The 576,716-nt window shown below is 40.1% G+C and overlaps 1 non-coding gene and 1 pseudogene across 1 annotated transcript; both read right to left on the bottom strand.

Annotated features, from left to right (window-relative positions):
• Window positions 1-366,507: 366,507 nt before the first annotated feature.
• On the bottom strand, window positions 366,508-367,354 carry LOC129557921 (chromodomain Y-like protein pseudogene; annotated as a pseudogene).
• A 201,257-nt stretch (window positions 367,355-568,611) lies between these two features.
• TRNAY-AUA (transfer RNA tyrosine (anticodon AUA)) lies at window positions 568,612-568,683 on the bottom strand. The gene has a single exon. It is a non-coding gene; the product is annotated as a tRNA-Tyr (tRNA).
• Window positions 568,684-576,716: the final 8,033 nt, after the last annotated feature.

Genomic DNA, 576,716 nt, shown 5'->3' with positions numbered 1-576,716 from the left:
TTCTTTGGAGAAATGTATGTTAAGTTCTTTGGCCAATTTTTTGATTGGTTCACTTATTTTTTCTGGAATTGAGCTGCAGGAGCTGCTTGTATATTTTGGGGATTAATCCTTTATCAGTTGCTTCATTTGCTATTATTCTCTCCCATTCTGAGGGCTGTCTTTTCACCTTGTTTATAGTTTCCTTTGCTGTGCAGAAGTTTTGATTTTAATTAGGTCCCATTTGTTTATTTTTGCTTTTATTTCCAATATTCTGGGTGGAGGGTTTTGGAGGACTGGGCTGTGATTTATGTCGGAGAGTGTTTTGCCTCTGTTCTCCTCTAGGTGTTTTATAGTTTATGGTCTTACACTTAACTCTCTAATCCATTTTGAGTTTACTTTGGTGTATGGTGTTAGGAAGTGTTCTAGTTTCATTCTTTTACAAGTGGCTGACCAGTTTTCCCATCATCACTTGTTAAAGAGGCTGTCTTTTGTCCATTTTATATTCTTTCCTCCTTTGTCGAAGATAAGGTGTACATAGGTGCATAGATTTATCTCTGGGCTTTCTATTTTGTTCCTTTCATCTATATTTCTGTCTTTATGCCAGTACCATACTCTCTTGATGACTGTGGCTTTGTAGTAGAGCCTGAAGTCTGGCAGGTTAATTCCTCCAGTTCCATTCTTCTTCAAGATTGCTTTGGCTATTCGAGGTTTTTTGTATTTCCATACAAATTGTGAGATTATTTGTTCTAGTTCTGTGAAAAATATCGTTGGTAGCTTGATAGGGATTGCATTGAATGTATAAATTAATTTGGGTATTATACTCATTTTCACAATATTTATTATTCTAATCCATGAACATGGTATATTTCTCCATCTATTCATGTCCTCTTTGATAACTTTCACTAGTGTTTTATAGTTTTCTATGGACAAGTCTTTTGTTTCCTTAGGTAGATATATCCCTAAGTATTTAATTCTTTTTGTTGCAACAGTGAATGGAATAATTTCCTTAATTTCTCTCTCTATTGTCTCATTATTAGTGTATAGGAATGCAAGGGATTTCTGTGTGTTGATTTTATATCCTGCCGCTTTACTGTATTCATTGATTAGCTCTAGTAGCTTTCTGGTAGAGTCTTTAGAGTTTTCTGTGTAGAGTATCATGTCATCAGCGAACAGTGAAAGTTTTACTTCTTCTTTTCCAAGTTGGATTTCTTTTATGTCTTTTTCTGCTCTGATTGCTGTAGCCAAAACTTCCAGAACTAGGTTGAATAGTAGTGGTGAGAGTGGGCACCCTTGTCTTGTTCTTGACTTTAGGGGAAATACTTTCAGTTTTTCACCATTGAGGATAGTGTTTGCTGTGGGTTTGTCATATATAGCTTTTATTATGTTGAGATATGACCCTTCTAGTCCCACCTTCTGGAGAGTTTTTATCATAAATGGATATTGTATTTTTTCAAAGGCTTTCTCTGCATCTATTGAGATAATTATGAATTTTGTATTTCCGTTGTTAATGTGTATTACGTTGACTGATTTGTGGATATTGAAGAATCCTTGCTTTCCTGGAATAAAGCACACTTGGTCATGATGTATGATCTTCTTAATGTGTTGTTGGATTCTGATTGCTGGAATTTTGTTCAGTATTTTTGCATCTATGTTCATCAATTATATTGGCCTTTAGTTTTCTTTTTTTGTGGGATCTTTACCAGGTTTTGGGATTAGGATGATGGTGGCCTCATAGAATGAGTTTGGAAGTTTCCCTTCCTCTGCAATTTTCTGGAAGAGTTTGAGTAGAATCGGTGTAAGTTCTTCTCTAAACTTTTGGTAGAATTCAGCTGTGAAGCTGTCTGGACCTGGGCTTTTGTGTACTGGAAGATTTCCGATTACTTTCTCAAGTTCCGTGCTTGTGATGGGTCTGTTCAGATTTTCTATTTCTTCCTGGTTCAGTTTTGGCAAGGTGTACTTTTCTAGGAATTTGTCCATTTCTTCCAAGTTATTCCTTTTATTTCCATATAAAAGTATTGGAGTGGCTTGCCATTGCTGTTGGGTGCATAAATATTTATAATTGTTGTATCTTCTTCTTGGATTGATTATTTGATCATTATGTAGTTTTCTTCTTTGTTTCTTTTCACAGACTTTGTTTTAAAATCTATTTTATCTGATATGAGTATTGCTACTCCTGCTTTCTTTGGGTCTCTATTTGCATGGAATATCTTTTTCCAGCCCTTCACTTTCAGTCTGTATGTGTACCTCGATTTGAGGTGGGTCTCTTGTAGACAACATATATGGGGGTCTTGTTTTTGTATCCATTCAGCCAACCTTTGTCTTTTGGTTGGGGCATTCATCCCATTTATGTTTAAGGTGATTATTGATAAGTATGATCCCTTTGACATTTGTTTATTGTTTTGGGTTTCAGTTTATATACTCTTTCTGGGTTTCCAGTCTAGAGAAAATCCTTTAGTATTTGTTGGAGAGCTGGTTTTGTGATGCTGAATTCTCTCAGCTTTTGCTTGTCTGTAAAGCTTTTGATTTCTCCTTCATATTTGAATGTGATCCTTGCTGGGTGCAATAATCTAGGCTGTAGGTTATTTTCTTTCATCACTTTAAGTATGTCTTTTCATTCCCTCCTGGCCTGAAGAGTTTCTGCTGAAAGATCAGCTGTTATCCTTATCGGGATCCCCTTGTGAGTCACAGGTTTTCTAACCTGATATATTGGATTATTTTCATATTTTTCATTTGAAAATCTTTGTGTTGTCTTTCCTTCATGAAATACTGAATATTGTCTATTTAATATGTGAAAAACTTGCACTAATTTTCCTACTAGACATATAGAATTTGACCACAGATTTTCATGCTTACGCTATGAAATTATCTGTATTTCCATCAAGAAATTTTGAATGAAGTTCTTCTGATAGGAGATTTGGAATTCTGTGTATTTCACATTTGAAAATCTGGGGAGAAATGTTCTCATATGAAATTTCAATTAGTCACATATGAAAACTTTTCCCAGATTTGTAAACTTAAAATAGAGAATTTTCAGTGATTCAGAAAGTAAGACCTGTGCTAAACAGTCAAACATTGAACAGCTATATTTCATGTATTTCCGTAACAGCATATAGAATTCTCTGTATTTCTTAGATGCAAGCCTGGGTGAAGATTTCCCTACATGAAATAGGGAATTAATATATTTGACACATGTAAAATCAAAGCCCTTATGATTATACAGTGGAGGTGTTAAACAGAATCAGGGGATTATATCTGATCAAGTGCCTGAAGTCCTATGGGTGGAGATTTGTGACATTGTACAGGAAGCAGTGATCAGGACCATCCCCATGAAAAAGAAATGCAAAAAGGCAAAGTGACGTGTTCTTACAAAGAGCTGAGAACAGGAGGCAAGCTAAACGAAAAGGAGACAAGGAAAACTATACACACTTGAATGCAGAGTCCCAAAGAATAACAAGGAGGGATAAATCTTTCCTCAGTTATCAATGCCAATAAATAGAGGAAATACAGAGAATGGGAAAGACTTCAGATATCTCCAATAAAATCAGAGATACCAAGGGAAAATTGCATTCAAAGAGGGGTACATTAAAGGACAGAAATTGTACAGATGTAAGAGAAGCAGAAGTTACTTAGAAGAGGTGGCAAGAATACACAGATGAACTATACACAAAAGTTCTTCATGACCCAGTTAAGCACTATTCTGTGATCACTCACCTAGAGTCAGACATCATGGAATATGAAGTCAAGTGGGATGTAGGAAGCATAACTACAAGCAAAGCTCGCGGAGGTGATGGAATTCAGTTGAGCTATTTCAAATTCTAAAAGATGATGCTAGGAATGTGCTGCCATCCATACGCTAGCAAATTTGGAAGACTCAACTCTGGCCAGAGGACTGGAAAAGGTCAGTTTTCATTCTAACTGCAAAATAGGCAATCCAGAGAATGTTCATGCTACGGCTTAATTGCACACATTTCACACACTCGCAAAGTACTGCTCAAAATTCCCCAACCAGGCTTCAACAGAATGTGAACCATGAGCTTCCACATGTTCAAGCTGGATTTAAAAAGGACAGACAAACCCGAGATCAAATTTCCAACACCTCTTGGGGAATGAAAAAAGCAAGTGAACACCAGGCATCTACTCCTATTTGACGATGCCAAAGACTTTGGTTAGGTAGATCAAAGCAAAATGAGGAATTCGACAAAAAATGGGACTACTAGACCATGTAATATGCCTCCCGAGTAATCTGCATGGAGGTCTAGAAGCAACAGTTAGAACAGGACATGGAACAATAGACTGGTTCCGAATTGGGAAAGGAGCATATCCAAGCTGTATATTGTCACCTTCTTTATTGAACTTACATGTAGAGTTATTCAAACAAAATGCCAGGCTGGATGAAACAGTGCTTGCAATCAAGGTAGCTGGGAGAAATATCAATAACCTCAGATATGCAGGTGACATGATTCACACGGCAGAACTTGCAAAGAACTGAAGAGTCTCTTGAGGAAAGTGAAAGAGAGTGAAAAAGATGACTTAAAACTCCACATCCAAAATGAAAATCATGGCCTCTGGTCTCATCACTTCATGTCATAAAGATGGGGAAACAATGGAAAGAGTGAGAAAATTTATTTGGAGGGGCTCCAAAATCACTGCAGATGGTGACTCTGGTCATGAAATTAAAATACACTTTCTCCTTAGAAGAAAAGTTGTGACCAGGCTAAACAGCATATTGTAAAGCAGACAAAGGTCGGTCTAGTCAAACTATGTACAGAGTCAGGTAGAAGTGAGAACTGGACTAGAAAGAAAGTTGACCTCCAAAGAATCGATGCTATTGAAATGTGGTGTTGGAGAAAACTCTTGAGAGTCCCTTTGACTGCAAGGAGATCAAAGTAGTCAATTCTAAGGGAAATCAGTCCTGAATATTGATTGGAAGGCTTGATGCTGAAACTGGAACTTGAATATTTTGGTCACCTGATGTGAAGGACTGACTCACTGGAAAAGACCCTGATGCTGAGAGTGATTGAAAGCTGGAGGAGAGGGCGAAAACAGAAGATGAAATGCTCAGATGGCATCACTGACTCGATGGGCATGGGTTTGAGCAGGCTCTATGAGTTGCTGATGAACAGGGAAGCTTGGCAGGCTGCAATACATGGGGTCAGAAAGAGTTGGACAGGACTGAGTGACTTAACAGAATTCACTGTACTTACTTAGGTTCTCAGGGAAAAGAAAGTGGTAAAGAACTCTCTTCCCCATCAACTGATAATCCTCCAAGATTCCTAAATCTACCTAAGTGTTTTCACTGTTTCCTCAGAGTTTAAGCTGGGATGAACATTCTATTAAATGGGTAAGATCTCCTAGGAAACAATGGAAGGAGCATAATTTAGAGAAAATGATAGAATAAAATAAGCACATCAGGAAGGCAGCATGACCTGGTCAACAACATACCGAACTCTCCTTTAATCCTTCCCACTGAATTCCTTCTAAATCCTGAGGATAAGACCTGACCAATCCTGAGGACTGGTTATTGCAAAGAGCAGTGACTAAGGCATTGCTGCCTATTGATTTAGTGATGACACAAAGCAAGCACATCATGGTAATCACGCCTCCGTTAACCTCCCCTAACCAAGACAATAGGCAGGAGTAGTGTTTGGGGAGATAAGAGGATCACAAGTTCTCCCACGAAGTGTTGGAGCCACCTGGGCCTTTCCCACAGAGAGTTTGCCAAGTGTGATGAAGTCCCTTTTTAAAAGTTATCATCTATGGCCCCCAGTCTCTGGATTTGTGCCAGCCCTCTGGATTTGTGAGAACCCCAAAAGTTTGCAAAGTGCACAACTGATAAAAATAAATAAATAATACCTGTCCAACCTGAAGGGCCTATGGATAATCACATGTTCTTCAGACCTAAGAAGAGCCATTAGAGCAGCAAAACCACAGCTCCAGGAAAGCTCATTGTTAACACCTGCTGCCCTGCAAGGGACATGCCCCAGTTATTGATAAAGAGTGTAGATTGTAAGTCCTCTACCAACTTGAGAAATTGTGCCAACAAGACCTCTGAACCCCCCGACTTAGCCAAGACTAAAGGACAGACTGTGTGCACATCAGGCCAAGGTATGTTCAACTTGGAATATTTGGAGGAAACAGTACCACGTATAGACTATAGAGAAGCCATGCACCCAAAAGAAGTCATACAGAAATCCTTTTGTACGGTTTCACAGAGAAAATGTTCATCTCCCAGATGATCCAGTTGATAGGATTAAAGTCAGTAATATTTAACGTAGGCACATGTCAGTGCAGATTCCCGCTATGTAACTTCAGAAGCTTCTGTACAGGCCTGTCTGCAGCCTCTGATTTCCATTCCTAAATTATGTTCACTCAATCAGCAGAGTTTGAAATACAGACAATGGGTATTCTCCCCTGGACAATGATGAAGACTATAAGAACAAAGAATCTTTTCAGGGCAAGGGACAAAAGACACCACTGGTTGTTGATAAGATGGAGGAAGTTGGAAAGGAGAATGAAGGGCAGGTTTCTGAGATAGCATTTGGCCTTTTGGGTGGTGGCAGCTGCACCAGACTTGGCTTCAGGCCTTGCGGAGATATTTCTCAAGGTAATAAATAAATGTGGTCTCCGTACTCAACGAGCCTTTACAATTTTAAAGTCTCAGCCTATGATACTACACCAAGTACAGTGCAATAGCTTAGAAATGCAGGAAATAGCAATTTAGGGGAGGTTGTGTGAGACATGCAGAAGATGTGGTCTTTCAGACATGTTCTAAAGCTTAGCCCTTAATAGGGCTCGAGGCACGACTCATTTATATTCATGTAAAATGGGCTCGATAAAGGACAGAGATGGTAGGGACCTAACAGAAGCAGAAGATATTAAGAAGAGGTGGCAAGAATACACAGAAGAATTGTACAAAAAAGATCTTCCCGACCAAGATAGTCACGATAACGTGATCACTGACCTAGAGCCAGACATCTTGGAATGTGAAGTCAAGTGGGCCTTAGAAAGCATCACTACGAACAAAGCTAGTGGTGGTGATGGAATTCCAGTTGAGCTATTTCAAATCTTGAAAGATGATGCTGTGAAAGTGCTGCACTCAATATGCCAGCAAATGTGGAAAACTCAGCGGTGGCCACAGGAATGGAAAATGTTAGTCTTCATTCCAAACCCAAAGAAAGGCAATGCCAAAGAATGCTCAAACTACCGCACAATTGCACTCATCTCACACGCTAGTAAAGTCATGCTCAAACTTCTCCAAACCAGGCTTCAGCAATATGTGAATCGTGAACTCCCAGATGTTCAAGCAGGTTTTAGAAAAGGCAGAGGCACCAGAGATCAAATTGCCAGCATCCGCTGGATCATGGAGAAAGCAAGAGAGTTCCAGAAATACATCTATTTCTGCTTCATTGACTATGCCAAAGCCTTTGACTGTGTCGATCACAATAAACTGTGGAAAATTCTGAAAGAGATGGGAATCCCAGACCACCTGACATGCCTCTTGAGAAACCTGTATGCAGGTCAGGAAGCAACAGTCAGAACGGGACATGGAACAACAGACTGGTTCCAAATAGGAAAAGGAGTACGTCAAGGCTGTATATTGTCACCTTGCTTATTTAACTTATATGCAGAGTACATCATGAGGAACGCTGGGCTGGAAGAAGCACAAGCTGGAATCAAGATTGCTGGGAGAAATTTCAATAATCTCAGATATGCAGATGAACTACCCTTATGGCAGAAAGTGAAGAGGAACTCAAAAGCCTCTTGATGAAAGTGAAAGAGGAGAGTGAAAAGGTTGGCTTGAAACTCAACATTCAGGAAACAAAGATCATGGCATTTGGTCCCATCACTTCATGGGAAATAGATGGAAAAACAGTGGAAACAGTGTCAGACCTTATTTTTGGGGGGCTCCAAAATCACTGCAGATGCTGATTGCAGCCATGAAATTAAAAGACGCTTACTCCTTGGAAGGAAAGTTATGACCAACCTTGATAATATATTAAAAAGCAGACACATTACTTTGCCAACAAAGGTCCGTCGAGTCAAGGCTATGGTTTTTCCCGTGGTCATGTATGGATGTGAGAGTTGGACTGTGAAGAAAGCTGATCACCGAAGAATTGATGCTTTTGAACTGTGGTTTTGGAGACTACTCTTGAGAGTCCCTTGTACCACAAGGAGATCCAACCAGTCCGTTCTAAAAGCTATCGATAGTGGGTGTTCATTGGAAGGACTGATGCTAAAGCTGAAACTGCAATCCTTTGGCCAACTCATGAGGAGAGTTGACTCACTGGAAAAGACTCTGATGCTGGGAAAGGTTGGGGGCAGGAGGAGAAGGGGACGACCGAGAATGAGATGGCTGGATGGCATCACCGACTCTGTGGACATGAGTTTGAGTGAACTCCGGGAGTTGGTGATGGATAGGGAGGCCTGGCGTGCTGTGATTAGTGGGGTCGCGGAGTGTCGGACACAACTGAGCGACTGAACTGAACTGAACTGAGACTGTTCCCCTTGGCATATTTCAATTTTGAGATCATATAACCTCATATCAGGGATTTCACTTTCATGGTGGAAGATAGCACTAGCTTGGAAGACACATCTTTGTATTAGGACTTTTCTATCAATTTTCCAACTCTATCAATTTTGCTAGGTAACTTACTGCCACTTCTAAATATGGCCAACTTTAGAGTATCTCCTCCTCCCATACCCGGGGCATTACAATAAGTCTAAAAACAGACAACCTTCAAAAGCACATTTACAGCTCATGATTATTTGTTAATTTTCTTTCTTTTTTTTTTTTTTTTTTGTTTCCATTTATGTATTACTTATTTTTGTCCTTCTTTCTTTATTTTATTGTTTTTGTTTTATTTTTAATTTTACAATATTATATTGGTTGGTTTTGCCATACATTGACATGAATCCGCCCTGGATGTACATGAGTTACCCCTTCCGAACCCCGCTCCTACCTCCCTTCTTCCCTTATCCTCCCTCTGGATCATCCCAGCATACCAGCCCCAAACATCCTGTAAAATGCATCGACCCTGAACTGGCAATTCGTTTCACATATGATAATATACATGTTTCAATGCCATTCACCCAAACCATCCCACCCTCACCCTCTCCCACAGAGTCCTAAAGACTGTTTTATACATCTGTGTCTCTTTTGCTGTCTCGGATACAGGGTTATTATTTCCATCTTTCTAAATTCTATATATATGCGTTAGTATATTGTATTGGTGTTTTACTTTCTGGCTTTCTTCACTCTGTATAATAGGTTCTCGTTTCATCCAACTCATAAGAACTGATTCAAATGCATTCTTTTTAATGGCTGAGTAATACTCCATTGTGTATATGTACCAAAGCATTCTTATCTATTCGTCTGCAGATGGACATCTAGGTTGCTACCATGTCCTGGCTATTATAAACAGTGCTGCAATAAACATTGGAGTACATGTGCCTCTTTAAATTCTGGTTTCCTCGGTGTGTATGCCCAGGAGTGCGATTGCTGGATCACATGGCAGTTCTATTTCCAGTTTTTTTGAGGAATCTCCACACTGTTCTCCATAGTGGCTGTACTAGTTTGCATTCCCACCAACAGTGTAAGAGGGTTCCCTTCTCTCCACACCATCTCCAGAATTTATTGCATGTAGACATTTGGATAGCAACCGTTCTGACTGATGTGAAATGGTATCTCATTGTGATTTTGATTTGCATTTCTCTGATTATGAGGGATGTTGAGCATTTTGTCTTGTGTTTGTTAGCCATCTTTATGTCTTCTTTGGAGAAATGTTTGTTTAGTTCTTTGGCCCATTTTTTGATTGGGTCATTTATTTTCCTGGAATTGAGCTGCAGGAGCTGCTTGTATATTTTGGAGACTAATCCTTTATCAGTTGCTTCATTTGCTATTATTTTCTCCCATTCTGAAGGCTGTCTTTTCACCTTGCTTATAGTTTCCTTTGCTGTGCAGAAGATTTTTATTTTAATTAGGTCCCACTTGTTTATTTTTTCTTTTATTTCCAATATTCTGGGAGGTGGATCTAGGAGGGTCTTCCTGTGATTTATGTCGGAGAGTGTTTTGCCTATATTCTCCTCCAGAAGTTTTATAGAATCTGGTCTTACATTTAGCTCTCTATTCAATTTTGAGTTTATTTTGGTGCATGGTGTTAGGAAGTGTTCTAGTTTCATTCTTTTATAAGGGGCTGACCAGTTTTCCCAGCACCACTTTTTGAAGAGACTGTCTTTACTCCATTTTATATTCTTACCTCCTTTGTCAAAGATAAGGTGTCCATAAGTGGGTGGATTTATCTCTGGGCTTTCTATTTTGTTCCACTGATCTATATTTCTGTCTTTGTGCCAGTACCATACTGTCTTGATGACTGTGGCTTTGTAGTAGAGCCTGAAGTCCGGCAGGTTAATTACCCCAGTTCAATTGTTCTTCCTCAAGATTGCTTTGGCTATTCGAGGTTTTTGTATTTCCATACATATTGTGAGATTATTTGTTCCAGCTGTGTGAAAAACACGTTGGTAGTTTGATAGGGATTGCATTGAATGTATAAATTACTTTGGGTAGTATACTCATTTTCAGAATATTTAATCTTCCAATCCACGAACACGGTATATTTCTCCATCTATCAGTGTCTTCTTTGATTACTTTCACTAGTGTTTTATAGTTTTCTATGTACAAGTCTTTTGTTTCTTTAGGTAGATATATTCCTAAGTATTTAATTATTTTCGTTGCAACAGTGAATGGAATTGTTTCCTTAATTTCTCTTTCTATTTTATCATTATTACTGTATAGGAATGCAAGGTATTTCTGTGTGTTGATTTTATATCCTGCCGCTTTACTGTATTCATTGATTAGCTCTAGTAGTTTTCTGGTAGAGTCTTCAGGGTTTTCTGTGTGGAGGATCATGTCATCAGCGAACAGTGAAAGTTTTACTTCTTCTTTTCCAATTTGTATTCCTTTTATGTCTTTTTCTGCTCTGATTGCTGTAGCCAAAACTTCCAGAACTGTGTTGAATAGTAGTGGTGAGAGTGGGCACTCTTGTCTTATTCCTGACTTTACAGGAAACGGTTTCTGTTTTTCACCATTGAGGATAATGTTTGCTGTGGATTTGTCATATATAGCTTTTATTATGTTGAGATATATCCCTTCTATTCCCACTTTCTGGAGGGTTTTTATCGTAAATGGATGTTGAATTTTGTCGAATGCTTTCTCTGCATCTATTGAGATAATCATATGATTTTTATTTTTCAGTTTGTTAATGTGGTGTATTATGTTGATTGATTTGTGGATATTGAAGAATCCTTGCATTCCTGGGATAAAGCCCACTTGGTCATGATGTATGATCTTCTTAATGTGTTGTTGGATTCTGACTGCTAGAATTTTGTTCAGTATTTTTGCATCTATGTTCATCAGTTATATTGGCCTGTAGTTTTCTTTTTTTGTGTGGAATATTTACCAGGTTTTGGGATTAGGGTGATGGTGGCCTCATAGAATGAGTTTGGACGTTTCCCTTCCTCAGCAATTTTCTAGAAGAGTTTGAGTAGAATAACTGTTAGCTCTTCTCTAAATTTTTGGTAGAATTCAGCTGTGAAGCCGTCTGGACCTTGGCTTTTGTTTGCTGGAAGATTTCCGATTACTTTCTCTAGTTCAGTGCTTGTGATGGGTCTCCAGATTTTCTATTTCTTCCTGGTTCAGTTTTTGAAAGTTTTATGTTTCTAGGAATTTGTCCATTACTTCCAAGTTATTCCTTTTATTGCCATATAATTGCTGATAGTATTCTCTAATAATCCTTTGTATTTCTGTGTTGTCAGTTGTGATCTCTCCATTTTCATTTCTAATTTTGTTAATTTGGTTCTTCTCACTTTGTTTCTTGATGAGTCTGGGTAGTGGTTTGTCAATTTTATTTACCTTCTCAAAGAACCAGCTTTTGGTTTTGTTGCTTTTGCTATGGTCTCTTTTGTTTCTTTTGCATTTACCTCTGCCCTAATTTTTATGATTTCTTTCCTTCTACTAACCCTGGGGTTCTTCCTTTCTTCCTTTGCTAGTTTCTTTAGATGTAGAGTTAGGTTATTTAGTTGACTTTTTTCTTGTTTCTTGAGGTGTGCCTGCATTGCTATGAACGTCCTCCTTAGCACTGCTTTTATAGTGCCCCAGAGGTTTTGTGTTGTTGTGTTTTCATTTTCATTCATTTCTATGCATATTTTGATTTCTCTTTTGATTTCTTCTATGATTTGTTCATTATTCAGCAGCGTGTTGTTCATCCTCCATATGTTGGCATTTTTAATGGTTTTTCTCCCGCAATTGAGATCTAATCTTACTGCATTGTGTTCAGTAAAGATACGTGGAATGAATTCAATTTTTTTGAATTTACCAAGGCTAGATTTATGGCCCAGGATGTGATCTGTCCTGCAAAAGGTTCCGTGAGCACTTGAGAAAAAGGTGAAGTTCATTGTTTTGGGGTGAAATGTCCTATAGACATCTATTAAGTCTAATTGGTCTATTGTATCATTTAAAGTTTGTGTTTCCTTGATAATTTTCTGTTTAGTTGATCTATCCATAGATGTAAGTGGGGTATTAAAATCTCCCAGTATTATTGCATTTTTGTTAATTTCCTCTTTCATACGTATTAGTAATTTTCTTATATTTTGCGATGATCCTATGTTGGGTGCATAAATATTTATAATTGTTATATCTCCTTGTTGGATTGACCCTTTGATCATTATGTAGTTTCCTTCTTAGTTTCTTTTCACAGCCTTTGTTTTAAAGTCTATTTCATCTGATATGACTATTGCTATCCCTGCTTTCTTTTGCTCTCTATTTTTATGGAATATCTTCTTCCAGCCCTTCACTTTCATCTGTATGTGTCCCTCGTTTTGAGGTGAGTCTCTTGTAGACAACATATATGGGGTTCTTGTTTTTGTATCCATGCAGCCAGCCTTTGTCTTTTGTTTGGGGCATTCAACCCTTTTACGTTTAAGGTAATTATTGATGTGTGATCCCATTGCCATTTTCTTTATTGCTTTGGGTTCAAGTTTATGCACACTTTCTGTTTCCTGTCTATAGAAGATCCTTTAGCATTTGTTGGAGAGCTGGTTTGGTGATGCTGAATTCTCTCAGCTTTTGCTTGTCTGTAAAGCTTTTTATTTCTCCTTGATATTTGAATGAGATCCTTGCTGGGTACAGTAATCTGGGCTGTAGGCTTTTTTCTTTCATCATTTTAAGTATGTCTTGCAATTCTCTCCTGGTCTGAAGAGATTCTATTGAAAGATCAGCTGTTATCCTTATGGGAATCCCCTTGTGTATTATTTGCTGCTTTTCCCTTGCTGCTTTTAATATTTCTTCTTTGTGTTTGATTTTTGTTAATTTGATTAATATGTGTCTTGTAGTTTTTTGCCTTGGGTTTATCCTGTTGGGGACTTTCTGGGTTTCTTGGACTTGGGTGATTATTTCTTTCCCCATTTTAGGGAGTTTTCAACTATTATCTGCTCAAGTATTCTCTCATGGTCTTTCTTTTTGTCTTCTTCTTCTGGGAATCCTATGATTCGAATGTTGAGCGTTTAACATTGTCTGAGATGTCTCTAATATTGTCCTCATTTCTTTTAATTCTTTTTTCTTTTTTCTCTCTCTTTCATTTATTTACAATTCTATCTTCTAGTTCGCTTATCCTGTCTTCTGCCTCTGTTACTCTATTGTTTGTTCCCTTCAGAGTGTTTCTGATCTCATCTATCGCATTATTCATTGTATATTGACTCTTTTTTTTTTATTTACTCTAAATCCTTATTAAACATTTCTTCCATCTTCTCAATCCTTTTCTCCAGGTTATTTATCTGTCACTCCATTTTGCTTTCAAGATTTCGAATCATTTTTACCACAAAAATTTGAAATTCTTTATCAGATAGATTCCCTATGTCTTCCTCTTTTGTTCATGTTGGTGGGCATTTATCCTGTTCCTTTACTTACTGGGTGTTTCTCTGCCTCTTCATCTTGCTTATATTGCGTTGCCTGGGGTGAACTTTCCCTCTTCTGGCTGTTTGTGGTGTTCTCTTATGTAGTTTCCTTGCTGTGTGTGGGGTTGGACTAGTGACTTGTCAAGGTTCCCTGGTTAGGGAAGCTTGTGTCGGTGTTCTGGTGGGTGGAGCTGGATTTCTTCTCTCTGGAGTGCAATGTAGTGTTCAGTAATGTGTTATGAGATGTCAGTGGGTTTGGAGTGACTTTGGGCAGCCTGTATATTGAAACTCAGGGCTATTTTCCTGTGTTGCTGGAGAATTTGTGTGGTATGTCTTGCTCTGGAACTTGTTAACCCTTGGGTGGTGCTTGGTTTTAGTGTAGACATGGAGGCATTTGATGAGCTCCTATTGATTAATGTTCGCTTGAGTCAGGAGTTCTCTCGTGTTCTCAGGATTCGGGCTTAAACCTCCTCTTGCCTCTGGTTTTTGGTCTTATTCTTGGAGTTGCCTCTAGACTACTCTGTCATTTCCAAGGTGATTCCCTTTGTTTTAGTTTCTGCTTGCTGGTCTCTTCAGTGTCTAATTTCTGCCCTGCTACTAGGGGGCGGGTGGACATTTTTTAAGGCTCAGTTGTTCAGTCCTGTTCTGGGAAGGGAGGAACGCTGCAGACAAATATCTCTGGCATCTGTGGGGAGTGCTTGCAGCGTCTCGGCCACACTGAGTTTGCCCCCGCTCACAGCACGTGTGTGGTCCCAGTCTATACTGCACAGGCTCTAGGTTGCTCTTCTGGGAACTGTCCGAGGCCAGAGTTGGGTTGTATGCACTTTCCAGGTCTGAGCGTCTCAAATTCAGTTTCTTGGGTACTCCATAAAAGTGCAGACTTGGCTGGGTCTGCGTTTTGTGCCTTCCCCGGGCCGAGCAGCTCAGGTGACCAGGTGTTTGGCGAGTGCAGTCACTGCGACTTATTGCCTCCCCAGTCCCTGCCACGCGGTTTTCTGGGTGTACAACCGGCTCATTTTCTCAGGCAGATATCGACTGTCCCAAGCCCAAGAAGTCTTGATTATATTTGAGAATTTTCTTTTCAGTTGAAGTGTCCATAGGTGTGAGTGGGATATAAAAGCCCCCATTATAACTGTGTTACTGTTAATTTCCCCTTTTCTACTTGCTTTCATTTACCTTACATATTGAGGTTTTCCTAAATGGCACAATGGTCTAGTTACACCTAATTGTTATATATAAGCATTACACTCATTAGTAATGGATATAACCTTTCCTCAAGTGCACATGGAACAGCCTCCTGGAAAGATCAAATCCCGGTCCATAAACCTACCTTTGCTAAATTCAAACAAAAAGAAAAAAAAGAAAGAAAGAAAAGAAAAGTGAAAGAATTTTGAGCATCTATTTCAATCACAATGAAGTGAGAATAGGTGTCAAACACAGAAGAAAAATTAAATAAATCTCCAAATATATGGAGCCTAAATAACACACATCTGAATAAGCAACAGATCACAGAAAAATAAAAATAAAAAAGGAAATCAAATTTAAATTCCATCAAGTGAAAATTAAAACACATGTGCACCTGGGGCAGATTCATGTTAATGTATGGCAAAACAAATACAATAATGTAAAATAATTAGCCTGCACAAAATAAATAAAATTACAAAAAGAAAATTAAAACACAACCCAAAAGCTTTGGGATTCAGTAACAGGCAGTGTTAAGAAGGAGTTTCATAACATATAAATCTGCCTCAAGGAAGAAGAGGAACACCAAAGAAAGAGCCTACCTTTACATATAAATCAAACACAAAAAAGAAAAGAAGAACCCCCAAGTTAGCAGAATGAATGGAATCATAAAAATCAGAGCAGAAAAAAGTGAAAAAGCAACAAAGGTGACTATGGCAAAAATCAATAAAATGAAAATCTGGTTTTTTTGAGAACATAAATCAAAGACAAAACATTAGCCAGAGGTATCAAGAATAAAAGGGGAAAAAAAGAGTGGTGAGGTGGTGGAGAAGAATCCAAATAATAAAATTAGAAATGAAAATAGAGTAATCACAACAGAAAACACAGACATACCAAAGGTCATAAGAGATTACTGTGAGAAATTGTATGTCACAAAAATGGGCAATGTTGAAGAAATGGAAAAAATCTTAGAAAAGAATAACTGTCCATAAATGGACGAGCAAGTAGAAAATCTTATAGATGAATCAGAATCACGGAAATAAAACCTGTAATCAAAAATCTTTCAAAGATCAATAGACCAGGACCAGATGGTTTCACAGGTGTATCCTACATTTTTTTTTTTTTAGTTTACCAAAAAATGGTTTATGGAAGAACAAAGACTTAACCAACTCAAACTCTTCCAGAAAATTGCAGAGGCTGATAAGCTCTCCAACTCATTCCAAGAGGCCACCATCACCCTAGTACTGAAACGAGACAAAGATGCAACAAAGAAAGAAAACTACAGGTTAATGTCACTAAACATATTGGTAAACATAGGTGCAGAAATTTTCCTGCAACTTCTAGCAAACAGAATCCAAAAACATATCAAAAAGTTCATACATCATTACCTTAGAAGCACGTGGGCATCATCCCAGGGATGCAAGGATTCCTCAATATTTGAAAATCAATCTGATTCACCATATTAAAATGAAAGATTAAAAACAATATGGTTATATCAATAGATGCAGAGAAAGTCTTTGGAAAAAGTCAACACCTCCTTACAATAACTCTCCAGAAAGCAAGTATAAGAGGAATATATCTCAACGCAATAAAAGCCATATATGAGAAACCCACAACAAACAGAATCTTTAATGGTGAAAATTGAAAGAATTTCCTATAACATTAGGAGCAAGCCAAGGGTGCTCACTTTCATCACTATTCAACATTGATTTGGAAGTCCTAGCCACAACAGTCAGAGAAGAAAATGAAATGAAAAGGAACCCAGTTTGGTAAAAAAAAAAAAAAAAAGAAACTCTCACTATTTGCAAATGACATGATCCTCACATAGAAAGCCCTAAAGACATCACAAGAATATTACTAGAGCTAATTGATGAATATCAAAATGTTGCAGGTTATAAATTACTACCCAGAAGCATTGCTATACATGAACAATGAGAAAACAGAAAGAGAAACAATCCTGTTCAGCGTTGCAGTGAAAAGAATAGCATACTTAGGGGTAAATTTATATAAAGAAACAAAAGACATATGCATATATAGAAAACTATAGAACAATGAGGAAAGAAAGGTGAGGCATATAGAGAATTATTCCAGGTTTATGGATTTGAAGAAATAATATCGTGAAAATGAGTACACAAACCAAAGCAATCTGCAGGATCAATGCAACTCTTATCAAGTAACCAATAGGATTCATCACAAAACTAGAACAAATATGTTCACAGTATTTACACTTTCACAGTAAATATAGAAACACAGGAAAGCCTCTAAAAGCAAAAGCAATCCTGAGAAAAAAGACTGGAAATGGAGAACTCAACCTGCCCGACTTCAGACTATACTACAAAATTACAGTTATCAAGACAGTAGCACAAAGACAGAGATCTAGATCAGTGAAACAAAATAGAAAGCATAGACATAAGTCCACAAATCCATGGGCATCTTAATTTTGACAAAGGAGGAAAGAGTATACAATGGAGAAATGATAATCTCTTTAACAAGTGGTGCTGAGGGAAAAATGATCAACCAGTTGTAAAAGAATGAAACCATAACCTTTCCTAACACCATATGCAAAACTAAACTCAAAATGGATTAAAGATCTAAATATAAGACAAGAAACTATAAAACTCGTAGAGGAAAACATAAGCAGGACACACTTTGACATAAATCACAGCAAGATGTTCTCTGACCCAACTCCTAGAGAAACGGAAATAAAACACAAACAAACATATGGGACCTAATTAAAGTTAAAAGCTTTTGTACAATGAAGGAACCTATAAGAAATGTGAAAAGGCACCCTTTAAAAGGGAGAAAATAACAGCAAATGAAGCCAAGCTCCTGAGAAGTGTTGGAAATAAAGATAGACCATGGAAAAGTAGACCATTATACGACTGATTGACATAATAGTGTGGAAGAAGCTCTGATGAGAAATTTTATTTGTCACAGATATCAAGAAATCCATTTTTCTCCCACTGAGGTCTCATCAAGTCTCTCCCCTCATCGCATACACTGCTTACAGGTGATGAACCAGCTTCCTCTGATATTTAAACCACACATATCAACTTCCTTACTTGACTTCGTTTGACATCCGTTCTTTTACTATAGCAATCAGTAGAAGACTATAAGCAACGTGAAAAGGCACCGTATGAAATGGAAAAAATAACAGGAAACAAAGTCACTGACAAATGATTAATCCCTACACTACAAAAGCACCTCATGAAGCTCAATGCCTAAACAACAAATAACTGAAAAAAGAAATGGGCCAATAAAGCAGAAATACATGTTTTTATGGAACTCTCTTGTTTTTTCCACGATCCAAGGTATGTTGGCAATTTGATCTCTAGTTCCTATACCTTTTCTAAAACTGGCCTGAACATCTGGGAGTTCACGGTTCACGTATTGCTGAAGAGTGGCTTGGAGTATTTTGAGCATGACTTTACTAGCGTGTGAGATGAGTGCAATTATGTAGTCGTTTGAGCATTCTTTGCCATTGCCTTTCTTTAGGACTGGAATGAAAACGGACATTTTCCATTTCTGTGGCCACTGCTAAGTTTTCCAAACTTGCCTGGCATATTGAGGGCAGCACTATCACAACATCATTTTTCAGGATTTGAAACATCTCAACTGGAATTCCATCACCTCCACTGGCTTTGTTCCTAGTGATGCTTTCTAAGGCCCACTTGACATCACATTCCAAGATGTCTGGCTCTAGGTGAGTGATGACACCATTGTGATTGTCTTGGTCATGAAGATCTATTATTTGTACAGTTCTGAGTTCTTGCAACTTCTCAATTTCTCCTGCTTCTGTTAAACCCATACAATTTCTGTCCTTTACTGAGTCCGTCTTTGCATGAAATGATCCCATGGTATCTCTAATTTTCTTGAAGATATCTCTAGTCTTTCCTATTCTGTTGTTTCTCTCTATTTCTTTGCATTAATCACTGAGCAAGGCTTTCTTATCTCTCCTTGCTATTGTTTGGAACTCTGCATTCAGATGCTTAAATGTTTCCTTTTCTACTTTGCTTTCGCTTCTCCTCTTTTCACAGCTATTTGTAAGGCCTCCCCAGACGGCGATTTAGCTTTTTTGCATTTCTTTTCCATGTTGATGGTCTTGATCCCTGTCTCCTGTACAATGTCACAAACTCCCGTCCATAGTTCGTAAGGCTCTCTATCTTTCAGATCTAGTCCGTTAAATCTATTTCTCACTTCATCTGTATAATCATAAGAAATTGGATTTAAGTTATATCTGAATGGTCTAGTGGTTTTCCCTATTTTCATCAATTTAAGTCTGAATTTGTCAATAAGGAGTTCATGATCTGGATTTCGGTTTTGACCATCTGGTGATGTCCACGTGTAGAGTCTTCTCTTATGTGTTGAAAGAGGGTTTTTGCTATGACCAGTGCGTTCTCTTGGCAAAACTGCATGACAGACCACGCGGAAGCATGGCCGAGAGGAGTTACCACTTGCCCGAGGTCTGGGTTGTGGCCGAGAGGAGCAACCCCATGTCCAAGTGGCGGCGACTGCACAGGCACAGGAAGGCCAAGACGAGCTATTCCACGTTCAAGGTCAGGAGGTGCGGTAGTTAGGAGATACCCCCCGTCCAAATCAAGGAGTTTTGGCTGTTCTTTGCTGAAGCAACCGTGAAGAGATACCCCACAACCAAGGTAAGAGAAACCCAAATTAGATGGTAGGTATTGCGAGAGGGCATCAGAGGGCAGACACACTGAAATCATAATCACAGAAAACTCGTCGATCTGATCACACAGACCACAGTCTTATCTAACTCAGTGTGGTTCAGTGCAGAAGGGAATGGCAAACCACTTCAGTATACTTGCCTTGAGAACCCCATGAACTGTATGAAAAGGCAAAATGATAGGATACTGAAAGAGGAATTCCCCAGGTTGGTAGGTGCTCAATATGCTACTGGAAATCAGTGGAGTAATAAATCCAAAAAGAATGCAGGGATGGAGCCAAAGCAAAAACAAAACCGTCTGGTGGATGTGACTAGTGATAGAAGCAAAATCCAGTGCTTTAAAGACCAATATTCCTTCAGTACCTGAAATGTTCCGTCCATGAATCATGGCAAATTGGAAGTGAGCAAACAGGAGATGGCAAGTGTGAACATCGACATTCTGGCAATCAGTGAACTCAAATGAACTGGAATGGGTGAATTTAACTCAGATGACCATTATATCTACTACTGTGGGCAAGAATCCATTAAAAGAAATGGAGTAACTATCATGGTCAACAGAAGGGTCTGAAATGCAATACATGGATGCAATCTTATGAACTCTGGACGGAGGTTCATGACATTGTACAGGAGACAGGGACCAAGAACATCCCCATGGAAAAGAAATGCAAAATAGCAAACTGGCTGTCTGAGGAGGCCTTACAAATAGCTGTGAAAAGAGGAGAAACGAAAAGCAAAGGAGAAAAGGAAAGATATAAGCATCTGAATGCAGAGTTCCAAAGAATAGCAAGGAGAGATAAGAAAGCCTTCCTCAGTGATCAATGCAAAGAAATAGAGGAAAACGACAGAATGGGAAAGACAAGAGATCTCAAGAAAATTAGAGATTCCAAGGGAATATTTCATGCAAAGATGGGCTCGATAAAGGACAGAAATGGTATGGACCTAACAGAAGCAGAAGATATTAAGAAGAGATGGCAAGAATACACAGAAGAACTGTACAAAAAAGATTTTCACGAACAAGAAATTCACAAAAACGTGATCACTGACCTAGAACCAGACATCTTGGAATGTGAAGTCAAGTGGGCCTTAGAAAGCATCACTACGAACAAAGCTAGTGGAGATGATGGAATTCCAGTTGAGCTCTTTCAAAAGTTGAAAGATGATGCTGTGAAAGTGCTGCACTCAATATGCCAGCAAATTTGGAAAACTCAGCAGTGGCCACAGGACTGGAAGAGGTCAGTCTTCATTCCAATCCCAAAGAAAGGCAATTCCAAAGAATGCTCAAACTACCACATAATTGCACAAATCTCACATGCTAGTAAAGTCATGCACACAATTCTCCAAGCCAGGCTTCAGCAATATGTGAACCGTGAACTCCCAGATGTTCAAGCAGGTTTTAGAAAAGGCAGAGGCACCAGAGATCAAATTGCCAACATCCGCTGGATCATGGAGAAAGCAAGAGAGTTCCAGAAACACATCTATTTCTGCTTCATTGACTATGCTAAAGTCTTAGACTGTGTGGATAATAATAAACTGTGGAACATTATGAAAGAAATGGGAATACCAGACCACCTGAACTGCCTCTTGAGAAACCTGTGTGCAGGTCAGGAAGCAACAGTCAGAACTGTACATGGAACAACAGACTGGTTTCAAATAGGAAAAGGAATACATCAAGGTTGTATATTGTCACCTTGCTTATTTAACTTACATTCAGAGTTCATCATCAGGAATGCTGGGCTGGAAGAAGCACAAGCTGGAATCAAGATTGCTGGGAAAAATATCTATAACCTCAGATATGCAGATGACACCACCCTTATGGCAGAAAGTGAAGAGGAACTCAAAAGCCTCTTGATGAAAGTGAAAGAGGAGAGTGAAAAGGTTGGCTTGAAGCTCAACATTCAGAAAACAAAGATCATGGCAACTGGCCCCATCACTTCATGGGAAATAGATGAAAAAACAGTGGAAACAGTGTCAGAATTTAATTTTTTGGGCTTGAAAATCACTGCAGATGCTGATTGCAGCCAGGATATTAAAAGACGCTTACTCCTTGGAAGGAAATTTATGACCAACCTACATAGTATATTAAAAAGCAGAGACATTACTTTTCCAAGCAAGGTCCGTCTAGTCAAGGCTATGGTTTTTGCCGTGGTCATGTATGGATTGGAGTTGGACTGTGAAGAAAGTTGATTGCCGAAGAATTGATCCTTTTGAATTGTGATGTTGGAAAAGACTCATGAGAGTCCCTTGTACTGCAAGGAGATCCAACCAGTCCATTCTAAAGGAGATCAATCCTTGGTGTTCATTGGAAGGACTGACGCTAAAGCTGAAACTCCAATACTTTGGCCACCTCATGCGACGAGTTGACTCACTGGAAAAGACTCTGATGCTGGGAAAGGTTGGGGGCGGGAGGAGAAGGGAACGACAGAGAATGAGATGGCTGGATCGCATCACTGACACTGTGGACAACAGTTTGAGTGAACTCCGGTAGTTGGTGATTGACAGGGAGGCCTGGAGTGCTGTGATTCATGGGGTCTCAAAGACTAGGACACGACTGAGCAACTGAACTGAACTGAACTGAACCTCTAACAAATTTTCCCTTTTCTAGAGCAATGGAAATCTCTGAAACTGAGAGGAAATGTCAACATTGCAACCCACATATATATTTTCCTTATCTAGGACCAGGCTCCTTAATGGCAGAAATGAACAAGTCTGTCATATTACTAGAGAGCCACTAGAACTATTTTCCCAAGTGTATGTGTCTCTGTTTTTTGTCTTTAGCATGCTGTCATGCCTACTTTTATGGCACAAGTTAAAGAGGTTTTAGATTCAACTCTTTTCCACAATCTATTTCATACAAGAAGGTGAATCTCAATAATTTTCTTTTCCTCTGAGCCTCTAGACCTTGCCAGAATGTATCAGGAAGGCTGAGAGTCACGTTTCTGAAGGAGTTCTCAAGCATTTGTGAGAACTAATGCTTTTAGCGTTCAGTTCAGTCGCTCAGTCGTGTCCGACTCTCCGTGAACCCATGAATCACAGCACATCAGGCCTCCCTATCCATCACCAACTCCCGGAGTTTACTCAAACTCATGTCCACAGAGTCGGTGATGCCATCCAGCCATCTCATTCTCGGTCGTCCCCTTCTCCTCCCGCCCCCAACCTTTCCCAGCATCAGAGTCTTTTCCAGTGAGTCAACTCGCCTCATGAGTTGGCCAAAGGATTGCAGCTTCAGCGTCAGCATCAGTCTTTCCAATGAACACCCAGGATCGATCTTCCTTAGAATGGACTGGTTGGATCTCTTTGCGGTACTAGGGACTCTCAAGAGTCGTCTCCAAAACCACAGTTCAAAAGCATCAATTCTTCGGCGATCAGCTTTCTTCACAGTCCAGCTCTCACCTCCATACATGACCACAGGAAAAACCATAGCCTTGACTAGACGGACCTTTGTTGGCAAAGTAATGTGTCTGCTTTTTAATATATTATCAAGGTTGGTCATAACTTTCCTTCCAAGGAGTAAGCGTCTTTTAATATCCTGGCTACAATCAGCATCTGCAGTGATTTTCAAGCCCAAAAAATTAACTTCTGACACTGTTTCCACTGTTTTTCCATCTAGTTCCCATGAAGTGATGGGACCAGTTGCCATGATCTTTGTTTTCTGAATGTTGAGCTTCAAGCCAACATTTTCACTCTCCTCTTTCACTTTCATCAAGAGGCTTTTGAGTTCCTCTTCACTTTCTGCCATAAGGGTGGTGTCATCTGCATATCTGAGGTTATTGATATTTCTCCCAGCAATCTCGATTCCAGTTTGTGCTTCTTCCAGCCCTGCGTTCCTCATGATGTAATCTGCATATAAGTTAAATAAGCAAGGTGACAATATACAACCTTGACGTACTCCTTTTCCTATTTGGAACCAGTCTGTTGTTCCATGTACAGTTCTGACTGTTGCTTCCTGACCTGCATACAGGTTTCTCAAGAGGCAGGTCAGGTGGTCTGGTATTCCCATCTCTTTCATAATGTTCTATAGTTTATTGTGATCCACACAATCAAAGGCTTTGGCATAGTCAATGAAGCTGAAATAGATATTTTTCTGGAACTCTCTTGCTTTCTCCATGATCCAGCGGATGTTGGCAATTTGATCTCTGTTGCCTCTACCTTTTATAAAACCTGCTTGAACATCTGGTAACTCACGGTTCACATATTGCTGAAGCCTGGCTTGGAGAATTTTGAGCATGACTTTACTAGCATGTGAGATTAGTGCAATTTTGCGATAGTTCAAGCATTCTTTGGCATTGCCTTTCTTTGGGATTGGAATGAATACTGACCTTTTCCAGTCCTATGGCCACTGCTGAGTTTTCCAAATTTGCTGGCATATTTAGTGAAGCACTTTCACAGCGATAGTTTTAGCATAATTTCCTTTTTCATACATTAATAAGTTTTATAAGATACATTAAGTGTGGTCACAATTGTCTCAGTCAGTAACATGTAAGAAGTACGGATGGAGGTATCTGGAGGCTCAGGAGAAGATGGATATGACATGAAAAAATGAAAGGATGGCCCTCACATTCCTATATTTCCTGGTGTCAGAAGCAATGGGATAGACTGACTGCTAGACTAAAACAAATGGAGGTGGCTAACAAGGTCATTAGGAATCCTGTCATGAGACTAAGGAAGAAGTCGAAATGTGTCATTTAGATTTGAAATCCAGCAGGATCTTAATATGTAGGCAAGATATATTAGGAAGGGAGGGATAATGAGAATCAGATGTTATAAATAGGAACTTACTGATATCTATGACAAGTGACAGTAGCCTTCTATGGGTGTGAGAGCTGGACTACAAGAAAAGCTGAGCACTGAAGAATTGATATTTTTGAATTGTGGGGTTGCAGAAGACTCTTGAGAGTCTCTTGGACATCAAAGATATCCAAACTGTGCATCCTAAAGGAAATCAGTCCTGAATATTCATTGGAAGGACTGATGCTGAAGCTGAAATTCCGATCCCTTGGCCACGTAATGTAAAGAAATGACTCACTGGAGAAGACCCTGGTACTGGGAAAGATGGAAGGCAGAAGGGGATGTGGACAACACAGGATGAGATGGTTGGATGGCATCATGGACTCAATGGACATGAGTTTAAGAAATCTCTGGGAGTTGCTGGTGGTCAGGGAAGCCTGGCATGATGCAGTCCATGGGGTTACAAAGAGTCACGCACGACTGAGAGACTGAACTGTATTAGATTGATGACAAATGATTTGTTTACAAGTTTTGCTGATTTCTCTCCAGAGTTTCCCCCACACTACTATGTCGGTCAACCAACTTATGGCTGATTTTCCCATGGCTTTTCTTTATTTGCAACACTCTTCAGAAGTTGACTTGTCTGTTCTTTTGCATTTTATCTTCCTTTCCATTTATTTGCATGTGTCTGGTATGGCAGGAGGAGATACTAAAAAATAGGCTATATTTATTGGAAGGAAGTCTTTCAGCAACATTGGTACAGTTTAAAAAATTAGTAAAAAATCTAATAAAAATAAGGGACTTCCAAGTGTGTACTCTCTTCGTTTTGTATCAGTAGAGAAGTATTCAAAGAGAAAAAAAAAAGCAAAGGTATGTTTTTATATGATTTCATAACTGAAATATTATGAGGAAAGCCCGATAAGCCTCTCATATTTATCCACCAGTTCAGTTCAATCGCTCAGTCGTGTCCGACTCTTTGCGACCCCATGAATCACAGCACGCCAGGCCTCCCTGTCCATCACCAACTCCGGAGTTCACGCAAACTCATGTCCACAGAGGCGGTGATGCCAGCCAGCCACCTCATTCTCTGTCGTCCCCATCTCCTCCCGCCCCCAATCCCTCCCAGCATCAGACTCTTTTCCAGTGAGTCAACTCGTTGCATGAGGTTGCCAAAGTATTGGAGTTTCAGCTTTAGCATCAGTCCTTCCAATGAACACCCAGGATTGATCTCCTTTAGAATGGACTGGTTGGATCTCCTTGTAGTACAAGGGACTCTCAAGAGTCTTTTCCAGCACCACAGTTCAAAAGCATCAATTCTTCGGTGATCAGCTTTCTTCACAGTCCAATTCTCACATCCATACATGACCATGGCAAAAACCATAGCTTTGACTATCCATAAGATAAAACAGAAGCCACAATTTCAGAAAACTTACCAAAGTGATCACTTGGACAGAGTCCTGTCTAACTCAATGAAGCTATGAATCATAGTGTGTATGACCACCCAAGATATTCAGGTCATGGTGGGAATTCTCATGAAACATGGTCTACTGGAGAAAAGAATGTCAAATCACTTCAGTATTCTTGTCTTGAGAACCCCATGAACAGAACGAGAAGTAAAAAGAAAGGTCACTGAACGATGAATTTCCAAGACTGCCAGGTGCCCAATGTGATGGACTGATGGATGGAGGTTCATAACACTGAACAGGAAGTGCTGATCAAAATCACCCCCAGAAGATATGCAAAAAGGCAAGATGGTTGTCTGAGGAGGACTTTCTATTTGCTTTCTTTCTTCCGAAGAAGAGAAGGGAAAGGCGATAGGCAAAATGAAAAGATATGTTCATCTGAATGCAAAGTTACAAAGAATAGCAAGGATAGGTGAGAAAGCCTTCCCAAGTGATAAATGTAAAAAGGCATACGAAAACAACAGACTGGGAAGGGCTATAGATTTCTCCTTCAAAATTAGACATACCAAGGGAATGGGCAGAATAAGATAAAAGTGTATGGAGCTAAATAAAGCATAAGATATTAAGAAGAGGTGGCAAGGATTCATAGAAGAACTTTAGAAAAAGGATCTTACAATAACCACAGTGGTGTGATCACTCACCTAGAACTAGCGATCCTGGGATGAGAAGTTAAGAGGACCTTACGAAGCATCACTGCAAACAAAGCTATTGGAGATGATGAAATTCCAGCTAAACCCTTTCAAATCCCAAATAATGAGAATGTGAAAGTGCTGTACATGATATGCTAGCAAATTAGGAAAAAGATTAGCAGTGGCCACAGGACAAGAAAACGTCAGTTTCATTCCTGTTTCAAAGAAAGCTCATAGCAAAAAATATTGAAATTTTCACACAGTTGCACTCATCTCACACTCTATCAAAGTAATGCTCAAATTCTCCAAGCTAGTCTTCAAGAGTAAGTGCACTGATAACTTCCAGATGTTCAAGCTGAATTTAGAAAAAGCAGAAGAACCAGAAAACAAATTGGCAACCCCCACTGGATCATAGAAAAGAGAATACCCAAAAAAACAAATCTATTTCTACTTCACTGACTATGCTAGGGCCTTTGATAATGTACATCACAACTAATTTGGAAAACTCCTAAAGAAACAGAAATACCAGACTACTTTACCTGCCTTGTGAGCAATCTGTATTCAGGTCAAACAGCAACAGTTAGAAAGAGACAAGGAGCAATGCATCGGTTCCAAATTGCAAGAAAACAGATGACAGAGGCTGTATGTAGTCACCCTAATTATTTAAATTATATGCAGAATCCATCATACGGAATGCTGAACTGGATGAAGCACAATATGGAATCAAGAGTGCTAGGAGAAATAACAATAACCTCAAACACTCAGATAGCACCACCCTTCAGGCAGAAAATGAAAAGTAACTAAAGAACTTCTTGGGGAAACTTAAAAACCTGTCTTAAAATCCAACATTCAATAAATGAAGATCATGGTATGCACTCCCATTACTGTATTGCAAATAGATGGGGGAACAATGGAAACAGTAAGAGACTTAGTTTTCTTGCTCTCCAAAACCACTGCAGATGGTGACTCTAGTCATGATTTAAAATATCTTTGTTCATTTGAATAAAAGTTTTGATAAGATTAGAAAGTGTATTAGAAAACAGATATAGTACTTTACCAACAAATGTCTATCTAGTCTAAACTATAGTTTTTCCTGTAGTCGTGTATGAATGCATGTGAGTGTTGGACCATAAAGAAAGCTGAGTGCTGAACTGATGCTTTTGAACTGCAGTGTTGGAGAAGTTTCTTGAGAGTCCCTTGGATTGCAAGAAGATCAAGCCAGTCAATCCGAATGGAGATCAACCTTGAATACTCATTAGATGGGCTGATACTGAAGCTCCAGCTGACTCAAAGTTCGAATTCATTGAAAAAGACCTTGATGACTGGAATGAATTGAAGACCGAATGAGAAGGGGATGGCAGAGTAGGAGAAGGTTGGATGGCGGCATCGACTCAATAAACATGAGTTTGAACAACTCCAGGGGTTGGTGACGAACAGGGAAGCCTGGCCTGTTGCAGTCCATGGGGTTCACAAAGATTTGATATGATAGAGCCACTGAAGATAACTCAATTGAAATAACATGTTATCGAAAGGTAAATCATGGCTCCAGATCTATTAACTATGCTATATGTTGGAAGAAATCTAATAGAAAAGTCTTCCACAAGACCACGACCCCCCCGCCCAAATACTATCTCCTGAATTTCTAAGTGGTAGCACTGCACTTGGTCTACTGTAGCACTCTGAGTTCTGCAGGCAGGTTTGGTGTTGCTCCCACCAACTCAAACAGTCAGATCCAAGCTCTGAAATCTCCGTTTCATTCTCCTCTCCATCTTCCTCCATCTAATCACCAACCTGTAGCACCATTTGTCGCTTGCCCTGGAAATGTTCTTTGTTTTTGAAGTCTTAATCACCTTCCGAGAGTGCATTTACATTGTCTATATATTAGCTGTCTGAGGATTGAATGAAGAAATTTGAGAAATGAAAGTTTGAGCCTGAAGATAGGCCTGAACTGAAACTTCTTGACTAGGTTCCATAGAGGGAAGCCGCAATGCCTTATGGCCAAGTTGAAAGTTATTAGTAATTTGAGTCCTATTGACTGTATCAACTGGGAGATGACCATTTTCTCTCTGAAACTAGCATTAAAGGTTTATATATTACTACACTTTGGTTGTACATCAGCTAAAAGGTGTCCTGTACCTGGTACTGTTATCTGCAAAAATTATTACTTATGTATGTCTTGGGCATGATGTGCTGGAGTACAGACTCTGCCTTTTAGACTTGACTAAGACAGAAGGTCAATATATATATATCACCTTTTTCCCTCTAGTTGGTGAAAGTGAAGTCGCTCAGTCGTGTATGACTCTTTGCGACCCCAGGGACTGTAGCCTACCAGTCTCCTCTGTCCATATGATTTGCCAGGTAAGAATACTGGAGTGGGTTGCCATTTACTTCTCCAAGAGATCTTCCCTACGCTGGGACTGAACCCAGGGCTCCCGCATTGTAGGCAGACACTTTACCATCTGAGCCACCAGGGATGTGGACTCGAGCTGATAGTGAACTTCAAATCTACCCTCTCTATAGATACTGGGGATATGTGTCTGGCATTGGCTGCAAGTGTTAATGGTGAGCTTGCCTGGAGCTGTGATATTGCTGCTTATAATAGCCCTTCATGTGTTTGAGGACCATTTAACATCCCCATGGGTTGGAACCCTTCATTTTGGATTGGGTTGTATTCCTGTATTTTTAAGATATGTAGTCTACAGGCTAGAATGATGGTCTCTTGGGTGTCTCAGGAATCGAGAGGGTTGGTGATAAGAGTGGCAGCCATAAACCACAAATTCTGCCATAGAGATGCTGACACAAACATTTCTGGCCAACTGTCTGGTCGAAAGACCCAGGTGTCTCCAACAGTTTGGGAAGATTTGTTGTCCTCTAGGCTGCCCCATGGCTACTGCAGCCTAGTGTCTTGGTTTGGGAATGTTTAGGTTGGCATGATTACTACAACATCGCAACTTTGTGATTTCCCCAAGGCAATAGGAAGCAATGCCTTGGTCACTACCACTTTTCTCTTAGGGAATTAAACATGATGTATGGGAAAGATAAGTGGAGAAGGTTGTATATTTTCAATGTCAGCCTGCTTTCACTTGTGCTTATTTTCTACCACTTCCTGTAAATTATGATCATGCTAATATATGCTAGATCATCTTTAACCATGAAGTAGGAATAAGTTCTAACCCAGCTGAATCTCTAAAGAAAGAATGATAACTCTTAGGGAGCACTAGGACGTTTTAAGGGTAATCAATTAATGGACAAGTGAGTTCTTTGTCAGTTTCCATTCCCTGAAAACTTGTGTAAGAAATGGAGGATTCTTTGGGAATTGACAGATACTTTTCAAGAGAAGCACATATATTGGTTTGCTAAAGCTGCTATAACAAAGTGTCCTATACCAGAGAGCTCCAAGAAATGTATTCCAAACTTCTGAGGTTCAAGGCAGTAATTAAAGTCAGCTGATTTGTTTTCATCTGAGACCTCTTTTGGATTTTTACCAGCCATTTTCTGGCTTTGTCTTCACTTAGTAATATTTCTGTTTTGTCTCTGACTGATCTGCTTTTCTTATAATGTGCCAATCATATTAACTCAATTACCAATCTAGAGGTCCCATTTCCAAATAGGGTCAGAAAGAACTATAATTTCCTCACAGTTTCACGAAATATAAAGTACAGAGAGTTAGAGCTTCAACATACAAATTTATTGTACAATACTGAGTCTCTCTTTCAATTTGGTACTGCTGTATATGCATCTGTTTACCATGTTCACCCCAGTAGAAAAGACTACTGAACCCAGGAGCAGCTGGTTAAGAAAAATGGGCTGTGCAGGGATAATGGCTAATGGGAGGAGACGGGGACGACAGAAAATGAAATGGCTGGATGGCATCACTGACTCGATGGTCATGGGTTTGAGTGAACCCCGGGAGTTGGTGATGGACAGGGAGGCCTGGCATGCTGTGATTCATGGGGTCGCGGAGAGTCGGACACGACTAAGCGACTGAACTGAACTGAAGTAAGATTTAATGACAACATTTTTTCAGTTTGTCTAAATTCACCTGGTAATTGGGGTTACCATCAGCCTTTCCTAGCCTGTTTTGTATAGAAGAATATACCTTCTCATATTTTCATGAGAGAATGTGGTTTTGAATGTGGTTTCAGATAGTCAGCTACCTTCTAAAGAATTGAGAGACAAGGTGCTACTGTTACCAAATAGCCATGTGCCCAACATAGTTAAGCTAAGCAATATCAGAATATAGATGCTTAAAATTAAGGTGTTTTTATTGCAGGGCTATTTTTGTTGTTAGAAATTGGGTAGGTTATACCTTTGAAGAAGGCTAACAGGCCTGGTGTGCTGTGATTCATGTGGTCGCAAAGAGTCGGACACAACTGAAAGACTGAACTGAACTGAACTGAACCCATCCCCACAGCTTTCAGCAATGCCCACTTAGAGGGATGTTGAGGGAACGGTGTGATTAGCTGCTGCAACCATCTTCCTGTAGACCCTCTGTTCTTGAGGTAAGGTCAGGGTCAGGTAACAGTGTTCCTGTAAACCTCTACAGAAATAAATATAATTTCCTATCCTGAAAGGAAAGGGGCCCACATTTGACTTTCACCTTCGAAGGTCCTGGTTAGGAGCAGGGTGTCCCTGTGCATGCTGGCTCTCCTTTCTGGGAAAGTACATCCAGCACCCATTCTTGGTCCTCTTACAAGTGCCCACTCCCAGCTGAGGAGGTATCTCTCAGTTCTCTATGCCTTCCTCTTACCAAGATCCTCATACTGTACCCACCCATCTTCAATAAGGAAAACATGTGCCCAGTATGCGGTTGGCCTTCAGTCTCCTCAGTTTAGCCAAATGGGGCACCGGATCCCACAGACAGTGACCCATGCAAATTGCCACGACCATAGGTCATGAATGTGGGGCTGGCACACTTTGGCTATTACTTTGAAACCGAGGCCATGTCCGTGAGTGGCTCTAGCAAGGACTCTCAGCCTCTGCAAGACACAATCTGTTTTGAAACTCTGCTGCTCGCTACTCAGCCCAGGGCCAGAGAACATGGAGCATTGCAATACATCTTTCACTACACTCTGCTGAGAGGTTTGCTGTTGGTGGAGTTGGACTTCAAACTTCACTTAAGTTCCTGTCCTAAGGGCTGCCATTCCATGTCCATCCTCCCTCTATTATAGTCTTCTGGGATGAGGTTATTCAACCTGTGACTAAAATTTGGTAACCTGCATCATCATGGTCCATTTCCACTAGCTCAGAAACCACACTCTACTCTCTGTTTCTATAACTCAGGTATTTTAACAGCGTTGTGGGATTATCAAAATTTTGCTTCTGCTAACTTAAGTACTTTACCTAGCATAAGGTCCTCAATGACATATATAGTGCAAAAAGGGCAACTGTTTATTTACTCTTTGTTGGAGGTATAGTTGATGCACTATTTTTTCACCAGTTTTTATTGAAGTATATTCACTTTAAAATTTTGTTTGCTGTAAGTCAAAGAGAATCAATTACATCTGTACATATTCACTCTTTGATCTTTTTTCCATCTGCTGCTGTTGCTGTTAAGTCACTTCAGTCGTGTGCGACTCTGTGGGACCCCATAGACGGCAGTCCACCAGGCTCCCCCATCCCTGGGATTCTCCAGGCAAGAACACTGGAGTGAATTGTCATTTCCTTATCCAAAAGTGAAAAGTGAAAGTGAATTCCCGCAGTCGTGTCCGACTCTTAGTGACCCTATGGACTGCAGCCTACCAGGCTCCTCCATCCATGGGATTTTCCAAGCAAGAGAACTGGAGTGGGATGCCATTGCCTTCTCCGATTTTCCGTTTAGGTCATGATAAATCAATGAATAGAGTTCTTTGTTCTTTTGCATTTTTTTAAACTATATTTTTTTATTATAGCAGAAGTATAAATGCTACATAATATTGTGATGATTTCTGCCATTTATCAACATTAATGTGTCACAGGTATCAATATGTCCTTTCAATCATTAAGCCCCTCCCACATCCTTCTCTACCCTATTCTTGTGGGTTGTTCCAGAGCACTAACTTTGGATATCTACTTCAAGCATCAGAAAACCTAAATGATAATTTTCCTGCTTTAAATATGCAATATTCTATGTTTCACATGAGAAAATATGGGTGTAGCTTTTTCTATGTGGCATAAGAAATCTGTGTTTCATGTTTGAAAATCTGTTTATATATGTCTTTCATCATATATTGAATCTTCTATGTTTCACATGTGAATATGTGTACACACATTTTTCCTTCCTCAATATGGAATTCTAGATATTTCATATGTGAAAATTGTGCCTACATTTTCCTGGTTGAATTGTGAAATTGTATACATCTTATAGAAACATCGCAATCACGTTTTACTGACATGAAAAGTGTAATTAAGATATGGGAAAACCATATGGGTTTGGAATTAGCTCTATTTCAAAAATGAAATTCTGGCCACCACTGTTTCTTCATGAAATATGAAATTCTTCTTCGTATTGTTCATTTATATCAAAACAACAACTTTTCCCCATGAAATATGAACATATTTGTATTTCTCATGTATGTCTAGAAAACGATTTACCCCTATCAAATTCTCTAAATGTCCCATATAAAAATCTAGGAACTAATCCTTCTTCATGGAAGTTGGAATTCTCTACATTTACATCTGAAGATCAGAATGGAGAATTTCCGCGAAAATAAGGAAATCTCTCTATTTATACGTCCCACTGGTATTTCAACTAATGAAACACCTGTGTTCCCTCTTTACATCAGTGTCCCTATTTCTGGAGCGGACAGATTTGGGGCCAGGTTTTTCAGGATGGTTTGGTTAGGGGGTACGTGTGGGGACCAGACAGAGAGCCAAGGGAAGTGATATACTCCTTCCTCAGAGACTGACTGCATTCCTGACACTGTTGTAACCCAAGGCACAAGTTTTTGGATGAACTCTGCAGCAGCTGACCGAAACTGAAGTCAGTGTGTGCGACACCCTACCCCACTCCCTGCCCAGGATTTGCAGTTTGGATCCAAGGTGAGCACCTCTGACCCTAAGGGCTACTTTGTCTCACCAGTGTGGACTCCTCGGTAAAGGCATTCACCCACTGCCCCATAGGCAATTTCAGGCTTGAGGAGGGTTGCAGCATCAGGTTCCTATTCCTTGATTTGGTTGTTACTGGCCCTGCTGTCCCACTCACTGCTCAGGCTCTTCTCCATTGTTGCTCACTGAAACAGTTTCTGAGGTCTCACCACAACTTTGTCGCGAGCCAATTTTGGAAACGGGGTCACTGCTGCCAGATTGCCGATTATTACACGGGGGTTATTCCTGTGAGAAAAGGCCTGTAGATTACATTTGATTGGTTCATGATAGGGTGTGGAGATCAGGGTGTAGAAGTGAGTCCCCTCTCACCAATAAATTATACATGTGTAATGTCAAGTCGCTGGGACAAGCATGTTTCACATTCCCTGCTCAAAGGTTGTAGGCAAGAAACCAATTAGTGGGAAGGGGCTGAGCTTAGGGAAACCTGCTGTGCTTTAGTGTCCAATTCCTTTGCAGTTCTGGGCCAATACCAGTGCCACATGGAGATTGAGACCAGAGGAAGGTGGGAGCACCTCTGGACCAACCTGAATCTTCTTAGTTGTGAGTGTGGGTCTGCAAGGTGCCTGAGGCTCTGGACCCGCTGGTATGGTGGATCCATCTGGGAATGTTTCACGGACAAGGTGGCACACCGGGTGAGGAGGCCACTCTTATCAGTGGCGAGTCGGTGGAGGAAAGCATGCTTCTGAAGGAGAGAAAGGTGTCAGAAATTGGGTAAGAGTTCCAGCTGCTGGTTGAAGACCTTGCATTGAGGAGGTTTGAGTGATGGCAGAGGAGGAGCAGGGGCAGGAGTCCTCCAAGGAGTATGAGCAGAAGCTGGAGGAGTAGGGCCAGGAACATCAAAGGACAGGAGTCTAGAGTGACCAGCCTCCACTGGAATTTACAGAAGGTGTTGGTGGCCCTGCAGGTGGAGCTGAGCTCTGAGGATGAGAAAGACCCCAAAGCCTATCTTTGGCTCCAGAGGAAGGGAGATCAGAGGAAAAGGCATGCATTTACTAGAGAAATGCCATCCCTGGCTTCTAAGCCAATGTCGTATATTCACTGCCACTTCTTGGGGGTCAGTTGCTCAGGAGGAGGAGAAAGAACAGGAGCAGAAGAGGGCCAGGGGTGATGGCCCTGGCCAGGAGACAGGGGCCAAGTGAACTGGGGGCTCTGGGAATTGCGATCTCCAAAGGCAAAGTGACAGCACAGCCTGGGAATCACTATACCTGTATGTCTGAGCAAATGTCTATAGGAAACTCCTTTTGACTCGCATTTGAATAGAAGCCATACAGTTTGGCAGGGAATGTATGTCATCAGTGACCAGAGAGTGTACCAGAGTAGTGTTTTCAGAGAGTTATTATTGAAATTCTTGGTTATCCAGGAAAGTAGCGGGTGTTGCAAGGTCAGTGTGTTCTGTTAAAACAACTGGCAATTCCAGAATGAGGTGACTGTTAAGGAGCATCTCATTAGCATCAGTTGTAAGAGACAGCTCCCTGGATGTCAAGGGTAGGGGCAGAAATGCGTGGGTTTAATTTTGCAAGTGATTTTGGTTTATCTTTCATACTCCTTTTCCTGCAGGATACTGGGCAACACCTTCCAGTACAATTCAGCAGTACGCAGGATTTGAAACGTTGCTTATGAGCTACAGTGAAAGGCCCTGGGATTTGTGGACTGGGGAGGACAGGAATTCAACCTGTGGCCACTTAGGATTCTTCATCAGGCAGAGTATTTTTGTAATAAGGTTTTATTTTGTGTAATAAGGTTTTATTTTGTGTAATAAGAGTAAGAAAAAGATAATGAAAGCTTCTGACATAGACATTAGAAGGGGGCAGAAAGAGTGACCCCTTGCCTTGCTTTAGTCAAAGTTTACATAGGTACTAGCAGGACACTAATTAGAGAAAGAAATTGTCTCAAAAATCAGAGATCCTCACTCATAACATACATTTTGAGATAACATTGACACAATGTGTTTTGTTCTGCGCCATAAAATGGTTTTGCTTTCCCAGCAAACACATCATCTCATTACCATAACTTAAGAGAAAATTTATGTTATACAAATATTCTGCTTTGTCAAGTAGGTTCTGAGTCTTAGGCAGAACTGTCCTGAAAAAAAAGGGCAAAGGGAAAGTGCATAGTTCATTAACAGAGCTTAAGAAAAACTTTTCCTTATGAAAAAGGCATTGGTTGGATTAAGACCTGAGAAAAGTTAAGTTCAGTTCTAATCATATGTCCTCCTGGCAGCACAGAATTTTAAAAGAAACCTCCTTTTAAATCTGTATACAGAAAGGGAAAAAATCTGAAATTTATAGTTTGTTTCCTCCTGCCACTTAAGAGACAGATAAAAAATGTCTGATACTTGTAGCCTATTTCTCCCATTTGAAGACCACTGGTCTTCTTGCCTGTTACCCTCTAAGGTTTGATGATAATGCAAACAGCCACTGTCATTGCTAGAGCAGCTGAAAATATTTAGAATGGTTCTCAGGCAAAACTTGAAGGATCTACCAGGAGTGCAGATGTGGGATCAAACTGAGCCTCCACAGAATTTGCAATTGATGTGGAGAAATTGCCAGCGAACAGGACGACTCAGCGTCCCAAGGGCCCTCTGCGGACTTTGCTCGTTTCCTGGAAGATCATCATTAAGAATCTATGTCCAAAACCATTTCAGTACTAATTGAGAGAGAAGGCTCCTCCATGAGAGGTAACTGGGAGGAGGCTAAGTGAGGGCAATGACATTTTTGTTTACAGGAATGTGGGTCATTTATTAACCCTATGGAGAAACTGATCTTCCGTGGACCACAAAGTGACACCAAGGCATAAGGGAATCAGGATGAGCCAGAAGTGTGAAGAACTATGCACTAGAGAAGACTGAGATAGATGAAGCACCTTAACCGACCAAATTCATTACTCAGATTGCAAAATGACTCTGTTGCACTGAGCCTCGCTGCTGTCATTCAATGGCCAACAACCCCACCCAGAGTCTCGACTTAAATTTGGGCTCAGCTACTATTCCTCTTGAAAGCCCCTTTTCACGAAAGTTAGTGTGTCAGTTTGTACAAACCTATGACCCACATTCCACCGTTGGTTTCTCTTTTTTGATCGCATTTAACCTGTATTTTCCTTTGCATCTCTCTCACATCTCCTCTCCAATCCTTCTGAGATTACTGGCCTTTGTGCAATACTATGGTGAATAACCTTTTTATTGCTTTATTTCGTGCAATTGGAGGGTAATTACTTTACAATATTGTAATGGTTTTTTGCCATGTATCAAGATTTATCAGCCCTAGGCATACAGGTGTTCCACACACACACACACACACACACACACTTACTTCCCAAATCCCCTCCCAACTTCTTGCCCACTCTCTCTCTCTGGGTTAATCAGAGCACGACGTTGGGTCTCAAGCTTCCTGTTTCAAACTCACACTGGTCATTTATTTCACATTTATATGGTAATGTCTATATTTCTGTGCTAATCTCTCAAATCTTATCCCACCCTTGTTTTATCCCTTTCAGTCCAGAAGTCTATCCTTTAGGTCAGACCCTTATAGGATGACTTGCATATAGGATTGCCAGTAATATCTTTTTAAATTCCAAATACATACATTGATATTCAGTTTTCGTCTTTCTCTTTCTGACTTTACTCTGTAAATGAGGTTCCATGTTCATCCACCTCGTTAGAAGTTAGTCAAACGGATTCGCTATTATAGCTGAGTGTAATAGATGAGCTGAGTATGTAGACCACATCTTCCTTATCCATTCATCTACTGTTATCTCTACATTTTGCTAAATGAAGATTTGAAATTCTATAGAAAATCAGTGTGTCCTTTCTCCTACATTAAATATGATATACTTAGTATTTCCAAGATCTAACTCTGAGTTCAGACTTTATCACATACTCATATAGAATATAAAATCATTTCTAATTCACCTATGAGAAACTGGTGCAGTTTTTCCCACATGAAATATGGAATCTCTGAGGTTCATTCGTGAAAATGGGTGCAGATATTCTCACCAGAATTTTGGAATCTTCTAAATTTCACATATAAATTTAAGGCACACCTTTTCTTTCTTTTCTTTTTTTTTTTAATTAGTTGTTTTATTTTATTTAGTTTTCTAAATTTACTTATTTTAATTGGAGGCTAATTCCTTTACAGTATCGTACTAGTTTTGTCATACATTGACATGAATCTGCCCTGGGTGTACATGTGTTCCCCATCTTGAACTCCCCTCCCACCTCCCTCCCCATCCCATCCCTCTGGTTCCTCCCAGTACACCAGCCCTGTGCATCCTGTATCATGCAGATCCTGGACTGGTGATTCGTTTCCATATGATAATATACACTTTTTAATGCCATTCCCCCAAATCATCCCACCCTCGCCCTCTCCCACAGAGTTCAAAGACTTCTATATATCTGTGTCTCTTTTGCTGTCTCGTATACAGGGTTATCGTTGTCATCTTTGTAAATTCCATATATATGTGTCAGTATACTGTATTGGATATTTTCTTTCTGGATTACTTCACTCTGTATAATAGGCTCCAGTTTCATCCACCTCCTTCATGAAATAAGGTATGCTTTATATGTCATATATTTCCATCTAGGTGTTGATGTATCTAACTTAAACATGGGGTTCTCTGTATCACACATACTTAATTCTGCAAGCAGAGTTTCCTACATGAAATATGGAATTCTCTATATTTCACATATATTCACTTTAATTCACCTGACAAGGAGATTTTGACATGGAAATTTTGGATTTTTGTTCCTTTCTCATATGAAAACCAAACTACAGAGTGTGCAATAAGACATACACTTTGAGTGCAGATTTGTCCATGAAATGTGGAACATTCTATGTTTCAATATAGAAATCTTACATCAGATATACTTATATGAAATAGAGAAACCTTGTGTTTGATAAAAGAAATCTTCACACCAACTTTTCACCTCTTGCCTTGCCAGATGCTATATTTCCCATATAAATAGCTGGGTGTTGATATTCCTTCCTGCAATGTGAAATTATCTGTATTTCCCTTATTAAAATATGAGCCCAGGTGTAATTTCTGAATTGGGAATGGTTTATAGTCTACATTTGAAAATATGGATGCTGTTATTCATAAATTAAATATGTAATGAGAAGGAATACCCTATATATATAACAGTTGAAATTTTAGGCATGGATTTTCCTGCATGAAATATGGAATTCAATACAGTGAAAGGAAATACTGAATTTTTTATATTGCATTTATTAATTTATTTTTGTGCTCTTTCCTGGATGGCCAGTGAAAACTCTGGACAGTGGGTCCACAAATCAGGGATTACATCAAGAAAAATAAAGAAGTTCACAATTTCTGCTATGTTGTTTTGTATGTTTATACTGGGAAGCATGTGTGGAGGGTTTGAGGAGTCATTAACAGTAAATCAAGTGATATGAGGCTCTCAAAGTCCTCCCTGTGGATGCCAAGGGGCCTAATCTCTGATGAAACACAAGATCGGCCAGAAGCGGAAGACCTGTCTAGAACACAAAAATTCCATGCCCAGGGAATCTGCCACTTCTATGTCAAAGTTGTGGGCCCATTGGGTGCTTGTAGCATCCATTTTATCTGGGCTATGAGAAAAAGAGATGCAGATCTGGAGGCATGGGTACAAAATATATTTACTGGATAATGGGTATTGGCTGCAGTCCTGACAATCTGTTCCTGATTTATGGGTGATGTCCCTGTTGTTCTGATGAGCACAAATTGATACTTGGTTTTTCCTTGCAACTGTCTTAATCAGAATTGTCATTAGCACCAGGGACGGACTCTTCAGAAAAATGCGTTGTGTGCTACACAGTTTGATCCAAAATACTGAGTGAATTTGTGGGTGAGGTTGTTGGGATTTCTAAGTGCTCATGCTAGTCCTAGCTAGCAGGCTGTGTTTTCCAGGAATAAGCTAATTTTCAGGAGTCCAAGATGAAGGTCCATTCTAAAGGAGATCAGTCCTGGGTGTTCATTGAAAGGACTGATGCTGAAGCTGAAGCTCCAAAACTTTGGCCACCTCATGTGAAGTGTTGATTCCCTGGCAAAGAGTTTGATGCTAGGAGGGATTGGGGGTGAGAGGAGAAGGGGACGACAGAGAATGAGATGGCTGGATGGCATCACCAACTCGATGGACATGAGTTTGAGTGAACTCCAGGTGTTGGTGACGGAAAGGGAAGCCTGGAGTGCTGTGATACATGGGGTTGCAAAGAGTCGATCAAGACTGAGCAACTGAACTGCACTGAACTGAAGATGGATCTCAGGGCCTTCTGGATAGAACAGCACCTCCTTTTGGGAATTCTTCGATATGCACAGCTTGGGGTTTTTTGGCCTTCATACATTCTGGGTTAGCAGAAGGTGACTCGTTATCAGTCGCAAATTAAATTCAGATGATGTCGGATGACGCTAAACTAGATTTTCTTCCAGCCCTGTCACCTCTATCATATAGAGGCTCCTTGACCCAAAGCAGTTTGACAGATGACAGCCTTGATGAGATACCATGAAGAAGACATGCTTTGCTGCTACATGATGAACTTGAATGTCAGACTGGAGACAATGTCATGTGAAAGGATGGTGAATGTGAAGGGGCGGGTACATATTTTGCCCCTGAAAAGAGGAAAGGACAGCTTTCCTGTAATGAGGTTTCACACCCCGCCTACCTTGAGTTTGTCCTGGCCATGGTGAAACTCAGGCCACCCACAGATTGATTCAACAACACACTGTACTTCGCAAGAAGTCGTGACAGTGAACTGATTGTTAAGGAGTAATCAGCATCACTGGTATGAGGCAGCAACCTGGATATGGAGAGTCGGGAAAGAAAGGGATAGGTTAGCCTTGGTAGGTGATTACGTCCTTCCCCCATACTCTTTCTGTCCTGGAGCATCCTGAATCAGCAAGTCATCCCCCTCCAATTCAGTGGCACAAGGGACTTGAACGTAAAACCGTCCCACAGGCACCACAATTACAGCAACAGCGTGAACTTCTTCAGGTTGTTCAGTGACCAAAATTTAGCAAGATCTAGCAGGACTATAGATGTTGGCTCCCTCTGCGCCTGCACCGAATTGGCAGTTCACTTTGGAGTGCTTGGTGAGCTCAGGGTCTGACCAACCTTGTGCTGACCTTGCTGGTTTCCCTGGCATATCATCATTCAGGTTCTGGGGCCAAAACTCTCAGTACTAGTTCAGAGAGAAGGCCACACCATGAAAGGTAACTGAGAGGAGGCCAAGTGAGGAGACTTGGGGCTGGGCACTGACAGGCATGTTCCCAGGAACCTGGGACATTTATTTCCCTTGTGGAGAAACTGAGCATCTGTGTAACACAGAGTGACACCAGGGCATGAAGGCAGCTGAATGAGACAGCATGTGTGTACACCTACTGAAAAACAGGTTCTCACTAGGTAATCTTGCAGTAAATGAAGCAGCCTGACCATACAAAAGTCACCACTCATATTTATAGATGACTCAGCTGCACTGTACCTCTGAAATCTCATTCCATGACCAACGACCCCAACTACAGGTGCTTCCTCATTTTGGGCTCAACTTCTATCACTCTTCCGAAGAAATCAGTGAGTCTCCTTCGTAAAGAGCTGTGCCTCACTATCCATCATTCATTTCTCTTTTCATCATCGCACTTATTTTGGATGTGCTTTGGCATCTCTCTCTCCTCCCACAATTGTTCCAAGGTTCCTTGCCATTGTGCAATAGTATGGTGAATAATCTTTTCATTCATTTATTCATTGTAATGAAAGGTAGCTACGTTACAATATTATGAAGGTTTTGCCATTAATAAAATGAATCAGCCCAAGCTATACATGTGTTCCTCACACACACACACCCCTTTCTTAATCCCCCTCCCACCTTCCTCCACACTCACTCCCTCCGGGTTGTCCCAGAGCACGACTTTGTATGTCCTGCTTCCTCTACCAAATCCCCACTGGTCATTTATTTTACATATACATGGCAATATATAAGTTTCAGTGCTTTTCTCTCAAATCATCCTACCCTCGCCTTATCCCACTCAGTCCACAAGTCTGTTTTTTTATGTCTGTGTCTTATTCGATGCCCAGTATGTAGGATTGTCATTTCCATCTTTTTAAATTTCAAATACATGGATTGATATTCAGTATTGATTTTTATCTTTCTGACTTTATATAAGAGACTCCATGTTCATCCACCTCGTTCAAAGTGAGTCAAATGAATTCCCTTATATAGCTGAGTAATACTGCTTTGTTGTGTATGCTGCTGCTGCTAAGTCACTTCAGTCGTGTCCGACTCTGTGTGACTCCATAGATGGAAGCCCACAAGGCTGCCCCGTCCCTGGGATTCTCTAGGCAAGAACACTGGAGTGGGTTGCCATTTCCTTCTCCAATGTGTGAAAGTGAAGTTGCTCAGTCGTGTCCGACTCTTCGGGACCCCATGGACTGCAGCCCACCAGGCTCCTCCATCCATGGGATTTTCTAGGCAAGAGTACTGGAGTGGCTTGCCATTGCTTTCTCCGTTGTTGTGTATAGGCACTATAAATTCTTTTCCCATTCATCTGCCTCTGTGTGCAGGTTTTACTACACGATGTTTTGAAATTCTGTTGAAAATCAGGTCACCCATTTTCCTACATTAAATATGAAACTCTCAGTCCTTCCCAGATCTAACTCTGAGCTGAGACTTTATCACATATAATGTCATTATTTTTATTTCACTTATGACAATCTGTGTGCAGATTTTTCCACCATGAAATATGAAACCTCCATAATTCATTCATGAACCTGGGTGTAGATCATCTCCCCTGAATTTTGCGATTATCTAAATTTCACATATAAAAATCAAGGCACACATTTTTTTGCATGAAATACTGTATGCTTTATGTACCATATTTCTCCATCTAGGTATCAATGTTTCTAAAGGAAATATGGAATGCTGCATATCTCACATACCTAATCTGCAAGCTGCGTTTCCTACATGCAATATAGAATTCTCTCTATTGTGTATATATTCTTTTCAATTCACCTGATGAGGAATTTGTGATATGGAAAATTGAGGTTTTCTTCATTTCTCAAATGAAAACAAGGCTATAGATTATGTAAGAGTACATATGAAGTGCACATATTTCAGATATGAAAATTTGATTACAGATATTGACCGTGATATATGAATTTCCCATATTTCAAATATGGAAATCTTACCTCAGATATTCTTGTATGAAATACAAGATCCTTATATTCCATATAAGAAATCTGAACTCCCTATGGCAGGACAGATGTGCATGTAGCATATGCATAGCTATGTGTAGGTTTTCTTCTCTTGAGTGCTCTGTGGAATTCTCTGTATTTTCCTTATTAAAATAGGAGCTCAGGTTTACTATCTGAAACAGGGAATACATTATATTCTACATTTGAAAATATGGGTGCTGTCATTTCTACATTTTATATGTAATGAGATGTAATACCCTATATGTGTCATTTGAAAAGCTTGGCATAGATTTGCCTTCAGGCAATATGGAAATCAACGTACAGGGAATGAAAATTTGAATTCTTTATATTACATAAAGGAATTTCTCTGTGCACACTTTCCTACAAGATATATGGAATCCCCTGTATGTCACCTTTGAAAATATGGACATTCATTTGTCCTCCATTGAAGACTAAATTCTCTATCAGTTCTGTTCAGTTCAGTCACTCAGTCCTGTCTGACTGTTTGAGAACCCATGGACTGCACCAGGCCAGGCCTCCCTGTCCATCACCAATTTCCAGAGTTCATGCAAACTCATGTCCGTTGGGTTTGTGACGCTCTGCAACCATCTCATCTTCTGTCATTCCCTTCACCTCCCGCCTTCCATCTTTCCCAGACTCATGGACCTTTCTAGTTAGTCGGTTCTTTACATCAGATGGCCAAATTATTGGAGTTTCAGCATCAGCGTGAGTCATTCCAATGTATATTCAGGACTGATTTCCTTTAGAGTGGACCACTTGGATCTCCTTGCTTTCCCAGGGACTCTCAAGAATCTTCTCCAACAGGACAGTTCAAAAGAATCCAACCTTCCACGCTCAGCTTCCTTTCAAGACCAACCTTCACATCCCTACATGACTACCAGGGAAACCATAGCTTTTACTAGATGGACATTTCCTGGCAAAATAATGTCCCTGTTTTTAATATGTCATCTAAGTTGTTCACAAGTTTTCTGAGAAGAAGCCAGCATCTTTGAACTTCCTGGCTGTAGCCACCATTTGCAGTGATTTTTGTTGTGAATTCCACAAGCACCACACAAGGAATACAATTCTGAGCCAGAAGCTATGGATTCCCCAGATGACGGAGCTTCTTTGTCCCGATGGAGCTTCCGCTTCTGAAAGACTATGTGTTTCAGCTCACAGTAGGCCCTTTAGGGGGTCCATGGATTGTGGCTTAAAAGCCCCACACCACTTGATTTCCTCTGGGTGTCTTCTCAAAACCACAACACCTTCCTCCCAGTACAAACACATAACACAGCAGACATTCTGATCTTGTTTATGTCTCTTAAGGTCATTCCGGATTTGTGGATCCACTGTCCTGAGTTATCATCAGCCATTCTTTCCAATATCAAGTCCTGAACAGGGGCACTGTGGAAATATATTAACCAGTCTCCTGTTGTCTGTGGATGCCTTGTGCCTCCTCTTCTGGTTGCTCCAAATCTCATGTACTGCTGTCTTCTTGTCGGCATCTGCAGTGGCCTGGATACACACACACACACACACACACAAACACACAAACAGAGGCAACACAAGCATGTGCATGGAAACATACAATGTTCATTTAGCACTGTTTATAATAGCCAGGACATGGAAACAACCTAGATATCCATCTGCAGATGAAAGAATAAGAAAGCTTTGGTACATATACACAATGCAGTATTACTCAGCCATTAAAAACAATGCATTTGAATCAGTTCAAATGAGGTGGATGAAACTAGAGTCTATTATACAGAGTGAAGTAAGCCAGAAAGAAAAAAACCAATACAGTATACTAACACATATATATGGAATTTAGAAAAATGGAAATGATAACCCCATATACAAGACAGCAAAAGAGACACAACTGGGTAGAACGGTCTTTGGGACTCTGTGGGAGAGGGTGAGGGTGGGATGATTTGGGAGAATGACATTGAAACATGTATATTATCATATGTGAAATTAATCATCAGGTCAGGGTCAATGCATGTTATAGGATGTTCGGGGCTGTTGTGCGGGGATGACCCAAAGGGAAGATAAGGGGAGAAGGGAGGTGGGAGGAGGGTTCATGAAGGGGAAGTCATGTACACCCGGGGTGGATTCATGTCAATGTATGGCAAAACCAACCAATATAATATTGTAAAATAATTTAGTTCAGTTCAGTTCAGCCACTAAGTCGTATCCAACTCTTTGCGACCTCATGAATCACAGCACACCAGGCCTCCCTGTCCATCACCAACTCCCGGAATTCCCTCAAACTCATGTCCATCGAGTCGGTGATGCCATCCAGCCATCTCATTCTCTGTCGTCCCTGTCTCCTCCCACCCCCTATCCCTCCCAGAATCAGACTCTTTTCCAGTGAGTCAACTTGTCGCATGAGGTGGCCAAAGTATTGCAGTTTCAGCTTTAGCGTCAGTCCTTCCAATGTACACCCAGTACTGATCTCCTTTAAAATGGATTGGTTGGATCTCCTTGCAGTCCAAGGGATTCTCAAGAGTCTTTTCCAACACCACAGTCAAAAGCATCAATTCTTTGGCGATCAGCTTTCTTCACAGTCCAACTCTCATATCCACACATGACCACGGGAAAACCATGGGCTTAACTAGAGAGACCTTGTCTAGTAAAGTAAGACGGATTTTGTCAAAGTAAACTCAGTGCTTTTTAATATGCTATCTAGGTTGGTCATAACTTTCCTTCCAAGGAGTAAGCATCTTTTAATTTCATGGCTGCAATCAGCATTTTCAGTGATTTTGGAACCCAGAAAAATAGTCTGACACTGTTTCCACTGTTTTCCCATCTATTTCCCATGAAGTGATGGGACCAGATTCCATGATCTTTGTTTTCTGAATGTTGAACTTCAAGCCAACCTCTTCACTCTCCTCTTTCACTTTCATCAGGAGGCTTTTTTTTTTTTTTTTGGGGGGGGGTGTTTGTTTCTTTGTTTTATTTTAGTTTATTGGAGGCAAATTACCTTACATTATTATATTGGTTGGTTGTGCCATACATTGACACGAATCCGCCCCGGGTGTACATGTGTTCCTTTTCTTGAACCCCCCTCCGACCTCCCTCTTCCCCATATCCTCCCTCCAGGTCATCCCCTTGCACCTGAGTTCCTCTTCACTTTCTGCCATAAGGGTGGTGTCATCTCCATATCTGAGGTTATTGATATTTCTCCCGGAAATCTTGATTCCAGCTGGTGGCTCTTCCAGCCCAGTGTTCCTCATGATGTACTCTGTATAGAAATTAAATAAGAGGGGTAACAATATACAACCTTTATGTACTCCTTTTCCTTTTTTGGAACCAGTCTGTTGTTCCATGACCAGTTCTAACTGTTGCTTCCTGACCTGCATACAGGTTTCTCAAGAAGCAGGTCAGGTGGTCTGGTATTCCCATCTCTTTCAGAATGTTCCACAGTCTATTGTGATCCACACAGTCAAAGGCTTTGGCATAGTCAATGAAACAGAAATAAATGTTTTTCTGGAACTCTCTCACTTTCTCCATGATCCAGCGGATGTTGGCAATTTGATCACTGGTTCCTCTGCCTTTTCTAAAACCTGCTTGAACATCTGGAAGTTCACAGTTCACATATTGCTGAAGCCTGGCTTGGTGAATTTTGAGCATGACTTTAGTAGCGTGTGAGTAAAATAATTACCCTCCAATAAAAATAACAACAACAAAAACAACAAAAGAAGTAAAAAAAATAAAAAGAAAAAGTGAGTTAAAAGTCGTTATCTCAGCCTATTCAAAATGGAACATGATTGTTCAAGTTACCAACTTATATCGTAGGTCAAATATTTCTTCAAGGAAGATGTTCAAATAGAGACAGGACGGACATAGATCTGCAGATCTTAGCTCAAGATTATTAGTGAAGTTGGAAATACAACTCCAACCACAGTCACACGTTCAATGGTGTGTACTAGAATATATGTTGCTCCCATTGCTTAGGGCCTTCTACCCTAGGGCTGGGTAGTGAAAGACAGAGTTTCGGGACAGGCAAAAGGCTGTGTATTGCAGAGGCACAGTTCCCTTGATGGAGCAATTCACTGGCCTTCACCAGAGTTCGAAGAAGTATCCAACATGTCCGATGCTCACCTCCATGATCTAATGGTTGTGGCAAACTGTAGGAGTAACAGTCTATGACACCCAGCCCCCTTTTGGATAGTATGAGAAGACCAAGGCCCAACTCTACTTCGGGCATAGGACTCCCTCATTAAAATGACTGGACAATGTATGAGAACCTTGGAAAGAGAAGGACACAGAGAACAGACAGATTCCCCTTCAGCTGGGACTGGGCACTGATGGGAGACACAAGACCAGACCTTGAGATCTACCCTGAACCCAGACAGGATAACCAGGCTTCAGAAAGAAACCCTCTTAACCAGGATGTTGGATGATGAAAGTCATTTTAGGATAATTTTTCAGGATACAGATTGATATTTACTTCAGTACAGGTTTACAGAAACACTATTACCTGACTGTGACCTTACCTCAATAGCAGAGGATCTGACAACAAGGCAGTTTCAACACCTAATCACAGACCTCACTTACATTTCCTCTAAGTGAGCTGTGTTGAAAGGTTTGAAGAGTTTGGTGTAATTAAAGGCATAAGCAACACATCTTGCATTGTTCTTCAATGAAAACCTCTAGTATTTAAATGCCAGTCTTTGGAAATAACTTAGCCTAATAATATTGGGCTATTTTTTAGCAGTAGCATCTTATGTCTCAGTTCTGTAGATGAGAGGGTGACACATTTCAAAACCACATTCTCTCATGTGTACATGAGAAGTTTACCCTTTTCCAGTATAAAACAAATTAGCTGGTGCACTGGGATGAACCAGAGGGATGGGATGGGGAGGGAGATGGGAGGGCCGTCAAGATGGGGAACATATGTACACCTGGGGCGGATTCATGTCAATGTATGGCAAAACCAATACAATATTGTAAAGAATCAGCCTCTAGTTAAAATAAATACATTTAAAATAATGATAATAATAAAAACAAATTAGCAAACACTGATGGCTATCCCGATTATCAAGTTAATTAAGGACCAAATTACTGTGACAGATGTCATCAGGGCTATTTGAAGAATACTTATAACTTTGAAAATATTGTAATGAATTGATTTGCTAGTACACATATATAATATATATGTATTTTGACTTTACAACAATTTTGTCGTTTGTATATGTGCATCACAGTTTGGTTTAATACTTATACAAAATAAATATTTTTCTTTCTCTAATGCCTTAACAATCTGCATTCTGAATTGGGTAGATCTGATTAGTGGGCTGAACATTAAGAGACAGATTAGTATACAGCTGTAACAAGTGTAAAGAAGAAAATCAATATTGTAGAATAATTTATCCTCTCAAAATGTGTGTTTTGAAGCCGATGGCATCACCGACTCGATGGACATGAGTTTGAGTGAACTCTGGGAGTTGGTGAGGGACAGGGAGACCTGGCATGCTGTGATTCATGGGGTCACAGAGAGTCTGAGATGACTGAGCGACTGAGCTGAACTTACTGTACTTTGTGCAGAGTCAAAATTGTGAGCAATGTATAATTTCTTTCTTAACCATTTTGCCAATAGGGTTTTTAGGTAGATATGTTGATATAGAGGACTGGGTTTTTATAAGGCAAGGAGAGCAGACACAGAAATAACAGAGACATTTATATGAGAAGATAAATCCCTGTGATCATGTGTCACCATCCAAAAGTGGCCTCAGAACAAAGCAAATCTGGTAACCCTTTGATTACTGGCTAGGTCCCTGGTAGTATGAGAAAATATTTATTGAAACTACCTGCTTTATGGCATGCTGTTACAGCAAAACTTGAAAAGACATACACCTCTACCTCTTGAAAATAAGCTCTTAAGTTCAAAAGAAGCCTACAGTTCATTCCCAGGTTCTCATGGAAAGGAAACTGTTAGAGAACTCTCTGACCCATAAACTGATAATGCTTCAGAATTTTGATGGGAAAAATCCCATTTTCCATTGCAAAAAGAAGTATAAAGTACCTAGGAATAAATTTACCTAACGAAACAAAAGACTGAATCTATACATGGAAACCTAAAACACTGCAGAAATAAAGATAATAGAAACAGACAGAGAATTATGTCAGGTTCTTAGATCAGAAGATCAATCTGTGAAAATTAGTACACTAGCCAAAACACAATAGGTTCACCGTTATCTACCAGTGTTGTTGCTGTTGTTGTTGTTGTTTCCACAGAACAAGAACAAACAATTTCAACCTCTAATAGCCAAAGTAATCTTGAAAAAAAGAATGGAAATAGTGGGATCAACCTGCCTGCCTTCAGGTTATACTACAGAGCTACAGTCATCAAGAAAGAAAGGTACTGGCACAAGACAAAAATATACATCAATGCAACAATATAGAAAGCCTAGAGATATATCCACAAACATATGGACACTTTATCTTTGACAAAGGAGGCAAAAATATATAATGGAGGTGAGACAACCACCTTAAAAAGCGTTATTGGGGAAAATGGTCAACAATTGTAAAAAGTGGTGCTAAAACACATTCTACCACCCTATACAACAATACACTCAAAACGGTTTAAAGGCTTCTCCGTCCATGGGATTCTCCAGGCAAGAATACTGGAGTGGGTTACCATTTCCTTCTCCAGGGTATCTTCCTGACCCAGGGATCTAACCCGGGTCTCCCGCATTGGAGGCAGATGCTTTAACCTCTGAGCCACCAGGGAAGCCCAAAGATATAAATAGAAGTCTAGAAACTATATAACTCTCATAGGAAAACAGACAGAACAGACTCTAACACAAATCACAGCAGACTCTGTGACCCTCCTGATTGACAGAAATAAAAACTAAAACAAACATGGGACCTCATTAAACTTAAAAGTTTTACACAATGAAGGAAACAATACACAACGTGAAAAGGCAGCCTTCCAAATGGGAGAAAATAATAGTAAGCAAAGTAACTGACATCAAATTAATCTCCAAAATATACAAGCAGCTCATGTAGTTCAATACCAGATAAATAAACAATCCAGAGAGGAGGAACAAGATGGCGGAGGAATAGGACGGCGAGACCACTCTCTCCTCCACAAATTCATCAAAAGAACTTTTGAACGCGAGTAAAGTCCACAAAACAACTTCTGAATGCTGGCAGAGGACGTCAGGCACCCAGAAAAGCAGCCCATTGTCTTCGAAAGGAGGTAGGAAAAAACATAAAAGATAAAAAGCGAAACAAAAGAAGTAAGGACGGAGCTCCGTCCCGGGAAGGGAGGCTTTAAAAAGAGAGAAGTTTCCAAACACCAGGAAACATTCTCACTGGCGATTCTGTGGCGAGCCTTGGAAGCTCAGAGGGCCACATAACCCTCTTTTTTTTTTAAGATTTTTTAAAAACCCACAGGTTACCCGCCAAACGGTAACTCCCAGCAGAGTAGCAGCGCAGACGCCTGCATACGCCATTAGCAAGCGGGGGCTGGGCAGGGAGGAGCCGGCTGAACTGCTTAGAGAGAGGACTGGGCTTGAATGCCGCGAGAACAATTTGAGAGAACTGGGGAGAGCAAAGCAGACTGTGGGATAGCTTCCCCACGAAAAGGCGGAAAGCTCTAACCTATGACTCGGCCAGCCCCACTCACAGAATAAAGGACTGAGCAGAGCGAGCTGGCTGCGGTTGGCCCATCCCCCATTCCCCGCCGAGACAGGCAGGGAGCGCAGCCAGAGCCGGAGCGGGCAACCGCGGCCCCAGAAAAGCATCTGATACAAACTGCAGGCAGGCTTGTTGCTATTCAGGACTTCTTGGGCTCGGGCCGGTCGATATCCCCCTGAGAAGGTGCGCCGGTTGTACACCCAGAAAACTGAGTGGCGGGGACTGGGGAGGCGATAAGTCGCAGAGACCGCGCTCGCCAAACACCTGGTCCCCTGAGCTGCTCGGACTGGGGAAGGCACAAAACGCAGGCCCAACCAAGTCTGCGCCTTTGTGGAGTACCTGAGAACCTGAACTTGAGCCGCTCAGACCTGGGAAGTCCTTCAACCCGGCGCCGGCCTCGGACAGTTCCCGGCAGAGCAACCTAGAGCCTGTGCAGTATAGACTGGGACAGCATACGTGCTGTGAGCGGGGGCAAACCCAGTGTGGCCGAGACGCTGCGAGCACTCCCCACAGACGTCAGAGATAATCGACTGCAGCGTTCCTCCCTTCCCAGAACAGGACTGAACAACAGAGCCTTAAAAAGTGTCCACCCACCCCCTAGTATCAGGGCGGAAATTAGACACTGAAGAGACCAGCAGACAGAAGCTAAAACAGAGGGAACCACCTTGGAAATGACAGATAGAGACGTCTAGAGACTACTCCAAGAATAAGATCAAAAACCAGAGGCAAGAGGCTTAAGCCCGAATCCTGAGAACACCCGAAAGGTCCTGACTCCAGGGAACATTAATCGATAGGAGCTCATCAAACGTCTCCATACCTACGCTAAACCCAAGGGTCAACAAGTTCCAGAGCAAGACATACCATGCAAATTCTCCAATAACACAGGAAACTAGCCCTGAGCTTCAATATACAGGCTGCCCAAAGTCACTCCAAACCCACTGACATCTCATAACTCATTATTGGACACTTCATTGCACTCCAGAGAGAAGAAATCCAGCTCCACCCACCAGAACACCGACACAGGCTTCCATAACCAGGGAACCTTGACAAGTCACCTGTCCAACCCCACACACAGCAAGGAAACTACATAATAAAGAGAACTCCACAAACGGCCAGAAGAGGGAAAGGCCACCCCAAGCAAAGCATTATAAGCAAGATGAAGAAGCAGAGAAATACCCAGCAAGTAAAGGAACAAGATAAATTCCCACCAACACAAACAAAAGAGGAAGATATAGGGAATCTACATGAAAAAGAATTTCGAATTTTGGTGGTGAAAATGATTCAAAATCTTGAAAGCAAAATGGAGTTACAGATAAATAACCTAGAGAAAAGGATTGAGAAGATGGAAGAAAGGTTTAATAAGGACTTAGAAGAAATAAAAAAAGAGTCAATATACAATGAATAATACAATAGATGAGATCAAAAACACTCTGGAGGGAACAAACAGTAGAATAACAGAGGCAGAAGACAGGATAAGCGAGCTAGAAGATAGAATTGTAGAAATAAATGAAACAGAGAGGAAAAAAGAAAAACAAATTAAAAGAAATGAGAACAATATTAGAGACCTCTGGGACAATGTTAAACGCTCCAACATTCGAATCATAGGAATCCCAGAAGAAGAAGACAAAAAGAAAGACCATGAGAGAATACTTGAGGAGATAATAGTTGAAAACTTCCCTAAAATAGGGAAAGAAATAATCACCCAAGTCCAAGAAACCCAGAGAGTCCCCAAAAGGATAAACCCAAGGCGAAATACTCCTAGACACATATTAATCAAATTAACAAAGATCAAACACAAAGAACAAATATTAAAAACAGCAAGGGAAAAACAGCAAATAACACACAAGGGGATTCCCATAAGGATAACAGCTGATCTTTCAACAGAAACTCTTCAGGCCAGGAGGGAATGGCAAGACATACTTAAAGTGATGAAAGAAAATAACCTACAGCCCAGACTACTGTACCCAGCAAGGATCTCATTCAAATATGAAGGAGAAATTAAAAGCTTTACAGACAAGCAAAAGCTGAGAGAATTCAGCATTACCAAACCAGCTCTCCAACAAATGCTAAAGGATCTTTTCTAGACAGGAAACACAGAAAGGGTGTATAAACTCGAACCCAAAGCAATAAAGAAAATGGCTACGGGATCGTACTTATCAGTAATTACCTTAAACGTAAATGGGTTGAATGCCCCAACCAAAAGACAAAGGCTGGCTGAATGGATACAAAAACAAGACCCCCATATATGTTGTCTGCAAGAGACCCACCTCAAAACGAGGGACACATACAGACTGAAAGTGAAGGGCTGGAAAAAGATATTCCATGCAAATAGAGACCAAAAGAAAGCAGGAGTAGCAATACTCATATCAGATAAAATAGACTTTAAAACAAAGGCTGTGAAAAGAGACAAAGAAGGAAACTACATAATGATCAAAGGATCAATCCAAGATGAAGATATAACAATTATAAATATTTATGCACCCAACATAGGAGCACCGCAATATGTAAGACAATTACTAACAAGTATGAAAGGGGAAATTAACAATAATGCAATAATAGTGGGAGATTTTAATACCCCACTTACATCTATGGATAGATCAACTAAACAGAAAATTAACAAGGAAACACAATCTTTAAATGATATAATAGACCAGTTAGACCTAATTGATATCTATAGGACATTTCACCCCAAAACAATGAATTTCACCTTTTTCTCAAGTGCACATGGAACCTTTTCCAGGATAGATCACATCCTGGGCCATAAATCTAGCCTTGGTAAATTAAAAAAAAGTTGAAATCATTCCATGCATCTTTTCTGACCACAATGCAGTAAAATTAGAACTCAATTATGGGAGAAAAACTATTAAACATGCCAACATATGGAGGCTGAACAACACACTGCTGAACAACGAACAAATCATAGAAGAAATCAAAAGAGAAATCAAAATATGCATAGAAATGAATGAAAATGAAAACACAACAACCCAAAACCTCTGGGACACTGTAAAAGCAGTGCTAAGGGGGAAGTTCATAGCAATACAGGCACACACCAAGAAACAAGAAAAAAAGTCAACTAAATAACCTAACTCTACATCTAAAGCAACTAGAAAAGGAAGAAATGAAGAACCCCAGGGTCAGTAGAAGGAAAGAAATTGTAAAAATTAGGGCAGAGTTAAATGCAAAAGAAACAAAAGAGACTATAGCAAAAATCAACAAAGCCAAAAGCTGGTTCTTTGAGAAGGTAAATAAAATTGACAAACCACTAGCCAGTCTTATCAAGAAACAAAGGGAGAAGAACCAAATCAATAAAATTAGAAATGAAAATGGAGAGATCACAACTGACAACACAGAAATACAAAGGATTATTAGAGAATACTATCAGGAATTATATGGCAATAAAATGAATAACCTGGAAGAAATGGACAAATTCCTAGAAAAATACAACTTTCCACAACTGAACCAGGAAGAAATAGAAAATCTGAACAGACCCATCACAAGCTCGGAAATTGAAACTGTAATCAAAAATCTCCCAGCAAACAAAAGCCCAGGTCCAGACGGCTTCACAGCTGAATTCTACCAAAAATTTAGAGAAGAGCTAACACCTATTCTACTCAAACTCTTCCAGAAAATTGCTGAGGAAGGGAAACTTCCAAACTCATTCTATGAGGCCACCATCACCCTAATCCCAAAACCTGGTAAAGACCCCACAAAAAAAGAAAACTACAGGCCAATATCACTGATGAACATAGATGCAAAAATCCTTAACAAAATTCTAGCAATCAGAATCCAACAGCATATTAAGAAGATCATACATCATGACCAAGTGGGCTTTATCCCAGGAATGCAAGGATTCTTCAATATCCGTAAATCAGTCAACGTAATACACCACATTAACAAACTGAAAAATAAAAATCATATGATTATCTCAATAGATGCAGAGAAAGCATTCGACAAAATTCAACATCCATTTACGATAAAAACCCTCCAGAAAGTGGGAATAGAAGGGACATACCTCAACATAATAAAAGCTATATATGACAAACCCACAGCAAACATTATCCTCAATGGTGAAAAACTGAAAGCATTTCCCCTGAAGTCAGGAACAAGACAAGGGTGCCCACTCTCACCACTACTATTCAACATAGTTCTGGAAGTTTTGGCTACAGCAATCAGAGCAGAAAAATACATAAAAGGAATACAAATTGGAAAAGAAGAAGTAAAACTTTCACTGTTCGCTGATGACATGATCCTCTACACAGAAAACCCTAGAGACTCTACCAGAAAATTACTAGAGCTAATCAATGATTACAGTAACGTTGCAGGATATAAAATCAACACACAGAAATCCCTTGCATTCCTATACACTAATAATGAGAAAATAGAAAGAGAAATTAAGGAAACTATTCCATTCACTGTTGCAACGAAAAGAGTTAAATACTTAGGAATATATCTACCTAAAGAAACAAAAGACTTGTACATAGAAAACTATAAAACACTACTGAAAGCAATCAAAGAGGACACTAATAGATGGAGAAATATACCATGTTCATGGATTGGAAGAATAAATATTGTAAAAATGAGTATACTACCCAAAATAATTTATACATTCAATGCAATCCCTATCAAGCTACCAAAGATATTTTTCACAGAACTAGAACAAATAATCTCACAATTTGTATGGAAATACAAAAAACCTCGAATAGCCAAAGCAATCTTGAGGAAGAAAAATGGAACTGGGGGAATTAACCTGCCGGACTTCAGGCTCTACTACAAAGCCACAGTCATCAAGAGAGTATGGTACTGGCATAAAGACAGAAATATAGATCAATGGAACAAAATAGAAAGCCCAGAGATAAATCCATGCATCTATGGATACCTCATCTTTGACAAAGGAGGCAAGAATATAAAATGGAGAAAAGACAGTCTCTTTAACAAGTGGTGCTGGGAAAACTGGTCAGCCACTTGTAAAAGAATGAAACTAGAACACTTCCTAACACCATACACCAAAATAAACTCAAAATGGATTAGAGAGCTAAATGTAAGACCAGAAACTATAAAACTCCTAGAGGAGAACGTAGGCAAAACACTCTCCGACATAAATCACAGCAGGATCCTCCAAGGCCCACCTCCCAGAATATTGGAAATAAAAGCAAAAATAAACAAATGGGACCTAATTAAATTCAAAAGCTTCTGCACAGCAAAGGAAACTATAAGTAAGGTGAAAAGACAGCCTTCAGAATGGGAGAAAATAATAGCAAATGAAGCAACTGATAAAGGATTAATCTCCAAATTATACAAGCAGCTCCTGCAGCTCAATTCCAGAAAAATAAATGAACCAATCAAAAAATGGGCCAAAGAACTAAACAGAAATTTCTCCAAAGAAGACATAAAGATGGCTAACAAACACATGAAAAAATGCTCAACATCCCTCATAATCAGAGAGATGCAAATCAAAACCACAATGAGATACCATTTCACACCAGTCAGAATGGCTGCTATCCAAAAATCTACATGCAATAAATGCTGGAGAGGATGTGGAGAGAAAGGAACCCTCTTACACTGTTGGTGGGAATGCAAACTAGTACAGCCACTATGGAGAACAGTGTGGAGATTCCTCAAAAAATTGGAAATAGAACTGCCATATGATCCAGCAATCGCACTCCTGGGCATACACACCGAGGAAACCAGAATTGAAAGAGACACGTGTACTCCAATGTTCATTGCAGCACTGTTTATAATAGCCAGGACATGGAAGCAACCTAGATGTCCATCTGCAGACGAATGGATAAGAAAGCTTTGGTACATATACACAATGGAGTATTATTCAGCCATTAAAAAGAATACATTTGAATCAGTTCTAATGAGGTGGATGAAACTGGAGCCTATTATACAGAGTGAAGTAAGCCAGAAAGAAAAACACCAATACAGTATACTAACACATATATATAGAATTTAGAAAGATGCTAATGATAACCCTGTATACGAGACAGCAAAAGAGACACAGATGTATAGAACAGTCTTTGGGACTCTATGGGAGAGGGTGAGGGTGGGATGATTTGGGAGAATGGCATTGAAACACGTATGTTGTCATATGTGAAACGAATCACTAGTTCAGGGTCGATGTATGTTATAGGATGCTGGGGGCTCGCATGCGGGGATGACCCAGAGGGAGGATAAAGGGAGGAGGGAGGTGGGAGGGGGGTTCAGGAGGGGGAACTTATGTAAACCCGGGGCAAATTCATATCAATGTATGGCCAAACCAACCAATATAATATTGTAAAATAATTTGCCTCCAATAAAAAATAAATTAACTACATTAAAAAAAATAAGATAAAAAAATAAAGTGAAACTACAGTTACAAATTTAAAAAAATAAAAAAATAAAAATAAATAAACAATCCAATCAAAACGTGGGACAAAGAACTAAAGAGATTTCTACAAAGGAGACATACAGATGTCTAACAAACACCTCAAAATCTGCTCAACATCACTCATTATCAGAGAAATGCAAATCGATACTACAGTGAGGTACCATTTCACACTGGTCAAAAAGCGACCATCAAAAACTACCATCAAAAAACTCTAAAAGCCAACAATGCTGGAAACGGAGAAGAGAAAGGGAACCTTCTTACATTGTTGGTGGGAAGGCCATGAGTATGGGCACTATGGAGGACAGTGTGGAGATCCTTTAAAAAAAAAATGGAAATAGAATTACCATATGACCCAGCGATCCCACTTCTGGTCATACAGACCAAGACAACTAGAATTCAATGAAACATATGTACTCCAATGTTCATTGCACCACTATTTACTATAGCTTGGACTTTGAAACAACCTTGATGTCCAGTTCGAAGACGAATGGTATAAGGATGATGCTGTCATATACACAATGGAATATTCAGCTATTAAAAAAGGGACACGTTTGAGTCAGTGCTATGAGGTGGATGAAACTGCAGCCTATTATACAGAGGAAAGCAAGCCAGAAAGAGAAACACCAACACAGTATATGAAACCTTATATATGAAACTTAGAAAGAGGTAACAACGATGCTATAAGAGAGACAATGAAAGTGACACATATATAAAGAAAAGAAGTTGGCACTATATGGGAGAAGGCGAGGGTGGGATGCTAGGAAAGAATAGCTTTGAAATATGAAACACTGAAAAATGTATATTATCATATACAGAACAGATATCCAGTTGAAGGTCATTGCATGAAGCAAGGCATGCAAAACTGTTGCTGTGTGACAACCCGGAAGGATGAGTCCATGAGATGGCTGACTGATATAGTAGTGTGGAGGAAGCTCTGATGAGAATTCAGTAACCATGAAAGTAGTTCACTTGTATTACATTAAAAAAAAAAGTCTCTTTTTCTCTCAAAAAGCACTCATTGATTCTACCCTCTCATCGATACCCAGCCTAGCGGGAATGAACCAGCTTGATATCAAATCTAAACCAGACATTCCAACTTCTGCCTTAGGCTCATGAGATGAATGCTTATGACTTCATTGCCATTCACTTTTCTTTTACTGTAGCAATGAGTAGTCTAACCCACTGTGACTGAGGCCTTCAAATATGTCACTGTGGAGCCCATCCTTTCTTCTTCTTAACATCATCTCCAAGTTCCCCTGAGCATCAGTACTTATCTGTTGCTCACGAAGGCAACTGAACAACCCTCATGACCTCTTATCAATCTCATTAAAGTGTGAAATAGACAAATATGCTAAAAAGGCCTGGAAAACTTCACTAATACTGAGAACTCTATCAGAATAAGAAGTCTCAACCTTCCTGATAAATTCTTGGTAAAGGTCACGTAACTCGTGGGAAAGAATATGAGGAATATGCTCACTCGTGCGATGGAAAGAAGTGGGTAATACGATGGAACTAATAAACCCTTTCATATGTGACATAAATGATGAGACAGCATGGGAAAGACAGGACACAAAGCCACACATATGTGGGGGAAAGTTCTTGGGGTTCTTTTTTTCTACAACAGACCTGTTCAATGCGTAAAACAGCCTGCTCCTGGAAAGGAAGAGATATATATGGGTATCAAGATTATCATTTCCTCTCAGTTCCAGATCTTTCTGTTGTGCTCCTTACTGGTCTACAGAAGGTAAAATTTAAATTAGAGTTTATCATTCCCATATAGGAAAAGAAATGTCCCAGTGAACCAGTTTCTATTCAAAACAGTGTTTTTATTTTATATACTAGGAAAGAAGTTTCAAATCTTGGATGAAGAAAAAGAAGCAAAAGACCCTCCACATAGAATACATTTTCGTTTCTTTCTTCTTCTTCTTTTTTCTTTTTTTCTTTTTTGAAGGTAAAGAAAGAGCCAGTGGACTTTAATAAAGTCACAGAGATAATTTAGAAAAATGTTAAGCCCTTCAGTGTGAGTGACACAAAATCCTATGAGATAATAAATAGAACACAATTGCATCTGACACTAAGTTACATGTTTGTTTGTATGTTCAGTCTTGTCCAACTCTGCAAAGAAATGGAACGTAGAACACCAGGCTCCTCTGCTCATGGGATTTACCAGGCAAGATAGTTGCTTTCTGTGGCCATTTCCTACTACACTGTTAGATGTATAGAATGAATAAAAACATTATCCATGAATTTTCTTGCATCTCTTTCAACACAAAATAAATTACACAGGCTCTTTGCTCCAACGAATCTTTCTGAAATTCCAAAGATACAATTGTGAATGAAAAACGGTTAAAATATTTTGGACTCTCATGCTCACAGCAAGGCAGATACAAATTAAAGGAAAATGTAAACCTCGAAAGCTGACCTACCTTATAATTCAGTGAAGTTCATTTTTTGTTAAACAAATAACAACAAAATTCCCTTCTTTATGTCTCTTTAACAGCTAAAGATGGAGAAATAGGTGGATAGACGGAGTGGAGCTCAGAGAAGTGGGACAGAAATCTCTGTATATGACCCAATCAGTTTTCAAGGGTTTCACCTTTGTTTGCCTGCCTGTTTGCTTATTTGCTTTTAAAGAACTGATTTCCCAGAACTTCATAGAAACGTTAATGATGCTGAAGATCTTGTGTCACCTTCGTGTTGGCGGGAACCATGACCACGAGCAAGTGGCACTGATTTTCCCTCAGGGCTCCAGGTATACATCAGTATGTCCAGTGTTTATGTTCTCCGTAAGAGGAGCCACATATCAAATATCCAAAATCTGTGGGATCATGAAAATAACAAGAGAGCTCCAGGAACAAACAAACAAATTAACATATTTTTCTACTTCATTGTTTATGACAAAGGTTTTGACTGTGTGGATCACAACAAACGGTGGAAAATTCTTAAAGTGGTAGGAACACCAGATCACCTGACCTGCCTTCTAGGAAATCTGTATGCAGATCAAGAAACACCAGTTAGATCCGGATGGAAAACAACAGACTGCTTCCAATTAGGGAAAGGATTATGACAAGGTTGCATATTGTCACTCTGCTTATTTAAATTATATGTAATGTTCACTTCAGTCGCTCAGTCATGTCTGACTCTTTGTGACCTATTAACCACAGCACGCCAGGCCTTGTCCGTTACCACCTCCTTGGGTTTACGTAAACTCGTGTTCATTGAGTTGGTGATGCTATCCAATCATCTTATCCTCTGTCATACTTTTCTCTTCGTGCCCTCAATATTTCATAGCATCAGGAAATTTCCCGGTGAGTCACTTAATCGCATTAGCTGCCCAAAGTATTGCAATTTCGTCTTCAACATCAATCACTCTAATGAACACCGAGGACTGATCTCCATTAGGATGGACTGTTTGGATCTCCCTGCAGTCCAAGGGACTCCCAAGAGTCTTCGCCTACACCACAGTTCAGAAACATCAATTCTTCAGCGCTCAGATTTCTTTATAGTACAACTCTCACATCCATACATGCTCACTGGAGAAGCCATAGCCTTTACTAGACAGACCTTTGTTGGCAAAGTAATGCCTCTGCTTTTAAATATGCTGATTAGGCTGGTCATAACTTTCCTTCCAAGGAGTAAGTGTCTTTTAATTTTATGGCTGCAATCACCATCTGCAGCAATTTTGGCGCCTAAGAAATAGTCAGCGATGGATACCACTGTTTCCACACCTATTCGCCATGAAGCAATGGGATCGGATACCATGATCTTAGTTTTCTGAATGTTGAGTTTTAAGCGAACTTTTTCACTATCCTCTTTCACTGTCATCAAGAGGTTCTTTAGTTATTTTTCACTTTCTTCCAAAAGGGAGGTGTCATTGGCATATCTGACGTTATTGATATTTCTCCAAGAAACCTTGATTCCATCTTGTTTTTCCTCCAGCCCAGCACTTCTCATGATGTACTCTGCATATACGTTAAATAAACAGGTTGAAAATATACAGCCTTGACGTACTCCTTTTCCTATTTGGAACCAGTCTGTTGTTCCATGAACAGTTCTAACTGTTATTTTGTGACCTACGTATAGATTTCTCAAGAGGCAGTTCAGGTGGTCAGGTATTCCCATCTCTTTCGAATTTTCCACAATTTATAGTGATCCACACAGTCAAAGGCATTGGCATAGCCAGTAAAGAAGATATAGATGCTTTTCTGGAGCTCTCTTCCTTTTTCGATGATCCATTGGATGTTTCCAATTTGATCTCCGGTTCCTCTGATGTTTTTAAAACCAGCTTGAAAATCTGGAAGTTCACAGTTCACGTATTGCTGAAGCTTGGCTTGGAGAATATAGAGCATTATTTTACTAGCATGTTAGATAAGTGCAATTGTGCAGTAGTTTGCACATTCTATTGCATTGCCTTTCTTTGGGATTGAAATGAATATTGCCATTTTCCAGCCCTGTGGCCACTGGGGAATTTTCCGAATTAGCTGGCCTATTGAGTGCAGCACTTTTAAAGCATCATCTCTCAGGATTTGAGAAAGCTCAACTGAAATTCCAACACCTACACTAGCTTAGTTCGTAGTGATGCTTCCTAAGGTCCACTTGACTTCACATTCCAAGATGTCTGGCTCTAGGTGAACGATCACACCATCGTGATTATCTGGGTTGTGAAGATCTTTTTGTACAGTTCTTCTGTGTATTCTTACTACCTCTTCTTAATAGTTTCTGCTTCGATTATATCCCTACCGTTTCTGTGCTTTATTGAGCCTATCGTTGCATGAGATGTTCTCTTGGGATCGCCAATGTTCTTGAAGAGATCTCTAGTCTTTCCCATTCTATTGTTTCCCTTCTTTTTTTGCACTGATCCCTGAGGTAGGTTTTCTTTTCTCTCCTTGCTTTTCTTTAGAAATCTGCATTCAAATGGATATATCTTTCCTCTTTTTTGCTTTCTGTTTCCCTTGTTTTCAAAGATATTTGTAAGATCTCCTCAGACAGCCATTCATTTTTTTGCATTTCTTTACCTGGGGATGGTCATGATCCCTGTCTCCTGTACACTGTCAGGTACCTCCATCCATAGCTCATCAGGCACTCTGTCAATCAAATCTAGTCCCTTAAATCTATTTTGAACTTCCAGTGTATAGTCATAATGGATTTGATTTAGGTCATATCTGAATGGTCTAGTGGTTTCCTCTAGTTTCTTTAACTTCTGTCCGAATTTGGCAATAAGGTGTTCATGATCTGAGCCACAGTCAGCTTCCTGTCCTATTTTTGCTGACTGTATAGAACTTCTCTATTTTGCCTACAAAGAGTATAATCAATCTGATTTCAGTGTCGGCGATCTGGCGATGTCCATGTGTAGGGTCCTCTCTTGTATTGCTGGAAGAGGGACTATGTTTGACCACTGTGTTCTCTTGGCAGAACTCGACTAGCCTTTGCCCTGCTTCATTCTGTATTCCAAGGTCAATTTCCCTGGTACTTTCCTCATGGAAAAGAAATGCAAAAAAGCAAAATGGCTGTCTGAGGAGGCCTTAGAAATAGCTGTGAGAAGAAGAGAAGCGAAAAGCAAAGGAGAAAAGGAAAGATATAAGCATCTGAATGCAGAGTTCCAAAGAAGAGCAAGGAGAGATAAGAAAGCCTTCCTCAGTGATCAATGCAAAGAAATAGAGGAAAACAACAGAAGAGGAAAAACAAGAGATCTTTTCAAGAAAATTAGAGATATCAAGGGAACATTTCATGCAAAGATGGGCTTGATAAAGGACAGAAATGGGATGGAACTAACAGAAGCAGAAGATATTAAGAAGAGGTGGCAAGAATACACAGAAGAACTGTAGAAAAAAAGATCTTCACGATGAAGATAATCACGATGGCGAGATCACTCACCTGGAGCCAGACATCTTGAAATGTGAAGTCAAGTGGGCCTTGGAGAGCATCACTACGAACAAAGCTAGTGGAGGTGATGGAATTCCAATTGAGCTATTTCAAATATTGAAAGATGATGCTGTGAAAGTGCTGCACTCAATATGCCAGCAAATGTGGAAAACTCAGCAGTGGCCACAGGAATGGAAAAGTTTAGTCTTCATTCCAAACCCAAAGAAAGGAAATGTCAAAGAATGCTCAAACTACCACATAATTGCACAAATCTCACATGCTAGTAAAGTCGTGCTCAAACTTCTCCAAGCCAGGCTTCAGCAATATGTGAACCGTGAACTCCCAGATGGTCAAGCAGGTTTTAAAAAAGGCAGAGGCACCAGAGATCAAATTGCCAACATCTGCTGGATCATGGATAAAGCAAGAGAGTTCCAGAAAAACATCTATTTCTGCTTCATTGACTATGCCAAAGTCTTTGACTGTGTGGATCTAATAAAATGTGGAAGATTCTGAAAGAGATGGGAATACCAGACCATCTGCCCTGCCTCTTGAGAAACCTGTATGCAGGTCAGGAAGCAACAATTAAAACTCGACATTGAACAACAGACAGGTTCCAAATCAGAAAAGGATTATGCCAAGGTGGTATATTGAGACCCTGCTTATTTAACTTCTATGCAGAGTACATCATGAAGAACGCTGGCTGGAAGAAGCACAGACTGGAATCAAGATTGCCACGAGAAATATCAATAACGTCAGATATGCAGATGACATCGCTCTTATTGCAGAAACTGAAGAGTAACCAAAAAGGCTCTGATGAAAGTGAAAGAGGAGAGTGAAAAAGTTGGATTGAAGCCAACATTCAGAAAACTAAGATCATGGCATCTGGTCCCATCTCTTCATCGGAAATAGATAGGGAAACAGTGTCAGACTTTATTTTTTGGGCTCCAAAATCACTGCAGATGCTGATTCTAGCCATGAAGTTAAAAGACGCTTACTACTTGGGTGGAAAGTTATGACCAAACTTGATAGCATATTAAAGAGCAGAGACATTACTTTGCCACAAAAGGTTTGTCTAGTCAAGGGTATGGCTTGGGAGTTGGACTGTGAAGAAAGCTGATCACCGAACAATTGATGCTTTTGAGCTATGGTGTTGCGGAAGACTCTTGTGAGTCCCTTCGACTGCAAGGAGATCCAACCAGTCCATTCTAAATGAGATCAGTCCTGGATGTTCATTGGAAGGACTGATGCTGAATCTGAAGCTCCAATATTTTGGCCACCTCATGTGAAGTGTTGACTCACTGGAAAAGACTCTGATGCTGGGCGGGATTGAGGGCAGGAGGAGAAGGGGACGACAGAGAATGAGATGGTTGGATGGCATCACAGACTCGATGGAGGCGGGTTTGAGTAAACTCCAGGGGTTAGTGATGGACAGGGAGGACTGGCATGCTGTGATTCATGGGGTTGCAAAGAGTCGGACTCCACTGAGTGACTGAACTGAACTAAATGAACTGAACTGAACTCTTAGCCTACCAAACTTGGGTTACTCACTTCTGTGCAATAGAACCAAGCAAGGTGTCCTAGCAGCTGATCCTTCAAAGACCCACACTCCCCGAATACTTTCAGGGGAATGATTTTAATGACAGAGTGAGGTTGGGCATGGGTTGTGTGATATAGTTTGGGGACATTCTACTAGTGGCCTGTTACTGAGAATATTGGGAGTCAACATCATTGACCATCTGGTTCCTACTACTCTGTGAAAATCTGTCCCTTAATCGAGCTGACCTTCCACTACTCTGCTGTCTAGGTACTTACATTTCAGCCTGGTTGGGGATTTAGTATTTCTAAAACTGTTCACAGGATATTGTTCAGAATGTTATCTATGGCCCTTAAGGAGGAACTAAAGATCGTTGACTTTGCTTAATGGCTAAATCGTGATTATCCTATATCGCTTGATTATTTTCCTTTGTTTCTGTCTTTTCTAGTTTCTTCGATTACAGTCACTCTTGGAACATGAGGAAGTCTAGAATCTCCTATTTCTCTCTCTCGGTTTTCATACTTTTCAATCTTAAGAAGGGACTGCTTACAACAAGAAAGGAAACAAAGTGTTGGGTTTAGAGCGTGATCATATGTAACTGAGAATCCCAGTTGCAGGTTCGATTTTTATTCAGGTCCCCCAGCTCTTGGAGTGTTTGAGTCAACAACAACGTTAGCTCTTTCATGTGAGATGGAGTGGGAAATAATTCTGTCATCTGAGCTTGGTATCAATATTTTCTGTTATGCAAACATGTCTGTCTATTTTATAGATATCTGTATATCTATTATGTGTGTGTATGTATATATATATATACATATATATGTATATAACTGTTTATTTTTGTCATTAAATCTTCACAAACATTTTAAAATTCAGTTCAGTTCAGTTCAGTTCATTTCAGTCGCTCAGTCGTGTCCGACTCTCCGTGATCCCATGAATCACAGCACGCCAGGCCTCCCTATCCATCACCAACTCGCTGAGTTCACTCAAATTCATGTCCACAAGGTCGGTGATACCATCCAGCCATCTCATTCTCGGTCGTCCCCTTCTCCTCCTGCCCTCAACCTTTCCCAGCATCAGAGTCTTTTCCAGTGAGTCAACTCATAGCATGAGGTGGCCAAAGTATTGCAGTTTCAGCTTTAGCATCAGTCCTTCCAATGAACACCCATTATCGATCTCCCTTAAAATGGACTGGTTGGATCTCCTTGTGGTACAAGGGACTCTCAAGAGTCTTCTCCAACACTGCAGTTCAAAAGCATCGATTCTTCGGCGATCAGCTTTCTTCACAGTCCAACTCTCACATCCATACATGACCACGGGAAAGAACATAATAGCCTTGACTAGACGGACCTTTGTTGGCAAAGTAATGTCTCTGCTTTTTAATATATTATCAAGGTTGGTCATAACTTTCCTTCCAAGGAGTAAGCGTCTTTTAAATTCATGGCTGCAATCAGTATCTGCAGTGATTTGCAAATTAGTCAGTCAGTCAGTCAGTTCAGTCGCTCAGTCGTGTCCGACTCTCCGCGACCCCATGAATCACAGCACGCCAGGCCTCCCTGTCCATCACCAACTCCCGGAGTTCACTCAAACTCATGTCCACAGAATCGGTGATGCCATCCAGCCATCTCATTCTCCGTCGTCCCCTTCTCCTCCCGCCCCCAACCTTTCCCAGCATCAGAGTCTTTTCCAGTGAGTCAACTCGTCTCATGAGGTGGCCAAAGTATTGGAGTTTCAGCTTTAGCATCAGTCCCTCCAATGAACATCCAGGATTGATCTCCTTTAGAATGGACTGGTTGGATCTCCTTGCAGTATAAGGGACTCTCAAGAGTCTTCTCCAACACCACAGTTCAAAAGCATCGATTCTTCGGCGATCAGCTTTCTTCACAGTCCAACTCTCACATCCATACATGACCACGGGAAAAACCATTGCCTTGACTAGACGGACCTTGGTCGGCAAAGTAATGTCTCTGCTTTTTAATATACTATCAAGGTTGGTCATAACTTTCCTTCCAAGGAGCAAGCGTCTTTTAATTTCATGGCTGCAATCAGCATCTGCAGTGATTTTGGAGCCCAAAAAAACAAAGTCTGACACTGTTTCCACTGTTTTTCCATCTATTTCCCATGAAGTGATGGGACCAGATGCCATGATCTTTGTTTTCTGAATGTTGAGCTTCAAGCCAACCTTTTCACTCTCCTCTTTCACTTTCATCAAGAGGCTTTTGAGTTCCTCTTCACTTTCTGCCATAAGGGTAGTGTCATCTGCATATCTGAGGTTATTGATATTTCTCCCAGCAATCTTGATTCCAGCTTGTGCGTCTTCCAGCCCAGCGTTCCTCATGATGTACTCTGCATATAAGTTAAATAAGCAAGGTGACAATATACAACCTTGACGGACACCTTTTCCTATTTGGAACCAGTCTGTTGTTCCATGACTGGTTCTAACTGTTGCTTCCTGACCTGCATACAGGTTTCTCAAGAGGCAGGTCAGGTGGTCTGGGATTCCCATCTCTTTCAGAATGTTCCACAGTTTATTGTGATCCACACAGTCAAAGGCTTTGGCATAGTCAATGAAGCAGAAATAGATGTTTTTCTGAAACTCTCTTGCTTTCTCCATGATCCAGCGGATGTTGACAATTTGATCTCTGGTGCCTCTGCCTTTTCTAAAACCTGCTTGAACATCTGGGAGTTCACGGTTTACATACTGCTGAAGCCTGGCTTGGAGAATTTTGAGCATGACTTTACTAGCGTGTGAGATGAGTGCAATTGTGCGGTAGTTTGAGCATTCTTTGGCATTCCCTTTCTTTGGGATTGGAATGAAGACTGACCTCTTCCAGTCCTGTGGCCACTGCTGAGTTTTCCAAATCTGCTGGCATATTGAGTGCAGCACTTTCACAGCATCATCTTTCAAGACTTGAAATAGCTCAACTGGAATTCCATCACCTCCACTAGCTTTGTTCCTAGTGATGCTTTCTAAGGCCCACTTGACTTCACATTCCAAGATGTCTGGCTCTAGGTCAGTGATCACATTATCGTGACTATCTTGGTCGTGAAGATCTTTTTTGTACAGTTCTTCTGTGTATTCCTGCCACCTCTTCTTAATATCTTCTGCTTCTGTTAGGTCCATACCATTTCTGTCCTTTATCGAGCCCATCTTTGCATGAAAACTTCCCTTGGAATCTCTAATTTTCTTGAAGAGGTCTCTTGTTTTTCCTATTCTGTTGTTTTCCTCTATTTCTTTGCATTGATCACTGAGGAAGGCTTTCTTATCTCTCCTTGCTATTCTTTGGAACTCTGCATTCAGATGCTTATATCTTTCCTTTTCTCCTTTGCTTTTCGCCTCTCTTCTTTTTACAGCTATTTGTAAGGCCTCCTCAGACAGCCATTTCGCTCTTTTGCATTTCTTTTCCATGGGGATGGTCTTGGTCCCTGTCTCCTGTACAATGTCACGAACCTCCGTCCAGAGTTCATCAGGCACTCTATCAATCAGATCTAGTCCCTTAAATCTATTTCTCACTTCCACTGCATAATCATAAGGGATTTGATTGAGGTCATATCTGAATGGTCTAGTGGTTTTCCCTACTTTCTTCAATTTAAGTCTGAATTTCACAATAAGGAGTTCATGATCTGAGCCACAGTCAGCTCCTGGTCTTGTTTTCGCTAACTGTATACAGCTTCTCCATCTTTGGTTGCAAAGAATATAATCAATCTGATTTCGGTGTTGACCATCTGGTGATGTCCATGTGTAGAGTCTTCTCTTGTGTTGTTGGAAGAGGGTGTTTGCTATGACCAGTGCATTCTCTTGACAAAACTCTATTAGCCTTTGCCCCGCTTCATTCCGTGCTCCAAGGCCAAATTTGCCAGTTACTCCAGGTGTTTCTTGACTTCCTACTTTTGCATTCCAGTCCCCTATAATGAAAAGGACATCTTTTTTGGGTGTTAGTTCTAAAAGGTCTTGTAGGTCTTCATAGAACCGATTAACTTCGGCTTCTTCAGCATTACTGGTTGGGGCATAGGCCTGGATTACTGTAATATTGAATGGTTTGCCTTGGAAACGAACAGAAATCATCCTGTCATTTTTAAGATTGCATCCAAGTACTGCATCTCGGACTCTTTTGTTGACCATGATGGCTACTCCATTTCTTCTAAGGGATTCCTGCCCACAGTAGTAGATATAATGGTCATCCGAGTTAAATTCACCCATTCCAGTCCATTTTAATTCACTGATTCCTAGAATGTCGACGTTCACTCTTGCCATCTCCTGTTTGACCACTTCCAATTTGCCTTGATTCATGGACCTAACATTCCAGGTTCCTATGCAATATTGCTCTTTACAGCACCGGACCTTGTTTCTATCATTGGTCACATCCACAACTGGATATTGGTTTTGCTTTTGCTCCATCCCTTTATTCCTTCTATAGTTATTTCTCCACTGAGCTCCAGTAGCATACTGGGCACCTACTGACCTGGGGAATTCCTCATTCAGTATCCTATCATTTTGCCCTTTGTTACTGTTCATGGGGTTCTCAAGGCAAGTATACTGAAGTGGTTTGCCATTCCCTTCTCCAGGGGACCACATTCGGCTGTGGTCCATGTGATTAGATCAGCTAGTTTCCTGTGATTATGATTTCAGTTTGTCTGCCCTCTGGTGCCCCCTAGCAATACCTACCGTCTTATTTGGGTTTCTCTTACCTTGGTCGTGGAAAATCTCTTCACAGCCGCTCCAGCAAAGTGCAGCCGCTGTACCTTACCTTGGAGGAGGGGTATCTCCTCGAGGCCGCCCCTCCTGACCTTGAACGCGGAGTAGCTCCTCTCGGCCCTCCTGCGCCCGCGCAGCCACCGCCTGTTGGACGTGGGGTAGCTCCTCTCGGCCGCCGGCCCTGGCCTCAGGCGTTGGGTAGCTCCTCACGGCCGCACCTCTTTGCGTGGTTCGTTGCGCCAGGGCCGGCGTCTCTCGCGTCGCGTCTGCGCCGCCGGGGCCGGCGTCTCTCGCGTCGCGTCTGCGCCGCCGGGGCCGGCGTCTCTCGCGTCGCGTCTGCGCCGCCGGGGCCGGCGTCTCTCGCGTCGCGTCTGCGCCGCCGGGGCCGGCGTCTCTCGCGTCGCGTCTGCGCCGCCGGGGCCGGCGTCTCTCGCGTCGCGTCTGCGCCGCCGGGGCCGGCGTCTCTCGCGTCGCGCAAATTAGTAGATATTTATTAAAAGGAAAGAGGGGAGTGATATAAAGGAGTCCTCATATTTTAGATGCAGCCAAAGAAACATATTTGGAAGTATTTCCACTTACGTGTATTCAATAACTAAGTAGACTTTTGAAGCATTCTACTTTTAGGTTTTAATTTTTTCCATTGCTGTTTTGCTTAACAGGAACTAAAAGCCATTGTACATTTTTTTATATATACACACCCATATATACACACATGCACGTATATGTGTATATGTCAAAATACAATTTTAGACAACTTTATTTAGGTGGTCAAACACTTCGCTTGCTCCCAAGAACTTAAATCAACTGTTTGGGAAGTCCAACATTACTTAATAACTTTCTGGCTGAATAATATAGATCCTATTGCTGAAAGGCTGTCCCTTAATCGAGCTGATCTTCCACTATTCTTTCTGTAATAGAGATGGGGTTCATACATATGAGGACACCTTGAGCCCGTAAAACCACAACACTCATTTACTTAGAGATACAGACTGGTTCCAAATAGGAAAAGGAGTACGTCAAGGTTGTATATTGCCACCCTGCTTATTTAACTTATATGCAGAGAACATCAGGAAGAACACTGGGCTGGAAGAAGCACAAGCTGGAATCAAGATTGCAGGGAGAAATATCAATAACCTCAGGGATGCAGAAGACACCACCCTTATGGCAGAAAGTGAAGAGGAAGTAAAAAGCCTCTTGATGAAAGCGAAAGGGAGTGAAAAGGTTGGCTTGAAGCTCAACATTCAGAAACGAAGATCATGGCATCTGGTATCATCACTGCACAGGAAATAAATGGGGAAACAGTGGAAACAGTGTCAGACTTGTTTTTGTTTTTGTTTTGCTCCAAAATCACTGTGGATGCTGATTGTAGCCATGAAATTAAAAAGATGCTTACTCCTTGGGAGGAAAGTTACCACCAACATAGACAGCATATTGAAGAGCAGAGACATTACTTTACCAACCAAGGTCCGTCTAGTCAAGTCTGTGGTTTTTCCAGTAGTCATGTATGGATGTGAGAGTTGGACTGTGAAGAAAGTTGATCGCCGAAGAATTGATACTTTTGAACTGTGGTGCTGGAGAACACTCTTGAGAATCCCTTGGACTGCAAAGAGATCCAATCAGTTCATTCTAATGGAGATCGATCCTGGGTGTTCATTGAAAGGACTGATGCTAAAGCTGAAACTTCAATACTTTGGCCACTTCATACGAAGAGTTGACTCACTGGAAAAGACTCTGATGCTGGGAAGGATTGGGGGTGGGAGGAGAAGGGGACGACCAAGAATGAGATGGCTGGATGGCATCACCGACTCGATGGACATGAGTTTGAGTGAACTCCGAGAATTGGTGATGGACAGGGAGGCCTGGCCTGCTGTGATTCATGGGGTCGCAAAGAGTCAGACACAACTGAACGACTGAACTGAACTGATTGTTCTAAAAAATCTGTTGATCTCCTCACGTTGGATACAATTTTAAACATTCAAATTAATGTGTATTACAGATGCAGTGTGCATTGTGCATAGATCAAAATCAGGCTCTTCTGGCTAGCTGAACTTTGAAATTATACAACGTGTACATTAAAATCACTTCTCCATAATTCAGTGTGTACATATTTCTTTCATCCCTTTAAACTTCTGGTGCCAAATATTTCAATAGAAGTCATTGATGATCAAAATTTCTCTCCCTTCACCTCACAGGAGTTCAGCTTCCTGCCCCCCTCCACATCATATCCTTATTTCTTGTCCTCCTTTGAATTTTTGTCGTTGCCACATTAGAGAAAACCTAATTAGATAACATGATCACACTCAATATATTATATTAATAGAGAAATGTATTATAGGCTGTGCATTTTGTCAACATTTTACAGAGTTGTCACAGAAGCGTGGCACAAATGCTCCAACAGGAAACTTAAAACCAGCAGTATTATATATAATGAGTAACAATTATCTTAGAATACTCTTAGAAAATAATTTCTTGTCCAAAACACTGAGGGGAAAACAATGGTACAAGAATAAAATAATTCTCAATGTTGATACGAAAACATAGGGTAAACAGTTCCCTTGAATTCTCAGTATTACACAAAGTAAGATCAAGGCATTTGGTCCCACTGCTTCATGGGAAATAAAGGTGGGAAAAGCAGAAGGAGTGACAGATTTCCTCTTCTGTGGCTCTATATTCACTGTGATGGTGATGGCAGCAATAAAATTAGAAGACAGTTGCTTCTTGGAAGAAAAGTGCTCACAAATTTAGTAAGCATGTTGAAAAGTGAAGAGTTGACTTGACCAAAGGAAGCACATTGAGTAACACTAATGGTCTTTCCAGTAGACATGTACGGATGTGAGAACACCAAAATGCTCTGCTGGGGATGACTTGTGAGTGTCCATTGGATTACAAGGAGATCAAGCCAGTCAAACATAAAGGAAATCAACTCTGAAGATGAATTAGAATCACTGACACTGAAGCTGAGTCTCCAAAGCTTTGACCACCTGAACAAAGAACTGACTCATGAGCAAAGACCATGATTCTTAGGAAATTATGAAATCAGGAGGACAAATGGGTTAGAGAGGAGGAGAAGATTGTATGGTTTCACCCATTCATGGACATGATCTAAGGCAGACTCTGGGAGATGGTTAGGGGCAGAAAGGCCTTGTGTGATGCAGTCCAATGGGTCACAAAGGTCTGACATGGCTTTGTGACTAACAACAACAAGATTTCAGTTAATAAAATGGATCTTCCAGGGTTGTGGTGGGGTCTCATCATGTTAGAGGAATAGGAGCCTGAGTCCACTTTCTCCCACACAAATCCATCAAAGGATAGATTGCACGTGGAACACCTTCCAGAAATCAATTTGTGACCGATGTTGATGGGCCCTAGATACCGATAAAGGAAAACCAGTCTCTTAAAAAGTAGGTAAGAAAAAATGAGTGATGAAAGGGAGGAAATGCTTTTAGGGATCGAGACTCGCCTTGGAGAAGGAGTCTTAAAGGAGGAGAAATTTGTACAAAATAGGAAACCCTCTCTCATAGGAGTCAGTCGGGGAAGAAATAGAACCAGCCAGAGGAAGAACAAAAACACAGATAATGCCAATAAATCCAATCACTAGCCAAGGAATGACTCAGATGCTCCCGTCCACTGTCATACATGGGGCATTTAAGGGAGGTCTGGGATGTATCAAACACACTGTGGTTAGAATCAGGCATTAGTGCCCTGAGGACAATGTGAGGAAACTAAGGTAACATGCAAACCTAAACCATGGGGACAATGGAGACAGAAATTTTAGAAAGGACCTTTCCTTTGAGAAGGCTCTAAGGCTACATCTTAAACCATGGCATACTCACAGAACAGAAGATTGTGCACTAGAAAATACCAAAGGAGACCAAGCCAGTGTCCATTTAAGACCCTTTCCTCCACGGATTGAGAGAGGAACGTGTACGAACGACAGAGGCAGAAGGAAATAGGCTGCTAGTATTTTGGCCCTGGAGACATCCCCTACCAAGCTCTAAGCTGGCTGACAGTCGCTAATGATGAATTCCTCACTTCATGGACAGTTTACATAGGCCACGAACATGACAGCCTGGGGTCAGTTAGCCTGAGTTCACACATGGCACACTTGAGACTGTGCCGTCTGGCACAGGCAGCAAACTGAGTGGCTGAGACCAGAGAGCTGCATAAGATGCACGGCCCACCTGGGACTGTGCCTTGCCTCCAACCAATCACCAGAGATTTTGGACTTGGGAAGAGTACAAAGCACATAGCCAATCGTTGTCATGGCCCTTGCCAAGCACCTAACTGCCTGATTGGCTGGGAAGTGAATGAAACACAGGGCCCACTTGGGAGTGTACCCTCATGTATCAACCAGGAGTCTGAGCAGCGTGGACCCAGAAAGTACATGTCACATTTGTCATTGAAAAGCCCGATGTGATCAATCCACCTCAAGCACCCCCAATATCCCAATTGTATTTGTTTTCTGTGTCCCACCTCTCACCCCCAAAACACTGAACAGGCGAGTTCGAATATGAGGCTACTGCACCCTCATTTCATGGTGAAAAACAGGTATGGAGAGACTTTCAAATAAAAGAAGGAAATATAAACAAAGAAACATAAACCAACCCAGAAGTGACAGGTTCGAAGGAATAAGCCAGCAATATATGCCCAGACAGTTCAACTGAGGAACAACAGTCACCTTTGACAAGTACAAGCTTCAACAAGAGACTGTCTGACACTGTACTGACACCAAAAAGCACACAACTGCTTTGAAATTCTGTGATCTATTTCCACATGATTTCTTTAACTTTAAAGTATTTTAGTCCTTTATTATACCCTAAACTTTTACTTCTATTAACTATTATTATCTTTCCAACAAAACACACATACATCTATTTTTTTAAACACCTTTTTTTATATATAAGAGAATGAATTTAGACTTTGTTTTCTTTTTTTATACTATTTAAACAAGTCTAAATTTTATTCTTGGTTCTTAACTTTTACTTTCCAAAAGTTGATATCAATGTTGTGACTTTAGTAACAAAGTCTTTACGATCTGATTTCACTTATGGATTCGTTTCCTAAATTGATTGCTCTCTCCCATTTTAACACTCTCCTATCTCCTCCTAGGCACCTCTTTCTCCCTCCTCCCTTTTCTCTGCTGTCTGAAATTATGGCATCCTTTTGATTCTTTCTGGATGAGGAGAGTTGTGCCACCATTAACCTGGAGTTTATCTTCTGTATTGTGTGGATGTTGACTTTTGATGTTACTGCAACCTGGCAACAGAAACCCAGAGGCCAGGACGTCGATTCTAGAACTTTAGAGCAACATCGAACTCCTTACCTCAAGGAACATTAAAGGACAAGCACACATCCCAGAGTTTCCATGTCTACATGGAAAACAATCTGCACACTTGAGTCAGTAAGTTCAGTACAAGAGAATCCACACCTATTCTCCAGCAAAACAGAAACAAAATGGTGAATATTATAAAAGGGGATGCATTAAGCCATACCAAACCCAAAAACATCCCAAAGCACAGTCCATGGACAATTCATTGCACTTCAGACAGAAGAGACAGAGATCTGCCTGCGAGGGCACAGACACAAATGATCCGAAGCATTAAACCTTGAGCACTCACTGGTCCAATCCCACCCACAAAGGACAGGCTTCACAATAGAGTGGAGCTATAACCCTCCGGTCTGCAGAAAGGGGACCCAAATCACAGTAATCAAAGCAAAACGAAAAGGGAGAGAAATATGCAGCTTCTGAAGGTAAATGATAAAAACCCACAAAGACAAAGAAAAGAAGAAGAGTTAGGAAGTTTTCCTGAAAAAGCATTCAAAATAATGAGAGTAAAGATGATCAAAATCTTGAAAGATACGTAGAGTTGCCAGTAAATACACTGGAGAACCGGAATGAGAAGAAATAAACATGTTTACCATGGATCTAGAAGAAATAAAGAAGAGTCAAGCAGTAATAATCAATGCAATAACTGAGATTAACAACACCCTGGAAGGAACCAACAGTAAAATAACTGAAACAGAGAAAGAACTAATTAGGTGGAGGTAGAATGGAGGAAATAAATGAAGCCCAGTGAGGTATGCAACAAAAACAAGTTAAAAAGGCACAGCTCTGACTGGGACAATGATAAATGTCCCACAATGAGAAACTTAGTTGTCCAGATGGAGAACAGCAAAACACAAAGGGGTGGGGTACTTGGAAAATTCTTGAGGAAGTAAAAGTTGAAAGCACCCTTAAATGAGGCAAGCCGCAAGAATTGGGAACAGACATAGAACAACTGAATGTTCAAAACTGGGAAAAGAGAGTGACAAATCTCTATATTGTCACACTGCTTATGAGAATCTTAAGTAGTGTATACTATTAAAATACCAAATGAGTAAATCACAAGCTGGTATCAAGGTTTGGGAGAAACATCAACAGCTTCAGATATATAGATGGCAACACTGAAACAAATAAAAAGTGAAGAGGAAATAGAGTCTTTTGATGAGGGTGAATGAGAAGAGTGTAAAACCATGCTGACAACTCATAAAAACAAAGATAAGGGCATCTGGTCCAATCACTACTCTGCAAATAGAAGGGGTAAACTTGTGATCTTCCAGATGTTCAAATTGGTTTCAGAAAAGGCAGAGGAAAGAGAGATCAAATTTCCAACATCCGATGGATCGTGAAAAAAGCAAGAGAGTTCCAGAAAAACATCTTTCTGCTTTATTGACTATGCAAAGCCTTTGACTGTGTGGATCACAATAAACCGTGGAAAATTTTGGAAGAGATGCGGATAGCAGACGACCTGATCTGTCTCTTGAGAGAACTATATGCAGGTGACGAAAGAGCAGTTAGTGCTGGACATGGAACAACAGACTGTTTCCAAATAGTAAAAAGAGTATGTCAAGGTTGTATATTGTCACCCTGCTTATTTAACACCTATGCAGAATACATCATGAGAAACACTGGGTTGGAAAAAGCATAAGCAGGAATCAAGTCTGCCAGGAGAAATATAAATAACCTCAAATATGCAGATGACACCACCATTATGGCAGACAGTGAAGAGGAATTAAAAAACGTTTTGATGAAAGTGAAAGAGGACAGTGAAAATGTTGGCTTAAAGCGCAAAATTCAGAAAACTAAGATCATGGCATCTGGTCCCGTCACTTCATGATAAATAGATGGAGAAACAGGGGAAAGAGTGTCAGACTTTAATATTTTGGGCTCCAAAATCACTGTAGATGCTGACTTCAGCCATGAAATTAAAAGACGTCTACTCCTTGGAAGGAAAGTTATTATCAACCTAGATAGCATATTAAAAAGGAAAGACATTACTTTACCAACAAAGGTCCATCTAGTCAGGGCTATGATTTTTCCAGTGGTCACGTATGGATGTGAGAGTTGGACTGTGAAGAAATCTGAGCACGGAAAAATTGATGCTTTTGAACAAAATACTGTAAAATAATTACCCCTAAGTTAAAAATAAATAAACTAAAAAAAAAAAAAAAACTATTCAAAGCATGGAATTTTATATTTCATCATCTAGGTGCAGATGTTCCTAACTGAAATAGGGAATATTCTATACCTCTCATATTTAAAATTATAAGCAGAGTCTCCGATATGCGGTAATGAATTCTCTATAATTGACGTATGAAAATCTACTGAGGAATTTTGGAGGTGGAAAGGTGGGATTTTTGTCCTTTCACATGTGAAAACCAGGGTACACATTGTCTTATAAGCCATGAACTATACTTATTTCAGATATGAAAATCAGTGTAGTAATTTTTCATGAAATATGCGTGTAGTCAGAGTTGTTGTTTATCCAGAAGTTATGTATGCATGTCAGAGGTGGACTATAAAGTAATCTGAGCAGGAAAGTTAATGCTTTTGAACTGTGGTGTTGGAGAAGACTCTTGAGAGTCTCTTGGATGCCTAGGAGAAATCTAACCAGACCCTCCTAAAGGATATCAGTCCTGAATATTTCTTCCAAGGACTGGGGCTAAAGGTAAAACTCCAATACTTTGGCCACCTGATGTGAAGAACGGACTCATTGGACAAGACCCTGCTGCTGGGCAAGGTACAAGTTGGGAGGAGGAGGGGCAACAGTATATAGTTGGATGGGTTACCAAATCAATGGACATGAGTTTGAGTAAACTCAGTGAGATGGTGATGGATAAGGAGGCCTGACATGCTGCAGTTTATGAGGATGCAACAATTTCAACATGACTGAGCCACAAAGCTGAACTCAACTGAACATGGACCTGTCCATCTCAATAAGAACCAGCTTTCCCCTCAGTAGGTCTCTCCCATCAGGAAGCTTCCACAAGTCTCTTATCTTTGTCCATCAGCGGGAAGATAGAATGAAAATTATAATCACAGAAAACTAACGAAACTGATCACCTGGTCCATAGCCTTGTCTAACTCAATGAAACTATGAGCCAGGCATGTAGGGCCATGTAAGATGGCCGGTTCACAGTGAAGGGTTCTGACAAAGTGTGGTCCTTGGAGAAGGGAATGGAAAACCACTTCAATATTCCTGCCTTGAGATACCCATGAGCAGCATGTAATGGCAAAATATAGCATATAGAAAGAGGAACTCCCAAAGTTGGTAGTTGAGAAACCTGCTACGGCAGATCACTAGAGAGGAAACGACAGAAAGAATGAAGGCATGGAGTCAGAGTAAAAACAGAACCCAGTTGCAGATGTGACTGGTGGTGGAATGAATTCTGTTGCTGTAAAGACTAATATTGCAGAGGAACCTGGAAGGTTAGGTTCGTGAATTAGGCTCATTCAAAAGGGGTCAAACAGGTGATGGCAGGAGTGAGCATTGACATTTTAGGCATCAGTGAATTAAAATGGACTGGAAGGGGTGAATTTAACTCAGATAACCATTATGTCTACTATTTTGGGCAAGAAGCACTTATAGAAAATGGACTAGCTGTCATAGTTAATAAAGAGTTCAAAATGTAGTATTGGAGGCAATCTCAAAAACGAAAGAATAATCTCTGTTCATTTCCAAAACAAACCAGTCAACATCACAGTAATCCATGCTTGTGCAACAAATAGTAATGCTGAAGAAGCTGATGTAGTGCGGCTTTCTGAATACCTACAGGAACTTCTAGAACTTACACCCATAAAAGATGTCCTTTTCATCATAGGGGAATGGAATGAAAAAGTAGGAAGTCCAGAGATACCTGGTGTAACCAACAAATTTGGCTTTGGATGACAAAACGAAGCCAGTGAAAAGAGGCAGAGCTTTGCCAAGGGAACACACTGCTCATAGAAAGCACTCACTTCCAGCAACACAAGACAAGATTCTATACATGACATTATCAGCTGGTCAAAACTGAAACCAGATTGATTCTTTTTTTGCAGCCAAAGATGGAGAAACTATATACAGTTAGCAAAAATAAGAATGGAATCTATTGTGGCCCAGACCATGAACTCCTTATTGCCAAATTCAGATTTAAATTTAAAATAGTAGGGAAACTACCAGACTATTCATTTAAGACCTAAATTATATCCCTTATGATTGCACAGTGAAAGTGACAAATTGATCCAAGGGATTAGATCTGATAGAGTTCCTGACTAACTACAGACAGGAATTGTGCAAAAGGCAGTGATCAAGACCATCCTCAAGAAAAAGAAATGCAAAAAGGCCAAATGGGTGTCTGAATATAGCTTACACATTACTGACAAATGAAGAGAAGCTAAAACAAAGGAGAAAGGGACAGATATATCCGTGTGTGCAGAGTTCCAAAGAAGAGGAAGGAGAGACAAGAAATTCTACCTCAGTGAACAATCCAAAGAAACAGAGAGAAAAAACGTCATGAAAATGACGAGATCTCTTCAAGATAATTAGAAATACCAAGGGAACATTTCATGCCAAGATGGTCAAAATAAAGAACAGAAATGGTGCCGACCTAACATAAGCAGAATATATCAAGAAGAGGTGTCAAGAATACACAAAAGAACTATAGAAAAAGGATCTTCAATACCCAGATAACCTCGATGGTGTGATCATTCACCTAGACCCAGACGTCTTGGAATGTGAAGTCAAATAATCCTTATGAAGCATCATATGGAGAAAACTAGTGGAGATGATGGAATGTCAGTAGAGTTATTTCATAGGCTAAAAGATGATTCTATGAAAGTGCTACGCTCAATATGCCAGCAAATTTGAAAAACTCAGCAATTGCCACAGGACTGGAAAAGTTGAGTTTTCAGTCCAATCCCAGAGAAAGGCCAAATCCCAAGGGATGTTCACACTACCACACCTTTGCCCCCATGTCAAGCGGTAGAAAAGTAATGTTCAAAAGTCTCCAATCCCGATTCAAGTGTACATGAACAATGAACTTCCACATGTTCAAGCTGGATTTAGACAAGGGTGGGAAATGAAAGATCAAATTGCCAACGTCCCTGGGATCATCAGAAAAGCAAGAGATCTCCAAAAAGAAACAGAAAAACCAAAACCTCTACTTCTGCTTCATTCTTTACACCGAAGTCTGTGACTGTGGGGATGACAACAAATTGTGAAAATAATAATAATAAAGTGGTGGGAAAACCGGACCGTCTGACCTGCTTCTTGAGAAATCTATATTCAGGTCAAGAAGCAACAGGATATGGAATAACAGGCTGCTTCCAAATCAGGAAAAGATTGTGCCAAGGCTGCATATTGTTACCCTGCTTAATTAACCTCTATGCACTGTAAAACTTGCAAAATGCCAAGCTGGATGATGCACAAGCTTGAATGAATACTGTTGGGAGAAATACAAATAAACTCTGGGAAGTAGATGACATCACCCTTATGGCAGAAAGTGAAGAATAACTAAAGAGCCTTTTGATGAAAATGAAAGAGGAGAGTGAAAACTTTGGCTTAAAAACTCAGCATTCAGAGAACTAACATCATGACATCCAATCCAATCAATTCTCAGCAAAGGAAGAAGCAATGGAAAGAGCAAAAGACACTATTTTGGGGGCTCTAAAATTACTGCTGATGTTGACTGCACCACGAAATTAAAAGATGTACTCCTAGGAAGAAAGCTATGACCAGACGAGACAGCATACTGGAAAGCAGAAACTTTGCTTTGCCAAGTTCCACATAGTCAAAGCTATGATTTTTCCAGCAGTCATGTATGGGTGTGAGATTTGGATTCTAAAGATAGCTGAGGGCAGAAGTCTTGATGCTTTTCAACTAGTTTTGCTGAAGACTGTAGGAGTCTCTTGGCTGTAAGGAGAATATTCATTGGAAGGACTGATTTTGAAAGTGAAGCTCCAATAATCTGGCCACCTGATGAGAATAATTGACTCATTTGAAAAGACCTTGATGGTTGGAAACATTGACCACTGAAGCAGAAGACGACAACAGAGGATGAGATGGTTGGAAGGAATCACTGATTCTATGGACGTGAGTTTGTGTATGCTCCGGGAGTTGGTGACGGACAGGGAAGTGTGGGGTGCTGAATCCATGGTGTCGCAACGTGCTGAACATGATCCAGAGACTGAACTGAACTAAAATCAAATGTAGAATCACCTACATTTTTACATGTGAATATAGTGATGCTGGTTTTACTACGTGATACTTGGCATCTTTTTTTTTCCATTCATGGAAATTGGAAGCTGTTTTTCTTAGGTGAAATGTGGAATTGTCTACACCTCATGTATGAAAATCCGATTAGTGTTTCTCTATCATTATATGAGGAAATATGTATATTTCACATATGAAAATCTTGTCACGGACTTTCTGAAGATAAGGAGAATCAGTATGAAATTTCAGTTTTCTCTATTGCACGAATGACAGTCTGGACACCATTGTTATTTCATAAAGTAGAGAATCTTTGCATTTCTCAAACATATAGCAAAAGAAAGAGTCTCTTCCATGAAATGTGTGATGACCTGTGTTTACTGTATTAAAAGCTAGGTGCTAATTTTCCATCTTGGATGTTGGACTTCTCTATATTTCGTATGTGTGATCAGAATGTATATTTTCCTATAAAAAACATGGAAATCTCTATATTTCACATGATGAACTGGTTCTTCAGCTACAGAAACACCTATGTTCCCAGTTTTCCTGGTTCCCTGTGCCTTGAACATTAGTGTGTGTCTACACATGTGAGTTTGTGAGCTGTGTTTTTCTGTTTTCTCTGTGTGGATATGTGTATTTCCACAGCTGATGAAGAGATGAAGGTGACAGATCACAATGTCTAACAAGCACAAGGATCTTTGCTCATTTCCAAGACAAACCATTCAATAGTGTAGTAATCCAAGTCTGTGTCCTGACCAGTTATGCTGAAGTAGCTGAAGTGGAACAGTTCTATGAAGACTTACAAGGCGGTCTAGAACTAACACCCAAAAAAAAAGACGCCCTTTTCATCATAGAGGAAAGCTATACAAATGTAGAAAGTCAAGAGATACCTGAGTAACAGACAAACTTGGCATTCGAGTACTAAAGGAATCCAATCAAAGGTTAACAGAGTTCTGCCAAGAGAGCACACAGCTTATAAGCACCCTGGTCGACAACACAAGAGAAGATTCTACACATGGGTTCACCAGATGTGCAATACTGAAATCAGGTTGATTCTTTTCTTTGCAGCGGAAAATGGAGAAGCTATACATAGTCAGCAAAAACAGGACAGAGAGCTCACTGTGGCTCAGATCATGAACTCCTTATTGCCAAATTCAGACTTAAATTAAACAAGGAGGGAAAACCACTAGACTATTCAGGTATGATCTAAATCAAATCCTTTAGGATTAAACATGAAAGTGACAAAGAGTTTCAAGGAATTAGATCTGAAAGAACGTGTGCCTGAAGAAACACAGACAGAGGTTTGTGGCTTTGTATAAGAAGCAGTGACTAAGCCATCCTCCAGAAAAAGAAACACAAAAAAGCATAATGATTTTCTAAAGATGCCTTACAAATAGATGAGAAAAGAATAGAATCTGAAAGCAAAGGAGAAAAGGAAAGATATACCCATTTTAAGCAGAGTTCCAAGGTATAGGAAGGAAAGATAAGAAAGGCTTCCTCAGTGATCAAAGCGAAGAAATAGAGGAAAACAATAGGATGGGAACGACCAGAGATCCCTTCAAGAAAATTGGAGATACCAAAGGAATATTTTATGCAAGATGGTCAAAATAATGTACAGAATTCTCATGGACATAATGGAAGCAGAAGATACTAAGAAGAGGTGGCAACAATACACAGAAGATCTATACAGAAAAGGGTGCTCACTACCCAAATAACCAAGATATTTTGATCACTCGCCTAGAGCCAGACATCTTAGAATGTGAAGTCAAGCAGTCCTTAGGAGCATCCATATGAACAAAGCTAGTGGAATTGATGGAATTATAGTTGAGTTATTTAACAGCTGTGTAAGTGCTTCACTCAATATGCCAGCAAATTTGGAAAGCTCAGCAATGGACACAGGCCTTGAAAAGTTCATTCCTATCCCATAGAAAGATACTGCCAAAGACTATGCATACAAACATACAGTTGCCCTCATCTCAAACGGAAGCAAAGTAATCTTCAAAATTCTGCAAGCTAGGCTTCAACAGTACATGAACCATGAAATTCCAGATGTTCGAGCTGGATTTTGTAAAGGCAGAGGAACCAGAAATTAAGTATCTGTGGGATCATCAAAATAACAAGAGAGCTACAGGAACAAACAAACAAACAAAAATCTACTTCTACTTCATGTTTATATCAAAGGTTTTGACTGTGTGGATCACAAGACACTATGGAAAACTCTTAATGTGGTAGAAATACCAGATCTCTTGACCTGCCTCCTAGGAAATCTGTATGCAACTCAAGAAGCCACTGTTACAACTGGATGTAAAGCAATGGACTGCTTCCAAATAAGGAAAGGATTATGACAAGGCTGCATATTGTCACCCTGCTTATTTAAATTATATGTAATGTCCACTTCAGTCACTCAGTCGTGTCCGACTCTGTGACCCTATGAACCACAGAATGCTAGACCTGCTTGTCCATTACCAACTCCTTGAGTGTACCCAAACTCATGTCCATTGAGTTGGTGATGCTATCCAGCCATCTCATCCTCTGTCATCCCTTTCTCTCCCTACCCTCAATCTTTCACAGCGTGAGGATTTTTCCATTGAGTCAGTTGTTCGCATTGGCTGGCCAAAGTATTGGCGTTTCAACTTCAACATCAGTCATTCCAATGAACATCCAGGACTCATCTCCTTTAGGATTGGCTGGGTGCATATCCTGGCAGTCCAATGAACACTGAAGAGTCTTCTCCAACAGCACAGTTCAAAAGCATCAATTCTTCGCCCTCTTTAGAGTCCAAATAAGACATTCATACATGACTACTGCAAAAAAACATTGTTTGACTAAACAGAGCTTTTTTGGCAAAATCAGGTCTCTGCTTTTTAATATGCTGTCTAGGATGGTGGTAACTTTCCTTCCAAGGAGTAAGCATTTTTAGTTTCATGGCTATAATCAACATCTACAGTGATTTTGGAGCCCCACCCCCCCCAAAAAAAAAATAATATTGGCAGCCACTCTTTCCACTCTTTCCCCATTTGTTTGCCAGAATTGATGGGACTGGAGGCCATAATCTGAGTTTTTAAAAGTTGAACTTTAAACCAACGTGTTCACTCTCCTCATTATGTTAATCAAGAAACTCCTTAATATTTCTTTATTTTCTGCCATATGGGTGGTGTCACCTGTTTATCTGAGGTTATTGATATTTCTCCCTGCAATCTTGATTCCAGCTTGTGCTTCTTTCAGCCCAGCGCTTCTCATGATGTACTCTGCAAATAAGTTAAATAAACAGGGTGACAGTATGGCCTTGACATGCTCATTTTCCTATTTGGAACCAGGATGTTGTTCCACATCCAGTACTAACTATTCGTTCCTGACTTGCATACAAGTTTCTCAAGAGGCAAGTCAGGTGGTCTGGCATTCTGATCTCTTTCAGAATTTTCCATAGTTCTTTGAGATCCACACTGTCAAAGGTTTTTGCATAGTGAATAAAGCAGAAAGAGATGTTTTTCTGGAACTCTCTTTCTTTTTCGACAATCCAGCAGATGTTGGCTGTTTGATCTCTGGTTCCTCTACCTTTTCTAAAACCACCTTGAACTTCTGGAAGTTCATGGTTCACCCATTTTTGAATCCTGGCTTGGAGAATATTGAACATTATTTACTAGCGTGTGAGACGGGTGCAATTTTGTGTTAGGTTTGAGCATTCTTTGGCATTGACTTTCTTTGGGATTGGAATGAAAGCTGACCATTTCCAGTCCTGTGGTCTCTGCTGAGTTTTCCACGTTTGCTGACATATTGAGTGCAGCACTTTCACAGCATCATCTTTTAGGATTTGAACTACCTCAACTGAAATTCTGTCACTTCCACTGGGTTTGTTCATAGTGATATTTCCTAAGGCCCACTTGACTTCCCATTCCAGGATGTCTGGCCCTAGGGGAGGATAAGTGATCACAGCGTCATGATTATATAGGTGGAAAAGATCTTTTTTGTACAATTCTTCTGAGTATTTGTTGGACCTCTTCTTAATATCTTCTGCTTCATTTGGTCCATACCATTTCTGTTCTTTACTGAGCCCTTCTTTGCATGAAATATTCCCTTGGTATCTCAAATTTTTTGAAGCGGCTCTAGTCTTTCCCATCCTATTGTTCCCATCTATTTCTTTGCATTGATCACTCAGGAAGGCAAAGTAATATCTCTGCTTTTTAACATGCTATCTAGGTTGGCCATAACTTTCCATCCAAGGAGTAAGCGTCTTTTAATTTCATGGCTTCAATCAGCATCTGCAGTGATTTTGGAGCCCAAAAAAAATAAAGTCTGACACTGTTTTCACTGTTTCCCCATCTATTTCCCATGAAGTGATGGGACCATATGCCATGATCTTCGTTTTCTGAATGTTGAGCTTCAAGCCAAACTTTTCACTCTCCTCTTTCACTTTCAACAAGAGGCCTCTGAATTCCTTTTCACTTTCTGCCATAAGGATGGTGTCACCTGCATATCTGAGATTATTGATATTTCTCGCAGCAATTCAACGAGTTGGCTGTTGCCATCTCCTGTTATACCTCATTCAATTTAAATTGTTCATGGATCTAACATTCTAGTTTGCCCTGCAATACTGTTCTTTACATCATTCCATTTTACTTTCATCTCCAGACATATATACAATGAAGATTATTTCCATTTTTGGGCAACCACTTACTGCTTTCTGGAAACGTTAGCTATTAACCTCTGCTCCTCTCCAGTAGCATATTAGGCACCTACCATCTTGGGAGATTCATTTCTTGGTATCACACATTGTTGCCTTTTTATACAGTTCATAGAGGTGTCATAGCAAGTATAATGGGGTGGTGTGCCATTCCCTGCTCCAATGAATCACATTTAGTCACTACTCAGCACCATTCAGTTCAGTTCAGTTCAGTCACTCGGTCGTGTCCGACTCTTTGCCACACCATGAATCACAGAACGCCAGTCCTCCCTGTCCATCACCAACTCCCGGAGTTCACTCAAACTCATGTCCACAGAGTCAGTGATGCCATCCATCCATTTCATTCTCTGTCATCCCCATCTTCTCCCACCCCCAATCCCTCATAGCACCAGATTCTTATCCAGTGAATCAACTCATCGCATGAGGTGGCCAAAGTATTGCAGTTTCAGCTTTAGCCTCAATCCTTCCATTGAACACCCAGGACTGATCTCATTTAGAATGGACTGGTTGGATCTCCTTGCAGTCCAAGGGACTCTCAAGAGTCTTCTCCAGCACCACAGTTCAAAAGCATCAATTCTTCGGTGATCAGCTTTCTTCACAGTCCAACTCTCACATCCCTACATGACCATGGGAAAAACCATAGCCTTTACTAGATGGACCATGGTTGGCAAAGTAATGTCTCTGATCTTTAATATGCTGTCTATGTTGGTCATAACTTTCCTTCCAAGGACTAAGCGTCTTTTAATTTCCTGGCTACAATCAGCATCTGCAGTGATTTTGGAGCCCCCAAAAAATAAAGTCTGACACTGTTTCCACTGTTTCCCCATCTATTTCCCATGAAGTGATGGGACCATGTGCCATGATCTTCGTTTTCTGAATGTTGAGCTTCAAGCCAAATTTTTCATCTCCTCTTTCACTTTCATCAAGAGGCTTTTGAGTTCCTCTTCACTTTCTGCCATAAGGGTGGTGTCATCTCCATATCTGAGGTTATTGATTCCATCCCAGCATTCCTTATTGTGTACTCTGCATATAAGTTCAATAAGCAGGGTGACAATATGCAACCTTGATGTACTCCTTTCCTAGTTGGAACCAGTCTGTTGTTCCATGTCCAGTTCTAACTGTTGCTTCCTGACCTGCATACAGGTTTCTCAAGAGGCAGGTCATGTGATCTGCTATTCCCATCTCTTTCAGAATTTTCTACGGTTTATTGTGATCCACACATTCAAAGGCTTAAAAATCTTTAATTGGTTATATTGATATGTTGAATTACATTCCCATGATGGCTGTAGATACAAGAAAATCTGAATTTTATTAAGGCATCCAGCTTAAAGGTATCTTTCTCCAATCAACTATCACTTGAGTTCAGTTCAGTCGCTTAGTCGTGTCCGACTCTTTGGGACCCCATGAATGGCAGCACGCCTGGCCTCCCTGTCAATCACCAACAACTGCAGTCCACCCAAACCCATATCCACCGAGTCGATGATCCCCTCCAACCATCTAATCCACCATGTAATCCTCTGTCGTCCCCTTCTCTTCCTACTCTCAATCTTCCCCAGAATCAGGGTCTTTGCAAATGAATCACCTCTTTGCATCTGAAGGCCAAAGTACTGCAGTTTCAGCTTTAACATCAGTCCTTAAAATACACATCCAGGACAGATCTCCTTTAGAATGGACTGGTCAGATTTCCTGGAAGTCCAAGGGACTCTCAATAATCTTCTCCAACACCACAGTTCAAAAGAATCATTCTTCTGCACTCAGCTTTCTTTATAGTCCAACTCTCAGATCCATGCATGACTACTGGGAAAACCATTGACTTGACTAGACAGACCTTTGTTGGCAAAGTAATTCTCTGCTTTTTAATATCATGTCTACGTTGGTCATAACTTTCCTTCCAAGGAGTAAGTGTCTTTTAATTTCATAGCTGCAATCACCTTCTGCAGTGATTTTGGAGCCCAGAAAACTAAAGTCAGCCTGTGTTTCCACTGTTTCCCCATCTATTTGCCATGAAGTGATGGGACCAGTTTCTGAATGTTGTGCTTTAAGCCAACTTTTTTCTTCACTTTCTGCCATAAGGGTGGTGTCATCTGCATATCTGAGGTTATTGATATTTCTCCCTGCAATCTTGATTCCAGCTTGTGTTTCCTACAGTCCAGTGTTTCTCATGGTGTAATTTGCATATAAGTTAAATAAGCAGGGTGACAATATACAGCTTTGACTTACTCTTTTTCCTATATGAAACCAATCTGTTGTTCCATGTCCAGTTCTATATATTGCTTCCTGACCTTCATACAAGTTTCTCCATATGCAGGTCAGGTGATCTGGTATTCCCATATTTTAAAGAATTTTCCACCGTTCATTGTGATCCACAATTCAAAGGCTTTGGCATAGTCAATAAAGCAGAAACAGATGATTTCCTGGAATTCTCTTGTTTTTCTGAAAACCGAGTGGATGTTGGCCATTTGATCTCCAGTTCCTCTGCCTTTTCTAAATCCACCTTGAACATCTGGAAGTTCACAGTTCCCATGTTATTGATCCCTGGCTTGGAAAATTTTAAGGAACACTTTAGTAGAGTGTGAGATGATTGCAATTGTGTTGTTCAGCATTTTTTGTCATTGTTTTTCTTTGAGATTGGAGTGAAATTTGATCTTTTCCAGCCCTGTGTCCACTGCTGAGTTTTGAAAGTTTGCCAGCATATTGCATGCATCACTTTCACAGCATCATTTTTCAGGATTTGAAATAGTTCAAATGGAATTCCATCATCTCCAGTATCTTTGTTCATAATGATGCTTCCTAAGGCCCACTGGACTTCACTTTCCAGGATGTCTGGCTCTAGGTGAGTAATCCCACCACCGTGATTATCTGGGTCATGAAGTGTTTTTTTGTTTTGTTTTATTTTTGTTTTTTGTACAGTCCTTCTGTGTATTCTTACCATCTCTTCTTAATATCTTCTGCTTCTGTTAGGTCCCTACCATTTCTGTCTTTTCTTGAGACCATTTTTGCATAAAATATTCCCCAGTTATCTCTAGTATTCTTGAAGCGATCTCTATTCTTTCCCATTCTATTGTTTTCTCTGTTTCTTTTAGCTAATCACTCTGGAAGTCTTTCTTACCTCTCTTTGCTTTTCTTTGGAACTCTGCATTCAAAACGGTCTATCTTTCCTTTCCCCAATTTGCTTTTCGCTTCCTGTCTTTTCACAGCCATTTGTAAGGCCTCCATATACAGACATTTTGCTTTTTTGAATTTCTTTTTCTTGAAGATGGTCTTGAATTCTGTCTCCAATACACTGTCATGCATCTCTGTCCATAGGTCATCAGGCAATCTTTCTGTCAGATCTAGTCCCTTAAACCTGTTTCTCACTTCCACTGTATAGTCATAAGGGGTTTGATTTAGGTCATACCAGAATGATCTTGTGGTTTTCTCCACTTTCTTCAATTTCAGACTAAATTTGGCAATAAGGAGTTCATGATATGAGCCACGTCAGCTGCCAGTCTTGTTTTTGCTGACTGTATAGTACTTCTCCATCTTTGGCTGCAAATAATTCAATCAATCTGATTTTGGCGTCCACTAACTGGTGATGTCCAGTGTCAGTTCAGTTCAGTCGCTCAGTACGGTATGAGTCTTTGCGACCCCATGAATCACAACAAATCAACTATTCAACTTGATAAAACAACCATGTCACCTCACCCATCAAGTACCCAGTTTAGAAAGTCCTGGCTGACCTAGTTAAGGAACATTTTGAAGGAACATGCTCCTTTCTCCCTTCATTTTAATTCTTGCTATTATTTTAATTTTACTCTTTTTTTTTAATTCAGTAATGGAATGGAAAACATAACCTGTGGTACTCCATGTCAGGATAAAGAAAATGCAGAACTCCAGGGCCATGTTATGTCTTTTCTGTCAAAATGCTTATGCTCATAGATGTGCTGTGATATCCTCTAGGATCTGAGAGTAAGAAAGCTTGGTTTTGAAGTGCTTGTTACTGTTTGATAATAAGGTATGTCTCGAAATTATAATAAAAATAACAAGGACTGCCCCACTGTCTCTGTTGGGGAAATGTGGTGAAAACTTAAAGCAAGGAGTAGAGGAAAAATTAATGCCACAAGATTCGAGCCAATAGTACCTCAGTGAATGGGCTAGGAATGATCTAAAACAATGTATAATCAAGAAGACTTCATGGTGTCCTAGAAATAATCCCAGGAGAATATGCTTTAAGTGAAATTGATTAAGTATTTAGCTTTCTCAGGTGGTAACAATGACCAGGAAGCGAGCATGGTGCTGGAAGACTAATGCCACTGCTATGGGCGACACTAGGGCAATAACAAGTCAATGTGTTCCACAGAGTAGCAGTCAGAGAGCCATATCGTTTAATGAGATGGTTGGACAGATAGTTCAGTTTAGTTCAGTCGCTCAGTCGTGTCCGACTCTCCGCGACCCCATGAATCACAGCACGCCAGGCCTCCCTGTCCATCACCAACTCCCGGAGTTCACTCAAACTCATGTCCACAGAATCGGTGATGCCATCCAGCCATCTCATTCTCCGTCGTCCCCTTCTCCTCCCGCCCCCAACCTTTCCCAGCATCAGAGTATTTTCCAGTGAGTCAACTCGTCTCATGAGGTGGCCAAAGTATTGGAGTTTCAGCTTTAGCATCAGTCCCTCCAATGAACATCCAGGATTGATCTCCTTTAGAATGGACTGGTTGGATCTCCTTGCAGTATAAGGGACTCTCAAGAGTCTTCTCCAACACCACAGTTCAAAAGCATCGATTCTTCGGCGATCAGCTTTCTTCACAGTCCAACTCTCACATCCATACATGACCACGGGAAAAACCATTGCCTTGACTAGACGGACCTTTGTTGGCAAAGTAATGTCTCTGCTTTTTAATATACTATCAAGGTTGGTCATAACTTTCCTTCCAAGGAGCAAGCGTCTTTTAATTTCATGGCTGCAATCAGCATCTGCAGTGATTTTGGAGCCCAAAAAAACAAAGTCTGACACTGTTTCCACTGTTTTTCCATCTATTTCCCATGAAGTGATGGGACCAGATGCCATGATCTTTGTTTTCTGAAAGTTGAGCTTCAAGCCAACCTTTTCACTCTCCTCTTTCACTTTCACCAAGAGGCTTTTGAGTTCCTCTTCACTTTCTGCCATAAGGGTAGTGTCATCTTCATATCTGAGGTTATTGATATTTCTCCCAGCAATCTTGATTCCAGCTTGTGCTTCTTCTAGCCCAGCGTTCCTCATGATGTACTCTGCATATAAGTTAAATAAGCAAGGTGACAATATACAACCTTGACGTACACCTTTTCCTATTTGGAACCAGTCTGTTGTTCCATGACTGGTTCTAACTGTTGCTTCCTGACCTGCATACAGGTTTCTCAAGAGGCAGGTCAGGCAGTCTGGGATTCCCATCTCTTTCAGAATGTTCCACAGTTTATTGTGATCCACACAGTCAAAGGCTTTGGCATAGTCAATGAAGCAGAAATAGATGTTTTTCTGGAACTCTCTTGCTTTCTCCATGATCCAGCGGATGTTGGCAATTTGATCTCTGGTGCCTCTACCTTTTCTAAAACCTGCTTGAACATCTGGGAGTTCACGGTTTACATACTGCTGAAGCCTGGCTTGGAGAATTTTGAGCATGACTTTACTAGCGTGTGAGATGAGTGCAATTGTGCGGTAGTTTGAGCATTCTTTGGCATTCCCTTTCTTTGGACAGATAGTTATAAAGGTCTAAATGGCCTATTTGTGTGTGTGTGTGTGTGTGTGTGTGTGTGTGTGTGTGTGTGTGTGTGTGTGTGTGATGTCTACCCACACTTCAAGGCAAAGGATTTTTAAGGAGGGTGGGTTGGATCTAAAGGCTAACATTACTCCCTAAGGAAAGGCTGTCAGTTCTGTTTAGTTCAGTTCAGTTTGTCGGTCCTGTCTGACTTTTTGTGACACCATGAACTGCACCACACCAGGCCACGGTGTCCGTCACCAACTCCTGGAGGTTACTCAAACTCATGTCCATTGAGTCGGTGAAGCCATCCAACAACTTCATCCTGTGTACCCTTATCTCCTGCCTTAAGTCATTCTCAGTATCAAAGTCCTTTCAAATGAATAAGCTCTTCTCATCAGATGGCCAAAGTATTTGAGTTTCAACTTCAGCATAGCCCTTAAAATGCACATTCAGGACTGGTCTCCTTTAGGATGGACTGATTGGATCTCCTTGCATCCAAGGGACTCCCAAGCGTCCTCACCAACACCACCGTTCAAAAGCATCAATTCTTCTGCACTCAGCCTTCTTTATAGTCCAACTCTCACATCCATACAAGACTACTGAGATAAACATAGCCTTGACTAGATGGACCTTTGTTTGCAAAGTAATATCTCTGCTTTTAAAGATGCTGTCTAGGTTGGTCATAACTTTCCTCCCAAGGAGTGTCTTTTAATTTCTTGGCTGCACATGTGTATAATAGCCGGAACATGGGAGCAACCTAGATGTCCATCAGCAGATGAATGGATAAGAGACCTGTAGTACATATATAAAATGGAGTATCACTCAGCCATTAAAAAGAATACATCTGAACCAGTTCTAATGAGGTGGATGAAACTGGAGCCTATTACACAAAGTGAAGTAAGTCAGAACGTAAAACAATAGCAGAGTATCAGTTCAGTTCAGTCGCTCAGTCGTGTCTGACTCTCTGCCACCCCATGAATCACAGCACACCAGGCCTCCCTGTCCATCACCAACTCCCGGAGTTCACTCAAACTCATGTCCACAGAGTCGGTGATGCCATCCAGCCATCTCACTTTCTATCGTCTTATGGAATTTCGAAAGATGGTACAATGAACCTATATGCAAGACAGCAAAAGAGACACAGATGTATAGAACAGTCTTTTGGACTCTGTAGAAGATGAGGTAGGATGATTTGAGAGAACGGCATTGAAACATGTATATTATCATATTTGGAAGAGATCAACAGTCCAGGTGTGATGCATGAGACAGGGTGCTCAGGACTCCTGTACTGGGGTGAATGGGAAAGCAGGTGAAGGGGTTTCAGCATTAGGAACACATGTACACCCATGGCTGATTCATGAAAATGTAGGACAAAAACCATATACATAATAAGACTCCAGATAAAATACATTAATTAAATTAATTAAATAGATTCACTGCAGTCACCATCTGCAGTGAATTTGCAGCCCCCTCCAAAATAAAGGCATCTACTGTCTCCATTGTTTCCACATCTATCTGCATGAAGATATGGGATCATATGCCATGATCTTAGTTTTCTGAATGTTTAGCTTTAAGCCAGCATTTTCACTCTTCTTTATCATTTTCATCAAGAGAGTTTTTAGATCTTCTTCGCTTTCTGCCATAAGGGTGGTGTCATCTGAATCTCTGAGGTTATCAATATTTCTCTCATCAATCTTGATTACAGCTAGTTCTTCATCGAGTCCAGCATTTCTCTTGATGTATTCTGCATATAAGTTAAATAATCAGGGTGACAATACAGCGTTGACATGCTCCTTTTCCTACTTTGAACCAGTCAGTTGTTTCATGTCCAGTTCTAACTGTTACTTCCTGAGCAGCATACAGATTTCTCAAAAGGCAGGTAAGGTGGCCTGGTATTTCCATCTCTTGAAGAGTTAACCAGAGTTTACTGTGATATACAGAAAGGCTTTGGCACAGTTAATAAAGCTGAAATACGTTTTACTTTCTTTCTTTTTCTTTTTTTTCTGAAATCGCTTTCTGCTTCAATGATCCAGAAGATGTTGGCAATTAGATTTCTGGTTCCTCTGCCTTTTCTAAAACCAACTTGAACATCTGGAAGTTCACAGTTCATGTATTGTTGAAGACTGGCTTGGAGATTTTTGAGCATTACTTTACTAGCTTGTGAGATGAATGCAATTGTGTGGTAGTTTGAACATTTTTTGGCATTGCTTTTCTTTGGAATTGGAATTAAAACTGACATTTTCCAGTCCTATGGCCACAGCGGAGTTTTCCAAATTTGCTTTTACATTGAGTGCAGCACTTTCACAGCATCATCTTTTAAAATTTAAAACAGCTCAAGTGAAATTCCCTCATGCCCACTAGCTTGGTACCTAATGAGACTTCCTAAGGCACACTTGAATTCACATTCTAGAATGTCAGTGTCTAGGTGAGTGATCACACCATCGTGATTATCTGAATCGTGAAGATCTTTTTGGTACAGTTCTTCTCGGTGTTCTTGCCACCTCTTCTTAATATTTTTGTCATTTTATAACCTGTAATTGTGAGGATAATATATTCTCATGTAAGGACAATAGAGATTTCTACTGGTAAAAACAAAGTCAATGTGTAGTGCCAAGACTTAAACAGGACAACTGAAATACCATTGTGTTAGGAATACAATATCTCCATGCAAAGAAAAAGGCAATAGCGGCATTCTGTGTGTTTCTCCTTTTTATCCAGACTTCAAGGTCCTAACCAGCCCACACCCAGCACTATTTCTCTGTACACCACTCCTACAAAGTCAAGTGGTATAGATGCCCAGACCGACTAGAATACTTTGCTGATAAAATTGAAATGGTAGCTTAAGAAGCCTAAACTCATATTTTGGACAAACTGCAGGAGATAGTGTGGGAAAGAGAAATGTAGCATGCTGCACTCCCTAGGGTGTCAAACGGTGATGACAAGGACATGACTTGGCAGTTGAGACACAACAACTACCTGACTGTAAAAGCCTTTGAAAAATTCATCCTGACATGTTTTCCCCCATCCTCAGACCCTGGAGGGCCTTTAGGTTTCCTTACTTAGAAACGAAGGATAACTTACTTCCCCCGTTTCCTGTGCTTTGTTTTCACTTGGGGCCAACAGATTCAGAATGACACGTACCAATGTCATTTGCAAGTAGCAGCACCATCATGATAAACAATGCAATCTTCCTGGAGGTTTGTTGTATTCTACCTGGATTCAGGCATCTCTCTAATAAAAGACAGTATGACCTAATTGGCTAAGCACGTTCACGTTAAGAAGCTCTTAGTCCTTAAAAAGGTGACAAAAAGGAGTCTTGCAAATATATGCTCATTTACAGATTCCTAGGTTGCTTCTAATGATCACCCTTTTAGAATTACTTCATCTGCCCACTGCTCCCTTCTGCTGGGCCTTCCAAATCTAACGCCATAATCATTGACCTTTACACGATTCCTCTTCAAGACACATAACACATTCCTCATAAATTTATCCTTGTTTCCCTGCAATGAATAGATATCAATGATTCTGATCAGTGAAAACATTTTAACTCTCAGAAAACTCAACAGTGGTCTCTTTAACAAATATTCTTTGGAGATTTCAATCCAATGCAGCTAGATTACAAAAGTGTTATAACAATCTTCTCATAGAGACACTGTTTAAAGTGCCAACAGCCAAGGAGTCTGCAAAATGGATGGGGAAAAAAGCTCCATGCCCTCCCCTGGCTGAACCCTCACACACTGAGTCTTCATCCTCATATACAAATTATTATCCTAGCCACAAAATTCATTTTGGTTCTCTTTGGCAGTACTCAGGTTTTTACACTCTAAGACAGTGTTCTTTCTATTTTCTCCTATGAATAATTTCACTATCGACTTCCACCTCCTCACCCAATCATGGAATGACAGTCCAATATGATTCCCTCATGATTCCATTTGGCAAGGTAAATACACAGAAAAACTGGCCAAAAGCTTACTATTTTAGTGCGAGATCATTCTTTCGAAACCCTGAAAAACAATGAGGCATTATAATGGAACAACCTCTACAATGGCTGCTTTCCCTTAATGTTATGCTTAGAAGTGCTGGCTAGAACAGCCAAATTCTTGGGAAAGTAGAAGCTGGTGGAAAAGGCCCAATCAGCACCATTAAAACTGCCTCTACATTTAGAGCTACTGACTGAAAACTAACAGGACAAAGCTAGCTTTATAGCTGAAAGACACCATACAACCAATGCTGTAATAAACATGTGCATAGAGTCAGGAGACAAGGAAGGATAAGCAATCAGGTTGGTAGCTGAGCCCCAAGAGAGGGCACATATAAGGAAATGGATATTATGGTCTTGGAGAATCACCATAGCGTGACACATTCAGAGTATATAATGCGACCCTATGCCTGGGATCTGACAACAGGAAGATGAGTCCACTCAGCTGGTTTGAAAGCTTGAAATGAAGTTGCTTTGTAATGAAAGGTAGGGCTTAAGAACTTGAATTCCACTAGTGAAGAACATGTACACATCTATTTGTTTCTGAAACAAGGCAGAAGAATTGGAGTGAATCTGCTCAGAATGATGGCCAGTTCCCAAGTCCATCACAATATGTATCCCATACCCCAAATCACACTCAACATATACTCAAGTTCTTCTTGCTCTATAGTTGCTCCCATCTATGGTGAATTTGCCATTCCTGAGGCAGGGAAAAGAAATGAACTCAGGACAAACAGAATCAGTTAAGATTCAGGCCTCATGAGTTCCGTTCCCGAAACCTGGGAGAAAATCTCAACTTCAAGTCGTGTTACTGGACACAGAGAATAGCCACATAATACCTGTCAGTGGAACTACGCCCTCTATCTCCAACCCCGTGTCCTACCTATATGAACACTGCCAGGAAACACCAGGGTGTCACAGGACGCTCACTCTTGCCATGTCCAGCTCTCAAACCAAAGCCACAGGTCAAATGTATATTACACAGACTGCCCACACATAAGGCCACCTCCTTTTCCATGACAGTCATTGTTTCATTTCACGTTTTTCACAAGGAGAAAGATAAATTGAGAAGTCATGTGTGTTTGATTCCGATGAAAGAAAAAGAGAAAGAAAACAACAACAAAAAAAGCAATATATCCCAAGTTAAATAGAGAAATCATTTAACAGATACAGGTTGAAACCTGAGTAACAAGAATGCAAAATCAGATAGGGAAAAATGTGGATGGACAAAGTAAACATTTTAACAAGAAATGAGATATAATAGGGACAAAGGAGCTCTCATGAAGAATAAAATAATGAAATAGAAAACATATTAGAAAGAAATAATAGAGAAAAAGTGACACAGAAGAATGTGTATGTGATCTGGAAGAATCTATAATGAAAAACACCAAAGCAGAATTGAAAATAGATGAGCAAATTTACAAATAAAGACCAGTTGAAAGAATCTTTTTGGCAATATAAAACTAGCATCATTGCGATATTTGGGGGTCTCAGAAACGAAGAAATAGAAAGCAGCTGATATTATATAGATAAAATTATGGCTGATCAGTTCCAAAACCTGAAGAAAGAAAGAAACTTAGAAATCTAGTGAGATAAAGAACAGAGAGTTCCAGAAAGTTGAACAGAGACCGAAATGAAGACACATCAAAATTAAATGGAAAGTTGAAAAGAAAATGAAATGGAATAAGGGAAAAGAAAGTACCTAGATATGTGTATGTGTGTGTATATACAACTGAACCACTTGTCATATACCTGAAACTATCACAACATTGTTAATGAACTTTAATAAAATAAAAAGTTTTTTTTTTTTTTTAAAGTACATAAGAGAAATCCACAAGTTTATCAGCTGACTCATGATTTCTGAGGTGGGGTTGCACTGGTCCTTCTTAGAATTGGCAATTGATGTTGGAATTTTTGGCTACTCATGGAAGACTTTGGGGTCTGACCAGGCCCATGCTGACCATGCTCGTGTTGCCAGAAGTCCATTAGTGAAGATCCGTGGTTTGATCCCTTGCAGTACTACCTCAAGGTAGCTGAGAGAATCACGGGTTGTGAGGGCTTCAGGAGGTAAGACCTGAAGTATGGAGGCCAGGACACTCTCCTTTCCCAAATGGGAAAACTCAGGCTCATGCAGGCCGACTGCAGAGCCTGGATTCGGGTCACACAGACAGCAGCTGACAGGGTGAGACTTCAGGCTTGGGGACTTAATGTGTCCAAGCCTCGCTCAAAGCAGCTGTAGTTACACCCTGAGTCCTTGGTGACTCTGATGGAGGCAAAGGCACCTTTGTTGGAATCATCCTTCCCTGAGTCCTGCTACCACCAGACATCCTGCTGCTCAATCAGTTTGAAATCACCTGAGCTCTTCACTCCCAACCCTCATCCTGGGAAGCCCTGTCAGTTGGAGGGGGTTTCTCCCTGGTGTCCCATTGCATTTTTGTGTTGACTTTGGCATATTCCGTGAATTTGCATATTCATTGCTTAGACTTTCTCCACCACCACACAGGCAATGCTGGAAGTGGCTTCAGACTGGTTGGAGATACTACTGAGCAGATGTTGGAGGACATGGACAGGTATCTCAAAAGGGCAGGCCATTGTGCCTGCTGATGTTATCTCCCACTTTGCAGGACACAGCATCTTCAGCTCCTGAAACGTGAATGTTCCCTGTTTGCTTTTGTGTCCCTGTGCTTTGCATATGTGTGTAGATCTGTTGCATGTGTTTGTGTCAACTGTATTTGTTCCTGCTTATCTGTGTGTGTATCTCCAGCCCACTGAAGACACGTAAGTGAAGACCAAGGATGTGAGGTGAAGCAACTAGAAAAGGAGATATCCACAGACTTGGGGAGAATGGTCAATGTATCTCTGTGGTACCACAGTCCCAGAGAGGAATGAGGAAATGATGGTCATTGATAACTGGAAGATGACTTCACAAATCTGGAATTATCTAAGAGACATAATACTGCTCAACATCTCTGCTCTGTCGTGGGGTGTGTTTCTACTTGGAAATGGGGTTGGAGAGTTTGAAGAGTCACCCAGAGTAAGTCAAGTACGGTGGGGCCTTTAAACCACTGCTTGTGGACCCATCAGCCTTTCAGACATGTACTGGCCTGTGGAAATGGAGGTCATGGTAGTAGGACCTACGATTTGGAAGAGGTCAAGTTTCTTTGAAAAAGTGCAGAGTCTGGGAGAAGGAAGCCCAGACGGTGAGCCTGCTGCACTGGAGAATTATTTCACACATGTGAGAAACAAAGAGGGGAACATCCTGGATAGTGTGTTGCCTAGCATCAGCCCATCAGCCCATACACTCCCTCAAATAGTGTGGTAAACACTGGGACTGTGTGCGAGAAATGATCTCCTAAAATATTTGCGTAGTTAACATCTGAAGCTTGATTATGCCCAAATGGACTGAATTTTTTTTTTCCTCTTGATGAACCAAGGTGCCAGAAATCAGTTTTACACAGTCTACATTACTTGCCTACCGTTCATGTATAAAATATGAAATATATATTATTTTCATTGATTTAATTAATTTGTTTTAATCGGTGTCTCCTAACTTTACAATTTTGTTGGGTTTTTCTGCTTTACATTGATATGAATCAAACTTGGGTGTGTATATCCCACAACATCTGAATCCATTTCCACCTCAATACTCACCCATTCCTCTGCACAATTTAAGAAAAGTAGTATTGAATGTCCTGCTTCATGTATTGAGTTTGCACTGATCATCTATCTGACATATGGTAATAAACATGTTTCAATGTGGTTCCCTCATATTGTCCCACCCTCACCTACTCCCTCATAGTCCAAAAGCTGTTTTACATCTGTGGGTTTTTTTTTTTTTTGCTAAAGACTCGTCGTTACTCATACCAAATTCCATCAGTTCAGTCACCAAGTCATGTTGGACTCTTTGCAACCCCATGAGCCACAGCATGCCAGGCCTCCCTGCCCATCACCAACTCCCGGAGTTTACCCAAACTCATGTCCATTGAGTCGGTGATGCCAACCAGCCATCTCATCCTCTGTCGTCCCCTTCTCCTGACAGGGTTTTTCCAAGTCAACTCTTCGCATGAGGTGGACAAAGTATTGTAGTTTCAGCTCTATCACCAATCCTTCCAATGAACACCCAGGACTGATCTCCTTTACGATGGACTGGTTGGATTTCCTTGAAAGAAATTGAAGATGACACAAATAGATGGAGAAATATATCATGTTCATGGATCAGGAGAATCAATTTAGTGAAACTAAGTATAGTACCCAATGCAATCTATGGATTCAATGCAGTCTCTATCAAGCTACGAACAGTATTTTTCAGAGACCTAGAACAAATAATTTCACAATTTGTATGGAAATACAAATAACCTCAAATAGTCAAAGGACACTTTTTGTATTTCCATACAAATTTCATACAAATATCCAAAGAAATCTTGAGAAAGACGAATGGAACTGGGGGAATCAACCTGCCAGACTTCAGATTATACCACAAAGCTACAGTCATCAAGATATTATGGTACTAGCACAAAGACAGAAATATTGATCATTGGAACCAAAGAGAATGTCCAGAGATAAATCCACACAACTACGGACACCTTATCTTTGACAAGGAGGCAAGAACACACAATGAATATAACAAAATCTCTTTATCAAGTGGTGTTGGGAAATCTACTCAATCACTTGCAGAAGAATGAACTCGAACACTTTCCAACACCATACACAAAAATGAACTCAAAATGGATTAGAAACTCAATGTAAGACCAGAAATGACAAAACTCCTAGAGGAAAACTTAGGAAAATCACTCTTTGACATAAAGCACAGAAGGTGAATCTATGATTCACCACACAGAGTAATGGAAATAAAAGCAAAGATAAACAAATGGGACCGAATTAACATTAAAAGCTTTCACACAATGAAGGAGACGATAAGCAACTTGCAAAGACAGCTCTCAGAGTGGGAGAAAATAAAGCAAACAAAGCAACCAACAAATAATTAATCTGAAAAACATATAAGCAGTTCATGCATCTCAAGTCTATAAAAATAAACAACCCAAACAAAAAATGGGCCAAAGAACCAGTCATTTCTCCAAAGAAGACATACAGATGGATAACAAACGCAATATGCTCAACATCTCTTACTATCAGAGAAATGTAAATCAAAACCACAGTGAAGTACCATCTCATGCCAGTCAGAATGGCTCCTCCCAAAATGTCTACGAACAATAAATGCCAGAGATGGTGGAGAGAAAATGGAACCTTCTTACACTGTTGAGGGGATGCAAACTAGCATAGCCACTATGGAGAATGGTGTGGAAATTCCTTAAGGAAACTTGAAATAGAACTGCCATATAACCCAGCAATTTCACTGCTGTTCATACACAGCAAGGAAACCAGAATTCAAAGAGACACATTTACCGCAATGTTCATCGCAGCACTGTTTACAATAGCCAGGACATGGAAGCAACCTAGATGACCATCAGCGGATGAATTGATAAGAAAGCAGTGATATACATACAAAATGGACTATCATTCGGGTATTAAAAAGAACTCATTTAAATCATGTCTAATGAGGTGAATGAAACTGGGGTCTATTATACTCAGTGCAGTAAGTCAGAGAGAAAAGCATTCAATACAGTATAAAAGCATATACATATGGAATTAAGGAAGATGGTAACAATGACCGTGTATGTGAGGCAGTAAAAGAGACACAGATATAAAAAAATAGACTTTTGGACTCTGTGGAAAAAGGTGAGGGTGGGATGATTGAGAGAATAGCATCAAACCCTGTATATCACCATATATGAAACAGATTGCCAATCCAGGTTTGATGCATGAAACAGGGCGCTCAGGGCTGGTGCACTAGGACAAACCTGAGAGATAGTTTGCGAACGGAGGTTAGATGGGGGTTCAGGATGGGGACATATGTACACCCATGGCTGATTCATTTGACTGCATGGCAAAAACCACTACAATATTGTAATTAGCCACCAACTAAAATAAATAAAATAATTTACAACAAAGATATTAATGGCACACCAGTGAGGGACCACTTCTGACTGGCAGGCTTTCCCAGGAGGAGTGGTGGGAGAGAAGGGCCAAGGTAATCTCAAACACAATGAGCAGCACAAGGCCGTAGGTTAGAAGAACCCGGAAAATTGCAATTTTGACAAAGGTGATTAATTCACTCTGCCTGTATCAGAAGAACCTAGGACTCTCATGCTATAACTACAGATGTTTTGAGTGAGACTTTCTGATCAAATGGACCACAGCTGAATGTGGTCCACTGGAGAAGGGAATGGCAAACCACTTCAGTATACTTTCCTTGAGAAACCCATGAACAGTATCAAAGGGCAAAATGATAGAATACTGAATGAGGAATTCCCCAGGTCGGTAGGTGCCCAGTATGCTACTGGAGATCAGTGGAGAAAAAACTCTATAAGGAATGAAGAGATGGAGCAAAAGGAAAACCAATACCCAGTTGTGGATGTGACCGGTGATAGAAGCAAGGTCTGGTGCTGTAAAGAGCAATATTGCATAGGAACCTGGAATGTTAGGTCCATGAATCAAGGCAAATTGGAAGTGGTCAAACAAGAGATGGCAAGAGTGAACATAGACATTCTAGGAATCAGTGAACTAAAATGGACTGGAATGGGTGAATTTAACTCAGATGACCGTTATATCTACTACTATGGGCAGGATTCCCTTACAAGAATTGGAGTAGCCATCATGGTCAACAAAAGAGTCCGAAATGCAGTACTTGGATGCAATCTTAAAAACGACAGAATGATTTCCGTTCATTTCCAAGGCAAACCATTCAATATCACAGTAATCCAGGCCTATGCCCCAAGCAGTAACGCTGAAGAAGCTGAAGTTGAATGGTTCTATGAAGGCCTACAAGACCTTTTAGAACTAACACCCAAAAAAGATGTCCTTTTCATTATAGGGGACTGGAATGCAAAGTAGGGATTCAAGAAACACGTAGAGTAGCAGGCAAATTTGGCCTTGGAGCACGGAATGAAGCAGGGCAATGGCTAATACAGTTTTGTCAAAAGAACGCACTGGTGATAGAAAACAACCTCTTTCAACAACACAAGAGAAAACTCTATACATGAACATCACCAGATGGTCAACACCGAAATCAGATTGATTATATTCTTTGTAGCCAAAGATGGAGAAGCTCTATACTGTCAGCCAAAACAAGACCAGGAGCTGACTGCGGCTCAGATAATGAACTCCTTATTGCCAAATTCAGACTAAAATTGAAGAAACTAGGGAAAACCACTAAACCATTCAGATATGACCTCAATAAAATCCCTTATGATTATAAAGTATAAGAGAAATAGATTTAAGGGACTAGATCTGAGAGATAGAGTGCCTGATGAACTCTGGACGGAGGTTTGTGTCATTGAACATGAGACAGTGACCAAGACCATCCCCATGGAAAAGAAATGAAAAAAAGCAAAACGGTTGTCTGAGGAGGCCTTACAAATAGCTGTGAAAAGAAGAGAAGCGAAAAGCAAAGGAAAAAATGAAAGCTATAAGCATCTGAATGCAGAGATCCAAGGAATAGCAAGGAGAGATAAGAAAGCCTTCCTCAGTGATCAGTGCAAAGAAATAGAGGAAAACAACAGAATGGGAAAGACAAGAGATCTCTTCAAGAAAATTAGAGATTCCAAGGGAACATTTCATGCAAAGATGTGCTCGATAAAGGACAGAAATCGTATGGACCTAATAGAAGCAGAAGATATTAAGAAGAGGTGGCAAGAATACACAGAAGAACTGTATAAAAAAGTTCTTCATGACCAAGATAGTCACGATAACATGATCACTGACCTAGAGTCAGACATCTTGGAATGTGAAGTCAAGTGGGCCTTAGAAAGCATCACTACGAACAAAGCTAGTGGACGTGATGGAATTCCAGTTGATCTGTTTCAAATCTTGAAAGATGATGCTGTGAAAGTGCTGTACTCAATATGCCAGCAAATGTGGAAAACTCAGCAGTGGCCACAGGACTAGAAAAGGTCAGTCTTCATTCCAATCCCAAAGAAAGGCTATGCCAAAGAATTCTCAAACTACCACACATTGCACTCTTCTCACATGCTAGTAAAGTCACGCTCAAAATTCTCCAAGCCAGGTTTCAGCAATATGTGAACTGTGAACTCCCAGATGTTCAAGCAGGTTTTAGAAAAGGCAGAGGCAACAAAGATCAAATTGCCAACATCCGCTGGATCATGGAGAAAGCAAGAGAGTTACAGTAAAACATCCATTTCTGCCTCACTTACTATACCAAAGACTTTGACTGTGGGATCACAATAAACTGTGGAAAATTCTGAAAGAGATGGGAATCCCAGACCACCTGACCTGCCTCTTGAGAAACCTGTATGCAGGTCAGGAAGCAACAGTCAGAACTGTACATGGAACAACAGACTGGTTCCAAATAGGAAAAGGAGTACGTCAAGGCTGTATATTGTCACCTTGCTTATTTAACTTATATGCAGAGTACATCATGAGGAACGCTGGGCTGGAAGAAGCACAAGCTGGAATCAAGATTACTGGGAGAAATATCAATAACCTCAGATATGCAGATGACACTACCCTAATGGCAGAAAGTGAAGAGGAACTCAAAAGCCTCTTGACGAAAGTGAGAGAGGAGAGTGAAAAGGTTGGCTTGAAGCTCAACATTCAGAAAACAAATTTCATGGCATCTTGTCCCATCACTTCATGGGAAATAGATGGAAAAAACGTGGAAACCGTGTCAGATTTTATTTTTTTGGGCTCCAAAATCACTGCAGATGCTGACTGCAGCCATGAAATTACAAGACGCTTACTCCTTGGAAGGAAAGTTATGACCAACCTAGATAGCATATTAAAAAGCAGAGACATTACTTTGCCAACAAAGGTCCGTCTAGTCAAGGCTATGGTTTTTCCCGTGGTCATGTATGGATGTGAGAGTTGGACTGTGAAGAAGGCTGATCGCTGAAGAATTGATGCTTTTGAACTGTGGTGTTGGAGAAGACTCTTGAGAGTCCCTTGGACTGCAAGGAGATCCAACCAGTCCATTCTAAAGGAGATCAATCCTGGGTGTTCATTGGAAAGTCTGATGCTAAAGCTGAAACGCCAATACTTTGGCCACCTCATGCGACGAGTTGACTCACTGAAAAAGACTCTGATGCTAGGAAAGGTTGGGGACGGGAGGAGAAGGGGACAACAGAGAATGAGATGGCTGGATGGTATCACCAACTCTGTGGACATGAGTTTGAGTGAACTCCGGGTGTTGTTGATGGACAGGGAGGCCTGGCGTGCTGTGATTCATGGGGTGGCGGAGAGTCGGACACGACTGAGCGACTGAACTGACTGGACACATGAAGTCCTCAAACTCCCAACTCAACCTTACACCATCTACCTTCAAGACCTGAATCCAGACTCTACAGACATCCTACATGAACGTAGCTTACCCCTTTAGGGAAGGAGAGTGTACTATACTCTACACGGATGTGACTTCAGGATCCAACACATGTTCCTCTCAAAACCTGTGTTCCTTTAGGTACCTCTCATTTGAAGGACCTTCCTCCCAGGTGTAGGGCAGCAGAGGATCGACACACAAGTCTTTGGAGATGATACTCTGGCAACCTGAGTAAGTTCAGAACATGCCTGATGAGTAACCAAAACCTCCCATGTATAGCCAAGAATATCAACATCCATCTCAAATTCTGGAGCATGCTCAGAATGACACCACCTCTGCAATCCTTATGAATCCAGGGCAACCAGGTTTGACAACCTGCTTGAGGAATTTAAGGCTACTGGTGTCTAGACTGAGGCTGGGAGTTCCCCATCTATATTCCCAGAACCAGTGGACTCGAGTGGAACGATATTTCATATACCCTGGAGGAAGATCAGGGAGATAGTGAAGGATCAGGAAGAAGGAGCATGCAATCCCTACAGCACCCACCTACAGTGACAGGGAGCCAGATCACACCAGTGGTGTCATGGTAGTACTCCTTCGTGATGACTGTGTTCCAGCAGTAGGGATTGTCATGAAAGGAAAATATCAGCTTGCAGTTGGACCAGGCATGGCCTACTTATTGCACCTGCCAGGACCAGGAGGAGGGAATAGGTGTAAGCTTCTAGATTCCTCAGCTTGCATGCTAGGTAGGCATCAACAACCTCCACTTCTATTCTCCAAACACACACAAAGCACATGCATCGATAATATCATACACCCCTACTCCCAACTTCCCTGACCGTTTCCTCCATCCACTTGTCCTCAGCCTCCTCACTCATATCAAATCAATCATGTAAATAAGCAAGTCTCTATCTTAGTCACTGATGCTGAGACACATTTGGGGGTGGTTCATAATCAGCCGTAGGCCAAGGAGTCAGTGAAAGTACAAGAACAAGTACACTGAAACAGGTATCTTCAGGGGATATGGGCATTCCTGCTTGCTGGGCCATCCCACTGACATCCCCAGACCATTCATACTATCAAACATTCTCATGGCTCATGGTCCCCCGTAGTCCTCTAGGTCCCCTCTCTGCATCCACCAATGGAGGTTTGATTTCTTACAGATTCTGCTCTCTGCCTCATCTCTGTGTGCAGGGTAGTGGCATGTCACTTCTTAAAATGTCAGAATCTGCAGTCCCTGTGGCATATGTTCTTGCAGGCAAATGTGTGCTATGTGTCACTGTGTGTGTGTGTGTGTGTGTGTGTGTGTGTTTAGAAAGACATCCCTGGGAGTCTGACCTGCTCCCGAAAGGACATTATGGATGTGTCTGGAGCAGTCTGACTCTAACTAGGGACAAAAGCAGTCACCCTTTCCAACTCCATTTTAGGTGAGTGCACAACGTCCTGCATTTACACTGCACTAGTAGAACAATGACAAAGATCTGACTGACTGGGATGGGTTATGGGACTCCAAATATTTCTGACACTTTCCCAGGTGATCCACAATTACAATAATACGTCTTTGAGAATGCTATTCTGGCCTACTGTCTCTGGTAGGTAGAGTTTCACCCCCAGCATACCACTTCCGTTCAGATGCACACCAAAATGAGTCCAGAATTATGGCTCAGACAACACAAGTGGATCCATGCCCAGGGGATAATGGCACATTCCTTTGGAGCTCGCCCCTTCTCCCAGCCCTCACTTCCCTTGGCCCCATGGACTTGCCTGTGCCCTCACGTACACCTGTCATTCTGCTCCTGCTCTTTCTCTACTTCTGAACAACTGATCCGAAGAAGCGGTAGCAAGGATAAGACTTCACCCCAGAAGCCAGAAATGCTCTGGATGATGGTGCTTCTCTGATACAAGTGATGATGTTTCTCCTTTGATGGTTCTTCAACCTGAAGCAAAAGTAGCCCCCACTTTATTGTTCATTCCCATAGCTCAGCTCTGCCTGCAGCACAGCCAAGCCTCCAGAGCCCAAAGGGAGGGTAGTGGGGGCCAATCATTTGGGGGTTCCAGGCCTTGGTTGTCCCTGATCCTGCGCCTCAGGTTTCTCCTCCCACTCTTGTGAGGACACCAGCTCCTGCTCCTCCTCCACCTCCACCACTTTCATCTCTTCCATGATGTATTCCACCAGCAGCTGGAACTCTTGTCGGAATCCCACCACCTCTCTTTCCTACAGAGTCTTGCCTTCCTCCACCACCTCCATTCTGAATAGGGTGTGCCCTCCTAGCCTGGACCCCCCGCCACCTGCTGTCTGTAACTTTCCCGATGGTCCCACTGTGCCGGAAAGTCACAGGGCCCCTGAGACCTGAAAGCCAGCCTCACAACTAAGAAGATGCAGGGAGCCAGGGGCACTCCAGCTTTCCTCTGGTCTCCCTTTCCCTGTGGCCCTGTCCATGGCCCAGGTTCACAAATGAAGTGGACCCCAACGCAAAACCCTGACTGGCACAGTGGTGCACAGGTTTCAGTCACCCTCCACAAACTGATTAATCGCCTACAGTCTAGGAGAGGGGAAGGTGAGACACACATGCAGCTCCTTGTCTAGTTACCTCTGTGTAGTACGTTGGTGGGGGGCAAGAGGCTTGACTTGTACACGCTGACTTTCAGAATACCTCAGGAACCAATCATGGAGTCTAAAGACATTTCCTTGGGGGCATGCCCCTTGGAATTCGGAGCATTGCCTGCCCTCCATGGAAGCTATTTTCATAAGCAACAGTGCAAAAGTGCATTTGGGGAGGCAGGTCTCTCAGTACCTGAAGAATCAGTGGTTCCTTTGAAATGTAAGAGGTTTCCATATTTCTTACAGGAAAATCTCCATGATGATCTCCAAATGTGAAATATAGAGAAGCCCCACTTCCGTGGAGGATTAGGACCAATATTTTGATACAGGAAATACAGAGAATACAGTATTTCATGGTGGAAAATTGTTCTCTTGATATGTTTGAGAAATACAAAGAATCCATATTTCTTGAAGAAAGAGTGTTGGCCAGATTTTCTTTTTATTTATTTATTTTAATTGGGGGCTAATTACTTTACATTATTGTATTGGTTTTTCCATACATTGACATGAATTTGCCCTGGGTGTACATATGTTCTCCATCTTGAAAACCCCTCCCACCTCCCTCCCCATCCCATCCCTCTGGGTCATCCCAGTACACCAGCCCTGAGCACCCTGTATCATGCATTGAACTTGGACTGGCAATTCGTTTCACATGAGAATGTACATGTTTTAATGCCATCCTCCCAAGCCTTCCAACCCTCACCCTCTCCCACAGAGTCCAAAAGACTCTTCAATACATCTGTCTCTGTTTTGCTGTCTCATATGCAGTGTTACTGTTATCATCTTTCTAAATTCCACATATATATGCGTTAGTATACTGTATTGGTGTTTTTCTTTCAGGATGACTTCACTCTATATAATAGGCCATAAATCTAGTCTTGGTAAATTAAAAAAAAAAAAAAAAAGAAATCATTCCAAGCAACTTTTCTGACCACAATGTAGTAAGATTAGATCTCAATTACAGGAGAAAACCTATTAAAAATTCCAAACATGGAGGCTGAACAACGCGCTGCAAATAACCAAAAAATCATAGAATAAATCAAAATATGCATAGAAATGAATGAAAATGAAAACACAAGAATCCAAAACCTGTGGGACACTGTAAAAGCAGTGCTAAGGGGAAGGTTCATATCAATAAAGGCATACCTCAAGAAACAAGAAAAAAGTCAACTAAATAACCTAATTCTACCCTTAAAGAAACTAGAAAAGGAAGAAATGAAGAACCCCAGGGTTAGTAGAAGAAAAGAAATCTTAAAAATTGGTGCAGTAATAAATGCAAAAGAAACAAAAGAGACCATAGCAAAAATCAACAAAGCCAAAAGCTAGTTCTTTGAGAGGATAAATAAAATTGACAAAAAATAGCCAGGCTCATCAAGAGACAAAGGGAGAAAAATCAAATCAATAAAATTAAAAATGAAAAGGGAGAGATCACAAAAAAACAACACAGAAATACAAAGAATCATAAGACTGCTATCAGCAATTATATGCCAATAAAATGGACAACTTGGAAGAAATGAACAAATTCTTAGAAAAGTGCAACTTTCAAAACTGAACTAGAACAACATAGAAAATCTTAACAAACCCATCACAAGCACAGAAATTGAAACTGTAATCAGAAATATTCCAGCAAAAAAAAAAAAAAGCCCAGGTCCAGACGGCTTCACAGACTGAATTCTACCAAAAATTTAGAGAAGAACTAACACCTATCCTACTCAAACTCTTCCAGAAAATTTCAGAGGAAGGCAAACTTCCAAACTCATTCTATGAGGCCACCATCACCCTAATACCAAAACCTGACAAAGATGCCCCAAAAACAGAACTACAGACCAATATCACTGATGAACATAGATGCAAAAATCCTTAACAAAATTCTGGCAATCAGAATCCAACAACACATTAAAAAGATCATACATTATGACCAAGCGGGTTTCATCCCAGGGATGCGAGTATTCTTCAATATTCGCAAATCAATCAGTGTAATATACTACATTAACAAACTGAAAAATAAAAACCATATGATGATCTCAATAGATGCATAGAAAGCCTTTGACAAAATTCAACATCCATTTATGATCAAATCCTTCCAGAAGGCGGAAATAGAAGGAACATTCCTTAACATAATAAAAACTATATATGACAAACCCACAGCAAATAGTATCCTTAATGTTGAAAAACTGAAAACATTTCCCCTAAAGTCAGGAACAAGACAAGTGTGCCCACTCTCACCATTACTATTTATTCAACATAGTTTATGAAGTTTTGGCCACAGCAATCAGAGCAGAAAAAGACATAAAAGGAATCCAAACTGGAAAGGAAGAAGTAAAACTCTCATGTTTGCAGATGACATGACCCTCTACACAGAAAACCATAAAGACTCTACCAGAAAATTACTAGAGCTAATCAATGAATATAGTCAAGTTGCACGATATAAAATCAATACACAGAAATTCCTTGCATTCCTACACACTAATAATGAGAAAATAGAAAGAGAAATTAAGGAAACAATTCTATTCACCTTTGCAACGAAAAGAATAAAATATCTAGGACTATATCTACCTTAAGAAACAAAAGACCTATATATAGAAAACTATAAAACATTGATGAAAGAAATGAGAGAGGACACTAATAGATGGAGAAATATACCGTGTTCACGGATTGGAAGAATAAATATTGTGAAAATGAATATACAACCCGAATTAATTTATAAGTTCAATGCAATCCTTATCAATCAACCAATGGTGTTTTTCACAGAGCTAGAACAAATAATTTCACAATTAGTATGGAAATACAAAAAACCTCGAATAGCCAAAGCAATCTTGAGATAGAAGACTGGAACTGGGGGAATTAACCTGCCGGACTTCAGGCTTTACTACAAAGCCACAGTCATCAAGACAGTAAGGTACTGGCATAAAGACAGAAATATAGATCAAAGGAACAAAATAGAAAGCCCAGAGATAAACCCATGCACTTATGGACACCTTATCTTTGACTACGGAGGCAAAAATATTCAATGGAGAAAAGACAATCTCCTTTAAAAGTGGTGCTGGGAAAACTGGTAAAAGAATGAATCTAGAACACTCCCTATCACCATACATGAAAATAAACCCAATATGGATTAAAGATCTAAATGTGAGAGGGAGCAGAGGAAGATGGCAGAGGAATAGGATAGGGCGACCACTTTCCCCCCCCCCCCCACAAAATCAGCAAAAGAACATTTGAAGGCTGAGTAAATCACACAAAACAACTGAATACCAGCAGAGGACATCAGGCGCCCAGAAAAGCAGCCCATAGTCTTCAAAAGGAGGTAGGAAATAGTATAAAAGATAAAAAGAGAGACAAAAGAGGGAGGGACGGAGCTCTGTCCTGGGAAGGGAGGTTTAATAAAAATAAAATAAAAAAGATAATTTTCCAAACACCTGGAAACATTGGTGAGTCTGTGGACAGCCTTGGAACCACATAACTGGGAGAGAAAAGACATAAATAATTAAAACCAACAGACTTAGTGCCCAGAGGAAACTCTCATCGGAGAAGCGGTACAGACACCTGCACCCCCCACTAGCAGGCAGGGGTTGGGCAGGGAGGCCCAGTGGCAGCGCTTAGAGAAAGGGCCGGGCATGAAAGCCCTGAGGGCAAGCTGAGGGTGCTAATGGGAGGCAGCTAACCAAGCTGTGCAGCGAAAAACCCCAATCAAAGACTCTGCCAGCTCCACTCACAGAACAAAGGATGGAGCAGAGCCAGCTGGCTGTGGGCGGCCCATCCCACAACCACTGCTGGGACTGTCAGGGAGGGCGGCCAGGGCCGGAAGGGGCAGCCACAGTCCCAGAGAGGCTTCCCATACCAAGCTGCAGGCAGGCTTCCTTGCTAACCAAGAGTTCTCGGGTTCAGGCTATTTGATATTTGCCTGAGAAAATGTGCCAGTTTTACACCCAGAAAACCGAGCGGCAGGGACCAGGGAGGTGATAAGTCACAGCGACTGCCTTCACCAAACGCCTGGTCACCTGAGCTGCTCGGACTGGGGAAGGCACAAAACGCAGGCCCAGCCAAGTCTGCGCCTTTGTGGAGTACCCGCGGACCTGAACCAGAGCCGCTCAGGCCTGGTAAGTGCATGCAACCCATCGCCAGCCGCGGACAGCTCCTGGCAGAGCAACCCAGAGCCTGAGCAGCATAAACAGGGAAAGCACACATGCCATGAGCGAGAGCATTTCCAGAGTAGTCAAAACACTGCAAGCACTCCCCACAGACACCAGTGATATTTGTTAGCAGTGTTCCTCCCTCCCCACAGCAGGACTGAACAGGTGAGCTGGAGGAAACAAAAAACAAAAACTGTTCACCACCACACCCTGGTGTCAGGATGGAAATTAGACATTGAAAAGACCAGCAAATGGAAGAGGTTTTACAGCAGAAGGAACTGCCTTGGAAGTAACAGAGGGAGAATTCTTGAGCCTACTGCAAGAATAAGACTGAAAACGAGAGGCAGAGGTTTAAGGCCAAATCCTGAGAACACCAGAGATCTCCTGTTCCAGGTAACATTAATTGATAAGTGCTCATCAAATGCCTCCATACATACACTGAAACCAGGCACCAGCCAAGGGTCAACAAGATTTAGTGAAAGACATTCCATGAAAATTCTCCAGCAACACAGGAGAATAGCACTGAACTTCAACATACAGGCTGCCCAAAACCACCCCAAAATGTTGACATCTCAAACTCATTACTGGACACTTCATTGCACTCCAGAGAGAAGAAATAGTGCTCCACCCACCAGAACACCAACACAAGCTTCCCAAACCAGGGAACCTTGACAAGTCACCCATTCAACCCCACACACAACGAGGTAACTACATAATAAAGAGAACTCCACTCCAAACTGCCAGAGGACGGAAAGGCCACCCCAAAATCAGCAATATATGCAAGATGAAGAGGCAGAGAAATATCCAGCAAGTACAGGAACAGGATAAATGCCCACCAACACAAACAAAAGAGGAAGACATAGGGAACCTACCTGATAAATAATTTCAAATTTTAACTGTGAAAATGATTCAAAATCTGGAAAACAAAATGGAGTTACAGATAAACAAAGTGGAGAAAAGGATTGAGAAGACGCAAGAAATGTTTAATAAGGAATTAGAGGAAATAAAAAAGAGTCAATATACAATGAATAATGCAATAGGTGAGATCAGAAACACTCTCGAAGGAACAAACAGTAGAATACCGGAGGCAGAAGACAGGATTAGCGAGCTAGAAGATAGAATTTTAGAAATAAATGAAACAGAGACGCAAAAAGAAAAACGAATTAAAAGGAATGAGGACAATATTAGAGACCTCTGGGACAATGTGAAATGCCCCAACATTCGAATCATAGGAGTCCCAGAAGAAGAAGACAAAAAGAAAGATCATGAGTGAATAATTGAGGAGACAGTAGTTGAAAACTTCCCTAAAATGGGGAAGGAACTAATCACCCAAGTCCAAGAAATCCAGAGAGTTTCTAACGGCATAAAACCAAGGTGAAATACTCCAAGACAAACATTAATCAAACTAACAAAGATAAAATACAAAGAACAAATATTAAAAGCAGCAAGGGAAAACCAACAAATAACACACAAGGGGATCCCCATAAGGATAACAGCTTATTTTTTAACAGAAACTCTTCAGGCCAGGAGGGAATGGCAAGACATACTTAAAGTGATGAAAGAAAATACCCTACAGTCCATATTACTGTGCCCAGTGAGAATCTCTTTCAAATATGAAGGAGAAATCAAAAGCTTTACAGACAAGCAAAAGCTGAGGGAATTCAGCATCACCAAACCAGCTCTCCAACAAATACAAAAGGATCTTCTCTAGACACGAAACACAGAAAGTGTATATAAACTCGAATCCAAAACAATAAAGAAAATGGCAACGGGATCATACATATCAATAATCACCTTAAATGTAAATGAGTTGAATGCCCCAACCGAAAGACAAAGGCTGGCTGAATGGATACAAAAACAAGACCCCCATATATGTTGTCTACAAGAGACCAACTTAAAATCGAGGGACACATACAGACTGAAAGTGAAGGGCTGCAAAAATACATTCCACACAAATAGAGACCAAAAGAAAGCAGGCGTAGCAATATTCATATCAGATAAGATAGATTTTAAAACAAAGGCTGTGAAAAGAGACAAAGAAGGAAACTACATTATGATCAAAGGATCAATCCAACAAGAAGAAATAACAATTATAAATATTTATGCACCCAACATAGGAGCACTGCAATATGTAAGACAATTAATAACAAGTATGAAAGGGGAAATTAACAATAACACAATAATAGTGGGAGACTTTAATACCCCACTCACACCTATGGATAGATCAACTAAACAGAAAATTAACAAGGAAACACAAACTTTAAATGATACAATAGAACTGTTAGATCTAATAGATCTCTACAGGACATTTCACCCCAAAACAATGAATTTCACCTTTTTCTCAAGTGCACATGGAATCTTTTGCAGGATAGATCACATCCTGGGCCATAAATTTAGCATTGGTAAATTCAAAAAAAAATTGAAATCATTCCAAGCAATTTTCTGACCAAAATGCAGTAAGACTACATCTCAATTACAGGAGAATAACTATTAAAAAGGCCAACATATGCAGGCTGAAAAACACGCTGCTGAATAATGAACAAATCATAGAAGAAATCAAAAGAGAAATCAAAATATGCATAGAAATGAATGAAAATGAAAACACAACAACCCAAAACCTCTGGGACACTGTAAAAGCAGTGCTCAGGGGAAAGTTCATAGCAATACAGGCACATCTCAAGAAATAAGAAAAATTCAACTAGATAACATAACTCTACATCTAAAGAAACTAGAAAAGGAAGAAATGAAGAACCCTAGGTTTAGTAGAAGGAAAGAAATCATAAAAATTAGGGCGGAAATAAATGCAAAAGAAACAAAAGAGACCATAGAAAAATCAACAAAGCCAAAAGCTGGTTCTTTGAGAAGGTAAACGAAATTCACAAACCACTAGCCAGACTCATCAAGAAACAAAGGGAGAAGAACCAAATCAATAAAATTAGAAATGAAAATGGAGAGATCACAACCGACAATACAGAAATACAAAGGAGTATTAGAGAATAGTATCAGCAATTATATAGCAATAAAATGAATAACTTGGAAGAAATGGACAAATTCTTAGAAAAGCACAACCTTCCAAAGCTGAAGAAATAGGAAGAAATAGGAAATCTGAACAGACCCATCACAAGCAAGGAATTAGAGGCTGTAATTAGAAATCTTCCAGGATATAAAAACCTAGGTCCAGACGGCTTCACAGTTGAATTCTACCAAAAATTTAGAGAAGAGCTAACACCTATTCTACTGAAACTCTTCCAGAAAATCGCTATGGAAGGGAAACTTCCAAACTCATTCTATGAGGCCACTATCACCCTATCCCAAAACCTGGTAAAGAACCCATAAAAAAAGAAAACTACAGGTCAATATCACTGATGAACATAGATTAAAAATCTTTAACAAAATTCTAGCAATCGGAATCCAACAACACATTAAGAAGATCATACATCATGACCAAGTGGGCTTTATTCCAGGAAAGCAAGGATTCTTCAATATCTGCAAATAAATCAATGTACTACACCACATTAACGAACTGAAAAATAAAAATCATATGATTATCTCAATAGATGTAGAGAAAGCCTTCGATAAAATTCAACATCCATTTATGATAAAACCCTCCAGAAGGTGGAAATAGAAGGGACATACCTCAACATAATAAAAGCTATATATGACAAACCCACAGCAAACATTATCCTCAATGGTGAAAAACTGAAAACATTTCCCCTAAAGTCAGGAACAAGAAAAGGTTGCCCACTGTCCCCACTACTATTCAACATACTTCTGGAAGTTTTGGCTACAGCAATCAGAGCAGAAAAAGACATAAACGGAATACAAATTGGAAAAGAAGAAGTAAAGCTTTCACTGTTCGCTGATGACATGATCCTCTACACAGAAAACCCTAAAGACTCTACCAGAAAACGACTAGAGCTAATCAATGAATATAGTAAAGTTGCAGGATATAAAATCAACACACAGAAATCCCTTGCATTCCTTTACACTAATAATGAGAACATAGAAAGAGAAATTGAGAAAACTATTCCATTCACTGTTGCAACGAAAAGAATTAAATACTTAGGAACATATCTACCTAAGGAAAAAAAAAAGACGTATATAGAAAAATATAAAAGAAAGTAATCAAAGAGGACACTCATAGATGGAGAAATATACCGTCTTCGTGGATTGGAAGAATAAATATTGTGAAAATGAATATACTACCCAAAGAAATTTATACATTGAACGCAAGCCCTAGCATGCTACCAACGATATTTTTCACAGAACTAGAAAAATAATCTCACAATTTGTATGGAAATACAGAAAACATTGAATAGTGAAAGCAATCTTGAGGAAGAAGAATGGAACTGGGGGAATTAACCTGCCGGACTTCAGGCTCTACTACAAAGCCACAGTCATCAAGACAGTAAGGTACTGGCATAAAGACAGAAATATAGATCAATGGAACAAAATAGAAAGCCCAGAGATAAACCCATGCACCTATGGACACCTTATCTTTGACAAAGGAGGCAAAAATATAAAATGGACAAAAGACAGTCTCTTCAACAAGGGGTGCTGGGAAAACTGGTCAGCCACTTGTAAAAGAATGAAACCAGAACACTACCTAATGCCATACACCAAAATAAACTCAAACTGGATTAGGAGCTAAATATAAGTCCAGATTCTATAAAATTCCTAGAGGAGAATGTAGGCAAAACACTCTCCGACATAAATCACAGCAGGATGCTCCAAGACCCACCTCCCAGAATGTTGGAAATAAAATCAAAAGTAAACAAATGGGACCTAATTAAAATCAAAAGCTTCTGCACAGCAAAGGAAACTATAAGCAAGGTGAAAAGACAGCTTTCTGAATGGGAGAAATTAATAGCAAATGAAGCAACTGAAAAATAATTAATCTCCAAAATAAACAAGCAGCACCTGCAGCTCAATTCCAGAAAAATAAGTGACCCAATCAAAAAATGGGCCAAAGAACTGAACAGCCATTTCTCCTAAGAAGACATAAAGATGGCTAACAAACACATGAAAAAATGCTCAACATCCCTCATAATCAGAGAAATGCAAATCAAAACCACAATGAGATACCATTTCACATGCGTCTGAATGGCTGCTATCCAAATGTCTACATTCAATAAATGCTGGAGAGGGTATGGAGAGAAGGGAACCATTTTACACTGTTGGTGGGAATGCAAACTAGTACAGCCACTATGGAGAACAGTGTGGAGATTCCTCAAAAAACTGGAAATAGAACTGCCATATGATCCAGCAATAGCACTCCTGGGCATTTACACCGCGGAAAGCAGAACTGAAAGAGACACATATACTCCAAAGTTCACTGCAGCACTGTTTATAATAGCTAGAACATGGAAGCAACCTAGATGTTCATCTGCAGATGAATGCATAAGAAAACTTTGGTACATATACACAATGGAGTATTTTTCAGCCATCAAAAAGAATGCATTTGAATCAGTTCTAATGAGGTGGATGAAACTGGAGTCTATTATACAGATTTTCTTTTGTAAAATAGAGATGATCCAATTCCATAACTATTTTCTGTATCTTAAGAAAACCAATGACAGAGTTTTCGTTTGTGAAATATAGAGAATTCCGTATTTCATTTAAGAAAGTTACCACTCAGATTTTCATGATTCTTATACAGTGAAATAACCCAAAATTCAATGTATCATGGGTTAAAATCAACAAGGACATTTCCATAAGTCTCAGAGGTTAAAGCATCTGCCTCCAATGCGGGAGACCCGGGTTCGATCCCTGGGTTGGGAAGATCCCCTGGAGAAGGAAACGGTAACCCATTCCGGTTATCTTGCCTGGAGAATCCCATGGACGGAAAAGCCTGGTAGGCTACAGTCCACGGGGTCGCAAAGAGTCGGACACGACTGAGCGACAGAATGGAACGGAATGGAACATATACAGAGTTTGATATTTAATTGACTAAAATAGTCACCATTATTTTATCAGATCTGAAATAAACAGAATTCCATATTTTATGGAGTGTTATCGCTGCACATATTTTGGTGTCTGAGATATACCAAATCAAATATTTTTGTGGGGAATATTTTCATATGTGATGCAAATAAATTTCAGTCCTTCAGGTATAAAAATTTCAGCAGAGATTTTTGATTGTGATATTGAGAGTGTGCTATATTTCATGTGATAATGTGTGACCAGATTTTAAATGAGAAATGTAGAGATTTCCATATTTTGTGGGTATTTTAGTATATGAAATAGAGATAACATTTTCCATATTTGTTACAGAATATCTTGGCCATGATTTCCATGTATGATACATGAAAATTTTCATATTTCATTGAAAAAACAATTCACAGATTTCTATATGAGATATGGAGACATTTTTTATTTCATTAGGCAAACCTGTTCCCAGATTTCATGAGAATTACAGAAAATTACATACTTATGTTGGAAAAAATTAATACAGATTTTTGATAATGAAATATTCAGAATTTCATATCAGTTCAGTTCAGTCAAGAAATTATATATATATATATATATATTCTGATTTTCATCTGTAAAATAGACATCTTTCCATGGATCCTTTAGGAAAATCTGAACTTTGATTTCCACATGGGAAACATATCAGTTCCATATTTAGCATTTGAAAATATATGCCTAGAAAACATTTGCTAATTTTAAATATGTGATGTATAGAAAATTCAATATTGGATGTAGAAATATGAATGCCCCTATTTCCAACAGCAACACAAATAATTAAATATATCATGTATGAAAATAGGCACACAGATATTCAAAATGTAATGTAAGCAATCCATTGTTTCATTCCACTATGTACCTAATTCTATATTTCATGCAAGAAAATTCGTACCTGGAATTTCAATGAGATATTTATAGAATTCCATCTCATTATATTTTTACTGAAAATAACAGCACCCGTATTTTCAAATGTGAACTATAAATAACCTCACATTTCAGAAAGTAAACATGCTCATATTTTGATAAGGGTAGTACAGAGAAATCTTTTTTTCATGTAGGAAAATCTACACCAGCTTTTCATAGGTGACATGTAGCAAAGTGTGGAGAAAGATCAGTATCCAGATTTCATAAATGAAATATAAAGGTTTTATATTTTATATAAGAATATCTGAGCTAAGATTTCTCTATTCGAAATATAGAAAATCCCATATCATGCATAAAAGTTGCACTCAAGTTTACATATCTGAGCTATCAGTTCAGTTCATTCACTCAGTGGTGTCTGATGCTTTGCGACCCCACTAAATGCAACAGGCCAAGGATCCCTGTCCGTCAACAATCCCTGGAGATATCCCAAACTCGTGTGCATTAAGTTGGTGATGCCGTCCAGCCATCTGATCCTGTCGTCCCCTTCTTCTCCTTTATCCCTTCCAGCATCAGTGTCTGTTCCAATGAGCCAACACTTCGCATGAAGAGGCAAAAGTATTGGAGTTTCAGCTTCCACGTTAATCCTTCCAATGAATACCCAGTACTGGTCTCCTTTAGGATGGACTGGGTGGACTCAAGAGTCTTCTCAAACAACACAGTTCAAAAACATCAATTCTTCAGCACTCAGATTTCTTCACAGTCCAATTGTCACATCCATTCATGACTATAGGAAAAAACATAGCCTTGACTGGATGGACCTTTGTTGGCAAAGTAATGACTCTGCTCAAAGAATAGCAAGGAGAGATAAGAAAGACTTCCTCAGTGATCAATGCAAAGAAATAGAGGAAAACAACAGAATAGGAAAAACAAGAGGCCTCTTGAAGAAAATTAGAGATTCTAAGGGAACATTTCATGCAAAGATGTGCTCGATAAAGGACAGAAATGGTATGGTCCTAACAGAAGCAGAAGATATTAAGAAGAGGTGGCAAGAATAAACAGAAGAACTGTACAAAAAAGATCTTCACGACCAAGATAGTCAGGATAACGTGATCACTGACCTAGAGCCAGACATCTTGGAATGTGAAGTCAAGTGGGCCTTAGAAAGCATCACTACGAACAAAGCTAGTGGAGGTGATGGAATTCCAGTTGATCTATTTCAAATCTTGAAAGATGATGCTGTGAAAGTGCTGCACTCAATATGCCAGCAGATTTGGAAAACTCAGCAGTGGCCACAGGATTGGAAGAGGTCAGTCTTCATTCCAATCTCAAAGAAAGGCAATGCCAAAGAATGCTCAAACTGCCTCACAATTGCACTCATCTCACACGCTAGTAAAGTCATGCTCAAAATTCTCCAAGCCAGGCTTCAGCAGTATGTAAACCATGAACTCCCAGATGTTCAAGCAGGTTTTAGAAAAGGTAGAGGCACCAGAGATCAAATTGCCAACATCCGCTGGATTATGGAGAAAGCAAGAGAGTTTCAGAAAAACATCTATTTCTGCTTCATTGACTATGCCAAAGCCTTTGACTGTGTGGATCACAATAAACTGTGGAAGATTCTGAAAGAGATGGTATACCAGACCACCTGACCTGCCTCTTGAGAAACCTGTATGAAGGTCAGGAAGCAACAGTTAGAACTGGACATGGAACAACAGACTGGTTCCAAATAGGAAAAGGTGTACGTCAAGGTTGTATATTGTCACCTTGCTTATTTAACTTATATGCAGAGTACATCATGAGGAACGCTGGGCTGGAAGAAGCACAAGCTGGAATCAAGATTGCTGGGAGAAATATCAATAACCTCAGATATGCAGATGACACTACCCTTATGGCAGAAAGTGAAGAGGAACTCAAAAGCCTCTTGATAACAGTGAAAGAGGAGAGTGAAAAAGTTGGCTTGAAGCTCAACATTCAGAAAACAAAGATCATGGCATCTGGTCCCATCACTTCATGGGAAATAGATGGAAAAACAGTGGAAACAGTGTCAGCCTTTATTTTTTTGGGCTCCAAAATCACTGCAGATGCTGATTGCAGCCAGGAAATTAAAAGACGCTTTCTCCTTGGAAGGAAAGTTATGACCAACCTAGATAGTATATTAAAAAGCAGAGACATTGCTTTGCCAACCAAGGTCCATCTAGTCAAGGCAATGGTTTTTCCCGTGGTCATGTATGGCTGTGAGAGTTGGACTGTGAAGAAAGCTGATCGCCGAAGAATCGATGCTTTTGAACTGTGGTGTTGGAGAAGACTCTTGAGAGTCCCTTATACTGCAAGGAGATCCAACCAGTCCATTCTAAAGGAGATCAGTCCTAGATGTTCATTGGAGGGACTGATGCTAAAACTGAAACTGCAATACTTTGGCCACCTCATGCTACGAGTCGACTCACTGGAAAAGACTCTGATGCTGGGAAAGGTTGGGGGCGGGAGGAGAAGGGGACGACCGAGAATGAGATGGCTGGATGGCATCATCGACTCTGTGGACATGAGTTTGAGTGTACTCCGGGGGTTGGTGATGGACAGGGAGGCCTGGCGTGCTATGATTCATGGGGTCGCAGAGAATAGGACACGACTGAGCCACTGAACTGAACTGAACTGAACTAGGTTGGTCATAACTTTTCTTCCAAGGAGTAAGCGTCTTGTAATTTCATGCCTGCTATCACGATCTGCAGTGATTTTGGAGCCCAGAAAAATAAAGTCTGACACTGTTTCCGCATCTGTTTCCATGAAGTGATGGGACCAGAAGCCATGATCTTAATTCTTTGAATTTTGAGCTTTAAGCAAACTCTTTCACTCTCCTCTTTGACTTTCATCAAGAGGTTTTTTAGTACCTCTTCACTTTCTGCCATAAGGGTGGTGTCATCTGCATATATGAGGTTATTGAAATTTCTCCCTGCAATCTTGATTCCAGCTTGTGTTTCCTCCAGCCCAGTATTTCTCATGATATGCTCCACATATAAGTTAAATAAGCCAGGTGACAATATACAGACTTGACATCCACCTTTTTCTATTTGGAACCAGTCTGTTTTTCCATGTCCAGTTCTAACTGTTGCTTCCTGACCTTCATATAGGTTTCTCAAGAGGCAGGTCAGGTGGTCTGGTATTTCCATCTTTTTCAGAATTTTCCACAGTTTGTTGTGATCCACACAGTCAAAGGCTTTGGCATAGTCAATAAAACAAAAATAGATGTTTTTCTGGAATTCTCTTGCTTATTTGATGACGGAGTAGATGTTCACAATTTGACCTCTGGATCCTCTGTCTTTTCAAGCTGGTATTAGTAAAGGCAGAGGAACCAGAGATCAAATTGCCAACATCTGAACTATATACAGCTCATATATCTTGTCAGAAAATCTGCACCCTAGTTTTTCATGTGAAATGAACAAAAATCCTTATTTCATGTCAAAACGTCCTCATCAGATTTTTATATGTGAGATATAGAGAATTCCATATTACATGCAGGTCAATATGCTAGCAGGTCTAAATAGTGATAAAGAGAGAATTCCATATAACTGGAAATGGCAACCCACTCCAGTGTTCTTGCCTGGAGAATCCCAGGGACGGGGGAGCCTGGTGGGCTGCCGTCTATGGGGTCACACAGAGTTGGACACGACTGAAGTGACTTAGCAGCAGCTGGAACTATTTCACCAAAATATAAAAAATACTATATTTTATGTCAGAAAGAAAGTGCCTTGGTTTTATATGTGAAATTTAGAGGAGTCCAAAGTGCACGTGAGACTATCTGCACCCATATTTTCATGAATTAATTGCTGAGGTTCCATATTCCATGTGTGAACATTTTCACCCAGGTTTTCCATGAAAGAAATAGGGATGATTCCCTATTTCATGCGGAGAAAATGACATCCAGATTTTGATATGTGAAATATACAGATTTCCATAGTTCACGTGGGAAATCCAAAATCTAGAAATTCACATGTTACTATAGAGATGTACACATTTCCATGTAGAAATATTGGCACCCAGACAATCATGTGACAAAGTTTATTCCATATTTCATGTTTGGAAAACTTCACATGGACTTTCATAAGTGAAATACAGAGAAATCTAAATTTCAATAAGGAAGTAAGGTATCAGACAGACAAAAAATAAGTCAAATCTACGTTTGACTGCCCAACCCAGATCTTAGTTTCTGAATCATCAGTTCAATTCGGTTTCTCAGTCGTGTCTGACTCTTAGCGACCCCATGAACCACAGCACGCCAGGCCTCCCTGTCCATCACCAACTCCCAGAGTCTAACTAAACTTATGTCTATTGAGTGCGTGATGCCACCTTACCATCTCATTCTCTGTCGTCCCCTTCTCCTGCCTTCAATCTTTCCCAACATCAGGTTCTTTTCAAATGAATCAGTTCTTCTGAATCATGGGCAATTCCATGTTTTATGTGCGAAAAATCGGACACAGGTTTTCAAATATGAATAATAGAGGCTTTGTAATTCATATGAGCAAAACTGTCCTCAGGTTTTCAAATGTGAAATATATGAGATTCCATATTTATTTTCGGAAGATTGTTTCGGTGAAATATAGAGAAGTCTATTGCTCAATCATGAAACTCATATTCTTTTAAATGAAATAGAAGATTTCATTGTTCTTATAGCAAAATCAATGCCATTTTTCAAATATGAAGTGCACAGCATTCTGTATTTCATGAAGGAAAGCGGCACACGGATTTTCAAATGTGAAATCTGAAAATAACATCAAGATTTTCTTATTTCATGCAGAAAATTCTGTGTCCATACTTCCATAGGATATACAGAAAATTCCCTACTTCAAATTGAAAAATCTGTCCACAGGTTTTCATATGTGAATTATAGAGAGTTTCATATTTCATGTCCTAAAATCTGCACCTAGAGTTTCATATGAAACAGAATTCTATCTTTCAAGTAGGATTATCTGGTGTGATTTCAATATATGAAACAGAAATTTCGATAGTGCATCCATAATCACATGTTATTTCACATAAGAAAAAAGTGTATCCCTAGATTTTCATATCTGAAACGTAAAATATTTCATGTCATTTTTCATGTCCATATCCCATGTCAAAATATTTTTGTACAGATGCATGAAATATTGAAATATTGTACAGATGCATGAAATATTGAAACTGTCAAAGTTTTAGTGGAAAGTTCTGTACCAAGACTTTCATTAATGAAGTAGAGAAACTTCCATATTTCATGCAGGAATATCTAATTTTTCTGTGGACACAAAGAGATTTCCATGTTTCAAGTTCGAAAATTTCATCCCGATTAATACATGTGAAATAGAGTTGCTGGTGATATTCTGTCACTCAGTCATGTCCAACACTTTGCAATACTGTGGACAGCAGCGCTCCAGACCTCCTTATCCTTTACTGTCTCCAATAATTTACTTAGACTCAAGTTCATCGAGTCAAGTGATGCTGTCCAACGATCTCACACCCTGTCGCCCACTTCTCCTCCTGTCCTCCAACTACTCATATCAGAGCCAATAATAATTATTATGTTTTTAGTGACAAGGCATAACCTCAATCTCTTCTCATGTATTATTTCTTCACACCAGGGTAGCCAAAATATTGGAATTTCAGCTTCAACATCAGTCTTTCCAATGAATGTTGAGGGTTAGTTTCCTTTAGGATTGCTGGGGTTGATCTCCTTGCTGGACAAGGGTCTCTCAAGAGCCATCTTTAGCACCCAGTTGCAAAGTCTCGATTATTTGGCACTCAGCCTTCTTTATAGTGAATCTGAAGGCAATGGCAAGCCACTCCAGTACTCTTGCCTGGAGAATCCCATGAATGGAGGAGCCTGGTGGGCTGCAGTCCATGGGGTCGCTAGGAGTTGGACACGACTGAGCGACTTCACTTTCACACATTGGAGAAGGAAATGGCAACCCACTCCCGTGTTTATGCCTGAAGAATCCCAGGGACGGGGCAACCTGATGAGCTTCCGTCTGTGGGGTCACACAGAGTCGGACACGACTGAAGTGACTTAGCAGCAGCAGCAGTACATCCATACATGTCTATGGGTAAAACCGTAGCTCTGACTATATGGACGTTTGTTGCCAAAGAGATGACTCTGGTTTTCAGTACATTGTGTCTAGGCTTATCAGAGCTTTTCTTCCCAGGAGAAGGGCTTTTTATTTCATGGCTGTAATCACTGTCCCCAGAGATTTTGGAGCTAAAGAAAGCTGTCCATCACTATTTTAATTTTTACCCTTTCTATTTGCCAAAATACTACTAGTTTTGTTCTGCCTCATTTCATAACCAAGGCCAACCATGCCCATTGTACCAGGTTATCTCTTAACTCTCCAATTTACATTCCAGAACCCTATAATTAAATGGACATCTTTTCTCGGTGTTATTTCTAGAAATACTTGCAGGTCTTCCTAAAATCATTCAAGCTCCCTGGTAACATAGATGCTGAAGGATTGAAATGCAGAGACTTTCATTTTTAAGGTAGGAAATTCTGCAACCATATGTTCATGTTCAAGAAGGGGAACTCCTCATTCCTTGTAGGAAAAACAACTCTCCTGATTTTCATCTGTGAAGTGTAGAAAATTCTATATGCAATGTAGGAAAAAAATCTTCTCCAAATTTTCATATGTAAACTCTAGAGAACTGATATTTCAAATAGGAATATAGGCATTGATTTCCTATGTGAAATAAGAGACTTTTAGATTTTCCTGATTTTCTTTCATAAGGGTGGTATCATCTGCATCTTTGCAGTGACAATACAGCCTTGACCTACTTCCATGCCTTGTTCTAACTGTTGTTTTCTGACCTGCATACAGGTTTCTCAAGAGACAAGTCAAGAGATATTCCCATCTCTTGAAGAATTTTCCAAAGTGTATTGTGATCCAGAGTCTCAAAGGCTTTGGCATAGTCAATAAAGCAGAAATAGATGATTTCTGGAACTCTCCAGTTTTCTCAGAGATCCAGCAGAGGTCTGCAATTTCATCTCTGATTCCTCTGCCTTTTCCAAAACCAGCTTGAACATCTAGAAGTTCACGGTTCACATATTGTTGAACCCTGCCATGGAGAATTTTGAGCATTACTTTATTAGCACGTGAGATGAAGGCAATTGTGTAATAGTTTGAGTGTTCTTTGGCATTTTCCTTCTTTGGGATTGGAATGAAAACTGACCTTTTCCATTCCTTGGCCATTGCTGAGTTTTCCAAATTTTCTGGAGCAGCGAGCTGTGGCTGTGTGGCACTGGAGCAACCAGTTGTCAAGAGGAGATATCCAACAACCAACATAAGGGGCAGAGGCTGTTCTTTGCTGTAGGAGCAGTGAAGAGATACTCCACGACCAAAGTAAGAGAACCCCCAGTAGATAGTAGGTGCTGAGAGAGGGCATGCAAAGGCAGAAAGACTGAAACCACCATCACAGAAACCTAACCAAACCATCACATGGACCACTGCCTTGTCTAACTCAGTGATACTAAGACATGTTGTGTAGGGCCACACATGAGAGGCATCCACACATATTCACTGGGAAAAACCTGCTTTGCGTATATGGACCTTTGTCGACAAAATGATGTCTCTGCTTCTAAGTATATTGTGTCTAGGTTTGTCATAGCTTTTCTTCCTGGGAGTGAGAGTCTTTTATTTTCGTGGCTGTAATCACTGTCCCCAGTGATTTTTGAGCCCAAGAACACTGTCGCTGTTTCCATTTTTAATCTTTCTATTTGCAAAACTCTACCTTTAGCCTTTGTTTTGCATCATTTTGTACCCCAAATCCAAACTTCTCTGTTACTCCACGTATAGCTTTACTTCCTGTTTTTACATCACAGTCAGCTATGGTGAAAAGGACATCTATTTTGGTGTTAATTTTATAAATTCTTGGAGGTTTTCCTAAATGTATGAAAGTTGCCTGGTGGCTTTGATGGTAAAGAATTGAAATACAGAAACTTGTATTCTTCATCTAGATAATCTACACCCAGATTTTCATAAAAAATTAGGGAATTCCACATTCACAGTAGCAAACATAACCATCCTGAATTTCAAATGTGAATTATAGAGAATTCCAACTTTCAAATAGAACTGACACCTAGATTTTCATATGTGAAATTAGAGAATCGTATAGGAAAATCTACACCTAGATTCTTGTATGTGAAATATAGAGAATTTATATTTTGTTTAGAAATATTGCCCTTGATTTTCATATTTGAAAATATAGGAATACCATATTTCAAATAGTAAATCAACATCTGGATATTCAATGTAATACAAGAATTTCATTTTACATGGAATACATTTACGTATTTAGAGTTCATTTATTCATAATTTTTTATCATATATTTATTTACTTATGGCTGCACTGAGTCTTCATTGCTGCACACAAAGTTTCTCTGTTCCGGTAATTGGGGTCTACTCTTTATTGCAGTGAGCTAGCTTCTCATGGCAGTGCCTTCTCTTCTGGAGCACAAGCTCTAAAGCGCTCAGGTTCAGTAGTTTGGGCACACAGGATTATCTACTTTGGTAGCGTGTGAGGTCTCCTCAGACCAAGGATCAAACCCATATCCCCTGCATTGACAGGTAAATTCTTAAGCCACTGGATCACTGGCGAAGTCCAGAAGGCTTTTTTATTTTTTTAGTACCTCTTAAAATTTTTATTTATTTTAATTGGGGGCTAATTACTTTATAATATTGAAGTGAGGTTTCGGTACATTGACATGAATCAGCCATTGTTCACATTTATTCTTGATGCTGAACATTCCTTCCACCTCCCTCCCCAGCCCAAACCTCCGGATCATCCCAGTGCACCAATCCTGAGCACCTTGTCTCATGTATCGAATCCAAACTGGTGATCTGTTTCACATATGATAATATACATGTTTCAATGCAATCCTCTCAATACATGTTTCAATGTGATCATCCCACCCATGCCTTCTCCCACAGAGTCCAAAAGACTGTTCTATTCATTTGTGTCTTTATTGTTGTCTCACATATAGGGTCATTAATCTCGTATTTTGAAATTCCACATATATGCATGGAATATATAGTGGTGTTTTTTGTTCTGACTTACTTCTTTGTGTGATAGGATACTGTTTCATTCACCTCGTTAGAACTAATTCAAATGAATTCTTTTTAATGACCGAGTAATATGCCTTTGTGTATATGTACCAAAGATTTCTTATCCATTTTATGCCAGTGGACATCTAGGTGGCTTCCATGTCCCAGCCATTATAAAGAGTGCTGTGATGAACATTAGGGTACACGTGTCTGTTTCAATTCTGGTTTCCTTGGTGTGATTGTCCAGCAGTGGGATTGCTAGGTCATATGGCAGTTCTGTTTCCAGTTTTTTAACTAATCTCCACAATGTTCTCCATAGTGCCTGTACTAGTCCGCAGTCCCACCAACAGTGTAAGAGGGATCCCTTTTCTCCACACCCTCTCCAGAATTCATTTTGTGTAGACTTTTTCGTAGTATCTATTCTGACCGGCATGAGATGGCATCTCATTGCTAGCTTCATTCTTTTAGATGTGGATGACCAGTTTTCCCAGTGCCACTTGTTTAAGAGATCGTCTTTTTACCATTGTACATACGTGCCTCCCTTGTCAAAGAGAAGTTGTCCATAGGTGTGTGATTTTATATCTGGGCTTTCTATTTTGTTTCGTTGATCTATATTTCTGCCTTTGTGCCAGTACCATACTGTCATTTTGATTACAGCTTTGTAGTATAGCCTGAAGTCAAGCAGGTTCATTCCTCCAGGTCCATTCTTCTTTCTCAAGATTGCTTTGGTTATTCAAGGTTTTTGGTATGTCCATACAAATTGTGCCATTATGTTTTTATAGTTCTGTGAAAAATACCGTTGGTAGCTTGATAGGGAGCACAATGAATCTATAGATTGCTTTACGTAATATACTAATTTTCACTGTTTTGATACTTCCAATCCATAAACATGGAATATTTCTACATCTCATTGTGTCCTCTCTGATTTCTTTCATCAGTGTTTTATAGTTTTCAACATAGAGGTCTTTTGTTACTTTAGGTCTATTTATTCCTAAGTATTGTATTCTTTTCATTTCAATGGTGAATGGGAATGTACCTTAATTTATCTTTCTGCTTTCTAATTTTTAGTGTATAGATATACAAGGGATCTCTGGATGTTAATTTCATATCTTGAAACTTTACTCATTGCTTAGCTCTAGTCATTTTCTGCTGGAGTCTTTATGGTTTTCTATGTAGAGGATCATGATATCGGCACAGAGTGAGAGTTTTAATTCTTCTTTTCCAATCTTGATTCCTTTTATTTCCTTTTTCTCTCTAATTGCTGTGGCTAAAACTTCCAAATCTGTGTTTAATAGTAGTGATGAGAGTGGGCAACCTTGTCTTGTTTCTGACTTTAGGGGGATTGCTTTCAATTTTTCACCATTGAGCATCAATCATCTCTGCTGTAGGTTTGTCATATATATATATATATATATATATGTATATATATATATATAATTATTATTATGTTTAGCTATGGTCCTTCTATTCCTTCTTTCCGGAGTATTTTTATCTTAAATGGATTTTGAATTTTGTCAAAGGCCTTCTCTACATCTATTGAGATAATCACATGGTTTTTATCTTTCAATTTAATGTGGTGTTAAGATGTTAATGTGCTGTATTATATTGATTGACTTCTATGTAAACCCGGGGCGAATTCATGTCAATGTATGGCAAAACCAACCAATATAGTATTGTAAAATAATTTGCCTCCAATAAAAAATAAATTAATTACCAAAAAAAAAGAATATTAAAGAAAACTTGTATCCCTGAGATAAAGACCACTTGGTCATGATATATGATCTATTTAATATGCTGTTGGATTCTGTTCGCTAGGATTTTGTTACGGATTTTTGCATCTATGTTCATCAGTGTTATTGGTCTTAGTGTCTTTTTTTGTGGCATCTTTGTTCGGTTTTGGTGTTAGGGTGATGGAGTCCTCATAGAATGAGTTTGGAAGTTTACCTTACTCTGAAAGTTCTGGAAGAATTTGAGTAGAATAGGTGTTAGCTCCCCTCAATTTTTTTTAGAATTCAGCAGTGAAGCCACCTGATTCTGGGCTTTTGCTTGCTGGGAGAGTTATGATTATAGTTTCAATTTCCATGCATGTGAAATGTCTGTTGTGTTTCTATTTCCTCCCGCTTCAGTTTTGGAAAGTTATACTGCTCTAAGAATTCCTCCGTTTCTTCCAAGTTGTCTGCTTTATTGGCATATAGTTATTGATAGTAGCCTTTTATGATCCTTTGCATTTCTGTGTTGCTTGTGTGATTTCTCCATTTTCATTTCTAATTTTGTTGACTTGATTCTTCTTCCTTTGTTTCTTGATGACTCTGGCCATTGGATTTTCAATTTTACTTATCATCTCAATGAACCATCTTTTAGCTTTGTTGATTTTTTGCTATGGTCACATTTGTTTCTTTTTAATTTATTTAGCTACTAATTTTTATAATTTTTTCCTTCTACTGGCCATGACATTCTTCATTTCGTCCTCCAGGTGAGAACACATCCCAGCTTATCCTGTCACCCTAACACTGTGGGGCCAGGAAGAGCGAGAGGACCAACCGAAGTCATCCTTTGTAGAATCCTGATACCCAAGCCAAGATTTAAGGGATTAGATCTGGCCTGATGAACTATCGAAGTAGGTTCGTGAACCTGTACAGGAGACAGAAATCAAGACCACCCCCAAGATAAAGAAATGCAAAGCAAAACAAAATGACTGTCTGGGGAGGCCTTCCAAATAGTTGTGAAAACACAGGAAGTGAAAAACAAAGGTGAAAAGGAAATATATACCCATTTGAATGCAGATTTCCAAAGAATAGCAAGGAGAGATAAGCCTTCCTCAGTGATCAATGCAAAGAAATAGAGGAAAACTATAGTATGGGAAAGACTAGAGATCTCTTCAAGGAAATTAGAGAACCCAAGGGAATTTTTCATGGAAAGATGGGCTCAATAAAGTACAGAAATGGTAGCGATGTCACAGAAGCAGAAGATAAAAAGAAGAGGGGTCAAGAATACACAGAAGAACTGTACAAAATGATCTTTATGACCCAGATAATCATGATGGTGTGATCACTCACCAAGAGCCAGACATCTTGGAATGTGAAGTCAAGTCTGCCTAAGGAAGCATCACTACAAACAAAGCTAGTGGAGGTGATGGAATTCCAATTGAGCTATTTCAAACCCTGAAAGATAATGTTGTGAAAGTTCTGCACTGAGTATGGCAGCAAATATGGAAAACTAAACAACGGACTCTTAAACAAAATATTCTTTCATATTTTCAATGCAAAGGACCTTGCTTATTGAATTGTATAGCAAACTTCTTAAAGAGACACTCCTAAAAGTGCTTCTAGTCATGAATTCCCAAAAATGGATAGAAAAAAAGCCCTTTGTCCTCATCTTGCTGAACTCTCACAGAATAAGTCTTCCTCATAGAGAAATTCTTGTATTCTCCCCAAATTCCACGTTGTATTTTTTATGCAATAATCAAGCTTTTACACTCTAAGACAATGTTCTATTTTGTTCTACGATTCTACTTCCCCAGTCTGCTATAAGGTTAGAATCACTTCACTACGCACTACTTGGTTGCAAACTCAAAAATGACAGAATGACCTTAGTTCATTTCCAAGGCAAACCACTCAAAATCAAAGTAATGCTAGTCTCTGCCTTGAATCCTGAAGAAGTTCAGATTGATCAGTTCGATGAAGACCAAGAGGAACTCCTAGAGCTAGCAGCAAGTGAAAGATGTCCTAATTACCATAAGGGGTTGGAATGCAAAAGGAGAAAGGCAAGAGATACCTGGAGTAACAGGGAAGTTTGACCTTGGAATACAAAATGAAGCAGAACAAAAAGTAATCAAACTGTGCCAAAAGAATGCACAGGTGATAGCAAAGATCTTTTGACATCCACACAAGAGATGGCTTGACACATGGGCATCACCAAATGGTTCCTAATGGTATCAACCTGACTATATAATCAAGATCGAGAAGTGTATAACATCGGGGGGAAAAAAATCTGGAGCTTACTGTGGATTAGATCATCACCAACACACGGCAAAATTCAGAAGGCCAGGTGCACAACTACTAGGTCAGCCAGGGACTCAAAAAGTCAAATCTTAAATGAATATGCAGTGTAGATGGCAAAGAGATTCCAGCATTTATATCTAGTAAAGAGACAGCCTCAATAACTAGGGAAAGAGGTCCAATATATTGTACAGCAAGGAGTGAATGAAACAATGCCAAAGAAAACGAAAAGCATGGGGAAAGACATAAAAATAGCTGAGGAAAGAAGAGCAGCAGAAAGCGAGTGGAAAAGGCAAAGGTACCACAACAAAGTTGAAAATTCCAGAGAAGAGAAAGGGGATGTAAAGCACTCCTGCAGTACACAATGCAAAGGTATAGAAGTAAACAAGAGAAGGGGAAAGAATAGTGATCTCTTAAGAAACTGGAATATGTAAATGCAACATGTCATCCAAAGGTGGGCTCAGTAACGGACAGAATCTTGAAAGACCTAAAAGAAGCAAAAGAGAACAAGAGAAGATGGAAAGAATGCAAAGCACTGCAGGACAATAAAGATCTTACTGACCGAGATGGCCAGAACACTGTGATCATTCACACAGAGCCAGCCATTCTGGAGTGTGAATTCAAGTGGGCCTTACAAAGCACTGCTGTCTACAAAGCTAATGCAGGTGATGGAATTCTGTCAGTGCTGCACAGAATTCCAAAAGATGATGTTATGAAAGTGCTACACTCACTATGTCAACAAATGTGGAAAGCCTAGCAGTGGTCACAGGAGTGGAAAAAGGGAATCCTTATCTCAGTTCCCAAGAAAGACAGAACTAATGACTGTTAAAGCCACTACACACTTCGCTCATTGTCTAAGCAAGTAAAGTTATGGTCAAAATCCAATAAGCTTCTCTTAAACATTACATGAACTGAGGAACTCCAGATGTTCAATCTGGGTTCAGACACATCAGAGGAAAAAGAGTTGAAATGATAACCTTTTGTCGGATCTTAGAAGCCAAAGAAGTACCAAATTTCGTTGATCACTCTCAGCAAATTTGGAAACTCAACCATGGCCATAAGACTGGAAATGTCAGCATTTATTTCACTCCCAAAGAAAGGCAATGCCAAAGAATTTTAAAACTACCGCACAAATGCACTCATCTAACATGCTAGTAAAGTAACACTTAAAATTCTCCAAGCCAGGCTTTAGCAATATATGACCCAAGAACGTCCAGATGTTCAAGCTGGTTTTAGAAGAGGCAGAGGAACCACAGATCAAATTGCTAATATCTGCTCGATCATCAAAAAAGAAAGAGACTTCCAGAGAATCATCTATTTCTGCTTTATTGACAATGTCAAGCTTTTCGATGTGAGGATCACAATAAACTGTGGAAAATTCTAAAAGGGATGGGAATATCAGACCCCCCGACGTGCCCCTTGAGAAATCTGTATGAAGGCCAGGAAGCAACAGTTAGAACAAGACATGAAAAACAGACTGCTTAAAGAGAGGAAATGGAGTACATCAAGGCTGCATATTGCCACCATACTTACTTAACTTATATGCAGAGTACATCATGAGAAATGCTGGATTGGAGGAAGCACAAGCTGGAATCAAGATTGCTGGGAGAAATGTCACTAAAATCAGATATGTAGATATCTGATACCCTTATGGGAGAAAGTGAAGAAAGATTAAAGAGCCTCTTGTTGAAAGTGAAAGAGGAGAGTGAAAAAGTTGGTTTAAAGCTAAACATTCTGAAAACTAAGATCATGGCATCCGCTCCTATCACTTCACGGCAAATAGAAAGGGAAAATGTGGAAAGCAGTGACATATTTTCTTCTTGTGCTCTAAAATCACTCCAGACAGTGACTTCGGCCATCAAATTAGAAAACAAATATTACCGGCAGAAAAACTAGGAGAAATGTAGACATGCGTGAAAAAGCAAAGGCACCAGTTGGCTCACAAACTGTCGTATAGTCATGTCTATGGTCTTTGTGGTATTCACATAGAGTTGATTGAGCAGGACCATAAAGGTGGCAGAACCCTGATGAATTGATGGCTTTGATTTGTGGTACTGGAGAAGATTCTTGAGAGTTCCTTGGACAGTAAGGAGATCAGATTAGTCAGTCTTCAAGGAAATCAGCCCAAAATACACTTTTTAAGAACTGTTACTGAAGCTGAAGCTCTAATACTTTGTACATCTAATGCAAAGAGCCAATTCACTGGAAAAGACTCTGATGATGGGAAATATTGAAGGTAGAAGGAGAAGAGTGTGACAAGAATGAGTGTGTTGGATGGCATCACCGCCAATGCAATGGATGCGAACTTGGGCAACTCTGGGAGATGGTGGTGCATATTGAGACTTGCCTGATGCAGTCCATGACATCACAAGGAGTCAGATATGCCTTGGCCTCTAAACAACAAAAGGGTGTGTCCTAATTGCATTCTTACATGTTTAACTCTCAAGATTTTCCAGCAGCACCTATAAAGGATGATATATTGTCTCCATTTTATATTGTTGCCTCCTTTGTCATAGATTAGGTAAGAATTTGGACAAGAGATTATTTCAGGGTCTTCTATGTGTTCCATTGGCATGTATTGCCTTTGTGTGTGTGTGTGTGTGCAAGTTTCACGTTGTGTGGTTACAACACCTTTGTATTACAAACTGAACTCAGGAAATTTGATTCCTCCAGGACTGTTTATTCTTTCTCATGATAGCATGGCCATTCAAGACCTTTTACGTTTCTAAACAAGTTGTGAGAAAAATAAAAAAGTTGTCTAGTTGTGTCAAAAACGTCATTGGTAATTTCAAAGCAATTACTTTGAATCTGTAAACTGCTATTTCTCGCACAGCAGTTTTCACTCTGTATCTCTCCATTTATTTTGTCACCCTTGATTTGTTTCCTTCATGCCTTATTCAATTCAGCACACAAATATTTTCTCAGGTTTATTCTCAGGAATATTATTCTTGTTGAAGTGGAGAATGGGATTCCTTTCTTAATTTCTGTTTTTGATGTCAATGTATAGGAATGCAAGAGATTTGTGCGTAGTATCATATCACCTGCAAGCAGTGACGGTTTTACCTCTTATTTTCCCTTTTATTTTAAACTTTTAAAAAACTTCTTCTTCTTCCTCTCTGATTGCAGTAGCTAGGTGTCTCAAGACTATGTTGAATAACAGTGGTGAATAGGGAGCATCTTTCTCTTATTCATGAATTAGGGGTCATGGTTTCAGATTTTTATCATAGAGAACTCTGCTCATGTTGGGTTTATCCATACATGGCCTTCATTAAGTCAAAGAAGATTCCCTCTGTCCCCACTCCCTCTACAGGTTTGATCATAAGTGGGTGTTAAATATTGTCAATTTATTTTCTGCATCTATATCCTAAAGAGACTCAACACCTCTCCTTGGAATACTTAGGTATCTTTCTGTTTGTTTGTTTTTCCTCCTTTGGCCACATGATACAAAAAGCTGACATATTAAAGAAGGTCCTGATGCTGGGAACAATTGAAGATAAAAGCAGAAGTGGGTAGCAGATGATGGAATGGTTAGATAACATCATCAATTCTACGGATGGAAATCTGAACAAATTGTGGGAGAGAGTGAAGGGAAGTCTGGAAAGCTAAAGTCCATGGGGTGGCAAAGAGCCAGAGCTGACTTACTGACTGAATAACAAAAAAATTTCTCCTTCTGTTCTTGACAGGAGTATTTCTGACTACTTCCTTTTCTATCCCACCTCACTCTGTCCAGATTCCAAGTTATGGTACTTCTACTCCGTATCATGTTGAGATTCAGCCACATTTTTCTGTCTTTCTTGCCACCAACCTGGCCAAATATTCGTGTGCTTTTTGAACTCCGTATGATTCAGTGGTCTCCTAACCATTCTCCAGCATCCTCATATTTTCCTCAGACAGTCTCTGTCTTGCTAGAGTCAGATAAAATTATCACTCACCAGCTAAGTTGTGTGATAAAAAGCAGGATCTTCAGAACTGACTCTAAGGATTCTCAACTGTACCTTATTCACACTCTTCAAATTGTTCCTTTAACTCTCCTTTCTTCAGACACACTGATGTTTCATTCTGTTCTGTTCATCTCGGTCTCACTCTGTGTGCATATGCCATTCTTCTGCTTCCCTTGGTTTCTCTTTGCTGCTAATATATATGAGATCCTATTTTAAATTCCTAATGAAGATTTAATATTCTTTGTTTTACACATTGTTGTGTGATGACTATTCCAGATTGACTTGTATGATGTTCTTTGATATGATGTGTTCTCCAGTTGAAATAAAATATCATATCTCATATCTATTTCTGCTTGTGACTTTAATCACCTCTCCTCAGGACTAGAGGTCTATATTTGAAAAGTACAGCCTAAATAATGGAACAAATAAGAAACAAAATTTTGAATATATAAATCTTAATAAATTCTAGATTTGAAAAGAAAATTCCCTCCTAGAATTTAGTATATTGTTTGCAAGCTAAAAATTCCAACTTTGTATATCCATCCCAAGATCAGCCAAAAAATATCATCAGCTTATTTGAAAGGAATATTTTAAAGTGACTCTTAAGGAAAATGCAAAAAAGCAACAGACAAACAATTAATCTGAAACATATAAAAACAACTACTGCAGTTCAATTTCAGAAAAATTCATGACCCAATCAAAAATTGGGCCAAAGAACTAAACAGAGATTTCTCCAAAGAAGATCATACACGTGGCTACCAAACATATGAAAAGATGCTCAACAACATTCATTATCAGAGATGCAAATCAAAATCACAATGAGGTACTATTTCATTCCAGTCAGAATGCCTGCTATCCAAAATCTACAAGCAATAAATGCTAGAGAGGTTGTGCAGAAAAGGGAATTCTCTTATACTGTTGGGGGAATGCAAACTAGTACAGCAACTATGGAGAATACTGTGGAGAGTCCTTAAAAAAAAAAAACTGGAATAGAACTGCCTTATGATCCAGCAATTACACTGCTGGGCATATACCCAGAGGAAACCAGAATTGTAAGAGACACGTGTACCTCAATGTTCATCGCAGCACTATTTATAATAGCCAGGATATGGAAGCAACCTACATGTCCATCAGCAGACAAACGGATAAGAAAGTTGTGATACCTATACACAGTGGAATATTGAGTTAAGTTCAGTTCAGTCACTCAATCGTGTCCGACTCTTTGTGACCGAATGAGTCACAGTACTCCAGGCCTCCCTGTCCATCACCAACTCCTGGAGTTCACTCAAACTCATATCCATTGAGTCAGTGATGCCATCCAGCCATCTCATTCTCTGTTGTCCCCTTCTCCTCCTGCCCCCAATCCCTCCCAGCATCAGGGTCTTTTTCAATGTGTCAATACTTCACAAGAGGTGGCCAAAATATTGGAGTTTCAGCTTCAGCATCAGTCCTTTCAATGAACACCCAGGACTGATCTCATTTGGAATGGACTGTTTGGATCTCCTTGCAGTGAAGGGATTCTCAAGAGCCTTCTCCAACAACACAGTTCAAAAGCATCAATTCTTCGGCCCTCAGCTTTCTTTACAGTTCAACGCTCACATCCATACATGATCACTGGAAAGACCAGAGCCTTGACTGGAAAGACATTTGTTAGCAAAGTAATGTCTCTGCTTTTTAATATGCTGTCTATGATGGTCATGACTTTCCTTTCAAGGAGTAAACGTCTTTTAATTTCATGGCTGCAGGCACCATCTGCAGTGATTTAGGAATCCAGAAAAATAAAATGGGACACTGTTTCCAGTGTTTCCCCCTTTATTTGCCCAACGTGATGGGGCCAGCTATCATTAACATTTTCTGAATGTTGAGCTTTAAGCCAACTTTTTAAATCTCCTCTTTCACTTTCATCCAGAGGCTTTTTAGTTCCTCTTCACTTTCTGCCATAAGGGTGGTGTCATCTGCATATCAGAGGCTATTGATATTTCTCCCAGGAATCGTTATTCCACCTTGTGCTTCTTCCCGCCCAGCATTTCTAGTGATGTCCTTTGCATAAGTTCCATAAGCAGGCTGACACTATATAACCTTGAGTACTCCTTTTCCTATTTGGAACCAGTCTGTTGTTCCAGTGGTAGACTCTTACTCAGCCATTAAAAATAATACATTTGAATCAGTTTTAATGAGGTGGATAAAACCAGAGCCTATTATACAGAGTGAAATAAGACAGAAAGAAAAACACCAATACAGTATACTAACATATATTTATGGAATTTAGAAAAATGGTAATGATAATCCTATAAGCAAGACAGCAAAAGAGACACAGATGTATAGAATATACTTTGGACTCTGTGGGTGGGGTATGATATGGGAGAATGTCATTGAAGCATGTAAATTATCACATGTGAAATAATTTCTGGTCCGTTTTTGATGTATGATATAGGCTGCTCAGGGCCAGTGCACTGGGATGACCCAGAGAGATGGGATGGGGAGGGAGGTGGGAGCGGGGTTCAGGATGGGGAACACATGAACACCCATGGCAGATTGATGTCAATATATGGCAAAACCAATACACTACTGTAAAGTAAAAAACAAAACAAACAAACAAACAAAAAAACCACTGAAAATAAAAGCTAAGAACATATAAAAGCCAAAAAAAAAAAAAAAACTCAGAAGACTGCATCAAGAATAGTAAATAATAGCAGACATGGGCATTTCTCCTTTAGAGAAATTGTGGTTAGAGTAAAAATATTTTTCACTTTCCTTTTCTTGGTGGTATTTGCTATTCTGTAGTGGGAATGTTTTCATCAGGATCCCTTAAATAGGGTCCGTGATTGCTCTTCAAGTGACTTATTGGTGTGGATTTCATGGAGAAATGGAAAGAGGGAAGCAAGATATATCAGAAGGAATACAAAATCTAATCTCAATTGGAGAGCAACTTGCTCCATTTGAAGATAAAGCTTTCAAATTCTATCTCACTTTGAATTAAGCTATTTACTTCCAAGTCACTCACTGTCAACATTTTATTCATGGAAATGGGATTTTCACCTCTCACAGGAGGATGCTTTCATGTGACCTAAGGAAATTATTTTCAGACTAGGGAGCTTTGGAAATAGATTAGTGGCCAGGGCTTGTGAAAGTGGATGGGTGCCTAATGTAAGAGACCTGGGTAGTGCCCTGTAAAAGAGGGATAGTCTTGACACAGTCTACCAAACTTGCCACACTTCGGTTCAGTTCACTTCAATTCAGTTCACTTGCTCAGTCCTATCCGACATTTTGTGACCCCATGAATTACAGCACGCGAGGCCTCCCTGTCCATCACTAACTCCCGAGTTCACTTAAACTCATGTCCATTGAGTTGGTGATGCCATCCAGCCATCTCATTCTCTGTTATCCCCTTCTCCGCCTGCCCCCAATCCATCCCAGCATCAGAGTCTTTTTCAGTGAGTTAACTCTTCGCATGAGGTGGCCAAAGGATTGGAGTTTCAGCTTTAGCATCAGTCCTTCCAATGAACACCCAGGACTGATCTCATTTGGAATGGACTGGTTGGATCTCCTTGCAGTCCAAGGGACTCTCAAGAGTCTTCTCCAGAACCACAGTTCAAAAGCATCAATTCTTCGGGGATCAGCTTTCTTCACAGTCCAACTCTCACGTTCATACATGACCACTGGAAAAAACATAGCCTTGACAAGACGGACCTTTGTTGGCAAAGTAATGTCTCTTCTTTTTAATATGCTATCTAGGTGGGTCATAACTTTCTTTCAAAGGAGTAAGTGTCTTTTAATTTCATGGCTGCCATCAGCATCCGCAGTGATTTTGGGGCCCCCCAAAATAAAGTCTGACACTATTTCCACTGTTTCTCCATCTATTTCCCAAGAAGTGATGGTACCAGATGCCATGATCTTAACTTTCTGAATTTTAAGCTTAAAGCAGATTTTTTCACACTCTCCTCTTTTACTTTCATCAAGAGGCTTTTAGTGCCTCTTCACTTTCTACCATAAGATTGGTGTCATCTGTATATCTGAGGTTATTGATATTTCTCCTGGCAATCTTCATTCCAGCTTGTGCTTCTTCCAGCCCAGCGTTCCTCATGATGTACACTTCATATAAATTAAATAAGCAGGATCACAGTATACAGCCTTGATGTACTCCTTTTCCTATTTGGAACCATTCTGTTGTTCCATGTCCAGTCCTAACTGTTGCTTCCTGACCTGCATACAGCTTTCTCAAGAGGCAAGTCAGGTGGTCTGGTATTCCCGTCTCTTTCAGAATTTTCCACCGTTTATTGTGACCCACAGAGTTTAAGGCTTTGGCATAGTCAATAAATCAGAAATAGACGTTTTTCTGAAACTCTCTTGCTTTCTCCATGATCCAGGGGATGTTGGCAATTGGATCTCTGGTTCCTCTGCCTTTTCTAAAATGAGATTGAACATCTGGAAGTTCACATATTACTGAAGCCTGGCTTGGAGAATTTTGAGCATTATTTTACTAGCGTGTGAGATTACTGCAAGTGTGCTGTAGTTTGAGCACTCTTTAGCACTACCTTTCTTTGGGATTGGAATGAAGGCTGACCTTTTCCAGTCCTGTGGCCACTGCTGAGTTTTCCAAATTTCCTGGCATATTGACCGCAGCAATTTCTTAACATCATCTTTCAGGATTTAATATAGCTCAATTGGAATTCCATCATCTTTGTTTGTAGTGATGTTTTCTAAGGCCCACTTGACTTCACATTCCAAGGTATCATCGTGATTATCTTGGTCGTGAAGGTCTTTTCTGTACAGTTCTTCTGTGTATTCTTGCCACCTCTTCTTAATATCTTCTGCTTCTGTTAGGTCCATATGATTTCTGTCCTTTATCGAGCCCATCTTTGCATGAAATATTCCCTTGGTATCTCTAATTTTCTTGAAGAGATCTCTGCTGCTGCTGCTAAATCATTCAGTCTTATCCGATTCTGTGCGACCCCGTGGATGGCATCCCATCAGGCTCCCCCATCCCTGGGATTCTCCAGGCAAGAACACTAGAGTGGGTTGCCATTTTCGTCTCCAATGCCTGAAAGTGAAAAGTGAAATTGAAGTTGCTCAGTCGTGTCCGACTCTTAGTGATCCCATGGACTTCAGCCCACCAGGCTCCTCCACCCATGGGATTTTCCAGGCAAGAGTTCTGAAGTAGGGTGACATTGCCTTCTCTAGTCTTTCCTATTCTATTATTTTTCTCTATTTCTTTGCACTGATTGCTGAGGAAGGCTTTGTTATCTCTCCTTGTTAGTCTTTGGAACTGTGCTTTCAGATGCTTGTATATTTTCTTTTCTCCTTTGCTTTTTGCTTCTCTTCTTTTCACAGCTATTTGTAAGGCCTCCCCAGAGAGACATTTTGTTTTTTTGCATTTCTTTTCTCTGGGGATGGTCTTGATCGCTGTCTCCTGTAGAATGTCAAGAACCTCCGTCCATACTTCATCAGGCATTCTATCTGTCAGATATAGTCCCATTCATTTATTTCTCACTTCCTCTGTATAATCATAAGGGATTTGATTTAGGTCATATCTGAATGCTCTCGTGGTTTTCCCTACTTTCTTCAATTTCAGTCTGAATTTGGCAATAGGAATTCATCATCTGTGCCAGAGTCTGCTCCCGGTCTTGTTTTTGCTAACTGTATAGATCTTCTCCATCTTTGGCTACAAAGAATATAATCAATCTGATTTCGGTGTTGACCATGTGGTGATGTCCATATGGAGAGTCTTCTCTTGTTTTGTTGGAGTGGGTGTTTGCTATGATCATTGCTGTACTTCATCTCTCTTTACAAATTGGTGTTTATTCTTACTGTATGCCTGAGAAAAGGCTACCTGTGATCTTTGGACCACTACATATGGGCAGAAAGGCTGCTAAGGAGAAAAAATAGCCAAGTGGTTGGTACTGAAAATACCTAAGTATGAAAGAGCTTAGCAGTTCCAAGGAACATTATGGGAAAAATAAAAATAGGAAGACAGAGTTTTGCAGGTTTACATTTATTCCATATTTCCACCTGAAACTGTTTATGTTTTATCTGTTTCATGCAACATAATCTAAGGGAGACATCGTTAAATTTTAGAGCTTGGCAGCTGCTAGTCTGATAAATATCTTAAGTGTATAGAAGACATAGACACACAAAGGAAGTTGCTTGTTCAAGTCCAGAAAGTTATTAGTATGAGGTTTCCTCAGACACTATCCACGTGATGAAATTATAGTACGTTCTCAAGCTACTGTTAGGCTCACATTTCCCTAAGGGTGGACAAGGGACTACACCAAGCAACCTGCTACTCTTTGCAAGGCAATATTATCAATATCATCATTTTCCATATTCCCATTGTATTGTTCTCATCAGCAGTAGGAGAAGGCAATGGCAACCCACTTCAGTACTCTTGCCTGGAAAATCGTATGGACAGAACCACCTGGTAGGCTGCAATCCATGTGGTCGCGAAGAGTCTACACAACTGAGAGAATTCACTTTTGCTTTTCACTTTCATACATTGGTAAAGGAAATGGCAATCCACTACAGTGTTCTTGCCTGTAGAATCCCAAGAATAGGGGTGCTTGGTAGGCTGCCATCTATGGGGTCACACAGAGTCAGACACGACTGAAGCGACTTAGCAGTAGCAGCAATAGCAGCAGTGAAACTGTGAACATTGATCATGTTCAGGTTTGACAGAGAATTTTTTATATATAATTCTCGAGCTATAAAAATCTAGCTGTACAGCTCTTTGATGAATGAGCAATATTAAGGTTATCTGTCATTCTTGTGGCCCTATCTGTGATTATTCACCAGAACATGTCTGTGTTTAACTATGTTAGGAATTTATGAACTGTATCAATAGATATTCTTAAGTGCAATTTACACTATTTAAACCTTAGTCTAAAGAGAAGATAGAGCCAAAAATGATGGTATTGAATATTAGGAATTTTTATTAATTCACAGACTTTGGACAGACTACAGACACTGATATATCTGTGGAAACTTTTTGATGCTTCTGGGAGCTTTTGAAGATTAAAATACGTCTGATCTAGGCCTTCACGTAATGACTACATTTCAGTAGGAGACACTGGGAAAGAAGGGAAGGACACCTCTGGCAGAAGGAACACTGACAAGACCCGGAATAGGAAAAGAAAAAAAAAAAAAACATTGAATTTACGTGTACCTAAATCACATAACTTTCCTTCCAAGGAGTAAGCGTCTTTTAATTTCATGGCTGCAATCAGCATCCTCAGTGATTTTGGAGCCCAAAAAAATAAAGTCTGACACTGTTTCGACTGTTTCCCCATCTATTTCCCAAGAAGTGATGGGACCAGATGCCATGATATTCGTCTTCTGAATGTTAAGCTTCAAGCCAACCTTTTCGCTCTCCTCTTTCACTTTCATCAATAGGCCTTTGAGTTCCTCTTCAGTTTCTTCCACAAGGGTGGTGTCATCTGCATATCTGAGGTTATTGATATTTCTCCCAGCAATCTTAATTCCAGCTTGTGCTTCGCTTACTCCTTGGAAGGAAAGTTATGACCAGCCTAGATAGCATATTAAAAAGCAGAGACATTACTTTGCCAACCAAGGTCTGTCTAGTCAAGGCTATGGTTTTTCCCGTGGTCATGTATGTATGTGAGAATTGGACTGTGAAGAAAGCTGATCGCCGAAGAATTGATGCTTTTGAACTTTTTTGCTGGAGAAGACTCTTGAGAGTCCCTTGGACTGCAAGGAGATCCAACCAGTCCATTCTAGAGAAGATCAACCCTGGGTGTTCATTGGAAGGACTTATGCTAAAGCTGAAACTCCAATACTTTGGCCACCTCATGCTATGAGTTGACTCACTGGAAAAGACTCTGATGCTGGGAGCGATTGGGGGTAGGAGGAGACGGGGACGACAGAGAATGAGGTGGCTGGATGGCATCACCGACTCGATGGACATGAGTTTGAGTGAACTCCGGGAGTTGGTGATGGACAGGGAGGCCTGGCGTGCTGTGGTTCATGGGATCGCTAAGAGTCGGACACGACTGAGCGACTGAACTGACTGACTGACTGAAATGACAGATTATGTGTGGACATGTGCACTGGGCAGGTATGACAGAAGAGATCAAAACCTCAACTTTATAGGTAAGGGAAATCATAGGATATATTTCCATGTAGGAGTGATATGTTCTGATATCTTGAAAAGTTAATAAACAGACTTTTGAGGAGCAAGTCTGCCTTAGTGTCTTGGAATGCTGTTTTTTCTACTTGCCTGGGATTAGTAACATAAGTAGAAGAGACTGATGCTTGGCCTATTTCTTTTCCAGCACATCCGGAAACTCTAACTTCAGGGAAATGAACTGATGTCATTTTCACCTCCTTGAGCATTTCCTGTAGACATAGGATGAAAGGTGAAATAGGTGGTAGGACAAAATAGGTTGGAACCATTGTTGAAATACGGCATCAGCAGTCACAGTTCCTCATAAACTAACAGCATGATCCAAAATGTATTTAATTTTCTTCAGCTATATATTATTGGAATTTGACACTAACCAGCCCCTGCATAATTTCCTCACGTGCACTGAAGATTCTAGATACACACATAGGGTCTCTTCAAATCAGCACCAACCTATACTTCATACATTAATGGTAGGTACAAATATTAACACTGTTCCTAATACTTATTGACCTTGTCACAAACCATGACCAGGAGCGATAATTGGTTAGAAGTTCCTCCTCTTCAACTGGTTTTGCATTCCAGTGTGTTCTGAGTTCATTTAGGACTTTTCATTACCTGTTCTCTTGAAACTCATACAAAGAAGCTAAATATATGGATATTTTGACTTATTCCTGGACGTCTGAGACAAAATGAGTGCCACTAGCTCATGGGCCGGTTTAGTGCTAACATCAAGGCAACAGGTGATCTGCTGCATCATTACAATTACAAGGAAATTGTGGCAGATGAGGTTTAGGAAAAAAAGGAAAAAAGAAAAAAGAAACTTGTGGTTCAGAAACAGAGATTTATGTTCCACTTCTCTGCACTCTCCTCCATCGATCTAACCTATTTCTCCTATCAATAAAGAAGGGCTATTCTGTATTTAGGTAGTTTACTTTAAAAAGTGGCCTCACTGAATTTTGAGATAAGTCAGATTTCTTGAAATTTATCTTTTTTCTTTAATTTGTCTCTTCTATGACTTCAATTATCCCCATCTACCATATTATAAACCTGCCTCCTACACAAGTTCAACTTTGGAATTTCAGAAAGACTCTCTGGAGCAAAAAGCTTTTTTGTTGCTTTTTCTTGAAAGAGATGCAAGAAAATACATGGCAATGTTTTCTTCAGCTCGAAACATCGAATATAATGGAATAAAAATGGCAACCCACTCCAATATCCTTGCCTGGGAAATCCATGGAGAAAGGAGCCTGGTGTTCTACACTCCATGGGGTTGCAAAGAGTTAGAGGAGACTGAGCACACATGCATACTCTAATTTAGGGTCAGAATGAAAAATGTTTTCTTTTCTGATATTACTTCATGTTGTTCACACTGAAGGCCTACACCTTTTTTGAAACTTCTCTGTGCCTCTCTTAAACATGACTGTCTCCTATGTGGAAAGTGGTGTACTTCCTTCTCTCTATCCACAATGTGCAACTTATTTCCTGTTACCTGAAATAAGGTTTTCCATATTGCCTTGGATCTAGAGAGTCTGGTCCATAGGATATTATTTTTCTGTTTGTGATTAATAACCTCCTTCATCAGTGTTCACTTGTCTGGAGTTAAGGAGCACCACAGAAGACTCTGGAACTGAGAGGCAATGATAACTATGAGAGCCACATAAATCTCTTCCTTACTTAGGAACATGCTACTTTAGCACTTGACCACATCTGTCATAGAATTAGAGTACTCCAAGAACCATTCCCCCAAGTGTTTGTGTCTATTTTTCCTGTCCTTTCCCAAGCTTTCTTGCAATTTTTGTGTCACATGTGAAAGAGGCTATAGATTCCCTTGTAATCCACAATTATCCTTTCCCACCAAGCTAAAAGGCCTTTCCCAAATATGCATCAGGAAGGCTGAGAGTCCCTTTTCTGAAGGAGTTCTCATGTATTCGTGAACTTGTCCCTGCATTTTTTGACATTTGTCTATATCATACTTTAATAATATTGATAAGAGGTCATGAGGGTGCTCACAATTGTCCCCATGAGAAACACATAAGAAGTAGTGATATAAGGATCAGGATGCTCAAGGGAAGATGGAGGTGGGGTCAGGAAGATGGAAGATGGCCTCCACCATGACATATTTGAAGGTGTCAGAAGCAATGGTCTAGACTACTGTTTGCTATAATAAAAGAAGTGGGGACAGCAAACGAGGTCATAAGTAATCCTGTCAATCGAGTAAGGAAGAAGTTGAAACGTGTGGTTTAAATACTAGAGGAAGCTGGTTTATCACCTGTAAGCAGTGTATGCAATGAGGGGACAGACTTGATGAGAACTCAGTGGAAAATAATGGACTTACTGATGATGTCTATGACGAATAGTATGTACAAGGGTTGCTGATTCTCGTCAGAACTCTGCCCACACTATTATGTCAATCAGCCATCTGATGGTCTACTTTCCCATGGTTTTTCTTTACATCCAACACTCCTCAGAACCTTGGCTTCGCTGTGCTTTTGCATTTTAATTAATTAATTAGATTTAATTGGAGGCTAATTGCTTTATCCTATCATGGTGGATTTTGACATACATTGACATGAATCAGTCATGGCTGCACATGTATAACAGCATCCTGAATCCCCCTCCAACCTCTCTGCCCACCCACTTCCTCCTGGGTTGTTCCAGAGAACCCATTCTGAGTGCCCTGATTCACTCATCAAAAGTGCGTTGCTCAACTACTTTATATGACAATATACAGGTTTCAATCTATTCTCTCATAATTCCCACTCTGGCCTTATCCCATACAATCCCAAATTCTGTTCTTTACATCTCTGCCTCTTTTGCTTTCTTGCATGTAGGGTTATCATACCATCTTTCTAAATGCCATATATATGCATTACTAAACTGCATCGGTGTTTCTTTGTTGCCTTACATCACTCTGTATAATAGGCTCCAGTTTCATGCATCACATTAGAACTGACATAAATGTGTTCTTTTTAATAGCTGAGCTGAAACTCCAAACGGTGGCCACCTCGTGCAAAGAGTTGACTCATAGGAAAAGACCCTGATGGTGGGAGGGATTGGGGGCAGGAGGAAAAAGAGACGACAGAGGATGAGATGGCTGGATGTCCTCACTGACTTGAGGGACATGAGTTTGGGTAAACTCCGGGAATTGGTGATGGACAGGGATGACTGGCATGCTGCAATTCATGGGGTCGGACACAACTGAGTGAATGAACTGAACTGAATACCCCATTGTGTATATGTATCCCAGTGTGTATATGTATTATGATTCCTTATCCAATCGCCTCCCAGTAGACATCTAGGTTGCTTGCATGTCCTATCTCTTGAAACTATGCTGCAATGAATATTGGAATGCATGTGTCTCTTTCAATTCTGCTTTCCTCAGTGTGTATGCCTAGCTGAGGGACTGTTGGTTCATATGGAAATTCTATTTCCAGTTCTTTAGACTATCTCCATACTCTTCACAGTAGTGGCTATACTAGTTTGGATTCCCACTAATAATATAGAAGTCTTCCACTTTCTCCACACCCTCTACAGCGTTTGTCTGTAGACATTTTGATGGCAGCCATTCTGACCACCATGAGTAGGCACCTCATTGTGGTTTTGATTTGCATCTCTCTGATAATGTGTGAGGTCGAGCACCTTTTCATGTGTTCATTAACCATCTGTGTGTCATCTCTGGAGAGACGGCTCTTGAGTTTTTTGTCCCATTTCTTAATTCAGTTGTTTATTTTAGGCATTGAGCTTCATGTGTTGCTTTTATAGTCTAGGGATTAATTATTTGTCAGTGACTTCATTTGCTGTTACTTTCTCCCTTTCAAAGGTTGTCTTTTCATGTTGCTTATAGTTTTCTTCATTGTACAAAATCTTTTAAGTTTAATTAAGTCCCATATGTTTATTTGCGTTTTATTTCCATTTCTCTGGGAGGTGGGTCAGAGTACATCTTGCTGTGATTTATGACAGAATGTGTTCTGCCTAGGTTTTCCTCTAATAGTTTTATAGTTTCTAGTCTTATATTTAGATCTTTAATCCATTTTGAGTTTAGTTTTGCATATGGTGTTACGAAGGGTTGTGGTTTCATTCTTTTACGACTGGTTGATCTTTTTTTTTCAAGCACCACTTGTTAAAGTGATTGTCTTTTCTTCACTGTATATTCTTGCCCCCTTTGTCAAAATTAAGATGTCCAAATGTGTGTGGACTTATCTTTAGGCTTTCTATTTTGTTCTATTCATCTAGATTTCTGTCTTGGTGCTGTCTTGATGACTGTAGTTTTATAGCACAGTCTGTAGTCAGGCAGGTTGATTTCTCCATTTCCATTCTTCTTTTTCAGGGTTGCTTTTGCTTTTAGAGGTTTCCTTGTGTTTCTGTACTTACTGTGAAAGTATCATACTGTGAAAATATCTGCTCTAGTTCTGTGAAGAATACAATTGGTAGCTTGATAAGGGTTGCATTAAACCTATAGATTACTTTGGTTTTGTGTTCATTTGCACTATATTATTTCTTCAAGTCCATCAACCTCGTATAATTTTTCATCTGTTTGTCTCACCTTTCATTTCTTTCATCATTGTTTTATAGTTTTCTATAAATGCATATAAGTATTTTTGTTTCTTTATGTAAATTTACCCCTAAGTATGCTATTCTTTTCACTGCAATGGTGAGCAGGATTGTTTCCTTAATTTCTCTCTTTTCTCATTGTTCATATATAGCAAAGCAAGCGGTTTCTGTGTACTAATTGATAACCTGTTACATTTTCATAGTCATCACTTAGTTCTAGTAATATTCTTGTGGTGTCCTTAGGGCTTTCTATGTAGAGGATCACGTCATCTGCAAACAGTGAGATTTTCCTTTCTTTCTGTTTTCTTTTTTTTTTTTTAACAACCTGGATTCCTTTTTATTTCATTTTCTTCTCTGACTGTTGTGGCTAGGACTTCCAAATCAATGTTGAATAGCTGTGGTGAGAGTGTGCACTCTTGGCTTGTTCCTGATTATAGAGGAAATGCTTTCAATTTTTAACCTTTGGAGATACATTTTGTCATGGGCTTCTCATATATAGCTTTTATTGTGTTGAGATATGTACGTTTTATACTTGCATTCTAGAGAGTTATCTTAAGTATGTGTTGACTTTTGTCAAACAGTTTCTCTTCATTTTTTGATATAATCATATGGTTTTTAATCTTTCAGTTTAATGTGGTGTATCAGTTTGATTTGCAAATATTAAAGATTCCTTGCATCCCTGGGATGAAGCTCACGTGCTTATAAGGTAATAATGTATGACCTTTTCAATATATTTTTTGATTCTGTTTGCTAGAAGTTGCAGGAAAATTTCTGCATCTATGTTTGCCAATAGGTATCGGGGACCAGCCTCTATATGGCCCAGGGTATCCTCTGGATGAACGGCGTCGGCGTCAGCGAGAAAGAGAGAAGGAGAGAGAGAGAGAGGGACAGGGAAACCAATAAAACCCCAGAACGGGGTTTGCTCTGTTTACGTAGGCTGCAGGCACCCTCTCAAATCACTGGAGGCATACCACCAGGGCACCCCCTCGAGTGGGTCTTAGAAGCCCAGGCAGATAAGTAAACGCAGAGGGCCCAGCCCTCCAAGGATCTCAACCAGAAAAAGGAGAATAGAGAAAAGGACGGAAAAAGAGAAAGAACGACATGGGGAGACCAAGCTTCAGTGAGCAAGGCCCAAAACTTTATTTTCCAGTGCTGTTTTTATACCCTAAGTTGTGCACATAAAAAATAGAGAAAGAGAGGTATAGAGTCATGCCAAAACCACGCAGGGTCAGCAGTCTTGACCCTTATCAGCATCAGGGCTCATTTTTGTATGTCTCGTGATATACAAAAGTTTTAGGTGGTTTACATCATCTTCTGGCCAGGAGGTCTGCTAAGTTTATGGCCCTCTCTCCTAACAAAGGTTAGTTAGCTAGAAAAAGGCTTATATTCTTTTAAGGTGATTTTCCTAAAGTCAGGTGCTAGACATATGACAAAGTTACATTCCTATAAGGCAAAGGTGTAGTGAGCTACAAGAAAGAAATTTATTAACTTAAGATCAGATGTGGTTAAATCAAAGGCTACTACTTATATTCTCTATATGTGATTAATATATTTCCAAGGATACAATAGATAGAAAATATGGAAACTTTGAAGCAAGCATTGATTCAACAATGAAATCTTTTTTAGTACTATTCTAATGATTTTAACTTCTTCAACAAATTCCTGTATTTTAGAATATTAGGCTTTCTGTCCTTGCATGGCTAGGAGGCTGTAAACAGTCACATTCGTAGTTGTAAGAGCCCGGACAAACTTGTCATGAAAGTTAGAAAGCTATCAGAGGGGCTTGGATTGGAATACTCCTATTAAGCTGAGGAGAACTTTATAACTACAGCTCTGAATTAATGTTTTCAGAGAAAGGTGGTTGGGGGGAAGCCCCCGTAAGTATTAGAGGACTTGATAAGAGGCATAAGATAGTAAGGCAGTCAGACTCCGGTTTTCTTTGGGGTAGATGCTCAGGTAAGTTCAGGGGGTTCCTCAAGTCCTGATTAGCCTTTGCCCGTCAGGCCTCTTCCCCAATTGACCTTTGCCACAGGTAGGATTCCCTCGCTGGCTCCTGGCAAATAGGTTTTGTGATACTGGCCTATAGTTTTCTTTCTTTGTTCCATCTTTGTCTGGTCTTGGTATTAGGGTGATGGTGGCCTTGGTAGAATGAGTTGGGGAGCTTACCATCCTCTGCAATTTTCTGTAAGAATTTGAATTTGTTAAGTGTTTGTTCTTCCATAAACCTGTTTGGGTTTTTTTTGGAAAATTCTAAAAATAAAATAAAATTGTAGGATTCACCTGTAAAATCATCAAGTTCTGGTGTTTTGATTGTTGAAAATTTCTTGATTAGAGCTTTAATTTCCATGATTCTATTGTGTCTGTTATGATTTTTTACTTTTTGCTCGTTCAGTTATGGACTGTTATTCTTTTCTAAGCATTTCTAAATTTCTTTAATGATATCCATTTTAGTGCAATATAATTGTTCACAGTAATCTCCTATGACCTGCGGTATTTCTGTGTTGTCTGTTGTGATTTCCCTATTTTCATTTCTAATTTTATTATTTTGATTTTTCTCCACAACCATCTTCCCCGCCATCACCATTTTTTTTTTCTTGATCACTCTGGCTAATGCTTTGTTTTCTTTGATTATGTTCTCAAAGGAACAGATTTTCACTTTTTTGAGTTTTGCCATAGCCATCTTTGTTTCTATTTCACTTATTTCTGCTCTGAGTTTTACGATTCCTTTCATTCTACTAACTTCGCGGTTCTTTTGTTCTTTTTGTGTTTGTTTTAGATGTAAAGCTACCCAGTTTCATTGATGTTCCTCTTCTCCTTTGAGGCAGGCTTATATGCTACGAATCTCATTCTTACCACTGCTTGTTACGGAATCCCAAAGCTTATGGGTTGTCGTGTGTTTATTTTCATTAGTTTATATTTAAATTTTACTTCCTTTTTGATTTTTTCTGTGATCTGTTGGTTATTCAGATGTTTGTGATGTAGCCTCCATATTATATATATATATATATATATATATATATTTTTTTTTTTTCCCCCTGAAGTTGACACCTAATCTTACGTCATTGTGATTGGAAAAGATGCTTGAAATTCTTTCATTTTTGTTTCCTTTCCTTTTTTTTTAATTTACCAAATGTAGGTTTATGGGCCAATATTCCATCTATCCTGGAGGATGTTCCATGTGCATTTGAGAAAAGGTGATTCCATTACTAATGAGTGTAATGGCTATATATAAAAATTAGGTGTAATTAGTCCATTGAGACTTTTAGGAGCACCTCGATATGTAAGGCAAATGCAAGTAAGTCGGAAAGAAAAATTAACAGTAACACAATTATAATGGGGGACTTTAATACCCTACTCACACCTATGGGTACATCAACTGAAAGGAAAATTAGCAAATAATCATAAGCTGTAAATGTGCTTTTGTAGGTTATCTCTCTTTACACTTACTGTGGTGCCTCTGGTATGGCAGGAGGTGATATTCTAAAGTTGGAAATATTTAGTAGTGGCAGGAAGTTACCTAGCACAATTGGTAGAGGTGGAAAATTGATAGAAAAGTCCTAATATAAAGATGTGACTTCCAAGCTAGTGCTGTCTTCCATTTTCATAAGTCTAGAAGTACTCACCAAGTAAGTGAAATGCCACATATGAGGTTGTATGATCTCGTAATTGGAATACACCTAAGAGAACAGTCTACAGGCATATACGTGAATCGTGGCTTGAGCCCTATTATTCATGCTAAGTCTTCAAGCATGTCTGATAAAGCACATCTCCAGAAAGTCTCACACACCCTCCCCTAATTTAATGATCTATTTCTAAGCTATGACACTGTGCTTGATATAGTATTATAGGCTGAGGAGTTAAAATTGTAAAAGTTCGTTGAGGACAGAGACCGTATTAATTTATTACATTTGGAAATATCTCCCCAAATCCGGCTGCCAGGTCTGGAGCAGCTGCCACCACTCCCAAAAGGCCAGATGCTAGCTCTATAATCTGCCCTTCATTCTCCTCTCCAACTTCCTCCAATTATCACCAAACTGTGACGCTTTCTGTCCCTTGCCCTGGAAAGCTTCTTTGTTTTTGCAGTCTTCATCATCTTCCACGGGTGCCTACCCATTGCCTACATTTCAAATTGCCTGCTGATTGAATGAACACAATTTAGGAATGGAAATCAGGGGCTGAAGACAGCCCTGCACAGAAGTTTCTGAAGTTTACATAGTGGGAATCTGCACTGACATGTGGCTACGTTGAATGTTATTAGTGACTTGAAGCCTATCAAATGGGTCATGTGGAAGATGAACATTTTCTCTCTAAAACTGTACAAAAGGCCTTTTTTACGACTTCATTTGGGTGTACGCCTTCTCTATAACGTTCTATACCTGGAACTGTTACCTCCAAATATTCCCAGTTGCACGTGCCTTGGCCTGATGTGCACACAGTCTGTCCCTTAGGCTTGGCTAAGATGGGAGGTTCAGAGGTCTTGTTGGCACAATTTCTTAAGTGGTAGAGGACTTACAATCTATACTCTTTATCAATAATTAGGATATGTCCCTTGAAGGGCTGCAGGTGTTATCAATGAACTTTCCTGGAACTGTGATTTTGCTGCTCTAATGGACCTTCTTAGGGCTGAGGAACATGTGATAATTCACATGACTTTTAGTTTGGACTGGGCTTTATTCTTCTTTTTTTTTTTAATGTGTTTTAATCAGGGGTATACTTTGCAAGCTAGAATCGGTCTTTTGGGGTTCTCACGAATCCAAAGGACTGGCATTAAGAGTGGTGGCCATAGATGAGAACTTTTTCATGGAAAAGGTGACTTCATCAGACCTGGCAAACTTTCTGTGGGAAAGGCCCAGGTGGCTCCAACAGTTTGTGGGAAACCTTGTGATCCTCTAAGCTCCCCAATGGCTACTGCAGCCTATTGTCTTGGTTAGGGAAGGTTAACGGAGGCGTGATTACTATGATGTGCTTGCTTTGTGTCATCACTAAAACAATAGACAGCAATGCCTTGTTCACTGCCCTTTTCAATGACTAGCCTTAAGTATTGTTCAGGTCTTATGCTCGGGATTTAGAAGGAAATCAGTGGGAAGGATTAAAAGAGAGTACTGTATGTTTTTGACCATGTCATTGTGCCTTCCCATTGTGCTTACTTTCTTCATCACTTTCTGTAAATTATGCCCCTTCTGTTGTTCCTAGAATATCTTTACCCATATAATATAAATAATGTTCATTCCAGCTTAATCTCTGAGGAAAGAGTGAAAACTCTTAAGGAGCATTAGGAATCTGTGAAGATTATCAGTTGATGGGTAAGAGAGCTGTTTACACCTTTCCTTTCGCTGAGAACCTAAATAAGTATGGTGAGTTCCTTTAAATCATTCAGTCCTGTCCAATTCTTTCTGATCCCATGGATTGCAGCATGCCAGGCTTCCCCATTCATCACCAACTCACAAGCCTGCTCAAACCCATGCCCATCGAGTCAGGGTTGCCATCCAAGCACTTCATTTTCTGTCTTTGACTTTTCCTCCAGTCTTCAATCTTTCTCAGTATCAGGGTCTTTTCCAATGAGTCAGTCTGTCACATCAGGTGGCCAAAATATTTAAGTTCCAATTATAGCATCAGTCCTTCCAATCAATATTCAGGACTGATTTCCTTTAAAATTGACTCCTTTGAACTCCTTGTAGTCCAAGAGACTCTCAAGAGTTCTATTCAACACCACATTTCAATAACACCAGATCTTTGGAGGTAAACTTTCTTTCTAGTCCAATTTTCACCTTGGTTCATGACTCTGTACATAGATTTTGAGTAGACTGACCTTGGCCTGCTTTATAATATGCTGTCTAGACTGGTCATAAATTTTCTTCTAAGGAGAAAGCGTATTTTGATTTCATGGCCAGAGTCACCATCTGCAGTGATTTTGGAACCCACTCAGAATAAAGTTTCTCACTGTTTCCATTGTCTCCCAATCTTTATGCCATGAAGTGAAGGGACTGGATGCCATGATTCTCATTTTGAATGTTGAGTTTTAAGTCACCTTTTTCGCTCTTCTCTTTCACTTTCCTCAAGAGGCTCTCTAGTTCTTTCCAAGTTCTGCCATGTGACTCGTGTCATCTGCATATCTGAAGTTATTGATATTTCTCCCAGCAACCTTGATTGCAAACACTGTTTCATCCAGCCTGGCCTTTTCTATGATGAACTCTACATGTAAGTTCAATAAAGAGGGTGACAATATGCATCCTTGACGTACTCCTTTCTCAACTCGGAACCAGTCTGCTATTCCATGTCCTGTTCTAACTGTTGCTTCTTGATTTGCATACATATTTTTCGAGAGGCATGTAACCCAGTCTAGTAGTCCCATCTTTGGAAGAATTTTCCACGTTTAGTTGTGATCTACACAATCAACGTCTTTGGCATAGTCAAATAGGAGTAAATGCTTTCCTGGTGTTCTCTTGTTTTTTTGATGACGCAAAGGGTGTTGGCAATTTGATATCAGTTCCCTCTGCCCTTTCTAAATCCAGCTTGAAAATCTGGAAGCTCATGGTTCACGTTCTGTTGAAGCCTGGCTTGGGGAATTTTGAGCAGTACTTTGCGAGGATGTGAGATCTGTGCAATCAAGCCATAGCTTGAACATTCTTTGCATTACCTTTCTTTTCGGTTGGAATAAAAACTGATCTTTTCCAGTCCATGGCCACAGCTGGGTCTTCCAATTTGCTGGCATATGGAGGGAAGCACATTCACAGCATCATCTTTTCGAATTTGAAATAGTTCAACTGAATTCCATCACCTCCATGAGCTTTGTTCACAGTTATGCTTCCTAAGTCCCACTTGACTTCACATTCCAGGACGTCTGGCTCTAGGTGAGTGATCACACCATCGTGCTTAAGTTCGTCATGAAGATCTGTTGTGTATAGTTCATCTGTGTATTCTTGCCACCTCATCTTAATAGCTTCTGCTTCTGTTATGTCCATACCATTTCTGTCATTTTTGGTGCCCCTCTTTGAATGCAGTTTTCCCTTGGCATCTCTGATTTCCTTGAAGAGACGTGTAGTCTTTCCCATTCTGTTTATTTCCTCTATTTCTTGCCATTGATAACTAAGAAATATTTTATCTCTCCTTGCGATTCTTTGGGACTCTGCATTCAAATGTGTACAGTTTTCCTTTTCTCCTTTTCGTTTAGCTTCTCTCCTCTCCTCTATTCATTGTAAGGCCTCATCATTTTGCCTTTTTGCATTTCTTTCTCATGCGGGTGATCTTGATCACTGCTTCCTGTACAATGTCACAAACATCCACCTGTAGTTCTTCAGCCACTCTGTCTATCAGATATAATCCCCTGAATCTATGTATCACCTCCAATGTATAAACATAAGGGTTTGGATTTTACATGTGTTCAGCTCAGTTAAGTTCCGTTGCTCAGTCATGTCTGACTCTTTGGGACCCCAAGAATCACAGCATGCCAGGCCTCCCTGTCCATCACCAACTCCCGGAGTTCATTTAAACTCATGTCCATCGAGTTGGTAATGCCACCCAGCCATCTCATTCTCTGTTCATGTAGGGAAATCTTCACTCAGAGTTTCATCAAATAAATACAGAGAACTCTATGATATTAGGGAAATATAGCTTTTTGATGTTTGACTGTTTAGTTCAGATCTTAATTTCTGAATCATTGAAAATTCTCTATTTTATATGTACAGATAAGGAAAAAGTTTTCATAGGTGTATAATTGAGATTTCATATTTCATTTGAGAACATTTCTCCCCACATTTTCAAATGTGAAATACACAGAATTCCAAATCTCCTATCAGTAGACCTTCATTCAAACTTTCTTGATGGAAATATAGAGAATTTCATTGCTCAAGCATGAAAATGTGTGGAAAAAGTCTGCATTTCTAGTAGGAAAATTGATGCAAGTTTTTCAAATATTAAATAGATAGTGTGGTGTTGGAGAAGACTCTTGAGAGTCCCTTATACTGCAAGGAGATCCAACCAGTCCATTCTAAAGGAGATCAATCCTGGATGTTCATTGGAGGGACTGATGCTGAAGCTGAAACTGCAATACTTTGGTCACTTCATGCGGCGAGTTGACTCACTGGAAAAGACTCTGATGCTGGGAAAGGTTGGGAGTGGGAGGAGAAGGGGACGACCGAGAATGAGATGGCTGGATGGCATCACCGACTCTGTGGACATGAGTTTGAGTGAGCTCCGGGAGTTGGTGATGGACAGGGAGGTCTGGCGTGCTGTGATTCATGGGGTCGTGGAGAGTCAGACATGACTGAGCGACTGAACTGAACTGAACTGTACTGATTCACTATTTCATGAAGAAAAGACAACACAAAGATTTTCAAATGAGAACTATGAAAAAAAAGTCCCTTTTTCATATTAGACCTGTGACCATGTTTTGGTATGTGAAATAGACATTTTCATATTTCCTTTCAAAGAATCTCCATCAAGATTTTCACAGTTCTAACGTGAAAAATTCCAGATTTTATGCAGAAAATTCTGTGTTCATACTTTCATGTGTGATGTACAGAGAATTCCATATTTCAAGTTGGAAAAACTGTCCCCAGATTTGTATATGTGATTAATAGATAATTTTATATTTCACATCCTGAAATCTGCATCTAAATTTTCATGTGTGAAACTGAGAATTTCATATTTTATGTAGGACTATCTCATTTCAGATATCTATATTTGAAACAGATAATAACTTAATCAAGAGGCTACTTAGTTCCTATTGCTATTCTGTCATTTGGGTGTTGTCATTGGGATAACTAAAGTTATTCATGTCTCCCACATAAATTTTATTTCTAGCTTGAGCTTCATCTAGGATTTTATTTTTCATGATGTTCTCTGCACAGAAGTTAAATAAATAGGGTAACAATATATAGCTTGATATATTCCTTTCCCAATTTTGAATCAGTTTATTATCCTGTGTCCAATTCTAACTGTTGCAACTTTACTAGCATACACGTTTCCCAGGAGACAGGTAAGGAGTTCTAGTATTGTTATCTTTAAGGATTTTCCACAATCACTTTTCCTTTTTTTTTTTTTTTTCCTTTGTGTGTGACTCACAGTGTCCTTGTCATTAGCAGAGACAATTAAGCAGATATAGTTGATTGTATGGTATCCGCTTGCTTTTACTATGATCCCAACATCAATTAATGTGTACCTCTTATGATTAAATCACTAGCTACACATTCCTGTGTTTGTCGTTGTTATTGTTTTGGTCATTGTTGCTGCTGTTGCTTTCTCTCTTTCAAGCAGTCAAGTACCAATTGGTAATTTCCTATGAACTTGCCAGCTTATTCTACAAGAATTCAACTATGGCCATGACAGTCTCTGACCTTAGGCACTCATTGAATAGAGTTAAGCTTCGAGATCCAAAATCAGACATCTGTACTGTGGGAAAATGTCAGGAATGTTCAAAAAGTAGCTAGATATATTCAAGTGCTGGTTTTTTTAGACCAATTATGCTATTATACTTTACGTGGAAAGTTCAGCATTTCTTCATGCTAATAACAATTCCTTATTATGAGAAATTTCCAAGGGAGGAAAGAAAACAAGAACAACAAAATGTGTTTGATTGCATATGGCAAGTCAAAAGTAGTACCAGTGACTTGTGTATGTATGCAACCTCCCATCAAACAGAGTAATTCATGTTAAGTAATGTTTTCTGTTTAACTGTCAAGCATAAAAGAATAATTGAGCTTGCCAGGAAAAACTGAGAAGTTCCAAGAAGGCAGAAATGTAGGAGGACATGAAATGCAACTCTCTTCATGAATGTATCACATATGCTACTTGTACACTGACAATAGTTCTCCCAGAGCATCATATAAACACTAGCAGAAGACCCGGGTCACCAGAGTGTCTCATGTGGGCTTCAGACTTACCTGGGTGGAAAGGAATTAAGATGGGAGAAGGAGGATAAGAGGAAGCAAGAAAAAAGCTGTGCCTTGGGGTGGGAGATGGGGAAGGAGGGAAGAGATTTCCAGAATGAGGGAAGTCCCTTCAGGAAAGAGTACATTACTCTGGACCAAAACGAAGGAAAGTAATACAGCTGAGTAAATATAATTTGTATATAGAAAGAGTCACACGGACAATGTGTGTCATGGCACAAACTGCAATGCAGCTCAACCAGTGTGCATGGCGTCTGGAAGGTGGAACACAGGATTTAGAGAGCCATCCAGGGAGAGGACTGCTCTTGACTATGTGGAGATGGCCTGACGGAGCAGGTACAAGTAGTTGTGTAGCAGAGAACACCTTTTGAGAATTCCCAAACTGACAAAGAGGCAGGACTTACTGTTGTGTCACTCAGGAGGTAGAGACACCTTTGTAGCCCCTCCTCTTCCCACCTGTTAACACCCACTACAAGGCAATAGAGAAAGACCAGCCAGAAGTACCACTCATGCTCCTGCAAACACAGGCTAGAAAAGGATCCCATTAAGTCCAAAACTCTTCTGTCCATGGCTGCTGGTTCCTATTCGTAACTGGCACCACCAGGGTTCCAGCACTCCAAGACGCTATGCCGCCTCCTGTACTCACCAAGGCAGACCCCAGTGCTCCACAAGTCTCTCAGGGTAGACTCCGTTGGTGACCACGTGTGGAGGAAGGATGAAAATTACATTTTAGACCCAGGGACAGAGCCATTAAGGAAGAGGATTGGAAATCTACCAACCAGTTGAACATGCTGCAGATTAAATAAACATGATTAATGACACAGACCCTGTATCTATGGAATGCATCAAAAGATGATAAGAGGTAAAATGAAAGAAAATTCCCAGGCTCAGGGAACTGTAAGAATGCAGAGGAATTATACCAGTTTTGAGTCTGAGTTGTCCTTGGAGAGATCCAGAGTCCAGTTCTCTCCATCTTTGGAGAGCTTCCCAAAGAGGTGTAGTTGTCTTCTGGCTCATGTTGGGGACTACGACACTGACAGATGAGGCACTAGGAAATATGTATTATTATTTTTTTATTATTAGAGCTAATTATTTTACAATATTATATTGGTTGGTTTTGCCATACATTGACATGAATCCGCCCCGGGTGTACATGAGTTTACCTTCCTGAACCCCCCTTCCACCTCCCTCCTCCCCTTATCCTCCCTCTGGGTCATCCCCATGCACCTGCCCCGAACATCCTGTATCATGCGTTCAACCTGGACTGGTGACTGGTTTCACGTATGATAATATACATGTTTCAATGCCATTCACCCAAATCATCCCACCCTCCCCCTCTCCCACAGAGTTCCAAAGACTGTTCTATACACCTGTGTCTCTTTTGCTGTCTCGTATACAGAGTTATCATTTGCATCTTTCTAAATTCCATATATATGCGTTAGTATACTGTATTGGTGCTATTCTTTCTGGCTTACTGCACTCTGTATAAGAGGCTCCAGTTGTATCCACCTCATTACAACTGATTCACATGTATTCTTTTTAATGGCTGATTAACACTCCATTGTGTAAAAGTACTGAAAGCTTTCTTATCCATTCGTCTGCAGATGGACATCCAGGTTGCTTCCATGTCCTGGCTATTATAAACAGTGCTGCGATGAACATTGGAGTACATGTGTCTCTTTCAATTCTGGTTTCCTAGGTGTGTATGCCCAGGAGTGCGACTGCTGGATCATATGGCAGTTCTATTTCCAGTTTTTTAAGGAATCTCCACACTGTTCTCCTTAGTGGTTGAACTAGTTTGCATTCCCACCAACAGCGTAAGAGGGTTCCCTTCTCTCCACACCCTCTCCATCATTTATTGCTTGTAGATTTTGGATAGCAGTCATTCTGACTGGTGTGAAATGGTATCTCATTGTGGTTTTCATTTGCATTTCTCTGATTACGAGGGAAGTTGAGCATTTTTTCATGTGTTTGTTAGCCATCTGTGTGTCTTCTTTGTAGAAATGTCTGCTTAGTTCTTTGGCCCATTTTTAGATTGGGTCATTTATTTTCCTGGAATTGAGCTGCAGGAGCTCCTTGTATATTTTGGAGATTAATTCTTTTTTTTGTTGTTGTTTTTGTTTTTGTTTTCCAATTTTATTTATTTATTTTTTTCAAGGTGAACAGACTAAATTTCTTCAAACAAACTTACTTATACTCCAGAGTCCTTTAAAAACTTAATAGCATTTATACATTGAAGGTATTTGATTTTCTTGTAACTAGCACTTCAAATGCAACAAGCATTTGTCTCAACAAGTAAAACTTTCTACAGTTCATAACTTTTATAAATAAAATAAATTAAATGTACAGTGAATAAGTTCTCTGAAATATTTCAATATTTCTGCAGGTTTAGTAACATCGTAAAATACATTTCAACTAAAATTCACAAATCTAAAAAACTGTTAGGCATTTTTAGGTGTTTTAAGATGGAAATGAAGACCAATGTTACATCGTAATATGCCAATTACAAATAGTACTTCAAATAGCAAATACTACAGTTTGTCCCAAACTTTAAGAACTATTCATGAACTCAACACTGAACTATTGATGGCTATGAAAATTGTTTCCTAGCCTTTTTGAAAATTTCAACCCATTTACGTTTAAGGTAATTATTGATAAGTACGATCCCGTAGCCATTTTCTTTATTGCTTTGGGTTCAAGTTTATACACTCTTTCTGTGTATCCTGTCTATAGAAGATCCTTTAGCATTTGTTGGAGAGCTGGTTTGGTGATGCTGAATTCCCTCAGCTTTTGCTTGTCTGTAAAGCTTTTGATTTCTCCTTCATATTTGAATGAGATCCTTGCTGGGTATAGTAATCTGGGCTGTAGGGTATTTTCTTTCATCACTTTAAGTATGTCTTGCCACTCCCTTCTGGCCTGAAGAGTTTCTGTTGAAAGATCAGCTGTTATCCTTATGGGAATCCCCTTATGTGTTATTTGCTGCTTTTCCCTTGCTGCTTTTAATATTTGTTCTTTGTGTTTGATCTTTGTTAATTTGATTAATATGTGTCTTGGAGTATTTCGCCTTGGGTTTATCCTGTTGGGGACTCTCTGGGTTTCTTGGACTTGGGTGATTATTTCTTTCCCCATTTTAGGGAAGTTTTCAACTATTATCTCCTCAAGTATTCTCTCATGGTATTTCTTTTTGTCTTCTTCTTCCAGGACTCCTATGATTCGAATGTTGGAGCGTTTAACATTGTCCCAGAGGTCTCTAATATTGTCCTCATTTCTTTTAATTCGTTTTTCTTTTTTCCTCTCAGTTTCATTTATTTCTACAATTCTATCTTCTAGCTCGCTTATCCTGTCTTCTGCCTCTGTTATTCTACTGTTTGTTCCCTCCAGAGTGTTTCTGATCTCATCTATTGCATTATTCATTGTATATTGACTCTTTTTTATTTCTTCTAAGTCCTTATTAAATCTTTCTTCCATCTTCTCAATCCTTTTCTCCAGGTTATTTATCTGTAACTCCATTTTGCTTTCAAGATTTTGAATCATTTTCACCATCAAAATTTGAAATTCTTTATCAGGTAAATTCCCTATATCTTCTTCTTTTGTTTGTGTTGGTGGGCAATTATCTTGTTTCTTTACTTGCTGGGTATTTCTCTGCCTCTTCATCTTGCTTATATTGCTTTGCTTGGGGTGGCCTTTCCCTCTTCTTGCAGTTTGTGGAGTTCTCTTTATTACGTAGTTTCTTCGCTGTGTGTGGGGTTGGACGGGTGACTTGTCCGGGTTCCCTGGTTAGGGAAGCATGTGTCGGTGTTCTGGTGGGTGGAGCTGGATTTCTTCTCTCTCCTTTAGAAGACAATGGGCTGCTTTTCTGGGAGCCTGATGTCCTCTGCCAGTATTCAGAAGTTGTTTTGTGGCCTTTACTTCACGTTCAAATGTTCTTTTGATGAATTTGTGGGGGAGAAAGTGGTCTTGCCATCTTATCCCTCCGCCATCTTGTTTCTTCCTCCCCAGAACACTGGATTCTTATATTCCACTTGGTCGTGGAGTATCTCTTCCCAGCTGCTCCAGCAAGGCGCAGCCGCTGTACCTTACCTTGGACAAGGGGTATCTCCTCAAGGCCGCGCCTCCTGCTTTGAATGTAGATCAGCTCCTCTCGGCCCTCTGGTGCCCAAGCAGCCACCGCCTCCTGAAAGTGGTACAGCTCCTCTCGGCCACCGCCCTAACCCTGGGCGCGGGGTAGCTCATCTCAGCCACAATTCTGCACGTGGTCGGTTGCGCTGGAGCCGGGCGTCTCCCGCGTCTGCGCCGCCGGAGCCGGGCATCTCCCGCGTCTGCGCCTGCGCCGCCGGAGCCGGGAGTCTCCCGCATCTGGAGATTAATTCTTTGTTGGTTGTTTCATTTGCTATTATTTTCTCCCATTCTGAAGGCTGTCTTTTCACCTTGCTTATAGTTTCCAAGGGACTCTCAAGAGTCTTCTCCAGCACCACAGTTCAAAAGCTTCAATTCTTAGGCGATCAGCTTTCCTCACAGTCCAACTATGACATTCATACCCATATTGCACGGAGGTAAATTTGCTTGGAGATCTAAATAGTGACATTCAGAGAATTCCATATATCAGCTAGAAATATCTGCACCTAAATGATTAAATATGAAATTTAAATAATACCATATTTCATGTAGGAAAGTATGTGCCTTGAATTTTATATGTAAGATTTAGAGGATTCCAAAATGCACATGAGATTATTTGCACCCATATTTTCCTGAATGAATTATAGAGATTCCATATTTTATGTGAGAAATCTTTCACTCAGATTTTCAAATGAGAAATAGGGATGATTCCATATTTCATGCAGGGAAAATGACATCCACATTTTCACATGTGAAATATGCAGATTTCTATAGTGCATGTGGGAAATCCAAAACCTAGAAATCCAATTGTTTCTATAGCAATGTACATATTTTTATGTAGAAACATTGGCACCCAGATTTTCATGTGTGAAATATAGTTTATTATGTATTTCTTTCGTTTTCCTGCTTTATTGCTTTTTTTCAAAATGTAATTAGCCTTCAATTAAATCAATTTAAAAAAATAAATAAATATTACGTATTTCATGTTGGAAAATCTTCACACGAACTTTCATAAAAGAAATCCAGAGAACTGTAAATTTCAATAGGGAAATCAGGGACCAGACAGTGATACAAGAAATAAGACGATCCTATATTTGATTGCTTGTCCCAGATCTTAATTTCTGAATCATGGATAATTCCAGTTTTATGTGTGAACATCCTGACACACGTTTTCAAATGTGAATAACAGAGGCTCTGTAATTCATATGAGCAAACCTATCCTCAGATTTTCATATGTGAAATATACTGAATTCCATGTTTCATGCTGGAAGATCTTTACGGTGAAATATAGAGAATTTTATAGCTCAAGCATGAAAATCATATTTCCTCAAATCTAGATGAAGATTTTGTATTTCTTGTAGCAAAATCGATGTTTTTTTTCAAAAATGAAATCCACAGCATTCTGTATTTCTTGAAAGAAAGCCACACACAGATTTTCAAATGAGAAATATGAAAATCACATTATAATTGCATTATGTGATTGAACTCTGGGAGTTGGTGACGGACAGGGAGGCCTGGCGTGTTGTGAATCATGGGTTGCAAAGAATCGGACATGATTGAGCGACTGAACTAAACCTAATTGAACTGAATTACATTTAGATAATTGCAATGTCAATATTTTCATATTTTATGTCAAACTTCTGTGTGCATACTTTCATATGATATACAGATATCCCGAGATTTTATATGTGAAATATAGAATTTCATATTTCATGTAATAAAATCTGCATACAGTTTCATATGTGAAACTGAGAATTTTGTCTTTCATGTATTACGATCTGGTGTCGGAATTCAATATATGATACAGAAAATTCTGTAGTGCATCTGTAATCACATGATATTTCACATAAGAAAATGTACCCCTAATTTCTCTTTCTATTTTCTCATTATTAGTGTATAGGAATGCAAGGGATTTCTGTGTGTTGATTTTATATCCTGCAAACGTTACTAGATTTTCACATTTGAAATAGAAAATATTTCATGTCATTTTTCATATCCATATTTCATGTCAATATATTTTTATTCAGATTTTGGTGTATGAAATGTTGAAACACTTATAGTTTAAGAAGGAAGTTCTGCATGCATATGTTCATTAATGAAACAGAGAAAATTCCTCATTTCAAGCAGGAGGATCTAATTTTTCTATGGACATATAGAAAATTCCATGTTTCAGGTTCACAAATATCATCTCAATTGATATATGTGAAATAAAGTCGTTGACATTCAGTCACTTAGCCATGTCCAAGTCTTTGCAAAACTGTGGACTGTAGCATTCCAGGCCTCCCTATCCTTCACTGTCTCCAACACTTTGCTGAGAGTCATGTTCATTGAGTCAAGTGATGCTGTACCACCATCTCACCTGTGTCACCCCAGTCTTTTCCTGCCCTCCATCTTCCCACATCAAGCCAATGATTTTCTCTTTTTTTAAAGAAAGTGCAGAACGTCGGTTTTTTTCTCATGAATCACTTCTTCACACCAGGTAGACAACGTATTGGAACTTCAGTTTCAGCATCAGTCCTTTCAATGAATATTGGGGTTAGTTTCTTTTATTTATTTTTTCTTCACATTAAACAATCATTTCTCTTTAATACTTTCGCATAATTTAGTCAATCATTTATCTAATGATTCAACAATATGGTAGAGAAGGGTAGAGTGCAAGGGAACAAAGAAAAGGCCATGTGCCTTAGCTTATTGTAAATATTAGAAAAGTAAAACAAAAATACTTTGTAAACAATAATATGATTGGTAAAGTAAGTTATCATAATTATTATTTAGTACAAAGTGTTGCCTAAAATGGATCCAGAGCATAATTATTGAGTCTGATTCATTCTGTTAACAGAAGTGTCCTTGTACTGAAAAGTCACATACTTTTATAAAGAGGACATTAGTTCTATGATTTTTATACTACTAATAATTTTTACTCAAATGAATACTTCTCTACAATTTACAAATACCATTTGAAGTAAGTATACTCATTTGGAAATAATTTTTTTAATTTTTATTTTTATTGGAGGCTAATTATTTTACAATATTATATTGGTTGATTTTGCCATACATTGACATGAATCCGTCCCGGTTGTACATCTTTTAGAATTGAGGGGGTTGGTCTCCTTCCTGTCCAAGGGTCTCTCAAGAGCCTTGTTCAGCACCACATTTGCAAAGCCTCAATTCTTTGGCACTCAGACTTGTTTCTAGTCATACTATCACATCTGTACATGTGTACTGGTAAAACCATCGCCCTGACCATATGGACCTTTGTTGGCAAAGAGATATCTCTTCTTTTCAGCACCTGTGTCTAGGATTCCATAGCTGTTCTTCCCAGGAGAAGGGCTCTTTTATATTCATGGCTGTAATCACTGTTCCCAGTGATATTAGAGCCGAGAAAACTGTCACACTTTCCGTTTTTACCCTTTCTATTTGCAAAGCATTGCTATTGTTTGCCCCGCCTCATTTTGAACACCACAGTCAAACATGCCTGTTACTCCATGTGTCTCTTGACTTCATGCTTTTACATTCCAGAACCCTATGATGAAATGGACATCTTTTTTTTGGCATTAATTCTAAAAAGCCCTACAGGTCTTCCTACAACTGCTCAAGTTCCCTGATAGCTTAGATGGTAAAGAAGTGAAACGCAGAAACTGCCATTGTTCATGTAGGAAAATCCACAAGCAGTTGGTGATGTTCAAGAAGGAGAACTCCACATTCTTTGTAGGAAAAATAACCATCCTGATTTTCAGTTGTCAAATACAGATAATTCTATATGTCATGAAGGAAAATCTTCAGCAAATATTCATACACGAATTGTATAGAATTAATATTTCAGATATGAATATTGGCATTGATTTGCCTATGTGAAATATAGGAATTCCATATTTCTAGTAGTCAATTTGGTATCTGGATATGTGATGCGACATAGAGAGAATTCCATATTTAGAGATGAAATTCTTTCTAAATAAAAAGATTTACAGATGAAGCATCTCTAAATAAGAGATGCTATGGTCTGCATCCCCCTAAGGGACCTGACTTATCAGTGCCAGAGGAATTGAGGTCCACTCATTTCCTGTACAAAAATGGTTTCAAAGTGGTTCTGCTCTCATCCTGCCTCCTGGGGAGAACACATGCCACCCTACCCCATCACCTCAGGGCTGCGGGGCTGCGAGTAGCTAGAGGATCATCCTAAGCCGTGCTTTGTAGAGTCCTGATAACTCAAGCATTCTGTAAAGATTTTAAAGAAGGATGTTTCAAACCGGCATACTCTGCAGGTAGCAGTTGCTTATGCTATAGTGCCGTCAGTCTCGCAAACCTTACAATAACAGCAAGATGTGCTCATGTGCCTGGTCCTGTAGGGGAAAGATTACTGCTGCACTTGAGAAGGACAGAAAACTCTTTGTAGGTGCTGTGCATACCCCATCTCTGAGCCTGGTAATCTGGCCCATTCTGTTTCTTGCTCCTTTTCATCTCCATGTATGGCTGTGAATGTTTTCTTCCTGCCGCTCCTTTCTGCCTAGGGATCCAGGGTGCAGCAGCATGTCTCCACTTACAGCATGCTTTCTCGGTGACACCCCTGGGCTTGATTCCCTGGCGTCAGTGCTTTGGCTGCCCCATGGTTAATGTAGTTTACACAAGTTTGTTCATTTTTTCAGTATTCATTTTCCTTCTCGCAGCCGGGACAGTTCTGACAGCTCATAGGCACATTTCTTCTGGTGGGCACACACACACACACAACCCTAAAAGGAAATTTTCACATTTGCATATGATAATATGCAAATTGTCATAGCTTTGTTTTCCAGGATCATGGACTTTGGTAAGTACCTCTCATTTTCTCTGGTTGTTTTCGTTCACTAACTTGTCATTCAAGTTAGTCTCCTGTTCTATCTCTACTCTTTATTCTGGAAGGTTACAAATTTTGGGATTTACTCATGAGAAGGACTGATGTGGAAAGACGTTCGGCGGACTTGAAGTGCTCGTGGTGGACAGCTGAATGATGGGTGCTCATATCCTGTATTCTCTCATCACATTGACTGTTTCACAGTGCCAATCAGTTTGGCATGATTCCACTCCACGTGCTTTCCTTCCAAGAACCACACCAGAAATAGCAAGTGGATTTGGACTGCACTGACTTGGAGCTACCTATCTCAGCCTACACCTCTCAAAACCATTACCTTGTCATTGCTGGGCCCTTGTGGCAGGCCCAGTGCCCAATCAGGCCCAAGAACTTCTGATCAAGGCCATCCTGCTCCTCGCAACTGTGTAATAGGCTGTTTGCAACTGTTTCCATTTCCCCCTCAAAGGTTGTCTCCCTGTAGCAGGGAAAGGTCAAATTGATGTCTGGACCTCCAACAGGGCAAAGAAAATGTGACATGCTTGGGTCTGAAACAATATCATGAAGAAGGTGCATGCAGATCCAAAGGGCCTCTGCTGAAACAAGGCACTGAATGTGAGGTCAAAAAGGTCCAGTGGCCTCCCACTTTGTCAGCACTTCACTTTATTTCTGCCCACTCATACACATAGCCCCCGCAAGGATTACACCCTGAGGAGCCTGCCTGCCCTGGGCCTCATGCCTCCATTGTGCAGAAAGCAGCATTCTTCTCCCAAATGTTCCAAGAGGGCTTGATTCCAGGCCAGGCTTCAGTAACTTGCTAAATGCCAAGACTCTCTTTCTGCTTCCCTCATCAGACTGTGGTAGATCTGCGTATAGCTCAGAATGACTGATAGTCTACAAAGTTGGCATATCACAAATGCAGCTAAAGTTTGGGCTGGGGGACATCCAAGATGCCCACTTTAAATCAGGGATACCTGTGAGAGTCTCATGGTGCATATCTCCTTAAAGATTACCATGACAAAATCAGATGTTCTACTCCAGGGAGATTATAACCATCCCTCATGTGCAGACAGACCCACATTGTCCCTTTTCTATCCACAACCAAGGATGATACAAAAAGAAAAGAAAGAATTCATGTTAGGATTTTGGGCATGAGCAATGGCACGTCTTCATCAGGACTGCTATTCCCTAGTCCCTAAGCCTGAAAACCAGCAGGCTCTGAACTGCTGCCAGGGGCATCAGTGTCTCCCGCTGTCCCAGGGTCACTACAAGCAAACAGCCCAACACAAATCAGTTCACTTCACTTTCATCCCTCATTTATCTGACACTTTGTGATCCCATGGACTACATCATGCCAGTCTTCACTGGTCATCTAAAACTCCCAGAGCTTGCTCAAACATACATCCATCAAGTGATGATTCAAAATTTCTCTTGCTATTCTTTGGAAAATTATGATGCCGTCCAACCATCTGATTGTCTGTCATCCAGTTCTCCTGTCTTCAATCTTTCCCAGGATCAGGGTCTTTTCAGTGTCAGTTGTTCATATCAAGTGTCCAAAATATTGAATTTTCAGCCTCAGCATCCGTCCTTGCAATGAATACTCATGACCAATTTCCTTTAGGATAGACTGGTTTAATCTCCATGCAGTGCAGGACTCTTCTGAGTCTTCTCCAATACTATAGCTCAAAAATGTCAGTTCTTTAGTGCTCAGCTTTATGGTCCAAAATCCACAGCCATAAATGACTCCTGGAAACACCATACCTTTGACTAGATGGACAATTGCAAGCAAAATATTTTCAGTGGTTTTTCAATAATGTCTATATTTGTCACAGATTTTCTTCCAAGGAGCTAGCGTCTTTCGATTTCACGGCTTTAGTCACCATCTACGGTGATTTTGGAGCCCAAAAAAGCAAAGCCTGTCACGGTTTCCACTGTTTCCCCATCTATTTACCATAAAGTGGTTGGACCGGATGCCATGATCTTGAATGTTCAGTTTTAAGCCACCTTTTGAACTCCTCTCTTTCACTTTCATCAAGAGGCTTTTTATTTTTTTCTTCACTTTCTGCCATAAGAGTGGTATCATCTGCATACCTGTGATTTTTGACATTTCTCCCAGCAAACTTGATTCCAGCTTGTGCTTCATCCAGCCTGGCATTTCACCTGATGTAGTGTGCATTTGAGTAAATTGGTGACAATATAGAGCCTTGAGGTACCACTTTCCCCAACTCTTGAACCAGTCCATTTTCCCAAGTCCATGGTACTATTGTCTCTTGACCTGCATACAGTTTTCTAAGGAAGCAGGTCAGGTGGCCTGGGATTCCCATCTCGTGAATAATTTTCCAGTTTTTCATGTTCCACAAGTCAAAGACTTTGGCATAGTCAATAAAGCAAAAATAGGTGTTTTTCTGGAACTGTCTTGCTTTTTCAATCACACAACGGGTGTTGGCAATTTAGTCTCCAGTGGCTCTGCCTTTTCTAAATCCAGCTTGAACCTCTGGAAATTCTTCATTTGTTGAAACCTTCCTCAGAGAATGTCAGGCATTACTTTTTGCTCTGTGTGAGATGAGTGCAATTGTGCATGAGATCAAACAGTCTTTGGCATTGCCTTTTTTGGGATTGGAAGGAACTGATCTTTTCCAGGTCTTTGGCCACTGCTGAGTTTTCCAAATTTGCCTGCATTTTGAGTGCAGCATTTTCACAGCATCATCTGTTAGAATTATCCATAACTCAACTGGATATTCATCACTTTCAACAGCTTTGTTCTTACTGATGTTTCCTAAGGCCTACTTGATTTTGCATTTCAGAGTGTCTGGGTCTGTCAGGATGCATTCAACGTTAAGGGATCACGCAGTTCTCAGGACTGAGATCATGGGAAAGGACACCTGCTTGGATTCCCTTCAGTGACTCCCTTCAGTGACTCTCTTTAGTCATTTTTTAACTGAAAGCACTATCCATTTTGCTGCAACTGGTGGAATTTCATTCTTTTCAACGGTTGAGTATTCATTTTACTGAAGATATATAAGCGTGTGTTTCTTCCAATAAAGTACCCCTGTTTCACTCAACACTTGGGTCCCCTGCATCCTTCTCATCAACTCCAGTTCCCAGGGCCTGGCCTACGCTGCCTGTGACAACTTGTACCCGAACAGCGACCAGGTGAACACCCGTGGCAAGCAGGAGGAGTGACTGTTAGGACCTATGGGGGTCAGTAAGTGTGGGGTTAGGAGAGAAAGGGCTGGAATGCCCCACCACATTTGTATGTTACTTCACTGTTTATTTAAGGTTCAGCGACTTTTGGTTTCGCATCAGCAGATACAGGCGCATCTCCAAACAGTGGTTGAATATTTTCCCTGGTTCCTTGATGAAGGCAGTTTGGATTTAGAAATTTTAAACCAGGTTAAAGAAAATGTTAAACGAGCCAACAGATTTCTGATTCTTGTGGGCCCTCATTAAAGTCGTGATCTTTTCATTTCAAGGCAATTCTAACCGCACCCCCCATAATTATCAACAAGCAGAATGCTCATTATACAAATATGAATTAGACGATGAGACTTTACAAAAAGCCCAATTAGAGCACCATACAATGTTTCAAAACTTACCCACCATCCCTGTTGTGGCTGTTCCAAGCGCTCCTCCTCCTCTTCTAATGGACACGAAACTGAAGGTCCCCCGATTCGAGGACAAGATGAATCTGATATTGCTACTTCTGATGCTCCCTTTGACACTAAAGCCAACAATATACATGTAGATGACAATGATAAGCCCCTAACACCCACTCATGTTTATGAAAACAGACGATCCACTCATTCTCCTTCATGACGAAGGCTTTCTGATTTACTGGATTTGCAGTCTCGAGTCTCTGAGACCGATGATCATTTTCTCTAGCCTGTGTTAAGAAATGGTAATGCTCAAGGGCAACTAATGTCTCAGTAAGAAGGGGTTGATTTTTCTCACATACAACAAGTGAAAAAGGTTATAACTACGTACAGCCCTCCTTCGCCTTTTACTAAAGAACTTCTAAACACTATGGCATCTTCTATTGGAAATTTTATTTTATTCTTTAGATAGAGTGGGAGTTGCTATCTCCTGTAGTGTTGTCGGAGAAGAAGGCCAAAGTGCAATTTGAAAAACTGTTTGTATATGGAGAATGAAAATCAGGAATGTCAGAGAGCCATCCCTCTGATTCTTGAGACCAGGAATGTTCTTGATTATTTGAAGGTTTGTGGCAACTTAGGATCAGAAACTCAGAAAATGTAAATGTTAGTTGAAGCAATGGCTACTTCCTTTAAAATGGGAGTGAAAGGCATTTTGTATGTGGGGATAAGAGCTATTAAAAAAAATTGTACCCTAAAAAACACACAGAATAAAATAAAACTACTAAAAAGCCTCCAGGATTCTGCCCTCGATGTTGTAAAGCGGTACACTGGGCTAAAGAACCTCGATCTAAATATGACATTGAAGGGAACCCTATTTCAGGAAACTCAAAGATGGGGACTCCCCGGGTCCCCATCAACAAAAATCAGGGGCAAACTCCATCTTTTCCCTCAAATCTTCAACATCTGGTAGGACTGTTGTCGACATACAAGTCCTGAACGATTTTCTTCTTTTTCCTCAAAAAGTCCTTTCTAGAATACCTACTGGACTTTATGGACACTTAACTCCCACAAATCTTTGGCCTTATAGTTGGCCAATATAGTCTGAATTCTAAGGGAATTTCTATTCACTCTAGAATAATTGATTCAGATTTTAAGGGAGAAATAAAACTTATAATATTATCTCAGAAACTATGGCAATTCAAAAAGGGGGACAAATTTCCCAATTACTTCTTTTACCTTACATTTCTATTAACTTCTTTAATGCATCCAGTCCAATCACCTAAAGGCAAATAGATAGGGAAACAGTGGAAACAGTGGCTGACTTTATTTTTCTGGGCTCCATAATCACTAGAGATGGTGATTGCAGCCATAAAGTTACAAGAGTCTTCCTCCTGAGAAGGAAAATTATGACCAACCTAGAAGGCATACTGAAAAGCAGAGGCATTATTTTGCCAACAAAGTCCGTTTAGTCAAGGCTATGGTTTTTCCAGTGGCCATGTATGGATGTGTGAGTTGGACTATAAACAAAGCTGAGTGTTGAAGAAATGATGCTTCTACAACTGTGGTGTTGGAGAAGACGTGAACGTTACCCTTGGACTGCAAGGAGATCCAACCAGTCAGTCCTAAAGGAGATCAGTCCTGGGCGTTGATCGGAAGGACTGATGTTTAAGCTGAAACTCAAATATTTCGGTTACCTGCTGCAAAAGGCTGACTCATTTGAAAAGACCCTGATGATGGGAAAGATTGAGGGCAGGAGAAGGGGATGACAGAGGATGAGATAGTTGGATGGCCTCATTGACTCGATGGATATGGTGGGTGGACTCTGGGAGTTGGTGATAGACAGGGAGGCCTGGCCTGCTGCGGTCCATGTGGTCTCAAAGAGTTGGACGTGACTGAACGACTGAACTGAACTGAATTGAATGATATAGAGACAGGTGAATTAGGTAATACAGATCGAAAGCAATCCTTATGGACATCAATAGTATCTGAATGTGCATGACCAAATATATATATCAAAAGTAATTGCAAAAGATTTTCTGGTCTTCTTGGTTCTGAATTCGTTATTACCATTATTTCCAAACATTTATTGCCCAAACCTGGGTCTTTACAAGTAAATTCTTGCCAAATTGCAGGAGTATCTCAAACTAAAGCACAGGAGGTTTTCCAAAATGTCCAAATATACCCACGTGAGGGACCAGAACACCAACCTGCAACTTTACAACTTATGTGATAGATGCACCCCTTCATTTAATAAGAAGATATTTATTTATGCACTGACAAACTCAATATATATTCCACATTTTTCATAGGGGCCATTGCTCATTTAATAAACAATACAATTATTAAAAATAACTTTGAAATATGATGAGCCTATTTGGACTGAGCAGTGGCCCCTTACAAAAGTTAAACTGTGAAGAAAGCTGATGGTCGAAGAATGGATGCTTTTGAACTGTGGTGCTGGAGAAGACTCTTGAGAGTCCCTTGGACTGCAAGGAGATCCAACCAGTACATTCTAAAGGAGATCAGTCCTGGGTGTTCATTGGAAGGACTGATGTTAAAGCTGAAACTCCAATACTGTGGCTACCTCATGAGAAGAGTTGACTCACTGGAAAAGACTCTGATACTGGGAGGGATTGGGCGCAGGAGGAGAAGGGGACGACAAAGAATGAGATGGCTAGATGACATCACTGACTCGATGGACACGAGTTTGAGTGAACTCCGGGAGTTGGTGACGGACAGGAAGGCCTGGCGTGCTCTGATTCATGGGGTCGCAAAGAGTCGGACACGACTGAACGTCTGAACTGAACTGAAGGAACTACATTAGAGGATACACAATTGAAATTAAAACATACTGAGGAATCTTGTTCCCCTTGGAATACTCCCATTTTTGTGATAAAGAAGAAATCTAATAAATGGCCTATTTTAACTGACTTTCGAAAGGTTAATGCATCCATGAAATCTATCAGTGCATTGCAAACATGAATTCCATCACCGGCCGCTATTCTTCAAAACTGGGATATTATTATTAGAGGCTTGCAGGATTGATTTTTTACTATACATTTACACCCTCTAGACCAAGAAAGATTTATTTTCTCCCTTATCCTAATCATATCGGGCCTCAAAAACAGTATAAATGGACTGTATTGCCTCAAGGAATGATAAATTCTCTCACCATGTTTCAATATTGTGTAGCCAAAGCTCTTGAACCTGTGAGAAAGCAATTTCGTAAATTTCTGATTGTTCACTATATGAATGCTATGTTGTTTTCAGCTCCTTCTATTTTAGAAACTCAGCAGATGTTTGACGCAGCTCAACAAGACTTACAGGATTCTTGATTAATCATTGCCCCTGAAAAGACTCAAACCTCTACACCTTACCATTACCTGGGATTTATTGCTAAGAGACAACGTATCACTTCCCAACTTGCACCGATTTGTGTTGATAAATTATCAACTTTGACTGATTTTCAAAAATTTTAGGCATATAACCTGGAATAGACCTATTTGGGGTATTGTAAATTATCAGCTGACTAATTTATTTAACACTTTAAAAGGAGATTATGATCTAAATAGCCCTTGTTCACTCTCTCAAGAGTCACGAGAACTCTGCTTAATGCAAAATAAATTGCAAAAACAATTTCTTTCTCCTATCAGACTTGAGTTACCTCTAGAGTTATTTATCCTTCCCTCTCTGCAGTCCCCTACTGGACTTCTTGCCCAACAAGAATGCCTGATAGAATGGATATATACCCTTTTTTAGAGGGACAAGATCACTTACACTCTCTCTTGATTTGATTGCTCTAATAATTATCAATGGAAGAAATAGAGCTGGAGCTCTAATTGGCTTTGATTCTTATAAAATTGTAATACCAATTAGTAAGTTACAAATTGAGAATGCTTTACAAACTTCTACTGACTTCCAAATAGCCTTTTTGAAACATTTTGGAAAATTTCATTTCATTATTCTGTAACAAACTTTGGAATTTCTTCAAAAATACTGAGTTTATTATCTCTCGCATTGTCAAAACACAACCTGTACCTCTAGCTGATGTTTTTTATATAGATGGGACTAAAATTGCTAAAGCCTCGTTCTGGTCTCTCAAAGAAGAGAACGTTTTTTATACTAAATCTCACTCTTCTCAACAAAATGAATTATATGCTCTCATTCAGGTTATTCACCTACATCCTTACTATATTAATATAGTTTATGATTCTTTATATTCAATATTTATAGTATGATATGTCGAAACTTCAATCATCAATTCTAATCAGCCCATTATTCAACATTTTATCGAACTACAGTCTTTTACTAGGAACTGCACTTTTCCCACTTATATTACCCTTATCCGAGCACATTCTTGGTTTTCAGGCCTTATGGCTCATGGCAACGAACAAGCTGATAAACTTGTCTTTTTGCTACTCCTGAAGAGCCACATGCTCTATTACACAATGATCCTGGTTCATTACATCAAATGCGGAAAATTCCATACTGCCATGCTAAAGAAATCATTAATAATTGCCCTACTTGAAGGCCCTTACATCTTCGATCTATTATTCAAGGTATTAATCCTCGAGGATTACAACCTAATGAACTATGGCAAATGGATGTAGTGCATTGTACTGAAATTTCTTGCTCTTCCTTCTTGCATGTCTCAATTGATAGAAATTCCTTTTTAATATGGGCCACACCTCTTCAAGGTGAGGCTACAGGACATGTTGTAACCCACCTGTTAGCTTGCTTTGCTATAATGGGAACACCTAGTTGTATAAAAACAGAAAATAGCCCTGCCTATATTTATAGGCAATTCAAACAATTCCTACAATCATTTTCTATTAAATATATTACAAGAATTCCTTATAATCCCCAAGCACAAATTAAAAAATTCAATAAATAAAGGGGAATACACAGGAACATTTTTGTCTTCTTTATGCAGAGCAGACTTTCAGTTCAGTTCAGTTCAGTTCAGTACAGTTCAGTAGCTCAGCCGTGCCCAACTCTTTGCCACCCCATGAATCAATAGATGGATAGGCCTCCCTGTCTATCACCAGCTTCAGCAGTTCACTCAAAACCATGTACATCGAGTCGGTGATGCCGTCCAGCCAACTCATTCTGTCGTCCCCTTCTCCTCCTGCCTACAATCCCTTCCAGCATCAGAGTCTTTTCCATTGAGTCAAATAGTCGCATGAGATGGCCAAAGTACTAGTGTTTCAGCTTTAGTATCAGGCCTTCCAATGAACACCCAGGTCTGATCTCCTTTAGAATGGACAGGTTGCATCTCCTTGCAGTCCAAGGGACTCTAAAGAGCCTTCTCCAGCACCACGGTTCAAAAGCATCAATTATTCGGCTATCAGATTTCTTCACAGTCCAACTCTCACATCCATATATGACCACTGGAGAAACCATAGCCTTGACTAGACAGACCTTCTCCCATCAATTTATCTACTTTCCCCCCAATCTGCTGTATATACCTCACTTAAATTTTTGTTTTCAGGTTTACAATTTTAAGCACCAATTATAAAGTAAATACATAAGAGAAAGAAAATTGAATTCATGTACAATGCTTCCCTAAATTATTGAGCTATTTTCTCTATAATCTTCGTAGAATTACAGGTACTGATTATTAACGCCATATGGGAATTGATAACAAAGGCAATGGACCATGTAATAAGGCTTCCCTTGTTAGGACAATTGAAGTACAGCTTAATAATATGCTTTCAGGGGAGAACAAAAACAGTAGCTTTTCAGCATGATATATTGAATGCTCTTGTCCATGTCTTTTCCAAGTTATCACGGAGGACTAAGTGGATCATTCCCGTTCTTTTTGAGAAGGACGTGCCACTCAAAGCAGAACATGAAAAGAAGGTAAAAAAAGAAGGAGAAGGAATAATCAGTACATGGCAATGAAATAGAAAATTGAATCACCTTTAAGGTGATATTGCTCAAAGGGTGCAAATTTGACTACATAGTAAGTCAGTCAGTTCAGTCGCTCACTCATGTCCGACTCTTTGTGACCCCATGAATTACAGCACGCCAGGCCTCCCTGTACATCACCAACTCCCGGAATTCTCTCAAACTCACCTCCATCGAGTTAGTGATGCCATCCAGCCATTTCATTCTCTGTCCTGCCCCCAAACCCTCCCAGCATCAGAGTCTTTTCCAGTGAGTCAACTCTTTGCCTGAGGTGGCCAAAGTATTGGAGTTTCAGCTTTAACACCAGTCCTTCCAATGAACACTCAGAACTGATTTCCCTTGAATGGACTGGTTGGATCTCCTTGCAGTACAAGGGAGATCCAACATCAGAGTCTTTTCCAGTGAGTCAACTCTTTGCCTGAGGTGGCCAAAGTATTGGAGTTTCAGCTTTAACACCAGTCCTTCCAATGAACACTCAGACTGATTTCCCTTGAATGGACTGGTTGGATCTCCTTGCAGTACAAGGGACTCTCAAGAGTCTTTTCCAACACCACAATTTAAAAGCATCAATTCTTCGACAATCAGCTTTCTTCACCATCAAGCTATCACATCCATACATGACCACTGGAAAAACCATAGCCTTAACTAGATGGACCTTGGTTGGCAAAGTAATGTCTGTGCTTTATAATATGCTATCTAGGTTCATCATAACTTTCTTTCCAAGGAGTAAGGGTCTTTGAGTTTCATAAGAAACCTGAAATCTAAAACAAGTCCTTTGAAATTTGGGCTTCAAATGATAATAAGGACACCAGTTTCAGTAACACCATTGCTGCCAAATGCTCACCTCTCTAAACGTGGCCTTCTCACCTACATTGAAATTTTTCAGTGAAAGAAAACGTGTGTTTAGGGACCACTCCCTTATCTACACAGATATTCCACAGATTTCACTGTTCATCAGCCGCAAGAATAAGAGTGGTGAACTTAAGTTGGTGTTGTCCCATGTGGGTTACCATCCCAAAACAGGGACATGAGTTAATGTTGCCAACCTCATCTAAAGGAATGACCACAAATATGAGATTGCCAAGATTTCTAGGTAGTGTTTATGGCAGCTGGATAGTCCAACAAGCAGATACTTTCTTCAGACTATTTCACTGTAAAAAATATTGTGGATCAACCATTGATTTTGATCCCATCTTACTCCATGACTTTTCTAGATAATTAAAATTAATGATTTTTTTTTCTACACATGTCTCCACAACTACTATTGAATTTTAGGGAACTGGGGCCTGAAACTGCATGCTTAGAATGGGTTTTATAGACTGTAAACTTCATAAGAGCAGCAGTCATCTTATAATTTGAATTCCCACATTTAACTTTCATGTAAATATAATAAATATTTATCAACTTGGAAAAAGTTATCAGTAAATAGGAAAGGCCAATTATGATAATATTGAAGGTTATAGGAATATGTTGAGTAATGTATATAGTATTTGATTGGTTATTACATTTCTTTGTTGATAACTCAGTAAGTAATTAAAATATATAATTTGCAGGCTCTAAGTTTTAGCTGATGTGAAAGATACATAAAGAGAGTAAACCCAAAACTCAAGACTTGATATCTGTGCTCAACTTGGTAGGAGGGCAAACGGCAGTTCCTTCCATCCCCAAGAAGGAGTTGAGACAAAGTTGTGAGAAGGGGCTTAGCATGACTGAAATTAGGTTGAGTGATTGTAGCTCCGGAAGCACAGTATAAGAGAAAGATAATGAAATTATTCAGGAAAAAAGATACCATGTCTTCACAGAACTTGCTAATCACACTGATGTGCTGCAATCACCACCAGGAATTTATTCTGTCTCTGGGAACATATAAGCAACATCTAAGCATGCATTAGGAAATAAAGGGTGGAATCTTGGTGTCAGGCGATAAAGGCGTGCCTTAAGGACAGCATCTTCCCTGGGGGCTCAGACAGTAAGCATCTGCCTACAATGTGGGAGACCCGGGTTCAATCCCTGGGTCTGGAAGATCCCTGGAGAAGGAAATGGCCACTGACTCCAGTATCCTTGCCTGGAGAATCCTGTGGATGGAGGAGCCTGGAAGGCTACAGTCCACGGGGGTCGCAAAGAGTCAGACATGACTGAGCTACTTCCCTTCCACTTTCGCTTAAGGACAACAGAGCAAAAATGTCCCTATATAATACCACTTCTAAAATACGTATCTTGAAGGAAAAGGAACAAGATGGCGGAGGAATAGGATGGCGAGACCACTCTCTCCCCCACAAATTCATCAAAAGAACATTTGAACGTGGAGTAAAATCCACAAAACAACTTCTGAATACTGGCAGAGGACGTCAGGCACCCAGAAAAGCAGCCCATTGTCTTCGAAAGGAGGTAGGAAAAAACATAAAAGATAAAAAGAGAGACAAAAGAAGTAAGGACGGAGCTCTGTCCCAGGAAGGGAGGCTTTAAAAAGAGAGAAGTTTCCAAACACCAGGAAACACTCTCACTGGCAAATCTGTGGCGAGCCTTGGAATCTCAGAGGGCCACATAACCCGTTTTTTTTTTTTTTTAAGATTTTTCTAAAACCCACAGATTATCCGCCAAATGGTAACTCCCAGCGGAGAAGCAGCGAAGACGACTGCATACGCCATTAGTAGGTGGGGGCTGGGCAGGGAGGAGCCGGCTGAACTGATTAGAGAGAGGACTGGGCTTGAATGTGGCGATAACAATTTGAGAGAACTGGGGAGAGCAAAGCAGACTGGGATAGCTTCCCCACAAAAAGGCGGAAAGCTCTAACCCAAGACTTGGCCAGCCCCTCTCGCAGAATAAAGGACTGAGCAGAGTGAGCCGGCTGCGTTCGGCCCATCCCCCATCCCCCACCAAGACAGGCAGGGAGGTCAGCCAGAGCCGGAGGGGGAAACTGCGGCACCAGAAAGGCATCTGATACAAACTGCTGGCAGGCTTGTTGCTAATCAGGACTTCTTGGGCTCGGGTCAGGCGATATCCCCCAGAGAAGGTGCACCGGTTGTACACACAGAAATCTGAGTGGCAGGGACTGGGGAGGCCATAAGTTGCAGAGGCCACGCTAGCCAAACACCTGGTCCCCTGAGCTTCTCGGACCAGGGAAGTCACAAAACGCAGGCCCAACCAAGTCTGTGCCTTTGTGGAGTACCTGAGAACCCGAACTTGAGCCGCTCAGACATGGGAAGTGCATACAACCTAGCGCCAGCTTCGGACAGTTCCCGGCAGAGCAACCTAGAGCCTGTGCAGTGTAGACTGGCTCAACACACGCGCTGCGAGCAGGGGCAAACCCAGTGTGACCGAGACGCTGTGAGCACTCCTCACAGACGCCACAGATATTCGTCTGCAGCGTTCCTCCCTTCCCAGAACAGGACTGAATAACTGAGCCTTAAAAACTGTCCACACACACCCTAGTATCAGGGAGGAAATTAGACACTGAAGAAACATGCAAACAGAAGCTAAAACAGAGGGAACCACTTTGGAAATGACAGATAGAGTAGTCTAGAGCTACTCCAAGAATAAAACCAAAAACCAGAGGCAAGAAGCTTAAGCCCGAATCCTGAGGACACCAGAGAACTCCTGACTCCAGGGAACATTAATCGATAGGAGCTCATCAAACATCTCCATACCTACACTAAAACCAAGCACCGCCCAACGGTCAATAAGTTCCAGAGCAAGACATACCACGCAAATTCTCCAGTAACACAGGAAACTAGCCCTGAGCTTCAATATACAGGCTGCCCAAAATCACTCCAAACCCACTGACATCTCATAACTCATTACTGGACACTTCATTGCACTCCAGAGAGAAGAAATTCAGCTCCACCCACCAGAACACTGAAACAAGCTTCCATAACCAGGGAACTTTGACAAGTCACCTGTCCAAGCCCACACACAGTGAGGAAACTACATAATAAAGAGAACTCCACAAACGGCCAGAAGAGGGAAGGGCCACCCCAAGAAAAGCAATATAAGCAGGATGAAGATGCAGAGAAATACCCAGCAAGTAAAGGAACAAGATAAATGCCCACCAACACAAACAAAAGAGGAAGATATAGGGAATCTACCTGATAAAGAATTTCGAATTTTGGTGGTGAAAATGATTCAAAATTTTGAAAGCAAAATGGATTTACAAAAAACCTGGAGAAAAGGATAGAGAAGATGGAAGAAAGGTTTAATAAGGACTTAGAGGAAATAAAAAAGAGTCAATACATGGTGAGTAATGCAATAGATGAGATCAGAAACACTCTGGAGGGAACAAACAGTAGAATAACAGAGGCAGAAGACAGGATAAGCGAGTTAGAAGATAGAATTGTAGAAATAAATGAAACAGAGAGGAAAAAAGAAAAACAAATTAAAAGAAATGAGAGCAATATTAGAGACCTCTGGGACAATGTTAAACGCTCCAACATTCGAATCATAGGAATCCCAGAAGAAGAAGACAAAAAGAAAGACCATGAGAGAATACTTTAGGAGATAATAGTTGAAAACTTCCCTAAAATAGGGAAAGAAATAATCACCCATTTCCAAGAAAACTAGAGAGTCCCCAAGAGGATAAACCCGTCTAAATACTCCAAGACAATATTAATCAATTAACAAAGATCAAACACAAAGAACAAATATTAAAAGCAGAAAGGGGAAAACAGCAAATAACACACAAGGGGATTCCCATAAGGATAACAGCTGATCTTTCAACAGAAACTCTTTAGGCCAGGAGGGAATTGCAAGACATACTTAAAGTGGTGAAAGAAAATAACCTACAGCCCAGACTACAGTACCCAGCAAGGATCTCATTCAAATATGAAGGAGAAATCAAAAACTTTACAGACAAGCAAAAGCTGAGAGAATTCAGCATTACCAAACCAGCTCTCCAACAAATGCTAAAGGATTTTTTCTAGACAGGAAACACAGAAAGGGTGTATAAACTTGAACCCAAAGCAATAAAGAAAATGGCTACGGGATCGTTCTTATCAATCAGTTCAGTTCAGTTCAGTCGCTCAGTCGTGTCCGACTCTCCGCGACCCCATGAACCAGAGCATGCCAGGCCTCCCTGTCCATCACCAATTCCCGGAGTTCACTCAAACTCATGTCCACAGAGTCGGTGATGCCATCCAGCCATCTCATTCTCTGTCGTCCCCTTCTCCTCTTACCCCCAATCGCTCCCAGCATAAGAATCTTTTCCAGTGAGTCAACTGGTCGCATGAGGTGGCCAAAGTATTGGAGTTTCAGCTTTAGCATAAGTCCTTCCAATGAACACCCAGGATTGATCTCCTCTAGAATGGACTGATTGGGTCTCCATGCAGTACAAGGGACTCTCAAGAGTCTTTTCCAACACCACAGTTCAAAAGCATCACTTCTTCGGCGATCAGCTTTCTTCACAGTCCAACTCTCACATCCATACATGACCACGGGAAAAACCATAGCCTTGACTAGACGGACCTTTGTTGGCAAAATAATGTCTCTGCTCTTTAATATGCTATCTAGGCTGGTCATAACTTTCCTTCCAAGGAGCAAGCGTCTTTTAATTTCATGGCTGCAATCAGCATCCGAAGTGATTTTGGAGCCCAAAAATATAAAATCTGACACGGTTTCCACTGTTTCCCCATCTATGTCCCAAGAAGTGATGGGACAAGATGCCATGATCTTTGTTTTCTGAATGTTGAGCTTCAAGTCAACCTTTTCACTCTCCTCTTTCACTTTCATCAAGAGGCCTTTGACTTCCTCTTCACTTTCTGCTATAAGGGTGGTGTCATCTGCATATCTGAGGTTATTGATATTTCTCCCAGCAATCTTGATTCCAGCTTGTGCTTCTTCTAGCCCAGCATTCCTCATGATGTACACTGCAGATAAGTTAAATAAGCAAGGTGACAATATACAACCTTGACGTAACCTTTTCCTATTTGGAACCAGTCTGTTGTTCCATGTCCAGTTCTAACTGTTGCTTCCTGACCTGCATACAGGTTTCTCAAGAGGCACGTCAGGTGGTCTGGGATTCCCATCTCTTTCAGAATTTTCCACAGCTTATTGTGATCCACAAAGTCAAAGGCCTTGGCATAGTCAATGAAGCAGAAATAGATGTTTTTCTGGAACTCTTGCTTTCTCCATAATCCAGCGGATGTTAGCAATTTGATCTCTGGTGCCTCTGCCTTTTCTACAACCTGCTTGAACATCTGGAAGTTCATGATTCGCATATTGCTGAAATCTAGCTTGGAGAATTTTGAGCATGACTTTACTAGCGTGTGAGAAGAGTGCAATTGTTAGGTACTTTGAGCATTCTTTGGCATTCCCTTTCTTTGGGATTGGAATGAAGACTGACTTTTCCAGTCCTGTGGCCATTACTTTAATTACCTTAAATGTAAATGGGTTGAATTCCCCAACCAAAAGACAAAGGCTGGCTGAATGGATACAAAAATAAGACCCCCATATATGTCGTCTGCAAGAGACCCACCTCAAAACGAGGGACAAATACAGACTGAAAGTGAAGGGCTGCAAAAAGATATTCCATGCAAATAGAGAACAAAAAAAGCAGGAGTAGCAATACTCATATCAGATAAAATAGACTTTAAAACAAAGGCTGTGAAAAGAGACAAAGAAGGAAACTACATAATGATCAAAGGATCAATCCAAGATGAAGATATAACAATTATAAATATTTATGCACCCAACATTGGAGTACCACAATATGTAAGACAATTACTAACAAGTATGAAAGGGGAAATTAACAATAATGCAATAATAGTGGGAGATTTTAATACCCTACTTACATCTATAGATGTAAACAAAATTGACAAGGAAACACAAACTTTAAATGATACAATAGACCAGTTTGACCTAATAGATATCTATAGGACATTTTACCCCAAAACAATGAATTTCACCTTTTTCTCAAGCACACACGGAATCTTTTCCAGGATAGATCACATCCTGGGCCATAAATCTAGCCTTGGTAAATTCAAAAAAATTGAAATCATTCCAAGCATCTTTTCTGACCACAATGCAGTAAGATTAGATCTCAATTACGGCAGAAAAACTATTAAAAATGCCAACATATGGAGGCTGAACAACACACTGCTGAATAATGAACAAATCATAGAAGAAATTAAAAGAGAAATCAAATATGCATAGAAATGAATGAAAATGAAAACACAACAACACAAAACCTATGGGACATTGTAAAAGCAGTGCTCAGGGGGAAGTTCATAACAATAGAGGCACACCTCAAGAAACAAGAAAAAAGTCAACTAAATAACCTAACTCTACATCTAAAGCAACTAGAAAAGGAAGAAATGAAGAACCCCAGGATCAGTAGAAGGAAAGAAATCGTAAAAAATAGGGCAGAGATAAATGCAAAAGGAACAAAAGAGACCATAGCAAAAATCAACAAAGCCAAAAGCTGGTTCTTTGAGAAATTAAATAAAATTGACAAACCACTAGCCAGACTTATCAAAAAACAAAAGGAGAAGAACCAAATCAATAAAATTCGAAATGAAAATGGAGAGATCACAACTGACAACACAGAAATACAAAGGATTATTAGAGAATACTATCAGCAATTATATGGCAATAAAATGAATAACCTGAAAGAAATGGACAAATTCCTAGAAAAGTACAACTTTCCAAAAATGAACCAGGAAGAAATAGAAAATCTGAATAGACCCATCACAAGCACGGAACTAGAGCCTGTAATCAGGAATCTTTCAGCAAACAAAAGCCCAGGTCCAGACGGCTTCACATCCGAATTCTACAAAAAATTTAGAGAAGAGCTAACACCTACTCTACTCAAACTCTTCCAGAAAATTGCTGAGGAAGGGAAACTTCCAAACTCATTCTATGAGGCCACCATCACCCTAATCCCAAAACCTGGTAAAGATCCCACAAAAAAAGAAAATTACAGGTCAATATCACTGATGAACATAGATGCAAAAATCCTTAACAAATTTCTAGCAATCAGAATCCAACAACATATTAAGAATATCATACATCATGACCAAGTGGGCTTTATCCCAGGAATGCAAGGATTCTTCAATATCCGCAAATCAATCAATGTAATACATCACATTAACAAACTGAAAAATAAAAATCATATGATTATCTCAATAGATGCAGAGAAAGCCTTCAACAAAATTCAACATCCATTTATGAAAAAAACCCTCCAGAAAGTGGGAATAGAAGGGACATACCTCAACATAATAAAAGCTATATATGACAAACCCACAGCAAACATTATCCTCAATGGTGAAAAACTGAAAGCATTTCCCCTGAAGTCAGGAAAAAGACAAGGGTGCCCACTCTCACCACTACTATTCAACATAGTTTTGGAAGTTTTGGCTACAGCAATCAGAGCAGAAAAAGACATAAAAGGAATACAAATTGGGAAAGAAGTAAAACTTTCACTATTCGCTGATGACATGATCCTCTACACAGAAAACCCTAGAGATTCTACCAGAAAACTACTAGAGCTAATCAATGATTACAGTAACGTTGCAGGGTATAAAATCAACACACAGAAATCCCTTGCATTTCTATACACTAATAATGAGAAAATAGAAAGAGAAATTAAGGAAACTATTCCATTCACTATTGCAACGAAAAGAATTAAATACTTAGGAATATATCTACCTAAGGAAACAAAAGACTTGTACGTAGAAAACTATAAAACACTAGTGAAAATAATCAAAGAGGACACTAATAGATGGAGAAATATACCATGTTCATGGATTGGAAGAATAAATATTGTGAAAATGAGTATACTACGCAAAGTAATTTATACATTCAATGCAATCCCTATCAAGCTACCAACGATATTTTTCACAGGACTAAAACAAATAATCTCACAATTTGTATGGAAATACAAAAAAACCTCAAATAGCCAAAGCAATCTTGAGGAAGAAGAATGGAACTGGGGGAATTAACCTGCCGGACTTCAGGCTCTACTACAAAACCAAGCCATCAAGACAGTATGGTACTGGCATAAAGAAAGAACTATAGATCACTGGAACAAAATAGAAAGCCCAGAGATAAATCCACGCACCTCTGGACACCTTATCTTTGACAAAGGAGGCAAAAATGTAAAATGGAGTAAAGACAGTCTATTTAACAAGTGGTGCTGGTTAAACCGGTCAGCCACTTGTAAAAGAATGAAACTAGAACACTTCCTAACACCATACACAAAAATAAACTCAAAATGGATTAGAGAGCTAAATATAAGACAAGAAACTATAAAACTCCTAGAGGAGAACATAGGCAAAACTCTCTCCGACATAAATCACAGCAGGATCCTCCATGACCCACCTCCCAGAATATTGGGAATAAAAGCAAAAATAAAAAATGGGACCTAATTAAAATCAAAAGCTTATGCACAGCAAAGGAAACTATAAGTAAGGTGAAAAGACAGCCTTCAGAATGGGAGAAAATAATAGCAAATGAAGCAACTGATAAAGGATTAATCTCCAAAATATACAAACAGCTCCTGCAGCTCAATTCCAGAAAAATAAATGACCCAATCAAAAAATGGACCAAAGAACTAAACAGACATTTCTCCAAAGAAGACATAAACATGGCTAACAAACACATGAAAATATGCTCAACATCCCTCATAATCAGAGAAATGCAAATCAAAACCATGAGATACCATTTCACACCAGTCAGAATGGCTGCTATCCAAAGTCTACATGCAATAAATGATGGAGAGGGTGTGGAGAGAAGGGAACCCTCTTACACTGTTGGTGGGAATGCAAACTACTACAGCCACTATGGAGAACAGTGTGGAGATTCCTCAAAAAACTGGAAATAGAACTGCCATATGATCCAGCAATCGCTCTCCTGGGCATACACACCGAGGAAACCAGAATTGAAAGAGACACATGTACTCCAATGTTTATTGCAGCACTGTTTATAATAGCCAGGACATGGAAGCAACCTGGATGTCCATCTGCAGACGAATGGATAAGAAAGCTTTGGTACATATACACAATGGAGTATTATTCAGCCATTAAAAAGAATACATTTGAATCAGTTCTAATGAGGTGGATGAAACTGGAGACTATTATACAGAGTGAAGTAAGCCAGAAAGAAAAACACCAATACAGTATACTAACGCATATATATGGAATTTAGAAAGATGCAAATGATAACACTGCATACGAGATATCAAAAGAGACACGGATGTATAGAACAGTCTTTGGGACTCTATGGGAGAGGGTGAGGGTGGGATGATTTGGGAGAATGGCATTGAAACACGTATGTTGTCATATGTGAAACGAATCACTAGTTCAGGGTCGATGCACGTTATAGGATGCTCGGGGCTGGCGTGCAGGGATGACCCAGAGGGAGGATAAAGGGACGAGGGAGGTGGGAGGGGGGTTCAGGAAGGGGAACTTATGTAAACCCGGGGCGAATTCATGTCAATGTATGGCAAAACCAACCAATATAACATTGTAAAATAATTTGCCTCCAATAAAAGTTAAATTAATAACTTTAAAAAAATAAAATACGTATCTTGTGCTGAGCATGAGCCAGTCACGGATTATGCCATGCTATCTTTGGTAGCACGGTGACAGTACAGTGGTGATCATCATGATCATGATTTCAAATTTTCATGTATATAATGAATTTCTATAATGAAGATAATCTGCTGTCTACCAGTATCTAACAGAATATAAGGTAACGATGAATGCACTAAGGTGCATACTGTGTATTTCCATTTTTTATTTTATTTTATTTGTATCTCTTCCTTCACCCATACAATCCTAATGTAGACACCCATTCATTTCAGCAGGGATGATTTCAGAAATGACTTTACACCCATTACCTCTTTTCCCTTTGTTCTAAATTTCTTGCTTACAAATATTAGATCAGGTGTCATAGACCTAGGATGCATAGCGAATGTTTTCTTGTTCTGAAGAGTTTATGAAACAGTGCAGTAAAATAGCCAGACATTAACCTAAGGCCTCATTTATTCTCTTCATTGTTTGAAAAGAGAAAACGAAACTATGACGATGAACATGTAACTTTATTGTTCAAATACAAGAATTGTAGGTATTTCTTGACATCTCCCAACAAAATTTCAATCTTCATTAGGCTCCATAATCAGGTCCATTTTAATTAGCATGGTTTTCACATAATGATGATTGCTGATGAGTTGACTTGAAAGAGATGAGGCAGATGTACAAGTGATTGTTGGCACTGAGGACCATGAGTTGCCTCTCTCTTGAAGGTTACGAAAAGGACTGTCGTGGGCTGACATATCGCTATACCTAAGTGGAAACTTAGAAGGCTCCACCATCAGTCCAGAATAACTGCTCTGTAATGGAGATACGATGTGGTTCTGAGAAGCAGATGTAGTTGTAGTAGCCAAGTCCTCAACGTGGCCATTTACCTGAGTGTAGCTGCTATGTGAGTGCCACTTAAAAATGCTCAATTGATTTAAAACAGCAGGTTAATCTCCCACAATCTGTTCTGTTTGGCTAACTGATATTGATGATGGGGAAGGTAAGTCACACAGAGCTAGAGCTCTTGTATTAGTGACTATCTGGCTGGTGTGAGGCTTTTGTATGAAAGGCACAGTTAAACTGGTGGAGGCTGAAAATGTATTCTCTCCACTAGTTTCAGGAAGAAAATCTGAATTACGATCATCTACGTTGACACTTGCTTTAACATGCTTCTTCTTGTAATCTCGAACTAATGAAGATATTGGAAACACATTGTTAATCCCAGCTCTTCTTTTTATGCTTCCTAAAAGTTGAGGATAGCGTCTTTTGAAATTTGGATTATAGTAGATCTGCAACTAAAGTCAAAGGATAGAATTATTTAGTTTCTTTATAAACCAAGGTAAAACTGCCATAAAAGCTTAATTACAAAATTTTATTCCTTCATACACATGGCTAACAAACACATGAAAAGATGCTCGACATCATTCTTAATCAGAGAAATGAAAATCAAAACCACAATGAGGTACCATCTCATGCCAGTCAGAATGGCTGCTATTCCAAAGTCAACAAACAATAAATGCAGGAAAGGGTGTGGAGAAAAGGGAACCCTGTTACACTGTTGGTGGGAATGCAAAAAGTACAAGCACTATGGAGAACAGTGTGAAGTTTCCTTACAAAACTGGAAACACGACCCAACAATAGCACTCCTGGGCATACACACAGAGGAAACCAGAATTGAAAGAGATACATGTACTCCAATACTTATCTCAGCACAGTTTATAATAGCCAGGACATAGAGTCTACCTACATGTCCATCTGCAGACGAATGGATAAGAAAGCTGTGATACATATACACGATAGAGTTCAGTTCAGTTCTGTTCTGTTCAGTCGCTCAGTCGTGTCCAACTCTCGGCGACCCCATGAATCACAGCACACCAGGCCTCCATGTCCATCACCAACTCCCGGAGTTCACTCAAACTCATGTCCACAGAGTCGGTGATGATATCCAGCCATCTCATTCTCCGTCGTTCCCTTCTCCTCCCACCCCCAACCTTTAACAGCATCAGAGTCTTTTCCAGTGAGTCAATTCGTTGCATGAGGTGGCCAAAGTATTGCAGTTTCAGCTTTAGCATCATTCCTTCCAATGAATACCCAGGACTGATCTCCTTTAGAATGGACTGGTTGGATCTCCTTGCAGTACAAGGGACTCTCAAGAGTCTTCTCCAACACCACAGTTCAAAAGCATCAATTCTTCAGCGATCAGCCTTCTTCACAGTCCAACTCTCACATCCATACATGACCACGGGAAAAACCATAGCCTTGACTAGACGGACCTTGGTTGGCAAAGTAATGTCTCTGCTTTCCAATATACTATCATTGTTAGTCATAACTTTCCTTCTAAGGAGTAAGCGTCTTGTAATTTCATGGCTGCAATCGGCATCTGCAGTGATTTTGGAGCCCAAAAAAATAAAGTCTGACACTGTTTCCACTGTTTTTCCATCTATTTCCCATGAAGTGATGGGACCAGATGCCATGATCTTTGTTTTCTGAATGTTGAGCTTCAAGCCAACATTTTCGCTCTCCTCTTTCACTTTCATCAAAAGGCTTTTTAGTTCCTCTTCACTTTCTGCCATAAGGGTAGTGTCATCTGCATATCTGAGGTTATTGATATTTCTCCCAGCAATCTTGATTCCAGCTTGTGCATCTTCCAGCCCAGCGTTCCTCATGATGTACTCTGCATATAAGTTAAAAAAGCAAGGTGACAATATACAGCCTTAACGTACTCCTTTTCCTATTTGGAACCAGTCTGTTGTTCTGAATGTTGCTTCCTGACCTGCCTTCAGGTTTCTTAAGTACTCAGCAATTACAAAAAATACATTTGAATCAGTTCTAATGAGGTGGATGAAACCAGAGCCTATTATACCGAGTGAAGTAAGGCAGAAAGTAAAACACCAACACTATACTAACGCATGTATATGGACTTTAGAAAGACGATAACAATAACTCTGTACACGAGACAGCAAAAGAGACACAGATGTATAGAACAGTCATTTGGACTCTGTGGGAGAGGGCGAGGGTGGAATGATTTGGGAGAATGGCATTGAAACATGTATATAATCATATGTGCAACGAATCGCCAGGTTCGATGCATGATACAGGAGGCTCGGGGCTGTAGTACTGGGATGAACCAGAGGGATGGAATGGGGAGGGAGGTGGAAGGGGGGTTCAAGATGTGGAACACATGTACACCCGGGGTAGATTCATGTCAATGTATAGCAAAACTGGTACAATAATGTAAAGTAATTAGCCTCCAGTTAAAATAAATAAATTTTAAAAAGAAAAAAATTGAATTCCTTTAATGATACCAATTAAATTGCGCCAAATAAAACACCTCAAGAGCAGTTTTAACAGCTAACATGTTAGAAACAATTATGCTCCTCAGCTAAACACATGTTTTATATATACAGTAAATGCCACTTTAAGTAGCTTCCAGACTTTTATCTTGTTTCAAGTTGATTGGAAAGTTTGTTCAACATCAAATATTATATCCTCCAGCTGCTGTCAACTTCAAAAAATAAAGCTTTTTCAACAATTTGCTCTCTCAAGTTTAAATTCCGTTTTAGCTACATATGGTAACATGCTTTCTAGGTCATAGGGTTTAGTCTTCCATATTGCCAATAAGTGAAAATTTTGGAATACCTTGCTCAAAAGAGAGATGTTGTTTTCTTCTTCCAGGAAGTATGATAGTGAAGCAGATCTTTGAAAAATTTGGCGCTTTTTACTAAACCCATAAAGATTAAGCTGTCGAACTAAACTTTTCATATTATTGGTTTCAAATATTCTGAAAGGAACCTTTCTTTCCAAGACTTCTTTCTTGCAGAGTTCTTCATTGATCACTATACAAGTGTCACTCTCATCCCAACAAATAGATTCAAATTGATCGTTTTCAACTATATTCCACAATTTTTGTGGAAAAGTGAGTGAAAGATATTCATTAAGCTCAACTGTTTCAGAGACAGAAAAAAATGTAACGTGGCCTTTTTATCACAACTTTTTCAGACAAAGCCTGAAAAGCATATTCCTCAATAATTGATTGCAAAACTAGGTCCCCAGCAAGTGTATATCATACAAAGAAGATCTGATGGAAGTTTCTGAACAAGTGGATTCGTCTTTAAGAGGTGTATCTTGAATTTCTGAAAAAATATGTGGCATCACAGAAAAATCTTTCTCCAGATACTTTTCTCATTTTTCTGATTTTACACACTGCAACTTCAAATGCTGCTTGGCTGGCCTACAGAGAGAAACTCCCTAGATCATTACAGTGGTTCAAAAGGTCACTAGTCTCCTAGCAATGGAAGGGTAGCTGTGACATCACAAAGTCACTGGTCTCCTAGCAATTGAAGGGTAGCTGTGACATCACAACGTGACTGCTCTCCTAGCAATTGAAGGGTAATGTTCAACCAGTGTTTACTTCAGCATCAACTTAAAATACAGGCTCCTTACCTAAATAGCAACCAAAACCATGAGCCTGCAAAATCTCATTCCTAAGGAATTTTTACATGGATAAGTCACTTCAGTAAATCTATTTGGTTTCTGAAATAAAAGTGATTCATCACCCTTCTATACACACATTTTTAATATTCAATACTGTTACCCAACCAAACTTGGGTCTACTCATTTCTGTGCAATAGTTTATGGGAGAACCAAGAAAGGTGTCCTAGCAGCTGTTGCTTCAAACACTCATACTCCCCAAATACTTTCAGGGGAATGATTTTAATGATAGAGTGAGGTTGGGCATGGGGTGTGCGATCAGTCTGGGGACATTCTACTAGTGGCCTGTTCCTGAGGATATTGGGAGTCGACACCATTGACCATCTGGTTCCAACTACTCTGTGGTCTTGGTACTTACATTTCAGCCTGGTTGGGGCTTTAGTATATCTAAAACTGTTCACAGGATATTGCTCATAATATTATCTATGGCCCGTGAGGAGGAATTTAAGATCCTCGACTTTGCTTAATGGCTAAATCATTTCTATTCTGTACTGCTTGATTATTTTCCTTTGTTTCTGGCTTTTCTAGTTTCGCTGATTAAAATTACTCTTGGAACACGAGGAAGTCCAGAATCTCCTAATTCTCTCTCTTGGTTTTACTACTTTTCAATCATAAGAAGTGACTGCTTAGAACAAGAAAGGAAATAGCGTTGGACTTAGATCAAGATCACATGTGACTGAAAATCTCAGTTACGGGTTCGATTTTTTTTCACGTTCCCCAGCACTTGGAGTGTTTGAGTCAACAACTCTGGCTATTTCATGATGAAATGGAGCATGGAGTTGGAAATAAATCTGACATATAAGCTTGGTATCAATAGTTTCTGTTATGCAAACATATCTGTCTATTTTATAAAGATATTTGCATATCTATTATGTACATATATATGCATATATATATATTTTTATAATTGTTTATTTTTGTCGTTAAACCTGGACAAACATTTGAAAATTGGTAGATATATATTAAAAGGAAAGAGGGGGTGATATAAAGGAGCCCTCATATTTTAGAGGCAGCCAAAGAAACATATTTGGAAGTAATTCCATTTACGTATATTCAATAACCGAGTAGACTTTTGAATCATTCTACTTTGGGGTTTTAATTCTTTCCATTGTTGCTTTACCTAAGAGGAATTAAAAGCCATTGTACATTTTTTTTATACACACATCTATACATACACACATGCGCATATGTGTATATATGTATATATGTCAAAATGTAATTTTAGACAACTTTATTTAGGTGGTCAAACTCTTTGCTTGCTCCCAAGATCTTAAATGAACTTTTTGGGAAGCCCAACATTACTTAATAACTTTCTGGCTGAATAATATAGATCCTATTGCTGAAAGGCTGTCCCTAATTTAGCTGATCTTTCACTATTCTTTCTGTAATAGAGATGGGGTTCATACAAAAGAGGACATCTTGAGCCCATAAATTCACAACTCTCATTTACTTAGAGATATTGTTCTAAGAAAGCTGTTGCTCTCCTCATGTTGGATACAATTTTAAACATTCAAATTAATGGGTAAAACCGATGCACAGTGCACTGTGCATAGATCATAATCAGGCTCTTCTGGTTGGTGAACATTGAAATTATATGATGTGTACATTAAAATCACTTCTCCATAATTCAGTATGTACATTTTTGTTTCAACACTTTAAACTTCTGATACCAAATATTTCAATAGAAATCATTGATGATCAAAATTTCTCTCCTTTCATGCAACAGGGGTTCAGATTCCTGCCCCTCTCCACATCATATCCTTATTTCTTGTCCTCCTTTATATTTTTGTAGTTGCCACATTAGAGAAAACCAGAAGCACAAGCTTGAATCAAGATTGCTGGGAGGAATATCAATAACCTCAGATATGCAGATGACACCACCCTTATGGCAGAAAGTGAAGAGGAACTCAAAAGCCTCTTGATGAAAGTGAAAGAGGAGAGTGAAAAGGTTGGCTTGAAGCTCAACATTCAGAAAACAAAGATCATGGCATCTGGTCCCATCACTTCATAGGAAATAGATGGAAAAACAGCGGAAAAAGCGTCAGACTTTATATTTTGGGCTCCAAAATCACTGCGGATGCTGACTGCGGCCATGAAATTAAAAGACGCTTACTCCTTGGAAGGAAAGTTATGACCAACCTTGATAGTATATTAAAAAGCAGAGACATGACTTTGCCAACAAAGGTCCATCTAGTCAAAGCTATGGTTTTTCCCATGGTCATGTATGGATGTGAGAGTTGGACTGTGAAGAAAGCTGATCGCCGAAGAATTGATGCTTTTGAACTGTGGTGTTGGAGAAGACTCTTGAGAGTCCCTTGGACTGCAAGGAGATCCAGCCAGTCCATTCTAGAGGAGATCAATCCTGGGTGTTCATTGGAAGGGCTGATTTTAAAGCTGAAACTGCAATACTTTGTCCACATCATGTGACAAGTTGACTCACTGGAAAAAAACTCTGATGCTGGGAAAGATTGGGGGCGGGAGGAGAAGGGGACGACAGACAATAAGATGGCTGGATGTCATCACCGACTCTGTGCACATGAGTTTGAGTGAACTCCGGGAGTTGGTGATGGACAGGGATGCCTGGCGTGCTGTGATTCATGGGGTTGCGGACAGTCGGACATGACTGAGCGACTGAACTGAACTGAACTGAACTAAATAACACGAACAGGCTCAATATATTTTTTCAAGCTTTTACCACATTGTCACAGAAGCATGGCACAAATGCTCCAACAGGAAACTTAAAATCAGCAGTATTATATATGACAAGTAACGTTCACTTAGAATACTCTTAGAAAACAATTTCTTGTCCAAAACACTGAGGGGAAAACAACGGTACAAAAATGCAATAATTCTCAATATTCATAGGAAAACACTGGGTAGACAGTCCGGTTGAATTCTTAGTATTACACAAAGTAAGATCATGGCATCTAGTCTCACTGCCTCATGGGAAATAAAGGTGGAAAAGGCAGAAGCAGTGACAGATTTCCTCTTCTGTGGCTCTATATTCACTGTGATGGTGATGGCAGCTATAAAATTAGAAGACAGTTGCTTCCTGGAAGAAAAGCGTTCACAAATTTAGTAAGCGTGTTAAAAAGTGAAGAGTTGACTTGATCAAAGGATTCACATTGAGTCACATCTATGTTCTTTCCAGTAGACATGTACAGATGTGAGAACACCAAAGTGCTCTGCTGGGGATGACTTCTGAGTGTCCATTGGATTGCAAGGAGATCAAGCCAGTCAAACATAAGGGAAATCAACTCTGAAGATGCATTAGAATCACTGACACTGAAACTGAGTCTCCAAGGCTTTGACCACCTGAGCAAAGAACTGACTCACAAGAAAAGACCCTGATTCTTAGGAAACAATGAAATCAGGAGGAGACATGGGTGAGAGAGGCAGAGAAGTTTGTATCGATTCACTCATTCAATGAACATGATCTCAGGCAGACCCTGGGCAATAGTGAGGGCCTTGTGTGCTGCAGTCCAAGGGGTCACAAAGAGTCTGACATGGCTTTGTGACTGAACAACAACAAGATTTCAGTTAATAAAATGGATCTCCCAGGGTTGCGGTGGGGTCTCATCATGTTAGAGGAATAGGAGCCTGAGTCCACTGTCTCCCACACAAATCCATCAAAGGATAGATTGCACGTGGAACACCTTCCAGAAACCAATTTGTGACCGATGTTGATGGTCTCTAGAAACCGATTAAGGAAAACCAGTCTCCTAAAAAGTAGGTAAGAAAAAAGTACATGATAAAAGGGAGGAAATGTTTTTAGGGATCGAGACTCGCCTTGGAGAAGGAGTCTTAAAGGAGGAGAAATTTACACAAAATAGGAAACCCTCTCTCATAGGTGTCAGCCGGGGAAGAAATAGAACCGGAGAGAGGAAGAACAAAAACACAGATTAGGCCAATAAATGCAATCACTAGTCAATAAATGACTCAGATGCTCCCGTCCACTGTCATACATGGGGCATCGAAGGGAGGTCTGGGATGTATCAAACACACTATGGTTAGAAGCAGGCTTTAGTGCCCTGAGGACAATGTGACGAAGCTAATCCATGGGGACACTAGAGACAGACATTTTAGAAAGGACCTTTCCTGTGAGAAGGCTCTAAGGCCACATCTTGAACCATGGCATACTCACAGAACAGAAGATTGTGCACTAGAAAATACCAAAGGAGATCAAGCCAGTGTCCATTTAAGACCCTTTCCTCCACGGAGGGAGAGAGGAAAGTGTATGACTGCCAGAGGCAGAAGGAAATAGGCTACTAGTATACTGGCCTCACAGATATCCCCTACCAAGCTCTAAGCTGGCTGACAGTTGCTAATAATGAATTCCTCACTTCATGGACAGTTCACCTAGGCCAGGGACATGACAGTCTGCCGTCAGTTACCCTGAGGAGACACGTGGAACACTTGAGACTGTGCCCTCTGGCACAGGCAGCAAACTGAGTGACTGAGACCAGAGAGCTGCGTAAGATGCACGGCCCACCTGGGACTGTGCCTTGCCTCCAACCAATCACCTGAGATTTTGGACTTGGAAAGAGCACAAAGCACATAGCCAATCGTGGTCATGGCCGTTGCCAAGCACCTCACTGCCTGACTGGATGGAAAGTGCATGAAACACACGGCCCACTTGGGACTGTGCCCTCATGTATTAACCAGGAGGCTGAGCAGGGTGGACCCAGAAAGTACATGTCACATTTGTCATTGACAAACCCGATGTGACCAATCCACCTCAAGCTCCCCCAATATCCCAATTGTATTTGTTTTCTGTGTTCCACCTCTCACCACCAAGACACTGAACAGGTGAGTTCGAATGAGAGGCTACCACACCCTCGTTTCATGTTGAAAACCAGATATGGAGAGGCTTTCAAATAAAAGAAAGAAATATAAACAAAGAAGCATAAACCAACCCAGAAGTGACAGGTTCAACGGAATAAGTCAGCAACATATGCCCAGACTGTTCAACTGAGGAACAACAGTCACCTTTGACACGTACAAGCTTCAACAACTGACTGTCTGACACTGTATTGACACCAAAAAACACACAACAGCTTTGAAATTCTGCGATCTATTTCCACATGATTTCTTTAACTCTGAACAATTGTAGCCCTTTATTATACCCTTAACTTTTATTTCTATTAACTGTTATTACCTTTCCACACACACAAACACAAATCTATTTTTTAAACACTTTTCTTTATATATATATGAGAGAATGAATTTGGACACAGTTTTTTTTTTTTTTTTACACTATTTAAACAAGTCTAAATTTTCTTCTTGGTTCTTAACTTTTCAGTTCAGTTCAGTTCAGTTCAGTCGCGCAGTCGTGTCCGACTCTCCGCGACCCCATGAATCACAGCACGCCAGGCCTCCCTGTCCATCACCAACTCCCGGAGTACACTCAAACTCATGTCCACAGAGTCGGTGATGCCATCCAGCCATCTCATTCTCCGTCGTCCCCTTCTCCTCCCGCCCCCAACCTTTCCCAGCATCAGAGTCTTTTCCAGTGAGTCAGCTCGTCTCATGAGGTGGCCAAAGTATTGGAGTTTCAGCTTTAGCATCAGTCCCTCCAATGAACATCCAGGATTGATCTCCTCTAGAATGGACTGGTTGGATCTCCTTGCAGTATAAGGGACTCTCAAGAGTCTTCTCCAACACCACAGTTCAAAAGCATCGATTCTTCGGCGATCAGCTTTCTTCACAGTCCAACTCTCACATCCATACATGACCACGGGAAAAACCATTGCCTTTTACTTTCCAAAAATTGGTATCAATGTTGCAACTTTAGTAACAAAATCTTTAGGATCTGATTTCACTTATGGATTAATTTCCTGAATTGATTGCACTCTCCCCTTTTAACTCTCCCCTGTCTCTCCTAGGCAACTCTTTCTCCCTCCTCCGTTTTCTCTGCTGTCTGAAATTCTGTGAATCCCTTTGATTCTTTCTGGATGAGGAGAGTTGTGTCACCATTAACCTAGGGTTTTATCTTCTGTATTGTGTGGATGTCAATTTTTGATTCTACTGTAACCTGGGGACAGATACTTAGAATCCAGGACGTCGATTCTAGAACTTTACATCAACATCGAATTCCTTACCTCAGGAAAAATTAAACGACAAGCACACACCCCAGAGTTTCCTTGTCTATATGGAAAGCAATCTCTACACTCGTGTCAACAAGTTCAGTACAAGAGAACCCACTGCTATTCTCCAGCAAAACAGAAACACAACAGTGATTATCCTAAAAGGGGGTGCACTAAGCCATACCAAACCCACAAATACCCCAAAACACAATCCATGGACAATTCATTGCACTACAGAGAGAAGAGATAAAGATCTGCCTGACAGTGCACAGACACAAGTGATCTGTAGCATTAAACCTTGAGAAGTCACTGGTCCATTCCCACCCACAAAAGGCAGGTTCCACAACATAGTGGAGCTCTAACCCTCTAGCATTCAGAAAGGGGACCCAAATCTCAGTAATAGAAACGAAATGAAAAGGGAGAGAAATATGCAGCTGCTGAAGGTAAATGATAAAAACCCACAAAAACAAAGAAAAGAAGAGGAGTTAGGAAGTTTTCCTGAAAAAGAATTCAGACTAACGAGAATAAGATGATCAAAATCATGAGTGTCTAGATGGAGAACACCAAAACAAAAAGGGGTGGGGTACTTGGAAAATTCTTGAGGAAGTAAAAGCTGAAGTGAGTGAAGTCGCTCAGTCGTGTCCGACTCTTTGCGACCCCCATGGACTGTAGCCCACCAGACTCCTCTGTCCATGGGATTTTCCAGGCAATAGTACTAGAGTGGATTGCCATTTCCTTCTCTAGGGAATCTTCCCAACCCAGGGATCGAACCCGGATCTCCTGCATGAGTCAAGAAGCAAGAATTGGGATCAGACATGGAACAATTGAATGTTCAAAACTGGGAAAAGAGAGTGACAGATCTCTATATTGTCACTCTGCTTATGAGAATCTTAAGTAGAGTATACTATTAAAATACCAGATGAGTAAATCACAAGCTGGCCTCAACGTTTGGAAGAAACAGCAACAGACTCAGATATATAGATGGCAACACTGAAAGAAATAAAAAGTGAAGAGGAAATAAAGAGTCTTTTGATGAAGGTGAATGAGAAGAGTGTAAAACCACGCTGACAACTCAACATTCATAAAAAAAAAAAAAAAAAAGATAAGGGCATCTGGTCACATCACTACCCTGCAAACAGAAGGGGTAAACATGTGAACTTTCAGATGCTTCAGTTGGTTTTAGAAAAGGCAGAGGAAAGAGAGATCAAATTGGCAACATCCAGTGGATCATGGAAAAATTAAGAGAGCTCCAGAAAAACATCTCTTTCTGCTCTATTGACTATTCAAAGCCTTTGACTGGGTGGATCACAATAAACGGTGGAAAATTTTTGGAAGATGTGGGAATGCCAGACCGCCTGACCTGTCTCTTGAGAAAATTATATGCAGGTCAGGAAGCAGCAGTTAGTGCTGGACATGGAACAGCAGACTGGTTCCAAATAGGAAAAGGAGTAAGTCAAGGCTGCTGATATAACTTATATGATGAGCAGATTATGAGAAATGCTGGACTGGAAGAAGCACAAGTGGGAATCAAGATTGCTGGGAGAAGTATCAATAACCTCAAATATGCACATGCTGTGGATGCTGATTGTAGCCTTGAAATTAAAAGACGCTTTCTCCTTGGAAGAAAAGTTATGACCAACCTATATAGTATGTTAAAAAGCAGAGACATTACTTTGCCAACATAGGCCAGTCTAGTCAAAGGTATGGTTTTTCCAGTGGTCATGTATGGATATGAGAGTTGGACTGTGAAGAAAGCTGATCGCCGAAGAATTGATGCTTTTGAACTGTGGTGCTGGAGAAGATTTTTGAGAGTCCCTTGGACTGGAAGGAGATCCAACCAGTCCATTCTAAAGAAGATCAATCCTGGGTGTTCATTGGAAGGACTGATGCTAAAGCTGAAACTCCAATATTTTGACCACCTCATGCGACGAGTTGATTCACTGGAAAAGACTCTGATGCTGGGAAAGTTTGGGGGTGTGAGGAGTAGGGGACGACAGAGAATGAGATGGCTGGATGGCATCAGAATTCCGGGAGTTGGTGATGGACAGGGAGGCCTGGTGTGCTGTGATTCATGGGATCAAAAAGAGTTGGACACGACTGAGCAACTGAACTGAACTGAACTGAGCCACCCTTATGGCAGAGAGGGAAGAGGAATTAGAAAACCTCTTGATGAAAGGGAAAGAGGTGAATGAAAATGTTGGCTTAAAGCTCAACATTCAGAAAACTAAGATCATGGCATCTGTTCCCATCACTTCATGATAAATAGCTGGAGAAACAGGAGAAAGAGTGTCAGACTTTATTTCTTTGGGCTCCAAAATCACTGCAGATGCTGACTGCAGCCATGAAATTAAAAGATGCTTACGCCTTGGAAGAAAAGTTATGACCAACTTAGAGAACATATTAAAAGCTAGAGACATCACTTTGCCAACCAAGGTCAGTCTAGTCAAGGCTATGTATTTGCCAGTGGTCATGTATGGATGTGAGAGTTTGACTGTGAAGAAAGTTGAGTGCGGGAGAATTGATGCGTTTGAACTGTGGTGGTGGAGAAGAAACTTAGGGTCCCTTGGACTGCAAGGAGATCCAGCCAGCCCATTCTACAGGAGATCAGTCCTGGGTGTTCATTGGAAGGACTGATGCTGAGGCTGAAACTACAATACTTTGGCCACATGATACGAAGAGTGTACTCATTGGAAAAGACTCTGATGCTGGGAGGGATTAGGGGCAGGAGGAGAAGGGGAAGACAGAGGATGAGATGGCTGGATGGCGTCACCGATTCGATGGACATGATGTTGAGTGAACTCTGGGAGTTGGTGATGGACAGGGAGGTCTGACGTGCTATAATTCATGGGGTAGCAAAGAGTAGGACACGACTGAGACATTGTACTGACCTAAACTGAAATATGTGGAATAAGTGACAAGCTTCATGTTTTTGGCTCCAAAATTACTAAGAATAGTGACTGAAGTCATCAAATTAAATGTCACTTGCTTTTGGATGTTAAGCTATGAAAAACCTAGTCATTTCATTAAAAAGAAGACACACCACCTTACTAAATTCTCAATAAAAATTAAACGCCAATGATGGTAATAGTGGAGGCCATGGGATGTTGTTGAGTAATGTATATAGCTTCTGACTGCTAATTTATTTAGCATCTTTTTATTGCTAATTCACAAAATACTTAAAATACTTCATTTGGCAGGCACTGTCTTAGCTGATGTGCAAGATACATAAAGCAACTTGGGGAGATATGCAACACATAGAAGAATTGGATATCTGTGGTTAACTTGGTAGGAAGGAAGATAGGTTCTTTCCAACCCCAAGCAAGTGCTTAGGAAAAGTTGTGAAATGTGGCTTATTATGACTGAAAATATGTTGCTTGATTGCAGCTCTAGTAATTCTGTGAAACAGATAGATAATGAAGCTACTAAGGGAAAGAAATGTCATGTCTTCCAAGAACTCATTACCTTGCTGAGATGCTGCATTCACCACAAGGATTTAAGTCTCTCTTTGTAGAAACAGGAAAGCAACATCAAAATATACATTAGGAAATATAGGGTGGTGTCTTGTTGGGAGGAAATAAAGATGTTACATAAGGAGAGCAGAACAAGAATGACCTTTTATAATACTACTTGTAAAATGCCTATTTTTTTTGCTGACTGTGGTGCAATCTTTGAATATGTCATGTTATCATTGGTATCCCGGTTATGGTATGATAGGGGTCCTGATTACCGAGTAGGTTACATCTACATTTTCAAGTGAAACACACACACACACACACACACACACATTTAATGAAGACAATCTTCTGTCTAACCTCTTAGCTTTCTTTCCAATAACTGGCATAACATAATAAAACTGAGAAAGCGTTAAAGTATATACTGTTCATTTGCTTTTTCTAAATTTGATTTGTATCTCTTCCTTCTCCCATACCATCCTAACTTAGACACTCAGTCAGTTCAGCCTGGATGATTTCAGAAGGCAATCTATTTACATTTTGCCTTTCCACTTTGTTCACATTTTCTATTTTTTTCAAACAATTCATTAGGTGTAGGGTGTTCACTGGAAGGACTGATGCTAAAGCTGAAACTGCAATACTTTGGCCACCTCATGCGACGAATTGACTCACTGGAAAAGACTCTGATGCTGGGAAAGCTTGGGGGCGGGAGGAGAAGGGGACGACGGAGAATGAGATGGCTGGATGGCATCATCGACTCTGTGGGCATGAGTTTGAGTGTACTTCGGGGGTTGGTGATGGACAGGGAGGCCTGGCATGCTGTGATTCATGGGGTCGCGGAGAGTCAGACATGACTGAGCGACTGAACTGAACTGAACTGAACTGAATGTATCTAGGATACATATTGAATGTTTCCTTGAACAGAAAATTTTACATTGAAGCAGAGCGAAATATCCAGGAACTGAAATACTCATTTTACCCTTAATTATTTCAAAATAGAAATTGACACTATGAAAATGAACATATAACTTTATTCTTCAAAGGAGAGAATTGTAGGAATTTGTTGACATCTCCCAACATTAATTTTAATCTTCAGTATCCTGCATAATCTTTCACCTCTTTGGTACACCAGTTGTATTAGGTTGATTCTCAAATAATGAAGATGGTTGATGTATTGACCTAGAAAGAGAGACAACAATGTATCAGGGACCTTTGGCACTGGGAAACAAGAATGGCCTGCCTGTTGTAGTTTAGGAAAAGGTTTGTATATGGGCTGACACATTACCGTGCACTCCTGGAAAGGTAGAAGGTTCCATCCTCAGTCCAAAATAACTGTTGCATAATGGAGATACAATGTGGTACTGCAAAATAGAAGTAGACATAGCTGCCAAATGTTCGTTGGAGCCATTTGATTTAGAGCAGCTGCTAAGTGAAACACCATGAACAATGCTCTACCTAGACTGTGGGATGGAGAGGGAGATGGGAGGGTGTTCTGAAAGGGAGGGGATATATGTATATCTATGGCTGATTTATTTTGAGTTCTGACAGAATACAGCAAAATTTGGTGAAACAATTACCCTTCAATTAAAAAAACAAAAAAAACAATAAGAGAAACAGCAGGTTGATGTATCACAGTATGCTCTTGTGGTCTAACTGACATTAATGATGGAGAAGAGAAATAATTTCAAGTTAGGACATTTGTATCAGCAACTCTTTGGATGGTAGAACGCTTTAGTATGAATGGCACACTTAAACTTCTGTAGGCTGAAAATACATTCGCTTCTCTACTTTCAGGATTGAAGTCAGCGTTATGACCATCCATATCACCGGTTGCTTTAACATGCTTCTTCTTATAATCTTGGAGTATTGAAGATACTGTAGTGACATTTTGATTATCAACTCTTCTTTTGATTCCTACTAAATGTGAGGATAATCTCCTTCAAAATATGGTTATGTTAGAACTGAAACTAAAACCAAAGCGGGGAAAATATTTAGAAACTTTTTCAACCAAGATAAATCAGAAAAACAAAGAAAAATGTATTCCTTTAGTCATAAAATCTAAATAGTGTCAAATAATCCCCTTCCATTAGTAGTATTAAAAACTTACATAGTCGTAGAAATTATCATCCACAAGTAAAATATGTTAAAATCTATGGCAAATATCATTTACATGGCTTTAGATTTGAAATTTTTCCTTTTATTTATTTATGTCAAAATATCATTTAAGCCATATTTTTTAATCTGGCCAAACAGATGACAGAGAGAAGACATCACCAAATGTTCAACACTGAAATCAGATTGATTTTATCCTTTCAGTCAAAGGTGGACAAAATCTATACAGACAGCAAAAAGAAGATCAGGAGCTGACTGGCACAAATCATGAATTCTTTGTTGCAAAATTCAGACTGAAATTGAAGAAGGTAGAGGAAACCACTATACCATTCATGTATGACATAAGTAAAATCACTTATGACTATACAGTGGAAGTGAGAAATAGATTTAAGGGACCAGATCTGACAGAGAGTGTGCCTGATAAACTGTGGATGGAGGTTCGTGACATTGTACAGGGGACAGGAATCAAGATCATCCTCAAGAAAAAGAAATGCAAAACAGCACAATGGCTGTCTGAGGAGGCCTTACAAATAGCTGTGGAAAGAAGGGAAGTGAAAAGCAAAGAAGAAGAGGAAACGTATGGCCATTTGAATGTGGAGTTCCAAAGAGTAGCAAGGAGAAATAAGAAAGACTTCCTCAGTGATCCATGCAAAGAAACAGAGGAAAGCAATAGAATGGGAAAGACTAGAGATATCTGCAGGATAATTAGAGATACTGAGGGAACATTTCATGCCAAGATGGGCTCAATAAAGGACACAAATGTTAGGGACCAAAGAGAGGCAGAAGATATTAAGAAGAGGTGGCAAGAATACACAGAAGAACTGTACATAAAAGATCTTCAGGACCCAGAAAATCACGATGGTGTGGTCACTCACCTAGAACCAGACAGTCTGGAATGTGAAGTCAACTGGGCCTTAAGAAGAATCACTATGAACATAGCTAGTGTACGTGATGGAATTCCAGGTGAGCTATTTCAAATCCTGGAAGATGATGCTGTGAAAGTGCTACACTCAATATGTCAACAAATCTGAAAAACTCAGCAGTGGCCCCGGGATTGGAAAAGGTCAGTTTTCATTCCAATTCCTAAGAAAGGCAATGCCGAAGAATGCTCAAACTACAGCACAATTGCTGTCATCTCACACGCTAATCAAGCTATGCTAGAAAGTTTCTTTAAAAACTACAATGTGACTTGGCCAACAGAGGTCCGTAGAGTCATATCTATGGTCTTTCCAAAGGTATGTACAGATGTGAGAACATCAAGGAATTACTGATTGTGAACTGCTTTGCTGGGATTGAACTGCAGGAACCCCAAACAAATGAATTGTGAAGAAACATCAACTTTGACGACTCATTGGAAGGACTGATGCTGAAAATAAAGCTCTGAAGCTTTGTCCACCTGAGGCAAAGAGCTGACTCATTAGAAAAGACCCTGATCTTTAGAAAATTTTGAAAGCAGGAGGATCAGTAGGGGAAAGAGGATGAGACGTTTGGATAGGATCAGCGATTCAAAGGACATGAACTCGGGGAAACTATGGTAGACAGTGAGGGACAGAGAGGCCTGATGTGCTAGAGTGCAAGGGGATACAAAGAGTCAAACATGGCTTTGTGGCTGAAGAACAATAACATTTCAGTTAATAAAATGGGTCTTGCAGGTTGGCAGTTGGTCCCAAAATATCAAAGGAATAGGAGGAAAAGAACAGTCTCTCCCCAACAAATTCATCTAAGCATTGACTGCACAGGGAAGAACTTCCAGAAAACAAATTGTGAACACTGTTGACTGGCCCAAGAAACCCAGAAGTCAAGCATGTTTTTTTTCCAAAGGAGGTAGGAAAAAATAAAAGAGACACAAAGAGAGACAAAGTGTTTAGGGGCTGAGACTGGTCTTGGAGAGAAAGTCGTAAATGAGGAGAAGCTTGCAGACAATTGTAAACCATCTCAGATCAGTGAGAGTGGAGAACTCTGGGATTGCATAGAGCAACACAACCACGGGAAAGAAAAACAAAAGCAAATGTGCCTAACTGTAATTACCAGCAGAGAAACATCTCAGGTACTACTGTCCACCATCATTAAGGTGGACCTGGGAGGGAGGCCTGGCCTGCATCATCTATCCTATAATAAGGACCCAACTTTAACGCTCTGAGGATGATCTGACAGAACTAAGGTGCTGTAGCAACCTAAACCATGGGAACACCAGAGACAAAAATGCAAAAACGGACCTTTCTTGAGAGAAGTCTCTATGGCCACATAGTGAAAACAGACACTCACAGAAAAAAAGATTGCACATTACAAAATATCAAAGATATGCTAGTAAGCTGACATTTATGACCCTTTCCTCCACAGAGGCAGAGAGGAATGTTTGCATGAGACAGAGGCAGGAGGCAAGAGGCTGCTATTATATCAGCCCTAGAGACCACATCTCCCACCAAGCTCTGAGCAGGCTGCCAGTTGCTAACCATGTCTTTCTGGGTTCATGTTTGGTTCACATAGGCCAGGAGGGTCAAAACATGAGTTCAGCACCCTTCTGGAGACACACGGAATTCTTGCAAATTGTCCTTCTGGCAAAGCCAGCAATGAAGGAAATTTACATGGCTGAAAACAGCCTGGAGTTGAAACTCCCCTCCAGGTCCTGCCCACCATCCTATGCAAAGCAAAGAACTCTCTCACCTGAAGAAAAAATGGACCTTAAGGCTGATTACACCCAGCTTCCAGCGGGTCAAGCCTCTGCCAGATCTCCAAAATTCCTTGCCCCAGCCATTTAAGAGATAAGTGCACCGAACATACTTGGAGAAAAACAGGTCCCCTTAAGACAGTGGCTTTCCACATATATATATACATACTATTTTCTTGGGTTAGTGCAGCAGCTCATTAATCTGACTGCTGCCCTTTCTCACCTCATTAAAGGTGATCTGTTCCTGTAAAGTGCCGGTCTCAGTCTTTTTGTGAACCTTGACTTCTCTAACTCCCTTACCCTACAACAAACCGAGTGGCTGGCACCTGACAGGTACATAAGATGCATGGCCTACCTTGGACAGTACTTTGCCTGCCACCCAGTTGCCTGAGCATTTTGGACCTGGGAAGGAAACAAAGCATATAACCCATCGTGTTCAGTGCCCTTGCAGAGCACCTGAGAGCCTGAGTGGCTTAGACTTTGGAAGGGCATGAGACACAAGGCCCACTTTGTGCAGTGCCCTCGCGGATCACCCAGGAACCTGAGCAGGGCGAACCGAGAAAGTACATGTCACCTATTGCAGTGGCAGGCCCACTGTGGTCCATCTACCTTAAGCACCCCGACCCATATATCACATTGGCATTTGTTTACAATGTCCTCCCCCTCACCACTGCACCACTGAGCAAGTGAGGTCATGTAAGGGCCTGCTGCCCCCTGGTGTTATTTTGCAATCTAGTCATATGTAAACTTGTCATGGAAGAAAATTGCAAACTGAGGAAGCAAACATAAGCAAAGAAGGGTGAACCAGCCCAGAACTGACAGGTGCAAAAAATTGAAACTCTGAAGTTAATGCCGAAAATGTGCATTTCACAGCAACAATAGCTTTTGACAACAAGTCAGTAGTTAGTCTGTCCTTCAGTTCAGTCACTTAGTAGTATCCTACTCTATGTAACCCAATGAATTGCAGCATGCCAGGTCTCCCTGTCCATCCCAACTCCCGGGGTTTACTCAAAATTGCGTCCGGCGAGCCTGTGATGCCACCCAGCCATCTCATCCTCTGTCACCCCGCCTCCTCCTGCCCCCAGTCCCTCTAATCTTCAGATCCTTTTCCATTGAGTCAACTCTTCGCATGATGTGGTTAATGTATTGGAATTTCAGCTTTAACATCAGTCCTTCCAATGAACACCTGGGACTAATCTCCTTTAGGAAGGACTGGATGGAACTCCTTGTAGTCCAAGGGTTGGAAAAAGAGACCATCTGACACTGATCTGACACCACTACGCTCACAGCAACTCTAGAGATATTGTTAGATTATTTTTTTGTTTTATTCATGTTTTTTAATTAATTTTTTTTGTTCCTTATCATTCCCTTACATTCATTTCTATATAGCACATTACAAGTTTAAGAATTATTTTGGCTTCTGTCGTCTTTCCAGTATTTATAGAAGTCTATGTAGATATCAGTTCAGTTCAGTCGCTCAGTCGTGTCCGACTTTTTGCGACCCCATGAATCGCAGCATGCCAGGCCTCCCTGTCCATCACCAACTCCCGGAGTTCACTGAAACTCATGTCCATTGAGTCAGTGATGCCATCCAGCCATCTCGTTCTCTGTCGTCCCCTTCTCCCACCCCCAATCCTTCCCAGCATCAAAGCAGAGACATTACTTTGCCAACCAAGGTCCATATAGTCAAGGCTATGGTTTTTCCATTGGTCAGGTATGGATGTGAGAGTTGGACTGTGACAAAAGCTGATCACCAAAGAATTGATGCTTTTGAACTGTGGTGCTGGAGAAGACTCTTGAGAGTCCCTTGGACTGCAAGGAGATCCAACCAGTCCATTCTAAAGGAGATCACTTCTGGGTGTTCATTGGAAGGACTGATGTTAAAGCTGAAAGTCCAATGCTTTGGCCACCTCATGCGAAGATATGACTCACTGGAAAAGACTCTGATGCTGGGAGGGATTGTGGGCAGGATGAAAAGGGGACGACAGAGAATGAGATGGCTGGATGGCACCACTGACTCTATGGACATGAGTTTGAGTGAACTCCGGGAGTTAGTGATGGACAGGGAGGCCTGGCGTGCTGTGATTCATGGGGTCACAGAGAGTCGGACACGACTGAGCGACTGAACTGAACTGACAGTAGTTTAAATTCTCTACTAGGTTCTTAATCTTTGGCTTTTGAAACTTTTTACTAATCGATGCTTATACCTTTAGGAATTCTATCTTTAGAATCTATTTTCACTTATGGATTTATTTCCTGAGTTGCTTGCATGCTGGCTTTTTTACTCTCCCTTTTCTCCTCCTAGAAACCTATATCTCCCACCTCACTTTGCTTTGCTCCAAAGAACTCTGTGAATCCCTTTGATTGTTTTTGGCTGTGGAAAATTGCTTCACCATAAACCTTGGAATTTATCTTCTCTCTGAGGATGCAGAATTCTTGATGCTTCTGTAACTCAGGGACCAAAACCCAGAGGCCACGAGGTCAATTCCTAATCTTTAGATCATTGTTGAACTCCTGACACCAAGGAACACTAAAAGAGAAGCACATTTAAAAGTTTCCATGCCTACATGGAAATCAAGTCCCGAGCTGAAGCCAGCAATTTCAGTGCAAGTCAACCCGCACCTATTCTCCCTCAAAACAGAGAAATAAATAATTTTTTAAAAAGTGCTACCTGAAGCCATACCAAAGCCACAGACACCTCAAAGCACAATACAGGACAATTCATTGCACTTCATAGAGAAGTGACCCAGCTCTACCTGACAGACCACAGGCACAAGATGTCCTAAATATTAAATCTTGGAAACTTAGTGGTCCAACCCCACCCACAAAGATCAGCTTCCACAGCAAATTGGATCCATAACCCGCCAGCCTGCAGAAAGGGGACCCAAACCGCAGCAATCTAAACAAAATGAAAAGGGAGAGAATTATGCAGCTGCTGAAGGTACATGATAAAAACACACCAAAACAAAGAAAAGAAGAGGGGATAGGAAGTCTTCCTGAAAAATAATTCAGAATAATGAAAGTAAAGATGACAAACATCTTGAAAGCTAACTAGAGTTGCTAGTAAATACCCTGGAGGCCCTACTGAGAAGAAATAAACATGTTTACCATGGATCTAGAAGAAGTAAAGAAGAATCAATTGGTAATAATCAATGCAATTACTGAGATTAACAACACTCTGGAAGGAACCAACAGTAGAATAACTGAGACAGAGAAACAACTAATTACGTGGAGGTAGAAAGGAGAAGGCAATGGCACACCACTCCAGTACTTTTGCCTGGAAAATCCCATGGACAGAGGAGCCTGGTAGGCTACAGTCCATGGGGTCACGATGAGTCGGACACGACTGAGCGACTTCAATTTCACTTTTCACTTTCACGCATTGGAGGCGGAAATGGCAACCCACTCCAGTGTTCTTGCTGGAGAATCCCATGGACGGAGGAGCCTGGTAGGCTGCTGTCTATGGGGTCGCACAGAGTCGGACACGACTGAAGGGACTTAGCAGCAGCAGCAGCAGAAAGAAGGAAATAAACAAAACACATTGGGGTGTGTAAAAGACAAAAAGAAAAAAAATGAAAACCATGAAAAGATCTGAGAATTCTGGGATAATATTAAATGTGTTACCATGAGAATGTCCTAATGGACAAGACCAAAAAAAGAAGAAAAGAAAAAAAGGAGGGAGGGGTGAATGAGAAAATTATTGAAGAGATAAAAGTTGAGAACCTCCATTAAATGGGGAAGGAAATAGCTCCCTGAGTCCCAACACACCAGACTGTTCCAAACAGGATGAACCCAAAGTAAAACTCCCCACAAAAAATAGTTTAATCAAACACTGCAAATTTAAATAGAAAAAAACCAAACATTAAAAGCAGCAAGAAGAAAGATATAAATATCATACGAGTGGATCCCCATAAAGATAGCAGCTGCTCTTTCAATAGAAACTATTCAGGCCAGTAGAGGATGGTACAACATTCTCAAAATGATGAATGAGCCAAACCTAACACCAACAAGGATCTCATTCAGATATGAAGGAGAAACCAAATGGTTTAAGAAAACTTTGAGCATTCATTAACATGAAACTGCCAACCTCTTAATGATGCTGTTAAACTGGGACACTGAGTTCATATGTCATCAGATTTGGAAAAGTCATCAGTGGCCATGAAGTTGGAAAAGGTCAGTTTTCTTTTCATTCCAACAAGAAAGGATGGTAATGCCAAAGAATGTTCAAACAAGTATGCACTGTTGCTCCTTTCACATGCTGGCTGTGTAAAACTCAAAATTCTTCAAAAGAACATAAACCAAGAACTTCCAGATGTGAAAGCTAGACTTGGAAACAATAGACGAACCAGAGAACAATTAGGAAACATTCATTGGATCCCAGAGGAAACAAGGGAATTTCAGAAAAGCATTTACTTCTGATTCACTGACTCCAATAAAGACATTGGCTGTGTGTATCAAGGTAAACTGTGGAGAGTTTGAAAGAGACTGGAGTCACAGACCTTCTTACTGTCACCTGAGAAATGTGTATGCAGCACAAGATGTAAGAGTTGGAACAAGACATGGAACAATTGACCATTTTAAACCTGGGAAAGGTGAGGAGCAAGACTGAACATTTTCACTCTGCTTAGGTGAGATATATGCAGACTATACTCTTCAAAATGTCAGGCTGGGTGAATAATAAACTGGAATCAAGTTTTCTGGGATAAACTTCAACTCCCTTAGATATGCAGATGGGAACACTGTAAAACGAGAAAGTGAAGGGGAACGAAACAGTGTCTTGATGAGGATGAGTGAGGAGAGTAGAAACCTTGCTGAGAACTCAACATTCAAAAGACCAACACAGGGTGCCTGGTTCCATCACTACTTGGCAGAAAGAAGGTGGAACCGTGGAATCAGTCGCAGACTTAATTTTCTTGGGCTCCAAAATCACTGTGAATGGTGACTGCAGGCATGAAATTAACAGACACTTGCTTCTTGGAGGAAAAGCTATGACAAACCTAGATCTTGTGTTCAAAAGAATTGACATGAGCTTATTAACAAAAATCTCCTCAGTCAAAAACCTCTGTATAGATGTGAGAATTGTAATCTAAAGAAGGCTGAGATGCTGGAGAAAACTCTTAGGGGTCCCTTGGACTACAAGGAGATCAAACCAATCAATCCTCAAGGAAACCAAACCTGAATATACTTTTGAAGCACTAATGCTGAAGCTGAATCTCGAGGATTTTGCCAACCTGATGATAAGAGCCAACTTTGGAAAATACCATGACACTGGGAAAGATTGAGGACAGGAGGAGAAGGGGGTGACAGAGGGTGAGAAGGTTGGACGGCATCACCACCAGTTCAATGGACATGTGTTAGAGCAAACTATGGGAAACAGTGAAAGAGAGGGAGGCCAGGTGTGTTGAAGTCCAGGGAGTGACAAAAGAGTTGGACATGACTGAATGACTGAATAACATCAATCAAAATATCTCAAAATATTTCTTAAAATCACTCCAAATATTATTTAGTACAATAAATAGCAACAACAAAATCCACAATTTAAGGTGGTATACTAGAAGATGGGAAAATGGAAATTTATTTCTTCATAATGCAAAGATAAACTGTCAAAGAGAGAAATCTTACACTTGAATAGATTCTCAACATGTCAGTGTAAGGAACATTTTATGCAAACAATAAGTGATAGAGTGTCATAGTTACTATACTAATAGTAGACCACACAGACCTTAAATTAAAAATGGTATGAAACAAATGGCATTAAATATATTCAGCTTAATCACACAGTCATATCTGATTCTGCCACCCCATGGATTGCAGCATCCCAGGCCTCCCTGTCCAAAACCAACTGTTTTCTCAAACTCCTGTCCATTAAGTTGGTAATGCCATCCAACCATACATCCTCTGTTGCCCCCTTCTCCTCTTGCTTTCAATCTTTCCCAGCAACAGAGTTTTTCCAAATGAGTCAGTTCTTCACATCAGGTGGCCAAATATTGGAGTCGCAGCTTCAGCATCAAGTCATTCCAGTGATTATATTAATTATATATTTTCATATTATCTTTATATTTATGATATAGTGGTACATCACACAACACACACACACACTCATAAGTTCACATCATCAAAGAGTTCCAGTTACCTAATATTTGAATGGTTTCTTTGCCTTTAGGCTAACATGAAGGGTAAAACATGAAAAACATGAGCAAAGATTATAGCCCAAGAATAAACATCCAGCAATAAATATTCAAATCATTCAAGAAGAAGATAAGACCTACTAAGGGAAGAGAAAACGACAATAAAGGACAATACAAACCAGTGGACTCAACACAGATGTGCAGAGCATTCCACTCCAAAAGAACAGAAAAATACACATCTACCTCAATCAAATCCATTATGATTATACAGTGAAAGTGAGAAATAGATTTAAGGGAATAGATCTGATTGATAGAGTGCCTGATGAACTCTGGACGGAGGTTCGTGACATTGTACAGGAGAAAGGGACCAAGAACATCCCCTTGGAAAAGAAATGCAACAGAGTGAAATGGCTGTCTCAGGAGGCCTTACAAATAGCTGTGAAAAGAAGAGAGGCGAAAAGCAAAGGAGAAAAGGAAAGATATAAGCATCTGAATGCAGAGTTCCAAAGAATAGCAAGGAGAGATGAGAAAGACTTCCTCAGTGATCAATGCAAAAAAATAGAGGAAAACAACAGAATAGGAAAAACAAGAGCCCTCTTCAAGAAAATTAGAGATTCCAAGGGAACATTTCATGCAAAGATGGGCTCAATAAAGGACAGAAATGGTATGGACCTAACAGAAGCAGAAGATATTAAGAAGAGGTGGCAAGAATACACAGAAGAACTGTACAAAAAAGATCTTCATGATCAAGATACTCACGATAACGTGATCACTGACCTAGAGCCAGACATCTTGGAATGTGAAGTCAAGTGGGCCTTAGAAAGCATCACTACTAACAAAGCTAGTGGAGGTGATGGAATTCCAGTTGAGCTATTTCAAGGCTTGAAAGATGATTCTGTGAAAATGCTGCACTCAATATGCCAGCAGATTTGGAAAACTCAGCAGTGGCCACAGGACTGGAAGAGGTCAGTCTTCATTCCAATCCCAAGGAAAGGCAATGCCAAAGAATGCTCAAACTACCGCACAATTGCACTCATCTCACACGCTAGTAAAGTCATGCTCAAAATTCTCCAAGCCAGGCTTCAGCAATATGTGAACCGTGAATTCCTAGATGTTTCAGCATGTTTTAGAAAAGGCAGAGGCACCAGAGATCAAATTGCCAACATCCGCTGGATCATGGAGAAAGCAAGAGAGTTACAGAAAAACATCTATTTCTGCTTCATTGACTGTGCCAAAGCCTTTGACTGTGTGGATCACAATAAACTGTGGAACATTCTGAAAGAGATGGGAATCCCAGACTGCCTGACCTGCCTCTTGAGAAACCTGTATACAGGTCAGGAAGCAACAGTCAGAACGGGACATGAAACAACAGACTGGTTCCAAATCGGAAAAGGAGTACGTCAAGGCTGTATATTGTCACTTTGCTTATTTAACTTATATGCAGAGTACATCATGAGGAATGCTGGGCTGGAAGAAGCACAAGCTGGAATCAAGATTGCCGGGAGAAATATCAATAACCTCAGATATTCAGATGACACTACCCTTATGGCAGAAAGTGAAGAGGAACTCAAAAGCTTCTTGATGAAAGTGAAAGAGGAGAGTGAAAATGTTGGCTTTAAGCTCAACATTCAGAAAACAAAGATCATGGCATCTGGTCCCATCACTTCATGGGAAATAGATTGAAAAACAGTGGAAAGAGTGTCAGACTTTATTTTTTTGGGCTCCAAAATCACTGCAGATGCTGATGGCAGCCATGAAATTAAAAGACACTTGCTCCTTGGAAGGAAAGTTATGACCAATCTCGATAGTATATTAAAAAGCAGAGACATTACTTTGCAAACCAAGGTCCGTCTAATCAAGGAATGGTTTTTCCCATGGTCATGTATGGATGTGAGAGTTGGACTGTGAAGAAAGCTGATCGCCAAAGAATCGATGCTTTTGAACTGTGGTGTTGGAGAAGACTCTTGAGAGTCCCTTATACTGCAAGGAGATCCAACCAGTCCATTCTAAAGGAGATCAATCCTGGGTGTTCATTGTAAAGACTGATATAAAGCTGAAATTGCAATACTTTGGCCACCTCATGCGACGAGTTGACTCACTGGAAAAGACTCTGATGCTGGGAAAGGTTGGGGGTGGGAGGAGAAGGGGACGACGGAGAATGAGATGGCTGGATGGCATCACCGACTCTGTGGACATGAGTTTGAGTGAGCTCCGGGAGTTAGTGATGGACAGGAAGGCCTGGCATGCTGTGATTCATGGGGTCGCGGAGAGTCGGAAATGACTGAGCGACTGAACTGAACTGAACTGATCTCAACTGCACACGGAATAATCTCCAGAACATTCCTGATAATTAGGTTTATATTAAGCCATGGAATTTCTATTAATTATGCAAATCATACTAAATATGGTATCTTGCATCCAAACCATGTAAATTGAAATCAACAATGGGAGGAAAATTTGAGAAATGTAATGTGTGGAAAATTAAACAACACATTCTGAAGGGCTTGATGAGGCAAAGAATAACCCACATGGCAAATAACATATTCTGCGGTGATTCAAAGTGAAAACACAAGGTAGCAGGTCATCAGAATGGAAAACCCACATTTATTTAAGCTTACATAAAATAAAAGCTCTCCCATCCTGGGAAGAATCTAATACCTTCTTCAGAAGCTGAAAACAAAAATCTTAATTCACAGCAAGGAGAAAGAGGAAATCAGCAAATATTGGTATGGGTATAAGATAATATAAAAAGTAAAAGAATAGAGAAAATTGAACAAAAAACAAAATTAGTAAAAAGAATATTAGGTAAACTAAACAAACAAAAAGAGAAGATTTAAGTACTGAAATGAGAATGAATAAGATGTCATTTCTATTAAACATACTAAATAAAGAGGAATTTTTGGTATTTAGGACAGGTATTTCTGTCAACAAAAGTCTCAAGCTATGTGAAGCAGTCAAATTGCTAGAATAACAAAGAGACTAAAACAATTTTAAAAACTGGAAAGAAATGAAAAGATTCATTAGAAAAAGAGTTAGAATTGATTATCCCACTGTTTGTAAATAAGCCCAGAGAATCGGACATTTTTTATGCTGTACTATCCTGGGTGTTCATTGGAAGGACTGATGCTAAAGCTGAAATCCAATACTTTGACCTCCTCATGCGACGAGTTGACTCACTGGAAAAGAGTCTGATGCTAGGAGGGATTGGGGGTGGGAGGAGACAGGGACTTCAGAGAATGAGATGGCTGGATGGCATCACCGACTCGATGGACATGAGTTTGAGTGAACTCCGGGAGTTGGTGATGGACAGGGAGGCCTGGCGTGCTGTGATTCATGGGGTTGCAAAGAGTCGGACACGACTGAACTGAACTGAACTGATCAAGTCCTTAGTTACTGCAGCTGCCACCAGTGTTGCCTGAAGGACTGATTTGAGACAGAAAAATAGATCCTAGCCCTAGTTAAGGTGCTTATCAAAGGAATTATTTCAAGGAGCCCAGATTTTTCATCTTCCCATAGGTTAAAAATATATCTCAATCCATTCACTTGAGGTGTCCAGTTTTTCTTCATTAACCATAATATTCGGACATTCTCCATACCTGATCATTGTACCAAAACTTCTGTAAAACCTGGCTCCACCTATCCTTGTTCAGAGCAGTCTTTTTGCAATACTTGAGAAATTGCTTCCCATGATAAAATCCTTCTTCGGATGAAAGTCCTGCTGAAGAAAACATAATTCTCCACTTTTAGGCTATGCATTTTTAACCAGTCAGTACCACACATTCTAGTATTGTGATATAAAGGATTCTTGTGCAACACCTCAGTTTTAACCTATGCTTACTAACTCCTACTTACCATAGTTCTGAAATTCACAGGTCTGCTGTTACTTATTAAAACTTGAGGGGATTCATGGCTTCATAAATTGGTGACATCACTTTTTGAAAACATATCCCCATATTTGTTTGCTTTATTTTAGGAACCCCTTCTTTACATTTAGAAACAATGACAAATTAGTGAAGTGAAGGGACACTTAAGTGTAGTCTGAATTTATTCTGGCCAACTTAGTCCTGCATTTTAAGTTTGTTTGTTTATTTTTGCTAAGTCTGTACATACTAAAGCAGTCCTGGGTACACATTTTACTTGATATGCCCTGGATGCTTTATTTGTCACTTGGACAAGTTGGCCAAGGACTGATTCTCTTTCTTCAATTGAAACATAATGATTAAAATTTGGAGTATAATTTACTTACAATGTTGTGTTAGTTTCTGCGGCCCAGTGAAATAAATCAGTTATTAGTAAATATAGCTGAGCCTCCCTTTTGAACAGTCCTCCCATCTCCCTCTTGGGCCTCATCTCCTACCCCACAACCAGCTTCACTAGAGCTCTCCATAGCACTAGCTATCTACTACATACTTGGTATTTTACATTTGTCTGTGCAATTTGTCAATGTATTCCATTCTCTCCTTCCCACACTGTGTCCACAATTCTGTTTTCTATGACTGTATCTCTTCCTACCCTTCAAATGGGTTCTTCAGTACCTGTTTTCTAAATTCCACTTATATACATTAATACACAATATTGGTCCTTCTGTTTTTTAATTCTTTCACTGTGTAATACGCTTAGATTCATCTGCAAATCTACAAATAAACCAACTTTTTCCCTTTTTATGGGTGAGTAATTTTCCATCCTATATATGGACCATAGCTTATTTATTCATTCTTCGTTTGATGGACACTGAGGTTGCTTCCATTTATTGGCTATTCTAAATAGTGTTGCAATGGTTACTGGAATACGCATGTATTTTTTGTTTAAGGTTTCCTTTTAGTGTATGGCAAACAGTGGGATTATTGGGTTATAGGTATGGAGTTTCTTTTTTCTCCACACCTTTCCCTTCATATATTAGCATGCAATCATATAAATATAAATATATACATGTATATATTTACTTCTTTATTTGGTTGCAACAAACCTCAGTCACTGCATGTGAAATCTAATTACGACCAGAGATCAAACCTGGGACGCCTGCATTGGAATCATGGTGTCTTAGCCACTGGACCAGCAGGGCACTCCCCTGTTGTAGTTTGGTTTTTTTTTAATGATGGCCAGTTGGAATGGTGCAAGGTGATATGTCATTGTAGTTTTCATTTGTGTGCTTTTGTTAAATTGAGGTAGTTTTTGCTATGTTCAGTTGTTGGAGAGTTTCTATCACAAATGATTGTTGAATTATATGAGAGATTTTTCAGCATCTATTGAGGTGATCATATGGTTTCAATTGTTCAATAGGGAACTGGAGTGCAAAAGTAGAAAGTTAAGAAACACCTGGAGTAACAGGCACATTTGGCCTTGGAGTACAGAACGAAACAGGGCAACGACTAATAGAGTTTGGCCAAGAGAATGCATTGGTCATAGCAAACAGCCTCTTCAAACATCACAAGAGAAGACTCTACACATGGATATCACCAGACAGTAGGCACTGAAATCAGAGTGATTATATTCTTTGCAGCCAAAAATGGAAAAGATCTATACAGTTAGCCTAAGCAAGACCAGGAGTTGACTGTGGCTCAGTTCTTGAAATCCTTATTGACAAATTCAGACTTAAATTAAAGAAAGTAGGGAAAACCTCTCCACCATTCAGGTATGACCTAAATCACCTCCCATATGATTATACAGTGGAATTGAGATATAGAGTTAAGGGGCTAGATCTGATAGACAGAATGTCGGATAAAACATCCCCATGGAAAAGAAATGCAGAAAAAAAAATGACTGTCTGATGAGGCCTTACAAATAGCTGTGAAAAGAAGAGAAGCAAAAAGCAAAAGAGAAAATGAAAGATAAAAGCATCTGAATACAGAGTTCCAAAGAATAGCAAGGAGAGATAAGAAAGCCTTCCTCAGCAGTTAATGCAAAGAAAGAGAGAAAAGCAATAGAATGGGAAAGACTAGAAATCTCTTCAAGCAAATTAGAGAACCTACGGGAAGATTTCATGCAAAGATGGGGTCAATAAAGGACAGAAATGGTATGGACCTAACAGAAGCAGAAGACATTATGAAGAGGTAGCAAGAATACACAGAACAGTACAAGAAAGATCTTCATGACCAAGATAATTATGGTGGCATGATCACTCACCTAGAACCAGACATCCCGGAATGTGAAGTCAAGTGGTTCTTAGAAAGCATCACTAAGAATAAAGCTAGCGGAGGTGATGGAATCCCAGTTGAGCTATTGCAAATAATAAAATTTGATGCTTTAAAAGTGCTGCACTCAATATGCCAGGAAATTTGAAAAACTCAGCAGTGGGCATAGGACTGGAAAAAGTCAGTTTTCACTCCAATCCCAAAGAAAGGCAATGCCAAAGAATGCTAAAACTACCACACAGTTGCACTAAACTCACACGCTAGTAGTAATCCTCAAAATTCTCCAAGCCAGGTTTCAGCAAAACGTGAACTGTGAACTTCGAGATGCACAAGCTGGTTATAAAAAGGCAGAGGAACCAGAGATCAAATTGCCAACATCCGCTGGATCATTAAAAAGAGCAAGAGCGTTCCAGAAAAATATCTATTTCTGCTTTATTGACTATGCCAAAGCCTTTGACTGTGTGGATCACAATATACTGTGGAACATTCTGAAAGAGATGGGAATACCAGACCTGTCTCTTAGAAAACCTATTTGAAAGTCAAGAAGAAACAGTCAGAACTGGACATGGAACAACAGAATGGTTCCAAATAGGAAAAGGACTATGTCAAGGCTGTATATTGTCACCTTGATTATTTAACTTATATGATGAGCAAGTATGAGAAATGCAGGGCTGGAAGAAGCACAAGCTGGAATCAAATTGCAGGAAGAAATATCAATAACCTCAGATATGCAGATGACAGCACCCGTAGAGCAGAATGCGAAGAGGGACTAAAAGGCCTCTTGATGAAAGTGAAAGAGGACAGTGAAAAAGTTGGCTTAAAGCTCAACATTCAGAAAGATAATATCATGGCATCTGGTCCCATCACTTTGTGGGAAATAGATGGGGAAACAGTGGAAACAGTTTCAGAATTTATTATTTGGGGGCTCCAAAATCACTGAAGATGGTGATTGCAGCCATGAAATTAAAAGACGCTGACTCCTTGGAAGGAAAATGTTGACCAACCTAGATAGCATATTAAAAAGCAGAGACATTACTTTGCCAATAAAGGTCCATCTAGTCAAGGCTATGGTTTTTTCAGTGGTCATGTATGGATGTGAGAGTTGGACTGTGAAGAAAGCTGAGTGCTGAAGAATTGATGCTTTTGAACTGTGGTGTTGGAGACACCTCTTGAGAGTTCCTTGAACTGCAAAGAGATCCATCCAGTCCATTCTAAAGGAGATCAGTCCTGGGTGTTCATTGGAAGGACTGATGCTGAAGCTGAAACTCCAATACTTTGGCCACCTGCTGGGAAGAGCTGACTCATTAAAAAAGACCCTGATGCTGTGAGGGGTTTGGGTCAAGGGGATAAGGGGAGACAGAGGATGAGATGGCTGGATGGCATCATCACCTCCATGGACATGAGTTGAGTGAACTCTGGGAGTTGTGATGGACAGGGAAGCCTAGCGGGCTCTCATTCATAAGGTCACAAAGATTCGGATATGACTGAGCGACTGAAGTGAATTGACTGATCCACTGATATTCAGCTTCTGAAGTTGTTTCTGTATCTGTGATATACCACTCACTTAGTAATGGTGTTCAATCCTTTTGAGGTATTGGATTTTTTTGCTCATATTTTGCTAAGGATACTTGCCTCTGTTCTTCTATGTGATATAGGTCTAACTTTCCTTTTCTCTGTTATGTTGCTGTTGGCTTCGGAGTGATGGTGACCTTGTAGGAGAGTTTGTGGGGTTTTCTTCCACTCTAGAATTTTAGAAGTGTTTCAGAAGTCCATGTATTAGCCATTTTCTGACTGGTTCGTAAAATTTCCATGTGAATCCATCTGCCTTAATTTTATCAACTGGAAAATTTTCATCACAGTTTCAATATTAGTGCTTACCATTGTTGGGTTAATAATCTCTGTTTCTTCTTTGTTGAATTTCTGCGCATTGATCCATGGATTCAAGACCCTAAATTTTATTGACTATCGGGGACCTGCCTCGATATGGACCCAGGGTATCCTCAGGATGAATGGCATTGTCATCAGTGAGAGAGAGACAGAGGCTGATAATTCCTTGGTTTATTCAGGAAACCAATAAAACCCCAGCACGGGGATTGCTCTGTTTATGTAGGCTGCAGGCACCCTCTCAAATCACTGGAGGGACCCCACCAGGGCACCCCCTCGAGTGGGTCTTAGAAGCCCAGGCAGATAAGTCAACACAGAGGGCCCAGTGCTTCAAGGATCACAAACAGAGAAAGGAGAAGAGAGAAAAGGAGAAAAAACGACATAGGAAGACCAAGCTTCAGTGAGCAAGGCCCAAAACTTTATTTTCCAGTTCTGCTTTTATACCCTAAGTTGTGCACATAAAAAATAGAGAAAAGGAGGTATAGAGTCATGCCAAAATCACGCGGGGTCAGCAATCTTGACCCTTATCAGGATCAGGGCTTATTTTTGTATGTCTCATGATATTCAAAATTTTAGGTAGTTTACATCATTTTCTGGCCAGGAGGCCTGCTAACAGTTTATGGCTCTCTCTCCTAAGAAAGGTTAGTCAGCTAGAAAACGGCTTATATTTTTTCCAGGTGATTTTCCTAAAGTCAGGCATTATTCTCCAAAGACACATGACAAGGTTGCTGCTGCTGCTAAGTCACTTCAGTCATGTCCGACTCTGTGTGACCCCATAGACGGAAGTCCACCAGGGTCCCCCGTCCCTGGGATTCTCCAGGCAAGAACACTGGAGTGGGTTGCCATTTCCTTCTCCAATGCGAGAAAGTGAAAAGTGAAAGTGAAGTCGCTCATTTGCGTCCGACCCTTAGCGACCCCACGGAAGGTAGCCCACCAGGCTCCTCCATCCATGGGATTTTCCAGGCAAGAGTACTGGAGTGGCTTGCCATTGCCTTCTCCATTCCTATAATGCAAGGGTGTAATGAGCTACAAGAAAAGAATTTATTAATTTAAGATTTGATGTGGTTAAATCAAAGGATACTACTTATTTTCTCTAAATGTGATTAATATATTTCCAAGGATACAATAGATAGAAAATATGGAAACTTTGCAGCAAGCATTGATTCAGCAGTGAAATCTTTTTTAGTACTATTCTAATGATTTTAACTTCTTCAGCAAATTCCTGTATTTTAGAATATTAGGCTTTCTGTCCTTGCATTACTGGGAGGCTGTAAACAGTCACATTCGTAGTTGTAAGAGCCCGGACAAACTTGTCTGGCAGGTTAGAAAGCTATCAGAGGGGCTTGGATTGGAACACTCCTATTAAGCCGAGGAGAACTTTTTAACTACAGCTCTGAATTAATGTTTTCAGAGAAAGGTGGATGGGGGGAAGCCCCCATAAGTATTAGAGGACTTGGTAAGAGGCGTAAGACAGGAAGGCAGTCAGACTCCGGTTTTCTTTGGGGTAGTTGCTCGGGTAAGTCCAGGGGGTTCCTCAAGTCCTGATTGGCCTTTGCCCATCAGGCTTCTTCGCCAATTGACCTTTGCCATGGGTAAGATTTCCCTCGCTGGCTCCCGGCAATTGATTTACAGTTGTTTGCTATAGTCTCTTAGGATTCTTTGTTATTTCTGTGGTATCTGTTATAATGTCATCATTTGTCATGTCAAATTTGATTGAGATTTCATCAGTGATCTCTTGGCCATGTAGAGCTGTATTTGTTAGCCTACATTGATTAGTGATTTTTACAGTCTCTGCCCTCATATCTGGTATGTAAATCATAGCATTGTGGTTTTTTTAAAAAAATGATGCAATTACCATTACCTTAAGATTACTGACGCTTGATTTGAGAGTCAGTTTGTGACTTATCCTGGCGATATTTCATTTTCACTTTAGAAAAATGTATATTCTTCTCAGTTTGGTTGAAATGTCCTATAAATATCATTTAACTTTGTCAGGTCTTTTTTGCCATTGAACCGTTGTGTTTCTATTTAAAGTTCATTTTTTTAATTGGAGGATAATTGCTTTCCAAAGTTGTGTTGGCTTCAGCAGTACAACATTGTGTATTAACCTATATTTAATGTCCGTTTTTATTAATGTCCGTTGTTAATTATTTGTTGTTACTTATTCGTTTTTCTAGGCCCTTCAAAAATGTTTCTCGTCTTTTCGCCATTCTATTTCAGGAATGTTTTTCTCACCTTTACTATCATTACTTCCAAGTATTATGTAGGGAGCCTGCCCGTTTTTTCTTTCATTGTGTTATGAGTTTTTACCACATTCTTTTACCCACAACATATTTATCTGTCTTCATATTTCCCTGTCTTCATATTTCCCTACTTTGTGTGTTAATGGCCATTTCTTCTCAGACTGCTGGGTTATAGTTATTGCTCCTCGTCTCCACTCCAAGTCCGTAAAGTTGGTTGAGTGACTAGTGTGGGCTTTGGAGTGGGAGACACTGGCAACTATGTTCTTGAGTCTGCAGCTGAGACTTCTCTCACTAATGGTGGGACCATGTCTGTTCATGTCATTTGCAGGTGCTATGGGATTAGTCTGATATTAGCCAGTCTATCTGCTGATGATTTGGTTTGTGTTTCTGTCTTGCTTGTTGTGTGGTGTGAGGCATCAGCCCTGGGTTGTACATATCGTTGGTTGGAGTGCATCTTAGCTTAAGAAGGAGGTCTTCATGGAGACTGTTACCAGTTAATATTCACTGCAGACAGGAATTCTCTGGTGTCCCATGATCCTGGTTTCAGTGCTGACAGCCGAGAAGATCAGGCCCAACTTATGCTCAGAGAACCATGATACCATAGGAAGAGATTGAGGACATTTTAAAAAGTAACACAGGTAAATGGCAAAAAGAAAAAAAAAATTAAAAGGAGCACAAGCAATAAACACAACAGCGAAGACAACAGATTCATAAAGGGAACCAATCGAATAAATCTCAAGCCAAAAACAACACCAGAGCAGAGTGTCAACTGAAGATAAAGAAAGCAAATCTGACAAGAAGATCAGACACAGCCCCCATAGAATAACAGAAAATCACAATTAATATAGAAATGCATACCATTTAAAAAAGAAGAGATACAACAGCAACTAAAGGCACATAAAATAGGTAGACAAAGTAAAAGTAGAAATAGCTATACAAGAAATAAAAATATGGTTGAAATAATCTTAAAAGGCCAAAGTAATGTATAATAACAAAGAAGCCTACAACTGGGCAAAATAGTGCACCCACAACACAACAATGCAATGCATCAAAAGAATAGTGCATATTTCCTCGTGTCTCATCTGTCAGTGTCCTAGTCCCCAAGATGAGTCAGAGGACAACTATACCTCTTTGGGAAGCTGTCCAACGCTGGAGGAAACTAGACTCTGGATCTCTCCAAGGACAGCTCCTACTTAAAACTGCTATAATTCCTGTGCATTCTTACAGCTGCCTGAGTCTGCTTATTTTCTTTTGCTTGAGCTCTTATCATCTTTTGATCAATTCTGTAGATAGAGGGTCTATGTCATTAATAGTGTGCATTTAATCTGTGGCATGCTCAACTGGTTGGAAGATTTTCAATCCTCTTCCTTAATGTCTCTGTCCCTGGGTCTAGATGTAATTTTCTTCTTTCCTTCACCTGTGGTCACCAAAGGAGTCTGCCCTGAGACACTTGTGGAGCACTGGGGTCTGCCTTGGTGAGCACAGGAGGTGGTACAGCTGCTTGGAATGCTGGAACTCTGGTGGTGCCAGTTACGAATAGGAGCCAGCAGCCATGGGCAGAAGAGATTTGGAATGACTGGTACTTCTGGCTGGTCTTTCTTTATTGCCTTGCAGTCGGTGTTAACAGGTGGGAAGAGGAGGGGCTACAAAAGTGTCTCTACCTCCTGAGTGTGACACAGCAGTAAGGTCCTGACTTTTTGGCAGCTTGGGAATACTCAAAATGAATTCCCTTCTACATAAATACTCGTACCTGCTCCATCAGGCCGTCTCCACATAGTCAACAGCAGTCCTCTCCCAGGATGGCTCTCTAAATCCAGTGTTCCAGCTGCCAGACCCCATGCACACTGGTTGAGCTGCATTGCAGTATGGGCCGTATAGGGCCATGACACATATTGTCTGTGTGACTCTTGCTATATACAATTTATATGTCATTAGCTGTTCCTCCTTGCTTCCTTTCAGCCCAAGTAACGTACACTTTATTGAAGGGGCTTGCCTCATTCTGGAAATCGCTTGCCTGTTTCTCCATCTCCCACCCCAAGGCGCAGGTTTTGTCTTGCTTCCTCTTACCCTTCTTCTTCCATCTTAAATCCTTTCCATCCCAGTATGTCTGAAACCAACAAGGGACACTCTGGTGACCAGGGTCTTCTGCTAGTATTTATCGGATGCTCTGGGAGAACTTTGTCAGTGTAGAAGTAGCATTTGTGATCCATTCTTTGAGAGAGTAGCATTTCACTTCCACCTACATTTTTGTCTTCTTGGAACTTCTGTTTTTCCTGGCAAGCTCTATTATTCTTTTATCCTTGACAGTAAAACATGAAACATTAGTTAACCTGAATTACTCTGTTTGGTGTGAGGTTGCATACATACACACATAACTGGTACTACTTTGACTTCCAAATGCAATCAAGTGCATTTTGTTGTTGTTACTGCTTTGCTTTCCCCCTTGGAAATTTCTCTTAATGAAGAATTTTCATCAGCATGAAAAAATTCAGAACTTTCCACATAAAATATAATAACATAATTGAGCTCAAAAAGTCAGCACTTGACTATATCTAGCTTTTTTTTTTTTTTAACATTCCTGATATTTTCCCACGGTACAGATGTCTGATTTTGGATCTCAAAGCTTAACTCCATTCAGTGGATGTCAAAGGTCAGAGACTGCCGTGGCCATTATTTAATTCTTGTAGAATAAGATGGCAAACACAGGAAATTACCAGTTCCTACTTGAATACTTGAAAAAGAGAGAAAAACCACAATAGCAACAATGACCAAAAAATAAAATTAAAATACAAAACAAACAAACAAACAAAACAGGAATGTGTAGTTAGTGATTTAACCATAAGAGGTACGCTGGAGAAGACTCTTGAGAGTCCCTTGGACTGCAAGGAGATCCAACCAGTCCATTCTAAAGGAGATCATTCCAGGGTGTTCATTGGAAGGATTGATGCTAAAGCTGAAACTCCAATACTTTTGCCACCTCATGCAACGAGTTGACTCACTGGAAAAGAGTCTGATGTTAGGAAGGATTGGGGGTGGGAGGAGATGGTGATGACAAGGAATGAGATGGCTGGATGGCATCACCGACTCGATGGACATGAGTTTGAGTGAACTCCAGGAGTTGGTGCTGGACAGGGAGGCCTGGCGTGCTGTGATTCATGGGGTCGCAAAGAGTCGGACACGACTGAGCGACTGAACTGAAACTGACCACATTAATTGATGTTTGGATTATAGAGAAAGAAAGGCGATACCATACAATCATCTATATCTGCTTAATTGTCTTTGCTCATGACTAGGACACTGTGAATCACACGCAAACCAAAACAAAGGAAAAATAATTGTGGAAAATTCTTAGCGATAAGGATACCAGAACTCCTTACCTGTCTCCTGGGAAATGTGCGTGCTACTAAAGGTGCAACAGTTAGAACTGGACACGGGACAATAAACTGGTTCAAAATCGGGAAAGGACTATGTCAAAGCTATATATTGTTACCCTACTTATTTAACTTCTGTTTCTGAGAACATCATGAAAAATAAAATCCTAGATGAAGCTCAAGCTAGAAACAACATTTATGTGGGAGATATGAATAACCTTATTTATTCCAGTGAGAACACTCAAATGACAGAAGAACAATAGGAATAAGGAGCCTCTTGATGAAGGTATTATCTGTTTCAAGCATAGACATCTGAAACGAGATAGTCCTGCATAAAAAATGAAATTCTAAGTTTCACATATGAAAATCTAGACGCAGGTTTCAGTATGTGAAATACAAAATTCTCTATTATTCACATATACAAATCTGGGACAGTTTTTCCAATTTGAATCATGGAATTCTCTGTACATCACTCATGAAAGTATGGACACAGAATTTTTTGAATAAAATCTGGAATTTTTCACGGTAGAGCTACTAAAATCTGGATGCAGATTCTTTTAAAGGAGATATGAAAATGTCTATTTCACATATCAAAACATGGTCACAGGTTGTCTAATATGAAATATGGGATTATTCTCATATTTCTCATTTGAAAATCTTTGTGTTGTCTTTCCTTCATGAAATACTGAATACTCTCTCTTTAATATGTGAAAAACTTGCACTAATTTTCCTACTAGACATATAGAATTTGCCCACAGATTTTCATGCTTGAGTTATGAAATTATCTGTGTTTCCATCAAGAAATTTTGAATGAAGGTCTTCTGATAGGAGATTTGGAATTCTGGGAATTTCACATTTGAAAATCTGGGGAGAAAGATTGTCATATGAAATCTCAATTATTCACATATGAAAACTTTTCCCAGATTTGTAAACTTAAAATAGAGAATTTTCAATGATTCAGAAATTAAGACCTGTGCTAAACAGTCAAACATTGAAGAGTTCATATTCCATGATGACTGACTCTAGGTGAGTGATCACAGCATTGTGTTTAACTGGGTCATATAGAGTTCTCTGTATTTCTTAGATGAAAGCCTAGGTGATTTCCCTACATGAAACAGGGAATTAATATATTTTACACATGTAAAATCAAAGCCCTTGTGATTATACAGTGGAAGTGGTAAACAGAATCAGGAGATTATATCTGATCGAGTGCCTGAGGACCTATGGGTGGAGATTTGTGACATTGTACAGGAAACAGTGATCAAGACCATCCCCATTAAAAAGAAATGCAAAAAAGGCAAAGTGACGTGGCCTTACAAAGAGCTGAGTAAAGGAGGCAAGCTAAACGAAAAGGAGAAAAGGAAAACTATACCCATTTGAATGCAGAGTCCCAAAGAATAGAGAGAGATAAAACTTTCCTCGGTTATCAATGCCAATAAATAGAGGAAATAAAGAGAATGGGAAAGACTTCAGATCCCTCCAATAAAATCAGAGATATCAAGGGAAAATTGCATTCAAAGAGGGGCACATTAAAGGGCAGAAATGGTACAGATGTAACAGAAGCAGAAGCTATTTAGAAGAGGTGCCAAGGATACACAGATGAACTATACAGAAAAGTTCTTCATGACCCAGTTAAGCACAATTCTATGATCACTCACCTAGAGTCAGACATCATGGAATGTGAGGTCAAGTGGGATTTAGGAAGCATAACTACAAGCAAAGCTCGTGGAGGTGATGGAATTCAGTTGAGCTATTTCAAATTCTAAAAGATGATGCTAGGAATGTGCTGCCATCCATATGCTAGCAAATTTGGAAGACCCAACTGTAGCCAGAGGACTGGAAAAGGTCAGTTGTCATTCCAACTGCAAAAAAGGCAATCCAAAGAATGTTCATGCTACGGCTTAATTGCACACATTTCACACACTCGCAAAGTACTGCTCAAAATTCCCCAACCAGGCTTCAACAGAATGTGAACCATGAGCTTCCACATATTCAAGCTGGATTTTAAAAGGACAGATGAACCCGAGATCAAATTGCCAACACCTATTGGGGAATGAAAAAAGCAAGAGGACACCAGGAAAACATCTACTCCTATATGATGATGCCAAAGAATTCGATTGGGTAGATCCTAGCAAAATGGGAAATTCGACAAAAGATGGGACTACTATACCATGTTATATGCCTCCCAAGTAATTTATATGGAGGTCTAGAAGCAACAGTTAGAACAGGACATGGAATAGCAGACTGGTTCTGAGTTGGGAAAGGAGCACATCAAACGTGCATATTGTCACCCTCTTTATTGAACTTACATGTAGAGTTAATCAAACAAAATGCCAGGCTGGATGAAAGTGTTTGCAATCAAGGTTGCTGGGAGAAATATCAATAACCTCAGATATGCAGATGACACAATTCACATGGCAGAACTTGAAAAGAACTAAAGAGTCTCTTGAGGAAAGTGAAAGAGAGTGAAAAAGATGATTTAAAACTCCACATCCAAAATGAGAATCATGGCATCTGGTCTCATTACTTCATGTCATAAAGATGGTGAAACAATGGAAACAGTGAGAAACTTTATTGGGGGGGGCTCCAAAATCACTGCAGATGGTGACTCTGGTCATGAAATTAAAATACACTTTCTCCTTAGCAGAAAAGTTATGACCAGCTAAACAGCATATTATAAAGCAGACAAAGGTCGGTCTAGTCAAAGCTATGTACAGAGTCAGGTAGAGGTGAGAACTGGACTAGAAAGAAAGTTGACCTCCAAAGAATCGATGTTATTGAAATACGGTGTTGGAGAAAACTTTTGAGAGTCTCTTTGACTGCAAGGAGATAAAAGCGGTCAATTCTAAGGAAAATCGGTCCTGAATATTGATTGGAAGACGTGATGCTGAAACTGGAACTTGAATATGTTGGCCACCTGATGTGACGGACTGACTCACTGGAAAAGACCCTGATGCTGAGCAAGATTGAAAGCAGGAGGAGAGGGTGAAGACAGAAGATGAAATGCTCAGATGGCATCACTGACTCGAAGGGCATGGGTTTGAGCAGGGTCTATAAGTTGCTGATGAAAGGGGAAGCTTGGCATGCTGCAATCCATGGGGTCAGAAAGAATTGGACAGGACTGAGTGACTTAACAGAATTCACCGTACTTACTTAGGTTCTCAGTGAAAGGAAAGTGGTAAAGAACTCTCTTACTTATCAACTGATAATCCTCAAAGATTCCTAATGCTCCCTAAGTGCGTTCACTATTTCCTCAGAGATTCAGCTGGGATGAACATTCTATTAAATGGGTAAGATCTCCCAGGAAAAAATGGAAGGGGCATGGGAGCGTGACCTGGTCAACAACATACAGAACTCTCCTTTAATCCTTCCCACTGATTACCTTCTAAATCCCGAGGATAAGACCTGACCAATCCTGAGGACTGGTCGTTGCAAAGGGCAGTGACCAAGGCATTGCTGCCTATTGCTTTAGTGATGACACAAAGCAGGCACATCATAGTAATCACACCTCCGTTATCCTCCTCTAAATAGGCTGCAGTAGCCTTTGGGGAGATTAGAGGATCACAAGGTCTCCCACGAAGTGTTGGAGCCAACTGGGCCTTTCCCACAGAGTTTGCCAGGTGTGATGAAGTCCCTTTTTCAAAGTTCTCATCTATGCCCCAGTCTTACTGTCAGTCCTCTGGATTTGTAAGAACCCCAAAAGACCACGATTTTAGTTTACAAAGTGCACAATTGATAAAAGTAAATAAATAAATAAATAATACCAGTCCAAACTGAAGGGCCTATGGATAATCACATGTTCCTCAGCCCTAAGAAGGGCCGTTAGAGCAGCAAAACCACAGCTCCAGACAAGATCGTTGTTAACACCCACAGCCCTTCAAGGGACATGCCCCAGTTATTGATAAAGAATGTATATTGTAAGTCCTCTACCAACTTGAGAAATTAGGCCAACAAGACCTCTGAACCTCCCATCTTAGCCAAACCTAAAGGACAGACTGTGTGCATATCAGGCCAAGGTGTGTTCAACTGGGAATATTTGGAGGGAACAGTACCAGGTATGGGAGACTATAGAGAAGACGTGCACCCAAATGAAGTCATACAGAAATCCTTTGTACAGTTTCACAGAGAAAATTTTCATCTCCCAGATGACCCAGTTGATAGGATTCAAGTCATTGATAAAGTTCAACGTAGCCACATGTCAGTGCAGATTCCCGCTATGTAACTTCAGAAGCTTCTGTACAGGCCTGTCTGCAGCCTCTGATTTCCATTCCTAAATTATGTTCATTCAATCAGCAGAGTTTGAAATACAGACAATGGGTAGTCACCCCTGTATGATGATGAAGACTGTAAGAACAAAGAATCTTTCCAGGGCAAGGGACAAAAGACACCACTGGTTGGTGATAAGATGGAGGAAGTTAGAGAGGAGAATGAAAGGCAGATTTCTGAGTTAGCATCTGGCCTTTTGGGTGATGGCAGCTGCGCCAGATTTGGCTTCAGGCCTTGGGGAGATATTTCCCAAGGTAATAAATTAATGTGGTCTCTGTCCCCAGTGAGCTTTTACAATCCTAAAGCCTCAGCCTATGATACTATAGCAAGTACAGTGCCATAGCTTAGAAATGCTGGAGATAGTAAAATAGGGGAGGTTGTGTGAGACTTACAGGAGATGTGGTCTATCAGACACTTAGCATAATTATTAGGGCTCGAGCCAGGACTCATTGATATGCATGTAGACTCTTCTCTTAGGCATATTTCAATTTTGAGATCATATAACCTCATATCAGGGATTTCACTTTCTTGGTGAGTACTTCTCGACTCATAAAAATGGAAGATAGCACTAGCTTGGAAGTCACATCTTGTATTAGGACTTTTCTATCAATTTTCCATCTCTGCCAATTGTGCTAGGTAACTTCCTGCCACTTCTAAATATGGCCAACTTTAGGGTATCTCCTCCTCCCATAGCCGAGGCGCTACAATAAATGTAAAAACAGACAACCTACAAAAGCACATTTACAGCTTATGATTAGTTGCTAATTTTCTTTTCAGTTGAAGTGTCCATAGGTGAGAATGGGATATATAAGCCCCTATTATAATTGTGTTACTGTTAATTTCCCCCTTTCTACTTGCTTGCATTTACCTTACATATTGAGGTTCTCCTAAATGGCACAAAGGTCTAGTTACACCTAATTGTTATGGATACACCTTTCCTCAAGTGCACATGGAACAGCCTCCTGGAAAGATCAAGTCCTGGTCCATAAACCTACCCTTGCTAAATACAAACTAAAAAGAAAAAGAAAAGTGAAAGAATTTCGAGCATCTATTCCAATCACAATGAAGTAAGAATAGGTGTCAAACATAGGAAAAAAATTAAATAAATCTCCAAACATATGGAGGCTAAATAACACACATCTGAATAAGCAACAGATCACAGAAAAAATCCAAAAGGAAATCAAATTTAAATTCAATCAAATGAAAATTAAAACACACGTTCACCTGGGGCACAATCATGTTAATGTATGTCAAAACCAATACAATAATGTAAACTAATTAGCCTCCATAAAATAAATAGAATTACAAAAAGAAAATTAAAACATGACAACCCAAAAGCTTTGGGATTCAGTAACAAGCAGTGTTAAGAAGGAGTTTCATAGCATATAAATCTGCCTCAAGGAAGAAGAGGAACATCAAAGAAAGAGGCTACCTTTACATCTAAAGCAAACACAAAAAGAAGAAAAAAAAAACCCCAAGTTAGTAGAATGAATAGAATCATAAAAATCAGAGCAGAAATAAGTGAAAAAGAAACAAAGGTGACTATGGCAAAACTCAATAAAATTGAAATCTGGTTCTTTGAGAACATAAATCAAAGACAAAGCATTAGTCAGAGTGATCAAGGAAAAAAGAAAATAAAAGGGGGGGGGTGGTGGGGTGGTGGAGAAGAATCCAAATAATAAAATTAGAAATGAAAATAGAATAATCATAACAGAAAACACAGACATACCAAAGGTCATAAGAGATTACCGTAAGAAATTATATGTCACAAAAATGGACAACGTTGAAGAAATGGAAAAAAATCTTAGAAAAGAATAACTGTCCATAAATGGACAAGAAAGTAGAAAATCTTATAGACGAATCAGAATCAGGAATAAAAAACAGGAAATAAAAAGCCTGTAATCAAAAATGTTTCAATGCTCAAAAGACCAGGACCAGATGGTTTCACAGGTGAATCCTATATATATATATATATATATTATAGTATATATATATATTTGGAATTTACCAAAAAAATGGTTTATGGAAGAACAAAGACTTAACCAACTCAAACTCTTTCAGAAAATTGCAGAGGCTGATAAGCTCCCCAACTCATTATACGAGGCCACCATCACCCTAATACCAAAACCAGACAAAGATGCAACAAAGAAAGAAAACGACAGGCTAATGTCACTAAACACATTGGTAAACATAGGTGCAGAAATTTTCCTGCAACTTCTAGCAAACAGAATCCAAAAACATATCAAAAAGGTCATACATCATTACCTTAGAAACACATGGGCATCATCCCAGGGATACAAGAATCCCTTAATATTTGCAAATCAATCTGATACACCATATTAAACTGAAAGATTAAAAACAATATGATTATCTCAATAGATGCATGAGAAAGTCTTTCACAAAAGTCAACACCTCCTTATGATAACTCTCCAGAAAGCAAATGTATGAGGAATAGATCTCAACACAATAAAAGCCATATGTGAGAAACCCACAACAAACAGTATCTTCAATGGTGAAAAATTGAAAGGATTTCCTATAAAATCGGGAGCAAGCCAAGGGTGCTCACTCTCACCACAACTATTCAACATTTATTTGGAAGTCCTAGCCACAACAGTCAAAGAAGAAAATGAAATAAAAAGGAATCCAGGTTGGTAAAAAAAAAAAAAAACAGGAAACTCTCACAATTTGCAGATGACATGATCCTCTACATAGAAAGCCCTAAAGACACCACAAGAATATTACTAGAGCTAATTGATGAATATCAAAATTTGGCAGGTTATAAATTGTTACCCAGAAGCCCCTTGCATTGCTATATGTGAATAATGAGAAAATAGAAAGAGAAACAACCCTGATCAGTGTTGCAGTGAAAAGAATAGCATCAGTTCAGTTCAGCTCAGTTCAGTCCCTCAGTCGTGTCCGACGCTCCACGACCCCATGAATCACAGCACACCAGGCCTCCCTGTCCATCACCAACTCCCGGAGTTCACTCAAACTCATGTCCACAGAGTCGGTGATGTCATTCAGCCATCTCATTTTCTGTCGTCCCCTTCTCCTCCCGCCGCCAATCTTTCCAAGCATCAGAGTTTTTTTCCAGTGAGTCAACTCGTCGTGTGAGATGGCCAAAGTATTGCAGTTTCAGCTTTAGCATTAGTCCTTCCAATGAACACCCAGGACTTATCTCATTTGGAATGGACTGGTTGGATCTCCTTGCAGTCCAAGGGACTCTCAAGAGTCTTCTCCAACACCACAGTTCAAAAGCATCAATTCTTTGGTGCTCAGCTTTCTTCACAGTCCAACTCTCACATCCATAGATGACCACGGGAAAAACCATAGCCTTGACTAGACGGACCTTTGTTGGCAAAGTAGTGTCTCTGCTTTTTAATATACTACAATAGCATACTTAGTGCTAAATTTATATAAAGAAACAAAAAGACTTATATGCATATATAGAAAACTATAAACAATGATGAAAGAAAGATGAGACAGAGAATTATACCAGGTTGATGGACTTGAAGAAATAATATAGTGAAAATGAGTACACAAACCAAAGCAATCTATAGGTTCAATGCGACTCTTATCAGGTAGACAATAGTATTCTTGACAAAACTAGAACAAATATTTTCACAGTATTTATACTTTCACAGTAAACATAGAAACACAGGGAAAGCTCTAAAAGCAAAAGCAATCCTGAGAAAGAAGAATGAAAATGGAGAACTCAACCTGCCTGACTTCAGACTATACTACAAAATTACAGTTATCAAGACAGTAGCACAAAGACAGAGATCTAGATCAATGGAACAAAATAGAAAGCCTGGACATAAGTCCACACATCCATGGGCATCTTAATTTTGACAAAGGAGGAAATAATATACAATGGAGAATTGATAATCTCTTTAACAAGTGGTGCTGAGGGAAAAATGATCAACCAGTTGTAAAAGAATGAAACCATAACCCTTCCTAACACTATATGCAAACCTAAACCCAAAATGGATTAAAGATCTAAATATAAGACTAGAAACTATAAAACTCTTAGAGGAAAAAATAGGCAGGACACACTTTGACATAAATCACAGCAAGAGGCTCTCTGACCCACCTCACAGAGAAATGGAAATAAAACACAAACAAACATATGGGACCCAATTAAAGTTAAAAGCTTTTTTTTTTTTGTAGTTAATTTATTTTTTATTGGAGGCAAATTATTTTACAATATTATATTGGTTGGTTTTGCCATACATTGACATGAATTTGTCCCGGGTCTACATAAGTTCCCCCTCCTGAACCCCCCTCCCACCTCCCTCCTCCCTTTATCCTCCCTCTGGGTCATCCCCGCATGCCAGCCCCGAGCATCCTATAACATGCATTGACCCTGAACTAGTGATTCGTTTCACATATGACAACATACATGTTTCAATGCCATTCTCCCAAATCATCCCACCCTCACCCTCTCCCATAGAGTCCCAAAGACTATTCTATACATCTGTGTCTCTTTTGCTGTCTCATATACAGGGTTATCATTTGCATCTTTCTAAGTTCCATATATATGTGTTAGTATACTGTATTGGTGTTTTTCTTTCTGGCTTACTTCACTCTGTATAATAGGCTCCAGTTTCATCCACCTCATTAGAACTGATTCAAATGTATTCTTTTTAATGGCTGAATAATACTCCATTGTGTATATGTACCAAAGCTTTCTTATCCATTCGTCTGCAGATGGACATCTAGGTTGCTTCCATGTCCTGGCTATTATAAACAGTGCTGCAATAAACATTGGAGTACATGTGTCTCTTTCAATTCTGGTTTCCTCGGTGTGTATGCCCAGGAGTTCGATTGCTGGATCATATGGCAGTTCTATTTCCAGTTTTTTGAGGAATCTTCACACTGTTCTCCATAGTGGCTGTACTAGTTTGCATTCCCACCAACAGTGTAAGAGGGTTCCTTTCTCTCCACATCCTCTCCAGCATTTATCGCATGTAGACTTTTGGATAGCAGCCATTCTGACTGGTGTGAAATGGTATCTCATTGTGGTTTTGATTTGTATCTCTCTGATTATGAGGGATGTTGAGCACGCTGATGACATGATCCTCTACACAGAAAACCCTAGAGACTCTACCAGAAAACTACTAGAGCTAATCAATGATTACAGTAACGTTGCAGGATATAAAATCAACATACAGAAATCCCTTGCATTCCTATACATTAATAATGAGAAAATAGAAAGAGAAATTAAGGAAACTATTCCATTCACTGTTGCAACGAAAAGAATTAAATACTTAGGAATATATCTACCTAAGGAAACAAAAGACTTATACATAGAAAACTATAAAACACTACTGAAAGCAATCAAAGAGGACACTAATAGATGGAGAAATATACCATGTTCATGGATTGGAAGAATAAATATTGTAAAAATGAGTATACTACCCAAAATAATTTATACATTCAATGCAATCCCTATCAAGCTACCAACGATATTTTTCACAGAACTAGAACAAATATCTCACAATTTGTATGGAAATACAAAAAACCTCGAATAGCCAAATCAATCTTGAGGAAGAAAAATGGAACTGGGGGAATTAACCTGCCAGACTTCAGGCTCTACTACAAAGCCACAGTCATCAAGACAGTATGGTACTGGCATAAAAGCTTTTGTACAATGAAGGAACCTATAAGAAATGTGAAAAGGCACCCTTTTAAAGGGAGAAAATAACAGTAAATGAAGCCAAGCTCCTGAGAAGTGTTGGAGATAAAGAAAGACCATGGAAAACTAGACCATTAGACGACTGTTTGATATAATAGTGTGAAAGAAGCTCTGATGAGAAATCGGCAATCCTTGTACACAGCTTATTTGTTATAGATATCAAAAAATCCATTTTTCTCTCACTGAGGTCTCATCAAGTCTCTCCCCTCATCACATACACCGCTTACAGGTGATAAGCCAGCTTCCTCTGATATTTAAACCACACATTTCAACTTCTTCCTTACTTGACTGACAGGATTACTTATGACTTCGTTTGATATCCGCTCTTTTACTATAGCAATCAGTAGGAGACTATAAGCAACGTAAAAAGGTACCGTATGAAATGGAGAAAATAACAGGAAACGAAGTCACTGACAAATGATTAATTCCTACACTACAAAAGCAGCTCATGAAGCTCAATGCCTAAACAACAAATGACCGAAAAAAGAAATGGACCAATAAAGAAGAAATACATGTTTTTATGGAACTGTCTTGCTTTTTCCATGATCCAGGGGAGGTTGACAATTTGATCTCTGTTTCCTCTGCCTTGTCTAAAACCAGCTTGAACATCTGGGAGTTCACAGTTCACGTATTGCTGAAGAGTGGCTTGGAGTATTTTGAGTATGACTTTACTAGCGTGTGAGATGAGTGCAATTGTGCGGCCGTTTGAACATTCTTTGTCACTGCCTTTCTTTGGGACTGGAAATAAAATCGGACATTTTCCAGTCCTGTGGCCACTGCTGAGTTTTCCAAATTTGCTGGCATATTGAGGGCAGCACTTTCACAGCATCATCTTTCAGGATTTGAAAGAGCTCAACTGGAATTCTGTCACGTCCACTAGCTTTGTTCGTAGTGATGTTTTCTAAGGCTCACTTGACTTCATATTCACTTGACTTCACATTCATTTGACTTCACATTCCAAGATGCCTGGCTCTAAGTGAGTGATCACAGCATCGTGATTATCTTGGTCATGAAGATTTTTTTTTTTTTTTTGTAGAGTTCTGTGTTCTTGCTACTTCTTCTCAATTTCTCTTGCTTCTGTTAAGCCCATACCATTTCTGTTCTTTATCGAGTCCATCTTTGCATGAAATGTTCCCTTGGTATCTCTACTTTTCTTGAAGATACCTCCAGTCTTTCCTATTCTGTTGTTTTTCTCTATTTCTTTGCACTGATTGCTGAGCAAGGCTTCCTTATCTCTCCTTGCTATTCTTTGGAACTCTGCATTCAGATGCTTATATGTTTCCTTTTCTCCTTTGCTTTTCGCTTCTCCTCTTTTCACAGCTATTTGTTAGGTCTCCCCAGACAGCAATTTAGCTTTTGTGCTTTTCTTTTCCATGGCGATGGTCTTGATCCCTGTCTCCTGTACAATGTCACAAACCTCCGTCCATAGTTTGTCAGCCTCTGTATCTATCAGATCTAGTCCCTTAAATCTATTTCTCACATCGTCTGTATAATCATAAGAGATTTGATTTAGGTCATATCTGAATGGTCTAGTAGTTTTCCCTATTTTCTTCAATTTAAGTCTGAATTTGGCAATAAGATGTTCATGATATGAGCCACAATCAACTCCTGGGCTTGTTTTTGCTAACTGTATAGAGCTTCTCCATCTTTGGCTGCAAAAAATATAATCAATCTGATTTCAGTGTTGATCTTCTGGTGATGTCCATGTGTAGAAGTCTTCTCTTATGATGTTGAAAGAGGGGTTTTGCTATGACCAGTGCGTTCTCTTGGCAAAACTGCACCACAGACCGTTCAGAAGTGATGCTGGCTGCACAATGGACCACGCAGAAGCATGTCTGAGAGGAGCTACGCCTCACCTGAGGTCAGGGGTGGTGGCTGAGAGGAGCTACCCCACGCCCGAGGTGTGGGTTGTGGCCGAGAGGAGCAAGCCCATGTCCAAGTGCCAGCGACTGTGCAGGAGCAGGAGGGCCGAGACGAGCTACTCCACGTTCAAGGTCAGGAGAGGCCGTAGTTAGGAGATACCCCTCATCCAAGGAAAGAAGCAGCAGCTGTGCTTTGCTGGAGCAACCGTGAAGAGATACCCCACAACCAAGGTAAGAGAAACCCAAGTTTGATGGTAGGTATTGAGACGGCATCAGAGGGCAGACACACTGAAATTATAATCACAGAAAACTAGTCGATCTGATCACACAGACCACAGTCTTGTCTAACTCAATGTGGTTCACTGCAGAAGGGAATGGCAAACCACTTCAGTATACTTGCCTTGAGAACCCCATAAAAAGGCAAAATGATAGGATACTGAATGAAGAATTCCTCGGGTTGGTAGGTGCCCAATATGCTACTGGAGATCATCGGAGAAATAAATCCAGAAAGAATGAAAGGGTGGAGCCAAAGCAAAAACAAAACCCTCTTGTGGATGTGACTAGTGATAGAAGTAAGATCCAATGCTGTAAAGAGCAATATTGCTTAGGTACCTGGAATGTTAGTTCCATGAATCACGGCAAATTGGAAGTGGTCAAACAGGAGATGGCAAGTGTGAGCATTGACATTCTGGGAATCAGTGAACTCAAATGGACTGGAATGGGTGAATTTAACTCAGGTGACCATTATATATACTACTGTGGGCAGGAATCCCTTAAAAGAAATGGTATAGCTATCATGGTCAACAAAAGAGTCTGAAATGCAATACTTGGATGCAGTCTCATAAACGACAGAATAATCTCTATCTGTTTCCAAGGCAAACCATTCAATATTACAGTAATCCAAGCCTATGCCCCAACCAGTAACACTGAAGAAGCCTAAATTGGACGGTTCTTTTAAGAACTACAAGACCCTTTAGAACTAACATCCAAAAAAAGATGTCCTTTTCATTATAGGGGATTGGAATGCAAAAGTAGGAAGTCGAGAATCACCTGGAGTAACAGGCAAATCTGTCATTCAGTTATATTTAAACTCCTTGTCTTATTGTTTTCCTATTCTGGGTCTTGTCAGTGTTCCTTTTTCCAGAGTTGTCCTTCCCTTCTTTCCGAATGTCTCCTACTGAAACCTCGTCATTACTTGAAGGCCTAGATCAGACGTATTTTAATCTTCAAAAGCTCCCAGAAACACCAAGAAGCTTCCACAAATATATCAGTATCTGTAGTCTTTCCAAAGTCTATGCATTAATATGAATTCCTCATATTCAATACCATCATTTTTGGCTCTATCTTCTCTTTAGACTAAGGTTTAAATAGTATAAATTGCGCTTTAGCACATCTATACATATAGCTTATAAATTCCTAACATAGTTAAACACAGACACTTTCTGATGAATAGTCGTAGATAGGGCCATAAGCATGACAGATAACTTTAATATTGTTCATCTTTAAGACATTCATCAAAGAGATTCACAGCTAGATTTTTATAGCTCTAGAATAATATATAAAAGAAATTTCTCTGTCAAAACTGAACATGGTCAATAACAGTTGCACTAAGTTGCTGCTGCTAAGTCACTTTAGTCGTGTCCGACTCTGTGTGACCCCATAGATGGCAAACTACCAGGCAACTCCATCCCGGGGATTCTCCAGGCAAGTACACTGGAGTGGGTTACCATTTCCTTTTCCAGTGTATGAAAGTGAAGAGCGAAAGTGAACTCGCTCAGCCGTGTTGACTCTTCGTGACCGCATGGGTTACAGACTCCAGGCACCTCTTTCGATGGGATTTCCCAGGCAAGAGTACTGCAGTGGGATGCCATTGCCTTATCCTACTGCTGATGAGAACAATACAATGAAAGTATGGAAAATGATGATACTGATAATAGTGGCTTGAACAGAGTATCAGATTGCTTGGTGTAGTCCCTTGTCCAAACTTAGGGAAAAGTGAGCCTAACGGTAGCTTGAGAATGTACTACAATTTCATCAAGTGGAGAGTTCCTGAGGAAACCTCACACTAATAACTTTATGGACGTGAACAAGCAACTCCCCTTATATGTCTATGTCTTCTAAATACGATATTTTCAGATTAGCAGCCACCAGACTCTAAACTTTAACAATTTCTTGCTCAGATTATGCTGCATAGAGTAGATAAAATGTAAACTATTTGAGGTGGAACTAGGGAATGAATGTGGGCCTGAAAACTCTGTCTTCTAATTTTTATTTTTTTCATAATCTTCATAACCAAGCCATTTCCTTGGAATTGCTAAGCTCTTTCATATTTAGGTATTTTCAATACCAACCACTTGGTTATTTTGCTCCTTAGCAGGCTTTCTTCCCATATGCAGTGGTCCAAAGATCAGTGGTAGACTCTATTTCAGGAGTACAATAAGTAAAAAGACCAATTTTTAAAAAGAGATGAACCGTGGAAAGCTGGGGAGACTCTGTCCTGTCCAAACTATCTGTCTTTTACAGTGCCCCACCCAGGTCTCTTTCATTAGGCACCCTTTAAGTTCTACAAGCCCTGACCGCTAATCTGTTTAAGAAGCTCCCTAGTCTGAAAAGAATCTCCTTTGGTCACATGAAAGAGAGGAGAAGATCCCATTTCCTTGGGTAAAACTTAAACATTGAGTGACTTGGAAGCAAATGGCTTAATTCAAAGTGAGCAAAACTTTTGAAAAATTTATATACAAAGTGGTGTAATTTGCTATACACTTAAAATTAGATTTTGTACTCCTTCTGATATATCTTGGTTCCCTCTTTCCATTTCACTTTGAAACCCTCAGCAATAAGTCACGTGAAGAGTAATCATGAACCCTGATTTAAGGGTTTAATGTTTTCAACCCTGATGAAAACATTCCCACTACAGAAGAGCAAATACCATTCACCAAGAAAAGGAAAGTGAAAAATATTTTTACTCTAACCACAATTTCTCTAAAGTAGAAATGCCCCTGTCTGTTATTTAGTACTTCTGATGTAGAATTCTGAGTTTAATTTTGTTTGTTTGCTTTTATATGTTCTTATTCTTTTTTATTTGAAATTTTTTTAAATTCACAATTGTGTATTGGTTTTGCCATATATTGACATGAATCTCCCATGGGTGTACATTTGTTCCCCATCCTGAACCTCCCTCCCACCTCCCTTCCCATGCCATCCCTCTGGATCATCCGAGTGCACCAGCCTTAAGCACCCTGTATCATGCATCGAACATGGACTGGAAATTTCTTTCACATGTGATAATTTACATGTTTCAATGTCATTCTCCCATATCATCTCGCCCTCGCCCTCTCCCACAGTGTCCTAAGACTATTCTTTACATCTGTGTCTCTTTTGCTGTCTCGCATACAGGGTTACCTTTACCATTTTTCTACATTCCACAAATATGCATTAGTATACTCTGTTGGTGTTTTTCTTTCTGGCTTACTTCACTCTGTAAGTAAGGCTCTGGTTTCATCCACCTCATTAGAACGGATTTTAATGGCTGAGTAATATTCTACTACTGGAACAACAGACTGGTTCCAAATGCGAAAAAGAGTACGTCAAGACTATATACAGTCAGCCTACTTATTTAAGTTATGTAGAGTATATCATGAGAAACGCTAGACTAAAAGAAGCACAAGCTGGGATCAAGATTCCCGGGAGAAATATCAATAACCTCAGATATGCAGTTGACATCACGCTTATGGCAGAAAGTGAAGAGGAACTAAAAAGCCTCTTGATGCAAGTGAAAGAGGAGAGTGAAAAATTTGGCTTAAAGCTCAATATTCAAATAATAAGATCATGGCATCTGATCCCATCACTTCATGGGAAATAGAGGGGGAAACAGTGGAAACAGTGTCGGACTTTATTTTTCTGGGCTCCAAAATCACTGCAGATGGTGATGGCAGCATGAAATTAAAAGACACTTACTCCTCGAAAGGAAAGTTATGATCATCCTAGACAGCATATAAAAAAACAGAGACAATAGTTCGCCAAAAAAGGTCCACCCAGTCAAGGCTCTGGTTTTACCACTGGTCATGTATGGATGTGAGAGTTGAATTTGAAGAAAGCTGAGCACCAAAGAATTGATGCTTTTGAACTGTGTTGTTGGAGAAGATTCTTGAGAGTCCTTTGGACTGCAAGGAGATCCAATCAGTCCATCCTAAAGGAGATCAGTTCTGGGTGTTCATTGAAAGGACTGATGCTGAAGCTGAAATTCCAATATTTTGGGCATGTCTTGCGAAGAGTTGACTCATTGAAAAAGTCCCTGATGCTGGGAGAGATTGGGGGCAGGAGGAGAAGGGGACGACAGAGGATGAGACGGATGGATGGCATCACCGACTCGATGGACATGAGTTTGTGTGAGTTCTGGGAGTTGGTGATAGACAAGGATGCCTGGCGTGCTGAGACTCATGGGGTGCAAAGAGTAGGACACTACTGAGTGACTGAACTGAACTGAAGTGAATATTCCAGTGTGTATATGCATCACAGCTTTCTTATCCATTCGTCTTCAATGAATGGGCATCTAGGTTGCTTTCATACCCTGTCTATGATAAACAGTGATGCAATGAAGATTGGAGTACACCTGTCTCTTCCAACCCTGGTTTCCTCAGTGTGTATTCCAGGCAGTGTAATCTGGGTCATATGGCAGTTCTATTGCATTTTTAATTTTTAAGGAATCTCCACACTGTTCTCCATAGTTGCTGTCCTAATTTTCATTCCACCAACAGTGTAAGAGGCTTCCCTTTTCTCTACAACCTCTCCAGCACTTATTGCTTCTAGACGTTTGGATAGGAGCCATTCTGACTTGCATGCAATGGTACCTTATTGTGGTTTTGATTTGCATCTATGATAATGAGCATCATCATATGTTCGTTAGCCATCTGCATGTCTTCTTTGGAGAAATGTCTGCTCAGTTCTTTGGCCCAATTTCTGATTGGGTCGTTTATTTTTCTGGAATTGAGCTGCAGGAGTTGCTTGTATATGTTTCAGATTAATTCTCTGTCTGTTGATTCGTTTGCCATTTGCCTTAATCATCATTTAAAAATATGCTTTTCAAAGAAGCTGATGATATTTTTTGGCTGATCTAGGAATGAATATACAAAGTTGGCAGTTTTAACTTGCAAACAATATACCCCTTTCTTGGAGATAATTTTCTTTTCAAATCTAGAATTTATTAAGATTTATATATTTAAGTTTTGTTTCTTATTTGTTTCATTATTTAGGCTGTATTTTTTTCAAATACAGGCCTCTAATCCTGAACAGTGGTGAGTAAATCATAAACAGAAATAGTCAAATGATATGATTGCTTATTTCAACTGGAGAACATATCATATCAAAGAACATCAAACAGGTCAATCTGGAATAGTAATCACATAAGAATGTGCAAAACAAAGAAAAAAGAATCTTCATCAGGAATTTAAAATAAGGTCTCATATACATTGCAGGAGAGAAAAATTAAGGGAAACAAAAAAATGGCATATGCACACAGAGTGAGACCAAGATGAAGAGAAAAGAATGAAACATCAGTGTGTCTGAGGAAAATATCAGGATGATGGTGGTTAGGAAACCACTAAAACATGTGGAGTTAAAAATCACACAAATGTTGGGCCAGGTGGGTGGCAATAAAGACAGCAAAATATGTCTGAATCTCAACATGATAAATAGCCAATATAACATAAGTAGAATCGAGGCAGGGTGAGGTGGGATAGAAAATGAAGTAGTCAAAAAAGAAAAAAAACTACTCCTGTCAAGAACAGAAGGAGAACATTTGTTATTCAGTCAATAAGTCAGCTCTGGCTCTTTGCCATCCCATGGACTTTAGCCTGCCAGGCTTCCCTTCACTGTCTCCCACAATTTGTTCAGATTTCCGTCCACAGAATTGGTGATGTTATCTAACCATCCCATCATCTGCTACCCACTTCTCCTTTATCTTCAATCATTCCCAGAATCAGGACAGTATCTAATGGGTCAGCTCTTTGTATCATGTGGCCAACAGAGGAAAAACAAACAAACAGAAAGATACCTAAGTATTCCAAGGAGAGGTGTTTAATCTGTTTAGGATATAGATTCAGAAAAAGCTTTTGACAAAATTTAACACCTAGTTATGATTAAACCTGTAGAGGAAGAGGGAATAGAGGGAATCTTCTTTAACCTAATAAAGGCCATTTATGGGTAAAATCACCACAAACAGGGTTTTCTATAGTAAAAATCTGAAACCATGACCCCTAATTCATGAATAAGAGAAAGATGCTTCTTATTCACCATGGTTACTCAACATAGTCTTGGGACACCTAGCTACTGCAATCAGAGAAGAGGAAGAAGAAGGAAAAAAAAGTTTCAAATGAAAAGGAAAATAAGAGATAAAACTGTCACTGTTTGCAGATGATATGATACTATGCACAGAGAATCCTAACATACAACCAGGTAATTACTAGCACTGCTCCATGAATTCAGGGAAGTGTCCGGCTATAAAATTAACACACAGAAAACTCTGGCATTCCTATACACTGACATCAAAAACAAATTAAGAAAGAAATCCCACTTACCACTGCAAGAAGAATAAAATTCTCGAGAATAAACCTGGGAAATTATTTGTGTGCTGAATTCAATAAGACAAGAAGGAAATAAATCAAAGGTGACAAAATAAATAGAGAGATATAACATTCTCTTTGACTTGGCGAATCAATACTGTGAAAATGGCTGTGCGACAAAAAGCAGTTTACAAATCAAAGCAATTGCTTTGAAATTACCGATGACATTTTTCACAGAACATTTTTTTTTTTAACAACTTGTTGGGAAATGTAAAAGACCTTGAATAGCCATGCTATCATGAAAAAAATAAAGAGACCTGGAGGAATCAGGTTTCCTGCTTTTAGTCTGTAATACAAAGCTGTAGTAATCCACACAGCATGAAACTTGCAAAAAAAAAAAAAAGGAATACAGGCCAATGGAACAGATAGAAGACCCTGAAATAATCTCTTGTCCAAATGCTTACCTAATCTGTGACAAAGGAGGCAACAATATACAATGGAGACAATATATTATCCTTTTATGGTGCTGCTGGGAAATCTTGAGAGATAATGATGAATGTGCAATTAGGACGCTCCCTTTTGTTGTTTAGTGGCCAAGTCATATCTGACTCCTTGTGATGTCAAGGACAGCATCAGGCAAGCCTCACTATGCACCACCATCTCCCGGAGTTGCCCAAGTTCATATCTATTGCATTGGCAGTGATGCCATTCAACACACTCATTCTTGTCACACCCTTCTTCTACCTTCAATACTTCCCATTATCAGGGTCTTTTCCAATGAGTTGGCTCTTTGCATTAGATGGACAAAGTATTAGAGCTTCAGCTTCACTAGCAGTTCATCCAATGGGTATTTTGGGTTGATTTCCTTGACGATTGACTAATTTGATCTCCTTGGTGTCAAAGGAACTCTCAAGAATCTTCTCCATTACCACAATTCAAAAGCATCAATTCTTCACGGTTCTGCCACTTTTGTGGTCCTGCTCAATCAACTCTATGTAAATACCGCAAAGACCATAGACTTGACTATGCGAAAGTTTGTGAGCAAACTGGTATCTTTTCTTTTTCACACATGTCTCGATTTCTCACAGCTTTTCTGAAAAGAAATATTTGTTTTCTAATTTGATGGCCAAAGTCACCATCTGGAGTGATTTTAGAGCCCAAGAAGATAAAACACGTCACTGATTTCCATTTTCCCCCTTCTATTTGCCATGAAATAATAGGACCGGATGCCATGATCTTAGTTTTCAGAATGTTTAGCTTTAAGCCAACTTTTTCACTTTCCTCATTCACTTTCATCAAGAGGCTGTTTACTTCTTCTTCACTCTCTGTCATAAGGGTGGTGTCATGTACATATCTGAGGTTAGTGAAATATCTCTCAGCAATCTTGCTTCCAGCTTGTGCTTCCTCCAGCCCAGCGTTTCTCATGATGTACTCTGCCTATAAGTTAAATAAGTAGGGTGACAACATACAGCCTTGATGTACCCCATTTCCTATTTGGAAGCAGACTGTTGTTCATGTCCTGTTCTAACATGTTGCTTTCTGGCCTTCATACAGATTTCTCAAGGAGCAGATCAGGTAGCCTCGTATTCCCATTCCCTTCAGAATTTTCCATAATTTATTGTGATCCACACAGTCAGAAGCTTTGGCTTAGTCAAAAAAGCAAAAATAGATGTTTCTATGAAAGTCTCTTTCTTTTTTGATGAACGAGCAGATATTAGCAATTTGATCTCTGGCTCCTCTACCTCTTCTAAAGCCAGCTTGAACATCTAGAAGTTCATGGCTCACATATTGCTGAAGCTTGGCTAAGAGAATTTTAAGCATTGCTTTACTAGCGTGTGAGATGAGTGCATTTGTGTGGTAGTTACCACATTCTGTGGCATTGTCTATCTTTGGAAACGAAATGAATGTTGACCATTTCCATTCCTTTGGCCACTGCTGAGTTTCCAAATTTGCTGAGAGTGATCAACGAAATTTAGTACTTCTATGACTTCTAAAATGTATGGCAAAACCAACCAATATAATATTGTAAAATAATTAGCCTCCAATAAAAAAAAATGAAGTTAAGTTTGAGACTCCATAAAAGTCTCAGCAAAAAAAAAAAAAGGGGGGGTTATGGTTATGTAAATAATCAGGTCAAGTTTATTGAGAACAGATCTATTTTTTAAACAAGTCTTAATTTGGTTATATTTGATAAAAATGAGGGTGATTTTAGGGAGAAAAGGATGTTTCAATAAATGTTAAATCCCAGTTTGTTAATGGCGGTCTACCAATGGAGGTAGCAAGACTCATTTCTTGGATAGTTCCTTGCTGTTATGTGATATTAATGTAAAATTTATCTGGATTCTTAAAGAACACCCTAAGTTTGTTTCTAAAGCTTATCTCAGTGATCTATCTTTGGATGAAGATCAGATGCCTCCTGATCTGCAATTGGGACTGAAAAAAAAAAAAAGGACATAATTTAAAGGACTGTCTCCAACCTCGATGGAAGGACTTTTTTCAGAAGAAACTACACTATACCAGAATGAGAAGATGACGACATCAGAGGTAGACAGCTTGCCCATGATGCTGAACCTGATTCGTATGATCATTTATAATGTTTTCTTGACTTCTTAGACCTCTACATATAAATCAAATGCTTTTCTACCATAGGCCTGATCCTATGCTAGTTTTAGAAATTAATCCAATTGTTGGGTTTGTAGACATGTAAAAGCTCATTCTGCTTATACAAAAACTCTGTTAGACTTGTGCCATCCTAATGTCCTTAAACCATGGCAACAGTCTGCTTCTAAATTGGAAAATTAAAAACAATAGCTGGAAATCAGAGTCAGAGCTATGGGAAATCCAAGATGGCTGCTTATATTTTCCCAGCTCCCTGACAAACCTCACTTTTTATTTGATGGGTTAAAGCCTCCCTGGCTACAGGGCCTCCATAATGAAAAATCACGGAATATTAAGTTTCATAAATTGTTAAATTAAGTTTCTAGTTTTGTTAATGTCTAGTGTTTACTTAGATTCACTGCTGAGACAGTTCCTTGTTATGTGATACTGCTAAAAGATTTAATTAAATTATTAAAAAGGACACTCTAGGTTAGTTTCTAAGGCTTATCTCAGTAACCAATCTTCAGATAAAGGTTGATGCTCCATAATGTACAACCAGGAGATTAACACCAGACTATAATCATTCAACGAATGAAGTCAGGTGGCTTGGGGTATACCAGGCTTTATCTAATGAAAGTTATTGACTTATAATTCTTATTTTACTAATAACTGCTAGCTATATTATTTTCTATGTCACTTGTTTCACTGAGCCTGTGATATAATGCTGAACTGACAGTTCCATATGAGATCAATAATTGTAATAATGTGACTCTGGGTATGGGAAAAAGCAACAAGAGGAAATATTTTCCTGGACCAGGAGGCTAGTAAGACAGAGGTCCAGAGACTGTTGCTACTTGCAAGGCCTGGTCCAATTTTAGCACACTGAGTGGTCCATCACTTCCCTAGATCTGGGAATGAGCCTTCCCAGCACCGCTGGACACAATGGCCATGAAATGGTGTCACATGGTCAGATATGTGGCTATGAAGTGACCCTGCTGACTGGAAGTTGGTACTTGCCAGCTGCCTCTACAAAGATTACATCATGACCATTGCAAGCTGCTGAACTTCAACACCCCCTGAAAGAATTTCAGGGTGAAAATCAGGAAAAACCCGGTAGAACAGGCCTTCGGATAGTTAGATCTTTTCAGAAAAAGGTTTTATGAGTTCCAATTCTTGCATCTTCTCATACCTAGAGAAACAATGACGTCGTTAATGGTGACATCTGCTTTGGCTATTAAAATTTTTTTTTTTTTTTTTTTTACAATTAAAAGTCAAAATAGAGTAGCTATGGTTCAGACATCCTGGGAAATAACTATTTCCCAGATATCCTGAAAAATGATATTATGGGTGTGATTTCAGATTAGACACTGTGACCTAATGTAGAACTTAATGCTCCTGTAATGCATTTTTGCTTCTGTACTTTGCTTGCTGCTCATAAAACCAAAGTTACTCCATTTTAAGAAAAGGTTGTTTTTAAGTAAATATTCTTAAAATTGTTTTTGAAAAAAGAAAAAAACATAAAATATACGCACTACTATATATAAAATAGGTAATTAATATAGTATGAATAATGAATATAATAACTATATTTTATATATTGTAATAATCTATAATGGAAAAATTAAAATATACATATTTTCTGATATATATAATATTTATAAATATATAATATCTAAAAACACATAAATATATATAACTGAATCACTGTGCTGGTGGTCACCTGAAGCTAACACAATATTGTAAATTAACTACATTTATTACAATAAAAAGGTTAAAAATAATTTAAAAAATAACAGACTGGCTTTCTTCTCCAAGAAATATCTGCATTTTTGTTAAGGTTCCTCCATGTCTTTTCATGTCTTCTTGGTTCTTTTTTTAAAAAAAACTCTCTAAATAACATTCTATTGTACTGATGTATCACAGTGTTTATAGTCCATTCACCTACTGAATAATCTTTATTATACCTAAACAATGGCAATTATAATAAAGCTGCTATAAATATGTGAATGCAAAATAAAATGTTAGCAGTAAAAAAAAAAAAAAAAAATCCAACAAATGGTGACCATTTCAACTGTTATTCCTCTGATGTGTCTGACCCAGCTTGAACATCTGGAGTTCCTCAGCTCATGTAACGATGAAGAGAAGCTTAATGGATTTTGAGCATAACTTTACATGCTTGGAAGACAAGTGAAGTTGTGCAGTGGTTTTTATCTTTCTTTAGTACTGTCTTTCTTGCGAAATGGGGTAAGGATTTCCTTTTTCTAGTCCTGTGTCCACTGCTAGGTTTTCCACATTTGCTGACATATTGAGTGTAACATTTTCATAGCATCAACTTTTGGAATTTTATGCAGCACTGACAAAATTCCATCACCTACATTAGCTTTGTTGACAGCAGTGCTTTGTAAGGCCGACTTGACTTCACACTACAGAATGGCTGGCTCTGTAGGATTCATCACAGTGTCCTGGTTATCTGTTTCAGTAAGATCTTTTTTTTCCTAAAGTTCGTTGCATGCTTTCCATCTTGCCTTGATCTCTTTTCCTTCTTTGAGGTCTTTCAACTTTCTGTCCTTTACTGAGCCCACCTGTGGAAGAAATGTTGCATTTATTATTCAGATTTTTTTAAGAGATCACTAGTCTTTCCCCTTCTTTTGTTTTCTTCTATATCTTTGCATTGTGTACTGAAGGAGTGCTTTACATCTCCTTTCTCTTCTCTGAAAATCTGAACTTTGTTTGGGTACCTTTTCCTTTTCCACTTGCTTTCTGCTGCTCTTCTTTTCTCAGCTATGTGTACGTCCTCCTCCATGCTTTTCTTTTTCTTTGGTATTGTTTCACTCACTGTTTGCTGTGCAATAAGTTTTTGAGGCGCTCTGTTTACTAGATGTAAATCCTGGAATCTCTTTGCCATCTGCACTGCATATTCATAGAGGATTTGATTTTTTAGTCCCTGGCTGGCCTAGTAGTTGTGCACCTGACCTTCTGAATTTGGCAAATTGTTACTGATGATTGGATCTATAGTGGGATCCAGATTTTTTTTTCCTGACATTATACACTTCTTCCTCTGATTATATTTTCAGGCTGATACCATTAGGAACCATTTGGTGATGTCAATGTATAAAGTCATCTCTTGTGTGGTTTTCAAAGGATCTTTGCTTTGACCAGTACATTCTCTTGACAGAGTTTGATTAATCTTTGTTCTGCTTCATGTTTTATTCCAAGGCCAAACTTACCTGCTATTCCAGGTATCTCTTGACTTTCTCCTTTTGCATTCCAATTCCTTATGATGATAAGGACATCTTTCACTTGCTGTTAACTCAAGGAGGTGTTCTTGGTCTTCACAGAACTGATGAATCTGAACTTCTTCAGGATCAGGATTCAAGGCAGAGACTAGCATTACTGTGATTTTGAATGGTTTGCCTTGGAAATGAACTAAGGTCATTCTGTCATTTTTGAGGTTGCACCCAAGTAGTGAGTAGTGACGTGATTCTAAAATTATAGCAGACTGGGGAAGTAGAATCAAAGGACAAATTAGAACATTGTCTTAGAGTGTAAAAGCTTGATTATTGCCTTAAAAAGACCCAATGTGGAATTTGGGGAGAATATAAGAATTTCTATGTGAGGAAGAAGACTCAGGGTGTGAGAGTTCAGCAAGATGAGTACAAAGAACTTCTTTTCTATCCATTTCTGGGAATTCATGGCTGTAATCACATTTCGGAGTGTCTCTTTAAGAAGCTTCCTGTGGCATTCAATAAACAAAGTCTTTTGCATTGAAAATATGAAAGAATTTTTTGTTGAAGTGACCGCTGTTGAGTTTTCTGAGAGTTGAAGCGGTTTCACTGACCAGAGTCAGTGATATCTATTGATTCCAAGAAACCAAGAATAAATTAATTAAGGGAAGCAATTACCTGTCTTGAATAAGAATCTTGTGTGAGTATTAGTGATTGTGGCAGCAGAGTCTGAATCCCCAGCTGACATGAACAGTGGGCAGGTGAAATCAATTTACTAGGGGAACGGGGGGCGGGCATTAGCCATAGCGTAGGAATCTGTGAATGTGCCAATATTTTTAAGAACCCATTTTTTTGTGGTCTCCCTAAGGACTAAGTGAACAGATGCAATTTCAGCCAACTGGGTGAGCCTGGAGTACTATCCTTAAGAAGAGAGAAGCCTGAGGGCAGGAAGAATGGAGCAAACCTCCAGCGACATTGCATTGCTTATAATGAGGGTGTTGCTACTCATAAATGACACTAATACTTTTCATTCTAAGTTACTGGCCACAGATGACTCCACAAAATGCAAGAAGAGTGAGTAGTGTGGATACTGGCATCACTGCCTGAAAGGTCTCATTCAATGATCTGTGCATGGATGCAAACACATCCTGTGGAAATTTGGAAAGGCTTTTAAAATCAGATGAGTTTTGTGGTTCAGTCACCAAGTCATGTCCTTGGGGTGATTCTTTGAGACCCCATGGATAGCAGCATAATTTGGCATTGACTCTCTTTGGGATTGGAATGAAAACTGACATTTTCCAGTCTTGTGGCTATGGCTGAGTTTTCCATATTTGCTGGCATACCGAGGGTAGAACTTTCACAGCATCATCTTTCAGGATCTGAAATAGCTCAACTGGAATTCCATTGCATCCACTAGCTTTGTTCATAGTGATGCTTACTGAGACCCACTTGACTTCAATTTCCAGGATGTCTGGTTCTAGGTGAGTGATCACACCATCGTGATTATCTGTGTCATGAAGATCTTTTTGGTACAATTCTTCTGTGTATTCTTGCCACCTCTTCTTATTATCTTCTGCTTCTGATGGGTCTCTACCATTTCTGTCTTTTATTGAGCCCATCTTTGCATGAAATGTTTCCTTGTGTTCTCTAATTTGCTTGAAGAGATCTCTAGTCTTACCCATTCTATGATTTTCCTCTCTTTCTTTGCACTGATCACTGAAGAAGGATTTCTTATCTCTCCCAGCAATTCTTTGAAACTCTACATTCAAATGGGTATATATTTCCTTTTCACCTTTGCTTTTTACTTCCCGTCTTTTCACAACTATTTGTAAACGCTCCCCACATTCATTTTGTTTTGTTGCATTTCTTTATCTTGGGGATGGTCTTGATCCCTGTCCTGTATAATGTCACGAGCCTACACTCATAGTTCATCAGGCTCTCTGCCTTCCAGAACTAGTCTATTAAACCTTGGCTTGGGTATCAGGATTCTACAAAGGATGATTTTGGTTTATTCTCTTGCTGCACCTGGCCCCACAGGGTTAGGGTGACAGGATAAACTGGGATGTGTCCTCACCTGGAGGAGGAAATGAAAGATGCCATGGCTAGTAGAAGGAAAGAAATTATAAAAATTAGGAGAGAAAAAAATTCAAGAGAAACAAATGAGAACATAGCAGAAATCAACAAATATAAAAGCTGGTTCAATGAAACGAAAAGTAAAATTAAAAAAAAAAAAAAGAAAGAAAAACATTATCCAGAATAATCAAGAAACAAAGGAAGAAGAATCAATTAACAAAATTGGAAATGAAACTGGAGAAAACACAACAAAAAACATGGAAATACAAAGGATTATAAAAGACTACTATCAGTAACTATATGCCAATAAAATGGACAACTGTGAAGAAATGAACAAACTCTTAGTGCAGTATAACTTTCCCGTACTGAAGCAGGAGGAAATAGAAACACATAACAGAGATGTCACAAGCATGGAAATAGAAACTGTAGTCATAAGTCTTCCAGCAAATAAAAGCCCAGAACCAGGTGGCTTCACAGCTGAATTCTAAAAAAAAGAAAAAAAAAATTGACAAGAGCTAACACTTATTCTTCACTGACTATACTAAAGCACTTGACTGTGTGGATCACAACAAACTGTGGAAAATTCTAAAAGAGATGGGAATACCAGACACCTGACCTGCCTCTTGAGAAACCTGTATGCATGTCAGGAAGCAACAGTTAGAACTGGACATGGAACAAAAGACTGGTTCCAAATAGGAAAATAGTTCGTCAAGGTTGTATATTGTCATCCTGCTTATTGAACTTCTATGCAGAGTACATCATGAGGAACACTGGGCTGGAAAAAGCACAAACTGGAATCAAGACTGCCAGGAGAAATATCAATAACCTCAGATATGCAGATGACACCACCCTTATGGCAGAAAGTGAAGAGGAACTCAAAAGCCTCTTGACGAAAGTGAAAGAGGAAAGTGAAAAAGTTGGCTTGAACCTCAACATTCAGAAAACTAAGATAATGGTATCTGGTTCCATCACTTCATGGGAAATAGTTGGGGAAACAGTGGAAACAGTTTCAGACTTTATTTTATGGGGCTCCAAAATCACTGCGGATGCTGACTGCAGCCATGAAATTAAAGGATGTTTACTCCTTGGGAGCAAAGTTATGACCTACCTAGATAGCATATTAAAAAGCAGGGAGTGTACTTTGCCATCCAAGGTCCGTCTAGTCAAGGCTATGGTTTTTCCAGTGGTCATGTATGGATGTGAGATTTGGACTGTGAAGAAAACTGATCACTGAAGAACTGATGATTTTGAACTGTGGTGTTGGAGAAGACTCTTGAGAGTCCCTTGGACTGTAAGGAGACCCAACCAGTCCATTCTAAAGGAGATCAGTCCTGGGTATACTTTAGAAGGACTGATGCTAATGCTGAAACTCCAGTTCTTTGGCCACCTCATGCGATGAATTGACTCCCTGGAAAATACTCTGATGCTGGGAGGGATTGGGGGCCAAGGAAAAGGGGATGGCAAAGAATGAGATTGCTGGGTGGCATCACTCACTTGATGGAAGTGAGTTTGAGTGAACTCTGAGAGTTGGAGGAGGCCTGGCGTGCTGTGATTCATTGGGTCGCAAAGAGTCGAACATGACTGAGCCACTGAACTGAACTGAACTGAACTGAATACTTATTCTACTCAAATTCTTCCACAAATTTGCAGAAGAAGGGAAATTTCCAAACTCATTCTATGAGTCCACAATCCCCCTGACAACAAAACAAGATAAAGATGCCACAAGAAAAGAAAACTACACGCCAATAACACTGATGGATATAGATGCAAAAAGCCTTTACAAAATCCTAACAAACAGAATTGAACAGCATTTTATAAAGATCATACATCATGACCAAGTGGGCTTTATCTCAGGGATCCAAGGATTCTTTAACATTCGCAAGTCAATAAGCATAATACACCAAGTTAACAAATTGAATGATAAAAAGCATATGATTATCTCAATAGATGCAGAGGTCTTCGACAAAATTCAACGTTCATTTATGACAAAAAAAAAAAAAAAACTCCAGAAAGAAGGAATAGAAAGAACATACCTCAACATAACAAAAGCTATATACGACAAACCCACAGCAAAGATGATCCTCATGGTGAAAAATTGAAATCATTCCCCCTAACATCAGGAAGAAGACAAGAATGCCCACTATCACCCCTACTATTAAACACAGATTTGGAAGTTTTAACCAGGCAATCAGAGAGGAAAAAGAAATAAATGGAATCCCTATTGGAAAGGAAGAATTAAAACTCTAACTCTTTGCTGATATCATGATCCTCTACTTAGAAAACACTAAAGACTACACCAGAAAATGACTCGAGCTAAGCAATAAATATAGTAAAGTTGCAGGATGTAAAATTAACACCCAGAAATTCCCTGCATACCTATTTACTAACAATTAGAAAACAGAAAGACAAATTAAGGAAACATTCTCATTCACCATTGAAATTAAAAGAATAAAATACTTAGAAATAAATCTACCAAAGAAACAAAAGACCTATATGTAAACAACTAAAGAACAATGATTAAAGAAATCAAAGAGGACATAAATAGATGGAGAAATATACCATGTTTATGGATTGGAAGTATCAAAATAGTGAAAATGAGTATACTACCTAAAGCAATCTATAGATTCAACGCAATCCCTATCAAGCTGCCAATGGTATTTTTCATAGAACTATAAACAAATAATGTCACAATTTGTATGGAAATACCAAAACCCTCGAATAACCAAAGCAGTCTTGAGAAGGAAGAATGGACCTGGAGGAATGAACCTGCTTGACTGCAGGCTATACTACAAAGTTGTAATCATCAAGACAGTATGGTACTAGCACAAAGATAAAATATACGTCATTGGAACAAATAGAAAGTCCAGGAATGAAGTCACACACCTATGGACAACTTCTCTTTGAAAAGGGAGGCAAGTATCTACAACGGAAAAAAGACAGTCTCTTAAACAAGTGGCGCTAGGAAAACCAGTCATCCACGTGTAAATGAACGACACCAGCAATGAGGTAACACCTCATTCCAGTCAGAATGGATACTACCCAAAAGTCTAAACAAAATAAATTCTGGAGTGGTGTGGAGAAAGGAGAACACTCTTACACTGTTTGTGGAACAGCAAACTAGTGCAGGCACTATGGAGAACATTGTGGAGATTAGTTTAAAAATTGGGAACAGTACTGCCATATGACCTAGCGATCCCACTGCCTGACATACACACCAAGGAAACCAGAACTGAAAGAGACATGTGTACTCCAATGTTCATCACAGCACTGTTTATATTTGCCAGGACATGAAAGCAACCTAGATGTTCACTGGCAGAGGAATGGATAAGAAATCTTTGGTACATATACACAGAGGAAGATTACTCAGTCATTAAAAATAATTAATTTGATTCAGTTCTAATGAGGTGGATGAAACTGAAGCCAGAATGAAAATGAAACACAGACAGAAGTAAGTCAGAACAAAAAACACCACTACGGTACACTAATGCATATAATGGAATTTCAAAATATGATATCAATGACACTATATGCGAGACAGCAATAGAGACACAAATGTATAGAACAGTCTTTAGGACTCTGTGGGAGAAGGAGAGAGTGGGATGATTTGAGGGGATAGCATTGAAACATGTATGTTATCATATGTGAAACAGATCACCAGTTTGGGTTCGATACATGAGACAAGGTTCTCAGGGCTGGTGCACTGGGATGACCTGGAGGTTTGGGATGGGACTGAGGTGGAAGGAATGTTCACATCAAGAACAAATGTAAACACATTGTTGATTCATATCAATGTATGGAAAACCCACTCAATATTACAATTAGCCCCCAATTAAATAAGTTTTTTAAAATGTACCAAAAAAAAAAAAGGCCTGGTGTTCTTCGCCAGTGATCCAGTGGCTTAAGAATTTGCCTGTCAATGCAGGGGACAGGGGTTTAAACCTTTGTCTGAGGAGACCGTACATACTACCAAAGTACATAAACCTTTGTGCCCCCAACTGCTGAACCTGAGAGCCCCAGAACTTGCACTCCAAAAGAGAAGGAACTGCCATGAGAAGCTAGCTCATTGCAATGAATAGTAGTCCCCAATTGCTGCAACTAGAGAAACTTTGTGCACAGCAATGAAGACTCAGTGAAGCCATAAATAAATAAATACTAAAAATTATGAATAAATGAACTCTAGATACATAAATTTCCTTAATGTAATACGAAATTTTTGTATTTCATTGAATATCCAGGTGTTGATTTACTACTTGAAATATGGAATTCCTGTATTTCAAATATGAAAATCAAGGGCAATATTTCCAAACAAAACACAAATTGTCTAATATATATAAGTATCTTGGTGTATATTTTCCTATATGATTCTCTAAATTTCACATATGAAAATCTAGGTGTCAGTTCTATTTGAAAGTTGGAATTCTCTATAAATCACATTTGAAATGCAGGATGGTTATGTTTGCTACTGCGAATGTGGAAGTCCCTAATTTGTATGAAAATCTGGGTGTAGATTTTTGTAGATGAAGAACGCAAGTTTCATTTCAAATCTTTATCATCAAAGCTACCAGGGACTTTACCAGATTTAGGAAAACCTCCAAGATTTTATAAAATTAACACCAAAAAGGGATGTCCTTTTCATCATAGCTAACTGTGATATAAAAACAGGAAGTCAAGCGATACTTGGAGTAACAGGCAAGTTTGGACTTGGGGTACAAAGTGATGCAGAACAAAGGCTAAAGGCAGAGTTTTGCAAATAGAAAGGTTAAAAGTGGAAACAGGAACAGACAGTGTTCTTGGGCTCCAAAATCACTGGGGACAGATTACAGCCATGAAAATAAAAGACTCTTGCTCCCAGAAAGAAAAGCTATGACAAACCTAAACACAATGTACTGAGAAGCAGAGACATCAATTTGTTGACAAAGGTCCATAGAGGCAAAGCTAGGTTCTTTCCCAGTGGCTATGTATGGTTGCCTCTCACATGTGGCCCTACACAGCATGTCTTAGTTTCACTGAGTTAGACAAGGCGGTGGTCCATGTGATGGATTTGTTAGGTTCCTGTGATGGTGGTTGCAGTATTTCTGCCCTCAAATTCCCTCTCTCAGCACCTACCATCTTACTGGGGTTTCTTTTACTTTGGACGGGGAGTATCTCTTCACTGCTCGTACAGCAAAACACAACCTCTGCTCCTTACGTTGGGTGTGGGATATCTCCTCTTGACTGCTGTCTGCTCCAGTGCCACAGAGTCACAACTCGCTGCTCCAGCGAATTTGGAAAACTCTGCAATAGCCAAAGAATGGAAAAGATCAGTTTTCATTCCAATCCCAAAGAAATGCAATGCCAAAGAATACTCAAACTACTAAACAAAGAGCTTCATCTCACGTGCTAGTAAAACAATGCTCAAAATTCTCCAAGGCAAGCTTCAACAATATGTGAACCGTGAACTTCCAGATATTCAAGCTGGTTTTGGAAAGGGGCAAAGGAATTGGAGATTAAATTGCAAACATCTGCTGGATCTCTGAAAATACAAGACAGTTCCAGAAAACATCTATTTCTGCTTTATGGACTATGCCAAAGCCTTTGACTCTCTGGATCATGGTAAACTGTGGAAAATTATTCAAGAGATGGTAATATCTCGATTCAACAAACATGAGTCTGTGCCAAGTGTTGGCGACATGGAAGGGCAGGGAACCCTGGAGTGCTGCTGTCCACGGTGCTGCAGAGTTGGATATGGTTGATCAATTGAAAAACAGCAATAACTCGGTTTCACAACTATCAGTCAGGAGGAGACTTTCGAACATGAAATATGGAATTCTGTATATGCCCTTAGAAAAAATAGATGCTTCTTTATGAATGATGGTCATCTCTATGTTTAATTTATCAAAGTCTGGTTGGATATTTTACTTCTTAAACTATGAGGAATTCAATTACTCAGGCACCCAAATTTTAATAAAAATATGTTTACATATAATATGGTGTATTTTCCATTTCAAATGTGAAAATCAGAGTATGCATGTCCTTATATGATATATTTCACATATGATTATGGGCACACTGTCGAATTTTCTTTTTCTTGTGTTGAAGTTTGACAGCAAACAGTCCTTCAGCAAAGATGAAATTCTCAGTTTCACATATAAAAATCTAGGTGCAGATTTTAAGACATGAATTATGAAAGTCTCTATAATTCATATCTGAAAATCTGGGGACCGAGTTTCCAACATGAGAATTCTTGCTATATCATATATGAAGATTTTGTTGAATGAGATATCCAATTTTTTAGATTACAGTTATGAAATTCTGAATGCAGAATTGTATTCAGGTAATATGAAAGTCTCTATTTCACGTCTCAAAGTACGGTCACAGATTTTTAACCTGAGTAGTGGAATTTTTTGTATTTCTCATTTGAAAATCTGTGTGCTAACATTTCTTCAAGAAATAGGGAATACTGTGTGTTTAACATTTGTAAAACAGGCATCTATTTCCCTACAATAAATATGGAATTTTATGTATCATATAGAAAAATCGCTTGAGCTATGAATTTCTTATTTCAGCAAAGAGAATTTGAAGGAAGACCTTCTTCCGTGAAATATGGAATACTGTATATTTTGCATTTGAAAAACTTGGGACAAGAGTCTCGTATGGAATATGAATTCTCAGTTATTCACATAAGAAAATTTGTGTCAGATTTTCATACATAATTTTTGCAATATTCCACTATTTAGAAATTAAGACCTGGGCCAAACAGGCAATGTACATACATCTATGTTTCCTGTAAGAAAATGTGGCCAAATAATTCCCTACTTAAATTTAGTATTCTCTATATTAAATTTTGAAAGGCTGGGTGAAGATATCCCTACATGATATATGAAAAAAATCTATATTTACTTTTGAAAATCTGAGTGCCAATTCACTATAGTAAATTTTGGATTTCTAGGTTGTGATGTTCCCACATGAAATATAAGATCTGCGTACTTCACATACGGAAATACAGGTGCCATTTTTACCTGCGTGAAACATGGAGTTTACTTATGAATTTCTGCGTGCAGATTTTACTACATGATACTCTGAAATTCTATAAATATGTCATGAGAAAATCTGGGTGTCCGTTTTCCCACATTAAATATGAAATTCTCAGTATTTACAAGACCTAAACCTGAGCATAGTTTTTGTTACATTAAATATGTAATTGTTTTTTATTTCCCTTTCGAGAATCTGGTTTTAGACTTTCCAGCATGATAGACAGAATATGTGCAACTCATGCACAAAAGGTGGGTACTAGAAAATCTTACATAAATTATGGAATGCACGTTATTTCATGTATAAAAATCAAGGCACATATTTTCTTGCATGAAGTACAATATTCTCAAGTGAATGTTAAGGTTTAATAGAAAACAAAATTCTGTAAAATAATTATCCCTAAGTTAAAAATAAATAAGTTAAGAAAATTGCTCAAAGCATGGTATTCTGTATATTGTATATTTCATCATCTAGATGTAGATGTTTCTAACTGAAGTAGGGAATACTCTATAGCTTACATATTTAAATTTGTAAGCAGAGTCTCCGATATGTGGTAATGAATTCTCTATATTTGACGTATGAAAAACTGCTGAGGAATTTTGGACATGGAAAAGTGGGATTTTTGTTCTTTCACATGTGAAAACCAGGGTACACATTGTCTTAAAAGTCATGAACTGTACTTATTTCATATATGAAAATTTAGTGTAGTAATTTTACATGAAATTTGCAACTAGTCAAAGCTGTTGTTTATCCAGAAATTAGGTATGGATGTGAGAGTTGGACTATAAAGAAAGCTGAGCAGGAAAATTAATGCTTTTGAACTGTGGTGTTGGAGACGACTCTTGAGAGTCTCTTGGATGGCTAGGAGAAATCCAACCAGACCATCCTAAAGGATATTAGTACTGGATATCCCTTGCAAGGACTAGGGCTAAAGGTGAAACTCCAATACTTTGGCCACCTGATGTGAAGAACTGACTCATTGGAAAAGACCCTGATGCTGGGAAAGGTACAAGGTGGGAGGAGGAGGGGCAACAGAATGTAGCTGGGGGGCATACCGAATCAATGGACGTGAGTTTGAGTAAACTCAGTGAGTTGGTGATGGATAAGGAGACCTGACATGCTGCCGTTTATGGGGATGCAAAGATTTGAACATGACTGAGCCACAAAACTAAACTCAACTGAACATGGACCTGTTCATCTGAATAAGAACCAGTTTTCCCCTCAGTTAGTCTCTAAGCTTCCACAAACCTCTTATCTTTGTCCATCAGAGGGAAGACAGAATGAAAACCATAATCACAGAAAACTAACCAAACTGATCACCTGGTCCATAACCTTGTCTAACTCAATGAAATTATGAGCCAGGCATGTAGGGCCACACAAGATGGATGGGTCATAGTAAAGGGTTCTGACAAAATGTGGTCCTTGGAGAAGTGAATGGAAAACCGCTTCAGTATTCCTGCCTTGAGAAACCCATGAGCAGCATGCAATGGCAAAACATAGCATACAGAAAGAGGAATTCCCAAGGTTGGTCGTTGACAAATATGCTATGGCAGATCAGTGGAGAGGAAATGACAGAAAGAATGAAGGCATGGAGCCAGAGTAAAAACAGAACCCAGTTGCAGATGTGACTTGTGATGGAATGAATTCTGATGCTGTAAAGAGTAATATTGCATAGGAACCTGGAATGTTAGGTCCATAAATGAAGGTCATTTGGAAGGGGTCAAACAGGTGATGGCAGGAGTGAGCATCGACATTTTAGGCATCAGTGAATTAAAATGGACTGGAAGGTGTGAATTTAACTCAGATAACCATTATGTCTACTATTGTGGGCAAGAAGCCCTTCGAAAAAATGGAGTAGCTGTCAGAGTTAACAAGGAGTTCAAAATGTAGTATTGGAGGCAATCTCAAAAACGACAGAATGATCTCTGTTAATTTCCAAAACAAACCAGTCAATATCACAGTAATCCATGCTTGTGCAACAAATAGTAATGCTGAAGAAGCTGAAGTAGTACAGCCTTGTGAACACCTACAAGAACTTCTAGAACTTACACCCATAAAAGATATCTTTTTCATCATAGGGGAATGGAATGCAAAAGTAGGAAATCCAGAGATACCTGATGTAACAGGCAAATTTTATTTTGGAGGACAAAATGAAGCCAGTCAAAAGAAATAGAGCTTAGCCAAGGGAACACACTCCTCACAGAAAACACTCATTTCCAGCAACACAACACAAGACTTTATACATGGAGATCACCAGATGGTCAAAACTGAAACCAGACTGATTCTTTTCTTTGCAGCCAAAGATGGAGAAACTATATACAGTCAGCAAAAATAAGACTGGGATCTATCGTGGCTCAGATCATGAACTCCTTATTGCCAAATTCAGATTTAAATTTAAAATAGTAGGTTAACCACTAAACTATTCAGGTAGGACCTAAATTATATCCCTTATGATTAGACAGTGAAAGTGACAAATAGATCTAAGGGATTAGATTTGATAGAGTTCCTGACTAACTACGGACAGAGGTTTGTGAAATTGTACAAAAGGCAGTGATCAAGACCATCCTCAAGGAAAAGAAATGCAAAAAGGCAAAATGGGTGTCTGAATATACTTCACAAATTGCTAAGAAATGAAGAGAAGCTAAAACAAAGGAGAAAAGCACAGATACATTCGTGTGTGCAGAATTCCAAAGAAGAGGAAGGAGAGATAAGAAAGTCTACCTCAGTGAACAATGCAAAGAAATAGAGCAGGAAAATGGAATGGAAAAGAGGAGATTTCTTCAAGATAATTAAAGATACCAAGGGAACATTTCATGCCAAGATGGTCAAAATAAAGAATAGAAATGGTATGGACCTGACAGAAACAGAATGTATCAAGGAGAGGTGTCAAGAATACACAGAAAAACTATACAAAGAGGATCTTCAATACCAAGATAACCATGATGGTGAGATCATTCACCTAGACCCTGACATCTTGGAATGTGAAGTCAAGTAATCCTTATGAAGTATCATATGGAGAAAACTAGCCGAGCTGATGGAATTCCAGTAGAGTTATTTCACAGGCTAAATGATGATTTTGTGAAAGTGCTACACTCAATATGTCAGCAAATTTGTAAAACTCAGCAATTGCCACAAGACTGGAAATGTTCAGTATTCAGTCCAATCCCCAAGAAAGGCCAAATTCCAAAGAATGTTCACACTACCACACTTTTGCCACCATGTCAAGCGGTAGAAAAATAATGCTCAAGATTCTCCCTTCCAGATTCAACAGTACATGAACAATGAACTTCCACATGTTCAAACTGGATTTAGACAAGGGTAGGGAATGAACGATCAAAATGCCAACATCCATGGGAATCATCAGAAAAGCAAGAAATCTCCAGGAAAAAAGATAAACCAAAACTTCTACTTCTGCTTCATTGTTATGCCAAAGCCTGTGACTGTGGGGATCACAACAAATTGCTAACTAATAATGATAATAATAAAGTGGTGGGAAAACCAGGCCACCTGACCTGTCTCTTGAGAAATCTATATCCAGGCTAAGAAGCAACAGGGACAAAAGGCTGCTTACAAATCAGGAAAAGATTGTGCAAAGGCTGCATATTGTCACCCTGCTTAATTAACCTCTATGCAGTGAAAAACTTGCAAAATGCCAAGCTGGGTGATGCATAAGCCTGAATTAATACTGCTGGCAGAAATACAAATAACCTCTTTGAAGTAGATGACATGAATCTTATGGCAGAAAGTGAAGAAGAACTAACGAGCCTCTTGATGAAAATGAAAGAGGAGAATGAAAACTTTGGCTTAAAAGCTCAACATTCAGAGAACTAAGATTATGACATCCAATCCAATCAATGCTTAGCAGAGGGAGAAACAATGGAAAGAACAAAAGGCACTATTTTGGGGCTCTAAAATTACTGCTGATGTTGACAGCACCACGAAATTAAAAGATGAACTCTTTGGAAGAAAGCTATGAACAAACTAGACAGCATATTGAAAAGCGGAAGCATTGCTTTGCCAACAAATGTCCACATAGTCAAAGCTACGTTTTTTCCAGCAGTCATGTATGGATGTGAGAGTTGGACTCTAAAGATAGCTGAGTGCAGAATTATTGATGCTTTTCAACTAGTTTTGCTGAAGACTCTAAGTGTCTCTTGGCCTTAAGGAGGCTAAAGGAAATCAATCCTGAATATTCATTGGAAGGACTGATTCTGAAGGTGAAACTCCAATAATCTGGCCACCTGATGAGAATAACTGACTTATTTGAAAAGACTTTGATGTTTGTAAACATTGACGACTAAAGCAGAAGAGGACGGCAGAGGATGAGATGAGTGGAAGGAATCACCGACTCGATGAACATGAGTTTGTGTATGCTCCGGGAGTTGGTGATGAACAGGGAAGCGTGGCTTGCTGCAGTCCATGGGGTTGCAAAGAGCTAGACATGATCCAGAGACTGAAGTGAACTAAACTCAAATGTAGAATCAGCTACATTTTTACATGTGAATATAGTGATGCTAGTTTTACTAGAGGATATATTGCAGTTTCGTGGTTGTTCACGAATATATGGAAGCAGTTTTTCTTAGGTGAAATGTGGAATTTTCTACAGCTCATGTATGAAAACCTGGGTGGTGTTTCTCTACCATTTAATTTGGAAATATGTATATTTCACATATGAAAATCTTGACACGGGCTTTCTGAAGATAAGGAGAAGCAGTATGAAATTTCAATTTTCTGTGTTGCACAAATGAAAATCTGGACACCATTGTTTCTTCAAACGTAGAGAATCTTTGCATTTCTCAGTCATATAGCAAAAGAAAGAGTTTCTTCCATGAAATGTGTAATGTTCTGTATTTACTGTATTAAAAGCTAGGTGCTAATTTTCCGTCGTGGATGTTGGACTTCTCTATATTTAGTATTTGTGATTAGAATGGATATTTTCCTATAAAAACATGAAAATCTCGATATTTCATATAAAGCACTGGTTCTTGAGCTACAGAACACCTATGTTCCTAGTTTTCCTGTTTCCCTGTGCCTTGAACATTTGTGTGTGTCTACACGTGTGAGTTTGTGGCCTGTGTTTTTGTGTTTTTTCTGTGTGGGTATGTGTATTTCCACAGCTGATGAAGAGATGAAGGTGACAGATCAAGAGACTTCTAGCAGGCAGAAGGATGTAGGTTCATTTCCAAGATAAACCATTCCAAAATGTAGTAATCCAAGTCTGTGTCCTGACCTGTTATGCTGAAGTAACTGAAGAGGAATAGTTCCATGAAGACTTAAAAGACGGTCTAGAATTAACACCCCCATAAAGATGTCCTTTTCATAATAGAGGAATGGAATGCAAATGTAGAAAGTTAAGAGATACCTGAGTAACAGACAAACTTGGCATTCAAGTACAAAAGGAATCCAGTCAAAGACTACGAGTTCTGATGGCGGGTCACCCGACCTCACCAGATCTGCACCGTGCCACACCTCACAGCCTAGGCCAGGCTTGCCCGGAGCTCCCACTGGGAAGAAGGACTTGAGAACAGCCAAGCTATTTATTGGCAAGCTGTGTTTAAATACTTTAACCTTAAAATAAATAAGTACAAAACTCCTTTGTCCAAGCATTATGATTTTATACCTAATACACACACAAGTGTAAAAGTATAAAGGTGAGCTCTGAGCTGCTCATTGAGGCTCGAGATTTTTGCTATCTTCGGCTAGTAATCTGTAGAACAGTGTCTTTTCTTAGACTCAGTGTCAGAAACCTGTTACATAATGTTTGTTTTCCTTGCTTCGTTTCCTTCTAGAAGAAAAGAAAGAGGTGTTAGCGAACCTCGCCATCTCAGCCCCAAACAGAGAAAAATGGAAAGATCTGCGGTGTGCCCTTATCTCTAAGAGGTCCAAAGCCTTAGAGATAGAAAATTCTAAATCAAATGGAAGACTTATGTTTTAGAGTAAATATTTCTGGCTAGTCAGCCACTGATGGACATTCCCCCAAAGTAAATGACGCCTAGGATTCATGCTGAGATATCAACTGATTCTTCACTCTTTTTGAAAGGTCTGACTCTTACCCAGTTAGCAGGAGGAAACTACTCTTTCTAGGGCAAAGTTTGTTTTGCAGTATCAGCGAATCCCCGGCTAGCTTCAGTATGGTATCTTAAGTTATAAGTTAGCAGGTTTATCATGAGTTTTTCTGACACTTTGAAAAATAACTATATAAGTACTTCTTGTTGCTGTGTGAGAACTCCTACTTTATATACAGTTTTGGTTTCCTACTTGCAGATATGATTGATGTATTACACCACTAATAAGAAGTATTTTTATGTGAATAAGGTGTAATTTTTAGGTTCACTTAGAATATATTTTATTTAATAAGTTACAATTCTGTTGGCACACTGTTAAATGCAGTACCTCCTTATTCAGAGAACTACCTTATTATATCGACGTTTCATATTCTTGATCTCTGCTTTCACGTCTCCACAATATACCAAGTAGCAGATGCTGTCCAAGAGTACCCTGTGTACCTAGATGTCCGCGTTGCCGCCAGGGGTGGGGAGGATTCCAGAACTCTGTCCCCTCCGGCAGGCTTCTGAGCTTGCAACCATATTGAATGTAAGAAGAATGAAATAAAATCAAAACCATATTTTTGTAGAATTTTGAAGTTTGTACTTCGAACCGACCACCTCCTGGCCTTGCGGAGAGCTTCCAGAATGCAAATCTGCCTTTACTTGGCTTGGTCGATGCAGTATTTTTGCACCTGTGGGGCCCAATTTTTTCGTTCTGTAGTTTCAAATAGATATGTAAACTGTACAATCTGTAAACTTTTTATAGAATAAATACTCAGCTGTGAAAATGTGTTGAATAAAACTAAGATTTTTTTAAGTCTTTCACAAAAGAAAAATGAATAAGGGTGTGGCCCCCTGGGGAGGTTTTTATATAGGGTTGCTCAGGCCCTCTTGAGCAGCCCCTGGTGTACTGCAAGTATTCCATTCATGAGTTCAAACTGTGCCCCAGAAAGATGCAGAAGTAGAGCAGTTTTAGCAGAAGTAACCAGACCTCCCCGAACCATGCACAGAAGCAGCTCTCCAGATGCAGCAAGAGTAGCTTCTCAAGGCCGCCCCCAGAGCACTAGTGGTCGGCAAGGAGCATGAGGGCAAGAGCCGCCCGCTGTTTGCCGCCAGTCAGAAGTTCCGAAGAGCCCCACGCAGGGCCTGGACCCCGCAAGAACATGGTCCCAGCCCTGTCAGTCATCAAGATGCTCATGTCCAAGTACCCCATCAAGAGCAGGAGTGGAGTGGACAGCTTTCAGGACGAGAGCCCTGAGAAGCTGGACCCAGTGGAGCAGGGACCAGAGAACTCCCAGGCCCTGGAGGCATCATCCCAGAAGCTGGTTGGGGCCCTCCTGGGTCCAGGGGCAGAGCGGGCACGGATGGGGCACTGGCCCCTGATACACCGGCTGGTGCTGTAGTTGTCCGACCTGTGAATTCTGCCATGACTATGGGGCTGATGGTGAACAGGAAAGGCAACTCCCTGTTCATGGACGCGCTGACTGCCATCGGGACCACCACCCTGCAGACATTGGTCAGGGGCATGACGGCTGGCAAGAGGAAGTTCATCAAGGACAGTCGATGGCAAGTGGCTGCGCTTCAGCGTGTAGCAGACTGAAAACCCCTACAGGTACCGAGATATCGTGGTCTGGAAGCAAGACAGTGTCACCCACATCGTGCTGTTCATATTGTCACCGTGCTTGTTCAAATTGTATGTAATGATCACTTCAGTCGTTCAGTCGTGTCTGACTCTTTGTGACCCCATGAACTGTAGAACAACAGACCTGCTTGTCCTTTATCAACCCCTTGAATGTACCCAAACTCATGTCCATTGAGTCGATGATACTGTCCAACCACCTCATTCTCTGTCATCCCTTTCTCTTCCTACCCTCAATCTTTCACAGCATGAGGATCTTTTCCATTGAGTCAGTTGTTCGCATCAGGTGATCAAAGTATTGGAGTTTCAACTTCAACTTCAGTCATTCCAACGAACATCCAGGACTCATCTCCGTTAGGATTGGCTGGTTGGATATCCTTGCAGTCCAATGGACACTCAAGAGTCTTCTCCAACACCACAGTTCAAAAGCATCAATTCTTGGCACTCAGCTTTCTTTATAGTCCAAATAACACATCCATACATGACTATTGGAAAAACGATAGCTTGACTAAACAGAGCTTTTTTTGGCAAATCAGGTCTCTGCTTTTTATTATGCTGTCTAGGTTGGTCATAACTTTCCTTCCAAGGAGTAAGCATTTTTAATTTCATGGCTACAATCACCATCTGCAGTGATTTTGGAGCCTCCCCCTGAATAAATAAATAATAATATTGGCAGTCACTCTTTCCCCACTTATTTGCCAGAAGTGATGGGACTGGAGGCCATAATCTGAGTTGATAAAAGTTGAGCTTTAAGCCAACGTTTTCATTCTCCTCATTACATTAATCAAGAAACTCTAGTTGTTCTTCACTTTGTGTCATATGTGTGGTGTCACCTGCATATTTGAGGTTGTTGATATTTCTCCCAGCAATCTTGATTCCAACTTGTGCTTCCTTCAGCCCAGAGTTTCTCATGATGTACTCTGCATAAAAATTAAATAAGGAGAGTGAAAGTACAGCCTTGACATACTCATTTTCCTATTTTGAACCAGAATGTTGTTCCATGTCCAGTAGTAACTATTGATTCCTGACCTGCATACAGGTTTCTCAAGGGACAAGTCAGGTGGTCTGGTATTCAGATCTCTTTCAGAATTTTCCAAACTTTATTGAGATCCACCCAGTCAAAGGTTTTTGCATAGGGAATAAAGAAGAAAGAGATGTTTTTCTGGAACTCTCTTGCTTTTTCAATGATCCAGCAGATGTTGGCTGTTTGATCTCTGGTTCCTCTGCCTTTTCTAAAACCACCTTTAACTTCTGGAAGTCCACGGTTCACCCATTTTTGAATCCTGGCTTGGAGAATATTGAACATTATTTACTAGCGTGTGAGATGAGTGGAGTTGTGCGGTAGTTTGGAGCATTCTTTGGCATTGCCTTTCTTTGGGATTGAAATGAAAGCTGACCGTTTCCAATACTGTGGTCACTGCTGAATTTTCCCAGTTTGCTGACATGTGAAGTGCAACATTTTCACAGCATCATCTTTTAGGATTTGAAATACCTCAACTGAAATTCTGTCACTTCCACTGGCTTTGTTCATAGTGATATTTCCTAAAGCCCACTTGAATTCCCATTCCAGGAGGTCTGGCCCTAGGTGAGCATAAGTGATCACACTATTGTGATTATATAGGTGGTAAAGATCTTTTCTGAACAGTTCTACTGAGTATTTGTTGCAGCTCTTCTTAATATCTTCTGCTTCATTAGCTCCATACCATTTCTGTTCTTTATTGAGCCCTTATTTGCATGAAATATTCCCTTGGTATCTCAAATTTATTTGAAGGGGCTCTAGTCTTTCTCATTCTATTTTTCCTATTTCTTTCCATTGATCACTCAGGAAGGTTTTCTTAACTCTCCTTGCTATTCTTTGCAACTCTGCATTCAAATGGATAAATCTTTCCTTTTCTCCTTTGCTTTTGGCTTCTCTTTTTTTCACAGAACATTGTAAGGCTTTCTCAGACAGCTGTCTTGCTTTTCATTTTCTTGGGGATGGTCTTGGTTCCTGTCTCCTGTAGAATGTCACAAACCTTGGTCCATAGTTCATATGTAGTGTACAACATGCTAAATGCCAGACTTTAAGAAGCACAAGCATGACTAAAGATTGCTGTGAGAAATATCAACTGCCTCAAATGAAATCACTCTTATGGCAGAAAATGAAGTAGATATAAAGAACCTCTTGATCAAAATGAAAGAGGAGAGTGAAATTTTTGAATTAATATTCAACATTCAGAAAACAAAGTTCATGATATACGGTCCCATCCCTGTTTAAAATATGGGTGGAGAAACAATGGAAATACTGACAGACTTTATTTTGGGGGTCTCCAAACTAATTGCAGATTGTGAATGTAGCTATAAAATTAAAAGGCTCATGGTACTTGGATTAATAGCTATGAACTACCTAGACAGCCTATTGAAAAGAAGAGACATTGCTTTGCCAGCGAAGGCCCACCTGATCAAAGCGATGGTTTCTCCTGCAGTAATGTACAGATGTGAGATTTAGACTGTAAAGAGAGTTGAGCATGGAAGAATTGATGCCTTTAAAATGTGGCATTGGTGAAGACTCTTGAGAGTCTCTTGAACTGAAAGGAGGCTAAAGGAAATCAATCCTGAATATACATTGGAAGCACTGATGCTTAAGCACAAACTCCAATAATCCGGACCCCTGATGCAAAGAACTGACTCATTGGAAAAGACCCTGATGCTGGGAAACATTGAAGGCAATAAGGAAAGAGGATGACAGAAGATGAGATGGTTAGATGGCATCACCGACTCGATGGACATGAGTTTGTGTAATCTCTGGGAGTTAGTGATGGACAGGGAAGCATGACAAGCTGCAGTTCATGGGGTCGCAAAAGTTGAACAGGACTAAGAGACTGGACTGAATTGAACTCAATTGGAGAATTACCTACATTTTTATGTGCAAATATGGTGATGCTTGTTTTACTCCATGATATACTGCTTTTTTTTTTCTTCATTTTAAGAAAATCTGGAAGCTTTTTTTTTTTTATGTGAAATGTAGACTAGTCTACACCTCATATATTAATCTGGGTGGTGGTTCTCTACTATTAAGTGTGAAGTTCTGGAAATTTCACACATGAAAATCTTAGCACTGCTTTTTGAAGACATGGAAAACCAGTATGAAATTGGAACTATCTCTATTGCACAAGTGAAAATATAGGCACCATTGTTTCTTCATGAAGTAAAGAGTTTGTTGTATTTCTGAAAATATATACCAAAACAAAGAATGAATTCCATGAAGTGGGAAATGGCTTGTATTTACTGTATCAAAACCTGGGGGGAAGACTCCGTCATGGAATTTGGACTTCTGTACACTTCATATTTGAGTTCAGAATGGATATTTTCCTATAAGAAATATGGAAATTTCTATATTTCTTATGAAGCACTGGTTCTTCCGTTGCAGAAACACCTATGTTCCCTGTTTGCCCATGTTTCAATGTGCCTTGCACATTTGTGTGTGTGTAGCCATGTAGGCTTTGTGTGTTTGTGTGTTTTCCTGTGTAGATGTGCATCCAATCACAGCTGACACAGAGATGAAAGTTACAGATCACATGATATGGAGCAAGCGGAAGGAGGCACCAGGCATCCACAGACTGGGAGAGACTGGTCCATGCATCTCGGAGGTGGTCCTGCCTGCTCAAGACAGGACTGCGGAAAAGATGACCAGAGACAACTCAGGACTGTGTGTACACAAATCTGGGTTTACATCAAGAGACATAAAGAAACTCACAGTTTCTACTGTGGTGATATGTGTTTGTACCAGGAAGAGGATGTGGAACGCTTGAAGATTCATCCAGTATAACTCCAGTGATGTGGGGCTTTGAAAACATAGGCTGTGGACCCTTCAGTCTGGGGGAAGTGGGCTAGCCTGTGGAAAAGGTGGACATGGCTATAACGAAATAAGTGTATGAAGAGATGAAGGTATTTCAGAAAAGAGTAGCAACTGAAAGGAGGAGGAACAGAAAGAAAACCTACTGCACTGGAGAATTTTTCCAAATTAGAGAAAAGCCCTGGGATAGTCCTGCCTCGGATCAGCCAATCAGGTATCACACTCTCTCTTTATGAGTGACCAACAATAGCATCATGTGAGACAAATGACAGGAAAAGATAAGATCCTTCATTGTGAAACCACAGACATCCTAGAAAACACAGGGTGACCTTGGCCCTGTCCAGGCACTTCCAGACTATCTGACAGCTCCAAAAAGTGAAGAAAGTGCAGATGTGGGATGGAGGCATTTCTGTCTTTGGCAGTGTGTGCCCGTGAGGGAGTGAAGATGGGAAAGTAGAAGGGTGTGAACCCAACTTTTCCTGTGAGAACTCCAAAATCACAGCTTGTTTATGAAGGACCTTTGACAGAAGAATGTTGGGTCCCACAAAACAACAACAGATGTGAAAGGGCAAAGGAAAACTCCCAACAGGAATGTAGGAGCAGTGAATTTGCATTTAGAATCAATAAATACCAGCGATGCCTAAAGTACTCATTAAAACATTTTGTTCACCTATACCCAGAGACCGCACAGAGACAGAGGCAGAACTGCATTTGAGTGACTGAGTGTCTCCTGCAGAGGCATGGGTCAGCAATGGCCTGAAAGGGCAGGGAGGCTCTGGCTGCTATAAACCTGGTCATGCAATTTGTGACATAAGCTCTCTCAGAGGAGGTCACATTTCAACCTAACATAAAGCCGCCTAGCACACAATGCACAAGTTGCAGGATGATTATTCCAAAGAAAGTTTTGTATATTTAAGGAAGTTCTAGGACTCCGACAGTTATCTCAACCTGGGGATCTGGCAAAGCTACTGAGAACCCCAGGAAATTTGACTTTGGAGGCCAGTGGGATTTGATTACACAACTTCCACAAGAGTGCAACAGACTGTTGGAGGGCATACACAAAACCCTGTGTGCACGAGAAGTCAAGAATAAGGAGCAGTGTCTCCAAAAGAGACTGAGCCAGACTTGCTTGTGAGTGTCCAGGAGTGTCCGGCAGAGAGTGGGATGCAGAGGGGTCACGGGACACTGAATACAAGAGTGCTTACTAAAATCATTTTGAAGGAGGTTCCAATTACTTTCATTTCCCATGATAGTTTAGGCTCAGTTCAAACAAAGAGGCCACACCCATCAAGAGTAAATTGGATTAAAGATTCACTGAATATGGCCCCATATATCAGAGCAGGACCAAGGCTCACTCACAGTCTGTTTCTCCCATCAGGAAATTTTCAGAATCCTCTTATCTTTATCCATCAGAGGGCAGAGAGAATGAAAAGCACAATCACAGAAAACTAACCAAACTGTTCAAATGGATCACAGCCTTGTCTACCTCAATGAAACTATGAGACATGCCGTGTAGTGCCACCCATGATGGATTGGACATGGTGGAGAATTCTGGCAAAATGTGGTCAACTGGAGAAGGGAATGGAAAACCACTTAAGTATCCTTGCTTTGAAAACCCCATGAATGATATGAAAAGTCAAAAAGATAGGACACTAAAGATGAACTCTTCAGATTGGTATGTGTCATATATACTTCTGGAACTCAGTGAGGAAGTAACTCCAGAGAAAATGAAGAGATGGAGCCAAAGGAGAAACAACACCGAGTTGTGGATATGAGTGGTGATAAAAGGAAAGTTTGATGATGTAAAGAATGTAAAGGCCTGCAAAGTTAGATCCATGATGAAGGTAAAATTTAAGTGGTCAAACAGGAGATGACATGTGTGAAGATCAAAGTTTCAGCAATCCATTTGTCCATTGAGTGGAATGGACAAATTTAATTCAGATGACCATTTTATCTTCTAAAGTGAGCAAGAATCCCTAGAGAACAAATGGAAGAAGCAGCCCTCATCAATAAAAAGAGTGTGAATTGCACTACTTGATTGCAATATAAAAATGAAATATCTCTGCTTATTTTCAAGGCTAACCATTCAGTAGTACTGTAATCCAAGTCTATGTCATGACCAGTAATGCTAAAGTGGAAGTTGAGCTGAAGGCCAGGGTGAAGCCGAAGTTGAGTGGGTCTGTGATTACCAGTAGGACATTCTAGGACTTACACACACAAAATAAGACTCTATTTTCATCATAAGGGACTGGAAAGGAAAAGTAGGAAATTAAGAACTACCTAAAGTAACAGACATGTTTCGCCTTCGGGTACAAAATAAAGCAGGGCAAGAACTAACAGTTTTGCTAAGACAAGTTACTGTTATTAGATACACCCTCTTCCAACAACACGAGACGTGACTACACATATGCACATCATCAGATGATCAATACCGAAATCAAACTGGTAATATACTATGGAGTTGAGGATAGAGACTCTCTTTCAGCTCAGTTCGGTTCAGTCGCTGAGTCGTGCCCAACACTTTGCGACCCCATGAACCGCAGCACAACAGGCCTCCCTTCAGTCACCAAATCCTAGAGTTACTGAAACTCATGTCACTTGCGTGGGGGATGCCATTCAACCATCTCATCCTCTATCGTCCCCTTCTCCTCCTGCCCCCAATCCCTCCTAGTATCACGGTATTGTCTATCGAGTTAACTCTTCGCATTAGGTGGCCAAAGTGTTAGAGTTTCAGCTTTAGCATCAGTCCTTTCAAAGATCACAAAACACTGATCTCCTTTAGAATCATTTCTTTAGGACTGGTTGGATTTCCTTGCAGGCAAAGGGACTCTCAAGATTCTTCTCCAAAACCACAGTTCAAAAGCATCAATTCTTTGGCACTCAACATTCTTCACCATATTACTCTCACACCCATGCATGACCACTGGAAAAATAATAGCCTTAACTCAGATGGACCTTTGTTGGCAAAGTGATGTCTTTGCTTTTTAATATAATATCTAGGTTAGTCATCACTTTTCTTCTGAGGAGTAAACGTCTTTTACTTTCATGCCCATAATCACCATCTTCGATGATTTTGGAGCCAGCCAAAGCCTGACACTGTTTCCACTGTTTCCCCATCCATTTCCATGAAGTTATGGGACCAGATGCCATGATCTTAGTTCTCTGAAAGTTGAGCTTTAAGCCAACTTTTTCACTCTCCTCTTTCAGTTTCATCAAGAGGCTTTTCAGTTCCTCTTCACTCTGTGCCATTTGGGTGGTGTCATCTGCATACCTCAGATTATTGATATTTATCCCAACAATCTTTATTCCAGCTTCTTCCAGCCTAGCGTTTCTCATGGTGTACCCTGCATTTAAGTTAAATAAGCAGGATGAAAATGTACAGCTCTGACACACTCGTTTCCCTTTTGAAGCCAGTCTGTTGTTCCATGTCCAGTTTTATCTGTTGATTCCTGACCTGTATATAGGTTTCTCAAGAGGTAGGTCAGGCGACCTGCTATTCCCATCTCTTTCAGAATTTTCCACAATTTATTGTGATACACACAGTCAAAGGCTTTGGCATAGTCAATAAAGCAGAAATAGATTCGTTTTCTGGAACTCTCTTGCTTTTTTGATGATTAAGCTTATGTTGGCAATGTGATCTTTGGTTCCTCTGTCTTTTCTAAAAGAAGCTTGAACATCTGGAAGTTCACAGTTCATGTATTGCTGAAGTCTCTATACAATCAGTCAAAACAATACCGGGAGTTGACTGTGGCTCAGATCAACAAAACACGTTGAAAAAAATCATACTTTTATTGAAGAAAGTAGGGAAAACCCCTTGATAATTCAGGTATAACATAAATAAAATCTCTTTTGATTGTAATTGCAAATGCAATTGATTCAAGGAATTATATCTGAGAGAGAAATTTGTACAGAAGTTTGTGACATTGTACAAAGTGAAGTAATGAAGAATATCCCCAGAAGACAAATGCAAAAGGCAAAATGGTTACCTGAAGAAGTCTTAAAAACATCTGAGGAAAAGGGGAAAAAAAGAGAGAGAGAAAGAGAGAGAAGTGGAAGGAAAACAAGAACAGGAAAGTTACACCCACCTAAATGCAGAGTTTTGAAGAATAGCTATGACTTATAAGAAAATCTTCCTCATTGATCTATGCCAAGAAATAGAGGAAAACAATAGAATAAGAAAGACTAGAGATCTCCTCAAGAAAACTAAATATACCAGGGGAATATTTTATGCAATGAAGTGCACAATAAAGGGCACACCTATTAGGGAACAAAGAGAAGCAGAAATATTAGAAGAGGTGGCAAAAATACACAGAAGAACTACACAAAGAAAATTTTCAGTCCTGAAAAGCACGATGGTATCATCACTAACCTAGACCCAGGTATCCTAGAATGCATAGTCAAGAAGGCTTTAGGAAACATTATTGAGAACAAACCTGGTGGAGGTGATGGCTATCCAGTTGAGATATTTCAAATCCTAAAATATGATGCTGTGAAAGTGCTGCACTCAATATGAAGGCAAATTTGGAGAACTCAGCAGTGGCCACAGAACTGAAAATGATGACTTTTCATCGTGTTCCCAAAGAAAGACAATGTCAGACTCTTTGAACTAACACACAATTGCACTCATCTCACATAAAACAAAAAGTAATGCATGGAACTCTCCAAGGAAGGTTTCAACAGTATGTAAAAGAAGAAGTTCCAGAGGTTCAAGCTGCATTTAGAAAAGGCAGAGGAACCAGAGACCAAATTGCCCATACCCACTCTATGCTCAAAAAAGCAAACAAGTTCCAGAAAAACATCCACTGCTTTATTGACTATGTCAAAACCTGGCTTGTGGAACACAAAAAGTGTGGAAAATTCTTCAAGAGGTGGGAATATCATACCACCTGACCTGCCTCCTGAGAAACGTCTATGAAGATAATGAAACAACAGTTATCATGGACGGGGAACAATGTAATGGTTCCAAAGTTGGGGAAAGTAGCAACTCAAGGCTGTATATTGTCACCCCGTTTACTTTTGTAGACAGCGTCATGTGAAATGCCAAGTTGGATGAAGCCCAACCTGGGATCCAGTTTGCCAGGAGAAATAGCAACAAACAGAGATATACGACAACACCACCATTACAGCAGAAAGTGAAGAGAAACTAAGAAATCTCTTAATGAAAGTGAAATTGGAGAGTGAAAATTTTGGTTTTAACCTGAACATTAAATGACTGAAGTTCATGTCATCTGGTCCCAATTCTTCATGGCAAAGAGATGGGGAAACAGTGGAAACAATGACAGACTTTCCTATCTTGGTCTTCAAAATCACTGTAGATGGTGACTACGGCCATAAAAGCTATGAAAAATATAGACAGCATATTAAAAAGCAGAGACAGTACTTTGCTGGAAAATGGCCCATCTAGTCAAAGCTATGGTTTTTCCAGCAGTCAGGTATGGATGTGAGATTTGGACCTTAAAGCTGACTACCAAAGAACTGATATTTTGATCGATCGTTTTGGAAAAGACGATTGAGATTTGCACTGCATGTAGAAGAAATGAGTGAATCCTAAAAGAACTTGGTCATGAGTATTAGGACAGATACTGAAGCTGAAACTTAAGTATTTTGGCCACTTGATGTGAAGAACAGACACTGTAAAACACTCTAATACTTGGAAATACTGACAACAGAAGGAGAATTAGACGACAAAAAATGAGAAGGTTGGATGGCATCACCATTTTCCAAAGAATAGCAAGAGAGATATTGCATCACCACTTTATGGAGCTGTATTTGAGCAAGCTCTGGGAGTTTTTGATGAACAGATAAGCCTGACTTGCTTCAGTTGATGGGGTCACAAAGTGAAGGATGAATGAGGAACAGAAATAACTTGAACTGAATGGTTATGGGCTGTTTGCATCAAGGGATCCTAGGACAGTGGGAGACTTTGATGCTCCTGAAAGCAGTTCAGAGCCTTCAGGTTTTCAGGCTTAGGGAGAAGGGAATAGCAGTCATCACAAAGATGTCCTGCTTCTTGAGCCAAAAATCCTGACATAAATTCCTTTCTTTCTCTGGGATATCATCCTTGGCTGTGGATGGCAGAGAGGCAAAATGTCTCTCTGCACTTGAGGGATGGTTCTGAAAGTCTCACTGGAGGACAATCTCTGATTTTGTTATGGTAATCCTGAGTGAAATATGCACCATGAGACTCACAAGGACACTGGAATTTAAGCAGGAATCTTAAATTCCCGCTTTGACTGGTTGTCCCCCAGCCAAAACTTTAGCTGAACTCATGGTTCATGAACTCCATAGGCTAGTAGTCTGGCAGGGATCCTGAGCTATAGGAAGATCTACCACAGCCTCATGAGGGCAACAGAAAGAGAGCCTTGGCATTTAGCAAGTTAGGGATGCCTGGCCTGGAATCATGCCCTCTTGGAACATTTGGGAGAGGAATGCCACTTTCTTCACAATGAAACCATGAGTTGTGGGGCTAGGGTAGGCAGGCTCCCCAGGGTGTGGTCTGTGTGGGGATTCTGTGTATGTGTGGGTAGAGGTAAACAATGGTGTTGCCAAAAAGGGAAGACACCTGACCTTTTGGGCTTCACGTTCAGTGACTTGTTTCAGCAGAGGTCCTTTGAACCCATATTTCCCTTCTTCATGATATTGCTTCAGACACAGTCCTGTCACACTCTCTTTGTCCTTTTGAAGGCCCCAATTTGGCCTTTCCCTGCTACAGGGAGATAACCACAGGGGGAGGGGGAGTGAAAATATCTCCAAACAGACTATGACACAATTAGGAGGCACAGGGGCAACTCTCTCAGAAGGTCTTGGGCCTGAGTGGGTACTGGACCTGCCGTAAGTGCATGGCATTGACAAACAATGATTTTGAGAGAGCTTGCTGAGATGGGGTGCTCAAAGTCAGTGCAGTCCAAAGCCCCGTGTTATTCTGGTGTGGTTTCTGGAAGGAAAGTGCATGGAATGGAATCATGCCAGTGTGACTGGAACTGTGAACCAGCCAATGTGATGGAGGAATACAGAATAGCACCACTCATTCAGCTGTCCACCACAAGCACTTCTAGCCCACCCAACTTTTTTCATGTCAGTCCTCCTCATGAGCATATCCCAACACTTTGTAACCTTCCAGAATAAACAGTATAGATAGAAGAGGACGCAAACTTGATTGACAAGTAAATGGAAGAAAACCACCAGAGAAAATGAGAGGTGCTTACCCAAGTCCATTATCCTGGACAAACAAAGGTATGGTTCTGCATCTGTGAAAATTTCCTTTTAGCGTTGGGTGAATCTGTGTCTGTGTGTGCACTCACTGGCCCAAAACTGCATGCTAACTGCCAAAACTGGCCTGGCTGGCAGATTGAAGCCAGGGAATCAAGCCCAAGGATGTCAGAGTGGTGGGAACTGAGCACTCAGGGCCTTTCAGGGAGATTCAAAGCAGCTAAGAAACAGAATGGCCCAGATAACAAAGCAAAGAGTTTGGGTATGCAGAACCCCTACAAAGAGCTTTCTGTCTTTCTCAAATGCAGCAGTGCTCTTTCAGCCACAGGACCAGGCACATCTTTCTTTTATGTAAGGTTTGGGAGCCTGAAGACTCTATAGCATAAGCTGATGCTGCCTGCTGAGTAGAACTGCCCAAGAAAGGCAATGCCAAAGAAGCTCAAACTACCACTCAGTTACACTCAACTCACACATGAGTAATGATGAAAATTCTCCAACCAGACTTCAGTAATACGTGAATCATGGACTTCCAGATGTTCAAACTGGCTTTAGAAAAGGTAGAGGAACTAGAGATCAGATTACCAACATCCTCTGGCTCATCAAAAAAGCAAAAGAGTTCCAGAAAAACATCTATTTCTTCTATTGACTATGTCAAAACCTTTGACAGTGTGGATCACAATAAACTGTGGAAAACACTGAAAGAGATGGGAATACCAGACCACCTGACCTACCTCCTGAAAATCTGCCTGCAGGTCAGGAAGCATTGGTGAAACCTGGACATGGAACAACAGACTGGTTCCAAATAGGAAAAGGCTGTATATTGTCACCCAGCTCATTTAACTTATATGCAGAATACATTATGAGAAACACTTGGCTGGATGAAGCACAAGCTGGAAACAAGATTGCCGAGAGAAATATCAATAACTTCGGATATGAAGATCATACCACCCTTATCGCTGAAAGTGAAAAAGAACTAAAGAGCCTCTTTGCCGGGAGCCAGCGAGGGAAATCCTACCCATGGCAAAGGTCAATTGGAGAAGAGGCCTGACGGGCAAAGGCTAATCAGGGCTCGAGGAACCCCCTGGACTTACCTGAGCATCTACCCCAAAGAAAACTGGAGTCTGACTGCTTTACTATCTTACGCCTCTTAACAAGTCCTCTAATACTTACAGGGGCTTCCCCCCAACCACCTTTCTCTGAAAACATTAATTCACAGCTGTAGTTTAAAAGTTCTCCTCGGCTTAATAGGAGTGTTCCAATCCAAGCCCCTCTGATAGCTTTCTAACTTGCATGACAAGTTTGTCCGGGCTCTTACAACTATGAGTGTGACTGTTTATAGCCTCCCAGCCATGCAAGGACAGAAAGCCTAATATTCTAAAATACAGGAATCTGTTGAAGAAGTTAAAATCATTAGAATAGTACTAGAAAAGATTTCATTGTTGAATCAATGCTTGCTGCAGTTTCCTCTATCTATTGTATTCTTGGAAATATATTAATCCTTTGATTTAACCACATCAGATCTTAAGTTAATAAATTGCTTTCTTGCAGCTCACTACACCGGTGCCTTATAGGAATGTAACTTTGTTATGTGTCTACCACCTAACTTTAGGAAAGTCACCTTAAAAGAAAAGTCTTTTACTTGCTAACTAACCTATTGTCAGGAGAGAGGGCCATAAAACTGTTAGCAGGCCCCCTGGCCAGAAGATGATGTAAATCACCTAAAACTTTTATCACACAAAAATAAGCCCTGATCCTGATAAGGGTCAAGACTGCTGACCCCACGTGATTTTGGTGTGAATCTATACCTCCCTTTCTCTGTTTCTTATGCGCATGACTTAGGGTATAAAAGCAGCACTGGAAAATAAGTTTTGGGCCTTGCTCACTGAAGCTTGGTCTCCCCATGTCGTTCTTTCTCTTTTTCCATCCTTTTCTCTATTCTCCTTTTTCTGGTTGAGATCCTTGGAGCGCTGGGCCCTCTGAGTTTACTTATCTGCCTGGGCTTCTAAGACCCACTCGAGGGGGTGCCCTGGTGGGGTGCCTCCAGTGATTAGAGAGGGCGCCTGCGGCCTACATAAACAGAGCAAGCCCCTTGCTGGGGTTTTATTGGTTTCCAGCGTAAACCAAGGAATCATCAGCCCCTGTCTCTCACTCTTTCTCTCTCTCTCTCTGACGCCGACGCCGTTCATCCCGAGGATACCCTGGGTCATATCGAGGCTGGACCCCGATACCTCTCGATGAAAGTGAAACAGGAGAGTGAAAATGCTGGCTTAAAGTTCATCATTTAGAAAACTAAGATCATGGCCTCTGGTCCCATAGCATCATGACAAATAAATGGGGAAAGAATCAAAAAAGTGGCTGCCTTTATTTGTTTGGTCTCCAAAATCACTGCAGATGGTGACTGCAGCCATGAAATTAAGAGACACGTCCTCCTTGGAAGGAAACTTATGGCCAATGTAGACAGCATAGTTAAAAGCAGAGACATTACTTTGTCAACAAACGTCTATCTTATGAAGTCTATGGTTTCTCTACTAATCATGTATGAATGTGAGATTTAGACTATAAAAAAAGCTGAGCACTGAAACATTGATGCTTTCCAACTGTGGTGTTGAAGAAGACCCTTGAGAATCCCCTGGACTTCAAGGATATCCAACCAGTCCATCCTAAAAGAAAGCCGTCCTAAGTGTTCTTCGTAAGGACTGATGTTGAAGCTGAAACTCCAGTAATTCGGCCACCTTATGCAAAGAACTGACGCATTGGAGAAGACTCTGATGCTGGGAAAGATTGAAGGCAAGAGGAGAATGGGATGACAGAGGATGAAATGGAGACTCACAGATTCAATGGAGATCAGTTTGAGTTCACTCCTGTATTTGATGTTATACAGGGAGATATGACATACTGAAGACCATGGACTCATGAAGAGTAGGACACGATTGAGAGCTTGAACTGAACTGAACCTGCAGAATTTGCCAGTTTCCAACATCACTCAAGTCTTCACAAAATTTTTAACCATCAGCGCTTTGCAGTAGATGGCTTAGGATGATCCTCCTGCTGCTCTCGTCCCCACAGAGTGAGGTGATAGGGTTAGCTGGCACGTGTTCTCACTTGGAAGCAGGAAGAAAACAGAACCACTTTGAAAGGGCCTCTGTACAGTAAATGAGCTGACTTCAATGCCCCTGTACTGATGAGTCTTGTCCCGTAGCGGGATGCTGACCTTGATATCCCTTAATTAAAGATTCTTCATCTGTAATTCTCTTTAGAAAGAATTCCATCTCTAAATATGGAATTCTCTGTATGTCGTATATTGGCGTACGGGCAAAATGTTTCTACATGAAGCACAGAACTCAGTGTTTCAAATATGAGTGTATGCATGTAAATTCCCTGTATGAAATATGGAATTCTCTATATTGCATATGTGAATTTCTCAACCCTCAATTTCCAGGATGAAAATGTAAATCTCACTTGGTCTTAGCCAACAGGGTGCACAGTTTCGTTTTCAATTGTTTGTGAATCCATTCGGTGAGGGATAACACATTAGTTTACCAAACCTTGGAAGGAATGGCTGATGCAATTTGTAGTGGGAGAGTGCATTTCCATCTCCTTTTATAAGCTGCATATTGCAGCTGTGAATCTTCCCCTCTCTGCATTGCCTATAGCTGTGCACTAACTAAGGCATCCCACAGAAAGGTAGATTTCATCCTGTCACCTGTATAGTGCCTAAAATCATAGGAATGACATTATTAAGAGTGTTCCCAAAGTTTACAGCACATTAAACTAGACTCACAGTTCTAATGGTGGGAATCACACACACACACACACACACACACACACAGAGTGATTTCCTAATTAAGTAACAAATCTTACTGGTTATAGTTCAGACAAGACCCATCTCAAATCAGGCAGCATATGTTACTGCAAATTAACATCTGGATAACTAATATACTTTTACACCTGTTCATTCAGCTAGTTACTGAACACTGCTGAATGTCACTAGAACACTATGCTTAACAACGTGTGTAGCTAACATTGTATATCTTCAATCTGATCTCAATACCTACTCAGGTAAAAGATACTTTAGGAAGGACAAATAAAGTTGACTTGGACGCTTTAGGGAGGGTTTCCCTCATTTGAAATAATCATTTAAACGTCAGAATTGAAGTATATTTCTTAATTCATCTCAGTACTTGACAAACCTGGTGCTGGGAGCCCTTCCGTCTAAAATTTCAGTTCAGTTCAGTTCAGTTCAGTCACTCAGTGGTGTCCGACTCTCCGCTACCCCATAAATCACAGCACGCCAGGCCTCTCTGTCCAGCACCAACTCCCGGAGTTCACTCAAGCTCATGTCCACAGAGTCGGTGATGCCATCCAGCCATCTCATTCTCTGTCGTCCCCTTCTCCTCCCGCCCCCAACCTTTCCCAGCATCAGAGGCTTTTCCAGTGAGTCAACTCGTTGCATGAGGTGGCCAAAGTATTGAAGTTTCAGCTTCAGCATCAGTCCTTCCAATTAACACCCAGGATTGATCTCCTGTAGAATGGACTGGTTGGATCTCCTTGAAGTCCAAGGGACTCTCAAGAGTCTTCTCCAAAACCACAGTTCAAAAGCATCAATTCTTCAGCACTAAGCTTTCTTCACAGTCCAACTCTCACATCCATACATGCCCTCGGGAAAAACCATAGCCTTGACTAGACAGACCTTTGTTGGCAAAGTAATGTCTCTGCTTTTTAATATACTATCAAGAGTCATAACTTTCCTTCCAAGGAGTAAGCATCTTTTAATTGCATGGCTGCAATCAGCATCTGCAGTGATTTGGGAGCCCAAAAAAATAAAGTGTGACACTGTTTCCACTGTTTTTCCATCTATTTCCAATGAAGCGATGGGACCAGATGCCATGATGCTTGTTTTCTGAATGTTGAGCTTCAAGCCAACATTTTCACTGTTCTCTTTCACTTTCATCAAGAGGCTTTTGAGTTCCTCTTCACTTTCAGCCATAGCGGTAGTATCATCTGCATATCTGAGGTTATTGATCCAGCAATCTTGATTCCAGCTTGTGCTTCTTCCAGCCCAGCATTCCTCATGATGTACTCTGCACAGAAGTTAAATAAGCAAGGTGAAAATATATAGCCTTGATGTACTCCCTTTCCTATTTGGAACCAGTCTGTTGTTTCATGTACAGTTCTGACTGTTGCTTCCTGACCTGCATACAGGTTTCTCAAGAGGCAGGTCAGGTGGTCTAGTATTCCCATTTCTTTCAGAATTTTCCACAGTTTACTGTGATCCACACAGTCAAAGGCTTTGGCATAGTCAATGAAGCAGAAGTAGATGTTTTTCTGGAACTCTCTTGCTTTCTCCATGATCCAGCGGATGTTGGCAATTTGATCTCTGGTGCCTCTGCCTTTTCTAAAACCTGCTTGAACATCTGGAAGCTCACAGTTCACATATTCCTGAAGCCTGGCTTGGAGAATTTTGAGCATGACTTTACTAGCGTGTGAGATGAGTGCAATTGTGCGGTAATTTGAGCATTCTTTGGCACTGCCTTTCTTTGGGATTGGAATGTAGACTGACATTTTCCAGTCCTGTGGTCACTGCTGAGTTTTCCAAATTTGCTGGCATATTGAATACAGCACTTTCACAGCATCCTCTTTCAGGATTTGAAATAGCTCAATTGGAATTCTATCACCTCCACAAGCTTTGTTCATAGTGATGCTCTCTAAGGCCCACTTGACTTCACATACCAAGATGTCTGGCTCTAGCTTTGTGATCACATTATTGTGACTATCTTGGTCGTGAAGATCTTTTTTGTACAGTTCTTCTGTGTATTCTTGCCACCTCTTTTTAATATCTTTTGCTTCTGTTAGGTCCATATAATTACTTTCCTTTATCGAGCCCATCTTTGCCTGAAATGTTGCCTTGGAATCTCTAATTTTCTTGAAGAGATCCCTTGTTTTTCCTATTCTGTTGTTTATTTCTTTTCATTGATTACTGAGGAAGGCTTTCTTATCTCTCCTTGCTATTCTTTGGAACTCTGCATTCAGATGCTTATATCTTTCCTTTTCTCCTTTGCTTTTCACTTCTCTTCTTTTCACAGCTATTTGTAAGGCCTCCTCAGACAGCCATTTTGCTTTTTTGCATTTGTTTTCCATGTGGATGGTCTTGGTCTCTGTCTCCTGTACAATGTCACAATCTTCTGTCCAGAGTTCATCAGGCACTCTATCTATCAGATCTAGTCCCTTAAATCTATTTCTCACTTCCACTGTATAATCATAATGGATTTGATTTAGGTCATATCTGAATCGTCTAGTGGTTTTCCCTACTTTCTTCAATTTAAGTCTGAATTTGGCAATAAGGATTTCATGGTCTGAGCCACAGTCAGCTCCTGGTTTTGTTTTAGCTAACTCTATAGAGCTTCTCCATCTTTGGCTACAAAGTATATAATCAATCTGATTTTGGTGTTGACCATCTGGTGATGTCCATGTGTAGAGTCTTCTCTTCTGCTGTTGGAAGAGTTTGTTTGCTCTGACCAGTGCGTTCTCTTGACAAAACTCTATTAGCCTTTGCCCTGCTTCATTCCGTGCCCCAAGGCCAAATTTGCCTGTTACTCCAGGTATTTCTTGACTTCCTACTTTTGCATTCCAGTCCCCTATTATGAAAAGGACATCTTTTTTGGGTGTTATTTCTAAAAGGTCTTGTAGGTCTTCACCTTATTCAATCTCTAGTTAATCCCTTTACCAGCAAATAGGCTCATATTTTGTATGTATGGACTGATCAAGTACCTACGGGCCATTGCATACACCCAGAGCAATTCCTGTTCTATTAAATTTTCTAATTCATGTCACAAATCAGTAAGTACAGCGAGAAACCTTAAGAGCAAAGAGTGTCAAAGAGGACCACTGGGAAAACATCACTTTAGGAATTACAAGGCTAAAACCCAGTGCTGCTAGGCGAATAGGGCATTTTTTACTGAGAATAGAGTTTGGACATTCATCATATCCAGACTTTTCTTTCTTAATGTGGTCCATTTCAGACTGATACAAGTACTGTATACAATTCAGTTTAATGCATAAGGCAATTAGCTATTTTGAACAAGAGGGAATAACATAACACCCCAAGAGATGTGGAATCACGGCCTCAACTTGACAATGTAGGCTTTTTCAGTCTGGGTTTTAAGTATATTGAACATGTCTAGAAGAAGGTCAGCATTCTAGATCCCACCAAGGACTTATTCAAATGACAGAAACTGGGAAACTCTCTTATAATAATTTAAAAGAAACTTTTCAAAGATAGTTCTTTCTTCTAAAAAAGAAATTTCTCCTGGATGTTTCTACATAATTAATAATTGTCTCTAATTTAGCACATCTCTTGCCTGACTCCCAAACCTGCTTTAGTCTTTTTCTCAAAAAATGGCAACTCAATTCAAATTGTTCAAAAAAATGTCAGAGTGTGTCTTGCCTACGTTCTCCTCTAGGAGTTTATAGAATCTGGTCTTACATTTATCTCTCTAATCCATTTTGAGTTTATTTTGGTGTATGGTGTTAGGAAGTGTTCTAGTTTCATTCTTTTAAAAGTGGCTGACCAGTTTTCCAAGCACCACTTTTAAAGAGACAGTCTTTTCTCCATTTTATATTCTTGCCTCCTTTGTCAAAGATAAGGTGTCCATAGGTGCGTGGATTTATCTCTGGGCTTTTTATTTTGTTCCATTGATCTATATTTCTGTCTTTATGCCAGTACCATACTGTTTTGATGACTGTGGCTGTGTATTAGAGCCTGAAGTCCAGCAGGTTAATTCCCCGAGTTCCATTCTTCTTCCTCAAGATTGCTTTGGCTATTCGAGTTTTTTTTGTATTTCCATAAAAATTGTGAGATTATTTGTTCTAGTTCTGTGAAAAATATCATTGGTAGCTTGATAGGGATTACATTGAATGTATAGATTACTTTGGGTAGTATACTCATTTTCACAATATTTATTCTTCCAATCCATGAACACGGTATATTTCTCCATCTATTAGTGTCCTCTTTAATTACTTTCACTAGTGTTTCATAGTTTTCTATGTACAAGTCTTTTGTTTCTTTAGGTAGATATATTCCTTAGGTATTTAATTCTTTTCGTTGCAACAGTGAATGGAATAGTTTCCTTAATTTCTCTTTCTATTTTCTCATTATTAGTGTATAGGAATGCAAGGGATTTCTGCGTGTTGACTTTATATCCTGCAATTTTACTGTATTCATTGATTAGCTGTAGTAGTTTTCTGGTAAAGTCTTTAGGATTTTCTATGAAGAGGATCATGTCATCAGCCAACAGTGAAAGTTTTATTTCTTCTTTTCCAATTTGTATTCCTTTTATGTCTTTTCTGCTCTGATTGCTGTAGCCAAAACTTCCAGAACTATGTTGAATAGTAGTGGTGAGAGGATGTACCCTTGTCTTTTTCCTGACTCTAGGGGAAATGCTTTCAGTTTTTCACCATTGAGGATAACGTTTGCTGTGAGTTTGTCATATACAGCTTTTATTATGTTGAGTTATGTCCCTTCTATTCCCACCTTCTGGAGGGTTTTTATCATAAATGGATGTTGAATTTTGTCGAAGGCTTTCTCTGCATTTATTGAAATAATCATATGATTTTTATTTTTCATTTGTTAATGTGGTGTATTACGTTGATTGATTTGCAGATATTGAAGAATCCTTGCATTCCTGGGATAAAGCCCACTTAGTCATGATGTATGATTTTCTTAATGTGTTGTTAGATTCTGATTGCTAGAATTTTGTTAAGGATTTTTACATCTGTGTTGATCAGTGATATTGGCCTGTAGTTTTCTTTTTTTGTGTGGAATCTTTACCAGGTTTTGGGATTAGGGTGATGGTGGTCTCATAGAATGAGTTTGGAAGTTTCCCTTCCTCAGCAATTATCTGGAAGAGTTTGAGTAGAATAGGTGTTAGCTCTTCTCTAAAGTTTTGGTAGAATTCAGCTGTGAAGCCGTCTGGACCTCGACTTTTGTTTGCTGGAAGATTTCTGATTACAGCCTCTCGTTCTGTGCTTGTGATGAGTCTGTTCAGATTTTCTATTTCTTCCTGGTTCATTTTTGGAAAGTTGTACTTTTCTAGGAATTTGTCCATTTCTTCCAGGTTATTCATTTTATTGCCATATAATTGCTGGCAGGATCCTCCAAGTCACACCTCCCAGCATACTGGAAATAAAAGCAAAAATAAACAAATGGGACCTAATTAAAATCAAAAGCTTTTGCACAGCAAAGGAAACTATTAGCAAGGTGAAAAGATAGCCTTCAGAATGGGAGAAAATAATAGCAAATGAAGCAACCAATAAAGGATTAATCTCCAAAATATACAAGCAGCTCCTGCAGCTCAATTCCAGAAAAATAAATGACCCAATCAAAAAATGGATCAGACATTTCTCCAAAGAAGACATAAAGATGGCTAACAAACACATGAAAAAAATGTTCAACATCCCTCATAATCAGAGAAATTCAAATCAAAACCACAATGAGATACCATTTCACAGCAGTCAGAATGGCTGCTTTCCAAAAGTCTACACGCAATAAATGCTGGAGAGGGTGTGGAGAGAAGTGAACCCTCTTACACTGTTGGTGGGAATGCAAACTAATACAGCCACTATGGAGAATAGTGGAGATTCCTCATAAAACTGGAAATAGAACTGCCATATGATCCAGCAATCTCACTCCTGGGCATACACACCAAGGAAACCAGAAATGAAAGAGATACATGTAGTCCAATGTTCTTTGCAGCACTGTTTATAGTAGCCAGGACATGAAAGCAACCTAGATGTCCATCTGCAGACGAATGGATAAGAAAGCTTTGGTGCATATACACAATGGAGTGTTACTCAGCCATTAAAGCGAATTCATTTGAGTCAGTTCTAATGAGGTGGATGAACTAGAGCCTATTATACAGAGTGCAGTAAGCCAAAAAGAAAAATACCAATACAGTATACTAACGCATATATATGGAATTTAGAAAGATGGAAATGATAACCCTGTATACGAGATAGCAAAAGAAAAGATGTATAAAACAGACTTTGGTTCTCTGTGGGAGAGGGATGATTTGGAGAATGGCATTGAAACATGTATGTTGTCATATGTGAAATGAATCGCCAGTTCAGGGTCGATGCATGTTACAGGATGCTCGAGTCTAGTGTGTGGGGATGACCCAGAAGGAGGATAAAGAGAGGAGGGAGGTGGGAAGGGGTTCAGAAAGGAGAATTCATGTACACCCGGGGCGGATTCATGTCAATGAATGGCAAAACCAACCAATATAATATTGTAAAATAATTAGCCTCCAATATAAAAATAAATAAATAAAAATTTAAAAATGAAGATATCCAGGAGACAAACAAGTACCTAATTATTTATGAATTACAATCATTTGCTGATTAATGAATAATTAACATAATTGCTCACTTGGTTTAATGTTCTACTGTGGCTATCTTGAAATTCTTAATAATTTTATCTCAGAACTTGTGTTTTATAATTAAAGTCTGTTGAAACACTGAAAAAAAAAACGGCACAGTCATCATTGACTTTCTTCCTTCACAGGCCACATTTCAGTCTTTGGCAAATCTAGCATTTGAACACTTCTCATCATCTTCACTTATACTGAAGGGTTTCAAGCCATCACTACTTCTAACCTTCTTTATTTATCATTGTTCCGTCATTAAGTCATGTCTGACTCTTTGTGACCCCATGGACTGCAGTACACCAGGCTTCCCTGTCCATCACCAACTCCCCGAGCTTGCTCAAAATCATGTCCATCCAATCGTAGATATCATCCAACCATCTCATCCTCTGTCATCCCCTTCTCCTCCTGCCTTCAATCTTTCCCAGCATCAGGGTCTTTTCCAATGAGTTGGCTCTTTGCTTCAGGTGGTCAAAGTATTGTAGCTTTAGCTTCAGCATCAATCCTTCCAATGAAATTTCTGGACTGATTTCCTTTAGGATTGGCTGGTTTGATCTCCTAGCAGTCAAAGGAACTTTCAAGCGTCTACTCTACCAGCAGAGTTTGAAAGCATCAGTTCAGTCACTGTATCCTGTCAATTCATTTTATTCCAACATTCAGTACCCCTCTATGATTCTCTGTATCATTTTGAGTAAAAATAAAAGTCTGTGCAGTAAACAAAAAAATTAATAATAAGAAGAAAATAAAAAAATGAAAATCTCTTCATTTCATGTGAAATACTGTATGCACATTTTTTACATGAAAATGGGAAATTAATGTATTTCACCTCTAAATTAATGTATTTCACCTCTAAATTAATGTATTTCACCTCTAAATTAATGTATTTCACCTCTAAATTAATGTATTTCACCTCTAAATTTCTTACATGACGTCTGGAATTTTGTGTATTTCACTTATTAAATGCTTGCCATTGATTTTAGTACACAAAATAAGGATTTTGATTGTTTCACATATGTAAATCTGGGCACTGATTTTCTTCCTTGAAATATGGAATTCTCTGTATTTCACACATTAAAACCCTATCGCAGATGGAATCCATGAAAAAATGAATCTCCTATATTCCATTTAGCAAAATATGGGCCCAAATTTTCAATTGTCTGTATTTCACAAATGAAAATCTCGCTCTGATTTACCTACGTGAAATAGGGATTTCTATATTTTCCGTATTTGAAACTCTAGGCATGGCACTTTTTTCCGTGAAGTATGAAATCATTTTTTTTCACATCACCTATACAGGTGCCAAGTTTCCTACTAGAAATATGGAATTACTTATTTAACTTAGACAAATCAATGTCTATATTCCTATTTGAAATATCAATTCTCTACAATTTACATATGAATATTTGGTGAAGATGTTTTTCCTACATTACATATAGAATTTTTGACACTTCACAGCTAAAAATCAGGATAGTTATTTTTCCTACGATGAATGAGGAGTTCTTATCCTTGAACAAGAACATCTGGGTGCAGATTTTCCTACATGAAAAATGGAAGTCTCTGCTTTTCACTTCTTCACCATCTATGCCACCACGGAACTTGAATGGTTTTAGGAAGACTTGCAAGCTCTTTCTAAAATTAACACCAAGAAAAGATGTCCATTTCATTACAGGGTTCCGTAAAGTAAAAACAGAGAATCTAAAGATACCTGGTGCAATGGGCATATTTGGCCTTGGTGTATGAAATGAGGCAGGACAAAGGCTAGCAATGTTTTGGCAAATAGAAAGGATAAAAATGAAAATAGCTACAGACAGTTTTCTTCGTCTACAAAATCTCTGGGGACAGGGATTACATCCATGAAAATAAAAGACCCCTGCTCCTGGGAAGAAAAACTATGATAAGCCTAGACATAGACATGATGTACTGAAAAGGAGAGATATCGCTTTGGCAATAAATATCGATATAGTCAGAGCTATGCTTTTACCAGTAGACATGTACGGATGTGCTAGTTTCACTATAAAGAAGGCTGAGTGCCAAAGAATTGAGACTTTGCGACTGGGTGCGAGAGATGGCTCTTGAGAGACACTTGTCTAGCAAGGAGTTCAACCCCACCAATCCTAAAGGAAACTAACCCTAAACATCCATTGGAAAGACTGACGTTGAAGCTGAAATTCCAATACTTTGACTACCCTGGTGTGAAGAAACAATACATGGGAAAAGATTAAGGTTCTGCCTTGTCACTGAAAAAAATAATAATTATTATCGGTTCTGATATGGGTAGATGGAGGACGGGGGGACAATGGGGCGACAGGGTGTGAGATCATTGGACAGCATCACTTAAGTCGATGAACATGTGTCTCACAAAAGTGTTGGAGACAGTAAAGGATAGGGAGGTCGGGAGTGCTGCCATCCACGGTGTTGCAAAGTGTTGGACGTGACTGAGTGACAGAGTATCACAAACAACTATATTTCACATATATCAATAGGGATGAGATTTTTGAACTTGAAACATGGAAATCCTTTTTTGTCCATAGAAAAATTAGATATCCCTGCATGAAATATGGAATTTTCTCTACTTCATAAATGGATGTCTTGGTACAGAACTTTCCTCTTAAACTATGACAGTTTCAATATTTCATGCACCAAAATCTGAATAAAAATATCTTGACATAGAATATGGCCATGAAAAATGACATGAAATATTTTACATTTAAAATATGAAAATCTAGTGATACAATTTCTTATGGGAAATAACATGTGATTATTGATGCATTACCGAATTTTCTGTTTCATATATTGAAATCACACCAGATAGTCCTACATGAAAGATAAAATTCTCAGTTTCACATCAGAATCACTTCCTGCAGGTTTTAGGACATGCAATATGAAACTCTCTATAATTCACATATGAAAATCTGGGGACAGATTATTCAATTAAAAGTAGGGAATTTTCTGTATATCATATGAATGTATGGACATAGAATTTTCTGCATGTTATAGGAAAATCTTATAATTTTCAGATTTCTCATTTGAAAATCTGTGTGCTGCTTTCCGTCATGAAATACAGATTGCTGTGCATTTCATATTTGAAAAATGGCATTGATTTTGCTACCAAAAAATATGGAATATTCTATTTCATATAAGACAATGTGATTTTCATGATTGAGCAATAAAATTCTCTATATTTCACCAAAAGAATCTTCTGACAAGAAATATGGAATCTGGTATATTTCACATTTGAAAATCTGAGGACAAATTTGCTCATATGAATTACAAAGCCTCTATTAGTCACACTGGAAAACCTGTGTCAGATATTTCGCACATAAAATATGGAATTGTCCATGATTCAGAAGAGCTGACTCATTTGAAAAGAACCTGATGTTGGGAAAGATTGAAGACAGGAGAAGGTGATGACAGAGAATGAGATGGTTAGATGGCATCATGGCTTAAATGGACATAAGTCTGGTTAAACTCTGAGAGTTGGTGATGGACAGGGAGGCCTGACATGCTGTGGTCCATGGGTCGCTAAGAGTCAGACACGACTGAGCACCTGAACTGAACTGATGACTCAGAAATTAAGATCTTGGCCTAGCAGACAAATAAAGAATCAACTTATTTCTTGTCTGACTGTCTGATACCTGATTTCCCTATTTAAATATATAAGTCTTTGTAGTTCATTGATGAAAGTCCATGTGAACTTTTCCCAAATTGAAATACGGAATAAACTCTATGTGTCACATGAAAGTCTGGGTGCAAATATTTCTACAGGGAAATGTGTACATCTCTATAGTAACATGTGAATTTCTACATTTTAGATTCCCCACATGACCTATAGAAATCTGTATATTTCATATATAAAAATTTTGATGCCATTTTTTCTGCTTGAAATATGAAATGATCCCTATTTCTTGTTGTGAAAACCTGGGCAAACAATTTCGCACATGAAATATGGAACCTCAGCAATTAATTCATGAAAATATGGGTTCAGATACTCTCATGTACATTTTGGAATCCTCTAAGTTTCACATATAAAACCAAGGCACTTACTTTCTGACATGAAATATGGTATTCCTTATATTTTTTATTTCACCATTTAGGTGTAGCTATTTCCAGCTGATATATGGAATTATCTGTATATCACATTTAGATCTGCTAGCAGATTTACCTGCATGCAATATGGAATTCTCTATATTTAACATACAAAAATGATGAAGAGGTTTTGACATGAAATAAGGATTTTTGTTCATTTCACATAAAAAAACCAGGTGCAGATTTTCTGACAAGACATATGATCTGTATATAGTTCAGATGTTGGTAATTTTCTTGGTTCCTCTGCCTTTTCTAAAACAAGCTTGAAAAGACAGAGGAACGAGAGATCAAATTGCCAACATCTGCTGGATCACTGGAAGAGCAAGAGAGTTCCAGAAAGACATCTATTCCTACTTTATTGACAATACCAAAGCCTTTCACTGTGTGGATCACAGTTTATTCTGTGGAAAATTCTGAAAGAAATGGGAATACTGGTCCACCTGACCTGTTTTTCAGAAACCTATATGCCGTTCAGGAAGAAACAGTTAGAATTGGACATGGAACAACAGAGTGGTTCCAAATAGAAAAAGGAGTACATCAAGGCTGTAAACTGTCACCCTGCTTATAAAACTTATATGCAGAGTACATCATGAGAAATGCTGAGCAGGAAGAGGCACAAGCTGGATTCAAACTGCCAGAAATATCAATAACCTGAGGTATGCTGATGACACCACCCTTATGGCAGAGAGTGAAGAGCAACTAAAAAGCCTCTTGATGAAAGTGAAAGAGGAGATGAAATAGTTGGCTTAAAGATCAACATTCAGAGAATTAAGATCATGGCTTCTGGTCCCATCACTTCATGGGAAATAGATGGGGAAACAGGGGAAACAGTGTCAGACTTTATTTTTGGGGTGCTCTAAAATCACGACAAATGGTGATTGCAGCCATGAAATTAAAAGAGGCTTACGACTTGGAAGGAGAGTATGACAACCTAGATAGAATATTAAAAAGCAGAGACATTACATTGCCAACAGAGGTCCACCTAGTCAAGGCTATGCTTTTTCCAGTGGTCATGAATGGATGTGAGATTTGGACGGTGAAAAAAGTTGAGTGCTGAAGAATTGATGCTTTTGAACTGTGGTTTAAGAGAAGGGTCTTGAGAGTCCCTTGGACTTCAAGGAGATCCAACCCGTCCATCCTAAAGTAGATCACTCCTGGGTATTCATTGGAAGAACTAATGTTGAAGCTGAAACTCCAATATTTTGCCACTTCATGGGAAGATTTGACTCATTGGAAAATACCCTGATGCTGGCAGGGATTGAGGCCAGGAGGAGAAGGGGCTGACAGAGGATGAGATAGCTGGACAGCATCACAGACTCAATCGACATGAGTTTGAGTAAACCCTGGGGGTTGATGATTCACAGGAAGGCCTGGCGTGTGTTTCACGGGGTCACAAAGAGTTGGACGTGACTGAGCGACTGAACTGAACTGATACTTGATTTGCAAAGGATACCTTTGAACTGGATGCCTTAGTAAAATTCAGATTTTCTTGTACCTACAGCCATCAGGGGAATGTAAAACCTTTAACCAGTTATATCAATATAAACCAGTTAAAGATTTTGTAAAGCTGAAATTCCTGTGAATGAAGAACTATTGTTTTTAAAATAAATAATAAAGGAGATTTAAAAGAGCACACAGATTGCCATTCATCCATAACAGATAGGTAAAAGACATTGTGTGACAAATACAATGAACATCTCAAGGAAGCAATGCAATAAAATTAAAGACAACAAATTAGAAACACTAGAACATATAAAATGCACAAGTACATAGCATGGGTCAACTAGACAGAGTTGATTTTTTGATGGCTCTGTCGCATCTCCTTATGGTAATTTTTCTTTTGGGGAAAATTTTTAAATCTTTAGACGTGCACATATGCAGCAAAATATAACGTACACTCACTTTAATTTTTATTGCTGTTTTCTTAATAAATGTGTTATGAATTTAGATATAGCTTTCTGAGATTTACATTGCATTTGTCATTAAGGTGTACACATTTTCAGTTCTACTTTTGACTTTCAAGATAATGTGAGATTAATTAAGAATACTGATGTTTAAGAAAGGTAATTATACCTTTAATATTTACTTTTTTTTTTGGAGTATGCTTGCTTTTCATTATTTGGTTAGTTTCTCCCCTAAAGCAAAATTAGGGAATGCTGCAGTCCTTCGGATCATAAACACTAGAAAACAAGATAGTGACTAAATAGAAACAACATGTTTTTGACTTCTTTCTAAATCTGGTCACCACAGTGCATTAAGTAGACTTCCCTGTGCTGTACATATAGATCTAAAGTATATATGTTTCTGTTGTAATCTCCCAGTTGCTACCACCAGCAGGCATTTCATCCTTGATAATGGTATATTTCTTCTCCATTGCTGTGTCCCTATCTATGCTTCTCATAGAGAATCATCTATTCCAGTTTTACCTAGATCCCATATGTTTGTGTTAATGTGTGATATTTATTTTCCTCTTTTGACTTAACTTCATTGTATCTGACACTGTCTCTGTCCTTCTACATCTATGCAATTTACCTGATTTCATTCCATCTTAAGATTCTGGTATTTATGTACTAACTCATTTTATCCATTCCTCTTTGGATGGATATTTCTGTTGCTTCCATGTCCTGTTATTGCAAATATTGCTGCCATCAATATTGAGGTTGTGCATCTTTTGGAATTATGATTTTCCTCATGAAAATTATTGACAATTATTGGGATTTCTTGACCATATGGTAGCTTTATTCTTATTTCTAAACTAACTCTATTCTATTCTCCATTTTAATCAATCAATGTGAATTCCTAGCAACAGAACAGGGTTGTTCTGTTTACTCCACACCGTCTCCAGCATTTGTTTTGTGTGAAATTTTTTTACATATATGAGTATTGAGACAAATGTGAGTTGATACCCCCATTGAAGATTTTATTTCTATTTCTCTCACTGTTAGTAATGCTGAGCATATTTTCCAATATTATTGGACATCTGTATGTCTTCTTAGGAGAAATGTCTATTTTATCATCTATTCATTTGTTCCAATTGGGTTGTTTGTTTTGCTATTATTGAGCCACATTAGATGCTTCCAAATTTTGGAGATTCTTCTGTTGTCATTATCTTCAGTTGCAAATGTTTTTCCCATAATGAGACTTCATTTTTGTCTTGCTGATGGGTTGACTGTGCAAAGTGTTTAAGTTTAATTGGGTCTCTTTATTTAATAATGGTTTTATTTTCATTTCCCAAGGAGGTAGGTCAAAAAAAAAAAAAGTTGCTGCTGCATTTAATGTCACAATGTATTCTAACTATGCTTTCCTCAAATATTATTGATTTACAGTTTTTGGCCTTATATGTAGGTCTTTAATCCATCTTGAATTTGTCTTTTTCTATGGTGCTAAGGAGTGACTGAAATGAACTGAACTGAAAGGAGTGACTAAATGTGATCCACTGGAGGAGTGAATGGCAAAACACCTCATTATACTTGCTATGGGACCTCCATGAACTATATAAAAAGGCAACAAGGTATGACTCCAAAACACGAGTCTCCCAGGACTGTAGGTGCCAAATATACTGCTTGGGAGGAGCAGAGGGTAATAACTAATGTTTCCAGAAAGCAATAAATGGTTGCCCCAAAGTGGAAATAAACCTCATTGTATATGTTTCTGGAGATGAAAGTAAAATGGAATGCTGTAAAGAACAGTATTGCAGGGCAACCTGGAATGTTAGATCCATGAACAATTTAAATTGAATGGGGTATAATAAAAGATGGCAACAGCCAACACATTGGAAAAGACCTTGATTCTGGGAAAGATTGAAGGCAACAGGAGAAGGGGGAAAGAAGGATGCGATGATGGGATGGCATCAACTATACAATGGATATGAACTCGGGAAAACTCCAAGAGGTGGTAAAGGACAAGAAGGACTGGCGTGCTGCAGTTCATGGCATCCCGAAAGTCAGACACAACTCGGCCACAGAATGACCAGGTACTGTTCTAACTGTATTCTTTTACTTTTAGCTGTCTAGATTTTCCACTTGTGAAATATAGTTTCTTCTTTCCACTGCATATTGTTACCTCCTTTGTCATAGATTAGGTGATCATTTGGGCAAGAGGTTATCTTCAGTTCAGATCAGTTCAGTTCAGTCGCTCAGTCATGTCCGACTCTCCGCGACCCCATGAATCACAGCACCCCAGGCCTCCCTGTCCATCACCAACTCCCGGAGATTATCTTAGGGTTTACTATCTGTTCCATTGGCTTTAATCCAAATATTATGCCAATTGCATGCCATGTTTAAAACTATATATTTTTATACAGACTGAAGTGAGGAAACCTGAGTCCTGCAGCTCAGTTTCTCTATCTTCAGTTTGCCTGGTTAATCAAAGTCTTTGTGTTTCCATCAAGTTGTAAAGATTTTCTTGTTTTTGTTGTTCTATTTCTGTGGAAAATGTCATTGGTAATTTAATCGTGATGACATTGCATCTGTATATTCTTTATATTGTAGCCATTTTCACATATTGATTTTTATAATCCAAAGAATAGTATATCTCTCATTCCATCTGTGTCATCTCTGATTTGTCTCATCCATACCTTATTCTTTTTGGGCCACTAGTCTTTTCTCTGGTTAGACAGGCTGATTCCTAAGGATTTTATTTTTCTTGTTACAATGGTGAATCAGATTGTTACCTTAATTTTTGTTTTTGGTTTTCTCTTGTTATTTATAGGAATGCAGGAGATTTCTTCCTGTTTATTTCTTTTCCCAACAACTTCCGTAAAGTCATTGTCTATTAATTTTCTGGTGCAATCTTCGGAGTCTCTGAAACAGTAACTTTTGTCAGCAAACAATGACAGTTTTACCTCTTGTTTTTCAGTTTGCTGGTAATTTTTTTTTTTTCTTCACTGATTGTTGTAGGTAGGAGTCCCAAGATTATGTTGAATAACAGTGGGGAGAGTGTCAAATTTTGTCTTTTTCACAACCTTAGGCAACATGCTTTCAGGTTCCACCTCTGAGAAATATCTTAGTGCTGGGTTTATTCATACATGGCCTTTATTAAGTTGAAGATGATCCTCTCTGTTCCCACTTCCTTTACAGCTTTTTTTCATAAATAAGTCTTTAATTTTGTCAAAAGTGTTTTCTGCATCTGTCTTTTCGATGTGTTCAAGACCTCTTCTTGGAAACGTTTATTATCTTTCATTGGTCTTTTCTCCTCTGGCCACCTGATGCAAAGTGCTGTCTCATTAGAGAATGCTCTGATCCTGGGAATAATTGAGGGTAAAAAGGGAAGTGGGTAGCAGATGATGAGAGGGTTAGAGAGCATCACCAACTCTGTAGACATGAGTCTGAACAAATTCTGGGAGATAGGGAAGGTAAGACTGGTGGGACACGGTCCATGGGGTGGCAAAGGAATGGGCATGAATAACTGACTGAACAACGATAGCAAAACATTCTTTCCTGTTATTGACAGTAGTAGTTATTCATGACTACTTGATTTTCTATCCCACCATACACTATCTATATCTCAGTCGCACTAATTTCACTATGTACCATGCAAAGATTCAGCCATATTTGCTGTCATTATTGTCCACCAAATGGTCCAAAATTTATGTGATTTCTCAACTACACATGATCCAGTGGTCTCCCAACCATTCTCCATCATCCATTTATGTTCCTCAGAAACTCTCTACCTTGCTATAGCCAGAGAAAATTGTCTCTCACTAGCTAAGCCAGGTGCTAGAAAGCAAGTTCTTGAGCATAAATACCCTTTCAGGATTCTGTATTCTAACTTTGTCTCAGTCTTCACATTGTTCGTTTAAGTCTCATTTCTTCAATCACACTGAAGTTTCAGGCTATGTTCTGTTCTTCTCAGTCTCACTGTCTGTGCAGACACTGTTCGGTCTTATTTGATTTTCCTTTTTTATTAATATCTATGAGATGTTATTTTAAATTCCTCTGAAACTTTTTTTCACTTTACAGATCATTTTGAGATTTTAAAGTTAGATTAACCTGATTGATGAGCTTTGATAGACTGTCCTCTCCAAAAGGAATAAATTATGACAACCCACAACTATTTTAGCTTGTGATTTACTCGCCTGTATTCAGGTACAAAGGATTGTATTTGAATAATACAACCTGAGTGGGTGTGCAACTTAGTCACTGAGTCATGCCCAACTCTGCAACCTCATGGACTACAGCCCATCAGGCTCATCTATCCATGGATTTTTCCAGGCAAAGATATTGGAGTGTGTTGCATTTCCTTCTCCTGGAAAACATGAACAGTGGAACTAATAAGAAATGAAAATTTTAACTGATAAAATTTAATAAATTCTGAACTTGAAGAGTTAATTCCCTCCAAAGAAAATAAGTATCTTGATTGCAAGTTAAAATCACCAACTTTTGTTGTCTTCCCAAAATCAGGTAAAGAAAAAATCATCAGCTTCTCTGTAAAGCATATTTTTCTATTATTAATATGACTAAGGAATATTTTAAAAAAAGCAAAAGGAAATCTCAGAGATCTATATCATAGATAGAAACTAAAGGCAAATAATGGCATTTCTCTTCAAGACAAATTGAGGCTAGAATATGAATCTTTCTCACTCTCTTTTTCTTGGTGAATGTTATTTGGCATTCCTAGTGGTAGATTTCCATCAAGATCCCTTAATCAGGGTCCATACTTGTTTTTCAAGTGAGTTATTGGTGAGGATTTTCAGGAGAAACGAAATGAGGAAAGCAAGATATAGCAGAGTGAAACTAAATCCAATCTCAGTTGGAGGCAAAATGGCACTGGATGTAGAATTTCTACATCAAATATGTCAGTTCAGTTCAGGTCAGTTCAGTCACTCAGTCGGGTGTGACTCTTTGTGATCCCATGAATCACAGCACGCCAGGCCTCCCGGTCCATCACCAACTCATGTGTAAATATGTATATTTTACATACGTGCATACTAGTGTAGGTATTCATCTTCATATATGGAATTCTTGATATATCAAATATGAAAATCTGAATGAATGTTTCTGACAACACATGAAACTTTGCATATTTGGAATAAGAAAGGCTGGTGATTTTTTATCTGAAATACGAACTGTGAATTTTACATGTAACATTATAGGTTCAGTGTTGAGACCTGAAATAGAGTTTTGTGTGTGTGTGTGTGTTTTTATTACAGGAACGTGTGGATACATTCTCAAACATGTAATTAGGAAGTCTTAATGCTTATAAACAGGACTACACAAAGATATTCATACATATGTTATGGACCTTTGATATTTTGTATATGAAAATATCACTTTGTATTTTCAAGCATGAAGTGTGACATTCCTATATTTTTAATTTGGTAATCTGAGTGCAGAGGGCATATTATTCTAATGAATTATGGAATAAACACTATTTCACATTTGAAAAGTTGAACACAACATTTAATTATAGAAGTTTGGAATTTTCTGTGCATGATATATGAACAACTGAGCTGCAATTTTAACATGGAATATTGAATTCTCTACCTTTCAAATATGAATAACTGGATATCAGATATACTCCCTGAAATATGGAATACTGTATATTTCACATGTGAAATTTTGAACACATCTTATCTTGTATGAAATATGCACACTTTTCAACATGACACATGAAAAGCTGCACTCTGATTTTCCTACATGAAATACGGAAATCTCTGTGTTTAGCATAAGAAAACCTGGACACAAATTACCTTATAAAATTGATACACTTCTCTATGTTTTGCATGAGAAAATCTGGGGACAGATTCTCTACTGAAACATGACATTTTCTACATTCAACATATAAAGTTCTGGGCACAGTGTTTTTGTTGAACAAGAAATATAACATTCTTGTGTATAACTAACATGTGAGAATCTGGACACACCTTATCCTACAAGAAAAATGGAATACTCTTTCACATTTAAAACGTGGGTTGGATTTTCTTTTCCTCCGTGACCTATAACATTCTCTGTATTTCACATATGAAAATTTAGGCCAAAAAAAAAAAAAAATTAGGTGAACTTTGGAAATGTTTATATTTCCCAGGCAAAACTCTAAAATTAGTCACCCAAATACAACTCTGTGTATTTTCCATATAACATGACATTTTTTCTATATTTTTACATACAAAATTTTATGTTGATATTCACATAAGAGAAGCAAATAACTGGTTCTCCTTTATGATGAACGTTGTGTAAAAATGTTCCATCATGAAATGTAGAATTTTTTACATTCCACATAAGAAAATCTTGGTGCTGATTTTCCAACATGAAAGGTAGAATCCTTATATTTCACACTTGAAACCTGGGAGTGACTAGCAGTCCCTGGATAATGGAATTTTCTATATTCATGTGTGTTATTCTAAGTTCAATAATTCTATATGAAATATGATGTTCTCTCTGTACACAAATGAAAATCCTGGTGCAGAATGTTATGAAATATGGTTTTCTCTGCATATAACATATGGCAATGTAATCACAGATTTTCTTAAGTGAAATTGGGAATCATGTGCATTTCATTTTGAAAATGGAGTCTCATAATTTCCATAATGAAGTATGGAATACTCTGTATTTCACATATGAACATCCACTCGCGGATATTCCAACATGTAATGTGGAATTATCTATATTTTATATGCCAAATCTGGGCAATAATTTTCTAATGAGAAATATGGATTTTTCATAATTACACGTGAAAATGTGACTATCTGTGCCGGGAGCCAGCGAGGGAAATCCTACCCATGGCAAAGGTCAATTGGGGAAGAGGCCTGACGGGCAAAGGCTAATCAGGGCTCGAGGAACCCCCTGGACTTACCTGAGCATCTACCCCAAAGAAAACTGGAGTCTGACTGCTTTACTATCTTACGCCTCTTAACAAGTCCTCTAATACTTACAGGGGCTTCCCCCCAACCACCTTTCTCTGAAAACATTAATTCACAGCTGTAGTTTAAAAGTTCCCCTCGGCTTAATAGGAGTGTTAGGAGTGTTCCAATCCAAGCCCCTCTGATAGCTTTCTAACTTGCATGACAAGTTTGTCCGGGCTCTTACAACTGTGAGTGTGACTGTTTATAGCCTCCCAGCCATGCAAGGACAGAAAGCCTAATATTCTAAAATACAGGAATCTGTTGAAGAAGTTAAAATCATTAGAATAGTACTAGAAAAGATTTCATTGTTGAATCAATGCTTGCTGCAGTTTCCTCTATCTATTGTATTCTTGGAAATATATTAATCCTTTGATTTAACCACATCAGATCTTAAGTTAATAAATTGCTTTCTTGCAGCTCACTACACCGGTGCCTTATAGGAATGTAACTTTGTTATGTGTCTACCACCTAACTTTAGGAAAGTCACCTTAAAAGAAAAGTCTTTTACTTGCTAACTAACCTATTGTTAGGAGAGAGGGCCATAAACTGTTAGCAGGCCCCCTGGCCAGAAGATGATGTAAACCACCTAAAAACTTTTACCACGAGATATACAAAAATAAGCCCTGATCCTGACAAGGGTCAAGACTGCTGACCCCACGTGATTTTGGTGTGAATCTATACCTCCCTTTCTCTGTTTCTTATGCGCATGACTTAGGGTATAAAAGCAGCACTGGAAAATAAAGTTTTGGGCCTTGCTCACTGAAGCTTGGTCTCCCCGTGTCGTTCTTTCTCTTTTTCCATCCTTTTCTCTATTCTCCTTTTTCTGGTTGAGATCCTTGGAGCGCTGGGCCCTTTGAGTTTACTTATCTGCCTGGGCTTCTAAGACCCACTTGAGGGGGTGCCCTGGTGGGGTGCCTCCAGTGATTAGAGAGGGCGCCTGCGGCCTACGTAAACAGAGCAAGCCCCGTGCTGGGGTTTTATTGGTTTCCAGCATAAACCAAGGAATCATCAGCCCCTGTCTCTCTCTCTTTCTCTCTCTCTCTCTGACGCCGACGCCGTTCATCCCGAGGATACCCTGGGTCATATCGGGGCTGGACCCCGATATATCTGGAATACACTACATTATTATTTTTTTCTTTTTTTACTTTATAATCTCATCTCTCTGGTTGATCTCAGTGCACCAGCCCCGAGCATCCTTATTCATGCATCAAACCTGGACTGCCGATTCGTTTCACATATGATAATATACATGTTTCAATGCCATTCTCCCAAATCATCCCACCCTCGCTCTCTTCCACAGAGTCCAAAAGTCTGTTCTATACATCTGTGTCTCTTTTGCTGTCTCGTATACAGGGTTATCGTTATCATCTTTCTTAATGCTATAAATATGCATTAGTATTCTGTAATGATGTTTTTCATTCGGGCTTACTTCACTCTGTAAAATAGGTTCCTGTTTCATCCACCTCATTCGAACTCATTCAAATGCATTCTTTTCAATGGCTGAGTAATACTTCATAGTGTATATGTACCATAACTTTCTTATTCATTCGTCTTCAGATGGACATCCATGTTGCCTCCATGTCCTGGCAACAGTGCTGCGATCAACATTGGAGTACATGTGTCTCTTTAAATTCTGGTTTCCTCGGTGGGAATGCACAGAAGTGGGATTGCTGGGTCGAAAAGTAGGAAGTCAAGAAACACCTGCAGTAACAGGCAAATTTGGCCTTAGAGCACTAAATGAAGCAGGGCAAAGGCTAATAGAGTTTTGCCAAAGGAACACAGTGGTTATAGCAAACAATCCCTTCCAACAACACAAGAGAAGACTCTACACACGGGCATCACCAGATGGTCAACACCGAAATCAGATTGATTATATTCTTTACAGCCAAAGATGGAGAAACCATATACAGTTAGCAAAAACAAAACCAGGACCTGACTGTGGCTCAGATCATGAACTCCTTATTAGCAAATTCAGACTTAAATTGAAGAAAATAGGGAAAACCACTAGACCATACAGATATGACCTAAATCAAATCCCTTATGAATATACAGTGGAAGTGAGAAATAGATTTAAGGATCTAGATCTGATAGATAGACTGCCTGATGAACTCTGGACTGAGGTTCGTGACATTGTACAGGAGACAGGGACTAAGACCATTCCCATGGAAAATAAAAGCAAAAAGCAAAATGGCTGTCTGAGGAGGCATTACAAATAGCTGTGAAAAGAGAAGTGAAATGCAAACGAGAAAAGGAAAGATAAAAACATCTGAATGCAGAGTTCCAAAGAATAACAAGGAGAGATAAGAAAGCCTTCCTCAGTAATCAATGCAAAGAAATAGAGGAAAACAACAGAATAGGTAAAACAAGAGATCTTTTCAAGAAAATTAGAGATATCAAGGGAACATTTCATGACAAGATGGGTTCGATAAAGGACAGAAATGGTATGGACCTAACAGAAGCAGAAGATACTAAAAAGAGGTGGCAAGAATACACAGAAGAACTGCACACATAAAAAGATCTTTATAACCAAAATAATTACAATGGCATGATAATTACAATGGAGCCAGACATCTTAGAATGTGAAGTCAAGTGGGACTTAGAGAGCACCACGACGAACAAAGATCGTGGAGGTGATAGAATTCCAATTGAGCTATTTCAAATCTTCAAAGATGATGCTGTGAAAGTGCTGCACTCAATATGACAGAAAATTTGGAAAACTCAGATGTGGCCACAGGACTGGAAAAGGTCAGTCTTCATTCCAAAGAAAGGCAATGCTAAAGAATGCTCAAACTACCACACAATTTCACTCATCTCACACGCTAGTAAAGTCATGCTCAAAATTCTCCAAGTCAGGCTTCAGCAGTATGTGAACCGTGAACTTCCAGATGTTCAAGCAGGTTTTAGAATTGGAAGAGGCACCAGAGATCAAATTTCCAACATCCGCTGGATCATGGAGAAAGCAAGAGAGTTCCAGAAAAACATCTATTTCTGCTTCATTGACTATGCCAAAGCCTTTGACTGTGCGGATCACAATAAACTGTGGAACATTCTGAAAGAGATGGGAATACCAGACCACCTCTTGAGAAACCTGTATGCAGGTCAGGAAGCAACAGTCAGAACTGGACATGGAACAACAGACTGGTTCCAAATAGGAAAAGGAGTACATCAAGTTTGTATATTGTCACCCTGCTTATTTAACTTATAAGCAGAGTACATCATGAGGAACGCTGGGCTGGAAGATGCACAAGCTGGAATCAAGATTGCCGGGAGAAATATCAATAACCTCAGATATGCAGATGACACCACCCTTATGGCAGAAAGTGAAGAGGAACTCAAAGGCCTCTTGATGAAAGTGAAAGAGGAGAGTGAAAAGGTTGGCTTGAAGCTCAACATTCAGAAAACAAAGATCATGGCATCTGGTCCCATCACTTCATGGGAAATAGATGGGGAAACAATGGAAACAGTGTCAGACTTTATTTTTGGGGCTCCAAAATCACTGCAGATGCTGATTGTAGCCAGGAAATTAAAAGACGCTTACTTCTTGGAAGGAAAGTTATGACCAACCTAGATAATTTATTAAAAAGCAGAGACATTACTTTGCCAACCAAGGTCCATCTAGTCAAGGCTATGGTTTTTTCAGTGGTCATGTATGGATGTGAGAGTTGGACTGTGAAGAAAGCTGATCACCAAAGAATTGATGCTTTTGAACTGTGGTGCTTGAGAGGACTCTTGAGAGTCTCTTGGACTGCAAGGAGATCCAACCAGTCCATTCTAAAGGAGATCAATCCTGGGTGTTCTTTGGAAGGACTGATGCTAAAGCTGAAACTCCAATACTTTGTCAACCTCATGCGACGAGTTGACTCACTCGAAAAGAGTCTGATGTTAGGAAGGATTGGGGGTGGGAGGAGACGGGTTCGACAGAGAATGAGATGGCTGGATGGCATCAACGACTCGATAGACATGAGTTTGAGTGAACTCCGGGAGTTGGTGATGGACAGAGAGTTCTGGCGTGCTGTTTTTAATTGGGTCGCAGAGAGTCGGACACGACTGAGCGACCGAAATGAACTGATGAAAGTTATATTTCCAGTGTTTTAAGGAATCTCCACACTGTTCTCCATAGTGGTTGTTCTAGTTTGCATTCCCACGAAGAGTGTAAGAGGGTTCCCTTTTTTCCACACCCTCTGCAGCATTTTTGCTGGTAGACTTTTGGATAGCAGCCATTCTGACTGGCATGAAATGGTACCTCATTGTGGTTGTGATTTGCATTTCTCTGATTATGAGTGATGGTCAGCATCTTTTCATACTTTTGTTAGCCATCTGTGTGTCTTCTTTGGAGAAATGTCTGTTTAGTTCTTTGGCTCATGTTTTGATTAGGCCATTTATTTTTCTGAAATTGAGCTCAGGGTTTGCTTGAATATGTTTCAGATTAACTCTTTGTCAGCTGCTTCATTTGCCATTATTTTCTCCCATTCTGATGGCTCTCTTTTCACCTTGCTTATAGTTTCCTTTACTGTGCAGAAGCTTTTGATTTTAATTAGGTCCCTTTTGTTTATTTTTGCTTTTATTTCAAATATTCTGGGAGGTGGGTCATGGAGGATCCTGTGATTTATGTCAGAGAGTGTTTTGCCTATGTTCTCCTCTAGGAGTTTTATAGTTTCTGGTGTTACATTTAGATCTTTAATCCATTTTGAGTTTATTTTTGTGTGTGGTGTTAGGGAGTGTTTACAAGTGGTTAACCAGTTTTCCCAGTACCACTTGTTAAGGAGATTGTCTTTTCTCCATTGAATATTCTTGCCTCCTTTGTCAAAGATAAGTTGTCCCTAGTTGCATAGATTTATCTCTGGGCTTTCTATTTGGTTCCATTGATTTATATTTCTGTCTTTATGCCAGTATCATACTGTCTTGATGACTGTGGCTTTGTAGTAGAGCCTGCAGTCCAGCAGGCTGATTTCCCCAGTTCCATTCTTCTTTCTCAAGATTGCTTTCGCTATTCGACTTTTTTTGTATTTCCATACAAATAGTGAAGTTATTTGTTCTAGCTCTGTGAAAAATACTGTTGGTAGCTTGATAGGGATTACATTGAACCTATAAACTACTTTGGGTAATATATTCATTTCCACAATATTTATTCTTCGAATCCATGAACAGGTTATATTTCTCCACATTAATGTCCTCTCTGATTTCTTTCACCAGTGTTTTTTTTTTTTTATAGGTGTTTTGTTGTTGTTGTTGTTGTTTCTTTAGATAGATATATTCCTAAGTATTTTATTCTTTCTGTTGCAACGGTGAATGGAATTCCTTATTTTCTCTATTTTCTCATTTTTAGTGTATAGCATTGCAAGAGATTTCTGTATGTTGATTTTATATCCTGCAACTTTACTGTATTTGTATATTAGCGCTAGTAGTTTTCTGGTAGAGTCTTTAGGGTTTTCTGTGTAGGGGATCATGTCTTCTGCAAACACTGAGAGTTTTATTTCTTTTCCAATTCGGATTCCTTTTATATCTTTTTCTGCCCTGATTGCTGTGGCCAAAACTTCCAGAACTATGTTGAATAATAGTAGTGAGAGTGGGCACCCTTGTCTTTTTCCTGACTTCAGGGGAAACGCTCTCAGTTTTAAACCATTGCAGATAATGTTTGCTCTGGGTTTGTCATATATAGCTTTTATTATGTTGAGGAATGTTCCTTCTGTTCCTGCCTTCTGGAGGGATTTAATTATAAATGGATGTTGAATTTTGTCAAAGGCTTTCTCTGCATCTATTGAGATAATTGTATGGTTTTTATTTTTCATTTTGTTAATGTGGTGCTTTACATTGTTTGATTTGTGGATATTGAAGAATCCTTGCATTCCAAATATGCAAAGTTTCATGTGTTGTCAGGAAACATTCGTTCAGATTTTCATATATGATGTATCAAGAATTCTATATATGAAGATGAAAATCTGCACTAGGACTTTCATATGTAAAATATACACATTTGATATAGAAAATTCTGCACCCAGTGCAATTTCGTCTCCACTTGAGATTAGATTTAGTTTCACTCTGCTGTATCTTGCTTCCCCCATTTCATTTCTCCTGAAAATCCTCACCAATAATTCACTTGAAAAACAAGTATGGACCCTGATTTAAGGGACCTTGATGAAAAATCACCACTGGGAATGCCAAATAACATTCACCAAGAAAAAGAAAGTGAGAAAGATTCATATTCTAGCCTCAATTTCTCTTGAAGAGAAATGTCATTATTTGCTATTTCTTTTTAATTTTTTTATATATTCCTTAGCCATATTAATAATTGAAAAATATGCTTTTCAGATAAGCTAATGATTTTTATTTTAACCTGATTGTGGTATAGACAACAAAAGTTTATAATTTTAACTTGCAATCAAGATACCTTTTTTCTTTGTGGTGAATTATCTCTGCAAATTCAGAATTTATAAGCTGAAAAATTATATTTCTTATTAGTTCCAGTATTCTTGTTCCCCTGGAGAAGGAAATGGCAATCCACTCCAATATCTTTGCCTGGAAATGTCCATGGGCAGAAGAGTTTGTTGGGCTGCAGTCCATGAGTTTGCAGATTTGGGCATGACTCAATGACTAAGATGCACACCAATTCAGGTTGTATTATTCAGATAAAATCCTTTAGTCCTGAATAGAGACAAGTAGAGTCACAGCAAAAATAGATGCGGGTTGTCATAATTTATTCCTTTTGGAGAGGACAGTCTATCAAAGCTGAACCAAAAGGTCAATCTAAAGTTAAAATCACAAAGTGGTCTGTAAAGTGAAAAAGAGCTTCCTGAGGAATTTAAAATAAGATCTCACAGACATTAATTAAAAAGAAAAATCAAGGAAAAGAGAACAGTGTTTGCACAGACAGTGAGACTGAGAAGAACAGAACACGGTCTGAAACTTCAGTGTGATTGAAGAAATGAGACTTAAAGGAACAATGTGAAGACTGAGACAAAGCTACAAAACAGAATCCTAAAAACGGTGTTTATTCTCAAAAACTTGCTCTCTATCGCATGGCTTAGCTGGTAAGTGACAATTTTCTTTGGCTGTAGCAAGGTAGAGGGTTTCTAGGGAACATAAATGGATGCTGGAGAATGATTAGGAGACCACTGGATAATGTGTAGTTGAGAAATCACATATATTTTGGACCATTTGGGGGACAATAATGACAGCAAATCTTGCTGAATCTTGCATGGTATGTGGTGAAATTAGTACAACTGAAATATAGATAGGGTATGGTGGGATGGAAAATGAAGTTGTCACGAATAACTACTATTGTCAATAACAGGAAAGAATGTTTTTCAATTGTTGTTCAGTCAGTTATTCATGTCCAACCCTTTACCACCCCATGGACTGTGTCCCATCAGTCTTACCTTCCCTATCTCCCAGAATTTGTTCAGACTTCTGTCCAGAGTTGGTAATGCTATCTAACCCTCTCATCATCTGCTACCCACTTCTCTTTTTACTTCAAATATTCCCAGTACCAGAGCATTCTCTAATGAGACAGCACTTTGCATCAGGTGGCCAGATGAGAAAAGAACAATGAAAGATAACAAAACTTTCCAAAGAGAACTCTTGAACACATTTAAAATATAGATGCAGAAACCACCTTTGACACAATTAAACACTTATTTCTGTAAAAGGCTGAACAGGAAGTGGGAACAGAGCGGATTATCTTCAACTTAATAAAGGTCATGTGTGGATAAACCCACCACTAAAATGCTTCTCCTAGGTGAAAACTGAAAGCATGTTGCCTAAGGTCATGAAAAAGACAAAATGTGCCACTCTCACCACTGTTACTCAACATAATCTTGGGACTCCTAGCTACAGCAATCAGTGAAGAATAAGAAGAAAAAAAAATTACCAGCAAACTGATAAAGAAGAGGTAAAACTGTCACTGTTTTTTGACATTAGTTATTATGTCAGAGAATCCTAAGATGGTACCAGAAAATTAATAACAATGATTTTAGGGAAGTTGTTGTGTAAAAAATAAACAGGAAGAAATCTGCATTCCTATGAATAACAAGAGAAAACCAAAAACAAAAATTAACGAAGTAATCTGATTCACCATTGTAACAGACAAAATAAAATACTTGGGAATAACCCTGCATAAACAGAAAAAGGACTTTTGTGCCAGAAAGAATAAGGTATGGATGAGACAAATAAAAGATGACACATCTTTTGGAGAGGGTGGGAGAAAAGGGAAACCTCTTACACTGTTGGTGGGAATGCAAACTAGTACAGTCACTTTGGAGAACAGGGTGGAGAATCCTTTAAAAATAAACTGGAAAAATAGTGCTGCCATAAGACAGAGCAATCCCACTGCTGGGGATACACACCGAGGAAACCAGAATTGAGAAAGAGATGTGTACACCAATGTTCATTGTAGCACTGCTTACAACTGCTAGGACATGGAAGCAACCGAGATAGCCATTGGCAGATGAATGGATAAGAAAGCTGTGGTACATACACACAATGCAATATTACTCAGCTATTGAAAAGAATGCATTTGAATCAGTTCTAATGAGGTGGATGAAACTGGTGCCTATAAGACAGAGTCAACTAAGTCAGAAAGAAAAACAACAGTACAGAATATTAACACATATTGAATTTAGAAAAATGGTAACAATGGCCCAGTATTTGAGACTGCAAAAGAGACACAGATGTAAAAAACAGACTTTTGGATTCTGTGGGAGCAGGCGAGGGTGGGATGACTTGAGAATATAACATTGTAATGTGTATATTACCATACATGAAGTAGATCACCAGTCCAGGTTTGATGCATGAGACAGGGTGCTCAGAGCTGGTGTACTGGAATGATCCTGAGGGATGGGATGGAGAGGGCAGTGGGAGGGGGTTCAGGATGGGGAACACATGTACATCCATGGTTGTTTCATGTCAATGTATGACAAAAACACTACAATATTTTAAAGTGATCAGCCTCCAAATAAAATAGATAAATTAATTTTTTCAAAAAGGTGACAGAGAGGAAGGAACAAGATGGCAGAGGAATAGGATGGTGAGACCACTCTCTCCCCCACAAATTCATCAAAAGAATATTTGAATGTGGAGTAAAATCCACAAAACAACTTCTGAATGCTGGCAGCGGACATCAGGCACCCAGAAAAGCAGCCCATTGTCTTCGAAAGGAGGTAGGAAAAAACATAAAAGATAAAAAGAGAGACAAAAGAGGTAAGGACGGACCTCCATCCCAGGAAGGGGAGAGAAGTTTCCAAACACCAGGAAACACTCTCACTGATGAATCTGTGGAGAGGATTGGAAACTCAGAGGGCCAAATTAACAGGGAGGAAAAAGAAAGAAATAATTAAAACCCACAGATTACCCGCCAAACGGTAACTCCCAGCAGAGAAGCAGCGCAGACGCCTCCATACACCATTAGCAAGCTGGGGCTGGGCAGGGAGGAGCCGGCTGAAATGCTTAGAGAGAGGACTGGGCTTGAATGCCACAAGAAAAATCTGAGAGAACTAACTGGGGATAACAAAGCAGACTGGGATAGCTTCTCCACGAAAAGGCAGAAAGTTCTAACCTAAGACTCCACCAGCCCTGCTCACAGAACAAAGGGCTGAGCAGAGTGAGCTGGCTGTGGTCGGCCCATCCCCCATCCCCCGCTGAGACAAGCAGGGAGGTCAGCCAGAGCCAGAGGGGCCAACCGCAGCCCCAGAGAGACATCCGATACAAACTGCAGGCAGGCTTGTTGCTAATCAATACTTCTTGGGCCCAGGCCGGTCGATATTCACCTGAGAAGGTGTGCCGGTTGTACACCCAGAAAACCGATGGTCAGGCACCGGGGAGGCGATACGTCACAGTGACCCACTTGCCAAACACCTGGTCACCTGAGCTGCTTGGGCCTGGGAAGGCACAAAACACAGGCCCAACCAAGTCTGTGCCTTTGTGGAGTCCACAAGAAACTAAACTTGAGCCACTCAGACCTGGAAAGTGCATACAACCCAGCGCAGACCTTGGACAGTTCCCAGCAGAGCAACCAAGAGAATGTGCAGTGTAGACTGGGACAACACACGCAATGTGAGTGGGGGCAAACTCAGTGTGGCTGAGACTCTGCGAGCACTCCCCACAGACACCAGATATATTTGTCTGCAGCGTTCCTCCCTTCCCAGAACAGGACTGAACAACTGAGCCTTAAAAAGTGTCCACCCACCCCCCAGTATCAGGTTGGAAATTAGACACTGAAGAGACCAGCAAACAGAAGCTAAAACAAAGGGAACCACCTTGGAAATGACAGATAGAGAAGTCTAGAGGCTACTCCAAAAATAAGACCAAAAACCAGAGGCAAGAGGCTTAAGCCCAAATCCTGAGAACACCAGAGAACTCCTGACTCCAGAGAACATTAATTGATAGGAGTTCATCAAACTCCTCCATACCTACATTAAAACCAAGCACCACCCAAGGGTCAACAAGTTCCAGAGCAAGACATACCACGCAAATTCTCTAGCAACACAGGAAAATAGCCCTGAGCTTCAATAAACAGGCTGCCCAAAGTCACTCCAAACCCACTGACATCTCATAACTCATTACTGGACACTTCATTGCACTCCAGAGAGAACAAATCCAGCTCCACCCACCAGAACACCGACACAAGATTCCCTAACCAGGGAACCTTGAAAAGTCACCCATCCAACTCCACACACAGCGAGGGAACTACATAATAAAGAGAACTCCACAAACTGTCAGAAGAGGGAAAGGCCACCTCAAGCAAAGCAATATAAGCAAAATGAAGAGGCAGATAAATACCCAGCAAGTAAAGGAACAGGATGAATGCCCACCAACATAAACAAAAGAGGAAGACATACAGAATCTACATGAAAAGAATTTAGAATTTTGATGGTGAAAATGATTCAAAATTTTGAAAGCAAAATGGAGTTACAGATAAATAACCTGGAGAAAAGGATTGAGAAGATGGAAGAAAGGTTTAATAACGACTTAGAGGAAATAAAAAAAGAGTCAGTATACAATGAATAATGCAATAGATGAGATCAGAAACACTCTCGAGGGAACAAACAGTAGAATAACAGAGGCAGAAGACAGGATAAGCGAGCTAGAAGATAGAATTGTAGAAATAAATAAAACAGACAGGGAAACAGAAAAACGAATTCAAAGAAATGAGGACAATATTAGAGACCTCTCGGACAATGTTAAATGCACCAACATTTGAATCATAGGAGTCCCAGAGGAAGAAGACAAAAAGAAAGACCATGAGAGAATACTTGAGGAGATAATAGTTGAAAACTTCCCTAAAATAGGGAAAGAAATAATCACCCAAGTCCAAGAAACCCAGAGAGTACCCAGCCAGATAAACCCAAGGCAAAATACTCCAAGACACATATTAATCAAAATAACAAAGATCAAACACAAAGAACAAATATTAAAAGCAGAAAGGGAAAAGCAGCAAATAACACTCAAGGGGATTCCCATAAGGATAACAACTGATCTTTCAACAGAAACTCTTCAGTCCAGGAGGGAATGGCAAGACATACTTAAAGTGAGGAAAGAAAATAACCTACAGCCCAGATTACTGTACCCAGCAAGGATCTCATTCAAATATTAAGGAAAAATCAAAAGCTTTCTAGAAAAGCAAAAGCTGAGAGAATTCAGCACCACCAAACCAGTTCTTCAACAAATGCTAAAGGATCTTCTCTAGACGGGAAACACTTAAAGGGTGTATAAAGTCGAACACAGAACTATAAACAAAATGGCAACGGGATCATACTTATCAATAATCACCTTAAACATAAATGGTTTGAATGCACCAACCAAAAGAAAAATACTGGCTGAATGGATACAAAAACAAGACCCCCATATATGTTGTCTACAAGAGACCCACCTCAAAACGAAGGACACATACAGATTGATAGTGGAAAAAGATATTTCATGCAAACAGAGACCAAAAGAAAGCAGGAGTAGCAGTACTCATATCAGATAAAATAGACTTTAAAACAAAGGCTGAGAAAAGAGACAAAGAAGGAAACTACATAATGATCAAAGGATCAATTCAAGAAGAAGATATAACAATTATAAATATTTATGCACCCAACATAGGCGCACCACAATATGTAAGACAATTACTAACAAGTATGAAAGGGGAAATTAACAACAATGCAATAATAGTCGGAGGTTTTAATACCCCACTTACATCTATGGATAGATCAACTAAACAGAAAATTAACAAGGAAACACAAACTTTAAATGATACAATAGACCAGTTAGACCTAATATATCTCTATAGGACATTTCACCCCAAAACAATGAATTTCACCTTTTTCTCAAGTGCAAATGGAACCTTTCCCAGGATAGATCACATCCTGGACCATAAATATAACCATGGTAAATTTTTAAAAAATTGAAATCATTCTAAGCATCTTTTCTGACAACAATACAGTAAGATTAGGTCTCAATTAAGGGAGAAAATCTATTTAAAATGCCAACATATAGAAGCTAAACAACACGCTGCTGAATAATGAACAAATCATAGAAGAAATCAAAAGAGAAATCAAAATATGCATAGAAATGAATGAAAATGAAAGCACAACAACCCAAAACCTCTGGGATACTGTAAAAACAGTGATAAGGTGGAAGTTCATGCCAATACATGCACACCTCAAGAAACAAGAAAAAAGTCAACTAAATAACCTAAGTCTACATCTAAAGAAACTAGAAAAGGAAGAAATTAAGAACCCCAGGGTTAGTAGAAGGTAAGAAATTGTAAAATTTAGGGCAGAGATAAATGCAAAAGAAACGAAAGAGACCATAGGGAAAATCAACAAAGCCAAAAGCTGGTTCTTGAGAATGTAAGTAAATAGACAAACCACTAGCCAGACTCATCAAGAAACAAAGGGAGAAGAACCAAATCAATAAAATTCGAAATGAAAATGGAGAGATCACAACAGATAACACAGAAATACAAAGGATTATTAGAGAATATTATCAGAAATTATATGGTAATAAAATGAATAACTTGGAAGAAATGGACAAATTCCTAGAAAAGTACAACTTTCAAAAACTGAACCAGGAAGAAATAGAAAATCTGAATAGACCCATCACAAGCACAGAACTAGAGGCTGTAATCAGAAATCTTCCAGCAAAGAAAAGCCCAGGTCCAAATGGCTTCACAGCCGAATTCTACCAAAACATTAGAGAAGAGCTAACACCTATTTTACTCAAACTCTTCCTGAAAATTGCTGAGGAAGGGAAATTTTCAAACTCATTCTATGAGGCCACCATCACCCTAACCCCAAAACCTGGTAAAGATCCCACAATAAAAGAAAACTACAAGCCAATATCACTGATGAACATAGATGCAAAATCCCTTAACAAAATTCTAGCAATCAGAATCCAGCAACACATTAAGAAGATCATACATCATGACCAAGTGGGCTTTATCCCAGGAATGCAAGGATTCTTCAATATCCGCAAATCAGTCAACGTAATACACAACATTAACAAACTGAAAAATAAAAATCATATGAATATCTCAATAGATGCAGAGAAAGCCTTCGACAAAATACAACATCCATTTATGATAAAAACCCTCCAGTAGTGGGAATAGAAAGGACATATCTCAACATAATAAAAGCTGTATATGACAAAACCACAGCAAACATTATCATCAATGGTGAAAAAATAAAAGCATTTCCCATAAAGTCAGGAACAAGACAAGAGTGCCCACTCACATCACTGCTATTCAATATAGTTCATGAAATTTTGGTTACAGCAATCAGAGCAGTAAAAGACATAAAAGGAATACAAATTGGAAAAGAAGTAAAACTTTCACTGTTCGCTGATGACGTGATCCTCTACACAGAAAATCCTAAAGACTCTACCAGAAAACTACTACAGCTAATCAATGAATACAGTAAAGTTGCAGGAAATAAAATCAACACGCAGAAATCCCTTGCATTCCTATACACTAATAATGAGAAAATAGAAAGAGAAATTAAGGAAACTATTCCATTCACTGTTGCAACAAAAATAATTAAATACCTAGGAATATATCTAACTAAGGAAGCAAAAGACTTGTACATAGAAAACTATAAAACACTAGTGAAAGTAATCAAAGAGGACACTCATAGATGGAGGAATATACCGTGTTCGTGGATTGGAAGAATAAATATTGTGAAAATGAGTATACTACCCAAAGAAATTTATACATTCAATGCAATCCCTATCAAGCTACCAATGATATTTTTCACAGAACTAGAACAAATAATCTCACAATTTTTATGGAAATACAAAAATCTTGAATAGCCAAAGCAATCTTAAGGAAGAAGAATGGAACTGGGGGAATTAACCTGTTGGACGTCAGGCTCTACTACAAGACAGTATGGTTCGGGCATAAAGACAGAAATATAGATCAATGGAACAAAATAAAAAGCCCAGAGATAAACCCATGCATCTATGGACACCTTTTCTTTGACAAAGGAGGCAAAAATACAAAATGGAGTAAAGACTGTCTCTTTTAAAAGTGGTGCTTGGAAAACTGGTCAGCCACTTGTAAAAGAATGAAACTAGAACACTTCCTAACACCATACACCAAAATAAACAAAAAAAAATGGATTAGAGAGCTAAATGTAAGACCAGATTCTATAAAACTCCTAGAGGAGAACGCAGGCCAAACACTCTCCGACATAAATCACAGCAGGATCCTCCAAGACGCACCTCCCAGAATATTGGAAATAAAAGCAAAAATAAGCTAATGGGACCTAATTAAAATCAAAAGCTTCTGCACAGCAAAGGAAACTATGAGCAAGGTGAAAAGACAGCCTTCAGAATGAGAGAAAATAATAAATAGAAAGTGAAGCAACCGATAAAGGATTAATCTCCAAAATATACAAGCAGCTCCTCCAGCTCAATTCCAGAAAAATAACTGAACCGGTCAAAAAATGGGCCAAAGAACGAAACAGACATTTCTCCAAAGAAGACATACAGATGGCTAACAAACACGTGAAAAGATGCTCGGCATCCCTCATAATCAGAGAAATGCAAATCAAAACCACAATGAGGTACCATTTCACACCAGGCAGAATGGCTGCTATCCAAAAGTCTACATGCAATAAATGCTGGAGAGGGTGTGGAGAGAAGCGAACCCTCTTACACTGTTGGTGGGAATGCTAACTAGTACAGCCACTATGGAGAACAGTGTGGAGATTCCTCAAAAAACTGGAAATAGAACTGCCATATGATCCAGCAATCGCACTCCTGGACATACACCCTGAGGAAACCAGAAATGAAAGAGCCATATGTACTTCAATGTTCATTGCAGCACTGTTTATAATAGCCAGGACATGGAAGCAACCTAGATGTCCATCTGCAGATGAATGGATAAGAAAGCTTTGGTACAAATACACAATTGAGTATTAATCAGCCTTAAAAAAGAATGGATTTGAGTCAGTTCTAATGAGGTGGATGAAACTGGCTCCCATTATACAGACTGAAGTAAGCCAGAAAGAAAAACACCAATACAATATACTATCGCATATACATTGAATTTAGAAAGATTCAGATGATGCGAGAGACACCGGCCCCAGCAGCACAGATGCAAGAGATGCTGGCCCAGCGGTGCAGACGGGAGAGATGCCGGCCCCAGCGCAAACAACCACGGAAAAAGGCGCGGTCGAGTGGAGCTACCCCACGCCTGAGGCCACGGCCGGCGGCGAGAGGAGCTACCCCACGTCCAATAGGCGGTGTCTGCACGGGCGCAGGAGGGCTGAGAGGAGCTACTCCACATTCAAGTTCAGGCGGGGCGGCCTTGAAGAGATACCACTCATGCAAAGCAAGGTGCAGCGGCTGCACTTTCTTGAAGCAGCTGAGAAGAAATATCCCATGCCCAAGGTAAGAGAAACCCAAATAAGATGGTTGATATTGCGAGACAGCATCAGAGGGCAGACATATTGAAATCTTAATCACAGGAAACTAGTCAATCTGATCACATGGACCACAGCCGAATGTCATCCACTGGAGAAGGGAATGACAAACCACTTCATTATACTTGCCTTGAGAACCCCATGAACAGTATCAAATGGCAAAATGATAGGATACTGAATGAGGAATTCCCCAGGTCTGTAGGTGCCCAGTATGCTACTGGAGATCGGTGGAGAAATAACTCTAGAAGGAATGAAAGGATGAAGGAAAAGCAAAACCAATACCCAGTTGTGGATGTGACTGGTGATAGAAGCAAGGTCCGGTGATGTAAAGAGGAATATTGCATAGGAACCTGGAATGTTTGGTCCATGAATCAAGGCAAATTGGAAGTGGTCAAACAAGAGATGGCAAGAGTGAACATAAACATTCTAGGAATCAGTGAACTAAAATGGACTGGAATGGGTGAATTTAACTCAGATGACCATTATATCTACTACTGTGGGCAGGAATCCCTTAGAAGAAATGGAGTAGCCATCACGGTCAAGAAAAGAGTCCGAAATGCAGTACTTGGGTGCAATCTTAAAAAGGACAGAAAGATTTCTGTTCGTTTCAAAGGCATACCATAATATATTACAGTAATCCAGGCCTATGCCCCAACCAGTAAAGCTGAAGAAGCCGAAGTTTAACGGTTCTTTTAAGACCTACATGAACTTTTAGAACTAACACCCAAAAAAGATGTCCTTTTCATTATAGGGGACTGGAATGCAAAAGTAGGAAGTCAAGAAATACCTGGAGTAACAGGCAAATTTGGCCTTGGAGCACGGAATGAAACAGGGCAAAGGCTAATAGAGTTTTGTCAAGAGAATGCTCTGGTCATAGCAAACACCCTCTTCCAACAACACAAGAGAAGATTCTACACATGGACATCACCAGATGGTCAACACCGAAATCAGATTGATTATATTCTTTGCAGCCAAAGATGGAGAAGCTCTATACAGTTAGCAATAAAAGACCAGGAGCTGACTGTGGCTCAGATCATGAACTGCTTATTGCCAAATTCAGACTGAAATTGAAGAAAGTAGGGCAAACCGCTAGACTATTCAGATATGACCTAAATCAAATCCCTTATGAATATACAGTGGAAGTGAGAAATAGATTTAAGGGTCTAGATCTGGTAGATAGAGTGCCTGATGAGCTCTGGACGGAGGTCCGTGACATTATACAGGAGACAGGGACCAAGACCATCCCCATGGAAAAGAAATGCAAAAAAGCAACATGGCTGTCTGAGGAGGCCTTACAAATACCTGTGGAAAGAAGAGAAGCGAAAAGCAAAGGAGAAAAGCAAGATATAAGCATCTGAATGCAGAGTTCCAAAGAATAGCAAGGAGAGATAAGAAAGCCTTCTTCAGAGATCAATAGAATGAAACAGAGGAAAACAACAGAATAGGAAAAGCAAGAGACTTTTTCAAGAGAATTAGACATATCAAGGGACTATTTCATTCAAAGATGGGCTCGATAAAGGACAGAAATGGTATGAACCCAATATTAGCAGAAGACGTTAAGAAGAGGTAGCAAGAATACACAGAAGAATTGTACAAAAAAGATCTTCACGATCAAGACAATCACAATGGCGTGATCACTCACCTGGAGCCAGATATCTTGGAATGTGAAGTCAAGTGGGCCTTAGAAAGCATCTTTACGAACAAAGTTCATGGATGTGATGGAATTCCAATTGAGCTATTTCAAATCCTGACAGATGATGCTGTGAAAGTACTGCTCTCAATATGCCAGCAAATTGGAAAATGCAGCAGTGGCCACAGAAATGGAAAAGGTCATTCCAATCCCAAAGAAAGGGAGCGCCAAACAATGCTCTAACTACCGCACAAATGCACTCATCTCACACGCTAGTAAAGTCATGCTCAAAATTCTCCAAGCCAGGCTTCAGCAATATGTGAACCGTGATTTCCAGATGTTGAAGCAGGTATTAGAAAAGGCAGAGGCACCAGAGATCAAATTGCCAACCTCTGCTGGATCATGGAGAAAGCAAGAGAGTTCCAGAAAAACATCTATTTCTGCTTCATTGACTATGACAAAGCCTTTGACTGTGTGGATCACAATAAAATGTGGAACATTCTGAAAGAGATGGGAATCCCAGACAACCTGACCTGCCTCTTGAGAAACGTGTATGCAGGTCAGGAAGCAACAGTTAGAACTGAATATGGAACAACAGACTGGTTCCAAATAGGAAAAGGAGTACGTCACGGTTGTATATTGTCACCCTGCTTATTTAACTTATATGCAGAGTACATCATGAGGAACGCTGGGCTGAAAGAAGCACAAGCTGGAATCAAGATTGCCGGGAGAAATATCAATAACCTCAGATATGCAAATGACACCAACCTAATGGCAGAAAGTGAAGAAGAATTCAAAAACCTCTTTTTTTTTTTTTAGTAATTAACTTATTTTTTATTGGAGGCAAATTATTTTACAATATTATATTGGTTGGTCTTGCCATACATTGACACGAACTCGCCCCGGGTTTACATAAGCTCCCCCTCCTGAACCCCCTCCCACCTACCCCACCTACCCCATCCTCCCTCTGGATCATCCCCGCACGCCAGCCCCTAGCATCCTATAGCATGCATTGACCCTGAACTAGCGACTCCCCTCACATATGACAACATACGTGTTTCAATGCCATTCTCCCAAGTCATCCCACCCTCACCCTCTCCCATAGAGTCCCAAATACTGTTCTATACATCTGTGTCTCTTTTGCTGTCCCGTATACAGGGTTATCATTTGCATCTTTCTAAATTCCATATATATGCGTTAGTATACTGTATTGGTGTTTTTCTTTCTGGCTTACTTCACTCTGTATAATAGGCTCCAGTTTCATCCACCTCATTAGAACTGATTCAAATGTATTCTTTTTAATGGCTAAATAATACTCCATTGTGTATATGTACCAAAGCTTTCTTATCCATTCGTCTGCAGATGGACATCTAGGTTGCTTCCATGTCCTGGCTATTATAAACAGTGCTGCAATGAACATTGGAGTACATGTGTCTCTTTCAGTTCTGGTTTCCTCGGTGTGTATGCCCAGGAGTGTGATTGCTGGATCATATGGCAGTTCTATTTCCAGTTTTTTGAGGAATCTCCACACTGTTCTCCATAGTGGCTGTACTAGTTTGCATTCCCACCAACAGTGTAAGAGGGCTCCCTTCTCTCCACACCCTCTCCAGCATTTATTGCTTGTAGACTTTTGGATAGCAGCCATTCTGCCTGGTGTGAAATGGTATCTCATTGTGGTTTTGATTTGCATTTCTCTGATTATGAGGGATGTTGAGCATCTTTTCATGTGTTTGTTAGCCATCTTTATGTCTTCTTTGGAGAAATGTCTGTTTAGTTCTTTGGACCATTTTTTGATTGGGTCATTTATTTTTCTGAAATTGAGCTGCAGGAGCTGCTTGTATATTTTGGAGATTAATCCTTTATCCGTTGCTTCATTCGCTATTATTTTCTCCCATTCTGAAGGCTGTCTTTTCACCTTACTTATTGTTTCCTTTGCTGTGCAGAAGCTTTTGATTTTCATTAGGTCCCATTTGTTTATTTTTGCTTTTATTTCCAGTATTCTGGGAGGTGGGTCTTGGAGGATCCTGCTGTGATTTATGTCGGAGAGTGTTTTGCCTACGTTCTCCTCTAGGAGTTTTATAGTTTCTGGTCTTACATTTAGCTCTCTAATCCATTTTGAATTTATTTTTGTGTATGGTGTTAGGAAATATTCTAGTTTCATTCTTTTACAGGTGGCTGACCAGTTTTCCCAGCACCACTTGTTAAAGAGACTGTCTTTTTTCCATTTTATATTCTTGCCTCCTTTGTCAAAGATGAGGTGTCCATAGGTGCGTGGATTTATCTCTGGGCTTTCTATTTTGTTCCATTGATCTATATTTCTGTCTTTATGCCAGTACCATACTGTCTTGATGATTGTGGCTTTGTAGTAGAGCCTGAAGTCCGGCAGGTTAATTCCCCCAGTTCCATTTTTCTTCCTCAAGATTGCTTTGGCTATTCGAGGGTTTTTGTATTTCCATATAAATTGTGAGATTATTTGTTCTAGTTCTATGAAAAATATCGCTGGTAGCTTGATAGAGATTGCATTCAATGTATAAATTACTTTGGGTAGTATACTCATTTTTACAATATTTATTCTTCCAATCCATGAACATGGTATATTTCTCCATCTATTAGTGTCCTCTTTGATTGCTTTCAGTAGTGTTTTATAGTTCTCTAAGTACAAGCCTTTTGTTTCCTTAGGTAGATATATTCCTAAGTATTTAATTCTTTTCGTTGCAACAGTGAATGGAATAGTTTCCTTAATTTCTCTTTCTATTTTCTCATTATTAGTGTATAGGAATGCAAGGGATTTCTGTGTGTTGATTTTATATCCTGCAACGTTACTGTAATCATTGATTAGCTTTAGTAGTTTTCTGGTAGAGTCTCTAGGGTTTTCTGTGTAGAGGATCATGTCATCAGCGAACAGTGAAAGTTTTACTTCTTCTTTTCCAATTTGGATTCCTTTTATGTCTTTTTCTGCTCTGATTGCTGTAGCCAAAACTTCCAGAACTATGTTGAATAGTAGTGGTGAGAGTGGGCACCCTTGTCTTGTTCCTGACTTTAGGGGAAATGTTTTCAGTTTTTCACCATTGAGGATAATGTTTGCTGTGGGTTTGTCATATATAGCTTTTATTATGTTGAGGTATGTCCCTTCTATTCCAACTTTCTGGAGGGTTTTTATCATAAATGGATGTTGAATTTTGTCGAAGGCTTGCTCTGCATCTATTGAGATAATCATGTGATTTTCATTTTTCAGTTTGTTAATGTGGTGTATTACGTTGATTGATTTGCGGATATTGAAGAATCCTTGCATTCCTGGGATAAAGTCCACTTGGTCATGATGTATGATCTTCTTAATATGTTGTTGGATTCTGATTGCTAGAATTTTGTTAAGGATTTTTGCATCTATGTTCATCAGTGATATTGGCCTGTAGTTTTCTTTTTTTGTGTGGTCTTTACCAGGTTTTGGGATTAGGATGATGGTGGCCTCATAGAATGAGTTTGGAAGTTTCCCTTCCTCAGCAATTTTCAGGAAGAGTTCGAGTAGAATAGGTGCTAGCTCTTCTCTGAATTTTTGGTAGAATTCAGCTGTGAAGCCGTCTGGACCTGGGCTTTTGTTTGCTGGAAGATTCTTGATTACAGCCTCTAGTTCCGTGCTTGTGATGGGTCTGTTCAGATTTTCTATTTCTTCCTGGTTCAGTTTTGGAAAGTTGTACTTTTCTAGGAATTTGTCCCTTTCTTCCAGGTTATTCATTTTATTGCCATATAATTGCTGATAGTATTCTCTAATAATCCTTTGTATTTCTGTGTTGTCAGTTGTGATCTCTCCATTTTCATTTCTAATTTTATTGATTTGGTTCTTCTCCCTTTGTTTCTTTATAAGTCTGGCTAGTGGTTTGTCAATTTTATTTACCTTCTCAAAGAACCAGCTTTTGGCTTTGTTGATTTTTGCTATGGTCTCTTTTGTTTCATTTGCATTTACCTCTGCCCTAATTTTTACGATTTCTTTCCTTCTACTGACCCTGGGGTTCTTAATTTCTTCCTTTTCTAGTTGCTTTAGATGTAGAGTTAGGTTATTTAGTTGACTTTTTTCTTGTTTCTTGGTGTGTGCCTGTATTGCTATGAACTTCCCCCTTAGCACTGCTTTTACAGTGTCCCAGAGGTTTTGGGTTGTTGTGTTTTCATTTTCATTCATTTCTATGCATATTTTGATATCTCTTTTGATTTCTTCTATGATTTGCTCATTATTCAACAGCGTGTTGTTCAGCCTCCATAGGTTGGCATTTTTAATAGTTTTTCTCCCGTAATTGAGATCTGATCTTACTGCATTGTGGTCAGAAAAGATGCATGGAATGATTTCAACTTTTTTGAATTTACCAAGTCTAGATTTATGGCCCAGGATGTGATCTATCCTGGAAAAGGTTCCGTGTGCACTTGAGAAAAAGGTGAAATTCATTGTTTTGGGGTAAAATGTCTTATAGATATCTATTAGGTCTTACTGCTCTATTGTATCATTTAAAGTTTGTGTTTCCTTGTTAATTTTCTGTTTAGTTGATCTATCCATAGATGTAAGTGGGGTATTAAAATCTCCCACTATTATTGCATTGTTGTTAATTTCCCCTTTCATACTTGTTAGTAATTGTCTTACATATTGCGGTGCTCCTATGTTGGGTGCATCAATATTTATAACTGTTTTATCTTCATCTTGAATTGATCCTTTGATCATTATATAGTTTCCTTCTTTGTCTCTTTTCTCAGGCTTTGTTTTAAAGTCTATTTTATCTGATATGAGTATTGCTACTCCTGCTTTCTTTTGGTCTCTATTTGCATGGAATATCTTTTTCCAGCCCTTTACTTTCAGTCTGTATGTGTCCCTCGTTTTGAGGTGGGTCTCTTGCAGACAACATATATGGGGGTCTTGTTTTTGTATCCATTCAGCCAGCCTTTGTCTTTTGGTTGGGGCATTCAACCCAATTACGTTTAAGGTAATTATTGATAAGTACGATCCCGTAGCCATTTTCTTTATCGCCTTGGGTTCGAGTTTATACACCCTTTCTGTGTTTCCTGTCTAGAAAATATCCTTTAGCATTTGTTGGAGAGCTGGTTTGGTAATGCTGAATTCCCTCAGCTTTTGCTTGTCTGTAAAGCTTTTGATTTCTCCTTCATATTTGAATGAGATCCTTGCTGGGTACAGTAGTCTGGGCTGTAGGTTATTTTCTTTCATCACTTTAAGTATGTCTTGCCATTCCCTTCTGGACTGAAGAGTTTCTGTTGAAAGATCGGCTGTTATCCTTATGGGAATCCCCTTGTGTGTTATTTACTGTTTTTCCCTTTCTGCTTTTAATATTTGTTCTTTGTGTTTGATCTTTGTTAATTTGATTAATATGTGTCTTGGAGTATTTCGCCTTGGGTTTATCCTGTTGGGGACTCTCTGGGTTTCTTGGACTTGGGTGATTATTTCTTTCCCTATTTTAGGGAAGTTTTCAACTATTATCTCCTCAAGTATTCCTTCATGGTCTTTCTTTTTGTCTTCTTCTTCTGCGACTCCTATGATTCGAATGTTGGACCGTTTAACATTGTCCCAGAGGTCTCTAATATTGTTCTCATTTCTTTTAATTTGTTTTTCTTTTTTCCTCTCTGTTTCATTTATTTCTACAATTCTATCTTCTAGCTCGCTTATCCTGTCTTCTGCCTCTGTTATTCTACTGTTTGTTCCCTCGAGAGTGTTTCTGATCTCATCTATTGCATTATTCATTGTATATTGACTCTTTTTTATTTCCTCTAAGTCCTTCTTAAACCTTTCTTCCATCTTCTCAATCCTTTTCTCCAGGTTATTTATCGGTAACTCCATTTTTCTTTCAAGACTTTGAATCATTTTCACCACCAAAATTCGAAATTCTTTATCAGGTAGATTCCCTATATCTTCCTCTTTTGTTTGTGTTGGTGGGCATTTATCTTGTTCCTTTACTTGCTGGATATTTCTCTGCCTCTTCATCTTGCTTATAATGCTTTGCTTGGGGTGGCCTTTCCCTCTTCTGGCCGTTTGTGGAGACCTCTTTATTATGTAGTTTCCTCTCTGTGTGTGGGGTTGGAAAGGTGACTTGTCAAAGGTCCCTGGTTATGGAAGCTTGTGTCGGTGTTCTGGTGGGTGCAGCTGGATTTGTTCTCTCTGGAGTGCAATGAAGTGTCCAGTAATGAGTTATGAGATGTCAGTGGGTTTGGAGTGACTTTGGGCAGCCTGTTTATTGAAGCTCAGGGCTAGTTTCCTGTGTTACTGGAGAATTTGTGTGGTATGTCTTGCTCTGGAACTTGTTGACCCTTGGGTGGTGCTTGGTTTTAGTGTAGGTATGGAGACGTGTGATGAGCTCCTATCGATTAATGTTCCCTGGAGTCAGGACTTCTCTGGTGTTCTCAGGATTCGGCCTTAAGCCTCTTGCCTCTGGTTTTTGGTCTTATTCTTGGAGTAGCCTCTAGACGTCTCTATCTGTCATTTCCAAGGTGGTTCCCTCTGTTTTAGCTTCTGTTTGCATGTCTCTTCAGTGTCTAATTTCCGCCCTGATACTAGGGGGTGGGTGGACACTTTTTAAGGCTCAGTTGTTCAATCCTGTCTGGGAAGGGAGGAATGCTGCAGTCGAATATCTCTGGCGTCTGTGGGGAGTGCTCGCAGCGTCTCGGCCACACTAGGTTTGCCCCCGCTCACAGCACGTATGCTGTCCCAGTCTACACTGCACAGGCTCTCGGTTGCTCTGCCGGGAACTGTCTGAGGCAGGCGCCGGGTTGTATGCACTTCCCAGGTCTGAGCGGCTCAAGTTCAGGTTCTCAGGTACTCCACAAAGGCACAGACTTGGTTGGGCCTGCGTTTTGTGCCTTCCCCGGTCCGAGCAGCTCAGGGGACCAGGTGTTTGGCGAGCGCGGTCTCTGCGACTTATTGCCTCCCCAGTCCCCGCCACTCAGTTTTCTGGGTGTACAACCGGCGCACCTTCTCAGGGGGATATCGACCAGCCCGAGCCCAAGAAGTCCTGAATAGCAACAAGCCTGTCTGCAGTTTGTATCAGATGTCTTTCTGGGGCCGCGGTTGCCCGCTCCCTGCCTGTCTTGGCGAGGGATGGGGGATGGGCCAGCCGCAGCCGGCTCACTCTGCTCAGTCCTTTATTCTGTGAGCGGGGCTGGCCGAGTCGTAGGTTAGAGCTTTCCGCCTTTTCGTGGGGAAGCTATCCCACAGTCTGCTTTGCTCTCCCCAGTTCTCTCAAATTGTTCTCATGGCATTCAAGCCCAGTCCTCTCTCTAAGCAGTTCAGCCGGCTCCTCCCTGCCCAGCCCCCGCTTACTAATGGCGTATGCAGGCATATGCGCTGCTTCTCCGCTGGGAGTTCCCGTTTGGCGGGTAATCTGTGGGTTTTTTAAAAATCTTAAAAGAAAAAGAGGGTTATGTGGCCCTCTGAGCTTCCAAGGCTCGCCACAGATTCGCCAGTGAGAGTGTTTCCTGGTGTTTGGAAAGTTCTCTCTTTTTAAACCCTCCCTTCCCGGGACGGAGCTCCGTCCTTACTTCTTTTGTCTCTCTTTTTATCTTTTATGTTTTTTCCTACCTCCTGTCGAAGACAATGGGCTGCTTTTCTGCGTGCCTGACGTCCTCTGCCAGCATTCAGAAGTGGTTTTGTGGACTTTACTCCGCGTTCAAATGTTCTTTTGATGAATTTGTGGGGGAGAGAGTGGTCTCGCCGTCCTATTCCTCCGCCATCTTGTTCCTTCTCCTCAAAAACCTCTTGATGAAAGTGAAAGAGAAGAGTAAAAATGTTCGCTTGATGCTCGACATTCAGAAAACGAAGATCAGGGCACCTGTTTCAATCACTTTTGGGGAAATATATGGGGAAACAGTGGAAACAGTATCAGACTTTATTTTGGGGGGGCTCAAAAATTACTGTGGATGCTGATTGCAGCCAGGAAATTAAAAGACACTTACTCCTTGAAAGAAAGTTATAACCAACCTAGAAAGCATATTAAAAAGCACAGACTTTACTTTGACAACCAAGGTCCATCTAGTCCAGGATATGGTTTTTCCCGTGGTCATGTATGGATGTGAGAGTTGGACTGTGAAGAAAGTTGATTGCCGAAGAATTAATGCTTTTGAACTGTGGTGCTGGAGAAGACTCTTGAGAGTCGCTTGGACTGCAAGGAGTTCCAACCAGTCCATTCTAAATGAGATCAATCCTGGGTGTTCATTGAAAGGACTGATGCTAAAGCTGAAACTGTAATACTTTGGCCATCTTATGCGACGAGTTTAGTCACTGGAAAAGACTCTGATGCTGGAAGGAATTGGGGGCAGGAGGAGACGGGGACGACAGAGAATGAGATGGCTGGATGGCATCACCGACTCGATGGACATGAGTTTGAGTGAACTCCGGGAGTTGGTGATAGACAGGAAGGCCTGGAGTGCTGTGATTTTGGGGTCGCAAAGAATCGGACACGACTGGGCTACTGAACTGAAGTGAACTGGACTGAACCATCCTGGGAGACTCATTTTTTGGTGTCACACCTTGTTGCCTTTTTACACAGTTCATATATGTCTGCCATTCCCTCCTCCAGTGGATCACATTTAGTCACTCCTTAGCACCATAGGATAAGACAAATTCATGATGGATTAAAGACCTACATATAAGGCAGAAACTGTAAATCAATAATATTTGAGGAAAGCATAGGCAGAATACATTGTGACATGAAATGCAGCAGCAACTTTTTTTTTTTTTTACCTGCCTCCTTGGGTAATGAAAATAAAACCAGAAATATATAAAGAGACATAATTAAACTTAAACATTTTGCACAGGAAACCAATAAGCAAGGCAGAAATGAAGTCTCATTATGGGAAAAAGATTTGCAACTGAAGATAATGACAACAGAAGAATCTCCAACATATGGAAGCAGCTCATGTGTCTCAGTAACAGCAAAATGAACAACCCAATTGGAACAAATGAATAGATGATGAAATAGACATTTCTCCTAGAAGACATACAGATGTCCAATAACATTTGTAAAGATGCTCAGCATCACTACCCGTGAGAGAAAGGGAAACAAAGTCTTCAATGATTGTATCAACTCATATTTGTCTGAATAACCATTATCAAAGAAAAAAAAAATCCACACAAAAATTGCTGGAGAGGGTGCTGAGTAAACAGAACAATCCTGTACTGTTGTTTGGAATGCACATTGATAGATTAAAATGGAGAAGACTATAGGGGATCATTTAAAAATAAGAATGAAGCTACCATATGGTCAAGAAATCCCAATAATTGTCAATAATTTTCATGAGGAAAATCATAATTCCAAAAGATGCACAACCTCAATATTGATGGTAGCAATATTTGCAATATCAGGACATGGAAGCTACAGAAATATCCATTCATCTAGAGAGGAATGGATAAAATGAGTTGGTACATACATACCCTAGTCTTAAGATGGGATGAAATCAGATAACTTGTATAGATGTAAATGGACAGAGACAGTGTCAGATACAATGAAGCTAGGTCAAAAGAGGAAAAGAAATATCACATACTAACACAAATATATGGGATCTAGGTAAAACTGGAATAGATGATTCTTTATGAGAAGCATATACGGACACAGTAATGGAGAAGAAATATACGGTTATCAAGGATTAAATACCTGATGGTGGTAGGAATTAGGAGATTACAACAGACACATATGTCCTTCTGATCTATACGTACAGCACAGTTCAGTTCAGTCACTCAGTCGTGTCTGACTCGTTGCGACCCCGTGAATCACAGCACGCCAGGCCTCCCTGTCCATCACCAACTCCCGGAGATCACTCAGGCCTCCCTGTCCATCACCAACTCCCGGAGTTCACTCAAACTCATGTCCATTGAGTCGGTGATGCCGTCCAGCCATCTCATTCTCTGTCGTCCCCTTCTCCTCCCACCCCAAGTCCCTCCTAGCATCAGACTCTTTTCCAGTGAATCAACTCGCATGAGGTGGCCAAAGTATTGGAGTTTCGGCTTTAGCATCAGTCCTTCCAATGAACACCCAGGATTGATCTCCTTTAGAATGGACTGGTTGAATCTCCTTGCAGTCCAAGGGACTCTCAAGAGTCTTCTCCAACACCACAGTTGAAAAGTATTAATTCCTCGGCGATCAGCTTTCTTCACAGTTCTACTCTACCTCCATACATGACCACTGGACAGGGAAGACTTAATGCACTGTGGTGACCAGATTTAGATAGAAGTCAAAAACATGGAGATAGATATATGGTTGCTATTTAGTCACTATCTCATTTACTAGTCTTTATGACGTGAAGAACTGCAGCATTCCCTATTTTTTCCTTAGGGGAGAAACTAACAAAATAATGGAAAGCAAGTAAACTCTTAAAAAAAAACTAAGTTTTAAAAGTATATTAACTTTTTTTATAAACATCATTATTTCTAATGAATCTTACATCTTGGAAGTCAAAAGTAGAACTGTAAATGTATACACCTTAATGACAAATGCTATGCAAATCTCGGAATACTACATCCAAATTCATAACACACTTATGAAGTAAACAGCAATAAAAATAAAACTGAGTGTACATTATATTTTGCTGCATATGTGCATGTCTAAATGTTGAAAAATTTTCCCCAAAAGAAAAATTACCTTAAAAGAGGTGGGGCAGAACCATCAACAATCAACTCTGTCTAGTTGACCCATGCTATGTACTTGTGGTTTTTATTTATTATAGTGTTTTATTTTTTGTATTTAATTATATTGCATTGCTCTTTAAAATATTCATTATATTTGTCACACAACGTCTTTTACCTGTTGTCATATGTTATGGATGAATGGCAATCTATGTGCTCTTTTAAATCTCCTTTACTTATTTATTTTTAAATTTTATTATTTATTTTTTATTTTATTGGAGGCAAGTTACCTTACATTAATATATTGGTTGGTTTTCCCATACATTGACATGAATCTGCCCCAGGTGTACATGTGTTCCCTTTCTTGAACCCCCCTCCTACCTCCCTCTTCCCCATATCCTCCTTCCAGGTCATCCCCGTGCACCAGCTCCAAGCATTCTGTATCAAGCATCGAACCTGGACTGGTGATTCATTTCACATATGATAATACACATGCTACAATGCCATTCTCCCAAATCACCCCACCTTCTCAATAGCTCTTCATTCACAAGAATTTAAGCTTTACAAAATCTTTAACCGGTCATATTGATATGTTGAATTACATTCCCGTGATGGCTGTAGGTACAAGAAAATCTGAATTTTATTAAGGCATCCAGTTTAAAGGTATCTTTCTCAAATCAACTATCAACTCAGTTCAGTTCAGTCGCTTAGTAATGTCCGACTCTTTTCTACCCCATGAATGGCAGCACGCCAGGCCTCCCCGTCAACCACCAACACCTGCAGTCCACCCAAACCCATGTCCACTGAGTCGATGATACCCTCCAACCATCTAATCCTCTGTCGTCCCCTTCTCTTGCTCTCAATCTTCCCCAGCATTAGGGTCTTTTCAAACGAGTCAGCTCTTCACATCTGATGGCCAAATATTGCAGTTTCAGTTTTAATATCAGTCCTTAAAATCACAACCAGGACAGATCTCTTTTTGAATGGACTGGCTGAATTTCCTGGAAATCCAAGGGACTCTCAATAATCTTCTCAAACACCACAGTTCAAAAGCATCAATTCTTCTGCACTCAGCTTTCTTTGTAGTCCAACTCTTAGATCCATTCATGACTACAGGTAAAACCATAGCCTTGACTAGACAGACATTGGCTGGCAAAGTAAATCTATGCCTTTTAATATCCTGTCTACATTAGTCACAACTTTCCTTTCAAGGAGAAAGTGTCTTTTAATTTCATGGCTGCAATCACCTTCTGCAGTGATTTTGGAGCCCAGAAAACTAAAGTCAGCCTCTGTTTGCACTGTTTGCCATCTATTTGCCATGAAGTGATGGGACCAGTTTCTGAATGTTGTGCTTTAAGAAAACTTTTCATTCTCCTCTTTCACGTTCATTAAGAGGTTACTAGATCTGATTGATAGAGTGCCTGATGAACTCTGGATGGAGGTTCGTGACATTGTACAGGAGACAAGGACCAAGACGATCCCCAAGGAAAAGAAATGCAAAAGAGTGAAATGGCTGTCTGAGGAGGCCTTACAAATAGCTGTGAAAAGAAGAGAGGAGAAAAGCAAAGAAGAAAAGGAAAGATATAAGCATCTGAATGCAGAGTTCCCGAGAATAGCAAGGAGAGATAAGAAAGACTTCCTCAGTGATCAATGAAAAAAAAAAAATAGAGGAAAACAACAGAATAGGAAAAACAAGAGACCTCTTCAAGAAAATTAAGGATTCCAAGGGAACATTTAATGCAAAGATGGGCTCGATAAAGGACAGAAATGGTATGGACTTAACAGAAGCAGAAGATATTAAGAAGAAGTGGCAAGAATAAACAGAACTGTACAAAAAAGATCTTCATGACCAAGATAATCACGATAACATGATCACTGACCTAGAGCCAGACATCTTGGAATGTGAAGTCAAGTGGGTCTTAGAAAGCGTCACTACGAACAAAGCTAGTGGAGGTGATGGAATTCCAGTTGAGCTATTTCAAGTCTTGAAAGATGATGCTTTGAAAGTACTGCACTCAATATGATAGCAGATATGGAAAACTCAGCAGTGGCCACAGGACTGGAAGAGGTCAGTCTTCATTCCAATCCCAAAGAAAGGCAATGCCAAAGAATGCTCAAACTACCGCACAATTGCACTCATCTCGCATGCTAGTAAAGTCATGCTCAAAATTCCCCAAGCCAGGCTTCAGCAATATGTGAACCGTGAACTCCCTGATGTTCAAGCAGGTTTTAGAAAAGGCAGAGGCACCAGAGATCATATTGCCAACATCCGCTGGATCATGGAGAAAGCAAGAGAGTTCCAGAAAAGCATCTATTTCTGCTTCATTGACTATGCCAAAGCCTTTGACTGTGTGGATCACAATAAACTGTGGAGCATTCTGAAAGTGATGGGAATACGAGACCACCACGTGCCTCTTGAGAAATCTGTATGCAGGTCAGGAAGCAACAGTCATAACTGTACATGGAAAAACAGACTGGTTAGAAATAGGAAAAGGTGTACGTCAAGGTTGTATATTGTCACCTTGCTTATTTAACTTATATTTAGAGTACATCATGAGGAATGCTGGGCTGGAAGAAGCACAAGCTGGAATCAAGATTGCCGGGAGAAATATCAATAACCTCAGATATTCAGATGATACTACCCTTATGGCAGAAAGTGAAGAGGAACTCAAAGGCCTCTTGATGAAAGTGAAAGAGGAGAGTGAAAAGGTTGGCTTGAAGCTCAACATTCAGAAAACAAAGATCATGGCATCTGGTCCCATCACTTCATGGGAAATAGATGGAAAAACAGTGGAAACAGTGTCAGACTTTATTTTTGGGGGGTTCAAAAATCACTGCAGATGCTGATTGCAGCCATGAAATTAAAAGATGCTTGCTTCTTGGAATGAAAGTTATGACCAACCTTGATAGTATGTTAAAAAGCAGAGACATTACTTTGTCAACCAAGGTCCGACTTGTCAAGGCTATGGTTTTTCCCGAGGTCATGTATGGATGTGAGAGTTGGACTGTGAAGAAAGCTGATCGCCAAAGAATCGATGCTTTTGATCTGTGGTGTTGGAGAAGACTCTTGAGAGTCCCTTATACTGCAAGGAGATCCAACCAGTCCATTTTAAGGAGATCAATCCTGGGTGTTCTTTGGAAGGACTGATGTTAAAGCTGAAACTCTAATACTTTGGCCACCTCATGCGATGAGTTGACTCACTGGAAAAGACTCTGGTGCTGGGAAAGTTTGGGAGCGGGAGGAGAAGGGGACGACAGAGAATGAGATGGCTGTATGGCATCACTGACTCTGTGGATATGAGTTTGAGTGAACTCCGGGAGTTGGTGATGGACAGGGAGGCCTGGCATGCTGTGATTCATGGGGTTACGGAGAGTCGGACACGACTGAGTGACTGAACAGAACTGAACTGAATTCTTCTTTACTTTCTGCCATAAGGGTGGTGTCATATGCATATCTGAGGTTATTGATATTTCTCCCTGAAATCTTGATTCCAGCTTGTGTTTCCTACAGACCAGTGTTTCTCATACTGTAATTTGCATATAAGTTAAATAAGCAGGGTGACAATATACAGATTTTATTTACTCTTTTTTCCTATTTAGAAGCAAACTGTTGTTTCAAGTCCAGCACTATATATTGCTTCCTGATCTTTATATACATTTCTCCATATGCAGGTCAGGTTGTCTGGTATTTCCATATTTTAAATAATATGCCACGGTTCATTTTGATCCACAATTCAAAGGCTTTGGCTTAGTCAATAAAGCAGAAATAGATGATTTCCTGGAATTCTCTTACTTTTCCAAAAACCGAGTAGATGTTGGCCATTTGATCTCTAACTCCTCTGCCTTTTCTGAATCCACCTTGACCATCTGGAAGTTCACAGTACCCATGTTACTGATACCTGGCTGTAGTGTGTTCAGTTCAGTTCAGTTCAGTCGCTCAGTCGTGTCCGACCCTTTGTGACTCCATGAATCACAGCACGCCAGGCCTCCCTGTCCATCATCAACTCCCGGAGTTCACAAACTCATGTCCATCGAATTGGTGATGCCATCCAACCATCTCATTCTCTGTCATCCCTGTGTACTCCCACCGTCAACCCCACCTATCATCAGACTCCTTTCCAGTGAGTCAATTCATCGCATGAGGTGGCCACAGTATTGTAGTTTCTGCTTTAGCATCTGTCCTTCCAATGAACACCCAGGATTGATCTCCTTTAGAAAGGACTGGTTGGATCTCCTTGCAGTCCAAGGGACTCTCAAGAGTCTTCTCCAACACCACAGTTCAAAAGCATCTATTCTGCAGCGATCAGCTTTTTTCACAGTTCAACTCTCACATCCATACATGACCACGGAAAAAACCATAGCCTTGACTAGACGGACCTTGGTTGTCAAAGCAATGTCTGTGCTTTTTAATATACTATCTAGATTGGTCATAACTTTCCTTCCAAGGAGTAAGCGTCTTTTAATTTCATGGCTGCAATCAGCAGCTGCGGTGATTTTGGAGTCCAAAAAAATAAAGTCTGACACTGTTTCCACTGTTTCCCCAACTATTTCCCATGAAGTGATGGGACCAAATGCCATGATCTTTGTTTTCTGAATGTTGAGCTTCAAGCCAACCTTTTCACTCTCCTCTTCCAACTTCATCAAGAGGCTTTTGAGTTCCTCTTCACTTTCTGCCATAAGGGTGGTGTCATCTGCCTATCTGAGGTGATTGATATTTCTCCCAGCAATCTTGATTCCAGCTTGTGCTTCTTCCAGCCCAGCATTCCTCATGATGTACTCTAAATATAAGTTAAATAAGCAAGGTGACAATATACAACCTTGACAATATACAATCCTTTTCCTATTTGGAACCAGTCTGTTGTTCCATGTCCAGTTCTATCTTTTGCTTCCTGACCTGCACACAGGTTTCTCAAGAGGCAGGTCAGGTGGTCTGGTGTTCCCATCTCTTTCAGAACGTTCCACAGTTTATTGTTAGATGACTGCAATTGTGTTTAGTTCAGCATTTTTTGCCATTGCCTTTCTTTGAGATTGGAGTGAAATCTGACCTTTTCCAGCCCTGTTTCCACTTTTGAGTTTTGAAAGTTTGCCGGCATATTGCGTGCATCAGTTTCACAGAATCGTTTTTCAGGACTTGAAATAGTTCAACTGGAATTCCATCATCTCAAGTATTTTTGTTTTAATGATGATTTCTAAGGCCCACTTGATTTCACTTTCCAGGATGTCTGGCTCTAGGTGAGTAACCCCACTATCGTGTTTATCTGTGTCTGAAGTGTTTCTTTTTTTCTACAGTCTTTCTGTGTATTCTTGCCACCTCTTCTTAATATCTTCTGCTTCTGTTAGATCCCTACCATTTCTGTCTTTTCCTGAGACCATCTTTGCATAAAATAATCCCTAGTTATCTCTAGTTTTCTTGAAAGGATCTCTATTCTTTCCCATCCTATTGTTTTACTCTATTTCTTTTCACTGATCACTGTGGAAGTATTTCTTATCTCTCCTTGCTTTTCTTTGGAACTCTGCATTCAAAAGGGTCTATCTTTCCTTTTCCGATTTGCTTTTTGCTTCCTATATTTTCACAGCCATTTGTAAGGCATCCATATACCGTCATTTTGCTCTTTTTTTTTTTAATTTCTTTTTCTTGCAGATGGTCTTGAATTCTGTCTCCAATGCAATGTCATGAAACTCTGTCCATAGATCATCAGGCAATCTTTCTGTCAAATATAGTCCCTTAAACCTATTTCTCACTTCCACTGTGTAGTCATAAGGGATTTGATTTAGGTCATACTAGAATGGTCTTGTGGTTCTCTCCACTTTCTTCAATTTTAGACTGAATTTGGCAATAAGGAGTACATGATATGAGCCACCTCAGCTCCCAGTCTTGTTTTTGCTGACTGTATAGTACTTCTCCATCTTTGGCTGCAAGTAATACAAAAGCCTCTTGATGAAAGTGAAAGAGGAGAGTGAAAAGGTAGACTTGAAGCTCAACATTCAAAAAACAAAGATCATGGCATCTGGTCCCATCACATCATGGGAAATAGATGGGGAAACAGTGGAAACAGTGTCACACTTTATTTTGGGGGGCTCCAAAATTACTGCAAATGCTGATTACAGTCATGAAATTAAAAGACGCTTACTCTTAAGAAGGAAAGTTTGACCAAACTAGATAGTATATTAAAAAGCAGAGGCGGGGGGTACTGGAAGATGGCAGAGGAATAGGACGGGGCAACCACTTTCTCCCCCACAAAATCAGCAAAAGAACATTTGAACGCTGAGTAAATCCCACAAAACTACTTCTGAATGCCGGCAGACCATAACAGGCACTCAGAAAAGCAGCACATAGTCATAGAAAGGAGGTAGGATATAGTATAAAAGATAACAAGAAAGACAAAAGAGGGAGGGACAGAGCTCCATCCTGGGAAGGGAGGCTTAAAAAGAAAAAAAAAGAGAGAGAGAGAGAGAGAAGTTTCCAAACACCTGGAAACATTGGCGAGTGGAACCTCAGAGGGCTGCATAACTGGGAGACAAAAGACATAAATAATTAATACTCACAGACTAAGTGCCCAGAGGAAACTCTCAGCGAAGAAGTGGAGCAGATGCCCATGCCCCCCACTAGCAGGCGGGGGCTGGCAGGAAGACACGGGCAGCGGTGCTTAGAGGGAGAACCTTAGAGGAAGAACCGGGCTTGAATGCCCCAGGGCAAATTGAGGGCACGAACTTAAGATACCAAAGCAGAAGCTGCAGCTAAAAGGCGAAAAGGCTAGGAAAAGCCTGTGGAAAGCCCCAACCCAGGACTCCACCAGCCCCGCCCACAGAACAGGGCGCTGAGCAGAGCGAGCTGGCATTGGCGGCCCAGCCCCCAGCCCCCGCCAACACAGGCAGGGAGGGCAGCCAGCGCCGGGGCGGGGGCAGCCACGGCCCCAGAGAGGCTTCCCATGACAACCTGCAGGAAGGCTTCCTTCTTGGCCAGGACATTTTGGGTTCGGGCGGGTCAATAGCCGCCTGAGAAACTGCGCTGGTTGTACTCCCAGAAAACTGAGCTGCGCGGGCCAGGGAAGGCACAAATCGCAGGCCCAGCCAAGTCTGCACCTTTGTCGTGTACCCAAGGACCTGAACCTGAGCCGCTCAGACCTGGGAAGTGCATGCAACCCAGGGCCAGCAGCGGACAGCTCCCAGCAAAGCAACCTAGAGCTTAAGCAGCATAAACAAGGAAAGCACACACGCCTCGAGTGGGAGCATTTCCAGTGTAGCTGAGACACTGCGAGCACTCCCCACAGACACCAGTGATATTTGTTAGCTGCGTTCCTCCCTCCCCACAGCAGGACTGAACAGGTGATATGGGAAAAAAAAAAGTGGCCACCACCGCATCCTGGTGTCAGGATGGGAATTAGACACTGAGGAGACCAGAAAACAGAAGAGATTTTTCAACAGAAGTATCTGCCTTGGAAGTAACAGAGGGAGAAGCCTTGAGCCTACTGCAAGAAAAGACTGAAAAACAGAGGAAGAGGTTTAAGTCCAAATCCTAAGTACACCAGAGATGTCCTGTTCCAGAGAACATTAATTGATATGTACTCATCAAATGCCTCCGTCTCAGACTCATTACTGGAAACTTCATTGCACTCCAGAGAGAAGAAATCCAGCTCCACCCACCAGAACATCGACACAAGCTTCCCTAACCAGGAAACCTTGACAAGTCACCCATTCAGCCCCGGCCCCGGCGGCGCAGACGTGACGCGAGAGAAGCCGGCCCCGGCGCAACGAACCACGCAAAGAGATGCGGCCGTGAGGAGCTATCCCACGCCTGAGGCCAGGGCCACCGGCCGAGATGAGCTACCCCACATCCAACAGGCAGTGGCTGCGTGGGCACAGGAGGGCCTAGAGGATCTACTCCGCGTTCAAGGTCAGGAGGGGCGTCCTTGAGGAGATACCCCTCGTCAAAGGTAAGGTACAGCGGCTGCACTTTGCTGGAGCGGCTGTGAAGAGATTTTCCACGATCAAGGTAAGAGAAATCCAAATAAGACGGTAGGTATTGCAAGGGGGCATCAGAGAGCAGACACACTGAAATCTTAATCACAGGAAACTAGTCGATCTGATCACATGGACCACAGCCAAATGTGGTCCACTGGAGAAGGGAATGGCAAGCCACTTCAGTATACTTGCCTTGAGAACCCCATGAACAGTAACAAAGGGCAAAATGATAGGATAATGAATGAGAAATTCCCCAGGTCGGTAGGTGCTCAGTATGCTACTGGAGCTCAGTGGAGAAATAACTATAGAAGGAATAAAGGGATGGAACAAAAGCAAAACCAATACCCAGCTGTGGATGTGACCAGTGATAGAAGCAAGGTCCAGTGCTGTAAAGAGCAATATTGCATAGGAACCTGGAATGTTTGGTCCATGAATCAAGGCAAATTGGAAGTGGTCAAATGGGAGATAGCAAGAGTGAACGTCGACATTCTAGGAATCAGTGAATTAAAATGGACTGGAATGGGTGAATTTAACTCAGATGACCATTATATCTACTACTGTGGGCAGGAAACCCTTAGAAGAAATGGAGTAGCCATCATGGTCAACAAAAGAGTCCGAAATGCAGTACTTGGATGTAATCTTAAAAATGACAGAATGATTTCTGTTCGTTTCCAAGGCAAACCATTCAATATTACAGTAATCCAGGCCTATACCCCAACCAGTAATGCTGAAGAAGGCGAAGTTAATCGTTTTTATGAAGACGTACAGGATCTTTTAGAACTAACACCCACAAGAGATGTCCTTTTCATTATAGGGGACTGGAATGCAAAAGTAGGAAGTCAAAAAACACCTGGAGTAACTGGAATATTTGGCCTTGGAGCACGGAATGAAGCAGGGCAAAGGCTAATAGAGTTTTGTCAAGAGAATGCACTGGTCATAGCAAACACCCTCTTCCAACAACACAAGAGAAGACTCTACACATGGACATCACCAGATAATCAACACCGAAATCAGATTGATTATATTCTTTGCAACCAAAGATGGAGAAGCTGTATACAGTTAGCGAAAACAAGACCAGGAGCTGACTGTGGCTCAGATCATGAACTCCTTATTGCGAAATTCAGACTTAAATTGAAGAAAGTAGGGAAAACCACTAGACCATTCAGATATGACCTCAATCAAATCCCTTTTGATTATACAGTGGAAGTGAGAAATAGATTTAAGGGACTAGATCTGATGATAGAGTGCCTGATGAACTCTGGACGGAGGTTCGTGACATTGTACAGGAGACAGGGATCAAGACCATCCCCATGTAAAAGAAATGCAGAAGAGCGAAATGGCTGTATGAGGAGGACTTACAAATAGCTGTGAAAAGAAGAGAGGCGAAAAGCAAAGGAGAAAAGGAAAGATATAAGCATCTGAATGCAGAGTTCCCAAGAATAGCAAGGAGAGATAGGAAAGACTTCCTCAGTGATCAATGCAAAGAAATAGAGGAAATCAACAGAATAGGAAAAACAAGAGACCTCTTCAAGATAATTAGAGATTCCAAGGGAACATTTCATGCAAAGATGGGCTCGATAAAGGACAGAAATGATATGGACCTAACAGAAGTAGAAGATATTAAGAAGAGGTGGCAGAAATACACAGTTCAGTTCAGTTCAGTTCAGTCGCTCAGTCGTGTCCGACTCTCCGCGACCCCATGAATCACAGCACGCCAGGCCTCCCTGTCCATCACCAACTCCCGGAGTACACTCAAACTCATGTCCACAGAGTCGGTGATGCCATCCAGCCATCTCATTCTCCGTCGTCCCCTTCTCCTCCCGCCCCCAACCTTTCCCAGCATCAGAGTCTTTTCCAGTGAGTCAACTCGTCGCATGAGGTGGCCAAAGTATTGCAGTTTCAGCTTTAGCATCAGTCCCTCCAATGAACATCCAGGATTGATCTCCTCTAGAATGGACTGGTTGGATCTCCTTGCAGTATAAGGGACTCTCAAGAGTCTTCTCCAACACCACAGTTCAAAAGCATCGATTCTTCGGCGGTCAGCCTTCTTCACAGTCCAACTCTCACATCCATACATGACCACGGGAAAAACCATTGCCTTGACTAGACGGACCTTGGTTGGCAAAGTAATGTCTCTGCTTTTTAATATACTATCAAGGTTGGTCATAACTTTCCTTCCAAGGAGCAAGCATCTTTTAATTTCATGGCTGCAATCAGCATCTGCAGTGATTTTGGAGCCCAAAAAAACAAAGTCTGACACTGTTTCCACTGTTTTTCCATCTATTTCCCATGAAGTGATGGGACCAGATGCCATGATCTTTGTTTTCTGAATGTTGAGCTTCAAGCCAACCTTTTCACTCTCCTCTTTCACTTTCATCAAGAGGCTTTTGAGTTCCTCTTCACTTTCTGCCATAAGGGTAGTGTCACCTGCATATCTGAGGTTATTGATATTTCTCCCAGCAATCTTGATTCCAGCTTGTGCTTCTTCCAGCCCAGCGTTCCTCATGATGTACTCTGCATATAAGTTAAATAAGCAAGGTGACAATATACAACCTTGACGTACACCTTTTCCTATTTGGAACCAGTCTGTTGTTCCATGTCCAGTTCTAACAGTTGCTTCCTGACCTGCATACAGGTTTCTCAAGAGGCAGGTCAGGTGGTCTGGGATTCCCATCTCTTTCAGAATGTTCCACAGTTTATTGTGATCGACACAGTCAAAGGCTTTGGCATAGTCAATAAAGCAGAAATAGATGTTTTTCTGAAACTCTCTTGCTTTCTCCATGATCCAGCGGATGTTGGCAATTTGATCTCTGGTGCCTCTGCCTTTTCCAAAACCTGCTTGAACATCTGGGAGTTCACGGTTTACATACTGCTGAAGCCTGGCTTGGAGAATTTTGAGCATGACTTTACTAGCGTGTGAGATGAGTGCAATTGTGCGGTAGTTTGAGCATTCTTTGGCATTGCCTTTCTTTGGGATTGGAATGAAGACTGACCTCTTCCAGTCCTGTGGCCACTGCTGAGTTTTCCAAATCTGCTGGCATATTGAGTGCAGCACTTTCACAGCATCATCTTTCAAGACTTGAAATAGCTCAACTGGAATTCCATCACCTCCACTAGCTTTGTTCGTAGTGATGCTTTCTAAGGCCCACTTGACTTCACATTCCAAGATGTCTGGCTCTAGGTCAGTGATCACGTTATCGTGACTATCTTGGTCGTGAAGATCTTTTTTGTACAGTTCTTCTGTGTATTCCTGCCACCTCTTCTTAATATCTTCTGCTTCTGTTAGGTCCATACCATTTCTGTCCTTTATCGAGCCCATCTTTGCATGAAATGTTCCCTTGGAATCTCTAATTTTCTTGAAGAGCTCTCTTGTTTTTCCTATTCTGTTGTTTTCCTCTATTTGTTTGCATTGATCACTGAGGAAGGCTTTCTTATCTCTCCTTGCTATTCTTTGGAACTCTGCATTCAGATGCTTATATCTTTCCTTTTCTCCTTTGCTTTTCGTCTCTCTTCTTTTCACAGCTATTTGTAAGGCCTCCTCAGACAGCCATTTCGCTCTTTTGCATTTCTTTTCCATGGGGATGGTCTTGGTCCCTGTCTCCTTTACAATGTCACGAACCTCCGTCCAGAGTTCATCAGGCACTCTATCAATCAGATCTAATCCCTTAAATCTATTTCTCACTTCCACTGTATAATCATAAGGGATTTGATTGAGGTCATATCTGAATGGTCTAGTGGTTTTCCCTACTTTCTTCAATTTAAGTCTGAACTTCGCAATAAGGAGTTCATGATCTGAACCACAGTCAGCTCCTGGTCTTGTTTTCGCTAACTGTATACAGCTTCTCCATCTTTGGTTGCAAAGAATATAATCAATCTGATTTCGGTGTTGACCATCTGGTGATGTCCATGTGTAGAGTCTTCTCTTGTGCTGTTGGAAGAGGGTGTTTGCTATGACCAGTGCATTCTCTTGACAAAACTCTATTAGCCTTTGCCCTGCTTCATTCCGTGCTCCAAGGCCAAATTTGCCAGTTACTCCAGGTGTTTCTTGACTTCCTACTTTTGCATTCCAGTCCCCTATAATGAAAAGGACATCTTTTTTGGGTGTTAGTTCTAAAAGGTCTTGTAGGTCTTCATAGAACCGATTAACTTCGGCTTCTTCAGCATTACTCGTTGGGGCATAGGCCTGGATTACTGTAATATTGAATGGTTTGCCTTGGAAGCGAACAGAAATCATCCTGTAATTTTTAAGATTGCATCCAAGTACTGCATTTCGGACTCTTTTGTTGACCATGATGGCTACTCCATTTCTTCTAAGGGATTCCTGCCCACAGTAGTAGATATAATGGTCGTCTGAGTTAAATTCACCCATTCCAGTCCATTTTAGTTCATTGATTCCTAGAATGTCTATGTTCAATCTTGTCATCTCCTGTTTGACCACTTCCAATTTGCCTTGATTCATGGACCTAACATTCCAGGTTCCTATGCAATACTGCTCTTTACAGCACCGGACCTTGCTTCTATCACTGGTCACATCCACAACTGGGTATTGGTTTTGCTTTTGCTCCATCCCTTTATTCCTTCTATAGTTATTTCTCCACTGAGCTCCAGTAGCATACTGGGCACCTACTGACCTGGGGAATTCCTCATTCAGTATCCTATCATTTTGCCCTTTGTTATTGTTCATGGGGTTCTCAAGGCAAGTATACTGAAGTGGTTTGCCATTCCCTTCTCCAGTGGACCACATTCGGCTGTGGTCCATGTGATCAGATTGGCTAGTTTCCTGTGATTATGATATCAGTCTGTCCGCCCTCTGGTGCCCCCTAGCAATACCTACCGTCTTATTTGGGTTTTCTTACCTTGGTCGTGGAAAATCTCTTCACAGCCGCTCCAGCAAAGTGCAGCCGCTGTACCTTACCTTGGGTGAGGGGTATCTCCTCGAGGCCGCCCCTCCTGACCTTGAACGCGGAGTAGCTCCTCTCGGCCCTCCTGCGCCCGCGCAGCCACCGCCTGTTGAACGTGGGGTAGCTCCTCTCGGCCGCCGGCCCTGGCCTCAGGCGTGGGGTAGCTCCTCACGGCCGCATCTCTTTGCGTGGTTCGTTGTGCCGGGGCCGGCGTCTCTCGCGTCGCGTCTGCGCCGCCGGGGCCGGCGTCTCTCGCGTCGCGTCTGCGCCGCCAAATACACAGAACTGTACAAAAAAAGATCTTCACTACCAAGATAGTCACGATAACGTGATCACTGACCTAGAGCCAGACATCTTGGAATGTGAAGTAAAGTGGGCCTTAGAAAGCATCATTACTAGCAAAACTAGTGGAGGTGATGGAATTCCACTTGAGCTATTTCAAGTCTTGAAAGATGATGCTGTGAAAGTGCTGCACTCAATATGCCAGTAGATTTGGAAAACATAGCGCTGGCCACAGGACTGGAAGAGGTCAGTCTTCATTCCAATCCCAAAGAAAGGCAATGCCAAAGAATGCTCAAACTACCGCACAATTGCACTCATCTCACACGCTAGTAAAGTCATGCTCAAAATTCTCCAAGCCAGGCTTCAGCAGTATGTAAACCGTGAACTCCAAGATGTTCAAGTAGGTTTTAGAAAAGGCAGAGGCACCAGAGATCAAATTGCCAACATCCGCTGGATCATGGAGAAAGCAAGAGAGTTTCAGAAAAACATCTATTTCTGCTTCATTCACTATGCCAAAGCCTTTGACTGTGTGGATCACAATAAACTGTGGAACATTCTGAAAGTGATGGGAATACCAGACCACCTGGCCTGCCTCTTGAGAAACCTGTATGCAGGTCAGGAAGCAACAGTCAGAACTGGACATGGAACAGCAGACTGGTTCCAAATAGGAAAAGGTGTACGTCAAGGTTGTATATTGTCACCTTGCTTATTTAACTTATATGCAGAGTACATCATGAGGAACGCTGGGCTGGAAGAAGCACAAGCTAGAATCAAGATTGCTGGGAGAAATATCAATAATCTCAGATATGCAGATGACACTACCCTTATGGCAGAAAGTGAAGAGGAACTCAAAAGCCTCTTGATAACAGTGAAAGAGGAGAGTGAAAAGGTTGTCTTGAAGCTCAACATTCAGGAAACTAAGATCATGGCATCTGGTCCCATCACTTCATGGGAAATAGATGTAAAAACAGTGGAAACAGTGTCAGACTTTATTTTTTTGGGCTCAAAAATCACTGCAGCTGCTGATTGCAGCCATGAAATTAAAAGACGCTTACTCCTTGGAATGAAAGTTATGACCAACCTTGATAGTATATTAAAAAGCAGAGACATTACTTTGCCAACTAAGGTCCGTCTAGTCAAGACAATGGTTTTTCCCGTGGTCATGTATGGATGTGAGAGTTGGACTGTGAAGAAAGCTGATCGCCGAAGAATCGATGCTTTTGAACTGTGGTGTTGGAGAAGACTCTTGAGAGTCCCTTGGACTGCAAGGAGATCCAACAAGTCCATTCTAAAGGAGATCAATCCTGGATGTTCATTGGAGGGACTGATGCTAAAGCTGAAACTGCAATACTTTGGCCACATCATGCGACGAGTTGACTCACTGGAAAAGACTCTGATGCTGGGAAAGGTTGAGGGCGGGAGAAGAAGGGGACGACGGTCAATGAGATGCCTGGATGGCATCACCGATTCTGTGGACATGAGTTTGAGTGTACTCCGGGAGTTGGTGATGGACAGGGAGGCCTGGAGTGCTGTGATTCATGGGGTCGCGGAGAGTCAGAAACGACTGAGCAACTGAACTGAAGCACGGAAGTAGAGGAAGTAATTAGAAATCTTCCAGCAAACAAAAGCCCCGGTCCAGACGGCTTCACAGCTGAATTCTACCAAAAATTTAGAGAAGAGCTAAAACCTATTCTACTCAAACTCTTCCTGAAAATTGCTGAGGAAGGGAAACTTCCAAACACATTCTATGAGGCCACCATCATCCTAATCCTAAAACCTGGTAAAGATCCCACTAAAAAAGAAAACTACTGGCCAATATCACTGATGAACATAGATGAAAAAATCCTTAAAATTCAAGCAACCAGAATCCAACAACACATCAAGAAGATCATACATCATGACTAAGTGGGCTTTATCCCAGGAATGCAAGGATTCCTCAATATCCGCAAATCAATCAACATAATACACTACATTTACAAACTGAAAAATAAAAATCATGTGATTATCTCAATAGATGCAGAGAAAGCCTTTGACAAAATTCAACATCCATTTATGATAAAAACGCTCCAGAAAGTGGGAATAGAAGGGTCATAACTCAACATAATAAAAGCTATATATAACAAACCCACAGCAAACATTATCCTCAATGGTGAAAAACTGAAAGCATTTCCCCTAAAGTCAGGAACAAGACAAAGGTGCCCAATCTCACCACTACTGTTCAACATAGTTCTGGAAGTTTTAGCTATAGCAATCAGAGCACAAAAAGACATAAAAGGAATACAAATTGGAAAAGAAGAAGGAAAATTTCACTGTTGGCTGATGACATGATCCTCCACACGGAAAACCCTAAAGAGTCTACCAGAAAACTACTAAAGCTAATCAATGATTACAGTAAAGTTGCAGGATATAAAATCAACACACTGAAAGCCCTTGCATTCTTATACACTAATAACGAAAAAATAGAATGAGACATTAAGGAAACTATTCCATTTACTGTTGCAATGAAAAGAATTAAATACTTAGGAATATATCTACCTAAGGAAATAAAAGACTTGTACAAAGAAAACTATACAACACTAGTGAATACAATCAAAGAGGACACTAATAGATGGAGAAATATACCGTGTTTGTGGATTGGAAGAATAAATATTGTGAAAATGAGGATACTACCCAAAGAAATTTGTACATTCAATGCAATTCCTATCAAGCTACCAATGATATTTTTCACAGAACTAGAACAAATAATCTCACAATTTGTATGGAAATACAAAAAACTCGAGTAGCCAAAGCAATCTTGAAGAAGAATGAAACTGGAGGAATTAACCTGCCGGATTTCAGGCTCTACTACAAAGCCACAGCCATCAAGACAGGCAAAAATATAAAATGGAATAAAGACAGTCTATTTAACAAGTGGTGCTGGTTAAACCGGTCAGCCACTTGTAAAAGAATGAAACTAGAACACTTCCTAACATCATACACCAAAATAAACTCAAATTGGATTAGAGAGCTAAATGTAAGACTAGATTCTATAAAACTCCTAGAGGAGAACGTAGGCCAAACACTCTCCGACATAAATCACAGCAGGATCCTCCAAGACCCACCTCCCAGAATATTGGAAATAAAAGCAAAAATAAACAAATGGGACCTAATTAAAATAAAAAGCTTCTTCATAGCAAAGGAAACTATAAGCAAGGTGAAAAGACAGCCTTCAGAATGGGAGAAAATAATAGCAAATGAAGCAACTGATAAAGGATTAATTTCCAAAATATACAAGCAGCTCCTGCAGCTCAATTCCAGAAAAATAAGTAACTCAATCAAAAAATGGGCCAAAGAACTAAACAGACATTTCTCCAAAGAAGACATAAAGATGGCTAACAAACACATGAAAAAATGCTCAACATCCCTCATAATCAGAGAAATGCAAATCAAAACCACAATGAGATACCATTTCACACCAGTCAGAATGGCTGCTATCCAAAAGTCTACATGCAATAAGTGCTGGAGAGGGTGTGGAGAGAAGGGAACCCTCTTACACTGTTGGTGGGAATGCAAACTAGTACAGCCACTATGGAGAACAGTGTGGAGATTCCTCAAAAAACTGGAAATAGAACTGCCATATGATCCAGCAATCGCACTCCTGGGCATACACACCGAGGAAACCAGAACTGAAAGAGACACATGTACTCCAATGTTCATTGCAGCACTGTTTATAATAGCCAGGACATGGAAGCAACCTAGATGTCCATCTGCAGACGAATGGATAAGAAAGCTTTGGTACATATACACAATGGAGTATTTTTCAGCCATCAAAATGAATGCATTTGAATCAGTTTTGATGAGGTGGATGAAACTGGAGTCTATTATACAGAGTGAAGTAAGCCAGAAAGAAAAACATCAGTACAATATACAAACGCATATATATGGAATTTAGAAAGATGGTAACATTTTTAACCCTCTATATGAGACTGCAAAAGAGACATAGGTATATAGAACAGTCTTTGGGGTGTGGGAGATGATGAAGGTGGGATGATAGGGGAGAACAGCATTGTAGCATGTATATTATCATATGTGAAATGAATCACCAGTCCAGGTTCGACGCATGATACAGGATGCTTGGGGCTAGTGCACAGGGATGACCTGGAGGGAGGATATGGGGAAGAGGGAGGGGGGAGGGGGGTTCAAGAAAGGGAACGCATGTAAACCTGGGGCGGATTCGTGTCAATGTATGGCAAAAACAACCAATATATTAATGTAAGATAATTTGCCTCCAATAAAATAAATTTAAAAATAAATAAATAAAAAGCAGAGACATTACTTTGCCAACAAAGGTCCTTCTAGTCAAGGCTATGGTTTTTCCAGTGGTCATGTATGGATGTGAGAGTTGGACTGTGAAGAAAGCTGATCGCCGAGGAATTGATGCTTTTGAACTGTGGTGTTGGAGAAGACTCTTGAGAGTCCCTTGTACTGCAAGGAGATCCAACCAGTCCATTCTAAAGGAGATCAATCCTGGGTATTCATTGGAAGCACTGATGCTAAAGCTGAAACTGAAATACTTTGGCCACCTCATGCAATGAGTTGACTCACTGGAAAAGAGCCTGATGCTTGGAAGGATTGGGGGTGGGAGGAGAAGGCAACGACAGAGAATGAGATGGCTGGATGGCATCACTGACTCTGTAGATTTGAGTTTGAGTGAATTCCGGGAGTTGGTGATGGACAGGGAGGCCTGGCGTGCTGTGATTCATGGGATCGCAGAGAATCGGACACGACTGAGCGACTGAACTGAACTGAACTGAAGAATTAATTCTTTTGAACTGTGGTGCTGGAGAAGTCTGTTGAGAGTCCCTTGGACTGCAAGGATATCCAACCAGTCCATTCTAAAGGAGATCAATCCTGGGTGTTCATTGGAAGGACTGATGCTAAAGCTGAAACTCCAATATTTTGGCCACCTCATGTGACTGAGCGACTGAAATGAACTGAACTGTACTACAATCAATCTGATTTCGGCGTCAACCAACTGGTTATGTCAAGTATGCAACTTTACAAATCAACTATACAACTTGATAAAACAGCCATGTCACCTCACCCATCAAGTACCCAGTTTAGAAAGTGCTGGCTTACCTAGATAAGGAACATTTTGAAGGATCGTGCTCCTTTCTCCCCTCACTTTAATTCTTTTTACTACGTTAATTTTCCTTTTTCTTTTTTGAATTCAGTAAAAGCTGAAACTACAATACTTTGGCCACCTCATGTGACGAGTTGACTCACTGCAAAGACTCTGATGCTGGGAAAGGTTGGGGGTGGGAGGAGAAGGGGACGACCAAGAATGAGATGGCTGGAAGGCATCATTGACTCTGTGGACATGAGTTTTAGTGAACTCCAGGAGTTGGTGATGGACAGGGAGGCCTGGCGTGATGTGATTCATTGGGTCGCAGAGAGTCGGACACGACTGAGTGACTGAACTGAACAGAATGGAGAACATCATAACCTGCCGTACTCCACGTCAGGACAAAGAAAATGCCGAACTCCAGGGACATGTTTTGTCTTTTCTGTCAAGTTTGCTTATGCTCATAGATGTGTTGTGATATTCTTTAGGATCTGAGAGTAAGAGAACTTGGTTTTGAAGTGTTTGTTACTGTTTAATAATAAGGTATGTCTCAAAATTATAATAAAAATGACAAGGACTGCCCCACTATCTCTTTTGGGGAAATGTGAAAACTTAAAGCAAGGAGTAGAGGAAAAGTTAATGCTTCAGGATTCGAGCCCATAGTACCTCAGTGAATGGGCTACAAATGATCCAAAACAATGGATAATCAAGAAGACTGCATGGTTGTCCTTGAGATAAGCCCAGGAGAATATCCTTTAAGAGAAATTGACCATGTACTTAGCTTTCTCAGTGTTAATAATGACCAGGAAGCAACCATGATGCTGGAGGACTATTGTCACTGCTATGGGTGACACTAGGGAAATAACAAGTCAATGTGTTCCACAGAGTAGGAGTCTGAAAGCCATATTGTTTAATGAGATGGTTGGACAGATAGTTATAAAGGTCTAAATGGCCTATTAGTGTCTGTGTGTGTGTGTGTGTGTGTGTGTGTGTGTGTGTGTGTGTGTGTGTGTGTGTGATATCTCTCCACACTTCAAGGCAAAGGATTTTTAAGGAAGGTGGATTGGGTCCCAAGGCTAATATTACTGCCTTAGGAAAGGCTGTCAGTTCTGTTCAGTTCAGTTTGTCAGTCGTGTCTGACTTTTTGTGACTCCATGATCTGCAGAACACCAGGCCTCCGTGTCCGTCACCAACTCCTGGAGGTTACTCAAACCCATGTCCACTGAGTCAGTGAAGCCATCGAACAACTTCATCCTGTGTACCCTTATCTCCTGCCTTAAGTCATTCTCAGTATCAAAGTCTTTTCAAATGACTTAGCTCTTCACATCAGATGGCCAAAGTATCTGAGTTTCAGCTTCAGCATTTGTCCTTAAAATGTACACTCAGGACTGATTTCCTTTAGGATGGACAGGTTGGATCTCCTTGCATTCAAGGGACTCCCAAGCGTCCTCACCAACACCACAGTTCAAAATCATCAGTTCTTCTGCACTCAGCTTTCTTTATATTCCGACTCTTACATTCATACATGACTACCAAAATAACAATAGCCTGGACTAGATGGACATTCATTGGCAAAGTATTATCTCTGCTTTTAAAGATGCTGTCTAGGTTGGTCATAACTTTCCTCCCATGGAGTGTCTTTTAATTTCTCGGCTGGGGAGAAGGAACAAGATGGCGGAGGAATAGGACGGCGAGACCACTCTCTCCCCCACAAATTCATCAAAAGAACATTTGAACGCGGAGTAAAGTCCACAAAACAACTTCCGAATGCTGGCAGAGGACGTCAGGCACCCAGAAAAGCAGGCCACTGTCTTCTAAAGGAGGTAGGAAAAAACATAAAAGATAAAGAGCGAGACAAAAGAAGTAAGGACGGAGCTCCGTCCCGGGAAGGGAGGCTTTAAAAAGAGAGAACTTTCCAAACACCAGGAAACACTCTCACTGGCGAATCTGTGGCGAGTCTTGGAAGCTCAGAGGGCCACATAACCCTCTTTTTTTTTAAGATATTTTAAAAACCCACAGATTTCCTGCCAAACGGTAACTCCCAGCGGAGAAGCAGCGCAGGCGCCTGCATACGCCATTAGCAAGTGGGGGCTGGGCAGGGAGGAGCCGGCTGAACTGCCTAAAGAGAGGACTGGGCTTGAATGTCGCGAGAACAATTTGAGAGAACTGGGGAGAGCAAAGCAGACTGTGGGATAGCTTCCCCACGAAAAGGCAGAAAGCTCTAACCTACGACTCGGCCAGCCCCGCTCACAGAATAAAGGATTAATTAATAAAATCATTTAACAGATTCAGTTTGAAGCCTGAGTAACAAGAATGAAAAATGAGATAGGGAAAAATGCAGTTGGATTAAGTAAACCTTTTAACAAAAAATGAGAAATAATAGGAAAAATAAACAAGCGCTCGTGAAGAATAAAATAATGAAATAGAAAACATATTAGAAGGAAGTAATATAGAAAAAGTGACACAGAAGAATGTGTTTGTGACCTGGAAGACTCTATAATGAAAAACACCAAAGCAGAATTGTAAATAGGTGAGCAAATTTACAAATAAAGACAGTTTAAAGAATCTCTGACAATATAAAAATAGCAGCATTGCAATATTTGGGGTCTCAGAAAGAAAGAAATAGAAAGCAGTTGATATTGAATAGATAAAATTATGGCTGATCAGTTCCAAAACCTGAAGAAAGAAAGAAACTTAGAAATCTAGGGAGATAAAGAATAGAGAGTTGCAGAAAGTTGAATGGAGACCAAAATGAAGACACATCAAAATTAAATGGAAAGTTGAAAAGAAAGTGAAATGAAATAAGGGAAAAGGAAGTACATGGACCACAGCCCTGTCTAACTCAATGAAACTAAGCCATGCCATGTGGAACCACCCAAGACGGACGTGTCATGGTGGAGAGGTCTGACAAAATGTGGTCCACTGGAGAAGGGAATGGCAAACCACTTCAGTATACTTGCCTTGAGAACCCCATGAACAGTATCAAAAGGCAAAATGATAGGATACTGAATAAGGAATTCCCTAGGTCGATAGTTGCCCAGTATGCTACTGGAGATCAGTGGAGAAATAACTCCAGAAAGAATGAAGGGATGGAGCCAAAGCGAAACAAATATCCAGTTGTGGATGTGGCTGGTGATAGAAGCAAGGTCCAATGCTGTAAAGAGCAATATTGCATAGGAACCTGGAATGTTAGGTCCATGAATCAAGGCAAATTGGAAGTGGTCAAACAGGAGATGACAAGATTGAACATAGACATTCTAGGAATCAATGAACTAAAATGGACTGGAATGGGTGAATTTAACTCAAATGACCATTATTTCTACTACTGTGGGCAGGAATCCCTTAGAAGAAATGGAGTAGCCATCATGGTCAACAAAAGAGTCTGAAATGTGGTACTTGGATGCAATCTTAAAAAGGACAATATGATTTCTGTTCGTTTCCAAGGCAAACCATTGAATGTTACAGGAATCCAAGTCTATGCTTCAACCAGTAATGCTGAAGAAGCTGAAGTTGAACATTTCTATGGAGACCTACAATACCTTTTAGAACTAACACCCAAAAAAGATGTCCTTTTCATTATAGGGGAATGGAATGCAAAAGTAGGAAGTCAAGGAAAACCTGGAGTAACAGGAAAATTTGGCTTTGGAGCACGGAATGAAGCAGGGCAAAGGCTAATAGAGTTTTGCCAAGAGAACGCACTGGTCATAGCAAACACCCTCTTCCAGCAACACAAGAGAAGACTCTACACATGGAACTCACCAGATGGTCAACACCGAAATCAGATTGATTATATTCTTTGCAGCCAAAGATGGAGAAGCTTTATACAGTTAGGAAAAACAAGACTAGGAGCTGACCGTGGCTCAGATCATGAACTCCTTATTGCGAAATTCAGACTTAAATTGAAGAAAGTATGGAAAACTATTAGACCATCCAGCTATGACCTAAATCAAATCCCTTATGAATATACAGTGGAAGTAAGAAATAGATTTAAGGGTCTAGATCTGATAGATAGAGTTCCTGATGAACTCTAGACGGAGGTTCATGAAACTGTACAGGAGACAGGGGCCAAGACCATCCCCATGGAAAAGAAATGAAAAAGAGCAAAATGGTTGTCTGAGGAGGCCTTACAAATAACTGTGAAAAGAAGAGAAGCTAAAAGCAAAGGAGGAAATTAAAGATATAAGCATCTGAATGCAGAGTTCCAAAGAATAGCAAGGAGAGATAAGAAAGCCTTCCTCAGTGATCAGTGCAAAGAAATAGAGGAAAACAACAGAATAGGAAAAACAAGAGATGTTTTCAAGAAAATTAAAGATATCAAGGGAACATTTCATTCAAAGATGGGCTTGATAAAGGACAGAAATTGTATGGACCTAACAGAAGCAGAAGATATTAAGAAGAGATGGCAAGAATACACAGAAGAACTACACAAAAAAAGGTCTTCATGACGAAGATAACCACAATGGCGTGATCAATCACCTGGAACCAGACATCTGGGAATGTGAAGTCAAGTGGGCCTTAGAGAGCATCACTACAAACAAAGCTAGTGGAGGTGATGGAATTCCAATTGAGCTATTTCAAATCCTGACAGATGATGCTGTGAAAGTGCTGCACTCAATATGCTAGCAAATTTGGAAAACTAAGCAGTGGACACAGGACTGGAAAAGGTCAGTCTTCATTCCAATCCCAAAGAACGGGAATGCTAACGAATGCTCAAACTACCGCACAATTGCACTCATCTCACACGCTAGTAAAGTCATGCTCAAAATTCTCCAAGCTAGGCTTCAGCAATATGTGAATCATGAACTTCCATAAATTCAAGCAGGTTTTAGAAAAGGCAGAGTCACAAGATTTCAAATTGCCAACATCCGCTGGATCATGGAGAAAGTAAGAGAGTTCCAGAAAAACATCTATTTCTGCTTCATTGACTATGCCAAGGCCTTTGACTGTGTGTATCACAATAAACTGTGGAAAATTCTGAAAGAGATGGGAATAGAGACCACCTGACCTGCCTCTTGAGAAACCTGTATGCAGGTCAGGAAGCAACAGTTAGAACTGGACAGGGAAAAAACAGACTGCTTCCAAATAGGAAAAGAGTACGTTAAGGTTTTATATTGTCACCCTGCTTATTTAACTTATATGCAGAGTACATCATGAGGAACGCTGGGCTGGAAGAAGCACAGGCCGGAATCAAGATTGCTGGGAGAAATCAATAACCTCAGATATGTAGATGACACCACGCTAATGGCAGAAAGTCAAGAGGAACTCAAAGGCCTCTTGATGAAAGTGAAAGAAGAGAGTGAAAATGTTGGCTTGAAGCTCAACATTCAGAAAACGAAGATCATGGCATCTAGTCCCATCACTTCATGGGAAATAGATGGGGAAACTGTGGAAACAGTGTCAGACTTTATTTTTTTGGGCTCCAAAATCACTTTGGATGCTGATTGCAGCCATGAAATTAAAAGACGCTTACGCCTTGGAAGGAAAGTTATGACCAGCCTAGATAGCATATTAAAAAGCAGAGACATTACTTGGTCAATCAAGGTCCGTCTAGTCAAGACTATGGTTTTTCCAGTGGTCATGTATGGATGTGAGTGTTGGACTGTGAAGAAAGCTGATCGCTGCAGAATAGATGCTTTTGAACTGTGGTGTTGGAGAAGATTCTTGAGAGTCCCTTGTACTGCAAGGAAATCCAACCACTCCATTCTAAAAGAGATCAATCCTGGGTGTTCATTGGAAGGACTTATTCTAAAGCTGAAACTCCAATACTTTGTCCACCTCATGCGACGAGTTGACTCACTGGAAAAGACTCTGATGCTGGGAAATGTTGGGGGTGGGAGGAGAAGGGGACAGCAGAGAATGAGATGGCTGGATGGCATCACCGATTCGATGGACATGAGTTTCAGTGAACTCCGGGAGTTGTTGATGGACAGGGAGGCCTGGCGTGCTGCGGTTCATGGGGTCACAAAGATTCGGACATGACTAAGCGACTGAACTGAACTGAACTGAAGAGAAATCCACATGATTATCAGCTGACTCACGATTTCTGAAGTGGGGTTGCAGTGGGCCTTCTTAAAATTGGCAATTGATGTTGGATTTTTTGGCTACTCATGGACGAACTTGGGGCCTGACCAGGCCCATGCTGACCGTGCTCGTGTTGCCAGAACTCCATCGGTGAAGATCTGTGGTAGGATCCCCTTCAGTACTACCTCAAGGTAACTGAGAGAATCACGGGTTGTAAGGGGGTCAGGAGGTGAGACCTGAAGTATGGATGCCAGGACACTCTCCTTTCCCAAATGGGAAAACTCAGGCTCATGCAGGCTGACTGCAGAGCCTGGATTTGGGTCATGCAGGTAGCAGCTGACAGGCTGAGATTTGAGGCTTGGGACTTAATGTGTCCAAGCCTCTCTCAAAGGAGCTGTGGTTACACTCTGAGAGTCCTGGTGACTCTGATGGAGGCAAAGACACCTTTGTTGGAATCATCTTTCCCTGAGTCCTGCCACCACCAGACATCCTTCTGCTCAATCATTTTGAAATCACCTGAGCTCTTCACTTCCAACCCTCATCCTGGGAAGCCCTGTCAGTTGGAAGGGGTTTCTCTCTGCTGTCCCACTGCATTTTTGTGTTGACTTTGGCATATTCTGTGAATTTGCTTATTCACTGCTAAGCCTTTCTCCAATGCCACACAGGCAATGCTGGAAGTGGCTTCAGGCTGGTTGGAGATACTACTGAACAGATGTTGGAGGAAATATACAGGTATCTCAAAAGAGCAAGCCATTGTGCCTGCTGCTGTTATCTCCCACATTGCAGGACACAGCATCTTCAACTCCTGAAACGTGAGTGTTCCCTGTTTGCATTTGTGTCCCTGTGCTTTGCATATGTGTGTAGATGTGTTGCATGTGTTTGTGTCAACTGTATTTGTGCCTGCTTATCTGCGTGTGTATGTCCAGCCCACTGAAGACAAATCGGTGAAGGCCAAAGATGTGAGCTGTGAAGCAACTAGAAAAGGAGATGTCCACAGACTTGGGGAGAATGGTCAATGTATTTCTGTGGTACCACAGTCCCAGAGAGGAATGAGGAAATGATGGTCTTTGATAACTGGAAGATGGCTCCACAAATCTGGAATTACCTAAGAGACATAAAAATACTCAACATCTCTGCTCTGTTGTGGGGTGTGTTCATACTTGGAAATGTGGTTGGAGAGTTTAAAGAGTCACCCAGAGTAAGTCAAGTATGGTGGGGCTTTTAAACCACTGCTTGTGGACCCATCAGTCTTTGAGACATGTACTGGCCTGTGGAAATGGAGGTCATGGTAGTAGGACCTACGATTGAGAAGAGGCCAGTGTTCTTTGAAAAAGTGTAGAGTCTGGGAGAAGGAAGCCCAGATGGTGAGCTTACTGCACTGGAGAAACGTTCCACACATGTGAGAAACATACTGGGGAACATCCTGGCTAGTGTGTTGCCTAGCATCAGCCCATCAGCCCGTACACTCCCTCACATAGTGTGGTACACACTGGGACTGTGTGAGAGAAATAATGTCTTAAAATATTTGCGTAGTTAACATCTGAAGCTTTCTTATGCCCAAATGGACTGATCTTTTTCTTTCCTCTTGATGAACCAACGTGCCAGAAATCAGTTTTACACAGTCTACATTACTTGTCTACCGTTCATGTATATAATATGTAATATACATAGAGAGAGATGTAATTAATTTGTTTTAATTGGTGGCTCCTTACTTTACAATTTTGTTGGGTTTTTCTGCCTTACTTTGACATGAATCAGCCTGGGGTGTATATATGTCCTGAAACACCTGAATCCATTTCCACCTCAATTCTCACCCATTCCTCTGCACAATTTAAGAAAAGCAGTGTTGAATGTCCTGCTTCATGTATTGAGTTTGCACTGATCATCTATTTGACCTATGGTAATAAGCATGTTTCAGTGTGGTTCCTTCATATTGTCCCACCCTCGCCTACTCCCTCATAGTCTAAAAACTGCTTTACCTCTGTGTCTCTTTTTGCTAAATATTCGTCGTTACTGCATTCCAAATTCCACCAGTTCAGCTGCTAAGTCATGTTGAACTCTTTGAAACCCCATGAACCGCAACATGCCAGGCCTCCCTGTCCATCAACAACTCCCGGAGTTTTCCCAAACTCATGTCCATTGAGTCGGTGATGCCAACCAGTCATCTCATCCTCTGTCATCCCCTTTTCCTCCTGTCCTCCATCTACTTATATCAGAGTCAATAATAATTATTATTTTTTTAGTGACAAGCCACAACCTCAATCTTTCCCCATGTATTATTTCTTCACACCAGGATAGCTAAAGTATTGGAATTTCAGTTTCAACATAAGTCTTTCCAATGGATTTAGGGTTAGTTTCCTTTAAGATTGATGGGGTTGATCTCCTTGCTGGACAAGGGTCTCTCAAGAGCCATTTTTAGCACACAGTTGCAAAGCCTCAATTCTTTGGCACTCAGCCTTCTTTATAGTGAAGCTAGCACATCAATAAGGGTAAAACCATAGCTCTGACTATATGGACCTTTGTTGCCAACGAAATGTCTCTGCTTTTCAGTACATTGTGTCTAGGCTTATCTTAGCTTTTCTTCCCAGGAGCAGGGGTCTTTTATTCTCATGGATGTGATCACTGTCCCCAGAGATTTTGGAGCTGAAGAAAACTGTCTGTCACTATTTTCATTTTTACCCTTTCTATTTGCCAAAACATTGCTAGTCTTTGTCCCACCTCATTTCATACACCAAGGCCAACCATGTCCATTGCACCAGGTATCACTTGACTCTCTGTTTTTACGTTCCAGAACCCTATAATTAAATGGACATCTTTTCTCGGTGTTATTTGTAGAAAGATTTGCAGGTCTTCCTAAAACCATTCAAGTTCCCTGGTAACATAGAAGGTGAAGAACTGAAAAGCAGAGACTTCCATTTTTCATGTAGGAAATGAAGGTGCTCATATTCAAAAAAGAGAACTCCTTATTCCTTGTAGGAAAATTAACTCTCCTGATTTTCAACTGTAAAGTGTAGAAAATTCTACATGTAATGTAGGAAAAAAATCTTCATCAAATATTCCTATGTAAATTGTAGAAAATTGATATTTTATATAGGAATATAGGCATTGATTTGCCTATGTGAAATAAGAAATTCCATATTTCAAGTAGTAAATGTGGCAACTGTATAGGTGATGTGAAACAAAAAGATATGCTTTCACTCTCCTTTCACTTTCCTCAAGAGCATTTTAGATTTTCCTCATTTTCTGTCATAAGGGTGGTGTCATCTGCCTCTTTGCAGTTTTTTATATTTTCCGTGCAATCTTGATTCCAGCTATGCTTCATACAACCCATATTTCTCATGATGTGTTCTGCATGTAGTTAAATAAGTAGGGTGACAACACATCCTTGACCTACTTCTATGCCTTGTTCTAATTGTTGTTTTCTGACCCGTATACGGGTTTCTCAAGAGACAAGTCAGGTGGCCTGATATTCCCATCTCTTGAAGAATTTTTCACAGTTTATTGTGCTCCTGAGAGTTAAAGGTTTTGGCATAGTCAATAAAGCAGAAATAGATGATTTCTGGAACTCTCTAGTTTTCTCAGAGATCCAGCAGATGTCTGCAATTTGATCTCTGATTCCTCTGCCTTTTCCAAAACCAGCTTGAACATCTGGAAGTTGACTGTTCACATATTGTTGAACCCTGCCTTGGAGAATTTTGAACATTATTTTATTAGCACATGAGATGAATTGTGCAATAGTTTGAGTATTCTTTGGCATTGCCTCTCTTTGGGATTGGAATGAAAACTGACCTTTTCCAATCCTTGGCCATTGCTGAGTTTTCCAAAATTGTTGGAGCAGCGAGCTGTGGCTGTGTGGCACTTCAGCAGCCAGCTGCCAAGAGGAGATATCCCACATCCAACATAAGGAGCAGAGGCTGTTCTTTGCTATAGGAGCAGTGAAGAGATACTCCACAACCAAAGTAAGAGAACCCCCAGTAGATGGTAGATGCTGAGAGAAGGCATTTGAGGGCAGAAAGACGGAAACCATCATCACAGAAACCTAACCAATTTATCACATGGACCACTGCCTTGTCTAACTCAGTGAAACTAAGACATGCTGTGTAGGGTCACACATGAGAGGCATCCATACATATCCACTGGGAAAAAACCTGCTTTGACTATATGTACCTTTGTCGACAAAGTGATATCTCTGCTTCTAAGTATATTGTGTTTAGGTTTGTCATAGCTTTTCTTCCTGGGAGTGAGAGTCTTTTATTTTCTTGGCTATAACGCTGTCACTGTTTCCATTTTTAACCTATTTGCAAACTCTACCTTAAGCCTTTGTTCTGCATCATTTTGTACCCCAAATCCAAACTTCTCTGTTATTCCACATATAGCTTGAATTCCTGTTTTTACATCGCAGTCAGCTATGGTGGAAAGGACATCTATTTTTGGTGTTAATTTTATAAATTCGTGGAAGTTTTCCTAAATGTATTAAAGTTCCCTGGTGGCTTTGATGGTAAAGAATTGAAATACATAAACTTGCACTCTTCATCTACGAAATCTACACCCAGATTTTCATACATAATTAGGGAATTCCACATTCGCAGTAGCAAACATAACCATCCTGAATTTCAAATGAATTATAGAGAATTCCAACTTTCAAATAGAATTGACACCTAGATTTTCATATGTGAAATTTAGAGAATCGTAGAGGAAAATCTACACCAAGATTCTTCTATGTGAAATATAGAGAATCTATATTTTGTTTAGAAATATTATCCTTGATTTTCATATTTGAAATATAGAAATTCCACATTTCAAGGAGTAAATCAACATCTGGATATTCAATGTAATACAAGAATTTTATGTTACATGGAAGAATTTACGTATCTAGAGTTCATTTATTCATAATTTTAATCATTTCTTTCTTTACTTATGGCTGCACTGAGTCTTCATTACTGTGCACAAAGTTTCTCTAGTTGCAGTAATTGGGGGCTCCTCTTCATTGCAGTGATCTAGCTTCTCATGGCAGTGCCTTCTCTTGTGGAGCACAAGCTCTAGAGCACTGAGGTTCAGTAATTAGAGCACACAGGATTATCTACTTTGGTAGCATGTGCGGTCTCCTGAGACCAAGGATCAAACCCATGTCCCCTGCATTGACAAGCAAATTCTTAAGCCACTGAATCACTGATGAAACCCAGCAGGGTTTGTTGTTTTTTTTTTTTTTTTTTTTAGTACATTTTAAAATTTTTATTTATTTTAATTGGGGGCTAATTACTTTATAATATTGAAGTGGGTTTTGGGTACATTGACATGTATCAGCCATTGCTCACATTTATTCTTGATGCTGTACATTCCTTCCACCTCCCTCCCCTTCCCAAACCTCCGGGTCATCCCAGTGCACCAGCGCTGAGCACCTTGTCTCATGTATCGAATCCAAACTGGTGATCCGTTTCACATATGATACCAAACATGTTTCAGTGAGATCCTCTCAAATAATCCCACCCCGGACTTCTCCCACAGAGTCCAAAAGACTGTTCTATACATTTGTGTCTCTAGCGCTGTCTCGCATGTAGAGTCATTGATATCATATTTTGAAATTCCATATATATGCATCAGTATACTGTAGTGGTGTTTTTTGTTCTTACTTACTTCCGTGTGTATTACAGACTTCAGTTTCATTCGCCTCATTAGAACTAATTCAAATTAATTCTTTTTAATGACTGAGTAATATTCCTTTGTGTATATGTACCAAAGATTTCTTATCCATTTTTCTTCCAGTGGACATTTCGGTTGCTTCCATGTCCTGGCTATTATAAACAGTGCTGTGATGAACACTTGGGTACACATGTCTGTTTCAATTCCGGTTTCCTTGGTGTGACTGTCCAGCAGTGGGATTTCTAGGTCATATGGCAGTTGTTTCCATTTTTTTAACTAATCTACACACTGTTCTCCATAGTGCCTGTACTAGTTCACATCCCAGAAACACTGTACAAAGAGGGATCCCTTTTCTCCACACCTCCATTATTTATTTTGTGTAGAATTTTGGGTAGTATCCATTCTGACGCCAGCTGCGGCAGCACAGATGTGAGAGACGCCGGCTATGGCCAAACGATCACGCCAAGAAGCGCTGCCAAGAGGAGCTACACCAAGCCAAATGTCAGGGCGGTGGACGAGAGGAGCTATCCCACATCCAAGAGGCGGTGGCTGCGCAGACACAGGAGGGCCGAGAGGAGCTACTCCACGTTCAAGGTCAGGAGGAGCTGCCTTGAGGAGATACCCCTAGTCCAAGGTAAGGTACAGCTGCTGCACTTTGCTGGAGTAGCTGTGAAGAGATTTTCCATGACCAAGTTAAGAGAAACCCAAATAAGATAGTAGGTATTGCGAGGGGGCATCAGAGAGCAGACCCACTGAAATCATAATCACAGAAAACTAGTTGATCTTATCATACGGACCACGGCCCTGTCTAGCTCAATGAGGCTGGGCCATGCCGTGTGGGGCCATCCAAGACGGACGGGTCATGGTGGAGAGATCTGAGAATGTGGTCCACTGGAGAAGGGAATGACAAACCACTTTAGTGTACTTGTCTTGAGAACCCCATGAACAGTATCAAAAGGCAAAATGATAGGATACAGAATGAGGAATTCCCCAGGTAGATAGGTGCCCAGTATGCTATTGGAAGGACTGATGCTAAAGCTGAAACTGCAATACTTTGGCCACTTCATGCAACGAGTTGACTCACTGGAAAAGACTCTGATGCTGGGAAACGTTGGGGGCAGGAGGAGAAGGGAACGACCGAGAATGAGATGGCTGGATGGCATCACCGACTCTATGAACATGAGTATGAGTGAACTCCGGAAGTTGGTGATGGACAGGGAGGCCTGGCGTAATTTGATTCATGGGGTCGTGGAGAGTTGGACATGACTGAGCGACTGAAATGAACTGAACTGATGCTACTGGAGATCAGTCGAGAAATAACTCCAGAAAGAAAGAACGAATGGGGCCAAAACGAAACAAATACCCAGTTGTGGATGTGACTGGTGATAGAAGCAAGGTCCGATGCTGTAAAGAGCAATATTGCATAGGAACCTGGAATGTTAGGTCCATGAATCAAGGCAAATTGGAAGTGGTCAAACAGGAGATGACAAGATTGAACATAGACATTCTAGGAATCAATGAACTAAAATGGACTGGAATGGGTGAATTTAACTCAGATGACCATTATATCTACTACTGTGGGCAGGAATCCCTTAGAAGAAATGGAGTAGCCATCATGGTTAACAAAAAAGTCCGAAATGCAGTACTTGGATGAAATCTTAAAAAGGACAATATGATTTCTGTTCGTTTCCAAGGCAAACTATTCAATATTACAGTAATCCAAGTCTATGCCCCAACCAGTAATGATGAAGAAGCTGAAGTTGAACAGTTCTATGGAGACCTACAAGACCCTTTAGAACTAACACCCAAAAAAGATGTCCTTTTCATTATAGGGGAATGGAATGCAAAAGTAGGAAGTCAAGGAAAACCTGGAGTAACAGGAAAATTTGGCCTTGGAGCACGGAATGAAACAGGGCAAAGGTTAATAGAGTTTTGCCAAGAGAACGCACTGGTCATAGCAAACACCCTCTTCCAACAACACAAGAGAAGACTCCACACATGGACATCACCAGAAGGTCAACACCGAAATCAGATTGATTATATTCTTTGCAGCCAAAGATGGAGAAGCTCTATACAGTTAGCAAAAAAAGACCAGGAGCTGACTGTGGCTCAGATTATGAACTCCTTATTCAGAAACTCAGACTGAAATTGAAGAAAGTAAGGCAAACCACTAGACCATTCAGATCTGAACTAATCAAATCCCTTAGGGTTATACAGTGGAAGTGAGAAATAGATTTAAGGGACTAGATCTGATAGATAGAGTGCCTGATGAACTCTGGACAGAAGTTCGTGACATTGTACAGGATACAGGGACCAAGACCATCCCCATGGAAAAGAAATGCAAAAAAGCAAAATGGCTGTCTGAGGAGACCTTACAAATAGCTGTGAAAAGAAGAGAAGCGAAAAGCAAAGGAGAAAAGGAAAGATATAAGCATCTGAATGCAGAATTCCAAAGAACAGCAAGGAGAGATAAGAAAGCCTTCCTCAGTGATCAGGGCAAAGAAATAGAGGAAAACAACAGAATGGGAAAAACAATAAATCTTTTCAAGAAAGAGATGTCAAGGGAACATTCCGTGCAAAGATGGGCTCGATAAAGGATGAAATGGTATGCACCTAACAGAAGCAGACGAAATTAAGAACAGGTGGCAAGAATACATAGAAGAACTGCACAAAAAAAAAGATCTTCATGACCAAGATAATCATGATGGCGTGATCACACACCTGAAGCCAGACATCTTGGAATGTGAAGTCATGTGGGCGTTAGAGAGCATCACTATGAACAAAGCTCGTGGAGGTGTTAGAATTCCAACTGAGCTATTTCAAATCCTGAAAGATGATGCTGTGAAAGTGCTGCACTCAATATGCCAGCAAATTTGGAAAATGCAGCAGTGGCCACAGGAATGGAAAAGGTCAGTCTTCATTCCAATCCCAAAGAAAGGGAGTGCCAAACAATGCTCAAACTACCACACAATTACACTCATCTTACACGCTAGTAAAGTCATGCTCAAAATTCTCCAAGCCAGACTTCAGCAGTATGTGAACCGTGAACTTCCAGATATTCACACAGGTTTTAGAAAAGGCAGAGGCACCAGAGATCAAATTGCCAACATCCGCTGGATCATCGAAAAAGCAAGAGAGTTCCAGAAAACATCTACGTCTGCTTCATTGACTATGCCAAAGCCTTTGACTGTGTGGATCACAATAAACTGTGGAACATTCTCAAAGAGATGGGAATCCCAGACCACCTGACCTGCCTCTTGAGAAACCTGTATGCAGGTCAGGAAGCAACAGTTAGAACTGTACATGGAACAACAGAGTGGTTCCAAATAGGAAAAGGAGTACGTCAAGTTTGTATATTGTCACCCTGCTTATTTAACTTATATGCAGAGTACATCATGAAGAACACTGGGCAGGAAAAAGCACAAGCTGGAATCAAGATTGCCGGGAGAAATATCAATAACCTCAGATATGCAGATGACACCACACTTATGGCAGAAAGTGAAGAGGAACTCAAAAGCCTCTTGATGAAAGTGAAAAAGGAGATTGAGAATGTTGGCTTGAAGCCCGACATTCAGAAAACGAAGATCATGGCATCTGGTCCCATCACTTCATGGGAAATAGATGGAAAAACAGTGGAAACAGTGTCAGACTTTATTTTTAGGGGACTCCAAAATCACTGCAGATTCTTACTGCAGCCAGGAAACTGAAAGACACTTACTCCTTGGAAGGAGATTTATGACCAACCTAGATAGCATATTAAAAATCACAGACATTACTTTGACAACCAAAGTCTGTCTAGTCAAGGCTATTTTTTTCCCCGTGGTCATGTATGGATGTGAGGGTTGGACTGTGAAGAAAGCTGATCACTGAAGAATTGATGCTTTTGAACTGTGCTGCTGGAGAAGACTCTTGAGAGTCCCTTGGACTGCAAGGAGATTGAACCAGTCCATTCTAAAGGAGATCAATCCTTGGTGTTCATTGGAAGGGCTGATGCTAAAGCTGAAACTGCAATACTTTGGCCACCTCATGCGACGAGTTGACTCACTGGAAAACACTCTGATGATGGGAGGGATTGCGGGCAGGCGGAGAAGGGGACAACGGAGAATGAGATGGCTGGATGGCGTCACCAACTCGATGGACATGAGTTTGAGTGAACTTGGGGTTTGGTGATGGACAGGGCGGCCTGGCGTGCTGTGATTCATGGGGTCGCAAAGAGTAGGACACGACTGAGAGACTGAACTGTACTGAACTGAACTGATCCATTCTGACCGACATGAGATGGTTCCTCATTGCTAACTTCAATATTTAACACATGGATGACCAGTTTTCCAAGTGCCATTTGTTTAAGAGATTGTCTTTTTTCCATTGTATATACGTTCTTCCCTTGTCAAAGAGAAGTTGTACATAGGTGTGTAACTTTACATCTGGGCTTTCTATTTTGTTCCATTGATCTATATGTCTGTCTTTGTGTCGATACCATACTGTCTTTTTGATTACAGCTTTGTAGTAGAGCCTGAAGTCAAGCAGGTTCATTTCTCCAGGTCCATTCTTCTTTCTCAAGATCGCTTTGGTTATTCAATGTTTTTGGCATTTCCATAAAAATTGGTTTTCTTTTTGTCAAGGATGCTTTCAATGTCTTACTGCTAATCTGAGGCAATGGCAGGGAGCGGGGAGCGTGGCTTGGCATAGGGCCTGCCAGGGGTTGGGCGAGCTGTGGCCACACTTTGCTCCAATTGGATCCCATTACTGCACTGCACCGTGCTGTGCAGGGCGGGAGGACGGGCGCTCACTCCTGGTGCTGCAGGCCGCCGCCCGCGATGAAGCAGGGGCAGCTGCGTGGCAGCACCCTCCGAGCAGCGCTCCCTCGGGGGCGGACCGGCTGGGACTCCGGCTGACCACGACGGCATAGGGCCGATTGAGGCCGCGGCAATGCAGCGAGTGGTGCAGGCTGGCCTGCGGGCTTCTTTTCTCCGTATCTCCATGGTAGTGCAGAAAGCTTCCTACTTGCATCCTAAAAACCTGTCCAGGCTACAAAGCATGCCCAGTGCGGCCGCCCCACACCCTTATTCTTTAGGAAGTCAGCAAGTCATTTTGCCCAGGCAATAGTAGCTCTGGAATGTACTTGACATCATAAAGCCCCATACTGTCACCTCTAGGGGAAGTTGTCCAGAATTTCAGATGTTTGCTAGGAGGAAAGCACCACTTTAAATGTCCCTTATGAGACCCTGATCAATAACATCCATCTTCAACTCTCTAACTCCACACTGGTTGACACAGGCCATTGGCAGTGTTTCTCCTCTATACCAGGCTTCTCAGCCACCGTATTCAGGCCTTCACTGTATTCTTTTTCGCCTTTCACCATGATGTAGATGTTATATCTTGCCGAAAATCCCTCCTTGAAAATTAGGTTATATTTAAGTGTCTTTCCTCATGCGGGTCGGTCATTTCACTTTCCTTCGACAAGGTGGGCTTAAAGAACCCTGAAGACCATTTCATTCTGGACCACCTATCAGTAGACTTCCTTCCCACATCTTTTTCTCAGTGTTCATGTAGCTCTCATCAGTGTTCCAGGTTCCAGTGTGGAACACCTGTCTTCAGACGTTGAGAATTCCCTGTATAAACGTGTCCTTGCTCCACTTGAAGTTATCTTTTTTGATTTTTTAGACACACTGTGATTTGCTCCAGAGGCCCTGAGCAACCCTATATATATATATATATATACTCCTCCCCAGGGGGACATACCCTTATGATTTATGATGTCGGCAAGTCTCTTCCCCAGGCAATGGTAGCCCTGGAGGAGCATTGACAGCACACAGCCCCCACCTGACACCTCTAGGAGAGGATGGGTAGAAACTCAGATGGTTGGGTGGGATCAAAGAGACATTTTGATGCCGCTGATGAGACCTCGAATCTCACCTGCCATCCGCACCACCCCCGCCCTCACTCAACAAGGACGTGTCACATGTCAGGGGTAGTGTGTCTCCTCCAAACCTGGCTTCACAGCCACATTATTCAGGCTTTTATTCTTTTCTCTATCACAATTCACCATTATCTCATTTTTAATATCTCACCGAAACTCCCTCCTTGAAAAGTAGGATGTATGAAATGTCTGTGGAAAAAAGAATCATTTCTCCTTCTGAAAAGCTGGTCTTAAGGCACATTTTCAACTATTTAATTCCTTGCCACCTACAAGAAAACTTCCATCCCTTCACATTTTCGCACTCTTCACATAGCTCGCCTCAGTATTTTCGTGTCTAGTCTGAAAGCACTGTCTTCAGGCTGTGAGAATGCACTGTATACATTTGTCCTTACTCCACTTGGAGCTGTCTTTTGTGATTTTGATAAGGTGCAGCGGTCTGCTCCAGAGACCCTGAGCACTCCTATCTATACAGCTCTCCAGGGGGCCACACCCTTCTGCTGTATGAGGTCAGCAAGTCAGGTCCGCAGCCAGTGGTGGCCCTGGCTGAGCCTTGACATCAAAAAGTCCTATGGTGACAACACTATGGGAGGTTGGGGAGAACTTCAGATGGCTTGCCGGGATGATAGAGGCATTTTCCATGCCCCTTAGGAGCCCGAGCAACTCACCTGCCATCCTCACCTCTCTAACTCCACACTGATGTGTCACATGGCAGGGGTAGTGTGTCTCCTCCAACCTGGCTTCACCGCCACACTAGTCAGGCTTTCATTCTGTTCTCACTCACCATTCATTATTATCTAGATTTTAAGAACGTGCCTAAAAGCCCACCTTGATAATGAGGCTGTATGGAAGTGTCTGTGGGAAGCTGCACTTGGAGCGGTCTGTTGCCAGTTTGAAGGCTCCCAGAGGTCTGCTCAAGAGGCCCTGAGCAACCCTATATATCCCCCTCCCCACGGGGCTACACCCTAATCTTTTTTCTTTTTTGAAAGAGTTAAAACAATCTAAGTTTTATTCAATCCGTTTGTTCAGCTGAGTATTTATTCTATACAAAGTTTACAGATTGTACGGTTTCCATATATATCTGAAACCACAGAACGAAAAAAGTGGGCCCCACAGGTGCAAAAATACTGCATCAACCAAGCCAAGTAAAGGCAGATTTGCACTCTGGAAGCTCTCCGCGAGGCAGGGAGGTGGTCGGTTCAAAGTAGAAATGTCAAAACTGTACAAAAATACGGTTTTGCTTTCATTTCACTCTCCGTCCATTCAATATGATTGCAAGCTCAGAAGCCTGCTGGGGGGACAGTCTTCTGGAATCGTCCCCACCCCTGGCGGCAATGCTGACGTCTAGGTACACAGGGCACTCTGGGACAGCATCCGCTACTTGGTATCTTGTGGAGACGTGAAAACAGAGACCACGAATATGAAACATCGATGTAATATGGTAGTTCTCTTCGAAAGGAGGTTCTGCATTTAACAGTGTGCCAACAGAATTTTAACTTATTTAACAAAATATATTCTAAGTGAACATAAAAATTACACTTTATACACATATAAATACTTCTTATTTGTGGTGTAATACTTCGACCCTATAAAGGAGGAGTTCTCACCCAGCAACAAGAAGTACTTATAGAGTCACTTTTCAAAAGGTCAGAAAAATTCATGATAAACCTGCTAACTTATAACTTAAGATACCGTACTGAAGCTAGCTGGGGATTCGCTGATACTGCAAAACAAGCTTTGCCCTAGAGAGAGTGGTTTCCTCCTGCTCACTGTGTAAGAATCAGACATTTCCAAAAGAGGGAAGAATCAGCTGGTATCTCAGCATGAATCCTAGGCGTCGTTTACTTTGGGGGTATGTCCGACGGTGGCTGATTAGCCAGAAATATTTCCCCTGAAAGTTAAGTCTTCCATTTGATTTAGAATTTTCTATCTCTGAGGCTTTGGACCTCTTAGAGATAAGGGCACACCGCAGATCTTTCCATTTTTCTCTGTTTGGGGCGAGGGTGGCGAGGTTCGCTAACACCTCTTTCTTTTGTTCTAGAAGGAAACGAAACAAGGAAAACAAACATTATGTGACACGTTTCTGACACCCAATCTAAGAAAAGACACTTTTCTGTAGAGTACTACCGAAGATAACCAAAATCTCGAGGCTCAAAGAGCAGCCCAGAGCTCACCTTTATACTTTTACACTTGTGTGTGTATTGAGTATAAAATAATGATGCTTGTACAAAGGACTTTTGTACTTATTCATTTTAGGGTTACAGTACTTAAAAACGGCTTGGCATTAAATAGCTTGGCTGTTCTCAATTCCTGCTTCCCAGCGGGAGCTCCGCGCGAGCCTGGCCCCGGCTCTGATCTTCCTCTGCAGATACTTGAGCATGGAGTCCACACCCTGTGCTGAGCCCCAGATCTTCTTCAGCACCTCGCACTCCCGCTCGTTGGCCTGCTCCAGCTCCAGCCTCATGTGGCAGCGCACAAGGGCCTTGGATTCCTTGAGCACGAAGCGGTTGCAGGAGGCTAGCTCTTTGATGGGAACCATGACTTCCTGGGGGATGGTCCCAGGCCAGAACACCTGGGCGACCAGCCCTTTGCCACAGGCCTCCTGGGCCGTTAGCTTCTGCCAACTGAGCAGCATTTCATTCGCGGATGCTCCTCCCATAATCTTGGGGAACATGACGGTGGAACAGCCGTCTGGACTAGGACGTCTGGAACCACGCCTTGTCTTTGGCCCAGAACACATCACAGAGAGGCAGGATGGATGCTCCTAGCCCAATGGCCTGGCCATTGACGGCTACGATAATAGGCTTCTTGAACTGAATGAGGGTGTTCACAAAGTTTCTGACAGCCTGGGCCATCCTGGCACTCTCCCTCTTGCAGTCGTCCTTCAGGCGCTGTATGAACTAGCTGAAGTCCAGGCCGCAGCAGAAGACACTGCCCACGGCGCTGAGCAGAACCAGCTTGCTGTCGTCGGCCACGGCCCTGCTCAGTGCGCTCTGCAGCTCCTGCATCACCTCTGGGTTGAGCGAGTTGTGTGTGCATGACTTGGTAGACAGCACGATGTGGGTGAAGCCGTCCCACTTGGACCCTGACAGATGAGACACTAGGAAATATGCATTATTCTTTTGATGCATTGCATTGTTGTGTTGTTGGTGCACTATTGTGCCCAGTTGTAAGCTTCTTTGTTATTACTGACTGCTTTGGCCGTTTTAGATTATTTAAACCATATTTTTATTTCTTGTACATCTATTTCTACTTTTAAATTGTCTGCATATTTTCTGTGCATTTAGTTGCTGCTGCATCTCTTCCTTTTTAAAAGGTATGAATTTCTATATTAATTGTTATTTTCTATTATTCTGTGGGGGCTGTATCTGATCTTCTAGTCAAATTTGCTTTCTTTATTCTTCAGTTGACACTCTGCTCTGGTGTTTTTGTTTTGTTTTTTTTGTCTTGAGATTTATTCAATTGGTTTCCTTTATGAATCTGTTGTCTTCTCTATTGTGTTTATTGCTTGTGCTCCTTTTAATTATTTTTTTCTTTTTGTTATTTACCTGTTTTACTTTTTAAAATCTCCTCAATCTCTTCCTATGGTATTGTGGTTCTCTGAGCATAAGTTTGGCCCTATCTTCTCAGGTGTCAGCACTGAAACCAGGATCATGGAAAACCAGAGAATTCCTGTCTACAGTGAATATTCACTGGTGACAGTCACCATGAAGACCTCCTTCTTAAGTTAAGATGCACTCCAACCAACGACCTGTACAACCCAGGGCTGATGCCTCACACCACACAACAAGCAAGACAGAAACACAAACCAAATCATCAGCAGATAGACTGGCTAATGTCAGACTAATCCCATAGAAACCTTTAAATGACATGAACAGACATGGTCCCACCATGTGTGAGAGAAATCTCAGCTGCAGACTTAAGAGCATAGTTGCCAGAATCTCCCATTCCAAAGACCACGCTAGTCACTCAGCCAACTTTATCGACTTGGAGTGGAGATGAGGAGCAATAAGAAGTCTAAGAAGAAATGACCATTAACACAGAAAGTAGGGAAATATGAAGACAGAGAAATATGTTGTGGGCAAAGGAATGTGGTAAAAACTCAAAACACAATGAAAGAAAGAGCGGACAGGCTCCCTACAAAATACTTGGAAGTGACGATAGTAAAGGTGAGAAAAACATTTCTGAAATAGAATAGCGAAAAGACGAGAAATATTTTTGAAGGGCCTAGAAAAACGAATCAGTTCAGTTCAGTACAGTCACTCAGTGGTGACCGACTCTCTGCGACCCCATGAATCACAGCACGCCAGGCTTCCCTGTCCATCACCAACTTCCGGAGTTCACTCAAACTCATGTCCACAGAGTCGGTGATGCCATCCAGCCAACTCATTCTCGGGCTTCCCATTAACCTTCCCCCTCAAACTTTCCCAGAATCAGAGTCTTTTTCAGTGAGTCAACTCGTAGCATGAGGTGGCCAAAGAAATGCAGTTTCAGCTTTAGCATCAGTCCTTCCAATGAACACCCAGGACTGATCTTGTGTAGAATGGACTGGTTGGATCTCCTTGCAGTACAAGGGACTCTCAAGAGTCTTCTCCAATACCACAGTTCAAAAGCATCAACTCTTCGGCGATCAGCTTTCTTCACAATCCAACTCTCACATCCATACATGACCACGGGAAAAACCATAGCCTGGACTAGACAGACTTTGGTTGGCAAAGTAATGTCTCTGCTTTTTAATATATTATCAAGGTTGGTCATAACTTTCCTTCCAAGGAGTAAGCGTTTTTTAATTTCATGGCTGCAATCAGCATCTGCAGTTATTTGGGAGCCCAAAAAAATAAAGTCTGACACTGTTTCCACTGTTTTTCCATCTATTTCCCATGAAGTGATGGGACCAAATGCCATGATCTTTGTTTTCTGAATGTTGAGCTTCAAGCCAACCTTTTCACTCTCCTCTTTCACTGTTATCAAGAGGCTTTTGAGTTCCTCTTCACTTTCTGCCATAAGGATAGTGTCATCAGCATATCTGAGATTATTGATATTTCTCCAAGCAATCTTGATTCTAGCTTGTGCTTCTTCCAGTCCAGCGTTCCTCATGATGTACTCTGCATATAAGTTAAATAAGCAAGGTGACAATATACAGCCCTTACGCACTCCTTTTCCTATTTGGAACCAGTCTGTTGTTCCATGTACAGTTCTGATTGTTGCTTCCTGACCTGCAACACAAGAGAAGATTCTACACATGGACATCACCAGATGGTCAACACCGAAATCAGATTGATTATATTCTTTGCAACCAAAGATGGAGAAGCTGTATACAGTTAGCAAAAACAAGACCAGGAGCTAACTGTGCCTCAGATCATGAACTCCTTATTGCCAAATTCAGACTTAAATTGAAGAAAGTGGGGAAAACTACTAGACCATTCAGATATAACCTAAATCAAATCCCTTATGATTATACAGTGGAAGTGAGAAATAGATTTAAGGGACTAGATCTAGAGATAGAGTTCCTGATGAACTTTGGACGGAGGTCCGTGACATTGTACAGGAGACAGGGACCAAGACCATCCCCATGGAAAAGAAATGCAAAAAAGCAAAATGGCTGTCTGAGGAGGCCTTACAAATAACTGTGTAAAGAAGAGAAGTGAAAAGCAAAGGAGGAAATTAAAGATAGAAGAATCTGATGCAGAGTTCCAAGGAATAGAAAGGAGAGATAAGAAAGCCTTCCTCAGCGATCAATGCAAAGAAATAGAGGAAAACAACAGAATAGGAAAAACAAGAGATCTCTTCAAGAAAATTAGAGATTCCAAGGGAATATTTCATGCAAAGATGGGCTCGATAAAGGACAGAAATGGTATGGACCTAACAGAAGCAGAAGATATTAAGAAGAGGTGGCAAGAATTCACAGAAGAATTGTGCAAAAAAGATCTTCACGACCAAGACAGTCATGATAACGTGATCACTGACCTAGGGCCAGACATCTTGGAATGTGAAGTCAAGTGGGCCTTAGAAAGCATCACTACTAACAAAGCTAGTAGAGGTGATGGAATTCCAGTTGAGCTATTTCAAATCATGAAAGATGATGCTGTGCAAGTGCTGCACTCAATATGCCAGCAGATTTGGAAAACTCAGCAGTGGCCACAGGACTGGAAAAGGTCAGTCTTCATTTCAATCCCAAAGAAAACGAATGCCAAAGAATGTTCAAAGTACCTCACAATTGCACTCATCTCCCTCGCTAGTAAAATCACGCTCAAAATTCTCCAAGCCAGGCTTCAGCAATATGTGAACCGTGCTCTTCCAGATGTTCAAGCAGGTTTTAGAAAAGGCAGAGGCACCAGAGATCAAATTGCCAACATCCGCTGGATCATGGAGAAAGCAAGAGACTTCCAGAAGAGCATCTATTTCTGCTTCATTTATTATGCCAAAGCCTTTGACTCTGTGGATCACAATCAACTGTGGAACATTCTCAAAGAGATGGGAATACCAGACCACCTGACCTGCCTCTTGAGAAAAACGAATAAGTAACAACAAATAATTAACAACAGACATTAATAAAAACGGACATTGGTCTACTATAGGCTAATACACACTGTTGTACTGCTGAAGCCAACACAACTTTGGGAAGCAATTATCCTCCAATTGAAAAAATGAACTTTAAATAGAAACACAACGGTTCAATGGCAAAAGAGACCTGACAAAGTTAAATGATACTTATAGGACATTTCAACCAAACAGAGAAGAATATACATTTTTCTAAAGTGAAAATGAAATATCTCCAGGATAAATCACATACTGACTCTCAAATCAAGCCTCAGTAATTTTAAGGTGATGGTAATCGTATCATTTTTTTAAAAAATCACAATGCTATGATTTACATACCAGATATAGGGGCAGAAACTGTAAAAGTCACGAATCCATGTAAGCTAACAAATGCACCTCTACATGGCCAAGAGATCACTGGTGAAATTAGAGAGAAAATAAAAGAAACAATTTTAGAAGAAAATAATATTAAAAGCATGATTACCTGAAAGTTGTGGAGCATGCTAAAGCAGTAAGAGAGTGAAGTTGATAAATACTACACATCTCAAGTAATCAACATAATCTTAAATCTAAAGCATTTAGAGAAAGAAGAAAAACAGACAAAATTCCCCAAAGTGAATACAAGGGGCAAAAATGATAAAAATGAGAGCAGAAATTAAAGAAAATACATGATGAAAAAATAGCCAAAATCAATATCTTTAAAAGGGGCCTCTTGCAGAGGATAAACAAAATAAATAAATCATGGTCCAGACTTATCAAGAAAAAAGGGACAAACACTTAAATCAATCAAATTTGACATGACAAAGGATGATATTATAACGGATACCACAAAAATAACAAAGAATCCTAAGAGACTACAGCAAACAACTGTAAGTCAATTGCCGGGAGCCAGCAAGGGAAATCCTACCCATGGCAAAGGTCAATTCGGGAAGAAGCCTGACGGGCAAATGCCAATCAGGTCTCGAGGAACCCCCTGGACTTACCCGAGCATCTATCCCAAAGAAAACCAGAGTCTGACTGCCTTCCTATCTTACGCCTCTTACCAAGTCCTCTAAAACTTATGGGGGCTTCCCCCCAATCACCTTTCTCTGAAAACATTAATTCAGAGCTGTAGTTAAAAAGTTCTACTCAGCATAATAGGAGTGTTCCAATCCAAGCCCCTCTGATAGCTTTCTAAAGTGTCTGACAAGTTTGTCCGGGCTCTTACAACTATGAATGTGACTGTTTACAGCCTCCCAGCCATGCAAGGACAGAAAGCCTAATATTCGAAACTACAGGAATTTGCTGAAGAAGTTAAAATCATTAGAATAGTACTAAAAAAGATTTCATTGTTGAATCAATGCTTGCTGCAAAGTTTCCATATTTTCTATCTATTGTATCCTTCAGTTCAGTTCAGTTTAGTCGCTCAGTCGTGTCTGACTCTCCGCGACCCCATGAATCACAGCACGCCAGGCCTCCCTGTCCACCACCAACTCCCGGAGTACACTCAAACTCATGTCCACAGAGTCGGTGATGCCATCCAGCCATCTCATTCTCCGTCGTCCCCTTCTCCTCCCGCCCCCAACCTTTCCCAGCATCAGAGTGTTTTCTGATGAGTCAACTCGTCGCATAAGTATTGGAGTTTCAGCTTTAGCATCAGTCCCTCCAATGAACATCCAGGATTGATCTCCCTTAGAATGGACTGGTTGGATCTCCTTGCAGTACAAGGGACTCTCAAGAGTCTTCTCCAACACCACAGTTCAAAAGCATCTATTCTGCAGCGATCAGTTTTCTTCACAGTCCAACTCTCACATCCATACATGACCACGGGAAAAACCATTGCCTTGACTAGACGGACCTTGGTTGACAAAGTAATGTCTCTGCTTTTTGATATATACTATCAAGGTTGGTCATAACTTTCCTTCCAAGGAGCAAGCATCTTTTAATTTCATGGCTGCAATCAGCGTCTGCAGTGATTTTGGAGCCCAAAAATATAAAGTCTGACACTGTTTCCACTGTTTTTCCATCTATTTCCCATGAAGTGATGGGACCAGATGCCATGATCTTCGTTTTCTGAATGTTGAGCTTCAATCCAACCTTTTCACTCTCCTCTTTCACTTTCATCAAGAGGCTTTTGAGTTCCTCTTCACTTTCTACCATAAGGGTAGTGTCATCTGCATATCTGAGGTTATTGATATTTCTCCCAGCAATCTTGATTCCAGCTTGTGCTTCTTCCAGCCCAGCGTTCCTCATGATGTAAACTGCATATAAGTTAAATAAGCAAGGTGACAATATACAACCTTGACGTACACCTTTTCCTATTTGAAACCAGTCTGTTGTTCCATGTCCAGTTCTAACTATTGCTTCCTGACCTGCATACAGGTTTCTCAAGAGGAAAGTCAGGTGGTCTAGGATTCCCATCTCGTTCAGAATGTTCCACAGTTTATTGTGATCGACACAGTCAAAGGCTTTGGCATAGTCAATGAAGCAGAAATAGATGTTTTTCTGAAACTCTCTTGCTTTCTCCATGGTCCAGTGGATGTTGGCAATTTGATCTCTGGTGTCTCTGCCTTTTCTAAAACCTGCTTGAACATCTGGGAGTTCACAGTTTACATACTGCTGAAGCCCGGCTTGGAGAATTTTGAGCATGACTTTACTAGCGTGTGAGATGAGTGCAATTGTGAGGTAGTTTGAGTATTCTTTGGCATTGCCTTTCTTTGGGATTGGAATGAAGACTGACCTCTTCCAGTCCTGTGGCCAAGGCTGAGTTTTCCAAATCTGCTGGCATATTGAGTGCAGCACTTGCACAGCATCATCTTTCAAAACTTGAAATAGCTCAACTGGAATTCCATCACCTCCACTAGCTTTGTTCGTAGTGATGCTTTCTAAGGCCCACTTGACTTCACATTCCAAGATGTCTGGCTCTAGGTCAGTGATCACGTTATCGTGACTATCTTGGTCGTGAAGATCTTTTTTGTACAGTTCTTCTGTGTATTCCTGCCACCTCTTCTTAATATCTTCTGCTTCTGTTAGGTCCATACCATTTCTGTCCTTTATCGAGCCCATCTTTGCATTAAATGTTCCCTTGGAATCTCTAATTTTCTTGAAGAGGTCTCTTGTTTTTCCCATTCTGTTGTTTTCCTCTATTTCTTTGCATTGATCACTGAGGAAGTCTTTTTTATCTCTCCTTGCTATTCTTTGGAACTCTGCATTCAGATGCTTATATCTTTTCCTTTCTTCTTTGCTTTTCGCCTCTCTTCTTTTCACAGCTATTTGTAAGGCCTCCTCAGACAGCCATTTCGCTCTTTTGCATTTCTTTTCCTTGGCGATGGTCTTGGTCCCTGTCTCCTGTACAATGTCACAAACCTCCGTCCAGAGTTCATCAGGCACTCTATCAATCAGATCTAGTCCCTTAAATCTATTTCTCACTTCCACTGTATAATCAAAAGGGATTTGATTGAGGTCATATCTGAATGGTCTAGTGGTTTTCCCTACTTTCTTGAAATTAAGTCTGAATTTCGCAATAAGGAGTTCATGATCTGAGCCACAGTCAGCTCCTGGTCTTGTTTTTGCTAACTGTATACAGTTTCTCCATCTTTGGTTGCAAAGAATATAATCAATCTGATTTCGGTGTTGACCATCTGGTGATGTCCATGTGTAGAGTCTTCTCTTGTGTTGTTGGAAGAGGGTGTTTGCTATCACCAGTGCGTTCTCTTGGCAAAACTTTATCTACCTTTGCCCTGCTTCATTCCGTGCTCCAAGGCCAAATTTTCCAGTTACTCCAGGTGTTTCTTGACTTCCTACTTTTGCATTCCAGTCCCCTATAATGAAAAGAACATCTCTTTTGGGTGTTAGTTCTAAAAGGTCTTGTAGATCTTCATAAAACCGATTAACTTCGACTTCTTCAGCATTACTGGTTGGGGCATCCTTGGAAATATACTAATCAGATAAAGAGAAAATAAGTAGTATCCTTTGATTTAACCACATCAGATCTTAAGTTAATAAATTCTTTTCTTGTAGCTCACTACACCCTTGCATTATGGATAAGGCAATGGCAAGCCACTCCAGTACTCTTGCCTGGAAAATCCCATGGATGGAGGAGCCTGGTGGGCTGCAGTTCGTGGGGTCGCTAAGGGTCGGACGCGACTGAGCTACTTCACTTTCACTTTTCACTTTCATGCATTGGAGAAGGAGATGGCAATCCACTCCAGTGTTCTTGCCTCGAGAATCTCAGAGACAGGGGAGCCTGGTTGGCTTCCGTCTATGGGGTCACACAGAGTCGGACACGACTGAAGTGACTTAGCAGCAGCAGCAACCTTGTCATATATCTTAGGAGAATAGCGCCTGACTTTAGGAAAATCACCTTGAAAAAATATGTCTTTTTCTAGCTGACTAACAACTCTGTGGACATGACTTTGAATGAACTCTGGGAGTTGATGATGGACAGGGAGGCCTGGTGTGCTGTGATTCATGGGATCGCAGAGAGTCGGACATGACTGAGCGACTGAACTGAACTGAACTGAACCTTTGTTAGGAGAGAGGGCCATAAACTGTTAGCAGGCCTCCTGGCCAGAAGATGATGTAAACCACCTAAAGCTTTTGTATATCACCAGACATACAAAAATATGCCCTGATCCTTATAAGAGTCAAGCTTGCTGACCCCGTGTGATTTTGGCGTGACTCTATACCTCCCTATCTATTTTTTATGTGCACAACTTAGGGTATAAAAGCAGAACTGGAATATAAAGTTTTGGGCCTTGCTCACTGAAGCTTGATCTCCCCGTGTCGTTTTTTCTCCTTTTCTCTCTTCTCCTTTTTCTGGTTGTGACCCTTGAAGAACTAGGCCCTCTGTGTTGACTTATCTGCCTGGGCTTCTAAGACCCACTCGAGGGGGTGCCCTGGTGGGGTGCCTCCAGTGATTCGAGAGGGCGCCTGGGGCCTTCCATAAACAGAGCAAACCCCGTGCTGGGGTTTTATTGGTTTCCTGCGTAAACCAAGGAGTTATAAGCCTCTGTCTCTCTCTCGCTCTCACTGACACCAATGCCGTTCACCTCGAGGATACCCTGGGTCCACATCGAGGCAGGTCCCTGATAGTCAATAAAATTTAAGGTCTTGAATCCATGGATCAATGCTCAGAAATTCAACAAAGAAGAAACAGAGAATATTAACCCAACAATGGTAAGCATTAATATTGAAACTCAGATGAAAATTTTCCAGTTGATAAAATTAAGGCAGATGGATTCACATGGAAATTGTACAAAGCAGTCAGAAAACGGCTAACACATGGACTTCTGAAACACTTCTAAATTCTAGAGTGGAAGAAAACCCCACACACTCTCCTACAAGGTCACCATCAATCGGATGCCAACACCAACATAACAGAGAAAAGGAAAATTAGACCTATATCACATAGAAGAACAGAGGCAAATATCCTTAGCAAAATATGAGCAAAAAAGTCCACCAATACCTTAAAAGGGTTTAACACCATTACTAAGTGGGGGGTATATCACAGATACAGAAACAACTTCAGAAGCTGCATATCAGTGGGTTAGTCAGTTCACTTCAGTTGCTCAGACATATCCGAATATTTGTGACCCTATGAATGAGAGCCCACTAGGCTTCCCTGTCCATCACAACTCCTGGAGTTCACTCAACTCATGTCCATGGAGATGATGATGCCATCCAGCCATCTTAACCCCTTTCTCCCCTTATCCCCTTGACCCCAATCAATCACAGCATCAGGGTCTTTTTCAATGAGTCAGCTCTTCCCAGCAGGTGGCCAAAGTATTGGTGTTTCACCTTCAGCATGAGTCCTTCTAATGAACACCCAGGACTGATCTCCTTTAGAATGGACTGGATGGATCTCCTTGCAGTCCAAGGAACTCTCAAGAGGTGTCTCCAACACCACAGTTCAAAAGTATCAATTCTTCGGCACTCAGCTTTCTTCACAGTCCAACTCTCACAGCCATGCATGACCACTGGAAAAACCATAGCCTTGACTAGACGGACCTTTATTGGCAAAGTAATGTCTCTGCTTTTTAATATGCTATCTAGGTTGGTCAAAATTTTCCTTGCAAGGAGTAATTTCATGGCTGCAATCACCATCTTCAGTGATTTTGGAGCCCAAAATAAATAAATAAAGTCTGAAACTGTTTCTACTGTTTCCCCATCTATTTCCCACGGAGTGATGAGACCTGATGCCATGATATTATCTTTCTGAATGTTGAGCTTTAAGCCAACTTTTCACTCTCCTCTTTCACTTTCATCAAGAGGCTTTTTAGTTCCACTTCACATTCTGCCATACAGGTATTGTCATCTGCATATCTGAGGTTATTGATATTTCACCGGCAATCTTGACTCCAGCTTGTGCTTCTTCCAGCCCTGCATTTCTCATACGTGCTCATTATATAAGTTAAATAAGCAAGGTGACAATGTACAGCCTTGACATACTCCTTTTCCTATTTGGAACCATTCTGTTGTTCCTTGTCCAGTTCTGACTGTTTCTTCTTGACTCTCATATAAGTTTTTTAAGAGACAGGTCTGGTGTTCCCATCTCTTTCAGAATATTCCACAGTATATTGTGATCCACACATTCAAAGGCTTTGTCATAGTCAATAAAGCAGAAATAGATATTTTTCTGGAACTCTCTTCCTCTTTTGATGATCCAGCAGATGTTGGCAATTTGATCTCTGGTTCCTCTGTCTTTTTATAACCAGCTTTTGCATCTGGAAGTTCACAGTTCACGTTTTGCTGAAGCCTGGCTTGGAGAATTTTGAGGATTACTTTAATAGTGTGTGAGTTTAGTACAATTGTGTGGTAGTTTGAGCATTCATTGGTATTGCCTTTCTTTGGGATTGGAATGAAAACTGATTTTACAGTACTATGGCCACTGCTGAGTTGTTCAAATTTCCTGGCATATTGAGTGAAGCACTTTTAAAGCATCAAATTTCATTATTTGCAATAGCTCAACTGGAATTTCATCACCTCCTCTAGCTTTATTTTTCGTGATGCTTTGTAAGAACCACTTGACTTCACATTCCAGGATGTCTGACTCTAGGTGAGTGATCACTCCACCACAATTATCTGGGTCATGAAGATCTTTCTTGTGCTGTTCTGTGTATTCTTGCTACCTCTTCATAATATCTTCTGCTTTTGTTAGGTCCATACCATTTCTGTCTTTTATTGACCCCATCTTTGCATGAAATCTTTCCATAGGTTCTCTAATTTGCTTGAAGAGATTTCTAGTCTTTCCCATCATATTGCTTTCCTCTCTTTGTTTGCATTGACCGGTGAGAAAGGCTTTCTTATCTCTCCTTGCTATTCTTTGGAACTCTGTATTCAGATGCTTTTATCTTTCATTTTTTTTTTTTTTTTTTGCTTTTCACTTCTCTTCTTTTCACAGCTATTTGTAAGGCCTCATCAGACAGTCATTTTGTTTTTTTGCATTTCTTTTCCATGGGGATGGTTTATCCGACATTGTGTCTATGAGATCTAGTCCCTTAAATCTATTTCTCACTTCCATTGTATAATCGTAAGGGAGGTGATTTAGGCCATACCTGAATGGTGGAGAGTTTTTCCCTACTTTCTTCAATTTAAGTCTGAATTTATCAATAAGGATTTCAAGATCTGAGCCACAGTCAGCTCCTGGTCTTGTTTAGGCTGACTGTATAGACTTTCTCCATCTTTGGCTGCAAAGAATATAATCACTCTCATTTCAGTGCCTACTGTCTGGTGATGTCCATGTATAGAGTCTTCTCTTGTGATGTTTGAAGAGGTTGTTTGCTATGACCAATGCATTCTCTTGGTCAAACTCTATTAGCCATTGCCCTGTTTCATTCTGTACCCCAAGGCCAAATGTGCCTGTTACTCCAGGTGCTTCTTGACTTTCTACTTTTGCACTCCAGTTCCCTATTGAACGATTGAAATCATATGATCACCTCAATAGATGCTAAAAAATCTTTCATATAATTCAACAATCATTTGTGATAGAAATTCTCCAACAATTGAACATAGCAAAAACTACCTCAATTACACTAAAAGGAAACCTTAAAGAAAAAATACATGCGTATTCCAGTAACCATTGCAACACTATTTAGAAGAGCCAATAAACGGAAGCAACCTCAGTGTCCATCAAACGAAGAATGGATAAAGAAGCTATGGTACATATATAAGATGGAAAATTACTCACCCATAAAAAGGAAGAAAGTTGGTTTATTTGTAGAGTTGCAGATGAATCTAGAGCCTATTACAAAGTGAAAGAATTAAAAAACAGAAAGACCAATATTGTATATTAATGTATATAAGTGGAATTTAGAAAACAGGTACTAAAGTACCCATTTGAAGGGTAGGAAGAGATGCAGTCATAGAAAACAAACTTGTGGACACAGTGTGGGAAGGAGAGAATGGAATGCATTGACAAATTGCACAGACATATGTAAAATACCAAGTACGTAGTAGATAGCTAGTGCTATGGAGAGTTCTAGTGGAGTGGGTTGTAGGGTAGGGGATGAGGCCCAAGAAGGAGATGGGAGGACTGCTCAAAAGGGAGGCTCGGCTATATTTACTGAAAAATGATTTATTTCACTGGGCCGCAGAAACTAACACAACATTGTAAGTTAATTATACTCCAAATTTTAATCATTTTGTTTCAATTGAAGAAAGAAAATCAGTCCTTGGCCAACTTGTGCAAGTGACCAATAAAGCATCCAGGGCATGTCAAATAAAATGTGTACCCAGGACTGCTTTATGTACAGACTTAGCAAAAACAAACAAACAAACTTAAAATACAGAACTAAGTTAGCCAGAATAAATTCAGACTCTACATTTAAGTGTCTCTTCACTTCACTAACTTGTCATTGTTTATAAAGGTAAAGAAGGGGTCCCTAAAATAAAGCAAACAAATATGGGGATATGTTTTCATTAACATTGTACAGGAGACAGCGACTAAGACCATCCCCATGGAAAAGAAATGCAAAAAAGCAAAATGGCTGTCTGAGGAGGTCTTACAAATAGCTGTGAAAAGAAGAGAAGCGAAAAGTAAAGGAGGAAAGGAAAGGTATAAGCATCTGAATGTAGAGTTCCAAAGAATAGCAAGGAGAGATAAGAAAGCCTTCCTCAGCAATGAATGCAAAGAAATAGAGGAAAAAACAGAATAGGAAAAACAGATCTTTTCAAGAAAATTAGAGTTATCAAGGGAACATTTCATGCAGAGATGGGCTCGATAAAGGACAGAAATGGTATGGACCTAACAGAAGCAGAAGATACTAAGAAGAGGTGGCAGGAATATACAAAAGAACTGCACAAAAAAATATGTTCATGACGAAGATAATCACGATGGCGTGGTCACTCACCTGGAACCAGACATCTTGGAATGTGAAGTCAAGTGGGCCTTAGAGAGCATCACGACGAACAAAGCAGTGGAGGTGATGGAATTCCAGTTGAGCTATTTCAAGTCGTGAAAGATGATGCTGTGCAAGTGCTGCATTCAATATGCCAGCAGATTTGGAAAACTCAGCAGTGGCCACAGGACTGGAAAAGGTCAGTCTTCATTCCAATCCCAAAGAAAGGCAATGCCAAAGAATGCTCAAACTACCGCACAATTGCACTCATCTCACACGCTAGTAAAGTCATGCTCAAAATTCTCCAAGCTAGGCTTCAGCAATATGTGAATCGTGAACTTCCAGATGTTCAAGCAGGTTTTAGAAAAGGCAGAGGCACCAGAGATCAAATTGCCAACATCCGCTGGATTATGGAGAAAGCAAGAGAGTTCCAGAAAAACATCTATTTCTGCTTCATTGACTATGCCAAAGCCTTTGACTGTGTCGATCACAATAAACTATGGAACATTCTGAACGAGATGGGAATACCAGACCACCTCTTGAGAAACCTGTATGCAGGTCAGGAAGCAACAGTTAGAACTGGACATAGAACAACAGACTGGTTCCAAATAGGAAAAGGTGTACATCAAGGCTGTATATTGTCACCCTGCTTATTTAACTTATATGCAGAGTACATCATGAGGAAAGCTGGGCTGGAAGAAGCACAAGCTGGAATCAAGATTGCCAGGAGAAATATCAATAACCTCAGATATGCAGATGACACCACGCTAATGGCAGAAAGTGAAGAGGAACTCAAAGGCCTCTTGATGAAAGTGAAAGAGAGAGTGAAAAGCTTGAGTTCAACATTCAGAAAATGAACATCATGTCATCTGGTCCTATCACTTCTTGGGAAATAGATGGGGAAACAGTGGAAACCATGTCAGACTTTATTTTTTTGGGCTCCAAAATCACTGCGGATGCTGATTGCAGCCATGAAATTAAAAGAAGCTTTCTCCTTGGAAGGAAAGTTATGACCAGCCTAGATAGCCTATTAAAAAGCAGAGACATTACTTTGCCAACCAAGGTCCGTCTAGTCCAGGCTATGGTTTTTCCCGTGGTCATGTATGGATGTGAGAGTTGGACTGTGAAGAAAGCTGATCGCCGAAGAATTTATGCTTTTGAACTGTGGTGCTGGAGAAGACTCTTGAGAGTCCCTTGGACTGCAAGGAGATCCAACCAGTCCTTTCTAAAGGAGATCAACCCTGGGTGTTCTTTGGAAGGACTTATGCTAAAGCTGAAACTCCAGTACTTTGGTCACCTCATGTGAAGAGTTGACTCACCGGAAAAGACTCTGATGCTGGGAGCTATTGAGGGTAAGAGGAGGCGGGGACTACAGAGAAAGAGGTGGCTGGATGGCATCACCGGCTCGGTGGACATGAGTTTGAGTGTACTCCGGGAGTTGGTGATGAACAGGGAGGCCTAGAGTGCTGTGGATCTTGGGGTCGCTAAGAGTCGGACACGACAGCGATTGAGCTGAACTGAACTGAACTGAACTGTTTTCATAAAGTGATGTAACCAATTTATGAAGCCATGAATCCCCTCAAGTTTTAATAAGTAACAGCAGACCTTTGACTTTCAAAACTATGGTAAGTAGGAATTAGTGAGCATAGGTTAAAACTGAGGTGCTGCACAAGAATCCCTTATATCGCAATACTAAAATGTGTGCCACTGACTGGGAAAAATGCATAGCCTAAGAGTGGAGAATTATGTTTTCTTCAGCAGGACTTTCATCCTAAGAAGTAGTCTATCATGAGGAGCAACTTCTCAAGTATTGCAAAAAGACTGCTCTGAACAAAGATAGGTGGAGCCAGGTTTTACAGTTTTACAGAAGTTTTGGTACAATGATCAGGTATGGAGAATGTGTGAATATTATGGTTAATGAATAAAAACTAGACACCTCAAGTGAATGGATTGAGATTTTTTTTAACCTTTGGGAAGATGTAAAAATCTGGGCTTCTTGAAATAATTCCTTTGATAAGCACCTTAACTAGGGCTAGGATCTATTTTTTCTGTCTCAAATCAGTCCTTCAGGCAACACTGGTGGCAGCTGCAGTAACTAAGGACTTGATCAGTTCAATTCAGTCACTCAGTCATGTCTGACTCTTTGCGACCCCATGAATCACAGCACGCCAGGCCTCCCTGTCCATCACCAACTCCCGGAGTTCACTCAAACTCATGTCCACAGAGTCGGTGATGCCATCCAGCCATCTCATTCTCTGTCGTCCCGGTCTCCTCCCACCCCCAATCCCTCCTAACATCAGAGTCTTTTCCAGTGAGTCAACTCGTCGCATGTGGTGGTCAAAGTATTGGAGTTTCAGCTTTAGCATCCGTCTTTCCAATGAACTCAGGATAGTACAGGATTAAAAATGTCCGGTTCTCTGGGCTTATTTACAAACAGTGGGATAATCAATTCTACCTCTTTTTCTAATGAATCTGTTCATTTCTTTCCAGTTTTTAAAATTGTTTTAGTCTCTTTGTTATTCTAGCAATTTGACTGCTTCACCTAGCTTGAGACTTTTGTTGACAGAAATACCTGTCCTAAATACCAAAAATGCCTTTTTATTTAGTATGTTTAATAGAAATGACATCTTATTCATTCTCATTTCAGTACTTAAATCTTCTCTTTTTGTTTGTTTAGTTTACCTAATATTCTTTTTACTAATTTTGTTTTTTGTTCAATTTCTCTATTCTTTTACTATTTATATTATTTTATACCCATACCAATATTTGCTGATTTCCTCTTTATCCTTGCTGTGAATTAAGATTTTTGTTTTCAGCTTCTGAAGAAGGCATTAGCTTCTTCCCAGGATGAGAGAGCTTTCATTTTATGTAAGCTTAAATAAATGTGGGTTTCCATTCTGATGACCTGCTACCTTGTGTTTTCACTTTGAATCACCTCAGAATATGTTCTTATTTCCCCTGTGGATTATTCTTTGCCTCATCGAGCCCTTCAGAATGTGTTGTTTAATTTTCCACACATTACATTTCTCAAATTTTCCTCCCATTGTTGATTTCAATTTACATGGTTTGGATGCCAGATACCACATTTAGTATGATTTGCATAATTAATGGAAATTCCATGGCTTAATATAAACCCAATTATGAGGAATGTTCTGGAGATTATTCCATGTGCAGTTGAGATAGATGTGTATTTTTCTGTTCTTTTGGAGTGGAATGCTCTGCACATCTTTGTTGAGTCCACTGGTTTGTATTGTTGTTTAGGTTTTCTCTTCCCTTAGGGGGTCTTATCTTCTTGAATGATTTGAATATTTACTGTTGGATGTTTATTCTTGGACTATAATCCTTGCTCATGTTTTTCAGGTTTTATCCTTCATGTTAGCCTAAAGGCAGAGAAACCATTTAAATATTAGGTAACTGTAACTCTTTGATGATGTGAACTTATGAGTGTGTGTGTGTTTGTGTGATGTACCACTATATCATAAATATAAAGATAATATGAAAATATATAATTAATATAATCACTGGAATGACTGATGCTGAAGCTGCGACTCCAATATTTGGCCATCTGATGTGAAGAACTGACTCATTTGGAAAAACTCTGTTGCTGGGAAAGATTGAAAGCAAGAGGAGAAGGGGGCAACAGAGGATGTATGGTTGGATGGCATTACCAACTTAATGGACAGGGAGGCAGAATCAGATATGATATTTAATGCCATTTGTTTCATACCATTTTTATTTAAAGTCTGTTTTGTCTACTATTAGTATAGTAACTATGACACTCTATTGCTTTTTGTTTGCATAAAATGTTCCTTATATTGCATGTTGAGAATCTATTCAATTGTGAGATTTGTCTCTTTGACAGTCTATCTTTACATTATGAAGAAATAAATATCCATTTTCCCATCTTCTAGTATACCACCTTAAAGTGTGGATTTTGTTGTTGTTGCTATTTATTTTACTAAATAACATTTAGAATGATTTTAAGAAGTATGTTGAGATATTTTGATTGATGTTGTTCAGTCATTCAGTCATGTCCAACTCTTTTGTCACTCCCTGGACTTCAACACACCTGGCCTCCCTCTCTTTCACTGTTTCCCATAGTTTGCTCTAACACATGTCCATTGAACTGGTGGTGATGCCGTCCAACCTTCTCACCCTCTGTCTCCCCCTTCTCCTCCTGTCCCCAATCTTTCCCAGTGTCATGGTATTTTCCAAAGTTGGCAAAATCCTCGAGATTCAGCTTCAGCATTAGTGCTTCAAAAGTATATTCAGGTTTGGTTTCCTTGAGGATTGATTGGTTTGATCTCCTTGCAGTCCAAGGGACCCCTAAGAGTTTTCTCCAGCATCACAGTTTGAAGGCATCAGTTCTTCAGCTCTCAGCCTTCTTTAGATTACAATTCTCACATCTATACAGAGGTTTGTGACTGAGGAGATTTTTGTTAATAAGCTCATGTCAATTCTTTTGAACACAAGATCTAGGTTTGTCAGAGCTTTTCCTCCAAGAAGCAAGTGTCTGTTAATTTCATGCCTGCAGTCACCATTCACAGTGATTTTGGAGCCCAAGAAAATTAAGTCTGCCACTGATTCCACGGTTCCACCTTCTTTCTGCCAAGTAGTGATGGGAGCAGGCACCCTGTGTTGGTCTTTTGAATGTTGAGTTCTCAGCAAGGTTTCTACTCTCCTCACTCATCCTCATTAAGACCCTCTTTCATTCCCCTTCACTTTCTCTTTTTACAGTGTTCTCATATGCATATCTAAGGGAGTTGAAGTTTATCCCAGAAAACTTGATTCCAGTTTATTGTTCACCCAGCCTGACATTTTGAAGAGTATAGTCTGCATATATCTCACCTAAGCAGAGTGAAAATGTTCAGTCTTGCTCCTCACCTTTCCCAGGTTTAAAATGGTCAATTGTTCCATGTCTTGTTCCAACTCTTGCATCTTGTGCTGCATACACATTTCTCAGGTGACAGTAAGAAGGTCTGTGACTCCAGTCTCTTTCAAACTCTCCACAGTTTACCTTGATACACACAGCCAATGTCTTTATTGGAGTCAGTGAATCAGAAGTAAATGCTTTTCTGAAATTCCCTTGTTTCCTCTGGGATCCAATGAATGTTTCCTAATTGTTCTCTGGTTCGTCTATTGTTTCCAAGTCTAGCTTTCACATCTGGAAGTTCTTGGTTTATGTTCTTTTGAAGAATTTTGAGTTTTACACAGCCAGCAGGTAAAAGGAGCAACAGTGCATGCTTGTTTGAACATTCTTTGGCATTACCATCCTTTCTTGTTGGAATGAAAAGAAAACTGACCTTTTCCAACTTCATGGCCACTGATGACTTTTCCAAATCTGATGACATATGAACTCAGTGTCCCAGTTTAACAGCATCATTAAGAGGTTGGCAGTTTCATGTTAATGAATGCTCAAAGTTTTCTTAAACCATTTGGTTTCTCCTTCATATCTGAATGAGATCCTTGTTGGTGTTAGGTTTGGCTCATTCATCATTTTGAGAATGTTGTACCATCCTCTACTGGCCTGAATAGTTTCTATTGAAAGAGCAGCTGCTATCTTTATGGGGATCCACTCGTATGATATTTATATCTTTCCTCTTGCTGCTTTTAAGGTTTGTTATTTCTGTTTAAATTTGCAGTGTTTGATTAAAATATTTGTTGTGGGGTGTTTTACTTTGGGTTCATCCTGTTTGGAACAGTCTGGTGTGTTGGGACTCAGGGAGCTATTTCCTTCCCCATTTAATGGAGGTTCTCAAATTTTATCTCTTCAATAATTTTCTCATGCGCTCCTCCCCCTCTTTTTTTTTCTTTTCTTCTTTTTTTGGTCTTGTCCATTAGAACATTCTCATGGTAACACATTTAATATTATCCCAGAATTCTCATATCTTTTCATGATTCTCTCTCTTTTTTTTTTTTTTTTTTGTCTTTTACACAACCCAATGTGTTTTGTTTATTTCCTCCTTTCTGCTGCTGCTACTGCTAAGTTGCTTCAGTCGTGTCCGACTCTGTGCGACCCCATAGACAGCAGCCCACCAGGCTCCTCAGTCCCTGGGATTCTCCAGCAAGAACACTGGAGTGGGTTGCCATTTCCTTCTCCAATGCATGAAAGTGAAAAGTGAAAGTGAAGTCGTTCAGTGATGTCCGACTCTTCGTGACCCCGTGGACTCTAGCCTACCAGGCTCCTCTGTCCATGGGATTTTCCAGGAAAGAGTACTGGAGGGGGGTGCCATTGCCTTCTCCTTTCTACCTCCACCTAGTTAATTGCTTCTCTGTCTCAGTTATTCTACTGTTGGTTCCTTCCAGGGTGTTGTTAATCTCAGTAATTGCATTGATTATTATCAGTTGATTCTTCTTTACTTCTTCTAGATCCATGGTAAACATCTTTATTTCTTTTCAGTAGGGCCTCCAGGGTATTTACTACCAACTCTACTTAGCTTTCAAGATGTTTGTCATCTTTACTTTCATTATTCTGAATTACTTTTCAGGAAGATTTCCTATCCCCTTTTCTTTTCTTTGTTTTGGTGTGTTTTTATTATGTACCTTCAGCAGCTGCATAATTCTCTCCCTTTTCATTTTGTTTAGATTGCTGCGGTTTGGGGTCCCCTTTCTGCAGGCTGGAGGGTTATGGATCCAATTTGCTGTGGAAACTGATCTTTGTGGGTGGGATTGGACCAGTAAGTTTCCAAGGTTTAATGTTTGGGGGATCTGGTGCCTGTGGTCTGTCAGGTAGACCTAGGTCACTTCTCTATGAAGTGCAGTGAATTGTCCCGCAATGTGCTTTGTGGTGTCTGCGGCTTTGGTATGCCTTCAGATAGCACTTTTATATTATTTATTTTTGTGTTTCTGCTTTGCTGGAGAATAGGTGTAGGTTGACTTGCACTGAAATTGCTGGCTTCAGCTCGGGGTTTAATTTCCATGTAGGCATGGAACCTTTTAATTGTGCTTCTCTTTTAGTGTTCCTTGGTGTCAGGAGTTCAACAATGATCTAAAGATTAGGAATTGACCTCGTGGCCTCTGGGTTTTGGTCCCTGAGTTACAGAAGCATCAAGAATTCTGCATCCTCAGACAGGAGATAAATTCCAAGGTTTATGGTGAAGCAATTTTCCACAGCCAAAAACAATCAAATGGATACACAGAGTTCTTTGGAGCAGAGCAAAGTGAGGTGGGAGATAGAGGTTTCTAGGAGGAGAAAATGGAGAGTAAAAAAGCCAGCATGCAAGCAACTCAGGAAATAAATCCGCAAATGAAAATAAATTCTAAAGATAGAATTTCTAAATGTATAAACGTTGATTAGTAAAAAGTTTCAAAAGCCAAAGATTAAGAACCTAGAATAGAATTTAAACTACTGTCAGTTCAGTTCAGTCGCTCAGTCGTGTCCGACTCTGTGACCCCATGAATCACAGCACGCCAGGCCTCCCTGTCCATCACTAACTCCCGGAGTTCACTCAAACTTATGTCCATCGAGTCGGTGATGCCATCCAGCCATTTCATTTTCTGTCGTCCCCTTTTCATTCTGCCCACAATCCCTCCCAGCATCAGAGTCTTTTCCAGCATGTCATACCTTCGCATGAGGTGGCCAAACATTGTACTTTCAGCTTTAACATCAGTCCTTCCAATGAACACTCAGAAATGATCTCCTTTAGAATGGACTGGTTGGATCTCCTTGCAGGTCAAGAGACTCTCAAGAGTCTTCTCCAGCACCACAGTTCAAAAGCATCAATTCTTTGGCAATCAGCTTTCGTCATAGTCCAACTCTCACTTCCATACATGACCACTGGAAAAACCATAGCCTTGACTAGATAGACCTTGGTTGGCAAAGTAATGTCTCTGCTTTGATGCTGGGAAGGATTGGGGGTGGGAGGAGAAGGGGATGACAGAGAATGAGATGGCTGGATGGCTTCACCGACTCAATGGACATGAGTTTGAATGAACTCCGGGAGTTGGTGATGGACAGGGAGGGCTGGCATGCTGTGATTCATGGGGTCGCAAAGAGTCCGACACGCCTGAGCAACTGAACTGAACTGAACTGATATCTATATAAACTACTATAAATACTGGAAAAACGACAGAAGCCAAAATAATTCTCAAACTTGTAGTATATAGAAATGAATGTAAGGGAATGAAAAGGAACAAAAAAAAGTTAAGAAAACATGAATAAAATAAAAAATAATCTAACAATTTCTCTAGAGTTGCTGTGAGCTTAGTGGTGTCAGACCAGTGTCAGATGGTCTCTTTTTTCCAACCCTTGGACTGCAAAGAGTTCCATCCAGTCCTTCCTAAAGGAGATTAGTCCCGGGTGTTCACTGGAAGGACTGATGTTAAAGCTGAAATTCCAATACATTGGCCACATCATGCGAAGAGTTGACTCAATGGAAAATGATGTGAAGATTAGAGGGATTGGGGGTAGAAGGAGGCGGGGTGACAGAGGATGAGATGGCTGGATGTCATCACTGACTCGATGCACTCGAGTTTGAGTAAACCACGGGAGTTGGTGATGCTGCGATTCATTGGGTTGCATAGAGTCGGATACTACTAAGTGACTGAACTGAAGGACAGTCTAACTAACTGACTTGTTGTCAAAAGCTATTGTTGCTGTGAATTGCACATTTTCAGCTTTAACATCAGAGTTTCAGTATTTTGCACCTGTCACTTCTGGGCTGGTTCACCCTTCTTTGCTTATGTTTACTTCCTCAGTTTGCAGTTTTCTTCCATGACAAATTTACACTTGACTAGTTTGCAACATAACACGAGGGGGCAGCAGGCCCTTACATGACCTCACTTGCTCAGTGGTGCAGTGGTGAGGAGGAGGACACTGAAAGCAAATGCCAATGTGATATATGGGTCGGGGTGCTTAAAGTAGATGGACCACAGTGGGCCTGCCACTGCCATAGGTGACATGTACTTTCTCGGTTCACCCTGCTCAGGTTCCTGGGTGATCCGCAAGGGCACTGCCCAAAGTGGGCCTTGTGTCTCATGCTCTTCCCAAGTCCAAGCCACTCAGGCTCTCAGGTGCTCTGCAAGGGCACTGAACACGATGAGTTATATGCTTTGTTTCCTTCCCAGGTCCAAACTGCTCAGGCAACTGGGTGGCATGCAAAGTACTGTCCAAGGTAGGCCATGCATCTTATGTACCTGTCAGGTGCCAGCCACTCGGTTTGTTGTAGGGTAAGGGAGTTAGAGAAGTCAAGGTTCACAAAAAGACTGAGACCGGCACTTTATAGGAACAGATCACCTTTAATGAGGTGAGAAAGGGCAGCAGTCAGATTAATGAGCTGCTGCATTAACCCAAGAAAATAGTATGCATATATACAGGCATATATGTGGAAAGCCACTGTCTTAAGGGGACCTGTTTTTCTCCAAGTTTGTTCGGTGCAGTTATCTCTTAAATGGCTGGGGCAAGGAATTTTGGAGATCTGGCAGAGGCTGGACCCGCTGGAAGCTGGGTGTAATCAGCCTTAATGTCCATTTTTTTCTTCAGGTGAGAGAGTTCCTTGCTTTGCATAGAATGGTGGGCAGGACCTGGAGGGGAGTTTCAACTCCAGGCTGTTTTCAGCCAAGTTAATTTCCTTCATTGCTGGCTTTGCCAGAAGGACAATTTGCAAGAATTCCGTGTGTCTCCAGAGGGGTGCTGAACTCATGTTTTGACCCTCCTGGCCTATGTGTACCAAACATGAACCCAGAAAAACATGGTTAGCAACTGGCAGCCTGCTCACAGCTTGGTGGGAGATGAGGGCTGATATAACAGCAACCTCTTGCCTCCTGCCTCTGTCTCGTGCAAACATTCCTCTCTGCCTCCGTGGAGGAAAGGGTCATAAATGGCAGCTTATTAGCACATCTTTGATATTTTGTAATGTGCAATCTTTTTTTCTGTGAGTGTCTGTTTTCACTATGTGGCCATAGAGACTTCTCTCTAGAAAAGTCCTTTTTTGCATTTTTGTCTCTGGTGTTCCCATGGTTTAGGTTGCTACAACACCTTAGCTCTGTCAGATCATCCTCAGAGCATTAAATCTGGGTCCTTATCATAGGGCAGATGATGCAGGCCAGGCATCCCTCCCAGGTCAACCTCAATGATGCTGGACAGTAGTATCTGAGATGTTTCTCTGCTGGTAATTACAGTTAGGCACATTTGCTTTTGTTTTTCTTTCCCATGGTTGTGTTGCTCTATGCAATCCCAGAGTTCTCCACTCTTACTGATCTGAGAGGGTTAACAATTGTCTGCAAGCTTCTCCTCATTTACGACTTCCTCTCCAAGACCAGCCTCAGCCCCTAAACACTTTGTCTTTCTTTGTGTCTCTTTTATTTTTTCCTACCTCCTTTGGAAAAAAAAAGTTTGACTTCTGGGTTTCTTGGGCCAGTCAACAGTGTTCACAATTTGTTTTCTGGAAGTTCTTCCCTGTGCAGTCGATGCTTAGATGAATTTTTTGGGGAGAGAGTGGTTTTTTCTTCTATTCCTTTGATATTTGGGGACCAACTGCCAACCTGCAAGGCCCATTTTATTAACTGAAATGTTATTGTTCTTCAGCCACTAAGCCTTGTTTGACTCTTTGTATCCCCTTGCACTCTAGGACATCAGGCCTCTCTGTCCCTCACTGTCTACCATAGTTTCCCCGAGATCATGTCCTTTGAATCACTGATCCTATCCAAACGTCTCATTCTCTTTCCCCTACTGATCCTCCTGCTTTCAACATTTTGTAAAGATCAGAGTCTTTTCTAATGAGTCAGCTCTTTGCCTCAGGTAGACAAAGCTTCAGAGCTTTATTTTCAGCATCAGTCCTTCCAATGAGTCTTCAAAGTTGATTTTCTTCACAATTCATTTGTTTGGGGTTCCTGCAGTTCAATCCCCAGCAGAGCAGTTCACAATCAGTAATTCCTTGATGTTCTCACATCTGTACATACCTTTGGAAAGACCATAGATATGACTCTACGGACCTCTGTTGGCCAAGTCACATTGTAGTTTTTAAAGACACTTTCTAGTATAGCTTGATTAGCGTGTGAGATGAGAGCAATTGTGCTGTAGTTTGAACATTCTTCGGCATTGCCTTTCTTAGGAATTGGAATGAAAACTGACCTTTTCCAGTCCTGGGGCCAAAGCTGAGTTTTTCAGATTTCGCTGACATATTGAGTGTAGCACTTTCACAGCATCATCTTCCAGGATTTGAAATAGCTCATCTGCAATTCCATCACCTACACTAGCTTTGTTCATAGTGATGCTTCCTAAGGCCCACTTGACTTCACATTCCAGATTGTCTGGTTCTAGGGGAATGATCACACCATCGTGATTTTCTTGGTCCTGAAGATCTTTTATGTACAGTTCTCTGCGTATTCTTGCCACCTCTTCTTTATATCTTCTGCTTCTCTTCGGTCCCTAACATTTGTGTCCTTTATTGAGCCCATCTTGGCATGAAATGTTCCCTCAGTATCTCTAATTATCCTGCAGATATCTCTAGTCTTTCCCATTCTATTGCTTTCCTCTATTTTGGCTTTTATATGTTCTTAGCTTTTATTTTCAGTGGGTTTTTTTTTTTTTTTTTTTTTTACTATACAGTAGTGTATTGGTTTTGCCATATATTGACATCAATCTGCCGTGGTTGTTCATGTGTTCCCCATCCTGAACCCCGCTCCCACCCCCCTCCCCATCCCATCTCTCTGGGTCATCCCAATGCACTGGCCCTGAGCAGCCTATATCATGCACCAAATACTCACCAGAAATTGTTTCACATGTGATAATTTACATGCTTCAATGCCATTCTCCCATATCATACCCCACCCACAGAGTCCAAAGAATATTCTATACATCTCTGTCTCTTTTGCTTCTTGCTTATAGGATTATCATTACCATTTTTCTAAATTCCATAAATATGTGTTAGTATACTGTACTGGTGTTTTTCTTTCTGTCTTATTTCACTCTGTATAATAGGCTCTGGTTTTATCCACCTCAATAGAACTGATTCAAATGTATTATTTTTAATGGCTGAGTAAGAGTCTACGATGGACAGGGAGGCCTGGCGTGCTGTGATTCATGGGGTCGCGGAGAGTCGGACACGACTGAGCAACTGAACTGAACAGTCTACCACTGGAACAACAGACTGGTTCCAAATAGGAAAAGGAGTACTCAAGGTTATGTATTGTCAGCCTGCTTATGGAACTTATGCAGAGGACATCACGAGAAACTCTGGGCGGGAAGAAGCACAAGGTGGAATCATGATTCCTGGGAGAAATATCAATAGCCTCTGATATGCAGATGACTCCACCCTTATGGCAGAAAGTAAAGAGGAACTAAAAAGCCTCTGGATGAAAGTGAAAGAGGAGATTTAAAAAGTTGGCTTAAAGCTCAACATTCAGAAAATGTTAATGATAGCTGGCCCCATCACGTTGGGCAAATAAAGGGGGAAACACCGGAAACAGTGTCACATTTTATTTTTCTGGGTTCCTAAATCAGTGCAGATGGTGACTCCAGCCATGGAATTAAAAGACGTTTACTTCTTGAAAGGAAAGTCATGACCATCCTAGACAGCATATTAAAAAGCAGAGACATTACTTTGCCAACAAAGGTCTGTCCAGTCAAGGCTCTGGTCTTTCCAGTGATCATCTATGGATGTGAGCCTTGGACTGTGAAGAAAGCTGAGTGCTGAAGAATTGATGCTTTTGAACTGTGTTGTTGGAGAAGGCTCTTGAGAATCCCTTCACTGCAAGGAGATCCAACCAGTCCATCGTAAAGGAGATCATTCCTGGGTGTTAATCGAAAGGACTGATGCTGAATCTGAAACTCCAATATTTTGGCCACCTCTTGTGAAGTGTTGACTCATTGAAAAAGACCCTGATGCTGGGAGGGATTGAGGGCAGGAGGAGAAGGGGACAACAGAGAATGAGATGGCTGGATGGCATCACCAACTCGATGGACATGAGTTTGAGTGAACTCCAGGAGTTGGTGATGGACAGGGAAGCCTGGAGTACTGTGACTCATCTGGTCATAAAGAGTCGGACACTATTGAGAGACTGAACTTAATGATTATTCCATTGTGTATAGGTATCACAACTTTCTTATCCGTTCATCAGAACGGATGAACATGTAGGTTGCTTCCATGTCCTGGCTATTATAAATATAATAAATAGTGCTGCGATGAACATTGGGGTACACGTGTCTCTTTCAATTCTGGTTTCCTCTGGGTATATGCCCAGCAGTGTAATTGCTGGGTCATAACGGAGTTCTATTCCAGTTTTTTTTTTTTTTTTAAGGACTCTCCACAGTGTTCTCCATAGTTGCTGTACTAGTTTGCATTCCCCCAACAGTATAAGAGAGTTCCCTTTTCTCCACAACCTCTCTAGCATTTACTGCTTGTAGATTTTGGATAGCAGGCATTCTGACTGGCATGAAATAGTACCTCATTGTGATTTTGATTTGCATCTCTGATAATGAATGTTGTTGAGCATCTTTTCATATGTTTGGTAGCCACCTGTATGTCTTCTTTGGAGAAAAATCTGGTAAGTTCATTGGCCTACTTTTTGATTGGGTCATTAATTTTTCTGGAATTGAACTGCAGTAGTTGCTTTTATATGTTTCAGATTAATTCTCTGTTGCTTTTTTGCATTTTCCTTGAGTCATTTTAAAATATGCTTTTCAAATAAGCTGATTTTTTTTTTGGCTGATCTTGGGATGGATATACAAAGTTGGAAGTTTTAGCTTGCAAACAACATAGTTATTTCTAGGAGGGAATTTTCTTTTCAAATCTAGAATTTATTAAGATTTATATGTTCAAAATTTTGTTTCGTATTTGTTCCATTATTTAGGCTTTACTTTTCAAATATAGACCTCTAGTACTGAGGAGAGGAGATTAAAGTCACAAGCAGAAATAGATATAAGATATGATAGTTTATTTCAACTGGAGAACACATCATATCAAAGAACATCATACAAGTCAATCTGGAAAAGTCATCACATAACAATGTGCAAAACAAAGAAAATTAAATCTTCATTAGGAATTTAAAATAAGGTCTCATATATATTAGCAGCAAAGAAAAATCAAAGGAAGCAGAAGAATGGCATATGCACACAGAGTGAGACCGAGATGAACAGAACAGAATGAATCATCAGTGTGTCTGAAGAAAGGAGAGTTAAAAGGACAATTTGAAGATTGTGAATAAGGTAGAATTGAGAATCCTTAGGGTCAGTTCTGAAGATCGTGCTTTTTATCACACAACTCTGCTGGCGAGTGATAATTTTATCTGACTGTAGCAAGACAGAGACTGTCTGAGGAAAATATGAGGATGCTGGAGAATGGTTAGGAGACCACTGAATCATGTGGAGTTGCAAAATCACACAAATGTTTGGCCAGGTTGGTGGCAATAAAGACAGAAAAATGTGGCTGAATCTCAACATGATAAGGAGTAGAAGTAGCATAACTTAGAATCTGGACAGAGTGAGGTGGGATAAAAAGGAAGTAGTCAAAAATAACTACTCCTGTCAAGAACAGAAAGGGAACTTTTTTTTGTTATTCAGTCAGTAAGTCAGCTCTGCCTCTTTGCCACCCCACGGACTTTAGCCTTCCAGACTTCCCTTCACTATCTCCCACAATTTGTTCAGATTTCCATCCGTAGAATTGGTGATGTTATCTAACCATCCCATCATCTGCTATCCACTTCTCCTTTTATCTTTAATTGTTCCCAGCATCAGGACCTTCTTTAATATGTCAGCTCTTTGTATCATGTGGCCAAAGGAGGAAAAACAAACAAACAGAAAGATACCAAAGTATTCCAAGGAGAGGTGTTGGGTCTCTTTCGGATATAGATGCAAAAAAAATTTTTGACAATATTTAACACATACTTATGATCAAACCTGTAGAGGGAGTGGGGACAGAGGGAATCTTCTTTGAATTAATGAAGGCCATGTATGGATAAACCCACCATGAGCAGAGTTCTCTATGGTAAAAATCTGAAACCATAACCCTAATTCATGAATAAGACAAAGGTACTCCCTATTCACCACTGTTATTCAACATAGGCTTGGGACACCTAGCTACAGCAATCAGAGAGGAAGAAGAAGTTTTTTAAAAGTTTCAAATAAAAGGGAAAATAAGAGGTGAAACTGTCACTGCTTGCAGATGATATGATACTACGCACAGAGAATCCTAACATGCAACCAGAAAATTACTAGCACTACTCAATGATTTCAAGAAAGTGTCTGGCTATAAAATTAACACACAAATCTCTTGCATTCCTATACATTGACATCAAAAGCAGAAACTAAGAAAGGAATCCCATTCACCACTTCAACAAGAATAATATTCCTGAGAATAAACCTGGGGAAATATTTGTGTGCTGAATTGAATAAGGCACGAAGGAAACAAATCAAGGGTGACAAAATAAATGGAGAGATACACGGTGAAAATGGCTGTGCGACAAACAGCAGTTTACAGATTCAAAGCAATTACTTTGAAATTACCAATGACATTTTTCACAGAACTAGACAACTTTTTTTTTCACAACTTGTTTAGAAACGCAAAAGATCTTGAATAGCCATGCTATCATGAGGAAAAAATAAACAGTCTTGGAGGAATCAAGTTTTCTGATTTCAGTCTGTAATACAAAGGTGTTGCAACCACACAACATGAAACTTGCACACACACACACACACACACACACACACACACAAAGGCAATACAGGCCAATGGAAAACATAGAAGACCCTGAAATAATCTCTTGTCCAAATTCTTACCTAATCTATGACAAAGGAGGCAACAACATACAATGGAGACAATATATCATCCTTTATGGGTGCTGCTATAAAATCTTGAGTGATAAAGATGAAAGAATGCAATTAGGACACTCCCTTTTGTTGTTTAGTGGCCAAGTCATATCTGACTCCTTGTGATGTCATGGACTGCATCAGCAAGCCTCACTATGCGCTACCATCTCCCAGAGTTGCCCAAGTTCGCATCCATTGCATTGATGGTGATGCCATCCAACACACTCATTCTTGTCACACCCTTCTCCTTCTTCCTTCAATATTTTCCATCATCAGAGTCTTTTCCAGTTAATTGGCTCTTTGCATTAGCTGGACAAAGTATTAGAGCTTCAGCTTCAGTAGCAGTTCTTAAAAAGAGTACTTGGGGCTGATTTCCTTGAAGACTGACTAATTTGATCTCCATACTGTCCAAGAAACTCTCAAGAATCTTCTCCAGTACCACAAATCAAAGCCATCAATTCATCAGGGTTCTGCTACCTTTATGGTCCTGCTCAATCAACTCTATGTGAATACCACAAAGACCATAGACATACGACAGTTTGTGAGTGGACTGGTGTCTTTGCTTATTCATGCATGTCTTGATTTCTCATAGTTTTTCTGCTCGTAATATTTGTTTTCTAATTTGATGGCCAAAGTCACTGTCTGGAGTGATTTTAGAGCACAAGAAGATAATATGTGTCACTGCTTTCCACATTTTCCCTTTCTATTTGCCGTGAAGTGATAGGAGCGGATACCATGATCTTAGTTTTCAGAATGTTTAGCTTTAAGCCAACTTTTTCAGTCTCCTCTTTCACTTTCAACAAGAGGCTCTTTAATTTTTCTTCACTTTCTCCCATAAGGGTATCAGATATCTACATATCTGAGGTTAGTGACATTTCTCCCAGCAGTCTTGATTCCAGCTTATGCTTCCTCCAATCCAGCGTTTCTCATGATGTAATCTGCATATAAGTTAAATAAGTAGGGTAGCAATATGCAGCCTTGATGTACTCCATTTCCTCTTTTTAAGCAGTCTGTTTTTCATGTCTTGTTCTAACTGTTGCTTCCTGGCCTTCATACAGATTTCTCAAGGGGCACGTCGGGGGGTCTGATATTCCCATCCCTTTTAGAATTTTCCACAGTTTATTGTGATCCTCACATCAAAAAGCTTGATATTGTCAATAAAGCAGAAATAGATGTTTCTCTGGAAGTCTCTTTCTTTTTTGATGATCGAGCAGATATTAGCAATTTGATCTGTGGTTCCTCTGCCTCTTCTAAAACCAGCTTGAACATCTGGAAGTTCTTAGTTCACATATTGCTAAAGCCTGGCTTGGAGAATTTAAGTGTTACTTTATTAGTGTGTTAGATGAGTGCATTTGTGCGGTCGTTTTAAAATTCTTTGGCATTGCCTTTCTTTGGGAGTGTAATCAATACTGACATTTCCAGTCCTATGGCCATGGTTGAGTTTCCAAATTTGCTGAGAGTGATCAACTAAATTAGGTACTTCTTTGGCTTCTAAGATCCGACAAAAGGTGACCATTTCAACTCTTATTCCTCTGATGTGTCTGAACCCAGATTGAACATCTGGAGTTCCTCAGTTCATGTAATGTTGAAGAGAAGCTTATTGGATTTTGATCATAACTTTACTTGCTTAGACGATGAGCAAAGTGTGCAGTGGTTTTAACAATCTTTAGTTCTGTCTTTCTTGGGAACTGAGATAAGGATTGCCTTTTTCTACTCCTGTGAACACTGCTAGGCTTTCCACATTTGTTGACATAGTGAGTGTAGCACTTTCATAACATCATCTTTTGGAATTTTATGCAGCACTGACAGAATTCCATCACCTACATTAGCTTTGTAGACAGCAGTGCTTTGTAACACTCACTTGAATTCACACTCCAGAATGGCTGGCTCTGTGTGAATGATCACAGTGTCCTGGCCATCTCGGTCAGTAGGATCTTTATTTTTCCGCAGTTCTTCGCATTCTTTCCATCTTCTCTTGTTTCTTTTGCTTCTTTTAGGTCTTTCAAGATTCTGTCCGTTACTGAGCCCACCTTTGTATGATATGTTGCATTTACATATTCAAATTTCTTAAGAGATCACTATTCTTTCCCCTTCTCTTGTTTACTTCTATATCTTTGCATTGTGTACTGCAGGAGTGCTTTACACCCCCTTTCTCTTCTCTGGAATTCTGAACTTTGTTGGGGTACTTTTGCCTTTTCCACTTGCTGGGTTATCTTTGCCTTTACCACTTGCTTTCTGCTGCTCTTCTTTCCTCAGCTATTTTTATGTCCTTCTCCATGCTTTTCATTTTCTTTGGCATTGTTTCATTCACTGTTTGCTGTACAATATATTGGACCTCTTTCCCTAGTTATTGAGGATGTGTGTTTACTAGATATAAATGCTGGAATCTCTTTGCCATCTACACTGCATATTCATTTAAGATTTGACTTCTTTAGTGCCTGGCTGACCTAGTAGTTGTGCACCTTGCCTTCTGAATTTTGCCGTGTGTTGGTGATGATCTGATCCACAGTAAGCTCCAGATTTCCCTCCCCCCTGATGTTATACACTTCTCCCTCTTGATTATATAGTCAGGTTGATACCATTAGGAACCATTTGGTGATGCCCATGTGTCAAGCCATCTCTTGTGTGGATGTCAAAGGATCTTTGCTATCACCTGTGCATTCTTTTGGCACAGTTTGATTACTTTTTGTTCTGCTTCATTTTGTATTCCAAGGTCAAACTTCCCCGTTACTCCAGGTATCTCTTGCCTTTCTCCTTTTGCATTCCAACCCCCTATGGTAATTAGGACATCTTTCACTTGCTGCTAGGTCTAGGAGTTCCTCTTGGTCTTCACCGAACTGATCAATCTGAACTTCTTCAGGATTTAGAGCAGAAACAAGCATTACTGTGATTCTGAGTGATTTGCCTTGGAAATGAACTAAGGTTATTCTGTCATTTTTGAGGTTGCACCCAAGTAGTGCGTAGTGAAGTGATTCTAACATTATAGCAGACTAGGGAAGTAGAATCGTAAAACAAAATAGAACATTGTCTTAGAGTATAAAAGCTTGATTATTGCGTAAAAAATACAACGTGGAATTTGGGGAGAATACAAGAATTTCTCTGTGAGGAAGACTCATTCTGTGAGAGTTCAGCAAGATGAGGATAAAGAGCTTTTTTTCTATCCATTTTTTTGAATTCATGGCTAGAAGCTCTTTTAGGAGTGTCTCTTTAGGAAGTTTGCTATAGAATCGAATAAGCAAGGTCCTTTGCATTGAAAATATGAAAGAATATTTTGTTTAAGAGTCCGTTGTTTAGTTTTCCATATTTGCTGCCATATTGAGTGCAGAACTTTCACAACATTATCTTTCAGGGTTTGAAATAGCTCAACTGGAATTCCATCACCTACACTAGCTTTGTTCGTAGTGATGCTTTCTTAGGCACACTTGACTTCACATTGCAGGATGTCTGGCTCTAGGTGAGTGATCACACCATTGTGATTATCTGGGTCATGAAGATCATTTCGTACAGTTCTGTGTATTCTTGCCCCCTCTTCTTTATATCTTCTGCTTCTGTGACATCGCTACCATTTCTGTACTTTATTGAGCCCATCTTTGCATGAAAAATTCCCTTGGGTTCTCTAATTTCCTTGAAGAGATCTCTAGTCTTTCCCATTCTATAGTTTTCCTCTATTTCTTTGCATTGATCACTGAGGAAGGCTTATCTCTCCTTGCTATTCTTTGGAAATTTGCATTCAAATGAGTATATATTTCCTTTTCACCTTTGCTTTTCACTTCCTGTCTTTTCACAACTATTTGTAAGGTCTCCCAGACAGGCTTTTTTTTTTTTTTCGCATTTCTTTATCTTTGGGGTGGTCTTGATTCCTTTCTCCTGTACAGGGTCATGAACCTACTTCCATAGTTCATCAGGCCAGACCTAATCCCTTAAATCTTGGCTTCAGGATTCTACAAAGGATGACTTCGGTTGGTCCTCTCGCTCTTCCTGGCCCCACAATGTTAGGGTGACAGGATAAGCTGGGATGTGTTCTCACCTGGAGGAGGAAATGAAGAATGCCATGGTCAGTAGAAGGAAAAAATTATAAAAATTATTAGCTAAATAAATAAAAAATAAACAAATGTGACCATAGCAAAAAATCAACAAAGCTAAAAGGTGGTTAATTGAGATGATAAGTAAAATTGAAAAACCAATAGCCAGAGTCATCAAGAAACAAAGGAAGAAGAATCAAGTCAACAAAATTAGAAATGGAAATGGAGTAATCACAACAAGCAACACAGAAATGCAAAGGATCATAAAAGGCTTCTATCAATAACTATATGCCAATAAAACGGACAACTTGTTAGAAATGGAGGAATTCTTAGAGCAGTATAACTTTCCAGAACTGAAGCGAAAGGAAATAGAAACACAACAGACATTTCACATGCATGGAAATTGAAACTATAATCAAAACTCTTCCAGCAAACAAAAGCCCAGAATCAGGTGGCTTCCCTGCTGAATTCTATAAAAAATTGAGCAGAGCTAACACCTATTCTATTCAAATTCTTCCAGAACTTTCAGAGTAAGGTAAACTTCCAAACTCATTCTATGAGGTCTCCATCACCCTAACACCAAAACCGAACAAAGATGCCACAAAAAAAGATACTAAGGCCAATAACACTGATGAACAGAGATGCAAAAATTCGTAACAAAATCCTAGCAAACAGAATCCAACAGTATATTAAATAGATCATATATCATGACCAAGTGGTCTTTATCTCAGGGACACAAGTTTTCTTTAATATTCTAAGTCAATCAATATAATACAGCACATTAACATGTTAACACCACATTAAATTGAAAGATAAAAACCATATGAATATCTCAATAGAATAAGAAAGGCTTTTGACAAAATTCAAAATCCATTTAAGATAAAAATGCTCTGGAAAGAAGGAATAGAAGGAACATATCTCAACATAATAAAAGATATATATGACAAACCTACAGCAGAGATGATCCTCAATGGTGAAAAATTGAAAGCAATCACCCTAAAGTCAGAAACAAGACAAGGTTGCCCACTCTCACCACTACAATTAAACACAGATTTGGAAGTTTTAGCCACAGCAATTAGAGAGAAAAAGGAAATAAAAGGAATCCAGATTGGAGAAGAAGAATTAAAACTCTCACTCTTTGCCGATATCATGATCCTCTACATAGAAAACCCTAAAGACTCCAGCAGAAAATGACTAGAGCTAAGCAATGAGTATAGTAAAGTTTCAGGATATGAAATTAGCATCCAGAAATCCCTTGTATATCTATACACTAAAAATTAGAAAGCAGAAAGATAAATTAAGGTACATTCCCATTCACCATTGAAATGAAAAGAATACAATACTTAGGAATAAATCGACCTAAAGTAACAAAAGACCTCTATGAAGAAAACTATAAAACACTGATGAAAGAAATCACAGAGGACATAATGAGATGGAGAAATATTCCATGTTTATGGATTGGAAGTATCGAAACCGTGAAAATGAGCATATTATGTAAAGCAATCTATAGATTCAGTGTGATCCCTATCAAGATACCAACGGTATTTTTTACAGAACTATAAAAACATAATGCCACAATTTATATGGATATACCAAAAACCTCGAATAACCAAAGCAATCTTGAGAAAGAAGAATGGACCTGGAGGAATGAACCAGCTTGACTTCAGGCTATACTACAAAGCTGTAATCAAAATGACAGTATGGTACTGGCACAAAGACAGAAATATAGATCAACGAAACAAAATAGAAAGCCCAGATATAAAATCACACACCTATGGACAACTTCTCTTTGACAAGGGAGGCACGTATGTACAATGGAAAAAAGACAATCTCTTAAACAAGTGGCACTGGGAAAACTGGTCATCCACATGTAAAAGAATGAAGCTAGCAATGAGATGCCATCTCATGCCAGTTGGAATGTATACTACCCAAAAGTCTACACAAAATGAATTCTGGAGAGGGTGTGGAGAAAAGGGATCCCTCTTACACTGTTGGTGGGACTGCGAACTAGTACAGGCACTATGAAGAACAGTGTAGAGATTAGTTAAAAAACTGAAAAAAGAAATGCCATATGACCTAGCGATCCCACTGCTGGACAATAACACCAAGGAAACCAGAACTGAAAGAGACACGTGTACCCTAATGTTCATCACAGCACTCTTTATAATAACCAGGACATGGAAGCCACCTAGATGTCCACTGGCAGAAGAATGGCTAAGAAATCTTTGGTACATATACACAAAGGCATATTACTCAGTCATTAAAAATAATTCACTTGAATTAGTTCTAACGAGGTGAATGAAACAGTATCCTATTATACACAAAGAAGTAAGTCAGAACAAAAAACACCATGCATATATTCCATGCATATATATGGAATTTCAAAATATGATATCAATGACAATATATGTGAGACAGCAATAGAGACACAAATGTATACAACAGTCTTTTGGACTCTGTGGGAGAAGGCCGGGGTGGGATGATCACACTGAAACATGTATTGAGAGGATCGCATTGAAACATATATATTATCATATGTGAAACAGATCACCAGTTTGGATTCGATACATGAGACAAGGTGCTCAGGGTTGGTGCACTGGGATGATCCGGAGGGTTGGGCTGGGGAGGGAGGTGGAAGGAATGTTCAGCATCAAGAATAAATGTGAACAATGGCTGATTCATGTCAATGTACCGAAACCCCACTTCAATATTATAAAGTAATTAGCACCCAATTAAAATAAATAAATTTTTTTAAGATGTACTAAAAAAAAAAGCCTGCTGGACTTCACCAGTGATCCAGTGGCTTAAGAATTTACCTGTCAATGCAGGGGATATGGGTTTGATCCTTGGTCTGAGGAGACCTCACACGTTATCAAAGTAGATAATTCTGTGTGCCCAAACTACTGAACCTGAGCGCTTTAGAGCTTGTGCTCCAAAAGAGAAGGCAATGCCATGAGAAGCTAGCTCACTGCAATAAAGAGTAGACTCCAATTACCGCAACAGAGAAACTTTGTGTGCAGCAATGAAGACTCAGTGCAGCCATAAGTAAATAAATATATGATAAAAAATTATGAATAAATGAACTCTAAATACGTAAGTGTATTCCATGTAATATGAAATTCTTGTATTACATTGAATATCCAGATGTTGATTTACTATTTGAAATATGGCATTCTTATATTTCAAATATGAAAATCAAGGGCAATATTTCTAAACAAAATATAAATTCGCTATATTTCATATATAAGAATCTAGGTGTAGATTTTCATATATGGTTCTCTAATTTCACATATGAAAATCTAGGTGTCAGTTCTATTTGAAAGTTGGAATTCTCTATAATTCACATTTGAAATTCAGCATGGTTATGTTTGCTACTGCGAATGTGGAATTCCCTAAATTTGTATGAAAATCTGGGTGTAGATTTTGTAGAGGAAGAATACAAGTTTCTGTATTTCAATTCTGTACCATCAAAGCCACCAGGGAACTTTAATACATTTAGGAAAACCTCCAAGAATTTATAAAATTAACACCAAAATAGATGTCCTTTTCACCATAGCTGACTGTGATGTAAAAACAGGAAGTCAAGCTATACGTGGAGTAACAGAGAAGTTTGGATTTGGGGTACAAAATGATGCAGAACAAAGGCTAAAGGTAGAGTTTTGCAAATAGAAAGGTTAAAAATGGAAACAGCGACAGTGTTCTTGGGCTCCAAAATCACTGGGGAAACTGACTACAGCCATGAAAATAAAAGACTCTCACTCCCAGGAAGAAAAGCTATGACAAACCTAGACGCAATATACTTAGAAGCAGAGACATCACTTTGTCGACAAAGGTCCATATACGCAAAGCATGTTTTTCCCAGTGAATATGTGTGGATGTCTCGCATGTGTGGCCCTACACAACGTGTCTTAGTATCACTGAGTTAGGCAAGGCAGTGGTCCATGCGATGGAATGGTTAGGTTTCTGTGATGGTGGTTTCCGTCTTTCTGCCCTTGCATGCCCTCTCTCAGCACCTATCATCTACTGGGGTTTATCTTACTTTGGTCGTGGAGTATCTCTTCACTGCTCCTACAGCAAAGAACAGCCTCTGATCCTTATGTTGGTTGTGGGATATCTCCTCTTGACAACTGGCCGCTCCAGTGCCACACAGCCACAGCTCGCTGCTCCAGCAAATTTGGAAAACTCAGCAATGGCCAAGGAATGGGAAAAGCCAGTTTTCATTCCAATCCCAAAGAAAGAAAATGCCAAAGAACACTCAAACTATTACACAATTGCCCTCATCTCAGGTGTTAATAAAATAATGCTCAAAATTCTCCATGGCAGGGTTCAACAATATGTGAACCGTGAACTTCTAGATGTTCAAGCTGGTTTTGGAAAAGGCAGAGGAATCAGAGATCAAATTGTAGACATCTGCTGGATCTCTGAGAAAACTAGAGAGTTCCAGAAATCATCTATTTCTGCTTTATTGACTATGCCAAAGCCTTTGAGACTCTGGATCACAATACACTGTGGAAAATTCTTCAAGAGATGGGAATATCAGACCACCCGACCTGACTTGTCTCTTGAGAAACCTGTACGCAGGTCAGAACACAACAGTTAGAACAAGGCATGGAAGTAGGTCAAGGCTGTATTGTCATCCTACTTCTTTAACTCTATGCAGAACACATCATGGGAAATATGAGTTGTATGAAGCAGAAGCTGGAATCAAGATTGCATGGAAAATATCAATAACTGCAAAGATGCAGATGACACCACCCTTATGAGAGAAAATGAGGAAGATCTAAAAGCCTCTTATTTCACATAGGCAAATCAATGCCTATATTCCTATTTGAAATATCAATTCTCTACAGTTTACATATGAAAATTTGGTGAAGATTTTTCCTACATTATATATAGAATTTTCTACACTTCACAGATGAAAATCAGGAGAGTTGTTTTTCCAACAAGGAATGAGGATTTCCCCTTCTTGAACATGAACATCTGGTTGCAGAATTTCCTACCTGAAAAACGGAAGTCTCTGCTTTTCAATCCTTCAGCATCTATGTTACCAGGGAGCTTGAATGGTTTTAGGAAGACCTGCAAGTCTTTCTAGAAATAACACCGAGTAAAGATGTTCATTTAATTATAGGGTTCTGGAATGTAAAAACAGAGTCAAGAGATACCTGGTGCAATGGGCATGGTTGGCCTTGGTTATGAAATGAGGCAGGACAAAACTAGTAGTATTTTGGCAAATAGAAAGGGTAAAAATTAAAATAGTGACAAACAGTTTTATTCAGCTCTAAAATCTCTGGGGACAGTGATTACAGCCATGAAATTACAAACCCCTGCTCCTAGGAATAAAAGCTATGATAAGCCAAGACACAATGTACTGAAAAGTAGAGTCATCTCTTTGGCAACAAACGTCCATATAGTCAGAGCTATGGTTTTACCCGTAGACATGTACGGATGTACTGCTGCTGCTGTTAAGTCACTTCAGTCGTGTCGACTCTGTGTGACCCCACAGACGGAAGCCCACCAGGCTGCCCCGTCCCTGGGATTCTCCAGGCAAGAACACTGGAGTGGGTTGCCATTTCCTTCTCCAATGTGTGAAAGTGAAGTCGCTCAGTCGTGTCCGACTCCTAGCGACCACATGGACTGCAGCCCACCAGACTCCTCCATTCATGGGATTCTCCAGGCAAGAGTACTGGAGTGGCTTGCCATTGCCTTCAGTTTCACTATAGAGAAGGCTGAGTGCCAAATAATCGAGACTTTGAAACTGGGTGCTAAAGATGGCTCTTGAGAGACCCTTGTCCAGCAAGGAGATCAACCCCATCAATCCTAAAGGAAACTAAACCTCAACATCCATTGGAAAGACTGATGTTGAAGCTGAAATTCCAATAGCTGTCTGGAATGTTGGCTACCCTGGTGTGAAGAAATAATACATGGGAAAAGATTGAGATTATGCCTTGTCACTAAAAACATAATAATTATTATTGGCTCTGATATGAGTAGATGGAGGAGAGGAGGAGAAGTGGGCGACAGGGTGTGAGATCGTTGGATAGCATCACTTGACTCGATGAACTTAAGTCTCAGTAAATTGTTGGAGACAGTAAAGGATAAGGACGTCTGGAGTGCTGCTGTCCATGGTATTGCGAAGTGTTGGACGTGACTGAGTGTCAGAATATCACCATCAACTGTATTTCACATGTATCAATCGGGATTAAATTTTCGAACTTGAAACATGGAAATATCTTCATGTCCACAGAAAAAGTAGATATTCCTGCATGATAGATATTCTCTACTTCATTAATGAAAGTCTTGGTACAGAACTTTCCTCTGAAACTTTGACAGTTTCAATATTTCATGCATCAAATTCTGTCATATTTTGACATGGGATATGGACATGAAAAATGACATGAAATATTTTATGTTTCAGATATGAAAATCTAGGGATACACTTTCTTATGTGAAATAACATGTGATTATGGATGAACTATCGAAATTTTTGTTACATATATATTTAACTCACACCAGATAGTCCTACTTGAAAGATAAAATTCTGTTTCACCTATGAAACTCTAGGTGCAGATTTTAGGACATGAAATATGAAACTCTCTATAATTCACATATGAAAACCTGCGGACAGATTTTTCAATTTGAAGTATGGAATTTTCTGTATATCATATAAAGTATGGACACGGAATTTTCTGCATGAAATAAGAAAATCTTCATGTTATTTTCAGATTTCACATTTGAAAATCCGTGTGCCGCTTTCCTTCACGAAATACAGAATGCTGTGCATTTCATATTTGAAAAATGGCATTGATTTTGCTATAAGAACTATGAAATCTTCTATTTCATTTAACAGAATATGAGTTTCATGATTGAGCAATAGACTTCTCTATATTTCACCGAAACAATCTTCCAAAAAGAAATATGGAATCTCATATATTTCATATTTGAAAATCTGAGGACAGTTTTGCTCATATGAATTACAAAGCCGCTATTATTCATATTTGAACAGCTGTGTCCGATTTTTCGCACATAAAACATGAAATTGTCCATGATTCAGAAGAACTGATTCATTTGAAAAGAACCTGATGTTGGGAAAGATTGAAGACAGGAGAAGGGGACGACAGAGAATGAGATGGTTAGGTGGCATTACTGACTAAATGGACATAAGTCTAGTTAGACTCTGGGAGTTGGTGATGGACAGGGAGGCCTGGCGTGCTGTAATTCAGCGGGTCGCAAAGGGTCCGACACGACTGAGCGACTGAATTGAACTGAACTGACTGAAGAGATTTCTTAGTTTCTCTTCACTTTCTGCCGTAATGGTGGTGGCATCCTATATATGTGTTTTTTTCTATTTCTCCTGGCAAACTGGATCCCAGCTTGTGCTTAATCCAGCTTGGCATTTCACATGACAGTCGACATAAGTAAATAGGGTGACAATATACAGCCTTGAGTTGCTACTTTGCCCAATTTTGGAACCAGTCCATTGTTCCCCGTACATGATAACTGTTGTTTCATTATCTGCATAGAAGTTTCTTAGGAGGCAGGTCAGGTGGTATGGTATTCCCATCTCTTGAAGAATTTTCCACACTTTTTATGTTCCACAAGCTGAAGGTTTTGACATAGTCATTAAAGCAGTGGATATTTTTCTGGAACTTGCTTGCTTTTTTGAGCATACAATGGGTGTGGGCAATTTGATCTCTGGTTCCTCTGCCTTTTCTAAATGCAGCTTGAACCTCTGGAAATTCTTCCTTTGCATACTGTTGAAAACTTCCTGGAGAATTCCATGCATTACTTTTTGCTTTGTGTGAGATGAATGCAATTGTGTGTTAGTTCAAAGAGTCTGACATTGTCTTTCTTTGGCAATGCGATGAAAACAGTTTCCTAAAGCCTTCTTGACTATGCATTCGAGGATATCTGGGTCTAGGTGAATGATGACACCATCGTGCTTTTCAGGGTTGAAAATTTTCTTTGTGTTTTTTCCACCTCTTCTAATATTTCTACTTCTCTTTGTTCCCTAATATGTGTGTCCTTTATTGTGCCCTTCATTGCATAAAATGTTCCCCTGGTATATTTAATTTTCCTGAGGAGATCTCTAGTTTTTCTTATTCTATTGTTTTCCTCTATTTCTTGGCATAGATCAATGAGGACGATTTTCTCATAAGCAATAGCTATTCTTCAAGACTCTGCATTTACATGGGTGTAAATTTCCTGTTCTTTTTTCCCTCCACTTCCCTCTCTTTTTCTCTCTTTTTGTTTTCTTTTTCGCAGCTGTTTTTAAGGCTTCTTCAGGTAACCATTTTGCCTTTTGCATTTCTTTCTGTTGGGGATATTCTTCATTGCTTCATTTTGTACAGTGTCACAAACTTCTGTACAAAGTTCTTTCTCAGATCTAATTCCTGGAATCAATTTGACATTTTCTATTGCAATCAAAAGAGATTTTATTTAGGTTATACCCGAATGATAAAGGGGTTTTCCCTACTTTCTTCCATATAAGTACAGATTTTTTTTTCAATATATGTTGTTGATCTGAGCCACAGTCAAATCCCAGTATTGTTTTGGCTGACTGTATAGAGACTTCAGCAATACATGAACTGTGAACTTCCAGATGTTTAAGCTGCTTTTAGAAAATTCAGAGGAACCAGAGAACACACTGCCAACATCCGCTCAATCATCGAAAAAGCAAATCATTAAAAGAGAGTTCCAGAAAACACATCTATTTCTGCTTTATTGACTATGCCAAAGACTGACTGTGTGAATCACAATTAATTGTGGAAAATTTTGAAAGAAATGAACCTACCTCTTGAGAAACCTATATGCAGGGAATGAATCAACAGTTAAAACCGGACATGAAACAACAGACTGGTTACAAATAGGGAAAGGAGTACGTGAAGGCTGTATATTGTCACCCTGCTTATTTAACTTCTATGCAGAGTACACTATGAGAAACGCTGGGCTGGAAGAAGCTTGAATCAAGATTGCTGGGAAAAATATCAATAACCTGAGGTATGCAGATGACACCACCCAAATGGCAGAGGGTGAAGAGGAACTGAAAAGTCTCTTGATGAAAGTGAAAGAGGAGAGTAAAAAAGTTGGCTTAGAGCTCAACTTTCAGAAAACTAAGATCATGGCAACTGGTCCCATCACTTCATGGAAATAGATGGGGAAACAGTGGAAACAGTGTCAGCCTTTACTTTGGGGGGCTCCAAAGTTCTTGAAGATGGTGATTGTGGGCATGTAAGAAAAAGACGTTTACTCCTCAGAAGGAAAGTGTTGACTAACCTAGATATTATATTAAACAGCAAAGAGATCACTTTGCCCACAAAGGTCCATCTAGTCAAGTCTATTTTTTTTCCCCAGTGGTCATGTATGGATGTGAGAGTTAGATGGTGAAGAATGTTGAGTGCCAAAAAATTGATGCTTTTGAACTGTGGTTTTGGAGAGACTCTTGAGAGTCCCATGGACTTCAAGGAAATCCAACCAGTCCTAAAGTACTGATTCTAAAGCAGATCAGTGTTGGGTGGCCTTTGAAAGGACTGATGCTAAAGCTGTAACTCTAATACTTTGGCCACCTCATGCGAAGACTTGACTCCATAGACAATATCCTGATGCTGGGAGGGATTGGGGGCAGGAGGAGAAGGGGACGATAGAAGATGAGATGGTTGGATGGTATCCCCCACGCAAGGACATGGCAAGGACTTGGACATGACTCAGCGACTGAACTGAACTAATCTGAACTGAAAGGGATTCTCTATCCTCAGCTCCATAGTATATTATCAGGTTGATTTTGGTATTGATCATCCGATGATGTGCATGTGTGGAGTCACATCTTCTGTTGTTGAAAGAAGGTGTATCCAATGATGGTAACTTGTCTTGGCAAAACTGTGTTCGATTTAGCCCTGGTTTATTTTGTACCCGAAGGCCAAACGTGTCTGTTTCTTTAAGTAGTTCTCCATTTCCTTCTTTTCCATTCCAGTCCCATATGATGAAAATAGCATCTTATTTTTTGTGTGTAAGTCCTAGAATGTCCTGTTGGTAATCACAGACCACTCAACCTCAGCTTCACCCTGGCCTTAAGCTCAACTTCCACTTTAGCATTACTGGTCATGACACAGGCTTGGATTACAGTGCTACTGAATGGTTAGCCTTGAAAACAAGCTGAGATGTTTCATTTTTATACTGCAATCAAGTACTGCATTTCACACTCTTTTCATTGATGAGGGCAGCTTCTTCCATTTCTTCTCTAGGGATTCTTGCCCAACCTAGAAGATAAAATGGTCATCTGAATTAAATTTGTCCATTCCACTCAATTTTAATTCACTGATTGCTGAAATTTTGATCTTCACACTTGTCATCTCCTGTTTGACCATGTAAATTTTACCTTCATCATGGACCTCCAATTCTAGGTTCCTATGAAATATCATTCTTAACAGCATCAAACTTTACTTTTATCACCACTCATATCCAGAACTAGGTGCTGTTTCTCCTTTGCTCCATCCCTTCATTTTCTCTGGAGTTACGTCCTCATTGAGTTCCAGAAGTATATATGACACCTACCAACCTGGAAAGTTCATCTTTCAGTGTCCTATCTTTTTGGCTTTTCATATCATTCATGGGGTTTTCAAAGCAAGGATACTTAAGTGATTTTTCATTCCCTTCTCCAGTTGACCACATTTTGTCAGAATTCTCCACCCTGTCCATTCTATCCTGGGTGGCCCTACATGGCATGTCTCATAGTTTCATTGAGGTAGACAAGGCTGTGATCCATTTGAACAGTTTGGTTAGTTTTCTGTGATTGTGCTTTTCATTTTCTCTGCCCTCTGATGGATAAAGATAAGAGTATTCTGAAAACTTCCTGATGGGAAAAACAGACTGTGACTGAGCCTCGGTCCTGCTCTGATATATGGGGCCATATTCAGTGAATCTTTAATCCAATTTACTCTTGATGGGTATGGCTGTGTTCAGGCCTTGTTGTCTGAACTGAGCCCAAACTATCATATGGGAAGCGAAACTAATTGGGACCTCCTTCAAAAGGATTTGAGCAAGCACTCTTGTATTCAGGGCCCGAGACCCCTCTGCATCCCACTCTCTGCCAGAGACTCCTGGACACTCACAAGCAAGTCTGGCTCAGTCCCTTTTGGGGACACTGCTCTTTATTCTTGACTCCTCGTGCACACAGGTTTTGTGTGTGCCCTCCAACAGTCTGTTTCACTCATGTGGAAGTTGTATAATCAAATCCCACTGGCCTCCACAGTCAAATTCCCTGGGGTTCTCAGTCCCTTTACCAGATCCCCAGGTTGAGAAAACTGTAGGAGTCCTAGAACTTCCTTAAATGTACGACACTTTCTTTGGAATTATTATCTTGCAACTTGAGAATTGTGTGCTAGGTGGCTTTATGTTAGGTTGAAAGGTGACCTTCTCTGAGAGAGCTTATGTCACAAACTGCATGACCCAGGTCTATAGAAGCTGGAGGCTCTCTTCCCTGTCAGGCCATTGCTGACCTATGCCTCTGCAGGAGACACTCAATCACTCAAATGAAGTTCTGACTCTGTCTCTGTGCCGTCTCTGGGTGTAGGTGCACAAAATATTTTATTGAGCACTTTAGGCATCCCTGGTATTTATTGATTCTAAATGCAAATTCACCACTGCTACAGTCTTGTTGGGGCTTTTCCTTTGCCCTTGGACATCTGTTGTTGATGCTGTTTTTGGTGGGACCCAACATTCTAGTGTCAATGATCCTTCAGAAACAGGCTGTAATTTTGTAGTTCTCACAGGAAAAGTTGGGTTCACACCCTTCCCTCACGGGAACACACTGCCAAATGGGGAAATACCTCCATCCCACATCTGCACTTTCTTCACCTTTCTGAGCTGTCAGATAGGCTGGAAGTTCCTGGACAGAGCCAAGTTCACCCTGTGTTTTCTTGGATGTGTGTGGTTTCATAATGAAGGATCCTACCTTTTCATGTCATTTGTCTCACATGATGCTATTGTTGGTCACTCGTAAAGACAGAGTGTGTTACCTGATTGGCTGATCCCAGGCAGCACTCTCCCAGGGCCTTCCTCTAATTTGGAAAAATTCTCCAATGCAGTAAGTTTTCTTTCTGTTCCTCCTCCTTTCAGTTTCTACTCTTTTCTGAAGGACCTTTACCTCTTCACACTCTTATTTCCAGTTATAGCCATGTCCACTGTTTCTGCAGGCCAGCCTACTTCCCACAGACTGAGGGGTCCACAGGCTATGTTTTAAAAGCCCCACACCACTGGAATTATACTGGATGAATCTTCAAGCGTTCCATATCCTCTCCCTGGTACAAACACACATCACCACAGCAGGAACTGTGAGCTTCTTCATGTCTCTTGATGTAAACCCAGATTTGTGAATTCACAGTCCTGAGTTGTCACTGGTCATCCTTTCCTCATTCCATGTCTCAGAGATGCATGGACCAGTCTCTCCCTGTCTGTGGATGCCTGGTGCCTCCTTCTGCTTGCTCCATATCTCGTGGTCTGTAACTTTCATTTCTGTGTCAGCTGTGATTGGATGCACATCCACAGAGAAAAACACACAAACACGGGAAACAAGCCTACGTGGCTACACACACACAAATGTGCAAGGCACATGGAAACATAGGCAAACAGGGAACATAGGTGTTTCTGCAGTTGAAGAACAGGGCCTCGTATGAAATATAGAGATTTTCATATTTCTTACAGGAAAATATCCATTCTGAACTCAAATATGAAGTGTAGAGAAGTCCAAATTCCATGACGGAGACTTTCCCCCAGGTTTTGATACAGTAAATACAAGCCATTTCCCACTTCATGGAATCCATTCTTTATTTTGGGATATGTTTTCAGAAATACAAAAAACTCTTTACTTTATGAAGAAACAGTGGTGCCCATATTTTCACTTGTGCAATAGAGATAGTTTCAATTTCCTACTGGTTTTCCATGTCTTCAAAAAACAGTGCTAAGATTTTCATATGTGAAATTTCCAGAACTTCACACTTAATGGTAGAGAACCACCACCCAGATTCATGTATGAGGTGTAGACTAGTCCACAGTTCACATCTAAAAAAAAAAAAAAAGATTCCAGATTTTCTTAAAATGAAGAAAAAAATGCAATATATCGTGGAGTAAAAGAAGCATCACCATATTTCCATGTAAAAATGTAGGTAATTCTCCATTTGAGTTCAATTCAGTCCAGTCTCTCAGTCGTGTTCAACTTTTGCGACCCCATGAACTGCAGCTTGTCATGCTTCCCTGTCCATCACCAACTCCCAGAGATTACTTAAACTCATGTCTGTCAAGTCGCTGACGCCATCTAACCATCTCATCCTCTGTCGTCCTGTTCTCTTATTGCCTTCAATGTTTCCCAGCATCAGGGTCTTTTCCAATGAGTCAGTTCTTTGCATCAGAGGTCAGGAATAATGGATTTTATGTTTCAGCATCTGCGCTTCCAATGCATATTCAGGACTGATTTCCTTTAGCCTCCTTGCAGTCCAAGAGACTCTCAAGGGTCTTCAACAATGTCACATTTTAAAGGCATCAATTCTTCCATGCTCAGCTGTCTTTACAGTCTAAATCTCACATCCGTACATTGCTGCAGGAGAAACCATCGCTTTGACCAGGTGGACCTTCACTGGCAAAGCAATGTCTCTGCTTTTCAATATGCTTTCTAGGTAGTTCATAGCTATTAATCCAAGTACCATGCGCCTTTTAATTTTATGGCTACAGTCACAATCTGCAATTATTTTGGAGCCCCCCCCAAAGTAAAGTCTATCAATATTTCCATTGTTTCTCCATCCATATTTTAAGCATGGATGGGACCATATGTCATGATATTAGTTTTCTGAATGTTGAGTTTTAACTAAAAATTTTCACTCTCCTCTTTCATTGTCATCAAGAGGTTCTTTATATCTACTTCATCTTCCGCCATAAGAGTGATTCATCAAATACTTGAGGCTGTTGATATTTCTCGAAGCAATCTTTATTCATGCTTGTGCTTCTTAAAGCCTGGTGTTTAGCATGTTGTACACACATATAAACTATGGACAGAGGTTTGTGACATTGTACAGCAGACAGGAACCAAGACCACCCCCAAGAAAATGAAAAGCAAAAAAGAAAAACGGCTGTCTGAGAACACCTTACAAAGATCTGTGAAAAAAGTGAAGCCAAAAACAAACGAGAAAAGGAAAGATTTATCCATTTGAAGGCAGAGTTGCAAAGAATAGCAACGAGAGTTAAGAAAGCCTTCCTGAGTGATCAAAGGAAAGAAATAAATGGGAACAATAGAATGGGAAAGACTAGAGCCCCTTCAAGAAAATTTGAGATACCAAGGGAATATTTCATACAAAGATGGACTCAATAAAGAACAGAAATTGTCTGGACCTAATGAAGCAGAAGATATTAAGAAGAGGTGCAACAAATACTCAGAAGAACTGTACAAAAAAGATCTTCACCACCTATATAATCATGATGCTGTGATCACCTACCCTCCCCTAGGGCCAGACATCCTGGAATGGGAAGTCAAGTGGGCCTTAGGAAATATCACTAGCCATTGGAATGAGAGAATTTCAGCTGAGGTATTTCAAATCCTAAAAGATGATGCTGTGAAAGTGCTGTACCCAATATGTCAGCAAACGTGGAAAACTCAGCAGAGACCACAGGACTGGAAATGGTCAGCTTTCATTCCAATCCCAAAGAAAGTCAATGCCAAAGAATGCTCAAACATACCACACAATTGCACACATCTCACACTATAGTAAATAATGTTCAATATTCTCCAAGCCAGGATTCAAAAATGGGTGAACCGTGAACTTCCAGAAGTTCAAGGTGGTTTTAGAAAAGGTAGAGGAACCAGAGATCAAACAGCCAACATCTGCTGGATCATCGAAAAGGAAAGAGAATTCCAGAAAAACATCTCTTTCTGCTTTATTCACTATGCAAAAACCTTTGACAGTGTGGATCTCAAAGAACTATGGAAAATTCTGAAAGAGATCGGAATACCAGACCACCTGACTTGCCTCTTGAGAAACTTGTATGTAAGTCAGAAATGAATAGTTAGTACTGGATGTGGAACAACATCCTGGTTCCAAATAGGAAAATGAGCATGTCAAGGCCATACTATCACCCTGCTTATTTAACTTATTTGCAGAGTACATCATGAGAAGCGCTGGGCTGAAAGAAGCACAAGCTGGAATCAAGATTGCTGGGAGAAATATCAATAACCTCAGATAAACAGGTGACACCACCCATATGGCAGAAAATAAAGAAAAATTGAAGAGTTTCTTGATTAACATAATGAGGAGAGTGAACACGTTGGCTTAAAGTTCAACTTTTAAAAACTCAGATTATGGCCTCCAGTCCCATCACTTCTGGCAAACAAATGGGGAAAGAGTGGAAAGAGTGGCTGCCAATATTATTTTTTTTTGGGGGGGGGGCCTCCAAAATCACTGTAGATGTTGAATGTAGCCATGAAACTAAAAACGCTTACTCCTTGGAAGGAAAGTTATGACCATCCTAGACAACATATTAAAAAACAGAGACCTGATTTTGCCAAAAAAAGCTGTTTAGTCAAGCTATGGTTTTTGCGGTAGTCATGTATGGATGTGTTATTTGCACTATAAAGAGTGCCAAGAATTGATGCTTTTGAACTGTGGTGTTGGAGAAGACTCTTGAGTGTCCATTGGACTGCAGGGATGTGCAACCAGCCAGTCCTAAAGGAGATGAGTCCTGGATGTTTATTGGAATGACTGATGTTGAAGCTGAAACTCCAATACTTTGGCCAGCCGATGCGAACAGCTGCGTCAATGGAAAAGATCCTCATGCTGCGAAAGATTGAGGTGAGGCTAGGAAGAGAAAGGGATGACAGAGGATGAGATGGTTGGATAGCATCACCAACTCAATGGACATGAGTTTGGGTACACTCAATGAGTTGGTAATGGACAAGCAGGTCTGGCGTTCTTCAGTTCATGGGGTCACAGAGTCGGACACGACTGAGTGACTGAAGTGGACATTACATATAATTTAAATAAGCAGAGTGAAAATATGCAGTCTTGTCATAATCCTTTCCTTATTTGGAAGCAGTCCATTGCTTTACATCCAGTTGTAACAGTTGCTTCTTGAGTTGCATACAGATTTCCTAGGAGGCAGGTCAAGTGATCTGGTATTTCTACCACATTAAGAGTTTTCCATAGTGTCTTGTGATCCACACAGTCAAAACCTTTGATATAAACATGAAGTAGAAGTGGATTTTTGTTTGTTTGTTTGTTTGTTTGTTTGTTTCTGTAGCTCTTTTGTTATTTTGATGATCCTACAGATGTTGGATACTTAATTTCTGGTTCCTCTGCCTTTACAAAATCCAGCTCGAAGATCTGGAATTTCATGGTTCATGTACTGTTGAAGCTTGGCTTGTAGAATTTTGAAGATTACTTTGCTTCCATTTGAGATGAGGGCAACTGTATGTTTGTATGCACAATCTTTGGCAGTATCTTTCTATGGGATAGGAATGAACTTTTCAAGGCCTGTGTCCATTGCTGAGCTTTCCAAATTTGTTGGCATATTGAGTGAAGCACCTACACAGCTGTTGAATAACTCAACTAGAATTCCATCAATTCCACTAGCTTTGTTCGTATGGATGCTTCTAAGGACTGCTTGACTTCACATTCTAAGATGTCTGGCTCTAGGTGAGTGATCAAAACATCTTGGTTATCTGGATAGTGAACACCATTTTCTGTATAGTTCTTCTGTGTATTGTTGCCACCTCTTCTTAGTATCTTCTGCTTCCATTACGTCCTTGAAAATTCTGTACATTATTTTGACCATCTTTGCATGAAATATTCCTTTCGTAGTTCTAATTTTCTTGAAGGGATCTCCGGTCTTGCCCATCCTATTATTTTCCTCTATTTCTTCGCTTTGATGAGGAAGCCCTTCTTATCTTTCCTTCCTATACTTTGGAACTCTGCCTTAAAATGGGTATATCTTTCCTTTTCTCCTTTGCTTTCAGCTTCTATTCTTTTCTTATCATTTGTAAGGCATCTTTAGAAAACCATTATGCCTTTTTGTGTTTTTCTTCAGGATGGCTTGGTCACTGCTTCTTATACAAAGCAACAAACCTCTGTCTCTGTTTCTTCAGGCACATGTTCTATCAGATCTAATTCCTTGAAACTCTTTGTCACTTTCATGTTTAATCCTAAAGGATTTGATTTAGATCATACCTGAATATTCTAGTGGTTTTCCCTCCTTGTTTAATTTAAGTCTGAATTTGGCAATAAGGAGTTCATGATCTGAGCCACAGTGAGCTCTCTGTCCTGTTTTTGCTGACTATGTATAACTTCATCTTCCGCTGCAAAGAAAAGAATCAACCTGATTTCAGTATTGCACATCTGGTGATCCCATGTGTAGAGTCTTCTCTTGTGTTGTCGACCAGGGTGTTTGCTATAAGCTGTGTGCTCTCTTGGCAGAACTCTGTTAATCTTTGACTGGATTGCTTTAGTACTAGAATGCCAAATTTGTCTGTTACTCAGGTATCTCTTGACTTTCTATATTTGTATTGCTTTCCTCTATGATGAAAAGGACATCTTTTTCTTGGGTGTTAGTTCTAGACCGTCTTGTAAGTCTTCATAGAACTGTTCCACTTCAGCTACTTCAGCATAACTGGTCAGGACACAGACTTGGATTACTACACTATTGAATGGTTTGTCTTGGAAATGAGCAAAGATCCTTCTGCTTGTTAGACATTGTGATCTGTCACCTTCATCTCTTCATCAGCTGTGGAAATACACATATCCACACAGAGAAAACATAAAAACACAGCTCACAAACTCACATGTGTAGACACACACTAATGTTCAAGGCACAGGGAAACGAAAACTGGGAACATAGGTGTTTCTGTAGCTGAAGAACCAGTGCATCATATGAAATATAGAGATTTCCATGTTTTTTATAGGAAAATATCCATTCTGATCACAAATACGAAATATAGAGAAGTCCAACATCCAAGATGGAAATTTAGCACCTAACTTTTAATACAGTAAATACAGGACATCACATATTTCATGGAAGAGACTCTTTCTTTTGCTATATGTTTGAGAAATGCAAAGATTCTCTACTTTATGAAATAACAGTGGTGTCCAGATTGTCATTCGTGCAATAGAGAAAACTGAAATTTCATACTGGTTCTCCTTATCTTCAGAAAGTCAGTGATAAGATTTTCATATGTGAAATATACATATTTCCTCATATAATGATAGAGGAACATTAACCGGATTTTCATACATGAGGTGTAGAGAATTCCACATTTCACCTAAGAAAAACAGCTTCCATATTTCCATGAATGAAATAAAATTTAAAAAAATGCCAAGTATCATGTAGTAAAACCAACATCACTATATTCACATGTAAAAATGTAGGTGATTCTATATTTGATTTTAGTTCAGTTCAGTCTCTGGATCATGTTCAGCACTTTGCGACCCCATGGACTGCAGCACCCCACGCTTCCCTGTCCATCACCAACTCCCGGAGCATACACAAACTCACATCCATCGAATCAGTGATTCCTTCCAACCATCTCATCCTCTGTTGTCCTCTTCTGCTTCAGTCGTCAATGTTTCCAACCATCAAGGTCTTTTCAAATGAGTCAATTATTCTCATCAGGTGGTCAAATTATTGGAGCTTCACCTTCAAAATCAGTCCTTCCAATGAATATTCAGGATTGATTCCTTTTAGCCTCCTTACGGCCAAGAGACTCTTGGAGTCTTCAGCAAAACTAGTTGAAAATCATCGAGACTTCTGCCCTCAGCTATCTTTAGAGTCCAAATCTCACACCCATACATGACTGCTGGAAAAAAACATAGCTTTGACTATGTGGAACTTGGTAAAGCAATGTTTCTGCTTTCCAATATGCTGTCTAATTTTGTCATAGCTTTCTTCCGAGGAGTACATCTTTTAATTTCGTGGTGCAGTCAACATCAGCAGTAATTTTGGAGCCCCAAAAATAGTGTCTTTTGCTCTTTCCATTGTTTCTCCCTTTGCTGAGCATTGATTGGATTGGATGTCATGATGTTAGTTCTCTGAGTGCTGAGTTTTTAAGCCAAAGTTTTCACTCTCCTCTTTCATTTTCATCAAAAGGCTCTTTAGTTATTCTTCACTTTCTGCCATGAGTGATGTCATCTTCTTCCCAGAGTTTATTTTTATTTCTCCCAGCAGTATTAATTCAAGCTTGTGCATCATCCAGCTTGGCATTTTGCAAGTTTTATACTGCATTGAGGTTAATTAAGCAGGGTGACAATATGCAGCTTTGACACAATCTTTTCTTGATTTGGAAGCAGCCTGTTATTCCATAGCCTGTTGCTTCTTGACCTGGATATAGATTTCTCAAAAAGCAGGTCAGATGGTCCTTTTTCCCACCACTGTATTTATTTATTTATTTATTTTTTCACAATTTGTTGTCATCTCCACAGTCACAAGCTTCAGCGTATAGAATGAAGCAGAAGTAGAGGTTTTGGTTTTTCTGTTTCTTTTTGGAGATCTCTTGCTTTTCTGATAATCCCATGGATGGTGGCAATTGATCTTTCATTTCCCACCCTGTCTAAATCCAGCTTGAACATGTGGAAGTTCACTGTTCATTTACACTTGAATCTGGATTGGAGACTTTTGAGCATTACTTTTCTACCGCTTGACATGGGGGCAAATGTGTGGTAGTGTGAACATCCCTTGGGATTTGGCGTTTCTCGGGAATGGAATGAAAACTGAACTTTTCCAGTCCTGTGGCAATTGCTGAGTTTTTCAAATTTGCTGGCATATTGAGTGTAGCACTTTCATAGAATCACCTTTTAGCCTGTGAAATAACTCTACTGACATTCTATCAGCTCCACTAGTTTTCTCCATATGATGCTTCATAAGGATTACTTGACTTCACATTCCAAGATGTCTGGGTCTAGGTGAATGATCACACCATCGAGGTTATCTGGGTATTGAAGATACTTTTTCTATAGTTCTTTTGTGTATTCTTGACACCTCTTCTTGATATATTCTGCTTCTGTTAGGTTGGCACCATTTCTGTTCTTTATTTTGACCATCTTGGCATGAAATATTCCGTTGGTATCTCTAATTATCTTGAAGAGATCTCGCCATATTCATGCCATTTTTTCCCCTCTGTTTCTTTGAATTGTTCACTGAGGTAGAATTTCTTGTCTCTCTTTCCTCTTCTTTGGAACTCTGCACACACTGATATACCTGCCCTTTTCTCCTTTGATTTAGCTTCTCTTCGTTTCTCAGCAATTTGTAAGGTATATTCAGACACACATTTTGACTTTTTACATTTCTTTTTCTTGAGGATGGTCTGGATCACTGCCTTTTGTACAATTTCACAAACCTCTGTTTGTAGTTATTCAGGAACTCTATCAAATCTAATCCCTTGGATCAATTTGTCACTTTCACTGTGCAATCATAAGGGATATGATTTAGGTCTTACATGAATAGTCTAGTGGTTTCCCTACTATTTTAAATTTAAATCTGAATTTGGCAATAAGGAGTTCATGATCTGAGCCACAATAGATCCCAGTCTTATTTTTGCTGACTCTATATAGTTTCTCCATCTTTGGCTGCAAAGGAAAGAATCAATCTGGTTTCAGATTTGACCATCTGATAATGCCCATGTCTAGAATCTTGTCTTGTGTTACTGGAAGTGAGTGCTTTCTATGAGCAGTGTGTTCCCTTGGCTAAGCTCTATTTCTTTTCACTGGCTTCATTTTGTCGTCCAAAGCCAAATTTGTCTGTTACACCAGGTATCTCTGGACTTCCTACTTTTGCATTCCATTCCCCTATGATGAAAAGGACATCTTTGATGGGTGTAACTTCTAGAAGTTCTTGTAGGTCTTCACAAAGCTGCACTACATTAGCTTCTTCAGCATCACTATTTGTTGAACAGGCATGGATTACTGTGATGCTGACTGGTTTGTTTTGGAAACGAACAGAGATCATTGTGTCGTCTTTGAGATTACCTCCAAGACTACATTTTGAACTCTTTATTAAATATGGCAGCTAGTCCATTTTCAGTAAGGGCTTCTTGCCCACAATAGTAGACATAATGGTCATCTGAGTTAAATTCACCCCTTCCAGTCCATTTTAATTCACTGATGCCTAAAATGTCGATGCTCTCTCCTGCCATCACCTGTTTGACCCCTTCTGAATGACGTTAATTCACGGACCTAACCTTCCAGGTTCCTATGCAGTATTACTCTTTACAGCATCAGAATTCATTCCATCACCAGTCACAACTGCAAATGGCTTCTGTTTTTACTCTGGCTCCATGCCTTCATTCTTTCTGTCGTTTCCTCTCCACTGATCTGCCATAGCATGTTTGTCAACTACCAACCTTGGGAATTCCTCTTTCTGTATGCTATATTTTGCCATTACATGCTACTCATGGGTTTTCCAAGGCAGGAATACTATTCCCTTTGCCAAGGACCACATTCTGTCAGAACCCTTCACTATGACCCGGCCATCTTTTGTGACCCTACATGCCTGGCTCATAGTTTCTTTGAGTTAGACAAGGCTATGCAACAGGTGATCAATTTGGTTAGTTTCTTGTGATTATGATTTTCATTCTATCTTCCCTCTGATGGACAAAGATAAGAGGCTTGTGGAAGCTTCCTGATGGGAGAGACTAACTGAAGGGAAAACTGGTTCTTATTCAGATGGACAGGTCCATGTTCAGTTGAATTCAGTTTTGTGGCTCAGTCATGTTCTAATCTTTGCATCCACGTAAACTGCATCATGTCAGGCCTCCTTATCCATCACCAACTCACTGAGTTTACTCTAAGTCATGTCCATCGATTCGGTATGCCATCCAACTATATTTTGTTGCCCCTCTTCCTCCCACCTTGTACCTTTCCCAGCAGCAGGGTCTTTTCCAATGAGTCCGTCATTCACATCAAGTGGCCAAAGTATTGGAGTTTCACCTTTAGTCCCAGTCCTTGCAAGGAATATTCAGGACTGATATCCTTTAGGACGGTCTGGTTGGATTTCTCCTAGCCATCCAAGAGACTCTCAAGTCTTCTTCAACACCACAGTTCAAAAGTATTAATTTTCCTGCTGAGATTTCTTTATAGTCCACCTCTCACATGCATACATAACTTTTGGATAAACAACAGATTTGACTAGATGCATATTTCATGTAAAATTACTACACTAAATTTTCATACCTGAAATAAGTATAGTTCATGGCTTATAAGACAATGTGTACCCTGGTTTTCACACGTGAAAGAACAAAAATCCCACCTTCCATGTCCAAAATTCCTCAGCAGTTTTTCATACGTCAATTATAGAGAATTCATTACTACATATCGGAGACTCTGCTTACAATTTTAAATGTGGGAGATATACAGTATTTCGTATTTCAGTTAGAAACATCTGCACCTAGATGTTGAAATATAAAAAAAAAAAAACAGAATTTCATGCTTTGAGCAATTTTTTACTTTATTTTTAAGTTAGGGATCATTATTTTACAGAATTTTGTTCAAAAGCATCAATTCTTTTGCGCTCAGATTTCTTCACAGTCCAACTCTCACATCCATACATGACCACGGGAAAAACCATAGCCTGGACTAGATGGACCTTGGTTGGCAAAGTAATGTCTCTGCTTTTTAATATGCTATCTAGGTTGGTCATAACTTTCCTTACAAGGAGTAAGCGTCTTTTAATTTCATGGCTGCAATCAGCATCTGCAGTGATTTTGGAGCCCAAAATATTAAAATCTGACACTCTTTCCACTGTTTCTCCATCTATTTTTCATGAAGTGATGGGACTAGATGCCATGATCTTAGTTTTTTTGAATTTTGTGCTTTAAGTCAACATTTTTACTCTCCTCTCACTTTCATCAAGAGGTTTTTTAATTCCTCTTTACTTTCTGCCATAAGGGTGGTGTCATCTGCATATTTGAGGTTTTTTATATTTCTCCCGGCAGTCTTGATTCCCACTTGTGCTTCTTCCAGCCCAGTGTTTCTCATGATGTATTCTGCATATAAGTTAAATAAGCACGGTGACAATATACATACTGTCATATGTACTCCTTGACATACTTGACATACTCCTTTTCCTATTTGGAACCAGTCTGTTGTTCCACGTCCAGCACTAACTGCTCTTTCCTCACCTGCATATAGTTCTCTCAGGAGACAGGTCAGATCTTCTGTTATTCCCATCTCTTCCAAAATTTTCCACAGTTTATTGTGATCCACACAGTCAAAGGCTTTGCATTGTCAATAAGGTAGAAAGCTATGTTTTTTGTGGAACTCTCTTGCTTTTTCCATGATCCATCGGATGTTAGCAATTTGATCTCTCTTTCCTCTGCCTTTTCTGAAACCAATCTGAACGTCGAAGTCCACATGTTTACCCCTTCTGTTTGCAGAGTAGTGATGGGACCAGATACCCTTATCTTTGATTTTATGAATGTTGAGTTGTCAGTGTGGTTTTACACCCTTCTCATTCACCTTCATCAAAAGACTATTTCCTCTTCACTTTCTATTTGTTTCAGTGTTGCCATCTATATACCTGAGGCTGTTGATGTTTCTCCCAAACCTTGATGCCAGCTTGTGATTTACTCATTTGGTATTTTAATAGTATAGTCTACTTAAGATTCTCATAAGCAGAGTGACAATATAGAGATCTGTCACTCTCTTTTCCCAGTTTTAAACATTCAATTGTCCCATGTCTGGTCCCAATTCTCGTGGCTTGACTCACTTAAGGGTGCTTTCAACTTTTACTTCCTCAAGAATTTTCCAAGTACCCCACCCCTTTTTGTTTTGGTGTTCTCCATCTAGACACCTAAGTTTCTGATTGTGGGACATTTATCATTGCCCCAGTCAGAGCTTTGCCTGTTTGACTTGTTGTTGTTTTTGTTGCACACCTCACCGGGCTTTATTTATTTCCTCCTTTCTACCTCCACCTAATTAGTTCTTTCTCTGTCTCAGTTATTCTACTGTTGGTTCCTTCCAGGGTGTTGTTAATCTCAGTTATTGCATTGATTATTACTGCTTGACTCTTCTTTATTTCTTCTAGATCCATGGTAAACATGTTTATTTCTTCTCATTCCGGTCTTCCAGTGTATTTACTGGAAACTGTAGGTATCTTTCAAGATTTTGATCATCTTTACTCACATTATTTTGAACGCTTTTTCAGGAAAACTTCCTAACTCCTCTTCTTTTCTTTGTCTTTGAGGGTTTCTATCATTTACCTTCATCAGCTGCATATTTCTCTCCCTTTTCGTTTTGCTTTGATTACTGCGATTTGGGTCCCCTTTCTGCAGACTGGAAGTTTATAGCTACACTATATTGTGAAGCCTGGCCTTTGTGGGTGGGATTGGACCAGTGAGTTCTCAAGGTTTAATGATTCGGATCATTTGTGTCTGTGCACTTGCAGGCAGATATCTGTCTCTTCTGTCTGAAGTGCATTGAATTGTCCATGGACTGTTCTTTCCGATGTTTGTGGGTTTGGTATGGCTTAGTGCACCCCCTTTTATAATATTTACCATTTTGTTTCTGTTTTGATGGAGAATAGGTGTGGATTCTCTTGTACTGAACTTACTGACTCAAGTGTGGAGATTGTTTTCCACGTAGACATGGAAACTCTGGGGTGTGTGCTTGTCCTTTAATGTTCCTTGAGGTAAGGATTTCGGTGTTGCTCTAACGATCTGGAATCGACGTCCTGGCCTCTGGGTTTCTATTCATCAGTAACATCAAAAGTCCACATCCACACAATACAGAAGATAAACTCCAGGTTAATGGTGGCATAACTTTCCTCATCTAGAAAGAATCAAACGGATGCCAAAATTTCAAACAGCAGAGAAAAGGGAGGAGGGAGAAAGAGGTGCCTAGGAGGAGATAGGAGAGTGTGAAAATGGGCGAGAGCAATCAATTCAGGAAACGAATCCATAAGTGACATCAGATCGTAAAGACTTTGTTACTAAAGTCACAACATTGAGATCAACTTTTTGAAAGTAAAGGTTAAGAACCAAGATTAAAATTTAGACTTGTTTAAATAATGTAAAAAAGGAATACGGATTCTAAATTCATTCTCTCATATATAAAAAAGGTGTTTTAAAAATAGATGTGTGTGTGTTTTGTTGGAAAGATAATAATAGTTAATAGAAGTAAAAGTTTAGGGTATAATAAAGGACTAAAATAGTTTAAAGTTAAAGAAATCATATGGAAATAGATCACAGAATTTCAAAGCAGTTGTGTGTTTTTGGTGTCAGTACAGTGTCAGACAGTCTCTTGTTGAAGCTTGTACTTGTCAAAGGTGACTGTTGTTCCTCAACTGAACTGTCTGGGCATATATTGCTGACTTATTCCATTGAAGCTGTCACTTCTGGGTTGGTTTATGTTTCTTTGTTTATATTTCTTCTTTTATTTGAAAGCCTCTCCATATCTGGTTTTCACCATGAAACGAGGGTGCAGTAGCCTCATATTCGAGCTCGCTTGTTGAGTGTTTTGGGGGTGAGAGGTGGGACACAGAAAATAAATACCATTGGGATATTGGAGGTGCTTGATGTGGATTGATCACATCGGGCTTTTCAATGACAAATGTGACATGTAGTTTCTGGGTCCACCCTGCTCAGACTCCTGGTTGATACATGAAGGCACAGTCCCTGGTGGGCCCTGTGTTTCATGCACTTCCCAGACAATCAGGCAGTTAGGTGCTTGGCAAGGGCCATGACCACGATTGGCTATGTGCTTTGTGCTCGTCCCAAGTCCAAAATTTCGGATGACTGGTTGGAGGCAAGGCACAGTCCCAGGTGGGCCGTGCATCTTATGCAGCTCTCTGGTCTCAGCCATTCAGTTTGCTGCCTGTGCCAGAGGGCAGAGTCTCAAATGTGCCATGTGTCTCCTCAGGCTAACTGACCCCAGACTGTCATGTTTCTGGCTTACTTGAACTGTCCATGAAGTGATGAATTCATCATTAGCGACTGTCAGCCAGCTTAGAGCTTGGTAGGGGCTGTCTCTGGGGCCAAGCTACTAGTAGCCTATTTCCTTCTGCCTCTGACAGTCGTACACGTTCCTCTCTCAATCCGTGGAGGAAAGGGTCTTAAATGGACACTGGCTTGGTCTCCTTTGGTAATTTTTAGTGCACAATCTTCTGTTCTGTGAGTATGCCGTGGTTCAAGATGTGGCCTTAGAGATTTCTCACAGGAAATGTCCTTTCTAAAATTTCTGTCTCCAGTGTCCCCATGGTTTAGGTTTGCGTGTTACCTTAGTTTCGTCACATTGTCCTCGGGGCAATAATGTCTGATTCTAACCACAGTGTGTTTGATACATCCCAGACATCCCTTCGATGCCCCATGTATGACAGTGGACGGGAACATCTGAGTCATTCCTTGGCTAGTGATTGCATTTATTGACATAATCAGTGTTGTTGTTCTTCCTCTCTCCAGTTGTATTTCTTCCCCAACTGGCACCTATGAGAGAGGGTTTCCTATTTTGTGCAAATTTCTCCTCCTTTAAGACTCCTTCTCCAAGGCGAGTCTCGATCCCTAAAAGCATTTCCTCCCTTTCATCACTTATTTTTTCTTACCTACTTTTTAAGAGACTGGTTTTCCTTTATCAGTATCTAGGGCCCATCAACATCGGTCACAAATTGGTGTCTGGAAGGTGTTCCACGTGCAATCTATCCTTTGATGGATTTGTGTGGGAGAAAGTGGACTCAGGCTCCTATTCCTCTAACATGATGAGACCCCACGGCAACCCTGGAAGATTCATTTTATTAACTGAAATCTTGTTGTTGTTCAGTCACAAAGCCATGTCAGACTCTTTGTGACCCCTTGGACTGCAGCACACAAGGCCTCTCTGCCCCTCACCATCTCCCAGGGTCTGCCTTAGATCATGTCCATGAATGGATGAAACGATACAACCTTCTCCTTATCTCTAACCCTTTTGTCCTCCTGATTTGTTTGTTTCCTAAGAATCAGTGTCTTTGCTCTTGAGTCAGTTCTTTGCTCAGGTAGTCAAAGTTTTGTAGACTCAGCTTCAGCGTCAGTGATTCTAATTCATCTTCAGTGTTGATTTCCTTTAAGTTTGACTGGCGTGATCTCCTTCCAATCCAATGGACACTCAGAAGTCATCCCCAGCAGAGCACTTTGGTGTTCTCACACCTGTACATGTCTACTAGAAAGACCATTAGTCAATATGCTTCCTTTGGTCAAGTTAGCTCTTCACTTTTCAACATGCTTACTAAATTTGTGAGCACTTTTCTTCCAGGAAGCAACTGTCTTCTAATTTTATTGCTGCCATCACCATCACAGTGAATATAGAGCCACAAAAGAGGAAATCTGTCACCTTCTGCTTTTTCCACCTTTATTTCCCATGAAGTAGTGAGACCAGATGCCATGATCTTACTTTGTGTAATACTGAAAATTCAAGGGTACTGTTTACCCTATGTTTTCCTATCAACATTGAAAATTATTTTATTATTGTACCATTGTTTTGCCCTCAGTGTTTGGATAAGATATTATTTTCTAAGAGACACTGGCCCCGGCGGTGCAGACACGAGAGACGCCAGCCCCGGCACAACCGACCACGCAAAGATGCGCGGCCGTGAGGAGCTACCCCACGCCTGAGGCCAGGGCCGGCGGCCGAGAGGAGCTACCCCACGTTCAAGGTCAGGGGGCGGCCTTGAGGAGATACCACTCGTCCAAGGTAAGGTGCAGTGGCTGCGCTTTCTTGGAGCAGCTGTGAAGATATATTCCACTCCCAAGGTAAGAGAAACCCAAATAATATGGTAGGTATTGCAACGCGGCATCAGAGGGCAGACACACTGAAATCATAATCACAGGAAACTAGTCGATCTGATCACATGGACCACAGCCGAATGTGATCCACTGGAGAAGTGAATGTCAAACCACTTCATTTCACTTGCCTTGAGAACCCCATGAACGGTATCAAGGGCAAAATGATAGGATACTGAATGAGGAATTCCCTAGGTCGGTAGGTGCCCAGTATGCTACTGGAGATCAGTGGAGAAGTAACTCTAGAAGGAATGAAGGTATGGAGCAAAAGCAAAACCAGTACCCAGTTGTGGATGTGACTGGTGATGGAAGCAAGGTCCTGTGTTGTAAAGAGCAGTATTGCATAGTAACCTGGAATGTTAGGTCCATGAATCAAGGCAAATTGGAAGTGGTCAAACAGGAGATGGCAAGAGTGAACATAGACATTCTAGGAATCAGTGAATTAAAATGGACTGGAATGGGTGAATTTAACTCAGATGACCATTATATCTACTAATGTGGGCAGGAATCCCTTAGAAGAAATGGAGTAGCCATCATGGTCAACAAAACAGTCCTAAATGCAGTACTTGGATGTAATCTTAAAAACGACAGAATGATTTCTGTTCGTTTCCAAGCAAACCATTCAATATTAGAGTAATCCAGGCCTATGCCCCAACCAGTAATAATGAAGAAGCCGAAGTTGAACGGTTCTATGAAGACCTACAAGACCTTTTAGAACTAACACTCAAAAAAGATGTCCTTTTCATTATTGGGGACTGGAATGCAAAAATAGCAAGTCAAGAAACACCTGGAGTAACAGGTAAATTTGGCCTTGGAGCACGGAACGAAGCAGGGCAAAGGCTAATAGAGTTTTGTCAAGAGAACGCACTGGTAATAGCAAACACCCTCTTCCAACACAAGAGAAGACTCTACACATGGACATCACCAGATGGTCAACACCGAAATCAGATTGATTACATTCTTTGCAGCCAAAGATGGAGAAGCTGTATACAGTTAGCAAAAACAAAAAAGCAGCTGACTGTGGCACAGATCATGAAATCCTTATTGCCAAATTCAGACTTAAATTGAAGAAAGTGGGGAAAACCGCTAGACCATTCAGTTATGACCTAAATCAAATCCCTTATGATTATACAGTGGAAGTGAGAAATAGATTTAAGGGACTAGATCTGAGAGATAGAGTGTCTGATGAACTCGGGATGGAGGTTCGTGACATTGTACAGGAGACAGGGACCAAGACCATCCCCATGGAAAATAAATGCAAAAAAAGCAAAATGGCTGTCTGAGGAGGCCTTACAAATAGCTGTGAAAAGAAGAGAAGCGAAAAGCAAAGGAGAAAAGGAAAGAAATAAGCATCTGAATGCAGAGTTCCAAGAATAACAAGGAGAGATAAGAAATCCTTCCTCAGTGATCAATGCAAAGAAAGAGAGGAAAACAACAGAATAGGAAAAATAAGAGATCTCTTCGAGAAGATTAGAGATTCCAAGGGAACATTTCATGCAAAGATGGGCTCGATAAAGGACAGAAATGATATGGACCTAACAGAAGCAGAAGATATTAAGAAGAGGGGACAAGAATACACAGAAGAACTGTACAAAAAAAATCTTCACAACCAAGATAGTCGCGATAACGTGATCACTGACCTAGAGCCAGATACCTTGGAATGTGAAGTCAAGTGGGCCTTGGAGAGCATCACTACGAACAAAGCTAGTGGAGGTGATGGAATTCCAGTTGAGCTATTTCAAATCTTGAAAGGTGATGCTGTGCAAGTGCTGCACTCAAAATGCCAGCAAATTTGGAAAACTCAGCAGTGACCACAGGTCTGGAAAATGTCAGTCTTCATTCCAATCCCAAAGAAAGGCAATGCCAAAGAATGCTCAAACTACCGCACAATTGCACTCATCTCACACGATAGTAAAGTCATGCTCAAAATTCTCCAAGGCAGGCTTCAGCAACATGTGAACCGTGAACTGCCAGATGTTCAAGCAGGTTTTAGAAAAGGCAGAGGAACTAGAGATCAAATAGCAAACATGTTCTGGATCATGGAGAAAGCAAGAGAGTTCCAGAAAAACATCTATTTCTGCTTCATTTACTATGCCAAAGTCTTTCACTGTGTGGATCACAATAAACTGTGGAGCATTCTGAAAGAGATGGGAATACCAGACCACCTGACCTGCCTCTTGAGAAACCTGTATGCAGGTCAGGAAGCAACAGTCAGAACTGTACATGGAACAACAGACTGGTTCCAAATAGGAAAAGGAGTCCATCAAGGATGTATATCGTCATCTTGCTTATTTAACTTATATGCAAAGTACATCGTGAGGAACACTGGGCTGGAAGAAGCACAAGCTGAAATCAAGATTTCTGGGAGAAATATCAATAACCTCAGATATGTAGATGACATTACCCTTATGGCAAAAAGTGAAGAGGAACTCAAAAGCCTCTTCATGAAAGAGGAGAGTGAAAAGGTTGGCTTGAAGCTCAACTTTCAGAAAACAAAGCTCATGACATCTGGTCCCATCACTTCATGTGAAATAGATGGAAAAACAGTGGAAACAGTGTCAGACTTTATTTTGTTGGGCTCCAAAATCACTGCGGATGTTGATTGCAGCCATGAAATTAAACGGCGCTTACTCCTTGGAAGGAACGTGATGACCAACCTAGATAGTATATTAAAAAGCAGAGACATTACTTTGCCAACAAAGGTCCATCTAGTCAAGGCTATGGTTTTTCCCGTGGTCATGTATGGATGTGAGAGTTGGACTGTGAAGAAAGCTGATCACCGAAGAATTGATGCTTTTGAACTGTGGTGTTGGAAAAGACTCTTGAGAGTCCCTTGGACTGCAAGGAGTTCCAACCAGTCCATTCTAGAGGACATCAATCCTGGGTGTTCATTGGAAGGACTGATGCTAAAGCTGAAACTCCAATACTTTGGCCATCTCATGCGATGAGTTTACTCACTGGAAAAGACTCTGATGCTGGGAAAATTTGGGGGCGGGAGGAGAAGGGGATGACAGAGAATGAGATGGCTGGATGGCATCACCGACTCAATGGACATGAATTTGAATGAACTCCAGGAGTTGTTGATAGGGAGGCTGGCGTGCTGTGATTCATGGAGCCGCAGAGAGTCGGACACGACTGAGCAACTGAATTGAACTGAACTGATTCTAAAATAATCGTTACTCATTATATATAATACTGCTGCTTTAAGTTTCCTGTTGGAGCATTTGTGCCACGCTTCTGTGACAACTCTGTAAAATGTTGATAAAATGCACAGCCTATAAGACATTTCTCTATTAACATAATAAATTGAGCCTGATCATGTTATCTAGTTAGGTTTCCTCTAATGTGGCAACTACAGAAATTCAAAGGAGGACAAAAAATAAGGATATGATGTGGAGGGGGGCAGGAAGCTGAACCCCTGTTAGATGAAGGGAGAGAAATTTTGATCATCAATGATTTCTATTGAAATATTTGGTACCAGAATTTTAAAGGGATGAAAGAAAAATGTATACATTGAATTATGGAGAAGTCTTTTAATGTACAAATCATATAATTTCAAAGTTCAGCTAGCCAGAAGAGCCTGATTTTGATCTATGCACAATGCAGACTGCATCTGTTTTACACATTAATTTGAATGTTTAAAATTGTATCCAACATGAGGAGAGCAACAGTTTTCTTAGAACAATCAGTTCAGTTCAGTCACTCAGTCGTGTCCGACTCTTTGTGACCCCATGTATCACAGCACGCCAGGCCTCCCTGTCCTTCACCAGCTCTCGGAGTTCACTCAAACTCATGTCCATCAAATCGGTGATGCCATCCAGCCATCTCATTCTCTGTCGTACCCTTCTCCTCCAGCCCCCAATCCTTCCCAGCATCAGAGTCTTTTCCAGTGAGTCAGCTCTTCGCATGAGGTGGCCAAAGTATTCGAGTTTCAGTTTTAGCATCAGTCCTTTCAATGAACACCCAGGATCTATCTCCTTTAGAATGGACTGATTGGATCTCTTTGCAGTCCAAGGGATTCTCAAGAGTGTTTTCCATCACTACAGTTCAAAAGCATCAATTCTTCGGCGATCAACTTTCTTCACAGTCCAACTGTCACATTCATCCATGACCACTGGAAAAACCATAGCCTTGACTAGACGGACCTTGGTTGGTAAAGTAATGTCTCTGGTCTTCAATATGCTGTCTAGGTTGGTCGCAACTTTCCTCCCAAGGAGTAAGTATCTTTTTAACTTCATGGCTACAATCAGCATCCACAGTGATTTTGGAGCCAAAAAAAACCCAAGTCTGACACTGTTTCCCCATTTATTTCCTGTGAAGTGATGGGACCAAATGCCATGATCTTTGTTTTCTGAATGTTGTGCTTCAAGCTAACCTTTTCACTCTCTTTCGCTTTCATCAAGAGGCTTTTTAGTTCCTCTTCACTTTCTGCCATAAGGGTGGTGTCTTCTGCATCCCTGAGGTTATTGATATTTCTCCCGGCAATCTTGATTCCAGCTCGTGCTTCTTCCAACCCAGCGTTCCCCATGGTGTACTCTGCATAGAATTTAAACATGGAAGGTGACGATATACAACCTTGATGTACTCCTTTTCCTATTTGGAACCAGTCTGTATCTCTAAGTAAAAATGAGAGTTGCGGTTTTATGGGCTCAAGTTGTTCTCATATGTATGAACCCCATCTCTATTACAGAAAGAATAGTGGAAGATCAGCTCATTTAAGGGACAATCTTTCAGCAATAGGATCTATATTATTCAGCCTGAAAGTTATTAAGTAATATTGGACTTCCCAAACAGTTCATTTACGATCTTGGGAGCAAGCAAACTGTTTGACAACCTAAATAAAGTTGTCTAAAATTGTATTTTGACATATACACATATAAGTGCATATGTGTATGTATGGGTGTGTATATATATATATAATGTACAATGGCTTTTAATTCCTGTTCAGCAAAACAGCGATGGAAAAAAATTAAAACCCAAAAGTAGAATGCTTCAAACGTCTACTCGGTTATTGAATATACGTAAGTGGAAATACTTCCAAATATGTTTCTTTGGCTGCGTCTAAAATATGAGGACTCCTTTATACCACTCCCCTCTTTCCTTTTAATAAATATCTACTAATATTCAAATGTTTGTGAAGATTTAATGACAAAAATAAACAGTTATAGAAATATATATATGTATATATATGCATATATATATACATAATAGATATACAGATATCTATAAAATGGACATGTTTGCACAACAGAAAATATTGATACCAAGCTTAGATGACAGAATTATTTCCCACTCCATCTCATCATGAAAGAGCCAACGTTGTTGTTGACTCAAACACTCCAAGAGCTGCGGAACCTGAATAAAAATCGAACCTGCAACTGGGATTCTCAGTTACATATGATCACGCTCTAAACTCAACACTTAATTTCCTTTCTTGTTCTAAGCAGTCCCTTCTTAAGATAGAAAAGTATGAAAACCAAGAGAGAGAAATAGGAGATTCTAGACTTCTTCATGTTCCAAGAGTAACTGTAATCGAAGAAACTAGAAAAGACAGAAACAAAGGAAAATAATCAAGCGATATAGAATAATCATGATTTAGCCATTAAGCAAAGTCAAGGATCTTTAGTTCCTCCTCAAGGTCCATAGATAACTTTCTGAGCAATATCCTGTGAACAGTTTTGGAGATACTAAAGCCCCAACCAGGCTGAAATGTAAGTACCTAGACCACTGAGTAGTGGAAGTTCAGCTCGATTAAGGGACAGCCTTTCACATAGTAATAGGAACCAGATGGTCAATGATGTTGACTCCCAATATCCTCAGTAACAGGCCACTAGTAGAATGTCCCCAAACTATATCACAAACCCCATGCCCAACCTCACTCTGTCATTAAAATCATTCCTCTGAAAGTATTCGGGGAGTGTGGGTCTTTGAAGCACCAGCTGCTAGGACACCTTGCTTTGTTCTATTGCACAGAAGTGAGTAACCCAAGTTTGGTAGGCTAAGAGTTCAGTTCCGTTCATTTAGTTCAGTTCAGTCGCTCAGTGTAGTCCGACTCTTTGCAACCCCATGAATCACAGCATGCCAGTCTTCCCTGTCCATCACTAACTCCTGGAGTTTACTCAAACCCGCCTCCATTGAGTCTGTGATGCCATCTAGCCATCTCATTCTCGGTCGTCCCCTTCTCCTCATGCCTTCAATCCCTACCAGCATCAGAGTCTTTTCCAGTGAGTCAAGTCTTCACATGAGGTGGCCAAAATATTGGAGCTTCAGATTCAGCATCAGTCCCTCCAATGAACATCCAGGACTGATCTCATTTAGAATGGACTGGTTGGATCTCCTTGCAGTCCAAGGGACTCTCAAGAGTCTTCTCCAACACCATAGTTCAAAAGCATCAATTGTTTGATGATCAGCTTTCTTCACAGTCCAACTCTCACATCCATATATGACCACTTTAAAAGCCATATCCTTGACTAGATGAACCATTGGTGTCAAAGTAATGTCTCTGCTCTTTAATATGCTATCAAGCTTGGTCAAAACTTTCCACCCAAGTAGTAACCTTCTTTTAATTTCATGGCTAGAATCAGCATCCGCAAGTGATTTTGGAGCCCAAAAAATAAAGTCTGACACTGTTACCCTATTTCCGATGAAGAGATGGGACCAGATGCCATGATCTTACTTTTCTGAATGTTGGCTTCAATCCAACTTTTTCACTCTCCTCTTTCACTTTCATCAGAGACTTTTTGGTTACTCTTCAATTTCTGCAATAAGTGTGATGTCATCTTCATATCTGAGGTTATTGATATTTCTCGTGGCAATCTTAATTCCAGCCTGTGCTTCTTCCAGCCAGCGTTCCTCATGATGTACTCTGCATAGAAGTTAAATAAGCAGGGTGACAATCTACCACCTTGACGTACTTCTTTTCTGATTTGGAACCTGTCTGCTGTTCAATGTCCAGTTTTAATTGTTGCTTCCTGACTTGCATACAGGTTTCTCAAGAGGCAGGGTAGGTGGTCTGGTATTCCCATCTCTTTCAGAATTTTCCAAATTTTATTGTGATCCACACAGTGAAAGGCTTTGGCATAGTCAATGAAGCAGAAATAGATCTTTCTCTGCAACTCTCTTGCTTTTTCCATGATCCAGCGGATTTTGGCAATTTGATCTCTGGTTCCTCTGCCTTTTCTAAAACCAGCTTGAACAACTGGAAGTTCACCGTTCACGTATTGCTGAAGCCTGGCTTGGAGAATTTTGAGCATGACTTTACTAGCATGTGAGATGAGTGCTGTTGTGCAGTCGTTTAAGCATTTTTTGGCATTACCTTTCTTTGGGATTGGAATGAAGACTGACCTTTTCCAGTGCTGTGGCCACTGCTGCTTTTTCCAAATTTGCTGGCACATTGAGTGTAGCACTTTCACAGCATCATCTTTCAGGATTTGAAATAGCTCAACTGGAATTCTGTCACCTCCACTAGCTTTGTTCATAGTGAAGCTTTCTAAGGCCCACTTGACTTCATCTTCACTTGACTTCATTCCAAGATGTCTGGCTATAGGTTATTGATCACATCATCGTGATTATCTTGGTTGTGAAGATCTGTTTTGTACAGTCTTCTGTGTATTCGTGCCACCTCTTCTTAATATCTGCTGCTTCTCTTAGATCCATACGATTTCTGTCTTTTATCGAGCCATCTTTTCTTGAAATTTTCCCTTGATGTCTCTAATTTCTTGAAGAGATTTCTTGTTTTTCCTATTGTGTTGTTTTCCTCTGTTTCTTTGCATTGATCGCTGAGCAAGGCTTTCTTATATTTCCTTGTTATTCTTTGGAACTCTGCATTCAGATGCTTATACCTTTTTTTTTCTCCTTTGTTTTTTGCTTCTTTTCTTTTCACAGCTATTTGTAAGGCCTCCCCAGACAGCCATTTTCCTTTTTTGCATTTCTTTTCAATGGGGATGATCTTGGTCCCTGTCTCCTGTACAATGTCATGAACCTTTGTCCATAGTTCTTCAGGCACTCTATCTATTAGATCTAGTCCCTTAAATCTATTTCTCATTTCCACAGTATAATCATAAGGGATTTGATTTAGGTCATATCTGAATGGTTTAGTGGTTTTCCCTATTTTCTTCAATTTAAGTCTGAATTTGGCAATAAGGAGTTTATGATCTGAGTCACAGTCTGCTCTGGTCTTGTTTTGGCTAACTTTATAGAATTTCTCCATCTTTGGCCCCAAAAATACAATCAATCTGGTTTGGTGTCGACCATATGGTGATGTCCATATGTAGAGTCTTCTCTTCTGTTTCTGAAAGGTGTTATTTGCTATGACCAGTGTGTTCTCATGGCAAAACTGTATTAGCCTTTGCCCTGTTTCATTCCGTGCTCCAAGGCCAAATTTGCCTGTTACCCCAGGTGTTTCTTGACTTCCTACTTTTGCATTCCAGTCCCCTATAATGAAAAGGACATGTTTTATGAGTGTTAGTTCTAGAAGGTCTCATAAGCCTCATAGAACCATTCAACTTAGGCTTTTTCAGTGTTACTGGTTGGGGCATAGGCTTGGATTACTGTAATATTGAATGGTTTGCCTTGGAAACGAACAGAGATCATTCTGTTCATTTGGAGATTGCATCCAAGTACTGCATTTCGGACTCTTTTGTTAACCATGATGAATACTCCTTTTCTTCTAAGGGATTTCTGCCCACAGTAATATATATCATAGTCATCTGGGTTAAATTCACCCATTCCAGTCCATTTGAGTTCACTGATTCCTAGAACATCTACGTTCACTCTTGCGATCTTCTGTTTGACCACTTCCAATTTGCCTTGATTCATGGACCTAACATTCCAGGTTCCTATGCAATATTGCTCTTTGCAGCATCGGACCTTGCTTATATTTCCAGTCACATCCACAACTGCGTATTGGTTTTGCTTTGGCTCCATCCCTTCATTTTTTTCTTAAGTTATTTCGCCGCTGATTTCCAGTAGCTTATTGGGCACCTACCGATCTGGGGAGCTCCTCTTTCAGTATCCTATTATTTTGCCTTTTCATACTGTTTTTGGGGTTCTCGATGCAAGTATACTAAAGTGGTTTGCCATTCCCTTCTCCAGTAGACCACATTCTGTCAGACCTCTTCACCATGACCCTCCCATCTTGGGTGGCCCCTCACAGCATGGCTTAGTTTCATTGAGTTACAGAAGGCTGTAGTCCATGTGATAGGATCTACTAGTTTTCTATGACCACGATTTCAGGGTGTCTGCCCTCTAACACCCTCTCGCAATACCTACCATCATATTTGGGTTTCTCCTACCTTGGTTGTGGGGTATCTCTTCAAGGATGCTCCAGCAAAGCGCAGACACTGCACCTTACCTTGGACGAGGGATATCTCTTCATGGCCACGCCTCCTGATCTTGAATGTGGAGTAGCTCCTCTCAGCCCTCCTGTGCCCGCACAGCCAGTGGCACTTGGACGTGGAGTAGTTCCTTTTGCCAGCTGCCCGTGGCCTCGGACATGGGGTAAATCCTCTCGGCCACCAACGCTGGCCTCTGTCATGGGGTAGCTCCTCTTGGATGCCGCCGAGAATCATTTTTATTTCAGAAACCAAATAGATTTACTGATGTGATTTATCCATATAAAAATTCTTTAGAAATGAGATTTTACAGGCTTATGGTTTTGGTTGCTATTTATGTAAGGAAACTGTATTTTAAGTTGATGCTGAAGTAAGCACTGGTTGAACATTACCCTTAAATTTCTAGGAGACCAGTGACGTTGTGATGTCACAGCTACCCTTCAATTGCTAGGAGACCAGTGTCTTTTGGAACCACTGTGATCATCTAGGGAGTTTCTCACTTAGGCCAGCAAGCAGCATTTGAACTTGCTGTGTGTAAAATCAGAAAAATGAGGAAAGTATCTGAAGAAAGATTTTTCTGAGATGGCACATATTTCTTCAGAAATTCAAGATGTGCCTCCTAATGATGAATCCACTGGTTCAGAAACCTCTATCAGACCTTTGTATGATTATACACTTGTTGGGGACTCGGTTTTGTGATCTCTTATTGAAGAATATGCTTTTCAGGCTTTGTCTGAGGAAGTTCTGAAAAAATGCCACGTTACATATTTTCTGTCTCTGAAACAGGTGAGCTGAATGATTTTATTTCACTCATCTTTCCACAAAAATTGTGGAATATAGTTGAAAGTGATCAATTTGAATCTATTTGGTGGGATGAGAGTGGCACTTGTAAAGTGATCAATGAAGAACTCTTCAAGAAAGAAGTCTTGGAAAGAAAGGCACCTTTCAGAATATTTGAAAATAATAATATGAAAAGGTTAGTTCGACAGCTGAACCTTTATGGGTTTAGTAAAAAGTGACAACCTCTTCAAAGATCTGCTTCACTACCTGCATTTCTGGAAGAAGAAAACATCATCTCTGTTTTGAGCAAGGTATTCCAAAATTTTCACTTACTGGCAATATGTAAGATTAAATCATGTGACCTAGAAACCATGTTGGAGAAGGAAATGGCAACCCACTCCAGTGTTCTTGCCTGGAGAATCCCAGGGACGGAGGAGCCTGGTGGGTTTCCGTCTATGGGGTCACACAGAGTCGGACATGACTGAAGTGACTTAGCAGCAGCAGAAAGCATGATACCATATGTAGCTAAAACGGAATTCAAAATTGAGATAGCAATTTGTTGAAAAAGCTTTATTTTTTAAAGTTGAGAACAGCTGGAGGATATAATATTTGATGTTTAACAAACTTTCCAATCAACTTGAAACAAGATACGAGTCTTGAAGCTACTTAAAGTGGTATTTACTATGTATATATATACAACGTATTTTTAGTTGAGGAGCATATTTGTTTCTCACATGTTAGCTGTTAAAACTACTCTGGAGGCGTTTAATTTGATGAAATTTAATTGGTATCTTTAAAGGAATTTTTTTTCTTTTCTAATTTTATTTATTTTAATTGGAGGCTAATTACTTTACATTATCATATTGGCTTTGCCATACATTGACATGAAACTGCCCCAGGTGTACATGTGTTCCCCATCTTGAACCCCCTCCCACCTCCTTCCCATCCCATCTCTCCAGTTCATCCCAGTACACCAGTCCAGCACATCCTGTATCATGCATTAAACCTGGACTTTTGATTCATTGCACATATGATAATATACATGTTTCAATGCCATTCTCCCAAATCATCCCACCCTTGGCCTCTCCTACAGAGTCCAAAAGATTGTTCTATACATCTGTGTCTCTCTTGCTGTCTTGTTTACAGGGGTATCGTTATCACCTTTCTAAATTCCATATATATGCTTTAGTATACTGTATTGGTGTTTTTCTTTCTGCCTTACTTCACTCTGTATAATAGTTTCCAGTTTCATCCACCTCATTGGAACTGATACAAATGTATTTTTAATGGCTGAGTAAGACTCCATTGTGTATATGCACCACAGCTTTCTTATCCATTCGTCTGCAGATGGACATGAAGGTTGCCTCCACATACTGGTTATTATAAACTGTGCTGCGATAAACATTGGAGTATATGTGTCTCTTTTAATTCTGGTTTCCTCGGTGTGTACACCCAGGCGTGTGATTGCTGGGTCTTATGGCAGCTCTACTTCCAGTTTTTGAAGGAATCTCCACACTCTTCTCCATAGTGTTTGTGCTGTTTGTATTCCCACCAACAATGTAAGAGGGTTCCCTTTTTTCCACACCCTCTCCAGCATTTATTGCTTGTAGACTTTGGGATATAATCCATTCTGACTGATGCAAAATGGTACCTCATTGTGGTTTTGACTTGCATTTCTCTGATTATGAGTGATGTTGAGCATCTTTTCATGTGTTTGTTAGCCATCTGTATGAAGGAATAAGCTTTCATAGTTTACCTTTTATGGCAGTTATACCTTGGTTTATAAAGAAACTAAGTAATTGTATCCTTTGACTTTAGTTACAGATCTACTATAATCCAAATTTCAAAAGAGGCTATCGTCAACTTTTAGTGAGAATAAAAAGAAGAGTTGGGAATAATAAGTGTGTCTGCAATATTTTCATTAGTTCGAGATTGCAAGAAGAAGCATGTTAAAGCAAGTGTCAACATAGATGATCGTAACTCTGATTTTCTTCCTGAAACTAGTGGAGAAAGTACATTTTCAACCTCCACCAGTTTAACTGTGTCTTTCATACAAAAGCCTCGCACCAACCAGATAGTCGCTAATACAAGAGCTCTAGCTCTGTGTCAATTACCTTCCCCATCATCAATATCAGTTAGCCAAACAGAACAGATTGTGGGAGATCAATTGTTCTTTTAAATCAGTTGAGCATTTTTAAGTGGCACTCACATAGCAGCTACACTCAGGTAAATGGCCACGTTGAGGACTTGCCTACTACAACTACATCGACTTCTCAGAACTGTATCATATTTCCATTACAGAGCAGTTATTCTGGGCTGATGGTGGAGCCTTCTAAGTTTCCAGATAGACATAGTGATATGTCAGCCCATGACAGTAATTTTCGTGATCTTCAAAAGAAAGGCAACTCATGGCCCTCAGTGCCAACGATCACGTATACATATGCCTCCTCTCTTTCAAGTCAACTCATCAAGAATCATCGTTATGTGAAAACCATGCTAATTAAAACGGACCTATCAAATAAATATCAGATTATGGAGCTTATTGCAGATTGAAATTTTTGTTGGAAGATGTCAACAAATACCTACAATTCTTGTATTTGAACAATAAAGTTACATGTTCATCTTCATAGTTTCATTTTCTTTTTTCAAACAATGAAGAGAAAAAATGAGGCCTTAGGTTAATGTCTGGCTATTTTACTGCACTGTGTTATAAACTCTTCAGAAAAAGAAAACATTCATTATGCATCCTAGGTCAATGACACCTGATCTAATATTTGTAAGCAAGAAAATGAGAACAAAGGGAAAAGAGGTAATGGATGTAACGTGATTTCTGAAATCGTCCCTGCTGGAATGAACTGTGTCTACATAAGGAGTGTATGGGTGAAGGAAGTGTTACAAATAAAATCAGAAAAATGGAAATGTACAGTACATAACTTAGTGCATTCACAGTTACATTATATTCTATTAGATACTGGTAGAGTCTTAAAAGGGTAGACAGCAGGTTAGCTTCAGTATAGATTTTCATTATGTACTTGAAAATATAAAATCATGATCATCAAAATCATGATCACCACTGTACTGTCACTGTGATACCAAAGATAACATGACATAATCAGTGACTGGCCGATGGTCAGCACAAGATATGTATTTTACAAGTGATATTGTATAGGGTCATTTTTGCTCTGCTGTCATTAAGTGAAAGTGAAGTAGCTCACTCGTGTCCAACACTTTGCGACCCCCGTGGACTGTAGCCTTCCAGGTTCCTCCATCCATGGGATTTTCCAAGCAAGGATACTGGAGTCGGTTGCCATTTCCTTCTTCAGGGATCTTCCTGACCCAGGGATTGAACCCGTGTCTCCCATATTGCAGGCTGACGCTTTATTGTCTGAGCCACCAGTGAAGATGCTGTCTTTAAGGAACGCCTTTATATCCTGACACCAAGATTCCACCCTATATTTCCTAATGCATGTTTAAATGTTGCTTATCTGTTCCCACAGAGACAGAATAAATTCCTAGTGGTGATTGCAGCACATCAGTGTGATTAACAAGTTCCGTGAAGATATGGTATCTTTTTTCCTTAATAATTTCATTATCTTTCTCTTATACTGTGCTTCCGGAGCTACAATCACTCAACCTAGTTTCAGTCATGCTAAGCCCCTTCTCACAACTTTGTCTCAACTCTTTCTTGGGGCTGGAAGGAACTGCCATTTGCCTTCCTACCAAGTTGAGCCCAGATATCAGGTCTTCAGTGTGTTTTGGGTCTACTCTCTTTATGTATCTTTCACATCAGCTAAAATTAGAGCCTACAAATGATACATTTTAAGTACTTACTAAGTTATCAATAAAGAAATGTCATAACCAATCAAATGCTATATACATTACTTGACATATTCCTATAACCTTCATTATTATCATAATTGGCCTTTCCTCTTTACCGATAATTTTTTCCAAGTTGATAAATATTTACTATATTTACATGAATGTCAAATGTGGGAATTCAAATTATAAAATGACTGCTGCTCTCATGAAATTTAGAGTCTATAAGAACCCATTCTAAGCATGTGTTTTAGGCCCCAGTGCCCTAAAATTCAATAGTAGTTGTGGAGACATGTATATAAAAAAAGAAGAAGCATTAATTTTAATAATCTAGAAAAGCCATGGAGTAAGCAGGGATCAATATCAATGGTTGATCCCTAATATATTTCACAACGAAATACTCTGAACAAAGTGTCTGCTTGTTGGATTATCCGGATATAATGAACACTACCTAGAAATCTTTGCAATCTCAAACTTGGGGTCATTCCTTTAGATGATGGTGGCAACATCAAGTCAGATCCCTGTTTTGGGATGGTTACCTACCTAGGACAACACCAAGTTAAGTTCACCACTTTCATTCTTGCAGCTAATGAATAGTGAAATCTGTGGAATATCTGTGTAGATAAGAGAGTGGTCCACAAACACACTTTTTCTTTCACTGAAAAATTACATTCACTGCAGGTGAGAATGCCATGTTTAGAGAAGTGAGCATTTTGAAGCAATGGTAAGTGTTATTGAAATTGGTGTCCTTAGTTATGATTTCAAGTCCAAAGTTTAATGCTCTTTTTTAAAAAAAATTTCAGGTTTTTTATGAAACTAAAAGATGCTTACTCCTTGGAAGGAAAGACATGATGAACTAGATAACATATAAAAAGCAGAGACATTACTTTGCCAACCATGGTCCATGTAGTCAAGGCTATGGTTTTTTCCAGTGGTCATGTATGGATGTGAGAGTTAAACTGTGAAGAAAGCTGATCGCCAAAGAATTGATGCTTTTGAACTGTGGTGTTGGAAAAGACTCTTGAGAGTCCCTTGGAATGCAAGGAGATCCAACAAGTTCATTCTAAGGGAGATCAGTTCTGAGTGTTCATTGGAATGACTGGTGCTGAAGCTGAAACTCCAATACTTTGGCCACCTCATGCGAAGAGTTGACTCATTGGAAAAGACTCTGATACTGGGAGGGATTTGGGGCAAGAGGAGAAGGGGAAAACAGAGAATGAGATGACTAGATGGACATGAGTTTGAGATGGACAGGGAGGTCTGGTATGCTGTGATTCATGGGGTCGCAAAGAGTCAGACAGGAGTGAGCGACTGAACTGACTAACTGACTGATGATGTAGTCAAATTTGCATCCTTTGAGCAACATCACCTTAAAGGTGATTCTATTTCCTATTTCATTGCCATGTACTGATTATTCGTTCTCAGTCCCTTTTTCCTTCTTTTCATGTCTTGCTTTGAGTGGCAGTTCCTTCTCAAAAAGAACAGGAATGATCCACTTAGTCCTCTGTGATAACTTGGAAAAGACATGGACAAGGACATTCAATATATCATGTTCAAAAGCTACTGTTTTGTTTCCTCCTGAAACAAAAACAGTACTAACCTGTACTAACATTATTAACCTGTACTTCAATTGACCTACCAAGGGAAACCTGGTTACATGGTCCATTAGCTTTGTTATCAATTCCCATATGGCTTTAAAATATCAGTACCTGTAATTCTCCAAAGCTTATAGAGAAAACAGCTCAATACCTTAGGGAAGCATTGTACATGAATTCAATTTTCTTTCATTTATGTATTTACTTTATAACTGGTTCCTAAAATTGTAAAACTGAAAACAAAAAATTATGTGAGGTAAATACCAAAGATTGGGGTAAAAAGTAGAAAAATTGATGGGAGAAGGTCGGGGGATAAAATCGGATGCTTAAAATATAACAAGCAAATGTGGCACTGAAGGGCCTAAAGAGGTCAATATAACTTCAATATTGTTACACTACAAAATTATTTTCATTTTATCAAATCACAGAATAGTTTTTGATGCAAAATATTCTAAGATCCCATGGGATGTAGATCAAAGTTCTATTTTTTGAAACATTCTGATTTAAAATGTCACTAGAGTGAAATCATTTAACTACAAAACAACTTCCAACATTAAGCCTAGAAACAGATAACAGAGAGTCCGGTGCATTTCATAGGTGACCTTCAGTGAGTCTTTCGGGTTTCTTTTTCTTTCATAATTGTGTTTTGGGCATGTAAGATTGTGACTCTGCTTGTGTGTGTGTGTGTATGTGTGTGTGTATCAGATTAAGAATGTGATTGTGAGTGTACGTCTGGGTTCTCTTTTGGACTTTTAAAAAGTTAGAGATTTTGGCTGAAGAAATGGCTAATTCAATACTATAAAGAGGCACAAATTAAAATGCACATTCAAAAGTCGGTTTTAGTATTTCAAAGTACAAGACAAATGGATGAGTCTCAGAGAGTGAAAGCATTTCTATAATAACCAAAGTACTCCACCCTAAGATATTTAAAATCTATGGCACTGTCACAATCAGCCCAGCAAAAGTTGAGAGGGGCCTTAGAAGTCTGTGATGTCTGGCAATAACAAAAACACCCACGCACTAATTTGGCACTACCAGAGAAGCTAAGTAGATGCGTGGAGTTTCAACCAGGCCTTCCTGTAACAGGATACTACCTTCCTATAAGAGGCGGCACCCTCACCAATATGAATAACATTCTTAGGGATTAAAGAAACTAATGATGAAATCTGTAATTCTGTTCTCACATGGTAGAAGTGGCCTTCCCCTTCATAAGGGTATCAGTTAAAATAGACAATTAAATAGAAGGAAGTGATACCATGGCCCACATACTTCTTAGATAAAATCTTAAATATCCAAGCCTTACCACACTGTTAAGATGATGACTATACAGGAATTCTGGTTTCAGCTCTGTGTGGCAATCATCATATAATGGCACTGAAACATGTGTATTATCAAATGTGCAACAAATCGCCAGTCCAGGTTTGATGCATGATACAGGATGCTCGAGGCTGTTATACTGGGATAAACCAGAGGAATGGGATGGGGAGGGAGGAGGGAATGGGGTTCAAGATGGGAAACACATGTGCACCTGGGGAAAATTCATGTCAATGTATGCCAAAACCAATACAATAATGCAAAGTAATTAGCCTCCAATTAAAATAAATAAATAAAAAGAATGTATGAATATTTTAGATGCACTGATAGTGCAAATCAATTAAGGCAAAAGTCTTGAGATCTGATTCAAAGAGGAAAACTGTGTACTCCCTGTCTTCAGTTTCATGGGACTTCACATACATTCATACAGTTCCACAATTCTCAACCCTCATCTGAAGACAAAAACTGTGACATTAAAAGAGGAATGGTCTATTTACAGAGAAGGCAAGTAGCAAAGTTTAAATGGATCCAGTCTCCTACCTACATCCATGCTCAGTAATATAACCCCTTGTAATCTTTCCTAACGGTAACTAGGATACACAAGTCAAAGATGCTTCTCCCAGGATTACAGAGTTTGATTGAGAAGATATAAGTTTGCTTAATTCTCACCTCATTATTAAGATCAAATATCATGCCTGTTAACACATCAGAAGATGGGAAGCTCTAGCAGATACTTACAGACAATACCTGCTTCTGCCTAAGACCAAGGCTGTAGATCCAAGTGGCAGATGAGATAAGGTTTCCGTCTCAGGATACCACATGACACCATAGGAGTTCTCCTTTTCTGGAATCTCTCCAAATACATTGTGAGAAGTACAATGTGAGAGAGGGAAAGAAGGAAACCGACAAGAGCTTTGTTCTTTCTAATTGTCCTGAATATCATTTATCATCCCAGGTACAATGACAGGCTTAACATGCTATCTGAACTATCTCCCAGCACTGCCAAGACTACATTTTGATGTAGTTCAGTCACTCAGTCTTGTCTGACTCTTTGTGATTCCATGTACAGCAAGAACCTGGGGCTCGCCTGCCCTTCAAATCTCCCAGAGCTTTCTCAAATCCTTAACCTTTGAGTCAGTGATGCTTTGTGCCATCTCGCCCTCTGCAATTCCCTTCTTCTGTGCCCAATCTTTCCCAGCATCGGTTTCTTCCCAGTGATTTTGCTCTAGGCCTCATGTGGCCGATATATTGGCTCTTCATGTTCAGCATCAGTCCGTCTGAGACAGTCAGAGATGGTTTCCTTCACGCTTTTCCAGTTTGAACTCCATGCTCACCACAGAACTCTCCCACATCTTCTCCAGGCGTTGTTGCAAAGCATCAATATTATGGCACTCAGTTCTTGTGGTTCTGCTCATTCCTCCACTCGTTCCTCCTGAAAATCAACTTTGACTAGTCAGGTCTTTTTCAGTAATCTCTCAGCTTTTCAACATGGTGTCTAGATGGGTCACAGCTTTTCATCAAAGTGCAAGTCTTTTAAATTTCATGGCTGCAGTCAAATCGGCAATGATATCGGGAGTCAAGAAAGAGAAACCTGCCACTAATTCAATTGTATCCCATCAATACATCTCAAAATGAAGGAACCAAATTCCATGAGCTTATTTTTTGTGAGTGTTTGTTTTTATATTGAGCTTTAATCCAGCTTTTTCACTCTCCCCTTTCACCTTCATCAGAAGGCTCTTTACTTCCTGGTATATTTCAGCCATTTGTGTGTTGTCATCTTATAGCTGAGGTTCTTCATTCTTCTCACAGTAATTTTGTTTCCAACTTCAGATTCTTTCAGCAAATTACTTTCCATGATGCACTCTGCACAGAAGTCAAATGAGGTGGGTGACAATACATAGCCTTGATATATTCCCTTCCCTATTATGTACCAGTTCATTGTTCCTTGTCCAATTCCAACTGTTGTGTCTTCACCTGCATGCACGTTTCCCAGGAAACTGGTAAGGTGTTCCCGTATTCTTATCTCTTTAAGAAAGTTCCATAATTTGTTGTGACCCACACAGTCGAAGGGCTTCCCTGGTGGCTCAGATGCTAAAGCATCTGCCTGCAATGAGGCAGAACCAGTTTTGATCTCTGGGTCTAGAAAATCCCCAGGAAAAGGAAATGGTAGGCTACAGTCCATGGGGTCACAAAGAGTCGGACACAACTGAATGACCTCATTTTCACAAGCAGTCTATGTAACAGAGACAATAAAGTCGATGTAGATAACTTTCTGAAATCCCCTTGCTTTTTCTATGATCCAAACTCCAATTAAGATTTACATTAAGATTAAATGACTAACTACACCTCCCTGTTTTGCTTTGTTTTGTTCTGCCCTTTTTTTCTCTGTGTCTCTCTTTCAAGCTATCATCTACCAATTGTTACTTTCCTGGGCCCTTGCCATCTTCCTATACAAGAACTAAATTATGCCCATGCCATTCTCTGACCTTTGACACCCACTTAAAACAGTTAAGTTTCCAGAGCTGAAATAAGGAATCTGTGCTCTGGGAAAATGTCAGGACAGTTTGACAAATAGCTAGATATTTTCAGGGACTGATTTTTTGAGCCCAATTCCTGTACCACTTCTCACCCTGGAAAGAACTATAGTTCCTTAAGCAGATTGCAATTCCTCATTAGCAGAAATTTCAGGAAAAATAAATCTGTTTATTTGCATGTTCAAAATCAATGATGTACCAATTGCGTAAATATGTATATAACCTCCCATCAAACTGATTAATTCATGTCAACTAAAGCTTGTTGTTTCACTGGCATGCATAAAGGAATTAGAGAGCTAGCCTAGAAATAAGATCAGAATTTCTGATTTCGCAGAAAATAAGAGGACATTGAGTGCAACTCTCTCCATGGAGGCATCACAAATAATCCTTCTATAAAGGCAACACTTCCTCCAGAGCATCAAATGGATATTAGCAGAAGACATTGCTCAACAGTGAGGTTTATATGGAAAGTAGACATAACTGGAAGAATAGAGGGAAGATGGAAGGAGGATGAAAGGAATAGAACCAAGCCTGTGTCTTGGGGTGGGAGATGCAGAAGCAGGAAATAGATTAAGGATTCAGGCAAGTCACCTCACTAAACAATTTAATTTTGACTGAAAGAAAGCAAGGTGAAGAAGCTGATGAAATATAGTTTGCCTATAGTGAAAATCAAACAGAAAATGTGTGGTGTGGTCCTGCATGCCCCATATGGCAGGTCAGGTCAACTAGTGTACAAGGGCCTGGAAGATCAAACATGGGGTTAGAAAGACAACTTGGGAGGGAACTGCTTTTGACTATGTGGAGATGGAGGTATGCATCTGGGATGACAAATTGTGTAGAAAGGAATCCCTTTTGAAAAATCCCAAACTGACAAAGAAGTGGGACCTTAGTGCTCAATCACACAGAGGAGGTGGTAACAGCATTGAATTCCCCCTCATGCCACATGCTAAGACCTACTATCAGGCAATAGAAAAAGACTAGCTAGAACTATCATGCATGCTCTGCCACCATAGGCTAGAAACCTATCCCATTAGGGCCATAATTTTATTGCCCATAGTCGCTGGCTTCTCTGCAAAACTGACACCACCAGGGTTTAAAGTCCCAGCAGCTGTACCTCTTGCTCCTGTGCTCACCAAGGCAGGCCCAAGTGTTCTACAAGGATCTTGGAACAGCCTTCTCTGGTGACCACACGGAGAGGTTGTTATCAAACTACATCTGAGACTCAGGATCAGGGAAATGAAGGAAAAGGATTGAAAACTTTCCCATAAGCTGAGCAAGCCGCAGATTAAATACATGCAATCAGCTGTGCAGGTGCTTTCTCTATGGGATAAAAAAGGACAATAGATTTCCAATGAATGAAAATACCCAGGCTCTTGCAGCTCTCAGAACAAATAGGAGTTATCCCATTTTAGAGACTGACCTGTCCTTACTGAAGATCCAGAGTTAAGTTCTGCCCACATTTGGGCGAGTTTTCTGGAGAGGTGGATTTGTGCTGTGGCTCATGTTCAGGACCAGAACTCTGACAGTAGGGACCCTAGGTAACATTCATTGTACTTATGATGTTTTGCTATTCCGTGTGGTGGTTCACTCTTTGTCTCACTTAAAAGCTTTCTTATTTTTCTTGCTTATTTGGTGTTTTAAGATTGTTTATATCCTATATTTCTTTTGTATGTATATATTGTGTACTTTCGTTTCCTGCTTTCTGTGTCTTTTGTTGATGTTGTTTCTTCTCATTTTTGTTTGAATAAATATATATTTCCATATTAACTGTGATTTTCTCTTTTCTGTGAGAAAGCTCTTATCATTTTTGTCAGAATTTTTTTTCCTTTATTCTTCAGGTGTCACTCTGCTCTCGTGTTGTTTTATGTTTTACAAGTTATTTGCTTAGTTCTCTTGTTGATTCTGTGTTCTTCCCTATTGTCATCACTGCTTCTATTATTTTACTTGTGGTTTGATTTTGATTTCTTACCATTTGTCTGTCTTCCTTTGTTCCTTCTGTCTAAGTTTTTACTACGTGTTCTTGGTTCTCTGACTGTAAATTGGGCCTGATCACCTAGGGCTTCAGCACTGTATCATAGACCACCAGAGAATTCCTGGCTCCAATGAATATTAATTGGTGAGAGTCTCTGTCAAGGCCTCCATCTAAAATGAAGAACCATTCCACCCAAAACCCTATACTAACCAGAGCTGCTGCCTCACACCACACCAAATGCAAGACCAGAAACACAAGCCAAATCATCCCCAGAGGTACTGTCTAAAGTAAACTAAACCCATACACACCTGCAAAAGACCCCTCTGACAAGGTTCTACCATGAGAGAGAAAAGCATCTCCTGTTGCTACAAGAATGTAGTTGCCAGTCCCTCCTCCTCCATGGACCCACAACCCACTGGACCAAACTTATACACTCATGATACAGATTGGAAGCAAGTACTACCATCCTTCAGCCCAGGCAGAAAAGACAAGTTACATAGTAAGCTAAGCAAATCTGAAGACAGTGAAATATTTTGAAGGCGAAGAAACAAGGTAAAAATACATAAGACATAATTAAAGAGGAAATAGAAATTGTCGCAGAAAAATAGTTGAGAGTAACAATAGTAAAGATGATCAAACCTCTCTGAAAAACATAGAGAATAGAACAGAAAAAATGAAAATAGTGACAAAGATCAATAATACTAAAAGGGGGCTCTTAGAGAGAATAAAGAAAATACATAAAGCATGAGCCAGAGTCATAAAAGAGGGAGACCACACAAATCAATAAAGTTATACATGAGAAAGGAGACATTATAACCAACAGCACAGAAATATCAAAGGATCATGATTGATTACAACAAAGAACTTTAAGCCAATAAAATGTAGAATCTGGAAGCCACAGACTACTTCTTAGGAACTCAAATAAGAGGAAACAGAAAATAGGAACACAACATTACAACCACTAGTATTGAAACTGCTATGAAAAATCTGTCAACTAACAACATTCAAAGTCCAGTTGATGTCACAGATGTTTTAGGAACCATGAAAATAAGAGAAGCGAAAAGCAAAGGAGAAAGGAAAATATATAAGCATCTGAATGCAGAGTTCCAAAGAAGAGCAAGGAGAGATAAGAAAGCCTTCCTCAGCCATCAATGCAAAGAAATACAGGAAAACAACAGAATAGGTAAAACAAGAGATCTCTTCAAGAAAATTAGAGATTCCAAGGGAACATTTCATGCAAAGATGGGCTCAATAAAGGACAGAAGTGGTATGGACCTAACAGAAGCAGAAGATATTAAAAAGAGGGGGCAAGAATACACAGAAGAACTGTACAAAAAAGATCTTCACGACCAAGAGAGTCACGATAATGTGATCACTGACCTAGAGCCAGATATCTTGGAATGTGAAGTCAAGTGGGCCTTAGAGAGCATCACTACGAACAAAGCTAGTGGAGGTGATGGAATTGCAGTTGAGCTATTTCAAATCTTGAAAGATGATGCTGTGCAAGTGCTGCACTCAATATGCCAGCAAATGTGGAATACTCAGCAGTGGCCATAGGACTAGAAAATGTCAGTCTTCATTCCAATCCCAAGGAAAGGCAATGCCAAAGAATGCTCAAACTATTGCACAATTGCACTCGTCTCACAAGCTAGTAAAGTAATGCTCAAACTTCTCCAAGCCAGTCTTCAGCAATATGGGAACGGTGAACTCCCAGATGTTCAAGCACGTTTTAGAAAAGGCAGAGACACCAGAGATCAAATTGCCAACATCTGCTGGATCATGGAGAAAGCAAGAGAGTTTCAGAAAAACATCTATTTCTGCTTCATTGACTATGCCAAAGCCTCTGACTGTGTGGATCACAATAAACTGTGGAGCATTCTGAAAGAGATAGGAATACGAGACCACCTGACCTGCCTCTTGAGAAACCTGTATGCAGGTCAGGAAGCAACAGTCAGAACTGTACATGGAAAAACAGACTGGTTAGAAATAGGAAAAGGAGTACGTCAACGCTGTATATTGTCACCTTGCTTATTTAACTTCTATGCAGAGTATATCATGAGGCACGCTGGGCTGGAAGAAGCACAAGCTGGAATCAAGATTGCTGGGGGAAATATCAATAACCTCAGATATGCAGATGACACTACTCTTATGGCAGAAAGTGAAGAGCAGCTAAAAAGCCACTTAATGAAAGTCAGAGAGGAGAGTGGAAAGTTTGGCTTGAAGCTCAACATTCAGAAAACAAAGATCATGGCATCTGGTCCCATCACTTCATGGGAAATAGATGGGAAAACAGTGGAAACCGTGACAGACTTTATTTTGGGGGGCTCCAAAATCACTGCGGATGCTGATTGCCGCCATGAAATTAAAAGACACTTACTTCTTGGAAGGAAAGTTATGACCAACCTTGATGATATATTAAAAAGTAGAGACATTACTTTGCCAAAAAAAGGTCCATCCTGTCAAGGCTATGGTTTTTCCCATGATCATGTATGGATGTGAGAGTTGGACTGTGAAGAAAGCTGATCGACGAAGAATTGATGATTTTGTACTGTTGTGCTTCAGAAGACTCTTGAGAGTCCCTTGGACTGCAAGGAGATCCAACCAGTCCATTCTAGAGGAGATCAGTCCTGGGTGTTCATTGGAAGGACTGATGCTGAAGCTGAAACTCCAATACTTTGGCCACCTCATGCAACGAGTTGACTCACTGGATAAGACTTTGATGATGGGAACTTTGGGGGTGGGAGGAGAAGGGGACGACAGAAAATGAGATGGCTGGATGGCATCACCGACTCTGTGGACGTAAGTTTGAGTGAACTTCGGGAGTTGTTCATGGACAGGGAGGCCTGGTGTGCCGCAATAAGCGGTTCATAATCTGAGCCACAGTCAGCTCCTGGTCTTGTTTTCGCTAACTGTATACAGCTTCTCCATCTTTGGTTGCAAAGAATATAATCAATCTGATTTCGGTGTTGACCATCTGGTGATGTCCACGTGTAGAGTCTTCTCTTGTGTTGTTGGAAGAGGGTGTTTGCTATGACCAGTGCATTCTCTTGACAAAACTCTATTAGCCTTTGCCCTGCTTCATTCCGTGCTCCAAGGCCAAATTTTCCAGTTACTCCAGGTGTTTCTTGACTTCCTACTTTTGCATTCCAGTCCCCTATAATGAAAAGGACATCTTTTTTGGGTGTTAGTTCTAAAAGGTCTTGTAGGTCTTCATAGAACCGATTAACTTTGGCTTCTTCAGCATTACTGGTTGGGGCATAGGCCTGGATTACTGTAATATTGAATGGTTTGCCTTGGAAAAGAACAGAAATCATCCTGTCATTTTTAAGATTGCATCCAAGTACTGCATTTTGGACTCTTTTGTTGACCATGATGGCTACTCCATTTCTTCTAAGGGTTTCCTGCCCACAGTAGTAGATATAATGGTCATCCAAGTTAAATTCACCCATTCCAGTCCATTTTAATTCACTGATTCCTAGAATGTCAACGTTCAATAGGTCAAGTAAAATATGTACCGGTGCATTTGTCAAGTAAAATCTGCACCAAGGACTGCTTTTTATGTGTAGACAAACCATAAAGCAAAAACCAAATTTAGAGCTAAAATAGCCAGAATAAATTCAGACTCTAGACATAAGTATTCCTCACTTCATTTGATTACCAATTTTTTTCCTTTTATGTTTTTTAATATTTTTAAAATTTATTTAATTGGAGGCTAATTATATTATTGTATTGGTCTCGCCATATATTGACAGGAATCTGCCCCAGGTGCACATGTGTTCCCCATATTGAACCCCCTCCCAGCTCCCTTCCCATGCCATCCCTCTGGTTCATTCCAGTACACCAGCTCCGAGTATCCTACATCATTCATCGAACGTGGACTGGCGATTTGTTTCACATATGATAATATACATGTTTCAATGCCATTCTCCCGAATCATCCCACCCTCACCCTCTCCCACAGAGGTAATGGGTTAGATGCACATCTCTGGCCTGAGCCACTCAGGTTCAGGTATTTGCGTACTCCACAAAGGCACTCGACTTGGTTGAGCCTGCGTTTTGTGCCCTTCCCCGGTCTGAGCAGCTCAAGTGACCAGGTGTTTGGCCAGTGCAATCACTGCAAGTTATCGCCTCTGTGGTCCCTGCTGCTGGGTGTTCTGGGCATACAACCAGCGCACTTTCTCAGGCATATGTCGACCAGCCAGAAACCCAAGAAGTCCTGGCCAGCAATGAAGCCTGCCTGCAGTTTGGTATCCGATGCCTTTCTGGGGCCACAATTTCCCCTTCTGGCTCTGGTTGCCCTCCCCTTCCTGTCTCAGTGGGGGATGGGCCTTTAGAGCCGGCTAGTTCTGCTCATTCTTCTTTTCTGTGAGCGGGTCTGGCGGAGTCTTAGGTTAGGGCTTTTCATCTTTTTGTGGGGTAGCTATCCCACAGTCCGTTTTGCTATCCCCAGTTAGCTCTTTCAGATTTCCCTGAGGCCCTGAGGACCAGAGGTCGGATCCTCAATGCAGCCTGCACCTCCCTGCCCGGCAACAACTTGCTAATGGTAGATGTGGGTATCTGTGCTGCTTCTCCGCTGGGAGTTACCATTGGTCGAGTAATCTGTGGGTTTTGATTATTTCTTTCTTTTTCCTCCTGGTTATGTTGCCCTCTGAGGTTCCAAGGCTCGCCACAGACTCACAAGTGAGAGTGTTTCCTGGTGTTCAGAAACTTCCCTCTTTTTTATGCCTCCTTTCCCAGGACTGAGCTCTGTCACTACTTCTTTTGTCTCTCTTTTTATCCTTTCTCCCACCTCGTTCGAAGACAATGGACTGCTTTTCTGGGTGCCTGATGTCCTCTGCTGGCATTCTGAAGTTGTTTTCTGGAATTTACTCAGTGTTCAAATGTTCTTTTGATGAATTCTTGGGGAAAAAGTGGTCTCCCCATCCGATTCCTCTGCCATCTTCTTCCCTCCCTACATTTTTTTTTCTAAAAGTAAAGAAGGATTATCAGTTGATGTCACCAATGTATAGAAATATGCATTCCTTCATATTTTAGTACCTAGTAGTAAGCCTCTGATATTCAGGACTATCCTAAATAGGAAATTATAAATGTAGTTTGAAAGTTGAGGTGCTGTACAAGGATCTCTTATTTTAAAATCCTGGAATTTGTGCTACTGACTGGGAAAAATGCACAGCCAAAAAGTTGAGAATTGTGTTTTCTTCAGCCAGACTTTAATCCTGAGGGTCGATCAGGATGGGGAGCAGATTTAAACCCATGGCTTATTCATATCAATGAATGGCAAAAACCACTACAATACTTTATCGTCCAAATAAAAAAAATTAAATTAAAAAAATGTTGTATAATAATATACATTTGTCTCAAAACATTTTTTATTAAAAGACTTATTTGTCTGATATTATTATAGCCACTAGGGTTCCTTTATTATTTATTGCTTGGATGAAATTTTTCTTGCACACTAATCCTTTTATTTATTTTTATTTATTATTATTATTTTTTATTCACGGCTAATTACTTCACAATATTATATTGGTTTTGCAGTACATTGACATGAATCCGCCCACAGTGTACATGCGTTCCCCTTCTTGAACCCCACTTCCACATCCCTCCTTCCCTTATATTCCCTCAGGTCATCCCCGAGCACCAGCCCAAAACGTCCTACATCATGCTTCCAACCCGGACTGGTGATTCGCTTCACATGTGATAATATACATGTTTCAATGCCATTCTCCCAAATCATTCCTCTCCCACAGAGTCCAAAAGACTGTTCTATACACCTGTGTCTCTTTTGCTGTCTCGTATACAGGGCTATCATTATCATCTTTCAAAATTCCACATATACGCATTAGTATACTGTATTGGTGTGTTGTTGTTGTTGTTGTTTCTGGCTTACTCCACTCTGTATAATAGGCTCCAGTTTCATCCACCTCATTAGAACTGATTCGAATGTATTCTTTTTAATGGCTGAGTAATAGTCCATTGTGTATATGTACCAAAACTTTCTTATCCATTCGACTGCAGATGGACATCTAGGTTGCTTCCACGTCCTTGCTATTATAAACAGTGCTTCAATGAACATTGGAGTACATGTGTTTCTTTCAATTCTGGTTTCCTCGGTGTGTATGACCAGGAGTGGGATTGCTGGGTCGTATGGCAGTTCTATTTCCAGTTTTTTTAAGGAATCACTATGTTTTCCATAGTGGCTGTACTAGTTTGCATTCCCACTAACAGTGTAAGAGGGTTCCCTTTTCTCCAAATCCTTTCCAGCATTTATTGCTTATAGATTTTTGGATAGCAGCCATTCTAACTGGTGTGAAATGGTACCTCACTGTGATTTTGATTTGCATTTCTCTGATTACTAGGGATGTTGAGCATTTTTTCATGTGCTTGTTAGCTATCTGTACGTCTTCTTTGGAGAAATGTCTGTTTAGTTTGTGGCCCATTTTTTGATTGGGTCATTTATTTTTCTGGAATTGAGCTGCAGGAGTTGCTTGTATATTTTGGAGATTAATTCTTTGTCAGTTGTTTCACTGGCTATTATTTTCTCCCATTATGAAGGCTATCTTTTCATCTTGTTAATAGTTTCCTTTGCTGTGCAGAAGCTTTTAATTTTCATTAGGTCCCATTTGTTTATTTTGCTTTTACTTCCAATATTCTTGGAGGTGGGTCATGGAGGATCCTGCTGTGAATTACGTCGTAGAGTGTTTTGCCTTTGTTCTCCTCTAGGAGTTTTATAGTTTCTGGTCTTACATTTAGATCTTTAATCCATTTTGAGTTTATTTTCTTGTATGGTGATAGGGAGTGTTCTAGATTCATTCTTTTAGCAGTTTTCCCAGAAGAACTTGTTAAAGAGACTTTCTTTTCTCCATTTTATATTCTGCCTCCTTTGTCAAAGATAAGGTGTCCACAGGTGCGTGGATATTTTTCTGGGCTTTCTATTTTGTTCCATTGATCTATATTTCTGTCTTTATGCCAGTACCATACTCTCTTGATGACTGTGGCTTTGTAGTAGAGCCTAAAGTCCAGCAGGTTGATTTCCTAAGTTCCATGCTATTTCAAGATTGCTTTGGTTCGTCAAGATTTTTTTTTTACAAACAAATTGTGAGATTAGTTGTTCTAGCTCTGTGAAAAATACCGTTGGTAGCTTGATAGGGATTGCATTGAATGTATAAATTACTTTAGTTAGTATACACATTTTGACAATATTTCTTCTTCTTATCCGCGAACACGGTATATTTCTCCATCTATTATTATCCTATTTGATTTCTTTTACTAGTGTCTTATAGTTTTCTATATATAAGTCTTCTGTTTCTTTAGATAGATATATCCCTAAATATTTTATTCTTTTCATTGCAACAGTGTATGGGAGAGTTTTTTTTTTTAATTTCTCTTTATATTATCTCATTGCTAGTGTATAGGAATGTAAGGGATTTCTATGTGTTGACTTTATATCCTATAACTTTACTGTATTCATTGATTAGCCCTAGTAGTTTTCTGGTAGAGTCTTTAGGGTTTTCTCTGTAGAGGATCATATCATCAGCGAACAGTGAGGGATTTACCTCTTCTTTTCCAGTGTGGATTCCTTTTATGTCTTTTTCTGCTCTGATTGCTGTGGCCAAAACTTCCAGAACTAAGTTGAATAGTAGTGGTGAGAGTGGGCACCCTTGTCTTGTTCCTGACTTTAGTGGAAATGCTTTCAATCTTTCACCATTGAGGATAATGTTTGCTGTGGGTTTGTCACATGTAGCTTTTATTATGTTGAGATATGTTCCTTCTATTCCCACCTTCTGGAGGGTTTTTATCATAAAGGGATGTTGAATTTTGTCAAAGGCTTCCTCTGCATCTATTGAGATAATAATATGTTGGTTTGTTTGTTTTTCCAGTTTGTTAATGTAGTGTATTACATTGATTGATTTTCAGATATTGAAGAATCCTTGCATTTCTGGGATAAAGCCCACTTGGTCATGATCCATGATCTTCTTAATGTGTTGTTGGATTTTGATTGCTAGAATTTTGTTAAGGAATTTTGCATCTATATTCATCAGTGATATTGGACTGTAGTTTTCTGTTTTTGTGGGATCTTTGCCAGGTTTTGTGATTAGGGTGATAATGGGCTCATGGTATGATTTTGGAAGTTTACCTTCCTCAGCAATTTTCTGGAAGAGTTTGAGTAGAATAGGTGTTAGCTCTTCTCTAAATTTTTGGTAGAATTCAGCTGTGAAGCCATCTGGCCCTGGGCTTTTGTTTGCTGGAAGATTTCTGATTACAGCTTCTATTTCCATGCTTGTGATAGGTCTATTAAGATTTTCTATTTCTTCCAGGTTCAGTTTCGGAAAGTTGTACTTTTCCAAGAATTTGTCCATTTCTTCCAAGTTGTCCATTTTATGGCCATATAATTGCTGATAGTAGTCCCTTCTGATTCTTTGTATTTCTGTGTTGTCAGTTGTGATCTATCCCTTTTCATTTCTAGTTTTATTGATTTGACTTTTCTCCCTTTGTTTGTTGATGAGTCTGGCTAGTGGTTTGTCAATTTTATTTACCTTCTCAAAAAGCCAGCTTTTGGCTTTGTTGATTTTTGCTATGGTCTCTTATGTTTCTTTTGCATTTATTTCTGCCCTGATTTTAAGATTTCTTTCTACTAACCCTGGGGTTCTTCCTTTCTTCCTTTTCTAGTTTCTTTAGATGTAGAGTTAGACTATTTAGTTGACTTTTTTCTTGTTTCTTGAGGTATGCCGGTATTGCTATGAACCTCCCCCTAGCACTGCTTTTAGTGTTCCATAAGTTTTGGGTTGTTTTGTTTTCATTTTCTTTCGTTTCTATGCACACTTTGATTTCATTTTTGATTTCTTCTATGATTTGTTGGTTTTTCAGCAGTGTGTTGTTCAGCCTCCATATGTTGGCATTTTTAATAAGTTTTATCCTGTAATTGAGATAAAATCTTACTGTATTGTGGTCAGAAAAGATGCTTGGAATGATTTCAGTTTTTTTGAATCTCCCAAGCCTAGATTTATGGTCCAGGATGTGATCTATCCAGGAAAAGGTTTCGTGTGCGCTTGAGAAAAAGGTGAAATTCATTGTTTTGGAGTGAAATGTCCTATAGAGATCTATTAGGTCTAACTGGTCTATAGTATCATGTAAAGTTTGTTTTTCCTTGTTAATTTTCTGTTTAGTTGATCTATCCATAGGTTTGAGTGAAGTATTAAGTCTTCCACTATTATTGCCTTGTTGTTAATTTCGCCTTTCATACTTGTTAGTAATTGTCTTACATATTGTGGTGCTCCTATGTTGGGTGCATATATTTATAATTGTTATATCTTCTTCTTGGATTGATCATTTGATCATTATGTAATGTCCCTCTTTGTCTCTTTTCACAGCCTTTGTTTTAAAGTCTATTTTATCTGATATGAGTATTGCTACTCCTGTTTCCTTTTGGTCTCTATTTGAGTGGAATATCTTTCTCCAGCCCTTCACTTTCAGTCTGTAGGTGTTCTTTGTTTTGAGGTGGGTCTCTTGCAGACAACATATATAGGGGTCTTGTTTTTGTATCCATTCAGCCAGTCTTTGTCTTTTGGTTGGGACATTCAACCCATTTACATTTAAGATAATCATTGATAAGTGTGATCCCGTTGCCATTTTCTTTATTGTTGTGGGTTCGAGTTTATACACCCTTTCTGTGTTTCCTTTCTAGAGAAGATCCTTTAGCATTTGTTGGACAGCTGGTTTGGTGATGCTGAATTCTCTCAGCTTTTGCTTGTCTGTAAAGCTTTTGCTTTCTCCTTCATATTTGAATGAGATCCTTGATGGGTATAGTAATCTTGGCTGTAGGATATTTTCTTTCATCACTTTAAAAATGTCTTGCCATGGGCTCCTGGCCTGAAGAATTTCTGTAGAAAGATCACCTGTTATCCTTATTGGGAATCCCCTTGTGTGTTATTTGTTGGTTTTCCCTTGCTGCTTTTAATATTTGTTCTTTGTGTTTGACCTTTGTTAGTTTCATTATTGTTTGTGTTAGAGTATTTCTCCTGGGTTTATCCTGTTAGGAACTCTCTGTGTTTCTTGTACTTGGGTGATTATTTCCTTCCCCATTTTAGGGAAGTTTTCGACTATTATCTCCTCAAGTATTCTTTCATGGTCTTTGTTTTTGTCATTTCTTCTGGGACTTCTATGATTCCAATGTTGGGGAATTTAACATTGTCTCAGAGGTCTCAGAGATTGTCCTGATTTATTTTAATTTGTTTTTCCTTTTTATTCTCTGAATTATTTATTTCTACAATTCTATCTTCTAGATCACTTATCAACTGTTTTCTGCCTCCGTTATTCTACTGTTGGTTCCCTCCAGAGTGTATCTGATCTCATCTATTTCATTATTCATTGTATATTGACTATTTTTTATTTCTTCTAGATCCTTAATAAACCTTTCTTGCATTTTCTCGATCCTTGTCTCCAGGTTATTTATCTGTAACTCCACTTTGTTTTCAAGATTTTGAATCATTTTCACTATCAATATTCGAAATTCTTTATCAGGTAGATTCTCTATATCTTACTCATTTTTTTGGAAGGCATTTATCCTGTTCCTTTACTTGCTGGGTATTTCTCTGCCTCTTTGTCTTGCTTATATTGCTCTGTTTGTGGTGGCCTTTCCGTCTTTTGCAAGTTTGTGGAGTTTTCTTTATTGTGTAGTTTCATTGCTCTGTGTGGCCTTCAACGGGTGGCTTGCCAAGGTTCCCTGGTTAGGGAAGCTTGTGTAGGTGTTCTGGTGGGTGGAGCTGGATTTCTTCTCTCTGGGGTGCAATGAAGTGTCCAGTAATGAGTTATGAGATGTCATTTGGTTTGCAGTGGCTTTGGGCAGCCTGTATATTGAAGCTCAGGTCTATTCTCCGGTGTTGCTGGAGAATTTGAGTGGTATGTCTTCCTCTGAAACTTGTTGACTCTTGGGTGTTGCCTGGTTTCAGTGTAGGTATGGAAGCATTAGATGAGCTCCTTTCAATTAATGGTCCCTGGAACAGCAATTCTCTGGTGTACTTGGGATTTGGACTTAAGCCTCTGCCTCTGGTTTTCAGTCTTATTCTTGCAATAGGCTCAAGACTTCTCGGTTTTCTGGGCATACAACCAGTCCACCTTCTCAGGCGGAAATCAACCAGCCAGAACCCAAGAAGTTTTGGTTAGCAAAGAAGCCTGATTGCAGCTTGGTATCAGATACCTCTCTGGAGCCGCGATTGCCCAATTCTATCGCTGGCTGCCCTCCCCTGCCTGTCTCAGCGGGGAATGGTGGATGGGTTGACCACAGCTGGCTAGCTCTGTTTAGTCCTTTGTTCTGTGAATGGGTCTGGCGGTGTCTTAGCTTGGAGCTTTTCGCCTTTTCATGGAGTACCTATCACACAGTCTGCTTAGCTATCTTAAGTTAGCTCCCTCAGATTGCCCTCAGGGAATTCAGGACCAGTCCTTACTCTAAGGGATGCAGCCCGCGCCTCCCTGCCCAGCCCCCACTTGCTAGTGGGGAGTGTGGGCAGCTGCACTGCTTCTCCCATGGAGTTATTGTTGGGCACGTAGTCTGTAGGTTTTAATTATTTATTTATTGTTCCTCCTGATTATGTTCCCCTCTGAGGTTCCAAGGGTTGCCACAGATTCACCAGTGAGTGTTTACAGGTGTTTGGAAACTTTTCTCTTTTTTTAAGCCTCCCTTCCTGGGACGGACCTCCATCCCTCCCTCTTTTGCCTCTCTTTTTATCTTTTATATTATTTCCTACCTCCTTTCCAAGACAATGGGTTGCTTTTCTGGGTGGCTGATGTCCTCTGCCAGCATTCAGAGTTGTTTTGTGGGAATTATACAGTGCTCAAATGTCCTTTTGATTAATTTGTAGGGGAGAAAGTTGTCTCCCCATCCTTTTCCTCCTCCATTTTCCTGTCTCTTCTCTCACCCTAATACTTAAAATTTATTCAATTCTAAGATTTGTTTCTTTCAGAGCCTACAGTTCCCATATATATATATTTAAAAAATGCATTATACCATCTTCTATTATACCACCTTAGTTGTTATTTTCTTACTACTGTCATTAAGTATATTTTAGAGTGATTTGGAAAAGTAACTCTAGAGACATCGAGTGTCATTGAGTCAACAAGTTGCTTTCAACTATTTTGTGACGCCATGGACTGTTGCACAACAGGCCTCTCTATCTTTCACTATCTCACAGAGTTTGTTCAAATGCATGCCGATTGTATTTCTGATACGGTGCAACCAACTCGCCCTCTATTACTCCCTTCTTCTCCTGTCATCAATCTTTAAAAGCATCATGGACTTTTCCAGTGAATTGACACTTTGAATCAGCTGGCCAAAACTGAAGTTTCAACTTGATTAGTCCTTCGAATGAATACTTAGGGTTGATTTCCTTTAGGAGGAATTGGCTTAATCTCCTTGCAGTCCATGGGACCCCTAAGAATCTATATTTTGGGGGGATTCAAAATCACTGCAGATGGTGATTACAGCCATGAAATTAAAAGACACTTTCTCCTTGGAAGGAAAGTTACAACCAACCTAGATAGCATATTAAAAAGCAGGGACATTCCTTTGCCAACAAAGGTCCATCTAGTCAAGGCTTATTCAGTGGTTATGTATGAATGTGAGTGTTGGACTGTAAGAAAAGCTGAGCACCAAAAAATTGATGCTTTTGAACTGTGGTGTTGGAGAAGACTCTTGAGAGCCCCTTGGACTAAAAGATCCAACCAGTCTATCCTAAAGGAGATGAGCCCTGGATATCCATTGGAATGTCTCATGGTGAAGCTGAAACTCCAATAGTTTGAACACCTGATGCAAAGAGCTGACTCATTGGAAAAGACCCTGATGCTAGGTAAGATTGAGGGCAGGAGGAGAAGGGGATGGTAGAGGATGAGATGTTTGGATGACATTGCCGATCAATGAACATGAGTTCGGGTGGTCTCTGGGAGTTGGTTTTGGAGAGGGAGGCCTGGCGTGCAGTAGTTCATGGGGTCGCAAAGAGCTGGACATGGCTGAGAAACTGAACTGAACTGAAGCATCTTCGGCAACAGCACAGTTGAAAGCCATCGAATCTCCTTCTCTCAGTCTTAATTATATTCCAGGTCTCATATCTGCACATGACTACTGGATAAACAACAGGGGCTTGTGAAGTGGAGGCCTACTAAGGTGAATGTCTCTTCTATATACAATGTCTAGGTTTGCAATAGAGTTTTCTCCATGAAGAAATTGTCTTTTATTTTGATGACAGCCCTTCACCAAAGTGGAAAGAATGTGGTCCACTGGAAAAGGGAATGCCAAACCACGTCAGTATTCTTGCCTTGAGAACCCCATGAAAACCATGAAAACAAAAAGAGAGGACACTGGAGATGAACCATCAGTAGGTGCCCAATATGATTCTAGAGATCAGTGGAGAAATAACTCCAGAAATAATGAAGCAATCGAGCCAAAACAAAATCAACAACCAGTTGTGAATGGGACTGGTGATGGAAGCAGGGTTTGATGCTGTAAAGAGAAATATTGCATAGGAACCTGGAATGTTAGGTCCATGAATCAAGGCAAATTGGAAGTGGCCAAACAAATGGCAAGAGTGAACATTGACATTCTAGGAATCAGTGAACTGAGATGGACTGGAATGGGAGAATTTAACTCACATGACAATTATATCTGTAACTGTGGGCAGGAATCCCTTTGAAGAAATGGAGTAGACATCATAGTCAACAAAAGAGTCCCAAATGCAGTACGTGGGAGCAATCTCAAAAACGACAGAATGATCTCTGTTCTTTTCCAAGGCAAACGATTCAATATCATGGTAATCCAAATCTATGCTTTGATCAGTAACGCTGAAGAAGCTAATGTTGAAAGTTCTATGAAGACCTACAAGACCTTCTAAAACTAAAACCCAAAAAAGATGTCCTTTAATAATAGGGGAATGGAAAGCAGAAGTAGGAAAGCAAGAAACAACCAGTTCAGCTCAGTTCAGTCACTCAGTTGTGTCCGACTCTTTGCGACCAGATGAATCACAGCATGCCAGGCTTCCCTGTCCATCACCAACTCCCGGATTTCACTCAAACTCATGTCCATCGAGTCGGTGATGCCATCAAGCCATCTCGTTCTCTTTCTTCCCCGTCTCCTCCCACCACCAATCCCTCCTAGCATCAGACTCTTTTCCAGTGAGTCAACTCGTCGCATGAGGTGGCCAAAGTATTGGAGTTTCAGCTTTAGCATCAGTCCTTCCAATGTACACCGAGGATTGATGTCCTCTAGAATGGACTGGTTGGATCTCCTTGCAGTCCAAGGGACTCTCAAGAGTCTTCTCTAGCACCACAGTTCAAAAGCATCAATTCTTCGGTGATCAGCTTTCTTCACAGTCCAACTCTCACATCCATACATGACCACGGCAAAAAACATAGCATTGACTAGATAGACCTTTGTTGGCAAAGTAATGTCTCTGCTTTTTAATATGCTATCTAGGTTGGTCATAACTTTCCTTACAAGGAGCAAGCGTCTTTTAATTTCATGGCTGCAATCAGCATCTGCAGTGATTTTGGAGCCCATAAAAATAAAGTCTGACACTGTTTCCCCTGTTTCCCCATCTATTTTCCATGAAGTGATGTGACCAGACGCCATGATATTCATTTTCTGAATGTTGAGCTTGAAGCCAACCTTTTCACTCCCCTCTTTCACTTTCATCAAGAGGCTTTTGAGTTCCTCTTCACTTTCTGCCATAAGGGTGGTGTCATCTGCATCTGAGGTTATTGATTTTTCTCCCAGCTCTCTTGATTCCAGCTGGTACTTCTTCCAGTCCAGCATTCCTCATGATGTACTCTGCATATAATTTCAATAAGCAGGGTGACAATATATAACCTTGATGTACTCCTTTTCCTATTTCGAAAAAGTCTGTTGTTCCATGACCAGTTCTAACTGTTGCTTCCTGACCTGCATACAGGTTTCTCAAAAGGCAGGTCAGGTGGTCTGGTATTCCCATCTCTTTCATAATTTTCCACAGTTTATTGTGATCCACACAGTCAAAGGCTTTGGCATAGTCAATGAAGCAGAAATAGATGTTTTTCTGGAAGTCTCTGGCTTTCTCCATGATCCAGCGGATGTTGGCAATTTGATCTCTCGTTCCTCTGCCTTTTCTAAAGCCTGCTTGAATATCTGGGAGTTCACGGTTCACATATTGCTGAAGCCTGGCTTGGAGAATTTTGAGCATGACTTTACTAGCATGTGAGATGAGTGCAATTGTGCTGTAGTTTGAGCATTCTTTGGCATTGCTTTTCTTTGGGATTGGAATCAAGACTGACATTTTCCAGTCCTATAGCCACTGCTGAGCTTTCCAAATTTGCTGGCATATTGAGTCCAGCACTTTCACAGGATCATCTTTCAGGATTTGAAATAGCTCAGTTGGAATTCCATCACCTCCACTAGCTTTGTTCGTATTGATGCTCTCTAAGGCCCACTTGACTTCACGTTCCAAGATGTCTGGCTCCAGGTGAGTGGTCACGCCATCATGATTATCTTCATCGTGAAGATCTTTTTTGTACAGTTCTTCTGTGTATTCTTGCCACCTCTTCTTAATATCTTCTGCTTCTGTTAGGTCCATACAATTTCTGTTCTTTATTGAGCCCATCTTTGCATGAAATGTTCCCTTGATATCTCTAATTTTCTTGAAAAAATCTCTTGTTTTTCCTATTCTGTTTTTTTCCTCTATTTCTTTGCATTGATCGCTGAGGAAGGCTTTCTTATCTCTCCTTGTTATTCTTTGGAACTCTACATTCAGATGCTTATATCTTTCCTTTTCTCCTTTGCTTTTCACTTCTCTTCTTTTCACAGCTATTTGTAAGGCCTCCTCAGACAGCCATTTTGCTTTCTTGCATTTATTTTCAGTGGGGAGAGTACCAGGCAAATTGGCCTTGGACTACAGAATGAAGCAGAGCAAAGCCTAGTAGAGTTCTGCCAAGAGAACGCACTGTTCAAGCATACTCCCTCTTCCAGCAACACAATAGAGGACGCTACACATGGACATCACCAGATGGTCGAACCTGAAATCAGATTGATTATACTCTTTGTAGCCAAAATAAAGAAGCTCTATACAGTCAGCAAAAATAGGACAGGAAGGTGACTGTGGCTCAGATCATGAACTCCTTATTGCCAAATTCAGACAAAAGTTAAAAAAACAGAAGGAATCCACTAGACCATTCAGATATGACCTAAATCAAATCCCTTATGACTATACACTGGAAGTGCAAAATAGATTTAAGGGACTAGATTTGATTGACAGAGTGCCTGATGAGCTATGGATGGAGGTACCTCAAAGTGTACAGGAGACAGGGATCATGACCATCCACAGGTAAAGAAATGCAAAAAATTGATGGCTGTCTGAGGAGGTCTTACAAATAACTTTGAAAACAAGGGAAACAGAAAGCAAAGGGAAGAGGAAAGATATATCCGTTTGAATGCAGATTTATAAAGAAAAGCAAGGAGAGAAAAGAAAACCTACCTCAGGGATCAGTGCAAAAAAAAAAAGAAAAGAAAGGGAAACAATAGAATGGGAAAGACTAGAGATCTCTTCAAGAACATTGGCGATCCCAAGAGAACATCTCATGCAATGATGGGCTCAATAAAGCACAGAAACGGTAGGGATATAATCGAAGCAGAAATTATTAAGAGGTAGTAAGAATACACAGAGAACTGTACAAAAAAAGATCTTCACAACCCAGATAATCACGATGGTGTGATCACTCACCTAGAGCAAGACATCTTGGAATGTGTAGTCAGTGGGCCTTAGGAAGCATCACTATGAACTAAGCTAGTGTAGGTGTTGGAATTTCAGTTGAGCTTTTTCAAATCCTGAAAGATGATGTTTTAAAAGTGCTGCACTCAATATGCCAGCTAATTTGGTAAATTCCGCAGTGACCACAGGACTGGAAAAGGGCAATATTCGTTCAATCCCAAAGAAAGGCAATGCAATAGAATGTGCAAACTACCGCACAATTTCACTCATATAATTTACGCTAGTAAAATAATGCTCTATATTCTCCAAGCCAAGCTTCACAATACGTGAACTGTGAACTTCCAGATTTTCAAGCTGGTTTTAAAAACAGCAGAGGAACTGGGGATCAAATTGCAAACATCCGATGGATCATCGAAAAAGGAAGAGAGCTCCAGAAAAGCATCTATATCTTCTTTACTGGCTATGCCAAAACCTTTGACTGTGTGGACCACTATAAACTGTGGAAAATTTGAAAGAGATGGGAATACCTGACCACCTGAACTGCCTCTTGAGAAACCTATATGTAAGTCACGAAGCAACAGTTAGAACTGGAAATGGAACAACAGACTGGTTCCAAGTAGGAAAAGGAGTACGTCAAGGCTGTATATTTTCACTGTTTATTTAACGTATATGCAGAATACATCATGAGAAGTGCTGGGCTGGAGGAAACACAAGTTGGAATCAAGGTTTCTTGGAGAAATATCAATAACCTCAGATATGCCAATAACACCTCCCTTTTGGCAAAAAGTGAAAAATAACTAAAGAATCTCTTGATGACAGTCAAAGAGGATACTGAAAATGATCGCTTAATACTCAACATTCAGAAAACTAAGATCATGGTATCCGGTCCCATTGCTTCATAGCAAATAGGTGGGGAAACAATGGTAACCGTCGCTGACTATTTCTTAGGCGCCAAGATTGCTGAAGATGGTGATTGCAGCCATAAAATTAAAAGATGCCTACTCCTTGGAAGGAAAGTTATGACCAACCTAGATAGCATATTAAAAAGCAGAGACATTCACTTTGCTAACAAAGGCCCATCTAGTAAAGGCTATGATTTCCCCAGTGGGCACATATGGATGTGAGAGTTGGACTATAAAGAAATCTGAGCGTTGAAGAATTGATGCTTTTGAACTGTGGTGTAGGCGAAGACTCTTGAGAGTCCCTTGGACTGCAGGGAGATCCAACCAGTCCATCCTAATGGAGATCAGTCCTGGGTGTTCATTGGAGTGATTGATGTTGAAGACGAAATTGCAATACTTTGGGCACCTGATGCGATTAAGTGACTCACTGGGAAACTTCCTGATGCTATGAAATATTGAGAGCACGAAAAGAAAAGGATGACAGAGAATGAGATGATTGGATAGCATCACCAGCTCAATGGACACGAGTTTACGTAAATCCAAGGACCTGGTAATGGACAAAGAGGCCTGGCGTGCTGTGGTTAATGGGTCTCAAAGAGTCGGATATGACTGAACGACTGAAGTGAACATTACATATAATTTAAATAAGCAGAGTGACAATATGCAACCTTGTCATAATCCTTTCCCTAATAGGAAGAAGTCTTTTGTTTTCCATCCGGTTCTAACTGGTGCCTCTTGATCTGCATACAGATTTCCTAGGAGGCAGGTCAGGTGATCTGGTGTTACTATCACTTTAAGAATTTTACACTGTTTGTTGTGATCCACACAGTCAAAACCTTTGTCATAAACAATGAAGTAGAAAAATATGTTTATTTGTTTGTTTGTTCCTGGAGCTCTCTTGTTGTTTTCATGATCCCACAGATTTTGGATATTTGATATGTGGCTCCTCTTACAGAGAACATAAACACTGGACATACTGATGGACATACTGGAGCCCTGAGGGAAAATCAGTGCCACTTGCTCGTGGTCATGGTTCCTGCCACCACGAAGGTGACACAAGATCTTCAGTATCATTAACGTTTCTATGAAGTTCTGGGAAATGAGTTCTTTAAAAACAAATAAGCAAACAGGCAGGCAAACAAAGGTGAAACACTTGAAAACTGACTGGGTCATATACAGAGATTTCTGTCCCACTTCTCTGAGCTCTACTCTGTTTATCTACCTATTTCTCCATCTTTAGCTGTTAAAAAGACATAAGGAAGGGAACTTTGTTGTTATTTGTTTAACAAGAAATGAACTTCACTGAATTATAAGGTAGGTCAGGTTTCGAGGTTTACCTTTTCCTTAATTTGTATCTGCCTTGCTGTGATCATGAGATTCCACAATATTTTAACCGTTTTTCATTCACAATTGCATCTTTGGAATTTCAGAAAGGTTCGTTGGAGCAAAGAGCCTGTATAACTTATTTTGTGTTGAAAGAGATGCAAGAATAGTCATGGATAATGTTTTTATTCATTCTATACATCTAACAGTGTAGTAGAAAATGGCCACAGAAAGCAACTGTCTTGCCTGGTAAATCCCATGAGCAGAGGAGCCTGGTGTTCTACACTTCATTTCGTTGCAGAGTTGGACGAGACTGAACATACAAACATGTAACTTAGTGTCAGATGCAATTGTGTTCTATTTATTATCTCATAGGATTTTGTGTCGCTCACATTGAAGGGCTTAACATTTTTCTAAATTATCTCAGTGACTTTATTAAAGTCCACTGGCTGTTTCTTTACCTTCAAAAAAAGACAAAAAGAAGAAGAAGAAACAAACAAAAATGTATCCTATGTGGAGGGTCTTTTGCTTCTTTTTCTCCATCCAAGATTTGAAATTTCTTTCCTAGTATATAAAATAAAGACACTGTTTTGAATAGAAACTGGTCCACTAGGACATTTCTTTTCCTATATGGGAATGATAAACTCTAATTTAAATTTTCCCTTTGGTAGACCAGTAAGGAGCCCAACGGAAAGATCTGGAACTGAGAGGAAATGATAATCTTGATACCCACATATATCTCTTGCTTTCCAGGAGCAGGCTGTTTTACGCATTGAACAGGTCTGTTGTAGAAAAAAAGAACACCAAGAACTTTCCCCCACATATGTGTGGCTGTGTGTCCTGTCTTTCCCATACTCTCTCATTATATTTTATGTCACATGTGAAAGGGCTTATTAGTGCCATCGTATTACCCACTTCTTTCCATAGCACGAGTGAGTATATTCCTCATATTCTTTCCCACGAGTTACATGACCTTTACCAAGAATTTAACAGGAAGGCTGAGACTCCATATTCTGAAGGCGTTCTCAGTCTTAGTGAAGTTTTCCAGGCCTTTTTTAGCATATTTGTCTATTTCACACTTTAATGAAATTGATAAGAGGTCATGAGGGTTGTTCAATTGCCTTCGTGAGCAACAGATAAGAAGTACTTATGGAGGTACCTGATGCTCAGGGGAACATGGAAATGATGTTAGGAAGAAGAAAGGATGGGCTCCACAGTTACATATTTGAAGGCCTCAGTCACAGTGGGTTAGACTACTCATTGCTACAGTAAAAGAAAAGTGGATGGCAATGAAGTCATAAGCATTCATCTCATGAGCCTAAGGCAGAAGTTGGAATGTCTGGTTTAGATTTGAGATCAAGCTGGTTCATCCCCGCTAGGCTGGGTATCGATGAGTGGATAGAGTCCATGAAAGCTAGCTGAGAGAAAAAGAGACTTTTTTTTTTTTTTACTGTAATACAAGTGAACTACTTTCATGGTTACTGAATTGAATTCTCATCAGAGCTTCCTCCACACTACTATATCAGTCAGCCATCTCATGGACTCATCCTTCTGGGTTGTCCCACAGCACCAGTTTTGCATGCCTTGCTTCATGCAATGAGCTTCAACTGGTTATCTGTTCTATATATGATAATATACATGTTTCAGTGTTTCATGTTTCAATGCTATTCTTTCCTAGCATCCCACCCTCGCCTTCTCCCACTTAGTCCCAACTTCTTTTCTTTATATATGTGTCACTTTCATTGTCTCACTTATAGCACCGTTGTTACCACTTTCTAAATTTCATATATAAGGTTTCATATACTGTGTTGGTGTTTCTCTTTCTGGCTTGCTTCCCTCTGTATAACAGGCTGCAGTTTCATCCACCTCATAGCACTGACTCAAACATGTTCCTTTTTTAATAGTTGAATATTCCATTGTATATATGACGGCATCATCCGTAACCATTCATCTTCGAACTGGACATCAAGGTGGTTTCAAAGTAAACAAATAGTAAATAGTGCTGCAATGAACATTGGAGTACATATGTTTCATTGAATTCTAGTTGTCTTGGTCTGTATGCCCAGAAGTGGGTCATATGGTAATTCTATTTCCGTTTTGTTTTGTTTTTTTTTTTTAAGGAATCGCCACACTGTCCTCCATAGTGCCTATACTAGTGTGCCTTCTCACCAACAATGTAAGAAGGTTCCCTTTCTCTGCTCCCTTTCCAGCATTGTTGGCTTGTAGACTTTTTTTGATGGTAGCTTTTTGACCAGTGTGAAATGGTACCTCACTGTAGTATTGATTTACATTTCTCTGATAATGAGTGATGTTGATCAGATTTTCATGTATTTGTTAGACATCTGTATGTCTCCTTTGGAGAAATCTCTTTAGTTCTTTGTCACACGTTTTGATTGGATTGCTTATTTATCTGTATTGAACGGCATGAGCTGCTTGTATATTTTGGATATTAATTTGATGTCAGTTACTTTGTTTACTATTGTTTTCTCCCATTTGGAAGGCTTCCTTTTCACCTTGTGTATTGTTTCCTTCACTGTGTAAAACTTTTAAGTTTAATGAGGTCCTATGTTTGTTTTAGTTTTTATTTCTGACACTCAGAAGGGTCACAGAGACTGCTGTGATTTGTGTTAGAGTCTGTTCTGTCTATGTTTTCCTCTGAGAGTTATATAGTTTCTAGATTTATGTTTATATATTTAATCCGTTTTAGTGTATTGTTGTATAGGGTGGTAGAATGTGTTTTAGCACCATTTTTTTTACAGTTGTTGACCATTTTCCCCAGCAGCGCTTTTTAAGGTGGTTGTCTCTCCTCCATTATATATTTTTGCCTCCTTTATCAAAGATAAAGTGTCCATATGTGTGTGGCTATATCTCTGGGTTTTCTATATTGTTGCATTGATCTATATTTTTGTCTTGTGCCAGTACCTTTTTTCTTGATGACTGTAGCTCTGTAGTATAACCTGAAGTCAGGCAAGTTGACCCCACTATTTCCATTCCTTTTTTCAAGAGTGTTTTGGCTATTAGAGGTTGAAATTGTTTGTTCTTGTTCTGTGGAAACAACAACAACAACAACAGCAACAACACTGGTAGATAGCGGTGAACCTATTGTGTTTTTGCTAGTGTACTAATTTTCACATATTGATTCTTCTGATCTAAGAACCTGACATATTTCTCTGTTTCTATTATCGTTATTTCTGCAGTGTTTTAGGTTTCGATATATAGATTCAGGTCTTTTGTTTCGTTAGGTAAATTTATTCCTAAGTACTTTATATTTCTCTTTGCAATGGAGAATGGGATTTTTCCCATTAAAATTCTGAAGCATTATCAGTTTATTGGTCAGAGAGTTCTTTAACAGTTTCCTTTCCATGAGAACCTGGGTATGAACTGTAGGCTTCTTTTGAACTGAAAGCTTATTTTCAAGAGGTAGTGGTGTATGTCTTTTCAAGGTTTGCTGTAACAGCATGCCATAAAGCAGGTAGCTTCAATAAATGTTTTCTCATACTTCCAGAGACCTAGCCAGTAATCAAAGGGTTACCAGATTTTCTTTCTTCTGAGGCCACTTTTGGATGGTGAAACATCAACACATTGCTTTGTCTTCACATATAAATGTCTCCGTATTTTCTGTGTCTGCTCTCCTTTCCTTATAAAAACCCAGTCTTCTATATCAAAATATCTACCTAAAAACCCTATTGGCAAAAATGTTAAGAAAGAAATTATACATTGCTCACAATTTTGACTCTGTACAAAGTACAGTAAGTTCATCTCAGTCGCTCAGTCATGTCCGACTCTCTATGACCCCATGAATCACAGCATGCCAGGCCTCCCCGTCCCTCACCAACTCTCAGAGTTCACTCAAACTCATGTCCATCTAGTTGGTGATGCCATCGGCTTCAAAATACACATTTTGACAGGACAAATTATTCTACAATATTCATTTTCTTCTTTTCACTTGTTACAGCTGTATACTAATCTGTGTCTTAGTGTTCACCCCACTAATCAAATCTACCCAATTCAGAGTTTCTGAATTCTACAAGATTCAGAGTTTCTTTCCAACCTCGATATACTCTACATAAAGACAATAGAGAAAGAAAAAGATTTATTTTGTATAAGTATTAAATCAAACTGTGATGCACATATACAAACTACAAAATTGTTGTAAAGTCAAAATACATATATATTATATATGTGTACTAGCAAATCAGTTCATTACAATATTTTCAAAGTTATAAGTATTCTTCAAATAGACCTGATGACATCTGTCACAGTAATTTGGTCCTTAATTAACTTGATAATCAGGATAGCCATCAGTGTTTGCTAATTTGTTTTTATTATTATCATTATTTTAAATGTATTTATTTAATTAGAGGCTGATTACTTTACAATGTTGTATTGATTTTGCCATCCATTGACATGAATCCGTCCCGGGTGTACATAGGTTCCCCATCTTGACTGCCCTCCCATCTCCCTCCCCATCCCATCCCTCTGGTTCATCCCTGTGCACCAGCTAATTTGTTTTATACTGGAAAAGGGTGAACTTCTCATGTACACATGAGAGAATGTGGTTTTGAAATGAGTCACCCTCTCATTCACAGAACTGAGACATAAGATGCTACTGCTAAAAATACCCAATATTATTAGGCTAAGTTATTTCCAAAGACTGGCATTTAAATACTAGAGGTTTTCATTTCAGAACAATGCAAGATGTGTTGCTTATGCCTTTAATTACACCAAACTCCTCAAAGCTTTCAACACAGCTCACTTAGAGGAAACGTAAGTGAGGGTTGTGATTAGGTGTTGAAACTCTCTTGTTGTCAAATCCTCTGCTATTGAGGTAAGGTCACGGTCAGGTAATACTGTTTCTGTAAACCTGTACTGAAGCAAATATCAACCTGTATCCTGAAAAGAAGTATCCTAAAATGACTTTCATCATCCAACATCCTGGTTAAGAGGAGGGTTTCTTTCCGAAGCCTGGTTATCCTGCTTGGGTTCAGGCTAGATCTCAAGGTCTGGTCTTGTGTCTCCCATCAGTGCCCAGTCCCAGCTGAAGGGGAATCTGTCTGTTCTCTGTGTCCTTCTCTTTCCAAGGTTCTCATACTTTGTCCAGTGATTTTAATGAGGGAGTCCGGTGCCCAAAGTAGAGTTGGACCTTTGTCTTTTCTTACTATCCAAAAGGGGGCTGGGTGTCTTAGACTGTTACCCCTACAGTTTGCCAAAACCATTAGATCATGGAGGTGAGCATTGGACAGGTTGGCTACTTCTTCGAACCCTGGGGAAGGCCAGTGAATGGCTCCATCAAGGGAACTATGCCTCTGCAATACACAGCCTTTTGCCTGTCCCAAAGGTCCACCTTTCACTACCCAGCCCTAGGGTAGAAGGCCCTAAGCAATGGGAGCAACATATATTCTACTACACGCCATTGAACATGTGACTGTGGTTGGAGTTGTATTTCCAACTTCGCTAATAATCTTGAGCTAAGATCTGCAAATCTATGTCCGTCCTGTCTCTCTTAGATCTTCCTTGAAGAAATATTTGACCTACGATACAAGTTGGTAACTTGAACAATCATGGTCCATTTTGAATAGGCTCAGATAACGACTTTCAACTCACTTTTTCTTTTTTTACATTTTTTTGTTATTTTTATTGGAGGCTAATTATTTTACTCACACACTACTAAAGTCATGCTCAATATTCTCCAAGCCAGGCTTCAGCAATATGTGAATCAGGAACTTCCAGAAATTCAAGCAGGTTTTAGAAAAGGCAGAGGAACCAGAGATAAAATAGCCAACATCCACTGGATCATGGAGAAAGCAAAAGAGTTCCAGAAAAACAACTATTTCTGATTCATTGACTATGCCAAATCCTTTGACTGTGTGGATCACAATAGACTGTGGAACATTCTGAAAGAGATGGGAATACCAGACCACCTGACCTGCCTCTTGAGAAACCTATATGCAGGTAAGGAAGCAACAGTTAGAACTGGTCATGGAACAACAGACTGGTTCCAAAAAAGGAAAAGGAGTACATCAAGGCTGTATATTGTCACCCTGTTTATTTAACTTATATGCAGAGTACATCATGAGGAACACTGGGCTGGAAGAAGCACCAGTTGGAATCACGATTGCCGGGAGAAAGATCAATAACCTCATATATGCAGATGACACCACCCTTATGGCAGAAATTGAAGAGGAATTCAAGCGCACGGGGATGACCTGGAGGGAGGATATGGGTAAGAGGGAGGTCGGAAGGGGGTTCAAGAAAGTGAACACATGTACACCAGGGGCGGATTCGTGTCAATATATGGCAAAACCAACCAATATATTAATGTAAGGTAATTTGCCTCCAATAAAATAAAACAAACAAACCAAAAAAAAAAAAAAGCCTCTTGATGAAAGTGAAAGAGGAGAGTGAAAATGTTGGCTTGAAGTTCAACATTCAGAAAACGAATATCACGGCATCTGATCCCATCACTTCATGGGAAACAGATGGGGAAACAGTGGAAACAGTGTCAGACTATTTTTTGGGGCTCCAAAATCACTGCAGGTGCTGATTGCAGCCATGAAATTAAAAGACACTTACTCCTTGGAAGGAAAGTTATGAACAACCTAGATAACATATTAAAAAGCACAGGCTTTACTTTGCCAACCAAGGTTCATCTAGTCAAGGCTATGATTTTTCCCTTGGTCATTTATGGATGTGAGAGTCGGACTGTGAAGAAAGCTGATCGCTGAAGAATTGATGCAGTTGAACTGTGCTGGAGAAGACTCTTGAGAGTCCCTTGGACTGCAAGGAGATCCAACCAGTCCATTTTAAAAGACTTCAATCCTGGGTGTTCATTGGAAGGACTGAGGCTAAAGCTGAAACTGCAATACTTTGGCCACCTCATGAGACGAGTTAACTCACTGGAATACAGTCTGATGCTAGGAAGGATTGGGGGTGGGAGGAGACGGGGACGACAGAGAATGAGATGGCTAGATGGCATCACCGACTCGATGGACATGAGCTTGAATGAACTCAGGGAGTTGGTGATGGACAGGGAGGCCTGGCGTGCTGTGATTCATGGGGTCGCAGAGAGTCAGACACGACTGAGCGACTGAACTGAACTGAGTGTCAAAGAGAGCATCAGAAATACCAACATCAGATTCATCTTGTCCTCGAATCGGGGGGACCTTCGGTTTCGTGTCCATTATAAGAAGAGGAAGAGCACTTGGGACAGCTGGAAAAGGGATGGTGGGAAAGTTTTGAAACATTGTGTGTTGTTCTAATTGGGCTTTTTGTAAAATCCCATCATCTAATTCGTATTCGTATAATGAACATTAACTTTTTGATGAATATGGGGGTTTTGGTTAGAATTGCCTTGAAATGAAAAGATCATGGCTTTAACGAGGGCCCACAAGGGTCAGAAATTTGTTGACATATTTATTCCCCATCTTGTGGCTCATTCAACATTTTCTTTAGCCAGGTTTCTAATTTCTAAATCCAAACTGCTTTCATCAGGGAACCAGGGATTCTATTCAACCACTGTTTGGAAATATGCCTTTATCTGCTGATGTGAAACCAAAAGTCGTTGAACCTTAAATAAATGATGGAGCAAAGTAGAAAGATGGTGGGTCTTACCAGGCATTTCTCTCATAACCGCACACTTACCAAACTCCATAGGCCCTAACATTCACTCCGTCTGCTTGCCAAGGGTGTTCCCCAGGTTCCTGTTTGGGCTTCAGTTGTCACGGTCTGTGTAGACCAGGACCTGGGGGCTAGAGTTGATGAGAAGGATGCAGGGGACCCAAGTGTTGAGTGAAACAAGGGTACTTTATTTGAAGAAACACATGCATATATATCTTCAGTAAAATGATTACTCAGCCATGAAAAAGAATGAAATTCCAAAAGTTGCAACAAAATGGATAGTCATTTCAGTACAAAGTCACTGAAGGGAGTCACTGAAGTGAGTCACTGAAGGGAATCCAAGCAGGTGTCTTTTCCCATGATCTCAGTTTTGAGAACTGTGTGCAGCTCAGATTGTTCCTGTTTTGAAGGAACTGATAAGGAACAGAGAGTCCTTGAGAAATAGCATACAAAGAAGACAAAATATTGGATCCCCTAAAGTTGAATGCATCCAGACAAACAGAGACATCCTGGAATGCAAAATCAAGTAGGCCTTAGGAAACATCATCAAGAAAAAAGCTGTTGGAAGTGATGAATATCCAGTTGAGTTATGTATAATTCTAACAGACGATGCTGTGAAAATGCTGCACTCATTATGCAGACAAATTTGGAAAACTCAGCAGTGGCCAAAGAACTGGAAAAGATCAGTTCATTTCAACCCCAAAAAAGGCAATGCCAAAGCCTGTTTGATCTAATGCACAATAGCACTCATCTCACACAGAGCAAAATGTAATGCCTGAGATTCTCCAAGGAAGGTTTCAACAAATGAAGAATTTCCAGATGTTCAAGCTGGATTAGGAAAGGCAGAGCAACTGGAGACTAAAATTGCCAACACCCTTTTTGTGATTGAAAAAGCAAGACAGTTCCAGGAAAACATCAATTTTTGCTTTAATGACTATGCCAAAGTCTTTGACTTGTGGAACATGAAATCTGGAACATTCTTCAAGAGATATGAGAATCCCAGGCCCTCTGATCTGCTTCGTGAGAAATCTGTATGCAGGTCCAACAGTGCCTTGGAAAAATGGACTGGTTCCAGAGTTGGGGAAAGTGGTACCTCATGTCTCTATACAGTCACCAATTTATTCAAACGCAGACTACATCATGTGAAATGCCAGGCTGGATGAAGCACAAGCTGGGAATCAAGTTTTCTGGGAAAATTTCAATAGTCACAGATATGCAGATGATACCACTGTTTTGGCAGAAAGTGAAGAGATAGTAAAAAAAACCTCTTGATGAAAGAAAGAGAGGAGTTGAAAAGGTGGCTTAAAACTGACCATTCAAAAAATGAAGATCATGGCCTCTGGTCCCACCACTTTATGGTAAATAGATGGGGAAACACTGGAAACAGTGACAGGCTTTGCTTTCTTGGGCTCCAAAATCACTGTAGATGCTGACTGCACCAATGAAATTAAAAGACGCTTGCTCTTTGGAAGAAAATCTGTGACAAATATAGACATTATTGAAAAACCACAGAAAATATTTTGCTGACAAATGTTCATCTACTCAACGCTATGGTGTTTCCAGGAGTCATGTATGGCTGTGGATTTTGGACCATAAAGCTGAACACTGGAAGAACTGACATTTTTGAACTATAGTATTGAGAAGTCTCAGCAGTCCTGCACTACATGGAGATTAAACCAGTCAATCCTAAAGGAAATTTGTCATGAGCATTCAATGTAAGGACGGATGCTGAAGCTGAAAATTCAATATTTTGGACACTTGATATGAACTGCTGACACTGTAAAAGACCCTGATCCTGGGAAAGATTGAAGACAGGAGAACTGGATAACAGAGAATCAGATGGTTGGACCGCAACATAATTTTTTAATCACCACTTGATGGACACGTGTTTGAGCAAGCTCTAGGATTTTTAGATGACTAGTGAAGACTGGCATGCTGTAGCCCATGGGGTCACAAAGAGTCAGGTAAATGAGGGATGGAAGTGAAGTGAATTGATTTGTGGTGGGCTGTTTTCATGAAGTGACCCTGGGACAGCGGGAGACATTGATGCCCATGGCAGCAGTTTAGAGCCTGCTGCTTGTCAGGCTTAGGGACTAGGGAGTAGCCGTCCTGATGAAGAAGTCCCGTCGCGCATGCCCAAAATCTGACATGAATTCTTTCCTTTCTTTTTATATCACCCTTGGTTGTGGATAGCAAAGTGACAATGTGGGTCTGTTTGCACATGAGGGGTGTTTCTCAAAATCACCCTGGAGTAGAATATCTGATTTTGTCATGGTAATCTTTAAGGAGATATGCACCCTGAGACTCTCACAGGTGCCCATGATTTGAAGTGGGCATCTTGGATGTCCCCCAGCCCAACCTTTAGCCGCGTTTGTGGTACGCCAACTTCACAGGCTAGCAGGGATCCTGAGCTATAGGCAGATCTACCACAGTCTGACAAGGGAATCAGAAAGAGAGCCTTGGCAAGGCTAGTGAAGGCTTAGCAAGTTAGTGAAGCCTGGCCTGGAATCAAGCCCTCTTGGAGCATTTGGGAGAGGAATGCTGCTTTCTGCACAATGGAGGCATGAGCTATGGGCCCAGGGCTGGCAGGCTTCTCAGGGTGTAATGTGTGGGGGCTATGTGTATGAGTGAGCAGAAATAAGTGTAGTGCTGAAAAAAAGGGAGGCTTCTGGACCTTTTTGACCTCACATTCAGTGCCTTGTTTCAGCAGAAGCCCTAGGGATCTGCATGCACTTTCTTCAAGATATTGTTTCAGACACGGGCTTGTCACGTTTTCTTTGCCCTTTTGGACGTTCAGACATCAGTTTGGCCTTTCCCTGCTACAGGGAGACAACCTTCGGGGGGGAAATGAAAACAGTTGCAAACAGCCTATTACACAGTTGGGAGGAGCAGGATCACCTTGATCAGAAGGTCTTGGGCCTGTTTGGGCACTGGGCATGACACAAGAGCCCAGCATTGACAAGGAATGGTTTTGAGAGGTGTAGGCTGACATTGGTAGCTCGAAGTCAGTGCAGTCCAAATCCACTTGCTATTTCTGGTGTGGTTCCTGGAAGGAAAGCACGTGGAGTGGAATCATACCCAAGTGATTGGCTCTGTGAAACAGTCAATGTGATGAGAAAATACAGGACATGAGCACCCATTAATCAGCTGTCCACCAGCCCACTGAACGTCTTTCCAAGTCAGTCCTTCTCGTCAGTAAATCCCAAAATTTGTAACCTTCCAGAATAAAGAGTAGAGATAGAACAGGAGACTAAATTGCATGACATGTTAGTGAATGAAAACAAACAGAGAAAATGAGAGGTACTTACCAAAGTCCATGATCCTGGAAAACAAAGCTATGACAATTTGCATATTATCATATGCAAATGTGAAAATTTCCTTTTAGGGTTGTGTGTATGTGTGTGTGTGCCCACCAGCAGACATGTGCATATGAGCTGTCAGAACTGGTCTGACTGGGAGAAGGAAAATGAATACCGAAAAAATGAACAAACTTTGCAGAGTTCTGATAACTCAGGCATTCTGCAAAGACTTTAAAGAAGGATGTTTCTTCTTAATGTAGTGTAAAATACATCAACCATGGGGCAGCCAAAGCACTGACGCCAGGGAATCAAGCCTAGGGATGTCACCGAGAAAGTATGCTGTAATTGGAGACATGCTGCTGCACCCTGGATCCCTAGGCAGAAAGGAGCAGCAGGAAGAAAACATTCAGGGCCATACAGGGAGATGAAAAGGAGCAAGAAACAGAATGGGCAAGATTACCAGGCTCAGAGATGGGGTATGCACAGCCCCACAAAGAGTTTTCTGTCCTTCTCAAGTGAAGCAGTATTCTTTCCCCCACAGGACCGGGCACAGGAGCACATCTTGCCGTTTTTGTAAGGTTTGCGAGACTGACGGCCCTATAGCATAAGCAGCGGATACCTGCAGAGTGCCGGTTTGAAACATCCTTCTTTAGTGCTTGCAGAATGCCTGAGTTATCAGGACTCTGCAAAGCATGACTTAGGATGATCCTCTAGCTACTCGCAGCCCCACAGCCCTGGGGTGATGGGGTAGGCTGGCATGTGTTCTCACCAGGACGCAGGATGAGAACAGAACCATTTTGAAATGGCTTCTGTACAGGAAATGAGGGGACTTCAATTTCTCTCGCACTGGTGAGTCAGGTCCCTTAGGGGGATGCTGACCATAGCGTCTCTTATTTAGAGATGCTTCATCTGTAAATCTTTTTATATGGAGAGAATTTCATCTCTAAATATGGAATTCTCTGTATGTCACATCACCTATCCAGATTCCAAATTGACTACTAGGAATATGGAATTCCTTATTTCACATAGGCAAATCAATGTCAATATTCATATCTGAAATATTAATTCTCTACAATTCATGTGTGAATATTTGCTGAAGATTTTCCTTCATGACATATAGAATTATCTGTATTTCACAGCTGAAAATCAGGATGGTTATTTTTCCTACAAGGAATGTGGAGTTCTCTTTCTTGAACATGACCATCTTTTTGCGGATTTTCCTAAATGAACGATGGCAGTCTCTGCGTTTCACTTCTTTACCATTTAAGCTACCAGGGAACTTGAGCAGTTGTAGGAAGACCTTCAGGGATTTCTAGAATTAATGCCAAAAATAAAAAGATGTCCATTTCATCATAGGGTTCTAGAATGTAAAAGCATGAAGTCAAGAGATACATGAGGTAACAGGTATGTTTGGCTGTGGTGTTCAAAATGAGGCAGGGCAAACAATAGTAATGTTTTGGTAAATAGGGTAAAAATGGAAAGATTGACAGTTTTCTAGGGCTCTAATATCACTGGGAGTGATTACAGCTATGAAAATAAAAGACCCCTTCTCCTTGGAAGAAAAGCTATGAGAAACCTAGACATAGGCACTGAAAAGAAGAGAGGTCTCTTTGCCAACAAAGGTCCATGTAGTCAGGGCGATGGTTTTACCAGTACACATTTACCAATGTGCTAGTATGACTAGAAAGAAGGCTGACTGCCAAAGAATTGAGGCTTTGCAACTGTGGTGCTGAACGTGGCTCTTGAGAGACCCTTGGGCAGGAAGGAGACCAACCCCCTCAATTCTAAAAGAACCCCAAATATTCATTGGAAGAACTGATGCTGAAGCTGAAGTTCCAATACTTTGGCTACCTGGTGTGAAGAAATGATTCATGGGGGAAAAAATGAGGTTCTGCCCTTTCTTTAAAAAAAGAGAAAATCATTGGCTTGATGTGGGAAGATGGAGGGCAGGAGAAGACCGGGGTGACACAGGGTGAGATGGTTAGACAGCATCACTTGACTCAATGAACATGAGTCTCAGCAAAGTGTTGGAGACAGTGAAGTATAGGGAGGCCTGGAGTGCTACAGTCCACAGTGTTGCATAGAGTTAGACATGACTGAATGACTGAGCATCAACGACTTTATTTCACATATATCGATCTAACCTGAAACATGGAATTTTCTATATGTCCATAGAAAAATTAGATATTCCTTCTTGAAACAAGGAATTTTCTGTTTCATTAATGAACATCTGCATGCAGAAGTTCCCTCTTAAACTAAAAGAGTTTCAACACTTCATGCATCAAAATCTGAATAAAAATATATTGACATGAAACATGGATATGAAAAATCACATGAAATATTTTACATTTCAAACGTGAAAATCTAGGGGTACATTTTCTTATATGAAATATCATATGATTATGGATGCACGTTTCATATATTGAAATCTAGTACTACATAAAAGACGAAATTCTCAGCTTCACATATGAAACGCTACGTGCAGATTTTATTACATGAAATATGAAATTCTGTATTTCACATATGAAAATCTGGGGATATCTCTATATCATATGAAAGTATGCACATATAACTTTTGGCGTGAAATGTGAAAATATTGACATTGCAATTCAGTTCAGTTCAGTCGCTCAGTCGTGTCCGACTCTCCGCAACCCCGTGAATCACTGCACGCCAGGCCTCCCTGTCCATCACCAACTCCCGGAGTACACTCAAACTCATGTCCACAGAGTCGGTGATGCCATCCAGCCATCTCATTCTCCGTCGTCCCCTTCTCCTCCCGCTCCCAACCTTCCCCAGCATCAGAGTCTTTTCCAGTGAGTCAACTCGTCGCATGAGGTGGCCAAAGTATTGCAGTTTCAGCTTTAGCATCAGTCCCTCCAATGAACATCCAGGATTGATCTCCTTTAGAATGGACCGGTTGGATCTCCTTGCAGTATAAGGAACCCTCAAGAGTCTTCTCCAACACCACAGCCATTCAGTTCAGTTAGGTTCAGTTCAGTCCAACTCTTTGCGACCCATGGATCACAGCACGCCAGGCCTCCCTGTCCATCACCAACTCCCAGAGTTCAATCACATAATGTAATTATAATGTAATTTTCATATTTCTCATTTGAAAATCTGTGTGTAGCTTACTTTCATGAATACAGAATGCTGTGGATTTCATATTTGAAAAGCGACATCGATTTTGCTACAAGAAATACAGAATCCTCTGAGTTGAGAAAATATGATTTTCATGCTTGAGCTATAAAATTCTCTATATTTCACCGTAAAGATCTTCCAACATGAAATATGGAATTCAGTGTTTTTCACATTTGAAAATCTGAGGATAGGTTTGCACGTATGAATTACAGAGCCTCTTTTGTTAGCATTTGAAAAGCTGTGTTAGGATTTTCACACTAAAACTGGAATTGTCCATGATTCAGGAATTAAGATCTGGGACACACAATCAAATATAGGATAAACTTATTTCTTGTATCACTCTCTGGTACCTGATTTCCCTATTGAAATTTACAATTCTCTGGATTTCTCTTATGAAAGTCTGTGTGAAGATTTCACAACATGAAACATGTAATATTTATTTATTTATTAAATTTATTTAGTTTAATTGGAGCCTATTTACTTTACATTAAAAAAAAAAGAATTAAAGCAGAAAAAAAAAAGAAATATGTAATCAACTATATTCCACACATGAAAATCTGGGTGCCATATTTCTACATGAAAATATGTACATTGCTATAGTAACAATTGGATTTCTAGGATTTGGATTTCCCACATGCACTATGGAAACCTGTATATTTCACATACGAAAATGTGGGTGTCATTTTCCCTGCATGAAATATGGAATCATCCCTATTTCTCATTTGAAATCTGAACGAAGTTTTCTCACATGAAATATAGAATCTCTGTAATTCATTCAGGAAAATATGGGTGCAGATAGTCTCATGTGCATTTTGGAATCCTCTAAATCTGACATATAAAATCAAGGCACATACTTTCCTACATGAAATATGATATTCTTTACATTTCATATTTCACCATTTTGGTGCAGCTATGTCTAGCTGATATATGGAATTCTCTATATCTCACTAGATCTGCAAGCAGATTTACCTGCGTGCAATATGGGATTCTCTATATTTCAAATATAAAAACCTGTTGAGAAAATTTTGACACAAAAATATGGATTTTTGTTCATCTCACATAAAAAACCAGGGTGCAGATTTTCTGACAAGGCACATAGGCTGTATCATACAGATATGAAACCTTGAGTGCAGCTTTTGTACATGATATGGAATTTTCTATTTATCAAATATGGAAATAGCTCAGATATAATGACATGAAATATAAAATCTTCATAATTTCATTTATGAAATCTGGACACTGATTTTTCTCCACAATTTGCTACACGTTACATATGAAACGATGGGTGTAGACTTCCCTGCATGAAATAATTCTCTGTAGGACCCTTGTCAAAATATGAGCACAGGTTTACTTTCTGAAATATGTGGTTCTTTACAGTTCACACTCGAAAATGTGGGTGAGGTTACTTTAAGGAAAATAGATAATGAGATTGAATTCTCTAAATATCTCTTGAAAATCCAGGCACAGATTTTCCTGCCTAAAATATGGAGTTATGGTATGGTATATAGTGGATATGGTATACAGAGGAATTAAACACTGAATTCTTTACAATACATTTATGAATATCTGTGTGCATATTTACCTACATGATATATGTAATTCTTTGTGTTACCATTGGAAATATGGGCATTCATATTTCTTGCATTCAATATTGAATTCTCTATACTTTTTTATAGTTAAATATTAGCAAGCGTTTTAGAGGCATTCAATTTCAAATGTGAAATATGGAATTCGATATGTTTCACATGTGGAAATCGAAGTATAGATTTTCCTAAAGGAAACATGGAATGAGGTCTACTTTACAGATGACAGTCAGAATATATATACATATATATATATTTCTTTGCCATATGGAATTCTGAATATTTCATAATAAAAAATCTGTATTATGATTTTCTGACATAAATATGTAATTTTCTATAATTCTCATATAGAAATCTGGGGATAGCCTTTCCTAATGAAATATGAAAAGTCTCCATGTCTCATATAGAAATGTGTGAACTGATTATCAGGCATGAAATATGAATTTTTTCATGTATGACATATGGAAATCATGGCCCAGTTATTACTGCAAAAGCCATGAAAACATTCTCTATATTTCGTATGTGAATATGCCCACATGAAATATGAAATTCTCTATATTTCACATTTGAAACCTGACCACACATTATCTACATAAGACATAACATACTCTCTATATCACATACAAAAATATCTGCTAAAATTTTCCTAGATGAAGACTGAAATTTATGTACATCACTTATGAAAAATCATTTCCCCACGAAATCTAGGATTCTGCACATTTCAGACTCCAAAATCAGTTCAGCCATATTCCTACATAAAATATGGAATTCTGTATATTTCACATTTGAAAAAATCATGGTGACAGTTTTACTCAATTAAATATCAAACTCTAAATATTACATATTAAAATCTTGATACTCATTTTACTCCACAATACAATGAATTTTCTGGCATTTCACATTATAAGCATCTGAATGCTATTTTACTTCCCCAAAATGTGGATTTCTCTGTATATCATATATGAAACTCTGGGTGGTGATATTCTTAAATGAAATGTGGAATCCTTTATATTTCACATGTGAAAACCTTGGCATTGATTTTCTTCCTTTTTTGATCATGTTTTATCATATTCTTTTTTAATTTTCTTAAATTTTAATTGGAGGCTAATTACTTTACATTATTTTATTGCATACATTGAAATGTATCTGCCCAGGGTTTACATGTGTTCCCCATCTTGAACCCCTCTCCTACCTCCCTCCCCATGTCATCCCTCTGTGTCATCCCAGTGCACCAGCCCTGAGCATCCTGTATCATGCTATTTTCTTACCCCAAATGTGGAGTTCTCTATATATCATATACAAAATTATGGGTGGTGACTTTCTTAAATGAAATATGAAATTATCTATATTTCACATATGATAACCTTGGCATTGGTTTTCTTAAGATACAGATAATTGTTATGGAATTGAAATCATCTATATTTTACAAATGAAAATCTGGCCACCACTCTTTCTTCAAGAGATATGGAATTCTTGATATTTCTCAACATATATTAAGAGAACCAGTTTTCACCCTGAAATACGGAATACTCTGTATTTCCTGTGTCAAAATCTTGTTTAATCCTCCTTCATAGAAGTAGGGTTTCTCTATATTTCACAGTTGAAGATCAGAAATGAGATTTTCCTGTAAGAAATATGGAAATCTCTATATTTCATAAGAACCACTGGTTCTTCAGCTACTGAAACACCTACCTCCCCTATTTGCAGTTTAACACTGTTGCTCATGAAAACAGCTTCCATTTAGGGCATGCTTGTGTTGATCAGAGATGGGCACAGGCTCACTGTGGCCAGAGTGCCCCTAAGGAAATGCCTTTAGACTACATTTGATTGGCTCTTGAAGTGTTTGGAAGGTCAGCGTGTAGAAGCCAGGCCTTCCCACCAACATACTACTCATGGGTGATGACACAAGGATCTGCCTGTGTGTCTCACCTTCCCTTCTGGTAGTGTCGGCAAGTAATCAATTGGTGGGGAGTGACTGAAGCCTGTGGGCCCGCTGTGCCAGCCAGTTGCTGTGCTTCCAGGCCCACCTCCTTCACAAACCTGAAACATGGCCAGGGCCACAAGGAAAGGAAGACCAGCGGAAGGCTGGAGTGTCCCTGGGAGCCTGAATCTTCTTACTTGTGAGATTGGTTTTCAGGCCGCATGGGCCCTGGGACTTGCCGGTTTGGTGGCGCCATCAGGGACATTACAGGGAGCGGGGGGCAGGGTGCACCAGTCAAGGTGGGCCCCCTCTTCAGGATGGAGGCGGTGGAGGAAGGTGAAACTTTGCAGGAAGGAAAGATGGAGGGGTTCCGGCAAGATCTCCAGCCGCTGGTGGAAGACATCATGGAGGAGGTGAAACTGGTGTCGGTTGGGGAGAAGCAGGAGCTGCTGTTCTTTCAAGAGCATGAGGAGAAGCCAGAGGAGCAGGACCAGGTAGACCCAAGACATGGAACCCCGAGGGATTGGCTCTCAATGCCCCCACTTCGGGCAGTGGAGGCACTGGCTTTCCCGCAGGTAGAGCTGAGCTGTGGGAGTGAAAAATACCACAGGCCTACTTTCCGCTCAGGTGGAAGTACCATCAGAGGAAAAGTGTCACTTGTCTCAGAGAAGTGCATCATCTAGGGCATTCCTGGCTCCTGGGGCAAAGTCATATCTTTAATACTGCTTCTTAGGGTCGGTTGTTCAGGAGGAGAGAAGGAGCAGGAGCAGAAGGAGGAATGGGGGTGAGGGCACAGGCAAGGCCATGGGGTGGAGGGAAGTGGGTGTTGGGAGGAGTTGCGCACTCCAAAGTCACAGTGCCAGCAAAGCCAGGGCATGTCTCCACTTGTGTGTGTCTGAGCCATGATTCTGGGTGACTTCTCTTGGCCTGCATCTGAATGGAAGTGGTACCCTGGGGCTGGAACTCTGTGTGACCAGAGACAGTATGCCAGAACAGAATTCTCTAAGACTTATTATTGTAATTGTAGATTATCTGGGAAAGCAGCAGAGATATTCAGAGTCCAATAACCATCCTGGTCATTCAGAGCCCCTGTAGTTGTTCCAGCTACTGCTGTGTAAAAGTAGGACATTGTCCACTCACCTAAGGTGGAGCAGGAAGGGGCCACTCTTTTCATCCCTAGTTAGAAGAAGGGGCCACTTTTTTCATCCCTAGTTAGGGCCACACCACTCCAGACGTATCCGCATGCCCTATGGTGAAGACAGGGAGCAGGTCAGAGTCCTAGGGATCTCTTGCAAAACACACACACTCACATACACACACACGTGCACCAACACACAGGATACACGTGCCTGCAGACAAGCCATGCCACAGGGACTGCAGATACTGATGTTTTAAGCAGTGACATGCCACTACCCAGCACACACAGACCAGGCAGAAATCAGAAGCCATAAGAAACAGACCCTCCTTTAGTGGATGTAGAGAAGGGACCTAGTGGACCATAGGGAACACAGAACTATGAGCATATTTGATGGTATGCCAGGGGTTGGAGATGCCAGTGGGGCAGTCCAGCAAGCAGGAATGTCCACGTCCTCTGACGATGCCTGTTCCACTGTACTTGCTCTTGTACTGGCTCCTTGACCTAAGGCACATTATGAACCACCCCCAGATGTGTCTCATGATCAGTGACCAAGATAAAGACTTCCTTATGGACATGATTAATATGAAGATGAGTGAGGAAGGCTGAAGACAGGATAGGGGTGCTGGGTAGGGAGGCTGGGGTAAGGGGCGTATCATATTATCTGTGCATGTGCAGTGTGAGTGTTTGGAGAAGAGAAGCAGAACGCGATGATGCCTTCCTGGCATGCAAGCCGAGGACCCTAGAAGTTTGCACCTTTTCCCTCCTCCTGGTCCTGGCATGTGCAGGAACTAGTCCATCCCCTTTCCAACTGCAAGCTGATCTTGTCTTTTTGTGACAACCCTTACTTCTGGAATACAGTCATCATGAAGGAGTACTACCATGACATCACTGGTATGATGTGGCTCCCAGTCACTGTGGGTGGGTGGTGGAGGGAGTGGATGCTCCTCCTGTGTGATCCTTCCCTGTCCCACTTGTCCACTCCCAGGATATAGGGTATATAATTCCACTCCAGTCCACTGGTTCTGGGATTATGGATGGGGAGCTCCTAGCCTCAGCCTGGACACCAGCAGCCTTTACTTCCTCAACTGGGTGTCAAACCACAACTGACCAGGATTGATCATGATTGCAGAGGTCGTATCACTCTGGCCTTCCCCAGAACTGGAGATGGATATTGGAGTTTTTGGTTACACATGGGAGGGTTTGGGGCCTCTTCAGACTTGTTCTGACCTTGTTCATGTTGCCAGCAGTTTATCTCCGATGACCTGTGGGTCGATCCCCTGCAGTACTACCCCTGGGAGTAAAGCCCTACCATTAAAGATACCTGATAGGAACACAGGTTTTGAGGGAAACAGGATGTGGTCCCTGATGTCACAGACTTGTAGAGTCTGGGACATTCTCCTTTCCCCAATGGGGAAGCTAGGCTCATGCAGGATGGCTGCAGAGCCTGGATTCGGATCATGACGATGACAGTCTGAGTTGGGGGTCTTGGGGATTTCCTGTGTCCAAATCTCACTCAAAGAATCTGTAGGTATAGCATGAGAGTCCTAGGTGATCCTGATGCAGGCAGGTTGAATTAAGCACTTTTGTCATAATCAGTATTCCCCAGGTTCTGCCAACATACGGCCTCCTGCTGCTTATTGAGTTTGAGATTACCTTGGCTCTTCTCTACTGCCCCTCATCCTGTCAGAAGGGGTTCCTCTCTGGTGTACCATTAAATTTGTTTTGTTCTGTTTCAATTAATTTTTTTAAGTGGAGGCTAATTACTTTACAATATTTTAGTGCTTATTTCCATACAATCACATGAATCTGCCATGGGTGCACATGTGTCCCACATCCTGAACCCACGTCCCACATTCCTCCCCATCCCACGGACAAGCATTGTCCCAGTGCACTGGCGCAGGGAACCCTGTCTCATGAATGAAACCGAGACTGGAAATCTATTTCACATATAGCGATATACATGTTGCAATGTGATCCTCTCCCTCAGAATCCAAAGGTCTGTCCCTTACATCTGAGTCCCTTTTGCTGTCTCACACATAGTGACAGCAATGTCTCTCATTGTTATCGTCTTTCTAAATTTCATTTATATGCATTAGTATATTGTAGTGGTGTTTTTCATTTTGACTTACCTCATTGTATAATAGGCTCCGGTTTCATCCACCTCATTAGATCTGATTCAAATGTTTTTGACAGCTGAGTAATATTCCATTGTGTATATGTACCAGGTTTCCTTACCCATTCATGTACCGATGGACATATAGGTTGGTTCCATATTCTAGCTTTTGTAAACAGTGCTGCACTGAACATTGGGGTGAACATGTCTCTTTCAATTCTGGCTTCCTCAGTGTGTATTATGCCCAGCAGTGGGATTGCTGGGTCATATGGCAGATCTATTTCCAGGATTTTAAAGAATCCCCACACCATTCTCCCTACTGGCTGTGCTAGTTTGCATTCCCTCCAACAGTGTAAGAGGGTTCCCTTTTTTCTGTACCCTCTGCAGCATTTATTGTTTGTAGACTTTTTGATAGCAGGCATTGTGACTGGTGTGAGATGGTACCCCATTGTGCTTTAGATTTGCATTACTCTGGTAATGAGGGATATTGAGCAACTTTTTATGTGGTTGTTAGCTGTCTCTATGATTTCTTTGGAAAACGATCTATTTAGATCTTTGGCCCACTTTTTGAATGCATCGTTTATTTTTCTATAATTGAGCTGAATGTGTTGCATGCATATTTTTGAAGTTAATTCTTTGTCAGTTGTTTAGTTTCCTATATTTTCTCCCATTCTGAAGGCTGCCTTTTCACCTTGCTTATAGGTTTCTTTCTTGTGCAAACACTTTTAAGTTTACTTAATTCCCATTTGTTTATTTTTTGCTTTTATTTCCATCACTTTGGGAAGTTGTTCATAGACTATCCTGCTGTGATTTGTGTCAGAAAGTCTTTTGCCTTTGTTTTCCTCTAGGAGTTTTGGAATTTCTCTTCTTATATTTAGATCCCTAATCCATTCTGAGTTTATTTTTTAGTGTGGTGTTGGAAAGTGTTCAAATTTCACTTTTACATGTGGTTGACCAGTTTTCCCAGCACCATTTGGTAAAGAGACTGTCGTTTCTTGATTGTATATTCTTGCCGCCTTTGTCATAGAGAAGTTGTCCATAGCTGTCTGAATTCATATCTTGGCTTTCTGCTTTATTCTATTGATCTATATTTCTGTCTTTGTCCAGTAGCATACTGTCTTGATGACTGTAGCTTTGTGGTATTGTCTGAAGTCAGGCAGGTAGATTCCTCCAGGTCCATTCTTCTTTCTTAAGCTTGCTTTGGCTAGTCAAGGTTTCCTGTTTGTTTGCTTTTCCCCATACAAATTGTGAAATTATTTTTCCAATTATTAAACAAAATACCTTTGGTAGCTTGATAGGGATTGTGTGAATCCATAGATTGCTTTGGGTATTATACTCATTTTTACTATATTGATTATTTGAATCCATGAAAATGGTATATTTCTCCACCTACTTGTGTTATCTTTGATTTCTTTCAGTGTTTTATAGTTCTCTATGTAGAGATCTTTTGTTTCTTTAGGTAGATATATGCCTAAGTTTGTTAATCTATTCTTTGCAGTGGTGAATGGAACCGGTTCCTTAATTTCTTTCTGTTTTCTCATTGTTCGTGTATAGGAATGCAAGGGATTTCTGTATGCTATTATTATATTCTGCCACTATACAATAATCATTGATTAGCTCTAGTAATTTTCTGCTGGTGTCTTTGTTTCTTTTATGTTGAGGATCATGTTCTCTACAAACAGGGAGAATGTTATTTGCCCTTTCTCAATCATTATTTTTATATATTTTTCTTCTCTGATTTTTGTGGCTAAAACTTAAACAATTATGTTGAATAGCAGTGGTGAGAGTGGGCACACGTCTTATTCCTGACTTTGAGAAATGCTTTCAATTATTCACCATTGAGGATACTGTTTGCTGTGACTTTATTATATATGACTTTTATTATATTCAGGTATGTGCGTTCTATGCCTGCTTTCTGGAGGATTTCATCAAAAATTGATGTTGAATTTGGTCAAAGGCTTCCTCTGCATTTATTGAGAAAATCATATGCTTTTTGTTTGTTTGTTTGTTTTGTTTTGTTGTTATGTTTCAATATGTTAACGTGGTGTATCCCATTGGTTGATATAAAAATATTGAAAAATCCTTGCATCACTGCTATAAAACTCCCTTGATCATGATGTGTAATCTTTTAAATATGCTGTTGGATTCTGTTTGCTAGAAATTTGTTGAAGATTTTTGCATCTGTGTTCATCACTGATATTGGCTTGTAGATTTCTTTCTTTGTGGCATCCTTGTCTGGTTTTGGTATTAGGGTGTACGATTAAATCTTGGCTGATGGTGGGGTCTTCTCTCAATTTCCACACTCATCATGTGGCCTTTCACCACCACTGCACAGGCAAAGGTTGTAATGGTTTAAGGCTGGTTCAGGTCAATACTGAAGGGTTGTGGGGAGAAATAGAAAAAGATACCAAAAGGGCAGGTTACAGTGCCTAGAGACATTTTCACTACTGGAAAACCTGTGCCTCTGTGTGTGTGTGTTTGTATGTATCCAGCCCACTGAAGATGCCGACAAGAAAACAGCAGTAGATGAGATTTGGAGCAACCCGAAGAGGAGGCACAAGGCATCCACAGACAGCAGGAGACTGGTTAATGTATTTCCACAGTGCCTCTGTTCAGGACTTGAAATTGGAAAGAATGGCTGATGATAACTCAGGACAGTGGTTCCACAAATCTGCAATGACCTTAAGAGACATAAACACACTCAGAATGTTTTCTGTGTTGTTGTGTGTGTTTGTACTGGGAGGAAGGTGTTGAGGTTTTGAAGAGTCACCCAGAGCAAATCAAGTGGTGTGATTTAAGCCACAATCCTGGACCCCCTAAAGGGCCTACTGTGAGCTGAAACACACGGTCTTTCAGAAGCGGAAGCTCCATTGGGACAAAGAAGCTCCATCATCTGGGGAATCCATAGCTTCTGGTTCAGAATTGTATTCCTTGTGTGGTGCTTGTGGAATTCACAACAAAAATCACTGCAAATGGTGGCTACAGCCAGGAAGTTCAAAGATGCTGGCTTCTTGTCGGAAAAGTTATGAGCAACTTAGACAACATGTTAAAAACAGGGTCATTGCTTTTCCAGGAAATGTCCGTCTAGTAAAAGCTATGGTTTCCCCAGTAGTCATGCAAGGATGTGAAGGTCGGTCTTGAAAGGAAGCTGAGCGTGGAAGATTGGATGCTTTTGAACTGTCCTATTGGAGAAGATTCTTGAGAGTCTCTGGGAAAGCAAGGAGATCCAAGTGGTCCACTCTAAAGGAAATCAGTCCTGAATATACATTGGAAGGACTCAGGCTGAAGCTGAAACTCCAATAATTTGGCCATCTGATGCAAAGAACCGGCTAACTAGAAAGGTCCATGAGGCTGGGAAAGATTGAAGGTGGGAGGAGAAGGGAATGACAGAAGATGAGATGGTTGCAGAGCGTCACAGACCCAATGGACATAAGTTTGCATGAACTCTGGAAATTGGTGATGGACAGGGAGGCCTGGCTTGCTGTAGTCTATGGGTTCTCAGTCAGATAGGACTGAGTGACTGAACTGAACAGAACTGATAAAGAATTTAGTATTGAATGGAGGACAAATGAATGTCCATATTTTCAAAGGTGACATACAGGGGATTCCAAATATCGTGTAGGAAAGTGTGCACAGAGAAATTCCTTTATGTAATATAAAGAATTGAAAATTTCATTCCCTGTACTTTGATTTCCATACTGCCTGCAGGCAAATCTATGCCAAGCTTTTCAAATGACACATATAGGGTATTCCATCTCATTATATATAAAATGTAGAAATGACAGCACCCATATTTTCAAATGTAGAATATAATGCATTCCCTATTTCAGATAGTAAACCTGGGCTCCTGTTTTAATAAGGAAAATACAGAGAATTCCACAGAGCACTCAAGAGAAGAAAATATACAAATAGCTATGAATATGTTACACGTCACATCTGTCCTGCCATAGGGAGAAAACTCAGTGTTCAGATTTCTTATATGGAATATAAGGATTCTGTATTTCATATAAGAATATCTTAGGTAAGATTTCCATATTTGAAATATGGGAAATTCATATATCACGGTCAATATCTGTAATCAAATTTTCATATCTGAAATATGTGCATTTCATATGTACTCTTACATAATCTATAGCCTTGTTTACATATGAGAAATGAAGAAAACCTCAATTTTCCATATCACAAATTCCTCATCAGGTGAATTAAAAAGAATACATATGCAATAGAGAGATTTCTATATTGCATGTAGGAAACGAAGCTTGCAGATTAAGTATGTGAGATATGCAACATTCCATATTTCCTTTAGAAACATTGACACCTAGATGGAGAAATATGGTACATAAAACATACAGTATTTCATGCAAAAAAAAAAAGTGTGCCTTGATTTTTATATGTGAAATTTAGATAATGGCAAAATTCAGGGGAGATGATCTACACCCAGGTTCATGAATGAATTACAGAGGTTTCACATTTCATGGTGGAAAAATCTGCAAACAGATTGTCATAAGTGAAATAAAAATAATGACATTGTATGTGATAAAGTCTGGGCTCAGAGTTAGATCTTGGGAGGACTGAGAGTTTCATATCTAATGTAGGAAAATGGGTGACCTGATTTTCAACAGAGTTTCAAAATATCATGTAGTAAAACCTGCACACAGAGGCAGATGAGTGGGAAAAGAATTTATGGTGCCTATATACAACAAAGCAGTATTACTCAGCTATATAGGGGAATGCATTTGACTCACTTTGAATGAGGTCGATGAACATGGAGCCTCTTATATAAGGTCAGAAAGAGAAAAATCAATTCTGAATATCAACCCATGTATTTGAAATTTAAAAAGATGGAAATGACAATCCAACATACTGGGCATCGAATAAGACACGGACATAAAAAACAGACTTGTGGACTGAGTGGGATAAGGCATATTTTGTCATGTATATGTAAAATAAATGACCAGTGGGAATTTGGTAGAGGAAGCAGGACATACAAAGTCGTGCTCTGGGACAACCCAGAGGGAGTGAGTGGGGAGGAAGGTGGGAGGGGGAGGGGGATTAAGGAAGGGGTGTGTGTATGAGGAACACATGTGGAGCTTGGGCTGATTAATCTTATTAATGGCAAAAACCCTCATAATATTGTAACGTAGCTACCTTTCTTTACAATGAATAAATGAATGAAAATTTTATTCACCATACTATTGCACAATGGCCAGGGACCTTGGAACAATTGTGGGAGGAGAGAGAGATGCCAAAGCACATCCAAAGTAAGTGCGATAATGAAAAGAGAAACGAATGATGGATAGTGAGGCACAGATCTTTACAAAGGAGACTCACTGATTTCTTCAGAAGAGTAATAGAAGTTGAGCCCAAAATGAAGAAGCACCTGTAGTTGGGGTCGTTGGTCATGGAATGAGAGTTCAGAGGCACAGCTGAGTCATCTGTAAATCTGAGTAATGACTTTCGTATGGTCAGGCTGCTTCATCTACCCCAAGATTCCCTAGTGAGAACCTGTTTTTCAGTAGGTGTACACACATGCTGTCTCATCCAGCTGCCCTCATGCCCTGGGGTCACTCTGTGGTACACAGACGCTCAGTTTCTCCACAAGGGAAATAAATGACCCAGGTTCCTGGGAACATGCCTGTCAGTGTCCAGCCCCCAGTCTCCTCACTTGGCCTCCTCTCAGTTACCTTTCATGATGTGGCCTTCTACCTGAACTAGTACTGAGAGTTTTGTCCCCAGAACCTGAATATGCCAGGGAAACCAGCAAGGTCAGCACAAAGTTGGTCAGACCCTGAGCTCACCAAGTACTCCGACGTGAACTGCCAATTCGGTGCAGGTGCAGAGGGAGCCCACATCTACAATCCTGCTAGATCCTGATAAATTTTGGTCACAGAACAACCTGAAGAAGTTCACGCGGTTGCAGTAATTGTGGTGTCTATGGGACTGTTTTACGTTCAAGTCCCTCGAGCCACTGAATTGGAGGGGGATGACTTGCTGATTCAGGATCCTCCAGGACAGAAAGAGTATGGGGGAAGGACGTAATCACCTACCAAGGCTAACCTATCCCTTTCTGTCCCCACTTTCCATATCCAGGTTGCTGCCTCATACCAGTGATACTGACTACTCCTTAACAATCAGTTCACTGTCACGGCTTCTTGCGAAGAACAGTGTGCCGTTGCATCAATCTGTGGGTTGCCTGAGTTCCGCCAAACTCAAAGTAGGTGGGGTGTGAAACCTCATTACAGGAAAGCTGTCCTTTCCTCTTTTCAGGGGCAAAATATGTACCCGCCCCTTCACACTCACCATCCTTTCACATGACATTGTTTCCAGTCTGACATTCAAGTTCATCATGTAGCAGCAAAGCATGTCTTCTTCATGGTATCTCATCAAGGCTGTTATCTGGGAATGGTTTACAAACTGCTTTGGGTCAAGGAGCCTCTAGATGATAGAGGTGACAGGGCTGGAAGACAAAATCTAGTCTAGCGTCACTTGACATCATCTGAATTTAATTTGCGACTGGTAACGAGTCACCTCTGCTAACCCAGAATGTATGAAGGCCAAAAAACCCCAGTCTGTGCTTATCAAAATATTCCCGAAAGAACGTGCTGTTCTATCCAGAAGGCCCTGAGATCTACCTTCAGTTCAGTGCAGTTCAGTCGCTCAGTTGTGATCGACTCTTTGCGACCCCATGTATCACAGCACTCCAGGCTTCCCTGTCCGTCACCAACACCTTGAGTTCACTCAAACTCATGTCCATCAAGTCGGTGATGCCATCCAGCCATCTCATTCTCTGTCGTTCCCTTCTCCTCCCACCCCTAATCCCTCCTAGCATCAGACACTCTTCCATGGAGTCAACACTTCACATGAGGTGGCCAAAGTTTTGGAGTTTCAGCTTCAGCATCATTCCTTCCAATGAACACCCAGGACTGATCTTTAGAATGGACCTTCATCTTGTACTCCTGAAAATTAGCTTATTCCTGGAAAACACAGTCTGCTAGCTAGGACTAGCATGAGCACTTAGAAATCCCAACAACCTTACCCACAAATTCACTCCGTATTTTGGATTGAACTGTGTAGCACACAACCCATTTTTTCTAAAGAGTCCGTCCCTGGTGCTAATGACAATTCTGATTAAGACAGCTGCAAGGAAAAACCAAGTATCAATTTGTGCTCATCAGAACAACAGGGACATCACCCATAAATCAGGAACAGATTGGCAGGACTGCAGCCAATATCCATTATCCAGTAAATATATTTTGTACCCATGCCTCCAGATCTGCATCTCTTTTTCTCATAGCCCAGATAAAATGGATGCTACAAGCACCCAATGGGTCCACAACTTTGACCCAGAAGTGGCAGATTCCCCGGGCATGTAATTTTTGTGTTCTAGACAGGTCTTCCACTTCTGACCAATCTTGTGTTTCATCAGAAATTAGGCCCCTTGGCATCCACAGGGAGGACTTTGAGAGCCTCATATCACTTGATTTACTGTTAATGACTCCTCAAACCCTCCACACATGCTTCCCAGTATAAACATACAAAACAACACAGCAGAAATTGTGAACTTCTTTATTTTTCTTGATGTAATCCTTGATTTGTGGACCCACTGTCCAGAGTTTTAACTGGCCATCCAGGAAAGATCACACAAAGAAATTCATAAATGTAATATAAAAAATTCAGTATTTCCTTTCACTGTATTGAATTCCATATTTCATGCAGGAAAATCCATACCTAAAATTTCAACTGTTATATATAGAGAATTCCTTCTCATTACATATTTAATTTAGGAATAACAGCATCCATATTTTCAAATGTAGACTATAAACCATTCCCAATTCAGAAATTACACCTGGGCTCATATTTTAATAAGGGAAATACAGGTAATTCCACATTTCAGGAAGGAATATCAACACCCAGCTATTTATATGGGAAATATAGCATCTGCCATCGCAAGAGGTGAAAAGTTGGTGTCCAGATTTCTTTTATCAAATACAAGGTTTCTCTATTTCATATAAGTATCTGATGTGAGATTTCTATATTGAAACATAGAATGTTCCATATTTCATAGACAAATCTGCACTCAAAGTGTATGTCTTATTGCACACTCTGTAATTTGGTTTTCATATGAGAAAGGAACAAAAATCCAAAATTTCTATGTCAAAATCTTCTTGTCAGGTGAATTAAAGTGAATATATGTGAAATATAGAGAATTCAACATTGCATGTAGGAAACTGCTCGCAGAATTAAGTATGTGAGATACAGAGAACCCCATGTTTAAGTTAGATACATCAACACCTAGATGGAAATATATGACATATAAAGCATACCTTATTTCGTGAAGGAGGTGGATGAAACTGGAGCCTATTATACAGAGTGAAGTGAGCCAGAAAGAAAATAACCAATACAGTATACTGACACATATATATGGAATTTACAAAGATGATAACGATAACCCTGTATACGAGACAGCAAAAGAGACAGATATATAGAAGTCTTTGAACTCTGTGGGAGAGGGCGAGGGTGGGATGATTTGGGAGAATGGCATGGAAATGAATCGCCAGTCCAGGACTGATGCATGATACAGGATGCTTGGGGCTGGTGTACTGGGATGAACCAGAGGGATGGGATGGGGAGGGAGTTGGGAGGGGGGTTCAAGATGGGGAACACATGTACACCCAGGGCAGATTCATGTCAATGTATGGCAAAACCAGTACGATACTGTAAAGGAATTAGCCTCCAATTAAAATAAGTAAATTTAGAAAACGAAATAAAATAAAACATCTAATTTAAAAAAAAAGAAAGAAAGAAAAGGTGTGCTTAAATTTATATGCGAAATTTAGATGATTCCAAAATTCTGGTAAGATTATCTGCGCCCATTTTCATGAATGAACCTCAGAGGTTCCATATTTCATGTGGGAAAAACTGCACCCAGTTTCTCAGAGGTGAATTAGAAATGATTTTATATTCTATATGAGTATGTGATAATGTCTGAACTCAGAGTTAGATCTTGGAAATACTGAGTGTATCATATTTAATGTAGGAGAAAGGACACACTGATTTTCTACAGAATTTCAAATCTTCATTTAGCAAAATGTAGACATAACAGTAGGTGAATGGATAAGGAAGATGCGGTCTACATACTCAGCTCATCTATTACACTCAGCTATAATAGCGAATGCGTTTGACTCACTTCTAACAAGGTGGATGAACATGGAGCCTCATTTACAGAGTAAAGTCAGAGAGAAAGACGAATATTGAATATCAACGTATGTATTTGGAATTTAAAAAGATGGTACTGACAATTCTATATGCAAGGCATCCTATAAGAATCGGACCTAAAGGATAGACTTCTGGACTGAGAGGGATAATGCTAGGGTGGGATAAGATTTGAGAGACTAGCACAGAAATATAGACATTACCATATAAATGTGAAATAAATGACCAGTGTGAGTCTGACACAGGAAGATTGAGACCCAACGTTGTGCTCTGATTAACCCAGAGATAGAGAGTGGGCAAGAAGTTGGGAGGGGATTTGGGAAGTGTGTATATGTGTATGTGTGTGTGTGTGTGTATGTGTGTGTGTGTGTGTGTGTGTGGAACACCTGTATGCCTAGGGCTGATAAATCTTGATACATGGCAAAAAAAAATTACAATATTGTAAAGTAATTACCTTCCAATTGCACGAAATAAAGCAATAAAAAGTTATTCACCGTAGTATTGCACAAAGGCCAGTAATCTCAGAAGGATTGGAGATGTGAGAGAGATGTAAAGGAAATTACACGTTAAAAGCGATCAAAAAAGAGAAACCAACGGTGGAATGTGGGTCATATCTTTGTACAAATTGACACACTAACTTTTGTGAAAAGGGGCTTTCAAGAGGAATAGTAGCTGAGCCCAAATTTAAGTCGAGACTCTGGGTGGGGTTGTTGGCCATTGAATGACAGCAGAGAGGCTCAGTGCAACCAAGTCATTTTGCAATCTGAGTACTGAATTTGGTCGGTTAAGGTGCTTCATCTATTTCAGTCTCCCATAGTGCATAGTTCTTCACACTTCTGGCTCATCCTGATTGCTTTATGCCCTGGTGTCACTTTGTGGTCCATGGAGGATCAGTTTCTCCATAGGGTTAATAAATGACCCACATTCCTGTAAACAAAAATGTCATTGCCTAGCCTTCAGTCTCCTCACTTGGCCTCCTCCCAGTTACCTCTCAGGGAGGAACCTTCTCCCTCAATTAGTACTGAAATGGTTTGAGACATAGATTCTTAATGATCTTCCAGGAAACGAGCAAAATCCGCACAGGGCTCGTGGGATGCTGAGCCGCCCTGTTCGCTGGCAATTTCTCCACATCAATTGCCAATTCTGTGGAGGCTGTTTGATATCACATCTGCACTCCTGGTAGATCCTTCAAGTTTTGCCTGAGAACCATTCTAAAAATTTTCAGCTGCTCTAGCAATGACAGTGGCTGTTTGCATTATCATCAAACCTTAGAGGGTAACAGGCAAGAAGACCAGTGGTCAAATGGGAGAAATAGGCCACAAGTATCAGACATTTTTTATCTGTCTCTTAAGTGGCAGGAGGAAACAAACTATAAATTTCAGATTTTTTCCCTTTCTCTATACACATTTAAAAGGAGGTTTCTTTTAAAATTTTGTGCTGCCAGTAGGACACCTGATTAGAACTGAACTTAACTTTTCTCAGGTCTTAATCCAACCAATGCCTTTTTCTTAAGGAAAAGTTTTTCTTAAGCTATGTTAATGAACTATGCACTTTCCATTTGCCCTTTTTTTTCAAGACAGTTCTGCCTAAGACTCAGAACCTACTTGACAAAGCAGAATGTTTGTCTAACATAAGTTTTCTCTTAAGTTATGGTAATGAGATGATGTGTTTGCTGGGAAAGCAAAACCATTTTATGGTGCAGAACAAAACACATTGTGTCAATGTTATCTCAAAATGTATGAGTGAGGATCTCTGATTTTTGAGACATTTTCTTTCTCTAATTAATGTCCTGTAGTACCTATGTAAACTTTGACTAAAGAGAGGCAAGGGGTCACTCTTTCTGCCCCCTTCTAATGTCTATGTCAGAAGCTTTCGCTATCTCTTTTTTACTCTTATTACACAAAATAAAACCTTATTACACAAATGCTCTGCCTGATGAAGAATCCTAAGTGGCCACAGATTGAATTTCTGTCCTCCCCAGGCCACGAATCCCAGTGCCTTTCACTGTAGCTCATAAGCACCGTTTCAAATCCTCCATACTGCTGAATTGTAGTGGAAGGAGTTGTCCAGTATCCTGCAGGAAAAGGAGCATGAAAGATGAACCAAAATCACTTGCCAAATTAAACCCACGCCTTTCTGCCCCTCTTACAAGCTGTCTCTTACAACTGATGATAATGAGATGCTCCTTAACAGTCACCTCATTCTGGAATTGCCAGTTGTTTTAACAAAACACACTGACCTTGCAACACCCTGCTACTTTCCTGGATAACCCAGAATTTCAATAATAACTCTTTGGAAACACTACTCTGGTACACTGTCTCTGGTCACTGATGACATACATTCCCTGCCAAACTGTATGGCTTCTATTCAAATGTGAGTCAAAAGGAGTCTCCTATAGGCATTTGCTCAGCCATACAGGTATAGTAATTCCCAGGCTGTGCTGGCACTGTGCCTTTGGAGATCGCGATTCCCAGAGCCCCCAATTCACTTGGCCCGTGTCCCTTGGCCGGTGCCATCACCCCTGGCCCTCTCCCACTTCTGTTCTTTCTCCTCCTCCTGAGCAACAGACCCCCAAGAAGTGGCAGTGAATATACGATATCGGCCCAGAAGCCAGCGATGGCATTTCTCTGATTAAATGCATGCCTTCTCCTCTGATCGCCCTTCCTCTGGAGCCAAAGATAGGCTTTGCGGTCTTTCTCCTTCTCGGAGCTCAGCTCCACCTGCAGGACCACCAACACCTTCTGTAAATTCCAGTGGGGGCTGGTCACTCTAGACTCCTGTCCTTGTATGTTCCTGGCCTTACTCCTCAGCTTCTACTCATACTCCTGGAAGGACTCCTGCTCCTCCTCTGCCATCACTCGAACCTCCTCAATGCAAGGTCTTCAACCAGCAGCCTGAACTCTTACCCAATTTCTGACACCTTTCCCTCCTTCAGAAGCATGCTTTCCTCCACCGACTCGCCACTGATAAGAGTGGCCTCACCCAGTGTGCCACCTTGTCTGTGAAACATTCCCAGATGGATCCACCATACCAGCGGGTCCAGAGCCCCATGAACCTTGCAGACCCACACTTACAACTCAGCAGATTCAGGTTGGTCCAGGGTTGCTCCCACCTTCCTCTGGTCTCACTCTCCATGTGGCACTGGTATTGGCCCAGAACTGCAAAGGAACTGGACACCAAAGCACAGCAGCTGTCCCTAAGCTCAGCCACTGCCCACTAATTTGTTTCTTGCCTACAACCTATGAGCAGGGAATGTGAAACATACTTGTCCCAGAGACTTGTGACATCACACATGCATAATTTGTTGGTGAGAGGGGACTCACTTCTACACCCTGACCTCCACACCCTATCATGAACCAATCAAACGGAATCTATAGGCCTTTTCTCACAGGAATAACCCACTTGTAATAATGGGCAATCTGGCAGCAGTGACCACGTTGCCAAAATTGGCTCATGACAAAGTTGTGGTGAGTCCTCAGAAACTGTTTCAGTGAGCAACAATGGAGAAGAGCCTGAGCAGTGAGTGGGATAGCAGGGCCAGTAACAACCAAATCAAGGATTAGGAACCTGATGCTGCAACTCTCCTCAAGCCTGAAATTGCCTCTGGGGCAGTGGGTGACTGCCTGTACCGAGAAGTCCACACTAGTGAGACAAGGTAGCCCTGAGGGTCAGAGGTGCTCACCTTGGATCCAAACTGCAAATCCTGGGCAGGGAGTGGGGTAGGGTGTCGCACATACTGACCTCACCTTCGGTCAGCTGCTGCAGAGTACATCCAAAACTTGTACCTTGGGTTACAACAGTGTCAGGAATGCAGTCAGTCTTTGAGGAAGGAGTATATCACTTCCCTTGGCTCTCTGTTTGGTCCCCACACGTACCCCCTAACAAAACCATCCTGGAAAACCTGGCCCAAAATCTGTCAGCTCCAGGAATAGGGACACTGATGTAAAGAGGTAACACAGGTGTTTCATTAGTTGAAATACTAGTGGGTCATATAAATAGAGAGATTTCCTTATTTCCTTGGAAATTCTCCATTCTGATCTTCAGATGTAAATGTAGAGAATTCCAACTTCCATGAAGAAGGATTAGTTCCTAGATTTTTATATGGGACATATAGAGAATTTGATAGCGGGAAATTGTTGTCCAGAAATCTATGAGAAATACAAATATGTTCATATTTCATGGGGAAAAATTTTTGTTTTGATATAAATGAACAATACAAAGAAGAATTTCATATTTCATGAAGAAACAGTGGTGGCCAGAATTTCATTTTTGAAATAGAGCTAATTCCAAACCCATATGGTTTTCCCATATCTTAATTACACTTTTCATGTCAGTAAAACTTGATATCGATGTTTATATAAAATGTATACAATTTCACAATTCAACCAGGAAAATGTTGGCACAATTTCCACATATGAAATATCTAGAATTCCATATTGAGGAAGGAAAAATGTGTGTACACATATCCACATGTGAAACATAGAAGATTCAATATATGATGAAAGACATATATAAGTAGATTTTCAAACATGAAACACAGATTTCTTATTTCACATAGAAAAAGCTATACCCATATTTTCTCATGTGAAACATAGAATATTGCATATTTAAAGCAGGAAAATCATCATTTAGGTTTTCTGATGCTTGAAGTAGATCATCCAAAGTTAGTGCTCTGGAACAATCCAGAAGAATAGGGTAGAGAAGGATGTGGGAAGGACTTGACGATGGAAAGGACACATTGATACCGGTGACACATTAATGTTGATAAGTGGCAGAAATCATCACAATATTATATAGCATTTATACTTCCGATATAATAAAAAAATATATAGTTTAAAAGATGCAAAAGAAGAAAGGATTCTATTCATTGATTTATCATGACCTAAACGGAAAATCAGAGAAGGCAATGGCATCCCACTCCAGTTCTGTTGCTTGGAAAATCCCTTGGATGGAGGAGCCTGGTAGGCTGCAGTCCATAGGGTCGCTAAGAGTCGGACACGACTGCGGGAATTCACTTTCACTTTTCACTTTTATGCATTGGAGAAGGAAATGGTAATTCACTCCAGTGTTCTTGCCTGGAGAATCCCAGGGATGGGGGAACCTGGTGGGATGCCATCTATGGGGTCACACAGAGTCGCACATGACTGAAGTGACTTAGCAGCAGCAGCAGCAAATGAAAAAAGATCAAAAAGTGAATATGTACAGATGAAATTGATTCTCTTTGACTTACAGCAAACAAAATTTTAAAGTGAATATAGTTCAATAAAAACTGGTAAAAAAATAGTGCATCAACTATACCTCCAACAAAGAGTAAATAAACGGTTGCCCTTTTTGCACTATATATGTCATTGAAGACCTTATGCTAGGTAAAGTACTTAAGTTAGCAGAAGCAAAATTTTGATAATCCCATGACGCTGTTAAAATACCTGAGTTATAGAAACAGAGAGTGGAGTTTGGTTTCTGAGCTAGAGGAAATGGACCATGATGATGCAGGTTACCAACTTTTAGTTGCAGGTTGAATAACCTCATCACAGGTTGAATAACCTCATCACAGAAGACTATAATAGAGGCAGGATGGACATGGAATGGCAGCCCTTAGGACAGGAAAATAAGTGAAGTTTGAAGTCCAGCTCAACCAACAGCAAACCTCTCAGCAGAGTGTAGTGAAAGATGTATTGCGACTCTCCAGGTTCTCTGGCCTTGGGCTGAGTAGCGAGCAACAGAGTTTCAAAACAGACTGTGCCTTGCAGAGATTCAGAGTCCTTGCTAGAGCCACTCACGAACATGGTCTGGGTTTCAAAGTAATAGCCAATGTGTCCCATCCCCACATTCATGACCTATGGTCGTGGCAATTGGCATAGGTGACTGTCTGTGGGATCCGGTGCCCCATTTGGCTAAACTGAGGAAACTGAAGGCCAACTGCATACTGGGCACATGTTTTCCTTCTTGAAGATGGGTGGGTACAGTATGAGGATCTTGGTAAGTGGAAGGCACAGAGACCTGAGAGATACCTCCTCAGCTGGGAGTGGGCACTTTTAAGAGGACCAAGAATGGGTTCTGGATGCACTCTCCCAGACAGAGAGCCAGCATGCACAGGGACACTCTCCTCCTAATCAGGACCTTGGAAGGTGAACGTCAAACGTGGGCCTCTTTCCTTTCAGGATAGGAAATTATATTTATTTCTATGGAGGTTTACAGGAACACTGTTTCCTGACCCTGACCTTAACTCAAGAAGGGAGGGTCTACAGGAAGATGGTTGCAACAGCTAACCACACCCTTCCCTCAAATTCCCTATAAGTGGGCTTTGGCAAGCCACTCCAGTACTCTTGCCTAGAAAATCCCATGGACAGAGGAGCCTGGTAGGCTGCAGTCCATGGAGTCGCTACAAGTCAGACATGACTGAGCAACTTCACTTTCACTTTTCACTTTCACACATTGGAGAAGGAAACGGCAACCCACTCCAGTGTTTTTACCTAGAGAATCCCAGGGATGGGGAAGCCTGGTGGGCTGCTGTCTATCGGGTCGCACAGACACGACTGAAGTGACTTAGCAGCAGCAGGGCTTTGCTGAAAGCTGTGGGGATGGGTTCAGTTCAGTTCATTCTATCAGTCGTGTCCGACTCTTTTCGACCCTATGAAACACAGCACGCCAGGCCTGTTAGCCTTTTTCAAAGGTATCAGTTCAGTTCAGTTCAGTTCAGTTCATTCGCTCAGTCATGTCCGACTCTCTGCGACCCCATGAATCACAGAACACCAGGCCTGCCTGTCCATCACCAACTCCCGGAGTTGACTCAAACTCATGTCCACAGACTCGGTGATGCCATCCAGCCATCTCATTCTCTGTCGTCCCCTTCTCCTCCCGCCCCCAACCTTTCCCAGCATCAGAGTCTTTTCCAGGGAGTTAAATCATCGCATGAGTTGGCCAAATTATTGGAGTTTCAGCTTTAGCATCAGTCCTTCCAATGAACACCCAGGATTGATCTCCTTTAGAATGGACTGGTTGGATCTCCTTGCAGTCCAAGGGACTCTCAAGAGTCTTCTCCAACATCACAGTTCAAAAGCATCAATTCTTCGGTGATCAGCTTTCTTCACAGTCCAACTCTCACATCCATACATGACCAATGGAAAAACCATAGCCCGACTAGACGGACCTTGGTTGGCAAAGTAATGTCTCTGGTTTTTAATATATTATCAAGGTTGGTCATAACTTTCCTCCCAAGGAGTAAGCGTCTTTCAATTTCATGGCTGCAATCAGCCTCTGCAGTGATTTTGAAGCCCCCCACCAAAAAAAAAAAAAAAAGTCTGACACTGTTTCCACTGTTTTTTCATCTATTTCCCATGAAGTGATTGGACAAGATATCACGATCTTTGTTTTCTGCATGTTGAGCTTCAAGCCAACCTTTTCACTCTCCTCTTTCACTTTCATCAAGAGGCCTTTGAGTTCCTCTTCACTTTCTTCCATAAGGGTAGTGTCATCTGCATATCTGAGGTTATTGATATTTCTCCCGGCAATCTTGATTCAGGCTTGTGCTTCTTACATCGCAGTGTTCCTCATGATATACTTTGCATAGAAGTTAAATAAGCAAGGTGACAATACACAGCCTTAACGTACTACTTTTCCTATTTGGAAACAGGCTTTTGTTCCAAGTACAGTTCTGACTGTTGCTTCCTGACCTGCACACAGGTTACTCAAGAGTCAGGTCACGTGGTTTGGGATTCCCATCTCTTTCAGAATTTTCCACAGTTTATTGTGATGCACACAGTCAAAGGCTTTGGCATAGTCAATGAAGCAGAAATAAATGTTTTTCTGGAATTCTCGTGCTTTCTCCATGATCCAGCGAATGTTGGCAATTTGATCTCTTGTGCCTCTGCCTTTTCTAAAACCTGCTTGAACATCTGGAAGTTCACGGTTCACATATTGCTGAAGCCTGGCTTGGAGAATTTTGAGCATGACTTTACTAGCGTGTGAGATGAGTGCAATTGTGCTGTAGTTTGAGCATTCTTTGGCGTTGCCTTTCTTTGGGATTGGAATGAAGACTGACCTCTTCCAGTCCTGTGGCCACTGCTGAGTTTTCCAAATCTGCTGGCATATTGAGTGTAGCACTTTCACAGCATCATCTTTCAAGACTTGAAATAGCTCAACTGGAATTCCATTACCTCCACTAACTTTGTTCGTAGTGAGGCTTTCTAAGGCCCACTTGACTTCACGTTCCATGATGTCTGGCTCTAGGTCAGTGATCATGTTATCGTGACTATCTTGGTCATGAAGATCTTTTTTGTACAGTTCTTCTGTGTATTCTTGCCATCTCTTCTTAATATCTTCTGCTTCTGTTAGGTCCATTCCATTTCTGTCCTTTATTGAGCCCATTTTTGCATGAAATGTTCCCTTGGAATCTCTAATTTTCTTGAAGAGATCTCTTGATTTTCCTATTCTGTTGTTTTCCTCTATTTCTTTGCATTGATCGCTGAGGAAGACTTTCTTATCTCTCCTTGCTATTCTTTGGAACTCTACATTCAGATGCTTATATTTTTCCTTATCTCCTTTGCTTTTCACTTCTCTTCTTTTCACAGCTATTTGTAAGGCCTCCTCAGACAGCCATTTTGCTTTTTTGCATTTCTCTTCCATGGGGATGGTCTTGCTCCCTGTCTCCTGTACAATGTCACGACCCTCCCTCCAGAGTTCATCAAGCATTCTATCAGATCTAGTCCCTTAAATCTATTTCTCACTTCCACTGTATAAACATAAGGGATTTGATTTAGGTCATATCTGAATAGTCTATTGGTCTTCCCTACTTTCTTCAATTTAATTCTGAATTTGGCAATAAAGAGTTCATGATCTGAGCCACAGTCAGCTCCTGGTCTTGTTTATGCTGACTATATAGAGCTTCTCCATCTTTGGCTGCAAAAAATATAATTAATCTGATTTCGGTGTTGATCATCTGGTGATGTCCATGTGTAGAGTCTTCTCCTGTGTTGTTGGAAGAGGGTGTTTGCTATGACCAGTGCATTTTTTGGGCAAAACTCTATTAGCCTTTGTCCTGTTTCATTCCATGTTCCAAGGCCAAATTTGCCTGTTACTCCAGGTGTTTCGTGACATTCCAGTCCCCTATAATGAAAAGGACATCTTTTTTGGGTGTTAGTTCTAAAAGGTCTTGTAGGTCTTCATAGAACCTTTCAACTTCGGCTTCCTCAGCGTTACTGGTTGGGGCATAGGCCTGGATTACTGTAATATTTAATGGTTTGCGTTGAAGACGAACAGAAATCATTCTGTCGTTTTTAAGATTGCATCCAAGTACTGCATTTTGGACTCTTTTGTTGACCTTGATGGCTACTCCATTTCTTCTAAGGGATTCCTGCCCACAGTAGTAGATATAATGGTCATCTGAGTTAAATTCACCCATTCCAGTCCATTTTAATTCACTGATTCCCAGAATGTCTATGTTCACTCTTGCCATCTCCTGTTTGACCACTTCCAATTTGCCTTGATTCATGAACCTAACATTCCAGGTTCCTATGCAATATTGCTCTTTACAGCACCGGACCTTGCTTCTATCACCAGTCACATCCACAACTGGGTATTGGTTTTGCTTTTGCTCCATCCCTTCATTCCTTCTAGAGTTATTTCTCCATTTATCTCCAGTAGCATACTGGGCACCTACCGACCTGGGGAATTCCTCATTCAGTATCCTATCATTTTGCCTTTTGATACTGTTCATGGGGTTCTCAGGGCAAGTATACTGAAATGGTTTGCCATTCCGTTCTCCAGTGGACCACATTCAGCTGTGGTCCATATGACCAGATTAACTGGTTTCCTGTGATTATGCTTTCAATGTGTCTGCCCTCTGATGCCCCTTTGCAATACTTACTGTCTTATTTGGGTTTCTTTTACCTTGGGCGTGTGATATCTCTTCACAGCTGCTGCAAGAATGCGCAGCTGCTGCACCTTACCTTGGATGAGGGGTATCTCCTCAAGGCCGCCCCTCCTGACCGTGAACGTGGAGTAGCTTCTCTCGGCCCTCCTACACCCACGCAGCCACCGCCTGTTGAACGTGTGGTAGCTCCTCTCGGCCGCCGGCCCTGGCCTCAAGCGTAGGGTAGCTTCTCACGGCCGTGCCTCACCCAATTTCTAACAACAAAAATAGCCCTGCAATAAAAACACCTTAATTTTAAACACCTATGTTCTGATATTGCTTAGCTTAACTATGTTGGGCACATGGCTATTTGTTAACAGTAGCACCTTGTCTCTCAAGTCTTTAGAAGGTAGCTGACTATCTGAAACCACATTCAAAACCACATTCTCTCATGAAAGTATGAGGAGGTGTATTCTTCTATACAAAACAAGCTAGGAACAATTACCAGGTGAATTTAGAAACTGAAAAATTGTTGTCATTAAATCTTACTTCAGTTCAGTTCAGTTCTGTAGCTCAGTCATGTCCAACTCTTTGCGACCCCACGAATCACAGCACGCCAGGCTTCCCTGTCCATCACCATCTCCCGGTGTTCACTCAAACCGATGTAAATCGAGTCAGTGATGCCATCCAGTCTTCTCATTCTCTGTCGTCCCCGTCTCCTCCCATTATCCATTATCCCTGCACAACCTATTTTTCTTAACCAGCTGCTCTTGGGTTCAGTAGTCTTGTCTACTGGGGTGAACATGGTAAACAGATGCATATACTGCAGTACCAAATGGAAAGAGAGACTCAATATTGTACAATAAGTTGTTTTCTCTCGAAATTTGTATGTTGAAGCTCGAACTTTCTGTACTTTATATTTAGTGAAACTGTGAGGAAATTATAGTTCTTTCTGACCCTATTTGGAAATGGGACCTCTAGATTGGTAATAGAGTTAGTACGATTGGCACATTATAAGAAAAGCAAATCAGTCAGAGAAAAAACAGAAATATTACTATGTGAAGACAAAGCCAGAATATGGCCAGTAAAAATCCAAAAGAGGTCTCAGATGAAAACAAATCAGCTGACTTTAATTACTGCCTTGAACCTCAGAAGTTTGGAATACATTTCTTGGAGCTGCCTGCTATAGGACAATTTGTTATGGCAGCTTTAGCAAACCAATATATGTGATTCTCTTGAAAAGCATCTATCAATTCCCAAAGAATCTTCCATTTCTTACACAAGTTTTCAGGGAATGGAAACTGGCAAATAACTCACTTGTCCATCAATTGATTATCCTCACAACGTCCTAGTGCTCCCTAAGAGTTATCATTCTTTATTTAGAGTTTCAGCTCCGTTAGAATTTATTCCTACTTCATGGTTAAAGATGACCTAGAATATATTAGAATGATCATAATTTACAGGAAGTGGTAGAAAATAAGCACAAGGGGAAAGCAGGCTGACATTGAAAATATACAACCCTCTCCACTTATCTTTCCCATACATCATGTTTAATTCCCTAAGAGAAAAGTGGTAGTGACCAAGGCATTGCTTCCTATTGCCTTGGGGAAATCACAAAATTGTGATGTTGTGGTAATCATGCCAACCTAAACATTCCCAAACCAAGACACTAGGCTGCAGTAGCCATGGGGCAGCCTAGAGGACAACAAATCTTCCCAAACTGTTGGAGACACCTGGGTCTTTCGACCAGACAGTTGGCCAGAAATGTTTGTGTCAGCATCTCTATGGCAGAATTTGTGGTTTATGGCTGCCACTCTTATCACCAACCCTCTCGATTCCTGAGACACCCAAGAGACCATCATTCTAGCCTGTAGACTACATATCTTAAAAATACAGGAATACAACCCAATCCAAAGTGAAGGGTTCCAACCCATGGGAATGTTAAATAGTCCTCAAACACACGAAGGGCTGTTATGAGCAGCAATACCACAGCTCCAGGCAAGCTCACCATTAACACCTGTGGCCAATGCCAGACACATATCCCCAGTATCTATAGAGAGGGTAGATTTGAAGTCCACTATCAACTCGAGGCCACATCCCTGGTGGCTCAGATGGTAAAGCGTCTGCCTATAATGCGGGAGACCCGGGTTCAGTCCCTGCAGGACACCTTTTAGCTGATGTACAACCAAAGTGTAGTAATATAGAAACCTTTAATGCTAGTTTCAGAGAAAATGGTCACCTCCCAATTGATACAGTCAATAGGACTCAAATCACTAATAACTTTCAACTTGGCCATAAGGCATTGCAGCTTCCTTCTATGGAACCTAGTCAAGAAGTTTCAGTTCAGGCCTGTCTGCAGGCTCAAATTTCCATTTCTCAAATGTCTTGATTCAATCCTCAGACAACTAATATATAGACAATGTACATGCTCTCTCAGAAGATGATTAAGACTGCAAGAACAAAAAACATTTCCAGGGCAAGCAACAGATGGTGCTACAGGTTGGTGACTAGATGGAGGAAGATGGAGAGGAGAATGAAACGGAGATTTCAGAGCTTGGATCTAACTGTTTGAGTTGGTGGGAGCAACACCAAACCTGCCTGCAGGCCTCAGAATGCTATACTAGACCAAATACAGTGTTACCACTTAGAAATTCAGGAGATAGTATTTGAGCGGGGAGGGGGGCGGGTGGTCTTGTGGGAGACTTCTCTATTAGATTTCTTCCAACATATAGCATAGTTAATAGATCTGGAGCCATGATTCACCTTTCGATAGCATGTTATTTCAATTGAGTTATCTTCAGTGGATCTATCATATCAAATCTTTGTGAACCCCATGGACTGCAACAGGCCAGGCTTCCCTGTTCGTCACCAACCCCTGGAGTTGTTCAAACTCATGTTTATTGAGTCGGTGCTGCCATCCAACCTTCTCCTACTCTGCCATCCCCTTCTCCTCTGGTCTTCAATACATTCCAGTCATCAAGGTCTTTTTCAATGAATTCAAACTTTGAGTCAGCTGGAGCTTCAGCAGCCCATCCAATGAATATTCATGGTTAATCTCCATTCGGATTGACTGACATGATCTTCTTGAAATCCCAGGGACTCTCAAGAAACTTCTCCAACACTGCAGTTCAAAAGCATCAGTTCGGCACTCAGCTTTCTTTATGGTCCAACACTCACATACATTCATACATGACTACAGGAAAAACTATAGCTTAGACTAGATAGACATTTGTTGGTAAAGTACTGTATCTGTTTTCTAATATGCTTTCTAGCCTTATCAAAACTTTTATTCAAAGGAACTAGGATATTTTAAATCATGACTAGAGTCACAATCTGCAGTGGTTTTGGAGCCCAAGAAAACTAAGTCTCTCACTGTTTCCATTGTTCCCCCATCTATTTGCAATGCAGTAATGGGAGTGCATACCATGATCTTCATTTATTGAATGTTGGACTTTAAGACAGGTTTTTCAATCTCCCCAAGAGGTTCTTTAGTTACTTTTCATTTTCTGCCTGAAGAGCGGTGCTATCTGAGTGTTTGAGGTTATTGTTATTTCTCCTAGCAGTCTTGGGTCCATATTGTGCTTCATCTAGTTCAGCATTCCATATGATGTATTCTGCATATAATTTAAATAATTAGGGTGACTACATACAGTCTCTGTCATCTGTTTTCTTGCCATTTGGAACCGATGTATTGCTCCTTGTCTCGTTCTAACTGTTTCTGTTTGACCTGTATACAGATTTCTCACAAGGCAGGTAAAGTAGTCTGGTATTTCTGTTTCCTTAAGAGTTCCAGTTAGTTGTGATGTACATTATCAAAGGCCCTAGCATAGTCAGTGAAGTAGAAGTAGATTTGTTTTTTTCTGGTATTCTCCTTTCTATGATCCAGTGGGGGTTGCCAATTTGTTTTCTGGTTCTTCTGCTTTTTCTAAATTCAGCTTGAACATCTGGAAGCTATCAGTGCACTTACTCTTGAAGACTAGCTTGGAGAATTTGAGCATTACTTTGATAGAGTGTGAGATGAGTGCAACTGTGTGAAAATTTCAGTATTTTTTGCTATGACCTTTCTTTGAAACAGGAATGAAACTGACGTTTTCTTGTCCTGTGGTCACTGCTAATTTGTTTCCTAATTTGCTAGCATATCATGTACAGCACTTTCACATTCTCATTATTTGGGATTTGAAATAGTTTAGCTGGAATTTCATCATCTCCAATAACTTTGTTTGCAGTGATGCTTCGTAAGGCCCTCTTGACTTTGCATCCCAGGATCGCTACTTCTAGGTGAGTGATCACACCACTGGGGTTACTGTAAGATCTTTTTTCTAAAGTTCTTCTGTGATTCCTTGCCACCTCTTCTTAATATCTTCTGCTTCCTTTAGCTCCATACACTTTTGTCTTATTCTGCCCATTCCCTTGGTATGTCTAATTTTGAGGGAAAATCTATAGCCCTTCTCAGTCTGTTGTTTTCGTATGGCTTTTTACATTTATCACCTAGGAAGCCTTTCTCAGCTCTCCTTGCTATTCTTTGTAACTCTGCATTCAGACGGACATATCTTTTCATTTTGCCTATCGTCTTTCCCTTCTCTTCTTCAGAAGAAAGAAAGAAAATTGAAAGTCCTCCTCAGACAACCATCTTGCCTTTTTGTGTATCTTCTTCTGGGGGTGATTTTTATCAGCACTTCCTGTGCAGTGTTATGAACCTCCATCCATCAGTCCATCATGTTGTCACCTGTCACTTGGGAATTCATCTTTCAGTGTCCTTTCTTTTCACTTTTCATTCTGTTCATGGGGTTCTCAAGACAAGAATACTGAAGTGGTTTGACATTCTTGTCTCCAGTAGACCATGTTTCATGAGAATTCCCACCATGACCTGAATATCTTGGGTGGTCATACACAGTATGATTCATAGTTTCATTGAGTTAGACAGGACTCTGTCCAAGTGATCACTTTGGTAAGTTTTCTGCAATTGTGGTTTCTATTTTGTCTGTCCCCTGATGGATAAAGATGAGAGGCTTATCGGGGTTTCCTCATAATATTTCAGTTATGAAATCATATAACAACATACCTGGGATTTGTTGTTGTTTTTTTTTTTCTCTCTCTCTCTCTTTGAATACTTCTCTCCTGACACAAAATGAAGAGAGTACACCCTTGGAAATCCTTTGTTTTTATAAGATTTTTTACTAATTTTTTAAACTGTACCAATGTTGCTGAATGACTTCCTGCCACTAAATATAGCCTATTTTTTAGTAACTCCTCCTGCCATACCAGACACACGCAAATAAATGGAAAGGAAGATAAAATGCAAAAGAACAGACAAGCCAACTTCTGAAGAGTGTTGTAAATAAAGAAAAGCCATGGGAAAATCAGCCATAAGTTGGTTGACCGACATAGTAGTGTGGGGGAAACTCTGGAGAGAAATCAGCAAAACTTGTAAACAAATCATTTGTCATCAATCTAGTACAGTTCAGTCTCTCAGTCGTGTTTGACTCTTTGTAACCATGCGAGGCTTCCCTGCCCACCAGCAACTCCCAGAGATTTCTGAAACTCATGCCCATTGAGTCCATGATGCCATCCAACATCTCATCCTGTGTTGTCCTCATCCCCTTCTGCCTTCCATCTTTCCCAGTACAAGGGTCTTCTCCAGTGAGTCATTTCTTCACATTACGTGGCCAAGGGATCGGAATTTCAAATTCAGCATCAGTCCTTCCAATGAATATTCAGGCTGATTTCCTTTAGGAAGCACAGTTTGGATGTCTTTGATGTCCAAGAGACTCTCAAGAGTCTTCTGTTCACTTCAGTTCAGTCATGTCCGACTCTTTGAGATCTTATGAATCACAGCACGCCAGGACTACCTGTCCATCACCAAATACCGGAGTTCACTCAAACTCATGTCCATCGAGTCGGTGATGCCATCCAGCCACCTCATTCTCTGTAGTCTCAGTCTCCTCCCACCCCCAATCTCTCCGAGCATCAGAGTCTTTTCCAGTGAGTCAACTCGTCGCATGAGGTGGCCAAAGTATTGCAGTTTCAGCTTTAGCATCAGTCCTTCCAATGAACACCCAGGACTCATCTCCTTTAGAATGGACAGGTTGGATCTCCATGCAGTACAAGGGACTCTCAAGAGTCTTCTCTAGCACCACAGTTCAAAAGCATCAATTCTTCGGCGATCAGCCTTCTTCACAGTCCAACTCTCACATCCACACATGACCACGGGAAAAACCATAGCCTTGACTAGAAGGACCTTTGTTGGCAAAGTAATGTCTCTGCTTTTTAATATATTATCAAGGTTGGTCATAACTTTCCTTCCAAGGAGTAAGCGTCTTTTAATTTCATGGCTGCAATCACCATCTGCAGTGATTTTGGAGCCTAAAAAAATAAAGTCTGACACTGTTTCCACTGTTTCCCCATCTTTTTCTCATGAAATGATGGGACTAGATGCCATGATCTTCGTTTTCTGAATGTTGAGCTTCAAGCCAACCTTTTCACTCTCCTCTTTCACTTTCATCAAGAGGTCTTTGAGTTCCTCTTCACTGTCTACCATAAGGGTGGTGTCATCTGCATATCTGAGGTTATTGATATTTCTCCCGGCAATCTTGACTCCAGCTTGTGCTTCTTCCAGCCCAGCGTTCCTCATGATGTACTCTGCATATAAGTTAAATAAGCAGGGTGACAATATACAACCTTGACGTACTCCTTTCCAAGAGTCTTCTACAACCCCAAAATTCAAAAGCATCAATTCTTCAGTGCTCAGTTTTTCTTGTAGTCCAGCTCTCACACCCATACAACACTACTGTCACTTGTCATAGATATCAGTAAGTTTCTATTTATAACATCTGATTCTCATTATCCCTCTCTTCCTAATATATCTTGCCTACATATTAAGATCCTGCTGGATTTCAAATCTAAATGACACATTTCAACTTCTTCCTTAGTCTCATTACAGGATTCCTTATGACTTTGTTATCCACCTCCATTTGTTTTAGTCTAGCAATCAGTCTATCCCATTGCTTCTGACACCAGGAAATATAGAAATGTGGGGGCCATCCTTTCACTTTTTAATGTCATCTCCATCTTCTCCTGACTCTCCAGATACCTCCATCAGTACTTCTTATATGTTACTGATTGAGACAATTGTGACCACAATTAATGTATATTATAAACTTATTAATGTATGAAAAAGGAAATTATGATAAAACTAATGCTAAAAGCATTAGTTCTCACTAATGCTTAAGAATTCCTTCAGAAGCGGTACTCTCAGTCTTCCGGATACATTCTGACAAGCTCTAGAGGCTCAGAGGAAAAGAATATTATAGAGATTCACCTTCTTGTATGGAATGGATTGTGGAAAACAGTTCAATTTAAAACCTCTTTAACTTGTGATATAAAAGTAGGCATGAAAGCATGCTAAAAACAACAGAGCCACATACACTGGGGGAAATCGTTTTAGTGGCTCTCTAGTGATATGACAGAACTGTTCGTGTCTGCCGTTAAGAAGCCTCGTCCGAGATAAGGAAGATATATATCTAGGTTTCAATGATGATATTTCCTCTCTGTTTCAGAGATTTCCATTGCTCTAGAAAAGGGAAAATTTGTTAGAGGTTCAGTTCAGTTCAGTTCAGTCGCTCAGTCGTGTCCGACTCTCTGCGACACCATGAAGTGATGGAAACAGATGCCATGATCTTTGTTTTCTGAATGTTGAGCTTCAATCCAACCTTTTCACTCTCCTCTTTCACTTTCATCAAGAGACTCTTGAGTTCCTTTTCACTTTCTGCCATAAGGGTAGTGTCATCTACATATCTCAGGTTATTGATATTTCTCCCAGAAATCTTGATTCCAGCTTGTGCTTCTTCCAGCCCAGCGTTCATAACGATGTACTCTGCATATAAGTAAAATAAGCAAGGTGACAATATACAGCCTTGACGTACTCCTTTTCCTATTTGGAACCAGTCTGTTGTTCCATGTACAGTTCTGACTGTTGCATCCTGACCTGCATACATGTTTCTCAAGAGGCAGGTCAGGTGGTCTGGTATTCCCATCTCTTTCAGAATGTTCCACAGTTTATTGTGATCCACACAGTTATAGGCTTTGGCATAGTCAATGAAGCAGAAATAGATGTTTTTCTGGAACTCTCGCTTTCTCCATGATCCAGCGGATGTTGGCAATTTGATCTCTGGTGCCTCTGCCTTCTCTAAATCCTGCTTGAACATCTGAGAGTTCACGGTTCACATATTGCTAAAGCCTGGCTTGGAGAATTTTGAGCACGACTTTACTAGCGTGTGAGATGAGTGCAATTGTGCGGTAGTTTGAGCATTTTTGACATTGCCTTTCTTTGGGATTGGAATGAAGACGGGCCTTTTCCAGTCCTGTGGCCAATGCTGAGTTTTCCACATTTGTTGCAATATTGAGTGCAGCACTTTCACAGCATCATCTTGCAAGATTTGAAATAGCTCAACTGGAATTCCATCACCTCCACTAGCTTTGTTCATAGTGATGCTTTCTAAGGTCCACTTGACTTCACATTCCAAGATGTCTGGCTCTAGGTCACTGATCACGTTATCGTGACTATCTTGGTCATGAAGATCTTTTTTGTACAGTTCTTCTATGTATTCTTGCCATCTCTTCTTAATATCTTCTGCTTCTGTTAGGTTCATACTATTTCCGTCCTTTATCGAGCCCATCTTTTCATAAAATATTCCCTTGGAATCTCTAATTTTCTTGAAGAGATCTCTTGTTTTTCCTATTCTGTTGTTTTCCTCTATTTCCTTGCATTGATCACTGAGGAAGGCTTTCTTATCTCTCCTTGCTATTCTTTGGAACTCTGCATTCAGATGCTTCTATCTTTCCTTTTCTCCTTTGCTTTTCACTTCTCTTCTTTTCACAGCTATTTGTAAGGCCTCCTCAGACAGCCATTTTGCTTTTTTGCATTTCTTTTCCATGGGGATGGTCTTAGTCCCTGTCTCCTGTACAATGTCACGAACCTCCGTCCATAGTTCAACAGGCATTCTATCTATCAGATCTAGTCCCTTAAATCTATTTCTCACTTCCACTGCATAATCATAAGGGATTTGATTTAGGTCATATCTGAATGGTCTAATGATTTTGCCTACTTTCTTCAATTTAAGTCTGAATTTGGCAATAAGGAGTTCATGATCTGAGCCACAGTCAGCTCCTGGTCTTGTTTTTGCTAACTGTATAGAGCATCTCCATCTTTGGCTGCAAAGAATATAATCAATCTGATTTCGGTGTTGACCATCTGGTGATGTACATGTGTAGAATCTTCTCTTGTGTTGTTGGAAGAGGGTGTTTGCTATGACCAGTGCATTTTTTGGGCAAAACTCTATCTGCCTCTGCCCTGCTTCATTCTGTGCTCCAAGACCAAATTTGCCTGTTACTCCAGGTATTTCTTGACTTCCTACTTTTGCATTCCAGTCCCCTATAATGAAAAGGACATCTTTTTTGGGTTTTAGTTCTAAAAGGTCTTGTAGGTCTTCATAGAACCTTTCAACTTCGGCTTCTTCTGCGTTACTGGTTGGGACATAGTCCTGGATTACTGTAGTATTGAATGGTTTGCTTGGAAATGAACAGAAATCATTTTGTCGTTTTTAAGATTGCACACAAGTACTGCATTTCAGACTCTTTTGTTGACCTTGATGGCTACTCCATTTCTTCTATGGGATTTCTGCCCACAGTAGTAGATATAATGGTCATCTGAGTTAAATTCACCCATTCCAGTCCATTTTAATTCACTGATTCCCAGAATGTCTATGTTCACTCTTGTCATCTCCTGTTTGACCACTTCCAATTTGCCTTGATTCATGGACCTAACATTCCAGGTTCCTATGCAATATTGCTCTTTACAAGACAAGACCTTGCTTCTATCACCAGTCACATCCACAACTGGGTATTGGTTTTGCTTTTGCTCCATCCCTTCATTCCTTCTAGAGTTACTTTTCCACTGATCACCAGTAGCATACTGGGCACCTACCGACCTGGGGAATTCCTCACTCAGTATCCTATCATTTTGCCCTTTGATACTGTTCATGGTGTCCTCAAGGCAAGTATACTGAAGTGGTTTGCCATTCCGTTCTCCAGTGGACCACATTCGGCTGTGGTCCATGTGATCAGATCAACTAGTTTCCTGTGATTATGCTTTCAATGTGTCTGCCCTCTGATGCCCCCTCACAATACCTTCAGTCTTATTTGCGTTTCTCTTATCTTGGGCGTGGGATATCTCTTTACAGCTGCTCCAAGAAAGTGCAGCCGCTGCACCTTACCTTTGATGATGGGGTAGCTCCTCCAGGCCGCCCCCTGACCTCGAACGTGAAATAGCTCCTCTGGGCCCTCGTGCGCCCATGCATCCACCACCTATCGGACGTGGGGTAGCTTCTCTTGGCCTCAGACCCTGGCCTCAGGCTTGGGGTAGCTCCTCACGGCCGCGCCTCTTTGCATGGTCAGTTGCGCCAGGGCAGTCGTCTCTGGCATCTGTGCCGCCGGGGGCGGTGTCTATCGTGTATCATTCCCAAATCAACAAAGCCATATCACAGTTTACCAGATCCCATATAGCCAAAGTAAGATAGAAATCCACATTTCTGGTAATAGGAAAGAAATTTCATAACATCCGTGGAGTAAAGGAAGCAAACTTCTTGCCACATGGGAGGAAGTTTTTCTTTGTTTTGTTTTTAAGAAACAGCCAATAGTCTATACAACTTTCACAGAGATAATTTAGAGAAAAATGCTTGGTCCTTCGGTGTGAAACACATGAAGACCTGTGAAAAGGAAAGAAAATTTGTATCTGAACATCAGTTTGATGTGGAAGTGTGTGTCTCTCTCCTATCCGCCTCCTTGAAAACCAATGAGTGTAGCTCACCTGGGGTACAATTCTCTCAATGGTATTTTTTTTTTAATGTAGTTAATTTATTTTTTATTGGAGGCAAATTATTTTACAATATTATATTGGTTGGTTTTGCCATACATTGATATGAATTTGCCCCGGGTTTACATAAGTTCCCCCTCCTGAACCCCCTCCCACCTCCCTCCTCCCTTTATCCTCCCTCTGGGTCATCCCCGCATGCCAGCCCCGAGCATCCTATAACATACATCGACCCTGAACTAGTGATTCGTTTCACATATGACAACATACGTGTTTCAATGCCATTCTCCCAAATCATCCCACCCTCACCCTCTCCCATAGAGTCCCAAAGACTGTTCTATACATCTGTGTCTCTTTTGCTGTCTCGTATACAGGGTTATCATTTGCATCTTTCTAAATTCCATATATATGTGTTAGTATACTGTATTGGTGTTTTTCTTTCTGGCTTACTTCACTCTGTATAATTGGCTCCAGTTTCATCCACCTCATTAGAACTGATTCAAATGTATTCTTTTTAATGGCTGAATAATACTCCATTGTGTATATGTACCAAAGCTTTCTTATCCATTCGTCTGCAGATGGACATCTAGGTTGCTTCCATGTCCTGGCTATTATAAACAGTGCTGCAATGAACATTGGAGTATATGTGTCTCTTTCAATTCTGGTTTCCTCGGTGTGTATGCCCAGGAGTGCGATTGCTGGATCATATGGCAGTTCTATTTCCAATTTTTTGAGGAATCTCCACACTGTTCTCCATAGTGGCTGTACTAGTTTGCATTCCCACCAACAGTGTAAGAGGGTTCCTTTCTCTCCACATCCTCTCCAGCATTTATTGCATGTAGATTTTTGGATAGCAGCCATTCTGACTGGTGTGAAATGGTATCTCATTGTGGTTTTGATTTGCATCTCTCTGATTATGAGGGATGTTGAGCATTTTTTCATGTGTTTGTTAGCCATCTTTATGTCTTCTTTGGAGAAATTTCTGTTTAGTTCTTTGGCCCATTTTTTGATTGGTTCATTTATTTTTCTGGAATTGAGCTGAAGCGGCTGCTTGTATAATTTGGAGATTAATCCTTTATCAGTTGCTTCATTTGCTATTATTTTCTCCCATTCTGAAGGCTGTCTTTTCACATTACTTATAGTTTCCTTTGCTGTGCAGAAGCTTTTGATTTTCATTAGGTCCCATTTGTTTATTTTTGCTTTTATTTCCAATATTCTGGGAGGTGGCTCTTGGAGGATCCTGCTGTGATTTATGTCAGAGAGTGTTTTGCCTACGTTCTCCTCTAGGAGTTTTATAGTTTCTGGTCTTACATTTAGCTCTCTAATCCATTTTGAGTTTATTTTGGTGTATGGTGTTAGGAAGTGTTCTAGTTTCATTCTTTTACAAGTGGCTGACCAGTTTTCCCAGCACCACTTGTTAAAGAGACTGTCTTTTTTCCATTTTATATTCTTGCCTCCTTTGTCAAAGATGAGGCATCCATAGATGCATGGATTTATCTCTGGGCTTTCTATTTTGTTCCATTGATCTATATTTCTGTCTTTATGCCAGTACCATACTGTCTTGATGACTGTGGCTTTGTAGTAGAGCCTGAAGTCCGGCAGGTTAATTCCCCCAGTTCCATTTTTCTTCCTCAAGATTGCTTTGGCTATTCGAGGTTTTTTGTATTTCCATACAAATTGTGAGATTATTTGTTCTAGTTCTGTGAAAAATATCTTTGGTAGCTTGATAGGGATTGCATTGAATGTATAAATTATTTTGGGTAGTATACTCATTTTTACAATATTTATTCTTCCAATCCATGAACATGGTATATTTCTCCATCTATTAGTGTCCTCTTTGATTGCTTTCAGTAGTGTTTTATAGTTTTCTATGTACAAGTCTTTTGTTTCCTTAGGTAGATATATTCCTAAGTATTTAATTCTTTTCGTTGCAACAGTGAATGGAATAGTTTCCTTAATTTCTCTTTCTATTTTCTCATTATTAGTGTATAGGAATGCAAGGGATTTCTGTGTGTTGATTTTATATCCTGCAACGTTACTGTAATCATTGATTAGCTCTAGTAGTTTTCTGGTAGAGTCTCTAGGGTTTTCTGTGTAGAGGATCATGTCATCAGCGAACAGTGAAAGTTTTACTTCTTCTTTTCCAATTTGGATTCCTTTTATGTCTTTTTCTGCTCTGATTGCTGTAGCCAAAACTTCCAGAACTATGTTGAATAGTAGTGGTGAGAGTGGGCACCCTTGTCTTGTTCCTGACTTCAGGGGAAATGTTTTCAGTTTTTCACCATTGAGGATAATGTTTGCTGTGGGTTTGTCATATATAGCTTTTATTATGTTGAGGTATGTCCCTTCTATTCCCACTTTCTGGAGGGTTTTTATCATAAATGGATGCTGAATTTTGTCGAAGGCTTTCTCTGCATCTATTGAGATAATCATATGATTTTTATTTTTCAGTTTGTTAATGTGGTGTATTACGTTGACTGATTTGCGGATATTGAAGAATCCTTGCATTCCTGGGATAAAGCCCACTTGGTCATGATGTATGATCTTCTTAATATGCTGTTGGATTCTGATTGCTAGAATTTTGTTAAGGATTTTTGCATCTATGTTCATCAGTGATATTGGCCTGTAGTTTTCTTTTTTTGTGGGGTCTTTACCAGGTTTTGGGATTAGGGTGATGGTGGCCTCATAGAATGAGTTTGGAAGTTTCCCTTCCTCAGCAATTTTCAGGAAGAGTTTGAGTAGAATAGGTGTTAGCTCTTCTCTAAATTTTTGGTAGAATTCAGCTGTGAAGCCGTCTGGACCTGGGCTTTTGTTTGCTGGGAGATTTTTGATTACAGTTTCAATTTCCGTGCTTGTGATGGGTCTGTTCAGATTTTCTATTTCTTCCTGGTTCAGTTTTGGAAAGTTGTATTTTTCTAGGAATTTGTCCATTTCTTCCAGGTTATTCATTTTATTGCCATATAATTCCTGATAGTATTCTCTAATAATCCTTTGTATTTCTGTGTTGTCAGTTGTGATCTCTCCATTTTCATTTCTAATTTTATTGATTTGGTTCTTCTCCCTTTGTTTCTTGATAAGTCTGGCTAGTGGTTTGTCAATTTTATTTACCTTCTCAAAGAACCAGCTTTTGGCTTTGTTGATTTTTGCTATAGTCTCTTTTGTTTCTTTTGCATTTAACTCTGCCCTAATTTTTACAATTTCTTTCCTTCTACTGACCCTGGGGTTCTTCATTTCTTCCTTTTCTAGTTGCTTTAGATGTAGAGTTAGGTTATTTAGTTGACTTTTTTCTTGTTTCTTGAGGTGTGCCTGTATTGCTATGAACTTCCCCCTTAGCACTGCTTTTACAGTGTCCCAGAGGTTTTGGGTTGTTGTGTTTTCATTTTCATTCATTTCTATGCATATTTTGATTTCTCTTTTGATTTCTTCTATGATTTGTTCGTTTTTCAGCAGTGTGTTGTTCAGCCTCCATATGTTGGCATGTTTAATAGTTTTTCTCCCATAATTGAGTTCTAATTTTACTGCATTGTGGTCAGAAAAGATGCATGGAATGATTTCAACTTTTTTGAATTTACCAAGGCTAGATTTATGGCCCAGGATGTGATCTATCCTGGAAAAGGTTCCATGTGCACTTGAGAAAAAGGTGAAATTCATTGTTTTGGGGTGAAATGTCCTATAGATATCAATTAGGTCTAACTGGTCTATTGTATCATTTAAAGATTGTGTTTCCTTGTTAATTTTCTGTTTAGTTGATCTATCCATAGATGTAAGTGGGGTATTAAAATCTCCCACTATTATTGCATTATTGTTAATTTCCCCTTTCATACTTGTTAGTAATTGTCTTACATATTGCGGTGCTCCTATGTTGGGTGCATAAATATTTATAATTGTTATATCTTCATCTTGGATTGATCCTTTGATCATTATGTAGTTTCCTTCTTTGTCTCTTTTCACAGCCTTTGTTTTAAAGTCTATTTTATCTGATATGAGTATTGCTACTCCTGCTTTCTTTTGGTCTCTATTTGCATGGAATATCTTTTTCCAGCCCTTCACTTTCAGCCTGTATGTGTCCCTCGTTTTGAGGTGGGTCTCTTGCAGACAACATATATGGGGGTCTTGTTTTTGTATCCATTCAGCCAGCCTTTGTCTTTTGGTTGGGGCATTCAACCCATTTACGTTTAAGGTAATTACTGATAAGTACGATCCCGTAGCCATTTTCTTTATTGCTTTGGGTTCGAGTTTATACACCCTTTCTGTGTTTCCTGTCTAGAAAAGATCCTTTAGCATTTGTTGGAGAGCTGGTTTGGTAATGCTGAATTCTCTCAGCTTTTGCTTGTCTGTAAAGCTTTTAATTTCTCCTTCATATTTGAATGAGATCCTTGCTGGGTACAATATTCTGGGCTGTAGGTTATTTTCTTTCATCACTTTAAGTATGTCTTGCCATTCCCTCCTGGCCTGAAGAGTTTCTGTTGAAAGATCAGCTGTTATCCTTATGGGAATCCCCTTGTGTGTTATTTGCTGTTTTTCCCTTGCTGCTTTTAATATTTGTTCTTTGTGTTTGATCTTTGTTAATTTGATTGATATGTGTCTAGGAGTATTTCGCCTTGGGTTTATCCTGTTGGGGACTCTCTGGGTTTCTTGGACTTGGGTGATTATTTCTTTCCCTATTTTAGGGAAGTTTTCAACTATTATCTCCTCAAGTATTCTCTCATGGTCTTTCTGTCTTCTTCTTCTGGGATTCCTATGATTCGAATGTTGGAGCGTTTAACATTGTCCCAGAGGTCTCTAATATTGTTCTCATTTCTTTTAATTTGTTTTTCTTTTTTCCTCTCTGTTTCATTTATTTCTACAATTCTATCTTCTAGCTCGCTTATCCTGTCTTCTGCCTCTGTTATACTGTTTGTTCCCTCCAGAGTGTTTCTGATCTCATCTATTGTATTATTCATTGTATATTGACTCTTTTTTATTTCTTCTAAGTCCTTATTAAACCTTTCTTCCATCTTCTCAATCCTTTTCTCCAGGTTATTTATCTGTAACTCCATTTTGCTTTCAAGATTTTGAATCATTTTCACCACCAAAATTCGAAATTCTTTTTCATGTAGATTCCCTATATCTTCCTCTTTTGTTTGTGTTGGTGGGCATTTATCTTGTTCCTTTACTTGCTGGGTATTTCTCTGCTTCTTCATCTTGCTTATAATGCTTTGCTTGGGGTGGCCTTTCCCTCTTCTGGCCGTTTGTGGAGTTCTCTTTATTATGTAGTTTCCTTGCTGTGTGTGGGGTTGGACAGGTGACTTGTCAAGGTTCCCTGGTTATGGAAGCCTGTGTCGGTGTTCTGGTGGGTGGAGCTGGATTTCTTCTCTCTGGAGTGCAATGAAGTGTCCAGTAATGAGTTATGAGATGTCAGTGGGTTTGGAGTGACTTTGGGCAGCCTGTATATTGAAGCTCAGGGCTAGTTTCCTGTGTTATTGGAGAATTTGCATGGTATGTCTTGCTCTGGAACTTGTTGACCCTTGGGTTTAGCGTAGGTATGGAGACGTTTGATGAGCTCCTATCGATTAATGTTCCCTGGAGTCAGGACTTCTCTGATGTTCTCAGGATTCGGGCTTCAGCCTCTTGCCTCTGGTTTTTGATCTTATTCTTGGAGTAGTCTCTAGACGTCTCTATCTGTCATTTCCAAGGTGGTTCCCTCTGTTTTAGCTTCTGTCTGCTGGTCTCTTCAGTGTCTAATTTCCGCCCTGATACTAGGGGGTGGGTGGACACTTTTTACGGCTCTGTTGTTCAGTCCTGTTCTGGGAAGGGAGGAACGCTGCAGTCGATTATCTCTGGCGTCTGTGGGGAGTGCTCGCAGCATCTCGGCCACACTGGGTTTGCCCCCGCTCACAGCACGTATGCTGTCCCAGTCTATACTGCACAGGCTCTAGGTTGCTCTGCCGGGAACTGTCCGAGGCCGGCGCCGGGTTGAAGGACTTCCCAGGTCTGAGCGGCTCAAGTTCAGGTTCTCAGGTACTCCACAAAGGCGCAGACTTGGTTGGGCCTGCGTTTTGTGCCTTCCCCAGTCCGAGCAGCTCAGGGGACCAGGTGTTTGGCGAGCGCGGTCTCTGCGACTTATCGCCTCCCCAGTCCCCGCCACTCAGTTTTCTGGGTGTACAACCGGCGCACCTTCTCAGGGGGATATCGACCGGCCCGAGCCCAAGATGTCCTGAATAGCAACAAGCCTGCCTGCAGTTTGTATCAGATGCTTTTCTGGGGCCGCGGTTGCCCGCTCCGGCTCTGGCTGCGCTCCCTGCCTGTCTCGGCGGGGAATGGGGGATGGGCCAACCGCAGCCAGCTCGCTCTGCTCAGTCCTTTATTCTGTGAGCGGGGCTGGCCGAGTCATAGGTTAGAGCTTTCCGCCTTTTCGTGGGGAAGCTATCCCACAGTCTGCTTTGCCCTCCCCAGTTCTCTCAAATTGTTCTCGCGGCATTCAAGCCCGGTCCTCTCTCTAAGCAGTTCAGCCGGCTCCTCCCTGCCCAGCCCCCGCTTGCTAATGGCGTATGCAGGCGTCTGCGCTGCTACTCTGCTGGGAGTTACCGTTTGGCGGGTAATCTGTGGGTTTTAAAAAAATCTTAAAAAAAAAAGAGGGTTATGTGGCCCTCTGAGCTTCCAAGGCTCGCCACAGAATCGCCAGTGAGAATGTTTCCTGGTGTTTGGAAACTTCTCTCTTTTTAAACCCTCCCTTCCCGGGACGGAGCTCCGTCCTTACTTCTTTTGTTTTGCTTTTTATCTTTTATGTTTTTTCCTACCTCCTTTCGAAGACAATGGGCTGCTTTTCTGGGTGCCTGACGTCCTCTGCCAGCATTCAGAAGTTGTTTTGTGGACTTTACTCGCGTTCAAAAGTTCTTTTGATGAATTTGTGGAGGAGAGAGTGGTCTCGCCGTCCTATTCCTCCGCCATCTTTTTCCTCCTCTCAATGGTATTTTACAAGCACGAAACATGGAGTGGGTTTTCCTTCTCTACTACATTAAGTTAGATGTATAAAGCTGAAGAAAAACGTTACCCAAATATTTTATAGCATCTTTTTCAAGATAAAGTAAGCTGTATAAGCTCTCTGCTCCAGAGAGCCTCTCTGAAATTCCAAAGTTGCACTTGTGAAAAGGGCAGGTTTACAAACTTTTGGACTGGGATGAGTCAAGGCATAGAAGAGACAAACTAAACAAAAAAGGGAAATGTTTAACAATTACTTCACAATTCCTTGAGTCCTTTATTTTTTCTCTAAGCCCCAAAATGGAATAAATTCCATCATTTACTGCTTCTACACGTCAAGCAGGAGAAAAAGGTAAAAAGGAGTAGAGTGCCGAGAAGCGGGTCATAAATTTGTGCATGTGAATCAGTAACTTTACTACATTTTCATTTTTTTTTTCTAGAACTCACCTCCAAAAACTTCCTTCTAACTCTAATAATGCTGCAGATCTTGTGTTGCCTTGTTGATGGCAGTTGAGGGGCCAATGAGATAGTGTCCCTGATTATCCCTCAGGTCTCCAGGAATAAGGCAATGTATCCAGTGTTAATCTTTTTTGTAGGAGAGTCTAGAGATCAGGTATTGGCCTGTTCCAAATGGGCACAGAAACCATAGGCATGCAGAACCAGTTGCAGATTAAGAACTTTAATCACTTATTCCTCCTGGATATGGTGTTCAAGAAGATCAATAAGACCTAGGAACAGTTTTAGTCTCTGTATCTATCACTAAAGTATGATATACAGGTTTGTGCTGGTTTAAAGAGAGGATGGGTGTACATAGAAACATTAGTGATCATGAGGTAGTCATGCAGGGGCTGATTGGTGCCAAATTCAATGAATGTAAAGTTAAGGACAATAAATCCATATTGTAGCATGCTGTTAGAACTATGCAGAACTGCTGCTGGGGCTGGATTTCAAAGATGCCTTCAACATGTCCCCCACTGGGTTCTATCACCTATTCCACATTTTATGCTATCCCTCCAACAAATGTTCAGGGAGGAGAAAATAACACTAGCTTGCTGACATGAAGCTAGAACTAATGTATGTGCTGGAGTATGGACTTGGCCAAGCAGCAGTCTCCTCCATTCGTACTACTAATTCCAGGCAAGCTGAAAATAAAACGTTCCAAGACTAAAGCAGATGGGGTCCTGGAAAGTGTGCTTATTAACATCTTAAATGCACAGAAGAGACATCAGAACATAATCCTCCTCCACTTAAGCATTTCTGATGAGTTTCACATCTAAATGATAAGACACTTCTAATCATTTCTGACATCACTGTTCACTGCACATGTCCACACATGACTAGTCATTCAGGTTCCCTTAAGCTCCATGTTTTATTCTTCCCCTGTTCTGTGCCTTATCAGGGTCCTTCATTTTGCCTGAATTGCCCTTCACTTCTTTTACAACTTCTCCTACCAAATGCTGATGTTTTTAATGCCTTCTTCAGGTGTAATTTCATCTTCAAATGCTTCCTGAAACATTTATAACCTTCCCCAAATATATCACCATCTATAGTGTGTCTACACTCCATGTATTAATATATATTACACATATTCATTACAATCATTTTTCACTATATCTTCTATTAAGACAAAGATTTAAAATAATGTGAATAGCACTTTATTGCATTTATTCATAGCACTTATATATTTCTGACATAAGCATATATAGATTGTTTCTTTCTGATGAATAGCCACAGTTACGGCGAGAAGCCTGAAAAATATATTTGATACTGCTCATCTATGACATATTCATCAAAGAAATCGACACTAGACATTTAGAGCCTTAAAATAATGTAAACTTTCAGATGTTAAATCTGAATTTAGAAAAGGCAGAGGAACCAGGGATAAATTGCCAGCATCTTCTGGGTCATAGCAAAAGCAAGAGAATTCCAGGAAAAAAAAAATCTACTTCTGCTTTCCTGATAACATCAAAGCCTTTGACTGTGTAGACGAAAAAATCTGTGGAAAATTCTTCAAGAAATGGTAATGCCAGATCCCCTTCCTTGCCTCCTGAGAAGTCTGTATGTAGGTCAAGAAGGAAAACTTAGAACCAGACGTGGAACAACAGACTGATCAAAACCTGCAAAAGGGATATGTCAAGGAATATTGTCACATTGCTTATTTAACATATATGCACAGTACATCATACAAAATTCCAGGCTAAATAAAGCACAAGCTGGAATAAAGATTACCTGAATAATTATCAATAACCTCAGATACTCAGATGATACCTCCGTTATGGCAGAAACTGAAGAGGAACTGTAGAGCCTCTTGATGAAAGTGAAAGAGTAGAGTGAAAAAGCCGGTTTAAAACTCCACTTGCAAGAAATGAAGATCATAGCATCCAGTACTGTCACTTCATGGCAAATAGATGGGAAAAAATGGAAACAGTGACAGAATTTATTTCAAAATCATGACACTTACTGTAGCCATGAAATTAAGACACTTCCTCCTTGGAGGAAAAGTTATGACCAACCTAAATAGCGTATTAGAAAGCAGAGACTTTTTTTTTTTTTTTTTTTGCTGATAAAAATCCATCTGCTTAAAGCTATGTTTTTCCCAGTAGTCACGTATGAATGTAAGAGTTGGATCATAATAAAAACTGAGCACAGAACACTTGATAATTTTGAACTGTTCTGTTAGAAAAGTACTCTTGAAAGAGTCCCTTGAACAAAAGGATATCCTAATAGTCAATCATTAAAAAAAAAAAAAAATCAGTCCTGAATATTCATTGGAAGGACTGAGGCTGAAGTTGAAACTTCATTATTTGGCCACCCGATGTGAATAAATGACTCTTTACAAAATACTATGATGCCATAAATAAATTGAAGTCAGGAGCATATGACAAAACGGTATGACGAAAGATGAGATGGTTGGATGTGATCACTGACTCTGTGGCTATCAATCTGAGCAGGATCTGACCATTGTTGGTGTGGTAGGGAAGTTTGTCATGCTGCAGTCCATGGGGTCACAAAAAGTCAGACATGGCTCAGTGACTTAACTGAATGAAAAAATATACAAAAACGGTGCCTAATCTGAATGTGATTAGTGACAGATATACTACAGCTACTGATACTGATGCTGAAGAGAATACAAAAGATTAAAGATAAGGATGTCAATGATAACAATTGCTTATACATAATGTCAGTTTGCTTCGTGTATTTCGTTATCCATTCTTATGGAAATTTAATCCTAACAACAGCTTCAGAATTTGCTGCAATTTCTTCAGGTCAACATTGCCTGAGGAAACCCTATATTAAAGGCTTGCTGGACTTTAACAAGCAACATCCTTTATATTGCTGTTTCTTCATCTATATATATAAGATATTGGATCAGTTTAGCAGTTGTTCGTCTCTAAGCTTTACCTTTTTCTTCCTCAGATGACATTGTATACAACAGAAAAAATATAAACTATTCGAGTTGATTTATGGAATGAATGTGGGCCTACAAAATTCTGATTTCTAATTTTTCTTTTTCCTGCAATCTTCATAATCAAGACATCTCCCTAAAACTTCCAAACTCTTTCATGTTTGGATATTTTCAGTAGTAAACATTTGACTATTTTGCTCCTTAGAAGACTTCCAGCTCATAAGTATCTAGCTTTGTGAACCTCCCATTGTAACAGGGTATGCAGTTTAGAGAAGATTGATCTTACAGCCTGGATTAGTAATAGCAGTCATCAAAGAACCATTCAATAGAATTTCTCCAAGAATCTTGAACTTTGAGTATGGTGGTTAGTCAGTGGAGTCCTTATTGTCATTGACGTATAGAGTTCAGACACAAAAAATATCTGCTTGCAATGTTGGAGACCCTGGTTCAATCCCTGGTCAGAAAGATCACCTGAAGAAGGAAATAGCTACCCACACCAGTGTTCCTGCCTGGGAAATTCCAGGGAAAGACGAACCTGGGATGGGAGGTGGGGGTGACGGGCGGTACAGTCCTTGGGGTCACAAAAATTAGACACGTCTAAGCCACTAACCCTTTCCCACTCTGCTGGTACTTTGGTATGGGTGGCTTACTGGAAAAGTCTAGTGGTCCAGAGGTCAGAGGTAGACTCTGACTCAGGCATGCAATAAACAGGAAGACCAATGGCGAAAAAGAAAGAAAAAGAGAACTCACCCAATGTGGCTTCTGGGAAAACTGTACCAGACTATTCGTCCTTAATATTGTACCACAAAGATTCCTTTAAAAATTAGACAACCTTCAACTTTACAAATCCTGGTCACTAATACCTGTAAAAGACCCTATTCTGGAAAACTGCCTTTGGTTACATGAAAATCTCATCTGAGAGGTGAAAATCCCATTTCCATTGGTAAAATTTTGACAGGGATAACATGGAAACAAATGACTGAATAGAAAGTGAGATAAAGTGTAGTATAATTTGGTTTCCAGTTGAGATTATACTTGCTTTTCCACTGCTTTATCTTGCGTCTCTCATTCCATGTCAATCATGGACAGTGATTTAAGGGATTCTTATGGAAAATGTTCCCACCACAGAATAGAAAATACATACCATTCACCAAAATAGGAAAGGGGAAAACATTCATACTATAGCGTCAATTTCTCTTAATGAGAAATGTTGCTCTTTCTGCCATTTACTATCCCTGATACAGACCTCGGAAATCTCTCTCTTTTCCTCTTTTAGGTTCCTTGTCCACATAAGTCCTTGTAAAATATGCTTTCCTTAGAAGATGATGACATTTTTTTTTTTAGCTGATCTTGGGAAGAACACCCAATGTTGATGATCTTAATGTGTAAATTATATACTATTTTTTTCAGAGGGTTAGGATCTTAACAATCTTGCTTCCATCCAGAATTTCTTAAGATGAACATGTATAATAAGTGTTTCTTATTGATCCCATAAGTCCTTATTCAGACTTTTTTTTTCCTAAATAGAGACCTCTACTCCTGAAGCAGGTGAGTAAAAGCAAAAGGAAAAATAGACGTGGGATGTGACTGTTTAGTCCAATCGGAGACTACAGTCTATCAAAGAAAATTGAACAGGTCAACTAAAATAGTAATCTTATAACAATCTGTAAAGTCAGAAGAAAATTTCATGAGTAATTTAAAATCATATCTCAAAGGCCATTAACAAAAAGATAAAAGTCAAGGGAAGCAGAATGGCAGATGCACAGGCAGTGAGACCAAGAAGAACAGAACACAGACTGAAAGTTCAGTGTGACTGAATAAAAGAGAGTTCATGGAACAACGGGAAGATTGATAATTACTAGCTTATTGTGAACAATGTCAGATTCCTGATCTCTGAAGAAACAGGTTTTGTTTCGGGTACAGGGACCACACTTGATCACTCATGAGCTTTTGTGCAGTAGAATTTTATCCAAGAATGAAACAGGACAGAGAAAGCTTCTGACATAGACATCAGAAGGGAGACAGAGAGTGCCCCCTGACTAGTCTAAGCAAGATAGCTATAAACTATTTCATTTCGTCATGAAAAATAAATCCACAGAATGGCTCAAGGCTGTAAAAAAGCTTACCAGACCACTTCCATAATTTACATTTTAAGGTAACAGGATAAGAATTTACCAGACACACTCCCATAGTATACATTCTAATATCAAGTTTAGTCAGAATGTTTTCAAGAAGGAGAAACTGTTCTCAAGCAGGATAGAGTGTTGTTATGTAATCCTTACTGAGGAATAATAATAATAGAAAGCTTGTCATTTCCTACTCCTTGAGAATTCCAGGCCTCTATTTCTTCTTCAAGAACATGAAACTCTTTCTCCTATTCAGGGCCTCTGGGCTTATCATACTACCTATGAACTGACTCTGTTATTATCCTCTTTTCTTTTTAGGAGAATTACTTTGCCAGGGAGAAGGCAATGGCACCCCACTCCAGTACTCTTGCCTGGAAAATCCCATGGACAGAGGAGCCTGGTAGGCTGCAGTCCATGGGGTCGCTAAGAGTTGGACACGACTGAGCAAATTCACTTTCACTTTCCACTTTCATGCATTGGAGAAGGAAATGGCAGCCCACTCCAGTGTTCTTGCCTGGAGAATCCCAGGGATGGGGGAGCCTGGTGGGCTGCCCTCTATGGGATCGCACAGAGTCGGACACGACTGAAACGACTTAGCAGCAGCAGTAGCAGCAACGAATAATAATAATAATAAGCTTGTCCTTTCCTACTCCTTGAGAATTCCAGGCCTCTATTTCTTCTTCAAGAACCTCAAACTCTTTCTCCTATTCAGGGCCTCTGGATTTATCATACTGCCTATGAACTGACTCTCTTATTATCCTCTTTTTTTTAGGAGAATTACTTTGCCAAGGAAAAGCTGTGTCATTTTAATTCCATAACTACTTCTTGACGTGATGGGACTTCATCCCTAAATTTATCAGCATCTCTTCTAACCCTCATATTGAGAGTCTCTGGTCCAGAGGCCCCAAGTAATAGATGGGAGAGGCTACGGCAATTGTAAGAGCCTGTACATTTGTAACTTAAAAATGTTCACACAGTAAGAAACAAACCCTGTTTTAAAGTTAGATTCCCGTGGTCATGTATGGATATGAGAGTTGGACTGTGAAGAAAGCTGATTGCCTAAGAATTGATGCTTTTGAAATGTGGGGCTGGAGAAGACTCTTGTGAGTCCCTTGAACTGCAAGGAGATCCAACCAGTCCATTCTAAAGGAGATCAACCCTGGGTGTTCATTGGAAGGACTGATGCTGAAGCTGAAACTCCAATACTTTGGCCACCTCATGCAAGGAGTTGACTCACTGGAAAAGACTCTGATGCTGGGAAAGGTTGGGGGTGGGAGGAGAAGGGGACGAAAGAGAAAGAGATGGCTGGATGGCATCACCGACTCTGTGGACATGAGTTTGAGTGTACTCCGGGAGTTGGTGATGGACAGGGAGGCCTGGCGTGCTGTAATTCATGGGGTCACGGAGAGTCAGACACGACTGAGCGACTGAACTGACTGATACAAGATTAACTTGAAATACACACTCATATTTGAAAATATTCTTATACCCAATATGGAATCATATTTTTTCACATATGAAATTCTTGACACAGATTATTTACATGCAGTAAAGAATTCTCTAGGTTTCATGTATAAATTTAGTGTGAAGATATTTCTAAGTGAAGTACGCCTTTCTTTCTATTTCCTTATGAGCATCAGAGGGGTGATTTTTCTATGATACTTACGGTACTCTTTATTTCACATATCAACACTTGGAGTAGATATTCATACGTAAAATATAAATTTGGTATATTTCTCATATGAACATCTTATCACAGATTTTCCTACATGAAATATGGAATTCTCTATGGTTTGCGTATCAAATTCTGGGTGGCAATTTTTCCATATGGAATTCTCTAGATATCATTTATGCATATCATCTGAGTGGCAATTACCCTTATGCATTTCTCTAGATATCATTTATGAATATTAAGATCTACAAGTGTTTACATGAAGTATGGAATTCTCTACTGTATTTCACCTATCAAAATTCTGGTTCAGAAACATAAAATTCCCTTCACATCACATAGGAAATTTTGGGCTCAATTTTCTGATATAGGGTGTGAAATTATGATGCATGCATATACGATAGTATGGGTCCCTATTTATCTACACGTCACATATGAAAACCTAATCACACATTATCTCCAATGAAAGTGGGAATCCAATGTATTTAACATTGAAAATGTAGCCCCAGAATTTCCATACTAAAGTATGGAATTCTCTGTATTTCACATATGAATATCTAGCTGCAGATTTTCCAACAGAAAATGTGGAATTATCTATAGTTCATACATGAACGTCCAGGTGATATTTTCCATGTGAAATATGGATTTCTCAATATTACACATGTATAAGTGTGAGAATACGAAATTCTCTGCATTTCATATTTGAAAACTTGAATGCAGATTTTCTCAGAGAAACTTGGGTTTCTCTATATTTCACAGAGGGATGTATTGGTGCAAATATTGATCATATATATGAAATCCGCAAGCACTTTACTGAGATGTAATATGAAAATTTCTATTTGTCCTATTGAGAATTTGTGTTCAGTTCTTAATAGACTAAATATTGATATTTCTGTTTTGTGTATTCAAATATGGCTGGCTATTTTCATATATAATATTTGTAATTTTCCTAAATGTATATGAAAATCTACAGAAAGTTTTTCATATGTGAAATAGGAAAATTCTAGCATTTTATATGTGATAATGTTTTGGATTTTCAAACATGAAATATGGAATCCTTTATATATTGTATAAGAAAATCTGGACAATGTTGTTTCTATGTGAAGTACATGAAAGCCTCCATATGCTGTATTTGGAAATGGATGCGGGTGTTCCAATATGAAATGTAGAATTTGCTGTATTTCATATCTGAATATTTGAGCGCAGATTTTCTACATGAAATGTGTAATCCTCTATATTTCACATAGGAAAAATATTGCTGTCTATTTTTCTGTCTAAAATATGGAAAAATCTATTTTTAACATTAGCAGATTAGAGTGCAGATGATCCTAAATGAAATATGGAATTTTTTATATATGACACAGGAAAACATAAATCCTAGTTTTCCTGGATTAAATAAGGGATTCTCTTTATCTCAATGGAAATTTGTGCAGAGAAGAATTTTCTGTCTGAAATCTCTTTATTTCACATAAGAATGTAGGTACAGATTTTCCCACATAAATTTGGAATTTTATATATTTCACAATATGAAGTATTGACTTTCCTATATTTCACATGTGAACCTCTGGGCATAGATACTCTCAGATGAAAGGTTGAATTTTATATTTTAAATGGCAATGTCTCAGTGTATATTTTTAAATAAAATATGAAATACTGTATTTTCTATAGGGAAAACATGTTCACAGATTTCTACAAAGAAAATACCATTCTCTGTATTTAGCATATGAATTTAGCATATGAAACTCCAAGAGCTTATTATTTTACACATAATATATGGAAATGAATATATGCACACACATAATATATGGAAATCTGTATTTCTCCTGTAAAATTCTGTGTGCAGAATTTGTACACACAATATTAATTTCTCTTGATTTCACGTGTGTAAATTTGTCAAAGATTTTCCTACCCATAATACTGAATTCTTTACTTTACATATGAAAATCTGGATTTGGATTTTCCTATTTGAAATTGGGAAATCTCTGAATTTTACATGTGAAAATCTCGGGACAGATTTCTCTCCATGAAATTTGATATTTTTTTCATTTGATAAATGAATATATGATATTGATTTTTCTATATTACATGCATAAATTTTGAGCACAGGTTTTCAACATGATATATGGAATTAAAGATGAAATACACATTTCAGAATAGATAGGACCAGAATTAAATATATGGCACTTAGAGAATTCTATATATCATGTATTTAAATCAGCATTCTAGTGTTTATATATGAAATATAGAAACATCATATTTCATGTTTGAATTTCTTTTTTCAGGTTACCATATATAAAAAGTATAAAATTTCATATTATATTTCAGAAAATATTCATTCTGATTTTCAATGTGACTATATAGAGAAACAAATGTTTCAACAGAAATTTATGCAATCCTTTTTTCTTTGTGAAATATACAAAGGTCCCTATTTCTTGTGGGAAAATCTATGCATAGAGTTTCAAATGTTTAATATTGTGCATTCCATATTTCACTTGGGAATATCTGTGCCAAGTTTTCAAATGTAAAGTAGAGAGAATACCATACTCTTGCACAAAAGTTTGTGTCCAGGCTTTCACAAGCGCTTAGTAAAATATGTTGTGAGACATAGAATACACGTATGAAAGAAGATTTTGAATAGAATTACGTACATAAAAAATTAAAACATAACAAATAGACCCAAAGGTAACCTGTGTCGATTATATCCAGGTTACTGATCGTGGTTCTGTTGCCACCACTTTTAAAGTAGATTTTCTTTGGGGGAAAAAAAAAACTTTTAGTCTTTTAACATGCACATATACACTAATATATGTACATTCACATTCAGTTTGATTTTGCTATTTTCTTAATAAGTGTATTATATAGTTGGATGACAATTGAATTTTTCAGTAAGATACTGACATTTAGATTTCTTATTTTGATTTCCAAATTGACATGAGATCCACCAAGACTTATGCTATTTTGGTAAAAACATTAATATACATTGAACAGTTAATTTTATTGGAGTATAACTGATTAAGAATACTTTGCTAATTTCTACTCTAAACCACAATGCTTGCATATTGCATTCTGTGGGGTAGAAAAGATTCAGAAATGACTTAGTGATGAAACAATAGCCATATATCTTCAATTTTAGACTTCCTTTCAATTTAGGTCACCACAGTACATTAGGTAGAGTTCCCTGTGTTGCACATAGGCATCATAAGCACATGTGTGTCAGTTACCATCTCCCAATAGCTTCCTCCACCACCCGTTTCCTCCCTGCATCCTTATATTTCTTCTCTATATCTGTGTCCCTATCACTGCTTCTCAAATAAGATCATCACTACCAGTTTTTTAGAGTCCATATATGTGTTAATATGTAATATTTGTTTTCCTTTTTGCAGTTTAGTTCTTTATGATTATACAGTGGAAATGAGAACTAGATTTAAAGGGCTAGATCAAATATACAGACTGCTGGATGATATATGGACGGAGGTTTGTGACATTGTATAGGAGACAGGGATCAAGACCATCCCCATGGAAAAGAAATGAAAAAAAGTGAAATGGCTGTCTGAGGAAGCTTTACAAATAGCTGTGAAAAGAATAGAAGTGAAAAGCAAAGGAGAAAAGGAAAGATATTCCCATTGGAATGCAGAGTTTCAAAGAATAGCAAGGAGAGATGAGAAAGCCTTCCTCAGCCATCAATGTAAAGAGATAGAGGAAAACAACAGAATGGGAGAGACAAGAGATCTCTTCAAGAAAATTAGAGATACCAAGGGAACATTTCATGCAAAGATATGTGCAAAAAGGACAGAAATGGTAAGGACCTAAGAGAAGCAGTAGATATTAAGAAGAGGTGGCAAGAATACACAGAAAAACTGCACAAAAAATATCTTCACGACCAAGATAATCACGATGGTATGATCACTGACCTAGAGTCAGACATCCTGGAATGTGAAGTCAAGTGGGCCTTAGAAAGGATCACTACGAACAAAGCTAGAGGAAGTGATGGAATTCCAATTGAGCTATTTCAAATCCTGAAAGATGATGCTGTGAAAGTGCTGCACTCAACCTGTCACCAAATATGGAAAACTTTGCAATGGATACAGAACTGGAAAAAGTCAGTTTTCATTACAACACCAAAGAATGCTCAAACTACCACACAATTACACTCATCTCACATGCTAGTAAAGTAATGAAATTCTCCAAGCCAGGCTTCAGCCATATGTGAACCGTGACCATCCAGATGTCCAAGTTAGTTTTAGAAAAGTCAGAGGAAGCAGAGATCAAATTGCCAATGGCTGATGGATCATGGAGAAAGCAAGAGAGTTCCAGAAAAACGTCTATTTCTGCTTTATTGACTATGCATAAGCCTTTGGCTATGTGGATCACTATAAACTGTGGAAAATTCTGAAAGAGATGGGAATACCAGGCCACCTGAACTGCCTTTTGAGAAACCTATATGCAGGTCAGGAAGCAACAGTTAGAACCGGACGTGGAACAACAGACTAGTACCCAATAAGAAAAGGAGTACATCAAGGCTGTGTCACCCTGATAATCACCCTGATAATTTAACTTATATGCAGAGTGCATATCATGAGAAACACTGGCTGGAAGAAGCCCAACCTGGTATCAAAATTGCTGGGAGAAATATCAGTAACCTCAGGTATGCAGATGACACCAGCCTTATGGCAGAAATTGAAGAGGAACTCAAAAGCCTCATGGTGAAAATGAAAGAGTGAAAATGTTGGCTTAAAGCTCAACATTCAGAAAACTAAGATCATGACACCTGGTCCCATCACTTCACAGCAAATAGATGGGGAAAAGGTGGAAACAGTGTCAGACTTTATTTTGGGGGGCTCCAAAATCACTGCAGATGGTGACTGTAGCCATGAAATTAAAAGACACTTACTCCTTGGAAGGAAATCCATCACCAACCTAGATAACACATTGAAAAAACAGAGACATTACTTTGCCAACAAATGTCCATCTACTCAAGACAATGGTTTTTCCAGTAGTCATGTATGCATGTGAGAGTTGGACTGTGAAGAAAGCTGAGTGCAAAAGAACTGATACTTTTGAACTGTGGTGTTTGAGAAGACTCTTGAGAGTCCCTTGGACTGCCAGGAGATCCAGCCTGTCCATCCTAAATGAGATCAATCTGGGTGTTTATTGGAAGGACTGATGTTGAAGCTGAAACTCCAATACTTTGGCTACCTCATGCGAAGAGTTGAATCACTGGAAAAGACCCTGATTCTAGGAAGGTTGGAGGCAGGAGGAGAAGGGGATGACAGATATTGAGATGGCTGGATGGCATCACCGACTCGATGGAGATGAGTTTTCGTAAATTCTGGGAGTTGATGATGGACAGGGAGGCCTGGTGTGCTGTGGTTCTTGGGGTCGCAAAGAGTCAAACTCAACTGAGCGACTGAACTGAACTGAACTGATATGACTTTTTCTGAATTCACACACATCTCTACAAATGACCTGATTTCTTTCCTCTTTAAGACTGGACTCTGTGGGAGAGGGTGAGTGTGGGATGTTTTGAGAGAATGGCATTGAAACGTATATTATCGTATGCCTGGGACGGAGTCATGTCAGTGTATGGCAAAACCAATATAATATTGTAAAGTAATTAGCCTCCAATAAAAATATATAAATAAATGAATAAAATGAAAAAATAAAAGACTGAGTGATAGTCCATTGTTTCAGTTCAGTTCAGTCGCTCAGTCATGTCTGACTTTTTGCGACCCCATGAATCACAGAACGCCAGGCCTCCCTGTCCATCACCAACTCCCGGAGTTCACTCAAACTCATTTCCATCGAGTCGGTGATGCCATCCAGACATCTCATTCTGTGTCGTCCCCATCCCCATCTCCTCCTACCCCCAATCCCTCCTAGAATCAGACTCCTTTCCAGTGAGTCAACTCGTCGCATGATGTAGCCAAAGTATCGGAGTTTCAGCTTTAGCATCAGTCCTTCCAGTGAACACCCAGGATTGATCTCCTTTAGAATGGACTGGTTGGATCTCCTTGCAGTCCAAGGGACTCTCAAGAGTCTTCTCCAGCACCAGTTCAAAAGCATCAATTCTTCAGCGATCATGTGCCAAATTGTCTTTATGTATTTCTCCGTAGGTGGACACTTGTTTTTTCCAGGTGCTAGCTATTGTAATTATTGCCATCATCAATTTGGGGCTATGTATCTTTTGGAGTTTAGATTTTCTTCAGGTATATGACCAGTAGTGGGATTGTGGATCATAAGGTAGTTGTATCATTAGTTTTTAAAGGACCCTCCATATTGCTCTCCATAGTGACTCCTTCAACGTATATACCAAGCAGGAGGAGAGAAGTATTCTCTTTTCTTCACACCCTCTTTAGGATTTATTTTTTTGTGTAGATTTTTAGATACTTGCCATTAGGGCCAATGAGAGTTGATATCTCATTTAAGTTTTATTTTCTTGTCTCTAACAGTTAGTGATTTTGAGCATCTCCTCATACATATTGACCGTCTCTATATCTTCTTGAGAGAAATGTGTATTTCGTTTTCTGTCCAATTGTTTTCAGTTGGGTTGTTCGTTTCTCTGTTATTGGGCAACATGAGCTGCTTGCATATTTTGGAAATTTACCTGCTGTAATTTCCTTCATTGGAAAATATTTTCTCCCATAGTGGGAATCATTTTCTGTCTTATTTGTCGTTTTGCTGTGCAAACCATTTAAGTTTAATTAGGTTGCATTTGTTTGGTTGATTTTTGTTTTATTTTCATTAAAGTAGGAGGTAGGTCAATGATAAAAATATATATATATGTTGATATAATTTATGCCAAAGAGGGTACTTATACTTCCTTCTGTTATAGATTTAAACTGGCTGGCATTATATCTGGGTCTTTCAGCCATCTGGAGGTTATCTTTTTGCATGGTGTTAAGGAGTGACTCCAGTTATCCGCTGAAGAATGGCATGGTAAACCACTCCAGCACACTTGCCCTGATTCCCTCATGATTGTGTAAAAAGGCAAAAAAAAAAAAAAAAAAAAACCACCAATGACACTGAAAGTTGAGTTCTCCAGTTCAGAATGTGTTCAGTATGCTACTAAAGAAGAGCAGAGGACAATTACTAATGGCTGTAGAAAGCATGACGTGGTTTGACCAAAGCTGAAATGAAGCTCATTTATGGATTTGTCTGCTGAGGAGTGTAAACTGTTTTTGTTCTACTTTTGTGAAAGGTGCTGTTAGTAATGGCATAGGAATTACATTGAACCTGTAAACTCCTTTTTATAGTGTAGGCATTCCCAAATATTGATTATTCCACTGAAAGAGAACAGTATGTCTCTCCATTTCTTTGTGTTATTTTGATTCATTTCATTTCTGCCTTATTCTTTGTTGCACACCAGTATTATCCCTACCTATGTAGACATATTCCCAGGAATTTCATTCCACTAGTTTCTGTGGTGAATGGGACTGCTTCCTAAATTTAAATTTTTGTCCTTTTGCTGTTAGTGTATAAGAAGGCAAGAGATTTCTTTAGGTTAATTTTGTATCCAGTAACTTCCCTAAACTCACTCTTAATTCTAGTCATTTTTAGGTAGCTTATCTTTCACCATAATCTATCATTTCAAACAGGATCTTCAGGACAAGGTAGTAACATTCCAGATCTCTAGCCTCTCTGATTTCACAATATACATGTTTTCTGCTTTACTTTACTAACTCTTCAGTGTGTTTGTGTAAATGAATGACACCTTGCAGAAATGAACTTTGAGCCTTCTGTGGATTCTCAGTGCCTCATAATGACTGAAAGTAGTCCCCAAAAGGGGAGCCTTCTCAGGGCTTTTTACCAAACTGCCAATACCAAGAGACACACAACGTCCCTGTCAAGGGTGTGGCCAGAAATAAGTGAAGTGTGTGGACTGAACCTTCCCTTCTAGGTCACATTTTCCTGATCTCTTTGACCATTTCATAATTGCATCAGGAAGTATAACTAGCAACCTAATCTGTCAGATTATCCACTTTCAAAGGACTTAAGAGCCATGCTGTTGTTGTGTACTTTTACTTAGACCCCATGTATGTAAACACCTAGCCTTGTTAGGGGCCAAAAGTTACAGAAGCACGTTTGGAAATGATTTGGAACTCTAGCTTCAGCACCAACCCACTTTGCTGCCTGCCTCAGGGGCTAGCGACCTGGAAACGAGGCTTTGTCACGGCTGTGCGTCTGATTGATAGATCTATGTGCATTGGAAGAGCAATGGGCTTCTTCCTTTGGTAGTGCTATCTCTTAACAAACCAGACAAAGCTCCTCAGTGGCTTCAGTTTCTATTATATAGATAGTTCTTTTGTAGAATCTGTGGAAATGAACTGAAAGTGTTGTCCCTAGTAACTGGAGGAAAAAATTCACTTTTTCCTTGCTGGCCAACCCTCTACCACCTCTTTTGATTTCAAACACATGAGCGTGGTGAAACTCAGATGGGACATCTTGGTTCTTGATCGTTCCTTTATGACTCACTGCTTCTATTGTGGTCATGACTACTCAGGAATGTGCACAGGTACACATTAAATGGATTCCTCCCCTAGTAGTCCTAGTCTGAGAGACATTCTGAGAAAGCTACTGTTACACTCTGGTTAGTATCTGAGTAAAGTGCAAATCAAACAAAGGTCTTGGTGATAAGTAACTAGAAAACAGTCTGGGATGCCATGAGGTCTACCCCTGGTGCATCTCCACCCTGCCTCAGTGGTATAACCGGGAGGGACAAGGAACATGCTTTTGTTGGTAAGGAACAGACTAAGTCCGACCAGGGAAGGAAAACTTTGGTAGAAATTCTGTCTCCACCCACTTCTAGAGTAGGGAGGGACACCTCCTGGTGAAAGAAGCCATGACCGTGGATGCTGCTTTTTTCTCTTTTACAGATGGGAGATTGACGTCCCAGCACCACTCCTTTAAAATGTGTTAAAATGACAGAGGGAGGGAGATGGCAGAGGAATAGGATGGGGAGACCACTTTCTCCCCCACCAAATTCATCAAAAGAACATTTTAACGTTGAGTAAATTCCACAAAGCAACTTCTGAATGCTGGCAGAGACATCAGGCACCCAGAAAAACAGCTCAGTGTCTTCAAAAGGAGGTAGGAAATAAAGTATAAAAAGAGAGACAAAAGAGGTAGGGATGGAGATCTGTCCGGGGAAGGTTAGTTAGTTAGTTAGTTCAGTCGCTCAGTCGTGTCCGACTCTCCACGACCCCATGAATCACAGCACGCCAGGCCTCCCTGTCCATCACCAATTCCCGGAGTTCACTCAAACTCATGTCCACAGAGTCGGTGATGCCATCCAGCCATCTCATTCTCCGTCGTCCCCTTCTCCTCCCGCCCCCAAACTTTCCCAGCATCAGAGTCTTTTCCAGTGAGTCAACTCGTCGCATGAGGTGGCCAAAGTATTGCAGTTTCAGCTTTAGCATCAGTCCCTCCAATGAACATCCAGGATTGATCTCCTCTAGAATGGACTGGTTGGATCTCCTTGCAGTATAAGGGACTCTCAAGAGTCTTCTCCAGCACCACAGTTCAAAAGCATCGATTCTTTGGCGGTCAGCCTTCTTCACAGTCCAACTCTCACATCCATACATGACCACGGGAAAAACCATTGCCTTGACTAGACGGACCTTGGTTGGCAAAGTAATGTCTCTGCTTTTTAATATAGGCTTAGAAAAAAAAAACATAGAGAGAGAGAAGTTTCCAAACACCAGGAAACACTCACTGCCAAGTCTGTGGCAAGCCTTGGAACTTCAGAGGGCAACATAACTGGGAGGAAAAATAAATAAATAATTTAAACATACAGATTATGTGTCCAATGGTAACTGCATCCCCCACTAGAAAACAGGGGCTGGGCAGGGTGGCACAGGCTGCATTGCTTAGAGTAAGGATCATGCCTGAATGCCCCGAGGGCAATCCCAGTTAACTAACTTGAAATACCAAAGCAGACTGTGGGATAGCTACCCCGTGAAAAGGCGAAAAGCCCTAACTTAAGACACTGTTAGACACGCTCATTGAACAAAGGACTGAGCAGAGCTAGTCAGCTGTGGATGGTCTATCCCTGCCAAGACAGGTAGAGTAGGGCAGCCAGAGCCAGAAGGAGGCAACCACACCCTCAGATAGGCATCTGATACAAAACTGCAGGCAGACTTCGTTGCTAACCAAGGCTTCCTGGGGTTCTGGCCAGTCGACATCCACCTGAGAAGGTACACTGGTTGTACACCCAGAAGATACACTGGTTGTACAGGGGCAGGGACTGGGGAGGAGATAAGTCACAGTGACCACACTCGCCAAACATCTGGTCACCTGAGCTGCTCAGAGAAGGGCACAAAACGCAGGCCCAACCAAGTCTGAGCCTTTGAAGAGTGCCCGAGTACCTGAACCTGAGCGGCTTAGACCTGGGAAGTGCATACAACCCAGGGAAGTCTTCAGATTTTTCCTGGCAGAGCAACATAGAGCCTAAGCAGTATAAACAGGGAAAGCACAGACGCTGTTAGTGGGGACAAGCACAGTGTGTCTGAGACACTGCAAGCACTCCCCACAGATGCCAGTGATATTTTTTTGCAGCATTCCTCCCTCCCCACAGCATGACTGAACAAGTGAGCCAAAAAAGTGTCCACCACCGCCCCCTTGTGTCATGTCAGAAATTAGACACTGAAGAGACCAGCAAACTGAAGAAGCTAAAACAGAGGGAACTGCCTTGAAAGTGACAGATGGAGAAGTCTTGTGGCTACTACAAGAATAAGACTGAAAACTAGAGGCAGGAGGCTTAAGTCCAAATCCTGAGAACAGCAGAGAACTCCTGACTTCAGGGAATATTAATCCATAGGAGCTCATGGAAGGCCTCCATACCTACACTGAAAGCACTACCCAAGGGTCAACAAGTTCCAGAGCAAGAGATACCACAAAAATTTTCCAGCAACACAGAAAAATAACCCTGAGCTTCAATATGCAGGTTGCTCAAAGTCACTCCAAACACATCGACATCTAATAAATCATTACTGAACACTTCATTGCACTCCAGAGAGAAGAAATCCAGCACCACCCACCAGATCACCAACGTAAGCGTTGCTAACCAGGGAACCTTGACAAGCCACCAGTCCAATGCCACCCACAGCAAGGAGACTCCACAATAAAGAGAACTCCACAAACTACCAGAAGACGGAAACGCCACCCCAAACACAGCAATATAAGCACCATGAAGAGGCAGAGAAATGCCCAGCAAGTAAAGGAACAGGATAAATGCCCACCAACTCAAATAAAAGAAGAAGAGATAGGGAATCTACCTGATAAAGTATTTCCAATAATGATAGTGAAAATGATCCAAAATCTTGAAAACAAATTGGAGTTACAGATAAACAACCTGGAGACAAGAATCGAGAAGATGGAAGAAAGGTTTAACAAGGATCTAGAAGAAATAAAAAGAGTCACTATACAATGAATAATGCAATAAATGAGACAAAATGAAAAAAAACTCTGGAGGGAACCAACAATAGAATAACGGAAGCAGAAGACAGGAAAAATAAGACAGAAGATAGAGTGGTAGAAGCAAATGAAACAGAGGAAAAAAGAAATGCGAATTAAAAGAAATGAGGACAATCTCAGAGACCTCTGGGACAATGTTAAACGCCCCAACATTCGAATCATACGACTCTCAGAAGAAGAAGACAAAAAGAAAGACCATAAGGAAATACTTGAGGAGATAATAGTGGAAAACTTCCCTAAATTGGGGAAGGAAATAATCACCCAAGTTCAAGAAAACCACAGAGTACCAAACAGGATAAACCCAAGACGAAAAATGCCAAGGCATATATTAATCCAATTAACAAAGTCAACACAAAGAACAAATATTAAAAGCAGCAAGGGAAAAATAACACTCAAGGGAATTCCCAGAAGGATAACAGCTGATCTTTCAATAGAAACTCTTCAGGCCAGGAGGGAATGGCAGGACATACTTGAAGTGTTGAAAGAAAATAGCCTACAGCCCAGATGACTGAACCCAGCAAGGATCTCTTCAAATATGAAGGAGAAACTAAAAGCTTTACAGACAAACAAACCTGAGAGAATTCAGCATCACCACATCAACTCTCAAGCTAAAGGACCTTCTCTAGACACGAAACACAGAAAGGGTGTATAAACTCAAACCAAAAACAATAAAGTAAACGGCAATGGGATCTTACTTATCAATAATTACCTTAAATGTAAATGGGCTGAATACCCCAACCAAAAGACAAATCCTGGCTGAATGGACACAAGAACAAGATCCCTAGATATGTTGTCTACAAGAGACCCACCTCTAAACGAGAGACACATACCGACTGAAAATGAAGTGCTGGAAAAAGATGCTTTACGCAAATAGAGACCAAAAGAAAGCAGGAGTAGCAATACTAATATCAGATAAAATAGACTTTAAAACAAAGGCTGTGCAAAGAAACAAAGAAGGACACTACATGATGATCAAAGGATCAATCCAAGAAGAAGGTATAACAATTATAAATAAATATGCACCCAACATAGGAGCACCACAATACGTAAGACAAATGCTAACAAGTATGAAAGGGGAAGTTAACAAAAACAGAATAATAGTGGGAGACTTGAATACCCCACTCACACCTATGGATAGATCAACTAAACTGAAAATTAACAAAGAAACACAAACGTTAAATGATACAATAGACCAGTTAGACCTATTTGATATCTGTAGGATATTTCACCCTGAAACAATGAATTTCACCTTTTTCTCAAGTGCACACGGAACCTTACCCAGGGTATATCACTTCTTGGTGTATAAACCTAGCCTTGGTAAATTTTAAAAAATTGAAATAATTCCAAGCATCTTTTCTGAACACAATGCCGAAAGATTAGATCTCAATTACAAGAGAAAAACTATTAAAAATTCCAACATATGGAGGCTGAACAACACGGTGCTGAATAGCCAACAAATCATAGAAGAAATCAAAAAATGCATAGAAAGGAATAAAAATGAAAACAAAACAACCCCAAACCTGTGGGACACTGTAAAAGCAGTGCTAAGGGGAAGGCTCATAGCAATAGATGCATACCTCAAGAAACAAGAGAAAAGTTAACTATATAACCCAATTCTACACCTAAAGCAACTATTAAAAGAAGAAATAAAGAAACCCAGGGTTCATAGAAGGAAATAAATCTTTAAAATTAGACCAGAAGTAAATGCAAAAGAAACACGAGACCATAGCAAAAATCAACAAAGCCAAAAGCTTATTCTTTGAGAGGGTAAATAAAATTGATAAGCCACTAGCCAGACTCATCACGAAGTAAAGGGAGAGATACCAAATCAATAAAATTAGAAATGAAAATGGAGAGATCATAAGAGACAACACAGAAATACAAAGGATCACAAGAGACTACTAACAGCAGTTATATACCAATAATATTGACAACTTGGAAGAAATGGACAAATTCTTAGAAAAGTACAACTTTCAAAAACTGAACCAGGAAGAAACAGAAAATCTTAACAGATCCATCACAAGCTCGGAAATTGAAACAGTAATCAGAAATCTTCCAGCAAACAAAAGCCCAGATCCAGACGGCTTCACAGCTGAATTCTCCAAATTTTAGAGAAGAGCTAACGAGTATCCTACTCATACACTTCCAGAAAATTGCAGAAGGTAAATTTTCAACTCATTTTATGAGGCTAACATCACCCGAATAACAAAACCTGAAAAAGATGCCACAAAAACAGAAAACTACAGGCCAATATCACTGATAAACATAGATTCAAAAATCCTAAACATATTTGTAGCAATCAGAATCTAAAAACACATTAAAGATAAAATGGGCTTAATCTCAGGGATGCAAGGATTCTTCAATATCCACCAATCAATCAATTTTCAGTTCAGTTCAGTCGCTCAGTCGTGTCCAACTCTCCACGACCCCATGAATCACAGCACGCCGGGCCTCCCTGTCCATCACCAACTCCCGGAGTTCACTCAAACTCATGTCCACAGAGTCGGTAATGCCATCCAGCCATCTTACTCTCGGTTGTCCCCTTCTCCTCCCACCCCCAACCTTTCCCAGCATCAGAGTCTTTTCCAGTGAGTCAACTCGTCGCATGGGGTGACCAAAGTATTGCAGTTTCAGTGTAATACACCACATTAATAAAATGAAAAATAAAAACTATATGATTATCTCGATAGATGCAGAGAAAGCCTTTGAGGAAATTCAGTCCATTTATGATAAAAACCCTACAGAAGGCGGTAATAGAAGGAACATACATAGAAGGAAGCTATATATGACAAACACATAGCAAACATTATCCTCAATAATGAATAATTGAAAGCATTTCCCCTAAAGTCAGGAACAAGTCATGGGTGCCCACTCTCACCAGTAATATTCAACATCGTTTTGTTAGTTTTGACCACAGCAATCAGAGCAGAATAAGACATAAAACGAATCCAAATTGGAAAAAAGAAGGAAAACTCTCATTGTTTGCAGATGACATGATCCTCTACACAGAAAACCCTAAAGACTCTACCAGAAAATTATTAGAGCTAATTATGAATAAAGTTGCAGGGTATAAAATCAACATACAGAAATCCCTTGCATTCCTATACATCAATAAAGGGAAAATAGAGAAATTAAGGGAACAATTCCATTCACTGTTGCAAATAAAAGAATAAAATACTTAGTATCTACCTAAAGAAACAAAAGACTATATATAGAAAACTATAAAACACTGGTGGTAGAAATCAAATAGAACCCTGAGAGATGGATAAATATATTGCGTTCATGGACTGGAAGAATAAATGTTGTGAAAATGAGTATACTACCCAAAATTATTTATACATTCAATGTAATCCCTATAAAGCTATCAATGGCATTTTCACAGAGCTAGTGCAAATAATTTCACAATTTGTATGGAAATACAAAAAACCTCAAATCGTCAAAGCAATCTTGAGAAAGAAGAATGGAATTGGGGGAATCAACCTGCTGGACTTCCGGGTCTACTACAAAGCCACAGTCATCAAGAGAGTATGGTACTGGCATATCTCATGAATAGCAAACTACAAAGTAAGAAGTCATCAATTTCACCGTGTCACTTTACTCAAAGCCAAAGAAATATCTCAACCCACTGTTTTTGTCCACAAATTCTAGATGACAAAGAATTGAAGAGAATACTGTAAATCAACTATATTTCAATAAAAAATAAAATTGGTGAAGTATACCAAGCATGTTTGATTTGTTGATATCCTGTTTTATACTGACTTTTGAAAATTTAGCTACTGACAGATTAGTACGAATAAAATATTTTTCTCTCTCTTAAAAAAAAAAAGAAATATAGATCAATGGAAAAAAATAGAAAGGCCAGAGATAAAGCCTCTCACCAATGGACACCTTATCTTTGACAAAGGAGGCAAGAATATTCAATGGAGAAGACAATCCCTTTAACAAGTGGTGCCAGGAAAACTGGTCAACCCCTTGTAAAAGAATGAAACTAGAACACTCCCTACTACCATACACAAAAATAAACTCAAAATGGATTAAAGATCTAAATGTAAGACCAGAAACTATAAAACTCCTAGAGGAAAACATAGGCAAAACACTCTCCGACAAAAATCACAGCAGGATCCTCCATGACCGACCTCCCAGAATAATGGAAATAAAAGCAAAAATAAACAAATGGGACCTAATTAAAAATAAAAGCTTCTGCACAGCAGAGGAAACTATAAGCAAGGTGCACAGACAGCCTTCAGAATAGGAGGAAATTATAACAAATGAAGCAAGTGACAACTAATCTCAAAAATATACAAGCAGCTCCTGCAGCTCAACTCCAGAAAAATAAATAACCCAATCAAAAAATGGGCCAAAGAACTAAACAGAGATTTCTCCAAAGAAGACATACAGATGGCTAACAAACATGTGAAAATATGCTCAACATCACTTTTAATCAAAGAAATGTAAATCAAATCAACAATGAGGTACCATTTCACACCAGTCAGAATGGTTGCTATCCAAAAGTCTACAAGCATTAAGTGCTGTAGAAGGTTTAGACAAAAGGGAACTCTCTTACACTGTTTGTGGGAATGCAAACTAGCACAGCCACTGTGGAGAACAGTGTGGAGATTCTTTAAAAAACTGTAAATAGAACTGCATTACAACCCAGCAATCCCAGGGCTCTGCATACAGACCAAGGAAACCAGAACTGAAAGAGACACATGTACCACAATGTTCATTGCAGAACTGTTTATAATAGCCAGGACATGGAAGCAACCTAGATGTCCATCAGCAGATGGATGGATAAGGAAGCTGTGGTACACAATGGAGCATTACTCAAACATTAAAAAGAATACATGTGAATCAGTGTAATGAGGTGGAAGAAACTGGAGCCTATTATACAGGGTAAAGTAAGCCAGAAAGAAAAACAACAATACAGTGTACTAATGCATATATGTGGAATTTAGAAAGATGGTAACAATAACCCGGTATGCAAGACAGCAAAAGAGACACGGTAGTATAGAACAGTCTTTTGGACTCTGTGGGAGAGAGAGAGGGTGGCATGACTTGGGAGAATGGCACTGAAACATATACATTGTCATATGTGAAACAAATCGCCAGTCCAGGTTTGATGCATGATACAGGCTGCTTGGGCCAGGTGAACTGGGATGACCCAGAGGAATGCTATGGGGAGGGAGGTGGGATCGGGGTTCAAGATAGGGAACACATGAACACCCGGGGTGGATTCATGTCAAAGTACAACAAAACCAAAGCAATACTGTAATTAGCCTCCAGTTAAAATAAATAAATTAAAGTAAATAAATAAAATGTGTTAAAAAAAAAAAAAAAAAAGCCTACGGCAGGTTTGAACCCCATGCCTGATCTTCTTTGGTGAAACTGAAATGACAAGGTACTGTTTGGAAGATGGGGAACTAAAAAACACTTTATCAGTGTTTTATAGTTTTCTATATATAGCTGTTTTGCTTCTTTCAGTTCAGTTCAGTTCAGTCGCTCATTAGTGTCCGACTCTTTGCGATACCATAAATCACAGCACGTCAGGCTTCCCTGTCCATCACCAACTCCTGGAGTTCACTCAAATTCATATTCATAGAGTCGGTGATGCCATCCAGCCATCTCATTCTCTGTAGTCCCCTTCTCCTCCCGACTCCAATACTTCCCAGCATCAGGGTCTTTTCCAGTAAGTCAACTAGTCACATGAGGTGGCCAAAGTATTGGAGTTTCAGCTTTAGCATCAGTCCTTCCAATGAACACCCAGGATTGATCTCCTTTAGAATGGACTGGTTGGATCTCCTTGCAGTCCAAGGGACTCTCAAGAGTCTTCTCCAGCACCACAGTTCAAAAGCATCAATTCTTCGGCGATCAGCTTTCTGCACAGTCCAACTCTCACATCCCTATATGACCACTGGAAAAACCATAGCCTTGATTAGACGGAACTTTGTTGGCAAAGTAATGTCTCTGCTTTTTAATATGCTATCTAGGTTGGTCATAACTTTCCTTCTAAGGAGAAAGCATCTTTTAATTTCATGGCTGCAATCAACATCCGCAGTGATTTTGGAGCCCAAAAAATAAAGTCTGACACTGTTTCCACTGTTTTCCCTTCTATTTCCCATGAAGTGATGGGACTTTAATTCTTCAGGTAGGTATATTCCTAAATTGATTTTTTTTCTCTTTTTTTGCAACAGTGAATGGAATTGTTTCCTTAATTTTTCTTTGTGTTTTCTCATTAGTGTATAGGAATGAAAGAGATTACTGTGTGTAAATGTGCTATCCTACAACTTTACTATATTCATTGATTAAAAATTATAATTATCTGGGAAAGTCTTTAGGGTTTTCTATATAAAGGTTCATGTCTTCTGCAAAGAGTGAGTGTTTTACTTCTTGTTTCCCAATCTGCATTCCTTGTATTTCTTTTTCTGCTCTGATTGTTGTGGCCAAATCTTTAAAAACAAACTATGGTGAATAGTAGTGGTGGGGCTTCCTTGCCTTGTTCCTGACTTCAGGAAAATGCTTTCAACTTTTCACCATTGACTATAATGTTTACTGAGGGTTTGTCATATATAGCTTTTATTATGTTGAGGTATGTTCCTTCTATCCCTGCTTTCTGAAGGGTTTTTATCATAAATGGATTTTGAATTTTGCCAAAGGCTTTTTCTGCATCTATGGAGATAATCATATGGTTTTTCTCTTTCAATTTGTTCATGTGCTGTGTTACATTGACTGATTTACAAGTATTAAAGAATCCTTGCATTCCTGGAATAAATCCCACATGTTCATGATGTATGAACTTTTTAATATGTTGTTGGATTCTCTTTGCTAGAATTTTTTTAAGGATAGATGCATCAATGTTCATCAGTTATATTGGCCTGTAGTTTTCTTTTTTTGTGGCATCTTTGTCTGGTTTTGGAGAAGGAAATGGTTAAGCCATTCCAGTACTCTTGATTGGACATTCCCACAGATGGAGGAGTCTGGTGGTTTACAGTCAATGGAATTGTAAAGAGTCAGACACAACTAAGCGACTTCACTATTCATTTTGTCTGGTTTTGTTATTAGGATGATTGTGGCCTTATAGAATAAGTTTGGAAATTTACCTTCCTCTTCTATTTTCTGGAAGAGTGTGAGTAAGATAGGTATTAGCTCTTATCTACATTTTTGGGAGAATTCATCAGTGAATCCGTCTGGTCGTTGGCTTTTGTTTTATGGAAGATTTCTGATTACAGTTTCAATTTCCTTGCTTGTGGTGGATCTATTAAGATTTTCTATTTATTCCTGATTCATGTTTGGAAAGTTAGACTTTTCTAAGAATTTACCCATTTCTTCCAAGTTGTCCATTTTATTGATATATAGTTGCTGATAGTCTTTTATGATCCTTTATATTTCTGTGCTGGCTTTTACGATTTCTCCATTTCCGTTTCTAATTTTGTTGATTTCATTCTTCCCCTTTGTTTCTTGATGAGCTTGGTTAATGGTTTGTCATTTTATTTGTCTTCTCAAAGAACCCACTTTTCCTTCTTTTTTCTTTTTTTTCTATGCTCCCTTTTCTTTCTTTTGTATTTATTTCTGCCCTAACTTTTAAGGTTTCTTTCCTTCTATTAACCCTGGGGTTGTTCATTATACTCCTTTTCTAGTTGTTTGAGGTGTGGAGTTAGGTTATTCAGCTGACTTTTCTCTTGTTTCTTGACGTAAGCCTGTAGTGTTACGAACCTTCCCTTAGCACAGCTTTTACAGTGTCCTATAAGTTTAGGGTTGTTGTGTATTCATTCTTCATTCCTTTCTATGCATATTTTTCTTTATTTCCTCTCTGATTTTTGGTTATTCAAACGCCTCCATATGTTGGCATTTTTAACAGTTTTTTTTCCCTGTAATTGAGATCCAATCTTACTGCATTGTGGTCAGAAAAGATTGGAATGGTTTTAATTGTTTTTGAATTTACCATGGCTAGATTTATGGCCCAGGATATGATCTATCCTTTAGAAGATTCCATGTGCACTTAAGAGAAAGGTGAAATTGATTGTTTTGGAGTGAAATGTCCTATAGATATCAACTAGGTCTAACTGGTCCATTGTGTCATTTAAAGTTTGTGTTTCCTTGTTAATTTCTGTTTGGTTGATCTATCCACAGGTTTGAGTAGGATATTAAAGTCTCCCACTATTATGGTGTTATTGTTAATTTCCCCTTTCATACTTGTTAGCATTTGCCTTACATATTCCAGTGCCGTATGTTGGGTCCATATATATTCAGCATTGTTATATCTTCTTCTTGGGGTGATCCTTTGATCACTATGTAGTGTCCTTCTTTGTCTCTGTTTGTGAACAGAGACAAAGCCTTTATTTTAAAGTCTATTTCATCCAATATGAGTATTGCTACTCCTGCTTTTTTATATTTTTGTTCTCCATTTTCATGTAATATATTTTTCCAGCCTTTCACTTTCGATCACTTTTTTGTTTCCCTTGTTTTGAAGCGGATCTCTTGTAGAGAGCATATGTCATGGTATGGCTTTTGTATCCATTCTTCCAGTCATTGTCTTTTGTTTGGGATATTCAACCCATTTACATCTAAGGTAATTATTGATATTAGTATCCCATTGCCATTTACTTTGTTGTTTGGGGTCCAAGTGTATATACCGTTTCTGTGTTTCCTTTCTAAGGAAGATCCTTTAGCATTTATTGAAGAGCTTGTTTGGTGGTGCTGAATTCTCTCAGCCTTTACTTGTCTGTAAAGCTTTTGATTGCTCCTTCATATTTGAATGTGATCCTACCTGGGTACAGTAATCTGCGTTGTAGGTTTTCTCTTTCATCACTTTAAAGATGTCCTGTCATTCCCTTCTCACCTGAAGAGTTTCTACTGAAAGACCAGTTGTTATTCTTATGGGAAACCCCTTGTGTGTTATTTGTTGTTTTTCTCATGGAACTTTTAATATCTGTTCTTTGTCTTTGATCGTTGTTAACTTACTGATTCGTGTAGCTTTTGTTGATGTTCTTATGGGTGGAACTGTGTTTCTTCTCTCTGGATTGCAATGAAGTGTCCAGGAGTGAGATTTAAGATATCTATGGGATTGGTGTGACTTTGGGAAGCCTGTATATTGAAGCTCAGCACTATGTTCCTGTGTTGCTGGAGAATTTGTGTGGTATGTCTTTGTCTGGAACTTGTTGACTCTTGGGTGATCCTTGCTTTCAGTGTAGGTATGAGAGACTTTCGGATGATCTCTTACCAGTTAATGTTCCCTGAAGTCAGGAGTTCTCTGGTGTTCTCAGGTTTTGGGCTCAAGCCTCCTGTTTCTGGTTTAGAGTCTTATTCTCACAGTAGCCTCAGGACTTCTGTATTCAAACAGCACTAATGAAAAACTTCTAGGTTAATGATGAAAAGAATCTCCACAGTGAGGGACACCAGAGAGGTTTGCAGAATTACATGGAGAAGAGAAGAGGGAGGAGGGAGATAGATGTGACCAGAAGACGGAGAGAGGGAATCACAAGGGGAGAGAACAATCGAGCCAGTAAACCATTCTGTAAGTGCTCTCCAGAGTCTGGAACCCTCCGAGCGGCTAACAGAGTTATATGGAGAAGAGAAGAGGGAGGAAGGAGATAGAGGTGAAATGGTGGAGAAAAAGGGGAATCAAAAGGAGAAAGATAGATCAAGGTAGTACTATCTTCCCCCACAGCCCAGAACACACAGAAAAATTCGCAGAGTTGGGAACAGAAGAGAAGGTGGAGGGAGGAAATAGAGGCGACCTGGTGGAGAAAAAGGAGAATTAAAAAGGGGAGAGAGTAATCAATCCAGTAATCTCACTTCTAGATAAAAATGGGTACTTAAAATTAGATTCATAAAGGTTAAATATTGATAACAACTACCAAAAAGCAAAGATTAAAAATTTAACGTAGAACTTGGACTCGCAAAACTACAATATTTAAAAACAAAACTAAAGAAAAAAAAAGTATATTTGGGGGGATTTTGTTTTTGCTTAATATTGTAGTTTTGATGGCCTAACTTCTACTTTTTTGGCAGGGGAAAGGTAATAATATGCTGTAATAATATGCTATAAAAATGAAAACTAAAGGCAGTGTAGAGGACATACAAGTAAATTTTTTTAAAAAATGATAGTAGTAAAAATGCATCTATGAATTTCTCTGGACTTGTTGCATACAGTGTGGGCTCAGTTCAGTTTCAGATAGTTCCTTGTTCCAACTTAGAGCTTGTTCTCAAGATCTAAAGGCCCCTCCAGTGTAGTTGGCGTTATCTACAGCTGTTATCTCTTCTGTTTCACCTGTTACTTCCAAAATGGGTCCTTCTGTTTGTTTGGTTTCTTCTGTTCGCTGCTCTCTTCAGTGTCTAATTTCCACCCTAACATAAGAGAGAGAGTGGTCTCTTATTCAGGCTCACTTTTTCAATCATGCTGTGAGGATGGAGGAACACTGCAAACAAATATCACTGGCGTGTGTGGGGAGTGCTCGCAGTGTCTTGGATACCCTGGGTTTCCCCTGCTTTTGGTTGTGTATTTTCCCAGTCTACACTGCTCAGGCTCCAGATTACTCTGCAGGGAGCGGACCCCTAGTTGTACACACTTTCCTGATCTAGGCCATGCAGGTCCAGGTTCTCAGGTACTCCCCGAAGATGCAGACTCATTTGGACTTTTTTTTTTTGTACTATTCCCAGTTCTGAACAGCTCAGACAACTACGTGCTTGGCTAGTGTCTTCTCCCTGGCAGTGAGTTTGGCTTATCTCCTCCCTGGTCCCAGCCGCTTGGTTTATGGGTGACAGCGTGCACCATCTCTTTTGTGTCTCTACTGGAGAACTGATCTCTCACTGCGACACTCCTGGTGGATGTCAACTGTCTAGAATTCCAGGAAGTCTTGGTTAGCAATTGGAAGCCTGTTCACAGTTTGATAGGAGATGCCGTCTCTGGGGTCAAGTTTGCCTCTTTCTTGCTCTGGCTGCCACCCGCCTGCCCCTTCCTCCTGATCTGGAGGGGCTGGTCCACCTCCGGCACACTCTTCTCTAGTATTGGCTCAGTCCTTTGTTCTGTGAGTGGCCCGGCAGTACCTCAGGTTAGGGCTTTTCTGGAATAGTTCTCTCTCCCTCTCTCTCCCCACCCCCTCAGATTGCTCTCAGGGCATTCAGGCCTGGTCCTTACTTTAGCAATTCAGCCCACTCCTCCCTGTTCATCCTCCTCTTCCTGGTGGTGGATGCAAGTGTCTGGGGTACTTCTCTGCTGAGAGTTTTCATTAAGCACATAATCTGTGAGTTTTACATATGTCTGTATGTATTTTTTTTCCTAGGTACATTGCCCTCTGAGATACCAAAACTCCCCACAGACCCACTGGAGAGAGGGTTTCCTGGTGTTTGGAAACCTTTTCCCTTTAAGACTCCCTTCCCAGGACGGCTCTCCATCACTAACTCTCCTTTTATTTTATATTCTGTACTACCTCCTTTTGAAGAAAATGGGCTGTATTTCTGGGTGCCTGATGTCCTCTGCCAGCGTTCAGAAATTATTTTGTGGAATTTGTTCAGGGTTCAAATGTAACTTGCTGGATTTTGGGGGGAGAAATTTGTCTCCCCGTCCTATTCCTCTTCCATCTTAAGATGACACCCCTGCCCCACCCACTGACTTTAAATTATGTCAAGTTTGTTGACAGAGAATACGGACAGAAGGAAATTCTGGTACATTCCTAGATAGACTACAGGAGGCTCCACATAATTTTACTGAACTTCACCTTAATATTACAGAAGGAGTAATAATTTTAAAATAGATTTCTCACTCATGTGACTCCAGATGTCTGCCATTAGTTATGCAAACAGGTATTTGGGCCAAATTAAACCTTAGAAAAACTGTTGCAGATATTTCAGATGGTATATTAGAAAATATGAGGAGGAAAATGGGGGGGGGAATCCTGCAAAAGCCTGAAGCTCCAACAATGTCTGTTAGAACTGCTCTGAAACAGCCTGAGAAAAATAACCAGAGGGACACAGGTGAAAAGGAATGGGCTTGCTATTACTGAGGAAAGGAGGGACATTTCAAGAGGTTTTCCCCTCAGGCATCTAAGGCACCTCTGGCTCCCTGTCTCGTCTGCAAAGAACCATACTAGAAAAGAGACTGACCTGTGAGGTATAGGCCCCAGTCATCAGACTCTCAAGAGAATTGGGACTACACACAAGCCCTCATCTTAATAACATCTGAGGAACACCAGGTATTAAGCACTCTGTGGGGGCTAATCAGTTCATACCTTTCGGAAACCAGGGCAAGTTTCTCTGTGCTCACTGAAGCCTCTGGTACACTTTCCTCCTATCCACTATTATGCTAGAGCTGTCAGGATGAGCCAAACGCTATTATGTTCTGTTCAGTTCAGTGCAGTCGCTCAGTCGTGTCCCACTCTTTGCGACCCCATGAATCACAGCCTGCCAGGCCTCCCTGTCCATCACCAACTCCTGGAGTTCACTCAAACTGATGTCCATCAAGTCAGTGATGCCATCCAGCCATCTCATTCTCTGTCTTCCCCTTCTCCTCCTGCCCACAATCCCTCCCAGCATCAGAGTCTTGTCCAGTGAGCCACCACTTCACATCAGGTAGCCAAAGGATTGGAGTTTCAGCTTTATCATAAATCCTTCCAATGAACACCCAGGACTGATCTCCTTTAGAAGGGACTGGTTGGATCACCTTGCAGCCCAAGGGACTCTCAAGAGTCTTCTCCAACACCACAGTTCAAAAGCATCAATTCTTTGGCAATCAACTTTCTTCACAGTCCAACTCTCACATCCATACATGACCACAGGAAAAACCATAGCCTTGACTAGACGGACCTTGGTTGGCAAAGTAATGTCTCTGTTTTTTTATTATGCTATCCAGGTTGGTCATAACTTTCTTCCCAAGGAGTAAGCGTCTTTTAATTTCACGGCTGCAATCAGCATCCGCAGTGATTTTGGAGCCCAAAAAAATAAAGTCTGACCCTTTTTTCCACTGTTTCCCCATCTATTTCCCATGAAATAATGGGACCAGATGCCATGATCTACGTTTTCTGAATGTTGAGCTTCAAGCCAACTTTTTCACTCTCCTCTTTCACTTTCATCAAGAGGCTCTTTAGTTCTTCTTCACTTTCTGCCATAAGGGTGGTGTCATCTGCATATCTGAGGTTATTAATATTTCTCCCAGCAAACTTGATGCCAGCTTGTGCTTCTTCCAGCCCAGCGTTCCTCATGATATATTCTGCATAGAAGTTAAATAAGCAGGGTGACGATATACAACCTTGATGTACTCCTTTTCCTATTTGGCACCACTCTGTTTTTCCATGTCCAGTTCTAACTGTTGCTTCCTGACATTAAGATGTAACTAGGATTCTGTGTTATTTTCTCATGGATTCCTAATGATGCCAGAATCTCCCTTATCCCTTTGGGGGATAGATATGCTGAGCAAGTTCCAGGCCACTGTTTTCATGAATATGGAACCTTTTCTTTTAAAATGAACACTAAAGTGAATATTAGGGAGTGGGCTGATGGGACAAGTATGGGTCGAGCACAAATGCTGTTCCTGTTATTACCAACCTCATAGACCTTGTGCATACCAGGCTCAAAGATCTATTTTCATGTCAAACATAATATCCATTACAGCCTGAGTTTAAGGAATGAACAAAATTTTAGTGTACTGACTTCTCATGATCTAAGTGGGATCTTAAACTCTACAATGCAGAGCAACCCTATTTTTAAAGCTGTTGTAACTCAAGGAGTGTCAAAAGTTCTAGGAATAGGATATCACTTACCCAACTCCAATCTCCAGGAAAGGTAAATAAAGGGTAATGGCATCATTAAGTGGAATCTACATAATTTAAAAACTCAGAAAACACAGAACTGTTGGTTTAAATGTACCCACACCTTTAACGAAGGCTCAGTCTGCCCGCCCCCCCTCAAAAAAAAGGGGGATTATCTCATTGACAGACATTTTTATGCACAGATATTGCTATAGATCCTAAAGCTTTAGAATTAACTCCATGACTCAGCTTTCAGATCTTCAAACTCCTCATCAATTGAAGGGGGCTCTCTATGGTGGGGTTCTTCACTTCAAGGAAAGGAATTTCTTCAACTCTGTGAATACTTTCAACAACAACAATCATCAGTTCAGTTCAGTTCAGTTCATTTCAGTCGCTCAGTCGTGTCCGACTCTCTACGACCCCATGAATCACAGCACGCCAGGCCTCCCCGTCCATCACCAACTCCCGGAGTTCACTCAAACTCATGTTCACAGAGTCAGTAATGCCATCCAGCCATCTTATTCTCTGTCGTCCCCTTCTCCTCCCACCCCCAACCTTTCCCAGCATCAGAGTCTTTTCTTGATCGGAGGACATCTAAAAATCCTATGTCATGTAACTATGGACATAATGTAACTCTTAATTTTAATTGTGTTTCAGTTTGGTTTAATGACTCTTTTATCTTTCATCTCTAACTTTAAAGCAGGGTTTACTTCTAACTGTGTGAAAGTTTTTAAGTTACAAATGAACATGCTCCTACAATTGCCACGGCCTCTCCAAACTACTATTTGAGGCCCCTGGTCCAGAGACTCTAATATGAGGGTTAAAAGAGATGCTGAATAATTTAGGGATGAAGCCCCATCACACCAGGAAGTAGCTATGGAATGAAAATGACACCCTTTTCCCTTGGCAACATAATTCTCCTAAAAAGAAAAGGGGATAATGAGAGAGTTAATTCTTACGTGGAATGATAATTCCAGAGGCCCTGAGGAGAAGAAAGAATTTGAGGTTCTCGAAGAGAACCTTCATGAAATTCTCAAGAAGTAGGAAAGGACAAGCTTTTATATTTTAATTTTTCTCCTATATTCCTTAGTAAAGATTATATAACAACATTGTATCCTGCTTGAGAACAGTTTCTCCTTCTTGAAAGCATTCTGACTAAACTTGATATTAGAATGTGTATTACGGGAGTGGGTCTAGTAAGTTCTAATCCTGTTACCTTAAAATGTAAATTGTGAAAGTTGTCTGGCAAACCTTTTTACAACCTTGAGACATTCTTTGGATTCATTGTTATAATGAAATGAAATAGTATATAGCTCTCTTGCTTAGACTAGTCAGGGGCACTCTCACTCCCCCTTCTGATGTCTATGTCAGAAGTTTTCTCTGTCCCGATTCATTCTTGGATAAAATTCTGCAACACAAAAGCTCATGAGTGATCAAGTGTGGTCCCTGTTACTGAGACAAAACCTGCTTCTTCAGAGATCAGGAATCGGACACTGTTCACAATAAGTGGGTAATTCTCAATCTTCCCATTGTTCCATTAGCTCTGTTTTATTCAGTCACGGTGAACTTCCAGTCTGTTTTCTGTTCTTCTTGGTCTCACTGCCTGTGCATCTGCCATTCTTCTGCTTCCCTTGATTTTTATCTTTTTGTTAATGGCCTTTGAGATATGGTTTTAAATTACTCATGAAGTTTTCTTCTGACTTTACAGATTGTTATAAGATTACTATTTTAGTTGAGCTGTTTAATTTTCTTTGATAGACTGTGTTCTCCGATTGGAATAAATTATTATATCCCATATGTATTTTTCCTTCTGATTTTACTCGCCTTGCTTCAGGAGTAGAGTTCTCTATTTGGTGGTGGTGGGGGGGGGTATGTCTGAATAAGGACTTATGGAATCAACAAGAAACACGTTTATTAAACATGTTCATCTTAAGAGATTCTGGATGGAAGCAAGATTGTTAAGATCCTAACGCTCTGAAAAAGTAGTATATAGTTTACAAATTAAAATCACCAACACTGGGTGATTTTAGCTCTTCCTAAGAAGAGCTAAAAAAAATTGTCATCATCTTCTAAGGAAAGCATATTTTACAATGACTTCTGTAGACAAGGAACCTAAAGAAAGAAAGCAGAAAATTTCAGAGGTGTGTATCAGGGATAGTAAATGTCAGAAAGAACAATATTTCTCATTAACAGAAATTGACGCTTGTGTATGAATGTTTTTTGCTTTCCTATTTTGATGAATGATATGTATTTTCTATTCTGCGGTGGCAACGTTTTCCATAACAATCCCTTAAATCAGTGTCCATTATTGCAGTTCATGGGACTCAATGGTGAGGATTTTCAGGAGACATGGAATGAGAGAAGCAAGATAATGCAGTGGTAAAGCAAGTATAATATCAACTGGAAACCAAATTGTACTACACTTTATCTCACTTTTTATTCAGTCATTTGTTTCCATGTTATCCCTGTCAAAATTTTACCAATAGAAATGGATTTTCACCTCTCAGATGAGGAGGCTTTCATGTGACCAAAGGCAGTTTTCCAGAATAGGGAGTCTTTTACAGGTATTAGTGGCCAGGATTTATAAATTTGAAGGATGTCTAATTTTTAAAGGAACCTTGGTGGTACAATATTAAAGAGGAATAATCTGGTAGTTTTCCCAGAAAGCCACACTGGGTGAGTTCTCTTTTTCTTTCTTTCTTTTTATCCTCATTGGTTTTCCTGTTTATTGCATGCCTGAGTCAGATTCTAACTTTGAGCTCTGGACCATAGAATTTTCCTGGAAGCCACCCATACCAAAGTATTACCAGAATGGAAAAGTGTTAGTGGCTCAAACATTTCTGGTTCCTTGTGACCCCATGAATCACAGCACACCTGGCCTCCCTGTCTATCACCAACTCCCGGAGTACACTCAAACTCATATCCATCGAGTCTGTGATGCCATCCAGGCATCTCATTCTCTGTTTCCCCTTTCTCTTTCTGACTCCAATCCTTCCCAGCATCAGAGTCTTTTCCAATGAGCCACCTCTTCACATCAGGTCGCCAAAGGATTGGAGTTTCAGCTTTAGCATCAGTCCTTCCAGTGAACACACAGGACTGATCTCCTTTAGAATGGACTGGTTAGATCTCCTTGCAGCCCAAGGGATTCTCAAGAGTCTTCTCCTATAGGACAGTTTGAAAGTATCAGTTCTCTGCTCAGCTTTTGTTATAGTCAACCTCACATTCATACATGACTACTGGGAAAATCATAGCTCTATCCAGATGGACTTTTGTCGAAAATTAATCTCTCTGCTTTTTAATATGCTATTTAGGTTGGTCATAGCTTTTCTTCAAAGGAGCAAGTGTTTTAATTTCACTGATGCAGTCAACATCTGCAGCGATTTGGAGACTAAGGAAATAAAGTCTGTCACTGTTTCCATTGAATCCCATCTAATTGCCATGAATTGATGGGACCAGAAAATATACCTTCATTTCTTGAAAGATGAGTTTTAAGACAGGTTTTTCACACTCCTCTTCATCTTTTTATCCTCTTTACCTCTTTTTAACTCTCCACTTTAAAAAAAAATCAACGTTTGGTAGGAAAAATCATTAAAGAAGGGAAGGAAAATTCAGGCAAAATGAAGGACATTAACAAGGCACAGAATATGAGAAGAACAAAATATGGAACTTAAAGGTATCTGAATGACTGGTTTTGTGTGGACATGAGCAGTAAGCAGGAATGACAGACATGATTAGAAATGTCTTATCATATAGGTAGTGAAATTCATCAGTAATGCTTAAGTGGAGTAGTATTAGGTTCTGATGTCTCTTCTGTGTAGTTAAGATGTTAATAAACACAGATTTGAGGACCCTATCTGCTTTAGCCTTGGAACGCTCTATTTTCAGCTTACCTGGAATTTGTAGTACCATTGGAAAAAGACTGTTTCTTGGCTGAGTCCGTACTCAAGCACATACATTAGCTCTAGCTTCATGGCAGCAAAGTAGTGGTATTTTCTCCTCGCTGAACATTTCCTGTAGGGATAGCATAAAATATGGAATGGGTGATAGGACATAGTAGGGGATATGTTGAAGCCGTCCTTGAACTACAGCACCAGCAGCCATAGTTCTGCATAGTTCTAGCAGCATGCCACAATATGGATGTATTTTCCTCAGCTACACATTAATTGAATTTGACACTAACCAGCCCCTGCATGACTACCTCATGGTCATTGATTCTGTGTACACCAGCCCCTCTATAAACCAGCACCAACATGTACTTCATACTTTAGTGATAATTACAAAGACAAATACTCTGCCGAATACTTACTGATCTTGTTGTAAACCATGTCCAGGAGGAATAAGTGATTAAACTTCTTAACCTGCAACTGGTTCTGCATGCCTATGGTTTCTGTGCCCATTTGGGACTTGCCAATACCTGATCTCTAGAACCTCCTACAACAAAGATCAACACTGGATGTATTGTCTTATTCCTGGAGCCCTGAGGGATAATCAGTGACACTATCTCATTGGTACCATTACTGCCATCACCAAGGCGACCCAAGGTCTGCAGCATTATTAGAGTTAGAAGGAAGTTCTTGGAGATGAGTTCTAGAAAAATAAATGAAAATGTAGTAAAGTTCAGTTCAGTTCAGTTCAGTTCAGTTCAGTCGTGTCCGACTCTCCGCGACCCCATGAATAACAGCACGCCAGGCCTCCCTGTCCATCACCAACTCCCGGAGTACACTCAAACTCATGTCCACAGAGTCGGTGATGCCATCCAGCCATCTCATTCTCTGTCGTCCCCTTCTCCTCCCGCCCCCAACCTTTCCCAGCATCAGAGTCTTTTCCAGTGAGTCAACTCGTCGCATGAGGTGGCCAAAGTATTGCAGTTTCAGCCTTAGCATCAGTCCCTCCAATGAACATCCAGGATTGATCTCCTTTAGAATGGACTGGTTGGATCTCCTTGCAGTATAAGGGACTCTCAAGAGTCTTCTCCAACACCACAGTTCAAAAGCATCAATTCTTACTGAGTCAGATATACAGATTTATGACCCACTTCTTGGCACTGTACTCCATCTTTTTACCTTTTTCTCCTTCTTGACGTGTTGAAGCAGTAAAGGATGGAATGTATTTTGTTTTTGGGCTTAGAGAAAAAAAATGGGACTCAAGACATTTTGAAGTAATCCAGGTTGGATTACTTCAACATTTCCCTTTTATGTTTAGTTGGTCTTTTCTATGTCTTGATTCATTCCAGTCCACAAGCCTGTAAACCTGCCTCTTTCACAAGCGCAACTTTGTAATTTCAGAGAGACTCTCTGGAGCAAAGAGCTTATACAGTTTGCTTTTTCTTGAAAGAGAGGCAATAAAATGCTTGGATAATGTTTTTCTTTAGCTTTACACGTCTAACTTAATGGAGTAGAGAATGGCAACCCACTCCAGGTTTCGTGCCTGGAAAATCCCATTGACAGAAGAGTCAGGTGGGTTACACTCATTCTTTTTTAGAGTCGCACAGGACAGAACACACACACTTGCACATTAACTTATGTTCAGATACAAATTGTCTTTCTTGTTAATAGGTCTCCATGTGGTGCACACTGAAGTTATGAAGCATTTTTCTCTAAATTATCTTTGTGAATTTTTATAGACTACTGTCTGTTTCTTTTCCTAAAACAAAACAAAAACAAAAAAATTACCTCGCTTTTGTTAAGAGGCTTGCGTCCTTTTCTCCACTGATGTTTTGGAATTTCTTTCCTATTACCAGAAATATGGATTTCTACCTTGCTTTGGCTATATGGGATCTGGTAAACTGAGATATTTTTTCGTTGATTTGGGAATAACAACCTGTAACAAAATTTCCCTTTTCTAGAGCAATGGAAATCTCTGGAACTGAGAGGAAACGACAACATTGAGAGCCACATATACATCTTCCATATCTAGGACCAGACTCCTTAATGACAGACATGAACAGGTCTGTCATATCACTAGAGAGCCACTAGAACTAATATTCCATGCATGTGGCTCTGTTTTTTTTCTTTGTAATGCTGTCATGCCTACTTTTATGTCACAAGTTAAAGCGGTTTTATATTCAACTGTATTCCACAATCCATCCATATAAGAATGTGAATCTCTATAATATTCTTTTCCTCCGAGCCTCTAGATCTTGCCAGAGAATGTATCAGGAAGGCTGAGAGTCCCCTTTCTGGGGGAGTTCTCAAGCATTAGTGAAGTTTCCCCAGGATTTTAGCATATTTCCCATTTTCATACTATAATACGTTTTACAAGATACATCAAGTGTGGTCACAATTGTCTCAATGAGGAACATATAAGAAGTACTGATTAAGGTATCTGGATGCTCAGGAGAAGATGGATATGAAATGAAGAAGATGAAAGGATAGTCCTCACATTCATATATTCCCTGGTGTCAGAAGCAATGGGATAAACTGATTGCTAGACTAAAACAAATGAAGATGGCAAATAAGGTCATAAGTAATCCTGTCATGAGACTAAGGAAGAAGTTGAAATGTGTCATTTAGATTTGAAATCCAGAAGGATCTTAATATATAGGCAGGATAATTATGAAGGGAGGGACTTAATGAGAATTAGATGGGAGATATAGGAACTTACTGATACCTATGATAGTGAGAGTAGTCTTGTATGGGTGTGAGAGTTGGACTATAAGAAAAGCTGAGTGCTGAAGAATTGAATTGTGGGGTTTAAGAAGACTCTAACTCTGCATCCTAAAAGAAATCAATCCTGAATATTCTTTGGAAGGACTAATACTGAAGCTGAAATTCCAATCCTTCGGCCACCTAATGTGAAGAACTGACTCACTGGACAAGACCCTGATACTGGGAAAGATTGAAGGAGGAAGAGGACAACACAGGATGAGATGGTTGGATGGCATCATGGACTCAATGGATAGGAGTTTCAGAAATCTCTGGGAGTTGCTGATAGGCAGGGAAGCCTGGCATGTTGCAATCTATGGGGTCACAAAGAGTCATACACGACTGAAAGCATGAACTGAACGGGACTGATGACAAATGACCTGTTTACAAATTTTGCTGATTTCTCTCCAGAGTTTTCCCCACAATACTGTGTCAGTCTGCCAACTTATGGCTCACTTTCCCATGGCTTTTCTTTATTTGCAACACTCCTCAGAAGTTGGCTTGTCGTTCTTTAGCATTTCATCTTCCTTTCATTTATCTGAGTGCCTCTGGTATGGCAGGAGGAGTTACTATAAAATAGGCTATATTAAGTAGCAGGAAGTCATTCAGCAACATTGGTACAGTTGGGGAAATTAGAAAAAAAAATCTAATACAAAAAATGGGACTTACAAGTGTGTAATTTCTTCGTTTTGTATCAGTAGAGAAGTATTCAAAGAGAAAAAAAAAATTCCAGGTCTGTTGTTTATGATTTTATAATTGAAATATTATGAGGAAACTACCATAAACCTCTCATCCTTATGAATCAGGGGACAGACAAAATGGAAGCCACAATTGCAGAAAACTTACCTAAGTGATCACTTGGACAGAGTCTTGTCTAACTCAATGAAGCTATGAATCATACTGTGTAGGGCCACCCAAGATATTCAGGTCATGGTGGGAATTCTCATGAAACACGGTCTACTGGAGAAATTAATGTCAAACCACTTCAGTATTTTTGTCTTGAGAACCCCATGAACCAAATGAAAATTTAAAAAGAAAGGTTACTGAACAATGAATTCCCAAGGCTGCTCGGTGCCCAATATGATGGACTGATGGATGGAGGTTCATAAAACTGCACAGGAAGTAGTGATCAAAATCACCCCCAGAAGAAGATATGCAAAAAGACAAGATGGTTGTCTGAGGAGGACTTTCAATTTGCTTTCTTTCTACCAAAGAAGAGAAGGGAAATGCGATAGGCAAAATGAAAAGATATGTCCATCTGAATGCAGAGTTACAAAGAATAGCAAGGAGAGCTGAGAAAACCTTCCTAAGTGATAAATGTAGAGACACAGAAAAACAACAGACTGAAAAGGGCTATAGATCTCTTCCAAAAAATTAGACATACCAAGGGAATATCCCATGTAAAGATGGGCAGAATAAGACAAAAAGGTATGGACCTAAAGGAAGCAGAAAATATTAAGAAGAGGTGGCAAGGATTCACAGAAGAACTTTAGAATAAAGATCTTATGATAACCACAGTGGTGTGATTACTCACCTTGAGTTAGCTATCATGGAATGTGAAGTCAAGAGGGCCTTCCAAAGCATCACTACAAAGCTATTGGAGATGATGGAATTCCAGCTAAACTATTTCAAACCCCAAATAATGAGAATGTGAAAGTGCTGTACATGATATGCTAGCCAATTAGGAAAAATTAGCGGTGACCACAGGAGAAGCAAACATCAGTTTCATTCTTATTTCAAAGAAACGTCATAGAAAAAAATATTGAAATTTTCACACGGTTGCACTCATTTCACATGCTATCAAAGTAATGCTCAAATTCACCAAGCTAGTCTGCAAGAGTAAGTGCACTGATAACTTCCAGATGTTCAAGCTGAATTTAGAAGAAGCAGAAGAACAGGAAAACAAATTTGCAACACCCTTTCTATGATTTCTTGGATCATAGAAAGGACAAGAGAATTCCAGAAAAACAAATCTACTTCTACTTCATTGATTATGCTGGGGTCTTTTATAGTGTACATCAAAACAAACTGTAAAATTTTTAAGGAAACAGAAATACCAGACTACTTTACCTGCCTTGTGAGAAATCTGTATACAGGTCAAACAGCAACAGTTAGAACGAGACAAGGAGCAAAACACCGGTTCCAACTTGCAAGAAAGCAGTTGACCGAAGCTGAATATTGTCACTCTGATTATTTAAATTATATGCAGAGTACATCATGTGTAATACTGAACTGGATGAAGCACAACATGGAAGCAAGACTGCTGGGAGAAATAGCAATAACCTCAAATATACAGATAACAAAACCCTTCAGGCAGAAAATGAAATGTAACTAGAGAACCTCTTGGCGAGAATGAAAAATCTGTCTTAAAATCCAACATTCAATAAATGAAGATTGTGGCACACACTCCCACTACTTCATTGCAAATAGATGAGGAAACAATGAAAACAATGAGAGACTTAATTTTCTTGGGCTCCAAAATCACTGCAGATAGTGACTGTAGTCATGATTTAAAAGAGCCTGTTCCTCTGAAGAAAAACTGTGATAAGACTATAAAGTGCATTAGAAAACAGATACAGTACTTTACCAACAAATGTCTATGGAGTCTAAGCTATGGTTTTTCCTGTATTCATATATGCATGTATGTGAGTGTTGGACCACAAAGAAAACTGTGTGCAGAACTGATGCTTTTGAACACTGGTGTTGGAGAAGTCTCTTGAGAGTCCCTTGGACTGCAAGAAGATCAAGCCAGTCAACCCTAACGGAGATCAGCCATGATATTTATTGGATGGACTGATACTGAAGCTCCAAAAATTAGCCAGCTGACGCAAAGTTCAAATTCACTGGAAAAGACCTTGATGCCCGGAATATATTGCAGGCTGGAGGAGAAGGTTGGATGGCATCACCATCTCAATAAACATGAGTTTGAGAAACTCCAGGTGTTGGTGATGAAGGGAAGCCTGGCATGTTGCAGTCCATGTGGGTCACAAAGATTTGATATGAGAGATCCACTGAAGATAACTCAATTGAAATATTTGTGAAAGAACGTGCTATCTATAGGTGAATCATGGCTCCAACTCTGTTAAGTATGCTATGCGTTGGAACAAATCTGATAGAGAAGTCCCCTACAAGTCCCCCACCCAAAAAAATACTATCTCCTGAATTTCGAAGTGGTGGCACTACACTTGGTCTAGTATAGTATTCTGAGACCTGAAGATTGCTAAACTTGGCTGAGGCCAAAGATCACGTTAGTTTGTTAAATATTTGAAAAGCATCCTCTAGGTCTGCAGGCAGGTTTGGCATTTTCCCCACCAAATCAAACAGTGAGATCTAACTCTGAAATCTCCGTTTGATTATGCTCTCCAACTTCCTCCATCTAATCAACAACTTGTAGCACTCTCTGTCACTTGCCCTGGAAATGTTTTTTGTTCTTGCAGTCTTAATCATCTTCCAAGAGTGCATGTATACTGTCCCTATTTTGAGCTGTCGGAAGATTGAATGAAAACATTTGAGAAATGGAAATTTGAGCCTGATAACAGTCCTGAACTGAAACTTCTTGATTAAGTTCCATAGAGAGAACCTGCACTGCCTTATGGCTAAGTTGAATGTTATTAGTGATCGACTGTATCATCTGGGAGATGACCATTTTCTCTCTGAAACTGGCACTAAAGTCTTCTGTATTACTTCACTTTGGTTGTACGTCAGATCCCAGATGTCCTCTACCTGGTACTGTTACCTGCAAATATTAACACTTATGTATGTCTTGGGCATGACGTGCTGGAGTACAGACTCTGTCTTTTAGATTTGACTAAGACAGAAGGTCAAGTGGATTTTTGGGGGGGGTTTTTTTTTCCCTCTAGTTGGTGAAAGTGAAAGCCTACCAGGCTCCATCCATCCATGGGATTTGCCAGGCAAGAGTACTGGAGTGGGTTGCCATTTCCTTCTCCAGGAGAACTTCCCTACCCAGGGATTGAACCCGGGTCTCCCGCATTATAGGCAGACGTTTTACCATCTGAACCACCAGGGATGTGGCTTCTAGTTGATAGTGGACTTCAAATGTACCCTCTCTATCATTACTGGGGATATGTGTCTGGCATGGGCTGCAGGTGTTAATGGTGAGCTTGCTTCGAGCTCATTGCTGCTCATAACAGCCCTTCGTGTGGTTGAGGACAATCTATGCATCTCCATTGGTTGGAGCCCTTCAGTTTGGATTGGATTTTATTCCTATATGTTTAAGATATTTAGTCTAAAACCTAGAACTGTGGTCTCGGGCTTCTTAGGCATCAGAGGGTTGGAGATAAGAGTGGCAGTCGTAAACCACAAATCCTGCCATAGAGATGCTGACACAAACATCCCTGGCCAACTGTCTGGTGTAAAGGGACATGTGGCTCCAACGGTTTGGGAGGATTTGTTATCCTCTAGGCTGCCCCATGGTTACTGTAGCCTAGTGTCTTGGTTTGGGAATGTTTAGGTTGGCATAGTTACCACTACGTCACAACTTTGTGATTTCCCCAAAGCAATAGGAAGCAAAACCTTGGCCACTACCACTTTTCTCCTAAGGAATTAAACGCGATGTATGGAAAAGGTAAGTGGAGAGGGTTGTGTATTTTCAGTGTCAGCCTGTTTTCCCGTGTGCTTATTTTCTTCTAGCAGTTCCTGTAAATTATGATCATTCGAATACTTCCTAGGTCATCTTTAACCATGAAGTAGGAATAAGTATTAACACAGCTGAATTCTAAAGAAAGAATGAAACTCTTAGGGAGCATTAGGACTTTGTGGGGGTAACCAATCGATGGATAAGTGAGTTCTTTGCCAGTTTCCATTCCCTGAAAACTTATGTAAGAAAAGGAGAATTCTTTAGGTATTGACAGATGCTTTTCAAGAGAAGCACATATATTTGCTTGCTAAAGCTGCCATAACAAAGTGTCCTATACCAACGAGGGTCAAGAAATGTATTCCAAACTTCTGAGGTTCAAGGCAGTAATTAAAGTCAGCTGATTTGTTTTCATCTGAGACCTTTTTTGGATTTTTACTGGCCATTTTCTGGCTTTGTCTTCACATAGTAATGTTTCTGTTTTGTCTCTGACTGAGCTGCTTTTCTTATAAAGCGCCAATCATACTAACTCAATTACCAGTCTAGAAGTCTTATTTCCAAATAGGGTCAGAAAGAACTATAATTTCCTCACAGTTTCACTAAATATAAAGTACAGAGAGTTAGAGCTTCAACATACAAATTTCGAGAGAAAACAACTCATTGTATGATATTGAGTCTCTTCTTTCCATTTGGTACTGCTGTATATGCATCTGTTTACCATGTTCACCCCAGTAGACAGGACTCCTGAACCCAGAAAGAAGCTAGTTAAGAAAAATGGGTTGTGCAGGGAAATATAAATGAAACCAAATTTCAGTTTTTGTTTGTTTTCTTGTTTGTTGTTAACCAATCTAGAAATCCTCACCACAAAGACATAAGGGAAGGAAAACTTTTCTGTTTGTGAATGAATACTAAGCCATAAGATGATGCTCATGATAAGGGAACTTCTAAAAAATTGTAAAGACCAAAAGATATAATCTATATGTTTATGATAGAAAATCAGTTCATTACAGAATTTTGAAAACAACAGATAGACTTTAATACTTAATGACAACATTTTTTCAGTTTGTCTAGATTCAGCTGGTAATTGGGGTAACCATCAGCCTTTCCTAGTTTGTTTTGTAGAAGAATACACCTTCTCAAACTTTCATGAGAGAATGTGGGTTTGAATGTGGTTTCAAATAGTCAACTATCTTCCAAAGACTTAAGAGATAAGGTGCTACTGTTACCAAACAGCCATGTGCCCAACAGTTAGGCTAAGCAATACCAGAACATAGGTGTTTAAAACCAAGGTGTTTTTATTGCAGGGCTATTTTTGTTGTGAGAAATTGGGTGGGTTATACCTCTGAAAAAGGCTAACAGGCCTGGCATGCTGTGATTCATGTGGTCACAAAGAGTCGGACACGACTGAGCCACTGAACTGAACTGAACTGAACTGAACCCGTCCCCACAGCTTTCAGCAAAGCACATGTATAGGGAAGTTGAGGGAAGGGTGTGATTAGCTGTTGCAACCATCTTCCTGTAGACCCTCTGTTCTTGAGGTAAGGTCAGGGTCAGGTAACTGTGTTCCTGTAAACCTCCACAGAAATAAATATAATTTCCTATCCTGAAAGGAAAGGGGCCCACGTTTGACGCTCACCTTCCAAGGTCCTGGTTAGGAGGAGGGTGTCCCTGTGCATGCTGGCTCTCCTGTCTGGAAAAATGCATCCAGCACCCATTCTTGGTCCTCCCACAAGTGCCCACTCCCAGCTGAGGAGGCATCTCTCCGTTCTCTGTGCCTTCCTCTTACCAAGATCCTCATACTATACCCACCCATCTTCAATAAGGAAAACATGTGCCCAGTATGTAGTTGGCCTTCAGTCTCCTCAGTTCAGCCAAATGGGGCACCGGATCCCACAGACAGTGACCCATGCAAATTGCCACGACCATAGGTCATGAATGTGGGGATGGGACACATTGGCTATTACTTTGAAACCCAGGCCATGTCCATGAGTGGCTCTAGCAAGGACTCTGAGCCTCTGAAAGACACAGCCTGTTTTGAAATTCTACTGCTCGCTACCCAGCCCAAGGCCAGAGAACCTGGAGGGTTGCAATACATCTTTCACTACACTCTGCTGAGAGGTTTGCTGTTGGTGGAGTTGGACTTCAAACTTCACTTATGCTCCTGTCCTAAGGGCTGCCATTCCATGTCCATCGTGCCTCTATTACAGTTTTCTGTGTTGAGATCATTCAACCTGTGACTAAAAGTTCGTAACCTGGATCATCGTGGTCCATTTCCACTAGCTCAGAAACCACACTCCACTCTCTGTTTCTATAATTCAGGTATTTTAACAGCATCATGGGATTGTCAAATTTTTGCTTCTTCTAACCTAAGCACTTTACCTAGCATAATGTCCTCAATAACATATATAGTGCAAACAGGGCAATCGTTTATTTATTCTTTGATGGAGGTATAGTTGATGCACTATTTTTAACCAATTTTTATTGAACTATAGTCACTTTAAAATTTTGTTTGCTTCAAGTAAGTCAAAGTGAATAAATTTCATCTGTAGATATTCATTCTTTGATTCATTTTCCATTTAGGTCATGATAAATCAATGAATAGAGTCCTTTGTTCTTTTGCATTTTTTTTCAAACTGTAATTTTTATTTTATCGGGAGTATAAATGCTATATAATACTGTGATGATTTCTGTCATTTATCAAGATTAATGTGTCACAGGTATCAATGTGTCCTTTCCATCGTCAAGCCCCTCCCCCATCCAATTCTACCCTATTCTTCTTGGTTGTTCCAGAGCACTAGCTTTGGATGATCTACTTCAAGCTTCAGAAAACCTAAATGATGATTTTCATGCATTATATACGTACTATTCTGTATTTCACATGAGAAAATATAAGTGTAGCTTTCTCTATGTGAAATAAGAAATCTGTGTTTCATGTTTGAAAATCTACTTATATATGTCTTTTATCATATATTGAATCTTGTATGTTTCACATATGGATATAAGTACACACATTTTTCCTTCCTCAATATGGAACTTTAGATATTTCATATGTGAAAATTGTGCCTACATTTTCCTGGTTGAGTTGTGAAATTGTATATATCCTATATAAACATCGCAATCATGTTTTACTGACATGAACAATGTAATTAAGATATGGGAAAGCCATATGGGTTTGGAATTAGCTCTATTTCAAAAATGAAATTCTGGCCACCACTGTTTCTTCATGAAATATGAAAGTCTTTGTATTGCTCATTTATATCAAAACAACATTTTTTCCCCATGAAATACTAACATATTTGTATTTCTCATGTATGTCTAGAAAACGATTTACCCCTATCAAATTTTCTAAATGTCCCATATAAAAATCTAGGAACTAATCCTTCTTCATGGAAGTTGGAATTCTCTACATTTACTTCTGAAGATCTGAATGGAAAATTTCTGAGGAAATAAGGAAATCTCTCTATTTATATGACCCACTGGTATTTCAGCTAATGAAACACCTATGTTCCCTTTTTGCATCTGTGTCCCTTTGCCTGGAGCTGACAAATTTTGGGCCCGGTTTTCCAGGATGGTTTGGTTAGGGGGTACGTGAAAGCCAAGGGAAGTGATATACTCCTTCCTCAGAGATTGACTGAATTCCTGACACTGCTGTAACCCAAGGCACAAGTTTTTGGATGGACTCTGCAGCAGCTGACTGAAGGTGAAGTCAGTGTGTGCGCCAACCAACCCCACTGCCTGCCCAGGATTTGCAGTTTGGATCCAAGGTGAGCACCTCTGACCCTCAGGGCTACCTTGTCTCACCAGTGTGGACTCCTAGGTACAGGCAGTCACCCACTGCCCCAGAGGCAATTTCAGGCTTGAGGAGAGTTGCAGCATCAGGTTCCTATTCCTTGATTTGGTTGTTACTGGCCCTGCTATCCCACTCACTGCTCAGGCTCTTCTCCATTGTTGCTCACTGAAACAGTTTCTGAGGACTCACCACAACTTTGTCATGAGCCAATTTTGGCAACGGGGTCACTGCTGCCAGATTGCCCATTATTACAAGGGGGTTGTTCTTATGAGAAAAGGCCTCTGTAGATTCCGTTTGATTGGTTCATGATAGGGTGTGGAGGTCAGGGTGTAGAAGTGAGTCCCCTCTCACCAACATATTACGCATGTGTGATGTCACAAGGCTCTGGGACAAGCATGTTTCACATTCCCTGCTCATAGGTTGTAGGCAAGAAACCAATTAGTGGGGAATGGCTGAGCTTAGGGTCACCTGTTGTGCTTTGATGTTCAGTTCCTTTGCAATTCTGGGCCAATACCAGTGCCACATGGAGAGTGAGACCAGAGGAAGGTGGGAGCACCACTGGACCAACCTGAATCTGCTTAGTTGTGAGTGTGGGTCTGCAAGGTGCATGGGACTCTGGGCCCGCTGGTATGGTGGATCCATCTGGGAATGTTTCACGGACAAGGTGGCACATCGGGTGAGGAGGCCACTCGTATCAGTGGGGAGGCGGTGGAGGAAAGCAGGGCCCTGAAGGAGCGAGAGGTGTCGGGAATTGGGTAAGAGTTCCAGATGCTGGTTGAAGACCTTGCATTGAGGAGGTTGGAGTGATGGCAGAGGAGGAGCAGGAGCAGGAGTCCTCCCAGGCGTATGAGCAGAAGCTGGAGGAGTAGGGCCAGGAACATCCACGAACAGGAGTCTGGAGTGATCAACCCCCACTGGAATTACAGAAGGTGTTGGGGGCCCTGCAGGTGGAGCTGAGCTCTGAGAATGAGAAAGACCACAAAGCCTATCTTTGGCTCCAGAGGAAGGGCCATCAGAGGAGAAGGCATCCCTTTAATCAGAGAAGTGCCATCATCCAGGGCATCGTTGGCTTCTGGGCCAATGTCGTGTATTCACTGGCACTTCTTGGGGGTCATTTGCTCAGGAGGAGGAGAAAGAAAAGGAGCAGGAAAGGGCCGGGGGTGATGGCACCGGTCAGGAGACAGACACCAAGTGAATTGCGATCTCCAAAGGCACAGTGCCATCACAGCCTGGGAATCACTATTCCTGTATGTCTGAGCAAATGACTATAGGAGATTCCTTTTGGCTCGCATTTGAATAGAAGCCATACAGTTTGGCAGGGAATGCATGTCATCAGTGACCAGAGACAGTGTACCAGAGTAGCGTTTCCAGGGAGTTATTCTTGAAATTCTGGGTTATCCAGGAAAGTATTAGCGTGTTGCAAGGTCATATTGTTCTGTTAAAACAACTGGCAACTCCCGAATGAGGTGACTGTTAAGGAGTATCTCATTAGCATCACTTGTAAGAGACAGCTCCCTGAATGTCAAGGGTAGGGGCAGAAAGGTGTGGGTTTAATTTGGCAGATGATTTTCGTCCATCTTTCATACTCCTTTTCCTGCAGGATACCGAGCAACTCATTCCACTACAACTCAGCTGTACCCAGGATTTGAAAAGTTGCTTATGAGCTACAGTGAAAGACACTGGGATTCGTGGCCTGGGGAGGACAGGAATTCAGTCTGTGGCCACATAGGATGCTTCATCATGCAGTGCATTTGTGTCATAAGGTTTTATTTTGTTTAATAAGAGTAAAAAAGAGATACTGAAAGCTTCTGACGCAGACATTAGAAGGGGGCAGAAAGAGTGACCCCTTGCCTCTCTTTAGTCAAAGTTTACATAGATACTAGCAGGATGCTAATTAGAGAAAGAAAATGTCTCAAAACTCAGAGGTCCACACTGACAACATACATTATGAGATAACATTGACACAATGTATTTTGTTCTGTGCCATAAAATAGCTTAGCTTTCCCAGCAAACACATCATCTCATTACCATAACTTAAGAGAAAATTTACGTTAGAGAAACATTCTGCTTTGTCAAGTAGGTTATGAGTCTTAGGCAAGAAAAGTGCATAGTCCATTAACGTAGCTTAAGAAAGACATTTCCTTAAGAAAAAGGCATTGGTTGGATTAAGACCTGAGAAAAGTTAAGTTCGGTTCTAATCAGGTGTCCTCGTGGCAGCACAGAGTTTCAAAAGAAACCTTTAAAATCTGTATAATGAAGGGGGAAAAATCTGAAATTTATAGTTTGTTTCCTCCTGCCACTTAAGAGACAGATAAAAAATGTCTGATACTTGTGGCCTATTTCTCCCATTTGACCACTGGTCTTCTTGCCTGTTACCCTCTAAGGTTTGATGATAATGCAAACAGCCACTGTCATTGCTAGAGCAGCTGAAAATTTTTAGAATGGTTCTCAGGCAAAACTTGAAGGATCTACCAGGAGTGCAGATGTGGGATTAAACTGAGCCTTCACAGAATTGGTTATTGAGTGGAGAGATTGCCAGTGAACAGGGCAGCGCAGCATCCCACGAGCCCTGTGCAGAATCTGCTCGTTTCCTAGAAGATCATCATTAAGAATCTATGTCCAAAACCATTTCAGTACTAATTGAGGAAGAAGGTTCCTCCCTGAGAGGTAACTGGTAGGAGGCCAAGTGAGGAGACTGAAGGCTGGGCAATGACATTTTTGTTTACAGGAATCTGGGTCATTTATTAACCCTATGGAGAAACTGATCCTCCATTGACCACAGGGTGACATCAGGACATAAAGGAATCAGGATGAGCCAGAAGTGTGAAGAACTATGCACAAGGGAAGACTGAGATAGATGAAGCACATTAACCGACCAAATTCAATACTCAGACTGCAAAATGACTTGGTTGCACTGAGCCTCGCTGCTATCATTCAATGGCCAACAACCCCACCCAGAGTCTTGACTTAAATTTGGGCTCAGCTATGCTGGGAAAGGTTGGGGGCGGGAGGAGAAGGGGACGACCGAGAATGAGATGGCTAGATGGCATCACCAACTCTGTGGACATGAGTTTGAGTGTACTCCAGGAGTTAGTGATGGACAGGGAGGCCTGGCGTGCTGTAATTCCTGGGGTCGCGGAAAGTCAGACACGACTGAGCGACTGAACTGAACTGAACTGAACTATTCTTCTTGAAAGCCCCTTTCCACAAAAGTTAATGTGTCACCTTTGAACAAACATATGACCCACATTCCACCGTTGGTTTCTCTTTTTTTGATAGCATTTAACCTGTAATTTCATTTGCATCTTTCTCACATCCCCAGTCCTTCTAAGATTACTGGCCTTTGTGCAATACTATGGTGAATAATCTTTCTAGTAGTTTATTTCGTGCAATTGGAGGGTAATTCTTTTACATATTGTAATGGTTTTTTGCCATGTATCAAGATTTATCAGCCCTAGGCATACAGGTGTTCTACACACACACACTTCCCGAATCCCCTTCCAACTTCTTGCCCACTCTCCCTCTCTGGGTTATCCCAGAGCACGACATTGGGTCTCCAGCTTCCTGTGTCAAACTCACACTGGTCATTTATTTCACATTTATATGGTAATGTCAAGATTTCTGCTATAGTCTCTCAAATCTTATCCCACCCTCACTTTATCCCTCTCAGTCCAGA

The sequence above is a fragment of the Moschus berezovskii genome, chromosome Y, assembly GCF_049115385.1.
Source record: "Moschus berezovskii isolate FMDL1 chromosome Y, NW_MosBer_1.0, whole genome shotgun sequence".
Lineage (NCBI taxonomy): Eukaryota > Metazoa > Chordata > Mammalia > Artiodactyla > Moschidae > Moschus > Moschus berezovskii.
Note: the sequence above shows the minus strand (reverse complement) of the source record. Positions and strands in the feature narration are given on the sequence as shown.